The sequence below is a fragment of the Columba livia genome, chromosome 3, assembly GCF_036013475.1.
Source record: "Columba livia isolate bColLiv1 breed racing homer chromosome 3, bColLiv1.pat.W.v2, whole genome shotgun sequence".
NCBI classification, from domain to species: Eukaryota; Metazoa; Chordata; class Aves; order Columbiformes; family Columbidae; genus Columba; species Columba livia.
The window spans coordinates 20,377,738-20,922,769 of NC_088604.1; the positions used below are offsets into that span (position 1 = coordinate 20,377,738).

At 37.4% G+C, this 545,032-nt stretch overlaps 2 protein-coding genes and 2 long non-coding RNA genes across 9 annotated transcripts; 1 reads left to right on the plus strand and 3 right to left on the minus strand.

Moving 5' to 3' along the window:
• Nucleotides 1–66,142: 66,142 nt before the first annotated feature.
• LOC110362050 (uncharacterized) lies at nt 66,143–125,262 on the plus strand. Of its 4 annotated transcripts, none has more exons than XR_010471139.1 (5): nt 66,143–67,181; nt 89,545–89,633; nt 107,378–107,466; nt 123,392–124,003; nt 124,791–125,262. It is a non-coding gene; the product is annotated as an uncharacterized LOC110362050 (long non-coding RNA). The 4 variants fall into 4 exon arrangements; XR_010471141.1 differs by having other exon boundaries at nt 66,157–67,181; nt 123,392–123,597; XR_010471138.1 differs by having other exon boundaries at nt 66,163–67,181; nt 123,392–125,262.
• On the minus strand, nt 75,501–82,314 carry LOC135578980 (uncharacterized). Its single transcript, XR_010471142.1, has 2 exons — nt 81,070–82,314; nt 75,501–76,498 (listed from the first exon to the last, which is right to left on the minus strand). It is a non-coding gene; the product is annotated as an uncharacterized LOC135578980 (long non-coding RNA).
• Nucleotides 115,496–172,828, minus strand: TPO (thyroid peroxidase). Its single transcript, XM_065055999.1, is given in 14 exon segments — nt 115,496–116,071; nt 116,073–116,157; nt 119,377–119,547; nt 120,052–120,260; nt 125,262–125,499; nt 127,026–127,196; nt 127,704–127,962; nt 134,831–135,346; nt 140,938–141,144; nt 143,794–143,923; nt 148,565–148,697; nt 151,063–151,232; nt 157,482–157,566; nt 159,996–172,828. Coding segments are annotated over 14 exon segments (2,586 nt in total). The 5' UTR covers nt 160,135–172,828; the 3' UTR covers nt 115,496–115,998.
• A 118-nt stretch (nt 172,829–172,946) lies between these two features.
• Nucleotides 172,947–442,752, minus strand: SNTG2 (syntrophin gamma 2). 3 transcript variants are annotated; one of them, XM_065056001.1, is made up of 17 exons: nt 442,230–442,752; nt 343,466–343,603; nt 326,575–326,631; nt 326,421–326,478; nt 311,175–311,218; nt 311,018–311,059; nt 290,117–290,204; nt 283,633–283,724; nt 267,603–267,730; nt 252,280–252,409; nt 244,774–244,812; nt 231,394–231,510; nt 224,479–224,550; nt 219,965–220,174; nt 203,414–203,506; nt 199,673–199,783; nt 172,947–188,331 (listed from the first exon to the last, which is right to left on the minus strand). In XM_065056001.1, exons 1-17 carry the CDS (start codon nt 442,299–442,301, stop codon nt 188,200–188,202), a joined length of 1,623 nt encoding a protein of 540 aa, XP_064912073.1. In that variant the 5' UTR covers nt 442,302–442,752; the 3' UTR covers nt 172,947–188,199. The 3 variants fall into 3 exon arrangements, with proteins under 3 accessions (XP_064912073.1, XP_064912074.1, XP_064912072.1); XM_065056002.1 differs by lacking the exon at nt 172,947–188,331 and having other exon boundaries at nt 188,381–199,783; nt 326,575–326,626; XM_065056000.1 differs by lacking the exon at nt 172,947–188,331 and having other exon boundaries at nt 188,381–199,783; nt 442,230–442,751.
• Between the last annotated feature and the right edge of the window lie 102,280 nt (nt 442,753–545,032).

Genomic DNA, 545,032 nt, shown 5'->3' on the forward strand with positions numbered 1-545,032 from the left:
TTCCTTTGCTAGAGCCACCTGAGATTCATCTGTTTCTTCATGACTTCATGCAGTACAGCATTTTGTGATACAATATCATTGCAATTAATATAATTCTCAGTGAAATGGGGGAAGTTAAAGGTGGACTCTGAGACACAGAGTTAAGATTTGTTTTCAGGTTGCAGTTGACTGTGCTTCACTATAGTTTGACTTTGAGTGTTGCAGAAGGCAAATCTAGAAAAGCAGAACTGCAGTAGGTTCATTTATGTGTTTTCCAGCAGGCTTCTGAATATATTATCCCATTGCTCTTCCAAAATGTTGATAAGTAGTATTCAATCATTGTCCTAAAAAAAATTTTAGGGCAATCAGATTTTTTTCTCCAACTTCAGATAAAATTAGTTTGGCAAAGTACTGGTATACATTTTTCTAGTAAGTTAGATGGGTACTGCATGCTTCTTTTAACAGACATAGTCAGTTCCTAAGTTTCTAATCCTAATCTAAGAATACTCGAATGTTTACATTTCAATCTATTTTTTTTAACCATGAGACTAAACCAGGCAGACAGATGAAGAGAAGGTTTTGTTTCAGTAAACAACTTTGTGTTAGTCGAAGCAAGACAACAGCCAGGGCTCAACACAGTTAATTGCCCATAAGTTCGCTAACATCTGTTTAAAAACAAAACAAATCAAAAAAACCACAAAGTTTGGACTCTTGAACTAATACTGATATATATTGAGAAAAATTCAGTTATTTGAAATAAACTGAGTAAATTGCCTTTTTGTTTTAGTTGATTACAGCTAAGAATCATTTGGCCACAGTATGATTAAAGTTGTCTTTATAGGGAATGACCTCCCATACTCAGTAACTTTGTTTTGTAAAATAATATTTTTCTGCCATAGTTTAAGTCTTTATATGATCTAAAATATTTTTCCTTATATTTTCTTTTTAAGCCTCTATTAGTTTTGTGCTTTTTCCTGTGTTATTTACCAAATCAGTAATCCTTGCAGTGGGATTTTTAGACATATTCCATGGCTTTAGTTTGGAAACTAGCATAAGGTGGCAAAAGCTTGTGTATTTGACTAATTTTCTCAAAACTTCTGCATTATTCTGTTGTATTGTTAAAACAGATGAAATGTTCTGCATATACAGGATAAGACAATTGTAAAATGTTTACTGTCTTCTCATGGTCTCGCTCATCTACAGTGTGGGGTTTGGTGAAGTATATTTCAGAATTCACTACACTAATTTTTATTATGTGCAAGAAAAAACGCGATCCCATATGTGACAAAAAACATGTTTGATAGACTGTGTCAGAAAAAAATACCAATATCAGCATATGCGCTTATCTCATTCATGCTGGAGGTTTGTCAGACACCCAATGGAATGAAACAACACTAACCTTATTAAAACTAATGGGAATCAATAAAATACTAAACATGTAATAAATTACTAGATATCGATGCTATCCTTACCAGCTTTGCATTATGATATACCTAAGCAGGAGATTGTACTGGCTCCTGAAGAGGCAGCTTTGTCTGCTAATACCGTATATTAAAGCAGACATCCCAGCAATATCAGGCTGTTATTTTACAATTATCCTGGCTGCTTATTTACATACAATAGTTCCTTTTCTTTCCTTTTTTCTTTTTTTCACACTTACTTAGCCTGCTGTGACACTGTAAGGATACCTCTGCACCTACACTGTGCTTTTCCTTTTGGTTTCTGCCCAGTATCTTTGCTGCCCACCGCCAGCATTATGAATGGTCCTTTCACTGCGCTTTAGCACCCCAGCCTGGGAACAGATGGAGCAGAGTACAGACCAGATATGTCTAAGTTACAAGAAGATCAGGCCAGCTGTGTTTAGCTGAAAAAATATGAATTTAATATCTCTGTTTAGATTCAGAAATGGAACAGAACAGCAATTCGAGGAATAAACCTAGTTGTTGCTTTCAGTAAAGATGCCTGTGCCCATTTGATGCGTCCCTCAGCGATACAACTTCACATTCCCACAAGTCGCATGCTTTAAAAATGTTGCTGTGTTGCCAGAAAGAAATCCCATTACCTACTTATATCTTTATGAGATGTTGTCTGTTGTTAACCTGGCTCGCAGCCATTCCAAGGATCAGCACAAAGTGCTTCATGTCTCTTTTCACAGAGATTAGCATGAAAAAGTACCCAGAGGGAAAAATAGTAATCAGGCATTGTCCTGAGAAAGGAAAAGAAACTATTGCTTTGTTTTGGTGAGGAGAAAAGAAGAAAGATTTCATCAAGTACTCTGCATTTTTCCAGGCAGAATGCAACAGTGCGTTAGGAATATAGGAACTGCTTAAATATACCAAAACAACACATATGCTAGATGGCAATAGAGAATCAATTTCACCGTTCGTTGGACCAGCTGCTGGAGTGGCAATAAGGCAGGATTTTAGTCCTCTACCTCCTCCTGAGGCATTGTCTCTCTTCGAGTGCAGATCACCTCCATGCTTGCACAGCTACGGCGACTAAATATGAACTCAGGACTACAGGCCAAAAAGTTTATTGGGGTAAATCATCAGCCTGACCCCTTGGAAGAGCAGGTCCTCGCTGGTGACCAAGGAGTTACTTAAAGTCCTGAATGGGATGCATCACAGGAGGATTCAGACGAGGTCAGCCAGTTAGAAATTGTAGCCAAAGGGCCACACTGGTGTTCCTGTCCTTGCCCTGTGCTTAGGTGCCAGATCCAGCACTCTCTGTTAAAGAATTTCCTTAACATGGGTTTCATAGTTCCAAGAAACTATGTGAGGAGACACCAAGCTGGGGGTTGGTGTTCCCTAAGTCACTATTATTGCAGAAAGGCATCTTCTTGCTGCACACGAGAAGCAAGTGTGGCAGCTTTCATATATAGGGAACAATTCTAGTTACTAAAGGAATTTTCAAGCTGCTTTAATCAAGGGTTTTCTCTCCCTTTGGGTAAAATGGAGTTATTTTGCAACCCAGGCTTTTATTTAAAACCTGAAGTGCTGTGACAGAAAAAGAAGACTTTTTTGTTCTTTTGTAATTAAGCTTTTTAGAAGAGGCCTTGAATGCAGTGCAGCAGACTGGAGACATTGTGGGAATGGAATAAATGTTTTCTTTCAGAGGAACTGGCTAGGCATGGTAGCATATAGCCTCATGTGTTGCCAGGCTGTTCTCTTGTGTTGGGAGTATTTAAAGATTGCCATGGGATTATTTGGATTTTCTTCTATACCAACAATCAGTTCAGGCAATAGCAAAGAATAGCTGCCTTGAGGTCAAAGAATGACAGCTTGTTTCTGGTGCAGGCAAATGTTAATTTGGATTTTAAAACCTTCATCTGATGTTCTTTTTTTTTTTTTTTCCTGTGGTGGAATGCTATTGTTACCCCACATCTCACCTCACAGCAGCTAATATTTTCCATTTCAACTTCAGATGTATTCAGGAAACTTGTCACCTTACGTTTTTAAGACCAAGGGTTTTGCACATTTAGAATGGTAAAAAGGGGTATAGCTCCTACCTATTGCTTTAGATTAATAGACTTTTAAAGCTCAGAGAAGTCACTGCCTTTTGTCTAGCATCTGCATAGCATGTTGAACTCAATTCATCCAATGTTTCTTCCATTAAGACACTGTCTTGTGTGTGAATAGTGTGTTAAAAAGACACACAGTCCTGACAGAAAATTTTAAAATATTACTTCTGCACCACCGTAATGTAAATCATAATAGTGGGTTACTCTCACAAAGAATTAGAGCCTACAATAGTTTATGTGTGTATGTGCAGGTATTCAGCTACTGCACTGATCATCATGATACTTAGTTTCACTTGTATTTGCAAAACAGATCATTATTCTAATTTCTTTAAAAAAAACCCACAAAACCTGCAAGATTTTATGCATTCACATTCACAGTTTAAGATGGTTTAAAGAAGAGACTGGATAACACCCTCAGACACCTGGTGTGAACTGTGGGGTTGTCATATGCAGGGACAGGAGTTGGACTCGATGATCCTTGTGGGTCCCTTCCAGCTCAGGTCATTCTGTGATTCTTATTTGCTAAATTATACCAAGAATTCATATTCAGCCAGATCCTAAAGCTGTTTTTAGCTATGACATAGCCCCAAGTTTTGTAAGTAGGAGGCACGTTCCTTGTTCCCTCTTGCATGATTTTGCATTTAACTGTGTTTCATGGTTCAGCCCCAGCCAGGAACTAGGGCCATGTTGCCTCTTGCTCACTCCCACCCCCAAGTGGGGAGGGGGAGAGAATGAAAGGGAGAAAGAAAAAAAAAAAGAAAACTTGTGGCTTGAGATAAGAACAGTTTGATAGGACAGCAAAGGAAAAGAATAATAATGACAGCAACAACAATAATAATAATAGAATATATAAAACGAGTGATGCGCAATGCAATTGCTCACTGACTGTGACACCAATAGCCCATCTATTCCCAAGCAGTGGTATTTCCCCCCAGCCAGTCCCAGTTTATATAATGAGCATGACATCATATGGTATGGAATATCCCTTTGGCCAGCCTGGGTCAGCTGTCCTGGCTTTGCTCCCTCCCACCTTGTGCACCTGCAGTCTTCTCACTGAAAAGTCCTTGACTTGTTATAAGTGTTGCTTGGCAACAACAAAACATCAATGTATTATCAACATTCTTCTGGTCCTAAATCCAAAACACAGCACCATACCAGCTACTAGGAAGAAAATAAACCATATCCCAGCTGAAACCAGGACACTGTTACATTAATTAGATAAATTCCATCTACAAAGCAATCCAGATTTATCTGTAATTATTTTAATTTTCATCTGAGAAAGTAAATCACTTCAAGTTTCACATTATATAGTCTGGTATAGAAGTTCTGATGTAGCTACAGGTGAATCCCTCTTACACATTCCTTGCATCAAAATATCAGCCAAGTACGACTGACCACACCTGAGAGCAAGCAAGGAAAAATAAAGAAAGGCTGAGCTGCTGCTTGTTTTGCGTGGTGAGAAGCTGTTCACAAAAGGAAAAAATCTGGTGATGGTTGCTGTTGTTTTTTCCTTGTGCTGCTGTTTGCTTCACTCTTGATACACTATTTAGAAGTATGACAACTTTGAAAGAGGCTTGGATAGCAAAGTCAGGATTAACGCTGTAGTAACAAACTTTGTAGGTTGTGTGTTCCTAGTGATAATCTTGTCTCTCCCTCGCAGGCCACAAACTTGTCTGTACTGCAGCCTGTACTTCTGTGTTTAATTTAAATTAAATCGAAACAAGAATAGCCCACACTTATGAAAGAGCAGAAAAATATGGTTGGTGAAAACGTTTGAAATAAAAATGTTTAAAGAGTTTGGGCTACATTAAGCTATAGCTGTGGTCAGGAATTTTGCATATTTTAGTGTTGGATTTGCACCACTGGAAAATAAAATGCCTTGCTGGCCTACTGATCCGTGGTTTCCAGACGTGAGAACTTTCCAGCGCCAGTGAACTTCACCACAATTCTGGAAAATTATTCAGACACAGATGAAGACCTGAGTTCATTCAAGTCTTGCTGTCTCTATTGAGACTAGCATTGCAAGTAAGTACAAGTCTTGGTGGGTTTTGTGACAATTACTTGTTTGCAAGGGGCTAGAAAGGAGTAACTGTTCTGTGCAGAATTTCTGATAATAGTTTTACTTTCCAGTGGAAACACTGCAAGCTAGCTTGCCTCTCTTCTAGAAGCATTCCGATTAGCAGTAGTTTGTGACTGTGAGCACCTTAAAACCCATAACATTTCTTATTTGGAATATTGGAATATTTATATGCAGAAAAGCTGCTTTTTAAAAAAATGGATTACTACTTTAAATTGTCAAAATAAAGGGGATATTTTAGAATAGAAAAAGAAAACGTGAATACCACAACAATCACACAAAATTATTTCATAAACCAAACACTGAGTGGTTGACTCCTTATTACTACAATAAAAACTAGAGTGTTCATCCCAGTCATTGCAGAAAATTATATAGTGTCACTATATATTCTTGCAAAGGAAACAAGACAGTAAGTCTGGTCTAAAGAAAGATAACAGCAATCATAGTGCCAACTTGTTTCAGCTGTTTTAAAATCACGTTCTTTAATTTTCCTATGGAAAATTTAAGCACTTATGATTTAAGATTTTAATAAGGTATGATGTAGCAAAAGTACTGTAGAAACTACTTCCCTAAATAGACCATTGTTCTTCCATTTCACTTTCCTGTCTTCATCCAGACGTGGCATTTTTCATCCTGAAATCCCCTGAAAATCTGTTAACAAGGGATATTATAAAAAACAGGTCTGGAATAATTTCTCCACTAGGCAGATGAGGTAATGTCATCAACACTGCGTGGTCAGTCCTGGAAAGGACCCTCATTGGGCCAGGATTTCACCCCACATAATATAATATTCCTGTAGTTTTGGATTTTGTGTGTTAAGAGGAAGAAGGAATTTGGTGTCTAAAACACATGATCAGGCAGTTTCAGTAATGTTGGTCTACTACAGGTCAGTACGACAACACTGAACAATATATTTTTATTAAGAAATCGTGTCCTCTGTAACAGCCCAGGCTGATTTCCTGACTCTGGCTTGTTTACTCATGTGCTCAGTACTACAGAACTGAATAAACAGAAAAGTGACAGTTGCACTTCCTGAAAATGGAAGTATCCCAAGGAACATTTATAACCAATTTACTTACAAATCTTTCCTAATTAGATTGCTGGTGATAGTATGTGACTACAGTTTAAGGACAGGGTTTCACCAACAGTATTCCTTTCACAGGAGACCATCAGGTTTGTCAGTTTACAATAAAAGCCTTGGTGATATTATACTAGAGTTTCTTTTTTCTGGGTCATTTTTATTAAAGGTCCATCCCTGCGAGTGCCTAGCTACAAATGAAATCTGTGTAAAAACAAATTTAAGTGGTTTTGGCCAGAATTCAAGAGAATTCATTCTTCAGAGAACATACGTAACCCTACCAACAGATAGAGTGAATTCTCCTGGGCAGCTTGCCAGGCTGTCAGGATGATGGCTGCTACCTCAGATCTCAGTTAGCACGTTTTGGTTTTCAGTGAAGATTCCCAAAGCTTGTTACATCAGTCTTGGCACAGCACACTGAGGAAGCATGCACAGGGTCATGACTTACATGAATACATTTCTCTCTCAAGCTCTGAAGAAAATCTTTGGCAATCAGGCAGAAAAACCATACTTCCCCTTTGTCTTGTAAACTTGAGAGACAATTAGTTAAAATATCTCTGTGGAATACATGAATTTTCAGCTGTAGGCAGGAAAGAAATTTTCACTGAATAGGGTATTGCTTTATTACACATATTTTTTTAATTACGAAATATTTTATATTATGATGCATTAAGTCTTCTGTGACTGTAGTGATTACATGTACTTATTTCTACAATTCATGTTGTGTTTCTTATGCCTGTCTTGTGATGACTAGGCTGCATACCTCTCTGTTATGTGGCACTGGTGACCCTGCACCTTAAAAAGGATCTGAAGTTCTCTTCAAAGCACTCTGTCAAAGGGGGTGGTTCTAAGCGAAAAACAACATTTATGATACCACAGGGACTGGTTTCATAATGGAGGTTGAAAGAGCTTTTTCCAAATGGCCATCATGGAGTTAACAAATTATTTTGAAGAAGATATTTATAATAGAACAAAAGGGTTGTTTGAGGTGTTTTAAATAGAATGCAGTTTTGGAAGAGAAAAAGGGTTACTGAGCATTAGGTAACTCTGTTCAATTCCTCAAAGTGTGGAATGATCCCTGAAGTAAACTGAAGGGATTCATCTGTTCGGTTCATGGTAAAATTTCCACAAATTTCAGTACAGGGTGCACAAAAATAAATAAATAATAAATTGCTTATTTGCAAGAATTGCAGCATAACTAAACATGTCATACCTGCTTTTATTTTTATGCTGATTTATTCATCAGTATCTAGAAAGTTCCATTCCTTGTGAAAGGGATGTCATGGTGTAAGAACCATCTGCAGTATTTGAAATGTTTTTTTTTTTAGAAGATAAACTGCTATTACCATGTTACTAAATTGCATATTCCTTTGCTAATGAAATTAACATGACAGTGTTATCCTGCTTAGGAGTAGGTTCCCAGTATCTGATATTAGCTTAATATTTTTTACATATTGCTTTTCAGTAGCCGCATATTCTATTCCGTGGCCTGAAGGCAGCACAGACCTGTGTACTGAGAAGTGGAAATATGCTGTTCAGGAGTACTCTGCAGTCTGTGTACAATATGCTGTATTTTATGTGTTTTATATAAGTGATGTAACTAAAATCAAACTTTTTCTTTTTAAAGTAGATGTCAAAGTTAGAATTAATTGTCCAAAGTAGAGTAAGAAAGAGAGAAAAAAGTTTTCAGCTTTTCCAGTCAAACTGTAAATTAGCCGAAGCAGTTAAATAGAATTTGGGAGGAAGTTTTACTGTTAAACACATCAAAATGGGTTTTGTTTCGAATGAGTAATTTAAAAGGGTTTGGCTGCAACGTGTTTGTAGAGATTGTTTATCAGAAGAGTTCTAAAGAAACCATCTGGATCGCTGGATGGTTGGAAGGGATGTGTGGCTAACAGAGCTGCTGGCCCTCCTGTCCCCAGAGTTGCTGGATTCTACATTGATACTGTTTGTCATCTTGATCGTAAAAATTAATCTAGATCAAGCCAGAAAGAGGGAAAAACATCTCTTAACCATTGTCTGGCTGAACCTGGAACAGTTAATTGAAGTCAGGATGGCCCTGAAGATAAGAAACAGGATGGTTTTACTCTTGGCTTAGCTTTCAGCGTGCTTGAGCAATTCATGTAATCTATCAATGTTTAAGTCTCCCATCTGTACAAGAGAGGCAATAACGCAGGCCTCTGTAAAGTCTTAAAATCTTCTGAATCTCACTGGTGGTCTGTTGCCTCTCAGATAAAGCTTTCTGTTGTTCCTCCTGCTCTATTATTTCCTTTTCCTGTTTGTTTTTAATTTTTACTATCCTTGCCTTTATTTTGAACAGGCATTTGATTGAACAAATGAAGACAAATCTGCCTTTCATGACATCTCTGTGAACTTTTAACTAGGAGGGGAAAGTGAGTCTTAGATGATCTGATTATTACAGAAGTATTCTAAGTCTGAGAGTGGCTGATAATGCCATTGTTGTGCTTGTCATTTCCCACCAGCTGCTTTGCAGGGGAGATTAAGGGTTAGAAGTGACATTTGCTGTCCTTCCTCCCTTCCTTTCATGTACATAGAATTAAGCATATGGAGAATCAGTGATACCGTATATATGCATATGTAATTCCAGTCAGATAGCCTATGCCTGTAAAAATAAATCTTCAAATCACTTGAATCAGATTAGTCACCCAAGATTAAACTGAAGAAAAAATGACAGTTAATATAGTTTGAAAATAATCGTAGAACATCCCAGAATTTCACTGAACCCCAGTGAACTTAAAGTCATAATTGTCAGACGAGATATACACAAGCATATTGACACGGCTAGCAGATAGATAGAATTAAGTTTTTATCAGTTTCACTTTCTGAAATGTTGAATGAGACTTCAAGACCATCTTTTGTCAGAATTTATGTTCTTCCAGACAACTTTAAGCCTAAATTTATCTGGAAAATTTTGAATTCACAGCCTGCTGTCATCCCTCCCTCCCTTAGGTTTTCCCAGGCAGACGTGAGGTCAGATGAGACACGCTTCCATTATTCAACAAACTAGAGCTTCTGCAGCCATGCAATGTCCAATCTTCTTCAGTAGGGAGTTTATTTCTTCCAACTTCTGCATCACAGGCGTTTTGCTGAAGTTGTAGAGATGCCCCTTTTATAAATGCACCTGATGAAGAACAGGATTCCACTGCTGAATTCAAATTCTTCTGACGAAGTTACCTGTATCTTTAAAGGCATGAATTACATTTTCATTCCCGTCCCTCAACAGGGGCTGACAGCTTTCATTCCATTTAGGAGGTTCAATTAGAGATTTCCCTATAAAAAGTTGAGCAGAGTTAAAGTGAAGCGGGGCATTTCCTAGATCTGCTCTTACTCCCTGCCAGTCTTTGAATTCCTTACCTCATTTGCCTGGTTGGTTTTGCTAAAATTCGTTTGAGAATTACCAGTGATCTTCTTACAAAATGGCGGATTTTCTGTACCACCGTTAATTGCTTGATGTTGTAACATCAAAAGTAAATTTTTATTAAACTATATCCCTAATAGGAAGAACAGCTCACCAGCTGGCTAAACATTTGAAAATATTAAGAAATAACTGTCTTAGAATGGTAGAACTTCCTTAAATAAATATTTATCTTTGATGTACTCAGATTCTGCAAAAAAGTCTGAAATCTGAGTGTTGGATATTAAGCTTAATATCAGGCATAATGAGAGTTAATAAACTGGAAATGGGATGTATGATAAAGAATATGCTGAACAGTGAGCAACCTACACTAACCCAAAGGGACACCCTGAGAATAAGATTGAGTATCAAATATCACCCATCTGGACTTAATATTCCATTTGCCATGAGTCCAAAGCACTATTCCTTGTACCAAAGAAAAGTGCTTTAGCCATCCTTTTAAAACAAAACTGCTGTGAATTCACATTTTTCTTTATATGTAACTGAGAAAACGCATGCTACTGCTAATTTTCAGATACTTGCTGACACTTAATTTAAAACTCTACTGAGATTTTATTTTTTTAATGCTTTTACTGTAATTTGATGACTTGTAAAGTGGCAGAGGAGTACTTGAGAGGCTGAGAACTAGGTGTTGTCTAATATTAAATGTTCATGGAATGGAGGCAGAGAAAATTCACAGCAGTAGTAGTAGTACTGTCACTGTAGTGACTTGAGAACAAATGCAAGAACAGCTGATTGTAAGCCAGGGCAGTGATGCCGACACACAGCTGACTCCCAGGGATCGGGATGATGAGGCTCTGTGTGTCAGTAAATAAATCAGTCGCAGGCTCCACACCTGCAAACTTGACTGTTTTGTGAGAAAGAACCTGCATACTTTCAGCTCATTCCAGCCAGTGCTTTCCAAACGGTTGGCACAATCAGGCAAAACAGTTGTAAAGGGTGGCAATTTTTAGACAATTAAAAACCAATGAGCTAGATGATGCCTGAGATAAGTGGCAACTGCACGAGCTCCTTGAAGACTACAATTCTATGTAATTCCCCCATTAGCTGACAATCCCTATTTGGATCTAGCTCTGCTGTCACTTCTCTAGCGCACCCTTCAGCTTGTCTTCTCTGTCACCTTGGTTACTAGTTCTTTTCCCTCTCCTTCCATCCTTAACTCCTTATCTTGGTCTTTGTACTCCCATTAGCTTTTTATCCAAATCTGCTCATCTCACTCCCACATTGGCTCCAAGTTGGGCTTAGTTGGTAAAATCAAGCATGTCAACAAGACCCATCAGAGCAATTTTGAGTCTAACATAAGCAGACATTTCCTGTAAACCTGATACCTGGATTATTTCCACGTTACAAGGATGACAAATGGCTCACTAAATAATAAACTTCGTAAATGCATTATCATTTCAATGAGATGTTTCATAGCACTTCTGAAAAGGCAATAAGAAGTGAACTGTAGTGTAACTCTGCTGAGCTTCACAGCCAGACCTAGCCCTAGGTTCATGTAAAATGCTGGAAAACAAACTGGGACATTATATCATCACCAGATGTGGGATATATATCTTGATGTACTTCTTGTGGTTAGTGGGCTGAAGAGCTGATCGAACCATTATTCCCCTTTGTGTAAGAGCAGTGATACATCTGTTAGAAATTGCACTAGGACTTTCGGGATTTTCAAATGCAGTAATGCAGCTTCACAGATGTAGCTAATTATACATTGCTAAATAATGAAGATTTAAATTTTGGGGGGTGAAGAAGAGAGGAATGTATATATTATTTTATTTTCCTAGTACTATAATAAAATGTCTTTATATTCTAGCTTACTTAGAAGAGGGCAGGCTTGAAAAATAAACATTTTACTGGGTTTATTTTTTTTTAAGAAATGCTAACTACTTTCACATTGATTTGCACAGCATTTACTATGTAAATGTCATGGTATTTCAAAGATGAGATGAACTGACTGTGGCAAAGAATTGATCTTATGCAATAGCCAGCACACAAGAACAATGCAAGAATTTTGTTAGTGATGCATAAAAATCTGTTACAAAATCATATTTTAATCAGTGCCATTCAGTCTCCAAAATGCAGAGACAAAAGAAAAATTCAGCTCAACTTGATATTCTCTTGACAATAGGTGCAGATTGTTTTCCTGGAAATTTCATAGTTCCAAAGAAATAATTCCAGTAGAAGATATAGGGCTAAAACCTAGTCCTTTGGAAATCCCAGTGTATATGTCTTGGAGCTGGGCTGTAGCATGTAAAGGAGAGGCAGATTCAGCGTTGTAAAGCCCGCAAACCCAGCTGGACAGACAGTTCTCTCTTTTAGAAGATTACCTATCTAAATATAAACAAAGTGTTATAGCAACTGGGTTATGTTGGGCTGGCGACCAGTCACTAGCATGTTCCACAGGGATCCATCTTAGGGCCAGACCTCTTCAATGTCTTTATCAATGACTCAGACATAGGACCTGAGGGAATTTAAGTAAGTCTGCTGATGACACAGAACTGGGGGGAGCTGTTGACACTCTTGAGGACAGAGAGGCCCTGCAGAGGGATATGGACAAATTGGAGAACTGAGCAAGCACCAACCACATGAAGTTCACCAAGGGCAAGTGCCAGATTTTGCACCTGGGACACAGCAACCCTGGCTGTACACACAGACTGGGGGACAAGATGCTGAGGAGCAGCTCTGTGGAAGAGGGATCTGGGGGTTCTGGTCTATATGCTACAGCATGGGCAAAACTGAGAGACACTATAGGTGTGCTTTAAAGGTTTGAACTAAATAGACAGCTTCTGTAGACTGATCTGTAACAACCTGTGGCCTCTGCATATAGGAAGATTCATTATACACAGTTGATAAGAAATGACAGTTATGTAAGAGAAGCTCCATATTAAGCCAACTTTGGCATTTCTTTTTATGGAGGCCACCATGGCCTCTCTAAGATCATGCAATGTCTTACTTGTGAACAGAATGGCACATCAAGCCCTGCGATTCCTCTGCAGCTTAGCAGGATCACCTCAAGGGGCTCCAGATCCCCGTCTGAGGCTCTGCTCCAACTAGTAAATCACCACCGGCAGATGAAGTCCACTCAGTCTGCTCACAGGCTCAGGGTTGTAGGGGACTGGCTTCCTTTTTTCAGCCTAACGATGAAGTCAGATGCCTGTCTTTCAAAAGAGAGAATGGGGACTGCAAGCTATTTCATGACATTTAATTCTGTCGAGTGGAAGCAAAGGAAAACTTCAATGAATTATATGGCAGGTGGTGTTTCTGTATGGGAAGTAGCTTGCCTGTTAATTTCAAGGACATTTTCAACAAGCTGAACACCTTCTCTCTGGGTAAAAACCCATTTTCTGGGCTGCCTTTTGAAATTGGCCATTTTTTTTGCAGAGATCTTTTGCTCTCAACCTCAAGTGTATACTTGAAGTGTGTCTTTTCCTTAGTAAAAGAATTTAAGAACTTAAAATAATCTTCTGAATGTCCTCTAACTCCTGCTAAAGCTGTCAAATTGCACACAGTTTTGAGGTTTTGGTCTCTTCACTTTCAGGTTTGTAAGAACAGGTCTGAAAACACATTCCCAAATCCTTAGTGTTCCCCAAAAGAGCACACTAGGCAAACTACTGTGTGTTCATTTCAAACCTTGCAAGTCTCTTGACATTTTTATTTCCTTCAAATAAAGCAACAATTACACATTTAGGCATTTGTTTTGCAGTTGAAAAAAATCAGAAATATTTTCTCTCTTACTCACCAGACCAGTTTGTGGACACCAGGGAGTCCTTATGAACCAGCTTTTCTCAATATTTTACTTTCTTCCAGGTGGCTGAGGAAAATAATGCATCTGTTCCAAATCTCAGCAGACACACACATTACAGCCATCACCAGAGCCCTAAAACAAACATATTGTGTAAAGCTGGAAATGTTTCAAGAGTTCTCACAATTATGAATTCATCTGATATTCACTAGAGAAACATAACAGCTTGGAACAAATTCTCTTTTCTAAACAAGTTAGCTGTAGCTAGGTTTTCCTCTGTACATGTGAGCAAAGGGGTAGGAAGGCAACAGGGTAGACAGATGGGTTGAATAGTGGGCTGTGCTGAGCCAAAAAGGGACAGAGGAGGTTCCTGGCAGCCCAAGATCTGTGACTGGGAATGAGGTAATAAGTTACCAGTCCCAGGTTTTACTGTTTTCTGGTGGTTTGAGTTCTAGTATCCACTGCTTTAAATCATCAGCGAAAGATATATGAGAAGAGAGCACGTTCCCAAAAACTCAAAGCAGATCCCTTCTGCAGAATTAACTCCCTTGCTTACTTTATTGAAGCTATTTATACATTATTTCATCAGGAAAATCCTCCTTGTGACACAAGTCACATTTTCAAGGAGGTCCCGGGCAATCATTATGACCTCACGGTGGATATTTTAGCTTGGTTCTACCTGGGACACAGCCAACACCATTCATGTTTTCTGTGATGTAGTATTTTATGAAAGTTTTTTTAAAGAATTTTCAACAACATTTTATCCTCATTTAAAGAACAAAACAGTTACTCTTAAAGATATTGGGCTGTTTTAATATGCTAACTTTATTTTCACATGCTAGTTTTTCTTATTTGTTCATCTTAATAGATGAACAATAGATGAACATAGTTTAAGCATTTTTATCTCTTCAGACATGTTTATACCTTTGATTGTCTTGTTATTATTTTGAGCCATAATACAGTAAAAATTGTTGTGTCAATTGTTGTGTTGTTATATTAACTTAGTATTTAAAAACTTCACCTGTTGTCAAAGATCCAGAACAGTATAATAAAAAAAAAATAAATATGGTTTTAAGTGGTCTATATAATCATTTCTGAGTGTGAGGAAAGTTGTATGTGAGGGATAGGACCTGAGGGAATTGACAAGATGCATGAGAAAACAGAGAAAATGGCAAAGAAAGAGAAACAGAGGATTTATTGTATAGTAGGGCTTACGTTGTTGATACAGGCAAGGCATTTTTATGACTTCTCTCTAAAGGTGACTACCTAAACTATTTTAAGTCCTATAGCTTGAACTGATGCCAGCCTGTCTCTATTTAGACTATTTCTTGTTTTTAACTTACACCTGTTTCCAATTTCTGTTTTATTCTAACCTCTTTTCTATCTTTTTGTATTTTTTTTCTCTTATTTATATTTTTCACGAGTTTCCCTCCTATTTCTGACTGGGAAGTGTGTGGCGTGGGAGCACAATGATCTCCATTCCGCCTGTGGACAGCTTCCTGAAGGCTCTCCCTCTGCACACCCAAGAGTGGAAAATGGCTCTTCACTTGGATGCCTGAACTGGGTGTCCAGCCCAGGATGTTATCAATATTTGCAGTTCACATATTGATTAACAGTGAGCTGTCATAATCCAGAGACCTTGCTCTTTTTCTGCTTTTGTCATGCTGTCCCAACAGTTTGTTGAAAGTGATAAAGTCCAGTGTAACTGGAGAAGGAGTACGACTTTGTGAGTTCAGCGCTCATTTACTGTCTGATTAATTATGTGTTCACGCAATTGAAGTGACACTATTCATTCCCCCATGACCCTGTAGACCTAGGGACTTTCATTGATTTTATAAAGTACGCTGACAGATCTCACACTGTTTAGGATGCCCTGAAGCATCCTGCTAAGAGTAGCAAGATATGAATTTTGATAAAGAGGAAGGGAGATAAAAGGGCGATAAAAGTGCACAGGTTTTCACTTTGAAGCTTTGTCAAAACTGGATCTTCCATCCATCTTCTTCCTGCTGCTGCTGTGTTCTTTCATGGCCATGACCTTTCTGAGATTTGATTTCTGCAAGGAAAGAGAAGGGGTATTGGCAACTAAATAAACGCAGCAAAATGAAACATAGTGGATTTGAGTTCCCTGCTTCAAGAGGAGAGTGACTACAACAAAAATGACCAAAAATTTCTGCCTCATGTGGTATAAGAGATGAAAAAGACAATTTCTGGATTTGGAGAGCAAATTAGTACAGGCTGTTAATTTTTCCCAGAAGTAGAGTTTTTTCCAAATGGTCATGATCATGTCCTGGGTCTGTCCTCTTTTTACTTGAAAATTTTATCTATCTGAATAGAATTTGATGATTATGGAGATCTGTGAGAACAATTTGTCTTGGATCAAGGAGACTAGAGGGGCAGACCTGGTGCCAGGCAAAGCCGCAGACAAGCAGAGAGACCGCCCTGAAACCGGCTGATCTCACACAAGAAGCTGACATGGCGGGGGTTTGCCAGGAGATTTAAATGGCCCCCAGGGAGCACAGGTGACCAAAAGCACAGTGACCAGGGCCTGCAAATGGGTGAAGCAGCTAGCAAGGAGCTAAGTACAGTAGGAGGCATGGTATCCATCTATAGAAGAGCAATGCCTTCAGTGTCCCTCAGGGTCCCTCTGGCTGCAAGAACTGATGCAGCCACCCAAACTGAGCCTGGGAGGGAAGATGCAGCTGTCTGCGTCCCAGGCTGCAAAGTGTGCCCGAGTTTCTGCTTAAGGACTAGAGCTGTCATATGCCGGGGCAGGAGTTGGACTTGGTGGTCCTTGTGGGTCCCTTCGAACTCAGGACATTCTATGTTAGCCACTAACCATACCTGCTATGATGGAGACCAGTAGTGCACTATGTGTATTGGGACTGCTGGATTAGTGTGTTGTGTGCACGGTTCACTGATAGCCCGTGTTTTGGGCGGACCAGACATATTGCAAATGTACCCTTCCACCCAGAGAGGTCAGTTTGTACGTCGCATATATGGTGGGTTCCATGTGTCCTGGATCCATGTCCAGCATATTCCATTCGTGCTGTGGAGCACATGCACATGTATTTCAGCTTAAGAAATATCAGTCAAAAACTGCCTAGATAACAGTTTACCTTACCTAGGTCAGGAGGAAGGGAATTTGCAACCCTTCTGGCTTCAGAGGCTTCAGTAGTTGACTTATATCTGTTGCTGAAATTCTGGAAACAGTATACAAGAAGGAAGAATATATTTTCTCTATTTAACAAACTAAATGTGTTGGATATTTTCTTCCTCCTTTTCAAGTAATGGGAGAGAGATATGTCAAGGGGCAAGGGTTGCTGAGAAAGATGAGGTGAAGAATTTCTAAATTTGTGTTTAGAGTAAGTGTTTCCTAGATCAGAGGCATAACTTGAAGGGTCCCTTTCAGTGGCAGTTATTGCTCTAGTGAGCTGCAGGAGAAAGCTCTTCGACCATTAGAGTGAGGTGTAATTAAATACTTTAAAGCAATCATGCATTGGTAGAAAAGACTATTTTGCTAGTTTGAGTGTTGTGGAGTGTTCAATTAGTTATTTAGACAATGATTAAAATTTGGTATAACAGTTATCTGGCTACTATGAACTGCTGGTATTTTCCTATGTAATAATTTGCTTTACTGGTTGCTTTGCAGTTGGACTCCTGCAGAACCACAGTTCCTGTGTTTTAGTTCCCTGAGAAGCTGTTCATTATTACACTTATTAATATATTGTTGTATGCTAGTGACATTTTTATATGTTTTGGATTATAGATACATGTTTTTAGAAACTGTATTTAACATACCTGGGTTTAAATGCTTGGTACAGATATGATGTTCAAATGTAAAATCATATGAACTTCAATTACTATGCCAGGTGTTCATCTTCCCCGACTAGTTCCTCCAATTCTCTGCGGAACATTCATGCTCCTGATCCTCTTCCTTTCCCCTTTGTTCCTCAGCAACATTTCCTTCCTGCTCTCTGAGATCTCTCCAGCAGAAACAGCGTGATTCCCTGTCTTTGGTATACCAACCTGATCTTTTATACATTAAATTATGAACAATTCATAAGTATTTCTGTCCTGGAGTAAGGAAATCCTGCTCATGCCTTGGATGCACCTCTGGAGATGATTGATGTTGGGCACTGAGCAAAATGCACAGATGGTCATGTGAGAAAGCGAGAATTTAGGAAATGAAACAGCAGCAGAGCCACCTACAGTGCTTAGGAACTACTTGGAGAACTGCTGTTATGTGGTAATTTTATTGTGATCATTGTATTACTTAGAGCCATGGGACTTTGTTCAGAGGATATCCAATTAGGAACCCTGAAAGAGGAGAGGTTAGTGTGTGGAAGCCTTGGCAGTATTAATTACAGTCTGCAAGTTACTTCTGTACCTCAAGCCCCATCATAAAACCACAGAACCTTGGGCCAGCTCTTTATTTTTCGTCCCCTTTGTGACACTTGGATCTCTGTTTGCATACTTAAAGTTATAATCACAGTGTACGTTATTGCTAGGAAGCTGCAGAGATCATGCCTTTTCCTTGCTGTAGTCAGGAAGGGTCTGTTTTTCTCATAGCATTTTTTTCCACTTGTCCTCAGGACAACTTATTGCTCCAGTGGTTACCATAGGGACTACAAAGATATTCAGCATATTCTTCCGCAGTGTTTTTGCAGGCTACTCTACAAGCCTGCACAATTCCAGTAGCGCGACAACATGCTATCTTTATTTATTTAAGACTTTATCTCCTCTCTCAAGGAAAAATGGTTTCTGAATTCTGGACAAGTTCATAAGAAACAATAAGTAGCACTAGCCTTCTCATTAGCTCATTTATTTTTTCTATTTCTTCATTCTCTCTTTTTAAAATAACTTTTTTTTTTTAAAAAAAAAAAAAAAAGGAAAAAACAAATAAGTCACTTCAACCGATTTAAAATTATCTAGATCCAAAAGCAGAGATTGCCCTTACACTAGCACAATTATAATTACTTTTGTCTTGCCCTCTTAGGCATACAAGAATTACAGATGTAATCAAAATTAGAGAAAGTTAACACAAAGGCCATTTCATTTGTGTTCTGGGAGTAACAGAACAAGAATCCTTCCTTGTTATCCTTTCTAGTTATTAGATCAAAGCTGAATTATGCAGGAATGTTGTATTTATATTCTAAACTTTGATTTCACTCAGCAAATGGCTTTAGGCCCAAGCTTTGGTGATTAAATTAGATACTTAAAGTCTGATTAAACACTTTAATCAGAAAAAAAAATTAAAAATACTTGACCCAAGGTTCACATTTATTTCTGCCCCATTTTACTGCAAAAAACTCATTTTTTTTTGAAAGTACTCTGTGGAATATTATCCTGTTGATTTTTCAGTCCACCTAATCATTTATATGTCAAGTGATTTTGGATGTTTCAGTGCTAGGGCAAAATTCAAGGGTCTTTAAACTGTTCTCTGCTTGGCCTACAAAATTTCAAGGATGTCAAGTCACTTAGCCATTTAGAGACTCTTACCCTATCTTTAAAAAAGTGCCCTCTTTCAGTGCAAGGTTGCTGTAAAATTGTTCTATGGCTCAACCAGTAAAACCTCTATCCCTAGCACTGTGATATTTATGTCTCAAACTGGACATCCTCTGAAGCTGACCTTCCCTGGGCATTCTTTGTAAAGCTGACCCTGTCTTTCTTCTTCTGTGAAGGCACTTAGAGGCTGTGTGTCAGATGGTCTAGCTAAGAGAGAAGAAATAAGGCTTTAATTCTAGGTATGGACCAGGAAACTACAGTAGACCCAGCAGAAATCTGCTATTTACAGAAAATTTCCCCTGAGGAACACCTTCTTAGATACACTTACAAAAGACATGTGTCTTTCTAAACTGCACTGAACATCCAGGTTTCCACATGTAGTTTCCAGGCTAATGATTTGTAGCTCTGCCCTGCAGAGCCATGCCATAACCAGGCTACCATAGCATTTCCTGCTTCTCTTACAACATAGTAAGCCCCTGGATTGGAACATGCAGTGTCTGTTTGTGTGGAAAACTTCATATCTTCATTATTTGCTGGATGCTTAGCAGGAACCAAGTTGTGTGCTTAATCTGATAAGCCCTCACATCCCTGACTCTGTTTGCTGTTCGCGCTATGAGGTTACGTGAGAATTCATGCGTACTTGGATGTGACGGGCTTCTAAAAATATCGCACTCCAATGTACATGCACACTGACAGCAGAAATGCCAGACATTCCTCACTGCTCAAGGCTTTTTTATTGAATGTGTGTGTGTGTACAAAAAAGAAACCAGTTTGAGGAATGAAACCACCTCCCAGTAAGGCAGTACGCTAAGAATTATTTTAGCAGAGTTTCTTTGCTAATTGTTCATAGAACCTTTGTTTCAAATAATTGAAAGCTGTAGCCCAAAGTACTGTAGATCTTCTTGTGCTCTTGGCTATTCAGTCAACTTGACTAACTGTGAAAAAAAGTCAAAGGAGTGACTGACTGGTATATTTTTCCCTTTGGTACCCACAGTGGCACGGCTTTCATTAGAAAGTTAGCGGGCCAAGGTTACAGCTGTACAGTATTGCCAGCCAGCTTTTGCAGCCAAATGGTCTAAAGCAAGCCATGAGAGCACAGCTGTCTCATACTACAATGAGGTGAGGAGCACATGATGAATAGCTAAGTTTGTGTCTGTGAGTGAAGCAGAGAAGGAGAAGAGATCACTGATGCTATTGCAGAATGCAAGTAATACAAATTATTCTGAGAATTTGCTGTCAGTTAAATGAGCTACACATCTGAATGTGCCTGAAAGAACAGATGGATCGAAACTAGGATGTCACATCCAACTCATTTAATCTGTGGCCAATAAGGGCGGGGAAACATTTGAATTCTCAACTTCAACATCTCTGACTACTTATGGTTTTCAGTAAGATCCCAAAGCTGGAAGAGCCTGATTCCCATTTGAAATGCAGCCTGCTTCTCAAAAAACAATTCTCAGGAGATTTCATGAGATTTTTGCAAAACCACATAACTGTTAAAAAAGATTTTGGCATGACTGGTTCTGCCACCAACTCAAACTGTAATTCTGGGAAACTTAACCTTCACACTTAAACCAAGACTAAAAATCTTTCCTTCAGCCCATATTTACCAGCATATACATCTAACATTTTGCTCTTGGTAGAATTGTCTATATTTGAACTCAATAGTAGTGAACAAATCACTGTGTTTATTGATTTTTTTTCTGTCATCTTTAGGACTTCAAAATGCTATGTGGAATCAATTATTTTTTTAATACAGATATCCTTGAAATCAATCAGGTGTGTGCTAAACCAACAGTATGTATTTTTTGTTCATTTAAAATTTTCTAGGGCCCTGAGAGCACCAACAGACCCTGCTAGCCCTGCCCAGCCCTGCCTGGGCCTCCCCCATCCCTGCCTGTGGGCCCAGGACCCCATTTAAGCTCTGCCTGGGGCTCCCTGTCACTACTCAAACTATTTTGCAATTGCGTCTATTTGCAGTCATTTCTTTGGCCCCATCTTTTGCTCCTGATGGGATCCCCACTTTTGACTATGGACCTGGACTTGGGGCTGTTGGTGGACCCTGCTTCTAGCCCCCAGCTCTGCCCGCCATGCTCAGCCCTCGTGGGACGCTATGATCTTGGTGAGGGCAGGGCTTGCACTGGATCACCTTCAGTCCTCATGTCCTTAGGCAGCAGCTAGCCCTTGCTACTCCATGACATCAGATTTTAATTCATGAATTTCTTTTTTTCTTCTTTTAAACAGCAGTACATTTTGTGTACAACTCCACAGCACCACTTAAATCTCAGCTGATAGTTGCACTCTGTTTCTGCCTTTAAGGAAACAGAGAGATGGTCAAGCTTCTTCATGAAATGATTTGTGTAGCTTGCTTCTGTTTCTGACTCAGGCAGCTCTTCATGTGGTGTAAACACTCTTTGTACAAATGCAAGCTGATATCCAGTATAGAGGAAAAAGGGTTAAAGGATTGGACAGTCCTCAGTATTTGGCAGTAGCTGCATGTTTCCAGAGGGCCTTCTCCTGCCAAAAGTCTAGCTCATGAGGGTGAGCTAAGCAGTAGTGATGGACGAACTGGCTGCATGGGCCCCGCTCCTGATGCACACACATGGGAGAAATAAATCATAGTGGCCAAAAATCTTTAGTAGGAGTCAGCACCAGAAATGTCCTTGTGTCTTTCTCTCCTACTTATCGCTTTTGTTACTCTCAGAGGCAGAAAAGTTTAAGTCATGTCAGGCTTTCTCCCCTCAGCCCTATCTAGATTACCCAATCTTTATTCCCTCAACCTTTCTTTATGGGCCATGTTTTTAAAACCTTCAGTCATTCTCGTTGCTTGTCTGAACTGACCCACATTCTTCTTGATCTGCACTGCCCAAAAATGGTCACAGTACTCCCCCTGAGGTCATATTGCTGACAAGTAGAATGAAAGAGTTACTTCACGTGTTTTGCAAACAAAACTATTGTTTATCTATCTCAGTATGGTATGCTCTGGGTTTTTTTGTAACAGTCTAATATTGAATCATTTTCAACTTGTGACTCACTGTAGTTCAGAGACCCTTTTTTGTCACACCAGAGACCATAATTATTCATCCTGTCATTGTACAGCTGATTGTTCTTACTTATGTGCAGAACTTGACATTAATTCTTGCTGAATTTGCATTGTATTATTCCCCAGATGATTTCTTTAAAATCGCTCAGTGATTCTGCTGTAAGCCTATTTTTAGAACCACTCTTGTTAGCGGAAGGTGGCTAAAGCCACTGTCACTGGTGCCTCGTTAGCACAGGTAATGTTTGCAGTGCCATTCTGCCACTTTGCACTAGAGTAGCCCAGGCACTGATGACACTAAAGACACCTCCATTCAAATGCCTGAGGGTAGATATCTACATGCATTTTAAGTGCTTCTACTTCCACTGCAGGCAATGAAAATAAGGTTCAATGTGATTTCTGAGTACTTGAGGATTATTTACTTAGCCAGCCCATCAGCACAGTTGTTCCTGAGTGCCATCTAAGATGCCATAGGCTGATCCAGACATCCACAGCAGAATGACATGGAAGGTAAGGAACTCAGAGATGTCTGTACCCTACCATATGCTGCAAGGTGTCAAAAAGGAGATACTAGCATCTTACAAATAGCACTGGATCCCTCTGATAAACTGAATCAGCCCTTATGCATTTAACAGAGGGGGAACTGAAGTGCTCTCTGGACTCCACTGACAGCATGCATTAGAACTCCATACACTATAATTGGAACTTAGCCTGTCATACTGGCAGATACTTATGTGTCTTAGCTGCAAATTTAAGATCTTAATATATCCTAGCATGATGAGTAACTCCATTGCTGAGAAGAGAATGGTCATTTTCATCCTCACATAAGTGCAATATAATGGAGTTTCTCACAATTCCTCCCTTCTCTGAAAAGAGAAAATAGGATGCTGAGATTACAAAGGAAAGAGTAGGGATTTCACCAAAATCCTAGGACATGCTGTCTTAGGTGATGGTTTTTCTCCTCGTTACAGAGAAAAATTAGAATCCATAATGAGTGGTAACGGCAGCATGTAGAAGTGCAAGATGATTACACACATCTGGTGATGGATACACAATCTCAGCTTTGCTCAGCTGACTTACTTGCTGAGGTCTAAATAATGACTGCGAATTTTCCTTCAAGTGCAATGATCTATTATAATCAAAGATTAATGAGGTCTTCACTTGTTAGAGAATTCCAGAAAAGCCCAATGTTCCCTAATATTAAACATTTTAACAAATTCTGAACTGAATTTGTTGACATCTTTCAACATCTCTTTTATGCCCTTTTTTCATGTTGTTTTTTTTTTGTTTGTTTGTTTGTTTGTTTGTTTGTTTGTTTTTTCTTTCGGAGAAATGTTTTATGATGGGCAAAGGAAGCAAAAAAAAAAATTTTCTTTCAACATACAGGAGTAGGACTGTTGTAATATTAAATTCTAGTCCTTGGGGTTATTTGTCATTCTAAATGAGGAAAATGTTTGTAATCCATTTCTGATTTATTAATATCTCAAAGAAAACCCTTATCGTATTTCAGTTTCAGGGATGATGGCTGTACGCTCTATACTTTCCTGGGTACTACCTCAAACCTTTTTGTCAGACTCCTTAAAAGTGAGGAAAACTAATTTTTCCAAGGCAAAGCATGGAGTTTGTAGAAACAAAGTTTTGTCCCAGGTCAGTAAGAATTCATCTTCCATAAGAAATGTTCCAGACTATCCAAGGGAGGTGTCATAGCTGGCCATGCCTGGTCTAAGGGTAGAATATCTGTGTCAAAGTAGCAGCGATGGGTGACAGTTGTCAGAAACCGCCTTCTGTGGGGAAAGGCAGCACTTCGCTGCTGAGCAGGCTGCTGTCTTAGCAGTTTCACTGCTTACCAGAGGCCTGGATCCAAAATGTTGCAGAAAAATTGCTGAGGCTCATCTGGTACTAAAATGACTTATCTTTGCTACAGTGGATGTTGTTTAACTTGATTTTAGCAAGGCTTTAATGCAATCTTGCATATCATTCCTATAAAATTATTTTATGGCCACCATATGATGGGCTGCATTAGCCAGAGTGTAGCTAGCAGGTCAAAAGAAGTGAATATTATCCTCTGCCTTGCATTCATCAAAATAACATTTGGAGTATTTGGTCCAGTTTGGGGCCTTTCAAGACAAAAGAAATATTAACAACCTGGATCAAGCCCAGTAGACATCCACTAAGACAGAGAGTGGTCATGTGCATAAAGTATAAGAAGAGTCTAAGAAAGATGGGCTTATTCATTGCAGTGAAGAGAAGGAAAATGGGAGATATCTAAGTGTTATCTTTGGCCACTTAAGCAGGGGAAGACAGATTTAAACTATTTTTAGACGTGATCAGTGAAAGGAGACAACAGCCACAAGCTGCAGCAAGGGAAATTCCAGATGGATATGAGCACAAAATGTTCATTGTGATAGTGGTTAAGCAGTGGAGGAGGTTGTCTAGAAAAGCTGTGGGATCTTCATCTTTGAGACAGTCAAAACTCCACTTGGCAAGGCCCTGATAGCTGGCCCTGGTTTGAGGAGCATATTGGACCAGACAGCTTCCAGAGATACCTACCAACCAAAATTATTTTATTCTAAACAATATGCAAATCAAAGCAACACTAGATTTTTATTTCTTTAACTTTGCTTTCACATCACTTTTAATTAGGAGAAGAGAAGGGTAGGAAGCACAAGTAACTTAAGCTATTTGCCTTTTTAATTGAGAGGAAAAAAATAGTCCACGGTAACAACTGACATTTACATAATACAAACAACTTTAATTAAAATTAATAGCATTTTATAATCAAGCCTCTTTATCGAGTTTATGGTATATTTATTTCTCATATGAAACTTCATTACTGTCAACCATGATCTGAGCAACTAGACAAATGGAGGAAGAACAGCAATTCACTGGCAGAACTGGGAACAAAATGCATTCCTCCCAGTGCAGTGTTCAAAGCTTTAGACAATTTTGCCTGTTTCCTGTCAGGAGAGCTCTTTTTTTAACTGCTGTCAGTTTTAATGGATATTCAAAACTAGGTGAATGTTGTGCATGTTCACACTTGGATAAAACACGATCAGCTTGCTAGGTCATATTAGAAAGCACTACACTGGCAAGCATCTCTGCTGATGTAATTTCTAATTTATTTGTCTTAAATGATTTCACGTCATCAGAGTCCCCATACTCCAATGCATTTCTGAACAAAGAAAAGGGAAGGCACACATGTAGTCTGTTTTTTCTCTCAGGATTCCAGCATAGAATAGAGATGTGAAGCAATCACCACCATAGGAAAAGGCTCTTCTGTTCCAGCTATTCTATTATGACAGCTTGAGTCCTTGAACATTCTGTCTCCTGTTCAGCTACTCCTTTTCCTGTCTTGTTTTCTTCAGCCTGACAGCTAATTTGCTGGCTCCCTGTTCACTTCTGCCTTCCTTCAGACTTTTTTCATAGCCTGTTTTGTAGCTTTGCTATCCTTTCTGCTCCCATTTTTGGATCATGGTGGTGTGGATACTCCTGGCAGGTCATTGTAATTAATCATGCACATGTGTCCAGTCTGCTTTGCTGTAAGGCTTCTTTGAGAAGAACATACAATGGCATTCCAGTTTTCCTGGAAATTTTTACTGTTTGAGCTTCACTGGATTCTCAGTAAGTTTTGACAGGACTTACTATTTGACTCTCTACTCTTTTATTTGGCAGTCAAACAGAGAAACCCAGAAATCAGCCACTGTTCCTTGACTTGAAAAGTTTGCATGAGTTATCTGGATTTATTTTTTCCCGTTAGCTGAAAGTCTTTGTTATAATCGACTTTCTGACTCGGATGCATACACCAGCTTGTTTCCCACCTTTTTTCACTTGCATTCGTTTGTACAAACGTATGTGATGAAAGATGATAATAAACAATGGTTATGACACTGGCAAATTCACTATGTTAAAACTGTGAATAATTGTGGGAAGTGTTTGTGAAGAATGTTAATAATGGTAAAAACAACAAAATATGTTCATTATTGTCAGACAACTATGCATGTGTTTCAGTCCAGCAGTGGCTGGAAGCAGATGTTTCAGCTTGGTGTAATAGGCTGTTGTGGCAGATACTACCTATGGAAAGTTCCTTCTCCTTCAGCAGTTGGAAGTTAGCTGGTTCATACCTTAAGATCTGAGGACATGTTTATCAAATAAAAGCTCCCTGAATCTTTTCTACCCTCTAGATAATGTTACTATTCATACAAAAGTTCAACACTTTTTGGAAAACAGCTAAGCTGTTTGGCTTCAGTAATGTCATGTCTGAATGTTGTCAAAATGTCTTTGCTCTTCATAGCCCATAAAACGTTGGGCATATTTCATGACACAGAGAAAATTCAAGTTAACAGAACTCATGCACTGGAAAGAGAATAAAATTGAGTGTTTAGAGCAGAGAGAGATATTGCTAAAATTGTGAGCTGGAATGAAAAGATCTGGATTTTTCAGTTTAGAACACAGTAAGTGAACAACATTGGAGCAAGTGTGATGACTTGGTGTTGTTAAACAGAAGTATTAACATTAGTCCCCAAAGGAAATAGCTTGCTTTTAATCCCCATATCCAACTCCCACTTATAGCAATAACAGATGCAAATGATGATCAAGGGTAACAGAAGGTTAGACGTGTGTTAAGATAACTGCTTCTTGGAAAGTTGGAAAAAATAAGCACTGTGGATAACATAAATCTTCTTTCTTCTAACAATATTGATCATATAACCATAGAACCAGTTAAAAAGCAGGGGCTCCACTAATCAAACATAGAAGAAATTTATACATTTGTGGAGGAAAACAGAGCAAAAAACAAGCTGATAAAATACAGTAATTTGCTGAAGATTGTCTCAGGTATGGAACTGTGATAATTTTGGATGAGCTCCGTTCCACATGAAACATCTATAGTAATATATTAAATAACGTTATAATAATTCCCCTTTGCAATTTGAATGAAGCCACACTGACTTGGAGGGGTAAAAACATATATTTTTAGTGACATGGGCTGTTTCATGCCAGCTTGCCTTGGTGCCAAAAGTGGTTTCTGAACAGTTAGATGTAGTCCTAAGGCCCCTCTTCCTTCCCAAATTGGAGTCTGAGTTCCTAAAACTCATCTAGGTTTCAGACAGGAATCTTAACAGTCTTAACTTCAAGACGTTCTAAAATTCTGGGCACCAGTATTTATTAGGCACATCCTAGCTTTGCTTGGAAGTTCCCATGACACTTTTTGGGCATTTTTCATTCATTTGCAGAGGTGCTGTTCTACAGGGAGTTTTGCTTTTGTCCATTTTTCAACAGACATCCGTAGAACTTATTTCATGTAAGATACCCAGGTGGTTAAAGCACTAATTCAGAAAGTGGGAGGCACAGGTTTCAATGCGAGCATATTGAAGTCACCTTACTAGACAGTTATTTAATTCATAAGTCATGACTATGAAGGAAAATATTATTCACTTCAACTCCAGCCCACTGTGCAGCTCAGTCTACAAGCACTCTACATGCACTACTACTCATGTGAAAAGAGAGTGGAGAAGAGATGCCTAAATGTTGCCAATTGGCTAGTGCTGGGACAGTTCAGATTTTCAGATCTTGTTTCTTGGAAGGTGCATATGTTTTATCTGCGACTCTTAAAAAAAGAAACAAATAAAACTTTCCTGCAAGCAGGCATCAGATTTCTGTCTCTGTTTTGTCTCACCTGATTACTCGAGCAACAGCACAGGAAAGTGGTGCCTTCTCAATTACTCCCCCAGCACAAGATCTGGCTTACTTCAGTACTCAGCATTTTGCCTTCAAAAGAGAATGTGAGGCAAGAAGCTTCTGCTCATCCACTCAATGTTTGTGTGCTTAAAGATTTCTGTTTTGAACAAAGTTGAGCCAAGAAATCAAATTTCTTCTTTCCTGCTTGATTCTCTAATCATTAATCTGTTAGGCCAAATAAAAATATGGCCACTGGATATGGCTACATGGCCTTAACAAGAGAAGTCCAAGGATAGACTCTATCCTTGCTCTGTGTACTTTCAAAGGCAGGTGTAGACTTCTAAATTACCCAAAGTCTTAAGAGGAGGGTGAGCTTGTTGTATACCACTGGAGCTGCAGAAGGTGCTTTTGCTGGGCAGAAAGGCTGTCCCTTTTCTGGTTAGGGAGGTGTCTCTGTCCACTGAACAGGGAACTCAGGCACTAATTTTAGACAGGCAGACTTGAGGTTCACAAATAGCATACTTTAAATGTTATTCAGGTAGACGGTGCCATAAGTTCATTAAATGCTCATTTCATACTTATACTACAGTTATTAAATGGGAACCTTCAGCAGGAAAATGTCAGCAGCTCCCTGCCTAGATGATTCTAAGCCTGAAACACAGCATAGAAAACGACAGGTTTGAAGGATTTTGCATACTGTCCTATAGAAAGCAACCAGATTTGTTTTGTAGTGCTGGGAACTAACAGAGCCAGGGAAAAGAAGGAAAGACAGATTAAAATGACTGAGAAATATTCAAGGCACACTCTGTACTGAACCTGGTTTTTACAAAGGAAAGGGGCACACTATAGCTGATAAAACTGTCTAAAGGAAACTTATATTATCAGGATTTCAACATGCAAAGTGGATAGAAAACTGGAGCTTATGGTACCACCATAATTATACCAAAAGTACAGGTTGAAAATAGTCAAATAAAATAAATTAATTCTGGAAACAGTTAAAACTCTTAGCCAAAAGTGTGAGAGGACATTGACTTTATTTGACACAACTCAAAAGGCTACACATTTACAAGGGAACTGTGTGCCTGGGACTATGCTTTGGCACTGAGACCAATTGACATAGAAGAGAATCCGTTGTCATCTTGGCCACCAAAGCAAGGTGTCTACCTCTCTTTTAGCTTTGTCTACCAATCCTGAGGCTTTGTCCATTTTAATTGCATTCTTATCTTGATTAAAAATGGTACTGTCCACAGTTTTGGTTACATTTTTTTATTCGTCTCCTAGAGGAACAGTAGGTTTACTGCTTTTACAGTGTAAATACAAGATTCTGAACTGTAAATACCAAGATGCTAAAGAATGCAGAACTCACAGGTGTTTCTGACCAATTTTAGCTTCTAGTAAGAAAATATCTTAAAAAATCCAATTTGGAAGTGCTCCATATACAAGAACAGGAATGTTGTTTTCTGTAAAGCGCTACTGAAGGAATTTTATTTAGATATTTAGATATTTAGAAAAATCAGACAACCACCCTAAAGAAACTGTAAACTAATTATGAGCTCTATTCATAGTCAGTCCAGGAGAAATTAAGCTAATAGATTTGTTCTCTCAGTATATAAAACTGACTGTGCCCTGGAAAGTCTCAGACTGTGATCCATAATTAGCTCCATAACAGCTGCTGAATTGCTAGCTCCCATTCACATATTAATACTTTGCAAATGTTTTTGGTGCAAAGACTCAAAATGTTCAGTCTTATAAAAGGTCCGGCTTCAAAGCACAGTTTTTCTTTCCCTCTCAGACATATTCCAATGAGATATATTTATGTATCTATATCTGTTTCTATATTAATATATCACTAAACAATGGGAAATACCTTTCTCACTGTGAGATTTACTGCTCCTTAGAAATATCTGACAGTTAATCTTGGCAGCCATTTTAATGTAGGAGAATGCAAGGAAAGTTTGTGAAAGTTTTGGGACTCTGCTCATTTGGCAGCCAAAGGATTCCAGCAAAACCTTGCTTGGCCTCAGGCTGAGAGTATGGAAGTTTTAATTGTCCATGTGAATACCCTGTATCAAAGACAAGCATGAATTCTGAGGGGTATTTGCCAGTATATCTGCCTGAGAGAATATATGTCAGAGTTCAGCTGTTGTGTGAATGTTTCACACTATTTTAGCTTTCAAAAATGTATTATACTAATTTGGATTCATTGAATAATTACACTATATGGTTATTAATGCAAATCAGGCAGTCTTAGTCATGCATTATTTTTCCCAAAATTCTAAGTCATATAATGTAATAGTGTGATTTCTTCTTGATTCCTGATATAATTTCTAACGATTTGCAAAAAAATTTATGAATTGACTCACACTGATATTTTTGGGAGTATTTCAATTGACCAGAATAGGCTGTGAATAAGGCACATAATGGTAAATATAACATTCTCAATAAAGCTTTTTGGAAATTTAAAAAAACATACAAACTGATCTCAGAGCTGAGAAATTATAATGTGTGGCAATGAGCTTTGTAATAACAGAAAGATTCAATAGAAGTTGCCCAGTGATATTTCCACAGAAGACAATGCACAATGACTTTTAAAGTTCTTTTTTAATAGGATTTTTAATGTCCCAACTTTTTTTCCTCCTAAGGTACTTGTTTTTGCATTATTTGCTAAAGACCTCTATACAGACAAACTTACTATGGTGCTGTCATAATGCTGTCCAGCCGTGAAAGCCCTTAATTCCACAAACATTTGTGGCCTAGAAAACATTTATTCAGAAGAGAAATAGTATGTCTCAAGTCGAGAAGAGTTCTCTACACCTTGCACTTTGTGAATAGCAGCTATGCGCATAGTAGCAATGTAAGCAGGAATAATACTTGGACAATAACCAGGTAAAGCTTTGTAAACTGTCTAATGTCAACCTTAACGTAACTGCACTGGGCACCAGATGGTTTTGCTTGCACAAACAGCTGCATTAGGAACGTGTGGTTCAAGTCAGAAGTGAGGATGGCTTTCCCATCTCCTTAGTGCATCCAATGTAGTGAGAGAATCAGAGAATCGTAGAACCATTTAGGTTGGAAAAGACCTTTAAGATCATCAAGTTCAATTGTAAACCTAACACTGCCAAGTCCACCTCCAAACCATCTCCCTAAGCACCACATCTACACATCTTTTAAACACCTTCAGGGAGAGTGACTCAACCACTTCCGTGGGCAGCCTGTTTCAATGCCTTACAACCCTTTCTGTGAATATACTTTTTGTGATATCCAGTCAAAACCTTCCCTGGCACAGCTCAAATCCAAAGAATAAGCAAAAAAATCCAGTTCTATAGTCTATCCAGTTCTATGCACTTGGACATGAGAACTGTAGAACCAAAGAACATCGCAAACAGGTCCTTTTGTCAATATTTGCAGTGAAGTTGGTACTTGCTGGTGATTTGGACCATATATTTTAAATACTGTATGTCTGCCATTATACTTGTGACTTCGGGCTTTAAAACACATTTTTTCCATGCAGGTCTTGCAGAGCATGACATGAAAGAAAGTTGAAGGATAAGGGGCTACATTAATTGTAAAAATTACTTCCAATGGCAGACTTTTAATCTTGGCAGAGAATCGCAGGTTTGGTTTGGGAGTAAAGCAGAAATCAGCCCGACAATGGGCCAGTACTAAATGACGAGTTTTGGCTACTCCAGCCCTCAGGACTTTTGCATAGTTGCATTTGTGTTACATTAGGTATAAATCAACATGTGAGAACAGTAAATGGTTAATTAAAAACATCCCCTGTGATCTGTGAAGAGTTGGTTCAATTTTTTTTTCCTACATATTGCAGAAATATCATTTAATAACAGGTATCCCATAGAACAAGGCCAAAACAGGAAGAAGAATCTATATTAAAATCATTTACGGAGGTATTGTATGAAGTAAAATTAAAAGCTGGTGAAACTGAACAACCAGCAGTAGGGATTTACTGATAATGCAACAGTCTGAAGAGATGTGGAACAAAGATAGTGACACATTTCCAGATGCTTGACCATCTTCTATATTTCTTGCTACCTGTTTGGTTTCAGATTTGAAACTTTTAGCTGAATGCTGCAAGTGAGATTTTTAAATTAGCACATTCTAGAGTAAGTTTGTGTAAAGCGGCACTTCTGGGATTAAACAACATTTTTATGATGGATGAAAAAGTAAAATACTCTGGGATCAGATTTAGATATGTTCACATCAGAAATAATCTAACTGAAATTATACTTGGATGCAATCAGTAGCAATCTCTTGAACTTCCTGCAATGTTAGTTAAGATTATTTTATTTTATTTTATTTTATTTTATTTTATTTTATTTTACATCTAGTTGCTAAATTAGAGTTTACTCATAATAAAAAGTTCTTGCATTTCTGCTTCTCTACAGAGTAAAACTTTTGTGCACATTTTTTGGAAACAAATCTTCTTTTTTCAATAAAAGATTGCCATGGATAATACCTTTCAAATCTTTTCCCAGTACTTGCTGCCAGAATGGTTTGACTCTAAATGTTTTGCAAATAGATGCTTTTGAACGTTGCCAGAATTAATTGTGAAGTCTTCTGTTAGTAATATAGATACAGTGCAGAGAAAGCCATCAAACAAGTTTTGCACAATGCCTCCTGGATGCCTTGCTTTATTAGAGGACGATGTATAGCTAGATCTTCAGTCAGCATAAATCAATCTAGTACAACCATGAGGATTTTTGCCAGATCTAGTGTCTGGTCAATCCTTAGCCTCTCCACTAAAACAGCAGATCAATTTGCCAAGTTGGACCTGCTATTTTTATTTGCATGCTTCTGCTTTGATATAAGAAATGTGGGCCTCTAGCATTGATCCAAAATGTATTGTTTGGTACCCCAGGTAAGGAATTTTCATTAGCATTAAATTCCTTTAATTGTCCCCTTCTCTTACACTTATACTTTTTTTTTTTTCCCCACTCAGCTCATAAAACTCAGGATAGAAATCTCTGTTACTGTTTGTTCTGGATCTTGACCCAGCTTCTGTAGAAGTCAAGGGCAAACTCCTACTGGCTGCTGAGACTGAAGATCAGTCATCAAAAGCAAAAAAACGCTGGCATACTAGTTCTTCACAGGGTCATGCAGGAGATCATCACACAGCAACAGTAACCATTGTGTAGAACAGATTTTTTCTGGGGCTGGAGGAGTTGATCTATTAGAACTTCTCTGATATTATGTTCTGCAGTTAGCATGCTTGTTTCCAATACAAAAACTCTTTCATGTATAAAGGCTTTTGGCTTCTTGCCAGGTAGGATTTTTGTTTCCATAGTACCCTGCAAATTTCCCTGAAAATATTTGTTATGTCAAACTATGCCTGAATATTTATCCATTTTTACAATACCTATTAGAAATTGTTTGTATTTACTAACAAGTAAAAAAATCCAACAAACAAAAATAAACCAGAAAACAGTAAGGAACTTAGGTATAATCTTTAAAACCTCTTTCCCATCAACTTTGATGCTTTCCTTAAGAGATTTAAGTATACTTAATTAAGTATATTTCAGCATTGGCCTCCTCAGTTGAAACAAAGTTTGAGTCCCAAAAAAGAGACTTTTTGGGTAAGCCTCAAAATGTAGACCTCAATATCTGGATGTCACACAACTATGCATGTCAAAGCATAAAACTATTCTGCCATTATCAAAGAGTTTGCCTGTTTAATAGAGACTTGGTCAAGAAATGAAGGAAATTTCCAGAAGAGTGATCTTTTTCAAAGGCTGGAGACTGTGAGAGGGAAAATTTGAGGGGAAAAGAAAGGTTGTTTCCACACTTCCCTCAACATAAAAATGATATGAGCCTGTTAGAGCGAGTCCAGAGGAAGGCCACGAAGATGATGAGAGGGCTGGAGCAACAATCCCATGGAGACAGTCGGAGAGAGTTGGAGTTGTTCAGCTTGGAGAAGAAAAGGCTTTGAGATGGCCTTATAGCAGCCTTCCAGTACCTAAAGGGGGCCTACAAGAAAGCTGGAGAGGGACTTTTAAACATGACATGTAGTGATTAGACAAGAGTCAATGGCTTTAAACTAAAAGAGGGTAGATTTAGATTAGACATAAGGAAGAAATTCTTCACCATGGGGGTTGTGAGGCACTGGAACAGGCTACCCAGAGAAGCTGTGGGTGCCCCATCCCTGGAAGCATTCAAGACCAGTTTGGATGGGGCTTTGAGCAACCTGGACTAGTGGGAGATGTCCCTGCCCTTGGTGGGGGATCTGTACTCAGTTCCTTATTCCTGTTTCCAACCTGTTCTCCATGATCTCATACTTGCTCTTCTTCACCTTCTACGTCTTTCATTTCTTCTGTGAGATTGCTGTGGACAGCATCACAGCTCTTGATAGTTTGCTGGCACAGGATAATATTTGTATTGTCAGTGACGCTAAAGGATTTGGAAAGATTTGTCCTGTAACACCAATACTGGGTATTCGGTCATCCAGACAGTGTAAACTGGTGGTTGGTCCCATCAGTGTAAAGACCTAGCACTTAATGCATCCTAACTGGTTAGTGGGTGTTGGCTGCCTTTGCTATAGTTGGAAACTGTGGCGTATGAGATGCTATGCTCTTATACACAAGGCGTTAAAATATGAGTAAGACACCATGAAACAGAAAGATCTCAGACTTCCTATGGTTAAGGATACACACAAGATGGTTATTTTTGCATTTTTATTGTCCTAGCTGCCAACATTTGGGTTTCTGTTTCTTTCTTTCTTATTTATATGAGTTCTTCTGCTTTGTGGAATGCAGGTTTGTTCTCCACATAGTCTTACAGCCATGCATTTCTAGTCAGCGGTGGAACTTCACAGGTTTATCACATAATGATTGCTTATGATTTGTGAACAGATGCTTGTTTCTAGTATAGAATTTTGCCACCTTCTCTAGTATATATTTTTTTTTCACTCTAGGTATCAAAAAATGTAATTCTTGTATTTTGTGCTGTGGAACAACTTATTACAGAGCTTTTCTCTAAAAACTCTTTTTTCTTCATTCTCTTCTAACCTTTCTCTTGCAACTCTTCTCTCAATAATTGATGTGCCTCCATTGACATCAATAGTTTCACCTGGCTAAAAGGTGCTGTAAAAAGATTTTTTTTGAAACTCTGTCTAGTGTTTCCACAGCTAGTCAGAAACTGGTCACAGATGTACTACAAATACTCATTTGGACTTTGCTGATATTGGATTACACAGCTCTTTAGGATTTATTTTGCTCTTGTTGCAGGCTAATCTCAACAGTTGTTATGTTTTTCAATTTAGCTCCCTTTTTCTTTTGCCTGTCATAAAGACACAGATGTATTATGTATTCAAACATGAATATATACACAAATCCTTGTTTCTTTAGCATACTAAATGCAGAATTTTGCCTCTTTTTTTTTTTTAATTTATTTTTTTATTTTTCCTCAGAGGAGGATAAGTGTCTGTGAATTCACAGAATTTGGAGCGGAAAAGAACCTGGCAGGCAATGCTTACGGGAAGTGAGTTTGAACTAATTTGAAGAAGCTTAAGGTCATTTTGTAGCAGTTATTTACCTCTCACTGCTCAATGGCATAGTGAGCAGTGGCAATGCATCTCTTCTAATTCTATCTATAAGTGAACTGATTCTTAAATTAAGATTTTTGGTTGTGTTATTAACAATACTTCGTACGAAGGGAGATGCTATAAAGTTTTCGAAAGTAGATAAGAATGCTGCTATTTAATTCTACTTTTTGCTGTTTTTATTTTCACATTCATCCTTACAGTAATTTCATTTGAGTTAAAACAATTTCGTTTTTTTCAAAATTTATCCTGGGAAGATGATATGACATAAGAAGTTTATTTCTGCCTGAGACATAAAGGATTTGCTTGTAATCACTTTGTCGTCATTCTGGACTATAAACTTAACAAGGTAACCTTTCCTTTATTTCTATTAGGAGTAATGAGTAATAAAGACAAAATAGGATGTGAAGCTACTTAGGTTTTTTTTTTGCACTCCCGCCCCCCTTTTTATTTTTTCCCCTGAAACCAGAAGTTCTCAAGAACGTGGGAGACATTCTGTGGCTTGATTCAAGTATATTTTGTCAGAAACTGTCTCATGGTTTGAGGCTTAATCTCATTTCACACGGTGCAGGGGGGAAGGCAATTTTTAAGTGCAGTCAGTAAAATGACATTAACTACAGTGAATACACATATGCAAACAAACACAAAGTCCTGTGTGAACTGATCCTCATTTCCTGTGGGAATGACATCTCCAATGGATTATATTTGAGCCCACTGAGAATCAGCTGGGATGACAGCTGAGCTGGAAGCTATGCAAGAACACTGGCTGCCATCTGGTTTGATATATATTAGTGACACCTACACTTAGCCTGCTGTCTGGGGTAGAGACAGTAAAATTGGTATGAAGAATGGCTGTAAAAGGAGCCTGATGTGTGATTCTTCCAGGCAGTTGTAACATTATTGTCAAGATGCTTCCTGAAATATGTTTTCTATTTATGACCTGTTTTATGGCTCAAGGACTTTTTATTCTGCTGTTATTACTGGTTATTTTCACATCTTATGCTTGGTACATTTCTTGCTAGCAAGATTGCACTTCTTAAAAATAAAAACTCTTAGAGTGAAGGAATAAGATACACAGAGAATTAGCAAGTTATGTATATGGGCATTGTAATACCAATCCCGGAACAGAAATCTGGCTCTAACTTGCTGGCCTTTCATTCTGTGATTATATATTTACAAGTGCATTACCTTGCTTCAGCATGAATGGCTTTATATGTAAGGGTGGTATGTGAGCAGACTAAAATACTCTTTGCCTTTGACCAAAAGCATGAGGGTGATATGTAAATCAGTTTCCCTTAGTTCCTTCAAAATTCCCGCCACTAAGTAATGGTATTGGGATCATTTAGAAGTGATTTATTGATGTGAAAATTATAGCAGTGATGTAAGTTACATTTCAAGAAGCGAGAAAAAGTTGGAAACAGGAATAAGAAGGCTTTTCTTCTTTAGGCTGAACAGTCCTAGCTCCCCCAGCCTTTCCTCATATGTCAGATGCTTAACATCTTCATGGCCCTTTGCTGGATTTGCTCCAGCATGTCCATGTCTCTCTTGTCCCGAGCGACTCAGACTGCACCCAACACTCCAGATGAGTGTCACCAGTGCTGAGCAGAGCAGAAGGATCACCTTCCTCATCCTGCTGGCAATGCTCTCCCTAATGCAGCCCAGGAGACTGTTGGCTTTTGCTGTGGTGGCCCTTTGCTGGCTCATGGTCAAGTTCATATCACTGGGACTCTGAGGCCCTTCTCTGCTTTTTAGCTGGTTGCCTTGTTCCAGCCTTGTGTTGCTTGTGCTGATCCAACCAGACAGTACATGAAGTATTCTTGGTCTCAATATCCCTCAAAGGAGCTGGTTTCACACACAACTCAAAGCATCATGGCTTTTCAACTTAGCTAAGGTGGGTGTATAAAACTGACAGTTGTGACTATCCTTCCCCTCAGCCTGTGGAGTATTTTCAACGGTCTTATAATGCCCTTATAAAAGGAGCAAGAAGCTATGTGTAGCAGCCTCTCTCAGAATAGTTAGAAGTTAATCTAGAATGGAATTTAAAGAGCAGAAGTGCAATAGAATTGCTAAAGTGGAGCGGCTTTATAGGAGCTCTAACGTGTGTCCTCACTTCTCTTCACCGACATCATGCAGTTTTGGAATTATTGTTATTGCTGTTAACTTGCCAAAGTGACATTTAATATGTAATTAAAAATAAATAACTTAATAAATGCTTGTTTCAAGAGGTAATTCCTAAGATTTATCTTCTTTCAACTTCATTCTAGATGAGGTTTAATGGTTGGACAAACATTTGCAGACGAAAGGTATTGTCTATGCTTGCTTGAAAATGGATATCCTCTTTCCAGACTGCTAGTCTACCAATGCTAAACAACTCCTCCAGTGCTGATCTGGAAGGAGTATTTTTCTTGTCTTTGTGCAGCAGCAACAGCATCTTATTTCACATTATCTGAAGTAATTCTAGTGTTTCTCAGCAATCCCAAGATTGTTTGATCCTGACATATGATTCATAGATGTAGTGAAGAATATGTTCTGTGTCTCCTGCCTTTGTAAGGAATTGTTAGAAGTCACTGCTAGTGGATAGCTTGCTAATTGGGGAATGATTTAACATAATTTAATCTCAAATTAAGTTCATTAGAGTGGGCTGAACAGTATGGCTGCTAACAGCTGTCAGTTGTAAACCAATAATTTATGCTAAAATCTCCAGGATGTAAAAGAAAACAAAGTATCTTGGCAGTATAAAATGTTGTGTGTAAAGCAGGAGGATTTCCAGCTAACATTATTTTTGGCTTTTTGTGCTTTGTATGTTGAATCAATGGCACTTCATTCAGTGCATATTTTCTTTGAATAACCTGAGAAAGTGAGGGCCAAATGGAAAACTTTTTAAAGGTCTTGTTGATATAGTTTAGGAGTAAGTTCTGTGATATACTTCTTACGATACTCAAAATCAAGTTGTTTGTCATAATTTAGCAATGCTTTACAGTGTGCTTTTCATTCAGTGCCCTTCTTATACTGACTGACCCTCCATTTTATACATAGTACACATATAGTATACAAACTCTACATATTATATGTTGTCAAGGCACCTCAAATGTAACAAAAACAACAAAAATCTAACCCCTTCTTTTCATGAAATACATGCTATTGATCTTTTTAAATGTCTAAAGAGATGAGGTCAGACCTGTATTCACCTTTAAAATACAAAAAAAATATAAAACCTCTGCTACAAACAGAGCTCTGTTCAATGCAGAGACATAATCTGTCTTTAGCTGGAACAATAACTTGGATCAGACTCAAGAGCTGCCCCTTTTCTTACCTTGAAAGGAAGAAGCTTTGAGATGAGCAGCACTGTAAAACTTCTGCGTGACACATTTGAAAAAAATGATTAAGGACGTTATGTAAACACTGTGTCTTAGTGCTCTGCAGAGGAAGGAGCTCTCTGCTCCCATCTTTTGGTGATCAGCAGGAAATCTGCTGTTTTTTTCTACATGGTATGTTTATCCATGGCTACATCTGGACAGAGGCTCCAGATCTCCTGTGTGGATAGACCATGCTAATGAAGTGATCCCTGTAACCATGAGCTCTTCTGTTAAATGAAAACCTGGATACTGCTTCCAAAATCTCTGCAGCGTGTAGTTTTAAAAGTCACTGGTAAGTGGCACTGCAAGGGAAATTGGGGAAATTAGGGAAACTGCGGTGCCTTCTTCAGATACAGATCCTTCTCAAGGAAAGCGTCCACTGTAGAAACGTGTCTGAGAGCCACCACAGATGGTCTTTTGCCAGGAGGCACTGCAGGGCTGCCTGATCCCAGTGCTTACCCGCTCCCAGAGGAATGACAGTATAGGAACAAGACGTACTCCCTTAGACACTGACAACTGGCCAACCTGAGCTGTTACACTCCTGCATCTGGGGTTTTGTACTGACACTAAAATGTTAGCAAGGCTTGCCAGGTGAGACAATGTAACAAAGTGGCACTTATTGTGTTATCATGGCAATCAGAGAATTGATTTGGAAAATATGTATTAAAATCACTAAGTATATCACAGTTGTGTTTTCCCAAGTAGATACTGCGTGTGTTTCTTTCTTCAGTAAGGCGTTCCTTGATTTGTGTGCACATTCAGTGCTTGTGAGAGAGGGAAAACTCTCTGTTAAGGGTGCCTTGGGAAAGCAGATAATGGTTTCCAGGGCAGATTTGAGATAATGGTAGTTATCTGTTTTGAGGCGATTACAAATTGTTTGAGTCCAGACCTTGCTGTCAATGATCTCTGGCAGGAAGGTCACACTTAAAAAATGGGAGTACTTTCACATCTCAGCTAGTTACTGGTTTATTAGAAGAAAAAGCAACATATGGCAGCCTGAGAATATGATGTATGACAACTTCTTGATGCATAAAATGACTCTTCCAGAAAACTCAAGGTGTGAGGATGTCACATATGTGATTTCTCTGTTAGCTTCCTACCTTACCTCCCAAATGCTGCCCAAAGACTTCCTCACAAAAGCAGCCACAATTTGTGCAAGGCTGTGGAGCATGGAGTTCTGATCCTCCACAGCTCTGGCTGAGCTCCTGTCAGCTTGCCTGCCCATTAGCACAAAAGGAACTGAGAGAAACAAAAATCCAGTTCAGCTTTGTCTGAGTTCTGCATTTCTTTATGGATTACAGACAAAATTCCAAAACTGTGGCAATCTTAGCCTCTTTTGCAGTCAACGAAACGAGATTTTAGAGGATTTTTTTATCATTTTCTCTGCAAGATACCATAAATTCTGAATCTACTTCAAGGAATAAGCTGAAATTTTCTCATTTTTGTTCTAACTTTGATAAGATAGTTGAAACTGTTGAAGATGTCAATTTATACCTTATACTGTCTTTTGCTACGAAACAGCTACAATGGTCCTGGACTGCTTACCAGTCCATTCACCCAAATAAGGCAGAAACAGGTAGGTGGGGTCATAAATACAAAATGGAAACTTACAACACAAGGATTCTTGGAACACCATAATAGTTCATATTGCTACCACATTTTTAAAGTTAATCACATCTTCTTCACAGCAGGTAACTCGGGTTATTTGGGCCTGATCTGGTATACATAAAGTGCATTAGTTTTGTATAGATTATATATGGCCAGGTTGTGCTTCCTTATTTATTAGAAATGCTATAGCTGTAGACATAAGTGTTGAATGCCATAGATCTAAGTGTCTTCCAAACACCAACCCATTATTTTTCTTAGAGGTTATTTAGGACATTATTCACCCAAAACAGAAAGGAAATTTCTTACAAATACTCCAGTGTACCGTAGATACAATGTTATTTGGGTTGTAATCATAATTCACTTTACCTTTTTCTGCAACACACACCAATGTAATATCTGAGTAGTACATCTGCAGGAAAATTCTGCTAAATCTGTAAACACTATTTTCTACATGACATCTCAGCCAAGCCAATATACAGCTGGAAAAAAACCTCTCTATGCAAATGCTTTGGTCTTCAGACAAGGAACTGGACAAAATTTTTCTCCATAGTTTAGCATCTTGGCATGTGTGAATAAATAGTCTACACTCTACTTTTTCTCTCAGTGTATCATTCCCAACATCTTTATCATTCTCTCAAATTCTGCCTTCCTGTCCCTGGATGTCACATTACTACTACCTGAAGTAAAGAAACAAAACAAGCTCTAACCCCAAGGGTCTGCAGTGAAACTGAGGCAAGGAAAAGCAGAATCTGGCCCAGAGTATTTAAAGTGCAGCTGCGATGGAAATGAGGAAGGAAAGAGAAATGTGGGAGGATGAGTAACAAAACCAGAGAAGTGTATGGAAACTCCTGAATTTTCTCAGGGGCATTCTCCACCCCACAACACAGCGTGTTGAGTAACTTTTTAAATCTCCAACATAATTATATAAAATCTTTCTCTGTTGCTCCTATTGTACCCAGTATGGGTTCCACCTGTGGGCCACTGATTTATTTGCAAGAATCTCAGCACATCATTTGAACTATGAAATGTGTATATTTGCAATTTACAGCAAACCAGCTTTAACCCATAACTAAGATGTCTCTCAGGAGATTTGATTCTTCTAGGTAGTCAGGCCTGGGGCAAACTTTTAAATTTTCCTGGGCTAAACTTTAGTACAGGAAAAGAGACTTTGCAACTGGCCCAGTCTTCTAAGCTCTCAAGCAGGGAATTTGCTGTTGCTTTTTCTCACAGGATGTTTCTCAGCAAGCAAGTGTATTTATAGTAAATATGGGAAGACACAAAATTAGATCTAATTTGCCCTGTTGATAAGGTCTTCAAAAGTTTTGCAGCTGTAATAAGCTTCATATTTAAAGCAGATAGCTTCCATCTTCTGGAAACCAAATTATTTAAATTTTCTAGTCAAGTTCCAAATACTAAGGAAGAAAATAATCCGTATTTAGATCTGAAATATGGGTGTAAGAATTCTAAAGGGACTAACTATAGCGTCCAACAAAGTCACAAACAAAATTAAATTTTATCCCTATTCTACTTGCTTACATATTCGTAGACACATCTCAAAGGAATTTTAATGGAAATTCTGATTTAGGACATGTGAATGGTAAATAAAGAAAAGACAGTGTAAGTGAAATAAACAAACCCAGAAGTTTCCTTAGACACCAACCAGTTTTGTAAAGAAATTAATTTCAGCTTTAGTCACAAAACTCTTTTTCACAGGCTAGCGGCCTGAGAACAAGTGTAGGCTGTGGGTCTAGAAACTTTGTTTGGACAATATTGTCTCCAGATGTGCTTTCTGCAAATAAATGGAGTCCAGACACTTAAACATTGCTTTAAGAACCCATTTAAAATTAGATATAAAGGCTCAGGGCCTAGTGCCTGAACTTCAGCTCCTCAGGAGGCAAAATGCTAAATGAAGTTTTGCCTATGGCTGATGATGCTTCAAACCTTACCAACACCTCTGTGTGAAATAAAGTGTAGAACTACCAAGTGAATGTGAATGACTGGCACAGAGAGAGCAACACAATATAGAAATGTTAACAGGAGTGTTGCTGTGGAGTAACAAACTCCTGCCTGCAAGGACAAGGACAAAGAGAAGGGCCTGTGGCTACATGCAGTGGATATGAACAGGGTGCAGTAAGAGTCTGGAGCCTACACAGGACAGGACCTTAGTCACATGCCACTGATAAAGCCGCCTTTGTATCTTGGTTTATCTGTGCATGAAACTTCATAGTCCACTGGTGATCCACAACTACATATGCATTTGTTTTTTTAAACAGGTGTGAACTGTGTTTGAAAACAAAGCAATTAGCACAGTCATTTCATATATTTTGTGCTTAGCTATTTGAAAGGAAACACTTAAGAACCTCTCCTCTTTTACCCCATCAAAGGGATGTTTATGAAAATAAACATAATGCTTAGACTTTCAAAATGACAAAATGAGAATGTCAGGTAGAAATGTATCCTCCATGGAGACTCAACACCAGCAAATGTTATATTCTGATTTTTCATTGGAAATTATATCCCTTTCAAAGAAGTGGTGGCTTATTTATTTACCTGCACTGGCTTTCCTTAAAGATCCTTGTTTTAAGTCAGGAGATTTTTCAAAAGGCTGCAATAATGTTAGCGTGAGTAAACTGATAATGCAGGCAAAGGGAAGTTTTCAATTATTTATCAAATACAGAAACCAACAGCTGCTCTCCCACTTTGTTTCCTTACACCGCTGCTGGAGAAACAGGGATAACTAATCACCCTGCATGGAAGTTACTGCATTGCAGTCCTTCAGCCCCTGCAATCCTCCAGGAGTGAGCTCTGAATTTACTGGAAGGTGCTCCTGTACAGGCTGTTATAAGACAATCGCCAGTTTCTGTGTCTCAGAATAAAACATCATTAAAAAATACAGAATAACTTAACCTGGTGAATGGTGCATTACTCTTGCATTGCATATTTTTAAATCTGGCTGGTTATAACAGGTATAACATCTTTGCAAACCTGCCACTGACATAGTCTTTGTTAAGGTACGAGTATGAAAGTTAGATCTGAATTTATTCAGACAGTGTGTGTGTCATTTAAACTGTGATTGTACCAGCAAAGAAATACATGTCACACTTTAATCAATTTGAATGTTTAACTTCATTTAATGTGATATACATGGAAAATATGTAGTACTTTTGATACTGTTACATGTAAGTGCTATTTCGGAAAGATGTCATACCTAAAAAGAATTCATACACAGAAAAAAAGAGGGTTCAAAATTTCAGTTATAGCAGAAAGGTCCACAAAGCAAAGGCACTAGGCAAAGTTACATGATGAAATATGTAGATAACCTTATGCTAGACGCTACTTGAGTGTTTGGAAAGGCCCCTGGAAAGTTTTGCCTCTATTAATAGGGCAGACTCTAGAGAGCAGAATAATAATTAGCGTTTAGAAAACTACACATTGCTAGGACACCAGTGAGACAACTCTTGGATCAATTTTCTGCAGGAGCAGGATCCATTCCTCAAAGCACTGCATACACACTGCTGCCTATGGGAAGAAGAGTGACTGTTACACGTCTCTGAGGAAATGTACTTGAACAGAGTCCTTATGAGACATGTACTGATTTATTTCCCTGGACAATACAAAGTGCAAAAAAAAGTGAAAAGTCCAGACTATCTGGAAAAGGAAGGAAAAGGATATCATCAACCTTAGATACCGTCTGTAAGAAAACCAAAGAAAACTGGATTTTAAAGGAAAAAAAAAAAAAGGATAAGTGAAAAACAATCATGACTTTTACACGCATTTTTGAGTTTTAAATCTTTATTGTTCCTAACTAGGAAAAAACATTGATATTTCACTACTAAGCATCTTTAGTATAGCAGAATTTTCTGTATATCTGATTTGAAAAGTCAGGGAGGCAGAGAAGGAAATCTAAAAAGAACTAGCCTTTAAGATGTACACTTTTGCCCCAGATAGGCAGCCACAGGAAAATTTAAGCCCCAAAGAGTATCTGAGCAAAAAAAGGGACATGAATTACATTACATTTTGTGAGGTGAAGTTTGCACCTGTCCCTGCAGAGCCCTCACAGTATTCTGCTCTGCTGTAGTAACACAGAGGATGATGGATGTGAGACAGAGCAGTGTGGCAAAAGCACCAGGATGTTATTTGTGAATGTTATTAGAGTGTCAGCCAAAAGTCCAGTATGTAACCTAGTCTGTAATTTACATACTTTATAGCTTCTCTCTCTTTCATTGCTTCTTTTCTTTCCTGTTAGTCCTTAAAGATATTCCATCTTTTTGTGTATCTCCCACGAGTCCGCCAACTTTCTGAAAAGCTCTGCTATGGTCTGAACTTAAACACCAAAATAATCGCAAAACAAAATGGCAGGTGATAGACATTTCAGTTCTCAAAGAACAGCCGGGACCTGCCTGGATTCCTTCTACGTCACTTCAGACAACTATAATGTGAGCATCTGTGCTCAGACTAGTCAGGATTATTTTGCTTCACCATCAATGAAGGAAAATTAACACTTTTACAGTTTGACAGGATTAACATTGTGAAAGTCTATTCTGAAGTGAATCCTGTCCCAGATACGATTCATGTTCTTCATTGCCTGAAACAGGAACCAAGGGTGGTGAGCTTGGATATAAACCTTGCAGTTGTCCGAAATTAAATGAAAGGACTGTCACTGAGGTTGTCCTTTGTGAGCAGACAACTGTAATAACACGTGTTCTGTGTCGTTTTGTTTGGCAGTGTCCCAGTGAAGGGTTAGCAGTTAAAAGATGTTTAGAAATGCCTACTTCAAAATACTTTCCATAGTAGCAAAGAAGGAGGATATGTGAGAGCAGCCATAGTACCTACAGTGAGTGCCAACTCTTCCTTTCCCACAAATGGTTAGTTAAGTCAGTATAACATTTCTTCAAGCTAACAAGAACCTTATGAATATCCTTACAAATAACTCACTTTTTAGAGGGAATTACATTGTTAATTGAGCGCAGATGGTTTAGGGCACTGGTCAGCTACATAATCCGATAAGTAAGAGTCATCCGATGCAATGGAAATTACATCATTAGAATACAGAAAATTGTTTTTGTTCCTATGTAAATTAATTGACTGTAATTCACTCTGGTAGGAACGTGTGTGTAGTCATAGCCGGGTAAAGGACCATTCAGTTCAGGTACTGTTTCTAACTACTGTTCATTTGGCAATGCTAGACCGGGAAAACACAGTTTCTGTTCTCCAGAAGTTTCTTTCTTTCTTTCATTGCATGGAATATCACCTGTAAGCTACTTTATCTACCATTTCACAAATTTGTTGAATACACCTCTAATATATGTTTTGAATATTCATAGTTTATATAATTTATAATAAATACTAAAGAGTAAGCAGATATTAGTATGGTCCCTCAGTTGCAAGACAAGGAAATTCAGAGGAAAAATTTAGTATTATGCTGGCAGTAGTACACTGTCAGTAGGCCCCACAAGAATAATTATAATTTTTCACTCATGCCTGGGTCCTTAAGCCCAACAGCTAAACTAAATTATTTTACTGTATATAAAATATAAAAGGCTCAAAAAAGTAAACTCCAAACATTATTTTAATGATTCCAGCTTCATTTTCCCTGATGTTGGTGGTGTGAGTCAACTGAGGAGTCCTGAAATCGTCCCACTGTTTACAAGACAAAAGCCAAGCTTAGAGACAGGCTGGCCCTGTATCTCTCCTGAATTCCTCCAAGATCACATGCCAGCTAGCAGATTCCTCCGCTAAAAAGGGATTGATTTTCTCCAATCTGGGATAACACTTGGGGCTTTTTTTAGGACCTCTCAGCTAGCCTTTATAAGACTAGGACAAAAAATGAGAAAAAATAATTTCTATTCTCATTTCGTCTTCGTTGGACTTCTGCTCACTGTATCACATCAAGCAAAAAGACTGATCAGGCTTATTCCTTGACAGCTGGTTACACACAGAGCCTATATGAGCAAATGCCTGATGCTTAGACAGTCTGATTCTCTAAAGATGGACCTAAATTGATCAATGAACTCTAGATTCCCTTGTCTCAGGTTCCAATTCAGTCTAAGAAAATATAACTCCTTGGGTTGGATTCATTTGCCATAATGAGGATGTCTGTAAGATAAATGTTCATATTAGTCATTGAGGTGCCCTTTATCCTTGGGGAAGCCTTGCCTTTCATCCCTAGAAGAAATATCCATAATAAGTCAAAAATGTGCCCTTATATGCTTCTTTCTCTCCATTGACAATCTGTTCAGCCCTGAGGGAGGAGCTGGAGGTTTATCTGTCTATATTTGAAGACTGATCACAGTATCACAGTATGCTAGGGATTGAAAGGGATCTCAAAAGATCATCTAGTCCAATCCCCTGCTGGAGCAGGAACGCCTAGGTGAGGTCGCACAGGAACACGTCCAGGTGGGTTTTGAATGTCTCCAGAGAAGGAGATTCCACAACGTCCCTGGGCAGCCTGTTCCAGTGCTCTGTCACCCTCACTGAGAAGAAGTTTTTTCTCAAATTTAAGTGGAACCTCTTGTGTTCCAGCTTGATCCATGATGACATGAGCATGTAATTTTAATGTACTTCCTATCTTCCCTGACCACAATCAAGAAGGATGTCTGTCCAAAGCTCCTGTCTGTGCCCAGTAGAAAGCTCTGGAGGTCTACTGTACCATGAGATCTTAACTTAGCATTTTTCTAGTAGATGATAGAACATTGGTGGTTGCACAAAATATCTTAACTGCTTTAAAATGCCCTTTCTTATAGCAACAGACAATATGTTCTAAAGTCAGGAATGATTGACATCAGATTAATAAAAAAATAATAGAAAAATGAGTGTTAGGCACTGCCTAATAACATGCATACATGGGTTGTTATTTATTTTCCTGCTTCATGCGTAGCAACATTACCATGTCTTCCTAGTACATGAATGTTATGTTCTAAGATTTTAATCTAACTTTTTTCTTGAAGTCGGTTGAAATTGCCTCTCCAGATGTTATTAAATAACCAAAGCATGCTGTAATCGAGCAGCCTAATTCCCTGGAAAGGAATGATTTCCTGTACCTTATTTACATATCTCTAGTTTCTTATAAAGCTTGCAGAAGAGACTTATGACAATGATAGTTGATGCCTTTTCTCCACTTAATAACAAATAGTTCAAATTCTCTACTGGTATTAACCCCATTGACTCCCATCAACCAGCCTCCAGGGAATCCTATAAGATCAAATTTGAGTATGAGGGAGTTTGTCACTTTGTAGTATAAGGATTTAGCTGTCCCACAGGAAGAGTATTAGAAGCTGGGTGGAAAATTGACATAACCCTTGTCTTTCTGAGCCTGAGAGCATAAAAAGAAACAAATGCATCTTCTAAGAGAACTGATTATATGTTTGCTCTCTTAAATGCTAGCATGATGCACAGGCCTTTAATTGGATAATATAACCCTTGCACATTCCACATTACCATTTTAAGGGCATCTTCCTTTATATATTCTGAAGCTGTAACTTGTATCAATAAAAAGCAATTTAACACTTGAAATTAGTGGTCTCAAAACATTTTGCAGACTTAGACACTTCCAAGTCATGTGGCTCAAAATTAAACTCATTTTCAAAGAGTTAAAATTTAAAAGAGATGTTTGTTTTCTCTAGTCTTCCTCTACTCTATGTACAGTTTTTGACCCCGTCATAAAACGGTGCACAGCTAAGTCGAATGTAAACCACCCCATAAAGTAAAAGCACATGTGAGTTATTATCTGGCTGATATAGCAGCTTAGATTGAAACCTGTCATTTGTAGCTGGATACTAACAGGCAAAATGCAGTTTAGAGCACACTAGGGGAAGTGACATTAGAAAATTTTTATGCCTTATTGCAGTGAATGTACACATCAGCTTAAAGATTTTTTCTGTGTTCTGTGTGTGAACACATGATCTCAAATCCTGACCTCTACAATAACACAGAAGAAAGGAAAGGAAAACAAAGTAAAAAAAAATCTGCAAAAAATCCTTCTTTATTTCTCAGTGGGACTCATGGCAGTTTCTGCAGCCCAGCACTGGAGTATGAAATGTGAGAAGTTCCTCTCTTTTTCCCTATGCCTCATTAAATGCCAAATCTAGTTAGCCTTTTCTCAAAATTTGTTCCCTTGAGCTGTTCACAAGTTAGTGCTGTGATATCCTATTTCAAGAATTTCCCATTTGTTCAAATGAGGCCTCATTAATGCTAGATGAAGTCCTGCAAGAACTTCATAACTCAATAGACATGTCCTGGGACACAGTTTACCCTGTTTTGTTGCTGCAAAATAACATACAGATGGTTTATTATGCACAATCACTCCCAGTTCACTTCCGTGACCTATGTCCTATGACATTAACATTTGACATTATAAACCTCAAGTGCATTAACATTTGAAAGTTTTATCTTAGCAGTCATGTAGTCTCAGTGGAAGACATTCATTAAAACCAGCTCACACTCACAATGAGTAAACTTTCTCATTAATGTTCCTTAAAGGTCAGGGACATGATGAAGGAAAAATTCTGTAGTAATAATTAATAGTAATGGTTTACGTTTATAAAGCACTTTTATTCTCAATATTCCAAATATATTAAAAACACAATGAATAAAAGCATTTGTACTTAGTGTGACTTGTGGAAAAACATAAACATCACTGAAACTGAATTTTGAATAATTTGCCAGACTACATTGTGTACCATAATTTCAACGAATATTTTTATGGTTTCCACTGAAATATTATTGTGATTTGTTCTCTTAAATATGAAAAAAAGCCCAGGCACCAAGTCAGGCCTGAACTACTATGACACTTCTCAAAACAGGGACTCAGTAATGTTGTAACAATTGAGATTTTTTTACATAGACGTGGTGCAAGGCACTATGAAACCACTTTCTTTGTTTTTTTTTCTTGCAAGTGTTTCCAGGATTCCGTCACTGGAAATGTTCCATTTTACCCTGGAGAATAAATGGGTCTTCTCATTCACCTCTTAACCTTGACAGCTAATAAACAGGGTTTCCCAATGAAAAGCTGCCTTATACAATATGCCGTGCTCTTATGAGGAAACTGGATCTTTACAAAGCCACATTTCCACAAGAGACAGAGCATACACTTTTCATTCCTCTACATGGGTCAGTAGCATAAATGCCACACCAGTGAAATCAACAACCTCTGACAAGTGACATCCAGCATCACGGTACACAAACAACCAGATACCGCGAAACCAGCTTAAGAGCCAAAGGCTACACAAACTAATCACGCCAGTTCTACCCAGAAAAATGTTTATCCTGAGAATCCCTTTCTTGCTGAACAGATCCACTCTTTAGTCCTACCCCACAACTGGAAAACAAGCATGGACTTCAGCACACTTTGAATAGGGTGTGATTTGTATTTAGGTCTCTATGCTTATGCAAGTGACAACACCAAATTCTTGGTGTATATTGTTCCTTTTAGCACTGCAAAGCCAACAAAGGGGTCTGCGAGAGGGAGTTAGATATGAGACAGGCTTGTGCTTTATCAGCAGATCTGTCTCCTCCATTCTGATTTTAGTTTCCTTACGGCCACTGATGACTATGAGACAGGAAAAATCAGAGTTGTTCCAAAAAGCCTTTTAAAACAGAGTAAATCCAATCCTGTATCACTTGCAAGTGAATTAGCGTGAAATAATCTGATGCTGATTTTGCAGGTTTACTTTTTAGTGGCTATCAAACAGGAAATTCAGGAATAAGGATCTAGATTACAGGCATCCCATTTACATCCTCTGCTTCAGGATCAGAAAGAGAAGACTCCAGACATCCTTATACTTACTTTAATTTGTTCAGGAATACACATTTTAGAAATGTTGATAAGGATCAAGAACGCTCCCTGACTGAGAGTATGTAAACTGATGGAGTGCTTTATATACACAGCCTCTGTTTACAAAAGAGACCCAAAATCTGCAAATTTATTTTATCGTTATTTGAATTCATATAAGATTATATATACTAAATATAGCATAATGTTACACAATGCAAAATTTGACTTTAGGGACACAGAAATGGCAGGATATTTGTGTGTTTGAGTAGAAAAGCAGAACTGCCTCGCAAAACAATGAAGAAGATACAGAAGCAAAGGCTATTGCAATGCTGCCACTTACTGCCAGAACACGAAAGAATTACTCTGAGCAATTATCATGCATTTTCTGCTTTCCAGTGTGTGATAATTGCTCAGAGCAGAAGCATCAAGTCTTGTTACAACCAGAAGTTCTGTAGCATCAGGAATTTATTTTTTTTGGTCTCTGATAGTTATTAAGAGCGTCAGGTCTTTTGAGCAGGGACTGACTACTGCTATGAGGTTTTATAGAATTGACTGAGACTTCTGAATACTATTCTAACCCAAATATTCAAATCCTAATAATAAAGTAGTTAAAGACTATGAAAAAGCAGGGAGTCACACAGGTACTCTTGGCTACACACTTTTAAGTAATTTATGGTAACTGGTGTTTTACTGATGTAGGTGGAGATATAATAGACAGTAACAAAGAGGAATTGTACATAGAGGAGTTAAATGATACCTCTGAGGGGGTGACATGTCCTGTAGAATGACAGTGAGCTCCAGTGTTTTCTGTCAGTGTTTTCTGCTTCTTTAAGGTCTTGAGATAATCATAGAGTTGTTCCACAAATAAAATGATGACTGGGAATAAGTGTAGAACATAAACCACTTACACCTATGTCTGCCTGTGCTCTGCAGTCTCCTAGTTTTGTTTGCCCTTTCTGATGTGAAAATTTATTGTTCAAAGCGACATTTAAACAGCTGGTGATTCTTGGAATTTTCTGTTTTACAGATCAGAAACTGAAAAACAAGGAGACCAAGTGCTACACTGACAGACCACCTAGCTTTCGATCAAATGGATTTAACTGATTTCAGTCTCTAAGTACTTTTGAAAATATGGAATTCTAAAGACATCTGACAAAATCTCAAGGGAACTACATTACAGGAGAATGATCTGAACATTAGCTTACGGACTTCAAGGCTGTCATCAAAATTGCCTGATGGTTGAATCAAGAATATTTCTTTAAATGTTAGTAGTCACTTTGTGTTACCTGTGAATTAAATTCAGCTATTTATTTTTGAACATGGTCCATTAAATTCTAATATTTAGGGGCTTTATAAACAATTTTGTTTAACTAAATAAATACATCTATCACATAAGCCACAGAGACCAAAATTTACACAGTTAAAGACTTAAAGAAGTAAATAGATTGAATTATGTAGTAAACCTTAGGGTCTATTTTGCCATCAGCATGTATGTGGAAGTTTAATTGGCATTTATGTTAGCTCTGCAGGCACAGAAAAGCAGAGAAATACCTTTCATTTTAACTGTATCTGTAACTAAATCTTTAAATCTCTCCCACAATAAGCATTTAAGCTTCAGAAAAAACTTCTCATACAAGCGACCTGCTACATAGACTAAAGTAACAATATATATCTGACTTCTGGCAGATATATGAAAAATTGACATTTGAATTTAGTTTATTCTGGAGCCAAAGACCTAAATGCATGTGTTTTCACTTGTCATTTATTTTATTACTAGTTCTTTCTATTTATTGCTTTCAAGTCAAAATTAGGTGAGGAACACATTATCTGATAGAGCAGTTTCCTGCATTATGTATGTAGTGTAAACTATGCATTTTTTCTGAACATGTGGGTTTGATGATATTTTTGAAATATCTCTCCTGTTTCCCTCCAGCTTCTCCATGGTGTGACTCCTAAGAAATAAGGAGGACTGAGAAAATGAGAAAGATGGAGTAGCTTCAGAGACCTCTGCTTGATACCTGTTACAACTTGTCTCACTCGCCACTCAGACTTTCGCTTGTTTTGACTGGATCCAGTCACTGGGTTTCATGCCCTTTTAAGCTCCATTAGTCTCTGGATGGTGACTGATTGCTATTCTGAGCTTCAGGAATGCCCAACTGTTAATCCCATGTCTGACAGCTTTTGCAGTAGTGGGACTCCCACAGTCAGTGTGACAACCTTCCCAGGACTTTGACCTGTCACTTGGGCATGTCCAGAGTCAGGTATGACCTTGGTCTGGATCTTCAGGTTTCTAATTGCACTTGGAGAACTCAACAGCACAGCAATTGTTGTGTTTTGAGAGAAAACAATGATCTAGCAATCTGGACACAAAACTAATGGCTTCAGCATAAGAAGTAACTAGAAGCTGTGGCTATGACTATGTTAGCTATGTGACATATTATGCGACATATTAAAAATAGCTTTGTAGGGAGGGAGTTGGTACTAGGCACTTGGTGTCTACAGTTCACATATCTGGGACAGATTTTAGGCTATGCCTCATCTGGCTGAATGTCTCCTAGTGGTTGGAACACACTTTCTTATTTGGTTATATTCAAAACCAATTCAGTTTGGGTGGTCTAAGACCAAAGCATGATAAAAAAGGATGACTGGGAGATCCCCTTCAAAAGCGTGGTTCTGATTTGAAATGAAATGCTAATGTGATTCTTGCCTATAATCCTTATCTGTGAATCTGACATACATCAAGGAGCTTAAACGTAATCCTGAGTTAGGCTCCAGGTAAATGCCTTTCTGTAAAAACACCCCTGTGAGATCTTGCTTCAGTAGCCCAGGCCCAGTGCTGGCTGCTGGGAATTTTCATGGTATTAAGATGGGAGCACCTGAGCCTGCACTGTGAACTTGATGCTTCCAACCAGGAACCCAGTTTCAGGCATTGCAGCCCTAGACAGCACAAGGTATGAGCTCTTTCTTGACTCAGGAACAAACCCCACAATCTAAATAAACATGTTTTTGTCTAAGCAGGCTAAAATTAGCTTTTAATCAGGAAATCTGTTGAGATCCTAGATTTGCAATTCTCCTTTAGCTAGCATGTTTCCAGCATCCTCTCCAGTACTACTTCTTACATTCTGTGCTCTTTTACTAAGTTCACTCATTCTTAGTGCCTAAGATTCATGCTGCGATATCAGACCATACAAATCCAGAAATGAAATAATAAAATGCACTTGACTGTGTATTGTATTGTATTGTAAATGAGGCCATTTTCCTCAGACTGATCATTTTAGTATGTTTCCTGGAGTCAAAAACAACAAAAGCTTTGTTTGAAAGGTGTAGTGGTTTAACTCAGTATTCAGCTCAGCCTCACACACCCCCTCATTCACTGCCCACCAGCAGGATGGGAGAAAGAATCAGAAGGGTAGAAGTGACAAAAATGATCAAAACAGTTTAACAGGTAAAGCAAAAGGCATGGGCACAAACAAAACAAAATAAGGGATTCTTTCAGTACTTCCCATCGGCAGACAGGTGCTAACCTATCTTCAGGGAAGCAGGAGTCCACCACACATATAAGTGACTTGGGGAGACAAACGACATAACTCTGAATGACCCCTTTCTTCCTTCTTCCCTCGTCTTTTATTGCTGAGCATGACATCATATGATATGGGACATCACTTTGGTCAGTTGTGGTCAGCTGTCCCTCCCAACTTCTTGTGCACCCTCAGCCTACTCACTGGTGGGGTGGGGTGAGAAACACAGAAGGTCTTGATGCTGATGTGTCGGGGATTGGCTCAAGGAGCACAGACATGAGTCCACCAAGCAACTGTACGAGCAGAGCCCATTTTAGTTGACATAAGTAGGCCTTAGTTAGCTTGTCTATTAGGCCGTGGGAAAGGGGGGAACGGAAAAGTACTAACTAAGGCAGGGTCAGGATATTTTTGAAGAGATAAGAGTCAGAAGAATGTGGGATGCGCATAGCTAGCTAAACCCAAGTAGGTGGAGTAAGTAAATGTGCTTAGCCTATTAGATAGAGACAAGTATGCATAATTATGGTATTTGGTATAAATGCACGCTATCTCGGGCAATAAAGTTGAAGTATGCTTTATCACTCATATTGAGTCGGCTGCATTTCTTCCTCCGTCCGCTCGGGTCTGGAACTCTGATGGGACTTTTCTCTGCACTGATGCTCTGTAAACATGGTTTATCAATATCTAAAACACCCTTCAACACTGTTTTAGTCACAAATCCAAAACATAGCACCATAAAAATAAACCCACCCAGCCAAAACCAGTACAAAGTTTTTCTTTTTTTTTTTTTTTTTTCCCCATTTTCATTTTAACATTGCCCAAAACCTTTTTCATGTGTGGTTTTGGACTATCAATACATGGTGCTTCTATGTGTATAATTGAAGCCTATCTGAATATGACCCAAATACATTTAACTGCGCACCTTGGAAAGCTGCATTGAAATTCTTCTTGTTTAGCTACTGCAAGAGTTTGTCATGACAACAACAGCCCTAGAGCCTGCTCTACCAACAGTCTGATTCCTTTTACTTCAAAGCTCCACCTTCCATGTGGAGTTTGAGCTTTGATTTTTGCAGCTGTACGTCATGGTCCCTCTCTCGCACCCCCCTGGTAGTGTTCTGGCTGCCAGAGCCAGCAGAAGGAGAGAACAGCACCAGGAAGTCTCTCAGGGTGAGGATGGTGAGCTGAAGGGCAGTGAAACTTTAGATAATGCACTGACCATACCTTGCCTCTCAAGTCCCTATATGTTCTTATGTACAGTCTTCTACAGTCCTTTTTCCACTTGACTTTTTCCAGTAACCTAATTTGACTAATTCCAGTAACCACTGTTTTCCTTACCCCTCCACATCCAGTCAGCCATCACTCTTCATATTGCTTTTAAAGGTTCTAAGTGTTGGATTTGTGCCTCCCTATATATCCTTTTATCTGGCAAGCATAAAAAAAAATAGGTAATCATTTCCTTACTGGTGAAAAATTTCACATGGAGAGCTATGTTTTATGACCAGCAAGAGAAACCATGATGGAGGCCATGAGCAATTTGAAAAAATTGCTTTAGATTGGATTAAGGTATTACCCCAAAGGCAGAGATATCCTGAGCCATGAGCAGTAGCCTGGACGGTCAATCCTCCTTGCAGCTTGCACTTTGCAATGTGGTATCCCCCCAAAATAGCACACCTATGGAAAAAGATGAAGAGCTGAGACCTTTAGGTGAAAGCTTATGTGTGTATAAATGTATATTTAAACATGTAAAGAGATTGTTTGCAGCAGCAACTAAGGTGATGGAATGGATGAAGATGGTTAAGAAGAAATGTTACTCATTAGATTCATTAGGAGTGAGCTTTGAAGTTCTGGAGGAAGTGGTGCTGGACTGCGATCTATAGTTTTGAAGTATGAAGGAAAATATTTCTAAACCGTGTGTGTCTCAGTTGGCAATATTCAATTAGATTTGCACATAAGAGTCCAATAAGACGTATCACACAGGTATCATGGAAGATGATACATGATGGCCATGGGGAGAGAGAATGGAGAAATACATACTGAAACACATGGAAAATGTCACTGAGCTAATGCATAATTCTTTTTTGTGGCTTTTTTGTAGGGAAAACACTATGTGAACTCTGGAGTACAACTACAGGGGGTATATTATAGACCTGAGTTTGCATTGAAATCTCAGCCTGTTTGAAGATCATCTGCATCTGGTTTCCAACTATAGACACCAGATTGCAAGAGTATGTTTCTGTAATTTTATTTCATTGAAAACAGCAAAGAAACATCTCTCAGACCTTCTGCAATTAGAGAGGAAAAACACTGTTTAAAAATTATCAACCATTCCAATAGGGAGTGCACCACTAATTAATTGAATAATTTTCAGTAATTATTTGTATGATTGAGGTGAACTATAGAGAGTATCTTCCCTTTCTAATAAAACAGTAAATAAATATCACAGTGGATTTAGTTAAGTACAAGCAGAAAGGGCATACCTGTAAGATGCTTAGTACTAATAGAAATGGCACAATAAATCACAATAAGTGTATGAATTGACTGAAACTTTATGGCCTATTCCGAAGAAAATTGAGAACAGTATAACTATGGACAGCACAAGATCCAGAGTTTGAATGTTGGATTTCATGCCGTTTTAAAAATTCAGTGACTAATGAAAATTCCTATTTTCGCAAGATATCAATCATGACACCAGCACAGAGATTGGAGTTCTGTGTCTCCTGAAATTTGGACATGTTAAAACACTTTTTAACATGTTTTTAATCTCTCTGTTTGGTATTTTGTTGTTGTTGTTGTTGTTGTTGTTGTTTTTGGGTTTTTTTTGGTAGAAAGGAAACAGAGTCATGCTTATGTCTGCTAAATATTTTTCTGAGATTTTACAACAACAGATTTTTTTCATGTTTTGCGTGAAGTAGGTTTTCAGGAAATAAATATCCCTAGAGACAAGTGAAAGATAAAAAAAGAAAATTGAGTTCCTTTCAGGTATATGCTGTGGCATATATTCTCATACTTTTTATCTTTTTTTTTCACATTATTTGCAATCATGTGAGCTTAGGTGATCAGCAGTTGCATTAGTGCAATACACCATGAATGGACAGTTGAACTTCATAACCAAAAATAGTCTTTGTTATTAATGTTTGGGATTTGGGTAGACTAAGAGACTGTATGCAGTAAAAGATTGGTAAAAATTAAGGGGGTAACTTGAAAACATAATCAGCAAAGCAAATGCATTTTTATGTGTTCTTGTTTTATGAGATATATGTCAAAGTTAAGATATGTTTTATATTACAGACCAACTTTTAATAAGTTGTGCTCTTTTGAGATGTGAATCAATTTCCTCCTACTTGTCTAGGTTTGACAAGCTTCAGAATACCCACTTACCATATAACAAAGCTCCTGCTCTGCATGGGAAATGTGCTTATGGGCACTTTGTCAGGTCCTGTAGTTAGAAGAGTCAGCAAAACCCACTCATTCATGTTTCTCACGAGCCTTTCCCCGCTCTTTCCCCCTCCTCTCCACCAATCTCAAACAAAAAGCTGGCTCTGTGTTTGCAGTGTACTGTGAACAGTTTCATTGCTCGTGATTAAAAACAAAGCAAGTTAAACCTTTGTGGGAATTTAAAGAGTGGCAATAAATCCAGTACATGCCATCCACATGCTTTTCAAACCTCTTCATGTAACCTCTGTTTTTTTGTTCTGGGATAAAGAGCTTGGGCTATAGTAAATACAACTACTTGAAAGAAGGAAAATGCCTATGTCATGTACTGTGCCCCTTCCCACCCCCACCAATGCCAACTTTATAACAGCAGATTAAGGGGTGGGAGGCAGCTCACCAAAGCAACCTGAACTCTATAAAAGCTGGAGACTATAGATGACACAAAGCTAACTTTCATTAACTTATATCTGACAATAGCAAAGTCCCAATTAAAAAGCACTGAAGAAGAATGAAGTTATACAGAATGGTACCAAAGAAGTTGGAATTTAATCTGTTATACATACAGAGTCATAGTGTTTACATTATTGTAATTTTCAAGTAAAATAGAATTGCAAGTCTACATCATTGCAGCTGAAAACAATATTGGGCCCAAAGTCTGGCTTACTTAGAGCAGAAGGCAAAGGAATGATATTTGCAGTCGGTGTTGTGCTAGTGAATATCTGGGAGAAAATTTAAAACTCCATGCATGTTTCAGGACATTTGGCATTGTAGAGAGAACTAAAATTGACTCTGTCTCCCCAGCTGAGGGCTTTCCTGTTTAGAGAGAGTTATAACGTGCACGCTTGGATGACAACCTGGCCTTGGCAGGGAGGCAAGGGAGGGAGCAGGTCTGTGCCACGCTCCAGCAGCCATGAGCCATCAGCTGGCACTTGTGCAGGGACCTCCTGCCAGCTCACACAGGCCAGGCTGAGGGGACCGAGGGACCATATGTGCTCTGGGGATTAAAAAAGGAAAAAGAAAGTCTGCCTTATGAGCTATTAATCATGTATAAGACTTGGTAAAGCATTTTGTAAACTATCTTCTGAGTATTTATCACATGTATTGTATGCTCAACTCTGTAAAAGAGCTAGTGTCACAGTTAAAAGGAGCAGAGAGAGCACAAGCTAAAAGCATCAGCTGTTCCAATTTGAAAATTTTTATAGAAGGCTCAAGTACTGAAGCTAAACACTTTTCATCAGAGAACATAGTTAAAGAGAGTAGGCAAGCAGCAAATAGTCTTTGTTTTAGTCTCCAAACAGGCACCAGGGGATGTGGAACATAAACTTTGTGCCCTGGCTGACAGGTTTTATTGCCCAGTATGGTAAAGGGACTTGGTGACAGCCCATAGGACAGAACTACATTTTTGCAGGAACTGTCCTTTCCATTCATCTCTGTCTCTTTAATTTTATATCTTCTCAGTTCTGAAAGACAGGAGGCAAAAGTCCTGCTGACAGCAAAACTATGGCTTTTTTTTTTAAAAAAAAACTTCAGAGTACAGTAAAAAAATCTAAATCTTTCCAAATCTTTCCAAACAGCCCTTCTGGCCTGCGCACTTTCATTCATCAGTTCCACAATGTGGCTTTTACTCTGTTCTCATTTCCTCTTCAAGCCCCACTTGAACTCAGTGATTAATTGATAGCAGTAATAAGTTGCTATTATCTCTGCAATAGCCATGAGAGGGAATTGAAATTGCTTGCCAATAGGCTTCAGCAGTGTTATTTCAGAAGGAGCAAAGTAAAGTTCCAGAATGCTAATGCTGAACAGCACAGATAGCCGATGGGCAGAACCGTTCCAATACACGCTATTTTTGATCATTCCAGCAAAAAATTAACTCTGGCTTCCACAGTTATGTGCTACTGCTGGAAATGTTGATGCTCTGAAAGAAGGATCTGTGTTTCAGTTTTAAGGGAGACTTTGCTTTACTGGATACCGACATGTCAGGCCATCTCTTTTCCCAAGGGAAGGCCTTTTTGCTGATGTCCCCACCATCATGTTTGTGTAAAGCTTCTGTGCTCTCCCACCTCCTCAGTCAGGTGTTCCCCTCACACATCCTGTTTCTAGATCTTTGCTCAGTCAATCCGTGTTTTGCTCTCTGAGCCTTTTATCCAATCTAACTCCTTCCCAGACCCGCTCTCAGCCCCAGTCTCCTGAGCCACAGTGTTTCTTGCTGACTTCCACCACACTCTCCTGGTCCAGTCAACCTTCCTTGACTATTTGTTCTAAAAGAGGCCTTTAATCCTCTACCACACTGTCCCACTCAGTTTCCTTTCCAGACACAGAACTGCCTTACAAACATCTCCACACTCGTGAACTGTACCCCATAAGCTTCTTCTTGGCCTTTGCTTCCTTGTTCTTCTCTTTAGTCTTTTCCAAAAGTCTTCATGCTTTCTGAGCCATCTCTTCCCCTTCTTTTGAAACCGGCTCAGATGATCTCTAACTTTCCCATATGCTTGCCCCCCCCTGCCCCCTGCCTTGTTTCTCCTCCTACCTCATTAGCTCTGCTTGGCTCCTCACCATCAGCCCCTACAACACTGCTGCTCCAGGAACCAGAGTTATCCATGACTAAGACCCATTTCTGCAGCTCACGCAAAGTACTATTTAGAAAACTTCCTCCTGTGTATTCCCATTTTTGTTGCCAGTGAGAGCACTGTCTGGAAGCCACAGCTGGAGTAGAAACAGAGGGGTGGTGCTGGGGAGCTTGGGAGATTTGGACTGACTTCAAACTTACTTCAGTGAAGCATAGAGAGGCAATTAATGGGGAAGCCTGGCACAGTGCCCATCTACAGAGTCAGCCTGTTCTATACAGCTGGCCTTACTCATTTGAACATTTTCTTTGGTTCAATTCACCACATGGCTTTACTTCACTAGGATTAGCGCTTCAGTTGTTGTAAACTTATGCAGCCTTATTGAAAGCAATGTAGAGATGTTGGTTTGCAGCAAATAAGGATATGGTCCCTTTTTTTGAGCAGGCCTTTGCGTGGAACTACAAATTGAAAAAGAATTTTACTTGGTGTCATGTCAAAACCCAAAGTTAGACATAATTTCAGCACAAACCTCAAAGTGGTCTGGGTGAATATGAAAAGGCTCGTGAAGTGTAGGGAACCTTTAAATGGGCTTGATTTCAGCTTTGTAACATGACTATATCATGTTGTTCCCAGTGTCAGGTTTTAATGCAACGATTTTACACTAATCAAATTAATCTCTAGCTGGAAAAAAAGTTCTAAAAATGCATGCAGTGTTTTCAGATTTAAGTATTTGCTCAAGCTTATTCTGAGTCCTACATTTTTAGCAAACATTCTGAAATTCTCAATTTCATTGACTTCCTAGTCCTTAAGGATAGATTTTCAATGGAAAGTTAGGTTAGAGCCAAAGGAGGATTTAGGGTCCTTGAAGTTAAGCAGTGTAACAACTATCTTTTAAGCACTTTTCTCTGGAATGCAATCCAGAATCAAGAATTACACTCCTTGGGGCATGGAAGGGGTTGTATAATTCAAAATGGTAGTCCCAGACGCCTGTGCACTGAAATGGGAAGGCTAGTCAACAGAAATTGCTAGAGATGGATTATGGCAGAAATTTTTCTTCTCCCTCAACTTTAAGCACAGAGTCAAAGCTCCAGGCAGGCATATTGACTAGTTAAAATATGTTTTAGAGTTATCTTAATTATCTAAGAATAATTAAGACCTCTTTCTCGGTTGTGTTATGAACTGGATTCCCATGATGCTCAAGTACTGATGTCAAAAATTGTAACTGGTTATGTGCAACCTCCAGGCATTAGTACGTGTGCCAGACCTCAGTGGTTACATGTTCTGTGCTTAAACTAGATTGTCATCACAAATATAATGCTTTTAAAGATGGACTGTGGACATGGATTATATAGGTAGAGTTGTATGCTCCTTTTTGTATAACTATCTTGGACTTATCTGGGAAGGGGGTCACTTAGGATCACTTATTTACTGTCTCAACTAAAGGAGGAATATAATCCTCAATTTCTTTACTTGTCAGAGAGCAGCTCAGAGGTGAGACTGAAGTGGGATGGGAAGTATTGCCATTGCTTCAGTCAAAGTTAGCCAAACCAAGGAAACAATGCAAGAATTAGCTAGAGCTGGGCAGCCTGGCTCAGTAATTTAATTGTTATAAAACCTTGTGAAAGGGAAGGGTCTTGAGCTCCTGCAGGTGAATTCCTGCACCATGAAGTTCAACATTGCATGTATGGAATAAAAGATAAGTAATACTGAATAGTCCTTGTCACTCAACTCTTCACACAGCTTATGGCTAAAGAGATATCAGAGAAAATCCTCAAGTAGTAAACAGAAACCATGAGATTTGCATGTAGTCTTAATGTGAAAGTGCACTTGGCATGAGTACATGGCAGGCAATGTGAGTAAGCCACTTCCATATATTATTAAAAAAAAAAAAAAAAAAAAAGAAAAAAAAAAAGATGAATCACAAGATTCACCAATTCAGAGGCTAAAGTAATCAGTACAACCCAGCAGTCTGTGATCTTCCCAGCACAGAAACAAAGGCCATAAAAAATAGATTGGTTTAGCTATCATTTAGACAAATTGCTTGCCCCATTTGCTTTCCTGCCCCATAGATACGAACATGCACTAAAAGTAATAGAATTGAGCAATGTTCAATGTTTTGTAATTAATTCACGTCTTTTTTTTTTTCACTAAGTAAGTTGATTTCACAGCTTGGAATAAAAATACTTTCTCTGAGCTGAGTTTAACGAATTTCTCTCACATGATTGTAGATGCATCAGTAATGTTCTCAGACCACCAAGCTCCCTGAAGAAAGCACTCACTGCCAAAGTTTGCATCCACTTAAGTGAATGTTAAATTCTGCTGTTATGTGTGCCAGTGACCAAAGAAGCAGGTTGTAAAAGAACAATTAAGAACATAATTTTCCCCGTGGAATTTTGTGTGTGTTTTTGAAGGTAGATTTTGACTGTTTTACTGTTGTCTTTCAAAAGTTTGTTTCCCATGAAGTTGCACTCATTTACTGCATGTTAGAACTGTGCTGAAGATTTTGAAAGGAATTTTACTATATTGAAGTGAAAATCTTAAACCCCTATATATTCTCTCACTTAGAATTAAAGGAGAAATGTGATGCTTCAGGACAATAAAATATTTTTATGATTTTTTGGCGGGTTTAATGTTCTTATATAGCTAGAAAAAGAGAAGTGATCCAAATCTGTCAGTCTTTGCATCTATAAAACACTTTCCCTCAGTAATGACTTGTTTATATTAGTAGCAGTGTTTGAGTGCTGGAGCAACCTCCTCAGGGAGGTGGCGCAGTCCCCATCACTGGAGGTTTTCAAGGTGGGATTGAACAGGCTACTATAGAATTTCATCCAGGCTCCCTTTCCCATGAACCACTGGGCCAGATAATCTTTCAAGGTCCTCCCAGCCTGAGCTGTTTTATGACATTTGTGTCTTCAGACACCACTTCTGGCCTAATGCGTTGGACTCCATAACACCAGTATACTGATCCTACCTATAAAAAGCCAATTGCAACGTCGTCCAGTAAGCACTGAACAACTGCACTCAAAGATGGCCCTTTACATCTTAAGTGTAAAGACGTTTCCAATTAACAGTGTCTCAGCTACTTCAATAAAGATCATTTTTGGTGGATAAGGAATGATAACCGTGCTGTGGTGCTCACAGTTATTCAGTTCTCTCTTTCAAAATAAATTTAGGATGGGACAGACTTACGGTCTTAATGACCACAATGACATATGGAATTATCTGTTTAATTTCTTGGTGTGACTGGGAGGAGCAGTTTCAGTTTACTATCCTCCATCCTTGTGTTTCAAGGGTACTACAAGAGTTGGTGTTTATTCAGTTTATTCGTGTAGGAGATACTGCTCTGAAGCTTATTTAATTGTTAATTTATCCAAGTGTTTAGCAATGTTGAATCTTTAGTGATGAACATGGGTTTTTAATAAATTACATAAAAGGAAGAGATCTGGCAATCCGCAGGTCAGTTTAGACAACCCCCTCTGCCACATAGCTGGGCACTCTGGTCATGAGATCCCCAAAGCCCTGATGGGAGCGGCTGAGCACACTCAGAAACATGTTAGTCATCTGTCATCTGTCTAATGAAAAATATCCTACACCTTGAACCCCACAGAGAAGCTGATTCCTCTGCATCTCAGTGCCTGGAGTCTTAAGATTAAATTACTGTCTAGGCAATTCTACGTGAACATAGCTACAAAAAAAAAAAAAAAAGGTTTTAATCGTAAAAGCAGAAGAGGGTGGAGTCATTTAACCTTTTAAGTAGACAAATATGAGCTTAAATTGTACTGCTCTTTGCATGAAATGGCATGACATTTTCTTCCTTTCGGAGATAAAACTGCTTCAGTTCGTTCTGAAGCAAAATTGCTGTATTACATAGTAATGTCACCACCTTGTGGGCAAGAAAAGCATCCCAGCATGTACAAGCAATTGTTATGTTTGAATATTGCTGGAGCACCTGTGTACTCAATAGAGAGAGACAAACCCAATGCATAGTCAATGGTGCTGAAATTAGAAATGAAACAATTATTCTAATAGAAGGCAGTTTGTATTAAAAATAACTGGGTATTGCAATAGACAGATTCATCTTCTGATTCGTGCTTAACATTTCAACTCTGTAAACTTTGCACAGCTTGTGCAGCTAATTACAAACACTATGGTTTGAGCCCCTGATTTACAAAGATATTTAAAATTTATATATTTTAATATGCTTGTGAATGTGTTGGAAAATAATGTATTTATATATATAGAAATAATAGATTAATATATTTAAGTGGCACTTTGCACAGGATTTACAGCAATTCTGCTTTCTATAACACTAATTTTCATAGCAAACATTGAAATTAAGCTCTTCTGAGAAGCTGGACATCTGGCAGAGGCTGATATATATACCCAGTTTGTGCTCAACCAACTGACGAGCAAGACCATCCTTTCCTTTCCTTAAGCCCAGCTTTTTTTTGTTTTCTATATAACTTCCAGGCTCTGTCAAACATAAGGCAGGGTTTGTACAGACAACAGTTTCATTCACCAGAGGCCTAACAGTCTATACTGTGCACTGAATGACGTACTATCCTGTGGAAAAAGTAGTATGTGCTTATGCTATTAAAGGCTGTGGTATAAAAACAGTACTTAAGATTCAACATGAGAATTGGAAACTTAACTTTAGAATTTCCTAATACTATTGGATAGTTTTCAATGTTAGTAACAGCCAACACAAAGGTTTTCATGTTTAGTTCCACAGATACTATTTTACAGAGAAAGGTGAAAATGTATTCTCTTATCTGTTACTATAACACCAGTGAAGTAGGTCCTAGGTAAGAGGAAATTTTATGTATTGGAAACTATGAAAACACCTAAAATATATACCAGTGAAGGGGGTTTGTACTGTTGAATAAGGAAATTATGTTTTGAGTTTTGCTAGTGGAAATTGGATTTTTTTGGTGGTTTAGCTGTTGTTGTTTGGTGGTTTTATTTGTTCGTATGTTTTGTTTTATTCTCCCTCCCGCTCCCCACCCCCTTTTTTTTTTTAGCCTGTCCTGGTATCCATATAGCAGAAAAGGAGTCCATGTATAGCAGAATAGAATACTGTGAGGATTAAATGCAACAAAAATATACTCTAGCAGAATTACATTTGAGCTTATAAAGAAGATATCATGGCTTTAACTTTACATAGTTGAATTAAATTATTTCCTTGTTCTGCATTGGAACAAAACATTTCAGAAGACCTACACTCTTCAGAGATAAGGAAAATCTGTCATTTACATTGCCCACTTGACACATTTAACTGGGATGTTTATGTTCTTAAAAAGCAGACTCCATGCTTTCATATAGTAATTCAGACAACCTAACGTGGTCCTGGGCTTCCTACCTGGCCACAGGTCTCCAGACTGTGATTTCAGAGATCCTGGGTTACGAACGCACCTCTCCGTTACTTGCAAAGTCCCTGATGGGTGAATGATTAGGCGAGCAATTTAGGATTCGTAGCAGGCACTTCTGATAGCTTAATGTCCAGACACTGGTTGCTCTTTTGGGAGCAGAAAGAGATAGGAGCAGGAAGGCTTGCTGCAAAGAGTAGAACAGTTGCCGGGAAATAAGCAAAAGGCTCTATGTTTGCACTGGCGTAAGGATGTTTGCACTACAATTTCTACTTTGTAGCCAAAAGGCTGGCAGAAAAGTCAGGGCTGATTCTCTTTTGAGCTTTCTCTGTTCTATATGGACCTTTTACAGGACAAACTGCAAACTAGGCTAGAAAAGCTAAAGCAAGCCTAAGCCTAACTGCTGTAAGAAGGGAAGTTTTACTGAGAGAGGATCCTTGTTTTCCTACTTGTAGGTTGGTTGTTGTCAATGACACTTAACCATAGAAGAATCCTCTGATTTGGGTTCCTACAGATTTATTTTCTCAAGGGAGTTTCCTGCTTAGGCCACAGATCTCTCTCTGTATTATTAATTTTTTTTTTAATCACCAGATTTTAATTTTTTTTCTATCTAATTAGTTTCTTGTCTAAGTTTTAGACATGGAGTTCTTTTAAAAAATTCTATCTGCTTCACATCTACAGTCAAGAAGAGCAATTTGGAACTCCAGAACTCACTTGTGATTAGAGTCTGCACTTGGCACTGAAAAATTCCCTTGGCATAGAGAAGTACAAAGACGTCTTTTTAGTTCCTCCCTCACCTATCTTGTGATTCAGAGCTGAGACAAAACACTGGGTCTGTAGGTGTGCTCTTAGTGCACTACTTGCCACTCAGTAAGCACAGAGTTCAGGAGGCAGCAAAGCAACCGCAGATGGGATCTATCATCTGGGAAAGGGCAGCGGTGAACCACTTTTGCAGAACAAACTGACAGCTAGGGCATTCCCTTGGGAGAGGAGACTGGAGGTCCTCAGGTAGGGTGTTTATTCTCCAGATTGTTTCTGGTTTTTGATTTAGTCTCAAAATGAATACAATGAAGAATGCATACTTAATCTGGGGAGAGTATGTATGAGTCTGTCCACACTCATCGAACTAAGCATCCAGATCACCAGTATAACACTTTGTTCTGACATTTCTGGCTTCCTAACAATTTTCAGCAAACACAGATGAAGATGTACTTGTTCTATTAACCACTGTCTAAGGCATTCACAAATGAAATACAGCATATAGGTTTGAATGCCCTTAGAGAAGAGAGGCTGTGAGAGTTGGTCCGGAGATGGAGCAGTATTTGCCTGAACATTGCCATCAAGAACTTAGAGAACTGAAGCCCTGACAGAAAAAACACATGGACAATGACTTGGAGAGAAGTCCGAGGAGAAGCATTGTGTTGCACTGTTTCTCCGATTCGGGGGGGCTGCTACTAACAATGGCTGCTGTGTGGACTTTGCCTGCTGCTTCAGCTAAACGAGCCCTAGCGTCCTGAAAGCTATTGTTATGAGGATCTCTTTGACGCAGGGACAATAGCTGCCGTCCAGAAGAATGTGTTCTCACCTGCAGCCTCAGTTACATGTGTCCCTCCCCTGCTCCCTCAAACAATGGCTAACGAAAAGGAACATGCCCAGAAGCTTGCCAAGGGTCCTGAGGTCACCAAATGGACCAGAAAAAGACCACTGAATGCTGGACACGTAAGCGTTGGCAGAAGAAATAGTGAATCTTTTGAGCCTGCGCAGTACAAGCTTGGGTTGCGAAATCAAGGCAGAGGCTGGTCTAAAACAATGGGAGCAAGTAGGGGTGAAGAAGCATAAAAGATGACTCCAGAATGAACACTGTTGAAGATCTTCCCACCAGAGGATCCTGAACCATGACGGAGGACCAGCAGGACTCCACAGGACTGCAGACCAGAGGAACACTTTTGGAACTGGACTGGTGGTAAACGCAACCTCATTTCTTATCTTCACTTCTACTTTTCCCTGTTTTTTTTCCCTTTTCTTTTTCTTACTTTCTCTCTCTATCATGTGCTGCTTTACAGGGAAATTAATAAAGTAACACTGCTTGATTGAATTATAACCCCTTGGCATTTTGGTCACCTTAATTTTGCGCTCTGAGATCAAGGTAAAAGAACCATCATGAGTCCATCGCCGAATGGACCGTGACAGAGGCATACGCCTGTACTAGTTAGCAAGGACGCTTGATGGGCTTTATGGTTATTTTTTTCCTATGTACGCCTATGGCCAAGGCTGTGTTGGACTTTTGCAAATAATTCTGGGTTCAAATCAGCTATGAGATCAGGACATCAGCCCTGATCAGCTGATGCATCCCATTACACCTTTCGTTACCTATGTTCTCCATCAATTGTTACATCTAAATTTCAGCATCTTGTTCTCAAGGGTGAGGTACCAGACTACACCCTGTGTGAGTGAAGCAGGCTAAAGAAACACATCTTTTACATGGAACCAATACTTTGTCCTTAGTCTAAAGTCAGCAATATAATTATTAGGCTAGTAACAATTATCTTAATATTTACATCCTAATTATTACAGCTTTTTCCAAATAGAGATGTAACTATTACAGGCACACACACATTTTCTAGTATCTCACACTTTCTTGTGTTAAGCTCACATTTCTATATTTCTCAGGGTTCTAAAATTAATGGTCCCTGTCTGTTTTGGTGTTGAAGAGAATTTAAAAGAAGGGATTTGCCTGAACTCGGCCAATTTAGTATTTGTGCACTAATTAGTTTACTACTTTAGATGCAATGTTCTTCATGAGTGCTTTAATTCCCAGACTAAACGGCAGACTTTCTCCCAGTAATCAGGCATTTATCCTTAGCAAAGCACCAGGTACATGAAAGTCAGAAGTACTGAAGCTCAAGAGAGGAACATTTCTGTCTCAGCTGGCTTGAAGCCAGCTCTGGGGCCACTGCTTCACTCACTTTTGCTACTGCCTGGGCTAGATCCTTTCTACACTCTTGCTGCATCTGAGTGCCTGTTGTCCCTGAATCACAGAATTATTTAGATTGGAAGGGATTATCAAAGTTCGTCCAACTCCACCTTCTTCTCCAAGCAGCACTGCTTTCTGGGTTAGTTCTGGTTACTCACGGCATCATCCAGTCAATTTATTTTTTTTTAAATCTCCAGTTATGGACACACCATGAGATCTCTGGCAACCTGCGTTTAACCACTTTCATGGGAAGTTTCTACAATAAAATAAAAACTTGAAGCTTCCCTTTCTGTAACTTATAACTTTTGCTTCTTGACCCTTTGTTGAGCCCCCCTGAGAAGAGTCTGTCTCTGTCTGGTCTATAACCTTGTATTAGGCAGCAATCGGATATTCCTTTATCTCCTTTTCCTTCTGGGACATCTTTGAAAAGAGGTTTTGTTAAGGTGTCTCATTTCAGGAATACAAAAATTAAGTAACTAGTTTCAAATCCCTTTTCAAACTTTTCACAAACACTTGCAACCAAACCGTTAAGTCTCCTAGAAGATCCAAACAGATGAATTCATTGATTGCAGTTGAGGAATGACAGAAAAACCAACCAAACAGCAAACAAAAAAAACAACACCAAAACAACACCAACAAGACCCCCCACAAAAAAACTGACAAACAAACCCCCCTAAAAAATGAAAAACGAACAAACAAAAAAGCCCAAACAACAAAAACCCAAAACCAAACCGACAAAACGAAACATCCAAAAGTCAACAAGTGCAAGTGTTTGAAAACTGGATGTGTGACTAACCCAAATTGCCTGCAAGGTTGTTTGCCCACAGACTGGTACTGCTGCAGAGCAATGTGACCACCAGCTGAGTTAAACAGCAATCAGGCATTTGCCTGGGGACTTTTCAGTCACTAAATTCCTGTGCCCAGCCTGGTAAGGGGGAGACACACGTGGGCACCCATGCCTGGGTATGCCTATGGGACCTGGGGGGAATTTTGCACCAGTCCCCAGCAGGATATGGGGAGCTGCAGGGGCATGTTCAGAGCTGGAGCACCCATGTGTCCAGTGGGAGATGAAAGGGTGTAATGTGCAAAGGGGAGACCCCCACTGTCCCAGGAGTGTAATCCTGCACGGCCACAGAGAGGGCACACATGCACGTCACTCTGTGTCTGTGTGTGTGTGTTGCAGTAGGATTAGAATTTTCTGGATTTTTTTTATAAAAGAGTTTTTGGTAATTTATAGGTGTTTATTGACACTTAGTATGTGTCTAGTATTGTGGTTTGCCTGTTGTATTGCTGATAATGATCCTGAAGTACCAATTGCCAGTAATTTCTGTGTCATTAACACATCAATAAACTGCTTTTAACTGATTCAAAATGCATGAACTGAGCAGTTTTCCTTACATAACTCTATTAATGCATGTATTTCATCTCCTGTGGCTGGAGACCCTGTAAGTGTCAGTGCTGCTGTTTCAGGACCAGGCTTCCTAGCACAGAGATGCTGCTCTGGACATAAGATTCCCTACCAGAAAAATATCTTACTTTCCTTTACAGATTTACAATTTGAGTGAATCACCATTTTCTAATGCAAAAGTTCAGCCAAAGGACTCCTAATCTGCTTGACGTTTTGTTTAGTTCAGTCAGACATCAACTGTAATGTCACTGCTTTTAAAAAGTAACTGGATATGTTTTTTAGCAAACCAGTATGATATGAAATATTTCAGGCTGTAAGCCTTTGGCATGTAAGTGTAACAAACCAGACAGTGACTTAGATCTACATAGCAGTGACAATAAGCTGGTTGTATTGAAGTAGTATATTTTTTCAAGACTATGCTTTCATGTATGCTCTGTGTGGCTTCACTGAAGGCTCCCTAGGGGTTTGTTCTCATTGCAGACCTCATGCTTATGTTACAGGCTTGTTTTCTTCACTCTTTTTTACAGAAATAGAATGAGAAGTGCAAAATATGCAAATTAAGTGATCTAAAAGATGTAGAGCAGAAAAGAGTGCCTGCAGCCTGAGGGTTTTACCAACTCTTTGTGCTTATCAGGACTTACACTGAATTTACACCTGTGCTGAGAGGGAGAATAAAGCTCTGCACTATGACAGCAAGCAATAAAATGTCACATCCTTGAAATACCATGTTATGAATTGTAATTAAATGCCAAATTTGCTAGAATTTTCATATGAATTCTCTAGAGAACTTCTTCATATTACTTAATTTCAGGACTAATCCCCAGAGGATTTTGCTAACAACAGTATAAATTAATTAAAAGATATCTCACTTTCTCAATAAAGTCAACCAGTTTTCTAATAGACATTGAATAAAATTAACGAAATAACTTTGACAGTTTGTCTGACATGACAGCACCGCCTTGCTTTGCCCTATGGACTTCAATGATTTTATCCACCAAGGAGATGAATGTCTTACACAGTGTGGGCCAATGTCAGCATTGATCTGTTTCTTATTCAATATCAAAAATGGAAAATCTTTCTTTTCTCATCCAAACACTTTTTTTTTTTTCTTCATCATGGTATGACAGACCTCTGTTAGTGTGACAGAGCAGAGGCAAAAAGTCCAAGTCTTTCCCTACACAAGAGGTGAGAGTTGGTCTCCCTCTTGTTGACTCTTCATATCTTACCACTTTTCACTCTTGCACTTTTGGGTCCACGACTAAAAAAGGAGTGAAAAGAACCCCAAAAACTGTCAATTTGGGAATTTACCTTGAAGAGAGGGCTGAGAGTCTGAAAGAGAATAGTTCCACACCCAGCTGTCCTGTGTTGACCACTTTGCTATATCCTTTAAAAGAAACCATCAGTTTGGGTTGCCAGTGGCTGTAGACATTTTCAATTAAGTCAGTAAGAGAGATAAGCACTTTAGTGTAATTTTACTTTATAGCTCTCTAGAAGCCTTTGAAGCTATAGCTCTTTCTCTGCTGACTGCAGAAAGAATTTAAGCATGTCCCTTCAGTGGAGTAGAGCGTGTTTCCCCACTGGTATTTTGTGCCTGATACACAGATCCATATGTAACAAAATTAGGTGCCTCAGTTAGTCACATTGGCTCTGTGATCTGTATTCTACCTCTATACCATAAGTATATTTCATTAGCTTCTCTCTTATGTGGAAATTAAAATGTGATCTTTCTGTCCTCTGAGGATAGAAAGTCTGAAAATTTCCTGACGCAAACTAAACCTTCAGGGCTTTCAAAGTCTGTTCTTTTGTCCAGGATCATTGGGGTGCGTCATATTGCAACTATCTTCCGGGAATTTGCAAGCAAAATCTGTTGGTAATGTTTTTGTACAATTCCTGACCACAAAGGAGTATTAAGACCATATGGCTGACAGCAAAAAGTCCAAAGTTCTGCTTAAATTTCCTGCCCAGAAGTATGTGTGAGTGTGTTACGTATAACACTTCAGAGAATCAAACATGTCCAGGAAGCAGGATGCATACACTACACTGTACGGTACCATTTTTTTAAACTGCAGTAACTCCAGTGGTTTCAGACACTTCAATGTGACACATGTTCAGTAGATCAGAATCAGAACTGCAAGACTGCACATTTTGATCCTGTGATGATGGTCTGAAGTTTCACAGTGGGCATATATGATCTACAGACATTGTGGCAAGAGCTCCTGCTGTGCTGAGAGATGTCTAGAAATCCTGGACAAATCCCAAGCAATTTTTTAGCTTTGACAAGATTTCCAGGAACAAAAAAGGACTCTCCTTCCAAAACTCAAATACATGTTGACTTGGTCAGACTGGAAAACCCACACCCTACGCTTTCGCTCACCTGCAGTTCCTCTAAATCATATTCCTTCAACTCATACCTTCCTGTTTATATTGCCTTTTAATTTAGGCAGGTAGAAAAATGTTCATTAAACAGTGGACATTTGTTGAAATTACCTCCACTTCCTATATTTTCTATCTACATTTATGTAGTTCTCATGAAATTGTTGATGCATGATTCTTGAGAAAAGATTAAAGGATTGTAACCTAATTAATACCACACAACATTTTTGTATAGCTATTAGATCATTCCAGCTAAACCAAATTGTCATTGTATGATTACAGATTTGACTTATGAAGGGTTTGATGGAATATGTTTAGACTACTAGAAGTCAGTTGTTGTAGCATTGCACAGCATTTAGATAAAAGGTTTACGCTATAATTTCAAGTCTATACTAAAAGAATTATCTTACAGTTCTTTAAATAAGTGTTAATGGTTATGCATTATCCAGTAGGTACATTTCAAGTGGGATTCTTCAAGAATATATTATTGGCCTCTTACTATTCTGAAGAAAACTATTGGCAATGCAAAATCTTGCTGTAAAAAATTTGCCAGAGTTAAAAATAATAGTAAAGGAAATACGTTTTCCAGGAAAAAAAAAAATGCTCGGGCAGACAGCTGAGCTCATTTGAATAATATGTATTTTAATGCAGCAAATTTGATGCTATATTCTAGAGATTAAGGTTGTTACTTGTTCATCGGGAAATACGTTCTGGACATCACTGACTCAGAAAGAGAATTAGCCTGATCTTGGTGGATAAGAAACTGGACGTGAACTTAAAATGTACTGCAATGGTAAGGCAGCTGATATCAATCTCTAATCTAAGTCTGGGAAGTAATTGAACCAGTAAGTACCTACAGAGGAAAGTGATTTCTGAGAGTATATGGGTCATTAATCTTACAAGCAAAGGCATAAAAATGTCCAGTGACTGTCAGCTAAAACTAAACAATTTCAGAATAAAATAAAGTATAAACACTCTTCTGGGAATGCAATCTATTTACACATCTTGCAAGGTAAAGTGAGCCCTCTTCTATCTGACCTCAAGTTTGGAAGTCACACCAAGCTTAGCAGTCTATCCAACGCTGCTGCTCAACAAAAATCAAGGCACATGCAGGAAACACTGAGATGTTTTTTTGAAAGTCCATATTAATAAGAGAAAATATTATGACAGAAATACTGTAATATATCTTCAAATATACCAAAGTAAGACTGTACTATAAAGATGAATTATTGTGAGTGAACATGAGATGGTTATTAATTGTAATTATCTTGAAATACAATAATGATTTGCTCTTTGTTCAGTTTAATTATATAGGTATGTATGGCTATATCTGAAACTGCTGGAATGGCATACCTTAATTTCATCATAGACCTATCTGACTAACAGCTTGTGCCACCATCTGGCTATAAACCCCCCTCCCAGTAGCAGAAACTAGAGGAAGCATTGTAGTGGACTTTGAGCTTGTTGTGGAAGCAGAGGACCCGAGGTAGAACTGCTGTGTTGGAGCTGAGCCGTTGTCCAGAGCCCAACGCTGAACTGCTAGGGCGAGTGCCACGTTTCCCTGGCACTGACTGTGGCCACTCACTTGGCTGGTGACTCCAAACATGTCTGTGTGTGTGTGTGTCCAGGCAAGGCTCTTTCTGACACAGCTCATCCCTTGCTTGAACCACTTAATAATTGACAGTAGCCCCATGTTAGCTTGGTGTTGCCTGGTGTTTCCTCCTGTGACAACAACAGGTGAGAAAGCCCCGCTTTTAGAACAAAAAGTAATTTATAGGGAAGTGTACACATTGCATCAGGTAATACGTAACAGCAGTAACATCACAGCGTTTATCAGCTGGGGGCACAAAACACTTCACACCTCTCCAAGTTACTTCTTCCACATGGTGTGAAGCCCAGCGCACTGGTCAGGGGATGAAGCAGCAGCAACCAGCAGGTCACGTAGTAGAGCAGGGGCAAGTCGTGGGTTCCCAACACAGCTAAGCCTGCCAAGAGTCAACAGGGAACAGCAGAAGCCTGTGGCATCACCCTGAAAATGAGGTAATACACCCCTAGCTTCAGGGCACTGTAAGGTTGGAGCCATCTGCACAAGCCATGCCTGAGTACAATATTTGCAGCAGTCCTTGAAAAACTGAGCCACTGCCACCATGTTGCTGTGACTTTCAGTCATTTTCTAGCCTGGCTAGAGGAAGTACAGTGCCATCAGTCAGCCCCGGCTTCCTGGCTTGTCAAAATATTCAGCAAAATTTAGCAGGCTGCCCTTAACTTGCTTGTCTACCTTAGCAAGTCTGCAACCCAAGCGGTGGGACAACTGAAGGTGGTCTCTGCACTTGAGGTGTCAGTACATATTTCACGGTACTCACAGCCCCCTTCCATTTCCCCTGCCTCAGTCTCTTATCAGCAGTACCCCTGCTTATATATTTTTTTAAGCCTCTTTTCTCCATGATATAAATCTGCCTGTTTTGCCAATAGTGGATCAGCCACTGAGGAAAAGGAAAACTTTAGGACACATACACAGAGAATCAACATGATCACATAAATATTTGAGAAAAAACCAAATAGAATATGGCTTTCTCCCCTCAAATAAAAATCAATGGATTTATTTACCACTGATTTCAAGGTTTTACAACTGATTATTTAACATCTGAAATAAGACTGCTGAAAAGCTCAAAAGGATTATTCTGCGCTATTTTTGTCTCTAAGTGCATGGATATGTCTATAACTTAGACAATTCCTTTGTACAACACTTGAACACACATGCATACATTTAGTCCTCTGTCCCAACCCCAAAACTTACTTGGTTAAGGGAAGTCTGAATCCTTTTCTTGGAAAGACACGCTTCACATATTTATTTTTGCATGTTGGTCAGTACAATGAACTTTTGGTGATAAAAATAATCATTCATCTTTGAACTAAAGTATGAAACCATTAGAAGAAAAAATTAAGTCAAAAGAGAATCATGCTGAATGTTGCCAGGATTTCTTACCCCACATAATCTCATTTTGAGGTGTGAGCTATGCCGCCCATGTATTTTTCATCATCAAGGCCACTGGCAGCATTCAGAAAAGCCGATAATCTCCTCAGCAATGTCTATTTGTTTTTCTTGACGACAATTTTCACTTTAATCTTAGAGAATTATATTTTTGTATATGTCTTAATGTTTAACTAATTTTGAAAGGCCTGTTGAATCATGAGCTGGCTAACTGTGTCCAAAACTGTCATGCTGGTCTAATATACGATATGGTTGTGGGTGAACACATTCTGCTGGGAAAAGCTTGATATAAAAAATTAAATTTATTTTGCTGCAAATTACAAGCAATGATTCAAAATGCTCAGAAGTCAATGTACAGACTACAGCTTATCATCATGGAAAGGAAGTGGGTTGACTATGCAGTACAAGTAAGTAGTGTGTGTAGCATGAGGACCAGAAGCACATTGAGAGAATACAAAAATCGGCATGCAGGTAGATTTTAAACAGCATGAAAGCTTTTTCACTGCCGCGACTGAGAGACGGGGACGCAACTTGATGCAAGCAAGGTGTCCGCTTTATTGTATGGCAAACATACATTTATATAGTCTAAGGCACACATGTTTCATGCTGATTGGCTAATCACTTTAACAGACATTAAGCTAGCTAAGGCGGGAATCTTAGTCAGGCAGTGTTCGCATGGTAACAAGATCGTTATCTCGTAGTCACAAGCTGTCCCCCGCTCCAGGGCTCCAGGGCGCAGGCACCCCCACCGACCACAAGCTCCCCGCCTCCAAGTCGCCTCACAACTACCGCAACACTTAACTTTATTCACACAACAAACTAGCCTATTAACTCCAAATACAGAAAACTAACTCATCAACTCTAAATTCAGACAACCCACATCTCCCCCTTTTTGTTTTAATTAACTGACCCTCCCAAGGTCAGCAAACGACCAACTCGAGGACATCTTACTAACAGCTCCGTACTGGGGGTTTTCGTAATTTCTTTCTGATCTTGGTCCGCTCCTTGCTGCACGAGGAAAATCTTGTTCATTGAAGCAGTTATTGATTTTGGAAGCATTGTAACACACATGGGATTACTATTAATAATGCTCATTTGAATGTCTTTGGCGCATTCAATCTTAGAATATAAAATGTCCACAGACCTTTGTGCTACAATTTTCCCCCAATCGTCAGAATAATAATCATACCGGGGAGAATATTCTGTCTCTCTACCTGTTATCAATAACACCTGAACTGTATTCCACTCAATTGTTAGGCAGTTATCACACCAGTGTCCTACTGTATGGCGATTTAGCCACTGTGATTTTCCACAATTAGCACAAATTCTACAAATCCACGGATTACATTTTTCACATTGGGGACACTTAAGCTCCCATTTGTTAACCTCTGGAACAGAGTTCATTCAATTATTGATCGGTAGTGTCTTCTATGTCAGTCGCAGGATCAGGACCAGGAATGTCTTCAGGAGGCTGCTGCAGTGTCTCTCGAAAAGGTCTCACATTTTTAGCTGGGATCCAGCGGGGACCTCTTTCTGTGGAAACACAAGCATAGCCTCTACCCCATGTAACAAGGGGATAGGGTCCCATTACTTTACCTGTTTCGGGGTCCCGGATCAATACTGGCGGCTTAATCTTGGGTTCAAAAAAGGTGTTTGTGCTAAAATGACGAACTACTGGAGGATTGCTGTCTAATAGGGAACAATTCAAAAAATTAAAAACATACAAGGCTTTCTGTATTCGCTCCTCTGGTGTAGCAGCCCCTATTCCCCCTTTTTGTTTTAATAACAGGCGTTTTAAGGTTTGGTGAGATCGTTCTATCAAAGCTTGTCCTGTAGGAGAGTGAGGGATACCTGTAACATGTGATATACCCCAAGAGGCAAAAAAGGTAGTTAAGGTTTTAGATACATATGCGGGGCCATTGTCAGTTTTAATTTGAGAGGGTACCCCTAAAGTAGCAAAAGCGCGCATTAGATGTTTTTGCACATCACGTGCTTTTTCTCCTATATGACAGGAAGCAAATAACATTCCTGAAAATGTATCAATAGAGCAATGAACAAACTTTAAACGACCAAATTCAGCAAAATGAGTGACATCTGTTTGCCAGAGTTGAAGGCTCTGTAGCCCTCTGGGGTTGACTCCTTCTGCTATAGAAGGGAAAGAGTGCCTTTGACAATCAGGACACACCGCAATGATATTATGGGCTTGTTGTATAGTGAGGTCAAATTGACGCTTAAGGCCTGCAGCGTTTTGATGAAAAAAGGAGTGGCTGAGTTTAGCTTGCGCTAATCGATCTGGTAACACCTGCACCGGTAGCGTAAGCAAATCCGCTTGTCGGTTCCCTTCTGCAATAAAACCAGGTAGAGAAGTGTGAGATCGAACATGCATAATAAAATAAGGGTGAAGACGGGAATTTAACAGAAAGATGAGTTCTTGTAACAAATTAAACAGTGCCGTATGAGAAACATCTCGTAGCACAGAAGCTTCTGCTCGGCTAACAATTCCTGCAACATAAGCAGAATCAGTGATTATATTGAGAGGGGCAGACCATTTTCGAAATACTCGAACAACTGCAGACAATTCTACTATTTGAGGAGAACCCTGCACAGTCTCAACATCTGAGCTCCACCGTTCCCGATGATCATCCCACCAAAGGACGACAGACTTGTGAGATTTGCCAGACCCATCTGTGAATACAGTGAGGGCTTGTAAAGGCCGGTCACTCAGCTTTGGAATAGGTAAAAGGTGAAAATCAACGCTTAACAGTTTGTGAGAAGGCAGATGAGAAGTGAGTTGGCCTGCATAGCCAGTTAGAGCTATGCCTAGTGCATCTGATTGTTGTTGTAACCATTGCAGGTAATTCTGGTTCCCATCGATGCGCTTGTCTGGAGGTAATCGCTGCCGCAGCTTTATGCAAGGAAGCTACGGCTTCAGGACTGAGACTTCGCGGAGCGTTTAAGTCCGAGTTTCCTTTAAGCATTTTGAATAAGGGACGAAGATCCGCATTAGTGATTCCTAACAATGGTCTGACCCAATTGATTGTCCCTAGCAGTTTTTGCACGTCATGTAAATTCTTTACATTCGCCTGTATTTGTAAAGGTTGCGGAGCAATAGTCTGAGCCCTTATACGCCATCCTAAGTATTTCCAAGGTGGTATTTTTTGAATTTTTTCTGGTGCAATACAGAGGTCTGCTGATTTTACAGCAGCCACAACAAGGGCTACAGCTTCCTCCATGACTTCATGGTGCTGTGCTGCCACTAGAATGTCATCCATATAATGATATAACAATGCAGCAGGTACTACAGTTCTGACAGGACTAAGTATTTTTGCTACATACCATTGGCATATTGTAGGGCTATTTTTCATTCCCTGCGGTAGCACAATCCACTGGTATCTTTGCAAAGGAGCTTGCATGTTGACGCTTGGTACAGAAAAGGCAAATTTAGGGGCATCGTCTGGATGCAATGGAATGTTGAAAAAACAATCTTTGAGGTCTATGATGGTTAAATGCCAATCTCTAGGGATCATGGCGGGTGACGGAAGCCCAGGTTGCAGGGCCCCCATGTCTTCCATAGCGTCATTAATTTTTCTGAGGTCATGGAGCAAGCGCCACTTGCCAGTCAGTTTTTTAATAACAAAAATAGGCGAGTTCCAAGGACTCGTAGAGGGTACAATATGTCCCATAGATAGTTGTTCATTAACTATTTCTTGGAGGGCGTGAAGTTTTTCCAGCGGCAGGGACCATTGATCAATCCAAATAGGAGTATCTGTTTTCCAAGTTAACTTTAGGGTTTCACGCCCCTCAATGGCCCCACCTAAAAATGTGTCTGGATAGACATCCCCCACTGGGATAACACATCACGCCCCCACAAGACCATAGGTACTGGTAAGATAAACGGTTTGACTGAGGCAACTTGTCCTTCTGAATTTTGAACTTGTATTATTTCTGCGCTTTGGCGGCTAGCTCCACACCCCCCAATTCCTGCTAACGTCTGAGAGATATCAGCTAAAGGCCACCTAGAAGGCCACTTCGCTTGAGAAATAACGGTAACATCTGCACCTGTATCAATGATTCCACTCAACACGACTTGCTGACCTCTGCAAATGAGGGTGCATTGACATATAGGACGTTTTTGTGAGATGGCTTGAACCCATAAAATTTGTGGTTCTCCCGTAGATCCAAAACTTCCCTGTCTCTGCGGGAGCATTTGGTCAGGGATTGAGACATAGTCCTCCTTAGGGATCAGTATCAATTGAGCGATACGACTTCCCTCTGGTACTGTGCAAGGAGGAAATGGGGTCCAAGCCATAATTTTGATTTCGGAATTACTGTCAGGATCAATCACTCCAGGCAATACAAAAAGTCCTGACAGGGTGGTGGATGATCTTCCTAATAATAAAGCTTGCGTTCGGGGGGGCAAAGGACCTGCAATTTTGGTAGGCAGTAAGTGAACAGAGGAATCAAGTAGCGTTACTGTGTGGGCGGTTGCCAGGTCCAGGCCGGCGCTCCCTGCTGTTGCTGGGCGGAGACTGGAAACACTCCTGTTTCCCCCCCCGGCGTTTGTGGGGGCGCCGGTCGCGGAACTTGTGTCTGTGCGCGCCGCGGTCCCGCGCTCTGCGATCGGTTTCCCTGTATGGGGCGCCCTTGAGAGTCGTATTTAGATCGACACTGGTTAGCATAGTGGCGCCCTTTTTGGCACTTAGGACAAACTCCAGGTATTTGGGGTCGTTTCCCAGCACTGGCACTAAAGCAATCTTTTTTAAGGTGTCCCGGTTTTCCACACCCATAGCAGTTTCGCTGTGGGTCGGCGCCCATCGGGCTGTGCATGGCCGCAAAAGCAGCAGCCATGGCCTCATATTTATGATCCATAGTGCCAATTCTATTACAGGCTTCCACCATTTCAATTAAGGTAGGGTTTTGATTTGGGAGAGACTTTAAGAGCTTTTTACAATCGGCGTTAGCGTTTTCCACAGCCAGTTTAAGGAGTAAAATCTCCCGAGCCTGTACGTTATCAACTTGCCGCTCTAAGGCTTGTTTTAATCTATCCATAAACTGCATATATGGCTCACGGGGTTCCTGAGTGATACTAGTGAATGCTTTTTGGGGTCTGCCAGAGTCAGGAACTCTCAACAAGGCCCTTTTCGCTTCTTCTCTGCCTGCTTCCAAAGCCTCCCGAGGAATGTCCCTAGCTTGGGCCGCGGGATCCGAAAACTGCCCTGTTCCTGTGAGGTGCTCTATAGTCAATGCAGCTAAGGCGGCATTAGCATGTCCTGCATAACCCAGCAAAACTGTCTGCAATCCCGTTCTCCATTGAGACTCCCACATTGTATATTGTGTTGGGGTTAATAACAATCGCGCGAGAGATTTTAAATCATGTGGGGTCATGACATATGTATCGAATACAGAAGATAAAAGGCTTGCAAAATAAGGGGAAGACAACCCATGCTCGGTAACTGTACGGCGCAACTCCTTAATTACCGAAAAAGAAAGAGCTTCCCACTGAGCTTGAGCCCTCCCCCGTCCTTGGTATATAACGGGGGCTACTATAGTTCTGGCTATTTCCAACTCCCCCTCGTTTATCGCTTGGCGCTTAATCTTTCCCCAAACCTCATGAGGATCAGGGGGAAAAAGATCAGGTTCCTTTTCAGGGTCAATCGGACCCGGGTCAAAGGGATCACCCTCCGGGGGATATCCAGCAGCACAAGCTAAAGGTGGCGCAGAGGGTTCCGCCCCACCAGCGATTTTAGAAGGGCAGGGGGGAGGTGACTGAGCTCCCTCCTCGGAGCCTCGCTGATTTTGCTCTTGTGCCTTTATGGTTTCAAAGATTTTTCTCCAACTGGGAAGCATATACTGCGCTTCCTCATCTCCTGAGGTAGCTGCGTCCCATAACTTTACCCCCACATCGTCCCAAAGTTCACGCGTAAAAATAGAAGAAGCAGTCACCGCGGGGATCTTAACCTGCACCCATTTAAGGATTAACTTAAGATCTTGTTCCGAAAGAGTCTTTTTCCCATGCTTCTTAAGTAGAGCTTTCATAAGCTCATAAACGTCTCTCTCAGGGGAAGACTCCTGATTCCCCATTTTGCTAGTTTCCCGCAGCTCACCTCTCGTTCCAGACGGAGGGATTGTTTGGCCGGCCGGCTTATCCTGCTTCCTTTCAGCAGCTCATTCCACGTTCTGCGGGACTCGCGACATGCCACCAGGTAGGCGGTTTTTCAATCCTCGGCGGTTTCGTCGCTGACGATCACGTCGGAGGTCACCAATTTGCCGCGACTGAGAGACGGGGACGCAACTTGATGCAAGCAAGGTGTCCGCTTTATTGTATGGCAAACATACATTTATATAGTCTAAGGCACACATGTTTCATGCTGATTGGCTAATCACTTTAACAGACATTAAGCTAGCTAAGGCGGGAATCTTAGTCAGGCAGTGTTCGCATGGTAACAAGATCGTTATCTCGTAGTCACAAGCTGTCCCCCGCTCCAGGGCTCCAGGGCGCAGGCACCCCCACCGACCACAAGCTCCCCGCCTCCAAGTCGCCTCACAACTACCGCAACACTTAACTTTATTCACACAACAAACTAGCCTATTAACTCCAAATACAGAAAACTAACTCATCAACTCTAAATTCAGACAACCCACATTTCACTAGGGCCAGGATCCAGAGGGTATTGAGAGAGATCCTACAGCTGTGGCTTTCAGCATCCGGTTCTCTCTGAGTTCCATATTCAGTTATAGCCACAAGTCTCATGCCTTTCATTATGAGCCCAGACTTCTTATAGCTGATGGAGCAAAGAGAAAGTTCTATTATGATGAAATTCTGTATAATGAATTTTTCTTTAAAAATTCTTAAAAACAGACACCTCCCCCTTCACCCCCCAGTATGTAGTCTGTTCCTAATGAAGAAAATATTATGATCTGGAATCTCAGAAGGGTCTTGAGGAAGAAGTAATTCAACAAAAACTTTCAAGATACTACTGTTTCAAAGATAGTTGATGTGATCCTGGATTAAAATTTAATAGGAGAACAGTGACTAGCAGAAGTGAAATTACTTTCTATCTTTACTCAGCACATCCAGTTTTAAAAAGTATTGAAAAAGTTGGAGAGGTGCAAAAAGAGTCACAAAAATCGATTGAGGACTGAAGAAAATACTTTGTGTGTATTGAACTCCAGTTTATTTAATTTTAAAAAATCTGAAACTTTACTTTTTGTACAGAACCTTATTATCCCCATGAGAAGAAAACATGCTTCAGAGAAAGGCAATAAGAAACAGCAAATGAAACCTGAATCCAGAGAACTTATGTTCAAACCAAAAGACTCGACCATTAACAGCTGGAGGTGACTACTCATGAAGGATACTTTCTTTCCTTCCTGTCTCCAAATCTTGACCAATTCCCAGCCAAGGAGGCACAATCATGTTACAAATGAGATGTTAAATGGAATTAAAGCTAAAGTGACATCTCCCTCCCCAACCACCCCTGTTTAGAGGCAAGGTAAAAACCAGAGGCACCATCTGTAGGAACATGACAGCAGCCTTAGAGTGCAGAAACAGAAAGGGCAGCACCATCCCAAGATTAGCAGGGATAAGTGGCTTAACGTAGTCACATATATGTTCCTTGCTGTTTTCTTATTTTGTGTTCAGCTATGAAAAGACCAGGAAACCTTGGGATTTATCATAAATCATAGGATCTAATGCAAGGGTAACTGTGCAAAAATGAATGGTGTGTCAGACATGGGAAATCAGACCAGGCAGTCTAATGCTTTTTAATTTTCTCAAACATTGTGTCTTTAAGTGAATAAGCTGTGTATAATAAACTCCTTTCAGTTTTTGCATACAGAAGACCACCATTTTTTCAGATCTGGAAGAGATGTAAAGATGAAATAACACTTTCAGGAAGACTTTATGATTGAGAAAAGAATGAAAACTGACTCAGCATTTGTTTAAAAAACAGAAAAAGTTAAATAAATGCCACATCTAGTCACCGGAAGTTATATGCAATTTGGGAATTTTTAGATGTCTCTGTTGCACTGCCCAGTTTACAGGAAGCATTAGCTGGTGTCTCAATTTATGAACCCTAGTGCTTTCTGCAAAGGTTATTGCAAAAAAGGAGCAAACTGTGGAGCAGCTGCTTTATCGTTTGAGATGCATGTTACATTACACATACCTTCAGGAATTGTTCCACTTATGAATCCACGTGAGGCCACCAGTCCAGCTCTTACAGCTTCTCATTAGCTCTCCCAATACTTTTCTGACACTCAGGAGGTAAAGTTATTAACTATGAAGTCTGCTTACAAGGAGCCACTATTCCAACTTGCAAGTTGAGTCTTTCCATTCTTAAATTAAGTAAGATTGTAATTCTAATTCCACCTGTTTCTTAGGTCAAACTCCTGTGCTGTCACAGGAGAAAGCGTGAAGTGAATCATCTAGGACTATGCTAAATTGTCAAAAGAAAATTTGCCGAAACTGTTCAGAATAATTTGGTGCAGGTGTTTTACTGTGGGACACTAGGGGGATGTTTATAAACTCCTACACTGGGATTTCCCATACCTCCTCTCCCCCTTGTCCTTGTTCCTTCACCTGTAACAGACTTTTCTTTGCAGATTAGAATTAAAGGACTTTATCTTGCACGTTCCAGTGTCAGGTCTAATTTGTGCAATCGTTAGCTTTTCTACAAATTAGACAGTGAGTAATAAAGATTTGCAGGTTTAGAATAAGGTTTTTTTGGTCACTTAATACAGATTAAAAGTCTGAGGCATTTGGAAGGGAAAAGTAGATTCCCTGGATCCCACAGTGCAAATTGGTGTAAATCAGTAACAAAAAAAAATTCCAACATTTAGGGAAATTATTTGTTATACTTTAGGTAAGATTTATAGAAAAAGAAAATAATATGAAAATATTGTAAACAATGCACAAGAGCCCCCTATTAAATTATAGACACTTCCAACAGACTTTGAACATTTAGCAGAAATTTTAAATTTAAATGTATACAGTGGGATATACAGTGACGTTTTATAAGTGAAGGATTTGATGGGGAGACAGATTAATATGGTCAAGACTGGAAGATATTTTGTATGATAGTGCCCTCTAGAGACAAGATATTTCCAGAAACTTGTATGGTATGGAGGAAAAACATCTTTTTTCTCTTCTTCTTCTCCTCACATCAATGAATGAGCAAAAGCGTCTGGGGATTGCACTCCTATGAAGGTGATCAGCTACTTAAAGCAAGAACTTGGAAGTGAACACATGCTTGGACAACCAGTGGACCAGGAGCCAGGCACAGTGAGGCAGCTCATTTATCTGGCAGCAGATACCAACCTGTTGGGACAAAGGGAGGAAGTGGGGAGACCTGAGTGTGAAACAGAACATATGTGACATAACTTGGGATTTAAGCTACAAATTTCTGATATTTTTATAATGTCTGACATAACCTGATATCACCTAGGTTTTACAAAATTAGAGTTACCACAGACTACGATATCACCTAATTAAAAAGTAGAAAAGTAGAAATAGAAATAAAGTGAAGCAGACTTAGAATAAGGACAAGGTAGCAAAGTTTATTGTCCATTAATCAGAAAATAAGCAGTTTCAATATTGAAAATGAAGGATGTTGGAAATAACATAGCAAATTCACAGACAAATGTGAATTCAAGCCTCATGTGAGATTGAACATCTCATGAAATACAAAGATTACCACAAGATGTCTCAGTCCTCACTGTAGATGGTGCTGTAGCATAAAATATGCATTGCACCGACTGCTGGTTTTAAACTGTCTAGCTATGACTGACATACAAGTTACTCTGTGCATAGGATTAATCCACAAGTGGTTGTGAGTTGTCATGTAATCATGATGAAATTTATGTGTGGTTTATGTGTGAACATAAAATAGAAAAAAAAAAAGTGAATTATTTGCCATTATACTAATATGCTGCTGTATTGTAACATATGCTAGGCCATACCAATGTTTAGAAAGGGTTCTGGAATATATTTGCTGAGAAGGATAAATCACTCATTTTTTCATTTTGATTGCTCTGCCTGGAATGGTGAGAAGGGAAGGTGAGAGGATTTCAGCCTGATATTTTTTTCTGAGAGAAAATCCTAGATATTTCCAACCTTCTTTGTTTTACATTGATGTCTTCCTTCATTGGGAACCAATGTGAATTAATTTTCTCTGTGTAGGGCAAACACAGAGTATTGGTAAAAATCAAGTTCAATGCACATGGCACAAACAATTCTTATTCCAGAGATGTCCCAAAGGATATCCCATTATAATGCCCTGCTTTAAGCTGAAAGATAAACGGTGTTTGTAGAGGAGAACCAAGTGTGTGGCTGAGATAGCTGTGGCTGGAGCTGACCACAGGGACTCAGGAGGATGACAGGAGTGGAGGAGGGCAGATTCCTGTCCTGTCCCTGCACATCTCCCTCATCTCACAGGCACTTGGGGAGTTTGTGTTCTTATTGCATGCTGTCTGTGCTGCCTGTTTTGGAGTTAAAACACTTTGCCTTTTTTTAGCTGTCAAATGCTGATGCTTATAGTGTGTTGCAGGGAAAAAAACAAAACAAAACGATCTCACAGCTCTGTCTTGCTCTTTCTCTCCTTTGTCTCAGTAATAACTCAAATGGCCTGGCAAGCACCATACTGGAACTCTACTTGTTAGCTGCTGCTCCCCCACCTGATGGCAGCAGAAGCCACCTTATTTAGCCATAAAATGTGCAGGATGCTCCCTGCGTCACCAGTAGTAGCAGTCTGAAGGACTCCTGCAAGTGGCTTGGGCCATGAGCACTTGTACAAACCCTGAAGCTGGTTCTCCAGCTGCCGTGGGTCATCCTGTCCACCCATGGAGGGCACTTGCCCTGGTCAGGGAGCTTTTCTGTTTCCCAGAGGTGATGAATCACTTTACATAAATGTAGAATGAGAAGAATGAGATTTCTGCACCAATCCACTAAATATCATTTATTCTGAGAGTGCTAAGAAATACCACATTTCTGCCTTGCATAAAAATATTTATCATATGGACATGAGAATCTACTTTTCTTGAAAACAGATGGCGCAACATCAACATACATCAGTGCGGGATCAAGTCCACAGAATACAATAATTGTAGGATAAAGGCAGCAATGAAAATTCAGAAAATAAAGAAATAAATTTGGCTTGGCAAAAGCAGGTCATATTGCTCAACTCTGCAGAAAGGAAATAATAATGACTGAACATGGAATAGCCAAAGAGCACTCTGGATTTTTATTCTGGATTTTGTTCAGCATCGGAACATACTAATACAAGCAGAAGGTAATGTGAGTTTTATGCGAGTCCTGTGTGCTTCTTTGATGCAAAATATAATGTGCTTACTTCAGTGAAATACTAGGACTAACAAAAATTCAGAAAATTCTGCTCTGATCCAGATATATGTGCCTGAATCCAGACATTCTTTCCCCATATCGTTGTGTAAGAAACAGCTTTTCTTTCTTACAAGGCAACTGGTGTTACAGCAGTGAAGAAAGCTTCAGCTCCCTGTTGCATGCTGAGGCTTTGGTTGCCCTACTGTCAAATGGAGCCTGCAGCGCCACTTTCTGGACCTGTGTTTGGCAGTAATTTGTCTGACGAAAGGCAAATGCTTATGAGGCTATCTGCAGAGTGCATGGAGCAAGGAGCTCTCTAGTCCAGCCAGGAACAAGTGCACAAGGAGTGGGTCTTCAACTGCACCACAAAATCCGTTCTGGCTTTTAATTTCATGCTAAGTTGAAAATGCAAAGTATCCCTAGTGTAGCAAGATTTATGAAGTTATCAGATAGAGAAAGTCCCTAAGTGAATTTCTTGTACAGCTTTGACTAATCCTGTTTTTAGAAAGGAAGTCCAGTTTTGCTTACTGTCAGGCTTCTAGGAAGAAAGCTATTGCTGCATTGTGGTGCTTACAGTGCAATATCTGCTAATTGTATTGTTGGAAATAGCAGTTGTCTCTTGAGCCTTATAGACTATTCTGGAGCCCATTTTAGTAAGCTCTTCCACATTATTGTATGCTCCAGCCCACCCCTTCTAGCCATGGAGGTGCTACTAGCCCTGCTGTGCAACACAGGCAGCTTCCAGGGCCAGGGAAGCAATAGCAAAAAAAAAAGGGGAGATGAGGGAAGAGAAGCAGAGAAAGAGAAAACACCAACTGTGTAAACAACTGAATGTTAGAATGAATACTCTGCTAACGTGCCATTTGAGTCGTTTATCATCAGCTTGTATCTGTTGTCCAAGTTGTTTTGTTTTGTTTTCCCCCTGCTTTTCTATTAATTGTCAGTCACAACTCTTAAATTATTTGCCCAGGGAAAAATTCTGCCCTTAATCTGGTTGATGCTGACAGCAGCAGAGCAGGGGCAGTTGCAGGAGTGTGAGTGTCTCTGATTTTGACTCATATTTGCCTTCACAGACACAGGAAACCAGAAGCAAAGTCTAACTGTACTTGACACACTGCTTTGAGAAAGATGTTCATACACGTGCCTCCTCTGGCTCTAGTCTTTCACTCATGGACAGAAAAGGCTAAAAGCAGTGATATGATGGCCTAAAAACAGATAGTGTAAGTAGCAGGTCGGTAGTGTGACTGATAAACAGTGGGAAGCTAACATTGCTACAATGATGCCCTGAGTAAAAGCAGCAAATGACAGCATCACTGTCAGGCTGAGTTGTGTGACCAGGCAATGCAAGGGATTCTGGTCTGCAAATGAAACAGGATTGAAAGAAGAGACTGGAACAGTGAGCTGTGGTTAACCTGTGAGCACTTTCACAGGATCCGGTCTTGTCTTTGGTGCCTGGACACAGCTGTCCCTGGAGTGCCCTCTCTGCCAGGGGGACAGGCAAGCTGTGTGCCAAGAGGAGTGACAAACCCTGGAGGCACCTGCTAGGCACTTTTATCAGGCCTCTAATTAAAAAGCTGAGAGGTCGGCTGTGATTTCTGCCCTCTGCTTTTTGTTTTTTGAGCCTAGCTGCTGTCTCTCACAGCCCACTCCTTCCCTGCAGTGATTTACATGACAGATATGAGCAGAGAACATAAAATATGCTGCTTCCAGTAACATACTGGAATAGCAGTGGGCTGCTTCATCAGAACGTTCATTAAGATGCAAATTTGGTAGCAAAAATTGTCAGTTCTAATATCTCCTTGAAGTTATTTGACAAAACTGTTTATCATTGAAGTGCTTGTGTCAATTAAAAAAATGTCATGGTAAACTTGAGCTAGTCATAAGGCATTCCTAAGGAAGAATTGATTTTTTCTTTCCTGCTCCTGAATTTACAGCCAGATTTCTGTTAAATGTCTTACATCTATGTACAACAGCTATCACATGTCAAGAATAAGAACGTATTTAAAAAAAAATACAAACACATCAAAACCCCATTATTTTGAAATAGAACTCCTATCACTTTCTAAGGGAATTATTTTTCCAAATTGTGTTACTAATGTGGTACTGTTATTGTACCAGTGTGTATGTCTTAGCTTTACTATAACTTTTTTATCTGACACATGTTTATAGCAGCTTGGCCACTCCAATACCCTTCTAAATATTCAATATATCACAGTATCACAGTATTTTTGGGATTGGAAGGGACCTCAAAAGATCATCTAGTCCAATCCCCCTGCCAGAGCAGGAACGCCTAGGTGAGGTCGCACAGGAACATGTCCAGGCAGGTTTTGAATGTCTCCAGAGAAGGAGACTCCACAACCTCCCTGGGCAGCCTGTTCCAGTGCTCTGTCACCCTCACTGAGAAGAAGTTTTTTCTCAAATTTAAGTGGAACCTCTTGTGTTCCAGCTTGATCCCATTACCCCTTGTCCTATCATTGTTTGCCACCGAGAAGAGCCTGGCTTCATCCTCATGGCGCTCACCCTTTATATATTTATAAACGTTAATAAGGTCCCCCCTTAGTCTCCTCTTCTCCAAACTAAAGAGACCCAGCTCCCTCAGCCTTTCTTCATAAGGGAGGGGTGCTCCACTCCCTTAATCATCTTCGTTGCCCTACGCTGGACCCTCTCCAGCAGTTCCCTGTCCTTCTTGAACTGAGGGGCCCAGAATGACACAATATTCCAGATGTGGTCTCACCAGGGAGGAGTAGAGGGGAAGGAGGACCTCTCTCGATCTACTAACCACCCCCCTTGTAATACAACCCAGGATGCCATTGGCCTTCCTGGCCACAAGGGCACAGTGCTGGCTCATGGTCATCCTGTTGTCCACCAGGAACCCCAGGTCCCTTTCCCCTACACTGCTCTCTAATATGTAATTTCCCAACCTATACTGGAACCTGGGGTTGTTCCTGCCCAGATGCAGGACTCTACACTTAATATTGATGTAAGCAACTGTTTTCATTAAATACACTTTATCTCAATTACCCAATTTAAATAAGGATGTAGCTCAAGATATGGATGGGTGCTTAGACGATAGTTTTGAACACTGAATTATTGGTTCTTGATGTTTTTATAATCCCACTGAGTACATGTCTGCATTATAAAGTTGCAAATGCTCGTAGACATCTGGCTCATTCTTAAAATTTCTTATCCTCTTCTCCTTTTCTACTCAGACATTCCTGTTCTATATGATTTTGTCTTTTTAAAGGTGAATTTGAGTTCCACTCATCACCTTGAATAAATGGAGGTCCCTGGAGTATTCTGTGTTCTGAACCATGTGCCAGATGCATAGCTAAGGTAGGTCAATCTAGCTGCACTGCCCTCAATGCCAAAGTACTGTATTTGGGGATCTGACCTTTCAATGGCCACCTATTTAATGCAACTAATAAATCAAGTGTAAAGCAATTTCCAGGACACTAAATATAGTCCTGAGGAATCCAGCTATGTGATTTCTCCCATATGTTCAGATCAAATCTCTGTTTTCATTTGTATGCTTTCCTACAACTGCTAGAAAAAAACAAAGAGTACATTCCAGTACGGAAGGCTACTTGAATACAAATTAGCATCATTACCATAAAAGAACAGTGTAGTATTTTTAGCAGATCATTAATTAAGACAAAAATTAATAGCACAGATAAAGGCTAGTTAATTTAAATAGTTCCTACCTCTGATAAGATACCTTATCTACTTCATAGTATATAATTGATCTGTTCCCTATATTTTTAGCCATAACAGAAGTATGAGTGTTGTAATTAAACTGGATGATATGCAGTTAGCCTAAATATATCTTTCCAGAATAGTACTACATTAGAGTTTTAATACAAAAGTGAAATTCTGCTGAATTTTCCCAGTTTGAATTACCATTCATTAATTTCACTGTTATTTATATCTTACTCTGGGTTTTCTCTTCTTAATGTATATTTATATGGTGTGTATTTTTACCCAAATTATATTTAAAACATTAATACTTGGTTTATAGGGCTCCTAGCTTCACAACTTAAAATATGAAAGGAAATACAAGCCTTTACAACAGTGTAACTAATGCGATCGGATATAAGTGAAATTCAACACTAAATATGAAAATTCCATCTTCTCAAGGACAAAGATTCACCAGATTTTGCATCATTTTTCCTTTTAATGGATGAAAAGGAGTAGGTGCAAGTCCTTAACAATTATTTCTGCAACTTTGAAGAGCTGAGAAAGACTGAATGAGTCAGCCAGCACTTTGGAGGTATTCAAACTAAGTGCAAATACAGAGTATTCAGAGGCTTATATTTTTAGAATAAAAATTATTTGAAGCAATTCACATTTATATCCCTTAATTCACTAACAAAATTTGAAGTTTGATTTTTAAAGTGTCCTTTTTCCATGGTTTAAGTTTTCACAAGTTTTTCACCAAAATGTGCCATTGCACATCCTGCATGCCAAAGTCCTTAGGACAGAGCCAAGCTGGATTAATTTTCTTTCAAATACATGTTTACAGTTTGTGTAAACCACCACATAGCTGAGCTGTGATCCCAGAAATTATCCACTAAATACACTAATGTGAAGTGATATTATGAATGCCTACAACTTGACAAGTCTGAAGTACTATGCACCTTTGGACTGTCTTAGTGTCTTGTGACTCTGAGTGACTCAGTTTTGGTGAATATTAACTTCATATGCAGGAGAAAGAGAAAAATCAAGAAAGTTTTCCTCATTTTGTATTTTCAAAGACTGATGTTGAAAGAAAAAACAGTGTGAACATTTTACTCTACTTCATGCTTTTCCACTTAGATAAGCACATCTAAATGATAAACAAGAAGGAAGAACACAGATTATTATAGGTACCATACTCCTAGCCAGCCTACAATGGCTGGTGTACCTATAGTAATATCAGGAGAGGCAAATTTGAGGTAGATTTAAACCATTTCCCTCTTTAAGATGTTTCTGCTCCTGTAAACTCTACAGATAAGTAGTATGATTTAGGCTTTGATTCAGACAACTTAAATGTCATTCTAATATCAAGTGAAATCAATTATGAAGTAGAAGACTCAGTATAAAAGACCAGAGCTCTTTTTTTCACCCTGTCTTTCACTTAGAGTGAGATAGTGAAATTTCAGCTGTAATGGGAAAGGTTTGAAGAAAGAATGTCTGTGCTGGCTTCAGGGACTTTCTCTCAGCTTTACTTGACTGATGCAGCTGTATTTTTGAGCAGAGCTCAGCATCAGAACATCTCAATTGCATACAGTAACAATTCCTGTAACAACATGTTCAGTTAGAGCGATGCCCTTGATGTGCAATGCCATCCATGCTATATTCACTTAGTTTTCAAATATAGCAGAACTTGCAATAATATTTGCATTCATTTGCATTTCAATGTTGACATGAAAAATACTGGAACTAATTATAAAAGAAGAGATATATTTGTCCATTTACCATTCTATGACTAAGAAGCCCCACAGAGGGACTGCAGTGATTGACAGCACCTGATAGTTACTTAAGAAGATTAAGGTGCTTTGGTTTGGGCAACTTGTGGCCTTCTGCAAGCAATCAAAACTCCCATGAAGTCACTAGGACCAGTGAAGAGGCTTACTTTACTTACATTTTCCTCAAAACCTACAACTCCCAGTTGTGTCTTTACTCTTACCACAAACCCCCCTCAGCAAGAGGAGCACTGCTACTTGCTCATCAGATACTCTCTGACAGGTGCGTTAAACAGTGATTCTTATGTCTGCAACTCAAGCACTAAAACATGTGTCATTGTCTAGACTGGCAGACTACCAGCTGGGTGAGAAACTGGCTGAGCTGTCAACCCCACAAAGTGTTGGTCAATATGTTGTGCTCTACCTGGTCACCTGAAGCAGGTGAAGAACCTCAGGATGCTATCCTAGGATCTGCTCTGTGTAATACCTTTATTAGTGAACAGGCGGAAGAGGCAGAATAAATCCCCAGGGAGTTTGTGAGCAGTGAGCTGAGCCTGAACCAGCTGTGAGCCCTGACACCAGCAGAAGCCAACAGCAACCTGGGCTGTGCTAATAGGGAAGAGATTGTTCTCCTCTGCTCAGCTTAGTCAGCTTCTGGTATACTCTGTCCAGGAGAGATTTCGGGAGATACTGGAGTGAGTTCAGTGGAGGGCACCAACATGCTCAAGAGGCTGGAGCACTTGTCCTGGGAGGCTGAGGGATTGGGGCTTGTGCAGGCTGGAGCAGAGAAGGCCTTGGGGAAACCTGACAGCAGCCTTGCAAAACATGCATGGAGGTTACTGAGAAGATGGAGCCAGGGTCTCTACTGAGGTGCATGGTGGGAGGAAAAAATAGTCAGCATGAAAAACAGGAACAGGTTGCCCAGAGAGATTTCACAGCCTCTGACCTTGCAAGTTGTACAGATCTGCCTGGCAAAAGCCCTGAGAAACCTGGCCTGAAATTGGTGTAGACCCTGTTTTGAGCTTTTGAGCAGGCGGTTGCAGTAAGGACATTGTGAGTTCCTTTCCAGACTGAATGATTGTATGACTATATGACGCTACAGAGCTGGATAAATTATTAAAGTGTTACATAGCTTTTGCTTTGAAAATTAAGCAGAAACAGTCTATAGATGAACATGCCTGCCTCAACTTATTTCCAATAATGCTGACAATTTTTGATGTGCCTACCATTTACGGTCAAAGAATATGCTTCTGCTTTTTATTCCAATATTGCCACAACTTGTGACAATACAAATCTCTAATATAACCTCTCTCCTCCTCTCAGTCTCTCCCAGGTACTTCTTATTCTTCTCCTTTTTTTTTTTTTTTTTAATCTTCAATATTTTCAACTACTGTGTCATGATCAAACTCATTCATAAAAACATCTGGCCTCTAAATCACTTTTCAGTGCAGTCTTCATGTGGCATGCATCAGAAACCACTGAGATAAAGTCTCCCCATTCTTTCTGTCTTTTTAGCATGTCTCTAAAGCTTATATGATTCCTTACAGACTGTTTCACAACAGCACTCCTAACTATCAGATTTGTTTGTGTCTTAAGCACGTGCATCTCCTTCTTTTACATGGTATTCTCCTTTGATAAAAGAAGAGTTGTCTCTGTGTCACACTGAGGAGAATGGTATCAAATGATAGCGGTAATTACTTTTCCTGACTACTGTTCATTAAGCAAATATAATAGTTTATGTAAATATTTACAAGTGTCTTCCATGCAGCCACCCCAGGATGTTGTTCAAATCAATGGCAACTGTATAAATAAAATATTAATAAGGTAATCAAATGAAGAGGCTTCTTATATACATTATAAAACTTCACACTGATATTGAAGATTTGCTACACAATGAAACAACTCAAATAACTGAGACAAGCAGTTAAAATATTCATATGTACCGCTGCCTGGAAATTTTGATAGAGTCGGCCGATCACAGATGCATCCCTACAGCACCTCTTTTTTCTTGCTTCGCCTGAAACTATACAGAACAACAACACTGCAAAAGCTCTGCAGAAACAGCAAGTACATCAACACAGTTAAATAGAGCACAATACAGGGATTCCCAAGATATTAGATTAGAAATTCACACAGCATAGACAGGATCAATACAGACAAATTATTAAGGAGCTCCATACACACCAATTAGTCTGCCAGGAGTCACAAGCTAATGATTTCTCACACAAGCTGACTTCAGTCAGAAAGTTTGGTTTCCAACACTGGGCCCTACTCCAATGTTATGTGGCTGTAAGCCAGGCCAGCCTAAATCTGAGTGTCTCTGCTGATTAAATGTGTGCGGAGAGGGCCAAGGATGGCTCATGACAGAAACATGTTTTATGCATCTCATGGCAATCTAGACTTAATTTCTGCCAAGGAAATGCTTTATAAATATCAATGATAAACTATCTTGGTTTCATAAACAAGTATTAAAACCCCCTTTACACAATAGATGTAAGACTTTCTGTTTGCAGTACCCACGTGACGCAGCAAACTGGAAATTCTGCAACCACTTAAACCATCTTTTAGAAAACTATGATGGCTTAATCATGAAAAGGATTGTTAGAATCAACAGGCCAGCCAGTTTTACTTATTCAGGAGGACATCTCAGTCTCACTGAGACTAAGAACAGGATCTTCAGTTGCTGCACAGGTTTCTAAACATTAAATCAACACTTTAGCTTTTCAATGTACAAGATCTTTGTACTGCAATGTTGATATTGTTGAAACTAGAGAGGCTGGTGAGGAGGTTGAAACAGAATATAGTTGTGAACTTGAGATGCATTTCAGCAGCACCAATGTATGACACCCTAATTCATACAGAAACATGGCAGGAAAGGAAGGCACTGCTTGGGCAGGAAATAGAAAAAGTAAGTGGAACTAACTCAGTCCAGGACAGGACTGCAATGTGAAAATGTGCTCTGAATCTTCTCCTTGTTTCAGTCTTTAGGAAACTTTCACAGTGCTGGATAGAGTCTAACTCTTGCAAGCTAATTTCCTGCTTCTGGGGGCTTTTCTTTGATGAATTTTGTATTGTCTCATCCCAAAGTTCTGCAGTAAGGAGGTAAAATGAAACCAGGCTAGAATAAGAAAAAGGAATAGGTTTGTTACATAAAAATCTTAATTAAGACTGCAAATTCAAATGGGGATGTCAGTTTTGTGATACTTGGTTCCTTGTGGTTATGCTTCACTTCCTTGGCTATATGCTTGTATATTGTTTTCTTTTCCACACAAACCAGCACAGCTCATTTGTGAACAGCATAGCTACACTTTTCAACATTTTCTTGTTTTGTCCACAATGTGGCCCCATTTAAATTCAGCTCTCAATCAGAATGATTCACTTCTTTGTGGATTTCATGCTGAGATCTTAATCTCAGAGGTCAGGCTTGGTGTGGTTTACTCATGCCGGGTGTTAGAAATGGTGCTCAGAGCCCCAGAGTTATATAGGAGTTATATGGAGTCCCAAAACAAGACACACTACTCTAGGTGCAGCTTCACAAGTATCAAGTAAAGAGGGAAAATAACTTTTTTTGCAGTTTTTCCAACGTTGCCCACTATGTGGCTTGCAATAACCTGGGTGAGGCCACAGCGTTTGTTCATCTCTCACTAGCACCCACTGTAATCCCCCAAGCCTATGGTCCTTCAGCAAGGCCCCGCTCAGCCAGCTGCCCCTCAGGCTGTGCCTATGCAGGACTCAGGGGGTTGTTGCACTCTTGGGCATAGGACTTGACACCCCCAGTTGAATGTCATGAACTTCCTATTGGTTTAGTCCTCAAATTTATCAAGGTCCTTCTAGACTAAGCTCTGCCTTTTCTTGTGTCATCTCTAATTTGATAGCATCTGCACATTTGTGTGATCCATGTTGCTGATAATGAACAATGTCAGCTCTGGTATTGACTCTTGGCTTTTGAGGGTAATGTGAAGTAGCTGTTGATTTGTCAGTCTTGTAGAAAATGCACCAAACCTGTAGAAGCTTACAGGTAACATATCTGTAACATACTGTGCAGCTTTTGGCAGACAAATACCCCAAATCTAGTTCCTACATGATATATCAAGGAGTGCTAGTCACTGTCTCTACACTGTGCTATGTAGAAATATCAACACATTTGGAGTTAAACTGAATATTTCTTTGTGGTTCTGCATTTGAACTGCAGACTTTATAGAACATGCAATTGATTCTTCTTCTAAAGATAAGAGTTCAAGACCAATTGAGTCTTCTTTTCTTAAAATTTTATACCAAGAGTTTAATATTTTCTCTCCCCGTGGCATAGGTGAATTTGACACTTCAAAGTGATAAATGGAGTCCATTAGAAGTTCTCTGTTATCTTGTAACACCTTATAGTAAATCTGTATTGTACCACAGAACATTGCTGTTCTGCCTTACAATGCAGAAACATGGCATTGTTCAACCACCCCTTTGAAAATGTGGTGTGAATTTGAAAACAGAAAGCAAGGAAAAACTCTGAAGGCACATCTAGGAAAATTTCAGTGCTGCTACTTTAAATAGGTTTTTGATATCTATTAGCAGTGACAACCCAAAGAGTTTGTCAATCTTTGTGTCTAAATCCTTGCTGAATTTGTAGTCTAGGTAGAACTACAGTCTTTTTTATTTTTTCTTCCTGCTTCATGGATGATTTCATGTCTGTAATCATTCATAAACTTTAGGAAAAATATTTTTTCATTCATTCTGTTACTTTTTATTTTTTTTTCTAATCACTGCATTCAGAAGAGAAAAACAGATTTTTGTATATACATGTACAGATTTATTGACTGTCTTCTGCAGACATTAAATACAAAAACATTTAAAATCCCTTTTTCTTTTTCTCATTTTCTCTTTCAAAAGAAAAATTGATTTAAATAAAAATCCATATTCTATTGGTGCCTGCAAACTCAAAAAGAAACTCAGAAAGGAGAAATAGACAAAAGAAGACAAAGTTTTATTAGAAGGCAGCAGGACTGTGTTTAAAATTAGCTCACCCAACATCAATAAAAATGAGCTCTTTTTTTCTGAAAAAGCACTCAAATTTATCATAAATGTAAAAAAGAAAATCATAGGCATTTTTATAGGTAGTTGTGCACATGGGAAAGCTAAAAAGTCACCTTCAAACCTGCATAAGAAGATAACTGGCATCAAGACACAGTGTGTTAACTATGAGTCATGTGCAGAGACCATTGCGGATATAAATATCAGCAAAAATGACAATCTGTAATATTGCTACACACTGATGTAAATGCAATTGTCTTGTTTTAATCTGCATTTCCTAGCATATGCATCTATCTCACTTATATGTTCCTAATTTACTTTTTGGACAAAGATTGCCAAAAACTGAGAATCTCTAAAGATTCTAAATGACTATCATGTAAAAGTGGTAATTTGGATTAATAAAAAGCAAGGAAGCTATATTTCAAGTGGACGTGCTAGTAGCTGAGAATGAAGCATAATGTGAATGAAATGCAATTGAATGAAATTGAGGGAGTAAGTCAGCTTTTTATTTTTATTTTTATTTTTTTGTTTAATATTCTCATTCCTGAATATTCCTCTGGAGCTACATAAAGAACAGAACTGTTCACCTTTGTTTACAAAGAAATTAAGAGGACATCTTGGACTTTCCAGAGTAAACATTATACTGCTCTTTAATTACTTCAAAACACTGGAAGAGCACATAGATTAAAATGTAACATACTTTGAATGATGATATAACGGTGATACGGGATACTACAAGTCTAAAATTTTTAGAGTAAGATGATATTAATAATGGAATCTCTTTGTTAAAAGAAATTCAAAAGTGTCTGGATATTGAACACTCTTAAAATAATGATTTTTTTTCTGAATTTTTCTGTTGTGTTCCAAGATGTTTTAAGACTTTTATAAGCTGAGTAACTTATGATGGTCCTAAAGACAAGGAAAAGAATAAGTAAATTTTGCATCTAAAGCACCTCCTGAATTCCACACACGTGTAGAAAATGTTCTGCTGATTTGGATCCCAAGTATCTAATTTTAGAGAGCTGAGGCTGATGAATGGCTGCGCCAACAAAATTGGTTTATGACTCACAGCTCAGAAAACGATTTTCGTACTTCACAGCCACATCAGGCAATGGCGATGCTCAGTGTTAATTTAGTGTATGCATGCAGTTGCAGAATGCTTTGGATGCCTCAGCCTTTGTGCTGCTGAGAGCCTCCTCGCTTGCAGGTGTGCAGCTTGCTGTCCTCAGCATTGGTGGGGTGCCCATCACCCCAGCCACTTGGGCAGGATCTTCCAGGGCCCTGAGACAGGATTTTCACCTCCACGATCTCACGGTCTTGCTCTCAGGCTGCTCTTGTGGCCTTGCCCCAGAAGAAGTGGTAACGTGGCTGTAGTGGCTTCTCAAAGGAAGCAGCTGCGGCAGGAGGAACACTCTATCCTTGCTGCTTGTCCCCATAGTTAGGGCTTTGGGGAACATTAGAGATCCAACAATACACTTTCACTGAGTGTAGCAGTCAGTGAGGATGCAGCACTAGCCCGGGTCAGCATATACCAGCCAGAGATAAGAGCATCATAAGCAGGAACCACCAACCGGAGTTTGAGCAGGTCCTGATGAAACCTTTGTCCGTTCTGCTGGAGAGTGTTCTGGGGCAGCCCTGCTGCACTGGAGGGGACCCCTGAGGTGGCTGCTTACCTGAGGACCCCCAGCACTTCACTTCTCACTGGCCACTGAGGGGAGTTTTCCCTTTCCTTTTCTCTCTCTCTCTCGTTTTCATTTTATTTTTTCCCAAAGTAACTTTCACTGTTAGCATTGATATATGCCACGAACTTTGAACTCCACTTGTAAATTTTTGTGCATTTTTCTCAGCAACCATGGTTCAACAATGTCTCTTTCTGCTTGCTATTATGTCCCTGCAACCACTCATCTTTTCTCACTTTGATTTACAAAAAAAAATATTTCTGCACCCAAAGTTCATGTTTCTCAATTTATGCGGAGTATAGTTTACATCTGCCCTTTGTGCTAAAACCCACAATGTCATCGTCTACATCCTATCTATCACAGTTTCACCAGCTCTCTGCTTATTTTGGGATTCAACGCAAGAGCAGTCCACAAGCAGACTTGCACCTCAGTCCACATGTAGTGTTCTGCTGACATCCCTAGTCTCCAAGGTTCATCTGTAATCCTCCTTTCTGTGGGACCTCATGTGGAAGAAAAGAAGAATTCGTTTGATGTCAAGTTCCCAGGCAAGGGCAAATTTTGTTTTTATCGGCTCATGCCAGGTTGTCTCTGACAATGATACAAGTATTTTCCATATTTTCAAAATTATATTAGAACCAAAAAACAGTAATTTGCCCAAGACTACTGAACATTTTCTACACTCTTACCCTGGATTTGGAAACTGGAGGTATATGTATGTATACCAGACTCTAAACGGCCCATATTTTTGTTAAAGTATTGCTGGAGTCCCACTAAAAATCTTCCCTGTAAGGAAAACTTGGACTGATGTAGGATTTCACTTCAGAAATATTTTCAATGGTGTTTTAGTTTTAGGGGACATTACACCTCACTGGCTGGATCATCCAATATGGTGGATTCAGATGTCTTCAAATCATGGCATATTTTTGTAGTTTCCTTTTTCTGGATAGATTAACTCCATCTTTTAATATCTCTGACTGAGCTGGTGTGCTGAGTATGCCCTGTTTAAAACAAACAAAGAAACACTCCGAACCTCTCAGATGATCAGTAAGGTGAGCGATTCAGCATGAATCAAAACACACATCCTGGGTCATATAACTAACTAGAAAATAAAACCTAAAGAAACTATTAAGCGAAATTTGGAAAGAAAAAAATCTTATTTAGATCAGCTTTCAGACACTAAAAGGAAAGAAAAAATTGGACAGAGTAACTGGAATATTTCTGTGCTAGAAAGCCAAAATATAAATGAGTGCCGAATACCTATGCCATCTACCAGTATGCTTCTCCGAATTGGTGCCTAGAGATCCAGCTTCTGCCCTCATCGCCCTTCTGCTCTCATCACTGAAGTTCCACATTTCTCCACTATGGATTACAACCCACAGGTGGATAATAAAAGACAACAGAAGGTTCAAGGTTCTTTCAATTTTCATCCTTTCTAGTCTAATACACAGTTACCAGTGTAACTCTTTGGGACAGTCATAAAGTCCCAAGGTTGCAGGATCAAATAGAATGGTTAAAGTGGCAGTTATACTATATGTCTTTTTAACTTTCAGTAAATTTAAAGGTGCTATGAAATGTCTAATTTGAAATAAACTGTTACCATCCAGAAATGTTTTGAGCCTTTTTTAAAAAAGCTGAGTTTTGTCAAGAACTGGACATATATATATATATATACACACACATATATGTATATTCAGGCACTTACAGACACCTATACCAGGTCTCTATAAATTTTTCTCCTGGTGCAATCTACTTTAACTCAGTCACAGAAAACACAACAGAAATAGTACTGGAAGCTGCAGACTTTACAATGCAATTTGCAGCATTAATTTGGTTTCATTTTAAACAAGATTATTTATGTTTTTCCAAGTCAGTAAGTTGAATATGCACAAAGGGTTCTCTGTGCTTCAGTGAAACTTCTGAGAGCTGAATGAGTGCTGGTGGATGTCTGTATACTTCAACACTCAGCCTTAGCTCTTTAAAACCACTTCTGCCTCCTTTTTATCAGCTAAGTAGGGCAGAGGAGATGCTTTTAAAATACTCAGAGTTCCAATCCTGAGACTTTTTCTGCTTCTCATCTCCCTCCAGCTAATTGACAATTATTTCACCAAAGAGCAAGTGTATGCACAGGCAAACACACGCACACATGCACAAACAAGGGCACATAGATCAGCTTTAACACTTTCCAGTCATTCTTATTTTCAAAGTAATTTATTGTAAAACACGCAAACAAACAAATGTAGAACTAGTAAACATAACTTTCCTTATTATTGTCTTTAAAGTAGTTCAGACAGGGTCCTTAAACCAACATGTCTTCTTCTCAGTGACTATTTCAAGAAAAAAGAAAAAAAGAAAAAAAAAGAGAGTTTAAATCCTGTTCACCTGTACCTGCAGTGGCAGAATAATTATTAAACACAAAAAATATGCTGGAAGGGATATTTATCTCCATGCACTGTGAATTTAGGGCATGGATTTAACACAATATTATTAGAGAACGCTGACAGGGCATTGTTAATTCATCATCTCTACAATTCTCCTGCAGCAGGTTGGCTATTAAACATGCTGCTCATAGAAGTGGGTCAAACATGCAAATTAGTTCAGTACAGGTGTTCCATTGTTCTTTTCCTCTGAGTCTCCTAATGGAGATATACTCTGTACTCCATACAAGGCCATTTAAAGATTTAATTCCATAAGGAGTCCACTTTTTATCATCCCTTTTTTCCTTTTTTTTTTTTTTTTGAAAGGGACGATAATGCAACAAACCCTATCAGGCATAGTACGCTTATGAGAAAAATAGTAAAAAGATACTTTTAAAAGAGGTGCCACATAAGCAATTAATTTCATATATTAATCACTACGTAATCAAAACCAAATACATGATCAAGGCTGAGACACCTCCTTGCCCTGCTAAGTCAGCTTCATGGGATATCAGTGCACTATGGCACAACTTAAACAGCATCAGACCTGATCTCCTGATTAGTGCAACCTCCTGGGATGTGTTGGATGCATCTGTGAGTACCTTTGAAGTCTTGTTTTCTACAGCTATTATGAGGTAAGGGTCTATTTGCAAAGGAAGAGGCAGGTCCCATTAATTCGTTTAAGAAATCTCATGTCAGGGACAAATCTAGGTTTTGGATCCTGGATGCAAAAATGTATTTGCCTTCAACCAGGAACAGAGGTTTCAGGATTGCCTAGACATGCTTCATGCTTGGTATTTCCAAGCTGTCTGATTTTAGGCAGTTCTTTGTGTGTGTGTGTGTGTGTGTGTGTGTGTGTGTGTGTTTGTTGAGGGGAGCTGAATGTTAATCTGACACGAATCATTCCCTGTAGAGAAAGCCTAGTTGTTCTTTTGCTGTACTTCATCTAGCCCTTGGGCTCCTATGTACTTTTATAAACATTGTCTGAAGAAAATAAACCAAGTGTTTCTGTAAAAATGATCAATAGTAAATATAGCTTTACTGAGGGAATAAACACAGGAAATTCCAAAAGGTTTTATAAATTTCTATTTTGTATGAAAGCTAAATTAGGAGATCAAACTTTATTCAACAAACGACTTACTCGTGAATGGCCTAGAGCTTTGAAACAAATAAATTTTAAAACAAGAGGTTTTTTGCTCTTTTGGACACTACTTGAAAGAATACTGCAGGCAACATACTCAGGAGAATGAGGGCAGAAATGTGAAACAAAGGCACTTGATTCAGGACAGGAGAGGAAAAGTAAACCTAGGTTGTAGGTAGCAGTAAGTTACTGTTCCAACGCTCTTACTATTGAGCTTTGTTAATACTACTGAAGTTTTAGGTATCATTTCAAAAACTGGGGTTGCTGCAGAGACCAGAAAAGATGTCTAATACAGGTACATGTGTCTAATTTGTTTTGTTCTTTTTCTCATGGATATCAGAATATCATCCTCACAAATATTAGGTGATTTTGCAAAGAAGTGGGATTTGTGCAAAAATGTAAGAATACGGTTCAGTGTGTGATGGATAGGAGGAATAAAAAGTAGATCAGATATTTCTGGAGGCAGGAAAGCAGTTTGGATGTCTAAAGCAGGGAAACAGCTGGATTTCCACATGTTCAACAGTCTCATGTATTTAGGTGAACTGGATGCATTGAAGGATTATATTTCATATATTTAATAAACTTTCAGCTTCTTAATCACAAACTCTTATTAGCAATGTAAGTATGTCTCAGTAATACTTTTTAAAGTATTAAGCCCATGGCTGCTTCAGAAAATTTGATTCCTCCCTGCTGTTAAAATGGGAGAATTTGTACTTTGTTCCATTTCTAAAAAAGAAAATAATATTGTTTGTAGATTTGCTAGTGAAGAAAGACTGCTGTAATTAATTATAAACATGATGAGGTAAAAGAGTCCAAATGTTAGTTCAGATTGGGCTAGCAGTCTCCAAAGTGTTTCCAGAGCCTGCAGGAAAAGAAATACTTTGTAGACATATAATTAATCTTTATTCATTTTGTTAAATAAATTTCAGTCTTTCCTATTAGGTTTTTGTAGTGACAGGCTAATTAAATAAGAAATTCTCCTGAACAAAAATTTCTGCCTATTGAAGATGCATCAGAAATTAACTTCAGCTGCAAACAATTTTCACAGGAGGTGTCTCATCTGTTAAACATCATGCAGTATTTATTTTAACATGGAGAAGCCTCAGGTTGAAAAGATAAAGAGGATTCCATAAAGTAGCCATAAACCCCACACTTGTTCAAGAAAAATAAAATATTGGTAGGGCTGTAGTATTCATGTGCATTTTGAAACTACTTTTGCTTGGGATCTGGTTTTAAGCTGCGGCTCCCCTGTTTGTCCCCCTCCTGAGTTCTGCTGCAGATGCTGTACAGCAATGCCCATGCAGACCTTGTCCTCCATTGATGTGGAATGTGAACCCAGGCTACAGGCCCATGTCCTGACCCTGCCTTGTCTTGTCCCCATTCCCAGGCAGGTGCCTGATGCCTGGGGCTGCGGCTTTCCCAGTGCTCCCTGGCTGTCTTGCTCCCTGGTTGTCTTGCTCCTGGCTGGGGTGGTGGGATGGGTACTGGCTGCCAGGCCCTGCCCTGCTGCCCCGGGGAACCTCCACCACCCCTTGCACCCAACCTCAAAAAGCTTTCAGTCCTCATTGTACCCTGCCATGATTCATCAAGCTATGATTCTATAGAGATATCTGTCTTTCACATGTTTACATTTGTGATGCTGTGAGTTTCTGGAGTATTAATCTCATCCTCATGTGGACAGCTAAAGTGAGAAGAAGTGCATCAGAAGAACTGTACCCCAAAAGAGCCCATTTTCCCCAATTCCCCAGCAAGGAAGCCTAACTTCAGGTACAGGCAAAAATCTAAAGTCAAGTGGTGTAAATCCCATTCTCCATGTTTATTTGGTATGTAGAACAGCAACATGTAATAAAGGATACCCTAGCTTGCAAGATTATGTTGCCAGAATGTAACACCTGTGAATTAAACCGGCAGATCAAATTCATAGAATGGGAACAGTCTACACTAAATAATTGAAATCTGAAAGGCTAAATATATATACATGAAAGTTTTGGTACAAATAGTGTAACAGACACTTGGAAGAACAGTAGAAGTTACTCTGTTTGTGAAAAACTTCATAGCATCTTCTCTAAGGAGTAATGAAGACCTCAACTTCATGTCTCATCATTTTCCTCCTTTATCTGAAGCCAAATTACTTATGATTTTGATTTTATGCAGTTTGCCTTCAACTGCAAGAAATCAAGGGCCTTGTCTCCTGCTTGAAGATATCTAAAGTTTCTGTGGAGAAAGGGGCATACTTTATGTTGTTGCTTAAATTTTTTCTACCTCTTATTGCCAGGCTTCTTTCACTGAAGGTATGTATAATTGGGTTTATATTTAACATAGAGTACACCAGGGTTTGCAAAACTCCAAGAGCAAGTGTGAAAATACCTCAAGAGAAAAACAAGAAGATTGCTATTTATAATATACTCACTTAAATACTCCCATGGTGCTTACCTCAACTAAACAGACAGATTCCCTTTATTTTAAAAACGTAATACATACCAGATAGAAGCCAGATATCACAAATTCAGAAACAGGCGGAATTTTTGTCTCATGGAAAAAAATGGCAGAAATTTACCATGTAAAGACTTGTTCTCATTCCATGAGAAATAACTTCATTTAACGAGTTTATTTGAATAATATGTCAGAGACTTATAATGGAAAAATTCATTCAGAATTCATTCAGTCAAAATAGGTCAGAGCTGGTTATGAACAGCATCATTCTAAAACAGAACAATTATTTAAATTCCTTCTGGTAAAATCTTATCTAACTGCCATTGTCACTTTGCCATATTTCTTGTATTTTAGTTGAAATGAAGATTCACATTTGAATTTATAGGATAGATGTAAGCATCATCAATTATTCAGAGATATAATCTGCAGGCTCTTTATAGTCACAAACAGCTTGGCTATCTTACTACCAACTCGGCCACCAAAGCTCACAAAATGTTGAGGTGGTATTCAGAGATCATTTGTAGCAGATCAGATCTGTGATGCACCTTTCGACATGACAGAATAAAAAAACTAAGGATATTACTATAACTATTCTAGATGGAGAATGACCTAAAGCAGCTGAGAGCTTTGGCTTTTTCCTAAAATTATGAATGGAAGGCAGAAAAATCCTGCAAATTTGCTCATGGAATGGAAAATGGTGTTAAAAAAAAAAAAAAAAGTGAATGTTGATATTTCTGTTTTGTTAAAGAAGTTAGTGTTCTTTAAATACTTTCCAGCTGACATCTTAGTTAGTTGTCATCTTAGTTAAAAATGTCAGAAATTCCCTGAAGCATAGTGGAATACAAAAACTTTGAACCATAGCTCTAAATCTCTCCATTCACACAAAAGATCATGGGATTTTAATGACCCAAATGGGTCAGTGCCTTTGATTTATAGCTCACCTAGCAGGGCAGTAACCTCAGCTCATGCTTGTTTACCTTTACTGTTATTTGGCTATACAGAGAATGTTCATGTCCATTGTTCTTCATTTTAGGAGCTCAAAAAGAAAAGGAAATACAAGACTCTAATTTCAGTCACGTCAACAATTATTGAAGATGTGAAAATGAGCGCTTGTAATGTATAATGCTCAACCAAGCTGAATGACAGATAAATGCTGGGAAGAAATAACTGGGAAAACTGCAATACATTTTGAGCATTGGCTGAAGTATCTCTTGCCACCTTCATGGGACTGTTCCAAAATTAATATTTCTTGCATTCTTCAGAAGATAGTATTCATGCTTTCCCTTGTGGCCAAATCTCATTCAGCAATCAAAGCTGTGAAGCGATAATTAATTACAATTAATTTAGTAACCCCAAGAAACCACAAGTGGAAATGAAGGATAAGCACTCTACAGTTTTATGATAAAAACTGAAAGAGCGTGCAGGCCATGTGTATGATAAGGAAGAAGGTGCATTAAACATCTAAAAGGAGAATGGAAAAAACATTATAATCTTGAGTGTTGGCTGCCTACCGCTTTTCAAGCCCCGCACAGGCAGCTTGATGACCGCTCTGCAAAGACAATGTGTCTAAAATCATAACTCTTACCCTGCGCACGTGACAGGGCACAAACATCACCCTGCAGAAAGGGTCAGCACACACACCTTTGGGTTTTCAATGGCCTTTCAGCATGATTTCAGCCCTGTGGGCTGGACTTGCTTCTCTTGAAGTGCTTGCCTGTATGCTGATCCTGGGTTAACAAGGTTTGCTTGGAGGTTGGCTGTCTATGCCATATGCAGAGACTTGGGATTCTCATTTACATAAGCTCCAGCATGCAGGTTGACAGGTATTTCAGACGCCCATCATAGCAAATATATTCTGCTGTGTCAAGTGCCAAAGTATCTTTTGCTTTTTTCACTCTACCATGCTGTCTTTCTGATGGAAACAGAAGTATGATCAAGTACAAACTGGCACATGGTGACAAAGTGACAAAGCTTTCCTGAGGGGTGGAGTTTGTGCCACTGCAGTGATGGGTGTGCAATGCATCTTCAGCTGCCACCTGTATCCTAGCAAAACTGGTTTGCTGTCTTGGGAGTGGGCAGATATCCATCAGCTCAGCAGACTACATGCTTCCAGTGCGATGTAGCACTGCGTGTAAAATAGAGGTGACCTTCCAGCCTGGGAAGTCTGATTGTCAGTTCATCTTGAATTTCAGTATTCAAAGCATGTAATCATATGACTGACAGACTTCTGAAGAGAAGGGCACCAAGTTCATTTGGAGCTTGTGGGATGACAGGATGGGAAGAATAACAGTGGGAACGTTAATTCCTCATTAGCTTTGCACCAAAATCCTTACAGAAGAATTTTAAAAATGGTAATACTGGTAACTTAGCTTTGTCAGTGCTCTTACTATAATTGTATAAAACTTTTCTTATGTATGCTGAAGTGCCAAAAGCAATTGTCATGAATACTCATAGTCATAATACTCATATTCAGAATCATAACGCAGTTTTAATAATTGTCATTGAAACAATGTAATAGAAGGGGACATGCCAGAAAATAATATGATTGCTGCTAAATACTGTAAAAACCATCTCTTATTCTTCTTTAATTCAAGCTCTTTATTCTACTTTTAAGCATCTCAGTTATTGGTGGAATAAAATTATGGTTTGAGTTCAGTACACAGTAAATTAGAAGTGCTGTACTGTTTTGCTTCTCTCTTTACCTTCCTCTGAATGCAGTTCAGTATTTATCTTAGTTTCTCAATTAAATATGTACAAGGACATGACTCCATCCATTGGAAAATAAAAAACGCATGATGTCAGAAGATCAGTTTAAAAACACCTGAATAGCACAGAATCTAGCAAAATTTTCTTAAATAAAGGTAGCATTGTTATCATAGTTGTGACAGAAGTGTCAAAAGTTATGGTTTTTGTTGCCTCAAACCAGCTGGTTTTCTCATCCCTGCAGGGTGCAGTGCTGAGAGTACCAAGTGAGACTAAAGCACGTGCTGTGATGAGTCAATACTTACAGCATTCTGCATTTTGCAGCAAAGCAAAGTAAGTTTTTCCAATATTTCATTCCAGCAAAGTTTAAAGAAGTATCATTTTCAGGACTTACGTTCCTTTGACATTGCACTAAAAGCAGGCAGAAAAGGTAAGAACATTTATCCAAAGGTTACAATCTGTCACTGTCATAAAATTCAGAACAAAAATTAAAGTCAGTTAAAATTAGGAGACCAATGACAATGTTTTGAGTTGAATGACTATAAGGAAAGCTGAGACTAAATTATTTCATGCTGGGGTAAAAGGCACTTTCAAAAAATAGGTCTTTCTAATAATATTTAAAGATGACTAAACGCTGAAAAAAAAAAAGAATTATTGTAGGCTAGGCTTTATACTAAGTTGAACTGTACTACATAGCAACATCTTCACCTAAATTAAATTATGACATACTTTTATTTTCTCTAACTGTGGAGATTGACTTGGAAAATTAGAGTTTCAAAGCTTCCATTGGGGGAACGCACAATGTACTCAAAAGACATTAGAAAGAACAGTTAGTGTTTTCCAGAGTTGTACAGATAACTGCTACTTCATGAGAGGTTATTCAGGGTCACAAATATTACCATGGTTATTCCTCCTGATCTTATGTAAAGACTTCAATAACTTCTTTATTTTAGATTGTAATGGGTCAGAAACTAACTGGGAAAATGGTACTCAAGGTTTAATCCATTAAATCCCAACTTTTACATAGGGTCAGTATTGCTCAGCTAGAATTGTAGAAACAGCAACAAGTAGACAGAATCTACTTTAAAACCACATATCAAATGAAACTCTCTCAGAAACTTTGCTGCATGTTTTCAATGTCATTTCAGTTTAATTCAATATATTCAATGAAAATTGAAAATAAGTTGAATATTCTCTGTTGTATTCTACAATAAACAAATATAAAGCTTTAGAAAGTCTCATCATCATCGTACTCTGCAGAGAAGAAATACAACTAAAGGTGAAAAGTTGGGAACATTATGTCTGCTACTAGTTGACTATGCAGAGAAAAAAAATCAAGGGCAGAAATTCTATACAGAAGAAATGTTAGCATATTTAGATTAAGAAGTTGGTTAAACTTATGACTGATGTAGTACTTTCCAACTTAATATTGTCAAAAAAGATCATTATATCCCCTAAAATGATGGAAACTAAAGAACCTTTAGGAAATGTTGCAGCATCTGCAACAACAAAAAGTATGCCATAAATACGGCAACACACAGTAACTACACTACCTATACAGTGATTTCAAACTTCAAAATAAAGGTTCATTGTATTTCCTTAGGAACATTCAGGTTGGTTATAGCCTATTGCTCAAAGAGTCTGAGTACTATACAAGTGAGTCGCAATTGGCTCATCACTATTTTGTCATTTCTTCCATCATATTTGATGTAGCCACATCTTTTATCTTCTGTCTGAACTAAACAGTATCTAAAGAATTCATCAAATAAGGAATTGGTGAATATTCTGCTCTAATTGAACAGGGACCTCTTGCCACTATCCCAATACAAATCAGTATTAGATATTCATTCTGTGAATGAATCATATTTCTATAAAAATTAGAGATAACAAGTTCTGCCTCGGACTCACGCAGGTACTCAGATAGAAGAAGCAGAAAAAGCACAAAGCCACTACTGCTACTCAGTAGTGCCCTCAGATTGAGCTAGTGGCAAAATTTTATGCCTCTCTGGATTACTTTTTCCCAAGAGCAGCTATTGGGCTTGCGTACCCCATGTCAGAAAGCACTCCTGCTGAGGGATCACGAGGTGTGGCCAGGTCTCTGCTGGCTTTGACTGTTTCATCCATGTTTGTGGTAACATCAAAAAACAAGGAAGGAAAAGTGGCATTCCAGCTTCAGGGGAAAGCTAGGTGGTTAAGGCTTATAGGATGCGTGAACTCAAAGCACACATTCCCAGTAGCAGGCTTTGGGAATGTAATTTCAGCTGGGTAGCTGTGCAGATGTAGGCTGACAGCTTAGGAGGAACCTTCCACTGTGTCTGGTGCATCTGGGGAAACAAAAATCACAATAGTGAGGAAGAGGAAGAGGTGTCTCAAATACTTGAGTCCTTCTTCAGGTTTTATTCAGTGCAGAAGGAAAACCTCTTATGTTTCAGAACTTCATTCCTTACAATAAGGCTATTGTCATGGTTTAACCCCAACTACCAACCGAGCACCATGCAGCCACTCACTCATTCCACCTCAGTGGGATGCAGGAGAGACCTGAAAGAATAAAAGTGAGAAAATTCATGGGCTGAGATAAAGGCAGTTTAATAGGTGAAGCAAAAGCCATGCATACAAAATTAAAAATAAGGGATTCATTCACTGCTTCCCATTGGCAGGCAGGTGTTCAGCCATTTCCAGGAAACCAGGGCTCCAACACAGGTAACAGTGACCGGGGAAGACAGATGACATGACTCTAAATGTCCCCCAGCTCTTTATTGCTAAGGATGACATCATATAGCATGGTATATCCCTTTGGTCAGTTGGGGTCAGCTGTCCCAGCTGTGTCCCCTCCCAACTTCTTGCTCACCCCCAGCCTACCCACTGGTGGGGTGGGGTGAGAAGCAAAAAAGGCCTTGGCTCTATGTCAGCCCTGCTCAGCAGTAACTAAAACATTACTGTATTATCAACACTGTTTTCAGCACAAATCCAAACCACAGCCCCATACTAGCTAATATGAAGAAAATTAGCTCTATCCTAGCCAAAACCAGCACAACTATATAGTAATGAAATGCAATTCAAAAGCTGTTTGACAGCTGGGTTTCTTATACACTACTTTTATAAAATATCTATTTAGAGTGAGGGAAATGAAAGGCAAGAGCATGCAACCTGATATACTGCCACTTTGGCTGACAATTTTATCAGAGATTTTAATAGACTAGATAAATAAAAATAGTATTACAGAATCATAGAAACATTTCAGTTGGAAAATACCCTCAGGATCTTCAAGTCCAACCATAACCTAACTGTACCACTAAACCATGTCCCTAAGAATCTTGTCTAAATGCCTTTTAAACACCTCCAGGGATGGTGACTCCATCATTGCCCTGGGCAGCCTGTTCCAATGCCTGACAACCCTTTCCCTGAAGAATTTTTTCCTAATATTCATTCTAAACCTCCCCTGGTGCAACTTGAGGCCATTTCCTCTTGCCCTGGCACTTGCTACTGGGGAGAAGAGAACAAACCCCTCCACGCTACAAACTTCTTTCAGGTAGTTGTAGACAGCAATAAGGTCTCCCCTCAACCTTCTTTTCTCCAGGCTTAACAGCCCCAGTTCCCTCAGCCGCTCCTCACCAGACTTGTGCTCCAGGCCCCTCAGCAGCTTCGTTGCCTCCTCTGCACTCTCTCCAGCACCTCAATGTCTTTATTATGACGAGGAGCCCAAAACTGAACATGGGATTCCAGGTGGGGCTTCACCAGTGCTGAGTACAGTGGCACAATCACTTCTCTGGTCCTCCTGGCCACACTATTCCTCATACAAGCCAGGATGCTGTTGGTCTTTTTGGCCACCTGGGCACATTGCTGGCTCATGTTCATCTGGCTGTCAATCAATACCCACAGATCCTTTTTCTGCCAGGAGATCCTTTTCTGCAAGTTCGTTTGGTTGAAAATATTTGTAAACACATTTTCCCAGAAGAGAGTATTTGCAACATATATTCATAAGAAACCATAAAGAGTATACTCAGAATAAACAGAGTCTCACCATCACGTTTTTTTTTTTTAACCAAATGAATCAAAATGTCTCATTTTCATTCTGTTTTACACAGAAAATAGTTTATGTGGAACAAAATCCTTATTTCTTGGCACGTGGATCTTATTTCAGTAGTTAAGAGGGAACTACCTTTTAATTTTCAGTTTGTTTGATCTGTCAGAGACCTATTATTGGAGTATTACAGAGAAACCTGAAATGTCACTTTTGGCTCTGCTTCTTTTCTCAAGTTATTTGGTCTTTGGGATAAACAGTTAAGGACAGTTCCTTAGTGGGACTTGTACTCTGATCAAGCCAATGGGAGGTGAATTGAGTTTTTTTCATAAATACCATACAAACTGGTTAAACAGGCTACGGAAAAGATTTATGGACAGTTCTCAAGCTATAGTATCAGAAAGCCATTAATCAAATTTAATCACCATCTGAACAGAAAAATAAATAGATACAGTATAATCTCAAAGCTAAAAGTTGTCATGAAGGCACAAGAAGAAAGGTACTAAGGTAACAAAAGTAAATACATTGTCTCCAGTGGACCAATTATTAACAACAGCTGAATTAAAGTGAATGGGAGGAAAACTAAATTTTTCCAGAGAAAGGTTTCCAGAATATTATGACTAATGTACATCAGAAAAAATGGAGAATTTGTAAGTGAAGTAACTTCATTTCCTATTGAGCTGTACTTCGTATTCTTAAAAAGTAAGAGAGTGACTGGATATATATGAAAATTTATGTTGAAACAGGTAAGTGATTGTTAGCATTGTGAAAAATAACATCGTAAAATGAATGAGTTTCTTCCCAGATTGAACTTGTAATAGCAGTGTTGGAGGTAATATTAACCTGCTCACCAAAACTACAGAAATGAAAATGAGCCTTCTTCACACTTATTGAACTCTAATTTTAAACCTCCATGTGTTCATGATAATTCGTTCGCACTACACTGTGACACTTTTAATGACAGAATTAAATCTTTTCTCGATTTAACAGATAAGAACCTAATATTGTTCATTTTTTGCCCACAACATGGACAAGAAGACTGAGGGCACCCACAAAACACCTTTAATGCATAATGAGTTTGTATCGTAGTGGCACTCAAAGGTCCCATTAAAGTTTCAGAAGTTTAACACACTGGATAGAGTTTTCATGGATTTATCATGTAAATTAAAAAGTAAAGTTAAAACTCTATTACTCATTGAATTATACAGAAGTTTCCCATGAGCACTTTAGAAAATCCTTATCCATCAATCATGTAAACACAAGCTAGTTTACTGGTTGAAAGTATTTTAATATAGTTTTTTCAAGTTTTAATGTATTTACGCATCTAAATTCCTTTTTAATTTGAGAATACATCAAAGAAAATACGATTTATAAAAGCAAGCTTATTTCCATTGTCCTGGGGGTAGGAACACAAAATTATTTAATCATATGACACACTTCAACCTAAAAAGTTTCTACCCATTGGCTAAGCCTTCATAAATGATTGGTTTTAACCTACTTCATCTGGGAGGCAAAACATATATCTTTTAAATATCTTCACTGCGGGTCAACGTGACAGTCTTTTTCTCACATTAGAGTGCGCACAGATGGAACTTTTCTGTTCATAATTTCTGTATTTACTTCTAACACTTACACAAGCCATGGAACAAAGTGGTGAGGGCTGAGCAACTTTAATTTGAGGCAACTCAATTAATTCACTTCCTGAGTAGTTAGCCTATACAAGTTTCCATCTCAGTCAAAAACATTTTCCAACCTTAGAAAAGAAAGCCTTGAGCCTACTGATGAATTCCATCAATAAAAGGAGGATTGAAGGTTATATAGACTTGCAGTATTGAATAGTTAGCATTACTACAGCACTTAAAAATTTTAAGAGCACTTCAGTTTTGAAGACTGAAATGCTCATAATAATGTGAAGTGCTCTCATAATTTTAAATCACTCTGTACTGCAGATCCCTGAATTCTTATTACTGCTATATTTCAGCTGCTCATTTATTATAATCAACATGTTGTTTTAGAAAAGTGTTGCACTGCCTTTTTCACCAAGGCTCGAAACCTCATTCTAAATGTACAGTGAAATTAGCTGGGCCTTATGAATGAAGTCCTTAAAAATGCAAAAACAACAGACCAACAAACCAAGCCGCTCAAGAACCTTGATAAAAACTTATTTTATCAGCTGAACTAAAAACACAGAGAAGTTGTTTCATATAATTTTGTCATACATTTTTTAAAATATGGAAATTAAATAAAGTAGAACACAGTTGAACTGTTGGTAACATTCTCCTTTCACTTGTTAGTACAAATACTTTTGGGACCAATCTACTGTCAAGTAGTTAATTAATGGAAACAGTATGAGATATGACAGTGAGATATGCACAGAAGCATGGTAAGAACCACAGCTTACAGAGAAACCATGTAAAATACTGCTAGAAATCTGTTGCTTTTCTCCATACCTAAACATAGAATCAAAGAATCATTAAGGTTGATAGGCACCTTTTGAGATCAAGTGATCAAATCTCTCTTAAACAGCAGGACTTGTTAATTGGAGTCCAGTGAAAGGCAATGAAGATGATGAAGGGACTAGAGCTTTCTTCATATGAGGAGACCTTCAGTGAGCTGGGACTGTTTTGACTGGAGAAGAGAAGGCTCAGGGGGGGTCTTGTCAATGTGTATAAATGCCTAGTGAATTTGAATTAAGATGACAGACACTCTTCTCAGTAGTGCCTACTGACAGGAAAAGAGGCAATGGGCACAAACTGAAACACAGAAGATGTCATCTAAAAATCAGGAAATGCTTTGTCACTGGGAGGGTAACCAAGCACTGATAAATTTTGCCCAGAGAGGTTGTGGAGTCTCCATTCCTGGAGGTTTTCAAAAGCTATCTGACCATGGTCCTGGACAACTGGCTTTAGGTGTCTGCGCTTGAACAGAGGCACTGGGCAAGATGACCTCCAGAGGTCCCTTCCAACGTCAACCATTCTGGGATTCCAGATGAAAGCACAAGGTCCCATAGGCCACCTTTCGTTGCCACATGAGCTATCCATCCACATTTCTGTGATCTCAGTGAGGTCAAAGCATTGTAACTGCACATAGACTTCTCATTCCTCTTGGCTGTTTCCCAGGATTGCATGCCTGGATTAGAGTTTACATAACAATAACACCAAAACTTCAGCTTAACCTCAGTTCTTCAATATGTGTGCTTCAGACATCACTTTGTTAGAACATTTAATCTTCAAACATTGCTTCTTGCTCATAGTACTTAGCTGGGGGCTACCAGTGGACCAATAATAAGGTAAAGAATAGCTGTAATTGCATCCTTGAATCTAAGAGGGGTATATTTTTTAAAAGACTCCAGCAAACTCGACCTTAGCATAGTAGGCAAAGAGAGGTCGATGGACATTGCAAACTCTTCTGCCCATCTAAAGGAAGTCATTGATCTTCTATGCTAGCCATTCACCAGTGGCCTGGGTGGCTGTACCTGCACTCGTTTTCTTGAGTTGTCAGAAGGTAAATGAAGTTCTGAAAAGCATATTTGATTTGGTCTGGGGTAATGATCACTTGGCACAGTAGCACTGATTGCAAGCACTTTCTGTTTCCTCGTTCGAAATACAAAATTTGCCTTATATTTGGAGCTGCCTTGCATTTGTGCTAGTGCAGTGTCCTCATATATAACCTGTCTTTGTTGCACTGAACACCAGAGAACTCTTATCTTTAATCTAGTCTAAAGGCAGGTTTTTGGGTTTGCTTTTGTTTTTTTTTTTTAATTATTATTATATTTTAAAATGTGAAACTCTGAATGACTAACACAATCCCTTTGTAGTTTTACCCTAGAAAGAGTTGACCCTGAGGATTTGCATTTACATTTGCTATAGTGGGAGCGCAGTAGGTGCTTCTGGCAACATTCAGTGTTGGGAAGGTCATACTGCTGGTGTGCCTGACCAGCGGGATGCCACGTGCGTTAGTGCAGTTCCCCACTGGGCCTTTGCTGATCTCACATGGCCTCATTTAAGGTTTCATCTGAGGAATGAGGGATATGCTCACGCAGTTCTGAACCACAGTTGGAAAACTGGATATACATCGCAACACTGAAGACACTTGTTTATTTGGAAGATGGTACTTTTTTTGCTGGAGTTGTCATCTTGTGTTTTCTTTGTGCAATCCTACATGTCATAACCAAAGTATCCACAGAGACAGGAAAGAAGAAATGTGCCACCAATGAGATTCAGTTTACTTATGATTTTGTGGCATTCAGCACTGAATATGCAAGATTTGAACACTCTAAACTTTCTGTGCTTGCCTTGGGCACTTTGGCAAAGTAGTTATCTATCCATTTGAGTTTGGATTGCAGGCTTTCAAGGAGCTTTTGACAGATCTAGGTGCCCGTTCTTCAGAGCAGGTATTGTTCAGCATTAGTGGGAAACTACACTCACACTCCTCTTAAACCTTAAGACCCAATACAGCTTCCACCTATGTTGAAAAGTTGAAAAACAAGAAAATGCATAATTTATGATAGCCCTAAAAGAGTTAACACTTTTGAAATGTAATAGGTGGAACTTGGTTAAGGTTCAGATGCTGAATTTAGACATGAGCTAGGCAAAACTGAAACAGACTTGATCCCCCTTCATATTCAGTCAGGAAATATTTAGTGGTTTATATATGGTAGGAATGAAAAAGGAAAGGCTTACTTCTGTGTCTGTATTATTTATTCAATACTTTCATTTACTTTACATAATTTGGCTGTATGTTTATGTCTATGACTGTGTAGTGGTTTTTTACACATTAACAGCTCTTCAATAAATGTCAATTTTATGATTTTTACAGCATTGTCAAATAGAGAAGAGAAAGTTTTAATGGACAGTAGCTTCACAGGCATTACCAACACATTTTCTTCCATCTTCCACCGGCTTATAAGGATCAGTAGAGACATTTGTAGCTGCCTTTAGTGTTAATGCATTTAGCAGAAGGAGAGCATGGTGGATTAATTTCATTTTCACATTCATTGATGTCTGTAAAATGAATACACATAGATCAATAGTCATTACAAATTACATAGGTGGATTACTACCTTCTCATACACATATTCTACAGGTATTTGTAAATGTAAGGTATTGTACACTTTAAATGACACATAGATACTGCTAAGGATCCTCATTATTGTGGTTTAAAGCACGAAAGCTGGGTTTTGCTTGGTTAGGTTTGGTTTCTTCGCTTGTTTTTAAGCTGGAAATGATGAAAAAAGAAAATGTTGTTTTGGTAATCCATCAAAAGCTAGAAATGGCAATTTGCTATAATTTCAAAAATGCAAACTGTAAACTCGAGAGCTCTTCTTGCATATGTTTATGCCCTAAGATTTCAAATTCCTTTGTAAACTTTTCCATACTGTGCTCCATAAAGGTGGTGAAAATAATAACACCAACAAAGTTCTATATACTTCTAGGCGTGATTTTGAGGATCCAAGGATTTATGTTAGCTTTAGATACAAACTTTGCAACAGTAATCTGTGTTATCACTGCAAAAATGTTTTTGTCTAGATGGGATATAAATTCTGTGAAATAACAATGTCCTGACAGAATGAAAAGCAGATGAACCGTTATCCATTGGAAAATGGACATAAACATATTGTTCCTGAGGCCATTCAAGACCTTTAGCTTTCACATTCTGATTATGTGATGAAATGAGAGCTGGTGTGGAGTGCAGAAAAGAAAGTACTCAATTACGGAATAAACTGAGTTTTTTCCATATTTCTGTATCTTTCTTCATTCTGTGCAATATTTACTTGCAGGACTTGATTCAGTTGCCCAAAGAAAAGTGTTAAGCAGTTTTAGATAGTTTCCCATTGGCCCTGTATAATATATGACAACTTGTTCAGTGTCTCTGACCCATGGCCATGGGAAGCACTGCAAGCCCAGAAGTGGGCAACTAGCTGAGCCTTCTCTTTTTGGTTATATTCTTTTCTTTTCTGCCGCTGCCACAATGTTTGATCTGCTACTGCAGGCTAAGAAGCTCTTTTTGATCAGTATTGGAAACTGACCCTGTAGGAATGATTTATTGACTTCAGCATTGTCACTCAGACCACTTGGGGAATTCTGTCATTGGAAATAGGAACAAGCCTGATCTTTTTTAAATTTTAATAGAAAGTAGTAGCTGTTTCCAAAACTAGTCATCAACTGAGATGGTCAAAAGACTAATCATGCAGGGAATAATCTTAAACATCAGAACCCTTAAGGAACACTAAGTCTCATAACACCCCTCTGAAGGAGGAAAATAGTCTGTTCAGAATGAAGATTGCTGAACAAGTATTACTGCCTTGAAGACTACGTTTTGGGTTAACTCCCACTGGCTTCAGCATCGTCTGTGGAGGAAAAGCTGCACAGTCTTTGCCTGCACTGTAATACAAATGTGCTATTTCAGTTTCTGTAGATACATAGTCATGCTATCTGTTAACTAGCTAACACTTTTTTCCACCTCTAAATAGTGCATGTCAGACTTTACCAGTCTACCCTACCACTCAAAGACAGCAATACCTGATTAAAGCAATTTAATCAGTTATGTATCAAGAGTAAGATAACACTTAATATAAAGGAAGGTAGCATAGTCTAGCACTAAATGACTTCCTGAATCAATAGAAATTATTTCTGTTAAAGCCAAAGTTCCTAAGCAGGAATTAACAGATCTCAGCTTCCTATGCTTTTGCCAGCAGGCCTCTCTGTCTTTTCCAGGGCGGCATATAATTTTGAAACCATCTGCAGAAATGCTAAGCTCTGTCCTCCTCATTATATTGCTTGACTTACTCCTAATTTGCTAAACATTTAAAAGAATTGGAATGCATTGCACAGACATACACAGAACAAAGTACTTTCTACTGTAAAACTCAAGTAGCATCTGCATAAGTGGTTTTTGATGGTTTTCTTTTAATAAAAGCATTGCATTGCTTATTTAATATATGCAACAGCTTGTTTTCCTGTAGAAGATATACAGCCTTCTGTTTATGTTACTGAACATATTAAAAGAAACTAGGACAAGGAACGATGCATTCATATAAGTTATTTATTCAATTTGCTGCCAGAACATTAATCTATTGAAAAGATTTTATTATAGTTCATTTAACAGATTTATTTCTTTATATGGTATTTATGTGGGTGGAATTCAGTGGATAAATAGGATTTGAATAAAGGAAAGAGCTGCAAATTTCATTTGACTTTTTCCATACCAGGTATACAATTAGAATGAATAGCTTTCTATTCTGCTGTCACACTGATAAGCAGACTTTATTGCGGATCAGCTGCAGCACTTGCATTCAAATTAATTTGCCGCCATCCATAATATATTCCTAAATATGGCCTTTTCAGGTTTCATTTTCTCTTATGTTCTTATAAAACTGAGCACTTTGAGTATGTGTATATATATATAATGTATTATATACACACACACACATTTATAAACACACACATTTCAAATGTGAACAGAGAGAATTCATACTTTATAGCTGCAAAGAGAGAAGGTCTTCTAATGAAGTATTTGCTACCTTTTTTTTTTCTTCCTAGCCTGTTCTATTGAACAGTAAAAATGAGGCAATGGTAAAAGAATGATTACAATAACAGAAAAGTATTCCCTTGAAAATGTGCATGAAATATCAAAAGGCAATATCTTTTTACGGATTTTTCACCTGCTCTACTCTTGTACCTGCAGAAGTAATTAATTTCTGGCAAATCTTTTCAGAGCTATTTGGGAGAGGGAGCTTGGAACTGAAGGTATAATTAATTTTCTTGATTTTACTTATTCGCTTCACAGTATTTTTTCTTTGTCACTTTTGCTTAACTTATTAGGATGATACAAGAACTACTGGTGCTGAGCTCATTTTGTATCCAGAGCATCTATTGAAATAATGCTAGGACAATGCCAGCTGTCTGTCTTGCTGCTGAATGTAGGAAGATGGAATATACAGTTCTGATTTGCTGCTTTTTGATTGTTAATAGACTCAATTTTGGCTTAATTAGGTAAATTTTAGTGACATTTTCCAATCATCAACTTGATTGCTGAATTAGAATAGGTAGAGACTGAGATAGCTATTCTGGTGTAATGAGAGTTTCACATTATCATGTTATTGTATTTATAAACCCAGAAGGTTCACTACAAGAGAACATAGGAAGGAGTTCACTTCTCATGAGCTGTGCTGGAAAATTCAGAATTTTAGAAAATTCAGAAACAACAAAAACTCCAGATACCTATACAAAGGGGAGCCTCAAAGTTCCATCCTTTACTTGTGCAGGTTAATTGCTCTTCTCCTTGTAACTGAAATCCATATTGACATGAATAAATCACTGTAGATTTTCCAAATTCTGAACAGTATACAAAATCACCATTTTCCACACTCCTTGGTGTTCCACATACTTCCTCTACAAACAAAAAGATTGTATTACAAGCTCTTAAAAAACTGTCACTTTACCCTCACATATGGACAGTATTGTCCATTACTGCTGTAAATTAACTTCAGTGAAATTACATGTTTTAAACGTCATCAAGAATGAAATTGTTCATTTCTGGACAAGAATTTATATGCAATACCTCATGTTTGACTTATAATCCTTGTAAAATTAGCCTTAACTTCTAACAGTATGTTCTCCAGAGTTCTTAGTTAATATTTTCTACCTAAGAACTCCTGCCGCAATTGCCATAACGTCTGGGTATCTCATGAGCTATTCATATTATCACAGTAAAGTTGGCAAATGCTGTCTTTTTTACAGAGGAAGATGGGAAAGTAAAGAGAGACCTACATCTCATTTCTAACTTACTAAACCTGTATGGCAAACCAGGAATGCAAGACCTGCCATAACCAAGGTTCATGCTCTAACTGCTGGTCACTCTCCCCCATCAAAAAAGACTGGTAATTGGCAGATTACCTTCCTGATAGAATTCTTGCCAAGCTTCTAAATTCATTCCAGGTATAGTGTCACAATGCTTAAAATCCTGTGGAAACTTCCCAAGTTGAAAGGCATCTGCTGGCACTTCAGAAATTCCTGTATTGTCACAAATCACGCGGGACAATGAGTGTTTTTTGAGTTCATGCTTTTGAGCTTCTGTGAAAACATGATCGTTTTCCCACCAAAATCTGGAAAAGATCAACCAAAATATTTTGAAAAGATCAAATCCAAAGAGCTGACGTTTCTGACTTTCACAGTACCCTATGTAAATGAACCAAAACAAGAGTTACAGCAAAATGCAAGTGAAAACAACAATAACAAAAGTAAACACCATGATCCGCAGACTTACATACCCAGCTTGAAAGTAATGAAAAATCTAGTGTGAATCTGATGTACTGGTTAGGCCAGATGGTCTGTTAAAGTCACATAGTTAAAATTATTAATTTTTCACACATGCAGAATTGCTCTTCCTTGACGACACATGGTCACAAAAAGTGTTACAATCCTGAGAGAAAAGCTTGGAACTAATTTGTTTGAACTGAATGCTTAATCTTATGCACATTGGCATTCACTGTGCACGCATAAATTGTTTTAAGTATAAATCACAGGAAAATTATAGGAGTAACCCTACGATGTTTCCCCATATCATAGCTTTTGAATTCTGCTTGCCATTACAGAATGGTTGCTGTGAAACAGGTATTGCTGAATGCTTCTCTGTTTAATATGGAGTTCTTAATTTGCTAAGAAAGCTGTAGCAATGTAGATTAATTATAGCAGAAAATTGTAAGACAGTAATTGTGCTTTTGACCATACAAAAAGGTAAACTGAGAGGACTGGCTGGAAACAAGAGGAGCTGTTTTTTCCATTTTGTCAGAATGGGAGTGCGATTGCAGAACAAAATAACTAGTTGTTGCTACAAAGACGTATCTATCACATGATATATATATTATATGTAATATATGTGTGTGCACACATACATATGTATTTAGAGACAGAAAGGGAAAGAAAACACTGAGGAAAAAAGAAAATATAAAAATTTAGTACGTAAAGGTGTTCTGAACGACAAAAAAATGTTTCTGGAGAGTTTGAAATTAATAGCACATCTGCATTAATACACTGAACAGTCTTTAGGACTGCTAAACTGCTAAGATAGTTCCCTCTGGTACTCAGGTCAGTTAGGGTTTTCTGAAATGCTAAGGCAGGATTTGTGGTAATGTGTCCTAGGATCACTACCAGTAGAGTATGGATGTGATCACATTGTATGAATTGACCTCAGGTTTAATGCAGGACTTGAGCATCTATAACACTGGGGGAACAAGGGTGGGGTTTCTAGAAAGTTCTGTGGGTGTTTACATTTTTCTGATTGAAAAGGAACAGCGATGTTGGCTGTGGACCCTGTGCAAACCTGGCATGTGTGCAGAGTGTCTGGGCTTTTATGAGCCTTCTGAAATGCCACCATACAAATGAGAAGTCTGATAGTCCTCTTTGGGTCCTGGGGAACATGAGGGCTGCTGGTGTGCCCTAGTGGGGCTTTTCAAGGCAAATTGGACCTTGCTTCCAACAGGAGAGTGCTCAGAAGCCCAAAGCCACTCATAGCCATAAAACTCAGTCAAGTAAGGTAAGTGCACGTGAAGTTTTGGAGAACTGGCTTTAGGTATAGGCAAATAACAGCGTACAGCAGGGCAGTTTGGGGAGAAACCTATTCCACTTTGCCTGTGTTGGAGGAAGAAGTAATCTACAAGACCATGGATGAGGTGAATGTCCCATATATTAGCAGCACTGTGACAAGAAGTACAGGAGACATGGAGGGGTTGGAGAGAGAGAAAAAAAAGATGCCTTGCTTCTACACCTTAGACTGTCTCCAAACCTCTCAGAGCATCCTGGAACCTCACTGACCATTTCCAGGCCCCTTTCCATAACCGAAGCCATCACAGACTTTGATCCATGCAGCTCTCCTACGCATTTCATTTTGTCATTACGTGTACTGTCATTACAAAATTCAGTTTTATCTACACTTCTGAGAAGGCTTGATCAGATCATTACTTTTAATCTACCCAGCAGACATGTTCACTCTAACAGTTTTGCTCCAACAGATCTGTATCAGGTGACCAAAATTATACAGGTGAATATTACAGCATTAGAGTAAAAATGAAAGAAGAAATTAGGCACAAGTCACCCTATGCAAAGAATGACAAAGACAGCTTCAGAATTTTTTTCCCAACTATTGCAAATCCTGAGATTACAAATAGATTCAGAGTAGGAAGAAACAGAAATAGAAAGGTAAGTTTGATAGAACAGAAACAATTTATTCCAGGTGATTTGGCTGAGGTTAAGACAGTGCCCAAGTTTAGTATATTAGAAAAAGAAATCCCTTCTTGACAAAAGAAGATTGACAAAAGATTTTAAGTCTATCAGGATGACATTCAGCCATTCAAAAATTCTACTTAGTCCTAGTTTCTGAACTTAAATGAGTACGTTACAAGAGATGTTTTGGAATCCCTACTTACTGACATGTCAATTAGAGTATCCAGTAGGCATGTAGTGTTACTAGTGTAGATATAGATAATACCCAAGACTCTATCTAATAAGGCACTGAAATGAATGTGAGAATTTTCTTTTCTTATACTTACTGTGTGAAAACTATAACATGTTGTCTCATACTTCTAACTTCTCTTAGATAGTTTCTTAGCATAGTATTAATGACAGAATACCATTTCACATTTAAGTTAGCTGACATAAAATTTGTGGAAGAAACTTGGGGAATTCTCTTATTACTAGAACTCTCTTTTTCTCAATTTGAAGTTAAAGTTAAATTATGCTTAAGTTTAATTAATACTATTAGTATCATAAGACACTGAATAATAAATATTATCATAAAGTACTGAATAATTGAAACAAGGATGGAAGACCTTGGTAGTTTATCCTTACCCAGATAGGGTCACGTATGCCTGTACTATTCAGAAGACTTTCATCTGCATTTTTAACACAACTGAGTGGAATGTTTGTTGTCTGTATATTTGTGCTAATGAGACACCACCTTTACGATTAACATTGCTTTTTCCTCTGAGCTAATTAATTAACATTTTTTAAAGTTCAGATTTAAATTCTGCCTCAGATGCTTATTTATATAATGGTTTCTTTCCACAACAGTGACTTATGAGAGGAGCTTAAAGGCGAGTGCAAGGATTAGGTGTACTTAAAACACCACAGCTAGAATGGTGTGAGCAGTTTATAATTAGTCTTCTCATGAGGTTCAAAAATACTGCCACAAGTACTTGATGGAAATGAAAATAAAAGGTTGGCTTTATAATTTCTTCAGGAACAGAAGCAAGATACTAATTTAAACTACATCTTGGACGCCTTTGTGACCTGAAGCTGGATTCCTCTTGCCTACCTGGAGTGAAGAACTGAACTGGCACAAGACCCTGATGGTGGTTGTGCAGGGCTTGGTGAAGAAACATCCTGTGCTGTGTCCAACGAGGCAGTTCTGGGAGTACTCTTCAGTCCTGGTTCACATAAGACCAGGTATATGTGTGGCAGAATGCAACCCCCCCTCTCTCCCCCTCCCTCCTTCAGTATGGAAGGAGTGGGCACATCTCCCTCTCTCTCTGCTACTTGAGGCTAACAGCTTCTTTTGTTTGGCCCCAGAGCACCGTGGCTCCTGGGCCATTAGTAGAAGGGAGTGCCAAGGCACACTGAGCCACGCCCAGCGTGGGGGATGTTTGGAGGCTTCAGGGGCACCCACAGACAGTGTGCGGGTGCAGAGAAGCTTCTAGAGTGCCTACAGTCAGATCTGATCAGCCAGTATAAAAACGGGATTCTCATCGAGACTCCGCCCATTGCCGCGGGTCTCTAGGAGCACGAGCAAGATGCTGCCGCCGACAGCCCCCCTCCCCGGGATGGGGACTCCGCTTGCCTTGCCGCCACGTGTGTAAGTAAAACTTCTCGCAGGATGGCGAGTATATTTATAATTTTCGTGCACATATGCACGTATAACTTTTCGCGCTCCATATGAGAGTGTGTAAAATTAATCTTCGCACAATCGCGGGTGTATTTTCCTTCCGTGCACATATGCACGTGTAACTTTCCGTGCACATTTGCACGCGTACTTTAAATTATTTTCTCGCACAATTGCGAGTGTATTTTCCTTCCGTTCACACTTGCACGCATAACTTTCCGTGCCAAATACGAGCACGTGTATAAATTATTTCCTCGCACAATCGCGAGTGGCTGCCGAGAGCCCCTCACACAATCGTGAGTGTATTTTCCTCCCGTGCTTCCACATAAGCACGTGTAGGATTCCGTGCACACTTGCACGTGTAAGTAAATTATCTCTCGCAGGATTGCGGTTGTACTATAAATTTACCCTCGTGGAATCGTGAGTGTACACTTCCCGTACTCACTACGAGTACGTGTATCTCTTTAAAATAATCCTGCACTGTGTTTAGGCAAGTGTGTATTTCTCCAGGACTCAGGGACAGCTCCGGCATTGTTTTGGGTGAAGCCACGTGCATGCACTCTGTGACCGCCTGTTGTACTAGTTGCTGCCCTTAAATAATTTTCCTCAACTGATATCCGAACCTGTATTTAAGTCACTTTTGGAGTGCTAAAACCCTGTTTCTCACCGATTTAATAAAAGCTGGTTTTGGATCTTGCTGTCCCTTAAATTAACCTACGGGGTGCCTCCGTGACAATGATGTTTTAATTATCTCCTTTAGGAAGCTTGAGTTACAGCTCTCTGCATATCCCTTCTGACTTCGCTGGGGCTGCCATGGAAAATGTTGTGGTCCTTGCAGTTAAGGACCCTGAGGCCAGTGCAGCCCTCAGGGACTGGACAGCTAAAGCCTGCACAGTGCTGCATCCATCCACACAGAAGTCACCCCTGGCACAACTAAGTGCTGCTGACACCTTGCATTTCCACCAGAAGTGCAAAGCTGGGCATCTCAACAACAATTTCCATGCCATCTGGAACTGACACTGTATACAGACTGAAGAAGAATAAGCAAATGCTCACCTAACAAAACTGACAACTTAAGATAAAAATGTGGAAGTGGCAGGGAATAATTTGTTTAAAGCATGTTTAAGTGTCATGTGTTCTTATGTTCTGGGAAGTTTCCTCACATATCTGTAAAATCTCCATTGCCTCTACTTTTTTTGCACAAATGATTCAACAGCATAAATAATCTCACCTGTCACCATCCCGTAGTGCTTTCATTTGCTTTCCAATTATACATGCAAACAGGGGACCGATTCTAGCACCTGGAAGAAAGTCTTCTACCAGACCACCAAGCCAAACGTCAAGATTGCTAGGATTATGGTACAATTCCATTATTTTTTCAGTGACATTACGATTGGTTATTACTGTATTCAGGTCAGTTAGAGTTTCCAGTTTTGGTAAACTACAAAATTCTCGCCAGTCATTATAACCTGTAAATATTATGTTAAAAAGAAGGTTAGATTTGACCATATTTGAATATATAAACTTAGTACATTTATAAACAATGGATTCTGACAATCCTAATCATAGTCATAGGCAGTTATGTCTAAAAACAGGCCTATTGTTATTAGTTAAATTGATCAGGGAAATGATGGCAGGATCTGAAACTACAGGACTTGCAGTTACAACACTACTTTCATGAAGGAAAACAAAGGTTTAAAACAATTCTCCCATATTTAAGCAATGAAAACATGATAATTGATAACAGATAATAGGAGCATGCACTATGTCTTGAGATTTCCAGACTAGGAATACAAGAGTCAGGTGAAGAGTGAGCAAGAAGTAACATGAATAAAGTCAGTAGCTAAAGCACTTTACAAAGAAGGGTGTCCTAGGGCACACAGAAACTGTCTGTCTGGAAAATATATTTCTTTTACATTTCTTACATCATTTTGGAATTAAATACCCCATGTCCCAGTAAAACCTTAATTTCTGGTTTGGGAGACCAAAACTCCATTTTTACCCTTGTATGGCTGAGAACTTTATACTCCAGGCCAGAGTCAGACTTAATTGTTACTGTCCAGGGCAAACGACTTGTATATTCCTAGCTGTGGAGTGGAGAGATTGGTCACCCATAGACGTAATGCTCTTTGACAATGTCAGTCCTACCTCCATGTGTGGGACATCGGGCTCAGAACATAGAATGCCAGTCAGGTGTGTCTCTTACTCATGAAGACAAGTGATCTGAGCTGGCGGGGAGTCCTTGGACACAGCTTTAGAAATGAAAAATAAAGAGGCCCTGTCTGCCATGCTGAAGGTTGCTACCACTGTTCTCAGAAGCTATGGCATCCTTGTAAGGGGTTTTTTACACAGGACTGGGAACATACTGAGTGTGTTATAAATTGAACTAAGGTCCAGCACAGTCTTCCTCTAAGCCAGTGCACCCATGGTCTAATGGGCTCAAATTCTTTGACTATAAGTTCAATCTTACTCTGGGTTGACTGGAGTGAGAAATCTAGTGCAAAAAATGAGGCACAAATGTGTGATATTTCTCAAAATGAGGTGTACATCTAACTAAGCCATCTACACCACTCCTGGAGACATCTCAACACCTTCTGTGGTCCATAGAGATAGTGAGGTTGTGTCTAAGTTGACCTGTCCCACAGGCTGGGGGAATCCTAACAATGGCAAGTAGCTGTTGCAGCAGAAACCGCACTCGTCTGGAGGTGTTACCAGCAAGAAAGAGCCTCAGGCACCTACACTGAGCACTCCCAGATCCACTCACTAGCACTGTGCTTCCAGATTCCAGACTTAACAGGTTATTTTAATTTCAAATGCTGGGGAATATGCTGTTTCCATCAAAGTTAAAAATATTCACAACTTACATTTTTAAAGAAAGTTAAGTTACTTTTCTCATGACCAAAACTATTATTTAAAACCTTTCAATAACATCCCAAATATAAGCAGTTATAGTTCAGTTACCAGTTCGAAGAAAATTCACAGAAAATCAACAGACCTGGGAGTCCATGATCACGGCCACGCTGTATATTTAATGATGCTAAATCAAGTGAACCATTATTGGACAACACAAACAGTTTTTCTGTTAGCTCCTCATTCAGCAGTTGATCTTGCACCTGCAGTTTTGCTGCATGTGCTAGAAGACCCCTTAGTAAAGGATCCAAGCCACCTTTAAATACAAAATAATATAATGTTATATGTATAAGCTATTATAACTTTCTCAATAGATGTGAATACCAGTACATTTCTATGCTTCTTAAACATTGGCCACAGAGGCTTTTACATTCAAATACATGCAAAAATCTGCTTCAGCTTGAAATAGAAGTAATAGTGCTACAAAAAGGCTTTATATACCTCTTCAGGAATAAGAAAATTTACCACCTGACAAAACATTCATCCACAACAAAAAATATATGAAGTATCTTCATCATCAATCATCAATCTGTTGTTGATCTACCAGGCAGGTTTAATCTGAATAGTAACTTTTGTCTGATTCAGACAATTGTTTAACTAAGAATAATTGTTCCAGTTTATATTAGTGCTCTGGAACTCACTCAACAACTTAAATCAGTGATGCAATTAAATAAATGCTCTTATTCCTTATTCAAGATAAGTAATTTTGAAAAAAAGTTACCTTATTCTGGAAAAAAATGAAACAGTTTAAATAAAACCATACCTTCTTTAATGAGCCTCCATGGACTAAAGAAAACTTCATGCAAATGAAGATTTGGGAGTTCTGGATCATCTAAATATTGTGCATTCAATCGCCTTACTACTGGTTGGATTGTTGCATGACCGAAACGGAAAGCGGCTGTCGAAAACACATTAGAAACTGTAGGATTCACTGTGGGATCATAACCTGTATAAAGGCCAATATACAGATTAAAAGCATCTGGGCCAATGATTTTGGGAATGTAATCTCTTAAAGTAATAATCTGAAAGAAAAGAAAAAGAAACATTTTCCATTCAATGTTTTTGTAGATGAATAGTAATGATTCCCATGTGCTGACTGCCCTTTTCTTCCCTCATCTACCACCAAACATTTGGCATGGTAAAGAGCAGTATTAGCTGGTAAACAATATCATTCTTATTTTCACAGCAATGACTGCAGGGAATCAGTGGCATGGCTCAGTGCAGTACGACAGACATGTTCCTGTCAGCTCCTGCCATAAATGCTAGACCAAGGCCTCTGAAGCAGAGAGTATCACTGTTGCACACTTTCAATCCATGGGCCTAATCCAGTTTGTAGGAGGTGTGCTGAGATCTAAAACTCCGATTGTGATGATATAAATGATAAAGCCCCTAAAAATGACAATAAAAGCATGAATTACTATAAGATCTTTCAAGAATGGTTGTTGAGATGAACAGATTCTATTTTCAGACTTACATTTGTAACACAAGCCATCTTTACTGAATATTTGAAATGACCAGGCTTTAAAATACTGGTGCCCAGAATCCCTTGGTAGAGGTTTTATGCTAAACTCAAGCCAATTTATAGACTCCTAAAAAGTACCCTTCAAAAAGGAAAATGTTGATAAACATTTTCTGTCAAATGCTTTTATAATTTAATAACATTACAGTCACAGGAAAAAAAAAAAAGAGTAATCATGACCAAAAAAGGGGGAAGAGTGACCTAAAGTACTACATAAAATGAAAGTGTTTTATAGGTTAAAGATTATGCTGAATTCAATAAAGCATAATGGCATGAACATGAAGCATAATGAACTCAATAAAATAACTATAGATTCAATATAGCGTGCAATAAAATATACAGACAAATGCACTCTGAGCTTGATACAGTGCATATTGAATAGTTAGTTGGCATAAAATGAGCTTATGAAAAACTAGTATCTTTGTTTTAGACACAGCACAGAGACAAGCAAACTCCTCCAGAATTTGCTTACTTTTCTCAGAAGGTGGAGGTAACAATTTCTTTATGATTTTAGGTTAGATCAAGCAGTGAATAAAATATTTGAAAGACAATACATTAGAATTCCTTTTACAGATCCTTTAATACAGCATATGAAGTAAATAACATAATTGCTAGAAATTAATACTGACACTGTCATTTGACAAGTTAACTTTTTGCTACATTCACAAAGGTTTTGCAAGGTAACACTTGCCATGGATGCAAAAATTCGGATACAACTGTCAATTTTTGGCTCATTGTAAATGAAATCCCAAAATAAGCTGCTCATAAAGGCCAGATTCCCTGAAGAAAAGGGCAACTAAGATTTCCAATTTGTTCCAGAGGTAAGATATTAATTTCTTGTTTCCTACTTTGAGGGATTGCTGTTTCAAGACTTGAAAATTAAAAGGCTAAGTTTAAAAAGGGGTCTTAAGCCTGCCGTGAGCTCGGAGAGGCATCTGTTTGATGGACACTTCCAATGGCCAAATAAGGCTCCATCAGGTGGAGCTGATTTTTAGACAATACAGACTACGGTGTTACTAATATAGCAGAAGACGATGCTGCCAGAAAGAATCTGGAGTCTAACAAAGAACTGTATCTAAAGTACATTAGCATGTAGCATCCAGTCTTTGTGTAGTCTCTGAATGTACCTTGCCTGAATTTGTCTGTGCGAAGTTGCGAGGCTCTCTACAAATTCTCATAACCGACATATATATAAGTTTTAAAGAAGGTGTAAACAGCTACCAAACATCAAAATTATTTTGTTAGAATTTAACTCCCTGTTGATTTGAAAGATTTTTTTGTTCATATTTGGCATAAATAAGAATTTCTTTCAGTAAAGTGTTTCTTCAACTAAGATTCTCCTGTGGAAACAAAGGAATGTGCTTGTCTAAAAATACGTAAATAAAATTAGATTCAGAAAGGTACAATATGGAAAAGAAACTGCAGGCAAGTACAATGAACTGTTCTACCATTTATTACTTACTTTGAGTCTACTTATAAATATTAACTTTCAGATGTGTGCAACAGCATAAGGGATTTATGTGGACATGACTCTGAACCTGCAAGGCACTGGGTGGACTCAACTCCCTGTGACATTTGGGAGACTAGGGATAATCCAGGCTCCTCTTAGGATACATTCAACACCTCATAGCATCAAATCCAAGATCCATAGTAGGCTCATGAAGAATTTGATTTTAATCAATAATGTCAACATGTTTTCTGTCTCATGGCAGTTATTGTTTCAATGCTATAATTCAGTGAAAATTATGAAAAATGAACAGTGCCTTTTAAGTAGAAGCCCATGTGCTCAATATTTAAATGACTTTAGTAGTCTATATGACCAGATAGTAACAGAGAGATTGAGAATATTTAAATGTTATTCATTGAGTTATATCAGAGAAAGTGAAATGCTGATTTCCTAGAAATTCAACTAATCATTTAGTAAGTATCCAGATAGAAACAGAATCTGAGTGATTATAATACTGTCAGAAAAGTCTTCGTACAGATTTTCTGTCATATGACGAATCACATGTGCACTATATATAGAAAAGTGACTGAAAAAAAAAAAAAAAAGGACACCCAATGATAGATCAAGGGGTAATGGGATCAAACTGGAACACAAGAGTTTCCCCTTAAATTTGAGAAGACACTTCTTCTCAGTGAGGGTGACAGAACACTGGAACAGGCTGCCCAGGGAGATTGTGGAGTCTCCTACTCTGGAGACATTCAAAATCCACCTGGACACATTCCTGTGTAACCTCAATTAGGTGTTCCTGCTCCAGCAGGGGGATTGGAGTAGATGATCTTTCGAGGTCCCTTCCAATCCCTAACATTCTGTGATTCTGTGAATCCTGACCTACAAAGACAATAATACTTCAATTTAAACAGTATGTCAGTGTGAAAGGCATCATCCTTCTCATTCAGATGGTAGAATTACAAGGATTCCCAAGTGTCCTTATGAATTCAGTGAGCATCTTGGCTGCATTTGCCTCCCGGCTGGGCCACGTCCAGCAGAAGTCAGCCAAACATTAGGTATTTGGAAACAGGTTACATAATTTCAAATTATTTTTGCAAATTCTTTGCTGATATTAATAGTTTTTTCAAATTAGGTGCAAAAGACACAGAAATTCACTTTACGTCTCATAAGGCTCGTCAGACTTTCCTTGCCAAAACTCCTCCAGTATTTTCCAAAGTAGGTGTGAACGGGGCACAATGGATGGAAAAGGAAAATAAATTTAAAAAAAAAGGCTGGAAGAGAGAATATAAAAAATATGTGAACTGTAAGGCTGAGAGTACAACTTGTCTTTGCCATTGGTCAGAGTCAACTGTAAAGCAATAGTCTCTCACTGAGATAGTGAAAAGCCAATTAAATGAAGCTCCTGTACTTGGGAAAGATCATAGAAATAATAGACAACAACCACACATGGCAAAGATGTTTCATTCATTTAAGTGCTCTGCACAGTAGGTTTGAAATTCTCACTATAGATATTAAATGATTAAAGATGATACTGAAGTGTGATTGTATGATGGTTCCATTTTTAATATATATGAACACATTATATTTCCTTTAATAGTCTGAACCATACTCTTTATAAATATGATCTAGGACACTTTGCAACAGATACTGTTTTATAATATTTATTTTTCCTCTATTTATCCTTTATAATTTCATAAGCTCCGACAGGAGCTATCTAATAATCTAATTTCACAAACAAACTTAATTCAAGTTAGTCATGTTGAACCCAATAATTGTAGTTAAGTTAGTCAGCCTCTGAAGACGCCCACTTTCAACCCATGCCTTGGATCATGGCAGAGGAGTAGGGATGCAAGATGCTCAGAGAACACAAGTAGATGTAGAGGAAAGTGAAAAAACCAACATATCCACACTGACAACTAAAGACAATTGTCAACTACAATTGGCATGAACTGTCAGTAACACCATTAATTCAGAGATGTTTCTCTGATACTGTAATAAATCAAAGAGAATTTGATTCAGATTGATCTGCAAAACTTCTTCAGTCTGACTAGCGCCACATCATCTGGCTTTCACAATCCAAACGTCACATCAGGGGAAATGATGTCTGGGAGGAACAGCACATGTGCATACAGTTGTATCCTGCAAACCACTATGTATGAAATAGCAATGTTGAGACTGTAGCAGTTGCATAATCAAACATTTTCTCCTGTCTCACCTACACTTCTTGTTTGAAGGAAAACAAATTTCAGTTGTTTTCGTTCAAAAAGCTTAAAAAGAGGAAATCTAATTATTCTTATTCTGTTCTCTCAGGTAAAAACAGGAATAAGATAAACAAGCAGCTAGTTTCATTTCAGTTAGTAAATGACAATGAAAAAATATCTTTTTGCACAAAACAGTAGGTAAATCAGGGTATTCATTTTTACCACTATATACTGCAGTGTTAATACCTTAGAGTTAAGCACATGTCATCCCCTAAGGGGAAAGTTAACCACTGTTGTGGTTCATATAAACTACTACTTATCAGTGAAACATGACTACAATGCAGTGAAAAAAATCTGTTTTGCCCTGGATGTCAACAGGCAGTTTCTACGTTTGGCAACTTTGTCAAGCTTTTGTTATTAAATGCTTGTCACTAGAGATGTTTATGCTGCTAAAAAAGCACCCAGGATGAAAAGTATGGTCTAAAGAGAGATTTTTTTCATTCTCTTCATTCTAGAAATAAGGGAAGGCTTTTTGTTCAATTCTCTATAATTACACACCCACAGGCAAAAATTATGCTTGAAAGTATTCATTCCAAAAAGAGAGAATTTTTAGAAATGTATAGCAACTGAAACTAAATTTTAGAGTGGAAATCTAATGTAACTTCAACTAGAGCTGTCATTAGTGTGCTGGTTAGCATACCACATTAATAGAGATACCCCAATTATCTCTCTCAAATGAATGTCTCTAAACCAGCTAGATACTCAAACACATTTCTAATGAGCCATGGGCAAATCTCATTAGTTTGTGATACTGGTAGAGATAATGAGTAGCCCAGATTCATGCAGAGTATTGCCTTCCACAAAGTGTTTCCTTTCAGGTCATAATGTTACAGGATGTAAATCAGAAGTGTATGAAAGCACAGAGGCCTACTTTTGGCTTTGCATTTTTCTTCTAGCACGGATTAACAACAATTCTACCTTGTCAGTGCTGTTATATTAATGAAAACAGCACATTTACAGCAGAAGAGCTGACGTGGTTAATGTGAACAAAATATAAATTAAAAAAGTCAAACTTTTCAAAAGAACTGACAGAATACAATTCAATAAGGCATGTTACTTTTCTGAAGTTATCTGGCTCTAAGTGTAAATAATATGTCAGAGAATGTTGTTGGTTTCTTAACATTTTCTGCTGACTAAAAATTGTGGTAGAAGAAAGGACAACTGAAATTTTCCTCTCTCCTTACATCATTTATCTTCAAAAAAGGCTCCTTTTGTCACTAAAAAAAAAAAATCTGTCTGCAAGAATCAGAAAGCATATGAATGCCACCTAACCCTCAGTTTATTCTGGTCCTCATATTACTCATTCCATATTATGGATTATAGTGGACAGACTCAATCACTCTTCTTAAGCTGTTTGATTAAAGGCGAATCTCCACAAATGCAAAGGCCCTGGTGAGGATCAGAAAAGCAGCTTCAGACAGAGCAACCTGAGTAACCCAACCATGGAAAAGGGGCTCACGGGATTGTCTGTTCCCTGGGGCCCCCCAGGAGAGCAGCCAGACCTCAGTCCTAGGCACGAAACCCACCAAAAAAAAGGAAGAAACTGTCCCTCAAATGTCGCACAAGCTAAAGGGGCAATTGCTACTTTTTCTGGGGTACAGGAAGGAGATGATTTGGGGACTGTATAGAACTTCATTTGCAATGTTTTAAGGGTTTGTGGGTGACAGTGAAATGCTATGGGATACTCAGGAAAAGGATGAAAGGTGGGGAAAGGGAAGGGTCAAGGTGGACTGGGGAGGAACATGTATAGGAATACAGAGGTAAAAGGTGATAAAAGGGTATCCAAGGACAGGGAGCCACAACATCCATCCATCTACTGGGCTAGCACTAGAGGAATCTATCTAGGTCCTCATGCCATTCAGATTTGACCATCTCTAACACTGTGAACAAATAGATTAAATTTTGTTCAAGAGAAATCCTGTTGAATGTTTTCATCATGTTTCATTTATTACAGGGTCATGTGGAAGTCTGCAGAAACTGAAGAGGAATAACAGAACCATGAGGAAAAAAGGATTTAAAGCCTGTGTAGCCACTTCATTCAGGGGGAAGCAGGGGAGGGTCCTGGAAAGAAAAAGTAAACATACTGAGTTGAAATACATTTTCCTATTCTCAAGTCTAATATAAACATTCTCTTTTCTTCTGTATTTTCCCATATTTATTTCTCCTACTCTCTCCTATCAAGAGTAGCTCTTGAAGTTTATGCATTAATGCATCATTGAGAACTTCACAGGCAATTTTACACAGGGAAGTTATCCATTTATACAATTCCCATGAGAAAGCAAGCATTTTGAACACTATGTAAATAACAGACATTGCTTTTTAATTGTTTCCTTTACTAAAAACAAAAAACAAAACAAAAAAAAGGCAACTGAAAAGGCCTCTTCAATAGATAAAACAGACACCAGAAAAGCCTGAAAATCCTGCAGAAAGATGAAGCAGAGTAGAAACTGCCATGACATACTAAGGACAATGACATTGCATTCAGGAAAGTGGAAAACAGAACAAACTCTAAATATGCCAATTTGAAGTGCAGAAATAGGTCACAAAGAAAGGGTAACATCACCTCCAAAGCCACTCACAGATTGGAAGTTTTGTGACTGATTCTGTTCTAAGATATTCACTGCAACATGTAGATAAGCAACTAAACAGCCAACCTGATGCAGAGCACCAACAATTTTTCGTGCTTCCTGGTAGACAGTCTCAGCGGTCCAGTGGCTGTTGATGTTTTTGAGGGCTCTGGCCAGGCGGTTGTGCTCCCTCAGCCACAGCGTGTGCATGGCTGCCAGAGACGTGACCTCACTGGATCGGCTGTCCCCAGCCATAAAGCATTCAATTCTCTCACCTCCACTTGCATTTGAGTCCTGTGCACAAGGTGATGGGATCTGGTCTGTAAAAGGCAGGTATTCCCGCTGGTTGTCATAATATTTGACATTTACTCTAAGAAGACCTTCTTTGCTTGTTAAATTCCTCAGTTTGTTTTCAACAGCAGGTGTACTGCCATAGACAGTAGAAGCATCAAGGAAAGAGGTCAAGCCATTGATCTGTTGTCTTGAATTTAGTGCTGATACATTTCCAAAGAGAATAGTATGATCACCAGTGCCACACGCTGGAGACGAGCGGTAGAAGGGCAGGCAATCCATCCCTGCAGTTAGTGTGTCATTGTTGGTCACCTGCATTAAAAAAGAAAAAAAAGAAAAAAAAAAATAGTGTGTTTTCTGAGGTGAAGTTAACATAGCTGAGGATGTAGAATCAAGAGTTGTGTAAATATTTTTTTCCTCTGTTTCAGTTTTCAGTTGTTCATTCTTCATCTACTGGAGTGACGTATTCTAAACCTGTACAGATTATTTTCCTTCAGATTTTAGCAAAAACATGATTCAAGCGTTTTTAAGCAAAGACAGAAATAAAACCCAAAACATCCACTCTGTCCTAAAAACAAGCTACTGATCTAATACCTTTTGCATAATTCTACATCTAAATTAGTCTGGTTTCACAATGAAAATTCATCATGAAATGTATTGCAGTGAAGACATGAACATCTGGTCAAATTAGGTTCTACTGAACACCAAGTGAAACAGCAGGTTTACATGTACACATAAAAGCGTAATGAAGAGTTTCAATGCCTGTAGCAGCACACTGTAAAAGCTTTGTTTTGATACTTAATTTTAATCCAGTTTCCTAACTAAAAAAGGTATATATAATTATTCACTCTGCTTTCTGCCAATCCTCCACAATCCTTTCTCAACATTGTTTCACAATGATGGATGTCTTATAAGTATTGAATTCTGACTGTCTTTGTAAAAAGCAATGGCTGCACAGAGCCTATGCCAAGTGAAAGGCTTCCTAGTCCTTCTTTGGTTTGACCCACACACAGACGAGAGACTGAGGTCAAATGGTGATCCAGCATTTGTGTGGATGATGGATATTCAGCATGGGTATAGTCTGCACTAGCCTGTCACACAATCAACTACTACAAATACAGGTAAAGGGCATGGGAGAAATGTAGGAGTTATCAAATCAGGTTTTGCAGTATAGGTAAGAGTAATAGGGGCAAATACAGCCCAAATGAGACAGCTGAAGTTTTGCCACAGGAGAGCACTGAAAATGGTATGTGAATAACTTAACAGATGTGGGGAAGGCAGCAGAGGTGTTGGAGGAGGAGAGAAAGCAAGAGGGAGAAAGGTTTTATTCACTTTGTAGGATATGCAAGAGGAAAGCTCAGCTCATCAATTCTATTTCAATGAACAGAGTTCAACACTAAGATGAAAACTGCCACATTTCAAAGTCACTAAATTCTCTCTGTGTTGTGTATTGCAGATTTGGCTTTATAAACTCTCTGAAAATCACATTATTTCCAAATTCTAACAGTAATGCTTTGTGCACCAACAATGAGCCATAACAGCCTGTGAAGATAGAATAGTCATTACAGAGGGGGTAAAAGTAACAAGGGAAGTTTGGAATGCAATTCAAGAGCTTAATAAAATAACATCATTATCTCATTTATTACACCAAGTAAAATTTTCTTCCTACTGAGAACTCATTATACCAATAAAGCATTTAAGTTAAGAAATTTCTTATTCAAGTTTTGTTTGGTAAAGAAATTCTACTAATGTTTCTTCACTACCTAGGTTTTAGCAAATCAAAGTAGGTTATTTTTGAAGGAAAATGTAATATCTTTTCCTCTTTTTTTTTTCTTCCCCCTTCCATTGCTTGTTGAAATCAGTAACATATCTGCCTCGGGTTTTCTACTTAGTATTTGTCTCTATCACTAAATCACACTTTTCTCCTAAACTAATGAAGAATATTCATATCAATTTTTTTCTCTGCCTTGCATAACTCTAGAGGAAAAAATCTCACAACAGAACTCTCTCTGGCCACAATAATTTTCCTAGTATAGCAGCACATTGATTTGAACTATTACATATGCATGGTTAAATCAGTTTATGGTGAAATTATTTTACATGTAGGAAACTGAAAGGCACAAATTGTTTCCCTGTATCAGAGTGTCTAAACTGTTATTTCAGTTAAAGAAAAATTCTTTCTCATTGTGAATTTGTTCTGTGGCAGATGACCTTGTAAAAGGATTTTTCCTGTAGACTTAAAATGAAACCTAACTTAGAGTCTATGAAAGTTTGGCAAGAAGTAAAACATGAATGTTTATTTGTGGATATGAAACTCAGAGGTGAGTCAATGACCCCATCTGACAGTGAGCTAGCACCTCAGGAACACAGAAGAAGGCAGAGGCTCACTTTGCTGGTTGCTGAGTGCACACAGACTGATCTATTTGTAGCTGAGACAGTAATCTGTCATGTTACATGTCAGCTTTTGCAAATCACCTCACCTTTCTGTGGTGCTGTTTCTTTTCCACCTTTTTGTATCTGAACTGTCTGAAAGATTTTCAGGACTATATCTTACTATGTGCATGTGCCAGGTCTCACTTATTGTCAGCAATGTAATTAATACCGAATAAAGTCAGTAGCTCTCCTATGAAAGCTTTTCTAATGTCTCATTAAGTCTCAACCCTAACTTGCAATAATCATCTGAGAAATGACAGGTTACCTCCACAACCCTGTTCCATGTGCCTAAAGGTAGCGATTTTTTTTCCCAACCATTATGGGATTCTGAAAAAAAAAACACAGGGAAAAAAAAAAAAAAGAAGAAAAAAAAAAAGAAAAAAGAAAAAAAAGAGACGTTCAGGCTCTGCCAGAAGCTACAGGCTTGGTGTGAGAATCACTGGGTGAAATTCTATAGCCTTTATTATGAAAATGTCCAGAATAGAAAATCATAATGGTTCCTGCTAACCTATGAATCATTTATTTACACTTGTTATTAATATTAATGCACTACCACAGCTTTCAATCCTTCATTGAATTGCACTGGCTCAGAATATTTTCCAGACAGCCTCTCAAACCTGCACAGTCAGGAGCTCCCTTTCCCTGGTCAGACTCCTAGAGAGGGCACATAGCTCCAAGCATGGTTGTCCTTTTTTTTGGGTGGGCTCTCCCTTGGGTGCCACTGTTCTAGGAACACAGCAAGAGTGCAAAATGCAGCCTCTCCATTTACATTGTTGGATAGTATGCTAGTAGTTTCACTGCCTTTGGAAACCAAGCACAGTTTCTTCTTATACAAAATTAATATATAAAACTAACTGTGGCTGTTTTCCAAATGTTTAACAGGTAGAGATTAGTCTTCAGATTGCAGGAAGAAAATAAATTCTAGGGGGAAACAGAATTTTGTTTCAGTGTTCAAAAAACAGTTTCTCTGGTCATACTAAAAGCTACTAACCCCCTCCTTTTATGTTTTTATTTTCTTCTTTTTTAATACAGTATCTGTTCTTTGCCAAAACCAGTCTCAAAATACTAGATATATATGAAAAGCAAAAGAACAACAATCTTCATATCTGTCCCTCTTTAAGCTGTGAATAACAGAAAAATAAAATTGAGCTTGAGGATTGATGGGACTGTGAGCAAGCAATGAATTCACAAGTTGGGAAACTTACCTAATACTTATAGGGTTGTGCCTGAATTTCTTTATATAGAATCATAGAATCATTTTGGTTGGAAGAGACCCTCAAGATCATAGAGTTCAACCCTATATGACCCCCCAAAGTCCATACTGTGTACCAAACACCAGCTCTCAAAGGTGGCTATGGGTACGCCCTGACTCCATTCCCCTGCCAGGCTATACTGCTGAGCAGAAGCAGCTCCTAGGCTCCAGTCACTGCTAGGTTTCGTACATGTACACATAACTTGCCTTCAAGAGCATCCTTGAAACATTATCTGTGATGAATCTCTTTCAGCTCCAAGACAGAAAATCTGATCTATGTCCCTTGTTTAGAGCACTGAAGGATGCAGTTGTGGGTCAATGTCATAGTAACCTGTGCAGCTTATTTCTCTCTGCACCATGATGCTGTTACCACATGGATAATGTTTATCTTGGAGTTCTTTTTCAAAGGTCTCTTAAATTGTCACTTTTTTAAGCAGATGGGATTTCTAGGCTTGAGCTAGTCAGGATTCAGTGATTAGACTTCCATGGTCCCTGTGATCCGCATTTGATTCAAATTACAGGCCATACTATGAGCACCTTCTCAATTAAAAAATCTATTTAGCAGTAAAAAAGTGGAGATTTGCACTTAAAGATCAATACTAATTGTGCTGTTTCAAAGAATTTGTCATAAACACAAAGCACAAGCTTTCAAAGACTTTTGCAATTTTATAGCTACAGTGAACTGACTTTAAAAATGTGAGCTGAAACACAGCCACATTGTGTCATATGGTGGAGACACACTCCACCTCCTTCATGACACCACGTGAAACACTGCTGGTCAGGGACTGGACTTCTGCCCTAGCCTCTCCTGGTGAGACTCTGGAAATGTGAATCTTCCTAAGGCTATTACCTAACAGCACAAACAGAATAAATAATTTCTTCCCCCAGATGGAAATTTGAGACACAATAAACTAGAGATTTTTGTCAGAACTCTGGAAGACTCACTGCAGTAATGGCTGTTGTGGTTAAACCAGGTTAGCCAGTCACTCAGTATCCTGATAATGTGATTCTTTAAATTTGTGCTCTTTCTGAATGCTCTCAAGCTATGCTTGCAAACTTTCAAAAGTCCATTTCTCCTGGGTGAGTGAAACTAGATTTACCTGCCTGTGGTAAAATTGCGGGCAGTCATTAATTTCACCGAGCCTTCCCTGTGTTTTAGATTCTCCCATCAAATGGAAGATGAACCATCTTTCAACACAGGCTCTGATTCGGTTCCCATTACAGTTAGCCAAATATTTTCCTTTATGTTTAATGGAAGTGGAACAAGGCACTTAAGGCGAAAGGAGTCCGTGGCATAGCTATCAATTATGGTTTGTTGAGGGGAAGAGTGTTGTATTCTGAGGGAACTTATTCTCTTCCTTGGCCTTAGTGCAGAGAGAAGCTGGTCAGTAATCAAGCTCCAACCCTAAGGAAAGCGATTTATGTTGCTCTTGACAGAGACGGAGACATCAGTGCAAGGGCTGTAATGGGCATGGGGCTCTCCTGTAGCACAAGGAGAAGGCCAGAATGAGCTCTGAGAAACAAAAAAAAGTAGTTTGACTTTGTTACTTAATTTTTTTGAGTGAAAGAATGACTATACTTTCAAATAAATCAGACAAAAATACAAGATCTTATATTTATACCAATTCAAATTTCTTCTACACCTCTAACAAGCTTTGAATTCATGTTTTCCATCTACTCAAAGAGGTGATGTATGTAAGCTTCAGCAGCTCCCTGAAGATCATTTTCTACATATGTTGAAAAGATAGCTCTCTTCAAAAGTTTGCATTAGCTGCTGGAAATATCTTTGCTTTCACTGAGTAAAGTTAAAATCCTTTCACTTTATCTGGCTGGCAATGTAAAACCAGAATTATTTATGACTACTTCCCTGTTTTCCCCAATGGAACTCAAAACCTTGAAGCATGAGAACAGTAACACTGGGAGGGACTAGTAAGGTTTCTCTGCAACATAAACCTGAGAGGCAGAAAAATTTGATATTTGTACAAAGTACCTTAGCTATGGTTTGTTATCCCTACAAAACAATTTAAATATCCACTTTTTGCATGTAATAGTTGCATTGTGTTTCATTTTTTCTATCACTGCCTGCTCTAATATTTCTCGGTGATCTATCAATTTCCTTTATAATTATTTCTGTGTATGCATATCACTCATGTGCTATACTTTACTCACCTCTTCAGAGCCTGGAATATCTCTTGAAGAAATTACTTTAGAATCTTACCTTTATTGGAAAACATGGATTTTGTTTTTCACATGTCATCTGGCACTCCTTTCCAGTTAAGAAGGCGGTTCTTCTTGTGCTTTGCGGTGTGAATGCAATGTCATGGTCTATGTACTGTCCCCACACCATAATAATATCAGAATACAGGTTGTCTTCAGTAACAGCCTCATTAGATGCATGAATAATTTTTCTTGTCACTTCACGAACCTGTGAAGAGAACTAATTTATCTTAAGTGCTGAGTAGTATTTACTTCTCATAAAAATGATAAAACACTAAAAAACAGGGGAAGCAGTGATAAAAGCTAAGTTTTTTTCCTTACAATACTTTATGTTTTAGAGTACTTTTAATGGTTTGCTTAAAAAAACAAAACAAAACAAAACAAAACACCTCAGCAGAAAACCCAGCCTCTGACAGACTCATTTCTGTTGAGGAGCTGCGATACAAGTGCCACAAGCAGATTCAAAGATGATTCAGCTTTTTTTTCTATATATTTTCCAAATGAGCAGTGTATCTTTGTTCCTTTCCAGAGAATTTTGAAAACAACACTTTTTTTTTGACTGTATAAAAGTTTTCGTTCTAGTGATTCTGCTTTCTGCTCCTTTAAAAAATGTTTGCTGGGCAACCTCAAATCACCGTAGATATACAGAGGCTCTGGGCCCTTCCACATGTAAATAGAGCAGCATCTGCAGCCCAGGAGACAAAGTAGCTTGCAAATACATGGTAGGTGAAAATTTTGCTTCATTTTACCAGTAAGGGAAATGCCAAAACATATTTCTACAGCATTTTTGTGAAAGCTGCATACAGATGCTCGGAAGGGGAACACATGGAACCATCTATGCTACATGTCCAGCCTATACTAATAACCAAGCAAAACCACCAGAGCCAAATCAGCAGTCAGTTTATGATGATTAGGGTATCATTATTATTCACAGGTTCTTCCCTCATGCTGTATATTCCCTTGTATACAGCAGCTGCCTTAGAAGTCAAGCAATTGATAAGGCAGCACATAAAATAGTCACAGAGTCTGTAATAAATATAAGGGCTATATAATGAATGTATAAGGCAGGTGCAGTTAAATAGAATTGGTAAGGACAAGAGGCAACACAGGACTTGTCAGGAACATCAGCCTTTATATTGGAATAGTCAAGAGCAGAGATACATAGAGCTCATCAGGAATACAAGTCTATATCAGTTTTTAATAGCATTGGTGGCCACAAAGCATGAACTTTTCTTCTTGCAGTTAGTAGGATTTTTCTTATCATTGTTAACTTGAACAGCTATGTTGTGCTCTAATATTGCTTCTAGTAATCCCCACAGTTATCTCTCATCTTCACCTTATTTGCATGTTGTTTTTTAGAAGATAAAGTTGGATAGCTAAAAGTACAAAAAAAACCCAAAAAAACATTAAAAAAAAGAGGAAAAACATCCATGGCACTAGTTTTATCCTATCTTACTTCAAAATAAAACAGAGAACCTTGCTGATGGTCAGATATGATCTAATTTGGTGTAGCCACGTAGTTTTTAGTGTGTTTCACTTCAGAAGCATCTACCCCAATGAATCTAGAAAAAAGCAGTTTATACCATCTACTAGAAATTTACCTGTGTAAATGTCAAATTTTCATCTTTGAGCATTGAACTGTGAAGCTTAGAGACAATGTTATTTAATTAATAACATGATTTGCAGGTGACATTAACACTAAATTCTCTTGCTTATCCTTATTAAACATATGATGGTTAAAATAACAAGACTTTGAGTCCATTAAAAGTCAAGTTTCAAAGCAATGCTAACAAACCAGAAAGAGCAAATCCAGCCCAAATCATTGCACACTGCACTAGGGAATTTTTCACCCAGTCCTCTATTTAAGTATTTTTTTGTTCATATTTCCCTCTGTCACAGCTCTGCTATTTTTTCCGTATATGAGCTGCTAAAAACCATAAACATTGCAATGCCTTCTTAGCTCAGTAACTTCAGCTAAAAAATGAAATTTTGATTTGACAATAACATTTGTTCAGTTAAGGTATACTAACCTAGGAGAAAGGCTACACATGCATACATAGACATGAATGCTAGCTTGTTTATGTGGATTATATTTATTTAGTTAACACTCAACCCTGTTTTCACCCTCCTCCATCCCTGAATAAAGGTACCATAATTGAAACAAAAAATCATAAAGTCACTGGAAAATCTCCACTGGAAGGAAACTCTGGAGACCACATGATACAGCTTTCCATTGAAAGTAGGGATTAGGTTATTCGGAGCCCCATCAAGCCAGGTCTTGGTTATTTCCCAAAGCGTATTCCAGCAGTTTTCTAAGCAGCCTATCCCAACATTTAGTTGTTCTCACAACATTTTTTTTTTCATGGATCAAGACAAAATTTCTGTGGAGCAACTTGTGATTGTTGCCTCTTGCCATGACAAAGTCCAAACTTGCAAAGACCTCCCTCATCTCTCTAATGTCCTTTTCTGTGTGGGAGGACTGTGATTAGGTCCACCATGCTCCTTTACTCTAGGTTGAGCAATCACCATCCTGGTTCTGCTGCTGTCCCACAGCTGGAGCACACTGGAGCAGGCCCATGGGGCTGGCTCATGGGCTGCGTACTCTCCACCAGGGACCTTTTCAGCAGAGCTGCCCCCCAGGCCATCAGTGTCCCCCTGCACTGCCTCTTGAGCTTACCCCCGTCCAGGTGCAAGGGACCTCTCACTATCTGGCTGACTGAACTTAGGCTTTAGCAAAGCTGTCAGTTCCTTAAATGAGCCAAACGGCTTCTCTTGCTGTTCGATTTACTGATGCAAATGGTGGCAGGTGTGGTTATAGCCCCATGTAAGTGTTTCATTTTATGATGCACTTTCTAACCAAGGGTAGCTGGACTCCATTGTATCGGATCCTGGGATCCCATCCTCGAGGTTGGCTGAGTCCATCTTCATAGGCTGGTGGAAGCCACCTAGCCAAGGCCACATTGGATGCTCCCCATCTAGGATGTTCTCTGGGAAAATAAAGCAACAAAACCTAAAAAACAACAATGGCAGCAAAATAAAAAAGCCCTGCACCTCTGTATAATTCTAAATATAAAATAATCATCAGCTCCAGTGCAATATTCCATTGTAATAAGATGTTCATTCAACAGTCTTTAAAAAGGCATAAAATATTGGTCTTCAGGTATGACAGAATCAACCAGACTCAAAAGGAAAAAAAAAAATTACTAGTGCAATAATACTATCTAACTTATGTTGGTAACATAAGTTTGACTTCTTTGAAATACCCCAGTGGTGATTTCCTGATAGTGTCCTCATTCCCCATAAAGTCAGATATATTCTTAAGTGCCTTTGCTGACATTTTTGAAATATATTTGTTCAGAGCAATAGCTAGGAAATCAAGATTTAGGAAAATATATAGAAGCCTTAGAAGAAAGATGAAGAAAGCTTAGAAGAAAAATGGATGCTAGTCATACAGAAGTAATCATCTGGCAAGACTCAAGAAGAAAGGACAGAGGAAAGGGGGATGATGGTCAAAGCTGCTGAATTCAGTGGCAATGCTCCCTCTAGTTGCATATATCCTAATAACTTGGATACAGCTTCAGGAGAGCCTCTGCAAAAGCCCAAGCCCTGGTCTGCATTTAGCTGTGCTTTTAAGTCGTGAGCACCAATTGCCATGTGTTTTTGGCTCACACCAACTAGCATTTCTCTCAATAACACCTGGCTGGGCACATCTTGGGATTAGGTACAAGCCAGTTTGCCATCCTGTGGCCAGCCTGCTGGGAAGAGAGTAGGGGAATAAAACAGGTTAGACAAAAGCCTGAGAGTAAAAGGGTGGCAAGAGTCAGGCCATGCTTGTTTTGAGGCCCAGGAAAATATTCTTGGTGATTTTTTTTTATTAGTATAGTCAGTGAGTCTTAGATTTGACCCAATTATTTTTCTTCTATAATGAACATTTCTAATGCATTTTTTCTAAGAGAATATTTTAGTGGGTTTTGTTTGTTTGGGTGTTGGGTTTTTTGTTTGGTTGTTGTTGTTTTGTTTATTAACATGGCCTGTTCAATATATTTCATAATTGCTAAATGTATATAGATATCAAAAAGAAGAAATAAGATTGTTGCAATGTACCCAGTTGACCAGAATAGTAAAGTAAGCCACAAAGAACCAGAAATATTCCCAGACAGTTAGTAGAACTACATGGCATTAAAACATGTCTACTGGGACGCTAAAGAGGGAACAATTATTTTATTAATACTTCATTGATCTCTGGCACACTGAAGTGGCTCAATTTGCCAAGCTATATGGTACAGCAATACACTTAATTATCCACAATAATTCACACTTGGAAGTTGAAATATGCTTTAATAAAGCATTCAAATTAGTTACAGTTGATCTGCCTTTATTGAAATTGCATAAAATACTGCACATAGTGTAGTGCTATTTCACTCAATTAAAAGTAATGAAATGTTAATTTAACTGCTTAACCAGTGATTTTTCTCCTGATTGCTTTTATATTTCAGCAGATCACTGGAATGCTACTTTAGTAAAACCCTTCTCACATACCTTTTTATTATTACTTAAAAAATGGTAATGTCTTGGAATCTTGCTTGAGTTTTATCCTGGGCGGCTGAAATAATGAGATTTTGGTACTATACAGCTCTATAGAATAGTCAAATTTGGTTATTATATATTGAGCTTATTGGATGTGGGACTTTTAATTCACTTGTAAAATATTGGAATTGCACAGTTTGGATTTGGTTTGGCTCCATTAGAAGGAATCTGAAGTTTCAAGATACAGTTCACTATCTAGATCTATGTATTTTGAATGTTATTTTAATGTCCTGCCTAGTTTCAGATAGAAAGAATGAATACCATATGGCAATTTAACAATTGGATTTTGTCATGTTTTAATCTCTCTGAGCTACCAGGGACATCACTTCTGTCAAACATGGAAAACTTCTGAAAGATAAGCCTGCCACTAAACTGAACACTTAGCTTGTATTGAAGTAGCTATCCTAAAGGAAAAATCTCAGTTTCTTCTTACAGTCATTGGATTCAGTCAGTACTGCTCATTTTTTTCCACCAGGTGAGCCATATTCATACCTCTAATGGTATTAGAGCTTCAGACTAAACATCAGGTCCTTACCTGATGAAATGGTTAATGAGACAGCAATGAAATAGAAATGTTGTAGATAAAATTCCTCCTAGCTGTCTAAACGTTAGGCATACAAAGGGTAATCTAGTCATCTAAGTACCTGTCCATCAAGCCAGAGGGACAGACAGCTCCTGAGTGCCGTCTTGTCATCCCGTCCTATCTCTCACTATCAGGAACAGCCAAAGCTGCAGAATTGCTGAAGACATATAATTACCTCGGAAAGCTAAGATTAGGTGAGGTTAATTAAGCTGTGAGATTCCATTCCTTTAGTATCTGTAATTCCTTCACCTTTTGAATCCCTCATATTGCACTAGACACTAAAAACTACACAGATCAATGCTAGCTAATTGGGATAAAAAATGTGCCATAAATTTATTTTGCTTATTATCCCCAAATATGCCTTCAGGCAGAAAGAGAAGTAAAATCTATTGCTATCTGTCACTAGTAAATGTGGATAATGACTCTGCCAAGAATGTCTGATGTCATGTTGATATTCTCCATAGAAGGCCATGCTTATGCTATTCTGTTATGCCTTTCTTCTAAGAACAAAGCAATTTCAGTGCTGTGGAATAACTACTTAGTAAACTACCTGATTTGTCGCAAGTATGTGAATGGGTGAAGTAAAACATCTATAAAGAAATTCCATGCTTATTTTAAAATAGATTTAAATAGATTTTTCTTATAGGTAAACAATTAATTCCACTGTGAATTTTGTTTTTAAATTTTTCCTATGAAATGCAGCATTTACTGATCTACAGCACAGTTGTACATTCATATTGGGTGATTAAAGCTACAAATACAACATAGGTTCTAATGTATTTTCTGCCTGAAAGCGGCATCTGCAAAGCAAGGCAAAGGGTAGACTGTTACTTGGGTTAATGTTTGAAGTCTTTGACACTGGCTTATATCATAGAATATATTGTTTACATTATAGTATAATGGGTTTTTTAAGCTGATGCATTTCAGTAAAGCTTGAGGTATTTCAAGGGGCTCACAAAGTTTTAGACTAAGTTAAGATCTGGTTTGCTGGTTTTAAAGTCTCTTATTTGGTTTGTGTGGTTTTCTTTTTCCTTTTTTTTCCTGCCTCACCCCATTTACAGATATTTAGAGCAGAGAGTCTAAAACACAACCAAATATGTCATAGATCTAAACACTGATTTGGTGCAAGCATAACACTATGCAAAGTAGAATACAGTGACTACAGACTAACCAGCCTCAATGGACCATATTTACCCTACACAGCTTTAGAAACCGAACTGAAAGACCTAGACACATCCTAGTATTACCAGAGTCACTGAAGAGAAAAAGATGTTTTACCCTACCCACAGCTGAGTGTGTTTCTCTCTATCTCTGGAGAAAAAGATTCCAGCAACCACGCCTGCAAAGTAAGAGCTTCAGACATGTGCCTACATTCTGCTGCATGAATCTTGACCAATCTATTCAAGCCCTGATGGAGTTGTCAGTGCAAATATCATACTAGCTGTTAGTTCAGATTCCAAGTAACTCTACAAGTGCCTGGGGGAAATTATGGATACCCACATAGTTAGATTTATAACACTGATGCCTATCAGGTTGTGTCCTTTCAACTAAGAGCCTATCAGGCATGTTCCTTGCAAATGACTTGTCATGTAGCAAAACAGATTCATCTCATAAAAACAGATTGACTGAATAATAAAACTGCAGAATTTTACTGCTGTTCATTTACCACATTGCAGAATGCCTTAACTTGTGCAAGGCTAATGGCTTTCCCTCTGCAGCACTCCAGCCCTTCACTTTTAACACTAGTCTCCCTTTCAGTTTGTGACCTTAACACCTATATATCCAAAGACTGCTGAGTATAAATATCATGTACCAAACTCCTTTGCATTGTTGCATTGGAGGATTTTGAAAATACTCATGTCTGTTATGTTGGGTTTTGCAGGAAATGATTGCCACATGTTTTATGGAACTATAGTAAATAATTGTTGTTCAGATAGCCAAGAAGTATATATTTATATAAATAGATATATAAAAAATAAATATATCACCTAGAATCTTTAGAAGCATGGTTTCTAAATGTTAATCTTGTGGGGAAATTAAAAAACGAGAATCTACTTGATTTTTTTATTGCTCCTGGTGAAGTAATTATATTCTCCCACTCAATATAATTTTATCCCATGCAATCGAATATGAATGCTGGAATAGAGTTGTATATGTTTAAATTCTATAGAAAAAGGCATCTATTGAATCAGTATTCACTAAATTGAAATTTCCTTACATAAAGTTCAAAGCCTTCACAGGCAGAGCCTGTCCAGAAAAAAATAGTGTACCAAATTTTAGATTAAGATGTTCTTTCCCTGGGAGCTTTCTGAGGCACCTCATTTAAAGGCACATTGATGCTAAAGTTAGCTGATTGGGGTCACATCCCCAATTTTTCCAGGAAAAAGTAAACATAACTCCTTGAGTTTAAAGAATAAGAAAGAAAGATTTTTCAGGGCACAATTCTCATCATACATACCTGTTATTGCAGGCACCCGTGATGAGTCGGTATTTATTAGCCAAGCAATTGTTTGGACATTTTGGTGGCAACATATAAGGCAGACATCCAGAAATGTTAGCAATCATAGTGAGCAGCTCAGCTGACAAAAGATCTGAAAGGAAGAACCCAAACAAGTAATTTGCTCTACGGCTCTACAGCTGCTACAGGAGAAAAGTCATTATTGGCAGCTACAACTACAGCATCCCTCTCTTCTTCATAGGAAAAAAACCTTAGAAGTTCTGCAGAACATAGTCTCAGGGACTTAGAGGAGAGTGAGGGTGAAAGGGAAGAGTTGGTTTTATTATCTGATGTGTGGGAGAATCAGAAGGAAGTAGTCCAGCCATAGCTGAGAACTGAGGTTGATCTGCTCTTTTTTTGCCCTTCTTTAATCTGCTCTCTGCTTCCCTGCATGTTAGTCACATTTCTCAGCTGGTCCCTGTGCTTAAAACAAAGGTATAAAAAAATGCAATTCAAGAACAGAAGTATATACCAAGGAGGAAAAGTGTGGGACTGGAACTGACTGGAAAGATGCAGGAATTCAAAGACACTACAGATGACTATATAATTAACTGTGGGGTGGAAAATGCTCAGAATTATTAGCTGGAATTTGGAAGCTAGCTAAAACCAGGGAGCTTTACATCAGTAGACAGCATGTTATTAATATCTTTGCAATATGATCCCAGACAGGTCTCCCCTCTGACGAGGGACAAATTCACATTGTTGAGAGCTGGCAGTCTCTCTCACCCACACATGTATGTAGACACATGTACGGCTGCTTGGAAGTAGAAGTACAAGTGAAAAAGGTACAATATTCTTCCTGAACTGAGAGAACTCTTGCTATTCAAAGTGACTATAATCATTACATGCTGAAAAGAGATGGTAGATGCAGCATTTAACTCTTGCTCTTGTCTCCCCACTGGCTACTACAGGTCACCCAGTCCCACCACCTATCCATTCTGCCCATCCAACCCTGAACTAAACGGCTTCAGTCTATTAATCAAGCAAAAAAGAGTAAGCCAGAAAAAAACCAAACATAAAAAGGTTCAAGAGCCAAATGAGCTCAAAAAATGCTGTGCTGAGCAGCTACAACCTGTGCAAGGTAGCGAAGAGAGCAGAGAGAAATTGGGCTGTTGGACTGTAACCTTGCTATTATGTACTAGCTAGTCACGCCAAATTTGTGGACACAGCTGTATTTTCATGTTAGTTCAGGTTCAAAATTATGCTTAGAGCCTAGTTTGCCTAGTTTTCCACTTATCTATACTGCCTAGGTATTGACACACAGGTTTTATTTGAAGTTAATTTAGTTCTTTAGCTCATGTAAAAGTACACTTTGTCATGGCACATAGAATGAATGGTGTCTATTCATCTTCCATTAAAGTTGTTTCAGCTTCAAAAACTAACAAGTTTTTTATTCTACAGTTTAGAAATTTGATTTCTTTTGAAATTGTACTAGCAGAAAAATAATTGTTATCTCTGCGTGTGTCTGTGTATATATAAACATGTGCACACACACATATAGAAATATTTTTAGTTCTACAAGTGTTTCATTCATTTAGGCAGCCAGATGTTTCCACAAGAAAAAAAAAAAATAAGAAAATAGGTGTGGACCTTTATGTTTGTCTACAGCACTCTAATGCTTCCTATATTGAAAAAAAATGTCATGTCATAATGCTAAGACAGATAATACAAATTGTAATTCTCCAGTTTGTGCTGCTCTCTAAGTGACAGAATTAAGTTATGGAAAAAAAAGTCAATGTATCTGAATTTTTGAGCATTCCAGACACCAGATAGGCACATTGAAATTTATCTCTACTTAATGGCAACAAGAATTTTAGTTTATTTAGTCAATTATACATCACTGAACTTTCTGGATTATCTCTCTTTCCTTCTCCATCTAACATAAAAACAGTTAAAATAGAAGTAAAGTGGGAATAAACATGTAACAGTAATGCACTATAAAATTAATTTTGAAAATAAGAAACTATTTTCTTAAAAAAGGGATATTGATAAGGTTATCAATGTCCAGAGGAAGAGTATTTGAAATTGCCAGTGCCACAGAGTGACAGAAATTGTATTTTTTTATCTGTAGACTCTTAGCTCCAGAAGCACTAAACCCAAAGTGCTGGGGAAGATAGATATTTCACTGAAAACAAGAAGCTCGCAACACTGTGGGTATGCAAGCTGATTTATGAGCAATACAAATATACAGTCATGAGTTCAAATGATGCCAATAGCAAAGTGTTACTTTCCTCAACTCTAGGAAAATATCCCCCACTCCAGCAAAGAAAAATGTAAATCGGTGACTATGTGAGGTGCTTTTAAGAACCAAAGAGGTGGCATCCTAACCCCAGGGTGCAGACAAGATATGTACTCCTGCCAAAGTTAAAATAAAAGTGAAGCTAACCCAACTTTAATCTAAAAGACTACATTCAAGAAACCAACAGGGGCTTTTGCAAGTGTCAGTACACTATATTTACCAGTTGGATGCAATGAACGTTTGTGCTTCTGGCAAACTTTTTCTTTCAGCACTTGAATTGACATTTCCATTTGTTCAGCTGCTTGGGAAATATCTTGACTCTCTTTTTCAGGAAATTTGGAGAAAGCCAGCAGCAAGGCAGGAGTTGCTATTCCCCTTTCTTGGATATTTCTACAATTGAGATAAAATACAGAAAGTTTTTTTAACAGATAACCTTTTAGAACATATTCATAGCTGAATTTGTCTATGTTAGATATGGTTCAAGTTTAAGGTATATTTTGGTTGAAGGGTATGCTGGGAAAGTAGAGAGGAAGGCAACTTTGTGAAGGAAAATTCTGGAAAGAAAAGGGAAGTGCCCTTCCAGGGGTCAAGTACCACACAACAGGGTTAAGCTTGTGAGAAGCCTTCAGGATGAGACAGAAACTGTTGGGATGGACAGAACCTGCAGCATAAAGTGGCTGGGAAGACCTTGTGCAGGATAGTTACCATATAGGACTCCCGCTAAAGACATCTGAGTAGACTTTGCTTTTATGTAACATTTAATATCAAAGATGATCTCAAGCATTTCAAGTGGATTCACAAATGCCTTGTCACCTAGAAGTCAGACAACCAGCCCACAGTCTTCTCGATGTCATCTGCAGTTAATGACAGAGGTATGTCTCCTCTCAGAGACTGTCCGAGCACCTGCCTTGCACTGATTTTCTATATATGGAGTTTCAGCAATTAGTTTAGTAGGGCTTAATTACACACTTATATGGCTATATATGTTAACTTACAGCCCGGCCTTACCTTTAACTTTAAGGAATTCAGGTTTGATGAGATAATTTCTGTAACATAAACATTAAAACATCAAAAAAATCCTTTTACTGTGAGCGTAGTCAGACACTGCAACAGGCTGCCCAGAAAGGGTGCAGAGCCTTCATCTGTGGAGATATTCAAAGCCCAGCTGGGCATTGCACTGAGCAACCTGAGCATAGCACTGGCCTAGGTGGTCTCCAGGTCTCCTGCAACTATTCTGTGATTCACTGCAAGACTTATTTTTTAGTCAGCATGGGCTGTCTTATGATTGTCCTTTTACAGGCAGAGGAGCCTTGAGAAAAGTGCATCAGGGAGAGCTGCTCTTTTAGCTGGAAGTCCCAAGTCCTAAATTGACTCCTACAGCTTAGAAAAAAACACTCAAGTCTGTTCCGTTTCCAGACGTGGTCATAGGTTGCAGACATCCCTGAGGGTTTCTCTGCAGCACAGATTCATTTGGATATGCAATTTTTATGAAAGCATTGTGCTGTCATTTTCACTTAGGTTTGTGTAAAGCAGGACACAGGCTTAAAATGGAAATGGCAGTTTTGAATTTGGCAAAGCAAACAGTTAAATTTCTGTTTGCAAAATTAGAAACTTGCCTACATAAAATGCATTAAGGAAATACAACTCCAAGGGTTTTTCTAGATGCTAAATCTGTCCTTAATTGATCCAAAAGAGCCCTAACCTGCTCACTTACTCTTTATACAGAAACTGTTCCTTTCCTTTCAAGAGCAGAGCTCGAGAACTCTTGCAACTATGAAAAAGAGCTATCTTGCTTCTCAGTACCATGTTTTTCAAGTTTTCCAGAGACCATTAGAAATTTGACTGGGAATCTGCAGAATTAAAAGTTCTGAACTGTGTCTCAGTTAAAATGAAAAGATTATATAACTAAATGTCAGTAACTCAGGTTTAATATCTAATATCCATATGAGAATAATATCAGTCATGCATAATCAAAAATATTATATGAACACAGAAACATGTTTTTACAAATGAATTAAATAAGAACAATTGTACAAATTATCTAGGAGTTAAGAATCAAAAATAACCCTTCCCCTCGATAAATAAAACCCTCAAACTAAAAAACCACTACCCTCAATGGCAAGGTATATTCCATTTGAGATATTTCCTCTTCTATACTTGTTGTAATCTCACAGATACTGTAAGATAACAACAGCAGTTATTAGTTTGTCGCATTTCCCGTGTGTCGTGTCACGTCATGTCCTGCCCTCACCCTTTATTCAATATATACATGCTAGTCCCTTCAAGTTCTTACCCACACTCCTGAAGCTGAGCTCTGATTCTGGAAGAAAATGCTGGTTTCCTCATTCCTCAAGGCAAGTTACAAACTGCCTTGATATTTTGTAATGCAGAAACAGGCCCTTGAAACTAACAGAATGACCTGTGATAGTATAATTATCAGGAAGATGAGGTCAGATATAAAGTGTCTTCATACTTATTTAATAATTTAAGTCTTACTGTGGACCACGGTGTTTGGGCAGAAGGTTCTTTATGTTTGTCAGACTCTCAGTTACTGAGTCTCATTACAGATTATAATTAAAACCATAAATAAAAATAAAATAAATTTATCCAGAGCATGAACTTTCTCTTTCAGCCTCAGATATTTTGAGTCTCTGAGATTTCTTTCTGTCTTAAATGAACATATTTATAGAATATCTTGTTTAGGGACTTCTAAACAGGACTAACGCCTTAGATATTTGTCACCATTAAGGAGGTCCCTCAAAACAGTGACATGGTACAGAATATTAGGCGATAAAGTTAAAAAATTATAAAGAATGTAATTTCTTCTTTCCTGTAATGTGTATGTACATGGCCAGTCTGCTTTAAGACCAGAGCGGTGCTGACTGATCATGCTCGGTGCATTTCCACAACTGTAACTGGTTTGCACTTCTCTATGCACAGAGACGATTTTGTAGATGTTCCCTTCTGTAAATTATCGTTTTGAATTAGCACAGACAGGGGCCAAAAGAAAAATCTTAAGTTGTGGGGTTTACAATTTACATTCTTTAGAAACATGATCTACTTTAAATGTAGTGTACACTAAATGAAAGTAATTTTACCAGAATTAAGATGATAAGAAATATCCTTCATCTGCTGTGAAGTCTTGAATAATTTTCATCTATACTTTTTAATCCATTAAGAACTATGCCTTTAGCTAAAATATATGTTGAAATATACTAAGTAATTTCAAACATTTTTTCTTTAAAGAGATTGAGAAAACCTCTTGTGTTTGTATTAGAATTGTACTCACCTTCAGTCTGTTAGGGTAAGTCCAAACAGGAGTCTAAAAATATGTCTTATCTAAAACTCTCTCAAACCAACTATCACAGCATCACAGTATGTTTGGGATTGGAAGGGACCTCAAAAGATCATCTAGTCCAATCCCCTGCTGGAGCAGGAACGCCTAGGTGAGGTCGCACAGGAACATGTCCAGGCGGGTTTTGAATGTCTCCAGAGAAGGAGACTCCACAACCTCCCTGGGCAGCCTGTTCCAGTGCTCTGTCACCCTTACTGAGAAGAAGTTTCTTCTCAAATTTAAGCGGAACCTCTTGTGTTCCAGCTTGATCCCATTACCCCTTGTCCTATCATTGTTTGCCACTGAGAAGAGCCTGGCTCCATCCTCATGGCACTCACCCTTTTTAGATTTATAAACATTAATAAGGTCCCCCCTTAGTCTCCTCTTCTCCAAACTAAAGAGACCCAGCTCCCTCAGCCTTTCTTCATAAGGGAGGTGCTCCACTCCCTTAATCATCTTTGTTGCCCTATGCTGGACCCTCTCCAGCAGTTCCCTGTCCTTCTTGAACTGAGGGGCCCAGAACTGGACACAATATTCTAGACGTGGTCTCACCAGGGTGGAGTAGAGGGGAAGGAGGACCTCTCTCGATCTACTAGCCACCCCCCTTCTAATACACCCCACGATGCCATTGGCCTTCCTGGCCACAAGGGCACAGTGCTGGCTCATGGTCATCCTGTTGTCCACCAGGACCCCCAGGTCCCTTTCCCCTACACTGCTCTCTAATATGTAATTTCCCAATTTATACTGGAACCTGGGGTTGTTCCTACCCAGATACAGGACTCTACACTTTCCCTTGTTAAATTTCATTAGGTTATTATATCTGTCACAAGGGAAGAAGCCCTCTCTGACCTGCCACCATAATTCAAATCTGTCTTACACACAACTAGTTCAGCAGTACTTTTGAGTTAGTTGCCAAGTTCTAATGGAGAAATATATGATCATGTGCAGCTGTGTGCAACCTGGGCCTCAGAGACTATAATTTTGCACAGCTTGCCTATTCTGCAGTCATCTAGTTTCTTCTATGCCTTAACCCCCCCTTGCACCCTCCCCCCCCAAAAAAAAAACCACAAAACCAAACCCAAACAAAAGCACAAAAAACAGACACTCAGCAGATTATAAAAAGGAACATACAGTCAGAATTGGAAGTCCTTCCAGCAGTGCTGAGATTCACTAGTTAAAGCTAGTACAAGTTTCATAATTTGTACTGCTCGTTATTATAACAAGATTTACTGAAACAAGCATTTCGTCTTGCAAGTCAGCTACCACTTTCAAAATGTGTGTTTTAATGCACCTGATGGTAAATTGGCAACATATTTGCAGATACCACTGGCTAAGTGCCATAACTTCATGGGCTCTGAAAGCCCTATCCAAACAGTCTGGATTCCCATTGGCATTGCCACTGTAATACAAATAGTACATTTTAATGATGATGCCATTGTGTTCCATGTATGCTGTATTAAATACTATGATTAATGTTTATATTCTAATGACAAATATGAACACCTGCTCTTGAAGACTAACAAACCCAAAAGCTAATTGAAATATCAGGCAGGTACTAGTAGTCATGAGAAGCACTCGGCAAGGAGAGACAATCACAAACAGCACAGCATATTATAAGGACAATACTGGGACCTACATAACCTTAAAACCTGGGAAGTAATTTCTAAGAAGTGGCATTTTCCTAAAAAATTCTGATGTTTTAAAAACTAGAACAATAAAATAACTTCAGCCAATATGTTTAGTGCATTGCCACTCACTTGCTCCAGCATTTAAAACACATACAGCATTCAAGATTTTAAGTGATATTATTAAACAGCTGAAGTGAAGAAACTTACTTCACAAAATCACAGAATCACAGAATGGCTGGGGTTGGAAGGGACCTCTGGAGATCATCTAGTCCAACCCACCTGCTAAAGCAGGTTCACCAGAGCAGATCACACAGGGATGTGTCCAGGCAGGTTTTCAATGTCTCCAGAGAAGGAGACTCCACAACCTCTCTGGGCAGCTTGTTCTAGTGCTTTGTCACCATTGGCTTCTCCATTTTAATGATAATTCAAGGTCAAATTGAGGTCTCAGGACAAATCGGTTATTTTGGATCAGTTTGCAGTTCAGACACCTAGATCCTGAATTCAGCAAATATCAGGATGCACTATTGTACATGAACAACTAAGAGTTTTCCCATTCTAACCTGAAAAAGAAGCTGCCTCAGGAACAGGCTTTTCAGTCTCAAGGGCAACAGTGAGCTCATTTGTATTGCACTGTAGTTGCCTTCAATTACAGGTAAGCCAAAGTAAAATGAGTTTTCACAGTATGGTGACCTCCATAACTTCCAGAAACTCCATTGTGTAGTCACATGCATTCCTTTCTCGTTTTTAGTGTTTGTGCTGACAAAAGCTTTAATTCAAGTACAGAGTATTCTTAAAGTTACTAAGGAAAGAAGCCTTAGTATCTTTAAACTGACATGAAAATGCAGAAGTATTTAATTAAGAATTTAAACACATTCACTTCTCAATATAATGATCAGATTAGACAATAATTCAGTCCTCTGTACTTTGCAAATAGCCAAGGACTAATGTCTAAGAAGCAGGCACAGAGTTACAAGTCTATATTAAAACATGACAAAGTCTCTTAATGATATTTACAATTTTCACTGTTCCATTTAATTGGGCCACAATGAATGGAATTATATAAAAGCAAACAACAGAAATTCAATTTTGACTTCTGGTAGTGATTATTTGTAACAAAGACCAAGTATTTTATACCAGTTAACATTAGAACAAGCGATAGTCTTATGAGACTCAGACTCCTAATGCAGGCATTGGACACTTGTGGCTCTAGTTCCACAGCACATGAAAGCTGGTGCCCCAGTGGTGATGCTAACACAAACCTTTTGATAGCCTGCTGGAAGTGCAAGGCTTAGGCTGCTTACAGGGTTAACCCCAAACTTATGCAAGAGGCATGACCAGTTCTCGGAGTGCTGTCACTGACAATGTTCTGCCTAAGAAAGATCCAATAGTTAACAACATCTATCAGATCAAATACTTAACAGTTTTAAATCACTGATCTAATTTTCAACTGCTGCTGCTAAAAGATGGAAGGAAAGGGGAAAGAGAAGAAAGGAGAGTGAAAAGAAGGGAGGTAGAGACAGCAACTTATGTGGTGATAATGCACAAGCTTATATTGGTTCAGATGATCATAAACATAATCTGTCATTATATGTTTTCTCAAAGAAACAGACTGATCTCAAACTTCTATGTTGTGAAACCTTTTTGCTGTACTGACCCTGCACTTTTTTTTTTTTTTACCTCTTCAGTGTATAATGTGCAGCATAGTCCACCAGACTAGAGCCTTTCCGCATAGCCTCAGTAATGCAGTTATCTTCAGTTTCTTCTTAACAAGGAAAAAATAAAAAGCAAGAAAGATGAATATGTTATTCAATAACATATGTATTAAAATACTTACATTTACAAAATATATAGGTTTGTAATATTAAGGCATATGTATTTTTTCCCCATTAAAATGATCTCCATAATTTAGTGTTCCTGAAATTATTGTTGTGGATTCTGACCTTTCTGAAAGATAAAGTAGGGGCAGTAAATCAATTCTTCCCTAATTTATAAGGCTTGAAGAGTTAGACTTGCGTTTTGTTTCTTCCAGTATAAATGTAGCTGTGTGTATTATGTAGTACCAAATGTAGTGGGTCCAGCTGAAACATGCTGTGTTCTGTGTAGGCAACTATGCTCCTGAGGTTTCATATGCATTTTACATTAAACTGTCCTTGGACTGATAGGACAAATTCGAGCCTCCCTCACAGGTAACATGAGATGGCATGAGCCACATGAAGAATTCAAGTCCATATTCAGGCATAATTAACAAACTTTAAGACCTTTTGGGATCTAAGCAATGCATGAAAGCCCTGTTGTCATTTCTCCATCCATGTTTGATGGCTAGGTATACGTGAACCTAACAATACTTCAGTTGTGCTATTTTGTGTAGTGCTATCATGGAACACAGATTATTCCTCTTTTTTTTTTTTTTCGTTGACATCTAACTTTACATTAAATAGATCAATTATGTTTAAAATCCAGTGGTTTAATTCCCATTCATACTTTGTGGGATAGCCCATTTTTTCATAGAAAATGAATCATAAATAGTAATCATGTATGAGCAATTGCTCATCATTTATGTACAGTGTAATTTTAGGAACATAACTTCAGTACATATTGTGCTATGTCTGTGATCTATTTTTTTAATAGGGTGCTCAGCTCAAGAGAAAATAATGTGTGATGTAGAGTAATCTTTCGTAGGCAAAATCCTTCTCCTCTCTACTAAAGATCTTCTCGGCATCCAAGTATAGCAATAATTTATCTTTTTCACCTATGCATGATAAAATATTCAGGACAATTCATTTAACATTATCATTCACATTTCTGTTGCATCTGAACGTGTTTCTGAGTCTATGTTAAAAACCAGAACTGATCTTTATAGGCCACACATCAGCTAATTCTTTTAGAATTTATTATTGCACAATTTTTAATTACTTTTAGCAGTTTTACTTCCGAGAAATACATTATGCTCAAAGTGCTGTTCATTAAGTGGTATTGATTCAGATTCTGATCTAATAGAGAAGATCCACCTGGTATACTTGAATTTCATTGTCTATCTTCTTTTTCTAATGAGAACTATGACGTTGGTATCAATGTAGTATTTTAAAAAATGCGGTACTTTCAGTATTAAACATTATTTTGTATTGTTTTCATCAGACCAGAGGACATTTCCTATAAAAAAGAATCATATATAGTCTATCTATTGCATTTATTGACAGTCCATATATATTCATTTAATATTAACTAGCATGCAATATAATCCCATTTTAGATCATGTCTTTTCAAACAATATGGAAGCTCCAAATAGAGGCTCAACTATGGAAGAGAAATCTGATCACCTGTTTTACAGTCATGTTCCAAAAAAGATTTCCCATCAGAAGTAACAGCTTGGGGATTGTTGAATTTATTTTGGATATAATTTTATTTGTGCGTCTACCTAACCTCAGGTGAAAACTATTCTAAGGAATCGTATCACTGTCCCTTATGAACCATAACTACAACTATGTAATTTAAAAGAACGTAAAGATTGAAATTCTGTTTCTTCATCATCTCTGCCCTACTTTAATGTAAAATTAGTCTCTGCATAATTATCTTAAAATTCAATCTACTATCTGCTATATTACTAGTCTACTAGATCTAACCGATTTAGATTGAAAAGATGCAAACAAAATAGCTCTGACGTTTAAAATGACAAGATAATATTGTTTGAACATAGAGACTAGTGCAATCTGAGATGCTCTAAAATCTCCACAACACCCACAGGGTCCCAGCAGAGAGCAGGTTCACAGGAGACATGGACAATTGTGGGCCAGCAGCAGGGTGTCAGCTGGGACATCCCATGGCAACTGATGGCAGCCCAGAATGGCTAAGCATAGTGACTGGCAGTCTGGGAAAGAAATCCAGCAATCGCACTTGTAAACATGTCATCTGACATAGAAATGTCACTAAGAAAGTAAAATTACTCCTAGTCAAATACATAAATGAGATACATTGCACATATGATGTTTTCCTTTCTAAATTATGAAGCTGCATTTTAAAAGAAAAGACCTGTGGCACAATTCTCATGGAATTACATAGTGTCAGATAGTGTATTTTGCACATAAAAAGAGATTAAGCTAAAGTTCCATTGCTAAACTGTCTGCAGTGCCAGTGTATTTTCAGCTTAGCAGTAATCACTGACAAAAGAAAATAACATATTTTTTTGTTACTTACCAAAGAGGATATCTTTGCCTATCTGAAGGCAAGAAAAGAAAACAGCTGTGAAGGCTATAGCTGCTGAAATTCCCAAAATAATGAACACTTTCATCTGCAAGAAAGAAGAGATAATTGTTGACAAAATATGTACCTTCATCTTCTAATTATAAGTCATGCTATAAATAATTTCACACATATCCTAAATTTTACTTTAAAATGAGATTTGTAGTCATGTTTGAATATGTTTCTGAAATTCAAAGTATTAATTTTTAGAAATTACTGTAATTCACTTTCTCTTTTTTCCTTCCTTACTTATTACCTTTCCTCCGTTTTGAGAAACTTCTAGCACAGAGATACATCACTTTGTAACATAAGTTCTGACAATATCAGCAACACTTAGCTTACATATTAGAAATTCAGCAATATTTTACCATTATTTTGAACTTGTCTGTGCACTAACATGGTTTTAATGTAACTTAGTCATTGTGCAAAAGATAGTGAAACTTGTCAAACTAATAATAAAATGGATCACACCCCTCTATCCATGTATAACTCTGGTATCCAAGCAGCACAAAGAATATGCTCACATGGTAAATGTGAGCTGCATTCTCCATTTCAGTGCACTCGTTTTCTGGTAGTTATTATAGCAGTGCAGGTATATAAACTATCCAAGTACATGTACTACGCTGATTGGAGATTTAAAATATTTTTAGCTCTATATTCAATCAACATAAAAAAAATCAATAATTAATAAATGAACTCTAAAAATTCAGGGGAGCAATATTGCCCATAGAAACTCAATGTGAAAACTAACCTTGTTTTTACATTTCATGAGTTAATATGATGAATTTCTTTTGGAAAATGGCAAGCAAAAGTTTTATAGTCTGACCTTTTGTCTGCTCAGGAGATTATCTTCCACAGTTCTGTACTTTATTGATGGCAGTAACTGTTCTGAAATATGAAAGTGAAGTACTTTCCAGGGGCCCAGCTTATGCTGTCAGCTTTATGCACTGGTACTCACTCAAGCTTTGAAAGTGCAAATAATTTCGAAATCTTTTTGGCCACGGTATGTTCCCACAAAGCAGAAAATGACGTTAATGCTTGACTTGTTTATTTTTGTCCTGCTACGAATGAAGAGCTACCCTATGTAGTCAGTTCTGATATCAGAATTGTTCTCATGTATATGCTAAAGACAAATGCTCAGACATCATGCAATAACTTCTGAGTACACTTCTCACTAGTTCTCTTTTTCAATGTATTTGACAAAGAAGGAAACTTAGTGTCCTATTTTAAGTGGTTTAGCATTGGCACTTTAGCAAGATGACATTTTTAAACTCAGATGATAACCAACAGATTGCCCATCAACTTCCTTGCAACACTTTTGATTTGGGTTTTTTCTCTTAGATAATTTATTTCACAGTCCTGAGTCTACCTAGTTTTATTTAATTACACTTTTCAACCTCTCTGCTTCTTCTAAAGTCAGTATTTTGACCTAAAGAATCTGTGTTTTATGTGTGTCTTTTTTTTTTGTTTGTTTTGTTTTGTTTTGTTTTGTTTTTTGTTTTTGTTTTTTTCCATTGCTATACAGGCAGAGAAAGCACAATCTGAGGATTCCCTCTTTTCACCTTGCTAGTCTCGACAGGGGGTCACAAGGTGGAGCCAAAGATCAGTGTTTTGATGTCTGCCATAGGTGGTCAATAAAGAAGGGGTTGGGTAGCAGAGAGCGTCATGGAGCTGGTGACTCTGGTATATGGTAGTGAAACAAAACTTCCAAGCAGGTGAACTAACTGGAGATAAAACTCAAGATTATTATTTTTTATTATTTTTATAGCAAACTTCAGCTCAGGAATATCATCCATAATCCTGTCCCCTGCAAAGGTGAGTGAACATGAGTGAAAAGTAAGCAGAGACACAAGGGAAACAGCCCTCTATTGGAAAAGGAGGTTTATATCCCTTGGTTGGGGTATTTAAGTTTGCAGACAAGAAATCAAACTTGCAATACCTCTCTAGGCCCATTCAAAATTTCAAAGCTTTTAAAGTGTTTCCTTACATAAGAAAACACAAAGAAGTCTGACTTCTTACAGGGCACAGGAAAGCATTGAGAAAAGCAGATCCATTTCAAACACCTAATAGAACAAGAAGCTTCCACCTAGATCCTTTCCTACACTTCTCAAATATCACAGGTTTCATTTCTGAGAGTTGAGAGGCTTTCTTAAAGTGAAAAACAGATCTGGTTGACTTTGCAGTTTCACAGACAAAAAATTCAAAGCATCCATTTAGTTAAAAAAGATCTTACTTACATCAGACTTCGTTTAGATGAGGACCTTTGCCCATTGGTTTCAGTTGGAGTATTTGTCAACAGTGGAATTTAGATGGTTACATGCAGTAAGTTGATCTGTGATGAAAATTTGAATGGCAGTATCTAATTTGTGTTTTCGTGATTTTAATTTGAGTATAAAAGTTTAACTCCCTGATGACCCTCAAACACAGTTTTACAGAGAAGGTGTGGGAAGTCTTAATTACACTGGACTGATGAGACAGATGCAGTTGTATTTCCATTCTTACTGGAGCTCATTCACAACCCTGTTACTGAAATCTGCTGGAAGAGAATAAAGAGGGCAAATTTAGTGGCTCAAGAACGACCTAAATTATTTTAATCCGAGATTCATATATTACCTACATGTCAGTGCAGATACTGTGGATAAATATCTTGCTGAATGTATCTTCTTTGTTCTGGGTTTTCTGTGAGCTACCTTTCTTCAGCCATTCTTTCTGCAGAAAGGGTGTCAGGTCTTTCTGTCCAGCAGTGAAACTGCACAGATCAATGACTGTCTAAACATGGAGTACACGACAAGTATAAAACAACCCTTATGTTCAACAGCACTCTTGAGAAAAGGAGCAGTGAACAGTTAACCATATTATTAAGTTTTATAATGAGTGACTCATTCAATTTGTTATATTCCCAAGATTTGAATCTGCAGATGAAGAACAGTACTGCATCTGTATTCTTAAAAGTCAAAGACATATAAAGTAAATCTTTGAGGCATTGATAAAAAGATAAATTATCTTCAATAAAATATCCCAAAGCAATAGAATTTCAGATTACTCACACATATGAATTTCTGCAGACCTACTATGGTATTCAGAAAAAATAACCCATACTTAAAATATTATGCAATTGCAACTGATGTATGATACAGGGAACAGACGCATTTCTATTACCTCAGAACATGTCTTACGTTTGCACTGTAACAGCCTGCAGACCTACCAGGCTCTCTGAGGCATCATCAGTTCTTACAGGTATTGGATTAGAATGACAGGCCTCCAAAATATATCTGTGCAGCTGCAGGAACTATTTTTGATAGCAGATTACACTGTTTTGTAGTATTTGGTGGGAATCCTGGGCTCTAGCATGGTGTGAAAGACACTCTGTTACTGTGGATGTCTAATCTATACTGGAAAAATTTGCCTTTGATCTCTTGGCTATTAAAGTTCCAAGAACACATTTTTGCAAGAGGAGAAGCAAAAAGTACACATAGCTGCACAACACTCCAACAGAAACAATGAAGTTTCTGAAGTTCCAGTTTAACATCATACAAACAGCAATTGATCTCATTCTAGTTAGTTCAGCAAAATGTCACCAAGTCAAAAAATGCAAGAAAAAGGTGAAAGAAAAACAGTTTACTAGGAGAGATCACTTTAGCTGGGTTTCATCAATACTATGACTTCTAGCCACTTTAAGCACTTAGTTTTTTTCTGGAATTAAAGTCATTTTATTACAAACTATTTTTTTGCTATTATTCTCTTTGGTTAATGACCTTGCAGAGGTGTCTGAAACCAGCAATGGGATGAAGAGGGTGAAGAGACAACCATCATTCACTGTCTGTTCCAGTACAGGACTAAGGGTCAAGTAGGTGGCAGGTTGAAAACAAGAAAAATAATGCAATTGTTTAGACAACACATGACTACACTGTGGAGCAATTTCCGTCAAGAGCTGTGGTAAAAATTTTACATGAGTTCTCCAAAACAGATGGAATATAACATGTAAACAACTGGGATTACTGAAATTTGATTAATATTAACTGAATAAAGCTATAGACCATGACATTATCTTGATAAAATGTTGATTTAAACCCAAATTGACGTATGTCATGCAAGCAAACAATATTTAAAACTCATATTACAAGAAGTGTCCCTAAAAATATTTTTAATGTGCTGTGGTTTATTTTTCTTTTTAATAAATGCAGAACAAGACTCTGTAAAGGTAAATTCAGCTGCAGAGGAGAGTTCACTCAATTTCTTGTGTCTGAATTCATGCCAACCCTGTATATCACTGCTTGAAAACTCTGCCTTAACTAAAGAGCAAATGATGATTTATGTGGAAGAATGTGGAATGGGGGAACATTTTTAAGGTCTATAGAAGGTCTGAAATTCGGTGGCTCAAATTGCAAGGACTTTTCTTTTTAAAAGGAGGCAGAAAATTAATCTTTCATCTTGATAAAGCACTGATTTCAGATCCAACTCAGTCTCTTTCAGACAGACCATTTTAAGGGCAAGCTTAATGGTAAGATTTCTGCCTTCTAACTATGCATTGCCTTCCTGTAAAGACTATGATGGTATCATATAATGAAGTTTGTCTTGGATTGATTTAAGAATGGTAGATAGATCATATGTCATGTAGCCATAAAGCTGATCAAATAATAGCAAAATAACAAGCATGATCTTTTGTCACTGAGCAGAAAACAGAAATTGAGTTAGGCAAATAAAAACAATGACCACATAATACAATTACACCAGACCAATTTTAATATTCTCTCTGCTGTCAATGGGGCTCTCAGCATTGTTAGTGACCAATCCTCGAGAGGATTTAAGATTCCAAAAATGAAATCAGAAGATGCCAATACTGACAGTGACTCATTGCCATACTCAAAGTGTCCACGGATGGAAGATGTTCCTGTCCTCTTTCTGTAGTACTTTGCAATTAGTGAAATTTTCTTTTAATATTTCCATGGTTGGAACTATGGATCTGTCACATAAGGATCTCCTTGATAGCTGTAGGAACCAGGAATCAGACCAATACTGTCCAAAAAGCCTGGGTTTTTCTAGCCTGGATACTTTCCGAAAAATAGACATTGCAGTTGTCAAGGTTGTGATGTGGGAGTCTCTGTGTGGGCTCAAATGTTCCAATAAACTTGGAGTAGCAGCATTTGAATTCATCTTCACACTTAAATGGTTTCTGCTGGTCTACTTTAGTGAATTGCCTGGTAGTTTCCGTTTTCCCAAGCGTGACACTGACTTTGCAATTTTTGTTTTTTTTTTTTTAAATTAATTCAAAGATAAAGGCAACGTTAGATATTAACACTGTAAGAAATAATTTCAGAGGTGGGATTGTCAGTTTGGAGAAAGAGGTAGTAAAGGGAAACAAACAGTCAGTGAAAAATTAGACTCTGTTCACCAAAACAAGTAATAAAGAATCTCTCAAGATGGCTACCAGTTCATTAGATGAATTGTTCAGTAGACACATCCTACATTATAGACACATTTTGTTAATTGAAAAACACATTTTAAACCTAATGAGATATTCTTGAACTGTTTTCATCCAAGTTCATATTCACTCAGGCAAATGAGTATGCTTCTGAAATTAATCTCCAAATTTCCATTAGTCTGTCACAAATCAGGAAAGTAAATGATCTGAAGAAGTTAAATGAAACATCCTTCATGAGCGCCAATATTAAGAGGTCACATAGCACTACTCTCTGGGACATTTAGTGTTCAAGTGAGCCTTATGACTGAGTAATAAAAACATCTTGGCTATTTGACGTCATGGCCATGTTTCACAAATCTCGAGCTGTTATTTTTAATGCCCTGCTGAGTTTGAAGCATTCTGTAGCTAGAGAAAGTATGTTTTAGAAATCTCACAGACTGAACAAACAAGTGATGTTACAACTTTCTCATTTTAATGTTGAAACTTCTAGATGAAAAGGGCACATGGGAATTATCAAGCACGCAGCACTGAACAGTAACTAATAACAAGAAGAAAACGCATTATATTTAAATGAAAAATAATGAGAATCAACCCTTTGTAAACAGTTAAGCAGAGGTTACCAAATAGCTGAAGGAACAAGGAAGAGTATGTGTGTGCGTGTACATTTGTATGGGTGTGTATATATATATATATATAAATATATATATATATATACGAAATTACATAGACACAAAAAGGAACTCATTTTTCACTGAAGTATTCACATCTAAATTGAGGCAAAATTAATAATGGAAACTGTGATAGACTGAGAAATCTAACACAATGCAAACAAATAGTAGGTGGTGTCTTAGGAAGATAGTATGCACATGATAAGAGAATCTTGAAATGCTGTGACTCAGGATGAAAAAAAAGATATAAAGGAATCATCACTGATTCTCAACAGACTGTTCAGGTTAATGTTCTGACAATAGAAAATAACGTGTGTCCCTGAGATGTTAATGGAAATTTAAAAAAATTAAAATTGATCTGGTGTCAATGTGTGGAATAGATAGCGCTACTTAAAGGTCATCATGTCCACATCTGAGGTCTGGAGACTGTGAGGAAGCTGTAAGAATGTGACGTTTAAAGCAGTGAAAGTATTCGGTTCGGTGAAGAAAAGCTGAAGAGTGACATCTGATGCAGTCAAGTATCTACACTTGGGGAAAAAAAAAACAAAACCTATAGGGAGCAAGTTTTCAATTCTGCAGAAAAAGGTAAAAATAGATACAATACCTGTGAGCTGTACTGGAGTTAAACAACCTTGACTGTGAAATAAAACTTAACTTGCAAGGAGCAAAAATACAATAAAAAATTTAAACAAGGGTGTGCAGTGAGGAAAAAAAGAGAAGGAAGAAAGCTTTCTGGCCAGGGCCCTGGCCCCTCAGGTATGCCATATTCCATGTTCTCACACACAATTTCCTTGGGTACTGGTGACCAGTACTGTAGTAGCAGCTCTGTGCGAGAAGGAGCACAAATCCAAGACTGGACTGAAAGAACACCCAATTTGTGCCTGCATCTTCGGGTCACACCTCTTTCAGACTGGTATCTAACACCTACATGTTGCCCTCCCACTCTCCCCAGCCCGTGCTCCTGCCCGGCTACCCGGCCCTGCTGCACTGCGGCGGCAAGGAGCTCCAGCTGGGCAGCCCCGTCAGCGACCACCCCGCTGACTGATTTTCTAAGCACTATTTTAGCACATGGTATGTAAACAGTTAATTATGGGCAGTCTGGGATGAGGTCTTGCTCAGCAGGTCAGCTCGTGTATGTTGCTGTAAACCACCTGGACATTTTTGTGTGTTGCTATGGGTATCACAGTCAGAAAATATTTGTTTTTCCTAACAGTGGACCCCTTATTTCTTCAGTTATGCAGTTGATCCCCGATGCACAAGGCAGCCCTTTCTTGGCTGACAGAAAAACAAATCTGTGCACTAGTCAGAACAATGGTATTTGACAGTAGAATTGTTTGCCTTCTGAGAGGATCACAGTTTCCATCTGGAAAATGAAATTTGTGTGTTAAGAAGAAATTAACACTTGAGAGAAATGTCCTTTGACGGGAAGCAACTTTTGTAGACGTTTTCAGTAGCACAGTGGGAATATGTGCCCTCCAAAAGAGTTGTAACCTTATTTCGTTGCACTGCTGAATGCACTCAAAAAACATGTCTAATTGAAACATAAGTGCTCTAAGTCCATACCATGTTTTGTACTGTATAATTTTGAAGCATTCTGGTCTCAGGTTTTCTTTCTGTTTTTCAGTAATGTCATCAAGGATCAAAGAAAGTCTTCTCATCCAAAAGGCATGCACAGAAGACACGGGTGCCTTCCTCGGGTACAAGGTACCAAGGCCGTATGGTGGAGTTTGCATTTGAACACTGGAATCTCTGGAATGGAAAACTGCTTCTGTAGAGTAAATTAAATTCACGAGAGACACTACAGCTTTCATATGTACCATTGGGCATCCACTATTCAAACCAAGATGAGTGTAGCTAAACTGCCTGTAGAAAACAGGGCCTGGCCATGCTAATTTTTCAGCTGTGCCTAGGGGCTACTCAGCAGACCATTGGCTGGCCTGGGGCAAAATCATGTCAGAGACAATTTTCACTATTTTACCTTAGGGATAATCGTAACACAGATCATGATAATTTCCTGATATAACTTAATTTATTAGTATCAAAGCAACAAAAGGGTCTTTACTAGAGAAATAGCCGGGGAATAAAAGGGTGCTCTCTAATCAGTTTTTCAAAGGTAATTAAATGTGGCCAGCATCGAAGACAGAAGCATCTCAGACTCTTTACTGTGTAGTGGAATAGACTCCATAACATACTCAAGCTCTCCTGATGGCCACTCTGTAGGACAAAATGAACCTCATGGAGCTCTAAGGGGAGGACATTAGAGCTCAATTTGGTGTGTGTATTAATCCATAAATAAGGACACATGATACAACAGAACCAGTAGAAGCTACGGGATGTGACAAACATAATACCTTTGAAGGACAATGAAAAAGAAACAACTCGTCTGCCTGCAGGAATTATTAAGCAGAGTCTGAAGGCATGTGTATAACTCATACAGATGTGTTTATAATTTTCATATATCATTTAAAACCAAATAATATTATGACACTTGGTAGATTTTCTTAATATACATAAATCTAGGAATGATGTCCATATAGTCTTTCCCCTGAGGCACAGAGCAGTTTAGACACTCAACTTGTTTTAAGTTGCTGTCTGTGATAGCACCTGAATACCCGAATCTGCATTAATAAAGTAATGACATTTGTGTGCCTGTGCAACAGCATCACTACCCGGCAGTGCAACACAGGGCCCAACCAGCCTGTGGTCTGGGGGCAGCAATGCTCATTCTCACAGGCTGGTTCTTCTCATGTCTGTCTGTAATAGCTGAACACAGTGGACTACTGTCCCCTATTGACAACTCTTTGGGCACAGGGGAGAGCTATTCACATACAGGGAGAAGGAGTGGGGAGGAAGGAAGATGCTGATGGAAGCATGTCCTTTATTTCTTAGAGATTTGGCCACCAGAGGAGTATGCCCTGAATTCTCTGAATGAACTGCCACCTCTTGAGATCTCAACTGAGACAAAGAAAAACAGCTTCATTTGCCAAGGCAGTGAATATATCTGCTTTATAAAGAGGTGAATTTTATGAAAGGTTGCAGCAAAGATGTTAAATACTCCACTGCTGTATCAACATCATCTTAACATGAGCAGAGTTCTTGTGGCATAGGAAGCACGTATTGGGTAAAGTGATGTACTTTCACTGTCAGAGAGAGATTAGCACAGGCTGGGAAAGCCAGATGCAAACAGGTTAGAAGGAAGTAGAAGGTGGCAGAAAGAGTAGGTATATCTTCTAAAGGGGGAACACGCAAAAGTGGCAACAGAAACAGGCAGAAAAAGGCATAACTTTCCTGGAATTCTGCCTGCATCTGATACAGTAATTACATGGCAGGACAAAGCTGCCAGCAGCAATGTTTGTTTTCTGTGCAACAGCCAGGCTGTGGTATACATAATTAGCAAGCAGATGGCTAAAGCCCCATGGGCACCATAGTTTGTGATGACTTCTGCACTCCACTGCTTGTGCCATAACATTATTTTTAAAATAGTGCATGTGCCATGTCTGGATAATGGTTTAACAGATGCTTCATCTTCGTTTCAGGACAGCAGATGAAGTAAAGTTTCTCTGAGAGCTGGGAAGAAGACATTCATGAAGCTATGGATGTTCCAGTATGTACAATCTTGTACAGGTGTACATATGCTCCTTTAGCCTTGAGAATGCCAGTGATGTACAGATTCAATGTGGGAGTTCAAGGAGGAGGGAGGCACAGAAGACACTGGGCTCATCTCATCCCTTGAGAGCCCAGTACTTCATGGCTCATCTTATACAGTGAACTGACAGGTTTGCTCAGGTTTTTGGACTGGACAATTTGGATCTGAGATCTAGAGGCCAGATGCTGTTTTAGAAGATGCTGGAACATTGAATTAGGCACAGACATGATGTGCCTTTGTTACATGGGCCCTCTTACAGAAATGTGAATGGTCCTCCATTAAAAGTATTATTAGTAACACCCTATGTCTAACAGCATTTTTTTCATATTTCAGAGTATCTTGGATTGTTCAACTACAATAGCTCTCAGGAAATAAAAAGCTTCCTAAGAGAAAGAAATAAGTAAGAATAAATTGGCAAAGGACAGTTAGTCAAGAGGCTTTTGGAATGCTTAGATACAATGCTTGTGTAAAAATAAAGTTCTGGCCTCTCTATTAAATCTGCTTCATGTGTCTGTGTTAACCTGACCTGCATGTGTAAGCCATTACATTCAGGCAGCTCAGCTGTTTCTACACCCTTTACAGACTGCTCTGACTCTCTGCTTTTCCTTGCTAGTTTCTGTTCAAAGCCCCAATTACTTTCTCTTCTTTCTTTTCAGTTGTGTTTTACCTTGAGCTCATTCATCACCTGAAGATTCACTTTTTCTCTGTGTTCCCCACATTGGCCAAAACTTTGAAGTCTAACTATCTTACCCTTTCCTTAAAGTGAGTATGCCCAGTTTCTAAAGTAGACTTGGATACAGGCACAAATTACAACAGAAACAGCTCTGAAAATAGATAAGATTTAAATGTTCTGAGCAAGACATTAAAATACAAAATTCTCAATCAGCAGGAATTTTCTTCTCTTTTGATGTACATACTGCAGAAAATAATTCAACTCTGTCATTCCAAGCATGAAGTAGAACAAACCATCTGAAATAGTTAATATAATTTAGTGCAAAGCAATTACATCTATTGCCATGAGGAGCGTAATTTACTACCACAGGGAAGTGCAAAAGTCCAGTACGTCATAGTAAAATGTCATTTAAGCTGCACATAAATGAGACCTTGCTCACATCTCGCCATTTTTCTCTTTGGAAAGGGGACCCTAGCTCAGGATTATGCCTCCCCAGATGAGTGCCTTGCCTGCTGGGTTACAGAAACTTGTACCTTAATCAGTCTCTCCCACCTCAGCAAATCTGCTTCCTCCTCTCGATGGCAGCACAAACTCAGGAGGAGGCCAAAAAGTGCTGCCATTCGCAGCAGCCTCCTGAGATGAAGAAGGCAGATTCCACATTGCACCCAAGGGCTCTGGCACATGCTGAGGCAAAGAGGAACAGTTGCCTGAGGAGCGTGCAGCACCCCATGCCATCTGCCATGTCCCTCCTGACTTTCTGCAGGGCTGCTGCTCAAAGGCAAACAAACAGCCCCTTAAGGGGCAGACAGTGACCTATGATGTGGGCACACACTCTCCTTGGCTGCCTTTTCTTAGGGAGTAGCCCTGAGAAGAGAAGGGGGATGGGAAGGAAACTACACCATCTAAACTCCTCACTGCTCTAAGAGCTTGCTTGTTAAAAGATGAGGTTCTTAGGGACATGGTTTAGAGGTGGACCTGACAGTGTTAGGTTAATGGTCTTTTCTGATCTTAAATGTGTCTTCCAACCAAAATTATTCTCTGATTCCATGAAGAATATTTCTCCCTCTGGTTCCCGTGTTGTAATCAACAGGCAGTTGAATAACAAGGTCACTCTGCATCTCCCCACCTGGAAGTACATATTTTAGTAGAAATGGCAGCTGCCATTTGGTGAACAGACGGGTCTGACTGCACTCTAAAAATGCACTATAGCACCAAGCCTTTCCCTGGCCCATGGTGCCTTTCTCCTAATTGATTGCCCTCTGCCTACACGGAGAGCACATCAGCATACATGGAAATTTGGAGTCTTAAGGACATTTAAAGATGTCAGATTTGGTGAAGGACAGAAGGCTTTTTCTGTGATTGCTTTTCCAATCTCTACTTTCAGTTTAGTTGCCTAAGTCTCATTCTGAACACACTTTTGTGATACAAGATACCTCTTGATTCAAAGACTAAGAGATGAGGTGACTGAAAATGTCTTAACTACTTACAGGTCATCTTTGATTACACTGTACTGGCATAACCTAAGATAGGAAGCTCAGCGCTGTTACTTGCACATACTGTTTTTCTTTTAGGTTTAAATTCAGGATTTTTTCTTCATTTAGAACATATTATCTTCTTCATGAAATACTGTTATTTCCTTTAGGAAGAATTTCTTTCTACAATTAACAGTCCCTACAGGTGGATAATTCCACTGTTAACAATATGGTGGTAAATGTAGTTGTTTTCTTCTTGAAGGCTAGATATAATAGAAGACTTAAAACAAAAAAAAAAAAAAAAAACAAAAGAAAAAATAAAAGGCAAGCATGTTTATAAAGCATAATATCCTTTTTTCTAAACATTTGCCCAGTAGAGCTGACAGTGATCCTAATGCTTTACATTTTTCCTCTTTTAGCAAAGTGAGGAACAAGTGTATGAGAAATCTGAAATTATAAATCTGATTTCTCCCCAGATATGGAGGCCACAGAAATTTTGCTGTTTAGAACCATTCAGTTCAGAACTTCAGTACTGATCTCTCACTCAGACAAACATAGATTGTGGTCATTATGTCTCTCAGTAAATCTCAGCTGGCTGCATTAAACCATGGAAGTGGGAGTGCTTCCAGTTCCTTACTCTAGATTATAGACAAAGGCCAGACCTTGACTCTGTCTTGTCCTGTCTAAGACTGAAACACTTGTTACACATCCTTCCCTCCATACCTTGATTTCCATGGCCAAAACTGTTCTTCATGGCTGGAGGAAGCTGCTGTAGCCGGGACCTCTCACTGGTTGATCAGAAGGACTGCAGGCTGCATCATGGATCACATCTAGGCTTTGTTATAGCAACAAAGTCAAGCCAACAACGATTTACTGAGTGAAAGGTAAAAATTTTCTGATTCAATTACAAAACTTCCATTTTAAATAGCACGAAACCCAAGAAATCACTGATTATAAAATATAAACCTTAAATAGCTGCTAACAAATCACTTATATTTATTTCATAAATGAGAAAAAAACACCAATGAGCAATAAATAATTTATTCAAAAACATCTATACAAAATAACACTCTTGGAGATAACCACTTTTACATTTTTAAAGTGCATCTCTTCATTGCTACAATATTTGATTTACTAATTTACACTGTACATTCATAATTTATAAAAAAAATAATTGGTGAATATTTTTCCAGTTGGATGTTAATAACAGTGACAGGGAACACATACTCCATTATAGAAATCACTTTGCAAATGTGTACATATACAAACTATTCGTATCCAGATGTAAAGACAACACTGTGACAATAGCAAGAGTATCACGAGAAAGTGGAATTACAGTATACTGTACGATAATAGTTTCTCTTGTTATAAAAGGTTATTTAAAAGTGCAAAATATATACACTCTGCCTTTATATTACTTCCTAGTTTAACCTTTACTACTTATTAAATCAATTTTTTATTCCTGAACTGAACAGATCAAATTACAGTACTTTTACACTATGTAAATCTACAATCATGCACATGTTGCAAGGCTGCATTTCCAATTTAGAAAAAAAAAAAGAAAAGAATAAAAGCAAAGCTACACACACAAAAATTACTGCATTTCAAATTCCTTTTTTAATTTGCCAACTGAAATACATAAAATGTATAACAAAATATACAATCGATATCATTTAGATGTGAAACATTACGAATAGATAAAATAGTATTAATTTTTCTTTTTTTGTTAATTAGGGGATCACCTGTAAGTAGTTCCCTACATTAGGACGATCACATTTACTGCATCATTTTTGCGCCCAATATTTTGGCCCTCAATAAAACCTTCCAATAAAAGGGACCGAAACTTGCGATATGCAAAAACTTGTTGAAAATCAATAAACATTTAATTGCCACGTGGACAAGATGAACATTCAAACAGCCTCTAAGTGTCTGTATAGAACTCTGATATCTCTTTAGGTTTATGTCTGTTATGATCTGCTGAAAATTGTAAAGCAATTTTAGGACAGAGTTAGTGGACTGTCAGGAAATATTTAATAAGAAATAGTTATTGGTCACGATAGAGTATATTAATTAAAATGTTTTTCTTCTTAAAAAAGAACCTCTGAGTTTATCTTGTGCAAAGCTTTAAAACTTCATATCTTGTGGTAATTACCTAGGGTAGCTCACTTTGATTTTTCTTCCTGTGCCAGAGACTTCAATATATTAAATACTTCAAAATTTATGTCAATTACTGAGGAAAATATGATCTTTCCCTTTCAACAAAGAAAGATTTCCAAGGTAGAAAAAAGAAAAAAAGGCAATTTGAGGGGAAAACTTGAGTGTTAATGTCACCAGTGATGATTTAGTCCTAGAATCTCTGCATTCTTAAGGGAATTCCACGGATGCCCATTGACTTTCAAAGGCATCAGTCTGGAAAAGGTTTAAAAAAATCTCGTATTATGTGTCTACTGGATATTCATGTATTTTTCTTCTTTGGGTGAGAAAAATAAGTCATTAAAAAGAATACCTGAAATATACTCTTTTCCTAATGAACAATTGTAGGCAGCAATCAGTCTTGTGTTCTATTGTGGGTTGTTGATCGGAATGTGAACCAACTGTAGACATCATTGTTGGTGACATTCACACACCGGACAAAAGCACTAATTTCATGAAAAACTGCCACACTTCACTTCCATAATATACTTTTTCAAGTTTTCACCAATAAGTCTACATTGCCTTTTACTTTGCAAACAAGATCACATGATGTGTGGGAGGAGATGCAATGGTTGCAAATTTCAAACTCGTCATTTGGGATGGATATTCCCAGAGCTGTCGTGTCTAGCTCTGTTAATGACGGTGTTTGTGGACAAATTTATTGTGGTATTTGAGATAGAAATTCCTGCAAATTTTGATATAAAAGTACACGTGGGAATGCTATTAATACAACTGTCAAGGACACAACAATGACTTTTGTCAAACATGGAGAAGTCAGTTAGCTTTCCCTTGTTTCTACTTACCACTTTCACAAAGAATAATGTCTCAATTTTTTTCTCAGATACATGAAACCTGAGTACATTCTGAGAACTTTAAATCCTCTTAATTTGAAATCATAAGTTATATATGGAATGTTATCTTTAACAGCCTAAGTCATTACTCATGTTTCTGTTGAAACAGGACTAGTATTTAACTAATATATTAAGAAAGATGCCAAAATACTTGAATTAAAATTAAAAGCCCCAATCTTATTGCATAACATTTCATTAATTTTCTTGGATTTTCCAATACATATAAAGGGAAAAACAGATTTCAGCATCTATTTTTTTTTTTTCTTAATCATGGCTTATACAACAAATACTCATTTTTTTAATTAAATGGAATAAAGATAATGCAATAAACATAACTAATTAATCACTTATGTACACCAGATGGTGTCATTTCAAAGAAAAAACCTGAAATAATTGACATTTTGTATTGTAATACGGTGAGCTAAAGTCCTATTTCCTTCTGTCTTTGAGAGATTTCAGAACTCTAAAATATGTTTTGGAAATAAGAAATTTTGAATAAATTGATTAACAGAACGGAATGTTTGGTTTCTGGGGGGAATGAATAGAGGCAGTAGACCAGATATGAAAAAAACCTCAACAACCCAAGGATATACATTTACATGCTTCAAGAGATACACACACATAAAGCAAAATCACTCACTAGCACAAAAACAAACAAACAAACAAACAAACTCCAAACCACAAAATATTTCAGTTTCTTTTATAGGGCCACCATTACTTAATAATTGAGTGGTACGTCTGCTCATGCTATGTAAAGCATTGTTGCACAATTCTCCTTTCCTGCTCTGCACATTTGTAATTGTGTCCGCTGCCCACTCTGGTCTGTACAACAGCTTCTCCAGACACGCTCAGCATATTCCCAACACCTGGCTGCAGCCTGTCCAGTGGAGCTCATTAGTTTGCATTTTTTTCTGCTCACATCCCAACTTTTTCATTTGAGAGAGTGCTTCTACATTTTAAATATCATTTTCTTTCCCATCTCTGAATTAATATTTAAAATTACTTCTAAGTATCAGTGGTCTAACTGACTGTTTATAGAGCAGAGTGTGCAGTCCTGCTCCTTATTTCAAACATTGTATGCAGCTATGGCATGAAGTAAAGGGACCCAACACAAATAAGTTACCCCATATATAAGTTAGCCCATACATGTATGTTTTTGCAAAATTTTGTGGTCTACAGATAAGAGCCTTGGGAGTGCATTTATATCTCATTTACAAGATGGTTTTACTGAAGTTTTATCTTTCTGGCTGTGATCATGTTGGTATTGTGAATATTGTTGTTGTTTTTTTTTTTTTTTCACAAAAAATTGAGCACGTAAATATTAAATGTTTGAAACCAAATGGTAAGTCATTTCAGATGAAGTACACTCATTTCTCATTATGAACTTCAACTTAGCCCATTTTCTGCCTCTACGTGGTGAACAAGAGATAACTGCACAAATTTTAGGCAGTGAATTGACCCAAGATGTTTCACTCTGGAAGTCTTCTTCCAGATAAAGAGGGAACATAAGATAAAGAGAGGAGAATAAGACACGTCATTTTCAGTACTTCCTGACAGCAAATTAGTTTATGGCCTGTTCTGCAGTGCTGGAATTTTTAGTGAGAATTGGATACTTCTCCATGTCTGGCTGAGCAGCCTGAAAGTTCTGCTCTCATTAAAATGGAAAAACCCAGAAACATCTTTATAATCTAGAGCCTATTTTCTAAAATGAAGCATGATAGCAGGAAATCTGATAGGCTGAGAATTCCCTCAGTGCTGGATCCCAGAGCCTCAAGTCTCTGCTGTCTCGGTTTAGGCAGATCAATTGCTGGATGGGCAGAATTGCCAGATGTACAACAGTTGTGCTGGGATGCACAGAAATCTACTTTGTTAATTCATCCCAGTAAGCACACTTCCAAATTCAGTATATAACTCATGCCAGGGTATCAGAAAAAAGTTTTGTTTGTGGAGGCAGATCAGTTTAACCAGGAAAAAAAAGTCAAAACAAAAGTATAGGCAACCAAAAAAATGTAAAAGAAAAAAAATTAAATTAATATGTGCTTCCCTAATAAGACTCATCCTCCTTTACCTTCTAGCACTTGAGAATCATACCTTTGTTTCAGAGATTTAAATACAGCTCCTGGTCTCCCTTTCTCGTCTTGCTCTACGTCTCCAGCAGTACTGTAATATGTTAGTAACTCAAAGTTTTACTGCATGCCTTCAGGAATTAGATGCTATAGAAAAATATAACAGAAGGTCTTCAGAAGGTCTATGCTTACCTTTAACGTTGCTTCTATTGTCAACAATATTTCTGCCCCTTGGCAACCTTGTTTGTGCTACAGAAAGTCATCGAATAAGTCACTGTGCCTTTTCCACTTTAAATTATCTGTTAATCATGTAATTTTCTGTTCAACTCAAGCTCAGCCTTCCACTACTTATATTTGCACAGGGACAATTGAATTTGCCCTTTAAAGCTATTACAGTGACATCAAGTTTCCTGTTCCGCACTGAATTTTGCCAGAATGGTATTTACCAGTGATTCATTTTATGACAGAGAACAGGGACACAGCAGTCTGCTGAACACGTTTTGCTGCTGGCTGGTGAAATGACTATATGCGTGTAGGACGGGGCTGAGGCCACGCTTGTTTGCTGGCACCTTGCTGATGTAAACTGCTTGTAATTGTGTTTAGCAAACAGAGGCTTGGGGTGCATAGAAAATATTTAGGAAATCTGTGCTAAATAAAAGGTGTTTTTTTCCTACTGAAGATAGATTTTCAGAATATTTTCCCCATTTTGTTTCATTTTTAATTCAAGGAATAAGAGCATTTCTCTTCAGGGTCTGAATATAAAACCATTCCTCACTCAAACAAGAATGAGACAAAATGCATGTAAGAAACGGTGAATTTTGCTTTCTGACATGGCATAGGGAATGCGTAGGATTTAAGGCCTCCAGGAGCAGGCATGGTGATGGCTCTGGATAAGGTCCCAGAGGAATTAGGCATGAATTTAAAGAGAGAAACATTAAGCAATGATGCAACGAACCGGCAGATGCTCTGAATGACCTCTCACATTTGAAAATGCTACAGCATTACAATTTAAAGTCTGACTTTCCTACTCTGCATAAGTATGCTGCTGTGAGTAAAAAATAAATGGCTTAGTTTGATATGATTTGAAATTATTAGAATTTAAGAAAACAAAGGTAGCTTTTAATAGACTTTTCAAGTTCATCACATTTGCTTGCTTACTTCTTCTTCTGCTCATAATGTAAATACTTCTGCTTGCTCGTGCCACATTTAGAAAATTTTGCAGAAATTTTTCTATATACTTAATTTTGTTTCAAACCCAACACTGAAGCACATTTCTAGTGGGGCTAAGCTATTTGACCTGAAAAGTCAAAAGATAGCTTCACAGATAAACAACTACAGGTAACCAAGCTATTAGGGCTTAATGACTTGTACTCAGCAGCCGAGGCACAGCAATCATTTGTACGCACACTCCCAGCCTGCTGCAGATATTAAATGAAACACGCTGAGTAAACAACTGCAAAGGTCTAAGAATTCAAAGTGAGTGCCTGTAGTGAGTTGCATATTTAGCAATTTTAAATATTAGGTCCTTTTGGGGGAGTCTAAATAATCACAACTAACACTACAATAGCGAGATCTTTTCCCCATTGCAGGGTCTGCTCGTAGCCACGGGGGAGCTGATTATGGATCTGCCTCCCCAGCTGCCTCGGAATGAACCTCTAGGGATGTTTAACAGCCCAGAGTCTGGTCTGGGATGTTGTCACTAACCACAGTTCACAGAGGAACTACAGTTTCATCCACACCTTACCCTGATTCCTAGCTATGTATCCTTTTGGTCGGTGTTTTAAATACATCATCCTGTTACTTTTTGTAAGCTGGAGGTTGCTCTTTGATGGCAAATCCTACAGGCAGTCTGCAAACAGAACGCAAATAGCACAGGGTGAATAGTGTTGTGTTGTACTGTCAGGTGCTCAAGGTCAGCTTTTAGAAATCTGGTATATGGTGCTTTAAAATGATGGGGATAAGAGGTCCCTCTATACATGAGATTTTTTGAAAAGCTGAATAATCTGGGAAACTCCTTCCAAAGTATTTGATACTGGTCCCTGGATTTTCTAGGTTATGCACATCTTAGTCAGGCAGAAAATGGTAGTTCTTATGGCTCAGATAACACCTTAATACAATAAAACTACGTGTCTGATACTGGGATATTCTCTGTTCCTTATGCTATAAAAATGCTGCTAGTTTTTGCAATATTTAATGAAATGCCCATTCCCTTGGTTTCAATTTTATTTGGAGTTCAAAATAATGAAAGTACATAGATTGCCAGTTCTGGCAGTTCCCAAACTCCGTGGTGTTGAAGAACAGTGAACATTGACCTGCCCTATGTAATTATTTTTTTTTTTCTTCATACAATTCGAAGTCCTAATATTTGATTTTGGAGGGAAAATTTTCATGTCACAGAGACATAATTTGTCCAGTTTGTTTTCTAGAAAATGTTTGGTCTACTTTGAATGTCAAATTTAAAAAAAAGGAAGGAATGTGGGAAAAAGAAGAGTGGGATGGAAAAGAGCACTAAAAATTCCAAATCTTAAATTTCTTCTCTTTTTTTTTTTTTTTGTCAAAGAAGGGAGAAATAAAAATAATATCAATGAGGCAAATTGTTTGAGAACAACTACACAGATTTTTTTGTTTTAAGACAGTTGTGTTTTTTCAGACCAAGATATGAGAATGTTATTATAAATGAACAAAGGTTGATTGTTTTTTTTGAAAGAGCTACAACAAACGAACACAACATATAATCTTTCAGAAAAATGAGCTTGAAAAAAATGTGAAGTGGCGTGACAAATCAAAGGGTCATGTTATCACATAAGAAGATGCACCAACAAAATTGAAGCAATTGATTAGCAAGCATTAAGGAAAAATGGGACCCCCTATTATACACGGTTTAACATACAGGCACTTTCAGACAAAATATTTTGCAAGCACTGTTGGTAAAGTTGTGCAGCTGTGGATGGTAGAGAAAATACCGTGCTTATTAAAAGAACATTAAAAAAAAACAATAAAAACACCTATACCTTGCCTACTTGCCTATATATTGAAGTGCTGGAGCGGGTCCAGAGAAGGGCAACACGACTGCTGAAGGGACTTGAACATAAGACCTATGGGGAGAGGCTGAGGGAGCTGGGGTTGTTTAGTCTAGAAAAGAGGAGGCTTAGAGGTGACCTCATCACTCTCTATAACTACCTGAAGGGAAGTTATAGCCCGGTGGGGATTGGTCTCTTCTCCCAGGCAGTCAGCAATAGGACAAGGGGGCATGGGCTTAAACTCTGCCAGGGGAAATTTAGGCTGGATATTAGAAAGAAATTGTTTACAGAGAGAGTGGTCAGGCATTGGAATGGTCTGCCCAGGGAGGTGGTGGACTCGCTGTACCTGGAGGTTTTTAAATTGAGATTGGACATGGCACTTAGTGCCATGATCTAGTAAATGGACTAGAGTTGGACCAAGGGTTGGACTTGATGATCTCTGAGGTCTTTTCCAACCCAGTCGATTCTGTGATTCTGTGATTCTGTGATATTAGGAAATAAAATATCAGTCATGTCAAACTAGGAGCACATTTCATTTGAAGGCAAAGGAACTAAGCAATTCTGAGTGCAAAGAACCAGTGGATTTTGGTTAGCAAAGCTATTTAGATACAGAAAGTGTAAAAACCCAGGATGCTTACATGTCTCTTAGTTAGATGAAGTAAAATCATAAGAGAGCATGCCATATAAATGGATTTACTGCTGCTGAGAAGGCATCTGTTGTTGAGGGACGTACACTAATTAGCAAGGGGAAAGATGTACCGCACTGCTGTGCCTGCTAGAATACACTAGACAAAAATGAAGTATGATGTAAGTTTTTCCAGGAGGAAAATCAGGAAAAGATCTTAATGATAAAGCAGAGAAACCTTGTTTACATCCTTCTCATATGAGCATTCAAAAGCTAAGATTTGTGGTGTGATTTCCTGATTGCAATTGTAGATCTTTCTCCACAGGACATAAAAACTGTGTGAGAAACTTTTTAAGAGATTAAAAAGAAATTAAAAAAATATTGAGGGAATAAAAATGGTTAATGTGGCAACAAAAGGCATTAGAAGTACTTGGCTTTCTAGAGTTAGGATGGAAAAGATTGTAATGAAACTAAAGAACTTTTAAGAGTATTTTGAGGCAAATTAAATACAAGCTTGGTTATGAATTTAACTCATTTTTTTAATCTTGCTATGAATATCCTGGTGATGGGGAGAAATAAATCTGTAATAATGCTAAAAATGCTGATAAAAATATCATTGACTGTCACAAAAAACTGAAGCCCAGAAATGCCTTTGACATTCAACCCTGCAGCTGTTTCCATGTTACTAAGTTTTCTGCTTCTCTCTGATCACATATATTTCCCCATTTGCATTGTACAAAAGCATTAGTATATCTTGTACAGCAAGTGCATTATGTGCTACTATATAGTAAGTGCTGTGGCTTTTGTGGAAGCCACTGTGCTTTTGGTAGCAGGCAGATGGGGAAAACTGCTACCTTTACTCTGAAAATTCTTCATAATATTGAACATAGCTAGAGTACAAGACAAATGCAAATCATGGCATGTCTCCAAGTCCTGGTGAGAAACATTTAAGGAACAGGATTTTTTTTCTAGTTTTATCCAACAATAAAATAATCTGACTAAACACATTGGTTCAGTAAAGTATTTCTGCTTTAAAACACAGGAAAGTCTTACCCTTAAAACCAATTAAATACTCATATCAACTCAGCTGGGGAATATTTGTCCAGCTTCTGTGCAAAGAGAAAACAGTGAGCTGATTATGTACTCTGCTTATTGATGTTATAGGGTATACTAAAGGGCAGTAATTTAGCTCGGTTCTGAATGTTAATTGAACAAAGTGCTTAAAGACACAGTGGAAATTCTCTAATATTTTTTTCATGAGTAGCTTGATGTTCCAAGAGTCAGTGTATCCCTTAGGACACAGAACCCATCTACAAACAAATACATTTTCTACTGCCTCATTTTAGAAATAGTAGTAACTGCTTGCTGGAAAAATAGACTTCCCCCGCCTCTGCCTGTTTAAGGGGATGACAAACTTCTGATTCACCCCATTCACTTCAGGATTGTTTTAATTTTTTCTCACAATCCTCCAACATGCCTCATGATTGCTACTTTTTATTGTATTAGTGTATGAATCTGACACTAAGGCTATCTATGTGAAATTGAGCTGTCAAAAAAAAGCATGTTATAGCATAGGAAAACCCTGGCTGCTTGATGCAGAAAGATAACTGATGCTTCAGAACATGATTCAATTCCCTGGTTTTAGGCATCTAGTGCAGGAGGGAGTAAAGCACTCCCTGGAACTGCCAGTCTCTTTGCACCAGTTAGAGAGTTCAGACCAGCTGATAAACACAGACTATATGCCTGATTTTCACATTAATTCATTAATAAGCATCAAACAGGATGTTTCCATGACATCTGAGGATTTAGAGATATGTAAAAACCTGGCAGCTACCTAGCCTAGAAATTTATAACAGAAATAATATTCCAAGAATAATTTGCAACCAGGAAAGAAAAATAAAGTTTTTACATTTAACCTCCCTACCCTTCTTGGCTGTCTGGTAATTCTGCAGATCTGTGCAGCTGAGACACTTCTGCCCCTGGTAGCTCCTGATGTAGCGTAGACTTGTATAACAGATCAAATTTTGCACAGAAGAAAAGCATCTGTGATACATCTACACTAGAGCTCTGAAAACCTGCATAACTGCAGCTCTTACAGGGCACCACGGCAGCCTTTTCAAATACAAAGATTACAGCTTTCAGTCCAAATAGTTTGAGTTTGATTCCTTACTGAAAAGTCAGCAATTTTTTTTCTGTAGGAGTGAATCCTTTTACTGACAATGTAGGCAGCTGTGCACCAAGGGGATATTAGAAAAACATTTTTCTTTTCCTGTAGAGTATTTGAAGTTGTGTATCTTTTTGTATTTTTTCATGTTAAGTCCTGTTTAAGTCACTAAGACCTACAACAGCAGTGGATTTTGGCTCAAGTCCATGGAATTTAATAACTTCAAATTTAATGAAAAGATTTTACTTGCAAAATTTTTCTAGTTGAACTAGATTAGAATACATCTTCAATTTCATCTTGCATGCTACACAAATCCCTTTTGTACTTTCTAATAAACTTACTACAAGGTCTTTTACTTCACATAGGATAATCTCTTCTCTACATGCTTGAACACAAAAGTACCTAAACATTTTTGAATCAAAGGTTAAGAAACAAAATACACAATTAGATGATGCATTTTTCATTATTTTCTTTGAAATATTTTTCCTATTCAGCAGCTGTAACTTGATGAACAGCAAAGTAAGAGAACCACATCGAAAGAAGAGTTTCTCTATGAAACTTCAGAATGATAGGCACTTCTTTCTTGCATGCCTAAGAAATGAGCATTTTAAGATTGCACACTCTGTCCATCCCTCTTCTGCTTTCATTTTTGCAGTGTTTTAGTACAGTTTTCATGCATTGCAAAGAGGAAAAGAAATCATCAATGACTTCTCTTTGCCTGTCATGAGAGCATGGAGGAAAGGGTTTCCTTTCTAACATTCAGCTTCTCTGCCCTCAAAAGCTTCATGAAGGACATGGACAAACTATATTAAACCAAAAATCAACCACAGCAGTCAACAAAAATAGAAAAATTGTATTGCCATTGCACACACCCCACTTCAAACGCTGTGATAGAGGAGATATTCAGGCATGTGGGGAGGTGTTATAAAATACTGACAGTATTTTAGTAGAAGCAGTTATGTAAATGTACTTGAAAAGAAATTCAGGCATTTTAAAACACTGCTTATGGCACTACAAAGACCAGACTTCACATTAAAGGTTTTGTGGAAAAGGCATGACCTGTCTGAAGTTACTTACAAATTAATGGAGAACAGATATAAGGCAGGATTTCAGAATTACAGTTGCAAAGTTTGTCAGAGCTTAGCCCTTCGCCTCAAAAAATTCTCGTTTAAGCTTCAGGTGCACTGACACAAGGGTGGAAATCACTTTTAAATACTTTTTCTTTTTCTAAGACCATAGTGAGAAAAGAATTAAGTCAGGTTTCCAGAGCTTGAGCTTTGGATCAGCACAGCCTCAATATTATGCTTTATGACTATAAGCAAAAATAAAAATTAAATAATAAAGGCCAGATACAACAGCTGAGGTCCTGCCTCCACCAAAGTCAGTGTGACTCTCTGGCAACATCTAAGTTTGCAACTAAAATTGTCATGGCCTGTTTTCTATCCCTGAGGACATCTGGCAGGTTCTGGCCACATCCCCTATATTAAACCCTCTGGCGTTTTAAAGAGGGAAGCATAACCAAGCCACTCACTGGAAACAGACCTGACCTGACTGTAGCTTATGACTGTGCACAGGACTTTTTCTGCAGATTTTAATGACTGTAGAGCAAAGAATGCCAGAAACTATTTTAATAAATCAATAGTATGATTCAGTTTCAGTGCTCAAGCCCATGCTGTTCCACTCCTTAATTTATAGGTTGCTGATGACCCTTGCTCTGATTTAAATCAATGGTACTTCCTACTTGCTCTAAATCATGTTTGCAAATGGGATTATTTTTAGCCTTTTAACCAAGTTAAAAGACATAAAGATGATCTGGACATATAGAAATTATCCCATTTTTATTGTGTTTCTAGTCATGAGTGGCTATATTGATTTTGTGATGGTGCACAATTTTCTAGCCCTATGTTTTTATGCTTCTTTCCTCAGCCTGCTATTTGTAGTTCTGCTGTAGGAAATGCCTCTCTCCTCCTACCCCTTATTCAATTCTGGTACCACTTTGTCACCCTAGGGAAAAAAAAAAAAAAGGAAAATTATCCACTAATGAATAATGAGATACTAAGACTAAACTTTAATATATCCCAAGTATGTAACAAAGCATATTAAATTTTGTTTTCTGTTGTGATTGGCAATTAAATATTTGACATTCTAGCTGTCCAGTCACCATGAAGCATCTGTCCTCTGCCTCAGGGTGGAATTCCTGAGGGGTGTCTGTGGAAGGTATCTACCTAGCAGCAGATCTATTTAGGTTTGTGAATCCTACTATTCCGAGGTCTTTATTGAACTGAAAAATTGTGTAAATACTCAAGAAAGATCTTTAAATAGGAAAAATATATACAAGTTATATGACACACACTCTGAAGACAATAATAAAACAATACACTTTTCTGACAATAAAAAAATGTAAGAAATGAACATAAGCAACCAAACAAATTGGACGCACAACATTTTCACATGAGGCATATGTGACTCTATTAAGAGAATTACAAAAAAATGCAAGGTGCTATGATAGTCATATATAACCTATACAATGGCTGAGTAACCAGCAGTCTGTTAAGCTTTTCCCAGGCTCTGGGAGCTTCCCCAGAAGACTGTCCTTTAATCCTCACTTTGAGATTATTGCAGAATGTGAAAGGAAGCAAAAAGCAAGTGAGCTAACAAGAATCTGAAGGTTTCTCATTTAAAATATGTTTGAAGAATTAACAACCCTAAAATCCAGAGGGTGAATTCATAAGAAATTTTTCTCTAATATTCCTTGAGTGTGATTTGGACATATCTGAAGGTGGCTAATGAAAATGTGCAATATCCAGCTTCTCTTGAAAAAAAAAAAAAAAAAAAGCTGGTTTTGAATTGCAGAACTTTTTTGGTAGAAACGGAAGATTTTTTTTAATAAACTAAGCTTAATTTGCTTTAAGTTTTTATTTACAGTATTTGGGGAGATAGGCTGTGTTTTTAATCACATGATTCTTAAAATGTTAAGTCTAGAGGCCTGACTGGATTATCAGTTCAGTACTGGCTGGTACAGTTTTCTACCATTCCACATCAGTGTTAAACTTCTTCATATTTGAAAAAACAGCAGAAAAACAAAAGTGAAGGAATTCCATTATTCTCTATCATACAGACACTCTGTCACTGTTAATAACTGTTAATAACAGAGAACTGATTGTAAGAAAGCTATTCTAATTTTATGCTTTAATTTTTTGAATGTCAAAATCTCAGTAAATAAGAAGAGCTGAAAATAAAATGGAAAGCTGAAAATTAAATGAAACATTTTGAGCAAAAGCATGTTGAAGAAAGACTTCTTTTCTTTTTAAAATGTAATATAAAATGGAAATAATATTCTTTAAAAAAATACTATAATGCCTATAAATATTTATTTACAATTAATAAAAATATTTCTTAATTTTGCTAACTATTGTTTTAAACAGGAGTTAGCACTCCTACTATGCTTCCTTGCAAACATTAGAACCACAAACAACACTGGAATTGCAGAGTCTCTACTTTTAAAGTTAATTTCTCTGTGGATAACACTTGGCAACAGGTAGTCCTTATGGTAGGATCAAATCACCTACTTTAGGCACTTGTGCCTAGGCTTTAGGTGGATAGATAATCACCCATTTAAAGTAAGTGCCTGAGGCCCCATTGCAGTCTGCCAAGACAGCTACCTACCTTAGTACCTGAGGGGGGGAATTTCTCTAAGTTTAAGCACTGAAGTTATGTAAACCCACTCCTCAACTGAGAGCTTTTAATGGCACCTACCTCTTTTCCTTGGGATACAGTAACTTCAGGCTTTTATTTTAGCAGAACACTTTACTAGACTCCTAACATTTAGGGAGGACTTTGACGCAATGGTTGAACATTAGGAAAGGTTTCTTCACCCAGAGGGTGCTGGAGCACTGGAACCGGCTCCCCATGGAGGTGTCACAGCCCCAAACCTGACACTGTTCAAGAAGAGACTGGAAAACACCCTCAGACACATGGTGTGAACTGTGGGGTTGTCATATGCAGGGACAGGAGTTGGACTCAATGATCCTTGTGGGTCCCTTCCAACTCAGGACATTCTATGGTTCTATGATCTTAAAGGTCTTTTCCAACCTAAATGATTATATTAATTTGCTCCATATCCATTTTATCTAGGTTATTCTTCTTGCTTGACTTTTTTATTGCTTTATTTTCTCAAAAAAAAAAAAAAAAGACTGATGTTTCCTCAAAACTGCACTTGAGAACAACTGAGACTTCTATCACAGAAACCTGCAATATTTGGTATTACTTACAGGGAATATGCACTAAGATTAAATGTTTTCCTTTTATATGTTTTTTTCCATAGCAGGAAGTATTGTCTGTGTATATCAGAAGATGATTTCAGAAGGAATGTTAGGAGTATGTCAAAAATAGAACCATATTATTTCCTTAGCAAGGACAAAACCCACTTCACTTGTGTATAAGTCAGGGTTAGAGCTGTAGGAAAAAAAAAAAAAAAGTCTTTATGTTTTGTTATGTTCACCCTATAGTGGGAGCATCCTCCTCCAAACAAAAGCTGTTCTTTAAATAAGCTGTTCTCAGCCACGCAGAGCAACACATCAAAGGACAGCGTCAAGGCAATCTATGAGTCAATAAAGGATTCATAGAAGCCTTAATAGATAAGAAAACCCTATGGCAAGTTTTTTAAAACTGAGGCTTTTCAGCAGAGACTAAAGCTCTTCAGTTGATCTACCATGATATTTAAACACATACTTAACATTACCTGGTGCATACACTGGGGCTACTTAATATGCTTAGAGTCAAGTGTGTGCTTAAGTCTTTTCCTCAGTCTGAAATAGAGTACTCAGTGTTTTGCCAGACCAAAACTCTCAGGCCTCAGAAGAACTGTACCATGGAACTATAACTTTTCTAGCATATAGAAACAAGATAAAAGCTCAATTCCTACAGTAGTCTTCAGTAATTAGATCTTTTCTAGAGCAAAGGCTGTAGAAATTGTCTGTGAGCCCAGCATTTTTCAAACAGACCTAGAGGTCAAATGTTGGATACACACTTTTCAAATGTTACTCCACATTTCCATCTAATAAGAGGGAGTATGTATGACCATGACAGCAGAAATCAAAATTATACCACAAATATTATTGAATAAATATTCACTTAGAATTTTAGATAAGTGCTGAAGATGACAAACTGATTCAGTTTGGGTTAATATTAATTAACTTATTGATTCAAAATGTTTAACAGATTGTGAAAACTCTTAATGTTACAGATAACACAACTATAGACTCCTTATAAAATCACAAAGTTGCAATATTGTGCATGAAATAACTACTTTCTTTAAGAAAATAATTTGTTTTCCATAGTCACAACATATAATCTGATATCAGTTACTGTACATATATTTTCTCGCAATACTCTGACTGTCTATGAATAGTGGATCCACTGATGCCACTTTTGCTGCTATAAAGGAGTGAATACAGTGTAAAACTGCCGTCAGATCCTGAAATTCAAGTTCCTGAAAGAGGAAGTAAGAGAAAAAGAAAGAGAAAATGTGAATTTATATTCAGGTTTATAAACATTTTACATAAGTACAGAACAGACTAGTCAGCAAACAACAATGGACTTTAAATAAAAATTTGTATCTTTATAGGGAGCTATAAAGTTATAAGTTTTTGGAATAAAAGATGTAGATCCACAACTCGTTCACTGGCAGTGCTGCATGCCAATTTAGTTTTCATCCTGTGCTATTTTATTGTTTACATTTAACTCAGCTTGGTCAATGAAAACATTCAACTTGCAAGAACATTCAGGTATCACAACATATTTTAAAATATTTGATAAGTTGAGGATGTTTGGGGATGATGCGGTGTCAAGTCACAGCCAAGGAGGGTGAGGAGGACTCATTCATTGGCAGCCTTTGAAGTAGAGTCAGATAAGCAAGATGGGAGGCCAAAGGCAGGTAAAGTCACACCACAGCCTGCACAGAGAAATATGGTTGGGTATGAAATTCATATGTCCTAATTCACAAAGAAAGGCAGAGTTCCTCCTAACCAGTTCTCAGATTCCCTTGACTTTTTGTAACACATTTCATCTTCTGTGTACCAGTTAAATTAGAGTCTAGAGAACAAGTCTTATGAGAGGGCAGCTGAGGGAGCTGGGGCTGTTTAGCCTGGAGAAAAGGAGGCTGAGGGGAGACCTGATCACTGTCTACAACTACCTGAAAGGAGGTTGTAGCACAGAGGGTGTTGGTCTCTTATTCCAAGTAACAAGCGATAGAATGAGAGGAAATGGCCTCAAGTTGCAGCAGAGGAGGTTTAGATTGGATATTAGGAAAAACTTCTTCACGGAAAGGGTATTGGAACAGGCTGTCCAGGGAAGTGGTGGAGTCACCATCCCTGGAGGTGTTTAAAAGATGCGAAAATGAGGTTCTTAGGGATGTGTATTAGCGGTGGGTTTGGCAGTGTTAGGTTAACAGTTGGACTTGATGCTCTTAGAGGTCTTTTCCAACCTGAACAATTCTACGATTCTATGACTCTTTTTCCTAATCTCCCCAGACGGAAAAGGAGTGATATTCTGCCACAATTACAACAAATATAATATAACGGACTTGTTCAATTTACATTATACTACTATTTGTGAAGTCTGCAGCTTGTAAATATATTGTGGGAACATGTGGGAAACTTATTGTTTTGGGAAGAATATTGTTTTCAGCAACGTGTTGGCTAGATAGTAGGTTATCGAGGCACACTGCATATGCTTGCCTTTAAACAAAAAGCAAGGCACTGGACTTCTGTTTTTCCTATCACAGTATTTTATGGTATCTTCTCGAGAAAATTGCCTCAAACAGAATACCTGGAATTCAAGGTTACTGTTCAGGAAAAGCTCACCATCACACCCGTTTGCTGTCAAAGGTCATGCATTTACTAGGCAGGAGTGGTTTTTACTACTAAAGAATGTCTTAAATTGTTTGCTAGTATTTGCGGGGCATTACTTTGTGACCCTTTATTGGGCATAAGTGGGAAATGTTGGACAATGGGGGGAGGGTTGCAGGCAGTCTCTGTGAGGAAAGGTTGGAGCTGTCCCGTGTTGGACACAGCAGCTCCAACCACCCACCCATCGCAGGGCACGGCTGAGCCCCCAAGCCGAGGTGGTGGGGCCTTGGGGAAAATGTGTTTAAGAAAGGGCAGTAAATGCCCAAAAAAGGCAACAAGGCCACAGCAATAGGAGATGCTCCATGGCAGAACAGGTAACACCCCCAAAGGGACCACAAGCTGTGGAGAAGCCATGCTGGAGTAGAGAAAGTCAGTAAGAAGCAAGGAGCAGAAAAGAGAAACAAAATGACAGAAAGAAACCATTACATGCTGACAATATCTGAGGGTTCTACTTCATGACGATGAAATTCTACTGATTTTTTTTAAAAAATTGTGCACAATTTCTTTACATCCTTAGGCAGATATATATTTTATTGTCTCAGGGATTTTATTTCCCACTAAGCAAATTTATTATTCCCAGACAAATGTAATTTTCTGTTACCATCTACTCTCTTCAGCAGAGAGTGACAATAAGCAGCATTACTGTACAGTAAGAGTAACAGAATGATATTCAACAAGTTCCCAAGATACACTCTTCACATGGTTTAACAGGCCTTACAAATGGCTTTATCTTCTATGAAACATCCACAAAAACTACAGGGAAAGACCTGCCACACATGGTAGTCTTAGAACAGAGAAAGTTTTGGCAATAAGCTGTCCTCCTTACAGTGCTTGCTCAGTGCACACCGAAGCCTAAGAGAACAATGCTTTCAGCCCCTTGATCCAGCAAAGAATATGTTTATCACAAGTTTTTAGATGTGTGTAACAATCTGTCTTGAGTGGGTCATTGTCACACAAGCAAAGTTAAACTCCTTCCAGAACCTGGAAACACAAGAATTTCTCAAATAGCTTTGAGAATGTGTTAACATAAATGAAATTAGTTCAAAAATTATCCTCTGAAATTACTCACTGGTTTTCTGACAACTTTCCAATAAAAAAATAGATGAATTAAAAAAACAATGCATAGCCATTTTTCATTCCAACAGTTGAAGTAATAAGCACTTTAATTATTATAATTCAATATCTAATGGAAATTACAAACTGACACTTGCAAAATTAAAAAAGGACAGCATACACAAAACACTCCTAATTAAAAAAATAGGAGCATAAGCCTATATAGCTGATAAGCAGAATGTACTATTGCTTATCATTCATACCTGGTTAAATAAGGAGAAATAAGGTGAAATTGAGGGAAGAGGAAAAATGCTCCCATACTTCTGCTTTTGCATACTTGTTAGTCAACAAATTAAGAAATCGTTATCCTAAAAGAAGGAAAATCTCTTGAGAACTTGTATCAAACTAAGCACCTAGGTAATTGGCAATAAATGGCATTTGGTTGCTGAAGTTATCATTTGGGCCTCACACTCAAAATTAGATCTTGTAGTGAAAGAAAAATGAAGTATGAATGTGGTTAAAATCCTTCGACAAATTTAAGACCATGTTATCTCTATTCTGATTTTTTGATGCATAAAAAAAATTTACTTTTTCTATTTGGATTGAAAGTTATGAAGCAAGTATGGAGATAAGTTTCTTAAAATATATTTTAATGACAGTAGATGTCTACTGTAAAATTAATATAAAATTAATATAAATACTTTCAAAAAAAATAGTGCCATTGTTTAACTCTCATTGTCTAATTTTTGTAAAACTAAAATTAAATACACACTCATGATTATTACTGAAAGATTATAGGCCTCAGTATATGATTCTGTATAAATTCTTGGCTCAAGTCAAAAGCCTACATCTCCTGAATCACTGTCTTTAAAAACAATACATTCTAAAATATAAACCCACTCCATTAATCTTGGATTTGCTCCAAAATCAACTGCAATAATCCAACAATTTCCCTTTAGTTTCTGGCTATTCTGACACTGAATACACTCACTGAATGCAGCCAAACCAGTTGAGAGAAAAGAGCTTTTCATTTCTCTAGTCTGATTAATCTATACATGTTTATCAAGATAAGCAATCAAAGGTAACCTAACATAGATTGTAGGCAGGATTTCAGACTGCTCTAACAATGTTACATGAAGAGTTTGGGGATAAGAAAAAAGACAGGAATGTCTCGTCACGGAGAGTCAGTCCTTCCCCATGTCCCTACTGCAGCACTCTCTGTTTCTATCAGAGTTCAGTGAATGATCAAACTGCAATAGACTCTCTTGCGTATCTGAGAGAAGATGTCTCATCTGTTGTGATTGATCTTTTGAATGCTAACAGTAGTTGTTGAAAGAGGGCAGTATTGCTAAACCTACATTTTATGTGCAAACAACACTTCGTTTTCTCCAGTTAATACTGCATGTCCCTCAATCAGAAGATTATTTTCAAGAGTGGTGGTAGTTTTTCAAGTTGTTATAGAGCTGGGTAGCCAAATAGGAGGCATGCAAGCACTCCCCATGCAGTTTACCAGTTGGTTTCCTTCCCTCATGCTCTGTCATGTCTTCACTATTTTATGTCAAGTTATCTGTGGAAGCGAGTGATCATCTGGAATCATAAAAGATAAAAATCATAAATCTGGAGGTGTCCTCCTGCAGGGCTCGGTTAGATTTGGTCAGCTATGGTGGTATCAGAGAGATGGGCTTCACCTGAGGCCTCATGCCCCAGAAGCTCCCAGAAATGCAGCTGATCACAGTAGCATTTGACACAGGACACCTCAAATGGGGGTGAGGCTGTGGTGCTCAGGATGTCTGATCTTGATGCTACCTTCACAATCCTGAAGCTGACTGGTCAGACACAGATGCAAAGCAGAAGTTGGAGTTCAGATTTATGCAGGCTCAGGGTAGACGGTGCTCAGAGAACTGGTGTCCCAGTGGTGGATTTAGCTTGCACGCAGATTACAACAAGGAAAGGGGAAGAGGACTGGGGGTTACTTTGGAAATATGGATTGGGTAAAAGATAGGGGTGGCCTTCGAGATTGGGGAAATGCACAGATGCAATGTGTCTCTTAGCAGGAGACTATCTTGAATATGGTTTTAATGGTGGAAAGTTGGTCTCTTCAAGTTTAGAATGCAATGTGATTTTTTTTTTTCCTAGAAAATAACATCAGTGACGCTTCTTTCAAACAGATGGATTGTTCTTATGATTTTTTTTTTAGATTTTTAAAGAAACATTTATTTCCATTACATGCCCAGCCCGGCAGATGACTGAGTAACTGATCATTTTATTTGCTCTATATCATCTAACACCACCCTTCTGCTTACCTTATCTGCGATTGCTGCTTTTTTCTTTAGTTAAGATTGTCAGTTTATTTTTTGTGTAATTAAAATAATCTGTGCATGTCTAATATTTCAATAAACAAAGCTATTTCAGTTTACTATATGTATCCTAGTAAGTGAATGAAGTACAACAAAGGCACTAGAAGGAAGACAGCAAGAGATTAAAAGATTGAATTAAAGCAGTGGGAGAACAAGACTGAAACTGCCAGCTGGTCCTGAGAATATAAAAAATGTGTACACTGCACTGACCTCGATCACTATATGTGCACAGCCAAGTAAGAAAAATCTATGTTCTTGTTTTGTCCACCACCTATGAGAGCTGGATTTATTACATATCATAAAGAGCTTGACAGGCCTGTTGCATCATTACCACACACACACTTAATTTTATTGATTACTTCTGAGAGCTGTTGAATCACTGTTTGAACAAGACATGAGCCTGTTTCACATAAAAGGCAGATAATGGAGACACTGACAGATACTGTTTATTAGTTGTTGACAAGAGCACAACTATTACTACAATCTTCTTCAGCATATTATTTCAATCAGTTTGAAATAATAACCATATCTTTTGTAAAAAAAGAACAGATAAAGATATCTAGGTGTTAGCTCCAATCCCCATGGAGGTCAAAAAGGGAAAGGAAATTAAAATTCAGCTTTGTATCTCAGCAAGTATACCAGGGCTTGGTTGCCATATCATGGTTGAAAAGAACAAATGTATCAGCATTATACAGCTTGTTAAGACTGTTATAAACACACAAAGATAAATCATCAGCTAGGGTATGAAAGCTTCTTCAGCTATAAACTTTTATCTGCCCTCCTCTTTGTGACTGTCATTTGCACAAAGAAAGAAGGACAAGTTAAATTTTGCTCTTACTCTGCAGACATAAGAACCAGGTCCATGATGCCAACATGCAGTCCCAGATGAATTGCCACTTTATCGGTTTACTTAAGTCTGTTAACAGTGTTGTACAGGGATCTGGAAGATTCAGGTGGCTTTTCACTTTCAGCTTGGTGATTCCAAATGCCATTGTCTACTGCTAAATCAGGAACACTTTTAAATGTTGCCTTGGCACATGCAAAATTTGCTAATGCACAAGAAACCCATTTGAAAAAAGTTTTTCTAGGCGCAGCCAAATAAATTCACCTATTCTGGCAAAGATTAAAATAAATTTCCAACAGCAATCAGACTGTCCAATACTGTCACACAGGCAAAGTCTTAACTCTTATCTACCATTATCTTGCAAATGATCAATCGCTACAAGATGTTCATTAGTAAACTTCCAGACTTCAGCAACAGAAGACCCATGTTAGTAAAAATGCAGAAGGGCTTGAGTGCTAGATTATGGTTTACTGATGCTAGGGATTATTTCTGCTGTAAAGAGAGAGCTTTGCTTGTGCTCTCCTTAATTTGTCATATCTCTTGACAGTACTTACATGGAATAAACATCCTCTCAGGTGAATATAGTAAATATGGTTACTGACCTGTCCTTGATCACTTTCCTTAAGTTCTCCTGTTCTAAAAAGAACAGGATTTGCTGCAAAACTGCTGCAGAGTCTAACTGCAAAATCAGATCATGTTATACCACCGTAGCACTGTGAAATTACAGAAGAGCTGAGGCTTCAAGTCAGTGAAGAAAGAATACTATAAGCACTCAGATAAATGTGCAGGGCTCCTAAGTTATATGTGTGACAGACAAGAAGTGTAGGAAACCAGCATCATGTAGCTGAAGCTTCAATATGGCTCAAAATTGTCTAGCGACACTATGATCTCTTTCTTTCTTTAATGAAATATTTGAGGCCAAGTTAGTAGAAGAGCAAATGCAGTGAAGAAAGATAAATAAACTCTCTTTCCGTTCTTAGGGTGAATAAATTGTTGAAATATAATTCCATCTTTTCCACAGACTATAAAAGGAACAACAACAAGATAGAAGAAAAGGGAAATGCTCAATTAAAATATACTTGGAAAAAAGTTTTATTTTCCAGGTACAGTTTTGCTATGGGAGATGAATCATCAATATGATCCTGGAAGTATTAATCATTTTTTTTTTTAAAGCAATCTTGAACTTTCAGTGTGGATGTCATGTAGATTAAAAATATATCCTATTACTAAGATTACTTGTAATTTCTCGGTACTGACTTCTTTGTTCAGGTACATAAATGCTATACAGCTTTGCCAAATATAAAATGTTTTGGCTGATATTTACCATACCAGTTTTCCAGAACAGATTACTTTTCAAGAGAAAATTTTAGCCAAAATGGTTTACAGATTGCTGAGACTCTGAAATTTGTCAGGAGGATGACTTATGTATCAGGGGGTTGCTTTTTACTATTCCTGTGAGATCTACTCACATTTGTTCATTATAAAATTTACTTGGAAAAAGTATAATATGTAAAGATATAATTTTCACTGAGATTGCTCAAGCTCCAGATTTCCACCAGATAGAAAACTAACAAGATGTGAATCTGGATCAGGCAAATTTGTGTATGTTATACTCTTCCAGTTTTCAAGCAAATACTGGAATCCACTTTTAGAATTACTTTTTCAATCATTCTCAACTTTTTTTACGGTAACTTAAACCAGGTACTATTTACCAAAAATATTTATAAGAACATCAAGTGGGAGTATGCTTAAGCTTTAATAATGTCAAGATAAATCACAAGTACTGTTTCTCTCCAGACTAGTTAGCCTGTCTTAAAATGGAAATGAGGCAATTTTGCTATACGCTTTTCTCAAAAATCCACCTTGGTAGTTTCCTGTCACTTTATTATTCTCTCTATAATTACAAACTATTTATTTAATACTCTTGCTATTTTTCTACTATCAAAATTAGGCTGACTAGTTTGTAAGTCTCCCCTTGATCCCTCTTGTTTAAAAAAAAACAACAAAAAACCAAAAAAAGCTATGTTTTCTCTATCTGTAATCCTACTCAGTCACCTGGACTTCTGAAACATAACTTCCACTAACTCCCAAATACTGTATAAACTAACATTTTAAAATATTTCAAATACCTTCCTTCCATATTCTGGTTTGTGTTTATAACCCCTTGATCTGATTTGTAATGCGGGATGTATTTTCTTTTTTTTTTTTTTTTTTGATAACTGGAGCCAAGGAAAAAAGCATGGACTAATAACATATGCTCCTCATTCACTATCTCCTCAGCTTCCACAGTAATCTATGATTTATTACTTGCTTTCATGCCTTCAGCTCTTTCCTACTGCTAAAGTATTTAGAATTTTTTTTCTCCTTGTTTTCACGTCTTTTTCTAATTTTGTAACTTAAGAAAAGACAAAAGCAATTTTTTCTTTTTTTTGCATATGAACTTCTTATATGTAAGAGGTGCACGTGTAGTCAACATGGTCCATCTGGCTGATGAGCACACAGGTTTAAGACCCCTTCACCAAAGGGACATGAAAAGGCATCTCCGGCTCAAAGAATTTCATCCTGCTGATCCAATGAAGAGCTGACCACAGCCCACAGAAACTCCACATTAACGCCACAGGAATGCTTCATAATCAACCACTCTCCTCCCTCTTTCAAAACAGTTGCAGAGCTACTCCTTCATACAGATCCATTTACATTCTGTGTTGCAATTTCACAATTTTTAAGTATTTCCTCTAAAAAAAATGTCTGATTTCCTACAGAAATGAAGTGATGAAATCACATCCATGTGCATGTGTGCAATTTTTGCCCTATTTGTTGAAGAGGTGGACACCTCAAAGGAGATGAATCTATAAGTGTGGCATGAGTTGTTGGCAGGGACTGGGAGAGCAGGAAGAGCATCGTACTTTCCTCCTTGGACCAGCAGCTGGAGCAGGGGTCCCTTGGCCACCCATTATACGTGGGTTATCTGACCAGGTAGTGCACACACACCCCTACAAACCGGCTGCAACAATTTGTTCCCTATTGTCAGGCTGGGTAAAAATATGCTGGGACTTGGCAGTAATATGAATTCATTGTAATGACTTTTGGGGGATTTCAAGGAGAAAAAGAGGTGTTATTGCTTGAAGTATTAAAGCCAGAGAATGGGAAACTATAAGCAATATTGCTGTAGGGAATACGAAGGACCTGATGGAGAAACAACTGACAGGAATCTAGGGCTTATAAACTCCTTAGAACAGAAAACTTTTAAAATAGGAAAATGTATTGTTCTTCGCCTAAAACTGAAATGCACAGGAAGAAGCATTTGGCTTAAAATTTATAGGAGGAGAAAAACATCATCTCTAGCTAGTAACCAAGATGCAAAAATAGAATTCCCAAATGTGATTTTTTTTGCCCAAGAATTTATAAGCATATAAAATTAGACATAATCCAGAAAATTATTTTGCAACCTTAACTCTACTGTTTACTGCCAAGTGAACATAAGTCATCTGTATCAAGCCTTATTTCACATGTACTGGTTCATTTACTCAGGAAAAATGAAACTTCTATTATTTGATGACATTTTCTGTTTCTCATTATTGGCGGCTTTTCACCGTACAGCACCATCTGGCTCTATGGAATCTCTTCCAGTACAATAAGCTGAGGCAGATACTGTACTATACTCTGAGTATTAGTGTTGACTAGTTCCTGAATAGTCTGTAATTATGAAATTTAAGAAATTATATCGTTTAGGTGCTGGGCATATACCTGAATATATATACCACTTATCTGAAGTGGAGATGCTGAACAGCTGTATCCTGGTCTCATTTAATGTGAAATCCCAGTGGGTAAACTGCACTGTGCAAAGGCAGTGGTAAAAGGTATAGTCACTGAAATCTTGATAAATCTGCAATTGCTTACTATCAGCCTTTCTCCTCTGACTTTGAATGAGTTTTTCCTGGGCTCTTGCAACATCTACAACACACGTGCACATTTAGGTACATGCATACTTATAATTCTGTGTGAACTGATCACGTATCATCTTCCAAATTATAATTTCAAGGTACCTCACAAATATTCACGAAGACTTTGCCAATTACAGTGAGTTTTCATTATAGCTACACAAAAGAATAATTTTTAATGTTTTAACAAATCAGTCTCCTGGACAAAATTTGCTGTAAAAGTATCATTAGGACTCACTTTTATACTTATTTTTCAGACAAATTTTCATTAAAAATGCTAAAAATTACAATTTTTCTGTCTAAAGAGTCAAATAAAGGTAAAACCAATTAAAAACAATTGAAGTGAGCACTGAAATAGAAATAATTATTTTTTTTTTTTTCAATCTAGTTGTTTACCACAAGAGAAAAAGGAATGATCCAGTATTAAAGCAATGGAATTCCATTGCAAGCAATGGAATGGGGGCCCTTGGCCAATCACATACATGGATTATCTAACGATTTAATACACAGATTCAGAGATTCAGATTATGGTTTTTGCACCAGAACAATCTTCCTGTCTGACCTAGAACAAGTTATGTGAACTGTGCAATTGATGAACATTTATAAAATGACGATAGTAGTCATTTTCTCTCTCCAAGGAGAATACAGTCAAGGTAATGCAGCATTGGACCTTTTGTAATAGACGTTAAAATATCTTTCACAGTAAAGCCAACAGACAACTCAGGTTAAGTTTACTAATGAAATACTGAATAATTTACTAATACAGATGTACACAGAAAGACATACTGCATTTGTTATAACTTTATGATAAACAAGGAACGTTAGAGTTCTTCTTACAACTTTTTGAAAAAGTTAATAATGTTTGTGTATGGTCACGATAGAAAAGTATCACTCAGTAAGTGACTTTAACCTGTATAATCTCAGGTAAGAGTATTTGATTATCAGATACTCTTCCGCTGTTTTCCTTAGGTTTTGTCCATCAAAACCCAGCTGAGCCCCACTCTTCATCTTTGTCATATCACATCAAAGTTCTCCTCACCTCATTCTTTTTAAACTGCATGATTGAAAAGTTATCTTTTTTTTTTTTTTTTTTTTTTTTTCCAGCATCAAGCTTGGGATCACAGGGCAGAATCTGAACCCAGACTAAGGGATTACAGCCAAACCTCTAGATGATGATTAAAACTACAATCCTGAATTAGAACCTGCTGAAGTTCAGTTGGGAATTTGAATTCTAAGTTTCACAATTTTATCTGATGATTGCTAGAGGGGAAAAAAAGAGACACACAGAATATCTCTAGCAGTGGCTGGATGCCTCAACAGCTTAATTCCAGATCCTGCAAAGCACTGAGTGCTCTTAATTCATGGTAGAACCAATAGGTTTCAGGAAATGCTTGGCCTCTTGCAAGAATATTGCCTTTTTAATATAATAAATGTTACATAATTTTAAGATATTAGATATTATTAGATATTATATCTATTATAGGTTGACTAAACAACTTTACAGTAAAATACCATCATAATACAACTCAGTAACAGGCTTGTCCAAATAGTGTAATAACTCTATAGATACTACATCACTTCCATTTATTGTGGAATTTCCACAGAAGAGGAAAAAAAGAAAAACTGCAATGTGGAGTTCACCATATGCATGTGCAGTAATAATTTTTTGATGCTTTGATAGCAATCCCATTCCTATTTTTACTAAACTGAGAAAGAGGATGTTTCTTACCTTTGTCTCAATTTGTTTGGTGTCCAGATTTTGAAAAAGCAGCTTTACTCTTGTTTTCCCATCATCTGAAGAGCCTTTGAGCTGAGAGAATTTAAACCTCCACAGAACATTCTAAAGGCAAAGATTAAGGACTCTGTTACACACTCTTACCTAGAATGACAGGTTGATGATCTTAAAGGTCCTTTCCAACCAAAATGATTCTATGATCGATTTTTATGTATTAAGATAAAGCATTAGGGCAGTAAACATAGTGCATGATAGCAGGCTGGTTGCAGAACAAATACAATCAGCAGCTCTGTATCAAAGCAAAAGATACAATATTATGTTCACTGATTAAACAATCATCTAGAAATTATCTGAATGGTAAATGTTTCAGTTGAGTAGGAAATACTAAAATCCAGGATAAAAGTTTAATTCTAGAAAGATCCATGAGGATGTTTGTATCGGTTTCACTATGAACACAATTCTATAACCTATTCTGATCATTCATATTTCAGCTGGCTCATTTGCATAATGTAGATAATAATGTCTTACACAGATGTTGCAAAGTTAAATTTACTGATGTGTGTAACGTGGTTAGAAATCCTCAGAGAAAATAAGATACAGAAACGCAAAAACGTATTATTGAACATAGTCTCACAAACCACAAAAAATAATCCCCACATTAGACAGTTCTAGGCTTCTTGGTGTCCTACAGGTTTATGCATAGCATTTTATGACTGTCAGCAAATCCTAGATTGACAGGTATGTTTTAGTATTTATGGAGATACTTTTTAAAAACAAATATTGGGAAATTATTTTTCTGTATTTATTTGAATGTATTCTATTAATGGCCTGAAAATGTATATGAAATAAATAAATATACACAAAATAAAAACCCACAAAGTAACAACCTGCATCCAGACTTCCTACTTCTGTTTCCTTAATCCCTATATCCTTAACGAAAATTCTGTGCACATGTTGAAATGTGTCCCTGGACACTGCTGAGGAAACACAAAGTGAATAATTTTATGGCTATTTCATAAGCACACACAGAAAAAAGTTTCCTATGTTCCATTTTCCAATATGCCTCATTGCAAAATAGCTTCTTCATGTAGACCCAGGGCTACTAGTCTTCAGAACCCTACTCATCGTTTGAAAGGGAAAGTCGTATAAATAAAAAAGTGTTTATAGAAGGCACAAAAATCCTGATTCCATCTCCTGGTTCCCTGCAGACATAAATATCATTGACTTAGATAAATACAACAGATGAAGAAAAACCCAACTACGCTATAGCATTGTGATGGTGCTTAAACTTCAAATTCATGAAGAGATTTTAACTGGGTCCAGAGGGCCTAATTAAACCACCTGAAAAGTATTAAATGACCTTGGATCTAAATAGGATAGATGAATGTTCACTACATAACGTAACTCCTAGGGTGAAGATGAAACAAGAACTTAGGAACAATTTAGCAATAATAGGCATTGCTGGAGTCATAATCATTCTCAACAGTTGACACTGAGTGGAAAAGAAGTAGATGGCTCTGGAAGGTGGAAGAAAATGCACTCTTTGGGATCCCTTTATCTTGGATGAGTGACTGGAGACACAAGATACAGAAGATGAACCAATCAAGCCAACAAGTTAAAAAAAAATCTCTATGATAGGATAGAAAGCAACTGCAGGCCACAAGAATTCATCTGTAATGGGCCCAAAATAGTAAACGCTGCATGAGTTAAGCCCATGATGACACTGGAACAGAACATGTATGAAATGAAGTAATTCTTTCAAATAAGTTTAAAAATTCCCCCAAAATAGTTCTAGGAGAGCTTCCTTAAATACATTTAAAATCCTAAGCAAAAGTTCTTGCCCTTTTTATTTTGTCATTTGTAAAAGAAAGGCCCTTTTTATATTTTTTTTACAGACTGTAATGAAGAACGTTTTTTAATGACTACACGAGCTGGTTGAACAAAAATTTGAGGTACTGGCTTAGAGTCCAAGGACAGAGGGGAGACTGGCCTTCACTTCAAAAAGCCTGTATGAGCACCTGTTGTGGTGTAAGGCTATTCTTTGCATGAGTAGGTGACTTTAATTTGAAATTCACTATCTTCAGGAAAAAATTGCTGCATCCCTAGTGAACTGTTAATTGCTTTGACCACTTCAACAATCTATTCAGTGTTGGTAGGAAAGGTTTTGAAAAATCTATCAGTGTTGGGCAACCCAGTCAGCTCCAACTGACAATTATGGAGGTAAGATGAACTGTGGAAGCCACCCATTACTGCCTTACTCAGGCTTGAGGATGCAGAGGACATCACCATCTCTCACATAGATGAACAATAAATGTCTTGAGCTCTCCAGAATTTTTATAGTTTAACAACAGAATCAATCTATCTGACATTATTCTCTGTTTCTCCCTAGGTAAGAAACAAAGGTTCATCTAAATTCTCCTCCTCGTCAATACTGAAGGTAGGTACTGTGGCTTAAAGTCCTATCCCCTTTAAAAGTAGTATTTTGGTTTTACTGAATGCAGTGGGAACAGGATTTTAATTATGGCTCATTTTCCAATCTTGTAAAAAGCAGCATCAATAGAGAAGTTTATAAATTTAAAGGTGTGAGTATACCAAATCAATCTTCACATTTAAAAGAAACATTTTATATAGCCTAATTTAATGAGAATGGTGTCTATAGGTAAGTTGTGGCTACACACAGAGTGTGTACAATTGTGCAAAAAGCGCAGTTTCAGAACACAATGTCACCTGAGAGAAGCTATGCAAACATATTTCCTGAAATTTTATACCACCATGTAGAATAGTGCACTTAATGCAGTTAGTCTAAATTTTCAAATAACAGTGACCTTGATCATCATTTCTCTGCACAAAAATTTGTGCCTTTCGGCCTAAACTCACCAAAATACTAACACACTAAAACTAGATCCTGTGTCAATATTACAAAATGCAGCGTGTTTCCTCTTAACTCAGGATGACTGATTGAAGTTCTGTAATATAATCTATAATTAAAAAATCCTTTCAGTTTGGAGCTGCATATTTCAGAGGACAGACTTTCTCCTGTATAGGTCTATTAAGGCAGAAATATTTTTTAAATATTTGTTTACTTCTACTGGTAAATAAATGTATAAAACAATTTAGAATAATTTAAATTAGAGTATCACTTTGAATTATATATAAAATAGTAAAATTATGGAGAGAGCTTGGAAGTTGGCATCTATCATAATCTATCCCCTGTAGGCACTTTATATATAGCCACTCTGTTTTGCAAAATAAGTGAAATTAATCTTATAGATTATAACTTTGAAATGCATTTGCCCTTGTTCTGCTTATTTTAGACATGGCCTAAATTTCTTATGATGGAAGAATAATTAATCCTATTTTATATCCAGAGCTTCAAAACAAATAGAATGGGGGATAATCAATTTTTTTCACGATCTTTTAAAAATCTTGGCATTTCTTCTTTACTAAGAAATCAAGTTCTTATATTACTTGAAAAGGAAATTACTTCTTTTTATATCTTTCTCCAAAATGTATCTTTACATTTTGGTACAAGTATAATTGTCCCTTTCTAGGCCCAAAATGACTACATTTCAGTAGTGGTGTATAAATAAAAAGTACAGTATGTTTGAGGAAGAAATACTCAACATCCACATAAAAATTACCAATACTGATTAACATAAAAAACTATGGTTAATGACAAAGGCAGTAAGAGTAAAAACCCACCAAAGCTATGTTCTATTTTCTTTTTCCTCTTACCTTTGTTTTACTGTCGAAACAGGTAAATCCCAGAGCAAAGTCGACTGTGAAACACAGAGTATCCCCTTGCCAACTGCACATGTATGTTTTAGACTGGAAAAAAAACCCATGTGATTTTTGAGAGAACAAGTATCATCATTATTTATCATATAAAAATACTATTTTATGCATTTTTGTGTGTGGGAAGACATTCGGTTGGCAACACTGGTACTGCTTTATACTATCACATTCTAAAATTGTCAAAAACTTCTGAATGTAGGTCAGTAGCAGATCTGTCAGGTAGATGTTATGTGGAGGTCACATATATTCCAAGTCACTCTTCCAGAAAATAATACCATATTCTTGGAAACCTTCCCTTCAAAATGCAACACAGAACAAACAAAGACAAATCTGACCATTTCAAAGCTTCTGGAAAACTGCTTAGACCTGACCTATTAATGACTTCTGGCATCATTTCGAGCAAATGAAAAAAAGCTATCTGTCTGCTTGACCCCTCCATCTCATTTAAACTTTGTAGACTTTTCTTTTTTCAACATTTTTTCTTTCATAAACTTGGGTGATGTGCCAGAGCAGCACTATGTTAGTTACTGTAATTTAATATGAAGAACTAATAACTCTCACTCATTAGTTAGCATTAATACTTGCAGACAGTGTCACATATACACATCAATTCTTTGATCACCTTTCAGGTTAGAAAGAGAAAGCCTGTTTTATTAACAAAACCCGTGAGTTCTGTTTAAACTTCTGAATAAGCTTTACAGCAAAATTCAATTAACATTCTTCTTTAAATGTGTTTTTAAGGCTAGCTAACTTGGGTATATGATGGATTCTGAAGGAAGATGAAAAAGCTTCTGCTGCTGATGCAAAATGAAACAACCTGACAACATTCACCATTTGTAGTTAATGGCAAAAAGCACATTGCCTTCAGCAGGAGTAGAGATCAGATCTTTCCTCCAGCTTTCCTCACCTCACCTTACCAGACATTTTAAAAATGAAACCCATGGGCTTTATGATATATTTTATTTTTTTTTTTTTTTCCCGCCAAGGGAGCATTACATTGCTCTCATTGATATTTCACAAATCCCATGTTACCTCATGCTTAGATATTTGTTTCCATGTAATTTTTGTATCTGAATAGTTTCTTTAAATAAAAAAAAAAAATAGTTTTAACATAAGAATATCCTAGAGGAGATTGAAAGCATTAATAAACTTGCTGAAGTTGAAAACTGTCCTTGTAATCTTTCCTTCAAGATTTTTAGTACAATCTAAAACTTTTGTATGTAGTAGTTGTAAAGCTTTCCTCATTCCGCTATTAATAAGAATGTTTAGAGTTATACTAAGATAACCATTTCTGAGTTAAAGATATTAAATTTATAGAGGATTTTGAAAGGGCTGGGAATGAAATTAATTTATTAGTACACAATAGTATAATCAGTTCAACAATGAGAGAGATGTATATTATTTCTGAATAAATTATTTTACTTGTTGTTGTTCAAAGATCATATTATTTGGCATTTTAAAAGATTTAAGTGAGTGATATTCAATTAAAATGACATTTAAATATCCCTGCATTTTATTCAGTAATTATAAGGTGTTGTTAAGCACCAGTCATAACTTATTCTCCATTATTTTCCAATTAAAAAGTTACACTAGCTGAGCTCTGATCCAGCAAAGCAATTTTTAAAACATATTAAATTAGAGTCCCCCAATTGGTAAGCACCTAGTTGCTCAGCCACAAATGATAAATAGTAAAATGAACTATTCACAAATAATTAGCCTGATGTACTTTACAAACATTAAATATTTGCAAATAGTGCAACTGATTTGGAAATTATTTGCAGACAAATACCAGAGACAAACTGATTATATTGCATTTTCACGGCGCTAAACACTACAGACAGAGCTTTTTCTTTACAACAGAATTAGTTTGGGTTTTGTTGTATAAATTCAAAAGCCTATGGCATTTGCTCAATGACTTTGAGCAGATTCCAAGCTCTGGGATAAGGATCCCTATCTCCACTCATTAACACTAGTATAGAGCACTCCTCCTTTTCCTTCTTGATTTTGGAATAAGTTTCCTGTACACTTGCAATTGTGTGATCACCCTTGGTTATCTACAACAATTTTTACATAGAAGTTTAATATAAGAAATATAGGCATAGCTGTCTTGTAGTGAATTTTGCAGAAAAGCAAACAGCACTGTATATTAGCCAGCTTGAGAACTCACTGTTTATGCAACAGAGATGAAAATGTTATTAAAAACTCTTTTTTACCGATTGGAAATGAGATTTTCCCATGCTTAGGTCTACTACTAGCTTATCACAAAAGCAGAGGAAGGTGAGAATCTACAAGGTTATCAGCCTTAAGATATGCAGTAAGCTATTTTCCGATCATACAGCTATTTCCTAATAGTCACACTAATTTACATAGCTCATACACATATGAAGATTCAAAATGTTAGCAAATGTGGTATAGTGACCATCTTTATCTTGTACTTCTCCAGACAAGATGTAAAGGTTTTTCCAGTTTGAACCTTTGTGATTCTGAACATTATGGGGATGTAGACTGAAAGTTTAAGCCTGATGAGATTCTTTAGTCAAAGTATTACAAATTTACAACCACTCAGAAAATTGTAATATACCTCCTATATCAATTGTTTGTTTTCCAAGCAATGGTGAAATGACCTGTAGAATAATTATTTGTAGTAAAAGACAATTACAAAACTCTTATCTATGTATTTGTTCAGGTATCAGTATCTCAATGCATATACCCTTAACTCATGAAAAGATAATTAAGTTGCTATTAAGACTGTCCAAATAGGGGAAGAACAGTGTTTCTGACTCATTCATAGAAGGAACCTATTACACCTCCTGTTCCTACTCAGAAGTGTGGCACTGGTCTGTCTTTGACACCGGTGACTATCCTCCCAGATCTTGAGAGGGCTTAATAGTGACAACGACTACACATATACACTCACTATCTTTCCCATAGATGTGGAGACTTCCCAGAAATAATTCAGCTTTGATCTGTCTTCCTTGATTAGCAGACTGTTTCAGGATCCTGGAGCTCCTGCCCTCCCCCTGGCAGGTTTCATTGCAGCTATTCTGCAGAACCATTGGATGTGCCAGCTGCTTCTTCAGGCAGACTTGTGGTGGTCAACCTGGCACTATTGTGCTAGCACTGCACTATAAATGTAGGCAGTTATCACACAAGGCTAATATACCTATGCACTAATTATCTCACATCCTGGCAATACCAGTCTTGAGCAGTCCTAGCACATGTACTCATTGCTGTAGCTCGTGTGAGAGTGAGGAATCCTCTTTGCTCCAAAAGCAGAAGGGGAAGGTTAAAAGCAGGCCATGGCTTTTTCCTTCTTGCTAACAAAATTTGTCTCTCCTCAGCAAATTGCTGATACAAAGGCGAACTCTTGTCTGTGCACAAACTACAGGGGATTCTCAGTTCCTGGAGGGGAGCAGGAAGGCTGGGTAGGGCAGAGAATTAGGAAAAAGAGAGTTTTGGAAGCTAAATGATGGGAAAGGAAGGCTGGCATCTAGGAGCTGGAGGTGTCATGGAGAGTCAGTACCCTTCTGATTTTGGCAGAGACGTGTAGTTCTCCTGTGTAGGTTGAAGCCATAACAAGTCTGGTTGCTTTAGGGAATGTGCAGTACAAAAGCTTCTAAATAAATCTGGACATGCAATAGATATTTGTGGTTACTGGAATATAAACCTATTGAAATGCTTTAGCTGGGGAGCCTAAATTTGCCTAAGTCCTGTCATAGGTGTCCAACGTAGTACCTATGGATTTTTTTCAAGATAAATAATCTTTTAACATTACTCTGATGTAGGATTGAATTCTGTCTAAGAAATAGGGGTTCCACTAGTTTATGTTTTTTAGTAAAATTCTTTAAAATTATGATTACTAATAATACATGCCAGTTGAGATGTTCCATTCTGAGATCATCAACAAAGCTTCATAGTAAAAAAATATCATTTTATGTCATTTTTAAAGAATCAGGTTGGTCAGTTACCAACCTTTTCAGTCAATATTCCTTTTCCTAAGATTTCTTTTACTTCCTTGGCAAATAATGTTTCTGAGAAATAAACGAGATTCGGTGATGTTGCTCATGTAAGGGCAACACAGAAAGATGACACACTGCCTATTACTTTTAATGGAGTTTAGTTTTATAACTCTAGTGCTGTTGTTCCTAATGCCTCATCAAGCTTACAGTTTCAAAAATTCAGCTGATACCTGCCTACATTGTGGTCAATTATTGTCTTACATGAAGAAAAACCTCACTTCTGCTTTAACAACAGCATTTATATGAAATACATTCATTCATTCTGGGCTCTGATATGTTCTTCTGAGCAGGAACTTCTAGTGTTTACAGGAATAAATATCCGCCTTCTATTCTATGTTAATACAAATTTGGCACACACATGATTTTGCTTGTTTATTTTCCAAAAAGCAACTAGAAAGCAGTCAATACCATTACGCTTTACTGTTTAAACTATACATTTCCCCTCCTACCCTGTCGACTCCTTTATAGATTTATACATAGAATTGCTCTAAGATTGGCTGTAAAGATTTATTCAGCTCAAGTGGGAACACACACATTATTTCTCAGTATACTCATGTTACAGAATTCAACAATAATAAATTGTAAAATTCAACAAAATGAATTGTAAAAACAGATAGCAAAGCATTGGGGCAAGAACCATATCCATATGCATACAGTATGTATGTTGCACACTGTATTAGTTGTTTATTAATTTTAGGCTAAAATAGGCGCTGTGTCTCTGCATGGAAATAATATGCCATCAATATACTAAATGCTAAAATCTTAAGAAAATTTTGACTTTGGAATATTGTTTTCCAGAGTCAAGTCATCCTTCTTACATACAAAATAGCACAATTGATGAGAATACAGTTTTATTTGTTCAGCAAAAACAGTACCAACTTCATCTATTATAAAACGGCCATGATCATCTGGTTCTTGTACTTTTCCTTTTGTATAGTTAACAACCAATGAACATAGATACAAGTGAAAAACAACAGTGCATGCATTTAGCATGTTTCATTTAGTGATGACCCCAACACCTATTGAAGTTAATGGCAAAGCTCTTTTGAGCTATTCAGGATATGTCTTTTGTGATTTAATCTAAAAAAAACCACAAAAATGAAAGCTTAGCCATATGCAGAACAAAATTAAGTGACTAAAAATCTCAATCAGAACAACCAGAAATATCCAAACTGAGCACTTTTCACTATTAAAGGAGTTGACTTTTCAAAAAAGTCCACGATCTCATAAAGTCTTATGAAAGTGAATTGTATACAGATGAGGAGGAGAGCAGAATTCTAATGGGCTAAATGTATATGAAGCCATTTGTTTGTTATTCTGCAGATTAACATAATAATTGAATTTAATTGTAAGAGTTTTCCGTAGAAATCAATTACTGGTCAATGTTTCAATTATATTAACAGAAGACTCCAGGGTTGCCAATTTGAACTGATAAAATTTGAGTATCATCCAAATATCACTGATAGTTGTTTCTTCCTATTTCTGAGACCAAATCCCAATGCATATTATATTTCATATTTTTTTTAGTCTGTCACTGTGGGCATCTTTAAAAAATTGAAAGAAGTTTGCAGGACACGACAGAAGAACTTAAATGCCTGAAACAGAGAAGGATCTTTTATTATGCATTAGAAATAAAATAATGCGCAACAGCATTTAACATACAGTGAGGGTAAGGAAAAAACCTGTACCAACAGCAGACAGTTTGGAACACAGATCCCTACATTAAGAATTTATACAGCAGCTTTTTACAAGCTACTAAAGCACACAGGAGTAAGGTTTCTTATGCATCCAACGTATTTACCAAAACACAGAGTTTAGTAGAAGCCTTAATATGACACTGGCTAGGTCAAGGGTGAGCCTTTTTGAAAATTCAATTTTTACCATAAAAAAAAATTCCAAGTTGGATGTGGAGATGACGATAAGAGCAACTGGAGTTGTTATGGTTGGACTGAGAAACATATCTCAGCCCACAGAGAGTATCCTAGGAGACATACAAAATTAAACCCCTTAATTCTGAAGACAGCCTGCAAAATCTTCAACAGTCTTTCTACGTAGAATTACTTTTGCTAAAAAGAAGTGCTTTTTAAACTCTTTGAAATTCCAAAATAGTTGAATTAAAATGCATGTATTTGGGTTTTCTCATATTTTAACATTTTGATTGTTATTTTAGGATAAAATATTTTATATTATATATCAACTTTTTTTTTAAAAAAGCTTTCAGAAGACATAAAGTACATTGAAAGCATTTTTACTGTAAATCCATGTGATTTACAGTATATGTAGAAATGTACAGTATATGAGAAAATGACAATGAAATTTGACATTCATCAAGAGCATGAGAGTTTTCAGAAATTTCATCCAGAACAGGGGGTTGGGGGATTGGACTAGATGATCTTTTGAGGTCACTTCCAATGACAACATTCTGTGATTCTGTGAACAGACTTCCGAAGCTCAGGTATATTCCTGTTCCAGAAAACTGTGCAAAAGGATCAGTGAAATAATTTTTGTGAGAGTGAAAAAATGAATACCACCTTTACTTAAAAAATGCAACAGATTCACCCATTTGGCCATACCTTTAAGGAATTTACCATATCACAATTAAAAGGTTACAGAACTGTGATACTTACGCATAGATACAATTAAAACCACCTTACTGAAACAAATTCCTGTAAATTCTTTCACAATCTGCAGTTGCTGCAATTGAAGGAATAGCATCTAACAACCTAAGATGACTCTTTTTTACACACTTGACTGGGTATTAGTATAAAAAAGTACATTCTCTTGCAAAAGACGGTTCTATAATCCGATTATTTCAAGAAGACATTATAGTTGGGTTTTTTTAAACATCGACACACATCTGTGGTTCAGTATACAGGTATGCAAGGGATACACTGGTACTAAAACTAAGGTGCTTCAGAGGACTCAAATAATTATACTTTCATCAAACTTCAAAGAAAGCTTCTATTGATTTCAGTAGATGAAGTGGTAGCTCAGTGCCTAGTGCTTTAGAAAATAACAACCATGCTTAATATGCTCATTTTTTAAATGTCGGCTTTCTCAGGATACCGCTATGCTTGCAACTTTTGCCTTCAGGACATCTGTTACAATCTGAGCCACACTTGTAACTAAAATTCCTGCCATACAATAGTTGTTCTAACTGAAACAAATATCTATCCAATCTAATCTATTTGTAATTTCAAGAGGATGGGAACAGAATCCTTTCAGTGGTGCCCAATGATAGGATGAGGGGCAATGGGCACAGACAGAAGCACAGGAGGTTCCATCTGAATATGAAGAAAAGCTTCTTTACTTTGAGGGTGCCAGAGCACTGGAACAGGCTGCCCAGAGAGGTTGTGGAGTCTCCTTCCCTGGAGACATTCAAAACCTGCCTGGACACATTCCTGTGATATCTGCTCTGAGTGAACCTGCTTTAGCTGGTGGGTTGGACGAGATGATCTCCAGGGGTCCCTTCCAACCCCAACCATTCTGTGATTCTGTAATTTGCAGAACTTGCGGCAGGACAGGCTACCTTTTCACAAAACTTCAGCATAACTGGGATTGAATATTAAACCACTATCACAGAGAGACTAGGACTACACACACATGTGGCCTGAAGCAAATGATTGTCTGTAGGGGACTGTGTTCCTATAAGAAGGCTGATAGGTTAACTAATTTCTCCTGAACTGTTGTGGGTTTAGCTATTGCTTGGCAAGATGAACATATACTGCAGTTATGGATGCCCGCTTATGGCCACAGCAGTCCCTCTGTGATATGAACCACTGGGTAATGTAAATCTGACAGAAGAAAAAAGACTTGCTACTTCCTCTGCTGAACAGGTAGACTGTGGCTTACATTGATTGTAGGAAAAGGCAGTAAGAGAAATGGAGGCAGGAGGACAAAACAAAAGGCCAGCAGCCCAGCAGTGTCACCCTCTAGCAGTGACACTTCCAAGTGCATTTTTTGGCCTTGGCTTATGTCAGGAAGAGATTGTGCTTCCTCATTTCTGTGCCTGAGCAACAGCTCATTTTTCCACAAGAAAAGTGAGATATAATAGTGACTTAAATATTTAACAGTTTCCTACCTGTAGATTGTCTCAAGTGTATTTTCACATACCTGAGGTAGACTCTCTGTAACAATCACAGTAATCATGCTGGCACCACTCATCTTAGTGAAACTCTAATGGTTTACTTCAGCAAAGGCACTGACTTGTTTTTGATACAGTTTGTCATATAATAAAGGTTTCTTTTCTGGTGAACTACAAATTCTACAATTTTGCAGCTGAAAAGGGATTTAAATTAGAAATACCAACAAGAGACATTTCTGAGTACAAAATTCAGTTCTGAATCAATGATGTTTGGGCTGGGATTTTGTTTTTCTGTCTGATTCTTATAAAGGAATCGCAAGCAAACAATAGGGAACACCAGCTTTTGAAAACATAGTGTCAAAATTCAAAGGTAATATTACTCTACAAAGTTGAAAATCCAAAAGAGTAACTTTTTGAAGCTTTAACAGTTTCATCCTTAGTCAAATCTATGGAATACTCTGGAAAATAATACCAAAACTAGACTCACACGACATAGTTGTTATCTAAATATTTGGATTTATAAATAAATATAAATATATTAATGTGTATATACATAAGTCTTTGGATTTACCTGTTCAATATGAACAACTTACAATTTTAAGAACATAGTACTATTTTTAGAAATATTGGTGTGACTTCATGAAAATCAACATTTTATATTGATAATGTTAAAATGCAGAAAATGTAAAAAAGATTTGTTCAATTGCCTCATAAATTGATATATTCTCTTGCTTTTTAAAAACTATAACAGGGGCATTAATTCTTGCCTGTTATCTGAATTGCTAAATTATTCATTTCTACAAATGCATTTACAATTCACCCGCACGGTTCTCAGCATCTTTGTGTTGGAGAACGGTAGTTTTTTTTTTCATCAGTGTGAAAATCAATTAGAATTTGATAGTATTTCTAAAGATGACCAGTTAAATTGGAATTGTAATAAGCTTTCTGTACATAATGAAAACAATCTAAAACTTAATTTGTAATTAAACTGAGTGCTTCTGGTAACAAACTGCTAAGTATTTTTTAATGACTCTATAAATCTAACCTAATCTACGTGCTATTTAATACCTCACCTAAATTTAAGGAGGATATTCATTTTGTTTATTTGTTTGTTTCAGAAATGAGTTCAGAAATTAGCATATGGTGGTGTTTCCATTCTTAAAGGGATTCCTATATATAATTCTATTTCATATGTGCTTTGTTATCATCACAGAATATAAAATTAAGATAGGATTGGCAACTGTATTTAACGTTTTTGCATTTTAAACATATTATTTGGAGCTCATAAGGATTACACTGTGATCAACCAACCCTGCTTTACTCATCCTCTTAGTTTAGCATGAAGAATTACAGAATCACAGAATGTTAGTGATTGGAAGGGAGCTCAAAAGATCATCTAGTCCAATCCCCACACCGGAGCAGGAACGCCTAGATGAGGTTACACAAGAATGTGTCCAGGCAGATTATGAATGTCTCCAGAGTAGGAGACTCCACAAGCCACCTGGGCAGCCTGTTCCAGTGTTCTGTCACCCTCACTGTGAAGAAGTTTCCTCTCATATTTAAGTGGAATCTCTTGTATTTCAGTTTGTGCCCATTGGCCCTTGTCCTATTATTGTTTGTCACTGAGAAGAGCCTGGCTCCATCCTCGTGATACTCAACCTTTGCATATTTATGAACATTAAGGAGGTCACACCTCAGTCTCCTCCAAGCTAAAGAGCCCCAGCTCCCTCAGCCTTTCCTCATAAGGGAGATGTTCCACTCCCTTAATAATCTTTGTTGCCCTGCACTGGACTCTCTCCAGAAGTTCTCTGTCCTTCTTGAACTGAGGGGCCCAGAACTGGACACAATATTCTAGATGTGGTCTCACCAGGGCAGAGCAGAGAGGGAGGAGAACCTCTCTCGACCTACTAACCACACCCCTTCATAAGCTATTCATAAGCTAAAAATGACAATTACTTCTTATTCAGAGTGCCGAATTTCTGCTAGATTTTGTTTATTTAGGTGGAATTCTTTTGCTCCATCACAGAGGGTGATTTAGACTACCATTTCTCAAGCGCCACTTAATTTCCAAGGATGCCTAGAAACAATGAGTGTGTTTGTTTTGACCACAGAGTTCCTGAGACAGCCAAAGTCTTTTCAGCATCTCAGAAACTGGGTAGTTGGAAGAGTTCGGTTAGCTGTGATAGAAAGCTGAGTGGAAATATACCTAATCTTGCACAAGTCCCAGTGGGGACAGAGTCTTCAAGTTCTATTCTAATTACATCTAACTTGAGTTGTAATAGGATCAATTCAAAACATCACTGAAGAATGACTAGAAAATAGCTTTTTTTGTAATGTTCCTGGAAGGAGACCCAGGAACTAAACTTCTTTCAGGCTGCCTGGATCCAAACATCACAAGCCCTTGTCTTCAGTTTTCTCTAAATCCAAACTCTTCAATTGGACTTGTACCATTCACCCTAAAAAATCACTTTATTACAGTTTGGCCGTCATACAGTTGGATTGCAAGGAATACACATCACTGTCCAGCATACATCACTGCTCGTGTTTTCAGGGGCTTGTTGAACGCTCAACTTTAACCATCTATAAAGGAACGTTGCTAAAATATGCATTGGTGTTCAGTGGCAAAAAACAGTTTAGAAGCCATTTGAACTTTTATGTAAAGGAATCGTTGGCTCCAGTTGGCTCCTAATCTTGAAATCATGAGTCCATTGTTATCTCTAGTGGACTGAGAATAAAAGCCCAAACAAATGCATAATTTTTGGCTCTTTCTGGAGCCGCTCAAAATATGGGAGTCACTTTTCCATTTAATTTGGTGAAAATGAGGGGTTTTAAAATGTCAATACAGTTTTGTGCAGTTCTTTCTTTTTGACCTCTCATTGTTATAAGTGATTCTATACATCACAGAAACAAGTAGGTGAATTGTAATATAAGCATTACTTTTCATGTCAGAAACCAATTACTGAAAGTTGTATGTATGCATACAGTCACTACTATATTGGTATTTTATATAATATAGTCAACTGAATGCTTTTAAAAGGAAACACTGCTTTCTTGGCAAGGTTATTAAATCAGCTAGAAGGAATCTTTTCACTTCTGTATGTTTTCATTGAGTTCCAATGAACCGTTTCAGAGCATTTTTAACAGAAATACGCATATAAAATTAAGTAACAGTCCAGAAGAAACAGCAAGCAGTTGTATGAATGAGATTGCATAGATTATTTCCTGAGCTGCGAAGGAAGGACAAAGGGGAAGCATTACATGGATAAATTTTAAAAAGAAAGCTTTCGAACCATAAATCTTAGAACAAGAGATGAAAACCAAAACCTGTCAACAGTATGGATTCTGAAAGGATTTGTACTATAAATAATGTATGTTTCATGGACAGCAACTTCATCTTTCTCAGATGAGAATATTATTAATGGCTTAGAAAATAATTAAAACTGATGAACTGGTAAAATCTATGATAAGATATTACAAGGATATTTGAAAAGATGAATAGAAGAGAGGATATAAAAAAGTAACCAGGACGAGTCACTTTATCAGAGATAGTCCATCAAGCAGAAAGGGAAAGAGATACAAAGCTGAAGAAAGGATATTGTGTAAATCACTTCTTCAAAATAATTATGTGATTGTTTTGTTTTGTTTTCTTTTAATCATCAATAATGTGGTTGTAGACTCCTCAGGCATTTCATATAGATCATCCTGAAGAACATACAGTGTAGAGAGGGAAATGTTAAAGTCTGGAGCAGGAAGACAGTGAGCTAAGGATACTGTAAGATATTACTCTCATGTCTGTTACCTTTCATAAGTGTGGAACACTGCTTATGCACACAGATGAAGACAGTCACTGGCCAGATAGACCAATATTGAAAAGGAATTGATCATTGCTTAATGAAATAGAAGAGGAAATGATCAACTCCATTTGTTTTAATGATTGTTTCTTTCCCCCCCCCCCCCCGCCCCTAGGAATTTTAATCATTGTGTTTTAGCTCCACAGTATTTGTGGAAAGAAAAATCAAATGGGAATCCTGTATGAAGAAAGCTCCAGGTTTGCACGTACCATTATTCCCAATAACTGTTTTTGCACTTATCTAGGAGCAGACATAATCAGCAAGCAGTTCTGAGTGACAATGAGCCAGTCTGGCTTACAAGTTCAGCATCAAGAATCTCACCATAGAAAATGGTTCCTTGCTAACTCTTAGGAAAATAAGTAAATTTTTAAACTGTATACAAAAAGATAAAACATCCACAGAAGCAGATACATGTTAACGGAAATGTAAAGAGAGAAAACATGGAATAATTGTGTCACACCTTTATGTTCATTATAAATCGGTTTCAGACTTCAAATAATCAAATAATCATAATAATGTTCATAACACATGGATTTTTTTTTTTTTTCTATTATTTTAATGTGTGTTCCTCACAGGAGGAATTTGTATTATTCCAGGAACATGAATTTTACTGCTAAAATTTCTCTTTGCACAATACATTCATATCCCTGTCCTCAAAAATATATATATTGATTATATATTTATTTCCAATGTTTATTTTTCTGTCAAGATTAGTCATTGCATTACAGAACAAAATTGAAAGAAGTTCACTAGAAGTACTTACCTTTAAGCACAGAAAATAACCGTGCAGCAAAACTTCTGGATTTTTCTGTTCTGACTGAGTGGAGACCTATTCTATTTTTTGCAGTAATTCATATTAAACAGGGTTTTTTGTTTTGTTTTGTTTTTGTCCAAGTAAAGTAAATAGTATCATAAAATTAGGTTTTTCAGCTGCATGAGGATTCGCAAGAGCTTGCAGCATTTGCATCACAGCTGGAAGCACAAAGGGAAAACTTTTTCGCCTGTTTAAAAGTTGCTAGATAAATGAGGAGAGTATGTAACCATGTCTCCTTACCAGACACCAACCGTGTGTATTTTACACACTGCAGTAGATGACTTTCCCTCTGCATGTTTTTTTCAGTCTCCTGAGAGCTCTTCCATCTTGTGAAGCAGATTCGTCTCCTGTCTTCTGCCAGCCATGTGACAAGTACAAAATTTCAAGATGCCAAAGCAGTCCAACTTTTCTACAGCTGACAGCGAAATGTATTAATGTCACTCTTTCCTCTGGCCAATACCAAATACTATTGCAATATTTTTCTCTATGGGTGGAACAAGACTGAAGATGCCGAAGATCCAAATCATCCTACTGAGATGTTTCTGCATTAATTTAACAATAATATCCAAGACTCAGATGAATCAAGATAATTTCCTTTGGAAAGAATACTTTGAGGAGAGGGAAGAATACTGAGAAAGTAACTTAAAAAAGACAAGGTTCAAAAAAACCTGAAATAAAATCCCATAGTACTGACAGCACTACCCTGGAGGGTCAAACAACTATTAAAAGATCTGGAAAATGTGCTGGGGCTTTATTTTTGAAGATTGTCTACAAAGTAAAAAAGTTTCAAAAAAAAAGAGGAAAAAATAATTACTTAATCTGAGCATTATTAATTGGTCTTGCATTGTTTAGGATGTTCCAGGTGAGACAGAGAGCCTGGCTGGGATTTGTAGGAGAAGATCGAACTTCTAGTTATGATTGAGAGGACTTCACGGCCTATCTTCCTTCACTGCAATGCTGACTTTTATTATCAGCCTCATAGAAATACTTTTTAACTGCACTTCTTCTGCCTTTGAACTGCCTTCCTGCCCTAGTTCTATTGCATTTTTGTTGTCCCCATCTGTTCAAATTAAGCCATCAGCTACTATAATATTTTTTCTGGGAAGAAAATACAGATACTTCTAGCACATGGATTTAACATGTTTGCTTGTTATCACCAATTGTAAATAGATTCATTTCATGGGGGCCACTAAATCCGCAGTTTCTTGGTGGACTCCTTTTTGTAAGCATTTCCAGCTTGAAATATAGCTTTATAATAGCTGGAAGGGGAACAATACCGTGAGGGGGATTTCTTCCTGCTTTATTGCATTCTTTCTGTCACTTAACACTGTTGTCATTTTCAGAAGAAATATATGAAGAAATCACACTAGGGCAGATAAAACTCTAAAGCACCTTTGAACATTGCATTGCACCATAGCATTTCTTTTCATAAACTATCTAAGGACAGCATATTCTCAGAAATACAATTCTTCTTAAAGAAACACCAAACATAAGGAACATGTACAGGATGAGTTTAACAACTCTGTCAAAGGCAAGATCCTAATGAACCCCAAACGGTAAAGAGAATCAAGCCACATTGAAATAAGAATGGCTGAAATGACACACTGCAATTCAACACCTGCCAAGAATCTTGCCCAATCATTTATGAATAAAAATAAACTTCCAACTGCAATTAAGGTCCTTCTCCAAGAGAAAGAATTTTTATGGACAATCTACCGACGACAACCTTCAATTTTCTGGATACTTAAATGCCAGTTCTTTTTCTATGGCTTGAAATAATCTATGCAATGTTAAGTTGCGTCTCATTCATGCTGCTCTTGATATCCTTCTGAAAAGAAAGGCATTCAAAGCAGCATTTATGTTTTGAAGGAAGAAAGAAAATAGGAGAGTCAAAAGATTTTTCACTGCTGGAGAATCACCACAGCACTTTGCATCCTACTGACACAGTGGTTTATGACAAACTTGAATATATGCAACCAAGTGAGACAAAATTAAGATATGGGAACACACATATGGAGACTTAAGCACTGTGATCAGGATTTTAATTGAATGCTTCTGGAGGTTTCAGATGGGTTAAATCACAGATGGAAAAAATATTAATATATTTTTTGTGATTTCAGAAGATTGTTGGATTCGAATGACAAAAGGTCAATCATTCCACAAGCGAAGAAATGTTCCTTAATTTTAAGACTGTTAGAATGTAAAAGAACAACAAGTTTTCATATTTAATAATAAATACTTCAGAAATCTAACTGAACCAGCTAATCTCCATCGTTGTTACACTTGTTATACTTAATTTTAATTACATATTATCTGCTTTTTATATGGATAATAAATAGGATAATCAAAAGGTTGGTCAAACTGTTGAATCGTAATTTCTTGAAGAGTTAATGCAAGAAAATATTTTATGCATAGTCAGTATGCATTATTAATGCTTCACTGATGCCCAGCAACCTTTCAAGCATTCCTTCTCAGAAATCCATAAGCAACAGCATCACCGTTACACAATCTTTTTTGTTACCCCATCAGTCCAAAGAGACAACTGGAAGGGTTCTAAACAAGTACCTGCAAACCTTGTTAGAATCCCAGAGATCTGGAAAATTAGAAGAGCTCATTCAACACCTGTGCTAGGACTCCTGCTCCCTGCAGCCTGTGCTAATGCAATGCTGTGATCCAGTGCTCTCACTATTGTAAACAGCTCTAGGAGATCCCTGCAAACCTGAACACGCCAGATCAAGCTTACATTTGTGCTAAACTGTGTACATATGTTTTTAATTGGACAAGGCCTATGCTTTTAATCCATCCATTCCCATACCACTGGTCCAGCTCACTTTGGAGTATGAATTTAGATACTCAGCAAATAATTTGTTTATATAGCAGTACAGAGGTGCTTTAAGTTGCAAATTAAATCAAAACCAATTTTCTTGTCTGTTTTCATACCACAAAATATCTCCTTTAGAAGAGATTATCTGGTTTAGGTTAAGCACTATCATTCTCTGGACTCTCTTCACCACAATGCCAATAGACACCCACAATTAGACAACTATACCTACTATCTTAGACTTATACCAACTATCTTAAACTTAAATCCACCTAATGGGAAGTGCTCTCTCAGATCTGAGAAAATATTTGACTTGAGAGAACTTTACTAGCCAATAGAAAGCAATAATCTGCTCTTTAATTTGAGAATTTAATACTATCACAAACTTGTCTCTCACTTTAATGCTGAGTGCTCAAAATCTTCCAGTTTTAACTAGAACAACCCCGATGTACAATTAACAATGTAAGAGGAAAATATTCCTTCTTTTAAAACATAATCATTATGTAAAACATAACAAATTCACCTTATGTGAGTGGAAAGTAAGCTTTCCCAAAGTAAATGTTCAATGTGGACTAAAGAATGTCCACAAAAATAGTTTTCCAAGGGTAAAACGTATTCATTTCCAGTTTGTTATGCTCAAAGTCAACTTCTGATTTTCAAACTTCCATAACACACTCACAGACTGTTATTATATAGTAATTGACATACAAATATTGATGCAAAGATGAAACTTTTAGAAGCTTCCAGTGTAGTAAAGTGTACTTCCAGTATATTAAAGTCTACTCAGATCTTTAGTCATGGAGCACATCAATACAATTATTAAACACCCAAATTATCTAAACATTTTTCATATTTATTCTACTCATGAAATGTCTCCAGGATTTAAATGATTCATTACTTACCCCTGTCCTTTGAACTTCCAGGAAAATCGCTCTTTGGAATGATTTCTCCCAGACTGCCAACTCGCTGCCCAGCTCTACATTGAAATAATGACTCTTGCCATGTCCAACCATAACACTGAAACAATATGGCCTCTGGTCTTCAAGCTCAAAGTCCTGATGAATACCTAAATATAAGTTTGCTTGTAGCCAGCAATCATCAGCAAGCCAGAGCTGAAAGACATGTTTCAGTATGTGATTCTTCGTCTAGCAAAAACAAACAGTTAAAGCAACATTGTCTTCTGTAAGTGATGGGTACTTGGATATGTTATGTCATTGTGTTAATACTTATCTTGAAGAAACGTTCTGAGAATTAAGTAATAATTTCAAAGGCAACTTCTCTCTTTGCTTCTTATTCACTTTACCCTTTCATGTAATCTGAGCTACTTCTGCTGCTCCTAAATACTGTCAAAGTTACCTAAGCAATACATACATACATAATTTTAAAGGAGTTTGTAGCAACACATTGTTTACAGTGAAAAGGAAGGAAATCTCTGGCTTGTTTGAATATAATTTGAGAGCTCTGTACCAGCTTAACAGGAGAATGTAACTATGTTCTAATTGGGTTCCAATATGCTAAACACCAAGGAATGCAGTAATTTATCAAGGACCCAAGGGCTAATTCTGGAAATGACAACACGGGCTTTCAAATGTCTCCTAAGAGCTGCCAATGCTGCTCTGCAAAGACAAGGAGTGTAAAGTGAGATCCTACCATCACCTTCAACAAGAAGAAGAAAAACTTCACAGCAATCTTTCATAATAAAAAATATTCCTGTAACAGAATATTTTGTAAATGAAAAAAAAATATTCCAAGAAATTTCCCCAGTCTTTCAAAACTTCACTGATTAGCACATATATGGAGAAAAAGAAAATTAAACAAAAAAGCCATTGGTTATACATCTGAGTACTTGCACTGACTGAATTTCCAAAATATTAATTTACAATTTCTATTTATCAGAGAGCGCCTTTTCCTATCTCTATTTCTCTATGATGGCATAGAGCAGAAAAGACTGAGAAAACAAAAAAAAGTAATTTGCAAAGAGAATATTATTTTTTATTTTCCAAAGTGACCTGCAAGCAGAGTTTTTTCTAGCACTCCAGGTTCAGTTTAGGAGACTTGACTCTAGTCAAGCAGATCTGAGGCAAAAAAAGTTACGTTTAACTGGACATAGGTGGCTTTGAAAAGACCAGAATGCAGCTTTGTAGTGGCACCCAAGTCACAGAATCTTGCAGCCAGGATTAGCTTTATGAAGATTAAGAATTATTTTTACAGAACCCCTAAATAGTCTATCATAGCCTATCGAGGCTGTTGTTGAAACTCCATGCACATGAAAACAGACAACTGGAATTTGAGCATCCAAATGTAACGTAAACCATTCCAACAGATATAAAATAAATGTGGAAATATTCTGGGTCTTGTGTCCCTCCTGCTCTAGATGGACACACAACTGCCATCACAGGACAGCAGTGAAGGTCTACGTTTTAGTAATGAAAAGCAGAGAAAATAAATCGTCCACTAGCAAACCCTTCTCTGCGTACTGCTCTCATATTCACACATAAGATCAAAATACTCAGATGGAAATTGAAAATTTTGCTTGTGTGGGTGAATTAGTGAATAACACAAGGCTGGCAAATGTAACTTTACATAATTTACTCAGTTGTGGTCTGTTAAGCTATGGATGTTTCGTGGGGCACCTCAGAAGCACCACACAATGCCACCAGGGCTTGCAGCACTTCGTCATCAAAAATGGCCCTAGAGCTACCTGAGGAGAGAACTGTCTTGAGGAAGTTCAGTGTTATTTTATGATACTCCTTGGGACTGGTGCAAAGGAATCCGAAAAAAATACCTGCATATATATCATCTGGTGTTCAGCAGCCAGGGAGTGACAGATATTACACCTACATCTGTTTCAAGACTCAGTACTGCTCACCCTGGCTCATTGACTACTATATTAATATTTTTTAGTTTGTATGTGAAAATGTCATGTGTGAAAACACCAAGCAATAAAAGAAAAGAAAATGTTTTTTTAAGACAAATGGCTTTAAAAAATGCCTCTAATATTCTCACCCCTGATAAATACAGGTTTTCAGTAACAGTTCCAGTAAATATTTACCACTAAGTGTCATGAATATGTTAGTATGTGATTAATTTTAATTCACACATTTGTATATGCATGTTTGTGTATGCAAGTGTGTATTTATATGCAAGTATGTATACACACACACATCTAAAATAGAGTAAACATTTTGTTTTAAAATGCCATTTCAATATTTGATTCTTCTTTTCCATTTTCAACTCTTTTGTCATAATAAACATACATAAGAAGCTTACAATTATGTGAGTGATAAGTGCACCTCACTTTAAAATCCATCTTTTGTGAGAATATACAATAGAACTCTCCACCACAGCTTTGCACTAGTTCTAACCAGCTTCTGGAAATCCTTAAGAAAACCCTTCCCAAATGGCAGTTTTTACAACATGAACTCCATCTTCCAGTCTGCAATCTCTTAAGACTTTTTTCTATCTTAAGATTTGCTCAGTTTGCCGTGTCATTTATACCAAACAGAAAAGAGGTTAAAACACTGGATTTGAGCTTTTGCACTTTAGCTAATGTATTCATGAAGACTGGCAATTAAATATTCGGTTATTAAAATGTCAAGAACATTAAAGATTTGAATCCTGGGTGTTTATTTCCCACTTATTTTTCTTAATGAAAAAGTATCACAGAATTTACTTTAAGAATAGATTGTCGTTGAAATTACCAGAATATTCAAGGAAGGACTGAGTTTCAAATCAATATTAAGATTTGAAGGAGAAAAAAAACCCCAAAGCCCAAAACATAGCAAAATCTTTTGAAAATGCATAATGAGCACATATTTCATTGATGCCTGACTTATTTATCAGGAAAAAGTAAATTTTAAAGAATATTAATGAGACAGAACAAATAATCTGGGACAGAACCTTTGCTCTTTGCTGCTGTCTCAGTGACGGGCAGGACCTGAAGTTGCCCACATGTACCCAGCTAGAGACATGGTCACATTAAAATAATGCTATGCACAGAAAAATACGTTTCTGCTCATGCAGCCCATGCTCCAGAGCTGAGCTCAAGTCCCAGATTCCAGGACTGCTATTTTCCTGGCATGGCACTGCCCAACACACTTTCCTCTCCCCACATTTGTCAGAGAAGGGAACATTCCTCCCTTGCCCAGTGCCTGCAGGCTTCAGGCACAGAAAAACAGGCAAAAACAAACAAAACCAACAACACAGTCAACAAAACTGGTGCAGGAAAACATGCCCACGTTGTTGAAAGTCAGTCTAGGACAAGTAGTTTGAGCAATCAAGGCATGGAAACTCCCTGTCACCACATTCTTTGAAGAATTTTGTCATTTAGCACTACAGAGAACTCCCCTCTATGCTTTTCCTTCTGTGAACTGTCCTGAAGAACTGTGTTGCACCAGAAAAAAAAACCAACAGCCTTAAGTAGCACTTTCCTAGGATATGAAACTTAAACAGTCTTCCTTTGGCACAATGTTAAGTCAGGATCTGTACAGGTAACAAAGCAACAACCTTCCTTCTCCACAACCATGTCCATGGTCAAAGGAGGAACAGCAGAGAGAAGGACAGCAGCTGCTGAGAACTAACGCTAATTTGGACTTTTTTAGTGAAACAGCATTTTATCTGAAGGGACTGATCTTTCAGTTTTTCTTCTTCCTGATTATATGTTTGTTTTTATTCTCATAGTTCAGTAGGCTGTCATCTATTCTTACATCATCTGCAAAACAGTTTTTGACTAGCTGGTAGAGAACTAAATTAGTCCAGCTAATGCAACTTAGAAGAAAATATCTTTTGTAAGTAAATTATTTAAACAGACTGCTACGGTTTTGTCCAAAATCCTTGCTTGGGACAAGCTAAACAGAAAACGTGACATTGTCTCTAGGTGGTGGATAAAAATGAAGAATTCTATAGTACACAAATGTACCATGTTGCCTTTTGTAATGTAAAACCTACTAAAATATTTGCAAACTACACATGATCTAAAAAAGACATAATTTATGCTTCTAATTACTGAAATTAAATAAAGTATTTTAATATAGACCAGGAATTACAGCAAAATCATTCTTCACCACATTGACTTAATCTGAGCCAGTATGAAAAACGCAATATCCAGTTTTATTATGCTCAGTTGTATGTCTCACCTGTACTTCACACAACCAGTTCTAATACTGAAAAAATTTCTTCACTATTGAAGCATTTTAGTAACTTGCTCACTTGGAGCTTAATTCATTTTCAATAGTCTCTTATAGTTGCATAGCTAATGCACTAGCCATTTCAAATAGTTTTGTTTTTTTTTTTTTTTAACAGATAAACTATTTGAATGTAATCTGTTCCAATTTACTACTAACTTGAGCTTATCTTTAACAGGAAAAGGCAAGCTTGCTTTACTAAATAATATCATTGTAATTGTTGGGAAACCTACCTTGTGAATTTTAAATAGAACCTCACAGAGGTTATAGATTTTTTCAGCTCGTACCCAGTCTAGTGTGCTTACCTATAATATCAAAAGAAAATATTAACAACACATTCTTTATTCTAAAAACATGTACAGATGAAAAAAAAATTAAAGATTTCACCCATCGTTATTCTACTGGATGTTTTAAATATAGGCACGGTACTACATTTAATATCCAGCATTTAGAAAAGACTGTCAAATAGCATTCAGTTTTTACAGAAACAACATCTACAGGAGTCTTACTATAAATAAAAAGTATAAAATAGTTTAATTGACTTTTTCCCCGTTATTACTACAGTATGATGGAAACCTCTTTATCATCTCTGTGGTGAGTTAAGTAAGGATATTTAATTATCAATACGCTAACATAGAGAACCCACATGGTGGCTGTTTTGAAAAGAAAATAAATAATACAGGTTTTTGCCCATTACTGTTGATTCTCAAAAGGGATCTTCACGTGTCTTGTAAAATATGGTTTACTGCCTAGAAAAGTGGCTGGTTCATTATTTGGTCTTGAATTTCTCGAAGGGAAAGATTCTTTTTAATCTCAGTTGAAAGCAGCAGAATCCATCATTCCTGTTACTGGTTAGACAAAATAAAAAGCATAAGCCCCAACTTAATATGCTGTTTGTGGAACTGAATTGAGTAACACAATCTATAACCTAAACGCTGTTGAGACATGACTGGACTTTCATTTGCTCATATAATTTGTTTTGATTCCTGAACATTAATTTAAACTGTTGGGGTTCTTTGCTGCTATTAATGATGCTACCATGGACAACAGTGCCACTGCTGTGCCATTAAATTCCCTCTGAATATGTCAGCCTTCTCCCCATTATCCTGTGCATTTCTTTCATCCTTTGGCTCTCTGTAACCTCTCATGACTTTTTCAGCAGAGGTAGCTAGTGATGATGAGAACTGTCAGCACCTATATAAGCCAAGATTTTCTTTTACTGTGTATGTCAGAAAAAGGCTACCATACTTAAAGCCAAGAGTGAAACAGTCTGAATATCTCGATGTGCAAGGTCATCAGGAGAACATGTTGAGAAGGATTTTAAGGAGAGGAAACAAACATATTACAAAGGGGCTCTAGAATCCAAAGAGACAGCTGACATTATTTATAGTTTTCTCAGAACTATCATGGTATGTCTAAGTTTAAAATGTTATTGTTATATACTCCATTGCTTTTTAAAAAAATCACAAACGATCATATAGTCAATGAGAAAAGCTGGAAGGAATCAGAAAAGTTCACAAAACAGTGCATTACCCTTCATTTGCTTTAAAGGAAGTTTCCATTTCTTGCAGACTTTTCCATTACCCCACATTTAATAACAGGGTAATGATAGCTAACTAAGATAACTGAGATACTGAAATACATTCCTTAAGCAATAAAAAAGTCTTTCTCATATATCCCCTTGGAATTGTTTCTGTAGTTATTCTATATATTGCAATTTATTTGGTTTATTTTAGCATGACAAGATTATTTTTTAGTAAAGCATTGGAAAAATGTTTCAAAAAAGGTATATTCAGAATGGGTCACTTAATGAGACATACATTCATTCATATGAATTTAGTTCTAACAGTGTCAAAACCAGTGTCAAAACACATGAAAGTACCAATTAGCATTCACTGAACTTCCACTTTAATCCTTGTTTGTCTAACACATGAATTTATGACCAACAGAAGGTGAATGTGATTATTATAATTGGAAGACCAACTCCTTAGCTAAGTCAATGCATTATGTGACATATCAATTACTTGGTTTTGTACATACTTGCCTGTATCAATCCTTTCAGAAATAATCTAAAATACAACATTTGTAAACTCACAAATAACACTGAGCTGACCACAGAGATAATAAAAATAACCAAAGACAGAAAAGATAGGAGCCTGAAGTTACAATTTTAAGTCCATAATGAGACTGAAATAAATATGTAGAGTTACAAAAGTGCTAAGTGTTGCAGAAGTACTTTTTACTTTAGCATGAGTGTCCTTAAGTTCCTTGTGTTTAAAAAACAAGCATTACAGTAGATTTCCAAAAATGAACAAGATATTAAAATCTAGTTTTACTTAGACCAAGTGATTTCAGTTCAGGCTCATATTCCACATATACTTAGCTTTAAATGTGCATGTTAATCATTGACTTTTCTTTAAAAAGTTGAGACTTAAAATAGAGATAAAACAATAAAGTTCAGTTCATTTTGACACATAAAAGTAGTAAACAACAAGCTGAAAAGCAGTTACCCCCTAGAAGAGAATTCTGCAATTATACAACAGGCGCAAAAGACTTTCATGTCTGTTCAGAGACCAGCACTAAAGGGTTGACTAGAAATAAGAAGTAAACACGGAGAGCATGTAAAAGAGAATCATACTTCAAAACTCACTAAAGTCAAAGAGAACAAAGCATACTCTCTGAATTTATATGAACACTGAATCTTATTCTACAAATCTCCAGTACTCCCCTCAATATATATTAAAAAAGGAATCCATTTAATGACTAAAACTTAAGGAAAAAAATCAATGAAGTGGTGGTAATACTTATTACTGGAATACAGAGAATGCAGCATTATCTGACACAGAAGCATCCAACCCACCCAGAAGTACTAAAAAGGCCTGAGAAAACGATGAATAATTTAATGTCAAGAGTAATTAATTTCACTGGCCTCTTCACTCTTCAGTGGAAAACAGGAGCCAAGTATATTTTTAAAAAATAATTAAAATATACTGAAAAGGAAAAAAAAAATCAAGAAATGTTCTTGAGACCAACTACAATACAGCAGCATAAGAAGCTGAAGACATCCAAAACAACTCAAACACAATGGTACAAAACACACACTGAAGAGCAGTCAGATCCTAGCAAATATGTGAACAAAATAAATAAAGACTTGCATGCAAAGTTAGAAAGTTCACCAAAAGCATTCACAGCTAAGTCTATGCCCTCCAGTTCATTGCCAGCTCTTTCCAAATACGTTACAGTGACATTATGTACAATGTAAATTACAAATACAAGTATTTAGAACTTACCTAGCAGTACTTTCTAACATTCAAAGCATTGTTCATGTGCTAATTAGATTATGCAAGCTTTTTTTCTCTGTAATGCCTTTCAAAGGTGGAAGTATTTATGTTACTTTCACGTTATTCTTGTATTTATTCCTTTTCTTAAAACTATAAGCAGCATATGCAGGGAATGTCCAGCTGCCGTCACGTAAAACTCTTCAGTACTATTTATTTAATCATGTTGAAAAAAGAGTTTTGTAATTAAAGGTAAGATAGCAGCTCTAAAGATATGGCTACTTTAAGACTAGAGTTTAAAAATCACACTGAACTATGAGAAAGACATGAAAAAATCAAACAATATGATCCTCAACCACATACAGCACATGTTCTATAAAACCAAAACATTTAATCTTCTAGAAATTTTCAATGACATAAAAAATAGTTTGGTTTTGCGTGACAGTTTTGAATAATGTCTCTCCAATTTCTTCTTGGGTATGAATTCAGATCTTTTTCAAGATCTGAAAATTGACAGAAATTAGATGCTTCTGAAATGCAATAAAATGGTGCTTGTATAGTAACATTGACAGAAGAATAATTTCTATTTCTGCAATGGTGTTTTTCACATGTGCAATTTTCAGAAATATGTCATGATTCTAATATAGCAATCTGTAAACAAAACCTGTAAATTACTTAAATACAGTCAGATAAGCCACTTTAGGAATGCAGAAAGATCATTCATTGTTAATCATATAGTTCTTGATATTTCTTTCTACGGTGAAGATTCTACATTTTTGGAAACACCATCTGAGATATTGTTAAAATGGAGTATAAATAGAATATTATTTGCCATAGTAATTTTTTTTCATATTATAATAGCAACATTTTTTCCACAACTTTATTTATTTTTGCCAATGGGTAACAATGTCTTCCATTCTTATGAAAGTTAGCAGCTGTATTTACACTCATATAATCTTTTACACACAATGAAACAGAAAAAGAGTAGAAATTGTACCAGATGCTGTTACAAGCAGTTGTAAAGCTATGGGTAAGGCCATTACAAATAAAGATAACTGCATGACTTGTAGGTCATCTACTCTGTGCACACACTACATTGATACACTGATACACTACATTGATTGAGTATGCAAATAGCAGGACCATCATAGAAGTATGTCTTAAAAAAATAACGTTAAACTCATATCTTCTAAGGATCATGCAAGTTAAAACATCTGTATTTTTGTGACAGAATGATCAATTTTAAAATTTTTAATATAGTAAAAAAGTCAGTGGAAGAAGTGGTAGAAGAGTACTACTAAATATCTCTAGCAATAGCGAAAGAGCTCTGTGTGTGGCTTTGTGTGGGGACTCGTGTTTCCACCTACAGAGCTGGGATATGTGACACGGAACCAGTGTTAGTGCACAGCGTGGGCTGGTGGCTCCCTGGCCACCAGGCAGGGCCCATCCCATTGCCCTGTACTGGGCTGACCCCATCCAACAGCTGAGCACCACACAGCCACTCGCTACCTCCCTGACACCCCGCAGCAGGATGGGGGAGAGAACATGAAAAGCAAAATCAAGAAAACTCATGGGTCAAAATAAGGACAGTTAAATAAGATATAGAAAGAGGAAAAAAACAAGTGATGCAAAGGCGATCACACCCTGCCCACCCCAAGCACACTGATGGCCAGCCAGTTTCCAAGCAATGGCTACTTTTGAAGACCAAATCCCATTTTTTATTGCTGAGCATGACATTTTATGGTACATAATATCCTGTATGGCCTCTTTGGGTCAGCTGTCCTGGTAGTGTCCCCTCCCAACCTCTTGCCCACCCCCAGGGTGAGCAGTGTGAGAAACAGAAACACTGTGTAAGCAAAGCTCAGCAACAGCCCAGTGTGTCAGTGCTGTTTGAGCCACAAATACAAAACCCACTGCCATATGGGCTGCTATGAAGACAGTTATCTCCATCCCTGCCAGGCCCAGGGCATTTCCCCAGCCCCTGGGACTGGAGGCAGTCCCAGCTCTGGGCACCAAGCACCTCCCTGGGGTCAGGAACGGGCTGTGGCCCACAGGTACGCCTGGCTCACTGGGGGCATGGCTGAGAGGGCAGGGCTGTGGGGAGCTGGAGACCAGCTGGCTGTGCTGCTGGGGCAGGAGCTGACAGCCCTGGCGAAGCCCCAATGCGGTCCTGGGCTGTGGGAAGGGTGGAGGGAGCTCCAAGGAAGAAGGTCAGGGACAGTTAAAGTGGGAGGTACCCTCAGGGCACTGATAATCATATTCAAAGTGTGGCTTTAGATCCAGGCTTGAATTCTCCACGTGGGTGACTGCTGGAAACTGCCAATTTCCTGTTTTATTTTTTTGCCCGATTTAAAACATCTGTGGAATGACTAAATAGCAAGAAAACTGGTCAACAGGTTTTATGATTTATAGGCTCTGTCACACTTACTGGTGTATCTGAATACTGGGGTGATGTAACACATTGACCAAAGGGGTCCCCTTTGCTCATTTTTTTTGAAAAGCCACAATTTCTACCAAAAAAAAAAAGTGCAGAAACGTAACAGAGTGTAATAGATACTGGCAAGTAACGTGGTACAAATACCATAATATATTCACCCTTACTTGTCTGTTCTTAGTAGAGTGCTGAACATGATAAATGAAGTAGTTTATCCTCAACTGTTATCATGTAGAAGGATAGTTTTAATTATATCTAAACCGTTTCTTCAATAACAGGTCTGAAAACAATAATTAGCATTCATAAAGGAAAAGCATTCATGTAGTGTGTTGTTTATTTCTTTAATATTTGGGGGGATTTTTTGCATTTTAATTGGATAATTGAACTTGAATAAAATTTTAGTTTGACTTAACATACAGGGAAATAATTTTTTAGAGGGGAAAAAAACTTAACCTTTTCCCAGATGTGCTGTCTCATTTTAGAAAGAGTAGTATTGCTTGGCCATTTAAAAATGCTTGATGTTAGCAGGAATCACTGGATTTACAATTTCAACCTACATAAAGAGAAAATGTTACTGATGGCTTCTCATTAAGGTTATTCTCATATAAGGTTAGAAGTGTATGTACTTCCCAAAGGTACTGCAGATGGTACACAGGTAAAGGACAGATTTTCTTTGGTTCAGCTGAAAAAACTGGGATATTGACCACCTTCTGAGGAAAATTGTAAGGAAGCTGTATAACTGAAATTGCATTCTAATTCCATATTTTATTCTCTTTTTCATTGTTTAAAACAAAGGCTCCAGAAAAAAAAGGATTAAAAAAACACTATGTGGTAAGTATGGGTCACTTTTAAAGAGTGCAGAATTCTACAGCTCCTTTCTCTTTCATTTTTTAAATTAATTTTTATTAGCATTTTTAGATAAGTATTAGATAAGTCATCTGTTGTGAAATAAAATTCTTATTACTAGCTATGTAAATTATCAAAGCAAGATGATATGACTTGTTTAAACTGTACACAGCATTGGATTCTTTGTGACAGTTCAATCTCTTGCAAAATCCACAAGTATCTACTAATCCTATGGATGGAGGTTTTTATGGTTTATCTGTCTATCAGAAAACAGAGTAACTACCAACTCATTACATCTACAAAATACCTTAGACTAAATGTAAGATAAGAAATATTGGGTGTAACCCACCACAGAAAAATCCGAACTTAACAAGTTTCAAAAGTAAAACACTACTTACCTATTAGGAATTCATTGAACTATCCAGGTACAGTAAGATTTTCAGAGGACCTTGCAAGAGGTTAAATATTTAAAGCTTACTCAAATTTGGTGACATCTATGGCTTTAACTGCTTTTGAAATCTCAGCTGATAACTTTGCTCAGTAAGAAAAAACAAACCCAGACATAATATCACTTTTTTTTTTTTTTTTACCGGTGGAGTGCTGAAAATGTAGAAGGATGAACCCTTCAGTGCCAGAAATTTGTATTTGTAAAGCTGAGATGAATCAGTTCCTTCAAGTCTCTCATTTACCCATCCCATATGTATGACCTGTAAAAGAAAATAACTGAAAGTTAAAGCTCATTTTTCAGTGAAGCATAAGATGTATCTGAATAGGTTGAGCCTTTTCACAAGGGAGAGGGATCATATTAGAATAGGATGCATCATCCCCTTCTTCACGTTTGCTTTCCCACCAATACTGTACTCTTGAAGTGTTTGGTGTCATGCCAGTGTGTCAGAAATCCTTGAGAAGACTCAAACTTGGAGCACAGGTTGACTCTTATCTGAAATAATCACCATTCTAAAAGCCACCTATGTATGTCTCAGTAGATCCCCACCTGAGCCAGTAAAAATTCTAAGTATACTGAAACAGTTCAGTCAGCAACTTATAAAAAACATGGTCCTACATAATCAATAGCACAGTCAAAACTTGGACATACTGAAACTCCTGCTATATGTGACTCTAAAGAAATCCATCTGAACAAATCACTAGATTTATGTGAAATCAAACAGCTTTCTGTATGCTCATGTTTGCCACTGTTAACGAAATGTTGTCACATCAGCTTTTTTTCAGAGTTTATATACTTTTACATACACTTTATCTCATGATGATTTTTCTTCTCATAGAATAAAATGTCAAATTCAGTTGTTACATAACTTTGTTCTATCAGTATTGCAACACATGCCTTAATATTTCAAATAAATTAATTTCAAGAAAAAAAAAAAAGACTGTATGCTTCCCTTTTGAGGTTAATATAAAGGAATAATGCCATGATGTGGTAGTAGTATATGTGCTTACCTACCAAAAATAAGAAACATAAACATACAGGCTTCATTTTGCACACAGTAAGAGAAACATACTGCCCATGAAACATGTACTCAAATCTAGAGTGATCCACCAATCTGATTGTATATCTTTTATTGATAAGCTTGCTCATTTTCAATTAAGGCTACACTTATGGACAATACTGAATTACAGGCGGCAGAAATGTCTTAGCACTTGTGAATATACTGAGCCTGCAGAGCTTTGCTGGAAGTCAGTGGGCACAGACTGAAGAAGGCATTCATTATTTTCATTCTACGGGTAGATTTGGGAAATACGTGATGATCTCAGGAATGCGTTTCTTCTGAAAGCCCAGTGTGTGAACCTGTAGCTACTAGCAACAGAGCACAAAGGTGGAAAGAATGGACAACGAGTAGCTGATAGTATAATGCATACTCATGCTCTTGTATCATGAAAATCTCACGTTTTCTAATTTTGTTACTTAATGTAACAATTATGTCTCTTAGCAATCAACTTATTTAGAAATAAGTAGTAAATCAATATGTTGAGCCAGATAAACCTTCTCTTTGCTCTTTTACCAAGCTCCAGCATTAACATTTAAAGGAGATCCAAGGAACAGCACAATAAATACAGTCGCTTTTCTGATTCTCACTTTGGTATTGTGTAAATTTAATAACTCTCACAAAAAAATTGTTTCCATACTAGTCAGCAAAGGTTTAAAAATAGGATGTTCAGACACTTCTTTGCTTTAACAAAATATACTATAGTATTTTTGACAATCTACTACAAATTATATTATATATTGAATTGATCAGCATGGTAATATAGTATCAAATAATCCAGACAAAAAGAATAATGTCCAAATTGCAGGGAACAAAAAATACAATATTCTCCTTTACATTCATAAAGTCATGTTTGCTGTCTTGCAAATGGACATAATTTATTAACCTCTAACAGTATTAAAATCTTTACTGAAAATGTAATTTACTGATTAAATTGATAAGTAGATAAGCAAAGGATGTGGATTTCTATGTTTTTTTTTGTTCCTTATCATTATCTTCACCATTTATTCTTACAGCAGCACTCACCAAATAATTTTGGAATTATCCAGAAAGTCAAAGAGCAAAACTAAGTCACAGATAAAGTGCTCAGGTCATTCACTGAACATCATATTTTAAAGCAAACATGACATTTTCTGAGAAAGAAAACTATATATTTTGCTGCAAACCATAGATGTTCATTTAACGTATTAAAAGAAGGAAAATGTGAAGTTCTTCATTGAAAATCAGGGCAGAATGGTATCAGAAGACTTCCACTTGTTGAGATTGTTGAGGTTCTCCACTTGTTGAGATTGTGTTTGCACTTCAGAATACACACGTGATTTACAGGAAAAACTTGATTTATTTAGTTGACAGAAACCACAGGTTGGTCTGTAAGCACTGGTCCTAAGTGCCAACAGTAGTGCAAAAGACAACTGTACTTTCTTTGAATAAAATTCTAAATTTAGAAAAAGGGCACTGAATTTCTCTAACTGAAGTAAAGTGTGCTTTCTGTCCAAGGTTTCCGTCTGTGAAATAGGAATAATTTCCTTTACTTATTTTATGGAATTCGTGTGAAGGCCCTGTCATTGTTGTATTCTTGTCTATGGCTGCAAGATGCGATAGGAGCACCAAATGTTGAAGCCTTGATTTAGTGTAATACTTAATCTTCTGGATAGGTCTCTTGAGTATGTATTTAGCTATGAACACAAGACAGCATTTTCTAATTAGCTCCAGACACAGTTTTGGGCATGTGTTCTAAGTGTTTTACTGAAACAGAACTGTATTGTTATTATTTTTATTGCAATCACACTATACTGTGACCAGTCTACCTGTGGCAGTTCAGAATCAAGAGACTTGGTTTGAAGTATACCCTTCAGCACACAATAAACAGATTTTTATAATTATTAACAGCTATAAACTCCATGTTAACCTGTTCTCTATGCTGAAATCTCTCAAGCTCAGACAGCAACAACAACAAAAAACATAATTACAAGAACAATAAGAATGACAACATTGTAATACCACTCTTGAGCTATATAGACTGTGATAAGGTCACCTATTCATTCCACTTCATCAAAGTCTAAACGAAACCGAATAGCAATACTTCAGTTACATTTTGAATACAATGCACTGAATCTTACTCTGCTTGATTGAAATGACTAACAAAAACTCCAATTACAGGAAAAAAGAACTCCAATCAGAAAAAAACCCCAAATGATAGATCATCAAAGCAAAGAGAAAGGCTTAGAACCCTTAAAAAATATAAATTGACACTTATTTTTTTCCCAAATTTGATTATAATTCTCAAGAGATATCAGAAAATGATTAAAAGTTTTTTTTCAATTTTCTTTAAAACCATTACCTAGCTTTGCATTGTCTACATAATTTGTGGAATAAAGAAACAATTATATACCTCACAGTAGAAATAAGAAAAAAATAGTCTGATTTATATATTACAAAAGAAAATAAAAACGTATCTGTAAAAACTAGCTGGTATATAATAGTTCAAGGTCATTAAAAACCAAAACAAAACAAAAATAAGACAAAACAAAACAAGCCCTTCCAAAGGTCTTTTAAATCCCAAGATTACAGTTTGTGTGTTAGAACCATGAAACAACTAAGTATTAAAAGTGCTGGTAAACAAAATGTTGAGGCATTTCCTGAACTTTCTAAAAGACACCTGTAAAATGAAGGCCTCTATAAACTTGTTCCACTTTTTTAAATGAAGATGTGGAAAAATTCAACAAGTAGCAGAGTTGTAGATCAGTTTAAAATTTGGAGAAGAGTATCTCTGCAGAATACTGATAGAAATCTCAGCGCATATATACATTCAGGAAGAAAAACAGCTAGAAGAGTGTGCTGGTTTGACTGAAAGCAAGTTAATTCTCTTCATGCATTTAGAAACTCCTCTTTTTCACAGCTAGCATGGTCATTGTTTGGATTTAGTTTGAGAATAATAAGATACCACCCTGGGATAGAGTTAATATTTTCTTCAAGTAACTTTGCAGTGTTTTTGAGTTAGAGGGAACAGAATGTAAGAACTTTCTGATATCTTAGCTGCTGTCTAGGAGACCAAGGTCTTTCTGGGCCTCCAATCTGCAGCTTTGAGGCAGCTGGGATGGGGGCACAGACGGGACAGACCTTGGAATATTCCATGCCATTAGCCTCATGCTTCATATTTAATGGTATTGGGGGTTTCTGACCGTTTAGACCCTGCTCCGTTTCAGGTCTGTTCCAGTTGAGTTTCTGTTCAGGAGTTCCATTAGTTTGGTTAGTTTTTGTTCTGCCTTTTGCTGTTCTGCCATTTTTCAGCTGGCCTCTGGCCCCTTCTGCCTTTTTGGCCTCTTTGCTCTCCCCTGGGTTCAGCAGTTCAGGACCAGGCTGTTATCTTCCTGGGACTGGCTGCTTGGCATGGACAGAGCTCATGAGGAATTGCATTGAGCATGATTTATTTTATATTTTATCTTCATTTTATATGTTATTACTAGTAGTAGGAGTAGTAGTATTTTGTTATTTTATTAAACTGTTTTTATATCAGCCCGTGAGTTTCTCCCCTGCCTTTCAATTGTCTCCCCTACTTGATGGGTGGTGTTGGGGTGTGAGCGCGCAGCTATTGTGGTTTTGATTGCCAGCTGGGGTTAAACCAAATTGGTTCTCAGTATGTGGGTGGGGATATTAGTTCTGGGATAAAAACTGTTCTGTTATTTGGATTGAAATCTGCCATTTCAAATTTTAAGGAGTGCTCATAAGGCATAACACCACAAGCTGTCCCATTCTCAGCAATGCTTCCACCATTTTATTCCCATATTTCATGATCAATTTGAAACTGCTCTTTGAAACTGCATGGAAAATGACCCACGCATCTGGAAAATTACCCATACATCATCAATGTATTATTAAGTTTCTAATACATACTAATACACTTTCCAAATGTTCCTATACAAACGAAATGAGCAATCGCACTCATTATGAGGAGATAAAACAAGTCACTAACAAAATGTAATCCAATCATAGCAGATAAATGAAAGTTCTTATTTGCAGTTATTGGTTTTCTTCAGCGATAAAGAATCCAGATGCTGCAATGACTGGAAACTTAACATGTGTTACATTTAATAAAGCAATCAGTACATTTTGTATATAGCACTTTTAGTTAAATAGTTATGAAAAGTAAATGACGCAAAACACTCCAGAGGGAAATGAAGAAAGAAAATCAAGTAGATCTCTGATGTATGAAATGTCAGAACAGATGGGTACACTTATGTAATTAAAGTGGGATAAGAATGTACAACAGATGCCAGATTGGCCTGCAAGTTAAGAACCAGTGTCATATCATGGAACAATACAAAATTAAGAAAGCAAAGAGAAGTATATCTTGAGGTAGTTTGAGCGATTTTTTTTTCTTCTTTTCCAAAGCAAGTAGTAGACTGAATGTTTTGAAAAGTACAGGTATTGGGGAAGAAAAAAAAAAGGCAGTTCTTACAGAAACATAATTACTAACTAAAAAAAAAGAAAAAAAAAAGGAATGCTAACAGTTTTATTGTGTTATATTAATTGTTTCCATAGCACATCAATTAGATTCAGTTATGTCCAAATGGCGAATATTTAAAACATAACATTTTAGAGATGAAACTACAGAAGAACTTGGAAATTACAAAACTCAAGTGTTTTATGTGCTTCAGCTCAAGAATGAAATGTATAAATCCAAGCTGGGCACAGTACGAACACCACAAATAGCAACATGTCCACACTAACCCAAAGGCAACAATGAAGCCAGGTATGTATCTGAATTCATGTATCTTCCAAGGAATTGGCTGCCCGTGCAAAATTTGGATTCTGAGTCCTTTTGGGTAGTGATAATTGTTTCTCCATTTCATTTGCTTGTTTTAACAAGGAGGCTGGGAAAATTGCAGCTGTGCCACTCACCTCTTCTCATAATAGCCTTCTTGTTCAAGTTAGGATCCAAAACGTAAAACTCACTCTTGAAGACAGGTACCAGTAAGTTGCCTTATTGGCTATGTATCCTTATACTAAATCAGCAGAACTACTTGTGCACCAGGAATGAAACAAACTAAATAAAAATGGAAAACACAAATCCTTCTTATAACAACAATAAAATACACCTAACAAGATATTGTCCTCCTCACCAAATAAAGGCTCAAATTTTTTCTTTTGCAGTTTGGGAAAAAAAAAACCCAAACCTTTCAAACCATAGCTGTTTTGCTATAGCTGTTGCAAGAGTCCTCAGAGAAACTCAGTCTCAGCTTCCTTCTACATGTTATGCCCCAATCAATAAAATGATAATTCTGCTTAAAAATATGTTAACATAATTTTAATTAGAGAATAATCCTGAAGAAGGACTGATCTCATAGTAGTAATCCAGCGAAATCACAGTTCTGTAATATTGAATGGAAAAAAAATGGGTTCTAAAAGCTGTGAAGAGCAGATGCCTTTGGAGACAATTTTGTACTTTAAAATCTTTCTCACAACCCACAAGACAGAAATATACAAAGAAAGGGAGAATAAAGCAGAGTTGTTGATTATTTTTTTTTTAATATAAATATATATTTTTACAGCTAAGGGGAGCTCAGGAAGGCAGCTTAATCAGAGACTGTGAGTCTTCACCAAAGACCAAATTGCCTTGTGCCACTCACTGGCAGAGACATCACAGACCCAGCTGAATGCTGGAAGATGGGGCCAACATGTTAGGGTAAGAAACACTGCTTAGATACACTCTTGTACATTTTTTCTTAAATAGGAATAGTTTTCCTTTGCCTGACACATTCTATAGAGTTTCTAGAATGCAACGTTTTTAAGTCTTACAACTTCAAAGAGTAATGTAATATAAACTACTTCATTAAAATGGGACATACAAATACCATGAACATACTGTGAACATACTTGTTTTATAAATAATAGTGAGACTTCATGAAATATGTTCAGAAATGCAACTACTGTTTTAAGAATTCTATTATGTATTTATTGGTTTTGCTGAGTTCGGTGAATATCCAGATTTTTTTTTTTTCTTTTTTTTTAAGTTTGCTTGTCTTTAAAATCAGTATGGTAGTAATAGTTATTTACCTCACAGAGGCACTACATATTAGCTAACTGACTAGGTGAAAAAGTTAAAAAGTTAAAGTGCTTTAAAGTGGTACTTCTTCCATTAGAGTAAGTTTTTTTTAAGTGGAAGACCTGAGGTCCCAGAAAAAATCTCTGAAGCACACCAAGCCAATTTTATTAGGAACTGCATAACTGGCCTCCCATATAAATAAAGATAAAACAATTACCAAGCGAGATCTCAATTATATCTGTAAATAGTCTCTTTATTCTTAAGGGAATTTAATCTTGCTCCCTTTCTACAGGTGGAAATTGTAAAATTACAGTCTGCAAGAATCTAACTTTTCCAGAATAGCCATTAGGAGAAAGTAATTTTTCTGTTATATGATGTATTTTTAAAAGGTTTTTCACTGTTTTTGAGAAAAAGAAAAAAAAATAATTAATGTGCAGGGTTTCTTTTATTCTGCAGCATGAAGCCAAGCAAATGTGTTCATGGCATACCTGGGCAGCAGTGCTGTTAAGATGAACAATGCAAACCCCCCGCCATGTTTGAAAACTGCCTTATTCAGAATTAGGATCATATAATTAACAAAAACAGAGCGGAGAAGAGGCTTCTATGAAATTTAGTACCTTACCCCCTCCAAACACACAGTACCCATGATACCTTTTTTTTAAAAAAAAAAAAAATGCTTCCTTAATATTTTAAGGATCTCCAGTAACTGAGACTTTGTAATGTCTCTCAACAATCTATTCAGCATGTTATTATCTTTATGAGTGATGAGGAAGTCTATTCCTCATGTCAAACATGAATCAGTCTTGTAACCACAATTTAAGACGTTTTTTTGGCCTATCCATTAAAAACTCAAATGATTTTGACCTTTGACTGGAAGAGTAAAAAAAGATTATTCAGTTCCACAAACAAGAATGTGCAGCCTGTGTGGCACTATTCCTTGCTTCTTCTCACATGTTATTCTCTGAGCACAAAGTTATAATTCCTGAATATTTCTTTCATGCCTCACTCTGTGTCTTTCTTTCGACACAGGCCACAGAAAACCTCTGGTCAATGTCCTTTCAGAAACATAGCACACAAAATCAGACACAGAACTCCTGCCTTACAGCAGCAGGAACACCCAGCATGTCTTACAGTAACTCATGTGGTGATTCTTGCCTCTCTCAACAGCCATAAAGTACACTGATTGTTATGGGATGTGGGTACATGGCCAGCCCCGGCCTGATGCTAAACCGACAAGGTGACAATGTGGGAAACAGCTGACCATTGCACACAGTGCAAAAGGAAAAGTTGGTTGGCCAGCTCAAGCCCTGGACTAAATTAATAAGATGATAATGGGATAAACTAGCAGGTGAAATATATGAAAAGCAAGTTATCAGGAACTCCCCTTATGTGAAGAATGTCAAAAGATAGTGAAAAAAGGGGTACTGACTTACTGACAGTGGTGATGGTATCATATATTAAGTCTGAAATAACTAAATAGGCATCTAAAAATCACACAAAATAAGGGCCAGTGGGGAAACAGTAAAAGGTTGGTGCATTGCCTACTTGGAAGGGGGAAAAATGGGGAAAAAGGGAATATAAGGTAAACCATATGAATGGAGGTCCCTGTTGATCAGCCTCATACCTGCAAACTGATACTTCAAAAAATACTTCATAATAATAAACCATAACAATAAATCTGTTGTTTCTAAGACTGTCTCTATCTGACTGACTTGGGCAGTCAGGGGCATCCAGGATGGCTGCTGGCAAGGTGATGAAGGATGGATCAAACCTCCCTAAAATGATTTACATCCCCAGATACAAGTATTTTCCAGTAACAACTTCTCCAGTTGTTTCCCACAGCCTCTCACATATACTTGATTACTCTTGTTTATGTGCTGTACCATAATTGGCTTCCACCCTCTTTTTCAGACTCATTCTTCAATCTGTCAAGATTATTCTCAATGATGCAAGACTGCATTTTAAAGCTTCATGTCTACAAAGTTAGTAGGCTTACTTTTGGTAACATACTATAAAGGATGTATTCAAGGGAACCAGATCCAGGGCAGACCTTCTCAAGCCCTCTAGTCAGTATGTCACTTTTGAAACTGAACTATTAATACCTATTATTGGATTATCCAACAAAGACTGTACAACTATTTCTGTATAATACTTGCTTAAAATACTGTAATGTCAAGAAATGTCATAAACCTTACTGGAATCAAGACACATTGCAGCAACTGCCTGTCACCCATCCACAAGATGTGTTATACTATCATAGGAGTAAAGTAGATTGGTTGTCACTATTTATTCTTGACAAATCCTTCAGGGCAGTCATTCACTTATCTTGCAGCTGCATAGAAAAAAATTGTTTATTTATTTCAAATTTCTTTCTAGACACTGAAGTTAAATTGACTACTCTCTAATTCTCCAACTTCTGTTTCTCTTTCCGTTAACAGTCATGATGTTTGCCCTTTCCTAGTCTTTTGATATGTCGCCTGGCAGAGACAAATTCCCTGAAATATCTTGATAATAGCTCTGAGATTACTTTGACCAGTTTTTCAAATATCACCAAGCATAAAAAGCATACATACCACTAAAATTTCCCTTTGTATTCTAATCTGAGAATTATTGGCTTTTGCTGGTATTACTTGAAACAACCATTTTTTGCATTTGACCTTTTTAGTGAATGCTGACGTCTGATATGTTGAGAAGAAGACAAACATTTTCCTTTATGTTCTTGCCATTAATGCACTTAGAGGATAATTTTCTGTTACCCATCTATCCCTTGCTGGTTGTATCTTAATCTGTGTCCTGGCCTTCCTGGTACTATCACATGCTATGCTTTTACAATCACTGTCTCTTGATTTCATTTTCTGTATGATTACCTCTGGAGGTTAAAGAAGATGTTGCAAGAAATCAAAACAAACAAGACAACAGATTATCATCGGAAGTAGTGAAAAATCTGTGTTATAGCATCACAAGAAAAAATATACATCTTCTTAATTAATATCTGGTCAATATTTTCCTCTTCTGTTTAGAAGCAACTGTATTGTTACAATGGAGGACAGGAAATTACTGTATGAGTCTTAAAAACATAAAAACACTACCCAGCAAACAGTTCTTCTGCACATAGAATTGCCTAATTTACCATTTCATAAAAAATATAGAGCATTCCAGCAGTGAGTATGCCTTTTAAAACTAAGTCCCAAACCTAACTGCTTACTGATAAAACAGAATCAAGTGTTTTGAAGTCTCTAGAGTACTGTAATAAATTATATCAAGCAGAGTCAAGTTATATTTGGAGAATGGCAGCTCTAAACATCCTCCACACTCAATAAAATAATGTACAAACTGGCTCCTCGTGGAGGACCAACATGCTCTAAAAGTACCCAGTGTGTAGATCCTGTATGCTTCATCATCTACACAGATTATAAATATACTTAGAGCCAGAGATTCAGCAGTGGTACATATTGAATACATTTCCAATTTGTGTATTTCCTGCATATGTATTAAAAGATTGACATGGACATTGACATTGACATGACAAGTCCTTGACATGGACTAACTGGCATGACGTGCCCTGGGATAACTAGAACTCTCCAAACAATTCTCAAGGACAGTCTGGGTTTTTAAGCATTAGTGGGAATAATTTCCAATAGGCAGTTTAAAGGCAGACAACTTGCTTTGGTGGGAGAAGGGAATTTAGAAGGGTGGCAGTAGCCAGACTATGCCAATCAGCTTCATAACCTGGTACTGTTTATCTTAACAGTACAAATATAATAACTACTTTTCCTACTACCTCTTTCTAACTTCAAATCATAGACACGGGGCAAAGTTGAAACTTTGTTTGACATCTTCTTTTGGCAAGGAAATCGATACATACAGCTGGTTTAGACCTAGGAATCCATATCTTAGTCCTTCCACTTTCCAATTTCCTTAGGTGTACACCCATGGAACTCATAATGTTCTGGAGATTCAGTTTCAAGTAAAACCTGTCAGGGGCAGTATGAAAGACAGGGAAGAAAGCCAAGTTTAGCAAAGTATTTTTTTTTTATTTTCTTGACCATGAATCCCTGTTTGTTAATGATCTATGAAAAACAGAATTTGCATGAAATCTATCCTGATCCAACATCTTCCCTTTATGAAACACTAAGTAGGACTCTAGAGGCAATAAGGAAAACTCAATGCCGGCAATACAATAATGAAAGTCTAAGGAGCTGTTTAATTCTTCAGGAATGTCCATACTCAAAAACAAAGATAAATTTGGAGCTATCACCAATTTTACTTCAAGGCAGTTCTCTTCAAGTGACGTTCAATCTCTTAAACTTAACCTTTCTCTAAATTTTAAATCAATTGCATTAACAAGAGTTATTTAGGTTTGTACAAACATTATGTAACTGACATTAATAGGCTCCATCAATCCAGGGCAGCTCAAGTCCTCTTCACTTTTCAGTTATCATTGCCAAGTTTTATTTTATTTTATATATATATATATATATATATATATTATATATATACATGTGTATATATATATATATATATACATGAGAGATTCACAGTTTGGTTGCTCTTAAAGCAAATTTTCACAGGACATTTTAAAGTCTGTCTTTTTCACACTTGCTCCTTTAATATTTCTGTGTTTAATAGTTTTATTTACTTGATCAGCCCAAATTAATAGTAAACTTTATTTTTTCTTACTCTTGTTTTTGGCAGAGGACAATTCAATGTTTGTTGCTGTCAGGCCCGCCTTAAATTTTCAAGTCCTGAAATTAAGGTCCTAATTTTACTTTCCCTTCTCTTTAGATTTGGAATGGAAAAAGTGAAATACATTTATTTGTATTGCCTAACTTTAGGCACCTACTTTAGATGATACATTAAGAGGCTCCTCTTCTTTGGATGTCAGTATAGTCAAGACAGAAAAAGAAGATCCTATAAACGATGGTTTAAAGCATTGTTCCATATTTGAAAAACTCTCTGGAACAGAGTAATTTTCTGCCTTGACACTCCGTAAACTAGGCAGTTTATCCAGAATAGTTTATTTATTTAAGAAATCAAATTAGGTAGGTAGTGATTAGTTGTATAACTGCTGCCAATATTTTTTTTTTTTACATGTAGAACAATATCTCTTATTTTTACCAACTAAACCCATGAAGTGTGCCCAAACTGACATGAATAAACTTTAAATAGTTACTAACATACTTGTAGTAGAGAGTTAATCCTACAAAAGATAACCAAATTCAATACCTTATCCCCTGGCATTCCTAACTATCTGTTTTTCATAGCAATTTAATGGATAATTAAAAGCCATGGCAGAGAGAGCAATTAGATGCTCTCTTCTTCTACCGAATAGGTATTTATTTTGGTTTTGGGGGTAACTTGATTAACTACTACACACAGAAGTAAACTCCAGACTGTTTGTTTTTTTTTCCAAAGTATTGGCCCAAATAGAAGAAAACAGTTTCCTGTGTAAGAAAATGTCAATGGTTAAATATTTTAAATAACTTCTAGAAGAATCTATAAATGTCCAAGTACATTTTACAAATATAATGCTGAAATATGGAAGAATATATAATCTGTTAAACTAATAAATATATATTTGATCCTGGTATGAAGAATTTTTTGACTCAGTCTTTGACTTCTGTAATACATTTCTGCAATAAAACAGTATGAAAGGCATCTTGCCTAATTTTCACTTTTATAATCTACAAATCCAGCATTTTAGGAAACAGCAGGGATTGGGTTCTTTCTTCCTGAGTAATGATTCAATGCCAGACTGATGCAGTGAAAGGACATGTAAGTGAAACTCATTAGTTTTATAATACAGGCTTCAAAGTACTTTCCAGAATAACTGAATTAGCCTGGAAAACGCTACTATTATATTCTTACAAAGTAAATTAAAAAACTCTTTGCAATGCTACAAGAAGTAAGAATACTTCCCAATGCAGTAAATTCATCTGGGTCTTCAGGACTAGATGGAGCAGAAGAAATATCTCATCAGGCTCCTGAGCTCCAAATTGCCAGACAGACAGCCATGGCAAACGTAGTCTACACAACATGATGCATGCAAAACAGATTGGGTTTGTAATAAACTCCTTGGCTATCTGTACACCACGTGATGTAAATACAGAGTTAACTTGTCGGACTCACAGCTGTAATATTGCACAAAAACATATACTACAATTTCCAAGACCTATTCCTGAGTTCCTTTCTCCCCCTCATTTATTTCATGGCTCCATCTAATCCACTTTTTAGGTCTACGGTGGAGGATTCTACTCATTATTGTGGATTAGCTGTTTCAAGTATGTCACTTCAGAACTTCAGACCATAGAAGACTTAGAATTTTAAAACTGACTGAACATGGGTATGTAAGCTCTACAAATTTTGCAAGTTAATGCAATGGCAAGAATTTAAAAAATTGGATAATATAATGGAAGTTTTACCTGATCTGATGGAGAACAGCATTTATTTGCCATTTTCATCTATGAAAGAGAGACAGAAGAATACACAGTGTTATTAATATGCTGAAATGTTTCTGTATAGCAATTAGCATTGACTTAGTTATTGAATAGGGTATTAACACTCCAAATTATATTTATAAGAAATTAAATAATTCAGTTGATAAATATTACATTTTTACTATTACACTATATATACAAAACTAAGGACTCAGTGGATGGGAAGCCTTTTATCAGAGTTTTCATTAAATCCTTTATAAAGATTTGCATTTATGAATTTAACTTTGCCACTCTAAATGAAAATATTATACTGTACTGTAGACACCTCACTTAGGTCTCAGTTAAACAACTGCTTAGCAGAACAAGACATGTGATTAAACACCTGTGAAATGAAGGTCATAGAATGTAAAATCTGTTTAAAGATGAAGGGAATACTGCTTAGGCTTTCCTTTTCGTTTACTCTGCAAGATAAAATTATGCATCTTTCTTTTTCCTCTCTGTTCAGATAACGAAAGAAATCTATCCTGATCCAACCTCATCCCTTTATGAAACTCTATGTTGGACAGATAATGAAGACTTCTGTTAATTTTGGTTTTTTTTTGGCATAGTTTGCACAGATGAGTGGTGAACAAACCCTGACAGATATTTCCTTCTTTAAAGTGAAACACTTATTTAAAGTGCAATATTAGTAAATGTAGTAATGGCATGGAATCTAGGCAGAAAGAGATTAAGTGACTGGAAAGGCAGACTACCCTATTAGCAAGGACATAGGCTGCGAACTCTCCTACAGTTGATAAGTACTTCCAAAGGATCTTGTTGTCAAAAAGCCTGTTTTACAACAAAAGAAAAGCTTGTGATGGAAGGCCAAAAGCTACAGCTATGCACAGGGAGAACTGGAATTGCCACAGGAAAAGAGTAGAAGAAATCCAAGGTTATCCCTTGTATCCTGGCTGTACCAGACTTTTAAGATCAAATCTGTGGATAATCTTTGGAAACAGAGCATGTCTGCAGCAGTGCACCTCAGTAAATACGGCGATGCCATTGCCTGCTGTGGTGAGCTGACTGGCCAGCAGCTGAGCCCCACACAGCCGCTCACTCCCTTCCCTCTCCCAGCGGGAAGGGTGAGAGTATAGGAAGAGTAAAAGCAAGAAAAAACATGGGCCAAGATAAAGAGAGCCTAGTAAGTGAAGGAAACAGGAAAAAAATGACTGATATAAAGGCCATCACTCACTGCCTCCCACAAGGAGACTGATACCCAACCAGTCTCCAAGCAACCATCACCGTGGAAGACAACCCCCCACCTTCTTTGTCTGCTACATCACTTTTATTGCTGAGCACAATGTTATATGGCACAGAATATCTCTTTGATCAGTTTGGGTCAGGTATCCCAGCTGTGTTCCTTCCCAAATCCTTGTCCACCCCTTCCTGGGTGGGGTGTGTCAGAGTGAGAAAGTGTTAAAGCCTTTATGCTGTGCAAGTATGGTTCAGCAGCAGCCAAAACACCGTTATGTTATTAACCCTGCTGTAGCCGTAAATCCAAACCACAGCACTTTATGGCTGCTATGAAGAAAGTCACTTCCATGCCAGCCAGAGCCAGTACACCTGTAAGAGGCCAACAGGCTTCGTGTTATGCTAATGACACAGGCCTCAGGATGTGTCAGGGTTTGTCTGGTCTTTTCCTGGACTGTCTGGGGCTGTATCACAGCTTCTTTAGCTATAACATAAACATCTAATGACCATGAGACTATTGCCTATCTAGTTTTAGCAAAGTACAACTGTGGGATGTAATGATACATAAAAGCTACACACACTTGTAGCTAATAGATGGCAATAACAAGTCACTATTTACATAAAATGAATTATCTACAACCCTAACAAATGTTCTTAGGACAACATGTGATGTGGAGGAGTAGAGGATGACAGCAGGAAGCTTGACTGTACGGACACGTACAATGGTCAGGACTGCTGGAGATCACTAGTCAGTCTTAACTCATCGTGGACCATCAGGGTTCCTTCTCCTCGATCTGCTCACTTTTGCAACCCATTTTAATTAAATTGTGTGGTCAAACAGTGCAGATGTGCTGGTGAGTCAGACAGCTGGCAGTGACTGAGGGTCTGGGGATGAGGCAGCCAGACCTGCTGGGAGCCTGAGACATCTGCCAGGCCTGGCTGTGACCTTGGGTAGAGCCCTGCCATGCTCCACATCACCTCCTTGCCACCCCAGAGGAAGACGGACCACCACAACAGGGGTGGGTCACAGTCTGCTGGGACAGGCACTCGCATCACAGCACAGATGAGGACTGGTGATGAGGATGGTGCCAACATGCAGCTGCCAAGCAGAGGTGGGGCCCCCACCAATGTTCCTCACAGCTCTTGCACACAGCTCTGCCCACAGCAAATAAACAGGGCTGACGGGGATCTTGTATCCTTTGACCTGCCTTTTTGGTTTAGTCAAACCACTTGAGCTCCCTATATGACAGGAAGAAGTTTTGTTATCCTACTATTGTGTTCAGATGTGCCTGGAAAAATGTCTGTGAGACTGTCCATGAAGTTTTTCTGCAGAGTGAGGGTAGAGTATTGTGAAGAGCACCCTCATAACCAGTCCAGCTACTCATCGGTAAGGGCAATGCTTTGTACTCCACAGCTCTCCACTGAGCGGTCTTAGCTCACTCCCTATTCAAAGAAGGGATGGCTGCAGCCCTGACGTAACTTGGGGAGAGGAAAGATCTCCTTCTGCATCATATTACATCCATATGTCACAGGGCTGAGGAGATAATAGTACGCACTCTCAATTTCACTTGGCACCACATGTTCTCTGCAAGCCTCCCCAGCTGGTGCAAAGAGACAGGAATACAAATGGGATACACAACACCTTGCAGGCAGCACATGAGCTTTCAGCACTGCAGTACAGCAACGGGAGCTGGAGACAGCAGGGGAACTAAACCCAAAAACCTGGATCTGTAGGCAACTTGGAAAAGGAATTATTAAGCAATTGTAATTCCTATACTCTGTTCTAAATGAATACATACAGGGCATCTAAAATCTAAATCTGAACACCTCTCAGGCTGGGATATATCTCACTTAACTTGGGCAAGCCAAAAAAGAAGTACACCTACATTCTAATGTATCTATATTCTCTTTCCACACAGCAGGGAGAGAGAAGGACCTTGACAGGCACTTATTATTTTCCTTTTTTCTCGGTGATAAGATGATCCTAAGAAACTGCTTGCTGTTTGGCTAAACATAGGTGATGTGATTCCTACTCCCACTGACTTCCCTTCATAACTTCAATGGTTTGAACTGTGGTACTTTCAAATGGAAACTTTTGAATTTATAAAACAAAACAAAACAAAAAAGCAGCAACAAAGAAATATTATCATGTGTTTCCACCCTGGGAATAGAATTGTTTGTATAATCATTGAGGCAGTCAAGCTTGTGTACTGCTTCCTATAAACAACGATTTCATTTCCATCCACATGTACCACACATTCTGCAGTGTAAAGAAAGCAAGACCTTCTCAAACCTCTTTCTTTATTATATGCATATTCAAAGCTCACATTTCATAAATATCTCCCTATTCAAACAGAAATTTCACTCTACTCCTATACAGACTAACACTTAGATATATGTATACATGAAGGCATAAAAGAAAGGGTTTACACAGTTTGACACACACCATTAAAAAAGCTGTCAAAGGCATAAATATGATCCAGATTCATAATCTTGTTTTGGAGACGAATTTTAAATTTCTACCATCCTCCAATGAAATTGCTGGAATGATTTATAAAAATCATAAATCATGTTTGAAGTGGAACAACTACATCTTAGCTTGTTCTCTTACCTGCTTATGAAATACTCTCTTATTTGTGATTTTTTTTTAATATCATTATTAGAATATACTGTGGAAAAAAAATAAAACCTTGAGAAAATTATAAGAAACAAGCCCCTATAATGTAAATTAACTGTTAGCACTACTTTTAGGTGTTTCTACTGATTATGACTACATTAATGTTCAGTGTTATGTTTCAAAGAAAATAATTAAGATCCATAAGAAAGGATGAGCATATTTAATAGCTGGCTATCTGAATGGTACAAAACAGAGAGAGAAATATAAATTACTCCAAAGAACACTCTCCTAGAAAACCATCTCTAGCACAGCATTGCCACTCCAGCCTACAAAGAACCCTCTACCTGACCAAATTAAGAGTAGGAGCAAGAAGTGCATGCAGATCAGCTTGTTCTCTGTGTTCCTTGTTTCATCACGGCAGCTTCACTGCCAGTTTCTGTTCCCTCTGTGCCCTCACTTTCTTCAACTGTACCTCCTTCTGCGAGAAAAGTGGTGTACAAAGAAATAAATGTGAGGTGCTGATTCATATCTATTTTCTTCTGCCAAAGGTAAATGTGAAAAGCTTTGAAAATGCTGAGAAGATTGGTGATTGAATCACAAAGGAAGACGATAGGGAAGTTTCACGCTGGTAGAAATGTATGTGAAAAACAAGAATATGAACAGAGTGATGAATAATTTGGGGCAAGGGTCCTTAGAAGAAAAAGTAATCTGTACTGCTTGTAAAGCTCACAGTTACTAAGAGATTTTTCAACCTAAGCATACAAGACATATATCAGTGAGGAGGGCTGAAAAAATATCCTTGCATCTTTCTCTATGTTGCAATATTCCCCGTGCACCTCTGTCTTACAAGAACTAACTCTCTCCAGGCTAGTACCAGAATCACTATTTCTCATCTATGAAGTAACACTTTCTAGACAGGCTAACGTCCTTATGCAGTGATGACTTCTCACATCTTCACTATTAAAAGATGACTCCTCCTTTGCTCTTGATCCCCAGAGAATTTGCCTTTGCATAGAAGTTAGATGTTTCAGTACTTCAAAAGAGTACTCTGACATTAGCAGAAGTGTCACATTGTGGCAGAGTTATTTTTGTACTGCCTACATTAAGGTTGTCTTCTGGCATCAGCAGGAGATGTGACAAAGAACTGCCAGTTGCTGAACGACACCGTATTAGGGTAAAATAGCAAAATAAAATATGTTCGTGTAAAATGATATGTGAAAAACAGGGTGCACTGTAAGAAAACAATTAATGGAGGTCTTTAAGAACTAAATTCTAAAAGAAATTATTAAAAAAGGTATGCAAACATACAGAACAAAGGATGTATATAAGAATAACACGGATAGGCATAGATGAAGTAAGAATGACTAAGGTGCAGGTTTGATAAAGTCAAGAAACAAGTATCAGCACAAACAAAACCTAAAAATGTGTCAAAGTAAAAAGTGAACAACAGAAAGTATTTCTTAAATACTTAGTAATGGGTCAGATAAGAAAGCTGACATAGTTTATGCCAACTGTACCAGCAAAAAGGCCAATTGTGACCATGTATCTAGCAATTAATTTTAACTATAGAGATGATGGCATGAGGCAGAATAGGAAATGAATAGTTTAAATACTTGGAGAAGCAATTGAACTCAAGAGTCAGCAAGCACTCAAGAAATTATAATAACCCATAAGTAGATAAGGGATAATCTGAAATAATCTCTGAACCAGTAGTGATTATTTTCAAGTACTTCTGGAGAACGGGGATAGATGATACAGAAGTGGAGAAGTGCAGACACAGGAAAAAGCTCTTGAGGAGTTACAGATCCATTCCCTAACGTCAATTTCAGAAGTATGAGAAGAATCACTTTGTGAAATGATAGTATTAAGGTAATAAAAAGCATTCCAAATGGATTTTGAAGAAGCCTAATCCAAAGGCCTTGCCCTGAGGGCTGTGGATGTCAACGAGCCTGTGTCCCTGGCTGCCTGGCGGCAGGAGGACTCTCCAGCACCCGCTGTGCGCTTCAGCTGCACCCCAGCCTCACTGTCCTGGGCTTAAAAAATCATTTGCAGTAAAAAGGATTCTATTACATCTCCTGTTCTGATGATCAGCAATTAAAATAACCTTTCAGGCTGCACACCTGGCAAAACCTGTAAAGCATTAAGTCCAGCAATTTACTCGCTTCTCATATGATCTGTATAGAGTTCCCTCTGTATCTCACCAAGGACACAAAATGTGAATTTATCACGACTGTTGTTTCTCAGACTCTTCCCTGGAACAGCCACTTCTATGAACACCAGATGGACTAGTTTGTTTACAGAATTCGTTGTTGTGATAGATAATGGAGAAAATCAATGCAAGTAGTCAGTATATAATAAAATATTCCTGCAGATGGACGACAACACATTGAAGACACTATGGTAGGACACATGCTACTGCACATCATGCATTCAAAAAAAACAGTCTAGAGCCCTGTGACTAATAAAACCTGCTTGCGCTTATAGCCACTTTTTACTCTCTTATTCACCTATATTCTTAGAGTGGCTTTTTTTTTTTCAGTGGGTTTCTTTAGAAAGCAAAAGAATTTGGCTTAGTAACTATGAACTGGAATTATTCTAAAATATTACCATACACTTCTTTTCGCTGTTCACACAGAAGGAATTATGAAATTTCTTGAATAATTTACCTTGCTCTTTCTTAGAATTATCAAATAGTAATACCTCGTACATGATGTAAATCACTAATAGAGAATAGAGAATATTTATAAAGAAAGCATCATAAGCAAATACATTCAATTTTGTTAAAGACACTGCTTAAGCAATTGAATATTTAAAAATGAATTAATGTAATAAATGAATTCCTGTGATCAAATGTGATTTAAGGAACTTCTGAAGACTAGAAAAATAAATTCCATTTCTAATCTATTTTGACCAAAGATTTATGTTGAAAACCAATACAAATTCTAAACAACATAATCTGAAGAACTAAGCAACAATTAACCTGGACTACAAAGTATAAATTCAAGTCATGCTACTAAATCATAATGTATAAAAGAAGTTACAGACTGGACACATCTAAAGAAAAAAAGATTAAAAACCTGCACAGGTAATTCTTCCAAGGACAGCTGTGCTCTTATGCTTTCAGCATTGATTTCTACCATTTCAAAAAGACTGAAATATATTTTCAATATTGTACATTATCGAATTTCCTATTTAACTTTATGATTCATTCCAGAATGTTCAATAGTTTTCAGCTGTTCTTTCTTGGAATAATACTGTGCTGTCCAAATAATAATTTTCTGTTTCTCCAGGGATTATTTACTACTTCTGCTTGTAATACCAAATGCTACTTACAAATTTACAGGAATAACTTAAAACAGCATAAGCACCTTTATATTTCTAGGGAGAAAGGTGGAACAATATGACCTTAAGTAAATCAACTCCTAGACAACTTTCTGTTCTATAATAACACTGCAAGTCTTGATAACTTCTTGATGATTTTGACTGAGCAGAAAACCTCTCCCTGATCTTCTCTTTCTCCTTTTCCTCCTCATAGACATGCTTTTGATATATTTTATCTTCAATGTGAATTATTTTCTACCCTTGGAAAATTAGAAATAATTTTACAATAGCATAGACAATAAAATATGCAGAAAATAACATACATTTTGAAGTGTCAAATCACTGATGTTAGTTGATATTGCTCTCAGCCAGTCAGCACTCTCTTGGGCTGTATAAAACTGAAGTATCCCAGTACTAACTCCATCGAGTGCCAGCACTTCAAATGCATTAGATCTGCAGTAAGAAGAAATATATCCGTAAAGGAAGATATGTCAGTTTTCTGAAACTGCCCAATATTTCTCAGTGTTCAAGTGATATTTGCACCTTTTGCCAAATATTGAGTCTTAACTTTACAAATCAAAAGAAAGGCAACAAAAAGAAGGATAATAATGGGCAGTACCAGGAGCAACACATACAATAAGTTCTTTCTCTGTACCAGCATATATATGTGCTGACCATTTATTAATACTTCCCTTGAGTATACATATTATGTTTGAAATTACTGAACTTAAGGTTGTGTATTCAGGAAGTATGCATCAGACCTTTTTGAACAAACAGAACTTTTTTTTAAACCAAAATGAGTATTTTCTTTATTGCATTTTGGTTTCATTTACTAGGAATGTATTAAGTTGCAAAGTACTGCCTTCCCTAGCTTTAATTTAATACTTTTCCATATAACATTCTAAGCAATGTTTCCTTTAAGCTCTTTTACGACACAGGAATTTGAAAAATGTACTTCCAAGTTTCTTTAAATAATTTTTGAATGTAGAGCCTTTTCTCAAAACAGCATTGACCCATACTAATGTGCAATCACATTTTATTCACCTTTTTATTCATCTTTTACGTGTCTATTCTGCAAATGCTTATGCTTTCCTTACTATCTGTAGGAAGTTAAGCACTGTGTATGTACCTCTGAAATCCCCCACATTTGGATGCTGGTGGGATATGCTTTTTAACCATGAGATTTTTCAATAGGAACATCGAAAGTTCATTACGTAATTGCATGGAAGTACACTAGTCTAAATTTTAAATGTGACATGCAGCATTTTCAGCAACTGAAATTCAGAAAGCTACATAGATTATTTCAGTGCCCATAAATGTAATGAGAATTACATTTGAGTCATATAATATTGCGGAAAACAATTACCTGAATGATTGTGCATATGTTTGCTTTGAATATAATTTGGAGAATATCACTGCTACCTTTTACATTTATAAATTAGATATTTATACTTACATGCTATATTGCTTTCTTTTTGGTACTAACCTTGAAGAAAGCAAACTACTGAATCAAGTATACAGCTCTGTGAAATTACTGAGTCTTCCTGGGATTCTCTGATGTAGGTGAAGTCTTCTGTTGTTTAATTTATGATGTATGTCAACATGAGCATTCAAAATGACACATAGAGGTTAATAGGCAGTTATTCATTCATGACTTACTGAAAAAGTTATTAACCTAACATTTGTCATTTGTAGGGAGTTTGATGGTGAACATGAATACTGAACTCTATATACTTGCTAAAAAAGGTCATATAAAATACCCATCACACACCATATTAACAAGACAAAGTATCCTAATAGATATTTATACATACATTAATTGATATGGTTTACTGTTAAAAGAGCCATAAAGTGTTATACTTGGTGTTTGCAAAAATAACATTCTTAGTCTAAAGACTTAAATATATATCAGCTGATTCTCTTGTTTTCCTTTTCATGATTGACTTATCATGGTAACTACTGACACCTGATGGCAATGGTAAAATTCTGTGTCACTTTTAGTAAATCTGTTTCACCTCTTCAGAAAGAAATAAAATGTCAAAACAAATCCTTTTGTTGTTTTCAAGTAAACCAAGTGAAATAATCACCTCTCAAGCATGCTGTTCCTTTTACCTCAGGCTCTGACAAAGACCCCAACGGTGCTGTAACAGAATGACTTATGGTATGATCTCTTCAACACCCCACTGAGACAGCGAAGATCTGTCATCCCCCATGCATTGATTTGCAGTGGAGCATGGAAACTGACTTAATATGGTGCTGTGAAAGGAAGCCATTCACAATGCGTAACTTAGGTATCTAATTCCAATATCAAAGCTAAGATGCTAGAGTCCTTACATAGACAGAGAGGACAATCCGGAGCTTTTAACAGAGCCAAGAAATACTACGTGCTCTTCGCAGAAGCCACAGGGAGACTAGACACTAACTCAGCTTCAGTAAATGCATGAAGGCTTGCAGTGTGAATGCCTTATCCTAGTGGCACAAAAGTGGCTGATGAAAGATCACAGAAGAGAACTTCTAAGCTAATAACTAATGCAACCAACACAGGCAATCAAGTTTTATTATAAAAATTAAACAATCTTTTATCATTTGAAACATGGTGCTGGCAATAGTGCAGATTACACCCCAAGTCCTGCTGTCCTTTACTCTGTTATAATAAAATATGGTGATCAGTTACAAATGACAGTTAACAAGATTCCACAAATGCATCTAGAGATCTGAACAATTCACTGACAGGATATTGGCACAGAATCAAATAGGGTGTGAGGCAAATCCTCTAGCCAAGCCTCCTCACTAACTGATTTAAAATACAAATCTCTTTTCCACAGGAAGACCAACGCTGGCTGCAGTATTTTAGATACAGGTATTTCAGATGTGGCCTCAGAAATGCAAAGCAGAGGAGATCAACCAGTTCCCTGCAGCCGATACAGCCCCACGTGTGGTTACCCTCCATCACCAACAGTGCCTATCATTGACTCAAGATCAATGCGGTGTCCACCAAGATACCTCAGCCCTTCCTTTCCTGCAGGGCTGTCCCCTTGCCCTGCAGACTGACACCAGGACAACCCTCCCCAGGAGCTCTGTCTGGTTCAAGGTGACTGATGTGTGGCCACACTGCCTGGCACAGGAGACCTTTGGGGCACCAGTGTCCCTACTGTGCTGACTCAATTTTACCAGGGAGCACTTCAGTGCACTAAATGAAATATGAAAAGAAAGAACCAGTGTGTATAAAGGCTACAAAGTAAAAATAAATATCCAAACTAAAAATAAAAGCTTAACAACATGAATGCTGAGGCTTTTGTCTTAAGTGAAGCAAGCAATGCAAGCACCAAGACAGGTCTGGAATTCAGGAGAAAATAAATTCTAGAGGCTTGAATGCCATGCCTTTCTCCATTTCCTCAAAACACAAAAAAGGAAAATTGAAGAAGCACAACTAAGCAGCTATTCCTGTTGGCTGACAAGGATGAGCTCTCCATTTAATACTAAAGAGCAAGTCTGGGAGGTCTCAAGATGCTATGAAGTCATCTCATCAACACAAAATAAGATGACATGTCTTAGACTATTTTTGTTTTCTCTGAGGCTGCAAACCCATTTTAAAATGCAGTTAGAGGAAATTCCCATCTCTTCTACTCCTGCTGTTACTGTACTATTGCAACTAGAACTAGAAATCAGTGTTTGCTCTCCTAAATTCTAGAAATTTGGGCTAAGTTACTCTCACATTTCTTATTATTTTCAGATCTGTCTCCCAATCTGTAACTATATTTCCTGCAAGAATTTACACTAAGGAGCATGAGGCACTGCCTTCTAGGCTCAGCTTCTTTCTATCTCACTTTTATGGTGAAATGACTAATGGACCTGAATTCCTGGTCTCTTTTGGGTTTTGTTTACTGCATTAATTTAATAAAATAAACACTGTCTTCATGAGAATGGCATTCAGAATAACCGATGGGCATTAGTAGACTGAAGTTCTCTTCCTGACTTTGACACTTTTAATTAAGTAATATCAATTAAAATTGATACAGCATGTTTTGCTGTACAAGCAAGTTAGCTAATACAGAGGTGTTAAATCTAAAGACTTCTCTGAGTGAAAAATGTATTTTCAGTGCCTGTTGAAATGGGAAAAGCCGAATTTTTACTTTTTTTGAAACTAAGAATTTCAGCAAATATATTTTAAGATTTTCCGTATCTGTGGCATGTGAAATCATCTTTCCATCAGAGTTATTTCAGTGTTTTACAGTATTTCCTGAATGAAAACTTAGATGCTTGTTTGAGAGCCACTGTTTCACCTGAAGTTCACTACTGTGCTGATACAGACAAACAGATTTGATCAGCTTTGCATCTTCCCAGGTCCTAAATCGGCATTTATACAATTCCTGTTTATACAATTAGTTGACATCTGACTTGAGTTTTTGTTGCTTTTCTTACAACATTTTCTAGTGCCTTGCTTATAGTATTTTATGGCCCTCTTGCTAGAATTTTAATTTAGCCTGAAGTTTGTGGACTATGGGTGGATCTGAATGGAAATAAAAAAAAAAAAAATCTGAATTATTTAATCTCTTTGAAATTCTGTGTTAAAAATAATGTTCTGTAAATGACATACAGCCTCTTATTTTAAAAATGTTCAGATTTGCTTATGTAGTTGGATTATTAACAAAACTATGTGTCTAAAAAGATATCAATGTATTAAATGTAAACTTGGATTGCATTTCATGTTTGGGTTTGGTTTTGGGTTTTTTTGGTGAACATTTTGCTTTTAGTATTATAACTTTGGTTGATTTTCTATTAAACTTGGTATTGTACCTTAATGTATCTTAATGATGTCTTCAGAGCTGATTTGATATGTCAATGGCGTCAATCTACAATATAATATGCAAGTGTCTCTAGGAATATTTTGACACAGGTAAGATGGCTAACAAAATTTATATTTGGACAATAATTACTGGATGATCTGCCACTGTAATACCAGTTCAGGTTCATGTTCAAACTCCGTAAGTCTTTTGACAGGAGAAGAGTCTATATCTTACAACAACAAATGTCTGTCACGACTAAAGAGATCATCAATATTCTTATATTTAAATTATATACAACAGATGACTTCTTCAAGATGTTCAGTTCTCCATATGATTAAATATCCAATTTATACTGTCTATGAAATTCAGACATGTTTGTTAGGGAAGAACAGATGTCTATGTGGGTCTTATATGTAGTAATGTGGCGGATTTATTTGAAAACTAAATACCTTCTGCCTTCAAAGAGCAATATAGCTTTATTATTATTATACAATGCAAATCAGTTTTTACTTTGTTTTGTTTTCCCATAACACTCGTCTGAAGATATGTATATCTTGAACAAATGGGTATTTTGTAAAATAACAGTGATAAAGCTGAGTAATGAGCATCACAGACTTCTAACATATTCAGCTTGCTCCAGAATTTTTTTTCTTTTTCGGTGTCAAAGTTAGTGGGAAACAAGTAGGTCTTCTGTTGAAACTTCAGGCTATTTATCCTGAGACATTTATTGAAGACATCTGGTGGCAGAGACTTGCTGAACTAATTCTAGTGGATTAGAATTTAGTGTTTTGTCAGCAAGAAGAAGAACAGACAAAATAAGTCTCAGCTTCTCTAGAAATAAAAAACCAGAAAGCAATAATACTTTGAACTCAACGCTAATATTAATATGAACAATTTTCTGAGATTAATAAGCTGTTTATCTTTTTGGAGGGTGGGATTTATTCTGCCTTTTTGTCTGCTTGCTGGCAATATGTCATGGCATGACCCACCATTCTGTCTTCTAAGGGATGCTATTTACTAAAACATGAGTGAACGTGTCAAATCATTTTTCCAGAGCAACACGTTATCTTTGGCAGAAAGCAGAAATGGTTCCTGATTATGCACATCCTAAAAAGAGACCACTTAATTTTTGCCTTTGTACTTAGTTGCAGTACAGATTTTAAAACCAGAAGCTAAATATTGTAAGGATGAAGATTCAAAAAATAAACCAGCTCACTCTCCTTATGTTGGCTTCACACTGCTGAACAGAATTAAGATGATGTGTTTAAGAATAGGAATATATTGCCCTGGAGCACAAAGAAACAGCCATTTCCTTAGTTTTCATGTCACTGATTTTTGATACACTTTTAGACTGCAAGTATATTGCATCCAAACGTATGTCTAATTTCTAGTCAAAACAATTTGCATCACTTCTCACATAAGGAACAGCTACTAAATTGGTCCCAGTCTCAAAGAATCACTATTTAAAGCTGATTTTTACACTAAGTGTGTGGCATACCTCCTGCCTAGCTTGATTTTTCTCTGATTTAGCATGTTATTCCAGCCAAGGGTAAGTCAATCTCTTATTGTGGAGGGATCTGCAGAATACCTGGTCACCTCTTCAGTATCTTCATGTTTACAACCTATGAAGCAGATCTCGTCCTATGATCTGCATTTACCTGATCATTTGCAACGCATTTTCGCATCTTGCATTGAGCAGAATTACAACAAACGTACTGGAAACATTTATTTTAATGATGCTTTTAAACACACATAGCAGTTTTCAGGCAGTCCTTAAAAAGCTGTACATAGTACAGGTTTTTTAGAAAAACCCACTGACTTCATGGCTTATTCTGTTTACGTATCACCTGAACAATGTAGTAAAAACCAAAAAATTGTCCCCTGTGCCTCATATCCTAAATACATAATAAAGTGCTTTCTGGAGTGCTTTAAAGATCAACAAATTAAGAATGAACGTTACAGAATGGACTCCCATACAGGCAGATGCTCAGCCAGTTATAGTACTTTGTAACTATAGTAAGAAAACTCGATACATGTAGTAGAAATCACAAAACATTGTCCACAGTGAAATATATCAATTTTATTACAAGGCTATCAGGTCTAAAAGCCTTTGGAAAAGAATGTCACTTTTCAACCCTATGCAGAATAGGAGAAAAAAAAAAAGCTGAAATTCCTTAAGCACCAAAGGAAACCACAGTTGCCAAATCCTAAAATACTACAGCTAAGAATAGGAACAACAAGTGACACTGCAATACCTTTCGAGAAAACAAAAACTTTCCAACAGAAAATTTTACATTTAATTTGAATAACCAGAATTGTACATAGATTCTAGATGGGCATTAGCAGTGACTGTATAGTGATTTTAATGCTTATTTCTGGAAGGTGTTTCTCCTGTCGTACTCTAAAATATCTATTTCTCCATTGTAAGTCTGCAGGACAGTGATGTTTCAGAGCTGCTCTCTGCCGAACTGCTGTACCGAGGCTCTGCCTTCCTCAGCTGCCATCTACCAAAAGGCTCCAATAATGTCCATCCCCCTGCACTTTGTGCTATTGTGTTGCCTTTGTGTTGCCTCCCATTTCCAATAGTTTCACCCTTTCACAACATATTCTGCTCCTCTTCTGTACTGATGATACTGATTCTGCCACCAATAATTTTAATTAGTGTGCTGTTTTCTGCATCATCAATCAAATAGCCCTTACGTGCCCCTATTAATAATACCCCTCCAAACCTATACTTTCTTTTTCATCTTTTATCAGATGTTAATCTCTCTGCCACTGTCTCCCACCCTATTGCTCCAAATCAGTTTGACTGTGATATCTTTCAGGTACACAATTGTTTTCTTACCTTCATAATTGTTACTGAAAACTGTGAGCAAATACTCATTCAGTTTTTGTAACTCAGAGATACTGTCTTTAATGCCTATATATTTCTCAAAATTTTTATTCAATTTCTTTCTTTCCAATTTATTTATCTAACTACAGGCATTTTGATAATTTACTGAGAGATTAAAATGGAAAAACATAGTCCTTCAGTAAGATTCTGTTAAGAAATCAGTGAGACAATTTAAATAAAACAAAAAAAACCCCAAAATTTTAAAATCACAAAATACTCTGTAGTAACACAAATAGCCAGAATACCAAGAAATAGAAAATAATACCTAAATATAATTAAGTTGTTTTGTAATTGGGATCATAGGTATATGACTTATAGCCACTGGTTCTGAATTACTTCCAGTCCATTCATTTCATCAATTAAATTTCCATCTTCCAAAAAGCTATTTTTTTTCAGTCTGTAAACTCATAATATGAAATAGGTTATTTTACCTTCACTTAAAGCTCCACTCAATAAAGAAAATAAGAATGATTATACAGTACTTTCAGTAACTACTGTAAGGACTGAAAATACTTATCTATACATTTTTCCAAATAAGGATTCAGACATTCTGTAAGAAACATCAAAGATTATAAATTAATGAACTACATTCTCCAACTTCTATAAGACTACCTATCTTTACTTTTCTGTCTTAAAAGCAAAAAGACTTCAAACTATGCCATGAACTGCAACTCCTTTGCATGAGAGACTTACTGATCTCATTATTTCTCTGTCAAACATACATCACATTTAGTGACCAACTCGATCTTCAACAGTGAAAAACGTTTCCATCACCAGCTAGCAGGTAAAAGCATTCACAGTATTCACTGTATGTATTATCGTACTTTTTACAGAGAAAAATCACATTAATGGATGATGAGATGTGTAAAATGATAGAAGTAGTGGTGCTATATTACAAAGGCAAGTGAATTAAAAAGTTCCTGAACTAATAAGTAATCAAAAAGACTAATTGGCATGCTGCACAGAAACATTCAGATAGACTCCAATCACATCAACAATAAGAAACACACTAACTAAAGGTGATTTTGGTAGTCAATATATTTCTCTTCCACTTTCCTAACTTCTGAAGATACAACTGGAAAGATCCTGCACTAAGAAGAAGAGGAACATGTATTTATTTTTTCTTATCTTTCCTTTATTTTTTTTCTTTTGTGATACGGACAAACACATTTCACAGCCCCACTCTGCAGTATTTTCATTCAGTCCTCTTAATGTATAAGGAAGGAAATAATCTATGCCATTCTCTCTCATTTCTGTTAATATCTATGGTGCTGACAAAATCTAAAATAAATGAAAAATACACTCTTGCATCATTAAGTCACCAGTTAAGACTTCCTGGTAAATATAAAATGAAAAGCCAAAGTAAACTCCCTTCTCTTATAATGAAAAAAGTAAGAACAATCAAACAGACACATGTATTCCTGGACACCTCATGACACAAGAGCTAAAAGCATGTCCCTTGTTGCAAAATTACTGGAAAACTCAAATGAAGTCCTGAGGAATTTAAACTGCATAGTTTAAACACAAAGAAAGTAATATAGCCTAATCTGATTAAATTACACGAGATTTGATCTAAACCACATTAAAAGTATACCACAGTCTAACAGACAACTTTAGCTATATAACATGTTTCTAAGTGAAAAAGTGGTCAAAAATATTGAGCAAGATGCTGACATGCTATGCATTGTCATACTCTATTTTTTACACTAAAGGCAACAAAACGATATCCTTCAGTAACTTATCAGACTCTGTTCGACCTTATGACATTTTTCTAGTTTTTCATAAGGTTATCTGAAAGTTGGATCTTATTTACAGCACCAGAAAAAAGAATGCTGCAAATATTAAACAATGTTGAATTTGATGGAGAAGAAAAGCAAATGAGGTCAGAGAGGTCATCCAGACCAGCTGAGAGCAGCTTACCACATCAGAACAGCAAGAGTAGCTGGACTTACAGATACTACACAAAGAATATACAATACTATATATTAAAACAATCAGTCTGTGATTGATTTTAGTAACAAAAGTATGCTAAGTCTACTGCAGCCAACTGCAAGAATTTCATAGGTGAAAAAGCTGTTTTTTTTTCTATCAGGGAAAAGGACTGAAGAAAGCAGAATGTGTATTATTTGTGAGTGGACAGACAGCAAAATAATCATATAAGGCTTCAATATCCTTTCCCACACCATAACATTTTGCACAGTTACAAGGGAATAGGAATGACAAAAAACAAAGGCATATAGATAACTTTGGTGAAAAGAATAATAGAGACCTCTTCAAATGTAATTCAGGTAAGGAGTAGGGGAAAAGGCCTTTCATACAGTCCATCTAGCTGAAGAGAAGGCACACAGCTGTTCCAATACTTCAGCAACACAGACTTAAAAAGTAATCTGGTTGTTCTAGTGCCAGTGCACCTTCTCAAGACCAACTGCAATAACTTAAAGCAGGGGTGTCAAACTCATTTTCACCGAGGGCCACATGAGCCTCACAGCTGTAGCAGTAGTTACATTTATACAGTCCTAAAACTACATTTGGCCCTTTGAAGGAAACCGTGAGGCTGATGTGGCCCCGAGTGAAAATGAATTTGATGTCCCTGACTTAGAGGATAATATATAATGAGGTGTAGCAACAAAACAAAGTTATGACAAAGACCAAGAGGAAGACAAAAAGTTACAAGGATGACATAGAAAACTCAAGGACTCAATGCTGAAAAGGCAGGCACGCTGCCTACCACTGTACACAAATAGGCTCCAAGACGATAAAGCAAAGGAAGCAATATTTGGGTCACTTAAGCAAACTTTGGGTCAACAGAACTTGGTTCTTACGGATGACTTCAACTGCCCAGACATTTGTTGTAAAAATAATACAGCAGCTCACGTCCTCCATCAAGTTCCTGGAATGTGTAGATGATTGCTTCCTCATACAAATGTTAGATCTACCAATCAGGAATGAGGCACTGCTGGACTTGCGATTCACAAATCAAGAAAACCTGCTTTGTAATCTCGGGTTAGTGATAACCTTGGCTACAGTGATCACAGTATTGTGGAGTTTGGGATCCCGCTAAGTACACAGAAGGTTAATACTAAGACAAAGGTTTTTGATTTTAAAAGAGCAAACTTCAGCTCATTCAGGGCTCAGTTGGTCGGACTTCTGTAGGAAGCTTGAATGGACAATGAGGAGGCCAGGTAGTGCCAGGAGTTTTTCAAGAACATTCTCCTGGAAACACAAAACCAGATTATCTCCTTTAAAGGTAAGGGAAGTAGGCAGAGCAAGAGACCCCCTTGGCTTTACTGCGAGCTTCTGAGTCTGCTCAAAGGCAAAAGAGAAGTGTACTAGAGGTGGAAAGGCACACTAGTATCTGTTGAGAACTACAAGGGCATTGCCACAGTGTGTAGAGATGCAGTCTGGAAAGCAAACACTGAGCGTGAATTGACATCGGCCAGAGATGTTGAAAACCACAAGGAAGGGTGCTTCAAGTACATAAACAACATGCAGAAACAGAAGGAAAATATTGTCCTGCTGTTAAACAGCAGAGGTGAATTAGTCACCAAGAATGTAACAAAGGCTTTATTCACCTCTGTCTTTACTAGCACTGCTGGGCCCCAGACCATGGAAAGAGAAATCCAGGATGATGCTAACGCAGACCCATCATCAGTGAAGGAAGAGTTGGTATGTGAACTGCTACAGCACCTCGACCCCTACAAATTGATGTGCCCTGACAAAAGCCACCCAAGGGTGTTAAGAGAGCTGGCTGACGGCACTGCAAGGCCTCCATCCATAATGTTTGAGAAGTCATGGAGATCAAGGGACATCCCAGGAGACTGGAAGAAGGCTAATGACACCTACAGCTACAAGAAGGGCTTAAAGGAAGATCCAGGAAATTTTAGGCCCATCGGTCATAATTTCACTTCCTGAGAAAGCTATGGAATGAATCCTCCTGGGGCCTATCACAAGGTAGTTGAAGCATGTGACTGGGAAAAACAGTAAAGATTCATGAGGGGCAAATCATGTTTGACAAATCTGATCGCCTTCTACAACAAAATAACCTGCTCAGTTGATGTGGGGCAAGTGGTGGACATTGTCTCCCTGCATTTCTCCAACGCTTTTGATGTAGTTTCCCACAGGCTCCTCCTAGAGAAACTGATGCATCACAGTCCAGACAAGTGGCCTCTGTGGTGGGTGGGGAACTGGCTGACAGGCCATACCCAGAGGGTGGTGGTAAATAGCTCTTTTCAAACTGGCAATCTGTCTGCTCAATGCTGTTTACTATATCCATAAGTGATCCGGATGACGGGATCAGGTGTAACACTGATTAAGTTTGACAATGACACCAAACTAAGTGGGGAAGTGGACACTTCAGAAGGGAAAGCCATCCAGCAGGAGGACCTGGATAGGCTGGATGAGTGGGTTAATGAGAACCTTATGGCTGGGATCTACCTGGTTGGGGAGCAGCTCTGTGGAAAGGGACCTGGGGTTCCTGGTGGACAACAAGCTCAATGAGTGAATAGTGTGCTGCTGCAGCAAAGAAGGCCAACAAGATGCTGCGCTGCATTGGCAAGTGCACCAACAGCAGGGACAAAGTCATTATCCCACTCTACTCAGTGCTTGTCAGGCCACACCTGGAATACTGTGTTCAGTTTTGGTCCCTGCTATACAAAAATTATGTGCACAGGCTGAAGAGGGTCCAGAGGAGGGTCACAAAGATGATCAAAGGACTGGGAAGCCTTCCATATGAGGTCAGGCTGAGAGAACTGGGCTTGTTCAGCCTTGAGAAAAGCAGGCTTAGGGGAGACCTCATCACCATGTTCCAGTATTTAAAGAGTGGCTACAGCGAAGATGGAGACTCCCTGTTTACAAGGAGTCACATCAAAAGATGAAGGGTAATGGGTACAAGTTACTCTTGGGGAGATTCCAATTGGACACAAGAGGAAAACTTTCACAATGAAAACAATCAGCCATTGGAATAAGCTCCCCAGGGAAATAGCAGATTCCCCAACAACGCCCACCTTTAAGATTTGGCTGGACAAGGTGCTAGGCCAAGAAAGGGTGGAACAGATGATCCTTGAAGTCCCTTCCAATCTGGTATTCTATGATTCTATCATTCTATGATTGTATGATTCTATGATTCAAGTAAATATTCAGAGAATGGCAAAACTGGAAAATTAGCCAGCAGGATGCATGAAACATTCAGGGGAATTTCCATGAGCTCATTCAAATGGCTTTAGACTGATGGCTGAAACGTGAAAGAGAGTGAAGATGTGTAGATATGGTTGAAAGGAGGATTGTTATCTAGATTGATGTCACCATTTATACTTGTAATTGCTTGTAGGTTTTATTCGTACAACACAGACACTCGACTTCAGAGAGCAATTACTGAAGAAAAATGTTGGAATTTATGTTTATACAAGCGTGGAGAAATGTAAAAGAAAGGATACAAGTGGGATAACAGCAAGGATAAGTACACATATTTCAGAGGGGGAGAGAATAAGGTAAGAGTAGTCTGACATCCCTCAGGCAAAAATAAACACCTTTAGTAAGAATATGGGAAACACCTCATCCACAGTTAATCTCAAGGTGGTACTCCTTTAACACTTATACAGATATTCTTCTTAGTTTACCAAAAGAAGCAAGGAACATTTAGTAGAACTAAAGTATCAAGGGATGGTGACAGGCTTTATGGAACAATTTCATCTTTTTTAGTGCTTATAACAAAAAGGAGAAAAAAAAACACAACAAAACAACCAAATAACAGTAATAAAGGAGTGCTGTGTATACTAGATACACATGGGAATATAATGCATCACAAGATAACATGTCTCTCCAAGACTGAAACTCAAAGCACTAAGCTCCTCAACTCTCACAAGAAAAATATATCTGTGATGGGTTGATCCTGGGCCAGCAGCTAAGCATCCACACTGCCATTCATTCCCACACTGCTCTCCAGAGAGAATAGGAAGAACAAGAAAAGTGGTGGGTTGAAATGAAGACAATTTGATAAGTAAAGGGAAGAGAGGGAAAAAATAAACAAACAAACAACAAACCAACCACAACAAAACAAATGATGTGAAGGCAACCACTCACCATCTCCCACAAGCAGAATGATGCCCAGCCAGTCTACAGGCAATGGCGAGCTCCCCCACACCCCCTCTTCTCAGATTTTAGCGATGACCATAATGTTACACGGCATGGAATATCCCTTTGGCCAGTTTGAGTCACCTGCTCCGGATATGTCCCCTCCCAAGTTCTTGCTCACTCCAGCCTACTCCTTGAGTAGAAGCAGAGCATGAAAAAGAGAAAGCCTTGATATTGTGCAAGAGCTGCTCAGCAACAACCGAAACACTGGTGTGTTATTAACATTGCTTTAGCCACAAACTAAGCCACAGAACCATATGGGCTGCTATGAAGAAAATTACCTCCATCTCAGCCGGACCCAGTACGATATTAGAAGGTGTTTTACTTCAAAGAATTCTCAGAATGCACATGCTGCTTTTTTGGGACCTGGAAGCCCTTGGGATCACTCCATCTAATGCATAGAGTGCACAAAACAGAAGTGAAACTGCTTCAGACTGTCAGCGTGATTGCTGAACTCAGAGGTTTAAATGTTCTCTCTTCTTCCACTTATCCTTTAAATTTAAGAACATTGATTATAAGTTGATGATGAGTTGATGTCTACATGTGCACACAGGAGAACTTCTAAGCTTTGAATGGCTAGAGGCCTGTGATAGACTGGGAAGGGCTGGACCACATGAACTGGAACTGGTCACTTGAAGCAGGAAGGAAGAAGGTGGTGGAGGAAGTGATGAGAGACTAAATAAAGTGGAATTAAGATTTCAGACAAAGACTGCGGAAGAACCTAAAACTTTTCTGGACAGGTTATTAGTATTCATCTGTGATGCTTTAACACAAAGTCTGGGAGAGGAGTTGCCAACTGATTTAGGAGACTAATTGCTCTAAGTTAAAAGCAGCAAAACTGTCATACTAGAAAAAAAAAATGTTTTTCAGTTCATTATCAGAAAACAGGTCACAAATCTGGCAGACATCAGGAAAGGTACATACATTAATTTCTGGTACCTCCTGGTAGCAGGTGATCTGTATAGCTGACGCTTCAATAGAGATTCCAGTTCATTTATTAATGAGACTTAGAAGCAAACAAGTATAGGGAAACACATAAAGAAAATGGAAAACAACAACAGTGAATAAACTCCTGTTGTCACACATATGGAGAACTGTGGACTACTTGGACTACAACTACTGGCAGATTTGAAGCAGTCCTACCACACGTAATGGTTTGCAGAAAAAAGCTGATGCATGGTGCAAAGTGTTAAACCTTTCTCAAGCACATTATTTATAGAAGCTTTATTAAACTTCACTTTTGCTTTCATATTTCCTGAAGTCCAGGACAACTACCTCTGACACCCTATTCTATAGCTACTTTATGAACCATTACTTAGGTATCTGCCTGCAAAAAGATTCTAGGATCTAGGTACAGTATTTTGTACCACGTGCTTGCAAAAATCTCTTGTTAATATGAGTTTCTATATGACAGTAATAGGCAGCATAGTCATTATGATTGTGGACTGCGTTATCATTTGTAAAGTAGCAGGAGAGTTAATTGACAATATTAGAATTTGGGAATATAGAAGTATTCCATCAGAGATACAGAATGAAATGTAGTATACAAAAATTAATTCAAATAATGCCAAGCTTAACCTCTGTACTAGCTGCTGATGCTAACTGAACTGCCAAGATCCAACAGATTATAGAAATGTGTTTATAGGAGCTATATTTATTGTCCTTTTTTACTTTATCTTTGGTAATCGTAATTCATCTCAAAAGAAGATGGACTGCATAGCTTTTAATAAGAAGACTTTCATATCTCCACACAAAGAATTTTTATGTAGCCAACACTCCACAGCAAACTATTAGGTACAGCTAGCTAACCCAGTGCTTCCCGTTTTCGTTTACAAACCTTAATTTATCTGTTCCAGCTTTGTACCTCGAGATCCGAGCCATAGACAGAGGAACTGATAAGGTGTCTAGCCAGTGCTTCTCATATTTTGGTTCATTAGCTATGGGTGAAGAAGGTGATGATGGAGCCTGTACAGAATAAATGAGAATCAGTAAGTGCAGTGTATCAGACAATATAGTGAAAAAAACATGAATATGCATCTTTTGTCTCAGAAGTGAATAATTGTAGCAATAGAACTATGCAGCAAACTCAGGATTTAGTAGCAAAATAAAAAGAAGCACTTATGTAGAAAGGAATGTTAGCTATCTTGATATTATTCTTGTGACTTAATTTCAGTATTACCTTAACATTAAATATATTTATATTTTTGTTAATAACTACTAATTAAAAAAACCCATTTTTACTCATAAATGTCCTGAATTTTCTCTAAATTCCACACAAAATACATTTTTGATTTAAATTAATTTGATCTGTGCAACTCTTCTACATGTCTCAAACAATCATCAGAGAAAAAGACACAAGTAATATCTTAACGTAAAAACTACATTACAGGCTAATGTTTTCATATTTGTGCATTGTGACTTTCATCCATAATGTTATTTAATTATGGATTTAAAATTCTGATTTCTGTGTTACCAGTATGCACATATGGACTGACAAATTTTGAAATTCCATTTTTGAGGGTTTCCTTTAAATAATTCTACTATAAAGGCAAGATAGTTGACACCACCTAAGCAGTAAAGGATGTCCAGATCTCAGAACAGTGAAAATACGTGATTTTACAATCTACTCATTTCATGTAACCACAGCATAGAAAAGAAAATAACCTTAAATCAAATGGGTACAAATGCAAATGAAGTTAGGGGAATTAGCTTGGATATGTAGCTATTGAGATACAGGTCTACTCAAACCGAAACTAGAGCTTATATGCAGACTGGTTGGCCTGCTCATATATGTAGCATCTTATGCATTGCAACTAAATAGTGCATGAAGGCACCAAGAATGAAACATGATAAAAATGAAATATTTATGCAATTTTAAAAGTTGCCATAGAAAACATTCAGGAAACTGCAGAGTGATATACATCTTAGTTCATATACACTTGTAGTTTGCTCCTTGTGAAATAATATCCAGAGGTTTACATCATTGTATCAATGACTGCAAGTACAGAACTATGCCCAAATTGTCAAAAAAATATGGTAACTGGTTTTGTTTGCAAATGATTTCAAAATAGTGTTTATAGGCAAAAATAAATTAAATTAGAAACAGATTAGAAAATGTTGGAAACCACTGTTCAGTGTACCAATCCAGATTTATGAGCTTGATTATGAGTTTAATGCTTATTAAATAAACAATAGAATGATCTAGGAGTTTCATAAAGAATGCATAAAAATGATCAACTGAAAATTTCTATCGATACTTTTATCTGTGCACTACTATGATAGCTGAGCATTTCACTCATTGTAAGGATGGCAATACTGTTCACAGAGAGGCAGCTGAGAAGGATTCAAAGACATAGATATTCTGGCCAAAGACAGGCGTTTGTGCTGTGTCTGAACCAAATTATTTGTTCCAGGTTGCACAGAAAACCTTCTGGTAGAGAAGGGAGTTGAAAGCTGCTTATTTTTAACTGAGCTGTAAATATGAACTGAGTAGTACTTAAAAAAGCAAATAGACAGACGCAACTTCAGCTTTGTCATGCCCAAGTGCTCAAAAGCCATAAAACTTACTCAAAATAAAGAACATTCAGGGAATTGTTCTATTTCTTTTTTTCACTCAATAGGATTTATTTTTTTTTTCCCCTAAAGCTCTTCCTTATAGTAATCAAGGGCTTATCTTTCTATTTACTTCTTTAAATAAATCAAAATAGCGACTGTCATACTCTAACAGAACAACTGAGAGTTAGTGACTGAGGGACACTTTTCTAGTAAAAGAAAAAATTGTAATGAAATTGCCAGCGTTGGTAACACTAATGAATATTTAAGACTTCAATCTCTTTTAAGAAAGGAATTTCATTTAGAGTATTTACAATCCCTAGAACAATCCAGCTTTCATTTGATTGAGATCTGGTGTTGTTGCAGCATGAATATTTCATAATCAATTCTATAGACTAATTCTATCTCATAGAATTAGTCACAAAAGGCTAAGGTGTCTCCAAAGTTTATTATAAATTTAAAAATATCATAGTGAAGAATTCGATGCATATTTTAGAATTCTGTTCAAATTACAATAACTGACAGAACCACATGCAATCTGAAGTTGAAAATTATCAACATAATGTAACTCGCCTGTCTGGAAACAGAAATGTCTAAGAATAAAGCAGAAGGTAGTTTATTACATCAAACATAAATGCTTGAATATGATAACTGAATTTAAATCCACAAATCAGAAAATAAAGAAACATAAAAATTCCTGAAGCAGCTTCACCTATTGTTCCAATCTTCTCAGCTCTTAAGACACAGAGAATACATAGACAATTTAAACATAAAACTCTGTCTTTTTCTTGGGAACCATTAGCTGTACTTCTTTAGCAGGCTGTTGAACTATCAACTGTGATATTCTAGGCAATTTAAGAGCATTTGGCAGGAAAAAAATTGTGAGTGGGTCACTCTGGCAATTTAATGTTTCTGTTTGCTCTCTTACACTTCAACCAAATGCTTTAGTAGGATATAAAGCTTTATGGCCTGGCTGAAATGCCTACCACAACATGCCGGCCCTCCTAGGAGCTCAGGTGTGCCAGGGGTTTCCTTCAGGAGACTGACACCCAGCCAGGGGCTTCTATGAGGACAGGCTGAGAGAGTTGGGGTTGTTCAGCCTGGAGAAGAGAAGGCTCTGGGGAGACCTTATTGAGGCCTTTCAGTACTTTAAAGAGGCCAGAAGAAAGATGGGAACAGACTTTTTAGCAGGACCTGCTGTGACAGGACAAGGTGTCAATGGTTTTAAACTAAAAGAGGGGAGATTCAAGCTAGACAGGAGGAAGAATTTTTTTAAAAATTAGGGTGGTGAAACACTGGCCCAGGTTTCTCAGAGAGGTGGTAGATGCCACATCCCTGGAAACACTCAGTGTCAGGCTGGACGGGGCTCTGAGCAACCTGATCCAGTTGGAGATGAACCTGCACATTCCAGGGGGTTGGACTAGATGACCTTTGAAGGTCCCTTCCAATCCAAACTACTCTATCATTCTATACTACTTTAAAGAAAAAATATCTCAATTTAAGTTAAGATCAGAATTATAGAAAATCTGCATCACAGCTATTCATTACATTTGTGAATTGAAAGGGAAAAAATGGCCAAAACAACTTTGTCAAAATCTATTAACCCCAAAGCTATGACAGTACAGTATAGAAAATGTAAACTCCTAAAGAAAATGTGACTTTTCCAGACGATTTCAAAGTTTTCATATCTGAAAAACACACAAGAAAGAGTAATTCATTTGCCCCTCTCCCCCCAGTTCTGGACTACTTATTCCTGCAGAAACCCTGCTGTGAGTTCTAAACATTAATGACCAAGAACAAGGAAAGGATACAAAGGGGTCAAACTGGTCCAAGTTTCAAATGTCTGTTTCTTACCAAGCCATTTACTACTAATCAGTTTATGGTAGAGCAGAAAAGTTGGACTGATACCTCTTTTTCTTCTTAAGGACAAAAGAAGGCATAAATATGGCCATAAGACCATTGCATAGAAACAAAACACTATCATAGGACCAGCAGTTCATTTTGTTCAGTTTGCCCTAAATGTATTAAAACTTCAATCTGAGACAGATCATTTGTTATATCCCCTTCTAAACACATGGATAAAAATAACAAACCAGGGAAGAAGAAAATCAATAGAACTTTTGCAAACAGAGGTCACTCCTCCCTGTCCTGGTTTTGTTAAAAACAAGACCAGTTCTCTTTTAGTGACTTTTCTTCCAGCTAAGTTCTTCTAGGTGGCTGGCTGTACTCTTCTAAGTTTTAGCCTGCATAGTTTTCCTAGGATGCTGTACTCAGTGCTGATAAGAAGACCAACGGAATGCTGAAGAGGCTTGTGTTTAGATGTATCACTGTGGTAGCCAAGAAAGACTGATAAGTTTTCCCACATTCCATTGTGAGAGGGGCGTGTTTGAGGAGGGGTGGATGGACTAAAACTGACCAACAGAGTATTCCATCCCATAATCATCATACCCCCTATATAAGAGGGTGATCACGAGGGTCACGCTCTCTTTGACCATGGCCGGCATGTAGAGAGGACCCTGTCTGTCTGTCTGCCTGTGATTTACAGGCTTCAGGCCCTGCATCCCTGCAACCAGTTTCTGGTTTGCTGTGCAGTCCCGCCCGTAACTTCCAGGGCCCTGAGCTGAAGCTGCTGGAGCCGCCAGCTCCGCACACCCAGCTCTGCTGCTGGAGTGACGCCAACATCACATGGAGCATTCGAGATTGGTTTTGTATATTTCATATATATTCTCTATTTATTAGTAGCATTAGTAAAACCCTTTAAAACTCTCCATCTTGAAGTCTAAGTCTCTCTTCCTTTCCCCTTTCCTATCATCTTTCCTATCTGAAGAAAAGGGATGGCGGGAAGTGAGGAGGTAACAGGGAGCGTCTGCCATGGTTTATTGCCGCCCTTTCTTAAACCTTGACACTCTCAGATCTTATAGAGTTTATCAAAACTGTTAATTAATATGAGAGAACCAATTTCTAAAGCATACTTGGTTTTCCAAAAACCTTTTGTCCCTCACTAAAGTTTCTTAACTAACTTGTTGTGAAATAATGCAAAATCCTCACAAATATTAATAATCAGCTAAAATATAGCAAGCAAAACACAACAGTTAAGAAGCACTCTTCACTGTGGAAGGGCACTATCAGTGGACTTCCACAATCATATATGCTGTTCAGCATATTGATTAATGATCTGATAACATGGTGAACACCAGACTGACCAAGTTTGTGATGCACAAGTAATTAAGAATGATAAAAAGAAAACCAAAGTGCAAACAGCTGCAGAAGAAGCTCATGGTACAGAATGACTGAGAGATAAAAAGACTGCTAAAAATACAGTAGACAATCGCATAGTAATGCACACCAGTAAAGACAATATTAAATTTTCCCATACTCTAATGGGATATGAACAGGCAATTAACACTCAAAAATAAGAACTTGCTGTCATGAGAAAAGCAGATGGTGAAAGGAATGGAACTGTTTCCACACAAATAGCAAGTAAACAAAGATTCATTAGACTGAAAAAGAAGCGGCTGAGGGAATTGTATGACAAAGGTATGTAAAAATATAAATAGCAGAAAAAAAGGATTAGGAAACAGTGGTTCACTTGCCCTTTTCATATAATAAGCAGGCGTACTGATTGGAGGTAAAATTCAGTGGGATAAAAACAAAGAAAAACACATTTTTCTATATCACAAACTCTAGCTCAGGAGGTCCCTGTGCCAGAAATAATTTGAGCTGCAGCAAATATACCCTATAAATAATTTTACATATTTGCTCTTTTCTTGTATTCTCCTGAGGGCACCTGCTGGGGACCAGCTATTTGGCCAAATGGTCCTTTGGTCGGACCCAGTGTACTGAGCTGGCTGACCTTCAAGCCTTCTGTCTGCTAAACAGCTGCTGCTGCTCATGTTGAAAACTCTCCACACTGTTCCTTCAAAGCACTAAAAAAATTTGGCTGTTTAGACATAATCTCTGCAATCACAGCTTTTATCCTCCGGTTCATCTCACACCTTTGGCTTTCCACTCAGGCCGTCAACAATGTTGCCAATTAATACCAATTTGTTTGTAACACCTGTCCATTACGGAATGGATTGAACACAAAAATCTCATTTTTGACAGAACACTGAACAAGAATCAGGTTGTAATGACACATAATCACTACCCACCTGGGACAGCTGTGTACTGTTGACTTGGAGGAGGGTTTGACTCTATATCCCATTAGTGATCATTGACCTATGAAGGACAATGTAGGCAAGTACTTTGTTGCTTTTTCAAACAACTATATATCAACTCATTAGGGGGCAGAATGAGTCCAGAAACTCCTCCACTAAATGAGAGACCAAATCACACATATCTCTGTAATTAAGTTTCTACTAAGAACATAGGAAGGAAGGCAAAAGATCACAGCTGTCTGGGACTGTCAGTGTCTAATATTTTTGTGACATACAATTTGCAGAGCCTGGGAAACCTTACTTTTAAAAAAAAAAACAACCCTGTCATTGATTCTAAATCTCTGCAAGAAAAATGTCATGTCCTCGGAAGTGTTTCTGAATCCTCCCTAGTAATTTAATTTGCAACTTCTGCTAGAGTCGCACCTTGAAAGCAGTCACAGTGATATTTTAGGTTGACATATCACTCTTTTGCTACACATGGGCTTCAGGCAGGTTGAAGCTGGGTTAATTCACTTTTGGAGCCAGAAATACTCAGGCTCATATTTCTCAGCAAGCTTAAGCTTGCTTTTAAATACATTTTTCACCTCATATTACAAATACTATCTGGTTTGCAGAAATGCAAGTCTTGAAAGGTCTCCATAGCGGATATAGACCAAGGGAGCAGCAATGTATCTATTGCAAACATTCTCATACTACAATTAAACAAAGAGGCAACAATAATTGCTACAGTTTGTTCTTAAAAGGCCAAATTAATTAGTATCAGTGATTTCTTCACCTGGAAACAAGCTTTTTTTTTAATTTGCTACCATAATAACTTGCTGTTGTCACCAGCATGGAGAAAATAGAGGACGGAGACCTTCTTATAAATTATATGAGCTTTCAACTGTAAATTTAACCAGTGCAAATGATTTAACGAAAGACTTATTCGTGTTCTATAAGTCTGACTGCCTACCAAAACTCCTTAATTTTTTTAGTTATTTCCTAAATTGAATGTTTGAGCGTTTCAAAACCGTGCGAAGATATACAGTTGTAAACTTAATTTTAAAGAATTTAATTTTAATTTATGTGAATTAACTGTTATTTTCATGAAGACTGAAAGGTAAAACAATCTAAAAGGAAATAAAAGGTTAGCAAATGTGACAGTGACCTACTAGAAGGGCCGGAAGGAGGATCTGGAGAACTACAAGTCTGTCAGTCTGACCTCGGTGCTGGAGAAGATCATGGAGCATCTTGAGGGCCATTACGTGGCATGTACAGGACAATCAAGTGATCAGGCCCAGCCAACATGGGTTTATGAAAGGTAGGTCCTGTTTGACGGACCTGATCTCCTTCTATGACAAGGTGACCCACTTAGTGGATGGGGGAAAGACTGTGGATGTTGTCTACCTGGATTTCAGTAAAGCCTTTGGCACCATATCCCACAGCCTTCTCCTGGAGAAGCTGGCAGCTCATGGCCTGGATGGGTGTACTCTGCAATGGATAAAGAACCGGCTGGAGGGCCAGGCCAAAGGAGTTGTGGTGAACGGAGCCAAATCCAGATGGCGGCCAGTCATGAGTGGTGTTCCCCAGGGCTCAGTATTGGGGCCAGTTCTGTTTAATCTCTTTATCAATGATCTGGATGAGGGGATTGAGGACACCCTCAGTAAGTTTGCAGCAGACACCAAATTGGGTGGGAGTGTTGATCTGCTGGAGGGTAGGATGGCTCTACAGCGTGATCTGGACCAGCTGGATTGTTGGTCTAAGGCCAATTGCATGAGGTTCAACAAGGCCAAGTGCTGGGTCCTGCTCTTGGGTCACAACAACCTCAGGCAGCGCTACAGGCTCGGGGAAAAGTGGCTGGGAAGCTGCCTGGCGGAGAGGGATCTGGGGGTGTTGATTGACAGCTGGCTGAATTTGAGCCAGCAGTGTGCCCAGGTGGCCAAAAAGGCCAACAGCATCCTGGCTTGTATCAGGAATAGTGTGGCCAGCAGGACCAGAGAAGTGATCATCTGCACAGGTGAGGCCATATTTGAATCCTGTGTTCAGTTTTGGTTCCCTTACCACAAGACACTGACATGCTGGAGCACATCCAAAGAAGAGCAACAAAGCTGCATCAGTGAAGGGTCTAGAGAACAAGTTCTGTGAGAAGCAGCTGAGGGAACTGCGGCTGTTTAGCCTGGAGAAAAGAAGGCTGAGGGGAGACCTTATGACTCTCTACAACAAAAGGAGGTTGTAGCAAGGTGTGCATTGGTTTCTTCTCCCAAGTAACAAGTAATAGGATGAGAGGAAATGGCCTTAAGCTGCACCAGGGAAGGTTCAGATTGGATATTAGGAAACATTTCTTCACAGAAAGTATTGCAAAGCACTGGAACAGGGAAGTGGTGACGTCACCATCCCTGGAGACATTTAAAAGACATACAGATGTGGTGCTTCAGGACATGGCTTAGTGGTGGACTTGGCATTGTTAGGTTAAGGGTTGGACTCTTAAGGGTCTTTTACAACCTCAATGATTCTATGATTCTGTGAAATAAGAATCAAGTATGATACCCATTAGGAAATATATAACTTTTTTACTGACAATTTGGAATTTATCAATTTTTTGTTTTAAAGGATTTATTATGTATCATTAAAGTCTTGAGCCCATTCCATAAAATGGAACCAAATGTACATAAAAATGTCCTAAAATGACCAACATACAGCTAAGCATTTGCTGATACTTATTCCAGGGACAGACAGAGGCTGTAGACTGGTTGGAGAAGAAAACAAGACTGAACCATTTAGCAGCAAAAGAGTCTTACATTAGCTTACTTCAGTTGTGGAACGACACAATTAACAACTGTTCAGCTGAGAGTAGAGACATGAGTGAAACTCTTGTGATGCCCAAATAAAGAAAAACATTATTGAGATATCTACTGTAAATAGGAGTCAATTAGAGCAGTCGACTTGTCTCAGAATTCAGAGGGATTTAATGACGATATCAAAATACCTGTGCATTCCTTTGATGCAGCATCAATTCAGTAGAGGGTCTGTGTTTATTTATTTTTAATGTAATTCTTAGATGCAGGTGCACAGTTCTGTGACAGCTTTAAGAAGACAGTAATTATCTGGTAAAGTATGCATCACCAAATCATTTAATAGATAAAGGCTTCTACACAGGAAACAAGCTCTTCCAGACGAAATAACAATTTGGACAAGTAATTTGATTTCTTTAAAATTCAGTGAAAGCAGCAACTTTTAATTATCCAGCTCTATTCTACATTATTTTAATTGATAGATGTTTAATTAAATGGGAGGAAGGTAAAACAGCATGTGAAACAAGGATACTACCTCTCCCTTTCTTTCACAGAAAAGAAAGACTTTTAATTCTAATGCTGCATCACACGCATGCTTTTGAACTTTAATGACCGCTCTTGAAGACATTTAATGATTTTTAATTAAGGAATGGTTTTGCAGACACTGAGTACCTATATGTGATGTTTACATGGAGAGTCTGTATAGCAGTACATGTTAGGCACCTACGTTGCCTTATTCACTGCAGTAGCTATGGATTGAAATCAACGGGTTTACTATTCTACCAGTGAGGAAAAAAAATTAAAAATCTTTCAGTTATATAAGTTTCTCTAGAAGTGATTCACAATAGAAATACTAATGAATATTTCATTACAGCTGTGCTGCTAGGTGCTATTACATTATTACTTTTTTAGTGAACCAATAAGGTATAAGCCTGACTAAAATATATTTAGAAAATACATATGGACTATTTGACAGAACTTTGCACCTTTTTCTTTAATTTGTTTCCCTTGGGCTAGTATGTAATTGGTTCCTGAGTAACCTCAACAACCTTGCCTTGAACACCTTTCCAGATATATTCTTCCTTTGGGAGGCAGAGGACAGGGGGCAGAGTAGTTTATATGAAATCTCAGCACAAAAAGCAGGAAGTAATTATGATTCTTCTCAAACTGTAACAGCAGTCATAAATCAAAACACAACATTAAAGATATATAAAGAAAAGAACAGAATAAAATACAATGTTGAGATTATTGGCATAATACTGTACATGCAAGTGTACCCAAACTTCAGCTGTTACAGACAGCTTTTGGCAGCCTTTCATATGCACAAATGGGGCGTTCTGTCCTTGCTTAGAAAAATTAGCTCAAGGTTAGGCTTGACTTTCCCTTATATCACTAACTAGGAGCTCAGTAATTCTCAATTTGTTGTGGGACTTTGTGGCATGACAGTGGATGCAACTCTGTGGGAGAACTTGTTGACTCAATTTTACTACCATTTTTCACTGCAAGCCATTTATAGCATGTACCTGAACTGCTGGAGTTCATCTATGCTCATATCATATCTAGAAACATGTAATCACTATATGCCTCTCTGTTTCCATACTGATCATTACCAGGGCCTGGTATTCAGAACAGTAGTCGAACACTGACTGGGGCAACAGTAGATGGATCTTTCACACACACACACACAAACAACAAACAAAAAAACCAAAACCAACCAACCAACCAAAACAAAAATTCCTTGCTTTCATTTCTTCTAACACTTCCTTATTTAGTTTTCAATCTCATGAACAATACCACATGTATTTGCCTCTAACAAAGGACTTGAGATACTCCCTGCTAACACACATGAAAGATGCTTCTTCTGTTCACTGTGTTGGCAACATGTGAGAAATTATCATAATTTTGTTTACTCATACAACAGTTTCAAATTTCTAACTTTTCTTTATAATCTAGGTCTGACCTGAAGTACTTAATTTTGAACTTTCCTAGTCATAGGCAGGAGAACAGATAATAAGAGAAAAAAGAGGGACAATTTTGTCCAAGAATCAAATGCAAATTTAATTCCTGCGCTCCTGAATACCATAGGCCAAACAGAAGTGTACAATTCATTAATAAATAACTCTGTTGCCCAAAACTTTCTTTATCTATCTGTGTGAATGAAAGGTACTCAAAGCACTCGGTGCAACCTACACAGCAATACAACTCTCCCTAAAGCAGATTTCTGGTGACTACTCAGATGAAATGCTGCTCCCTACAATTCAGCAAGTAAGCAAAGGGACTCAAAATATTTCAATCTTAAGTGTAATTAAAAAAAAAAAAAAAAAAGAAAAAAAAAAAGAATGCATAAGGATGAAGAGAATGACTCAATTTCTATCAGAAGCTATTAAAAAGATAATAAATCGTGACTAAGCCACTTTCTTTTTGCTGCTGCTGGGAAGTAAAACGGATGAATTTATAGGAACAGTAAGAAACAATGCATTCACATGAAAGGGCTGTGTATGGGAAAAATAGGTATAACTAAGAAATGAAACCAGATACCTAACAAATGCAAGTTACTGTTTTCTACTTGACGTATTATTTCCATTGCGATCCTACTGCACTTTTTTCTGAAAGATAAATAACACAGCTATAATTGTTCATCTGACCTTTCTTGGTCTTTGACTTCTTTTCCAGTGGAAACAGACTTGGGCTTAGGTCAGCCTCACTTAAAAAAACTGAAGCCATCTTCTTTGGAAGTGTGTGAATATCGGATTAACTTTCAGTGTTTTAAGTGAATGCTTTTAAAATTAGTATCAGATGTCATAAAGCAGCAAATATTGTTCAGTGTTCATTTATTTAGCAGCTAGTAAGACCTTATTTGTATTTTCAATGCAATATTTTCTCTCACCAGCATTTGTTAAGGCTCTAGGTTAAAAAAAAAAAAAAAAATCCTAAAACCACATGTGACTTAAATTTTACTGGGAAATTAAACAAGTGTTTAATTTCTGTGCAGAAGAAATGGCCAACCTGATCAATTAGATGTTAAATACTAGAAGAAATAAGTCTGCTGAAAGGATTAGCAGTGACAGTAGGGATCAATACAACTAAAAGATAAGACTTTTAAAGATACCTTTATTCACTTCATTAATGTCACAGTGAAAGTCCCATTCAACTCTAAACAGAATTAGAAAAACGCAGCACTTTAGAACAGCATTTCAATACTTAATATAAAAAGCATAACCTTAATAACTCTATAGTAGTGGAGTAGAAAAGTGTTATTTAACAGGCTTTTTTCAGCTTCTACTGCTACGATTTCTGAGAGATGTAATCAGAAAAAGAAGATTTGGATTTTTTTTCTCCTGTAGGTGGGAATGGGACAGTCATTTCATATTTTATTAATCGAAAAAAAAGGAGCACACTTACTTGCAGTGTGTTTATCTCATTTCACAAAGGTTCTCAGCACAGCAGCAGTCCAAAATATTTAAGTGTAGCTAGCTGTGTTCTCTTCAGCAAAGAAATGCAAGACATGGTGATGATTATTTTCACGAGAGTAACCAGTGCTGCACCTCTAAGAGAGCTATTTTTTGTATTTATTACATTAATTACATTTTATGCAAGTACATTTCGAAATGACACACTGTGAACTGAAAGCCAATTTAAAGTCACATTGCTTCCATATTCAGCGAGAAAGTCATGGATTTTCAGATCAAGAGTTGGCAGAGTCTATTGGTATCACATGCTGAACTGTTCTAATACAAAAGCTATTGATCTGAAATCCTGAAACTTTTCTTCTTTAAAGTGAACTACAGGATGATAAAAACGAAAAACAAAACTTAAGAATGATCAATAGTGTACTTATACTGAATTGGAAGACACTACAGGAACATTAGAAAAATAAAACTACTGAAGCTTTCAGATAAAGGTCATCGATTCAATCTCAATTCAGTGGTCTGGTCACACACTCCACTAAAGTATCCATCTCAGTTGGAGGGTGCCCACCCTCCTTTCTTGCATCCTCTTCCCTTTCTGCCTTTACACACTGGGGATGGAGTCATATCATTCACTCTGGAACCAAGACTACCACAGACATTAAAGATTTAGCACCCTACTGGTCCCACCAAGAGCTGGACATCTGTGTATTTTATTTTTTTAAAAGCAGTACTTGGTGATGAAGTAGACAATGTATTTTTTAAAGTTAAAAAAAAAAAAGATAATTTAACAGATGAAACAAAGCCATCAAGGAAAAAAAATATTTTAAAGCAATTTAGAAAATTTTAAGTGCCTGTTTAGTTTCATTTAACCACCTAAACTAAACATACACTATCAAAATTAAATTATAGTTCTTAAATTACATGAACACACATAAAATAACTATTTACTCTGGTCTCACCACTTACTAGAACATCAGTTTTAGACAATTCAGGGAAGCTGGATTTTTAAACAAATGAAAACCTATTACCTTGCCTGTTTGCATTGTAATTATCATCTTATTCAATAGTGTCTTAAAATGGAATTCGGTTTCTTTTCAATGGTGTCCTAAACAGGAATTTGGTTTATTTTCAGTCTCTTTTTTTTTTTTCCCTAACCCAAGTTTCTCCAGAGAACTTGCCTGGAAATCACAGATATTTGGATATCTCGGAGAGTATCTCTACAGTATTTTCTTCATGGTTTTATAGTTAGAATCCTTCAGGTAAACAACTTGTAATCACTACCCTAGAGATCAGCGCCTCTGAATGTTTTATGTTCCCCTCTGAAACTTCACATTGTGTTTAATAAACCACTTATAAGATACAGATGAATGTATATGCCACTACCAGTCTCTGTAGCATTTGTCAGTGCCCAAGCACAAAATAATTAGGTGTGAAGAGAGCACTTTAGCTCATTTCTCTGTATTCCAGAGAACCCCCTTCAAGTGCTACACTGAAAACTGCTAAGATATTATAGGGAGAATGTATATAAATCCTCCAGATAATATCATGTCACATATAAAAGGTGCTCCACAACAAAGGTTATGAAGATTTATTTAACAGCGGCAAGCTAGCACCAGAACTGAAAATGGTATAAACATATTAGGCAGAAGCAGCTTGATGTTAACATGGCCAGTTTCACCACAACATATTCTGTTGTGTCATGTGAACATTAAAGCCTGAATACAACATTAGCTCAAGTGTCTCTATATTATTGTTTTTCAGAACAGAGATGCTGAATGATAGCTTGTTGAAACTGCCACAACAGTTATTCCCTACCTCTCATTCCACTACATTGTGTGCTTTTGGAGCTGCATTTACACGCATAAATATCCCTGTACTGTATAAGACAGCACGGATCTGACTGTGGTCAGGAAGGTACATACAACTACAACACAAACTTACATGACATAATGTTCAAAGTGAGCCAGATCTCCCCTACCAAGGTGACATTAAAAAGGGATTTAAATATCCTTAGCCTTACTGGTCAATACCATCATAGGTAATCCCAGTTCTGTGCTTCCCTCACCAGAAAAATGAAAAAACTGAATGAAAAAAGAAGCAGAAGGACTCACTAGCTGGTAGTTAAAACACATTTATAACCACTTTTGAAGATCTGATCACAGCTCAGTTTCACTCACAGCTTAGTTTGATAAAAGTTTGACCACATACCTCCAGCGGACCATCTTTAAAGCCAGTCATTCCTGCTCAGAATCCTTAAAGCCTTGCTTTGGCATTTCATAGCAAGAATCTGGCAATTTTTCATTTTGTTTCCCATGAAGAGAGATCATGAATTTTTTACTAGGCTAGATAAAAGGTGGATTGTTTTGCTTTACTCCACTTCTAGGTCATAGTGTCTGGCGCATAGCTCCTCATGTGACTTTATGTCAAGTTTCAGAAAAATTAAGTGCTGTATAAAAACAAGTTAGTAACTTAGTATACCCCTGTTTTAACTTTCTGGTTTTCCACTTATATTTCAAGCTTATGCAGACTCATTTGTGTGCTACCTTGGAAACTAACTCTAAATTACTCTGCTACAAGTCTACAAAACTCTAACTACTTATTTATGTTTTTATAATGCATAGAATTCAAAGTGTGCAATTCCCACAGTACAGTCATAATGATTACTGAAAGTTATTACGGCACACTCATTCTAGCACTAAATTAATAGGCATTAATTTACTAAAGCATGCTAATGCAATCACAGGCAATAATCTGCCCACAAAACTCTTGTAATGCAAGCCTTTTGCAGAAAGGACTTCACTTGTCTGAAGAGCATGTGATACACAGGCATTGCAAAATGCTGGACCCTGAGGACAGGTTGAGATTCTTTAGTAAGACAACAATACAAAGTAAATAAAGGTAATAATTATCTGGATCACTAGAAACAAATAAACGTGAAACTGATATTTATGCTCAGTTTTGACCCCAAGTGCTAAGGTACAGGTATCAGCACAGAAAAGCATATTTCTGTTTATTTATTATATATAAATAATATATTATCATATCTATATATACCACATGAAAACAAGCCTTAAGGATTAGTTTAGAGAAACAGTGCTAAAAAAAGTGCAAAGCTTGGGAGAAGTGCAGTAAACAGCAGACACTGACATCGCTGGCTGAGTAGGAAAGAAAAGGAAAAACAGAGGAGAGGAGAAACCTTCACTCCATTCACTGGACATTCCTTCTCTAAGATTTAATATCCAACTGTAGGACTACAGCAGCAATTTTTTAGGAGTTAAAGAAGTTTTGATCATGAAGGTTCACGTCCTTGTACAGATAGTATGTACATCGTCAATCTTCATTTTTAAAAGAGCAACATTATCACCTCCCAAGATATCATATCTTTGTTGGCTTTGGTGACTAGTATTTTTCCTGGAGAAAGGATTTTTTTTTTTCCTCCACAATACTGCAACTAATTTAGTCATAGCTGTTCACCACAGAAAACAAGAACTGAATATACTCTTGATTAAAGACACAGATTTTTTTTTCCTTTAGTCTGATTCCCATTTTATTTCTTTCACTTTTTCTCCCTTTCTATGAAAGTTTGCTTCAATAATTCAACTTTATGCTATTTTATGAATTCCACAGACACTTCAGCATCTCTACCAGGACTTAATTCAATAGTACAATACTACAATTCAACAAAGAATGACAAAAGTTCACATGAATTCATGCCTAAACAATTATTAAATCTTATCTTGCTCACTCCTACAAGCTTCTCAGTTGTCTCAGAGTGAGAACCTGGAAGCCCAGGGCCCCACATTGGTTACTTTGTAATTACAGATTTTTACAGTATTTGCACTTAAAAATCAATCAAACAAACAAACAAGAGCAACAGAAATTGGGGTAGCCTTACAGTCCTACACCGGAATTTGAAGCTCCAAATGGGAACAGGACTCACATAGCTTACACCATGTCTCTATTATTCGTTTGCTTACAGTGTTAGTCGAGTTTCCATTTAAATGTAAGCCACTGTCAAAGAGAGGTGATGAAGCTCCACTGCTGTGATCACTGGATGGTCCAGGGGAACCTGGAAATCAGATCATGAAAAATAATTGCTTGTGTTAAAAATACATGTATCAGGCAATATCAGCTGTAAAACGGGGGAATAATTTTTAATATAAATCACTAAACTAAACCAGAACTACTACTTGCACTTCAGAATGACAGCCAAGAAAATGTCCATATGCTGTACTTTATGTCTAGAAAGAAAACAAGGTAGCTAGATGCTATTTATAGAGACTGTGCTCATGGGAACTACTTGTATGCTTAACTGCTTGCAGGATTAAGCCTTTTTTTCACTGAGAATGAGCTATTCAAAAACAAGTAAGAAATTAAGTTATACAAATCTCTTTAATTTAATGAATAAATTTCCCAGTGAGTGTTGAAAGTCTCACCTTAGAGTATAACCATGGACTGTATTTATAAACAAACAAATGAGAAACTCTCAGTAAAGTAGTAACTGTGCACATACATACACTTTATTAATGGATACACCTTTTTCTTAAAATGCCAGTTATTTTCAAGAATTATGCACCTTCTCAAAATGAGAAATTCAAAGCAAACCGTTATCATGAAATGTTGATACAATGTTAATATGTTAAGGTTACACAGTTATATTCTTCAAGATTCTTTAGCAGTTATGCATCATGATCCTGCTTTAGTAGTTAAAGTGACTCCAGGAAAGCTTAATACTTTTGTAACATACAATAATGGAAACAGCACAAAGTCACACCATTGTGTAATTTTTGCTTAAATGTAAAGTGTTAACATATAGCACCAATAATATACAATTACCATTCGACAGTACTTGGTCTTGTCAATAAAGCACATAAAATCAATTTCACAGCATTACATTCATCATCACAGAAAACTCATTTTTCCATCTACAGAAGTTACCTGAAATTGTCCGTAAATCATTTCACATTAATAGATCTGTCAAGGCTAACATCACAAAAGTAAAAAAGTCATTCTTAATCATATATTTTTGTATGTTTCTATTTGACATATCAGGAAGATCTAGCAAAATGGAACTTAATTCAACAAAAGCTCATTTTGTCCATAACAAATCTCTGTCAGTTCTGTGCTGAGGTCTCAGAATTATACCCTGAATTTTGAAGTTTCTGCATGCTTTCACCTGCAGTCCTTTCTGTGCAGCATTAGATGATGTCAGCAGAAGGAATCACAATGCTTTGCTTGCCTGCATCTAAACCAAGTGCTGACTTTAGTAACTAGCTACAAAATTTTGTACGGACTAGATACATATAGTAGACTGCAAAAACATATGTCAGTACTCATAGATGAGCAGAGTGACTTACTGGAACAAAAGATAATTTCAATTTTTTAAAAATAAAAATAATGAAATAAAAAAGCTGGCTTAAATTTTCCACTGAAGAGTCTGCCTGTTAGGGAATATGCCATTGTCTGTGGCAGCAGACAGCTATGACAGCTCCTTGAGTCAAACAGATTCTTAAAGTGGAATTATCACACCTCCTCAGTAATTTGAGCATATCAAATGACATGAATTTAGGTATTTTCAAATCTCTAAATCCAAGTTTAATCCCAATATAAAATACTACATTAGAATATTTATTTATTTATTTATTTTAAGTAGAGAAAACTGGCATCCATTGCATGGGAAAGCTAAGAATAAAAGGTTAAGGAACACATTTCTCTCCTTCCACAGTGTTTCTACAGATTTGCTTTTCTGTTCAGCAGCTTTCTTTGGTTTTCTGAGTCACAGCTAATGACAGAGCTTCTCTCAGTCTCCACCTCTATGACTTGATTTCAAGCAACCTCACCAGTCTTTTAGTCTGCTCTCTGCCTGTTCTGCCTCAATCACTCCTGGACTTCTCCTTCATGGCCTTGTTCAGCATTTTAGAAGTTCCCACTGTATATGCTCAACATGATGCAAAATATACTAACATAAACCACAGCCCTTGTACAAGTAGATGAGACTCCAAATGAAGTGTTAGGTGCCAGTCAAACTTGGGAACATTAGTTTGAGAAAGACTAAAAAAATAAAGTGTTTATGTAAAATAAAACATCAGCAACAGGTAACTCCTCCCTCCATGACCACAATACAGTATCCTGATGGGTACTGAAGCCAGAAAAAAAGGTATTTGGCGTGTTGTCAGATTTCCAGCAATCATTATTGCCTAGCTGTCCTCTTAGCCTGCCCAAATCACAGTTAGACAGCCAGCCCTATGAGAAATGCAAATCTATACTATGACAGGCATCATCTGTTTAATTTGCTTATTCTCAGCTGTGTAATTTTTGTTCTTTTGAGAAGGCTGGGCCAGGAAGGGTCCCGTGGGAAAGGAGAAGATCTTTGCCTGATCTTTACCTGAGCAATAGCTAATAGGCTCAGAAGAAAAAAAAAACAACTTAACCTGTAAGGTGAGAACGGGTCAGAAGGAGAGAGATAGCAAGGATATAGGAGTCTGCAGTTCACAGAGGCTTAAATGCCCCAGGGGTGGCAAGAAAAAGCCAGGCAGAACTCCAAGGTGAGGGAAAGAAACACTGTAAGGATCACAGGAGATTTTGCTGAGCTAGCAGTCACTCATGAAATCACTAAGCTAGCTGACACTGAAGCTAAAGCAAGAACCCATTTGCAGTGGTACAGGTAGGAGTTGTTTATCAATCCTTTTATATTGTTTTTGGCAGAATCATTGAGATTTTTCAATTTAAAAAGTTAGGTATTCTACCACTTATTTTAATGAAGCCTAGATTTTATTTTTAACTTCAAATACCTATAAGCTTTCTAGACCTAGAAAGGTCTCTATTAAAGTTCTAGTCAATTTAGAGTCCCACCAATGGGTAGTTACTTCAGTCAGTGAATTACACTAAATCTCTAAATAACAAACAAAAACCCCAAAACAAAGGACAGTGGATCAATGTACAAAAAGTAGTTAGCAAGACTTTACCCTTTACAACAATTTGTCGTATGTTCAACATTGCTGAATGATACAGGAGACCTCTTGTATATAAATAAAATCTCATTTATCTAACTTTCTAATTATATCATAGACAATCTCCAGTAGACAAAATGCCCATTTCAGAACCACAAAATTAAAATCAAAGGAAAGACTCCTGGTGATTTTTAATTCCAAGCTTTGCAATTCAGAATATTCTGATAATTGGGTATAACTATCCAAAAGAAAAATTATGAAGAGAGCCTGTTATAGCATAAAATGTCATGAAGAGTCCTCCTAGCAGCAGTGAATCTTATCTTAAAAGGTCCTAAAAGCCCTGCTCAGTTCTGGTGTGGGTAATGGACTTAGTTCCAAAGAATCCTTAATGACTATACCCAAGAGCTGACACCATAATTATTCTGTAACAGGCTAACAAGTAACCCTCATAGCCACTAATAACTTCCTGACTCACCTCCAAAAGCCGAAATTCCTTCCTTTGATTTCCAGAAACACAAATCTATCCTCTCTCTAGCTGACAGTGACCTTAGAGCAAACCACATACCATGGGATGAGGAATCAACCTAACCATGGAGCCAAATGACCTGGCTGATTACCATCCTGGCCCATGTTAAATTCTGATCCAAGCCTGATAGTTTTCTGAGAAAGAAGTATGTGCCCTATGCAAAATTTCTCCAAGCATTCGGCAGCATGTTATAAAATTGCTTATCAAATTCCTGTGGCAGAGAATACTTTCTGGCATAATTTAATTCACTATTATGGGCAGTCTCTCCTTCTACTAAGGGCCCAGCATTTCAGGCAGCTGTGAAAGAGACAAAGGTCCACGGTGGCGCACCACCCTGCGTTAGGACCTCCTCCAAACGTCGGAACAAGTCATCCTGGTCTCATCCTTAAATCATAGAATGTCCTGAGTTGGAAGGGTCCCATGAGGATCATTAAGTCCAACTCCTGTCCCTGCATATGACAACCCCACAGTTCACACCATGTGTCTGAGGGTGTTGTCCAGTCTCTTCCTGAAAACTGTCAGGTGTGGGGCCATGACACCTCCCTGGGGTGCCTGTTCCAGTGCTCCACCACCCTGTGGAATCAGTATCCACGCCTAAATCCATGGCAAATCCTATATTTGTCATTCACAATCCATGAAAGAGTGGAGCAACCAGAAAAACGTGGTGAGAACTGTTGGTAGATATTTCTCTGTTGTGACATCTTGTGTTTTTGTTAGTCACAGCAGGAGATAGAGTAGGGAAGGAAGAGTTACCAGAAGGAAGCAGCAGAGGCAGATGCTACTCCTGACGATGTACTTATAAGAAACAGTAATAATACTGGTTAAAAGGAAGGGACAGTATGTTTGCATTTGAAGTGAACACACCTAAAACTGCCAGCATAGCAGCTGGTCTGACTGAATGCTTGAAGGTCAGGGACAATGTGCCTAAGTCTTCTGGAAAGCCATGATCCTGCCGACAGTGTGAGTTGGGAAGTACTTTATTGTGTAGTAGAATTGCTTTTGTGCATGGGCCTGCAAAAAGATCTTTTTGAAACTGGGTGCTTTGTCGCACCACTGCTCTTCTCCTTAACTACAGTGTATGGTCTGAAACCAGACCTATTTTCATAATTTTCTACATTTTATTTGCTTATTTCCTCACCACAAGCATGAGTATTTATGTCAAGTCACCACAGATCATGTCACTCCTTGAGCTGGATTTCAGCCTGTATTGGGTGGCTGCACAGAGTAACTTGGAGAGATGAGCTCTGTGCTGAAGTCCAGGTTCAGTTCATAAGAAGGGTCATTTCTCAAGTTCCTCAGCTGCCTGATCCTACTTAGTAAGTCCTTTTGTTAAACATGTACTATGCGACTGAAGGTGTGGGATCATGCATGGTACTGGGTAGGGCAGTATAATGCTTGCCAAAGATCTCATGCTTCGTGTGAAGGAAGCAAGTCTAATAAGCTACCCAAAATAAGCAGTTTGTATTCAAAATATCTCTTTCATTTAAGAAGAATTGCTTATCTGCTGTGATGGCTGAAAGTCTGTGATAGCTTGTCTAAAAGGGCACTGTTTACACTATTCCAAACAGGTTTTCTTTGAACAACAGTAATCAGAGGTAGACTGCAAAGTGCTAGCTGGCCACACGCCATGAAAAAGGCCCTTTTAAAGGGAACAGAGTTTTTTGTAAGGTGAAAGTTCCTAGTTCAAGTTTTCATGGAAGCTATTTACCTAAAGAAGTTTTGCACATAGATCTGGTCACACGGAGATAAAGGATGATCTGGTCTTGCTGCTGATCACTGCTTTCTCTTTCCACAAATAGCACTTCACAGAAGCAGTGACATGATCTCAGCTTCCCAGACAGGAATGGATAGAGTGCCTCTTGGTGAGAAAGACAATGCAGAAGTCAGCTAAACTCCTCCCTGTGATGTACCATGACCGAGTTCAGAGAAGGACAATGACACCAGTGAAGAGTCTGGAGCACAACATTTATGAGGAGTGGCTGAGGGAACTGAGGTTGTTTAGCCTGGAGAAAAGGAGACTGAAGGGAGACCTTATTGCTGTCTACGTCTACCTGGAAGAAGGTTGTAGCATGGAGGGTGTTGATCTCTTCTCCTGAGTAGCAAGTGATAGAACAAGAGGAAATGGCCTCAAGTTGCACCAGGGGAGGCTTAGATTGGATATTAGGAAAAATTTCTTCATGGAAAGGGTTGTCAGGCATTGGAACAGGTTACCCATAGAAGTGGTGGAGTCCCCATTCCTGAAGGTGTTTAAAAAATGTATAGATGAGGTTCTTAGAGACATGGTTTAGTGATAGTGTTAGGCTAACAGTTGGACTCAGTTATCTTAAAGGTCTTTTCCAACCAAAATTATTCTATGCTTCTGTGATTCTAAGAGGGCACCAATATTCCCAGACCTGTGTGAGCTCCTTGTGAAGGTGGCAGCTGTCTCACACAGAGCATTGTGGTGGGTTCACCGTGACTGGATGCCAGGTGTCCACCAAGGCTGCTCTACCACTACCCCTTCTCCACTGGACAGGAGAGAGAATATATAATGAAAGGCTTGTGGGCCAAGATAAGAACAGGGATAGATCACTCACCAATTACCATCATGGGCTAAACAGACTCAGCTCAGGGAACTAATTATATTATTGTGATCCATTTGTTTGTAAGTGTCCTGAAAATACTTTTCAGTGTGAATGCATGATTCAGATGTTTGCAAATGCTATTTCTTGTATTTAGGCAAAGCTTCTGTAGAAAAAACCTTCAGATATCACCCATGATTGTACTGCATTTTAATGAGGTTTTCAATTTTTTTTAAAAAAAATATACAGAAGCAGTCATGCAGTATACATTAGATTCTTATATGCTAAGCACTAAAGTACACACAATTTTCTATTTCTTCCTGTAAAACACTCAAAGATTGAGTTCCTATTTCTGTCACTGACATCTTATGAGAATACTGCAAAGAAGAAAACAAATTACTCCTATCCATTAATTTCCTCTTACCTAATGGGAGCTTTAAAAATGATGGAGCATCCCTGAGGTACTGAACAGTGATGGTAACTTCATCGCCAGCATTTCGCAGTAGGTGTACCTGTCAGTGTGACAAATAACAGCTACTTTAAACCAAAGAACCACCAGTCATGGAAAGCACATTAATAGAGATGTTGATTTCATTGTAAGTAATCTATAATAAATTCAGTATGAACATTTCTGATGGGGAATTAAAAATATCTTAAGGGTCAAGCCACACCAACAATGGATAAAAGTGAGACCAACGGAACAACTTGAATAAGTAGCTTGACAGGCAACCTGGTTTTATACACCAGCTGAACACAGCTTCTGCAAACAAATTAATTTTATAAAACTGGCATAGGGTAGTAGGGAAATATGTGTTTATGTAGATAGAATGCATTAATTGTGCGTGTATACACTTAAGCAGACACATAAATACACATTAATGTACCATACATATCTAGATCTTAAGTATTTGTTTTGATTCAGTTGGGTGATGCATTAAGTACATTTCTCTCTTTCAAATATAGTTTTTATTTTTGTTACTGTCTTCATTATGTGTAAGGATTTGCTAATCAGAAAGGAACACATATACACACACATATGTGTATAGACATATGTCTGAAAACATCAGAATTTAATTAAAGCCATAGTGCACTACTGCACAAGGAGCTTTTTCAAATGCAGAGCTTCAAACAACATATTTGACGGAACTCAGTTCCTACCACAGGGCAGAAGTATTCCCCAGCTTCATATCCATGACAATCAGGAAACTGGTATTGCGTTTGGTTTGTGGATGGCTGCACACAGGGTCTGCAGCCCTGACCCTGTTTGTCAGAAATGGATACTGACACCTATGGCCTCTTAGCTGAGCACAACCAGAGCACACATCAAGCAGGAAAGTAACTAACTGCAGCAAACTAACTCCTAGAGATATATTTACTGGTCTAATGTTGTACTTGGAGGAAGCTGGTGGTTGTATTCTTAAGGCCATTATTTTAGCACAATGTCACACTGGACGACATGATGAGATGCAGGATTACCTCCAACATTGTAACTGTTCCTCCTGTGCACCTGAAATACTGCTTACACCTACATGAAAACATCAGCTTATGACTGATGGATATGAAAACCTAAAACAGGAGAAGGAATCAAGTAAGCAGTCACAGAGGCTAAGGAATTTAGGCTATAAAAATATTCTGGGAAAGAGTGAGGAAGAAAAATGACCGTAAGACTCGCAGCACTAACACTGAAGAAAACAGTGTCTGGATAGCAACACTTTCTGATTTGGCTGATTAAGTGAACAAACACATGAATCACTCATATAAAGCACTGTTGCTGAAAGCTTACTGTTTGCTGTACCTCTGAAATGCATGTATTTAATTAAGACTTACAGTGTTTGCCTCCACCCTCCCCAGTTATCTTTCAGTCTGTCAATGACTTCCACTGCGAACAACCTGCAGTAGCACCTGTGGCCACACATCAGTCTCTGGGAGAGAATGATAACGTTTTGCACTCACTAAGTTAGGAAATCCAGTTCTTCAGGGGAGAAGCAAGAGCTCAAAAGGTCAGAGAAAGCACCAAACAGGGAGCTGGATCACATTAGAACACTTGAGGAACGAGGATCCAGAAGCAAAGGGGTAGAGGGTGCATAAGAGAAAGAGATTAAAACAAACAAACAAAAAAGTACCTGCAGCTTAAGCAAGTTTTCTAGGAAGGACCTGCATTTCCTTTTAGGTTCATCCTCCTTTCCCCCAGGGCCCCATTTCTCTGCTCTTTTTGTTCTCTACTGAAGCTTTTTTTTTCCCCACCACAGACTAAATCCACATTTAAATGATTTACTTCTAAAAATACAACACCTAGAGCTACCTAATCACCCCCAGTACTCTGATATGAGGTGTTTTATTAAATTAAAAGATTTTGTGGGCAATTGACTACAAGAGAACCTGAGATCTCATTCTGGAAAAAAAAAAAAAAAAAAAATTGTGATAATTTATTTCTGACTAAGCCCTCTCAGGATGATCACAATAGGAACAACCAGAAACTGAAGAACAGGAAAACTGGAATGCTTCTTTAAGGTCATACAGGAGTGTGTCAGGACTGCAAAGCAAACCAGTGTGTATTGGGTTCTCATGCATAAGAACAACTATGTCTCCTGAAATCCATTGCTCCTTATTTCCTGCAATAGACATTATTTATTACTTACAAAGGACAAATGATTACTGGGACCTCTGCTACTCCTACCCTACTGTTACAAAGATAGTTCTGCCCTTTATCCACAAACTATTATACGTATATATATATATATATATATATCTAGAATCAGTGTAGCAGCATCAGCATTCTGTAAAATCCAATAGATAATTTCAAAACCAACAGATCTATAATATAGTCACAATACTGTTCTGAAATATGCAATAGGAAGAAATAAAAATCAAATAAAATGAATACTGAGAACTCTCTTATTTACAGCTGGCTTTTTAGAAAAGCCACAATGTGAACCATTTTGATTCTTTGGAATAACAAGTAAGAATTTGAACTTCCTAACAAATATAAATATATTGAAGGAAACTTACAAATACAAAAAAAAGAGCTATGTTTCCTCTTAATTAAGCAAGGAATGTTCACACACAAGCATTTGTATTTGTCAAGAGATGGGAGGAAACAGTATGACAGATATACTGCCTAATGTACTTTTGGAAGATCTTAGTCAAATATTATGACGACATATTCAATCCAAGTTGTATGGAACAAACCAAAACAGTAGATTAGAAACTGCTGCAGAGTGTGACATTTTTTTTTCCAAATGATATTTTGAAAAGGAAAGAACTCTAATATTAATCCTTTGGTTTAAAATTACCAAGCAGTAGTACCTTAAAAGATATTCGTACTGTATCACAGTCTCCTGGAGCTTCTTAGTATTCTTAGGCAATGTCTGAAAAGGTGCTAGTATTGAACCACATTCATACTAAGAAAAAAAATACATCCATTTCAATGCCCACAAGAATTTGGGCAAGACCACAGAAGGTCAATAAATTATTTGACCACAGAAGGTCAATAAATAATGCACCGCACTGTGGTGCCGAAGCTTTTGCCAAAGCCCAGTAAGTCCAAAAAAGACAAATCCAGTAGCTTTGGAGTAACATTCACTGTTGCCTTACTGTAGTATTAATATTAAAAAGAGAATTGTAAAAAGTGAACGTGTTAAAAAAAAAAAACCATATTAAATACATTTACTGCAGCTAACTGTCTGAGTGTGTATGCACCTACTTGTGTTTTTATGTATGAAAAAGAAAAGGGCATCAAAGGAAATGCTTGCTTTTCATGCTGCCTCTAATTTGCAGATTTTCTACATCTCTATGTGCATTCATCACGCCAGGGTTTATTATGCTTCTCTTTTTCACACGCATTTCTCAAAACCAGAAAGAATGCTAAAAATATAAATAGGAGTGTCTAGATCTCAGCTATAATAACTACAGTCCAGAGCCTGCAGAGAAAAATATGACTCATATTTTAAGAAAACCAAATGACATCTGTTGCCTCATTTTTATTCTCAACACCCATTTTAAAGAAACCTACAAACCCAACTTAGGCAGGCAAGTGAAGAGCACAATTTGTTGCTGATGTACATTCTTTTTAAATTCTGGAGCCTTGTGTCTTGCTCAAAACCTTCAAGCATACCTGATCATTAATATCCACACTGCTCAGAGATTGATACAAGGTTTTGTCTGTTGGAATCAGGTTCTGTCTTATTATAGGTCAGAACTGTAATAGCAATTCATAATGAAAAGGAGCATGTCTTTGACGAATGAATTGACCCACATACCCCTTTAGGTAAGATCAATCTGAGAGCAGAAGTCACATCATTTAACTTTAGCCATCTAAAAGTTAAATCTAACTCTGAAGTAGTTGTCAATATTTTTTTCCTATAAATCAGTAAAGAGCTTTTAGGATAAAAAGAAATCATCACCTGCAGGTATCTATCTCTAAATAAGGAGAGTCTGGATGATAACCTTACACTTAAAACATCTGATGATGATGAAATGAATCCTATCTTGTATCTATAGATCAAAATTTAAGATTTAACACCTAACTCAGACTAAAACTCTGAAGCAAAAATTGAAGTAAAAGGAAGTGAATCTCCTGTCTGATCTTGAAGTACACACACATTTCACAAATAAAACACTTGAAATTCACATGAAGTGAAAGTCTTGAGCTTGGCAAGTACCTGGGGGAAGATGATGTACAAGCCTGTAATGCAGCAGGCAAGCAACCAAGAAGTTGTAGTAAAATATATGAAGAGTATTAGATCACAACATATAACAGTAAAACATCCAATGAAATTTAGAGAATTAAAAGTTTTTAAAAAATTCTTAAACCCTCAGAATGAAAAGGAACGATAGTACTTAGCACTTAAATGCTTCCTAAACTAAAGCATGATTGGAAATTTTTTTTTGAAACTTGGAAGTTTCAGCTCAACCTATATGAGCAGAACTGAAAAATGTGATATTGTGCTTCTATGGGTATGAGTAGGCAAGGAGGATGCATGAAAAACAGAGACAAGTAGACTTTAAAATGACTGCAGGAGCAAAGTGGCTTTAAAAAAGATTAGAGAATTAAAATTGGATTGCTGACAGTATTGGAAAAGCATGAAGCAGAATTAAGTTAGTTCAAGAAATAATGATTTCTTGACACTTGTCTCTTTTTTATTGGTCTATTATGAAGTGGTTTCCAATAAATACTTCTGATTCTTATCTTCTTTAGCTTCGCAGCATTTGATGAGCAATACTCTCTTCCTTAATGCTTAATTGGCTATTCCAAAACATGCATTTGTATCTGAGCAACTTATACAAATGTGCTAGAAAAATGACAGTCAATTTATTAATTCAACAGTGATTTGCAGCACTCTTCTTTATGTTTTCACTTAGGTATCTTATCCTATAATTAGAACTAAAATTATTTTTACCGAAATCTGTCATAGATATCCTGCATATACCAAGACTCATATAACTTTTCCTTATACTTCTCTACTTTACCGGTACTATTCTTCGCATTTCTGTATGCACCTGAAGAAATTTGTAGCTTTCATAGCCAGTGAGCAATTCACAGAACAAATTATGCAACTTGGTATAATATTGCTAATGAGTCAACCCACTCCTGGTTTGAAAATCTGTCCATGCCATACATGTTAGTAACATCTCGTGGTTTTATTTTCTCAGATTATGATGAATAATTATTTTAAAAGATTAACTTTCTATATGGCTCCTGGAATAATCCACATATGTATATTTAAATAAGAGTACACATTTAAAAGACTATATTTCTGTTTCACTCTAGCCTCTTTCTATTATTATACGATTCAGGACATTAGTTTTGTGACACATCCTTAGTGCAATGTTCTGTAGTCTTTGTTTACAAGTGGATTGACTTCTTTTCTGCAGCCTGAGCCTTAGAATATTGTAATTAACAGTTTCAGAAAGCCTGTTAAATATATGCACATACCCAGACATACAAATACACGAGGAAAGCTTTGAAGTAGGTAATCACTACCATGACTGATTTATTAGTGGTCTCTTACCACTGATGTTTATTCTACAGTTGTTATCTGATCATTAGATTAATGCTTATATTACTACAATTGTGAGAAATTTTACCTGTTATTTTACAGAAAACTTCTGCCATTGTCTGCTGGCAGTGGTATGAAATGATGACGAAGGTAATATTGGTTGAACGATTGACAATATTTAATGAAGGCTGTCTTGTGTTACCAAGTGCATTGTCTCCTTTTCTCACAACAAACTTTTCCACAGTTATCCTTTTGTATTACATCCTCCTAGTCTAACAGACATATCACAGACATTGAGAGTTAATATATGACTAAACATAAGAAGCACCAGGAACTGCTTTTGGTGTAAACACATTCACTGTTGAAGTACAAGGTAAAAGTCCTAGACCTATGGACTTATCGCCTCAATAGAATGTCTGTAATTTTGGATCAAACATATAATTTATTTTTAATTATCCATATGTTCACTGTTTCAGGCTTAAAAGAACTGGCGCACCTAGAAAATAAAAAACATTCCTCTTTGTCACAGTTTAACCCAGCCTGTCAACCAAAATCACAATAGCCACTCACTCTCCCCCTAGCCCCCAAATAGGGGAGAGAATCATAAGGGAAGGGAAAAACTTATGGACTGAGAAAAAAATGGTTTAATAAAATAACAAAATAATACTAATATACTAATACACTAATACTATATATTAAATTAAAAAAAATATAAAATAAGTGATACCCAATGCAATTCCTCACAAACTCTGTCCGCACCGAGCAGCCAGTCCTGGGAAGAGAGAGCACCCTGGTCCCGAACAGCTGATCCCATGGAGAGAGAGAAAAAGGCAGAAAGGCCCAAGAAGCCAACTGCAAAACAGCAGAACGGCAAAAGGTCGAACTAACGGAAACTCCCAAACAGAACTGGAATGGGTCTCCACAGCTGGAAAACCCAACTACCATTAAATATGATGCACGATGCTAGTGTCATGGAACATTCTCATTGGTCAGTCTGGATGTCAGTCAAGGTCAGTCCCATCTATGCCCCCTTACCAGCTGCCTCGCACCTGCAGATAGAAAGCCCCTGGTCTCTCAGATAACAGCTAAGATAATAGTAATTTCTTACATTCTCTTCATTCCAACTTGGAAACACTGGCAAGTTACTTCAAGAAAAACATTAATTCTGTCCCGAGTTGCTACCTTAGCTTTCTCAAACTAATTACAATGACTGTGCTAGCTGCAAAAAAGTTTCTAACTGCATGAATAAAATTAACCTGATTTCAGTCAAATAAGCACATTCTTTTCAGTGAAATTCTTATAGCATGTAGAAGAACATAATAGGATAATAAGAATATCTGTGGTCAAAACTAAGCACTGTTTCATAGCAATAGTACCCCTGCATGTCAATCTTTAACGCCTTTGTTTCCAAAACTTCTCAAGCAAGAAATTGCTACTATCACCATAAAACAGCACATCATCTGCAATATTTAGTATGCATCAGAAAGAAATTTGTGTCAGGCAAAGTTCCACACCTGAACCTTCTACACACAATCTCAGGAACCCAGCCCATGATTAATTGCAATTGTGCTACTGTACAGGCCAATACTTATTCAGCACACGTCACCATATTCCTTTATTCAATACTAAACATTTCCTTCACTGGAAAGAACATCATTCAAAGTGATGAGGGGAACATCTCATCAACATGTTACAGTTTTCTGAAGAATTAGTTTCTCTTCTCCCAGAGTACTGATTACTACTGTTCTTTTAGCTGAAACATTTGGTTTCCCTCCACGGTGCTGTTTTATACAGATGGGAGGAGGAGATAGAAGAGTGATCCCCTACTTATTAATGACTAAAGAGACTGGTATAATTTGTTATAAATCCTTTGTAGGTCTTTCAACATCTATAAATGAAACAAATATAAAATGAAAAGGGTTAAAAGAGACACTTTTTTTTTTTCTTTAATCTTGACTCCTTTTACCCTTAAAATTGTAGCTGTCCAGTTGCACTCTCTGTGTGCTTCATCTAAGACGTGCTACATTTTGTATCCACAGCTTAACAAAGACTTCAATTCTTCCTATAGCTCCTTTGTGCCAGGTAGCTGAATTCTTCCCTCAGTTTTAATTATAGTCATTCTGCTTTTACGCTCAAAGATTATGCACATCATAAATGCTCATAATGTCAGAGTACTTGTTCCTTCTCTAAGACAGGGAATTAAGTTATTCTGAAATAGATGGGGATAAAATAGTGGTACTGAAATCTGTACTACTTAATTGTGGATGGTTTCTTAACATGTTTAGAGCTTGAAAATCCATTTCCACAAGTACATTACAGAAATTATGTAGTATTTTTAAGTATACATTGAACACAGGTACCATAATGTGTTTCTCCATTTTTTCAAACCTTTCTCTGAAATTTTGCTGTCCTTTACAAAAGCACAGTAGAGGCGCAAAAGGGTGCAAACTGAAATGGCAAAAATGTGTTTTAAAGCATGTGAATATTATCATTTGCACGTAAAAGACACTGGAGACCAAAAGTATACTATAACTTGCTTCTTAATGAGGAATGCTGCCAGATGCATTCAGTGATGAAGTAATCACGCTTCTCAGAGCATCAGGAAATAGTGAGGTTGAGTTGTACATCACATAAAAGTTTAAAGTTATAGTATAATTTTCTGATTTTATGCAGTTTTATTTTTATGCAGGACTGGGATACAGAATACTTATGGCAAATTAGCACCTGGAGAAAGGAAATTAAACTCAGATCTTTTTCATCACAGCAATCTGAGAAACACTTTTTAATTCCTTGTCTCAGTCTCATGATACCAGGTATGCTGTTCTACTGTGACCAAAATCCCCAAGAAAACAGCTCAGAAAAGATCTGACAGAATAAGAAAACTATGAACAGCAGAACTTCCCTCTGCACTCTAATGTTGCAAATTAGCATTCTTTCTATTAATGTTTTTTTTTTTCCTCTTTCTGTTACTGTCTACGTACACTGCAGCAGCAGATTTTATAAAATACATGGTGAGTCCTAACTAATGAAAGTAACTACGTTACTATGTTAAACCCACTAATACATGCTCCCTTGCTTCTTTGATGCTTACAGCTGTTCTGCAGCTACCTGCAAACCATAACAGGTGTTTGCTTTCCATGTAATAGATGACTGCAGCATTCTTGTGAGACTGATGGAGAAAAAGACAAAGGAACTCTGTGAGAACTACCAAGATAAAGATAAGAAAGTAAAGTCTTCAGAAACTTGATGTTATATTTTGTCTCTCTAGTCCTAAAAATATATGAAAATGTTTTAACTAGACAGAAAGTTACTTAAGGTTTCATGGTTGAAGAGTTTCATGAAAACTTATTTGTAGAGAAGTTGCAATTTCTTGTACAGCAGTACCTGAAAGCTGCATGCCCTCTTTGAATGATCCCAAATGTAAATCTCCCAATAATTGGGAAAGCAAGTGGTCAGAGTCTGGGATGATTTCAGCAAGCTTCCTCCCAATAATATTTAGTGCTGATGGATCCTATGCATGTTGTTCATATGTTCGTATGCAACTGGAAATAACCACTTGGCCTGGAGCACATCAAATCCTTTTGCCAGTCAAGATATGGCCCCTTAATTTCATGCCTCAAATTGCCCATTTAAAGATATAATGGTAACAGCAACATATTGAGAAGACAATATGACTAATCACAAACTAAATAAATCGTATTTCATACACAGTAATCAGTCACAGAAAAGTTGACAGGTAAAAATCTCTACATTTCTTTTCCAATATGCAATGACAACGTAGGTCAGTGTGGGAAACCAGCTGCAATAAGAAAGGTACAACATGCTAAAGGTTTTGGCTTTGTTCTTTTCACACACCTTTTCATTTTCACTTTTTTGAGGAAACAGCTGTGAAACTATCTAAGAAGAAAATTCAGAAAATGCTCAAAATCTTCAAAAAATTAAAAGTATTTCACATAAAAATACATAAAAAATAAAGGGACACTCAGTATCCACACTGAGGTATCCATAAGGATGGATCTCCCTAAGTTATTTCACAGCATAGCCCTGCCAAGTTGCTCTAGAGAAATCTCCATCATTTGCCCCTTCCTCTCCCTTCAGCTCTCATGCACAGAGACTCCCTGGAGCAGGGAAGTGGTTATGTCAAGGCTGTGAAAGTATATACCTTGATTTTACTTCCTCTACAAGTTTTCATGAATTAAGCTCTCTAAAAACATATATGTGACAAAGAAAGACACTTTAGGTTGGTCAATTGTGTATCTTAAGCCTTTACTTCTTGCTTCTTTCTTTGTTATAATTTTGATCTAATAGTTACTTGAGTGATATCAGGGAAAGCACCAGGAATAGCCTGTTCAGCAAGTCACCAGAACAGATTTGCTGTGCTTCTCTACTGCTCTTCCTTTTCTTTCCTCGCTGACATTTTCCTGAGACTTGTTTGTCATCTCTCTGGATGCACAACATCTGCTTTTTTGATTATTCTATTTCATGTTTCTTTAGGTTTCCCACGACAAAACATATACCCCCAAAGTAATGCACACTCACTTTTCTATGTGTTCAATATAATTCTTACATAGATTGATTACTTATTCCCATGCTGCTGCATCTGCATTACCTAAACACATGGCAATTCCTGGAAATAGTGTCTGATGCTGAGGGGATTTCAGACACTACTGGTAAGTTTCTGGGTAATAGCACATTTTTTTTTTTTTTTAACTTGTATTTATACAGTAAGATGTAATTACAGCTAAACTGCAGTAATGTATATAGACTATTTCAGAATGTGTGTACAATTTTATTGCCCTTTTTTTCATTTTTGGAACTGTTCATTTTTAAAATGTTCTTCCAGTGTGCCTAAATAGAAAGAACAGGAGGAACAGATTACTTTTGTTAGGGTGTACGAGTGAGGCAGCAAGGGATAAGGAATACAGAAGCACAACTTCATTTGGATGAAACCCATTTATAACATCACTTTTAAATTCTCAGCAGAAACAACTTACTAAAATGAAGAAATCTAAAAGCAAATTTTGGAAAGCACCAAGAAAATGGGAAAGCCACACAGCTGGGAAAAAGAAATCAAACAGTTCCATGACGTTCAAAGGAATAAGACAGTCTTCATGTGATGTGAGAAAATTTCAGTCAATGGTTCTTCTGGATCTGGTAGAATTACTTTTCCAATATTAGAAGAATATTTCTTCTATGTTGACAGAACAACAAAATCGCAGTGCAAACCACTAGCTATTCAAGTGAACCATGCAGAGTACTGCTGAAAGTACTCAGAATATTCATTTTGGCAGCATTAAGCTAGATCTCCAAAAAATTAAACACACACAGTTTTTCCATGTAGAAAAATACTTGTCTTTTCCTTCATTTAACTGGTCAAATTCTCATTTTATACTTATAATATTTCAATTACGTTGTTCTTTTTGATTTCATAACACTTTCTCTGTTGGGTGAAAAAGCATGTTCAAACTGAAGGGCTTCCCACAGGAAAAAAAACTGTAAAAGTTCCAGGAATAAGAAGCCAAAGTTAAGCATCAGTTTTGGGTCAGGAACATGTTTATGTCTGTAAGGGTATCTATACATTTTAATGTAGCAACTACCTGGGCAATCTAGCAAATAATGAGCATTTATCTTGAACTTTGATCTGTACTGCTGATTATTTCTGGCAGAAATCTTAAGGTATTAAACCCTTCATGGATATTAAAAGAAAACTTTATTTTTACTTTCTCCGAATGTCATAAGGTTACTGCCGCAAGTATTACTGAATATCATATTCAAATATTAACATGTAGTTAAACCTATGTAACACTGCAGTTTTCACATTGTAAAAACATATATCTTAATTTATTAGACTAGAAGCACATTTAAGATTTTAATAACAACATAAAATCAACAAAATCTACTTGTCAATGACTGAGATATTACTATACAGTAAAATTAATAAATCAATCACAAGAATGTATTTTTGCTACTTCACAATCATCTATTAATTTCACAAGTTATTTCATACATGTTTTATGAGTTTATTATTTTTATTAATTTGTCACTATAATCTCTTGCTTTTTATTATCTTATAATATTTTATATGAGATATTTGCTGAGCAGTTAAGCATTTTCAGATATGTATCTTAAGCTGGTACCTTTTTTTGTAACTTCTAATTTTTTTCTATTTGATCTTTTTCTTTCTGATATTATATAAATAAAGTTAATAATCTATGTTCCATCACTTGTAACTGAACTTCAGAAGAGCACGCAGAGAACTTTAATTCTAAAATAGCTAACACAGAATCAATGATGGAATAAGGGATGAATGAAAATAGAACCTCAATATCTCAAGGAAGATAAGCAATTTTCAGATTTATTCCTTGTGTCTCAATGAATCAGCCTATTGAAGCACAAGTTCATCATTCCTGGACAGACATGCCAATAAAACAATACATAAATAAACAGTACTACAATAAACATCTGAAGTTATCAAAATCTGGAAATACCACTTGATAACTACTGGCTAAAAGTAGTTCAAATTCTGAAAATCGAAAGCAATCTGCATTGAATGGATTCTCTTTTTTAGTGGATATTGCTTATTTTGTAATTCCTTTCTGAGAGACTACTCAAAAATAAAAACAGTGAAATGTTTCTAAGTACTTTCCTGGGTGGGTGAACAAAATTCCAATTAGATTAACATTTGTGTGAAATACAAGAAGTGTGAAAGAAACCATTTTACTATAAAAATTTATGAATAAGATATAGTAAGAAAAAAATATTATGTAGCACCAAGTTTTTCATTTTATATAGCTGGACCCTCATTCCTGTCTTTTCTAGCTAAATGGAAATAAATGGTTTATTATCTTGAAATGGGATTTATTTCATCCAAACTTATATTTGAACTAATCACAGAATCACACAACACCCCAGGTTGGGAATGAGATCAAACTATCATCTGTCCCAATATTAACTGGGAAAGGGAGGCTCAATGAGATTATCAAGCACCCTTTCCAATCAAATCTTGAGAAGCTCCAGTGATGAAAAACCAGCACGTCATCTATGTTTTGCTTACAGTGGATACAAACAGGCATTTTATCACAGGGCAGTGCTCACTTCAGGGACTCACTGAAATCTTTCTGAATTTTATTTCCCTCTTCCACTAAGTATGGAGAAAGAAGCAGCCAGCCTGCACCACAAAATGTCAGACAAGGGAGTATTCTCAGGAGTAGCCTTTAGTAGCGATTTCACAGAATCACAGAATGTTAGGGATTGGAAGGGACCTCAAAGGTCATCTAGTCCAATCCCCCTGACAGAGCAGGAACACCTAGACGAGGTTACACAGGAATGTGTCCAGGCGGGTTTTGAATGTCTCCAGAGTAGGAGACTTCACAACCCCCCTGGGCAGCCTGTTCCAGTGTTCTGTCACCCTCACTGAGAAGAAGTTTCTCCTCAAATTTAAGTGGAACCTCTTGTGTTCCAGTTTGAACCCATTACCCCTTGTCCTACCATTGGTTGTCACCGAGAAGAGCCTGGCTCCATCCTCATGACACTCACCCTTTATGTTTTTATAAACATTAATAAGGTCAGCCCTCAGTCTCCTCCAAGCTACAGAGCCCCAGCTCCCTCAGCCTTTCCTCATAAGGGAGATGCTCCACTCCCTTAATCATCTTTGTTGCCCTGCACTGGACTCTCTCCAGCAGTTCCCTGTCCTTCTTGAACTGAGGGGCTCAGAACTGGACACAATATTCCAGGTGTGGTCTCACCAGGGCAGAGTAGAGGGGAAGGAGAACCTCTCTTGACCTACTAACCACCCCCCTTCTAATACACCCCAGGATGCCATTGGCCATCTTGGCCATAAGGGCACAATGTTGACTCATGGTCATCCTGCTGTCCACCAGGACCTCCAGGTCCCTTTCCCCTACACTGCTCTCTAACAGGTCGTTCCTCAACCTATACTGGAACCTGGGATTGTTCCTGCCCAGATGTAAGATTCTACACTACCCACTGTTGCAGAGAACACTGTGGACAAGAGGGCTGTTCACAGTGGTAAGTAGAAAGACAACCCAGACAACCTGTCCTGCCATCTGTACAGGAGATCATCTACTGTATTGCCACTGAATTCTACTGTCAGTCTTCACAGCTCTCCCTTATGCTCAAGCAAGTCCAGAGGAGGCCACGGAGATGATCGGGGGCTGAAGCACCTCCCCTATGAGGACAGGCTGAGGTTATTTAGCTTAGAGAAGGCTCCAGGAACACCTTATAGCAGCTTTCCAGTACTTAAAAGGAGCCTACAAGAAAGCTGTAGAAGGACTTTTTACAAGGGCATGGAGTGATAGGACAAGGGTTAATGGCTTTAAACTGAAAGGGGGTAGATTTAGATTATATAGAAGGAAGAAATGCTTCCCCATGAGGGTGGTGAGGCACTGGAACAGGCTGCCAGAGAAGCTGTGGATGTTCCATCCCTGGAAGTGTTCAAGGCCAGGCTGGATGAGGCTTTGAGTAACCTGGTTTAGTGGAAGGTGTCCCTGCCCATGGCAGGGGGATTGGAACCAGATGATCTCTAAGATACCTTCCAACCCAAACCATTCTGTGGTTCTATAATCCTTAACAACATAAAAAAATTCTGTTGAACCAGCAAATGGTCACCTTTGTGTTTCATTTCGTTTTACGGTCACTATGAATATTTTGAAAACCAAAGTCCCAGCCAAGTGGATACCAAGAGATTTCCTTTCATTGCGAATATCAACCAAATTACCCTTCCCCTGTGCTTCCCCCTCTCTCTCTTCTCAGGAGAACTGACTGTTCCTTTTGCATTGTATAGAGTGATAACCTGATTAGCCACCATGGAAACAAAATTAATTTTCTTTTCAGATGAGCAATACAGAAACTATCTTAATCTCCAAATTAACATTTTCTGTATTCACAGTCTCTCCACACCAATACACTATTTCTAAAAATAAACTTGTTTTTCAAGGAAAATAAATTATTTTCAATTTTCCACTGTCTATTGTTTTACCTACTGTAAAAGCAGGATTTTCCTCAGTCCTGATTTTGAGTTATTTATGTTTCTATCCATATCCTTAGCCAGAAATAAAGTGTGATAGTAGCAGCTTAAAGAACTCTGAAGAAAAGTAAATTCTAGTAATTAGAAGTGAAAAACAGGAAAGCCGGTTTGTTGTGAAATTGTTGCTGACAGAACAATTAGCTGTTTGACTTGCAGAGAAGTAATCACATTTTAACAGTCAAGAAATAGAACTAAAATTTGGTGCAATCAGGATCAGCTTCCTACATAAGCGTCTCCAGAGTTCCAGTTGTGAAGACGGTAGGTAGCAGACACAACAAACCCACAATTTCCAATTCTTGTAGCCTTCTCTCATGTATTTACCCCAGTGGATCTTAAGTCTTTAGCACCTGTGAGCCAAACTGACAATTACATGTAATCTTCTCTTTAGTACAATACAGGTTACCTGAGTTTGTGCCTATTCAATGCACTTTCTCACATGCTTTAAGAGTGAACGAGCAGATATTCTAAAAAGGTAGAAATTCAGAATAAAAGGGGAAAAAGTCTAAACAGTAAGGAATCCAGACATGCCATTGTGAAACAAAACAAAATAAAAACCTCAAAGAAAATTCTTGAAGTCATTGTTAGAGTTACAATTAAAAAGAAAAAAAAAAATCAAAACACTAAAAGACAGGAAAATAAGCCACACCCTAACACCAAAGAACCCAAGCAGTGTGTATTTGCTTCAGCCCCTTAACGGTTTATCACTGTGGCTGGCACTAGTGATGTAATTCAGTACTTCTGCCTTTGCCATCAGCATCCCCTTTGGTCGCCTGTATTGGGTTGATCCCAGCCCACAGCAAAGCACCCACACAGCCACCCAGCTCCCCCAACCAGCAGGACAGGGGAGAAAACAGGAGAAAGAAAGCAACAAAACCTTTGAGATAAGGACAGTTAAATAAGTGATTTGAAGCCAATAAAAAGGTAGAACAAGCAAAACAAAACAAAAATCCAACAAAAAAACTCACAACCAAGTGATTCAACAGCAATCACTCACCACCTCCTACAGGCAGGCTGATCCACAGGCAGTCTCCAAGCCTGGCTCCTTCCCCCAGAAAACTCTCCCCACAATTTTTACTGCTGAGCATGGTGTTATATGTCCCTCGCTAGAGGAAAGACTTGGAGGTGCTGGAAAGAGTTCAGAGAAGGGCAACAAAGCTGGTGAGGGGTCTGAAGAACAAGTTTTATGAGGAGTGGCTGAGGGAGCTGGGGCTGTTTAGCCTGGAGAACAGGAGGCTGAGGGGAGACCTTATCACTGCCTACAACTACCTGAAAGGAGTTCATAGTATGGTGGGTGTTTGCTGCTTCTTCCAAGTAGCAAGTGATAGGACAAGAAGAAATGGCTTCAAGTTGCACAAGGGAAGGTTCAGATTGGACATTAGGAAAATTTTTTCATGGAAAGGGTTGTGAAACACCGGAACAGGCTGCCCAGGGAAGTGGTTGAGTCACCATCCCTGGGGGTGTTTAAAAGACGTATAGATGAGGTTCTTAGGGACACGGCTTAGTGCAAGAGTTATGTTATGGTTGGACTCGATCTTAAAGGTCTCTTCCAAGCAAAATGATTCTATGATGCTATATGGCATGGAAAATCAGTTTGGTCAGTTCAGGTCAGCTGTCCTGGCTGTGTCCCTTTCTAACTTCTTGCCCATTCTCAGCTTACAGAGTGAGAGGGGGAAGAGTGGGAAAAAAGGAAGCCTTGATGGTGTGCAAGCACTTCTCAGCAACAATGAAAACACTGGTGTGTTATTAACATTGTTTTAGTCACAGCCCAAAATACAGCACCATGCTATGAAGAAAATTAACTCCATCCCAACCAAATCCAATACACAGTCCCTTGGATCACTTAGTACAATTTGTAATATGATCAAAGCTGATGTTTTATGTGGTCTCTGCACTCTAAATGGTACTTAGGAGCGGGATTTTCTATTCTGCATACCTTAAAAACCTTGTCTATAAAAGAAGCCCTTTTTTTCCAACCAAACATTGCAGTTCTTGGATCTATGCCATACCAGAAGTTTAAACACATCCAGTTTTATCAAACAAAAAGACAGAGGGATCCATAGACCCTCAAGAATATAAGCTAAAAGGATTTGCTTTTTTAAATTAAATTGATCTCTCAGACTTATTTCTAAACCAACCTAAGTTTCACTTCAGATGTTTATATGCCATGTTTGTATGCAAGTACACACACTCTGGGCCTCAGTAATCCAACAAAAATGAGACGAGAAGTATTAACCTCTTGGCAGGTAGCAGACAAGCGCATCATCATTGGCATGTTCCATCTACAAATAGCAGCTACTAACAAACAACTGATTCCTATAACCTGAAAGCTTAGAAACATTACATCAACTCTTCTTTATCATGCACGTCTTTTCAATTGCTAGCCCACCATATTCAAATAAGGAGAGTTTTATTTTGGATGAGAAATCTCAAACATGATTTCCTAAGAAAGCAATGACATTATTTGATGAATGTAAGAAATAAAACATCTTCAATTCTCTCAGGAACTTTGGCAATAGCCTACCTCATCTCAAATCTCATAGAATAAGTCCCTCTACCATCTAACCCCATTCAGATTATGACAGCGAGCTGTGGTACTAGAAAAGTCGGTTTGCAGATCTGTCTTCTGGTCCATTGAGTTCTCTCTTCCTTCTGGAGTTTCCTTCAGCCACATGGCCTACGGTTTTTCCAGGAAGATTTGTTTAATGCTTCTATTGAATTCCCATGTACAGGGCAAAGAGCAGCATTATGTATCTCTCTGTCATTTCTCACCAGTGCAGTATAGCTGTGTTTCATCGACAGCTCTGGAGCGCTTCTTGGTACTGAAAACAATCCTTAAGGGATGTAACTTAACATTTTGTGGGGAATAACTTTCAGGAAGTTTAGAGTTTCGTACGTGCAACAACAATACAAGCAGCAGGAGGGCAGTTCACCGATACACAACAGACCTGACTCTGTGCTTTACTGACACTGTCTGTAATTATTCTAGAGATTCAGGCTGACACTATTAATCAATGCCAAAAAAAGGACTGCAAGATGATGCAGCTGCAGTTTATCTTGATATAGAGAGATCACCTCCAAGTAATAAAAGCAAGTTTAGTTCCTTTGCCCATGTAATTTCTGCCTTGCTGATAAGACTGTCAAAGCTCATGTCATTTATGGTTGCTACAGATGCTGTTCTGAGATACAGTTGTCAGAGGATCGACTGTTAACTGCCAATAAACAGGCAACAGGGGGTAACAATTTTTATCTATACTGCCTTGCACTGCAGACCAGAAAACCACTGCACGTGGAGTGAATGTGAGCTGGCTTTTATTCACATACAGTCAATCTTATAAATGAAATAAACCAGTTAAAAACTAACCACTATTCAATAAATTATTTTGTTTCAAGCTAGACCAAACATTGTGGTAACTGTATTTCAAAGCTGCATGATATAACTGGAAGAGTAAAAGAGAAAAAAATATGCATATTATTGACTGCTGCTTTTCTTTAAGTCAGTGAGAATGGCAAGTGCCCACTACATTTTCAAATTAAATCCAATAATTTTTTTTGTAATTATAAGGCTTGGTAAGAACCCTTAGAAAATACCTTGAAGATGCTAAACCTCAGGCCATCCATTGCCAAATCAACGCTCATCAGTATAGCAGAGGCAGTGGCCTATCAAGGCTATATGGTATAGAATTGTTGGAAAGTGATGTACAGAAGGATTAAGCTGAGGTATCAGTGGTTCAGGTGAGAGGAGGCAGCACAGGGAATAGATGCAATGAAACATGTTATTGCCAGGAGTCATTTGAATACATTCACTCAAGAGCTGGTGATTTGTTTCAGTGGCTTCCAAAATTAACAGGTTCCAAGACACCTCCCATCCTCTGTGCTTTTCAATGCATTAGTCTGAGTGTTGCTGTGGCAGTGATTCTCCAACTGGAGTAGAGGATGAAGTGGAAATCAAAATGCAAGAAATGCTGCCAGAATATTGGTCTAAGTTATTCATCTTAGGCCCACTGGAGAATATCTGACGATAAAAATATTTTGGAAATTCAGCCAGCAATTTCTGGCTTACCTTCTTTATAAAATCTGATAGGTAATATAGAGTAACTAGTGATAAGTGCCTTTTCTATTTGATGTTTGGCTCCAAGCATCTGGGCACTGAAAATGCTACAGAAGCAGTAGTTCCTTATTTCTGTTTTTTTTCCCAAGAGAAGTTATTGTCAGATTAGCTCGATAAAGCAAGGTAAAAAAAAAAAAATAAAAAAAATAATAATAAAAATAATAATAATAAAAAAATCCTTTTAAACAAATAAAAAACTCACTGGAAGACCTTGGTTCATTTCTTGAACATTACTATGAAAATGAATGCACCAGCGAGAGTCAGCGTATCATGCTAGAACTAGTCACCACAATTCCATACTCCAATATCAAAATTTCTCTAAATTAAACATCACCAGATTCAAAAGCTATGCAGAAACTGCAACTGCATTCTACAGTTTACTGTACCATCATGGGCAGGGGACTGTTTCAGTGTGTCACAGCGATCCACACGTACTGGTTTTCCCATAAAACACAAGACGAGAGATGTGTGCCTTCATCTCCACTCAGCCAGAAGTTGAGACTTTTTATGTTTTCTGTGTTCTTCTCTTTCTTGCATGTGAGTATGGTCTTATTAGGTACAAGATCTCTTTACTAGGGCTGTTTATTATCTGTAGCCTTACAACCTCTGGGAGTAGCAGCAGGGAACAGGGATGTGCCCACTATGTGCACTCAGGCTTGAAGACAGGAAGCACATCTTAGTCCTGCATAGACCTTCAAAAAGAGCCAATGTTTAAGCACATTTCTGGCTTCCTAGTAAACTTCCACAAAATCTGACAAATAGCATCTTAGAATGATTTACAGAATAAGATGAAAATTTAAAACATGTAACACCCCTGCTCTCACGAATCCTCCAAGCATTTAGAAACAGTCTAAGTATACCATTGTATGCTGCTGTTACTACCTAAACTTCTGTAACACTCCATAATTCCTAACATGAAATGGAAGCACTGTGCAGAACACCACAGCCCACAACAGTAATGTATATGGTACATAAATACAAACAGAGCACTACTGAAACTGTTACATCATTTCACCAAAGAAAATAACCGTGTCCCTTTATCCATTTCCCATCAGGAATTCCCATGTTCTCATACAAGTGTACATTGAAAAATAGGCAGCAAAACATTAATTAGATTTTCTATTTTTCAGTGCATGCAGGGGTAAGACTGACAAAATCTGAGTCCCTTTCATTTGCACTGAAGGCAATGGGAATCAAAGTTTTCAAATACCTGAGCAGGATCATGACACTTGCCCCATATATTATTATTTTTAAGTGCTGTTTTAACAGTACGTTAAATAAGATTCTTTACTAAACAAATTCAATCCCTGTTCCTGTAATGCTAAGAAGGTGAGAATTTAATTACTATTTAAATGTACTACCACAACAAGTGAACCCTTTAGGTGGACTAGCAATCCTGATCGATCAGGTACTGTATATGTGGCTTAACCCACAAAGACTGTATGTGTGTACACACATACATATGTTCTATATATGTATATTATACACATACTTTTATTTATGTAAAAGACTATTCAATTTATCTGCAACCCCTGAAAAAATAATTGTGATAACCCAAAGGACATTTTGATACCTACAGTAGCATCATAAAAAAAAGATAATGTAAGTCTTTCATATTTTCACCATTCATTACTAACTAGTAATGGCCTTTTATTATTTTTTTTTCCTTTCCATTCTATTGAATTTTTATTGAAAGCAGCTCACGGTACAGTTTACAGGGAAAAAAAAAAAAAAACAAAACATCATGTGTTCATGGATAAAAGGGATATAGTTCCTATTCTGGGAAGAACAGTTGCACTCCGCTGAACAGAACAGAGACAACCTACCTGGATTTTGTATATTTTGCCTTATTTTGTGCTTTGAAATACTTATTTTATCTAAGGGATATAAAAAACTACAATAAATGATGGGGACTTAACTTTGGAATAGCACATTTGTGCCACAAGTGTATGTATCTTACTACAAAGGGTCACAGTAAGAGTGCACAAACTGTAACAAATGCTAACAGGCAAAATTAAGGTTTTAATAATCACAGATATGACAAACCTGACTACAGCACTGTATCTTTATAGTAAAACATAATAAACTCATATGGAGCAAGAGTAGAGACAGAACAGTATGGACACAGGATATTCTCTACACTATTAAAAAAATGGAAGTGGAATGACTTACCACTTCTTCATGGGTAGCACTTTCTACATTTATACCATTAACCTAAAACCAGATATGATAGGGAGAAAATTACTTGCAAAGCGTAAGTTAGTTAATGAAATAAACATAAAGGCAAGTATAAAACAAATGTTTGTGGAAAAAGTGAATGTTTACTGACCTGTATTATTGCATCGCCTATAAATAACATTCCTGTTTGGTCAGCTGTGGGATTAGAGAAGGAGTACATTTTAATTGAAAGTAGTACTGAAAAATAATGCTATATTTTCTTCCAGCAATTGTTTTAGCATTCTGTTTGTAACCTTCATTTGAAACCGATTGGGCTGTGAAAATACGAATAGCATAGCAATCAGTATTCATCCTACAAAGGTAATAGATTCCTAGCAATTTTAAAGAAATTAAGAGAGTTATTTTCCATGCACAAAGAACTTATTTAATATGGAATACAAATGTCATTTCTCACTAATGAAGGATTTCATTAAATTATGTGGAAAGTGTGATTCACACTTTTCATTATTGTTTCACAAAAGGGAAATAGGAATTTTCGAAACTACTTAGTAATTCCTTTCCCCTGAAAAAAAATTTACAGGGGCTGCTATAATTAAAGAGGTTGTGCCTAGAATTTAATATAACTCTTTATCATGAAGTTTGAGTTAGCTTTGCTCCTGAGAATAACAAAATACATTATTCCACTCGGTAATTTGCAAGTTTCCTGCCTTACAGAGTTAATGGGAATAATGTAATAAAACTGCAATCAATTCTGCACAGATACAAACAATGACATTTTTAATGTGTTTTCTCTAACTTTTAAATTTTTTTATTGTTTAGTGAAATTTGAGAATGTTTATCTCTTGGAATGTATTACTGAATTGAAAGAAAGGCTCTGATCCTGCAAAGACTGATATGATTAAACAATGAGTATTAGTCTTATATATGATCTTACAGGGTGACAGCTTGAGGTTTTGAAGAATGCAATAAATATTAACAAAGACAATATTTTGAGAGATGGAAATAGAGGTTAAAAAGAAAGAAAAGACTTCATAGAGTATTCTCATCATTTCTGCAATATAGCTGTTGCCACTACAAATGTACCTTTGGTATAAAATAGCTTCTTTTTTTATAATAAATTTATCTTTCTAATCGATTTTTCATCAGTCTTGACAGATAAAAGATAACAATTCATTAGTCATACTTTTATCAGTACTTAGGAAAGATTTCACTATTTATTTTAAATACCACACTGCATGTCATATTGAAGGTCTTTAGCCCACGCCATATCCTGCTTTGTATTTAAAAATACAGACACAATTTCTAATAACTGCTATAGAAAAGAGGCATCTATGTACAGAAATATAACTGAATTAAAATAGTTCAAAAACATCATGAAGCAATGCAAAGTAGCCTATATTGAGTACGTACATTGCTAGAGGTGCTGAATGCTAGCTTGAGCATCTCAATACTAAACTTCTGTTCAAGATGTAAGTAATACAGATACCAACAGTGAAAAACACGTGAATAATTTTTAATACAATGCTTATGTTAGGACCATTGGGCTGCTTTAATAAAGTGAGAGCATACTTGAATTGGAGGTGGAAGGAAGAGGGCGTTTGAAATTCCAGCTGCGGGACAGCATAAAAGGATAAAGTGAAAGGGTGCTTGTGTTGCCCACTGTGTGTGATGAACTCAGAACCGAGTGGAAAAATCTTCAGTATGTCTGTATTGGCAAGTGTTGAGGCAGAAGAGGGACAGATCAGGAATCAAAGTAGTTTGTGCAGAGGTTCCTTATGCCCACACTATCTGGGTTTCAGGTATTTTAATTCAGATCAGTTACACTGGTCTCCCAGTCCGAATGCTGCCAGGTGATGTGAAGCTGCTCAAGGAAAGCTGGTGCCCAAAACTTTCTGTTTTTTGGGCCCCTAAGCATCCAACCCTAAGGCACAGCAGTGCCGCACAGTGATGCACCCCTGCTGCCAGTAACAGCCGCAACAGACCACAATATGCAGAAGCAAACCTTGCACAAAATAACACAATGGTCCCTGCAACTTGAATCAATGCAGAGCCTGGACATCAATTGAACGAGGTGTAACACAGGAAAAGTGAGTTCTCAGCCTGCTACAGGAGGACACCCCTACTAAGCCAATCCTGGGATACCACTGTCCGTGTGGAGGTCGCAGTAGGACTCAAGCTCCAGCTCACCGCAGCAAGGCAGATGTGTATATTTATACTCCAACAAGTACCAGTCCTCAGGCCACAGATGGAAAAAGGATGACAAACACGGGTAGCAGGCAACATCGTTTTCGTAAGGCCCCATCTTGCTGGTTCTTTTGAGAAGCCAAAGCAGCTGCTGCCATTGGGAAGATTAGTTGGAAACAGAAATATTGAAAAAGCAGTATAATAAAAGAAAGAGGGGTGGAGGTTTCAGATGAGTTTGGAAAGAATTCCTGCAAGAGGTGAAACAGCAAGATACAGGACTGGTAAGAATGGAAAGCATATTGAGCCAGAAAATGGGTGAAAGATGAGATCCTGATGGAAGAGCATGACACAAAGATTTGCAGGCATGTAGGTATCACCATTCTCCTGGAAGTTCAGCTATCCATGACCCACTGCATAATGACACAACAGCACAGTTGTGTAACCTTGTCTAAGTCTTCCAAGAAAACTCCTTAGTTCTAACAAAAGCTACAATAAAATATCCATGCAAAATAGGAAAGGTAAAATTCCAGAAACAGGTAAAATTATTGAGATACAGCTAGTTTGCAGCTCAGGGCTTAAAGGGGAAAAGCACTGACATGAAAAGGTATAAAATCTCAAGGAAGAAAAAAATCAGGTAGCTGGAATATGGGAACTCAGAAGCAACAAAGACAAATCTCTTTCAGGGAGCAATCGAGCCTGTTGACTGCCAGGCCAGCAAAGTCTCCTTGGTCAGACTCCACAGGGGTAACGAGCACTGCAGCATCGCCAGCTGTGTGCATTAGCCAATAAATTGTGTAGTTTAAGACCACAAAGCAGCTATATCCTGCTTGCAGTGTCTCTACACACAATCAAAGCTGTTCAGATAAATAAATGAGAGAAGGAGCATTATGTAGTTGACACCAAATGCTCTATGTACTGAAACAAAGCACAGAAAATTGGGATAATGAGGACATTTGCTCGAAAAATGCATTATGCTGCAAAGTAACCCAATGATGTAGACACCTCCACAGCTGCTGGCAGCACGGCCAGTGACGGTCCTCTGGCAAACAATGCTTGCAAGTCTGTAATGAAACACGTTGTTTTTAGCTGTTTGTCTACAATTTAAAACCAATAATGATTTCTAACAAAAATATTTTCCAGAAATGAAATTGTAGAGGACATGTCATTATGATGCAGAAATTACAATATAGTTGACAAGTATATTAGAAATCAAGTGAATGGAAAAACTCATTAGAAAGAGGCAAAAAGGCACTCGTTTCTCCAAGGCATATTTAAAATTTGAAGACATCTACTCACGTTTTAATTAAGTCGTATGTTCTCAACATGACAAAAATGTTAACTTTAAAAATGTTCCAAGCTGTGTGGGACTTTTTCTCCCACTGCTAACATCCTCATATACAAAGGTGTCTATGAAAGGCTGCTCTGCAATTACCAGTCACTGTGTAAAACGAATCAGTACTAAAAACTAAACATTTGAGAAGGAGCTTTGGGATCCCAATGAGCATAGAACTTTATTCAGAGAAACAGTAAATAGGACTTTTTTAGAAACCAGTATGCCTCTTGAAGTTATACTTTCATTATTTTAGTAGCCGTGTACCAGGCTGCAAAAGAAAATGAAGTGTGTGTGCTACCACAATTAGTGCTACACCACCTTTACCCTACATCTTAATTACATTTAAAAAGGTTTAATATTGATTAAATGCTGTGAATTGATTAAATTCACAAGTGATGCTGAAGTAGGCAGAAAGCGTCAGGGAAACCCAAAGGGGCTTATGTTGAAGAAATTACATGAAAATAACTATGAAAAAAATTCATGACAGAGTTTTCCTTACAGTTTGGCACATACCAACATGTGCATGCAACAGATATCACAAATTGTCTAGGACAACGTAAATGCTAGCAACTGTAAATTTCTTCCAATTTTGTTCCCTAAAAGAAGTGCTAAAAACCCCAGTCCTTTTCTGTTCTATTGACTACAGCAGGCAGGATGCTGCAGACAACATAAGGCTGTTTTTCTTGTAACATTGGAATGGTTGATAAAGTCATTGGCAGGGATTCAAACTGGGAAGCTGATCTGTGCAGTAAGTGGGAATAGACACCAAATGGGTACATTGGTTAAAAGATAACTACTTTTGCCACTGCCGCAGGAAGCACTAATATGGGAAAATTTTGGGAAAACACAATTCATAGGAAGAAATTGGCACTCCTGTGTTCAAAAGTGAAAATTATTATTTTGTTCCATATAAAAAAATGTGCATTTATTAGGATGGGAAAATCAGGGGGAGCATATAAAAAAAATTAAATCCTTTAAAGAACTGAAAACAATTAATTAAATGTGATTCCTTGCTGCACTGTGGTGAGAATAAAGCTGGCAGCAAAAATCTGGACTTCATACTATAACTAGAATTTTTCTTTCTGCTTCCCTTCTCTGCTGGCATGCGATTCAAAATAGTTCAATAGCTCTTATTTATTTATTTATTTACTGCCCCAAGATCACTGCAGTATTAAGAAGATATGCAGACAGAAGCTAAATGAAGAAGCAACTACAGCACAAACAGATGAATCTGTAAAATTAAGAGAGATTGCCTGACATAATATTGCAAAGAAAAATAGGAAAAAATCTCTACCTAAACACTGTAAGTTCTGACCTTACACTACTATAAAAATCAATCTGGGTATTTAACTTTTTAACATATCATGACATTGTAGCTGCATCAGATTCCAAAAAAACTAGACAGGATTAGTGTGGCTGAATACTTGGATAAGAAGACCATAAAATAACTGCTGCTGCAAAAAGTGATGTTTCCTGAGGTTGTGGAGCTTCCATCCTTGGAGATATTCAAAAGTCATCTGAACCCAGTCCTGGGCAAAAGGCTCTGGGTGGCCCTGCTTGAGCAGAGGCGTTGGGTTAGATGATCTCCAAATGTCCCTCCCAACCTCAACAATTCTGTGATTCGCAAAGGTGCATACAGGAATATATTTGATATGCTTCTATATTTTAGTGCATTTGTTCAAAATACCGCTAATTTGAAATAACATTAACCTACCAAGGAAGTATTTATTGTAAATACAGATATTCTGAATGAAAACAAGATTTAGTTTTACAGTTTAATTATCAGATATTGACTCTTCACATAAGGATTATCCTTCAGGCTCCATGCAACCCATCTGAATTTCTGGATCTTTTCCTGAGAGATACCTGGGCTTTGATTTTCTAATTCCCATTGCTACAGGAGCAACTGTATTCATAGAAAAGAATAAGCATCATGAGAAGCACAGAATCACAGTTTGGGAGCAGACAAATTTTCTTAGAAGTGTTGTGTAAAACTTGCCAGAGAAAATGGGAAGAATAATCCCCCAAAATTACACATGGATAACAGAATCCTACCTGGAAAAAAGTAACCAAGTCAGGTTCCACTACAAAAAAAATATGAAGCGATGGACCTTTCCAACCCTACATATACCTCCTATTCTTAGTGTAATATCTACAATTGTGTTGAAATATAACATGATTTTCTCTTTCATTATTGTATTTTTTCTTCTCTTCCACTTTACCTGTCTGTATCTGTTCATCTTTATGATTTACTCTCTCTATTAATTTGCAGTGTGAGTGTGCTTTAATGGGCCATTCTCTCACCCCATTCTCCACTCTATTATCAAATGATCAACAAATATGTAATTATTTCTGGAATTATTACCATCTTATAAGACTTTTTTTTTAAACAGAATTAGCTTAAAGTAGATTTCACAGTTAGTAATAAAGCACATTGAAAACACAAGACATGAATTGCTCTAAGTTTTACCTTTTTATTTTTTTCAAATAAAATGTTTAAATCCTAAAGAAATCAGAAAATATTGAACAGGAAAAATGTTACGGAGCTGAATCTGTTTTGAGGATGGGAGCTCGATATTGGCTTCGCTCTTTCACCTTCTCCTTTCGGATGATCAAAACAATAGGTTTTCAGAACATACTGCTCACTAGAATCTTCTGTATACCAAAACTGAGAAGACAAGAACCTGGGAAAGTCCTAGCTGTGACACTATTTCTAATTAAACATGCTTTGAACAACAGTATGGGGAAGGAAAAAAAAAAAAGCAGCCTAATTTTATTTCTACCCATTTAAATCTTAGCAATAATTACAGCAATAAATTATGAAAAGGCTTTTGGATGGTTTTCTGATTGGAAGCAGGTTTTTGTGACACAAGCTGCACTGACAGTTTTTCGCATGATCTGTAAAAGGTACCAGCATACAGAGTGATTAAACAGACTTCAGACCTGCTGTAGGAAACGAGGACAAAAATTCAGATGGTCCGAGTTTCCTGCAGTAATCTAAATATTTGTATGTCTTGATGCAAGATCCTTAAGCCAACGCAAATGGCAATGTGATTCTTGCAGGTGTTTCCAAATAAGTAGCATTGTAGTATGAACTCAGTGAAAACCTAGACACAACAGGTTAGTTCTTTAATTAAAGAGGCCTAATGTAGATCAGATTAGCTTGTAGATGTTGAAGCAGAGAGCACCACAGGAATGTTTATAATGATAAACTCTTACTAGAGAAATATACTACTAGTTTTACATGCATTTAGTAAATCAGTTCTTCATGATTTTATTTTTTGCCTTTATATAAAAATACCAGTTCTTGAAGTCAACAAAATTGAAACATTAGTAGTGTAAGCAAATTAAAATTTAGCCCTTTTAAGAAAAGTCATGAGAAGTAAGATGTGACTATAAGAAAATCAAAGCTATTTTTTTTAAAAGGTATCTTCAGAAAATTTGAAAGCGCTACATTACTACTGTTATTTATTGCTTGCCTAACTTAGCTAATAAGTCCCTTGAGTTTGAAAATAAAAGTAAATATAGTCATACATCTTACGTGGACAGAATTCAGAAATAAGAAGCAATAATTAAGAAGCAAAAGCAATAGTTATAACTATGACTAGGCTATATTTTGTTTAAAAAAAGTGATACTAGCCAATAATAGCTAACACTCATTTAAAAGTCAGTGAAAAGCTATTTAAAATTGTACAAATGTGATATTTCTAGGAATATGGTTAGAAGTTCTAGGTACTCTATGTATTCTAGGCACTCTGCGTACTCTAGGTACTCTAGGAGCTCTCAGTTCCTGAGATCAGCTGATCAGCTCCGTGGGTCCTGATTAAGCGAAATCTTCAAGATACAGCGAAGCCTTCTCGAGAGCAGCTGACGTGGAGTGGGCGTTACCACGGTGAGGGTGATCACACCCCTGCCGAGGGGTCTCTTTAGCTTGCAGGAGACTGAGGGGTGACCTTATTAATGTTTACAAATATATAAAGGGTGAGTGTCACGAGGATGGAGCCAGGCTCTTCTTGGTGACAACCAATGGTAGGACAAGGGGTAATGGGTTCAAATGGGAACACAGGAGGTTCCACTTAAATTTGAGAATAAACTTCTTCTCAGTGAGGGTGACAGAGCACTGGAACAGGCTGCCCAGGGGAGTTGCGGAGTCTCCTTCTCTGGAGACATTCAAAACCCGCCTGGACACCTTCCTGTGTAACCTCATCTAGGTGTTCCTGCTCCCGTGGGGGAATTGGACCAGATGATCTTTCGAGGTCCCTTTTAGTCCCTAACATTCTGTGATTCTGTGATAATCAATCTAAACTCAGTAATATTTTCAGAATTATTCTTACGTTTTTGTAATAATCACGTGCATTTTAAAATTAATTAATGACAAAGGAATATAGTATAATGTAAGGGAAGATTAATTTGATCACATAATTGCAGTATTCTAAGGCATAAAGTTAGCTCCAACAGACATGATTAATATCACATGTAAAAGGCTTTCTGAGTTGAATAACATAATACAAAGTTAGGCAAGTTATGAACAGGTAACATTACATAAGGAATAAATTATAATCTGGCATCTTCAGACTTTTCTTCCAAAATATGTAACTAACTTTCCATTACATTCTATTATGTATGGCCTAAAGTTTTAAATGCTGTGGAGGTGATAACTGGAAAACAAACTTGGAGTCTAAGAAGACACGTCAAAAATAGCAGAAATACATTATTTAAATGAGTTACAATAAAATAAAATAAAATAGCCTAAAAAGTCTCTAATTCAGAAATCAGTAAGGGAAAGATAACAGTGAAAAGACCCCAAATAAAACTTTTTCTGAAATTGCCAAAGGATAATATTAATTTTTCTCATATTATTCCATGTGAGATAATTTCCAAGCAGAAGGGTCATTACATTGGTTCTTTCCATCAAATACTGTGTATGATTCTTGTCTGCTTCAGCCCCAAAATAATCTGAATGACTTTTACTCTGATTTTAATTACTATCTTTGGTAATCTTTGTTACAATAAAAAGATGTTTTCTGCCTAGATAATCACTTCTTCAGTTTCTGTACCAAGCACTGAGGAAGAGCAAGTGCCAAATCCAAAACAACACCCATTCTCAGAGGGACTTCAGACATTTCACCCCCAAACATATTATCCGAATGAAAACATACTATAAAGTTCTTTAATTTTTCTGCACAGAACAATTAACATTAAACTTTTTCTTCAACCTGGACTGTTGTGGAACAAATTAAAACACTGCTTAAAATTACTATTTGATTAGATTTCTGCAGTTCATAAGAGAACTACATTGTCAGCCAGCGGTGAATGGCATCCTAAGGCCACAGTTTATTCACTCAACTATAATCTGGAACAGATGATAGCTAAAACAATATAATGTATTTTTCATACTTTTCTCTATTTAGTTTAGAGTAGAATAATCATAACCACATTATAGGTCCACTGAAATTACAAATAATGTTTTTCAGATTTTATGTCTACCCTTCTGTTTCATAAACTGCAAAATGTACCTTCCAAAGAGATCACTCATCATAAAACCCTATAGAACTGAAATACAATTTCAATAAACATTTTAGATTTTAGCATAGGTGTTAAGCAAAACTAATTCTCTTTTACTGAACCTTGATCTTCACAGGCATGAAGAAGAATTTGATCATAAATACACTGTTTGAATGACATTTCTTTATACAGCTAACAGAAAAACATTATTCAGTATCAGGAACCTAATGTACACATTTTTAGACACACAACACAGATACAGATGTATACACAGAAAAAGCCTTATTTTGGGAAAGTGCATAACCAACCGCCTTAATATAGAGCTAGACAGCTAATTCACTGCTGTTGTTTTTTAGCCAAATCAAAGGAATGAAAACAAACTTTAAACCGACCTAAAATGGGAATGATTTAGTTTTCTCTGTAAAAATGAGTTCTGGATTAATTAAGTTCATAAAACCTATTAAAAAATTAACACAAATTCTACTACAAAACAAAATTTCTAAAGGGAAATCTACAAATATTTCATCTCAAATTTCTTTTGTCCAGGAATTATTTATGAATAATTCTAACACAAAAAAATACGCATTTCATTGAAAACAGGAAAATGCAACATCTTAAAAAATATACTAGATCTGATTTTGTGTATATGTCTGTTCTGTTCCATAAACACTTAAAAATTAACTCTTTATATCCTTCTACACAAAGAACCCTTTAGATTTAGGGTTTTTAAGTCTTTTGCTTCAGCATGTAACCCTTAAAACAAACCTCAGCAGAATAAATTGTTCTAGAACCTCACCTCAAGAATTCATGTACATATATGCTTCTCACTAAATATATGACTGCTATTTGTATTGTTGGACCTTAAGTATGTTCTTAACTATTAGGTTGAACAAAAAGTGCTTTCCTGAATCAGGATCAAAGTACCTTCCTTTTATTTATTGATTGATCTTTAACGGTTCATTAAGATGTCCTTTCTATTAAGAGGTACTGCCTTGCAGCCTGCTTACTCTCCAGGAAGCAACAATAAAATTGAAATCCCAAACACTAAGAATGTTCTTCTATGCCTTCTGAAAATAAATTTCGAGCTGGAGGCATAGGTGCAAGAGAGAAAATGGTGAGTAGATGCCGTCTTCAGACATCATTAGCTTTCCAGTAATAAAGAAAAGTAACACTGGCAAAGATAACCAAAAATTAATGATAGGAAATACGAATAATCCTAACAAATATTAAATAAATTTGTAAGTGATATTAGGAAACAATGTACAAATATTAAATGCCATCCAGCTTCAAATGTCTTATGTTCAATGAGGCCTTTCTCAAGTTCAAAGTTGGCCTTGTGCTCAGTCTTTATTTTCATTAGCATAAGGCGTAACACAAATTTTTTATCCACTCTCACTTCCTTATAAATGCAAATATACCCATTTGGTCTTAACTCATCCTTAATCTTGACCTCGCTGGCTCAGCGTTATGAATCTCAAAGGCTGATGAAGAAAAGGGGAGTCCAGCTGTGGGGATGAAAAACACCAGCTAGCAGCTGAACTATCATCTCATGTCATCACTACCAGCTTGTTCAGACTAGGCTGGGTTACCTTACTTGTACTGCTCTTGTGCATGACGCGAGTAAGCACAGAGAAAAATACCTATGGGGAAGTATCACGTGAGCTTCCATACTAAACCATCTTTGCTTGGCATGTAAGTGTTAGTGTAAGTGAAACTGTTAAAAGCCCTCATCAAACTGACACTACGTCATCCAAACAGATGGTCCTGAATGCAGGCAGCCAGGATGTGATATTTGGACACAGTCTGTTTTTGCTGAGCATATGGTTTTGAGCCAAGAATGTTTTAGTGGCTGAGTATCCCGAGCTTGTTCCAATCCTGCCAGGGTATCTGGCATCCCCAGTCAGAAGTGGAGTAAACACATAAACCAGGAGATTCCTCAATACAGCAGAATGAGTCGTAAGTCACCTTTTATCACAGAAGGTGGGAAAATGCTTTCACATTTAGGTTTTAACCAATTCTGAGTCTCAAGAGAGGACTTTTTCTGAAACTGGAATACTGCAAATTATCCCTATTCTATCAGGCTTTATTTAGTTTTAACTATTTTCATCACACCTCAGTGAGCTAAACCCACTGTTCTGCTTCACTGTTGCTGCTTGTCTGACTCCACATGTTATACGAGATATGAGCAGAGCTCACAGCAGTAGCCAGATTATTACAGCAGGTCTCACCAAAACAGGAAGATGCATCAAGGTAAATAAATATGATTGCCAACTTGATAATTCTGCAACACAAAACAGAAATTTGATTGCTTGCTGCTTATACAATTAAAATATCCCATACTGTATGCAATAAGTCACTTGTATGTATGATGAGGTCAAAGTCCATTTGTTTTCAATCTCCACACTTCAGATTCCACAAGTTCATAAAGAGTCTTTAGCAATTAAAAAATGGGAGTATCACATAACAGAGTGAAAGATGTAAATACGTGAAAGTATAAGGATATTTTAGAGTATATTCAATAGAACTGACAAAATATCTTAAGGATTAAGCCTTAACTTATGGATAAGCCTGAATGATCTGATTTCTTTCAAAGTTCAGGATATTCAGTTACACATCTCTGAGACCAGGACTCTATATTTATTTGACTGTAAACCTTCCAGTCTTTACGATAAATAAATTGCTAATATTAATTATAAAACATATATAATAATAATACACACCTAGAGGTTATAAGCAAATCATCACCTCTTGTATATTGATTTACCATTTCTTAAACCAGTTTTGAAAGGAAAATACAGGAAAAGCAATACTGTATTAAATTACATTTAAAAATACAGGGAAAGCATGAATCAGTCTTAAAAATGTAACTGAGAAGCTTCAACATCAATAGTATCTTTTCACAGTATGAGAGATTATTAGTAACACTGTTAATATGCTGAGTCAACTGGAGGATGTGATATATGGACAGGAGAAAAAAATCATTGCTTGGGAAGTGAAAAAATTACCTATGGGCTTAAAATTACTCTGTAGATAATTGTATCATTTATATATATATATACATATATATATATATAAAATATATATAAAAGTATAATTTACTTTTGAATTTATAAATGTGGTTGCATTTACTTGTTCTCATCTTATCTGGCACAGGATTTTTTTCCTTCTGAAATTCACTTCAGCAAAAGCTTTGGTGATACGAAGAAAATGTAACCTTTGTTAGAATCAAAGACAGAATGCACAGAAAAATGTAAAAGGCCTGAACTTGCTGATGAGTCATTGACATTAGCAAAACTTGCTCTTAGTTAATACACTTGAGGACATGTGCTCAGGAAAAACTTAGGACACTCTTTACTGTGATTTGCAATACATCGGACATCAAGCCTCCAGCGCTGGATGACCGCTTAACCTTGTATTTCAGAAATGTAAAGCTGTGCTCTCGAATTGAGCTTCTCTGTATGTTTCAGCGAACTTGTTCAGCAAAGTCTTATTGAATAGAGTGATCTAGGATAACATAATTGGAAAGTTATGAACACAGTGATCACAGCTGGGAGGTCTCTAAGCCAGTCAAAAGTGTAAGAATAGCATTTCTTACTATTGTTGCTACAGAAGTGCTTGTGTTGAATAACAAAATCAAATACAACTTAAATGTTCACCCTATCTCAACAACTGAAGTGCAAATACCTTTAGCTGCTGCTTAAGTCAACACCAACAAAATCTCTTCTCCTATGTTTGAAAAATTTAAAAAAGTACAAAGCTGAGTAATTACATTGTTTAGGATAGCACAAAGTTCATACAGATATAAAAAAAAGAGGAACTGCTTTATTCTATTATACTTATATGTATTATATACTTATATATATATCATATACTTGTATATATATACTATACTTATGTATTTTTCTCAAAATGCTTTTTAGAAATATTCATTTTCTGGAAGAAACAAATAAACAAAAACTCCACACTGTTTTCTGTTGTGTAAACATTCCAAACCAGAATGGGACTGCAGAAGCAATGTGGCACAAAAAAAAAAAGCATTTATATTACATAACTCTGATCTTTAGCATCTGCAGCACTAAATGAATCACAAAATCACTCATGCTGGAAGAGAACTCAGGAGTTCACCTGACCCAGCCCCACAATCACTGAAAGAAGGGCTGAGATTTGCTTCTTCAGACCAGTGGTGCCACTGATACTATATTGACCTCATACTTCAGACCTTGCCAGGTGTGACAGTGTCCTCACGGCAGCCACTGATTCAGTCAGGAACGCACATACAGCCTCACTGTGACACAGCATGACCTCTGGTTAAAACCACTGCGCACTTGGGAGGTTCCTTGGACAAATGGCTACAAGATCTTAAAACAAACATCTTCTGAAGAGAGATTTTCAGATTTGAGGTAAACAGCCGACCTCGTAAAATTGTTGTTGCACTTGTTACTCTACAGATAAATGCAGTCCATGAAAAACTACCTACGATGTACAAAACTCTGCATATAAGTATTTCATATACAAATTCACTACTAAACTTAATTAAAAGTACTATGTCCTAAGAGGGCAGGAAATAGCTTACCTTGTTGGCAATTAATTTCCTGAGGTACTCTCCTTAGACCTGAATGCTTATTTTCATTTTATTTTTATTATTATGTATTTTCTTAGCATGGTTTATTATACTTTATATTCAAGGAGCCTATTATTGTTCCATATACAATAACACAATTGACATAAAAACACCTCTTCCTCACTGCAGAAATAATATCATAAAAAAACCTCATCATACTGAAATATATTTAAGTACTGTACATAGGAAACCTGAAGCAGTCTTTCCTACAGGATACTGGTATATCTAATCCATTCAATATTCACTAGGTATCAGCTGAAAATGGGTTATCAAGTTTAGGTATTAAATTTCAAGTAAAATAATGACCCACTGAAGAAAATGCAAAGGAAAAAACCACGTGCAGTCTGCAATTTACTACAGTAAAGCATGAGGCTGAACGTGGTAGCAAGCAAATGTGCTTCATCTCCACTGCAGCAAAGCAGGGAGAGAGGCTGATGAGTTCAAAAGATCATGTCAGTGGCTTTGAGTCCTCCAAGAAGTGGGACATGCACAGTGGGTCAGAGTGCAGTGCTCTGTCTTTGCTTACAGGAAATGTTACATGATTTGGGTAGAATGATTCTAAAGAACAGAAACACAAAGAAGCTAATAATGGAAGAACAACAAATCTTAAAATCTGTAAAAGAATGCTTCGTCAAAGAAAAGAACAAACTATTTATTCCCCATGTCCATGTCCACCAGAGGAGAAAATACAACTTTTGTTTTGATAAGCTAAGACCCTTAGTTTACCTTGCACAGCACTGTGCAGCCATGTGCAACAGTTCTTTTCTTACAGAATCACAGAATGGTTGGGGTTGGAAGGAACCTCTGGAGATCATCTAGTCCAGCATCCCTGTTAAAGCAGGTTCACCTAGACTAGATCACACAGGAAGGTGTCCAGCCAGGTTTTGAATGTCTCCAGAGAAGACTCCACAACCTCTCTGGGCAGCTTGTTCCAGTGTTTGGTCATCCTGAAAGTAAAGAAGTTTCTCCTCATATTCAGACGGAACCTCCTGTGCTTCAGTCTGTGTCTGTTGTCCCTCATCCTATCACTGGGCACCACTGAAAAGAGTCTGGTCCCATTGTCTTGACGCCCCCCCTTGAGATACTTATAAGCATCGATAAGATCCCTTCTCAGCCCTCTCCTCTGCAGGGCCCTTTGTTTTCCAGAGCAGGTCTCCAATTTGCCAAGATCAGTCCAAGGTCTGACATGGTCCCTCAAAGGTTCCTTTTGCTAAATAAATGTCAGTGTAATACTCAGCTGGGTTAGACTATACTGATTTAAACCTTGTGTTACAACTGCTGTAATAAACATTACAAATCACTCTCTGTTTGCACCCAGGCACAGTTAGTCATACCATAGAGCAGTGAATGACTGAGTGGGGAAAAAAATATGTTTGGTTTATATTTGTTTATCCTCTGGGTTATTAAAGTTAGGTACATAAATAGATTTCTTATGTCATAGTTTTGTTTCATAAGTAACTTTAAATGTTTTGTTTACAACACAACTGTCTTACTGCAGTGAAAAATATGTTTTCTGAAACTATTACTTACCAGTAAAATTTCAAGCACAGGCCCTAAAAACTTGAACAGATTATAAATTCAATGCCAAGGCACATAGACTATTTGGACATTTATAGAAAGACTTAAAGATAGTGTGAGGTTGAAAGAATAAGCCATACATATGTTTTCATTCTCAGTTTAAAGAACATTTAATTTTTTTAAAAAAACACATATACTACAGTATTGTATATGTAAATAACATAAACATATATTACCTGCTTGGTCTTTAAATATTTTTGATATGACGACAGGCACTTTGTGCTCAGCACCACCCTGTAAAAGATGCATAGTAACCATGAGATCTCAATTAAAACTGAAATGAACTAGCCATGCTAAAAGTTAAAAGAAGAAATGAGAAATTATCCATACCTTTATGCTTAAGCCCAAGCCACCAACTGGTTGTCTATGAAGTGTAACAGTTCTGTGCTTTAAAAAATTGTAGAAAAAATAAATTTAGGTGAAAACACAATTTCTGAATAAGCATAGAAGATGTTTCTAAATTCTATATGTTTTAAAAAACTAATTCTCCAATGTTCCCTAGAATCTGAGTGGTCAAGTTCAGTTCTGAAGTATCATTAAATAAAGATTTATAAGCATTTTTTAATTCCTTACCATAGAGAGCAGAACTTGTGTTTGAATAGTGCACGCAGATTTTCAGTATGTTTTTCTATTGCTGAAGTGATATTCTGCCTAAACAGAAAATTTTATATGCTTTTGCTCTGTTTTGTCAATGTTCTCATGAGAAAACTACATTAATAGCTTTAAGATGTACATTTCATAGCTGATTTACCTTCAACTGCTATCATGTATGCACATTATATTTATTTTCATTTTTCAAGCACAAATACCAATGCTTTCCAATCCATATCCTCAGACCTATTCCAGTTTTTTTCAGCATATGCCAAAATACTTTTAGTGACAATCTCCTTCAGATGGTTATTTTCTTGCATTTCAGGTTTTAAGTTCATAAACATGTATCAATATTTTTCTATGGCAACCTATCATATGTTTAAAAATATGCTGAATTTGACATTTCATTAATGTGTACATCTTGGTGCCTGACAACATAATAATAGCACTTCGTTGGTTGACAATAATTACAGAGTTGAGGGGAACTGTTTTGAAACTGTGCTGCTAAACAGCACTGCAAAGAATGCCATCTTTCACCCCCTAGAACAGTAATGCCCAAATGTATAAGGTACTTTTTTTCTTTTCCTGTAAATCCGAAATTATAGATGAGATTACTTCTATATGTATATTTCCTGATTCGGTATTTCATTATTTCACTAATCCAGATAAATGTAAATTTTGATTATGGTAGTCTAGCTCATAATCTTATATTAACAAGCTCTTTTCAGCTTTTTTTCTAACACTCACCTTAACAGACATATAGTCATATTGACTCATGGGAAAGAGGAATACCATAAATCATACATTTCATTGTCATTTTAGGAGGGTAAAAATAATACGTATAGTAAAAAAGGGTTAAGAACACTCATACATTTTCAAAATTGCTCTCTTGTGTTCCCATGAACATTATACTACACCAGTCTGCACTAAAAATGGAAAACTATTGTATTATGGCATGTGGTACCTGATTTATATCAAAAGGTTTCCATGATTAAATTTCAGACAATATAATTCAGCTTTATTGAAATCTTTGCTAATTCAAATTGTTTCATAGGTTCTTTTCTTCATTTTGAACTGCATTAAAACTTTTCATCAAAACTATCATACACACTGGGAAAGTTCAGATCCAATCTCAATTAAAATATGTCTCTACCCTTCAATTCAGTGGCTCATTCCCAACAACCATTTTCTATGACATAAATCCTCTTTGCTTATTTAATTCATGTTTTCCTCCACCTGTACTCACACTTTGTAAACAAATTATCCTAATATATCCCATCACATGGAGATGATAGAAAAACTATTTTGTCTGTTTAGATTCCTTTAGTATTATTAGACAACAAATGCAAATATGCTACATGGAAAGCTTTAGCCATTTTATAAAAGATAAGCAAGATGTTATTAATTGGCATCTTTTGCATTGAACTATAAATAACACGTATTTGTATATGGTTGATAGGTGCATTTCAAATGATGATACTTATGATATAATTGAATTTCTAGTCCTACAAAGCAATGTGATTGCATAATATATCATAATAATATTGATTTTTGCATTTTCATAGTTCATAGAGTTGCTTATTACAGAGCTTCAAATATTGTATTAAAGGACACTATGAAACAAGGAATTAAACACATACCTAAATGTTTCCTACATAACAGATTTTTAAGTTACAGCTGTATTTAAAAAATGCAAAAACATCCTCCTTTTAAGGATGTTCTAACTGCAAAATAAATTGCCAAAAGCTGAGCATAACTAAGTGTCATAATCAAGGTCATTTACATGAACTTATTTTAATTTTATGATCATATATAATTTTTTATGACTAGCAGTCATATAAGACCAAATATCACACTTCATTTTCTATAGATAGATTGTTGTTATTGATTTAGATTTTTTTAAAAAAATGAGTGTCATACAATTTCAGAAGATTAGAAAAAAGCTAATACTGGGTCAATATTGAAAACATATAAATAGAGCCATGGATCTTCATTGTATTACAATGCTTTAAGGTCAGATGATCATGAATCTGGCAATGAACCATCCATTTCCTTATGGAATAACAGTAAAACCGGTTCATAAGGATTTAAAGAGGAATAATTTTAAATGGAAAAATTCTTATGGAAAATACATTTTCAAATGACATGAATACTTTCTATGAAATTTCCAATCTTGATGACACAGTACCAGTCTTGTAGTAACCCTTTAAAGGTAGTGATCTCACACCCCACAAAAGCTTGATTAAAAACAAAACTATTCAAAATACGGTGTATTATAAGCACATGTAAACTGGCTAGCTAAAAGATTCCATATCAAAATGTATTTGACATAAAGACAATATTTAGTGGGTATGTTCTTCTGGGATAGTCACAGTACTTGGGTTATTTAAAAACAAACAAACAAACAAACCACCAGCACAGTGATCTAAAAAAATAATCTAAATTAATTGCAATACTTACGATAACACAATGTTAAATAGAACAGGTTTTAAGCAAACAGCAACTAAAAGTCAAAGTCATTTCAGCTCTTCCTTGTAACAAGAAAAAACGTTCAAACAAATAGAGAAAAGCACTCTGTCTGGCAAAAGGTGGTCTTGAAAAAAAACCAAACATGAGTCATACTGAGAGTGAGAAAATAAACTACATTCATGTGTAATGCCATGGCCAAAATCACTAGTGTAATCCTATATCACCAGGGGAGTACTAAGAAGGAGCAGAAACTATAAATTATTTCTGTATCTGGCAGTGGTCCACACACAATGATCCAGCTAGTTCTGATATGCTCATTTTGAAAACGGTGCAAATAAATTGGAGAGGTAGCAGGCAAGAGCCACACGAATGGCAAAGAGCTCCAGAAATGTGTGTAGTAGTGAAACAGACACCAGGAGTTAAATATATTTAGCTTTCTTTAAGCAATTTCAGGGATGATCAAGCAGTTTTAAAGTATCTTCCTTGGCAGATCACCAAATCTTACACACAGTGACAATTTAAATGACTTGATGTGGAAAACAGACACATTCAGACTACAGACAGAAGACAAAAATTTACATTTTTGTACTATGACACACAACTGGATTATTTTAGAAACTTACTTAAATATTAATGTGGCCCTTATATCTTACAGTATACAGAAATACTTTTTTAACCTTTATTTAAAGTATGATCTTTTATGTCATTTCATCAACATGACTTTTTTTCTAAATGTGGTATTACTAAAATACTCATGGGCTAGTAAGCAGTACAATATTTAGGTACATCAACACAAATGATACTGCCAAAGGTATCATCATTCTACATGGTACCAATAGAGGAATAAAAAGATTTAAGGACAATTCTGTTTTATTGATCTGAAATGCCTAAGTGCTTTTTGTAAGTATTTGTATGAAATTTGTCTGTTCAAAGTATCTTGTTGACCAGCTTCAGTCTTAGCTTGAAAGTCCAGCATTTTAACATATTTTAACATATCATAATTGCACATTAGAAGATAAGATGCACCTAATTCCTGATCAGTAGCATTAATTTGGTGCTAATTTATGTACATGACCCATCTAGGATTATATTGCACCACTACTTCAGGGCAAGGATCATTCACTACTTCTTTCTGTAACCTCTCAACCCATTCTCTGCATATCTTCCAAGAAAGAAGACAACACAAAGCTAGGATTCAAGAGACAATAGCCTGTATATTTCTAACTTCCTAATATTTGATTTTGTAACTTTATTTTAAAAGAGGAATTTTAAGAAAAAAAAATGGGAAAAAACAAATTAGCATGGTTCACTAAAGGCTAGTTTCCATTGAGTTCTTCATTTGGGCTGTTAATTCATCATACAGATGCTCACTTTACTGAGTCAAAACAAAACAAAACAAAATCTGTGGGTAATTTAGGGGAGATTCAACATTAGAGAGCTACTGAAAGCAAGGCACTACTGAATTAAATTTCAGGTTTGGTAGGGAAACTTGCTTAACAGTAATTCTCTTTTATTTGACCTCTCTATCCACTCTAACTAATGCTGTTATGGTCTGATGCAAAAGTAAGGAATCTTTTTGAAAGGAAAAATTAAGGGGGCAGCTAAGAAAAGTAAAACTTTACAGGCAGTATGAAGGATACTCAAGGGTACCGCACTGGAAGCACAGAACCAATGAATGCCACTTATTAGAAAGGCTTCATTAAGACAAAAAGGAAAACTTCATGGCTAAAGATGTTAAGAGAGGTTACTACATGTAAGGACTGATGGACACCATATTCAAATGAAGACAAGAAAGAGGAACATATGGAAATCTAACTGAAAAACAGAATGAGGCAGTAACAGTAAAAAGCGGTCGAACAACTGCCAAAAAGAATTTAAATTAGTAATAAATCTTCATATCTATCAGGAGTAGGAGGTCTGCCAAAGAAATTGCAGGGCCGATTTATGATCAAGATATAAAAGGCACACTCAGAGAAAATAAGCCTACTGAAGGGAAGATAAATGAACACTTTTCATTAGTGTGAAACTGGAGACGTTCCTCCAACGTTCTTTGTAGCACAAAGGATGTATGGATCTGTCTGACTTTGAAACCACTTTAGAAGCAAATTGACTAGATAACAGCAGCAAATCACCAGGGTCAGGTAGCATTCACCTTAGGCTTAAATGAACTCAGGAATAAATCAAAGCAGGAGCACTGGCATGGTATTTCTCAATGAAGCCTTGATACACAAAGACTGTAACATGGAAAACAAAATCTCAATTTTTTATAAGAGGTTCCAGTTAAGGCTTAGGCAACTTAAGGCCTGCTAAACTAATTAGAACAAACTACAGAGGAGGGGAAAAAAAAAGTCTTAGTGAAAGAAACTATAACAAAACCCCAAAATCGAGAGATACTGTGATGAACTTCATTTATCTTGGAAGAGACTGCATATTTTTTAAAAGCAAGTTATGAAAACATAGGAACAATGAGGGAAAGGTCTTGCAGAGATATATTGCTAAGTAAAATTAGTGAGAGAATACATAGAAAACAAAGGGATGGATTAAATGCATAATTCTCACAATGTAGGAAGGTCCTCAGTGAAGTTCTACTATTACTGTTACAGGAGGAGAGAGGGGAGAGGGGAGAGGAGCAGTAAGATTAACTTTGCTTCTTACTGAGACAGGAAAAATAAGTAAACTGAAAATATTTGCAGAACATCTTACAAAATAGCAAGCAGGCAACTAAACAGCATACAAAATACAATAGCAGATCAAAGTTAGTGAGAGAGGTTATTTTCCCATGTGCATTACTTAAATAAGGAATCAGGATTGATTCTGAATCAGTCATTTCTATTAAGGAGTAAGACCTTGGGGTTAAAGCAGATGGTTCCATTACATCACCAGTGCAGTGTGCAGCAGTGGTCAAAACTACAAATTTCTGGAAGTCTTAGCAAAACATCAGAGACAAAGAACATCATTATACCACTGTAGAAATCCAAAGTTCACCCCACCTTGAAAACTGGACACTCTTTCAGTCCCTCATACCTGAAACTGCTAGAAAAGGTTAAGAAAAAGCCAATAAGGATGATGGATGCACAAAACAGCACCTGTAAAAGGAATAACAGAATAGGCTACAAGTCTTCATCCAGGAACAGAGACAGACTGGGAATTGGGAGGCTCTTGCGATACAATAAGTTGCACAGTGGACAGTTAATGGAAACCATTTTTTTTAGCCTTTTCCAGTACAAAAACTAGGAGGCATCAAATGATACTGTTAGGAACGAGGATCAGAACAAACAAAAAGATGTGATTCTTTGTGCAATGTGTAGCAGACTCTAGAGTCTGGTGAGAAAAAAAAATCTGGACTTTGAAAATCTACAGGTGTTCATGGGGATACTGGACAAATCTGTTAAGTCCTAATACAAAACTACATTATTCTCAAGAAGGCACTGAATAAATAGTGGTAGGGGAAGTGTTAAGAGAAGCATCACATATTCTTGCCCTGTTTGTCTTTTCTAGGGAAGCATTAATTGCTGCTGTTTGAAAATCGACAGTGGGCTCGGTAGATTTTAGGTCTGACTCAGTTCTGAACTTCTTATGTAATGACAACATTTTATTATTACAAAAAATTTGGACAGAAACCCACACTAGCTTTGCAAGCAGCCATGAAAGAACATCCTACTCCAGAGCTTCTTGCCAAAACTGAATTGCAATATTTGTGGGAAAAAAACCTCTTTTTGTGACATTAATGATAGTCATGCACATATGCAGCTGAAAAAAAAAGTGTTTATGTCTCAGTCAAACATGCAAACAACTTGTCTCACTTTTTAGTTGCCTGCAGGCTATATATATATATATATTTTTCTTTTCAGACTAATTTGTTTATGGTTTAAGGCTAAAATGAGGCAGACATCTGTACCAGTCTTAAAAAAAGCAAGCGAGCAAGCAACCAACCAACAAAACCCAAACAAACACTATGATGCTTGTATAATTTTATTTCATTATAGGCAAGGAGAACTTGTTAGAAAGTTTACTAATTATCAATCTGAACAGGAAAGCTGAAATTATTTTTTTTTTCTTTTAAACTAGCATTTTGTTTTGCTAATGATATCCTTTAATAGTATCTACAGTTTATTAAAACCCTTCATTCTGAAGGCTCCCAAAGTACTCGATGTCTATGCTATAACAATCACTCATTCCAGTTGTCCTACAAAGCAGAAGTAATTATGTACCTCCCATAGCACACCACATAGGAGGCATGTTTTGTTTTGTTTTCTGTTTCTAGGAGATGAGGGGAAGAATAAGTGCCCTGCATGAGACCTCAGGAAACATTTAAATAGACAGAATGTAGTTATTAAAACTGTAACTGCCTAGGATACCAACATGAAATATTCCTATCTTTCTGAGACCTCTTATTGTTGCAAGTTGTCAAGGATCCTATTACCTGTTTCTCAAAGCAATATTGGCTCTGTAATGCCTACCACTATGTTTAAGAATTAGGGTAACAATTTGGCCATGACATACTCCAGCATCTAAGTTCTGAGAAACAAATGCATTGATCAGTGTCTAATGTACCAGCAATGGAAAGAGAAGGCAGATTTACCTGCTAAGTGCTGACAGGTGGTTTGATCTGCTTTATGTCAAGCAGTTCTTTGAGCGGGTAGGCTGGCTGTCATATTTGGACCTTCTATGGTGGAAGAATATGTATTTTGGAAATGTATTTTCTCTTTGAACAACAAATTGTAATCCTGAGAAGGCCACTAAAATTTTCACTTTTGTTATTCTTTAAGTAGTAAAGGAAAATCATATTATCTAATTGCACATGTCTGAGCAAAACCATTGTCTTGTTCTGATGCATGAAAACACTGGAGCTATGGGTGTTGACTGAACAAGATTGCATATGTTCAAAGACAACCAAACTGCATTTAAGAAAGCAGCCTACTCTTTGTGGAAGACATTTACAGCCACTGAGCTGCTAGCTGGGTACAAAACCAGAAGCAAATTTTAGGGACAAAAATCGGTGTAGCTGGATAGTGGAAGGATAGATTTTAAATTTTGCATTAGAAGCAATATTTAGGTGTGATCAGTCTGTCTTTCTGTCAATACCACCCTCATGGAATAACACTTACTCTGCAGGAGGGCCAGAGCACGAACAGTGGGTTTGAATCTCATCAAAGCATATAGGTCAGAGACAGGGGGTTTATTTCAAAATAATATCACATTCTGTGTACCAGGGCAAAGAAGGGCACTGCAGAACCAACTGTTGAAGATGTGAACAAGCAGAAAAGATTTTGCCCCAACTCGAGATGCTGATATACATAATCCACAGATGAAAGCAGCACAAGTTCACATTCTTAAATTCAGCCTGTATCTTTTGTGTACATGTAGCTCCAAATAGTGTTAGAAATCAGAGAAAGCCAAATCCAGAAGAGCCCTAGACTGGAACAGCATGTATAACTGTACAGATGGGTGGAGGAGAGCCTTAAAAGGTCTCAGTCATCAATACTGAAATAAAGACTAGTGAGGCAGAAACTTTCAAGAACTCGAAGAATGATGCCTGGCAAGACTATATTAAAAAACAGATATAATATAATTTTTAAATCAAATGAGACACAGACATCATACCGAAGAACACCATGCAAACGACTGTATAGAGATGAGGCTGCTTGGTAACAGAAGGTATAAAATGCTGCTTATAACAAATACTAGGAATGATATAGCTGAAAAAAAAATCCTGTAGTTTTAAAAGTTTTCTAAATTATATTTGAAAGTATCAATCATTTTGAAATTACATGGTCAAATATCTGTCTTATGTATGAGAAAGCTCTCGACAAAAAACTTTCTAGATTATTTTAAAACACAATGACTCCACAGAAGAGTTTGTCTCTGGAAAGGTCTTTTATGTCTTAGTATTCATTCATATGAAGTGAAATGACTGGAGCTTAATGGGCAACGTAAGAAGGCACTTACAGTCCTTAGTTTTCGTACTGCTTTTAGTAAGATTTTATATCCACCTGTCAATGCCTACCACCTGATTGTTAATACCTAGGACTGGCACTTGTGGCAAAGGATCTTTCATGAGGAAAAATTACATATATATATATATATCTATCTTAACGGACAATGTACTTAAGGGATTTCAGAAGGGAAGTCATCTTGAAGCATTCCACATTCATTGATATAGATGGGTACGTTTGGAAAAAGATTCTATATGTACCATATATTCCAATTCTGTGCCACTCTACATGAAAATATTAATGAATGCATACATAATTCCCAAACAAACTGCCAGCACACTTTAAACAGCCCATCTTCTTCAGATTTTGTTGAAACTGTTCTAAGAAACAAGACCATTTGCAATGGCTAGAATAGGCTCAAAGACAAAGATTGCCAGCACTTTGATTCATTTTTATTCTTTTCCCTTCTATTCAGTAATTGTAAGACCACAGTGCTGACACGTGCAGTGTCTTCCTGGGCTGCCCCATCCCGCTGCCATGGGGCAGGGACATCAAGTGGGAAGCCACTGTGCTGGCTTCTGTCCTGGGTGGGCATCTCCCCCACTGTGCGACCTGGATGCTAAGTGACTTCTCAACATTAAATATAGCCATGATAAAACATGTCTTGGTACCTGAGCCTGTCTAGTCCCCATGCTCAAATCACAACAGACTATTACCTTAATAGACAAAAGACTATTCCTCAAGCAAAGTAAGTGGCTAAAAAAGAAGACAGGAAAACGTGAGCCAAGAAATCATTCATTGCTGCATTGCAGAGCTTGCTACCCAGGCCCTTGGGAAACATGTAGGAGAAACGAAGAAGCAAGACAAGAAAGTGCAATACGAAGAGTTAAAAGAGAATTCTGCAACCTGCCCTGCATGGACACAAGGGAAGAAACAGTCCAACACCAGAATGGGTAAGAAGATAAAGACAGGTACTCAACACAACAGCCAGATCTTGTCTTCCTTTTCTTCAGTAACTCTTGAAGCTATGATAAGGAAGTTATGAAATAAAAAAATGACTAAAGAAACAGATCCTTTGAGAATGTAAAGACACCATATGATGTTTCACAGATGTCAGATGAACTGCAGTGCCATCGCCTAAGACTGGTACATGACAGTCCAGGGTCAAAGAGCACTTAACTAGAAGCCAGAAAGCTTTGATTGCTTCCTTACTCACTATTGTTACTACTTACATATGTCCCACAGCTTTTATTAAAAATAGCAAGTATACACAAATCTTAAGAAATTAGTAGAGCATGAAGAAAACATAAATGTCAGAGTTACAGCCACTTCGGTCAGGCTGAAAGTGCCATGCCTATGCTTTTCCACAAGTCATTAATACTGCCGTCTCAGGAACTGTAACTACCACAATCTTACAGTTAACCAGGTAAGCAATAAAAAAAAAAAAATGCATTGAAAAATAATATAACAACTTTTCTGTAAAACTATATTGAGTGTGGGGTGTAAATCAAAGAATGTTATTTGCTCCACTGTTGGCTATAACGTTTGACCTTCAGGAAAAGCTTTTTGCTCAAAGGGTACCTGAATAAACTTCAGTCCCATGTCTGTTTATTTTTTAATGGGATGCCTACTTCTCTACTTCCATGAAAAGGAGTCAAGTTGTAATAATGAACGTGTAGAAGGAAAGGAAAATATTATTTTGAACGGGAAAGGGAGTTTTGAAACTTCACTCCTTGCATTGCACATGATCTCACCTTCTCACAAAAGGAACAGGACAAATGCAGCTATGAAAATCGACTGAGGCATGCCAGTCACTATTGAATCTTGCATAGAGACAAAGCAGACCCTTTCACATGCTAATGAAGATCCAGGACACCTGCAAAGAATCCTTATTAAATATGGCATAATACGATATTTTTACTGGTTCACATTATTATAACTGTTTCCACTAATGTAGATCAAAGTTTTGCAGGGGGGTTGTTTTGTTTTTGTTTTAGAGTGAAATGAAGTCACCCATTTTATTTTCAAAGCCTACCAAACTAAAAGAGAATTATACAAAAAACAGAACCACATTGTTCTCATGGATGCACCAATAAAAAGATGAGAGGCAAAAGCCACAACTTGCAGCAAAGGCAATTCCAATTGAGAGTGACAACGTGAAATAATTTCAGTGAAACAGTTAAGAAGTGGCTGCCCAGAGAGGTGCTAGCATCTCTGTCCTTGAAGATACTCCAAGCATGAATGGACAAAGCTCTCAGCAACTTGCCCAAACTTGGAATTTATCCAGCTTTGAGCAGTGGCTTAAATTAGATGACCTTGAGAGGTCATTTTCAATCTAAATTATTCCATGATCTGTTCTAGTAAAGATGGCTGTGACAAACCCCACCATAGCGTATTCTCCAGGCTTTGGTGATCATATTAAACATGTCTGAATAAAGCACATTTAGTCTTGGTATGATTTCACAATAATCCTCAGGAACTCCTACACTGAGTTTTAAGATGCTTATTTTGGGACAGGACTGATGATACAGGTTCAGTCTATGCAGATCATCTACAGATATGGATTCTCAGAGTTACTAACAACAGACACAAAACCCAGTGGCAAAATATGATCATACTTCTTTCTTTTCCCATTAAAAAAAAGCTGATTCCTTTTAAGTAAAAAGGCATCCTATAACAATGAATTACAGCTAAATCCTGCCAGAACACAGCTGTTCTTTATCTGAGTAATTTCACTTGCATTCACTTTGCACAACATTTCACACGTTGGCTGGAGTGAAGACAAAGATGAGCAGTAGAGATTGCACCCAACACCACCCTACACACCGTAACTGGAAACACTTTTGCTTCCATTGCAGTCAGATATTTGTCCCTAACTGGTGAAGATTTTAAACTGCTACACCAGCTCCCACAATATATACAGTACTGATTTACCAAGCCAGACAGTCTATCATAGCTCTGTGTTTAATAGATTAATTGCAATTTTAATAAAGGGCACATGTTTGTACATACGCCTCATCTACCATGTAGTAAAAACACTGTTGTGCTGCCTTTCTTTTCTGTCCTGTTGGTATGACGAATTCTTACCCTCAGCTGGACTCTTCCCAGGTCTCAGGGAGATTATTTTTCAGGTATATCTGTGGTGCCCTTTCCATTCTTCTGTTCTGTTACATTTATTAGCCTTTTTACTTCAGCTATTTACTGTTTTTTTAATTAACAATAAAGGCTTTTTTTTGTCATGATGATAAATACTAGTATTTATTATTTATTTTGTGATACAAACTTTTAACTGTTCTGGAAGTGACAGCAACACAAGCTTATGATCTTTCTTAATAAAGATCCTACGGAATTACTTGATAGCTATCTTCTAAATATCTAGGTCAGTTTTCCAGAGAATGGAAAACAAATAGCAAATGATTAAATAATGTATTTTCTCCATACAAGTGATGTTAGTTTCAAAAGGAAGAGTCTTTCTTTAAGCACCCACTTGAAGTTCCCAAAAGGATAGAAAGCATTAATTATTAGCTTTTTTAAAACTAATTTTGGACTAAAATACCACACCAGCAATGTTAGAGCAGGCACTGAGTAAACAGGAAAGTTAGTTGTTATGTAGATACTTGTTCCTTGGGTTAAAAAAATATAACTTTTAGACTTTAAAGCAGACTGTTACCAAGAGGTTTGCTAAAATAACATTCTTCTCTGTCCTTGTCAGCTTCTGAATTACAAAGAAAAAGTCACAGCAGTCTCATCACGGATTTAAACAGTACTTTCAGCCATTGTTTCTTATTTTTTTTTTGAATCAACAAAACAACTAATCTTGCTATTTTTCGTCCCTATTTACCTACCTTACTTCATTCTGATAAAGTCCAGCTAAGACACAGCTTGTGAAGCTAGAGAACTGGGTATCCAGGATCAAAAGATTTTTTGTTATTCTAATTTTATTAGACTTACAGAAACCTGAGGAGTCTTCTTCCAACCAAGATGCCAGGAGCCTACATGGAAACTTATTTGCTCAAACACTGACCAAATTCAGTTCTGTGAGAACTGATTTTGATAAAAGGTCAGATGCAATTCTTTCCTTTTTCTTACTTCGCAAGTGGAATTAGCAGGAAAAAAAAATACACAAATATAATACAAAAAGAATAAAGAAAAAACTTGCTTATGAAAATTGCAGAGGCATAAAATTGTGGGCCGACACCAGGAGAAGGATGATAGCAATATACAGCAGAAAAACAAAGACTATTAAGGCCGTAAGACACTGTATGTAAGAAACTCATTTTAGCACGCGGAATGACAAAACATTAAATCAAAATCATCCCTTAATGAAGCATGAGGCATAAAAATGAATACCTCCCATTTTCTTAACTGAAAAAAAATCCCTCCCTGTCTTTAATATAATTAATTCCCTTCTGTGAGTATTGTTAAACTTGAAATCTGTGGGAAAAAAAAAAAAAAAAACAAAACTTGTGTTAAAAATACTTAGTGAAAAATGTCTATTTATTTTCAATACACCATTTCCATCAATACCTTCATGCTTGGTTCTATGAGCACACACCAATTCTGATGCACCCATACATTCCCTCATTTCCTATGAATCTGAACACCCCAAACATAATCCTATGTCATGAAACCTTGCTTAGAATGCTCAGATTTACCAAGTCTGAAGTTCTGAAATGCATCTTGGAAGAAAGAACCTATGTTTAATCAAATAAATATAAAATAAATAAGTATTATATATAGTTATGCATAAAATATTTTTATAAATGTAATCAAATACTGGAAAGTATTGTTTCCCACTTTGGTTCCACTTCCAGATGTTTTTTTACAGATATTTAAAAGCCATCTTGTCTACTGTGAAAAAATGTGAAAACTAAGGAAAAGAAACAGTTGCCTTTGTATTAATTATTTTATATGCATTGAATTTTAGAAACCATGATCTTCCTTCTCATTACATCCAAGTCTAAGACAGCAAGAACTAGCAAAATGGGCTGAACTGACAATAAATTACAGAAAGCCAGCTCCACAATTTCTCATCAAAGGTGAAGCTTTCTAAGTGGCAAAAAGGAGCACTTAAATAAATGGTAGATGGCAAAATATGAAACAAGAATAGATCTAGACGATGGTAGTAAATGGTAGTTTATATTAAGAGCCTTTCATCCTTGGGAATAATCTCTATTGCTGAAAGTCCATCCAACAGCAGTAGCACTAGAGATCACTGATGTCTCTGCTGGTCGCCACTGTAGCATTCAGGATGGACGGGACTGGCAGAGCTAATTCATTATGCATGGCTGCAAACCCTCGGGATCATCCGACCTGGCAGCGGAAGGGAGGCGGGGAGTGAATGCACCCCATTACTGCTGCCCCACAAAACTGGCTGGAGAACAAAGTATTACCAAAAGTATACATAGAACTTGCTTTTTCAATATTTTTCCATTCACATATCCCAACTAAGAAGAAAAGTTACTTGAGAAACAAAAGATTTTTTTTTCCCCTTCTATGTGTTTGATGTGACTACAGAAAGAAGGCAAACAACTTATTTCTATTTCTGTTGCAAATGAACTAGTTTGATGAATGGCCATGTCTGAAGTAAAGATTAACTATTATTACTTGAGAAAGAAAAAGTACAAAAAGAAGGAGAATAAATCAGTAAGACAACATGACTGTTTATGACTACTGTAGAATTGACTTTCAGGTTACAATTTTCTATTAGTATTTTGAATCATATAGCACAGGGATGAAAATCATTTTCTTGAACCACTTGAAAAGTAAAACATTTATCTCTTAGGAATTTATTCTGTGTAACTGTAAATATAAAACTTCAGAATTATCAAAAATGGTGCTAGAGAACTACCAGCTATTTCAGCCCGATTTCAAATTCTGGTGTTGAGCTCCTTTATACTAGCAATTTATACACTGTAAAAAAGACAGTGTTCATATTACACTTGATTGGCCTTTATATGAAATGCTAGTGTTCCAAAATTTTTATTTACTTCAAAGTATAATATCGAAAAAGCAAATATTGCCATAAAGCCACGGTTTAGTCCATTTTTCTCACTAGAGTTTGGCAACAGAAGCCCACTACAATTGAAGATAATACTCTCATACAGGGACATCTTGGGGAGATCTTGCAAGGGACAAAGGAAAACAGCAGATCAGAGAATTTAAATTGAGGTTTCAGAGTCTTCAGTGAGAAAATTTAAGTAAAATAAGGAAATAACTTTAGCAATGTTTTCCAGGAAAGAGTCAGCTTGGCAGGACTATCCACACTACCTATCAACAGAATGAGGTGGGAGAAATCCCTCCTGAAAGGATTCCATACCTAAAGCCACATAATACTTTGCAACTCAAACGTAAATTAACATCTGAATTGTACTTGAAATTTCCTTACTTTTACACATTAACACGACTGCTATAACCTGGAAAAACTGCCTCCATTTGACAGAGACCCAAGAGTCACTCCTCTCCAGGCAGACCCACTGTGTAATCATTACTGTTCACGAAATACAGCCAAGGAATTTCAGCTCAATTATCACACAGTAGCTTCATATCCCAGCTCTGCCTCCTCTTCTTTCAAAATCCAGCTGCTCAAGTATTATCAGAGCTTGTCTTCCTGTCCTGTCTTGCACAAGGAAATACTATTTAGGGTACCTGTGAGGTACAGGAGTAAAATGCATCAAAATCAAGCCAAAGCTTGATATTAAAAAGTAGAGGCAGACCTGGTGGCTTGTTTGGGCTGGTTATTTTGATTATTTTTCTATGAAAGCTTATACACAAAGCTTTTAAATACTGTTGAATCTAGAGCAATCATGTATAATTATATGCATAGACACCATATAGTGCAGTCGTGTCATATTTTACTGACTTTTGCAACCAGAATTTGCATGCAACTTATTAGCACTACTAGCCATGCCTGCAGTTAAAGGCTGCAGTTTTTCATGCTTCTCAGTGAAGTACAAAGTATATGCAATCTGATGACTTTTGTCTGAGACTTTTATTTATTTCAGCAAATCAACCAGCAATGGACATGCCTTTAAATTCACTGAGTGGCCTCCAATTAGTTGCCAAATGATGCAAACTTCTGGAACATTTTTAAGAGCAAGTCGTGTTACAGAGAGTTTCATGGACAAGTTTTGAAACCAATACTTTTCCAACTACTAAAAGCTATTTCAAATTATTTTTTGTGTGATATTAAAAAAAATATATAAATATTTACTATAGCAGGAATGAAACATGTTTTTGTGCTATACAGGCAGACTCTCCCTGAAATACAGATATCTGTATGGATACCTACTATATATGGTTTTGGCTCCTAATTCTTAGATGAGTATCACAAAGTCACTTGCTGTTTCATAGCGTCAGATTTTATGTATACATGGCATGCGCAATATGGCACACAAACAGAAAGGCTCCCCTTGGCCCTTTCTGGGGAGGCTGCCATGAATTGTTCACTCTAACAAATACCAGCACAGTTCACAAAATTGATGTTACTTAGTAAAAATTGGGATACCTACACTTAGTTTTTATAGGAACACTGTTTGTTTACATGAGGAAATAAAATACCCTGTTAGGGGATGCCCATAATCTAGACATCACTGCTGTACTGCTTATGCAAAATGTCACCAGTTTTTCTAGTGACATTATTAAATGGTGATACAGAAGATTCCTCTATAGCTTAAGGGCACCACATGTTTTGAAAAAGCAGCATAACTGAATTTTGTGAAATAAAAAGCAACACATACATGCTGGCACTGATGAAGCCCATCTGTGCCGGAAAGAGAATTAAAGTGAAATAAGTGCCTGTCAAGTGTTCTCTCAGGCAGATCCATGCCCTTGAACAGACTTTCTGTCAATACATAATACACAAATGAAGAAGTCTGGTGTATTAGTTTACTCTTAAAATACTTTCAATGAGAAATACTTGGGTTTTTTGTTTTTCCTTAATTTAATGGCCTAAAAATATTTGGTGGAAGAATGCTGTAATCTCAGTATTTATAGACATTTTCCCTCCTGTTAAGGTTACATATGTCAGAATAAAGCACATATAGCACGGACCAAAAAAGGTTTTAATATGCAAGAATGTAAGTATGCACAAAAAACCCAACAACTGATCATTACGTGTATTTCTATTACCCAATAAAATCTCTTGCACTCCAATACCATAAACTGATCTCTGCAGAAGACATTAAAGTGCACAATCAAAAGCACAGAGATATAGAAGCACTTACATTTGCACTGTGATCACTTCCACTAACACAGACGACATCTTGTTTTTGAATTGTTAATACCTCTTTCGTAAGCTTCAGTCGGATGTCATAAGCATTTTCAGATACTTCATCATACAACAATGCAATACCAGTTTTAGTCTGTGAAAGCAAGGCACAGAAATAAAAATTTAAGAAAATGAACCTTAATAATGATGAATATCAACCTCTATCCCATTCAATACATGAAATGCATGTAAATGAGCATTGTTTACAGAAAGTGGAAAACTAGTCAGCTTTTCAGTCTTCAAATGGATTAGACATAAAAAAGCCTCTTCTATACTTTAAAATACAGGCTAAAGGGTCTTTGAAGTAGACAATAACATGTAAAAAAAATTCTCCAATGTACTGTTCCACAAAGGAGTATTGCCATTGAATGATGCCCTGTTTGTTTTTAATTGTACAACTTATTATGAAACTGTATTAGAAGCAAATAGGTATGTATAAGTGTACATGATTCTGTGGTTTTCCAGTTTCGGTAAGAAGAAGGGAAGTGCAATGTTGCTCCTGACCTAGAGGTGGTCCTTTCATTGTGTCACAAAAAGACCTGTATCCTTTATAAACACTGTCTTTAAGACACAGAGTTTTATTACAGTACAAAAGTATGTTTTCATATTATAAAACACACAAACACAGGTGTTACAGAATTTCTAATTGTTTCCGTCAAGATAGACACACATTTCTGAAGTTAAATCATCGCTGGACTAGTAACTAGTAAACTCTATAGGACAGTCAAGTATTTGGTATAAACAATGTTTTCTCCATTAGTAGTAGAAAGTAAATTCTATTTTAATTTTTGGTTTGTTTACTTACATGCAAATTTCCCACTAATATTCAGTCAGATATCTCCTTAACCAAAAACTGTGGAATTAGGACCGCTTATATGTATTTGTTAAAATAAGCAGGCTAATGCAATTTCAGAGCTTTACAGTAGTTGCATAGAAGAGAAAATGAAAAACACCTGTTCTGTAATGGATTATTATATTCAAAAGAAATATTTGTTTATTAAATTATAATGTATATAACAGCATCATCACAACACTGCACTTTCCTCCATGCAAGTGAAGAATAATCAAGCATAAATTAGGGTTTAGCTGCAGCATTTGTTTTTAAAAGACAATCCAAACATCAAGTTGTTCATCTGTGTTACATTAAATAGTTGACTGTTTAAAATACAGATTAATGGAATTAAAGAAGAAAGCTGTTGTGCACTGAATAAGTGCTTGAGGGTTTTTAAAAGAAAATAAACATGAAACATTTTCTTCATAATAATACTTTCATTTCTGTAAAACTGGAGAGAAAGGTCTGTGGTAATTGCCTTTAAAGGCAGGATCTGTTTAAGCTTAAGGCACTTGGATTTAGACGTGGTGCAGCTCTACGCAGTAACTGAGTGTCAAAGGCTCCCTTATAGCAGAAACTGAAAATGAAGCCTAAAGAGCAATTCAGTTTACCCTGAAGCGTATACGCAGCAGTTGCTCAGCTGAATTACTTATGCTGTTCTCCCGTCCCTGGGCTCCAAGCCACTGTCCCCATGTAGGCCACTACTGCTACTTAAGACACTTTGAAATATCTAAGACCTTCACATGTGTTAGGCTGACACAGGATTTTAGGACACCCAGGTCTTCCTCTAGCTGGGGATGAGACCAAATTTCTATTACTACAATGGGATACAGATAATGGGCCATACCAGCAGACATCCCCATGCGGGTATCTTCAGTTTGAAATTGATCTTGCAGGTTTACATTGTAGAAATCCACATCCAGAACAGCTGTTTAGATACTGCCAAGCCAGTGATGAGCAATAAACACCTCTGAAGCATGATTTACCTCATCTCTTTTACATATCCATTTAAAAGGGAACATATTGCACCACTGCTCTCTAATTTGGCTTTAAAATAAATAAATAACAACTCAGACACAAGCATCTAATTCTGGACACATAAATCTTGTCTTTAATGTTTGCTGGGACTGCCCAAAGGAAACAAATTTCACTGAGGGTGTGAAGCCTAAATCACTCTCACTTGTTTGGAAATCAACATTTCTTCATTTTCCCAAAGTTTTGAAATGTTTTAAATTTCCAGCATGTGTGGATATTTAATCAATACGTTTTTGTGAATGACAACATAGGAAATCCAAGCCAACATCATCTGCTTAAAAGTCATGCTGCATAACAGCGAGTATTTGCAAGCAGTAGAACTGGCTTGAAAAACCCATGAACCCACATTTTGCTGCTGTTGGAGAGGTTGTGCATCACCACCCCACCTGGACAGACAACCCTGGTACTTGTGCTTACGTACCAGAGCTCTACAGAAACACCAGGAGAACCCAGCTCTAGAGAGCTCTTTGTGCAGCCTAAACCCAGAAGATTTCTCTGGCTAATAATCACTGCATATGTTTAGAAGTGATACAATGAAATAACCTGAACTTTCGTTTGTAACAGATGATCAGGTAACGAATTAAATATGTAGAGTGACTAATTATGTAGCTTAGCATTTTCCATCAGACTACTTAAACCCAGGAGTGGATGACGAGCGAGTTGAGAGTGTATGGGTCAGGATCAAGACGCAGGCTGGCAGGGGTGACACTGTTGTGGGCATCTGTTACAGGCCACCAGATCAGGCTGAGGAAGCTGTTGAGGTCTTCTATGGGCAGTTGAGAGTGGCCTCACAGTCACAGGCCCTGGTTGTTGTGGGGGATTTTAACTTCCCTGATGTTTGCTGGAAGGACCATTCAGCCAGCCAGCCACAGTCCAGGAGGTTCCTCCAGTGCACTGATGATAACTTCCTCATGCAGATGGTGGAGGAGCCGACTAGGAGAGGTGCACTGCTGGATCTCATCCTCACTAACAAGGAGGGCCTGGTTGAAGCATTAAAGGTTGAGGGCTCCCTGGGTTGCAGTGACCACGAGATGGTGGAGTTCAGCATCTTGGGTGGCAGGAACAGAATAGCAAGTAGAATTGCAACCCTGGACTTTAGCAGGGCTAACTTTGGCCTTTTCAAGCAATTTCTGGGGGAAATCCCATGGGCAAGCCTGCTTGAAGGAAAAGGGGCCCAAGATAGCTGGATTGCATTCAGAGATTGCTTCTTCCACACTCAGGATCAGAGCATCCCCACACGAAGGAAGTCAAGGAAGGGAGCCAGGAGGCCTGCGTGGTTGAATAGGGATCTGTTGGGTATGCTCAAGCAGAAGAGGAGAGTTTACAGGTCGTGGAAGCAGGGGCTGGCCACTTGGGAAGAACATAAGGCTGCTGTTAGAGGATGTAGGAAGGCAGCTAGGATAGCCAAGGCCTCCTTAGAATTACAGCTGGCGAGAGGAGTCAAAGACAGCAAAAAGAACTTTTTCAAATACATAGCAGATAAAACTAATACCAGAGGCAATGTAGGCCCACTGATGAATGGGGTGGGTGCCCTGGTGACAGAAGATACAGAGAAGGCAGAATTACTGAATGCCTTCTTTGTCTGTCTACTCTGCCGGAGGCTGTCCTGGGGAGCCCTGTACCCTTGAGACCCCGATGAAGCCAGGTCAATGGAGCAGTTTGCTTTAGTTGATGAGGACTGGGTTAGGGAGCAATTAAATAGTCTGGACATCCATAAATCTATGGGTCCAGATGGGATGCATCCACAGGTGCTGAGGGAGCTGGCTGAAGTCATTGCTGGACCACTCTCCATCATCTTTTCCAAGTCTTGGGAAACGGGAGAGGTGCCTGAGGATTGGAGGAAAGCAAATGTCACTCCAGTCTTCAAAAAGGGCAAGAAGGAGAACCCAGGTAATTATAGACCGGTCAGCCCCACCTCTGTCCCTGGGAAAGTAATGGAACAGCTTGTCCTTGGTGCCATCTCAAGGCATATCAAGGATAAGAGGGTTATTAGGGGCAGTCAGCATGGCTTTACCAAGGGTAAGTCATGCTTGACCAACCTCATAGCCTTTTATGAGAATGTAACAAGGTGGATGGATGATGGCAGAGTGGTGGATGTGGTCTACCTTGACTTCACTAAAGCCTTTGACATAGTCTCCCACAGCATCCTCACAGCTAAGTTGAGGAGGTGTGGTCTAGACAATAGAGTAGTGAGGTGGGTTGCAAACTGGCTTAAGGAGAGAAGCCAGAGAGTGGTAGTCAATGGTGTGGAGTCTACTTGGAGGCCAGTATCTGGTGGAGTGCCTCAGGGGTCAGTACTGGGGCCAATATTATTCAATATATTCATTAACGATTTAGACGAGGGAATAGAGTGTACTATCAGCAAGTTTGCTGATGACACTAAGCTGAGAGGAGTGGCTGACATGCCAGAAGGCTGTGCTGCCATCCAGCGGGACCTGGACAGGCTGGAGAGTTGGGCGGGGAATAACCTAATGAAATTTAACAAGGGCAAGTGTAGAGTCCTGCATCTGAGCAGGAACAACCCCAGGTTCCAGTATAGGTTGAGAAATTACATATTAGAGAGCAGTGTAGGGGAAAGGGACCTGGGGGTCCTGGTGGACAACAGGATGACCATGAGCCAGCACTGTGCCCTTGTGGCCCGGAAGGCCAATGGCATCCTGGGGTGTATTAGAAGGGGAGTGGTTAGTAGATCGAGAGAGGTCCTACTTCCCCTCTACTCTGCCCTGGTGAGACCACATCTGGAATATTGTGTCCAGTTCTGAGCCCCTCAGTTCAAGAAGGACAGGGAACTGCTGGAGAGGGTCCAGCGTAGGGCAACTAAGACGATTAAGGGAGTGGAGCATCTCCCTTATGAGGAAAGGCTGAGGAAGCTGGGTCTCTTTAGTTTGGAGAAGAGGAGACTGAGGGGTGACCTTATTAATGTTCATAAATATGTAAAGGGTGAGTGCCATGAGGATGGAGCCAGGCTCTTCTTGGTGGCAAACAATGATAGGACAAGGGGTAATGGGATCAAGCTGGAACACAAGAGGTTCCACTTAAATTTGAGAAGAAACTTCTTCTCAGTAAGGGTGACAGAGCACTGGAACAGGCTGCCCAGGGAGGTTGTGGAGTCTCCTTCTCTGGAGACATTCAAAACCCGCCTGGATATGTTCCTGTGTGACCTCACCTAGGCGTTCCTGCTCCAGCAGGCGGATTGGACTAGATGATCTTTTGAGGTCCCTTCCAATCTCAAACATACTGTGATACTGTGAAACTGAAAGTCTCACTGAAGCTCATCTATAGCTATTAAAATCCAGTCCCTACCTCACACTCCATCTAGCTCCTGATGTGATCCAAGATGACATGCAGCAATACCTTATTTGCTTTCAGAATCAATAAGATTAATCTAAATTTCTCTCAACCTTTCAAGTCGGCTTTTTTTTTTTTTAGGCCATTATAAATGGCCTTGAATCAGAGTTCAGCACATTCCTTTGTTCTCTCTTTGTGTTAAAGAGATGGCATTCATAACTCTGGAGGGCAAATCCCAGTCCAGACAAAGTGCTTCTTCAAACAAGGATCTTTTAATGAGAACTTAGTCTTTGCATGTAGACAGATACCCAGCATTTTAGCTACGCTACATTCATCTTGATTTCTCCTTGAAAAGCTGTCTGTACAGTAGCTGTTCTAATAACTGGTATCAGAAAGTGGTGACTTAAAAGTGGAAATAACTTCCCGTAGTAATGTTAAAGATCATATACCAAATGTCAAAGATCATATACCAAATGTACATGTGTTTTGTAATTAAAAAAAAAGTGGAAAGTACATAAGGAGTTGAATCTCAATAGGATTTAAGTGCTCACAGTGAGAAGTAGGGGAATATAAACAAACTCACTAGGGCAAGTGAGGAAATTAAATGTTGATTTTCATATTTCTAGATCCTGGCCTCAGGAAGAGGGGGGGTGTTTGTATGTGCACATCCACATACGTGGTGGGAGGAAGAGAAAAGGAGACCAGTACCACAAGCATCACAGTAGCCATGAATTTTAAGAAAGCTTAGTCATTGCTGTGTTTTTAAAGAAAAAACACTGAAACCTACTTTATCAAGCAAGCTCAAAAGCTGTCAATACCACAGAGAAGAAAACATCACTCTCTAGAGGGAGCTAGAATTGCAGATGAATCCTTTTATCAGTTTTATTGTTGACTACTTATGTAGGTCCCTAGTCAGTGTATTTGCTTTAAAGTACTCCCTGTTCAGCATAATGTTTTTGGAACCCTACTCAAAACACGACAACTCTTATCAATGCACGTTATCTGCAGCCTAAAGCTCACAGCTGCAACTTGTGTTTCAAAGTAGGCATCTCTAAGCCAAACTTCAGTCTTACTGGCATAAAATACTTGTCTCACTGCTGTAAGTTTTATTTTGAAAAAGTTTGAAAAAAAATGAGGCAGATTTTGAAAGTAGTGTCAAGGTACCAGGTTTCCCATAGAAACTCTTCACTTGTTTACTTCCATTTATTCCTCAAATGCATTAGAGCAATATTTGTCAGGTTTTTCATGCTAGTAACTGTTTGAAGAGAGGCAGAAAATGTTCAAGACTCTTACACAGACAAGCAGAAAATTCAGCGGACATTCATAATAATATATTTGTATGCATTCAGAGCAGATGTCAGAGTACACGCAGTGCAGTAGTACTCTCATTTAAACTGAAATTCTTGGTAACTCCAAAAGTCTCTCTTATTCCCTCTGTCTATTTTAGCAACTGTGATCACTACTGTTGCCAACTAAATGGAGTACTAGTGTCTCAGGCCCTTAAAAAAATGGATCATCTGCAGCTTCCTCTAATTTAGATAAAAACTCCACTGCACTGAGTTACATTGGTCCTCCAACAGAAATCACCACTTGCTGATCATCATCCTTAATAAATATATCCATAGCTCCAATGACATGGCAATACAATTTTTAGCTGCTAAAATGCATTTCTAAATGGCCATTCTTAATTTTAAAATAACATTCTTTAAGCACTATTTCTGATTTTTTTTTTCCAACCAGAATTCTACATTATATTTCCAGACAAATATTTTATCGGCAATGCTTACACCTCAGATATCTAGTGACAAAATTCTCTAATCCAATTTCACCGTTTTTTCAAGAAAACAACTCTGTTGAAATTCTCTGTCTGTGGTATATGGATGGATGGAACACTTGCTAAAGCCATTAGAATTGGAGTCACTGATTTTTATCCTACATCACTTCAGATTAGGCAGGAAGAACTTCAGGTGGCCCCACACAGCCAGTGCCCTGACCACTAACTGAAAGCAGGCTCTCACACAACTGGTTTGATATGTTTTCTATAACAGATTTCCTCCTGTGATTAAAAGACAGAGACATTTTCTCAGAGAAGGACAGAATTCAAATTTAAATACCCTTGACTAACATTAAAATGTATATATTCAAAAAATTGCATGAAGCATACCAAAAAAAAAAAAGAAAGTGCAAGGTGCTACACCCTAGGAAGAACAGTCACTTGCATGGAAAAATAAAAGCTTTTCTTCACCATTTATTAAGGAAAGGAAACAAGCAGGTAGCAGTGAGGATTGACAGCCAAATATTGGCATCAATATCTTCTTGTCACAATAAAAGTAAACAGGTATTTTGATGGTTCTCCTTCAGATTCTTTCCTACTGATGTGGTTTTTCTCACTCTCACATGACAGTGCCCGAAAGGAAACACGGTTCTGCAGCTGGTACAGAAGGTTACTTGAATACTCGTGAATGTGAGGGAGGAATAATGTTATGTCCATGAAGTAATCCATCACCAGTGTTGCATTTCATACATCCCACTATATTGTTTCCTTTTATACAGTATTCTATCAGTGTTGATCCATAGCTACACTGCATAGAAGAGGTAATAAACTGAAAAGCATTCTGAGATATACAAAAAAATTAAGTGATTGGAGATCTGGAAAATAGGGCCTATAAGTAATTCTGCATTAATTTAGGTTGTTTACTTTGAAGACAGGACACAAGAGGACATAATGACAGTTTTAAGTACTTCAAAATCTATTGCAAAGATGCATGGAACAATCTGATAAGAAAATAATTCAGAAATCTCCTTTTAACATACTCCAGCTACAAGGGAAATGAAGTCCTTGAACAGATTGCTGGGACAGATCATAGGCATCCATCGCTAAGGGATTCTGAGAGAAAACTGAACAAACATCTGCCCAAATGGTACAGGTACTAATCCTCTAACAGCGCAAAATCCCAGAAAAGACAATTTCTTTCAGATCTATGTGTCTCTGATGCTAATATTCAGAATTATGTGACTTCTTGCATATGACTGAACCTCTGCATCCAGGAGAAAGCCTGACTGGCTTTATGACACCTGCACTGAACAACTTGCAACTGCCAACTATTAAGACCTGAAGACATTTATCATTTAGGGGTATTAACAATGGATGAAGTGGCATTTACAATAAATTAGTTAATAATCATAATTTTGATGACACTTAATCTGAAGGAGGACTGTACCCTAAAAAGAACTGTACCTTTGTCTTTCATGATGAGAAGATAATTCCATGCTTAATGGGCCTTGAGTGAGAAAACAAATACAGGCTTTTCAATGGACCAACATGGGACAAATGGATAAGGACAGGAGATAGTGGTGAGAGCAGTAACACAGCTGTAGAAAGCAGAAAGTTAATGATTCCATTAGCATCGTAAGCACAAAAAAAAAAAAACAAAAAAAAAAACATTCAGCAAAACTAAAAGCGAATACAAGACAGATTAACTGTATCTTTCTGAAATCAGTTATACAGAGCTCACTTACGGAGCATGTTTTTCCTGTAAATACACATGGAGTTGTCCTTTTTCTCAGCTTTAGCATACTATAGCTTTCATGCCTACTGACACTGTTTCACAAGTGCTGAGACAAAAATCCTTAACTTTAGTACTCTTTTCTTTAAGGAATTCTGATTATAATGACAAGTAAGCCCTTAAACCAACTATGTGGATAGGTCACATTTCCTCAGTACTAGAAAGAAGAATCATCTGTAAAAACCACCTGTAAAAACGCTGCAGAGGACAAAATGGTATAGATTTGTCCCATATCTCAGAGTAGTTGAAGAATCCTATAGATCAGGAGACAAAACATTATTTTACCATCACAGGTAGGAAGGGACCTTGGCAGGTTTGAAGCCCAACCTCAAAGAAAGGCAATCATGCAATCAGTCCAGGCTGAAAGCCTCTAAGGATGAAGGCTGCTCAACCTTGCTGGGCAACCTGCTACACTGTTTGACTGTCCTTGTGAGAAAAAAAACCTTTCCTTGTATCCGATTTCAAGTTTTGCTTATTGTCTCCTGCCTGCCCATACACCATGTCGAAGAGCCCAGCTCTGTTTTCTTAATATCCTCCCGGCTGCCATGGACAAGCTGCCTTTAGGTTCTACTGAAGCCTTCTCCTGGAAGAACAGGTGCAGCTCCATCACAGGGCAAGTGTTCCCAGCCCAAATCGGCATGGTGGCTCTGCAACGAACTTGCTCCAGGTTATCAGTGGGGTTTTTTGTATTTGGGGGAACCAAAACTGTATGCAGTATTCTAGATGCAGTCTAGTGAGCATTGAGTAGAGAGGGATAATGTCTTCCTTTCATCTCCTGGTTGTGTTCCTCCTAATACAGCCCAGGATGCTGTTGACTTCTCTGCTGCCAGGGGTCACTGCTGGCACAGGTACAACTCATTGCACATCAGGACCCGTAGGGCCTCTGCAGAAAAGCTGCTCTTCAGACAGGCAGGGCCCAGCCTGTACCACTGCCAGGGGCTCTCAGCATTCGACTTCATGGTTTCATTAGTTTAGTTCATTCATTCTCGAATTCCCTGGCAGTCCATTTCTTAGCCTGCCTGAGTCTCTGTCAATGGTGAACTGACCGCACCCTCCAATATGGTGCCATCAGCAAACTGGATAACCAAGCTCTCTGTGACCTCCTCCAGGCCACTGACAAAGATGTTAAAGAGGACAGGTCACAGGACAGACCCCTGAAGAACACCACTTGCCACAGGAGTTCAGGTAGAGGACTACTCATTAACCACTACCCTCAGCCTGAATATCCAAGCAAATGTCCACCCACCCATCTAGACTGAGGCTATAGCAATCGAGTAGCAAACAGGTATATTTATTTTCTTATGTCAAAAAAATAATAAACTCAATAATAATAATGTTAATAGTAAAACCGACAAATTTTGTTTGTTTGTTTTGAGACATGAATGCATATAGAACATGATAATCTAATGTCAGATGATGATCTAGAAATTATTTGGATGAGATCAGTGCTTTGGGTCAGACACCTTTCTGCTCTAAGTACTACTGCCCACCATCACCAGTATCACGTCCATCCAATTTCCACGCGCAAAAGGAGGCAGTGCTACCATTATATCCATTAGTTCTGCAGTCCTGCTTAACCCATCTCAGAGCCCAAGGGCCAGTACTATGATGGACACATCCACAGTCATGGCAGAGGCCACAATCCTGTGCCACCCTTTGACATGCCCGCCACCAGTTCTTTCCATCTCCCTTCCCCACAAGGAGAAGAAGCGCAGCAGGGACCACAGCACCAACACTTCACTGCACTCTTGCAGCTGATGAAACCTGCAGCCGCCTCGGGGCTCCAGCCCTTCAGCTTTCGCCTGTGTCTGAACAGAAATATTTTAAAGTAGTTTGAAGGGAAATACTTCAAATTAAAGTAAAAACGAGTTAAGCCTGAATTTCATTCTAGTTGGAAAGCAACTGCCAACACTAATTATTAACAGTGGATTATTTTCTATATCATAAAATCGACAAAAAAAAATGCACCCTTTTAACCTAGAATATTATACAAACAAACCAACTTAATAGCTGCCTAACTTTAAAGATGTATTTGGGACATATGCATCGTCTTTCAGCTCATATTTAAAACAAGCAAACACTAAAGCCAAACTGACCAAAAATTAAGAAAAAAAAAACCCACAATTGCTTTGTAGCCTCAATGAGTAAGCAGCTAGTGAGGATACTTATCTTTGTTTTACTATTTTTTTAATATGCTTGAGCATTCCAAGACTGACATTAGATTGTACATTTTTTTAGAGCTGTAACCATATTTCATAGTTTCATAATGTTCACAGTTGCTGTTCTCAGTTAGTGAAGATCACAAATTTCTGACAATTCATTTTAAAGAGGTGATTCATGTTCACAACAAAGGCATTCATTAATGACATTATAGATTAACATTTTGCTACAAACAGTTGTAAATGATACCTTAGCATCACAAGGTTTTAGAAGATTTTAACTGCAGCATGACAATATAACTAAAGATTTTCCTAAATTTTTAAGTGGCATATAGAAATCTGCAAGCAAGAATATTAACTCAATGTAACAGAAGTTTGAAAAGATGCTCTCAAAATACAAAATTTTAAAGTTTATTTTGTTGCTTACATCATAGTCTGTCCACTAAAAGCTCAGTTAAAAGTAGCTTTATGAGTAGATTGTTGGGATTTCTGTTAATGGCATTAGCCTTGCAAGAAAAGTGATTAACAGCTGACTCTCAATCTGTGCGATCTTAATCATTAGAAAGTAAACAGTAGCAGTAATGTCTTGTTTAATTACTACAAGCTCACGTGTGTCATGAGCTAATGAGATATGATTGATTATTGTCATCTTCATACACCTCTAAAAACATCAGACACAAATATTTGAATTCTGTAACACATGTCTGGAAAAAGAACTTTCAGAATGTCACACTGAATAAAAATTGCCTGCTTAAAAATTCTACTCCATGCTAAATAATAGTGCCACACAGTTGAATATGTTAGAATACAGATTCTATCCCAGAAAACAGCCATGGTGCCCACTGTTAAAAAAATTGCCTAGTTTTATTTTGATTTAGATAATATCTTTAACTCAATTGCTTGCTTATCACTACATCTCATTTTCCAGGCAACTGGACAGTAGCACAGAATAGCCTAAGAATGTAAAGATGCTCCTAGACGTACAGCAGGTTAAACAAGAAAATATAAATTTCACACTTCAAACTAAACCACTTAGCAATCAGCAAAAAAGACCACAAGAACATTCTCTTTGGAGATTATTTAAGAAACAGCTAAGAGATTATCAAAAATTCAATGTGATACGAAATGTCATACGAAAAATGTCATATGAAAATAGATGAAACAGTTTATTTTACACCTACATTTCAAAACCAAAATGTCCTGTAACAAGAGTGCATTCTGACAAACACCTGCAGTTACATTTTGTTCTTAAGGGAAGTTGCTTAGGAATAATGCTGACAGAAAAAAAATCCAAAAGTGATATGTACATATACAATTTGTACGTAGTTGGTTAGTATGTAATGAACTTCACAAACAATGGAATTCTTCACATGGATACACAAGATTTCAGTGAAGTAGTTCCTGAGTGTGTTGGGACATCTTCACAGTTCTTATTGAATTTATTAAATCATTGTATCAGTTAGTTACACACAAAGCACACAAAGGTAGGCTAGTCTCGACTGAATCTTCTGCAACAAGAAAGCCTTTAAACAAGCATCTATTATATTAAGCCACCACTAAATGAAAGTCACTTTCATAATCTCTCAGAATCAAGCCTGAACTAAAAAGTAGTATTGAGAATCAACGATAAATAGTTAGATGTTCACAAAATGCAGATGCTAGAAAAATAACTGCAAATATCAGATGGAAAATAAAGATCAATTCCAACTATGAAAAAATAGTACTAAAGCTTACTGCTGGGGACGAAAACTAAAAAAGAATAACCAGATTCAAGATGATAAACAGATATCCTTCAGAAACTGGAAGTTTAAAATAAAGAAAAGAAAACCACAAAACAAAACAGAAAAGAAACAGGAAATCACTAAAGGTAACTAAAGGTTTTCTAGAATACCCAGTAATCAAGGAAAAATTGCAGGTAACACAAGTACTGAAATGTATATGTTTTTTCTGAATTAGACTTCACCAGGTGAAGATTTCTCAAGATGAATGTTTTATTCAATGTCTTTCTCAAGTTCAAGAATTTGCTGATTGACAGCCAGTGCAGGCAACCGCCTTTGATACACAGGCAACTGGGCTTATGCCTATGGTGGAACATATACACATTTAGACATATATACAAAAACACAACAATAAAACTGTCAGAAAACAAAAAACAGCTAATGCTGAGTAAAAAAGCATTAGATGGCAAGCTGTTCGACAGAAGAGTTGGACATTTGAAGGGTTTGGACAACAAAGCGATATTTCAGAGTGATAAAGTTGCAACATAATCACAGAATCGACAGGGTTGGAAAAGACCTCAGAGATCATCGAGTCCAACCCTTGGTCCAACTCTAGTCTGTTTACTAGATCATGGCACTAAGTGCCATGTCCAATCTCAGTTTAAAAACTTTTTATCCATAACCATCCCTCCAGTGTCTCTCACTATGGTTACTCAAAGGGCACTGGGCTGGCACAGTATTTAGTTGACACCACATGGAAAACCCTCGCTGCCACAGGCTGGGGACAAAGACAATCTGTATAATCTCCTGCAGATCAATGCAAAGATCACTGCATTCACTCTGACTGGACTTAGCAGAAGCACAGAGGGTCAGGCAGTGATTCTGCTCAGCCTGCAAGCAAGACAGACAGTGAGAAGAAAGCAGACCAGAGGGACAGGGACACCAACTTTACTGAACACATGTGGAAACAGCAGTGAGCACGGAAAACAGAGCTCCTGCGCAAGTAAAGCAGGAATCAGTGCTGAAGAGGGAGGAGCATGACACAGAAGTCAGCCAGCCAAGTGGCACCAGAATTTTTAACGCAAGGATTTCAAGAAATCTGAAGTTAACCTTGCTGTCAGAGAAAGGCATTCACAAGGCAGTTTGAGGGACAGGGGAGCAAACTCCTATTATTGAGAAATGGCAAGGAGAAAAGGAAGGAGCCAAGGGGATTTAAGTTCAAAACATGGAAGCAAAGAAATAAATCAGAGTCAGAAACATAAAAAATCATAGTTGGATGTAGAGAAGGCAGAAATTTTAACTGTTCCTTCCCTGATAGCATTAGCAGCATCATGAAGTCATATCAGTACTGTAGCACAACTACTGCCAGATTATCCTAATGATATTTCACAGCAGAAGTGCCAAAGGGGATAACGCTCATGTGTGCACAAGTATTTTGGTGATGGGACAGCATGAATACCAAATCCCGTGTTGTGCATATTTGAAGCATATTTATGAAAGGCCTGTGTTGGAAAAAAGGCATGTGATCTTAAGCACTATCAGCAGTGTCACATTTTCATGCAAATATAAAAGTCAAATTTGCAGAGCAAGAGACAAGATTGCTTGTACTTTGTGAAGGACAGCAGGAGAGAAGAGGTATGGGTGTGGAATAATGGGAACGGTCTTTGGCATAACACAGCATTGTTAGAGAAGAGGAAGACTTAAGAACAGAAAAACAGGAAGAGGAATTAGCACTAATAACAGGGGAATATATAAAAACAAAAGGAATATTGAGGAAAAAATGAAAAAAGGCAGTTTTTAAAAAATCACATGCTTAAGAGTAGCTGCCCATTGACAAACACATCTATCTTTTGCAGTCATAAGCACCACAGGTTACTAGATCATAAAAGAATTTGACATATTAACTATACTCTGAGTTGGTATTAAAAATCTGTGTGAAAAATTGAAACAATTTACAAAAGCTGTACTTAGCAAAACTGCTATCCAAAACAATTGAATGTGCAGCTAAATAACAAGCCCATAAAACACAGCTGGTGGTAAACAGGATCCTGCCCGAGGTTTCACACTGCTTCTCCCCCTGCCCGAAACTCACTGGGATGCGCATTAATGCAATATATGCCATTGCATTCTGCTTCTTCCTCTTGACACATGCTAGCACACAGATGAACAAGCCATCATAAGGATCACTGTTACAGCTGATCATTGATTATTTAACGCAATTCACCCCCGCCACACTTAAGCTATTCACATATGTGTGGTTACATCCCTTTTACATACTGTCATACTTTTTTTTACCACTATTCTGCAGAGCAGAAAAACAACATACTTTTTTATACACATGTTAAGAGGTGAAACAGTGAGAATATTATTGTTTCACCCTTTCTGTAAACATCTGTTTCTGTTCCAACTTACTGGTTTCAGACATAACTATTCCTACAACTGAAAACCTACTGTGATTTTTTTGCAATGCCTTTGCACATAAGGCATCACATAGAAGATTTTCTGGTTTGCATATACAGACTTTTTGACTAGAAGGGCCAGTACACGGCACCTCCCCTGTTCCTGCTTGGGTTTTCTTCATTTCATAAATGTCAAAGGCTTACTTCAGTCTTTGTTACCTTCCTCTGATTTCTGTGCCACAGGGATACACATTTTCTATATTCAGATGATTTGCACTGATGTTAATGGGCCATTAAAAATTCTGGGAGTAATCTTAAATAATCTCTCTCCTTTCCTTGTACCTGAAACCAAGCTATTATTTTCCTCTTATAAAAGAGAAACAGCATTCTAACACAAATGCTGCAAAAAAAAATCCAAGGGATTTAATTTTAGTCCCAATGAAGCTGAAGTCAATTGAAAATTCTCAGTCAAGTCAGGCTTTCATTGTAAAAATAATTAGTTTAGATTTTGTCACAAATGTTGACAACTTTTCAAGTTGTAACATTCATAGCTGGGTTATCACCATAACTATAAAAATTCATGCAGAAGGGCATCTTTCAGGATTCTGCAAAGTTTTCAGATGAAAACCATCTGAACCCCTTTGTCAACTGATATCAAGACTCCACAAACTATACTGGCTTTCATACCTCATTAACAATTCCTTCAAATTCCTGAACAAGTAAAGAGTACATTATCTAATTATAAAATGCAACTTCATCATTTAGAAATGAAAATGATCTAAAAAAAAAAAAAAAATCTAAGTTACATCATTTTAAATTTGACTATTTTCAAGACAATCTCAGAATACCAAGGGCCTAATTAAATACTAAATACTTCAGGCTAGAACAATCAAAATATTTGCTAAAAAAGAATGAAGAAACAATCACACAAAAAGTAGCTTTAGTAATTGTGTAAAAACAGGTGAAAACTGAACATAAAAATGAAAACTATAACAGTACAGGAACCTTTTAAAAAGTTACAGTTGAGATATAGAACAGATTTCTGTGAAGGTGTTCGAAGCAAAGTCAATAAACAAGAAAACAACAACAACAAACCAAATAAAAAAAAACCCATGCTAAGCATACTGAGTAATCTACTTGTGCTGTGGAGCCGAGAAGACGACACAGCACTCCAGATGCCACCTCACTACACAGCACTGAGTGGATGGGAAGGATCTCCTTCCCCAGCCCACTCACAATGCTCTGTCTAACAAAGCTCCAAATGTTGTTGGACTTCTTAGCTACAAGGCTGCATTGCTGGCTTGTGTCCAACTTTGTGTCCATCAGGCGCAGGTCCTTTTCTGTAAAGTTGCTTTCCAGCCAGTGAGCCTCCAGCCTCTACTGCCATCTGGAGTTATTCCTTCCTGGGTGCAGGACTTTGCATTACCTTTTCTTGACCTTCACATAAGACCACTTCTCCAGCCAGTGCAGGTCTCACTGGATGGCAGCACAGCTGTCTAGTGTTATCAGCTACTACTCTCAGTTTCGTACCATCTGCAAACTTTTTGAGGGTTTTCTCTGCCCCATCATCCAAGTCATGAATGAAGATAGTAAAGAGTACTGGACCCATTATTGTTTCCCTCAGTACACCTCCAGTGACCAGTCTCAAGTTAGACTTCACACCATTGATCACAACTCTTTGAGCCTGGCCGTTCAGCCCATTTTCAGTCCCTCTTTCCATTTAGCTAGTCCATCCTTCACCAATTTATCCATGTGGATATGATGGGAGACAGTGGCAAAAGCCTTGCTATAGTAAAGATAAACAAAACCCACTCTTAATCCCCCATCAGCCAAGCCAATGACCTCATTATAGAAGGCTATGAGGTTGGTCAGGTGGAATCTCTACCTCATAAATCAATGCTGAGTACTCCAAATCACCTTCTTGTCCATCATCTGTTTGGAAATGGAGTCCAGGCAAATTTGCTTTATTACCTTTCCAAGGATTTTGCCAAGGATCTGAGGATTAAAGTTTCTTTGCCTCTTGAAGACAGGCTTTCCTCCAGTCTGCAAGAGCCTTTCCCAGTTGCTGTGACCTTTCAAAATCTAAAGAGAGAAACCATGCAATAATATCATCCAGCTTCCCCAGCACTTATGAATACATCCCATAAAGTCCCATGCACTCGTGTATGTCCCATTTGTTTAAGTGTTCCATAACCTGATCCTCCTCCACCAAGGGAAAGTCTTCCTTGTTCCAGATTTTCCCATTGGTATTGGGTACTTGGGTTTCCAAAAGCATTTAAAACCATTGAAGGTGAAAAAGGCATTGAGTACCTTGGCCTTTTCCATGTCTTACATAAGACTCTTCATCCCATTCAGTGGCATCCTTTTGTTGCTGATGTATCTGTACAATCCTTTCTTGTTACCCTTCATGCCCCGATCAGATTCAATTTCAGGTGGGCTTTGGCTTTCAAAACCCAATACATACGTGACCATACAGTGTCTCTGCATTACTCCTAGATCATCTGTCCATGCAGTCACCTCTTGTATGCTTCCTGAACGTATTCAAGATCAGTGTCAAGTTCATTGTTCAGCCACACAGGCCTCCTGCTACCTTTGCTTGCCAAGATGGACTAATTCTTGAGCTTGGAGAAGGTGATCCTTGAAAGTTAATGAGAGGTCTCTCCTGGACCCCTCTCCTCTCCAGGACTGCATGCATCCCACAGGAATTCTTTCAAGCTGATCCCTGAACAGGACAAAGTCTGTTTGCCAGAACCCTGAAGTTAGGATCCTGTTCTTTGCCTTTTTCTCCAGTCTGAGAATCTTGAACTGCCATCATCTTGTGGTTAAGTAAGAGAAAATAAAGTGACTGAGATCATCACTGGATATCATCATTGGATATTGAGATGCTACAAGTGTCTATTAAAAATATCTTAAAACTTAAATGCCAATTCTCCTCTGGAAACAGACAGTTGATGAAGAATTGACAGGAGCTCTTGCATTTGGAGGAACTATGATCAGGTTTTGGAAACTCTGGTTTGAGAAATTAGAATAGCTTATTTACTGTTAGGCAGCAGCTTTAAAACAGCTGACGGATAAAATTGTAGGTTCCCAGGGTACAAAGAGGCGCTAAATTAGTATTTGAAGTGTCAGTGGTATCTACTTGATGAACTATTTGCCCATCTGACAGACATTTATTTACACTATTTTTAAAAGGGTTTTCAGCCATAATTGAGTATTTCATTAAAGGTAGAAACTGTGATAAAAGTTAGAAATTATTAAAAAGATCCAGGAACAGTTCCCTAAGTATATATCTTATAAAATGCAGTTCTTAGTTAAATTAGACTATTGAATTGCAGTTGTAAAATTAATTTTTCATTTTCCATTACATGCATTCAACATATCATAGGACTGTAACAGTTAATGGTTTGTGAACAGCTTTAGTGCCTTTTAAAGTCAAAAGCAATATAAACAAATCTTTCAACATTATGGAGGCAGAAAAGGGATTATTAATCCTCCTGCTAAGTGGATTTACTGCTTGTACACTGTACACAGTAACTGGAACTTTAAATATGGACCAAAAGCCTTCATTCTGTCTATACAGAGGTACTAACATAGCCCAAATTCATCACATCAAATTGTAGGTACTTTGCTGAAATCCCTAAGAAGATATATTTATTCTAAACTCCTAGAGATTTCAGTGAACAAAGATAGCAATCTGCAAAGGACTCTGATTAACCAACCTCTTAAGGTGCCGGCTCACTCAGATAAAGACAGACACCAGTAACCAAACAGAGAAATGCTGTAATAGGAATTTTGGGTAAACACTTGCCAAACATTAAAGAGCTGAACCTCAGGGAAGCTCTTTTTTTTTTTTTTCTGTTTTAAGTGAGCCCATTAAAAAATAAAACTTCAGAAAATATCATTTGAAAAGATACAGTTGTGAGGAAAACAAAGCTGGCATCATGATATAACAGGCAAAGGCCAGCTTCATTACCAAACAAGTGGGTACAGGTAAGACCATGACAGGCACTGAACAAGGAGAAAAGTGGTTTTACACAACACAGTATGAAAAGGCAAAGACAGCAAAGAATAGAAAAGGGAAGAAGGAAACAATGGAGTCTCACAGCCTGTTCATAACTCACAGGCATCCTTAGCTCAACCAGAAATACCACTTTGTGTCCTCTTCACACAGCATCTACCTAAGATGGGTCTGTCATAGCTGAACATTCCTAATTGTCAAGATCAGGTCAAGAGGACAACAAACGGGTTTCACTTTCTTCAGACATAAGTCACTCTTACTGCATAGGGGAATCTTCTCAGGGTAGAAGATGAGCTGTAAACCCTGTTGTAACTCCAGTTAAACCAATACAACTATGCTAGTCGCACCAGCAGTGCATTTTCTCCAAGCAATGATTCATAAAAATATCCCTGCAAAACTTTAGCTGGAGGCAGTAACAAGCAAGTGAAAGCTTGAAGAATCAGTACTGTCTCAGCTATGACATCCACATCATTACCAGCATCATAAACATACAGTCCTAACACATACAGAAATGAAATTTTTAAAATTATGAAAATTAGTAAGTGGACCATAAATCTTCAGTAAGGTATGCACACAAATAAGTAGCCACTGGCTACCATAAATGTAGCTTGCATTTTCAGCTGAAAAGCCTTACCTATATTTAAGTGCAAGAGTCCATGCAGTTTCTCAAAAACTAGCTTCTAATTAAAACATTGTATAATTCTAATTTTGATAATAAATTTGCTTATACTACTTCCCAAATTAATGATATCTAAAGATGGAAAAGTGATGGAGTCAGATGCCATGAGCTGTCCTAAAGAAACATGAGCATTCTTCAAAAGACCAAGGGGCAATGGGTGCAAACTGGAACACAGGAGGTTCCACTTAAATATGAGAAGACATTGGAACAGGCTGCCCAGGAGGGTTGTGGAGTCTCCATCCCTGGAGACATTCAAAATCCACCTGGACACATTCCTGTGTAACCTCATCTAGGTGTTCCTGCTCCAGTGAGGGGATTGGACTAGATGATCTTTTGAGGTCCCTTTCAATTCCTAACATTCTGTGATTCTGTGTGTTTCTGCGTGAAGACTAATTATGTGTTAATCAAAATTTTCTTTGGTTCATACTCAGAAAAATCAGCAAGTTTCTACCTTGACAGTCTCCAATAATATATTATCTACTGCTTTTCCTAACATATCTCTACCAAAGCCTTTTTTTCCTTTAAAAGAAGGCATTTGCATAGTTACCTACACCTACTCCAATGTAAGTTGTCTCTGTGTATTTGTTGTTGTTGTTGTGGTTGGTTTTATTTCTTTTGTTTGGTTGTTTTTTGTTTGTGGCTTTGTTGTTGTTGTTGGTTGGTTGGTTGTTTTTCAGTTATCACAAAATACCAGTGCCCTTAGTGAATTGAACGGGTTTCCTTTCTTTGGAAGACTTCTTTCCACAGTCTGTAAAAGCAAAGCTGTTTAAGAAAGAATACAGTTATTCGTATTTTAATCTGTCAATATTTCCGACTCAGTCCCCTCCATGTTAAATTAGAGAATTCATATTTCAGAAGAACAATGTGTACATGTTTTTTATTTTGGACATTATTTCAGGGAATCGTGTCTTGTTTACACCTGAAAATCATCCCAAATTATTATGTAGGCAGAACTAAAAGTAGGAGCATTCTTCTGAGTATTTAAATTTCTCATGCATGAATTGAGAAATAAGTCTTCCTATTATGGTTACGTTATTCATATAATTGGCAACGAATTCCAGAACAGGAATGGCAAATTAGAATATAGCAGAATACTCCTATTTTACTTTTTTCCCCACTGTAATACTGAACTTCTGGCACCACTCCCTCTGCAGTTCTCACACTGCCTCAAGATGGAAATTTTCTTATGAGTTTTGTTTGTTTGTTCCAGGGAAAACAATGTATTTTTGTGTGCTTGTTTGATACCTTTCTATAGCCTTGTTTTCATACATCTTGAGATAGGAAGTAGTTTGGTAAGAAAAAAAATAAAACAACAGGAAAAAGAGACAGAGAAAAGACAGAACATCATCCCTACAGAAAGAACCACACAGCCTGCAACCAGGGGATCACAGCCAGCCAACAATCACTTCTTCAAAGACAAGGACCTGAGAGAATTGTTGGGTTTTTTTTTTTTGGAAGATACTGTTGACACACTAAGAAAAAGTAACCCTCCCTAAATTGGCAAATCCACCCCTGCAACACAGCCATGGGGAAGTACAGATCATATCTGCTTGGAATCATCTTGCTAAAGATGTGTGTGTGAGGGGAAAAAATAAGATTGGAATAAGCAACATAGACATGAATTATGTTCTCTTAGACAACATGATTTTGAATGTGAATTTCTTTAGTGCCAAAACACTTCCTACACCTGAGACTGCAAATAATACAGATTTAGAATAATGAAAAATATTCTGTGCTCTGCAGCCTGTTCTGAGATGTTAAAAAGGTCGTGGGAGACCTGCAGTAGGATTTGGCCCTTTACATTTCTATTATTTTCACGTTTTCTGATCTAGGCCAACACTGCTTTCCAAAGGGAGACGTGAGGAATAGCATTTGATTAAATGGGCAGACAGGCTGCTTAGCTTAATTACTTCTCAGATGCATTATTATGCATGACACCAAATTCCTACCTGGTAGCACAGCCAACAGCAACTGAGAAATGTGTAATAGTAGCATCTGCAAGCACACAGTCAAAATTCAAGAAAAGGAAGCTAACAGCTCTCTGCAGGTTTCATTACTCACCAGTCCATTGCTTTCTGTCTGGAACCACTTTGCTAGTTAAACTACAGTAGTGTCTACAGCAGAAAGCCATAGCACTAAACAACTGATTATGAATATTACTCTACAAGAATGACCTCTCGTTTCTACAATAAAATTTAAGTATTCATTATTTAATATTCATTTTTCTAATCTATATTCATCATTACACATACAGTGAACACTTGCTTTCCTCATTATTTTCAACAGCTGGAAGTCAGAAGTTAAGGTTAGGGAACTTGTCCAAATACACTTTTCTGTGGTATGTCAAATTGACCAAGTAATTTGTGATTTCAAAGCATCTAGAAGTAAAGCAAAGTAATTTCTGTACATAGCAAAAAATTCAGCAACCTTATTTTTTCTAAAATGTTCCAGGTCACCAACAGCGAATTTACTTGAAATATTTAAAATTATTCTAAAAATTAATTATTTCTAAATTATTTTATTACTACACATTACTCAGTTCTTAAAATATCAGTATTCTGTATCAAAATATGGTGGAATGGCCAAATTATTTACTGTGGAAAAAAAAGAAACAAGTTGTGAGTCATTCTTGTACACAATACAAATAGGACATTGGTGTATTTAATTTCTCTTCTGAATGTTCCAGCGCTGCAATACTTAAAACAAAAACAAACAAACAAAACTGCACCATCATAATTATGTAAACATCACCAAAACTGCCTGGCATCGGTGACTGCCACCTATCTAGGTAAGAGAAATCTACCTTTCAATACCTCCTCTGTGCCTTCAGAATCACCAGCTATTGACAACATAGATTTCATGAGCCCTAAAACAATGGTTAAAGGACCAAGGGAGACTAAGATGCTGTAACTTCCACATGAAACAAGGAATAAGTAGCATGGACAGAAATGTAAAAAAATGCAATTAAAATTAAGGGTAGTTTCTAACTTTGCAGCATACCTCACATTTTGGTTTCCAGTTTGAGCAATGTGCAGAGAATTTGAATTACACTCCAATATGCAATTTCCACATTTAGTCCCGCTATCTGCCAACACCTCCAAAATGACTTTTACACTGCATTTAGGTAGCCAACAAGCCAGCTAGTAGCGCCAAGCAAAAATTTAATTGTTCACACAGTGCAAAGCAGGAAACACAGGATAGACTCTGCACACACATTCGCAAACTGAAACATGGTTTTAGAATGGGGAGAAGAAAGCCACCTCATATCTCAGACATGCTCCACCCCTACACTCACTTCCACACAGTGTAAAGTACATCAGTGCAACTGATACCCCTGTACCAGCACTTCATTCCTGAAACAAAACTTCAGAGGTCTTCATCGGGTACTGAACCAAAGCTCAGATCTGATGTGCAAACACAGTACGAAAACACAGCATACATGCTGCCTGAATAGCTGAATTTTGCAAAGCACTCTCGTGGATTTATTTCAGTAGTTTAATTATAACATAACGATACCTTACTGGGGTGGTCAGACCGGAGGTCAGATTGAGAGTGTGTTGACAAATGTATTTTAAATAATTTTAGGGGATTAATTTAAAAACAAAGTGAGCATTATAAATTTTATATAACACTAACGTTAGTAAGGTCAGGTTTTACAGTCAAGTAGAAATCTTTCCATATTCACAGACAGGTAAATTTATAAAATCACAGTAATTAATTCAGTTCTTATGGGGATACATAACGGCTAAAATGCAGAGCTGTCACTGCCCTAAAAAATACAACAATTTGAGTGTATATACATTGAATAGGAAGATAAGGCAACCTGTCAAATACAGGTGATCTAATAAAATAGGTGACTTGACTCAGCAAACCCCTGTAGTATGTACTCAGGATTTAACAAGAACATTCTATGATTTTTAGTTTGATTAAAACAATGCAAATGAGAGTTTTTTCTGCAACACCTCTCCTAGCTCAATCTCTGTCAGCTCCTTGTTAGACATCCAGAAATGAACAGACCTTGTTGCTTTGCTTAAACAGTCAGGAGCAAACTGTGCTTATGCAAAAACACACCTTAGACTAGATAACATACCCTTTGAAAATACATGAGCAAATTAATTGACAGCAAACTACCTCAGGGCATTCAGAGTTCCTGTTCTGTAATTTTGCAGTCCGCTTGATGGAACGTTCATAAAAACAAAGCCTAACAGAGAGAAAAATTGCTGAATAGGAGAGTGGAAGAATGCTGAAAGGAGCAGCAATGACAAAATGCAAATAGGTGGCAGATCATCAACCTAACAAGGGCAGATGTGAGAGGTCAAGAAACTAGGAAAATTAAAAAAGACCAACTTAATGAAGAAAGTAAGATTAAAGTCTTATCTTGTCAGAGTAGATATTACAGTTTTTTAAAAAGTCTTAAAAAATGGGAAAAACATTAGAAATTAGCAGAAATCAGACTGTATAAATTAGAAAAATCTGAGAAAGAAAAATAAAACCATAATGAATATATGCTTTTAAAATTATGACAGTAGCCATTAGATAGCAATAGAGTACAACTCATGACACCTTAGGCCACTGATGTAAATTATTAACAAGTCATGGAATAGCAGGAAAATTCCAAATGACTACAAAAAGCACAGTGTCACCCTTAGATAAGCAAGTAGGATACGCCAGGTAACTCCAAACTGATTATCAGATACTACATGCAGGTAAAATAATCATCATCGTCTGACATTAACACATCAGAAAACAAAAACTGTCAGTTACCAAGGTTAAAGGAAAAATAACCTCTCTCAAAAAAAAAAAAAAGCTTTATTTTTTAGAGAAATTCACAAGTTAGCTTGATAAAAGTGAGTGCATAATGGAATTTACCAGTGGATGTTGGTATACTTGAGCAGCAAAACTGATGTTATTTGGTTTTACATGGATTTCACAGAATCACAGAATGTTAGGGATTGGAAGAGACCTCCATCCAATATATTCATAAACAGCCTTTTCTATGTTCCCAGTTCACACTGCTCTTCCTTTCAATTGTCCACCAGCATTCCTTGGGCTCCACTCCTTACTTTGGGCTGGGCAAGGGGCTGGACATGGTAGATGCACCAGGATGTCCACCCAGCCACACCATCAGGCCTAACAGTCACAGAAAGGCACTTCCCTTAGTGCAGTAACTAGTTTAGCTTTCTCTAACAAACAAATTTTTAAGACATTCTGTATTTGTTTAAAATTAACTATTAAACAGTCATGAAGGGAAACCAAAGGAAAAGGGGATGGTGAATTAAGGGACAGCTAGATCACTGGACTGAAAATTGACAAGTTCAAACACATCTAACATTTACATTAAAAAGAAAGGCTACCAAAATAGCTTGGAAGAAACAAAACATAATCTATTGAATTACTAATAAATAATTTAAAAAACTTAACTGGGAAATCATAATTGGATAGTGTGATTTTTTTAGTAAGTTTTGAGGTCATATAAAGTTATATATTCAAAAACATGTACAGCACAATCAAGCAGCTGCTTTGGGATGAAGCAAGTTGTAATGGTTGTACAATTCAAAATTAACATCCAATGCAACACACTTAGAAGAAATCTTGGCTATGACAAGTGGCAGTAGGTAATTACATAGCATCCCTGCATAGCATCTATAAAGCACAAACCACTCAATTAATTTATGGGGCTATGTGTCAAAAAAAAAAATTAAAATTAGAAAAAAAACAGGAAAAAGTTATAAAAATTGCATTTCTTCAAGAACTCAAGAATAAGAAGAACATGAGAAACTTCTGGCATTTAATGTTTGTCTATTACCCAAAAAAAGTTTACAGATCTTGACAATTTTGCGTAAGTATCTTTAAAGGAGAGTAGAATTGCAAGACCAATGGCTGGCTTTTGAAAGTAAGTTAAAGAATGCTTGACGTTAACATAACTGAAATATGCAGACAGATATTTTTTTTTCCAGGGGTTGTCTTGTACCAAACCACAAAACAAGTGCTCAGTTTAATGCAGAGATAAGTGGGTAAAGTTAAACACTATGACATAAGTGACATCAGAATTAGTGACTAACTGTCCTTTACACCTAAGTGCTATGAAATTCCAAAACCAGTTAATGTCTCCTGTGTTAATTCTCTACTAGTAGTTTTAATTCAGAAAAACTAGAGGAAAAAAAAAATCACTACACACTATTTCAGAGTTACCTCTTTGCTTATAATTCTTTTAATTTATACTGGAGAGAAGAGCAAGGAAGATATTACTTTAAGTAATTTTACTATCAAAATTGCATTTAGAATTGTGCTTAGGATAAAAAGACTTATTTCTATGCTTAGCAACAGGGTCAAATGAACTTGACTCAGCTTTTTAACACTATTAGATATAAACTACTATTAACACACTACTGAAGTTATGATTCAGACAGATATGATGAAATAGTGGTTATATAGATTATTCATGGGAATACATGAACTACACCACTATAACATACTGTTGCCCAGATTTATGGTGGCTCCTTGTAAAGAGAATTTAACACAAACTATTTCACTTTGATGCTACAAAGCTCTTCTAACAACATCCTTAAGTCACTACAGTGACATTTTTTTTTTAAGCCATACTCTTTCAAATGTGCCTCATTCTTTCAGCTTTAATTCCTATGTACAAAGCATCTTGCTGATTTCTTTACAGAGCTATCACATCAGGAGTGCTGGCTGTTCCAGGACTCTCTAATCTCACCTTGGCTACATGAAATATGTAGAAGTTCCTGAGCTGCATTCATATGTATCTTGAGTACATACTCCATACCATTCAAGACTCAACAATCAGTAACCACTGAAAATGTCCATTTAATAAACTTGAGAGATGTTATTTCAGAAAACTATTCAGCTATATTTGCATTTTTTTCTTTGACTTTATATAAAAATGCATTCTCTCTCATGAAATTATTGGAAGATCAGAGGTTCAGCAATCCAAGCTCGAAGTCCCAGTACGCCATACTCTTGTCAAAAGGCTGAGATAAGTAGGTGGGGCTTAACTTCCAAAATGGATGTTTCTTATTTTTTCAATATTTATGTGAAAATTCTGTGGGTCCTTTCATCATTCCTGACACTCACCTGAAAAATCTCAAATGTCTGATTTCATGACCAGAAATTTTCCAGAATTTGCTGTTTTTCCCCCTTTTTCATCTTCTACTTTGCAAAGCAATTTTTCTCTTCATCTGTCTATTCAAAACTGAACCAAGAAATGAAAGGTGCAATCAAAAAGAAAATGATGGTTTCCGCAGAAAGAAACACTACAGAAGTTCACAAATCTGCGGAAGAATTATGATGAAAGTGACTTCAGCATGAATGTAAAAAAAATAATCATTTATACAGTGATCACTGTGCAAATAAAAGCACCAGGCACAAATGATGCAATAAACATCAGCAAAAGTACATTAAAAGAAAAGAAACTTGATTACAAGCGGTAATAAACCTATGCATGTTTACATTGCAACAGAGTACAAGATTTTTGCAATCTTATAAAAAAGATTAAAAATAATAGGGAAGACTGAATCTCATATGAAGCCCTTAAAAACAGTTGCATGAAAATTTCAAAGCTTTGAAATTACTTGGTTTTACTTCTAGATGCTTTGAAATTACAAATTACTTGATCAATTTGACATACCACAGAAAAGTGTATTTGGACAAGTTCCCTAACCTTAACTAATCTACTAGCAAGAATATTCATTTTTTTAAAGAAAACTCAGGGATTTATTTTTATTATTATTTATTACCTCAAACCATCTCTTTCCAAAATTAACTGGTCAGAGGGAAGACTAGAAAACTTAAGTTGTGCCTTAATTGTCCCACAGAACTTACCTGAGTGCGCTCCGTAAAATTGCACAGTGTTACCTATTAAGGATTAACTCACCTTAATTTCATGAGCTTAATTCTGTCTATATGTATTGCTGATAAAGCAGGATAATTATTTCCCCTCTTTGGAGCCTTATTTGCTTCTACTTCAAAAGGTTTGTTGGCTCATACATTGGACTTAAACTCCAGTGATTGCAGACACCAGCTCTGAACCTTCATTTCTTTACTTTACTTACATTAACTAGACTAGAGACTGAAAATGGGTATGTACCGTAGGCATGTCCTGTTTAATAAGCACAAGGAAAGTAAATGCCTTTTAAGATCTAAACAATATCAAATGTTTAAAAGCAGAAACCACCTCAAAACAGCAAATACCACAGGAACCTCCTTTAGGAAATTTATCTTTTCCTACAGAAACACAGGCCAAACTGTTTGGGTTTCTTGTTTTTAAGGAAAACTTTATATTAGCATTTTTTTTAGACTACTGCAGAGGTGCAATGATACAATCTTGGGAAACCATGCTGACTAACATTAAAGAAAAAAGACGCCAGAGTTAAAAAACAACAAAAAAGCGCCACCCTACACTAACATCAAACAAAAATCCACATATTCAAGAGCTCAGGAATATCCCTGATTTAAAAAAAAAAAAAGAAAAAATAAAAGAAAACGTAGATTGACCATATTTTGGCAATACTTCAATAAATATCCCCATGAAGTCATTTAGTATTGCTACATTTTCAATTTTCTGAATTCCTTACACAAAGACATAATTTGCATAATAAATTTTGCCTTTCCTAATTTTCTAATATTTATCTTTTCCTCTTGCTCCAATTCATCTTTATTGTCTCTTTAAAACAAGAAAAAAAAAAATGAAAAACACCAACAAATAAGTTCATGTTTAAATTTTTTTAAAAAGTCGTATCTATTTCTAACTTGGCAATAAAGACTAAATTTTGTTGGTGCATTTTCCAACTGAGTACATCTCCAATTTGGAGGATATTCCTAACCAACAGGTGTCAGTTCTAATAAAAATCAAACCTTGTCAAGGTTGACAAGTGTCCATTTCAGTAACAGGTATTTGAAACATATATTACTTGCACAATATGTTGAAAACGTAAGCTGTATTTTTAGAAACTAAATCTGAAATAAAGATGGATTTTTAAAAAAATTTAAGTGTAGTACTGCAGCCAAAATACATACTCATGAAAGAAAAGGGGCAACCAAATGGAACAGCCACACACTTCCTATAGCATCTGCAAGTTAATATTCACAATTATTTGCAAGACAGATGGGAAACAAAATATAGCTGCACCGTACTAACTGAAATCGGTAAGATCTCTTACAAAATTGTTTTCTTTAAAGACAAATAAACTTTTACTGAAGATGTTGTCTTAGGAAGAAAAAAAAAGCAAGAACACTGCTTTGTCAAAGAATCTAAGTGTTATTATGATTTATATACGTACAACATAAAAATAAACTAAAGCAATATAAAAAGGAATTCCAATAAAAAATTAGGTATACAGTGAAAAGAGGATAGCATACTTCTCTGTAAAGTGTACTAAATCCAACAAAAGCGCTCTTCTATTAAGCTCATCACAAAGGATCTAAAACACCATATCAAATAGTTGATGTGAGCCTATAATGAAAGAAACTTCAATCTGCAATACAGAGCAATATGTTCTGTCACAATACAAGAGAAAGACTGAAAACCACATACCAGCAGATTCTTTATACCATATTTTTTTTTCTTTCTAACTGTTGACACTAATATTTTCAATGGTCCAACATGTTTTTGGTTTTTTTTAAGTGTAATTAATGGTGCAGTCTTCTAATTAAATTGAGAAACACTAATTCTATTAGTCTGTATCACAAACTTTGTATTTACAAAGTGGTTTTCTAAGGTTAAAAACCCAGCTGTAGTACTAGTAATACACAAATACAGTAATATGATGCTGCACATGAACAGAAAATACAGCACAGTGTGCTTACTGTATGCCCTGCCAAAAGGCAAGATCATTCCTTGTGTGCATGTTTTACAGCAATGCCTGAAATAGTTCAACTTTTTACTGTTTTAGAGTTAACAAGAATGCATATATAATAGTTTCTGTTCTTGAAAACATACTACTACAACATAATTAAAGTTGGAAGGAAGAATGATAACAAAAAGTAACTAATAAATTGCTATCAAGAACATCTAAACTATACTACCCCTCCCATTTACTGGAATGAAGACATGGAAATTCTTTAATTTATTTATCCATATTACCAAATTTATAAATACTGAATCAGAAAGCATAATTTAAATATACTGCAGTCGTACCAAAACTATAGTAGGGTGACAGTGGCGACAGAGAGCAACAGGGAAAGTTCAGCCAGTCTTTACAAGTATTGTTCCTCAGGAACAAAGGATTAAACATGACAACTCATTGTCAAGTCTCCCTCTACTACTACCGTGTTAGGTATCCCCCTTTCAACTCTACTGCTTTTTATTTCAATAGAAAAAGAATTACTTTAAAGCGGACCTCTCCTAGTCACGACATACGAGCTGTTACTCTCAACATGTGAAAACATGAGAAAGTCTTGAGAGGAGTTTGCTCACTGTGGTACAGTATTATACTCCAGTACAGAGAAAGAGATTGTAAAAAGAGATAAGCCACGGTACATTCGTCATAGTGCAGAGCAATGATGAGGCAGAGTTACTGTGGAATAAATCATCCATTTTAAATTTACATACTGTTTGCACTCAGGATAAAATAAATTTTTAAAAGTCTATTCAACAGTAAACAGCTGGTTGTATAATAACAGTTAATAGTCCAGTAGGAAATAATACTGAAAACAGTATTTCTGAGTTTACCATTACATAGCAGAAACAACCAACGATGCCGTTCTCAAACACTGAGTCTTCTATCATTCCAGATGTAAATACCCTTTGCAAAAGTAGCAGTGCCGTAATAGGCACTATTTTAAAATGATTTATGAACAAAATGCCTCTTAATTTATATCTGACATCTTCATAGACTGTAACTAACAGACCTATTTTTGACATAAGTGTGAACGCAGGTGTATGCACTCTGTGAATCCCCTCTCCCACAACACATGTTCGTAAAGCCTCCAAAAGCCTCCATCACCCAGACAGAAGTCTATTATTCAGTATTTGATGGATTTGCTAGCAAGTTAACTAATTTAGACCTAATACTGTGAGGCTCTATCACCCTAATTAGCACCAGTGAGAAGCTGCAACTATCTGACTGACAGAAGAGAATGAGAGCAGCCCCAGGGTAGCTCAACAGATGGGAAATCAGCACGTTTCAAGGTTGAGAGAGCAGCTCAAGTTCGGATGAGAGTATCTTTTACACATACTGAAGTTGTAAAGAGGTTCTGCACCACTGATTTATATAAATCATGTATAACTGTAAAGCTTTAAGAATTACTTTTGGTTGCACAATACAATATGAAACACAGAGGTTCTTCTGAGTAAGCATGACCTACCTCTTCTCTCCTTGTCCATATCCAAATGGATTAGGAAGTAGATTTAATTTTATTTCTGATAACTGACTACTGAAGAGCCTCATAAAGAAAAATATCATAATATGAACATGAAGTTCCACTTCAAAGAACAATGTTACAATGCCCCATGTTTCACTGTTTTCACAATCCCTGAAGGAAATAACGTGCAGACACGTTGTTGAGTGTACACTGAGCTGTGGGTTGAGGATCCTGAATGTGCCATGCAGGTTTGCTGTTTAAATTTATAGAAATATTAAACTTTTTGAACTTTTGTCTTCCAGTTTTGCTGTGAAATATCGGTACCGCTATTGTCAATGGCAGTATTCTCCCTGAGTCACAATCTTGCTTTTAGTACCTACTTCGCTAGAGTTAAGATTTTGCCATTGAGACTGGGGGTGGCTGTCTGGTTTTCGGTTTTATATACTATAAACAGACTACCCTGTTTTGCTGCTCATCTTATAAAAAAGATCTAAAAAGTACCTCTTAAATTGTTCCACACCCCCACAGCCCCCCCCCCCCCCCCAATCAGGCTCTTATTTTAAGTTTCAAATCCCTAAGAATCAAAATTAAAGATATTGCAAAGGTGAGTATGTAAAGGCTTCTAAAGTACCAGACAACATTCCGTGTAAAAAATACATATTTAAAAATGCTAGTTATAGATGGAGCCTCCCAGTACAACAGGTGCCTGTGCCGGCATTTTTGAATGAACCAGCAAGTACTTGAAATTTTACAAGATCACCCAGTGTTAATATATGTTTCTATATTTATTTACATATTTATGTCTATGCGCATGTATACCCCCAAGAGAATACCTTTCCTGAAGAAGCCAATGTGAATTAATGAAAAACTTCAGAGCAGAATATGATCTAAGTGCTTATATGCAGCAGACCTCTTTTCCTTTTGAGATTCAGAACACATTTCACTCAAAGATACAGCAGAGAAGTTAAACAGAAACTCCGGAGGAATGTATGTTTGATGAAGCTAAATCTTCTGGAAGTTGTGAATAGGTGCTACGGCAACAGCATCGAATCAAGAGAGCATCGGTCTTCTCGTGGTCTGTTTTCCTCCCCAGTTGTTCTGATTCAAGGTGAGGTGGTTCAATTCAGTTCTCATTGTAATCTTTCATTTGCTTATTCTATCTAACAGAGACAAAGCAAACTTGACAAGCTGCTGGGGTGAACTGCAGCCAGGGCTGTTCATGGGCTCCTCTTCACTGCCTTGTCTTGCATTCCAAGTTTTCTTTATTTCTACTACTTTCCAGTTTCACAATCCTATATTACAGAACTCCCTTTTCTGAGTTACATTGGTCAGATTTTCTACCTATTTTGCCTCAGCCTATCATGTTTCCTGTCTTTTGCTTTGCTGTCTCGTTGCATGTTTTCTTCTCTCTTTCCCACCCCCAATTTTGCTATTTCACAGAGGGTACTTTTTGCTAGGAAATGTGGAACAGAATTTGTGTGGGAGACTTTTTGAAGGGATTTAAAGGGAATTCTAGTGAAACATCATATCTGAAAAATAAGCTTGCTAAAGCCCATCTCACCTATTTATTTGTGACACACTATTAATTTCTACACCAGCAATTAAAGGACAATACTGCCAGTACACCTTGATACCTGTATGCTAGCACACCTCTTATTACACCCAAGATATTTTACTATTTATGAACATGTCTGAGAAGGAGTTTGCCAAAAAAAATTAAAATAATTTCTCTCTAATTTGTCTTTGCCAAATAGAAAAAGCCTTTGGTAGTTCTAGGGTGAAATTAACTAAAATTCAAGGGAGAAACACTGGAGTTGCAGTGCACATGACTGCTTAAAAGGATTGATACATCTATACTGGGAATGCTTTTGGAATTGTGGTTCATGATAGGCTACACCTGTACATAGCTTTGCTTTTCTGCCATCTTCACCTGACAAGAGGAAAAAATCCAACCAGAAACCACAGAAATTACAAACTGATAGTACAGGATGACCTAAAGTGAAAGCCTTACAACAATAGTGGAGCAAACAAGAATAAAGAGTAGAGCCTACTCTACAGAAAGCAGCCACTGTTTTGAACTAGAGGTGGCCTCTGCCTTGGAACCAGTTTAGCATGTTAGTGGCTCTGTAACTGCCTGTGAAGAAATTTAAGTCCTACTTCAGGCAACACCAATTTTTCTACGTAAAAAGAATATTAGGCCCAGATCACTCTTCCTGTACAGGGGTTTTTAACTTGGTGAAACTAGCAAGATTGAGGTAGCAACTAGATGGCCAGGCAGCTAACAAATTTATTTCTATAATTACAGGAACTGCCAAGTTTTTACAAAATGTTTATCTGTAGGCTTTGTAAAGAATTTGAAATGGATCATCCTCTGATGAGTATAGAGGTAATTGAGTAGGACATATGATTCCAAAAGGCTTTTTTTTTTTTCTAATTTAGAAGTGTATGTTTGATCTCCCAAAGAACTCACTAGATGGTATTATTTCCTGATGAAAGTATAAGTCTTAATAATATATATAGCTAGTACTTTCTGCAAAATTGTGCCATTTACTAAAAAAGCCTGTCAAATTTTCCACTTAGAAAAGAGGAAAGAGCTGTTTTGACAGGTTTATGCTGTAATGTCTGACTAACTTATGTGGCAGAAAGTGGCACTACAGAATGACTCAAATTGTGTTCTCAAGACCTGCAAGAAGTTTAAGGTTTTTTGTTGTTGTTGTTGTTGTTTTTAACTAAAGAGCACTCTTTTTTATTCCTCAAATACTTTCAGTAATTTTTAAAATATATATATTTTAAAATACCACTTCAAGAAGAGAGTCTCTGAAGTGACCTGCAAAGTTCATTGAGTATTTTGTGATATTCTGGTGTCTAAGAGTTATTTTATCTACGCATCCTGAAACTAACCTACCAGTAATTAAATATATTTTGATAGAATTTTTGGTATTTTTCTGAGAAAATTAATGAATCAAGCACAACCTCACTGCATTGAGTTCTTCACAATGTAGCAGACAACTAGAAGCATCCTTAAATTCAGTTTTCTTCTGCAACTTTTCTGCAACTGAGCACTGAACAGGAGAGCAACTGTCTAGCTAACTACAATCTGATACCAAGTATACCCAGGCAGCAGAACAGCTCTAGAGCTTCACACTATTCATGTGATGGTGGGAGCTGATGGGCATACAGAAACCACTACAAAAGCAAAACACTGCTTCATTATCCCCTGCCATGTTATGTGAGGGCAACCTTTCATGTAACTGTAAGCATCATCAGTAAGCGCAGTCCACCCCTTCATTGCTGTCGTCTCTCAAGAGTGAAGTTCAAAGCATGTTTCCCATTTTCTTCTTTAACTCAAGTCTCAATGCCCCCTCTGCATCCATGCAGGTGATGAAGCTAAACGGGTGCTTAAGAAAATGAAGCTGCTAAAACCGTTTGCCTTCAGACTATAGCACTTCTGAGAAGCACAGTTAAAATTACTAGAGGACAAGGTGGTCTAAGCTATTTGTCAGGGCCTTAAAAAAACCCTGAATCACTACCCACTCCTTTGCAATTAGTCCCACCCTTTTTAAAGAAGCTTCCCACTAATGTCTACCACATTATGTTACTTAATGCCTGTAGGAAGCAAGCACAAAACACTATTCAGCAGCAAGTAGTTAACTCTGATACGTTTCTTTGTTCAAACTCAAGACTACCCCAATTCACCATGGGGTGTGCTCATTCTAAAAGTGATATGAACAGATCACCCCAGACACTACAGTGTCTGAAGAGCCATTTTTTTATCCAAGCCCAGCGGGTAGCGTATAGAGAACTATTACCTCCTGTCTCAGATCTTTTGCGGAGCAAAAACCCATGAGACTTAGTCACCCCAGTAGATGGCTGCTCTTTACCTTAATAATTGTAGGAGCTCATCTTGCACCTATTCTGTTTGGAATTAGTCTTTCCAACACACTTGATTAAAACAGCAGTGTGTGTTTTATACAAACATCCTGCAATTGCTAATATAAACTCTTTCTCCAGCTCTGCATTTGCAATTTCTGAGTTTCAAGCTTATAGCAATGTATATATAGATATCTCCCCCCCCCCCGCCCCAAATTAATTAATGACCTTGCACCTTTTTAAGCATTAAATTTCATCTCATTTCATTGCAAGACTCTTAGTCATCAAGGATGCTCATGTAATTCTTATTTTCCCAGATACAGATTTAATATCATCTAACTTCAAATCATCAGTAACTTTGTTTATTTCACTTGCAGATTGCAAAGTTCCCCTTCTTTAGGTCATTGATAAAAACATTGATTTCAAGATAAATATTACAATGTTTTTTTCCCTAGCAGAGCACTTAACCTTTCAGCCCACTGGTGTCTTCTGCACAGCTAGTGTCTTAGCATTTTTACAATTCTTCTGAATTACTAATTGAATTACAAACTTTTCCACCCTATTTTTTGCATCTTGCATATTATCAAAAGCACTTTTATAAAGCTCATATACAAGTTCCGTAACCCAACCCATACAAGTGCTTTGACAGAAAGTCAACCTATGTAATACCAACATCTTATATTAGACCTCAAAAAAATAAATCTACTTCTTTGGCAAGGCACCTGGAACTACATTAGACAATATCAAATCCAATTAAAAATAAATTATCATTTAAAAAAAAACCACCTCTGAACAAGTTTTTCCTGGGTAGATCACAAAAAAAATATCCCTAACAATTTGAAACAATCTGTTTTCCTCTTGCTAACCGTCACAGCTTTGGGATTTTGACTTCACAATTTACACAGCCAAAGAAACAGAAGCCAAAGAAATTCCCTGGAGAATCCCTGGAATCCACTGGCTCAGAATTCATTTGTAACCCGATGGTTTATCTTTCTGCTCTGATTGTATTTACTGCCACTGTCAGTCACATAACCAACCCAGCAAAGCTTTTACAATAAGACAACACAGAAATTATCCATTCAGTCATGGACTGAAATGTACCTAACCACATTAACCTATGCACAGAGGCAGACAAACAAGGTCCTTTCGTAGTACATAAATACATTTCAGTTTTGTTAAGCACACTGCAAGCCTACAATAATGGAACAAGTTGAACAAGCGAACAAGTCCAAATGCTGGATTCTGCACCTGAGACAGAGTAACACCAAGCACAAGGATAAGCTGGGAGAGGAGTGACAGGACAACAGCCCCGCAGAAAGGGATCTGAGGGTGCTGGTTGACAGCATCTCAGCGTGAATCAGTCGTGTGTCCAGGAGCCAAGAGGGCGAACTGCATCCCGGGGTGCATCAAACCCAGCATCACCAGCCAGGCAAAAGAGGTGATCACCCTACTGTATTCAGTGTTGGCGCAGCATCACCTTGAGTGCTGTGTGCAATTCTGGGCCCCACAACTTAAGAAGGATGTGAAGGTCCTTGAATAAATCCAATGGAGGGCAACAAAGCTGGTGAAAGGAGTGGAAGGAATGACCTATGAGGAGCAGCTGAGGACTTTGGGCTTGTCTAGTTCAGAGAAAAGGAGGCTGAGGGGTGACCTCATGGCTCTCTGCAGCTTCCTGAGGAGGGGACATGGAGAGGGAGCTGCTGAGCTCTCCTCCCTGGTATCCAGTGACAGGATCACTGCTACAAACAGGTAGTTCAGAAACCTAGGATAATTTTTTCTGCAGCAGCTCAACATAAACAGAAAAATACAAAATACAAGCAAAACACTAACAAGCAGGTATGGGTATCACAAGGCATCATGATAAACACAAATTACAAGGGAGAGGATCAACACAAAGGCATATTTGTATTCTACACAGTAATTCATATCTTTCGCCTATTGACCATTATATAGCCTTATCATAGAAACTCAAAACTTGTATAAAGACTGTTCCTCTAATGGTCTCAGCAGTGTCATACCAGATCCCTCTGTGGCCATTTAATTATTGCACATCTAAGACTGAGACACTAATTATGTTTTAATTAGTACAGTAAGCTTCAACTAGTCACTTGTCAAGTGCATCCCTAAGGCAACAAGTCTGTCTGTGTTTGGCTCCCAAGGGACGGGGAAGAGAAAAGAAGTGCTGGAGCACAATTCACCAACTCCAGGTACAAGTTAACTGTACTAACAAGACAGGCTCATCTGCACTTAGTACCCAGATAAAGTTCTATAGCAGCTGTTAATAAAAATGACTATATTAAGAAAAACAAACAAAAAACCAAAACATTCCCTCATACAAAGTATCACACTTATCTAAAAGAATGGAAAAATATGAACCATTGCCAAATGTTCTTCAGCCCAGCTACACCCACCTTCACCATCCAACCTCCAATTTTCTGGTAGTACTGCTCAATGGGGCACTCCTACTTCCATGTCTTCCTTTGTTCGCCATCAAGGCAACACTTGGCTCAGTCCAAGTTCTGCATCACCAGCATTAAAGCTTTTATTGTCCTCTTTGGTACAAGAACAAACCTCGAGAGTAGCAGCCTTGCCAGCCCGGCTGGAGCACAGCCACAAGTATTCCCCTATCAGTTACTTCTCCACTGTTTTCTCAAGCCCCTTGCTGTTTCCTGGACTCCTGCAGCAACATTCAATCCTATTCATAACTGCTTGTTTCAAACACACTGACTCAAGCAGTCTCCCTGAAATCCTTACACAGAAACAGGTAGGCAAATACCAAGCATTTGACAGTAAAAAAAAAAACAAAACAAAACAAAACAAAACAAAACAAAACAAAACAAAAAAAAAACACAAATACCACACTGAGTTCTTTTTCTTTATAAATTCTTACAGATGCAAAATGAAGCTATTACACTCTTATAAGCTTGCTCTGAATAACACAGACCATGCTATTTCACTCCAAAATACATTCAGGTGCATGGAGTTCTGTTTGAAAAGCAGCCTTTTATGAAAATCAGCAATTTCTGAGGATTTTTTTAAGCATAATATATGAAGTCAACTAAGTTCAATCAAAGTGGGTCAGTCCTCATTAACTCCTTTCATACAAAGCAGTATAAAGAAGCCATTTGCAACTTATTTCTCACTGAAATTAATCTACCCTCAGCACCTAACAGTCTTTTTGGTTAAGAAATCCAACATTTAAACTTAGTAATTTTTCTAGTCAGAAATGGACTGCTGATTTAGTTGACTGGAACCAATAATTTCCTATTCTAAGAGAACTGCAGTGGAACAGAAAAGAAAAATCATTGCAAGTAATCACTACAAAATTAAGTGCTATACTAATCATTGAGAAAATACGTTGAAAGATTCTGTTCTTTGACCACAAACACAATGTGTCTGTTGTCTTCATAGAGCCACTTCTTAATCCAAGTCACAGCCTTGTCCTGAGGTCAGGAGTTCACACGAATATTTCCTTTCATTTCTCCATGATAAGTTGACTGGGTATGCGGATACCTCTACATGTGCACCAATTTCACAGGATGTAAATACAGTAACAGAACATACAGTTCTGCTTATTTTCCAAGAATTCAACCCCTTTCCCTGAGGCTGATATCTTGTGAATCACTCCAGTCTTCTCATCCTTACAAACAGAACTGTGTGAACGCCATCCTCATTCGCATCCCTTTGGAAAGGAGGCCTTGCACAAAGCAAAACAAGTTGCAATATTTTGCCTACAGAATATGTTGGCACCCAAACTTAACTGAACCTCATTAGTTTTGTTTTGTTTTTTAATTAATTACTTCTTAATACATGCCCATCAAACAATCAAGCAATTTGTTATTCTTTATTGGTAAAACAGATGAAGGGGATTAATATTCTGTATTAATTTTGTAATTCTTGGGATCCCTGACCTCTGATTTCACGCTATTGAGGGGAGTCAATGGAAAATAGAGATCAATTCCAGATGCAGCTGAGGGCACTCCAAATATTAGTACACTTCAAAACCAGGCTCCATTTAGTATCTGTTTATGAAGTTTGCCTTTAAAGCAGACAGTATAACAGGAACCATGGCAACTGCTTAACTGTGGCAAAAGAGGCGAAAGCATGAACTATAAGTATTCAAATTGCATGCAGCTTATCATTTTAATTTTAAATATATGAAGAATAAAGAACTATTTAAATTCATACAATGTATGTTTTTCTGTAATTTCCACTAATGCTAAAGCCTCAAAGTTTTCAAATGCTTCTGAGGTGGACACAAGAGCCAAAGTGCACTGAACAAAGTGGCAGTGAACTTATGAAAAGCCTTAACCATGAGACATAATAAATGTGTTTTATAAATTAGGTTCTTACCCTGTGAACACCACACACAGCACAGCTGAGGACATCCCAAACAATAATTAGCTAAGAAGCCAGAGGTTTTCCCCACCAGCAAAAGGCAGCAGTTCAGCCCAAAGATGCTCTTCTCCTCTGTTTCAGTCACTTGCTGTAAAGCTGAAATCCTTGTCGGAATTTGAACTGTATCTACCTGGCCTCTTATGGTTTCTCAACGTTCTAGAAATAAAGAACTTCTTTAAAACTAGTCTCTTCATTATTTAGAAATTGCATCTCAAAATATCCAAAAGTGGCCCTACAACAGCTTAAATGTATCTTCCACTTGCATATTCCACCTCCTCCTTCACACTAACACTACTGCTTTGGCACTGTTCTGATGTTTTTTCTAGGTTTAATTTTTAACCAGATGAATGCCCTAGACTGGATGACCAAGAAGTTGTACAACCTGACTGCAACAGTAATCTCTGAAAATAGGTATTAGCTTCATTGAATGATATATGTTTTTCTCAGAATCTAGACTGAAGCTATAAAATTGTGAATTGTTTGTCTTTTAAACAGCTTCAATTGTTTTAAGAAATAAAAAGTAAGGAAAAATTACATGAGTTCATGCAGGCCAGGAAAGCACCCTATACCCTAATATCTGTAGCTGCTACATAACCAATGCAAAATGAGACTCATTTTTCTTTAGCAGGATGGGATCACAGATCAGCTGTTTCTACAGATGGCAATTCAACTTCCAAAGGCATACAGGATGACTAATTTAGCTTTAGAAAAAGAACATTTAGATGCCTGAATTAGGATTACAAACAAATTTATTTGGAGCAAAATGAGGCACTACTTTTCCCTGTTTAATCAGACAGAATTTTCCCTAAGGACACAAAACCAGAAAACTGGTACCTCTGTTTCCCACTTTGTGTGAAGGATTTTCAATTCAAGAGGTAGCATCATGTTCAAATGAAACAAAAAGAAACTTCTCAGAACACTAAGAATTGTTTTATTGGATTATTTTCTTCTGTTGTTAGTATTTGGCTATTTAAAATAATTCTGTCTTGAAACATTTGCTCTTTAAATATTCTAGGACTTAAAAATAAACATTTTTTTGGCTTTGTTTCAATGGAGTACCAGCCAAAATGTAACAATGGTCTTTTCCTGTTTTAAAATCAAAATACTCAGTAGCAGTAACATTTCTCATTTTTATTACTTATCTACAAGTTGTACTGTCTAAGTAAATAAATTGATACAATTCCACAGAACACTTACAAAACTCACGGAAATAATTCTTCAACATAATGAAAGATTGCAAACAATTCTCATTATTACTTACTGTCAGGAATGCAACAATTCATCACTAGATATATACTTTTAGCAGGACTGGCTTAGTATAAATAACCTATTATAAAGTACAGACCCTCTGCCTTGAGAAGCCATTTGCTTAAGTATTCTTACACAGAGATTCTAACAGACCAAAGAAGCACCACAGTATACACACTGATTTAGCATCTAAGTCCTGTCCAGTAATTTGACATATGCATTAGTGTTTTATAGAAACACCTATGAGATAATTCAGTAAAAACATTGTCAAAACACATATATCTGAATACGTAAGTTTTATGTAAGAAGGCAGAGGGTATTTTTACAATCCCAAATTCAGTACGGAATCAGTCCTACACTCTTAAAACATTATATGTAGGTACACCTTTACACAAATATGCCCTGAAAAATAATCCATCACTTAGTTCTTCACCTAAGAAGCCTCAGATACTGTGATATTCAAATTTTGCTTACTGCTTAAGTTCAATTATAAATGACCAGTCAAATTGAAGATGTCCACAATCAACTTACCTCCTCAATCTGCTTATGACCTTTGATGTACAGTACATTTAATAAAAAACATCACAAGTCTAAGTTGTTTCTAAGTATTCTTACCCATTTCTTATTTTTCCCTTAATATTCCTACTCCAGCTTACTGATTTCCTTACGTGAATTATCAAACTCAGCTTTCACTCACATTGTCATAATAATCTACAACACAGTTCTTGAACATTATTACAAGCATGTCCACCTGCTATACTTTGACCACTAACAATCCTCATTATACATCAGCCATATTATGTTCCTAGAGAGGAGTCAAGCAGTAAATCAATACATGATATACTTCTAAATTACTCATCTATAGCACAGGAACTTTGATGGCTGGCAGTTCAGCAAAGTATCAGTTATTTTCTACTTGTGAACACAAATCAAACTTCTGTTAAAGGCAGTTAGTATTTCATGTTAAGGACTCATTAGCCGTGCTTCTGAATCAACGTAAATGACTATTCTCCTGCTACAGAGGTAATAAAAGAAATGGCCTTTATTACAAGAACATCATCATAATTGATGAAGCACTTATTCTTGCAGACCTAGTGTTCCCTTTAATTACAATCAAGACAATTAGGATATTTCTACAAGCACAGAGGGTTATTTTTCTGCTCATTTGCCAAGATGGCCAGACAGCAGCTAACCCTGGTTGAGGAGGGCATTTGGCTACTTTACTGAAATGCTATACTCAGAACCCTTCAGCAAACTGGAAACTGTTCTTTGCTAACGAAATGATAGTGCTTGCACAATGAAGATGGACTCTATCTTGCCAGCACAGACTCCGGATAATAGCACCACAGGTTTATACCCATCTGCTAAATGTAGCTTTATTAAATCATTGGCCTGTGTTCACAGAGTAAGTGGTTTGGACAGCCTGAATTTAACTTGTGCCACCTTTCTGTTTCAGTCACGTATTTTTGCTAACAGTGCACTCAATGGAACACAATATGCAAACTCTTTCCTGGATCCACCTTTAATAACAGTGTCCTGAATGAGGAAGAAGAATCAGATATTGAGCAGAGAGTAAAGAAAGCGCACAGCTTAGATCAATACTGTAACCTGCTGAAGTCACCAGAGTTAATTGTAAAAGGCATTAAGCAAAAAAATATTTTCTCCAGTACAATAGTTACCTTCACAGCACCCATTGATTGTCAAGGCAGACAAAGACAGTAAGATCAAGGCACAAACACACACTTTAGATGCAAATCTGACTGCTTTTATTTTAATGCTTCTTTCCTTGTACTCATGTAGGTAAGAGCTTGTTTCCAATCCAGTTGCTTCATTTATCAGCCTAGAGGTGCTTCCTTTTCCCACTCCAGACTCCAGTGAGACTCTGATCTTTAGCGAGGATGAACTGAGCTGCAGATGCAACAGTCAAGCAATAATAATGGTCAAGATTTCTGTTTTTACTTGGTGTATCAGAATGTGGCTGAATCTTGCAATGGGTCTTTACACATTTCTTTAACTTACTAAAGGCATAATTCTGGAGAATACTTTTCTCTAGAGACTTAATATTTTTCCCCTGGTAACTTTAAGAGGAGTTCAGGTTAAAAAGAAAAACACAAAACACGCAATTGAATTTAGATCATTTGTATCCATACTTCTATGCACATCTACCCATACAGTTATAACAAATAATTACAAGCAACACAAATTATGTTACCTCACAAATAATCTTTTATAACTTCCTTGTTTGTACAGACTACCATAGTTGTTAAGGTAATCATGAAAGTTTATTTCCTTTATAAAGATTTTTAGAGACTACCATGAATGTGAAGCAGCTATATTATTGTCAGGAAGAAGATAATGGGCAAGGATGATATCTTACCCTGACCTCACTGATCATGCAAGGAGATAGTAGAATTTACAAAAGCAATAATTAAAGGACAGGGAAAACACAAAACATAATAAAACATGTTATCATTATAACCAAAAACTACATTTTACCACTTAGTTTGTCATCTACCCTATCATTCTAGATACAAAATATTTGTTAGATCTAACCTGCCAAGATGCCCATAAAACAAGAAAACAGAAAGCAGGAGACAAATACAGAAAATACACTGCACTGAAGCAAAAAGGTACAAAACTAGAGGGAGGCTACTTGGGAAATTACCAAAGGATACTCTTCTGTCCAAATGAACCTAATATTGCATGTATAATTTATTATAAGGGCTTTTACAAAGAAAATGGATAATGGCACAAGGGTAGGAGATACTGACAATACAAGGAAGGCTTAAAATATGGAGAGCAAGGACTATAATTCTTTAAGGAAATAGCTGAGATTCAGTAGTACATTCAAGACAATGAATGTCAAGACTAGAGACATTAAGATCTCCATGGCTGGAAAAGATGGAATGCTGCCTGAACCATCAGTGTGGCACAACCACAGCACAAATGAAGGTCACAAGGAGATTTCAACTGGAGCACAACAAAGATTCAAAATTGAAATATTGTGATTAATTCTAGTCACCTTTGTTCAACATTGCATGGAATAGTTGGAAACTATTTACCAAGGATTTATAAATCAAGTATAATTTATTAGACTTTCTTTTGAGCTTAAAAGAAGAAAAATAAAGAGAAAATTTAAATACACATTAATGGAGGCTAGAGTTGACAAAATAAAAAAGAAACCCCAAGCTTAAGTCCTGGATTCTTCATACATTTCCTAATCGTCAATATTTAAGTTTAGTTAACAAAATATCACCACCTCACTTTGAATATTGCTTCAATTCTCTACTGTCCATATATTGTAGTACTTCAAAACCATCTGGTATTATACTATTATCAATGCTTCTTATGCAAATGTACTCCCAACAGCAAGATATTTTGCCTCCATACTCAAACTAAGAAAAGCACAAACTTAAAGTCCAAAAAATGAAACTAAAACCCCACCTGACCTCAAGAAAACTAGGGATTTCTTCAAAAGCTAAGGCAGCTTTTAGAGTAACATAATTGACATTTCTAAACTGATTTTCTTCCCTTACATTAAAAAAAAAACCCTTCAATATATTAAAAGCACACAGTTACACTATTAAAGTAAACTTGGAAAGATGAAATTAGGATTTACTATCAGTAACTAGAAAGAATAAAGCTCAATTTTTTTTAGAAAAAGTTTTACTTTTTTCTTGATGTGGATTCCACACTTATAATTATAGGACTGCAAGCCTGAAGCCATTTTACAATAGTAAAAAATAACTCAAGAGAAAGCAATAACGTAGCTGCTGTACAATCTGGGTTTTAAAGGGTCAACAAATTTTTTTAATAACTGCTAAACTTGAAAGGACAGCAGACATTTGGCCCATTTCTTTCTCCAATAAAATCTATTATTTTATTCTTCAGGATGGAAAAAAAAAAAAAGTCTTTTATTTGTGCACGTTATTGCCAATCAGAACGGTGCATTAAAGTGACATTAAAGTCAACACCCCTTAGGAAATTTTAGAAGTTATTTTTAAAAATGAAAGCTTAAATGACAAGAAAATAAAATAGAAATGGACTACAGGCTAAATGTACTATGAAAGACTGAGACATTTTAAGCTGTATCAAACTATGTACTGCCATTTTTCATTTAAGACAGAAGAAAATTAGCACCAACCGCCTCCCACAGGGTGAAGAAAGAATCCACTACTGCTGAAGTTCTCCCAAAGAGCTTCTGTTCTCTTTGCACTTCAGCAGCATTTCTTAAATCTTGACAAGCATCTGGAAGACTGTGGGAGCTCTCATCAAGTGGCTCACAGACAGCAATTTTTGCCCACTTTTCCAAGCAGTGAAGTGCTCAGACATATCTCAGATGCCTGGTAGCACAAGTTAAAAGGATGTGGAAAAGAGCCAAGAAAGCAGAAAGAACAAGGCACTGCAGGATGGGATCACGAGATGGTGTTGGGCTTGTTAAGGAAAAATAACTAGATAGAGCTCAAAGTGTGGTTATCTAGGTAGACACATAATGTGTAACACTGCCCCACCACAGCAATCACAGTAGAGTTCAGGTTGGAAGGGGCCTCTGAAGATGGTCTACTCCAATCTCCTACTCACAGCAGGATAAACTAGAGCAGTCTGCACAGTACCCTGTCCGGACACCTTCTCAATATCTCCAAGGATGGAGACTCCACAACTTCTCTGCATGACCTGTTCCAAGGTTTAACCAACTTCACAGTAAAATGTTTCTTATATTTAAACAGAATTTCCTGCATTCCAGCCTGTGCCCACCACCCATCAGTGGGTACCACTGCAGTGCCGCTGCCTCACTTGGTCGTCTTTACTCCTCGACCCATGATAAGACACACGAAAATGGAAAGATGTTGCATCAGGGGTAGTTCAGATTGAACATCAGGAAAAGTTTCTTCACTGAGAGGGTGGCTGGTCACTCAAACAGGCTCCCCAGGGAGGTGCTCATGGCACCAAGACTGTCAGAGTTCAGGTAGCATCTGGACAACACTCTTAGTCACAGAAGACAAACACCAAAACAAACAAATGCCACCAAACAAGTAAACAACAACAGCAAAACAAACCACCCCCCTCCACCCCCAGAAAGAAACTCAGAATTTAAAGGACAGGTTGTGGAACTGGAAGACAACAACTCTGAATATTTTTGTCTGTATAAAATACTACTGTGCCAGGGGAGGTTTAGATTGGATATTAGGAAAAATTTCTTCATGGACAGAGTCATCAGGCATTGGAACAGGCTGCCCAGGGAAGCAGTGGAGTCACCATCCCTGGAGGGGTTTAAAAGTTGTACAGATGAGGTCCTTAGGGACATAGTTTAGAGTTGGACTTGGCAGTGTTAGGTTAATGATTGGACTCGATGACCTTAAAGGTCTTTTCAACCAAAATGATTCTGTGATTTTAAGACAAATGATTCTGTGATTTTAAGACACTACATGTAAAAATCTTTGCTAACTTGAAAGGTAAGAAATAATCTCAATTTATTCTTTTAAAAAGATAAAATGTGGGAATTAATTTCTAAGTACTTTGGTCAGGCTGATTATCAAAATTCTTCGTTTTAATATTATATGTGTTATTTACATGACTGCAACAGGTACTTAACAGACTCATTTCAGTGCATAAAAAGAAGGATAAAATTTTCATCTTCTGCTCAGCCATAAGTAGATATATTTGTAGGCATGCATGCACGCATATATGTATGCACATGTTTTAAATATTCACAGCATGTTTATGACACTTAAATATACTTAATCACGTCACAGGGACGCTCACAGAGAAATGTGTAAATGAAATGGCTGTCCGAGATACAGAAGGACATAGTATGCACACTGAAGTATAAACACACTGAAATTGCTACACTTCCATTGGTAATTGCTGTGTAATGAGCCTACCTCACTTCTCTCTAAAAATAAAAAGCCTCAGCTCTTTAAGATAATAAACCTACATGCAAATAAGCATTAAAAGGTTTTCTTGCTAGGATATTTTCGTGAGAAAAGGGGAAATACACCAAAATCCAAATTGTGGCTTCATATAAACTTAACTTAAATTCTTGTAAGGTACTAAAAACCCTAAAAATACACAAAAAAAAAAAAAAATCTAAACACAGTAGAATACATATCAGGTTGTAATTGTCATAGAAAAGAGACATATTTTGCCTGGAAATTTAAAAAAAAAAACTTAGTTAGGAAAACTTAATTAATGCAACTAGTTAGACAACTCGTACACTTTTTTGTTACTGTTTGCAATTATATCTTTCTTGAATATAAAAGTTTTCTTAAAAGTTAAGGTGTTTTCAACTGTACTTCACTTCAAAATAATTTAACTAAACTTTACATACATACTGCCTCAAAACCTTTAACACTTATCATTGAAATAAACTTTTAATTTATAGCATAATAATTTCATAGCATTACAATGAAAAGTATATTTGTCTTTACATTTATTTTCTCTGCCAAAAATACAAAGGTAACAGATATGAGACAACCATACAGGAATTATTGCTTTGTAAGAAGTCCCTGGATGAGTTCTGAACAAAAATTAATAAAATTAATTTTAACAAAAAAAAAATAAAAAATACTAGTTTCTATACTTACTCCTTCATGAAGTCACAGCTATTGAGCTGGGAATTCACTGATGCACCATCTCCTCTGATTTTGAGCTTGTTCTGAAATTAATGCATATGAAAACACTCTCTGCTGCATAATCTGAAGTGTTCTATCAGTGAAATAAAGAAACAGTACTTTTGAATACCAAACTTAAGATCATCCTCTGGCCCTATTTGCTGAGCACACAACAAACTAAACCAGTCTTATTCTGGAATCTCTCCAACTTTCAATGACAAAATTCAGTGGATCCATACCAAGAGTCCTATGTGTGGTTCCATTCTTTGTATCTCAGGGAAGACACAGCAGAGTTAAAAGTGTAGAACCAAAGGAGTGAAGCAGGTACCCTTCAAAGAAATCAAGGAATTATGAATTCTCAAAAGTTGAAGTCTGGGGAAAATACAAACAAGGCTTAGATCATGAAAGCAGTGTGTAAGGTGAATACAAAAGTGCTTTTCACCAAGCCCTGTGCAACACCAGAACTCAGAATTGACTAGATCAGTTTTAAAACAAACAAACAGAAACCCTCATTCAGACAGCAGGTAGGGAACTTGAGGAAGCTGTTATCACAAGGGCTCTCCAGGCAGACAGCATTATCGGGTTGAAAACAGAAATTAGATAAGTTAAAGGAAAACAGTTTTCAAAGTTAGAATATGGAACAGCACCTTGTGTTGCCACTTCCAGAAACAGACTGGTGGGCTAAGACTGTTGCACTGACCCCACTAAGAAGCGTTTTCTGTTTCTGTTCTTAACTTCTATTTTCTTATCTTGCATCTGAAGTGTACCAATAGATACTGCAGATCTTGAGTACTCAAATATCAGTCGTCTGTCTTTGACTTCTGGCCTTCTTTGTAGGGAGACTGCTAGAAAGGCCATACAGGATGCACTTTTTACAATATTTAAGAAGTGAGCAGCATTATATGAATGATGTCACCCTACTAGCTCTGCAGCCCCCAACATCAGAAGGACACTGACCTGTTGGAGTGGGTCCAGAGGAGGGCCACAAAGATGATCAGAAGACTGGAGCACCTCTCCTATCAAGACAGGCTGAGAGAGATGTGCTTGTTCAGCCTGGAGAAGTGAGACCATAGAGCAGCCTTCCAGTACCTAAAGGGGACCCACAAGAAGGCTGAAAGGAGGTCTTTTGACAAGGGCATGGAGTGATAGGACAAGGAGTAATGGCTTTAAACTGAAAAAGAGTAGATTTAGATTAGACATAAGGAAGATATAAGGAGTCCCTGCCCATAGCAGAGAGGTTGGAACTAGATGATCTTTAAGGTCCCAAACCATTCTATGATCTTACTATGCAACCCACAGTAAAGGGACTGGCAGTCTATCTGCATCAGTCTTGCCTAAAAACACCACCACAGTACCATAGAGATCCTCTTCATGACCTCCCAAAAAAATATTTTCTAACTTGCATTTACATGCAACTTAATTCAATTTGCAGTGTTATTTCACCAACTCATAAGAATTTTCCTCATTCTCCTCCAAATTATTTTTCACAGGGGTCATTCAGCTGTGTGGCAACACTTGTGCACCAGCAGCTAAAGTCTGAAACAGCAGGAAACAGATCTGTTTGTGTATATGTTCAAGTTAGATTGTTTAGGTCACCTAACATAGAAATATATGTATGAAATCTTGATCCTCAATCTCTTCTCCAGGCTGTCTTATCAGATTACTTTTTAGTCTCAGGAAAGCGTTCCCTCTCAGGTTTTATCTTAGGGCATTACTGCAATAAAAGATAGGAAGAGTCTGATTCTTGTCCAAACTTCTGCAAAGATGAAGGCTTAAGAAAGCTCCTGTAGCCACTACATTCTTAATTCCTTCAAAATTCTAAGCTTATGACATACAAAAGCCTCCTGACAGACAGAAATAGCAAAAAATGCCAGCTTCTTTGTTGTAGGTTGAACAGAATTAAATGTTAATGGGATCAGCACAACACATATAAAGTAAAAAAGTAACATATTTGTAAGAAATAATAGAAATTATTTCATTTGTTCCAAAGTATTCAGTATGGAAAATGACTCAATTAAAAACAGTTGACTTCATGTTTATTATTATTCTAGAAAAGCTAATTATAACTCTATGAGAGCTGACAAAACTAAAAAGTAATCCAAAGGCTCCTGGGGTGGGGGGTAGGGGGGAAACACACACAAAAACACCACCCCAAGCTGATAACTCAAGAGAAATACAAATCTGCCCTCAGAAATAATGTAATTTTTCAAGCCATTATTACTATGTCAGATAAAATCTGTAAGGTATACAGTTTTCTGCAACAGTCCCTTTGTGAAAGAAATCTCTCTGCAGATTGAAGGTGGCTTTATACAGGAAATGCTCCTGACCTTTTGCATGACAACGCCAGGGAAAGAACAGAGTCAATAACATAGATGCTTATTAAAGACAGTTTATGCAGATGTATTATTGCTTTAGTACTGCTGTGTGACAGAGCCAATTAATAAGAATTCACTGCCTTTCAATGGTCCATCCATTCTCTAAAATACACTTTTTATTATTTTGGTTTGTGCTTAAGGAATACAGTGTAATGCCAAATTTTTCCAGCTAGAGGTAATATGATTACTTAGATTTTTGTTCCTATTTGAAGGCCATTTCACAAAGTCTCCACAGTAACTCCAGGCTGTGGAAATTTAGTAATTAGGAAGATTGACTATTTCTTCTTTTTCTCAGAAATCTGAATTTCCTAATGTTTAGAGCGCAGATTACTTTCCTTCCTCAGCAAATATTCCAGCCCTGGAAGATACTGTTCACATCCCCATGTGTTCCATTGAAACAATAAAGATGCATTTTATTCTCCCCAAAGTTTGCATTGACAAGTTGCCTATGTGCCTTGCATATTATGTGTATTATCCTCCTAAAAGAATATTTATCGTATCATTAACTCAGAATAACATACCAAATACATTATTTTTTTCTTGTTACTGTAAAGCACACTACACACAACATGTATAATAAATGTACCTATAAAATACCTACAGTACAGGGAGTTTTACTCACACTAGCATTCAATCTGTATTAACGAGAAGTGGTAACACATTCCCCCACTACGCCAACAGCTATGGTAAAGGCCAGTAGGAATGAAACAGAGGTTAAACCTAAAGACAAAGCAAAAAAAAAAAGTAAGCATAAAACTGATTGCCAAGCTCCACCCAGTTCTTAATGCAAGACTGTACAAAGTTCCAGAAATATTTCTGGCTCAATATTTCAATATTTTAATTTCATAATGAATACACAGAAGACCATACTGGAGTGCCTATGAGGAAGAACCTTGTATCACATACTGTAACAAACATTTTACACTATATTTGGCTGGCTGAACAATGGTACTTATAGTATACAGCAATTGTGTGCAGGGACATCTATCTTCTTGCAAGTGAGCTATTCACAGAATCATAACATGGTTGTGTTGGAAGGGATCTTAAAAGATCTTTCACTTCCAAGCACCCCATCATGTCCAGGGACACCTTCCACTAGACCAGGTTGCTCAAGCCCCATCCAGCCTGGCCTTGAACACTTCCAGGGATGACATCCGCAACTTCTCTGGGCAGCCTGTTCCAGTGCCTCATCACCCTCACGATGCAGATTTTTTTTCTTATATTTAATCTAAATCTACCCTCTTTAAGTTTAAAGCCATTAGCCCTTGTTCTATCACTCCATGTCCATATAAAAAGTCCCTCTCCATCTCTCTTGTAGGTCTCCTTTAGGTGCTGGAAGGCTGCTATAAGGTTTCCCTGAAGCCTTCTCTAAGCTGAACAACCCCAACTCACTCAGCCTGCCTTCACAGGAGAGATGTTCCAGCCCTCTGATCATCTTTGTTGCCTCCTCTGGACTCACTTCAACAGGTCCATGTCCTTCTTATGCTGGGGACCCCAGAGTTGGATGCAGTTACTCCAGGTGCAGTCTCATGAAAGCAGAGACCTGCTGGTCAAGCTTCTTTTGATGTAGCTCAGGATACGGTGGGCTTTCTGGGCTGCAAGCACACATTCCCAACTAATGCTGAGCTCCTCATCAGTAAAAACCTGCAAGCCCTTCTCTTCAGGGCTGCTCTCAATCCATTCTCCATCCAGCCTGTATCTGTGAGTGGCATTGGCCCAACCCATGTGCAGGACCTTGCACTTGTCCTTGTTGAACTTCATGAGATTCACATGGGCTCACCTCTCAAGCCTGTCAAGGTCCCTCTGGATGGCATCCCTTCCCTCCAGTGGGTAGACCATACCACACAGCTTGATGTCACTGGCAAACCTGCTGAGGGTACACTCAATCCCCATGTCCCCAACAAAGATGTTAAACAGTGCTTCTTCCAATAGTAACCCCTGAGGAAAGCCACTCATCACTGCTCTCCACTAGGACATCGAGCCATTGAACACAACTCTTTGAGTGCAACCATCCAGCCAATTCCATCCATCAAATCCATGCCTTTCTGTTTACAGACAAGGATGTCATGCAGGATGCTGTCAAATGCTTTGCACAAGTCCAGGTAGGTGACATCAGTTGCTCTTCCCTTATCCACCAATGTAACCCTGTCATAGAAGGCCACCAAATTTGTCAGGCGTGATTTGCCCTTAGTGAAGCCATGTTGGCTGTCACCAATCACCTCACTATTTTCTATGTGCTTTAGCATTGTTTCCAGGAGGATCTGCTCCACAGTTTTCCTGGGCACGGAGCTGAGACTGACTGGCCTGCAGTTCCCTGAGTCTTCCTTTTTTCATTTTTCAAAAAGAGGGGTTATGTTTCCCCTTTTCCAGTCAGTGGGAACTTCAGACTGCCACATCTTCTCAAATGTGATGGATAGTGGCTTAGCAACTTCATCCACCAGTTCCCTCGGGACCCACAGATGCATCTCATCAGGTCACATAGACTTGTCTGCCTTCAGGTTCCTTAGATGGTCTTGAACCCGATGTTCTCTTACAGCGGGCAGGTCTTCATTCTCCCAGTCCCTGCCTTTGCTTTCTGTGACTTGGGCAGTGCGGCTGGAGCACTCACCCATGAAAACTGAGGCAAAACCTGTCACTGAGTACTTCATTGTTCTCCATATGCCAGGTAACCAGGTCTCCTGTTTCCTTCCAGAGAGGGCCCATGTTTTCCCTAGTCTTCCTTTTAGCACCAGCATACCTATAAAAGCTTTTTTTGTTGCCTTTGACTTTCCTGGGCAGATTTAATTCTATAAGGGTTTTAGTTTTTCTAACCTGACCCCTGTCACTTGGACAAATTCTCTGTACTGCTCCCAGGTCCCAGGCTACCTGTCCTGGCTTCCACCTCTGTAGGCTTCAATTTTGTGTCTGAGTTTGTACAGGAGCTCCTTGCTCATCCATGCAGGCCATCTGGCACTTTGGCCTGATTTCCTCTTGGTTGGGATATATTGCTCCCGAGCTTCAAGGAGGTGATCTTTGAATATGAGCCAGCTTTCTTGGGCCCCTCTTTCCTCCAGGGATTTATCCCATGGTAATCTATCATGCAGTTCTCTGAAGAGACCAAAGTCTGCTCTCCTGAAGTCCAATTAAACTAAAATGCTCAAAGTTAGGCAGCTACTCTGCTTGCAATAAAACCCAAAGAACTCCTAGCAATTACTTCCAAATTGAATCTCCAGTAACAGCGAAAGTGAGGACTTACAAATTAGGCTCACTTTTTCATTTTAATATTTAAAATGGGTATATTCTATAGTACCATAATTCCTTCTATAATCTGTAATTCCTGTGCCCCATGTACCACCTCTGTCTTCCGGATTGATCCACATTTTAGCCAGGTATCTATGCATTTGTGAGAAAACTAGACACATGAAGTGTGATAAAATATTTCTTGCCAAATAGACAGAACATCAGATTTCCTTAATAGTAGTACTAATTTATTCCCTATTCATATTAGAAAGGGCTGACAACAGAAAAGACTTCTGGAAAAAAGAAATTAGTTATGGGAGATGAACATCTCTACTGTTTCTCTGAAAGAAAGTAATGTAAGAATACCCTTTTTTGTCTTCAACCACTTACGTGGGAAAAATTATTAAAATACATATTTTGCAGCCAGCAGTAGACAAGGAGAATGGCAAATTTTAAGTGAAGATAGACACCTACATATTATTCTAAATTCAGAAGTATCCAGAACTTAAATTTTCCCACACTGCCTCCACTGAATACCAATAGTGTTTGCTGTATGGATTTTGGCGCTTTTTTTTTTTTGGTTAACTCGTTCAATTAAAGCAGCAATATATTTAAAAAAATAAAAGGTACCCATTTGAACTAGAAACAAGGGATTGATTGGAAACCTAGTTCTACACATACAAATCTGCTGAAATCTTATTAATACACTGACAGTTTGGTCTGTGAGGAATTCAAAATCATCTAAGAGATTGTTTCTCTCAAATCATTTAAATACCCACACTCCATTTTTAAAGCAGTTACATTTTGCCTTCAAAGAAACACAAAGTAACAAAAATATCTGGGTTCACATACCTGACTTTTTTTAACTGCTCAAAAGAGCCAGCTAATACACTTACGAAACTAAAACATATGCATGTTTATAAACTTACAATTTAAGCAACCAATTACTAGGTAAATAATCACACGCATGAGCAGCTGTTAAATGGATCATACTCCCACATGAAAATGCTCTTCAAGAAAATAATTTTTAAAGTCTGCTCTTAATACAGCAGGTTTTCACGAGGAGGATATCATTTAAGTAATTTAATTTTATCTGTTAGAACCATGCAACTTGCTAAAGATTAAGTTCTTTCCTTCAGCATAAAATTAAATGTATTTTACTGAATGCCTGAAGCCTTTCTATATTTATCTGTTTTTCAGAGAAGTTACTGTTTAGTAGTCAGTGGTATGCACCATTGCACATGTGAGACAAAAGTGGGCTCTGCGAAGGTGCACAGTCTATGCATTTGGATGAGAAAAGGCAGAATGTCTCAAAAAGGTTTTGTTTTTGTTTTTAGAGAAAAGTGTTCTCAGTATTAGAAAGCTATTCCTGCAGATGATCAGATGACAGTATAACCTCCTCCTCTAGTGCAGTAGACAGCCTTCCTTCTCTCAGTTCCCATGCCCAACAGCACAATAATCTCCCGACAATAAAAAAAAAAGGCTCTTTGGGAGATGTTAAACTTGGTCAGTTTTGCTTGTCACTCCACATGAAAGCAAAATGCACTTTTTCTTCCAGGTATCACCCTTCTCAGACTCCAAATCATTAAAAACTACATCCTCTCAAAACAAGCCTCTTCCCCATAGTTTTTAAAAAGAAATTGTAAATGGCTGGCAGATGGTCTTAAATTTGTGATGCCTGTATACAAGTACTGCATGCCACAGATACAGATTCCACAAAAGCATATATAGACAGCTCCTCAGATTTTAATACTAATTAAAACTTGCAGTTCCCCGACATCTGTTTCTTCTTTAAAAAATTTCTCTCTTTGATGTCTTCTCTTTATTTATCTTCCTTTTATGTCTGTGTGTTCTTGCTCAGGTAAACAAATTCTTCAATACTTGAAGGATATTTTGCTCAAAACTTGAATTGCCAGTGACCAATAGATGGAGTTATATTTAAGAATGGTGTCTATTTCACTCCCCTCTATATAATTGCACCATGTTTCCTTAGGCAGCCTCTCCCAATTTAAAAGCCCTGCATTGCCTTACCCCTACATTCCTGTTACTGCTCAGGCATTAGCAACCAAGGGAAAGTCAGACCAGGTCACTAATAAATGTAAAACAAATAGTTTTAAAAAAAATATTTTCTACTGGAAACATAGTATGCCTCTGAAGGTCAGGCCTGCTATGGAAGGATGTGGGAATACATGGCTCAGGAGGAGAATGAACATGCTGGGACCACTCCATCCCATGGGCACCCACTGAGCAACAGGCTGAGCTGAGTGACTGCATGGTTGGGGTCTGCCTGGTCCCCTCCAGAATTAAGTTCATGTCAACCAGAGTGACCTTCAGAGGTCTCCTGTCCATCCTTGAGCTTTAAGTGGGAATATGTCCAACATGAAGTCACCCATTCAGCTGTTGCTTTGTCTAGGTAGGTCTTGAAAAAGTTCCTTGGAAAGAGGCTTTATAGTCTCTAAGCCACCTGCTCCAGTGTTGCACTACCCCATCCTTCAGGGGGAATTTTCTTCCTAACCCTCAACCCAAATAAGCTGCAATTTGTGCCCTTGTTATAGTATCTGGCAGTAGTAAGGTGATTTTGGCACCACCAACTTTGTAACTGCCCCTCAAATAATTGTAGGCAGCCACTAGATGGCCACTTTGTTTTCACCTCACTTCTATTTAGAAGTGTGAAAGCAACACAACCAACATTTTCCAGGAACCTGAATTTAGACCTTCCTGAACTTTAAATGCTACAGAGCTTAGGAACATAAAAGTTTTTAATAAAGATCGGGAAACCTCCACACTTCAGTCCAACAGCCAGAGTCATCAGAAAAAAGAAAGATGCTTCTCTCTCAGTAAGGCTGCACAGTCTTGGAAGAGATGCGTGCCAGAGCTGTTTGGAAACACAAGAACAAACAGAATAACTGGAGGCTTTAAGTGAACCGTGACACCAGATGGCTATGCATACTGCACAGTTGAGCTCTTAAGGCACTGAGTAAATTACTAGAACAATTTTGTACAGCCACAGAGGCTGTCTCTCCATTGGTGAGCTCTCTCTACACCCTGGAGAAGCCTTTGGTGATTGCCACTACCTTGCCAAGAGTCTCTCCTAAGAGGCTGTGCAAAGATCCAGTTCTTTACTGCTGCTAGAGTAAGGCTGTACCTAACAAACTCTGAAGTTTTCCGGCACTGGAGTCACTGGTATTATAGCTTTTCTGAAGTTATCAGGAGTAAATAAAAAAAAGTGGTTTAGATAAACAGACTTAACTTTAAAATGGTAACTATAAATTCTGTGGAAGAGCTTACCAAAGAACATAAAAGCACATGGTTTACCTAGTAGTTGCAGCAGATATATCTGAAGCAGAGTTATTTCTTTTTTGGGAGGGAAAGGACACTTCTGCCAAGGCATAAACAAAAGACTCGATATATGTTGTTATGCTGGCAAATACTTCAGTGTATTTCTCACAAAGGGAGGTAAAAGTAACTACTGTAATATAATTAACATTCTATAAACTCAGTCTCAAATGATCATTTCTGCTGAAAACACTTTTTAATTAAAGATAAAAATTCTAAATCTGAGCTGACTTTATGTAACTCAAATTAATATGGGATCAAAGTGTAGTATGTACAAACAAGTTTGGGAGAAGGATTTTTCTTCAGTTTCATTTGGTGGTGATTCTCTAAAGAATGGTTTGTAACTAAGTCTAGAAACACTAGATAAAACTGAAATCTGTACAGCACAAACTCTGACATTTGCTATTCTAGGACGTTTTGCCACTCGTAGTTGGAGGGAGGTGATCTCTCTGAAGCAGCTGGGAATAACAGTTAGCTGACAATTAGTTCTATTTGTTCTCATCTTCTGTATCCCCACCAGTCAATTTCCCTAGACAAAATTAGCATGGATTTATTAAATTAGCATTCTTTCACATCATTCTGGCTGACCAGAAGTTTTTAAGTTATAGAAATAGAACTGAAATTCACAACAAGATTCAGGTACTCTACCAAAACTAACGCCAAATCATTTGTAAAGAACAAAACCAATTAATAGTTGACAATTATCACAATACATGATTTACAGCACATAATTAGGAGTATAGAAAGGTTATTTCTGTTCTTTTGTATTAGTTTATGTTTTATTTACTTTAGTAGAATGCAGAAATAAGAAAGTTTGGGTCAGTAACATCACAAGATGTGACATCTCTGAGGAAAAGTAGAGAGACATGAAATTACTTTTATGGGAAAACATAAATTGGATAAACCCTCAACCACATTATGCATTTGCACTTACTGACTGTAACTTGTTGCCAAATAGAACCATGTTCATGTGATAAATGAGATTTGAGAGCATCATAAGGGACATTTGCGTACTGTTTACATCTGAAACTTTAAATTGTATAGGCAAAATACTTGCCATAGAGTAGACATGCTACACTTCCCCTCTAGGAAGAACTATTTCAAGGTTTTGTTTTGCATTTTCTAGTTTACTACAAAGTTTTGCATAAAACCTACATAGCCCAAGAACACCAATTACTGCATTAGTCATGGTAATTAATGACTACAGTAATTCAGCCAAAACCTCTCTAACTGAACGTCACTTTTCCTTAAGATTGCAGAATTGCATAACCAGCATGTTCTGGGTACTTCACTTATTTTAGATTCTTAAATGCATTCAACTATCTATGGAATTCAGAATATAAGTTGTTTATATTGATTTAAGGATATGAGATTCCAATACTACTCTCTCCTAATTAGTGTAATTCTCTTATGATTTCTTTTACTGTGTATGCTTTGTGGAAGCAAAGAATTAACTCAAGTCCAAGAGACATTACTGCCTCTCCAGAAAAACGAGGTAACCCCAGGATCAAGGCATCCTGGCATGAATGCCAAACCTCTGCAAGCACCAGGTAAGTGCCTCTCAAGAGTCAAACCAAGACAAATGGGGCAGACCTTTTATCCCTTGCTGCTGTGCTGCAGAATGCCACAGTAAAGATTAAGAGTGAAGTAAAATAAAGCATGCAAGTTTTTTCTGTTTGAACCCAATAATCTTCTACCAGTTAATGTAATCCTCTAAACTTTTTGGACAGTTAAACTATCCCGGAAAGAAAGGCTGGTATCAAGTAGTCGGCAGCACTGTCAGGGTGGGGTACAACTTTTCACAGTTGTTTTCTTCTGAAAACAAACAAACCAGCATTTCAAATTGGCTTCTTAGATTTCTGGATATTAAATTGAGAATTAATGTAATCAGAAACACACCACCCCTGTGTACCAACAAAAATCTCCTTATCACAAAAATAGTCCTTTAACGGTCTGCAAATATTTTCAACAAACAATATGACCAAAGATCAATTCAGAACCTACTGGGGAAATAAATACTATTTTAACAGTGTAATCAAATTCTTCAGTTAGATAAAACAGTTGTCAGAAGCCAATAATGTGAATTTCTATTGCTCTCATGTACCCTCTTATCTCAGAACTCTTCTGTTCAGGAGCACAAACAATGTAAAGATGAGAAAATTCTGTTTCTATTATACTATTAAGAGCTGCTATACTCATCAGGGATATCATATCATAAAGCAGGTTAAATATAAATAGTAAAGTCCTGACATCTCCCTGGGCATAAAGAGTAAAAGCTAAAGGCTGTCAGGGATCTTGCCACTATTCCCATTGCAAGCTGACACAATGAGATAAATCCAAATGAATTCAATGGAGCCAGGATCGTCCTCTGTCACTGAGGCCAAATGTCAGGGAACAGCTCAGGTCCACTAACTCCCCCCCAGAAGGGGAAGAAAACATACCTGTTGCCTACTGGGAACAGCTCCCATCCCAGTGAAGTCGTGCTCCACATGCGAGATGACAGATGGAGAAAGCTGCATGGGCCACACCAAAACCAAACCCCTCCAGCAACCTGCAAGAGCAATGGGCTGACCCATCTGCTGCCCAAAAGCGTCCCCCAGGCCAGCTCACCTTCCTGTGGCAGATGTCATCACCAGAGCGGGGAGGTGACACACTAGCAGAAACAGAAGATGCATGAAAATTTAAGATGAGATAATCCATATAGACCACTGCCAACTGAAAATGCTGCAATTGCGATCACTGGAGAGAGCTTCACTGCTGCTAGAAGAATTTATTGTTAACTGATTCTACTTATTTCCATTATTTTTTAAAATATATTGTATAAGGCATAAACTGATCTGGTCAGGCACAACAATGAAAATAATCATCTGCAGAATTACAAGGAGTGATATTAACTGAAAAGAAGTGAAATTTGCCATGCATACCCTGAGTCCCAAGCTTGTAGTAAAAGATATCTCATCTAAAAGATATTACAGGGTAAAAGAACCACACATTAACGTTGGACTGCATGACATAGCATCACAGAAGATCTTCCAACACGATGTGTTACAAAGCAGCTACCACATGTTCTTCAATCCCAGTAAATGACATCTGTGTTATTCGTGCTTGTAACGCATGTAAGTCATCTCTGTATCTAAACACAAAATGGTAAGAAAGAAAAAAAGGAGACTGAAACTACTTTTTGCTTTTTGGGTTGTATGATGCATAGGCAGAGAAGGCAGTACACTTTCACATGTTTGTGGTTTTGGTTTTTTGTTCTTGTTGGGTTTTTGGTTATTTTTTTTGTGTTTTGTTGTTGTTGGTTTGGTTTTGTTGTTTGGTTTTTTTCCCTTCAAGGAAAGGTGCATGCAGAAACACACATTTCTTCAACAGGCATTAAAGATGTCAGAGAGGGAAAGGCTACAATAATACCATTACCCTAATGAAGAGTAAACTAAAACATACTTGAAAAAAAAATCAAATTCCAATTAGTTTAAAAACAGAGTGTATGGAGCACAGAACGCGAATAGCCTACAATAACATCTTCCATAATTCTTCATTTTAATTGGTAGCAGTAAGAGCAGAACTTAGTTTCCAACATGATTCAAAAGCTCCAGGACTTGGAACTTTTTCTGCAAAACCAGAAGTTGTTGTCACATAATGGAGAGAATCTGCTGTCCATTTTACACTAGAGGTCACTGCACTAACTGGTTATTAAGAAACACATAAATATGTAAAATGAAGGAAATATTCTTGTGTCCTGTAAGCCACACTTTCTCTTCTTCAGTGTCAGAACAATTTGTGGTAGGACAGCTACCTGTGAGTTGCATTTGTGCTACCAAAATGAGAGTTCACAATATATACAAGACATTCAACAAATGAAATACCTCTGTCAAAAATAGTAGTATTTTAGCAGTGTCTGACACAATGGATTAAATCAATTAACAAAATCTAAAATGAAAGAAAACTCTGCATATATACAACTTAATAAAATCTCAACAGAGTTATGCATTTTATTCTTAGATCCAAGTATGCCACACAGACCCTTTAAGTTTGTTTTTCTCTTCATTGACTTTTAATAAACTTTAGCTCAAACTGGCTTCTTTTATAGCTCTACTGAGAACTCCTCTGTAAAAACCGTGCTCTGGCTGGGCATGTGCAGGCCACAGGCAGCCTTTGCTGCAGTGACCTTGAGATGGCAGAGCTCATGGCCATGAAAGAAGGGAAGAAAGCAAAAAGCAGGGTGCTAACAACAGGCATCAGGCAAGACAACTTTGGCCTGTCTGGGGATCAGCTTGTATGAATCTCAGGGGACACAGTCCTGGCAAGAGAAGTCCAGGATAGCTGATTGTTTTTCAGGGATTACCTCCCCCAAGCTCAAGAATGGTCAATCCTGACAAACAAGAAGTCAAACAAAGGTGGCAAGATGCCTGCATGGGTGAATAGGGTGCTCCTGACTGGAGCGGGACAGGAAAAGGAAGCATCCAGGTGATGGAAGCAGGGACAGGTGATCGAAGAGGAACAGAGACGCATTGACCAAGTGCACAGAGATGGGGTTAGGAAAGCCAAAGCCCATTTGAAGCTGCATTCAGTGAGGGGTGCAGAGAGCAACAAGATGGGCTTCTTCAGGGCATCTGGCATTAGGAGATGCTGAGAGAGCTGGGACTATTCAACCCAGAAAGAAAAGGTCAGGGGAACCTTATCAACATATATGAATACTGACAAGGGCAGTAGGGAAGACAAACATGGATAGATCCAGAACAGACAACAGGCAATGAGCACAAGTTGAGGTATTGAAATACCACCAGCAAAAGGAAGATTAGGCAAGAACACTGATTAGGTAAGTGGACTGTGAGGCAGACTGATCTGGAAGCACGATTTTTACTGCAATACCTACAGTACTTTGAGGTGGAACTCACCCTTCCTATATTCACTATGAATGTTTAATTCATCTTTTATATAAATTATTCATTTAAAAATATTTTGCTGGGACTTGCAATCTAAGCCTTTCTGAAAACATCATAATGCCAGAAATGAACTCTACAGTTACTGCTTTTGAAATCCTCTATTACATTGACCTTAAAAGATGTTGGAGTGTTGTATCTGCAGGGAGAGTTTGCTCTTTTGCATATAACCATTTTTAAATGCAAATGTGCTGGAAACGATCAGGACATAGATCTATAAACCAATGAAGTGAATAAATGTCTAGTTTATAAATTTCTTATCAGGCATTGCTATGCTAGTTATTTCCTCATTGTTTATAGCTATAAAAATCTTTCTCACATTGAACAGTATTAGTAGTTACCTTGTAAAATATTAGAGATCCACAACTGGAATTGCAAAGCACAAGCCCACAGCAAACCCCTCCCCAAACAATTGTGACAGATTTGGTGGGGATTCAAGAAAATATATGTTCTTGGCATGCAATCTAATAGCAGCAAGCATGTTTAAAGTGACAAAAATTCGGTGTGCTACAGAAGGCCTGTCATTTTAAGGGGCAAGGAAGGCTTTGGTATCAAACAATTATGAGAAGCCGAAAAGCTTTGAGTCAGATATATGCTAAAAGTGATGACAAATTGTAAAAAAAAAAAATAAAAAAATCTGTGACTTTTCCCAAAGCATATCCATTTTACCAAATGAAACATGGCTGGGACACGGACAGAAATTATCCATCCTATATAAATGTAAGCTTAGTCTCTGGTATGGTTTGCCCTGTGCTAACTCTCATCCTCCCAGCAAACACCCCAGCACAGGTCAGGAGACAACACTGACCAAAACTGTGTCCAACGGGCAGCACGTGTTGGGCAGAAAACAGACCAGCTGCTGCTAAGTGAGCTGTCACTTGAGCACCCTGGCAGCGATCGCTCTCCATCCCTTCCTCCCAGGCTTTTTGGTTGGTACTTAGTCTCACTTGCACCTCATAACCCTAGAAAGTTCACCTACAAGGTTGCATCAACCCCAATCACGACATGAAAATATTAAATATACTGTCTTTCATTTTTCATAAAAATTCTACGCTAAAAGTATGCACTAACCATTTGATAAATTGCAAAGATATTTACCCTTTTCCTCAAATTTTTATGAGGTAACTGCTATTTCAAAAAAGAAAAACAACAACAAAAAACTACAACATACTGGGAACACTGCCATTCTATGAGGCAGTAATGGAAGTAAATTTGAATCATAAACTCATGAAACATTTATATTTTAGCATTTCCATTAAATGTTAACAAACATTACACTCCTTATTTATAAAAAGGCTTTGTTAGACAACAATCACATCAGAGAATATACAAACTTATTGCAACATATTAAGAAAGCATATCATGCTTAAACCTTATAAAAATTAACATAATGCTTTTACTAAACCATTTTAAAATATCAATGAACAATTTACCCTGAAGAGACACAGCAGGACCAAAAGCTAAAAACAAAAAGCCAAACAAAACAGACAGAATGCTAGTCAAAACCAGAATCCACTTGCAATTTTCATGGCTCCCAAAGTTTTCTTCAATAACCCAGTGCCCACTAATTAATATATGCCAAATGTTCTAAAGCCACTATAGATCTGGACTGCTAAACATTTTACATACTCAATTAGCAAATGCATTCCTCAAAACTGCAACTAGAAGAATGCACCACCATATGTTGGCTTCATTTCCAATTAATGTTTTATTGAGGACAACTCCAACCCCTATTTTCCATTTCATTTTAAGAGCAGTGTGTAAGCAAAGATTACTTTTTAGCTCTCAAGCAAGTGAGATGGGCATATTTTGAAAAGAAATTAATTCCGCTTGCCAAATACCTGTGTAAAAGTTTATCTGCAGTGTCCCTTTGCCAATTAAGGCCTAGGTTCTGTCATTCTTTAGTCTGACTCGTTAGTCATTTTCAGGCATTCCTTACAAAATATTTATTAATATCTTTTAATTAAGCCCATACATTTCTTTTAGAGTTGTTTAGATCAAAGGAACCAAGAATTCCATTCCTGTACCCTGGACAACACAGAATATGTTACAAATTCCCCCATCAGTCCTAGACTTCCAAAAGAGTCCCTTCCAATTATTAAAAATAAATAAATAAATATAGTGAAATGTGAAATCTAAAGCAAAATCTAGAGATCTTTCTTGTCTACAAACTATCTAAGCAAGACAGAATAACATATGGCACACGCACTATGTTTTCAAGATTAAAGAAAAATAATGAAACAGATGATGCCTGTTGAAAAACAATTAATGTAATGAAACACCCATTAAAACAAGGTATATGCAAAGTTTTAAATTTACTGTAGTGCCACTCCTAATTAACAACACATGTATATTACAGATGCCTGGAAAGAGTTGCCATTCTAACATATCATTCTCCCATCACTATGTTATATCACCTAACTATAGGATGTTATCTAATTCTATAGGACTCTTCCCTTTCCCCTGTCATCTGCCCTATCTTCCTTAATAAACCTCTCTAAGATCTTAATCCTTCATTGTAAGTCCAGAAGATTTTTTTTCATTATTATTATTATTATATTGCTTCAGGAATTATGAAACCCAGAAATGTGCTATTTTTGTTACAGGTGCAGAAAATAATTTGGAAGCATATTCATAAGGACTTCTAAGAATATTCTACAAATACCTTTAGTCTACATGATCTCAAAGAAAAAAGTTCGTTACCCAAAGAACTGATTAGTCAAGAAATAAGCTACACTCAGTGTAGGTTCATTGCGAGCAGCTGACCAACGCAGAAGAGAAATAAGCAGACTTAAGGGAAAACACTCCCTCAGACACACTTACTCCTGCCTTGGGTGGCTGGCCAGGCTGGGCTAAGGGACCTGGCAAATGATCCAACAAAGCCAGAGCTCATCACCTTGAAGCAATCCCACCCTCTTCAGGCTCTCCTCCCAGTTCATCCTGGTTCCAGCTTCATTTTGTTCCATCATACATCCCCACTTCCCTGCACCACAAGCAGCTGCCACATCTCACAAGAAGGCCTGAACCCCCAACCTGCAAGAAAACCCGGTCTACTACCTAGAGCTGAAGAAGTTAGCCCCCCCCTATTCAGGCCTTGTATATTTATCTTGCCCAACCCTTTACCTTCCTTGGCTGGAATGAGCAACAGCTGACATTAAAATAGCAGCTCACGCTGTCAGCAGTCCCATCTCTTCACAGAGCTGCCATCAAAGAGAGGAGAGCTGAGCAGGTTTATGGCATTAAAAAGGTGCCTGAGTATCTCTGTCCCTGTCCTGAGAGGAAGCAAGGGTTTTTAACCAGCGATAAGCAGACCCCCAGGACACGTTACAGAGAAATTTAATGTGTCAAAAAAGATGGTGTGTGGCTTCCCAGCTTGCTGATTGCTGTGCACCACTGCCCGGTTCTCGTGTTCTGCCTGTTCAGCAAGCAGGAGCTCGCTTGCTCCATTTCCACAGCAAAGTACTTTGCAAGGTGAAGAAGAGCACAGTCAGCTCTCATTCAAAGCAGGAGTGACATTGCAGAAGTCTGTGGTCTGTGCTTTCCTTATCTCGTCTGCTGGCTGCTGCCCTGAGTATGGCTTCAGTCCAAAAACTATGTCTAGACTCATGAATTAAATGTGTCCGGACTGTTCTCTTGGCTGCAACCCTGCTCACGCAGACTGTGTCCTGACTGTTAAGCTCTTGCTCTCTGTCCCAGTCACAGGGGCATCACCCAAACTCCTCCAGCTCTTGCTGATCTGTGACTCTGCCTGAGGAAGGTTTGGGTCAGCACTTGTTGGTTTGGGTCAAACACTGCTGGGCTTCATGCTGACAAAATCCCATTGTGGACTATCAAGGTGCAATGCCCTGGAATAGTAATCACTATAGCAAGATGCTTTGCACCCAAGCAAAGAGAAAGGCATGTATGATTCGGCAAGGTAGCAGGATGCTGCCTCTGCATTAACTATTTTACCAAACAAAGTAAAAGCCTAGATCCACCTTACTTGAAAAAGTCACTAACGTACAGGTTTTAACCTTGATTGTCATTCTGTTTGGTTCTTTTGTTATGGCACCTTTATTACCAAGTCAGTGTTAAAAATACAAGTAAATACATTAAAAGTCAGCACTTTTCAAAGCCATATATAAGGCTTGAAACACACAGGGCTTTGTCAAGAAGAATACTCCACATCCAAGTATCTTGGCATTCCCAGACGAACAACTTTGTTCTCTGGTCCCAATCCATTGCACTGAGATGGCGTTAGCTGTAGGTCAAAATGAGCCTCTGACTGTGGCATGGATGTGGCATCAGAGCCCACCCATTTGTGAGACCAATCCAGCAGCTTTCAGTCTCCTGCATCCAGAAAACATCAAGCTGACAAGTGCTGGGGTTTTGTGGGGCAGCTCAGGAAACTGGCTTCTGACCGGCCTTTAAAAGGTCACGGAGTCTTCACTAACCTGCAGGTGCTGAGTCTTCATACTTCTAAAGGTTTCGATTTGTCTTGGCCTGCACTTGTTGGAGCTTGTTTTAGCTGTGCTTACCATCATCTAGCATTCAGGTGATGATTGCTCCACTTGTCCAGGTTAACTTGGAATCACCATTACAGCCAGAGTCTAACGAAGCTGAGAGTCAGCATTGGCAGTGGCCAGTCCCTGTGCTGGGTGATGGGTCAACACGGGTCAGGGACTATTCCCAGGGGGCAGTCAGGAAAGGGAGAGTTTACCAGCCCAGCTGTGGCCCCAAGGGTGCTCCAGGCACTTGGTTTCACCACCCTACCTTTAATAAACCTCAAATGGAAACAATACACTAATATGTGAAAATCCTTTTTCTTAAAATGTGTTTAGTTGGTGTATTTTTTATCTTTTCTGTAACTCAGTTCTGGTTTGCACGCTAACAAGAGTTGCACAGAACTAACTTAAGTTTTAAAGAATTCTGGAATACATATTTGCTTTTCTACTTAAATCTTAGAATCACATAGGTAATGAGCATTAAAAAAACAAAACAAAACACCCCCAAAAAACAGGGGAACAATTCCAAAATATCATATTCATATTTTAAAAGAAATTAATTAAAAAGTTGTGCAAAACACCCCCAAAAACAGGGGAACAATTCCAAAATATCATATTCATATTTAAAAAGAAATTAATTAAAAAGTTGTGTTCATTATTATAGAGGTTTTTTTAGAGACCAAAATCATAGTGGCTAGTCCTTTAAAAAGATATAAATTAAACAAACACTGGTATAAAAGTAAATATACACCTAATGACAATCTTACACACTGCCACGTTCTGTTGAGTAAAACATATCATGAAAGCAACTTTGGCCATGCCTTCATCGATACCCAAGCAGACATGCATTCTTCATCTCTTAAAACCATCAGTATATCATACTAATGTGCAAACTCAAAAGAAAATGTGTCCATCTGCCACAGAAAGGTATTTGGATGCCTACACAAAAACAACAAAACGGTTCACAGTTGTGTTGGGATGTAAGGAGCAGAAGACAATTAAATACTTCAATATCTCTCTCATTTTTTATTTGCATTTTGTTTTTTTTATTTTTTTCAGACTTGAAATCAACTCAGAAAAACACTTTGTATCTAATCCTGCTACATATAGAAAAAAATTCAGAGCTGCAGTGGCAGCAAAGATCACTTAAAGCTCTGCAGGATAAGGTATTACTGCAAACTTGCTCATAAGCAAACTCTGCTGAGTATCTTCATAAAGATCAGAAAGCAGTTAAAACTCTATATGCCAGTCAAGCAGGATTGGTTTGATTTTAATGACTGCTCTGTTGGAATATATCCCAGAGAATCAATTTAATTTCGTAATTATGGAGAGTAACATAAGTGCTTAACTGAGAAAAGATATCCAAAAAGCATTTTTTAAGCATCCAATGCCTGATTTTTAATGTAGCCCACTTAAAAAACAGGTATTTGGTATTCTAGCCAAAAATGGTGCCTTGGAAAAAGCAAAAATCAATGCTCAGGCTCTCAGTGGAATAGGATAGAGGTATTTGAGCTATCTTGGCTCTGAGAAGCAACACAATATTAGAGTGGCTCTAAAATGGCTGAAGTACTACATTTCTCAATAAGGATAATTGTTTGAATGACACCAATGCATCTGAATCACTTCGAGGCCTGAAATACCTGATTCATCTAGAACTGGCATCTCTTCAGCAAACTGCCTTCCCTTCCATCAAAAAATCTTCAGAAGTGGAGTCCAGACCAGCTTCGCTCAGCTACACCAAGATGCTGGAAAATGTTGAAGTATTAACATTTATAACTAATGGTGAAAACTATTTCACCCCTAAAGCCCAATCATTTTCAGCCTTCATAATTACTCTTCCTACCTTCAATTACACTGAGTCTTTTGATTGTAAAACAAAACAGAAGAAAGCATTTGGTCTGTAACAAATTGAACACACAATTCTGAATTGGTGGAAATAAGAATCCTAAATAAATGGATGTGCAAGATATGCCTACACAGACTCAGACTAAGAATTATTTAAATAAAATATTTTTCTCCTGGAAGCAACCAACATACAAATGTTACACACATTTACAAGTGATAGCTCTATCTCTCCCGAGCCGTTTCTCTTATCTACTTTTCCCTATCATCCTTCATTCTCTCCACCATGCTCATCTTCATATTTTTATCAGATATCCAGATGAAAATTCAAATAACCACTTTCCTCAAAATCAGTGATAACAATCTTATCCACTGACTTACTGACAAGATTTTCCCTATCCTTTTTCTGCATGTAGAGTAAGCGTGTGTTTATAATTACAGATTCACAGAATGGTTTTGGTAGGAAGGGCCCTTAAAGATCATCTAGTTCCAATTCCCCTGCCATGGGCAGGGACACATTCCACTAGACCAGGTTGCTTGAAGCCACATCCAGCCTGACCTTGAGTGTTTCCAGGGATGGGGCACCCACAGGTGCTCTGGGTAGACTGTTCCAGTGCCTCACCACCCTCATGGGGAAGCATTTCTTCCTTATGTCTCACCTAAACCTACTCTCAGTTTAAAGCCATTACCCTTTGTCTTGTCACTCCATGCCCTTGTCAAAAGCCCCTCTCCAGCTTTCTTGTAGGCCCCTTTAGGTATGGGAAGGCTGCTATAAGGTCTTCCCAGAGCCTTCTCTTCTCCAGGCTGAGCAACCCCAAATCTCTTTTCAGTATATTTTTAATCATTTATTCAAACAAACTAATTAAAAGTAGGAAAAATCTTTTCACTTATTACAGTCAGCTCACCTCAGTTGTACCCAAATACAGTCCAGCTCCTTTATTAGGACTAATCTTTCATAGAGTATACCAGCTGTAAAGAAGCAAGTCCTGAAGTCACTAATTTCATTATCATATCTACTCCCAAGCATGTCATAAAAACCATGCACATTTTGTGCTTGTTTAGAACTGCCATACTGAATAATGACTTCATCCAGTCATTATGAAAAAATGCACCTGTTTGTGGTGCAGTTATTGTCTTAGTTTCCAATTTCCTATATGACTGAGCATATTTTTTAGACTTCCGGGAATCAGGATGCACCATTCTATTGATTTTGTGTGGTATATAATTTGATACTTTTTCATATCTAAGTTCCCATTTAGAATTTATTTTTAAATGCATATTATTATTCTTGCATATGTTCTTCAATGTCCTTTATATATATAAATAAGGGATCTACACAATGCAAGAGAATAAAAATTGTTTGGAAAGGAAAAGTATAGCATAACAGCCTAACTTATTTTTTCATAACATTTTGCTTATGCTCTCTATGTATTTATATCTATACTATTATTCTCTGTACATTCTCACTCTCTTATTAGCCCCAGCTTCCTTTTACGTACTTCAATACAGTGTTAAACATACCTCATTAAGTTCTCTTAGCCTTACTTTGCAGCCAAGAATAGTTGAAGGAATATCACACTGTTGTATCTCATTCATTTTATTCCATTTAGAAATCATAGACCATTAACAGATGTATTTTGCTCTTCTCTCTGCAGGTTTGACTGTTTTCAGAAGAGAAATACAAAGGAAAACAAAATTTTTATATTAAATATGATATTTTTCATTAGGATTGCTTGAAAAGACTGGACACAGAATAGGAGTTCTGAGTCCAGGCATGCAACGAAATTTTCACTCAGGATAAAAGTGATGGGAGAAAACACTAAATGGACTTTCTTACTGATAACATATTTTACATATAAAAGATTAAAACTATGTAAATCAAAAACACTATAATTACTTTGGGAAATATCATTCAACAACTGGAACAAAAAAATTTCTAAATTCCAAACATCTCATTCTTTCAAAGTCGTGCTGAAATTACATTTTAAACACAGACAGACAATCCTCGGAGATTCAGATTAAAATCCCAAGAACAGATCAAGAATGTATTTTCCTTGTGGTCATGTTCAGTGTCACTTTGAGGCTGCTCTCTCAGCTACTTCAATACCACATATATTCACAACTGTCTCACACGATGCATAAGGTTAAAAGGCAATGTACAGGTCTGCCCACCTCCACCACAACTCTCTTTAACACAAAGGTTTTGCCATGCTGAAAGAAAAAAGAAAAAAAAAAAAAAAAGTGGTTTTCTTATTCTGGTTTTCAAAGAAAAGCCTATATAGCTGAAACTCTGAACATATACAGAATATCTGCACAAGCAAGGTTAGCTGAGTTTCACCCTAATCTGTATTTCAAACTCCTGTCTGTTCAGGCAGCAGCCTTACAAGTAGGTATATAACAGGTATGCTCCTTCTTACACCACTTGCCTTTGTGATTAGCTGCTCTTTAAAAATGCTGGAGCTTTGAGAACTGGTATTTTCGGAAAGTTTCGTACAGCGGGAAAGCTATGAAACAAAATCACAAGAACCACCATCCTGTCAAACACTTTCCATTATCCTTCCTCTTGCAGAGAAGGGTAAGACTTTATAAGAGACCCCAGAGATATGAACAATACCTGAAAACATCCAAATATAGCATGCAAAGTTCTGGCTTTTCCTCTTCTAGCTGAACCACAGTAACTACATTCTATGATTATTGCAGCCCTTTTTCTTTTTGAGGTTCTTGGCACCCAAGTTCCTTCCTCCAAGCATGTTAGAAACACTCGGTTTAAAGGGTTTTGTTTTCCTTTCATTCTGACTTTCAAGTAACATTAAAGCTTTACAAACTCCCTTTTCATTGGAGAAGTATAAACACTTTGTTGCTTTTCTTTACAGCCCTATTTTTTTTCCCTCACCAACTTAGCCACTCAGGCTTGTGTGCAGCCTCCCTCTCTGATCTACTCTGCTAGAGCAGTAGGAACAAGAGAGTGTTTGTGTCCAACAGCACAAAGCAGTCTCCGTATATTTTTCTATACTATTCACGATGCATCAGAAGGTTTTTCTGAGCAAAGCTGCTCTCCTCTGTCAAGAATATTTGACTAGTTTCACATTACTGAAGTAACTTGGTGGACTAAAACAGTTAACCCCATCAGGATTTAAAAGGACAACTGGATTAAGACCAAGCGGTTCTAATGACATATGGAAGAGAAACCATCATTCTGTTTAGGGGAACCAGAAAAAAAGCATGAAGCAGTGTGACATCAGGAGGTTTACTCAAGCACTGGAAGAAGTTAACCGGAGGAGTTGTGGAGTGTCCAGCCCTGCAAATGTCCAAGACCTGACAGGCCATGGCCCTGAGCAGCCTCCTCCAGCTGCGCCTGCTCAGAACAAGGAGCTGGACTGGAGGGTCTCCAGAAGAGCCTTCCCATCCCAGTGGTTCTGTGACACTAAGAGCTGACACAACCTCAACCACTCTGAAAGACCTCACTGGGATGTCCCCCCATTGGCTCCAGTGGGCTCCAGTTCAAATGTCTACAATGAGCTCCTGAGATATTTTCTTTCTACAACACTTTTAATTCCTTAGACTCCACACCATCTCTTTGCCTTCATCTTCTTAAAGGTTTTGTTTAGGGGCCACTAAGATTAAAAAAAAAACTACTTCCATAATTTTATTACCAGCAATTTTCTTTCCATACTAGAATTAAAGTTCTAATCTGCCAATGTATCACTTGATAGTTAAGATCACATGTTTAAGTGGTTTGCATATAAAGAAACTATATCTACAAAATTTAAAAGGTAACAAGACAAAATTTAAACAAAAATAGTGCTGAACAAGCAACATGAAGATTGCATAACTCAATAAAAGCAAATAAATAGCTAGGATTAGCATTCATTATACATCTGGATGCAAAAAGTCTTTTAATCAGAAGTCACTCTAACTCAAACTTCAACATGGAGTTTCTAGAAATCTGTCTTACTTTCGTTTTTAGAACAATTTATTTGTGTAATGTGCATTTATCTCAATAACGCATAGTTTAAATTTCCCAATGCAATCTAAAACAGCTGCAGACTGATCTAAAACCTGTGAAAAATTGCAGAGTAACATGTGAGAATTTACTTCTTGATTTTAATTACCTAAGATTATATTCTGCAGTTGCATATAGGTGATGATCTACCTTACAAAATGTTGAAAAGTCTGTAACAAAAGACCTAAAAGCAGAGCACTGTTGTGAAAGCTTTTCTTAAAAATAATTAAGAAGTTTAATTTTGCATCCAAATTATAGAGTGAGCACATGACAAAAGCAAATTAGCAAGTTTCTGCCACATGCATATATTTTCATTTAACGAACTCAGGGACCACACGCTCTTTCCCCAGTACTGAAAAGAGACTGTTTTCCTGGATGCATTTGCTTTTTTTCACTGAATTTTAAATATGCTAAACTGGCTTTGTAAAAAGTAAAACTACAAATAAAATTTGAGCACATCAGTTGCTCAATTGCACACTAAGCATATTAGTTCAGTATTATCTAGAAAAAAAGCCCAGACTATTATATTTAGAAAATTTGATAAAGTCACAAGGGTCTTTACATGTCGTGTGTAATGACAAATTAATGTTTTTATAGCTGTCTCTGGAGATATCATAGAAGTGCACATTAATGAATTCTTCCTGACATTTGACACACAGAATTCATTGAAAGGTTTAATGCTTCAGTGGATCTGAATCACATTCAGAGTAGCCAAGTTTCCTACCTGAAACCTCCATGTCCAGCCAGATGCCCAATGTTCCTCCCTTTTCACAAAGTCAGAACGCATTTTGAGAACATTCGTATATACCTATGCTTTCTGAAAATCTAAATTATATCATTACTGGAGTCAAAAAGATTTATACTGATGTTACACTGGCTTTAGACCAAATCTGCAATGTCAAGTTTGTTAAGCATCAGAAGTTTCAGATATCTAATCCCAATGTTAAACATAATGATTTGTGAAAACTATAATATTTGGTGTTCCATCTTGGTTTTTCCTTTGTAGCTCATGATGTAGTAAGAGAAGCACTGGTCAATAGGAAGGAGGCAAAACAATAAGCATATATTACAAGTGAAAAAAAAAAGGCAGAAAATGCTAACTTCAGTAATATTCATTCTTTTAAGCTGCCAGGTAGAAATGTAAAATTTTTCAAATATTTAATCTAAATCTACAAAAGGCAGAGCACAATGTGCACCACTGCTCTGTTTCAATGGACTTAAAATGAATTTTAAGGGAGCATTTTATTTTAAAACAGACTGAATAACAAAATATTCATCTCACGTACATCAAGCAAAAGCATTTTTCATGTTTCCTTTTTTTTTTTTTAAGTAAAAAAATCAGCACATCCAAGTTGCCATTCTGAAATGAAATTCAGTGGTCTTTGTGAGCACTTTAGCAAAACCTGTTTTTCTCATGAAACTGTAGTCTTAAAAAATGAAAGCATTTAAGTTGCAGAATGTTGCTGAGATGCTTTCCCTTACTTCTATAAAAGTTTAATAGAAATACGTAAATAAATCTAAACTCACTACTTTAGACACCATTTAACCCAAGTGCTTTTGGAATTGTTCAAGCTGAAAGAAAAAACGACCCAAAAACCTGCTTCACATTAAAAAAAAAAAGAAAAAAAAAAGAAAAAAAAAAAAAACAAAAACAAAAACAAACAAACAAACAAAAAAAAACAACCTCCTGAAATTTCTTTTCCTTAGAGATATTGAGTGATCAAAATTATACATCAGTCACACAGATGAGAACAAACAAAAATCCCTCCACCTTTTCTCTTCCATCTCAAAGTTTAATATTTTCATCAAGTTTTCTGTGACATAGCACAGGAGCTACCTTGGGTAATTTTACTTCACCACAAAGAAAGAAAAATTGATGAACAGCCCTCACTAAAGTGACAAAAAGCTTTCCAGTCCAGGAAGAAAAAGGAACAAAACTGACAAGAAATGACAGAACACGGTTGTTTGTCATGTTATTCTCCTAACAGAGCTGGACTGTTTTTTGTTTTGGCTTGGTTTGTTTTTTTTGATAAAGCTTAGTTTTTAAAAGCTTGTAAAAAACTTCAAACCCTACTTGCTGGCATGAACTAAACTTGGTTCAGAAACAGAAAACTTGTGAAAGAAATATAAAAGCACTGGTTTCTAAACCAAAAATATCATGAGAAGTTATTCCTGACATTCAGAACGTGTTGTCAGGCAGGATTTTGGTGTGCATTAATTGAGGAAATTCTCTGGCAAACAGCCAACAGCTGGAATAAAATACAGGACTTGATAATAGCTTTATGACTCTGCTAAATACCTCCATGTACAAACTTGAAAGACCACAAATTCAAGCCTCGACAGTGATTATGAGAAACTGGGGAGTAGCTGCACTGATTTTGCAGAATCGCCTCCACTGCTGTGGTAACAGGGATGAACAGCACTTATTGTCATGAGTAGAAACAACATTAACCTCACCAAAACTACAATCTCTCCCAGATAGCATCTCACAGATGTATCAGCTTTTCTTGTAACACGTTAACTCGCCCGTATATTTTTTTTTTCCCCTTTCAGCTCCTGATTAGCCATCCAGGACCTCTGCCAATTAGGAACTTTGAACAATTTCATACTCTCTGCCCTTCTTCCATCTCTGTGAGAACTGTGTTGATGGAAGACTAGAAAAGCAATGAATGAGGCTATGAATCTTATGAACAGCCTATTTTTGTCACAAGCAAATTACTATCAAATTTTCCCAAAATATTTCTTTATGAAGAACATTAATAACATGAATATATATTTTCTTCTATAAAATCTGCATTTTCCTATTTTATCACTATTAAACAACACAAAAATGCTGTTTATTACAAGCATCTAGAGTATAACTCATGAGCCTTTGAGATGCATATTAACTAAACAACAAGTTTCACTAAGATTTTATTGCTCTGCTCTCCCAAAAAGCATTATGATGTTCTCTTTCAAAAACTAATTTAAATAAAAAAGACAGTCTCTTTAAAGCATTCTTCACTACTGAGATTTTTGGTATTTGTTTCTAAATGAAACGGAATGCTTTTTATTAAAATAAAACAGAATATTTTCATAACTAATTTACTTTTAGTTATAATATGGCCTTAAAGGATTATCAGAAGTATTGTACTTAATCATAACACATTAGTCTTTCATTGGATTAGCAAGAAAAGCCTGAGTGACAGCCACAATAATATAGCATTACAGAAACTGAAACATTCATATTTTTCATCTTCTTGGAAAAGCAAGACTGACCCATCAAACATTAATTTAAATTTTTCTATTTTAAGCTGATTAAGACTCGTACATGGAACACTCAGTCATTTTTCTGCCTATGCAACATCAGGACAGTTCACTAATCAAAAGCATCTCTGATTAAAAGGACAAAAGAGAAAAGTCAGTAAGAAAGATACTGTCTTCCTGAATATGTGAAGAAAGCACAAACGCATTACGCATCAGCAATCCCTCACGTAAGGTAATTTGTAAGCCCCTTTCACACAACATCTAATTGTTTTACACTCTTAAAAGCATCGCACACAAGCGGCTGGTGAGGCAGAGCACTCACACTGAGGACAGGGAGGGCAGGGACGGGATGGGCTGCTGGCCAGACAGGAGCCCTCTCTGTCTTGCCCCAGAAGGACCTACCAGAAGCAAGGTCCAGGCACAAAATGGTACAGATGTAGTTAACCTCAGAGCCATTCCCAAATTTCAAAAATAACCATGATTTCAGCATCACCACTAACACAGCTCTACATTAACATTTACATTTGTTAAGGGAAAAAGGCCTGTGCTGAATAAAGCCGTGAACTCAAATTTCTCTGGACCAGCCAGGCTATACCCCACGAGGGAGACAAGACTCTCACTTCCTTGTAAGCGAAAAGGCTCACGAACCTTGCACAACAATCATCAGATTTGATTTTCAAAGTTGTTTTGCATGATTTCAGACACTGGTAAGCAGCCGACTGATAGAACTGTTCAGTGTAAGAAACTGGATGAGCATTATCCCAAATAATTTGACAGAAGTTATCTGCCAGGAATACCGGAATTTTCAGCTGTACAAGAAATACTGAGTTGAATGTTTTCATTCTCCTTTTATAAACATCAGTTCACCCAATTCCACCTAAATCAAGATTGCACAGATTGTGTATAAACTTTTCCCACTGCTCATCTCTTTTAATCAGATATTCATGGCTGCTGTATTTCAGTCTCATGTTGTGATAAGACATTCAAAATCCTTGAGAGGAGGGCACCAATGGTTAACCATACAAATCGTTTTTTGATGTCTGTAATGGCAGCTACAAATTTATTCTCTACATTAATCTTGATCACAAGTTCCAGAGGGCTATAAATCCAATTTTACCAGTACAGATTCCTTAAGTAAAAGATATGATGTTTAATATTTATTCCATCTTTAATTTTCTTTGAAAAAAATTCTTTTAAAGTCTTTCATGTTAATATCACAGTAGAGAGACTAATCCTAAAGAATGCTAACAGTGCATAGGAATGTAATAGTGCATATCTTGGTATAGCTCATACCTACTAATCAGTGTTTCGGTGAAAGATGCAAGAAAAATACAAAACCAAAATGCACCATTTTCTAAGCCTCTCTCCCATTACAGAAAGTGTACACATTCCTGGCAATGAGTCAGGAAAAAAAGCCAGTGTCCAGCCTGGCCAGCACCCCAGGCTCCCTGTGCAGCTGCTGGCTCTCACTGCATCTCACAGCATCACAGTATCACAAAAATTATGTTTTTCATGCCATCAATACAAAGTATCACTATACCCGTATTCACGATGTTTTCTCAAAGTAATGCAAATTGATGTGGATTAAGTTATTTCAGGGTTTCAAGCAGATAAAGACTTTTCTGGAGACTTCTACATCTTATGTCCATATTGCTTCTTACTGTCGAGGCGTAACAAGAAGACCAGAAGAACATAGGCTGTTCACATGGTCATGAAAAGGACCTCCCTGTGATGGTGGCAATGAATACCTGTATCTCACAGAAGCATCCTCAGACTCCTAATGCAAACACAGTCTACAGGACATTTCTTAAACAACAGGTGAAAAATCTGCAGCTGTACATGGTCAAAGAGAGAGATAACAGCGAGAGCAGTCCTGATTGCACAGAAGTCCCACAGGGACACAAGAAAATGGCTGGGCAGGGAAGTTTTCAGTAAGTGCTGGTAACATAGGAAAACCTGACAGTGAAACAGATCACTGCCTGTCACCTTGAGTCAGATATAATTTTGTTGAAATTAGGATTACATGACTGAGACAGAAAGGAATAAAGTGTGTCATAACTGTGTCTCAAGACATTTAAATAGAAAGTACACATAGGGCTTACATAAACGTTAATTTAACAGATGTTATCATTTGCATAAAGATTATTCTCTTTCCTTTGTTTTAAGTCACTCCCAAGAATGCCGTTCCCAAATGACTATGTGAGTATCAACCCATTCCTATTCCAGGACGAATAATAATCTATGGATATACATTTACTCCATTTAATCAAGTCAAACTTAGCTTTGTGTATTACGAAATGAAAACAGCTCCTGGGAAACACAGCTTAAAAAATACCCTGCTTCTTTTGGATAGCCTACAGCATGTGCAATTACCCAGCAACTCACTGGGGATAGAAAACAAACTGAAAAAGGTTACATCTTGCTTCAGTTGCCTGACTGTATTCCTAAAAAATTATTTTCGCTTACGAAGCTTTGCTTTGTCTCTTTCAGCAGTTGTTACCTAACTGTATTAGTAAAACTTGCAACTGTTCTGCAAATAAGTACAAAACATAAGCACTCAAACCATCCCTGAAGATAAGTCTAATTCTGTAACTGTTAACTACAATGTTGTACATATGTTAAGGAGCCTCGCTCCAGAGACACTGAGTCAGCTTTCATTGTTCATGTAGGGTTTTGGTAACACACTTTGAAGCTAGACAGCATCTCTTTGATCTTTAAAAGCTTAACTGAGAGACTCAAGTGTATATCCTCAAACCTGCAGTTAATCTGAATTAAGACTCAAAATGAGGGACTGATTCCCATTTCAAATGAATCAGGCATTTTAAGATGACACTGGCTAACTGATTAGTCCCTGAAATGTGTCTTTCTTAAAGAGAAATAAATCCTAAGAAACATTTATCCTGAATTTTATTCTGTAACATTCTTACATGAAGACTTCATTCTGTAACACATTCAAAGGGAAGCAATTTCAATTCTTCCTGGAGTCAAGAGACACTACAAAGTATTCAACTATTCACATGGCAAAAAAACTTAACAACTTCAGCTCTGCTCTTAGAACACAGCTAAAAGAAAGCAGTATTTCAAAATCGCAACAGTGTATTTCAAATTTCACTATTACAAAATTTCACTAACACAGAAAAGTAAAATAAAAGACTAAGTTGTTGGTTTTTGTTTGGTTTTGTTTGTTTTGTTTCATAATGGTAGTTTAATTTTCTCCACATTATTTCCAAACAGAAAGAGGCTCCTTCACCTCTTTCCTCATCCACAATTATGTCCCAGCACCAACCCCCAGCACGTGCATACATACACCTTTTTTAAATTATTAAACCAGCCACATCTAGGTTTGAAGAACAGATGAAAAGAATGCTAGTACAATGATTCTGATATCTCAGTAACATCACATAACACTCTCTCTTCAAAAGCACAACATATGTAGAACAGATGTGCTCGCCTACTTAAAACATATGCTTGGTAGGCTCAAAGAAAGCACAAGCGAATAGCTGGATTTACAAAGAGACTATGGTTAAGTCCGCAAACAACCTTAATACAAGAAAGGTGAGCGTAACAGTGTCCTGCCGTGACTCAACTCTTGAATCCTGGGAACTCCACAATCTCTCATTAGTGCAAGGGGAAGACACATAATTCAGACCTCACCAGGCAGCTCTAAACTGAACACAGGATACAGCTAAAAGCACCAGGAGACACAGAGAAATGAGGTCTGTTCAAGAGGATGGACGGACACACAGACACACAATCAGACCTGAAACTGCAGAGCTGCTGCCCCCCTCTCAGAACCAGGAACTTGAGAAAAGTCTCTCTCAATCAAATGAAGAGACCGCATCTACTGCCTTTTACTGAACAACAGAAAAAAGATAAAAGTATTAATCTGATTTGAACCTTAATATATATAGTAGGATTTATAAAAAAAGCAAAGAGTTTGGAAGAAAGGAGGGTTGGGGTCTTACACAGACACCCAGCTTGGAATGCCTTCTCAGTCTTTCGCCACCTTCACCAGAGGAGTATCACAGGAGTCCTCTCAGATGTATTTAATATACCTACTTAACCATACTCCTTGCTGTATAATCTTTTTTACATGCAACATGTGAGACAGTAATCCTGAAATCCTCAATTTAGTGTCATCACAGAGCCACCAGTTGACACTTATTTGTGTTACAGATGCCTTACATGTTCAGCGATGCCTGTAGTCTTCAGCTTTTAATCATACCACGTCTGCCAAGCTGTGCTAATAAAAAGTGTAGCCTTCAAAAATGAAATATAATCCCTTTATTTGTCACTTACTGCAAAAGTTCTGAGGAGGAGCTTCAAGTTCTCCTCTATTATGGCTAGTTTCCTACTTTCTCCTCTTATGATTCTATAAACCTTTATGAGCCTGACAAGAGGAAGATAGAAAAATGCTTCAGTCGAGTATTCAAACAAGTTTCATTGACCACAGGAAGTTATGAAAAACGCTTGCATGCTCATTATAAAATAAAATCGTATTATCAATTACAGAAAACATTATTCATACTTCCACATAACCAATTTAAAAATACTGCAGAATCACAGAATGGTTGGGGTTGGAAGGGACCTCTGGAGATCATCTAGTCCAACCCACCTGCTAAAGCAGGTTCACCTAGAGAAAATCAGAGCAAATCACACAGGAATGTGTCCAGGTGGGTTTTGAACGTCTCCAGAGAAGGAGACTCCACAACCTCTCTGGGCAGCCTGTTCCAGTGCTCTGGCACCCTCAAAGTAAAGAAGTTTTTCCTCATATTCAGATAGAACCTCCTATGCTTCAGTCTGTGCCCGTTGCCCCTCATCTTATCCTATTAATTAACTTCAAAATGAGAACTGTACAGTTCCAACTCACAGAATAAAATAACTACTTATTTTACTATCCAGTGAGACTTTTTGGGGACCTATACACTGCCAATTGACAGTCAGGCACTGCAATCACATAGAATAGTTATGGCCTCAGATTCAAGATTTCTGCACTACATCTGTTAGAGTGCTAAGAAACATCTGTCAGTCCAGTGCAAATGTGGATGTTCTTTAAATCACAAGACAGACTCGAAGAAAGCTGAAAAGAACATGCAAGAATATACTGTGGTCACTGTTCATCTCAGTGGGAGGGTAGTTAGCAATACAACATTGTCACTGACATTACTAGGATTCAGAATGAATTTCCTGCTAAAAGCAGTAAGATTATACATTATAGCGCTGCCCTCAGTCGCGATGCTGACTCTGGGCTCCCATAAAAACCAAACACTACCCTATGTTTCCCCTAACCTTTCTCATCAGCATTTTCTACCTCCCAACCTATTTCATTATGAACTTGGGAATATTAATTCAGACTGTTGTTGTCTACAGAAACAACTTGAAATGATCAAAACAGATATTTTGTATTATTTGCAAATTGCAATGAATACCAGTTTCCATAATTTAAATGAGGAGGAGGGAAAAAAACCACCATACAATACAGGGTGCTTTCACCTGGGGTTTGGTCAAGCTTCCTCCAGAATACAGTAGATTTGCAGTCAGAAATATTGCTTCTTTATGGAAACACAAAAATTAATATACTCCTCATTTGACTCCTTCAACTACTGTTGTCATTTTATCAGACCCCTTCCTGGACAGCACAGACCCATTAGAAAGAAAATTCTGACAGTAGAGATGACAACTATTTTACATAGTACCATTACAGATTTGAAAAAAAATCAGAATCAATTAATTTCATTTGTTTTTAATGACAGAACAAGAGGCAACACTTCAAGCTGCAGTTGGGTACATTAGCATCCCTATCAGAGGAAAAAATTGCAGTCACTAAATCATTAAACAAACTGCCAAGTGAAGTTACAGACTCATTATCACTTGAAACATGACACTTATCAGAGGAGCCAGAAATAATAAATCTGTCTTGCCAAAATGGTAATGGGTTGTCCATAAATTCCAGAAGAAATACGTTCCAAAAATGAAATGGTTTGATTAGATTACAAAAATTACTTGTTATTACAATCTGCATTATTTTGTTTAGTCAGTAATAATGAACATGAGAAGTGCTATAGCAAACAGTGTCATGAAAGATTACTCGGCTGGCAGTGTACTTAATAAAGCTTTTTGTTGCAGATCTTCACTCTTTTCTTACTGTTTTGAAATTCATAACTTCAGAGAATATAATGCAATTTGGGGCAGAAAACAACATCCCTTCAGTTGTATTTTTCACAATATATTTTCTACATATGTAAACAAAATCAACCTTGCTTGCTTGCCATTTATCCCACTCTATACCTTCTCTAAGGAACACCATCAGCTGGCAGAAGACTCAAGGCAGCCTTGGGCAGCCTGGAAGGCAGCAGCAGCCACACGGCTCTACCACAGTGGGACGTGGTGTGGGGGAGCAGACAGAGGAAGGGATGCTCAGAGGGTCCTGGCCACAGACCCCTGAGCACCAGGCAAAGGTGCAAGGCAAGGCCAAGCTAGGAAACCCGAACAACAAGCCAGGAGGAAAGCTGGCACCAGGCAGTGCCAGCGCGGCTCAGGTGGGGACAGAGGGTGCCAGGCTGGGCTGAAATTGGGTCCTCCTGGGCCTTGGGCAGAGACACCGTGGCCCAGTGATTCCCTTAGGGCTCAGATGCTCAATCCCAGCACCAAAATATGTTGCTTCTGGTTTTGAAGTCACACAGACTTTCTGAAATGCCATACTGTAACTTAGATTTTACATTCTGCTCTTCCTCTCAGCCTTAAAGCAAGTTCTATTTACAATGTCCCAGTGGTTACGAGAATTAAACTAATTCAGTACAAATAGGTTAACCTCTGTCAGCATGGCACAGCCATTACTGTACAGAGCCAGGTCGTGATTAAAATGAGCATTTCTGCAGACTTCTGCCACTCTAGGAGGAGGTTTCCCACATGCCTTAGCGATTTAAGTAAATTACACTTAAATTGAAAGAAAAGTTAGAATTGTGAAAATCTTTTGTTTAGTGGCAGGCATATGTTAATTTAGAGGGAAAGAAATTAGCAAGGCCATTAACTGGTACTATAGCAGTGACAAGCACTACACTGCCCGCTTCACAAGCATTGCCTTTGAGCAAATTCCTATGGTCCAGAAAAGGGAATATGAGGCTTGGTATTCAACCCTAAAACTCATCAATTTTATTGCAGAGGTCTCAAGCCACACTTTGAATGGCTTTCACAGTCAAAACATAGAAATACATGCATCAGAGTTTCAACACCAACCTTCTCCCAAACAGAAAAGTGATTGGCAGGTTGGCAAAGAATTGATCTCACTTCAGCAGACTGTCCACTTCAGCTTCAAGGACAGCCCAGAAAACATTTTTTAAATGATCATGAAAAGGAAATATGTAAAAAAAAAAAGAAAGATAAAAGTTTTTGCTTAGAAAACTGTTAGCTGTAAAATAACAAACAAAGTTACAAGGACTGACAATTTAACAAGGTTCTTTTTTCTTCTAAGATATTAAAGTTAATTAAAATTGGTGAAGTCATGGAGTCATTTGTGACCTATCCTAAACGTAGCATAATCTCATCTGAAAAGCATGAAATTACTCTGCCTATATCTATTACTCCAGTTCTTGATAACTATTATAGTCATTCAATAATCCAATTACTATAAATTACACTTCACAAGTAGGTCCATGCAATAGCCAAAATAGAAAAGATTGACATTGCCTGCACAACATTAATGGACCAAAAGAAACTTATTAGGTAAACCAAACTGAATAAAACAAAACTTGTTTTAACTTCCCACAATATGCATATCCGAAAGTGTTTGACTTGCTGCAGAATAGGACACTCTATGAACATATATATACAGGTACTAGTTTCAAATGCAAGAGTCAAAATGTATATTAAACCTACAATGCAGTGCTAAAATCAGGTTTTAATGTAGTTGGGAAGGTGATAGGTTTGACATCACTGGCCAAACAAACCTCTAGCATGCTGGAACAACATACTGATTCATGTAAGGACAACTTAATGCTTGAGAATATGGAGGCATTGAAAGTCCAGCTTTGTGGGCTAACCCCCAGCAAGAAAAAGGTTCCCAGAAGAAAGTATATTTAACAGCACTGGCAGTCAGAATACCCCCACTGGTACAAGATCCATTTTCAGTTCAGAGCTTTTGAACATTAATATATATTTATCTTATGTTTATAAACACAAGGAATAGTTTATTTTGGCTAGAGTCTAGTCCAAATGTATGAAAAAATCTGGCATTTCAGTGTCAGATCAGGGATCAAAGCCGAAACTACACATTTGGGAGAAAAGATTATATAATTTCAAGTGTACAAGAGCACAAAATGTTTGACTGAAAGGGTGAATGAAGAAGGGAGAGTAAATCAACAATTGTTTCATTTTTCCAAATGTTTTCAATCAAATTTCAAAAGGCAAACTATATTAAAAATAAAACCCAAACTAGCTATTGAATCTGCAAACTTGGTGTATGAGCCCAACTCATAAACAGCAAGTTTGGCAAAATCAGTAGCTGTCTGGTAAAATTAACAGAATGTCAAATAGTAAGAAACAGTATTTGCATATATCCTCAGTTTTACGCTTCAGGTTACGAGCAGTTCAACTGAACAGGTCACCCGGCTTACGTAAACCTACTGCCATTGCCGCCTTCAGGCAGCTGAGATCCATGATCTGATGGCTCACACCCATTATTAGAATCTCTAAAAACCAGTGTCCCCACCCAAATCTACACCAAACTCTCTCTTTTCCTGGTACAGGAAACTACAGTAAAATTATCCTAAAGAAGTTATGACCATACACAATTTCCTTCTCAGCTAGGATTTACAGAAAAGGCACTTCATAGATCATTTAAAACAGTCCTGTGAAACAGGAAGAATGGGAGTTTTATTTATTTTGTTTACAGATTGATGGAAAATAATGATCACACAAATAATTTTTCACTATATACGTTTCACTATATGGTACTAATGAGTTTTGTAAAATCCATATCCAATAAACGAAAGCCTCCAAACACACTAGGCATTAATTATCTTCATTTGCAAGAGAAACAATTGTTTCTTTTCCTTTTTGAAATTATAAGTAATTTCACACAAACAAAAAGCAGAATTTCAAAAAAAAAAAAAAAAAAAACAAAAAGAAAAGTAACTTTTCAGAATGTGTTGAGTGTCATTTACTTCTATGCTCTGCAGTAAACAGCCCAGAAAATAAATTGTTCCCATAAATTTCTTTCAGGTCTTTACATTCAGCCTTCATATGCATCACAAATGAAATCTATGCTTCATGGAACATGAAAGCATGTTCTCTGAAATTCTTCATAAATGCAAAGCACAATCTGGCTCTGTAAATCTCCAGAACTACTGAGGGGTAAGGCAGGCAGGAAAGAAACAAAAATATGCACACGCACACTCATGCACATGGGAAAATAGGACTCAAGGGCCTAACTTTGACAACTTAGTTACAAAAATTCAAACAGACTTATATTCTGAGCACCCTCATTGAAGTTAACACCTCCCACAGAAACTGCATTTATATTAATGAGATCCAGTGGATCTAAAGTTACTGCCACAAAAGTGTAACAGTCCACGTGGAGTGATCAGTACTAAAAGGATGAAAAAAAAAAAAAAAAAAAGAAATAATCAAGCTTTAACTATTAATGTAAGTTGCAAAATAACTGTAGATGTTACTTACTCAGACTTCCACACAGCATTCCATATAGAAAAGAGATCTGCTTAACAACCAAAACAATGTCAAAACAATCAATTTAATTGAATCAACTCAATTTGACCCTGATCAACTTGGGTTTCCAGGTGCCAGGAAGCATTGGGAGTGGGTGAGCAGGGAGCTTGGGTGGGGTGTGAAGTGGGCAGGGGCAGGGTCCTTGCTGTGCGAGCGCAGTCCCACAGTACCAGCAAGAAAAGCCCAGCAAAATGCTAGCCAAAGTATGACATCAAACCCAACAAAACAGCAATTAATGTTTATAAACAGACACAAGTAAGGCATGAAGAAGAGATGTGTATTCTCCTTAAACCTGATCAAATTAGAAGTCTCTCTCCTGCCATTCGGTTGATCCATAATTAGAAAACTTCATATCAAATACTTAATTCTCTTCACTGCCGCTATAAACAAATGGTTGGCAAACTAACAGTCAAGATATCAGCAAGACATGGCAACCTGCAACAGAAACTGAGAATAACCAGGAATTAAGTCATTACAGCACTGGGAACTGCAGTGACATTTATATATTGCTTCCTGTAGGCAGAAAAAGCCTGATGTTACTGCTAGGTAATGGGTGTTATCTCTTGTTCAAGGATGCTTTAAACCAGAATTAAAGTGTCTGAAATGTTATTTTTGAAATATTTAACCTCCCCAAAATCTTTAGTTTATTTCCTAATTTCTCCTGATGAATTAATAGGAAGAATAATTTCCCCTAGCAAAAAAGAGAATGTTTCGTATGCCTGAAAGATTACCCATGTGTACTGCCTGGAATATTCTTCACTAATCTGCTCTGTCTCGTTTCTTAAAAGAACCAAGTAATGATGAGTACTCTGCAGTCCAGGAAGAAGAGGAGCAAAACAAGCAGCAGAAGTTCTTTATAGAGTTCCTCAGTTTGTGTAACTAGGGGAATCTGCAAATTGAGGGAATTTTTTCCATCTTATTTCTCACAGCACATCTGAGAATAATACTCCAAATCACACCCTCTCAAATGTAAGAAAATTGGAAGTAGTAAGAAGGAGGAAGAGAAAGAGTTGTCAACATTTATTCTTTCAGCCTGATCTACAGTGCTACACATTACACTAGATCCTAAACATTCTCAGGAAAGTGGAGGTTTAGTGGGGGAAGGCAAGGAGGAGACAAGTACTTCCCTCACTTGTACACTACTGGAGGGAGAGGTTTTATTTTGAACTTGTTATAGCATGGTCGCATAGACTGAATCCTCTTCAGTGGCTGCAATTAATCAGGTGCATCTATGAAATACCTTCCAGTTTAGTTCTATATGAAAGACACTCTGCTTGGATCCTCTGTATTAGCAGTTTAGTTCACACTAGAAGATTTTTGAAGCAAATCTCCCCCAGTCATTCCCAATTCTCATGCCCTGGTCTGCATTGTAGAACGGTCTGAGGGCATATGAGCTGGAGTTACACTCCAGGGGCAAACCAACCACTAACTGCTGGTCCGTTCCATCCACAGAATCAGGCTAGAGTTCATCTGGAATAAAACCCCAGAGATTCATATAGCGTGAATGTTCAGTCCCTCTGTCTTACTCCACACATCTACTCGTATTCAGATGCACTACTTAACAAGCAACACAGGAGATACCATTGGTGCACCCCACACCACTAAACAACACAGACTACATGGCAATAAATATGGATGATAATGAGATTCACTTGAAAACCATGTCCCTAATCCAAAGTAAAACATGAATGCATGTGTCCTAGGATCACACAGAACCACAGAATGGTTGGGGTTGGAAGTGACCTCTGGAGAACATTCCACCTGCTAACGCAGGTTTACCTAGAGTAGATTGCACAGGAATGTGTCCAGGCAGGTTTTGAATGTCTCCAGAGGAGACTCCACAACCTCTCTGGGCAGCCTGTTCCTGTGCTCTGGCACGCTCAAAGTAAAGAAGTTTCTCCTCCTCATATTCTGATGGAACCTCTTATGCTTCAGTCCGTGCCCATTGCCCCTCATCCTATCGTTGGGCACCACTGAAAAGAGTCTGGTCCCATCCTCTTGACACACAACCTTCAGATATTTATAGGCATAAATAGGATCCCCTCTCAGCCTTCTCTTCTTCAGGCTGAATAGACACAGTTCCCTTAGTCCTTCCCCATAAGAAAGATGCTCCCAGACCTCTACTGTATATTCCACAGTACACAAGAGGAAATATCTCACAATGTGCAGAGTCTAGCAGAAGAAAGGAAGTATAATTGCCCTTCATTCAGCATGGAGACAGTCTTTGTCAAAAAAAATACAAAACCAAAAAAATCCAAAACTAACTAATCACGATGAAATAAAGACACTTCGGAATGCAACAACTTCTATCACTATTTTATGCTTTGTAATTGAAGCCACAGAGTATATAACATAAATGTTTGGGTTTTTTTGGAAAAAAAAAAAAGCAAGTCCTTTACTCAGCTGACTGGTGGTAAATTCCCATGAATAAAAGAGTCAGCAAATCTCAAACACTTCTGAGCACGTCAGGTTAGTACCGATGACAAATGGGGACAGCTATAGCAAAGAGGAGAAGTCTACACAGTACCATCTATACTGTCAAATAAAGCAGCTGAGGGCCAGGAGGTCATTTGGCACAACTCGCACCAGTGAATCCAAGTGCTTTCACCCTCCTCAAAGACATGAACCACGGTCGTGCTGCCCACAGGAATGGTCCCAAGTCACAGTCTGGATATTGTCTGAAGACTGCCACTTAGCCTAGCACAAAGTTATGCTAAGGAAAATGCTAACAGTTTAACAGTATGATCAGATGCATTTTGGTGCTTGGAGCTATGCAGTGGCCTTAGTGTAGTCCGTAGCCAGTAATTCCAACCCACAGAAGGAAAAGGCATCAAAACCTATCTTCAGAAGGGTAGGAGCTGAACAGAGTATTGTTCTGCTTCTACAGCAGTTACTTGACCTCATCCAACAAAACATTCAGACCTCAAAGTACAGCTGTACCTCTGAATCATACGTTACCACCAGTGAAGACATTGGAAGTATATTAACTCTCGAAACTCAAACAAGTTGTTATGTTCCAGTTAACTGAAACAGTCATAAAAGTATTTGTAGAGCTCAGTAATGAAAGCACCTTAATTGCATATAAGAACATTAAATTAGTTCCACAAGATATTTGATCTGTGAATATCAAGCAAGCTGATGAGACGTTATTTAGATTGCAATTTACAATTAGCGTATCTAAATTTTTATTCTGTGCAGTAATGTTCGAGATGACAATTTTCCGTTATATTTAAGAAAGAAAAGACTTTTTAGTGTTTCTTGTAAATTTCCTGTAGAGAATATAGATTACTGCTTGGATTGTTCTTTTAAGTCACAACCAACTAGCTCTCAGTGAGCAGAAACCCTCTTAAAGAAACATCAATGCCACAAATAAAAGCAGATATTATAGTCAAACAAGTCAGTTACAGAGAAATGTTATTCTTAGCCCTAAATAATGTTCCCTCATCTTTTATTTTGGGGAATGTTTTGATCACTTAATTTAAACAGAAAAGATCCCTTTGCACTAGGACAAGAGTTTTTCAATGTATATTGATAATATTTCTCTTGGCTGGCCTCTGTTTGCCAAAGTTCCACAGAAATACTTGAAAAATAATGATGCTCTAAAAAACAATCTACTTTTTACCACTTATAAATTCCAATCAAGAGGAATTTATAGACCTGTATTACAATCATCTCACACCTCAGTGCTACAAACCATGGCAATACATTGGTGGGTTTGTTTTATTTTTATTCATTTTATTTCTTCTAGATATGCTGGGCTAAGTCATAACTTTTGTAAGGCAGAATAGTCTGGAGCAAATTTTGAAAATACAAAAATATTTTTATAGTTCTCCCAGAGCAGACAACCCTAACATTAATTGGTTAAAAAACACACATGAAGTACTCTTCACACTTTTTTTGTGGAACTTGGCAACGAATCATATGTTGGTCAAAAACAGGGAAAATTTATAACATTTTAAAAGGTCAAGTCTTCATTTTATGTTACAAATTGATAAAGTCAGATGCTTTTGTCGAACAGAATTAGTTTGACCCTGGTCTGATTAAAATGACACTAGAATTATGAGAATTACAAAGTTAACTCAAGCAGGTTTACTACATTTAATTACATTTAGCTATGAAAACTACAGCCAACAGACATTAAGTTAACCTTACTGACATTGATGAAAGTCTGTCAAACTGCTGAAAGCTGTAAAGAAGAAACAGAGATAGCAGAGACTTAAGTAAGGACTTTCCCTACTACACACAGATACAAGTAACCCAGAAAAAAAACAATCCAGTGTTCCCTGAGGTCTAGGTAAATCTCACTTCTTTCACATTCATTCCCTTTGATAATCACCCTATAATGTTTCTGTGTTTATATATATATATATATATATATATAAACAGATATATATATCTCCTGTCTTCATTTTTGTTTACTTCTTGTCAACTAGCGTGATAAACTGTAAAACAGAGCATCTACAAAGAGTGTATATTGAGCCAATGAGAAAGCCTGGTTTTGTGGTTTGTTTTTTGTTTTGTTTTTTTTTTTTTTTTTTTTTTTTTGTTTTTTTGTTTTTTTTTTTTGTTTTTTTTTGTTTGTTTTTGTTTTTTTTTTTTTCTTTTAGGGGTAGCGCAGTTATAAAAAAGGAGCAGAACTGAGTGAAGTACAGAAGCGGAGATGTACATAAGTGCAACAGCACATAAGTACAATTAGTAACACAATAAACTAAAAAAATATAGAGGTGAAAAAAAAAAAAACCAAACAAGTCAGATTGTTAATTGTGGCTGGTTTGTGGTTTGGGTTTTTCCTGACTGTGAGTCAGTAAAAGATTTACCCATTCTTTCCTCTCTCCTGACATGCGAAAAAAAAAATAGTCTTGAGAGTATTAGTCACAGCTGGTTCCAACTGCGACAAGATTGCCCTTGGTAAGAATTACAAATCTAATTTTTCTTTTCTTACTCTAAAGGTTCAATTACAGATAGTGAAAGTCCGGAGAAGGAAACATTCTTCCAAGCTTCAATTTATATTGTCTGACTGTCATAAACAACACAAAGCTCTTTGGGGTTATGTATGCAAATCATATCTAAACAATTTCAGTTTATTAATTCTCACCAGTAGGTTGCTGTGGTAGCATTTTGACAATTCAGGCTTCAGACTTGCTCCCTGGATCCCCTACCTTTATGTATACCCAAATATTCAAATATTCCTAACCTAGACATGCCTAAAGCACAACACTTTCTTGTTGCCTTCAGTATATTTTCTGAAAAGATCATGTTGCTTTTGGAAGTACTTTGAGACCAAAGCATCCTGCTACGTTCTCCAGCCTTGATTACTTAAACTGAGTTGTGACGGTGCCATGCTTCCGGCAATGTCTCATTTAACAAGAAAACAAACAAATAAAACCACAGCTGTTCAATCTTCTGGAAGCCTAATTCCAATGATTTTTCTTTTTTTTATTTGTAAATGGAAGGTATACGGGATAGATTTAAGCCTCGCCTCCTGAAACTTTGTAAGTAAAAATGGTGATACATAGTGAATTTCACTTGATGGGACCAAAGATGTATAATTGTAAAGAGTGAATAAGTTGGCCCATGACCAATTTCTGACATCGTTCCCTTGGAGATGACACTATGTAACATATTAGTAATTCAACCCTAAACTGGTGTCAGTTGATAATTTTAGCTACAGTAGTTTTCAGTAATTTTCTAATGTAAAATTAGTGTGAATTTTGTCCTGACTATACCAAGGGAATTGGAGGTTTCCGTGGTTAGATACTGTGCGTTGAAGTGTATCTATTAGTTACAGGTTATCTGAAGACCAAGAAAGTCTTAATTTAGTGTTTGATAACCTTGGAGAATACATAATTTCTACAGATAGTAAGAATAAAAATTTCTTGCCTTACGAATTGTAAATTGTACCAACCATAATCTATTCTGTGATTATCACTTAGAAGAAGTACCATAACTCGCCCATGTATAATGAAGTTCTTGTCAGAAAATAGTGTCTTTTTTCCCCTCTATTTCTCACATATTACAAGTACAGAAACATACAGGTACGCACACTTGTTCCAGTAGAATCAAAGATTCTTTTAATGACCACAAAATCCTGAATAAGAGACTTGGAGATTTTAGTACAGTAAAGTTACTCTTCAAAGCACACTCAGAAGACTAATCCTTTTATGCAATGTAATTTATCTCTTATTATTTTTAAAAGACTATTCTGTTTAGCACATCCAGCATATGCACCATATGACGCACCAGATGCTTTAGTAATTAATTCGTCTTTTAAATGAAAAGTACAATAAATAGTTGCATAAAACAGTGTGTTGATGCAACTGATATACACACTGACAATTCAAAATTATTAATAGAAAAGGAAAATATTTTATAAAAAGCAATAGCTGCACACAAAACAACCCTGTCAGACTGAACTGGCAACAGTGTTTCCTTGTGCTTCAACTGAATTCTAGAAATGAGCACACAGTACAGATTACTGTATATCCTTACATTGCCATTCCATCAGGGCTCATCAAGGGTGGCAGAAGAATGTCTAAATACTACTTTTACAAAAATGCTGCATAAGACAGCAGGATATGTTGAAAAAAAGAGAGCAAAAGACACATCACATGATACTAGATTGTGTTGCTTGCTTGAACAGGGTAGAATATTTTACTAACATAGAAGAAACATGCATTTTATTCACACACCACCACCTGTGAGTAATTCCTTAAGCCTTTCTAAACACATGACTTAACACTGTTAGACAGGATTTGTACAGAAAGATGGGCCTACGAATTTCCTTGCTTTATCTACGTGTTAGCTGCAGCCAGTGAAACAAGTGAAAAATCTCTTTGCCTGCTGACTGAACAGCTATGCTGGAGAGGAAGACAGCAACACATGCTTGTGACAAATAGTTTTCAAATATGCAAGCGTCCTCATGATATTCAATATCAGATCAATTCTTCACTTTCCTCCAATAAACTCAGTTTTATATACACCTAGAAGAAAAAAGACAGCTTCTATAGAGAAAATAAAATAAATATTCCTGACCATCACCCATATCATTTAGCACTGTTTTGGACATGTGTGCTTGTTCTTCTGTATTTTTCATGTTGCATATTAGATATTATATGAGCTACATAGTATATCCTTATTCATGGTGATGTTAAACAAACTACTTCATAGTTACATGAGCAGCAGAAGCAAGTATGTTTGTGCCCATAAGTCAAATGAACGGGTATTCTCCAAAGAAGTCTGCATCCATTATTGGATGTGTCAGGATAGTGCACGATTTATGCAAGGAAAAAGAACAAAACCACAACACAATCAAATTGTGATACCGAAGAAAACCTTAAAGCTGGAAAACATTCACCACACAATGTCTGGGGAAGTTTCATCGTGTATTCAGAAAAAGAAAAGTAACAAAAGGCAATTTACTCAATAATTTACTCAATTTACATTTAACAAAAACAAACAAAACAAAATAAAAAACAACTCAAAGTCTTAACTAAAACCTCCTCTTTCAGCTTATCCACTTATAAAGTAGGAACGATAATGCTCACTCACTTCACAGTGTACTGCGAAACTGAATATACTACTGTTTACAGTTTACTCAGTGTACCAATAAATGCTGACAACTGTTAGCATGAACCACAATAACAGCGCTGTGGCCGCACTGTCCACCAGCATGCACAGTGCAGCCAACACAGTTTTTCCACAGGCCATGTGGAAATAGCCCATCTCAAAACACAGGCTGCGCTACCCTGAGCTCCATTTGAGCTCTTCCCATTTGTTGTTAGGCCTCCCACAAAACTGGGCATAGAAGGGAATTCCCATCAAAAGGTACAACTACCACACTTGTGCCAAGGAAGAATTGCCAAGAGCTGACAATAGAGATTTGATACCAAAAAGCTTTGCTTCCATCTTTCTCTGGGTAAGACTGCTTCTGTGATCCCCAACAAATCAATTAACCTCTCTCTGCTACACATCTCCATAATTAAAGTATGGAAATCATTACCGCTTCAGATCAGGGAAGCACTATGGAACTCAGCCACTCAGGCTCTGGGAAGTGTGTTTATAGTGCTGATGATAACCCCCTATGAAAAAAGCTACTCTGGATACACTTTGCACAGATCACATTACGTGAAATTACATGCTCAGGGGAAATATTTATCCTCATTTTTTTTTCGTCCAGTGCCTTAGAAGTCTCATATAGACTGTGCAAAGGCAAAAATCCCAGAACAACAGGCATAAACAGTCCTGTAATTTTGGCATGGTGAAGGGAAGCTTTGCAGTATCATACAGTGTCAGCATGTACCATGACTCTTTAAATACAGTACAAAACAACTGAGGTTTTGCATTCATTTTCCTGCTCAGATCTCTAAATACTACAAATGCATTTTGTCCCTGCTACAATCTGAACTTCACAAGGAGATGATAAATGAGATAATATTGATTAGATTGTGCTAAAGGGTTCCAGCTCTTCAAGGTTATATCCTTCAGAGAGTTTGTAAATCTCATTACAGAAATCTGCCTGCTGATATACATAAATAAAGAGTGGCAGAAGGGTTCCAGCATGACAGCTCTTGCCGGAGTCACACTGTTCTTCAGATAGAAAGTTCAGACAAGCAGGTACAGAGGAGTTCAAAATGGTAGAATCAGCCTGCCTTTTTCAAAGAAAACAGACCAAAAAAAAATTAGATCATGACTGTTACTGACAAGAGGTGTCAGGAGTGAGGCACAATCTTGGGCCTCCATTGGCTTTATCTGTCAGCTTTGTCAGGAAGGATGAGCAAATCCACTAAATTATTCCAAGTACTTTAACATTGTCCTGATTTCAGATGGGATGGAGTTAATTTTCTTCCCAATAGCTGGGGCGGTGCTGTGTTTTGGATTTAGATGAGAATAATGTTGATAACACACTGATATTTTAGTTGCCAATAAGCAGTCAAGTACTTTTCAACTTCTCACACTGACCAGCAAGAAAGCAGGTAGTACACAAGAGGCTGAAAAGAGACACAGCTGGAGCAGCTGATCCCAACTGACCAACTGGACATTCCATAACATATAACATCATTCTCAGTACATAGAAGCCAGTGGAAAAAGAAGGAAGTGGAGGGGGGTGGACATTCAGAGTTACGGTATTTGTCTTCCAAAGTCACCATGACACACAATGGAGCCCAGCTGTCCTGGGGATGGCTGAGCACCTGCCTGCCAATGGGAAGCAGTGAATTCCTTGTCTTCCTTTGCTTGCATGCAGGGCTTTTGCTTTACCTATTGAATGGTCTTTTCTCAACTCACAACCATGACTTTTCCCACTTTTACTCTTCCAGTTCTCTCCCCTATCCCATCAGGGGGACTGAGCAAGCGGCTGTGTGGTGCTTAGTTGCTGGTTGGTGTTAAACCACAACGAACATGCAGTTTTTGTAGTAAATGAATCAACTTCAGACGAAAGTCAGTGTCAGCCTTTGCCTGCTTGGGGGGTGGAGGGAAAGTATATGAAACAGCACACAAAAAATCAAGTAGAAAAATCTGCTAAATTTCCCTAGAGTTACTGCATTCATTCTTAACTAATGGAGGAAAATAAGAGGGACTTTCACTAACCATCTGCTTTTTAAAAACTTTCATTGCTTAGGATTTCTCTCTGAGACATCATGGCAGGAAAGAGAGTAATACTGAAAATGACCGGGGACCCTGGTGGTCAAAAGGCTGAACAGAATGACCAGTGCACGCTGCCAGTCGCGATGGCTACCAGCATCAGAAACAGAGACACGATCCATGTAATACTTTCCCTTTTATTTGGCACACATTTGCACCCAGTTTTGGATTCTACAGTACAAGGAATACATTGTCAAACGGGAGCAGGTTCAATCGCTGCCCACCAAAATGGCCAGGGGGCTGGAGCACTTCTGTGAGGAGCAGCTGAGTAAGTTATGCTTTCTAGAACCTAAAGAAGTGGCTTTGGAGGAGAAGCTAATGGCAGCCCCCATCCCCAACACTCCACCGTGAAAACACCCCAGCAGGGAGCAGGCTGCCCAGTCTCCATCCTTGGAGGTTTTAAAGATGCAATGGGAAAAGACCTGAGCAATGCCATCTGAATTCAGCAAGGCCACTGCTTTCAGAAGGTTAGGCTCGCAGACCTCCCAAGGTCCCTTTCAACCTGAATGAGTCTGATCTGTGTTTGCTGTCTCTATTATCGTGGTGCCACTGACAAGCAATATTAGGTGTCAGTGTTGCAGGAACACGGTCATGCCCTGTTCCTTCTGCTGAGCTCTGCTACCATTTCTATTCTCGGCAGTCTCTGCACTCCCAAGTGAAAGTGATTCTATTTATATTCATCTCACAGAATGTTTAAAACATCGGGAAAAAAATGCTTACAGAATGAAACACAGATCTGAGGTGTAAAAGGAACAGCAATGCTGTTCTTTTTCTGAGATCAGACATTGTTTTTCAGAGCAGCAGGTGGGCACAAGTCTTGTTTCCATTAAGAAGTTAAAGCCCTAAGCTTGAATATGGTTTTTTATCAGTTTGCCAACTGTTTTCATGGAGATATATACAGGCAGAAGCAGGATTCAAATTTGGTTTGTGACAGTAGGGAAGCCAAGTGAAGAAACATGAAACTTTTGCATACTCTGATATTCAGTAAGTGCTCAGTAAGTTTCTTTAATAGGATCTCAAAACTATGAACATCTTCCCAAATTAGTGGGAAGTCCACAAAATTTGTACGGGAAACAAATTATTAGGCTTTACACAACAGAATACGTGGACACCCCCTCTCTATCATGGAGCTCTGCCAACTGCCTTCTCCTGCTTTCCATACCAAAATCAGGAACCAAATTCTGTTCACTTCATGACAAAAGTTTCTGAAATCAAGTTTTGCCCAGCAAGAAATTTGAATAGAAAAATCAGTGTGTGGAAGCAAAAACTTCAATTAATACATGGATAACTCTTCGAAATAATCTTGAAATCGATGCCACCCTAGTGCTGATCGAACTTTTCATGAAAAAACATAGGAAAGTTGAAGCTTCTTACAGTCACATTCAATATGACTGAATGGAGTCCAACCTTACCAAAATACTGGCATGGATTATTAATGGTGGTCATCTGTCTTAGGAAAATGGCAAGATTAATTGTTGACCCTGAAAAGATAGGGAAAAGGCAAGACACTGATGTTTGTGGTAACATGACACCTAGTGTTCGCTTTCAGGAAACTTCTGTATTGGCAGGTGCCAAATTTTCAAAAAAAAAAAAAATAAAATAAATCAATGCTCCAGGACTTGCTTTCACACACACACACACAAAAAAAAAAAGTTAGATATTTATACTAGAATCTGTATACAGGTATCTAAATTACATAGACATAGTGAAAAAAAGAGGAGGAAAAGAACAGAAAATCTGCATGTGCTGCATCTCTGCCTCTGAGTATACAATCCAAAAAAAGTTCCACATCATCTTTTTCCTTTGGGTTTCTGCTAAACAAAAAAAATCTGCTGACAACTTGCATACACAGCCACTAAGAAAAAAAAAAAAAAAAAAACAATTAAAAAACTGAGTCTACTACACTTAGCATGCAAAACAGAAGTTTAAAAGAACAGTCCCTAATAGGAAAAAAAAAAAAGACAAACAAACAAACAAACAAAAAACACCCACAACTAGCGACAAGGCTTATTTATACATAGCAATAGCTATACACTTTTATTTCTTCATTTAAAATCCTGGCATATCAACAGCGCAAGTGACTGTAAAGCTATCATTCCCTTTCATGCATCTCATGCATCTAGCAACACAACGTTAAACCGCAATGCTAAAACCACAGTATCCAATGCATAATGGATGAGACCATAAAATCCACATAAAATCACGGCACAGGCACTCTGACATAGTGAGTAAGAATCCCTAACGGATTTGAATCCTTGAGGATTTCTGAGGGGCAAAAAAGGGAAGAATTATATGAGAAATCTGAATAAAAAGTTCACTACAGATAGAGAAAGCATATCCTGCTTACTGAAATTAACTCAACAAGAATACGTATCTAATCCCAAATGAAAAAAAGTATCAGACTGGCAAAACAGAGATTAGGTCTGACTGAAACTTCAGTTCTACAGAACAAAACATAATCAACTGCATTTCAAGAAGTTTATATTGTAAGAAACATTCCTAAAAGAGCTTGTTAGTGTTAAAAATATGCACACACAAAAAACATTAGTACTGTATTTCAAATCTAGCATGCTGTGTTTAATTTAAAAGTATGCTGAATAACTTTCCAAGGAAGAGTATTTAATTGCATCCTTCTGAAGAGAAAAGAAAAAAAAAATATATCATGTACCTTTAAGTATTAAGACTGCTTAGCTACCATAATCCCAAATAATTAATTGGACTCAGCATGCAATATTTAGTACTTGGATGATAACTAGTATTATTGTATCTTGTTTCTGAGAAAGATGTGTACAGAAACAGTCACCACACTGCTATTAAAATATACATTTCTCTTTTAGCAAGGTAAACAGACCTAGATTCCAGTACTGTTAAATAACTAAAAAATACTAAAGTCAAACACTTATCACACTGTTAATTATAAAACAAGTCCTTATTTTTAAGTCCTTATTTTATTTTTAAGGTGTCTCAAGCATAATTCTCTGCAGAGGTTGAGTATGTGGAATCTCTGGGGAGCCAGGCAGTCATGAACTCACCTAAACAAATATCTGCCATAAGATGTCCCTGTTGAACTTAAAGTCTATACAGCTTTTTTTTTTAAAGTACTAAATATACATGCATTCTTTCAATCATACACCTCTAAGTGAGGCTAAGTTGTTCTGTGTTTACTGGAAACTGACAGCTTGCCCAAGCTTTAGATTCATGGCACTATTTGCCATTTAGGGTCCAGGTAAACTATATATAGCCACAAGCCTTTAGTTCCTATCACTTCTGTCACTTCTGTTCACCATTCATTCAGCATCTAGTTTGACCCCAAGCAGAGTGCCAGAATATCACCAGGAACAGCATGTCCCATTCACCTTAAACATATGCATTTAACACAACTACAAGAATACCAGTCATAAAATTCACCTCATGATAGTGATTATCCCTCACCTTTAATGCTGAAATATTCTGAAAGCAATACAACCTACTCAGCTGTTAACATTTTAGGTTATTGCTGCACAGATTATTTTTGCAGTTCAAGAACAGGTCTTACAAATTAAGAGCTGTGGAACTGCTTTAAAACACAGAGGATGCCAGAGCAGGTTTAATTTGATCGCTTCCTTTTGAACTACAGAAATTCTAAAAACCCAAAGGTTAAATGTTTGCATCTCTTCACACACAGCTGAAAGAGAGATGCAAATACACAGTACATACAGTGCAAAAGCCAGCTAGGACAAGACAATAGTTTGTTTCCACACATTTCCGAGCAGTTGTACGCGCTTATGACTACAGGTTGCCTCTCCTTTCTTCCCACACTTGCATCTTCCCAGTATTTACTCTTAGCCTTACACTCCAGAGGCTCAAAGCAGTTATGAGTTCACTGTGAAGGGAAACACATCTTTAAGTCATCCTCCATGCAGCTGAAAGGAGATGCCTTCTAAACAACACTCTGGATAACACATGAGGTGAAAACACCATTTTCCTTTAAAAATTGCAAGACTGTGGTAACAGAAACAGCTTGAAGGACAAAGCAAAAGACTTACAGGGCTGTTTATTTTGCCACTGGCAAACTATTTTATATTAAGTGCAATGACTAATTTTTTAGATTGTGACTGAAAAAAAAGTGATTACACTTCAACAAAATAACTTCACAGGCCAAGAAGAGCCGCACATTAAAACGTACACAGGGCACACCTACTGCATTTTATATAAATCAGGGACAGCGGAGAACCGCCGTCAGAGGGCATCATTCATAAATGATTTTCCAAATATGCTGTCATGAAGTAGCAAGTTATTTTCCAACTCCTTCACGGGCTTCTCTTAAAAGTGCATGAGATGCTACATCCGTCGAAGTCAGCCTTTTTTGCCCTTTTTTTTTTTTTCCTGCCGGCACGGGCTTGTAGCTGCGTTACAAAGCGAGCAATTCAACGCTGTCCCCGGGAAACTCGCACTGCAACCCGTCACGGCGGGTTGAAAATCGCGAAGGCAGCAGGTACAACCCCCACAGCACAGGAAACAAATCCCACCCGACTGCGCTCGGACCGCCGGTGCCCGCCCGGCCGGTGTCGGTCCGAGAGAGCTGCGCTGAGCCCGGGCAGCTGCCCCCGTCCCAGCAGAGCCCCCGGCGCCCTGCGGGGCTGGCAGGCCGGGCCGCTTCCAGCTCCACTCATGCAGGCGCCTCCCTCCCGCCCCCCGGGGAGCGCCGCCGGCGGGACCGTACCCACCCCCGCCCCGCCGCAGGAGTTGGCACCGGGACGGGATGAGGGGAGAGCGGGTACTTGCCCAGGTGGGGACGAGGAGGCTGCCGGGGCGCTCGAGCGGTGCTGGAGGAGGCTGTTTCCCCGCCACGCTCATCTCCTCCCATGCAGCTGGCGTAGTCCTCTCAGACGGGCGGCTCGGCGGGACGCGGCGCCTCAGGCACCGACTCCCAAACGCCCGCCCCTACCGGTAGCGCCGGCGTCCCGGTTCCGCGGGGCAGGCTCGCACCGCTGCCCTCCACGTTCTGCCCCGCCGGCGGCGGCCCGGGCGGGGCGGTGGCACCGGCAGGGCGGGCGGGGGTGGGACGTGGAGAGAGTCGCCAGAGGTTCGGAGTCAGGCGGGGAAAGGAAGGCGGAGGATTCGCGCTGGCTTTTTAACTTCTCTTTTCCGCGGGGGGTAGGCGCCGCCGCTCTCGTTCCCCTCCCCTCTGCGGCCGCATCCTGACAGCCGGGCGCCGGCTGCTCCTACGAGCGCTGCCGCGCTCCTCCCCGGCACCGCACGGCTCGGCCCGCCTGCGCCGTGCGGCGAGGCTCCCGCCCGACGCCGCTTCTCCGCGGGGCGGCGGCCCGACGCACGGGCGGGACCCGCACCTTTCCTCCGGGGAAAGCTCTCGGACAGGGCAACTTCTGCCAGGGAAAGGTGGGCCGGGAGCTGTGGGGGATGGCTGCGCTGCCCCATCAGGCGGCACGTTGTCTGCGGACCGTACCGGGCAGTGGCGTCGAGGTCGTAAGCCACAGCCACACAGTGAAGAGCACGGCCCTTGCTCGTTGATCTCTGAATCAGAACCAAGAGTGGTTTGACATCTCTCAAGTGTTCTTAGTACCCTTGACATGAGATAACACAGGGCAATCTGCCTTTCTGTGGGAAAAGTCCCCACCATCCCTGAACATTGCCATCAGATTTTGCTCTTGGACTATCTTTGGGTTCCATCCAAGTTCCTGACCATGGCCCGTGGCCTGGGTCATCGTTTTCAGTGGAACTTCTTGTAGGTCTGTGGTAGCAGATCTGCTGAGACTAGTCCTAAGGAGAAAAGGTTCAACCTGGCCCTTAACATACTACAATATTGGTAGACACTTTGCTACTCTGTGGGGAGAGAGGGGAAAGCTCTTAAAGCTCTTAACTTTCCCCATCAGTTTATTTAAGAAGATCAGTGTTTCACACACATATCTTTCTCTTTTCTTATCTAAGTGTAATTTGAAAGGACACCTTTATTCCTTTTTGAAGCCTCTACCTCATCATGCAAAGCCGTGATACACAACTATATAACAAGAAAAAAGGGTGAGTGGAGCTGACAAGAGTTTTTCTAAAGCTAAAGATTTTCTTTGCCTAACTTAACTGTATTTTTCTTTCAAAAGCTTTTGTAAAAGCAACACAACACTTAAACAGGAAAGAAACATGTATCATCTTCTACTTGGAGATAAGCACATACAAAACACTGCCTATCACTGCTATATTTTAGTATGAAATCCTCTCTCCCCAGGTCTCCCTGTCCAAAAATACCTGACTTTTCTGTAAAACCACAACTCACAGTTAGCAAATGCTGCTTCCTTTCTCTGTCTATTGATTCATCCTTACACATACCAGAGCGCCACAGAAGATGGGGAGAGGTGGACAAGAGGTAGTTTGCTGTGTGGGGTTATGAGGTTTCAGCTTTTTTCTGGGTGTGCTCACAGCCCTCTGTATGTGCCTGAGTTGTTCTCTTTGCTGTGCCCAGAGACTTCAAGTGTGCAATGCAGCAAGGAGTCAGCGCCATTTTCCTGAAGAGACTGGCACTCAAGCCAACCCACCCCAATACATCCTGTGTGGAACAAAGCCATCTATCTCACTCCATGCCTGTAGAAAAGTGTGTGGCAACACACTGGCAGTGTGAAATGTTGGAGGAGATGAGTCTGGGTTGCAGCCTAACTGACCATATAAACTTCTGTGCATGTGGAGTGTGCTGGCACTGTGAAGCATATGAGTCTTTCTGCTGAAGATTAAAGAAAATCAAGAAATGCAAAGGCACACGGATGAGCTGCAACCTGTTTGGAGGTGGATTGCCCCAGCCTCCAAGGGCTGGGAGTTGCAGGAACCAGCAAATAACAGCAGCTATCCTGGTGGATATTTGCTAGTATGGATAATAATTTTGCTGTGGTTGCAAACTTGTTATGACATCCAGCTTTTCTTCTCATTTGCTCTCACAAATATGGTGTCTAAGTGAGGATTAAAAAGTGGAGATGCAAGTTAGTGTAAACACAAAATATATGGCATAGCAGTATATTATTATAATATACAGGGATATATATGGGAAATGGCTTACAGAGATAAGCGGAATAGAAAGCCCTTACTTTTCAGAATGTTTCTATTTATCTACAAGCTGTACTTTTAAAATTTAAAAATTTTTCTCAATTGGATATAATAAGCTTTTTATAGAGTATATAACCTCTTGAGAAACTTATCTTACCATTGACAATTACATAAATGATTTATGGAACTCACTGAAAACTGGATAACATCAGACAGCTGAGTAACTATTAATGCTTAGTTCTTTTTGGACTTAATGAGAGCATTTCATAAAATTATATTGTCCTATGGTATTGCTGTACTGAAAGTAAATGGGTACATAAGATTTGGGGGAGGATTAGGAAAAAACAAATTAATTATTCTGTATGTAATTTGAGCTAAGTCAATTTGTGATTGTCTCATCTAATACATTTCTTTATTTCAAGGAACAATGAGGTTTAACAGCTTAAGAAGCCTGTGAGCTTCTTAGAAGTTGATGCCCCTTATATGCATTTTTCTCTTTCTTCTGTTTGTTATTTTTCAGTTTTGCTGCGTCCCTGATCCTGCAAAAGGTTTTGCTTTTGCCATTCCTGAAATATAACAAATGGAAGCTATCTGTCAAGTAGCTATTTTAATGATGAGAGTTTTTATTTTTCTGGATTACATGAAATCCTATGATAAGGAATGAAGCAATTATTTGAAAATTTCTAGCTCCTGAGATTTCATAAAAATCTACAAAATATCAAGAAAGTAATCGTACAAACAGGCAATAAGCAGATGCTAAGTGCTTTCAATGACATACCGTTGACATACCATTTTAAAATCAAACTCATGATTTTGGAGGGTTACATTAGATAATGTCCAAGAAGTTTCATTAAGATCTGACTTGATTCACAATAGGAAAATTGCAAATTGTGCGAAAGTCTTGAATAAAATCAGCATTCATGAAAATAGACGCGCACTGCTGAATTTAGAAGATACCATATTACAGACCTGTCTTTATTTCCTTCTGTTTTGATACATATGCTTTCATTCATATATACTCACACCTAGAGATGACACTTGGCTTAGAGAATGGAAACAGAAGACTTTTATTTTACTAAGCCAAATAGTTGTCATGGTTAAAGGCCTTTTAAAGAGAAGTAGATGAAAGGTATAATTAGATTTTCCAGGAAATGAAGGTCTGTCTTATGCAGACATTACAAACATTTCTCTGTCTATACAAAAACTTTCACACAGCTGTTAAGGTCAAGTTGTTGTCTTAATATAAACTCCAAAAATGGCAGCTGTTCCAGTTTTAGTTTTTATACATTAATATTTACTGTATTCATCAGGAAAAAGGCCCTTTTGTAAAACTTAATTGCTTTGTAAACTTCATTATACTTAATATTTTACTACTAAAATAAATGCATCTTCATTTAATTTTGTGTTGTGGGAAGAGATCAAAGCTATGGGGAAGCAGAGCATACTTTTCTAAGTAATGTAAGTTAGAAGTTTTGGACTTGGAAATCACATGTAAGGCAAGGTAAAAAAAATGCCACCTGCCCCAAGGAAACCACTGCCTGTCTTGCTGAGGATGCTGCCATTTAGCCACCAGTATTCCCCAGTTTAGGAGGAGGATCAAGGAAGGCACTAGTACACTGACAGTCAGCATTGGACCCATATCTCAATCTACTCTGCACTTGCCAGTTTTATTGTGTGTTAAGTTCCTGAGTAAGGGGCAGATTACAGGGAGAACAACTTGACAGACCGTCAGAGGACAGTAATGTGCTAGAGGCAGCTTAAAATATATACTCTGAATTTTCACAAGTATGTCATTTTGCTTCAAAAGACAAACACTTCCTTGCTGTTGTGAATCTATAATGTGCATCAAATAGCCTGTAACTCGCTGTCCCAGAATATTTCCTCAGTTCATTGCGTAGGGTAAGAAACTGTAACTGTACATATGGCAGTAGCAAATTGGAAAGAGGCAGTAAAATTGCCTCTAACATCAAATGAAAGCAAAAGGCTGCTGTATTTCAAACAAACAAACAAAAACTTTCCTTGAACAACTATTTGCTAAGAAAGAGTGATTGAAATAAGCATCTCGTGCTTTTAGGGCTAAAGGGTTGAGCAGCAGGTGGGAGACACAGTGAGGAAAGTTTGCCAGGTCCTGAGCCCTTGTCAGGCACAGGTGCACCTTACCAGGGCACCTCGCTGCCAAAGTTGGGGATTGGCTAGGGCAAACCTGGACTCTTTTGGCTGTCACTGTTGCAGGAATGAGTATTGACTGCATCAATCAGGACTTCAGCATCCCAGGCTATTCAAGAGAGCAATTTTTACCTTGCTTCCCTGAGCAGGTTATTATGAAAGACAATCAAAAATAGCTATCTGAACCACGGGACATCTGCAAGATGTATTCCCAGTGGGTGTTTATAGAGGGATATGGGACTGATAAGTATGTATTCTTACTTCAAAATTAAAGAATTTTGTAACACTGAAAACATCAATGTGGACTTTCAACGCTCATCACCAGCTGAGGAAAAAAGCAAGTAGCAAGTGGTAAGCAAGTGGTTAAATGGCACTGTGGGATCAAGCAGGATTTTAGTACTGTTTCTTGAAGCTGCTGACAAAATACTAATTCTTAAGCACTTTTTTTTTTTTTTTCTTGCCTGTCCTTGAAATCGCCTTGTATTACCAAACAGAGGAGCTGATGTTCTGCAAACTAGTATTTTGTATGTGCTTGTTCTCTACAGACCGGAGTGTGCCAAGAGGTTCACTGAAAGTTATGCCAATATTTAAGAGGGAATACAGTATCTTGTGGCCAAAGAAAGCACAAACAAGTGCTCGGATTGTGAAAGGGGGAAGAGTTGGGTTCTGGAAACCTACTGCCACTACTCAGTTTTATCCAATGATCGCTTTGGCACCAAAGTAATTACCAGTTCTGAGAACAGGCACTAACTTACAGAAATCTCTCCTTCTTGGGAAGTGTGTGTGTGACTGTGACAGCATGTGATTCTTCTTTCAGCTTTTCCTTCTACTCTGGTTTCCAGTCATTACATTTGGTAGCCAATGTATAAGTCTAGTTGTGAGCTATTTGTCGTATCATGTAGTTTACTTAGATTCATTATTTATGTTTCAACAGTATTTGACCAAAATCTATCTGATCCTATGAATGTACAATAGTAGCCAAGACTCAATTAAGAAAGGAAATGTGTTTCACAAAGAAAGTAAACCTGATTGTAAGTCAAAGCACTGGTAAATTACAATCAGTGAACAGAGGCAGCGTTATGTGGTTTGGGTCACCAATAAATAAATCTGATAGAAACTTATGAGTACATAATTCATAGCCTACTTCTGCCAGAAATTCCATAGCCTTGTCTGTTGAATCATTTCAGTACTGATGGACATGATTTTTATGGATTTGTTGATTGAGGATAATTCATGAGCAGTATCAAGGGTGCAATACATTTCTTGAATTGTTCAAGTACCTGCATTAGTATACAATACTATGCTGTGCTATACTATGCCTTTTTAAATCAATTCTCAGCTCATTTCTTAAGGAAGTGGCTGCAGCTTCATTTGAGACAGACATGCTTTGTTAAAAAAAAAAAAAAAAAAGAAGTGGACAATTAGAAGAAAGTTAGAATTTTACTGCTGGTTTTATTTCCTGAAAAATGCTAAGAGAGTCTATATTTAATAGTCCCCATGCAAAACAGAATAGGAAATAAAAGAATATGTTCATTGCAGTGGTAATATCCCTTTTCTGCTCATCTTTCTACAACAGTGCAAAAATTTGCTATGTGCTCTGGCACCACATTTTTTTTAATCCAATTCTTCTCTAGCTTTTAAGCTCTAAGATTTAATCATACTTGTGTTCTAAGATGCAGGAAAAACTGTACCAAATATTCATACCAAATGATTTTCCCAAAGACATTTACCTAGCTTTATCAAGTTATTTGTAATTTTATTTTATTTCTACACATTCAGTCATAGTCATAGAATGTACAAATAAGTGTTGAGTAAGCTTATTTCTTGTCATTATAGAGGAATTAAATGAAAATATTAAGTAAACCTAATCAAAAGCAACCAGTATTTTTTATACATGCTTGTGCTGTGAGCAGCTGACCACAGACTTTCTAATAAACTTAACAACCAACTTCTTCAGGACTTCTCAGCAGTTGTCTTGGGCAATTATGGATCTGTAACAGCAAAATGGCATAGGAGTTAGGAGGCTGTTGCCCAGCTTGGTTTTGCTTTGGCTTAGCACTGACTCTGCAGTTGTAAGGTCTAAGTAAGTAGAGTGATGAAAAAGGGGGTGGTCATTGTGTAACTAACCTGACGGGATGAAGAGACAGGGTGGTCAAACAGACCTGTATATATGTGTATATATATATTTATATATATTAGGTTATATATCTATTTTATATAGATAGTTTTATATATGCAAAAGCAGGGTCTTCCCAGGAGAGAATTCTGGTCACTGGTGACTCAGTGCAAACCCGTCATCTTCTCAAGTGGGGCTGGCAGTGTCAATTTTAGGATCCCAAAGGTCATGAGAAGGGTAAGTGTAACACTAGGTGATAGGGTCAGATTGCAGAATGTCAGCATATAACTTAAACAATAAAATTAATGGGGATTAGCAATAATTGAATAATTTGGAATACATGTGTTAGTATCATTGTAACTGGATTAATATATATCTTTGTTGTATTAGCCTGCCACGACACTAGTTAGAATACTAATAAATTCATGGTTCTGCATGTGATGAGTGTTCTGTTAAGTCTAAATAAATTGCATGTGCTTTAATGCAACAAAGTGATGGAGTATGAAGGCAATGTAGGCAAACCCTTAAGGACTTGCTGAAAATCTGAAAGGGAGAGAACAGAGAGAGCTGTGGGAAGTCATCTTTTCATTGATGAGGAGGAGTAATCAGAACCACCCCTTTTAAATGTCCTTGGCTAAGGAGCAGAACCTTTTGCTTGTTCCCGAGAGGAGAGGAGCTCTGAATTTAGAGAGTAGCCAACAAAACTCAAAGAGAAAAACCCTATAGCTCTATAGAGGGGACAAAATATACAAAGGTGGAATAAGGCTCAAGGGGATAAACACCCTTTCCACTGTACAGAAGAAATAAAACCCTGCTGGATCAGTATATCTGAAGAAGCTTCTAGGAGATTCACTGTCTCATACACAGACTCACACAGGCACACACAGATGACCCAGTTTGGTCCTGATCTGGATTTGTGGGCTTCAGGGAGGCTTTAGTTCTGGAGAACAGGCTTTTTCTCTGAAGTAAGGTAAAGACCAAAAAGCTGGGCACCAACTGAAGACATTATTTATTATTATTATTATTATTATTATTATTATTATTATTATTATTATTATTATTATTATTATTATTATTATTATTATTGGGGTTGCATCTGTAGTGCTGCCAAAATAAATTTGCTTGCAAGCAATATGGCATCTGGTTTTGTTGCATTAAAAACAGAGTATGGCCCAAATGATCTTAGTATCCCAGTGCAGGTAGTTATTCCACCGAAATTATATAAAGTAGAAATGAATTTGATAGAGTATCAGGGGAAGACAATGCCCTTTCAAATTCTGAATATTTTATATGAGATTATGTTCTCAGACTTTTACCATTTTGAGTGCAAGACCTGTATCCAATATGCTGCAACTACACAGATATTCTGTATGTGGAATGTAAAATCATATGGGTTTTCTAGATCCCAAGTGGGATTTAAATAGTAGAGGCAAGGCTTAGATACAATTTTGAGGGCATATCACAGCCGAAGTTCTAAATTTAATCAGTATAAAAAACCATTTCTCTATAATCCTGTTACTTGCTTCATTCCCCCACCTTTCTGTGATTTCCTTTACAAAACTGGCATGTTCAACAAGAGATTTGTTCCATTCAGTTCCTTCAGATTTTCTTAGCAATTTTGTTTTAATGTATTGAAAGACAATACATAAAATTAGCCACTGATTCAATTGCTACTCTTTCTGTCAGAGGTGAGCTGTTTACTCTGAATTCTTATTAACATTTATGTCCAAGGGGGTTTGCAGTGAGCTTCAGTGAGACGAAGATCCAGCTGTAAATGTCATACTTTGTGTAAAATGCTGCTACTATTCTGATCAGTGACCTCCGTACACTCAGATGCACTTTTTCTTAAGCAAGAGACAGTCATTTAGTTAAAATAACCTGCATATAATTATTATCTGATGTTTTATATATGTTTTAATTGATCACTTCTAATTCTATTAATCACCGTCTACTTTTGTGGCTGCTTACCAATTGTTTGCCTTCTTCTACTTTTGATACCAATTGGAATTTGTGGTGTTAGGTGGGTGTGAAATTCAATATAATTCAGTTTATATGGATGGGCCATTCACTGTAAACAGCAAATCAGAGAGGTGAAGAATTTTCCACTCACCAAGCATGTATTTCAAAAGCCATTGTTAATGTTTATGCAAGAGGATCATTCGGGCAAAAGGTAATTAATATAAATAAGGTTCTTTTTGACTTACAATTTATCTGCTGAAGAATGAAAGGGGATTGTATAGATTGCTGTTTGTATAGTAAGCAGAAAAAATACTGCTGCAAAAATGTTGACAGCACTTCTTTGTTTACTTGCTTTTGGCATTCTTCATTCTATTTAATTTTGCTCCTTCTCCTTTGAAAGTGAACTATTCCATTTTAGGTTCTATAAACTGAGGAACTGCCTTAGTCTTCTATTGCAATATTTAAAAATGAATGCAGTGATCTGTTTACCTGCATTATTATTGTGAGGAAAATAGAAAATAGAGTGTTTTTCAAAAGCTCAAATGTGGTTTTGGCCCAGAAGTTCCTACTGTTAATTATGCCCAAAGAAAAACAGTGTCAAGAAAGAGGAATCTGAATTCAAAATGAAGTGTTATAGTATTATTTTTAAGAAACTGTAGAACTCTGGAAACTATGTGGGTTAATAAATAGTTCAAGAAAATCTACACAGAGGCTCTAACCATATATAGTTTGGACATTTTCAAAGTGCCAAAGTGAGGTTCAGTTCTATGCTTGTACAAAAAAGAACAAGAAAAGAGTCTCCAATTCAAGTAGTAATACACTGTACTAAAGGAGTGATCAAATTTGATTTCAAACTCAAATTTTTGTCTGTCATGTATAAGAATTCACTGTGTGTCATTTGTTACTCATAGACAGCAGTCAGTTACAGCTGAATTCCCTTATTGAAAAAAATAAGTAAGAGTTGTGGGAATAACATTGCAATGCAAGGAGAGATGAAGAAATCTTGTCGCTTAGAAAAGTGTCAGTCATTTCTTAAGTCTCAGGGGGCAAACCACTTATCTCTATTTTCCTATTTTCCCTCTGTACAAGTAAGCTTATTTTTTATTAGGGGAATGTTTTTGGGATAAATAAACTAGGAATTTTGAGGAATAAAAGTAACTGCAGGACATAGTTAAAGAATTAGGTCAAGACACTTATTACTTTAACTAGTACAGAAATTAATCTGCTCTGAGGCAATGCCTGCAATTTTGCATTTGTGGGAAAGGAGAAAAAAAATCAATAATAAATTATGTAAAGAGAAAAAGCATTAGCTTAGGCTGTTCAAAATTTAGGAGTAACAAATAATGTTAAATCGAATTAATGACTGGGTAAAGTCATATGATTGATTCAAAAGTGAAGGAGCAATCTATTTATTTTGGGTGTGTATCCTATACATGTACCTAATCTGAAAAAGCAAGTTTTGCAAGGTGATAAAGCCTTTTTAGCTTTAAAAGTCATGATATACGAGTCCACAGTTCCACAATGAGAGCAATTTGGTGATAGTGCTCAATTAAGAAACTTTCACATCCATCCTGTATGTGCTACCCCTTGTCTTGTGCCAAAGCAATTTTGTCTGTATTGCTGCAGACCATATCCCTGAACAGATCAAAGTTAAAAATTACCTAGTGATTGGGAATGAGCTGCTGGGGGAGAAGAGAGAATCTCCAAAGACAGTATTGCTAGTAAATCCCTCAGAAATTGAAATTGTTTTAGTATGTCCCAGGAAATGGAAGATCTGAAATGCTGTAAACAAATAATAAACAGACAACCCCAATATCCCCTCATGTTCCATCATTCCTTGAATTTACAAGCTATGTCTACACAAACAGTAATATAATTGGTATAGTCCAAAAACATGGTGCAGAAATAGAGAACAGGTCTGAGGACCTTATGTCTACACAATGCATGTTTCAAGGAGAGTAATTTTTGCTTGGTCTCCTGAACTGAATGCTCTGACAGTTGGAGAGCACCTTTCAGTATATTTCCAGCCAACACTTCATTATCCTGAATGAATACCCAAAAGCAATTTAAGCACTCTGAGACCACTCTGCGGTGCTGACCCAAGCATGGTAACTCAGAAAATTCACTTCCAAAGTGAATCCAGACTTAAACTCTAGTGTAGTTATATCTTTTTTCTTCCAACTCTCTCCCAAGGAAACATCAAAAGATCTTGCAAGTTGTGTAGGTCTTTCCTCTAAGGTAGGAAGGAAGATCCGCAAGAACAACTCCGTGTTGTGAACAGCATAGCGGTGACAATTAACAATTCATGCTCAGTATTATCTCAGCACTAAGACCTTTGATAAATATAAAGTACATTGGTAAACCTCTAAGCTTGTCTGAAACTGAATGATGACCTAAAAGCCAGATTTATGCTCTACTCCTGTGTAGGAAGAAAATTCCAGAGTGGAGGGGGCTGCCTTCTGTTCTCTCAACATTACGCATTTGACCATAGACCATCTGCAGTTTTGCCGTGTTTCACAGGAAGACTGAGGTGGACTGATTCTGTTACTTGAGGGTTATAAATATTGAGCAATTTAATGAAAATGCTGGAGGCCAGGTCAATGTTTGGCTATGACTTTTAGCCACTCAACAGAAAAAGATTTTGAGCAATCTTGCTACACTCTTCTGCAACCTGTGTTTTGTTTTATTCAATTTTAAAAATATGATACCACACAGAACAGATATAATCACTTTGAAGAAATTGTTTCACCTCCTAAAGAGCTATGTGTGTAAAACTACTTCTCCATACAACTATGTTGTAGCTGTAAGGTGCTGATTAGGCAACATATCCATCCAGGTTAATTTAGCAGGAATTTACGTGAACTATACATTTACTTGTAGTGAGTCAGTCATCTGCACTTTTAAGAATATATTTGTGCAACGCAGTAATTCATCAACACTTTCCCTGTCACTGGGATTTTCCTAATTTATTTGTGTAACTGCCAACATCAAAGATTACTCCTGAAATAAAACATCATCACATTTCATAGCAGAAAAAATTAAAACATCAAAGTTTGCTAGAGGTTCAGTAAATTTGTATGTTAACTTTAAATGCCTGAAGAAATGCCTCAATAGGTCAGAATTTTGAAGGTTTTCCAGAAAGAACAGTTTGCCTTACAGAAATATAGAATAATTAGTGCTTTCAAAATTAATCTATTGGGTAAATATTTTACCCAAAAGAGTTAATGCCAACTTAAGCCAAATGATTTGATATGCTCAAAAATAATTTGTTTTGTTTTAAACTAAGGAAAACAATGAAATATTGAGTACATCTTTGATCTCAAATCTCTGCTTTTTATAGCATAATAGGGGTCTCAGTGTATCCTTAAAGAAAGTTCAAGACACAACATCAAGAGAGTCTTCTTATAGAAAGGTGAGATGATTTAAAAACAAACAAACAAACAAACAAAACCAATACCAACCAAACAAAACACACAAAAACCTGATTCTTCCTTTAATGTGAAGACATCTAGCATAGTCAAGCATGTTTTTCCTTTGTGTCATAGAATGAGAACTCAACCCTAGTTCCAACACATATTATGGTAACCTGGTTCATGAGGTTTTGCTCTGTTGGTATTTCAGGGTCATTTAAATCCAAGAGCTTCAAAGCAAACTACAACTAAAATTGTTTTGTTTCCCTAACACAGTTCTTTGTATTTGAAGATGTTCTCATTTGCCAAAGGATCCAAGTTTTGCTTCACTGAGAGCACTAAGAAGTAAAGGGTAAAATCTGAAGCCAATGATTAGCTGGTACTCTCTTTACAACATTTGATAGAAACTGACATTTTTGTTCCATATTAGAAACCAATAATATTAGACCATTCTACTAAAATTAATCAAGCTGATCCAACTATGATGAGGTTTTGAAATGGGTGAAATTTTCAAAAAGTAATCTCTAATTTGCAAGTCCAGTTTTGTGTGTACCATTTATAGTATCTCTGAATCTGCAATTTGTGTTTTGTATTGTGAAGTTTTGTGTCTAATTTGTGCTATTACTATTTTGAATAAGTGCTAATGTTGTTCACAAACAACCTTCCAAGCTGTGTTTGGAAACTCAGTATAAATATAGTGTTATGGGTAATGTATTTTGTGTTAATATCAAAATTTCTTACAATTTCTCTACTAATTTATCTTGAAATAGATCTTCCATGGTAAAAAAAAAATAATAATAATAATAAGAAGAAGAGTATGAAAAGACTGCTCCTTCTTTGTTACTTTTGAAAAATTTTTGGCACCTCTGTGTTCATTTGCTGGAATTATCGCAGTTCAGTGTGAATTAAAATTTAGATTTAAAATGTAATGACCAGTCATAGTTATTCCATTTTCCACACCCTGTCTCAGCTGAAATAGAGTATTAATTTGAATAAACTGAAGATAATGTGTTTTACAGAAATTTACAAATAGGCCACTAAATTATGTAGGACTAAAACAATCTGGATATTATATAAAACCCCACTATTATATGTTATCTTATCAGCTAACATAGCTGAATAATCACTCTATGCAAGATTGCATTTGTTATTTAAGTAAGTATTTTGTATGGAGGTAGTACCCCATCCAGGTCCTATTACCCGGCCAGGGGAGTTGACAACAAGAATTGCAGCTCCTCCAAGGATTTTCTCCTTCATCTTTGGGGAGTGCATAGTACATTGACATATGCAGGTAGACTTGTAACTATAATTTTAGCTGTGAGTAAAATGGGCACTAAAAAAGGAGAGTGAATGTGCAATCTCTGAGCCCTGCAATCTTTCACTGTGGCATGATGCCTTTTAAAAACCACTGTCATTCTGGTAGGGGAGAAAAGAAGTGGAAAACAACAGGGTTTGGGGGTTTTCTTTTTTTCCTTTTTACATGGGATGTTGCCTCTTCTTCTACTTCTGCTGATAGTATTTCACCTTTTTGGCAGCGTAATAACATTTTTCTCAGTGTTATTGCAAGTAGAGATGCTTAAAGATGAACATAGTTATCAGTGACAAGAATTTTAGGCCTCTTAACTGCAGACTTACAGTAGTTTAAAATCTGTCTCATTTGGTGTATTTTGAATGAGTAAAAATCTTATAAAAGGGGTCACCTAACCAAAAAACATTTATATTTTTCTCTACTTTCAGCCTCCTCTCCGGTGTAACACAAAGATACATTTTTGTGGGTGAGAAGATTTGCAGGGAGTTTACTTTTTCCCTTTCGTACACAGAGGCTCAAGTAAACAGCATCTGTAATATCTGACATTCTGTGCACAGATTCCCCAGTGTGCCCTGAATAAACTGAAAAATCTAACCCTTTTGTACATATATCCCTCAAAGTGCAGGGATATGCTGTAAGTCAATCAAGATCAAAATATTTAAATAAATTCTGATTATTTGAAAAATTTTTAAAAAGCGGTAAAATACATGGCTTTTCTTACACTTTCAGAATTTGTCATGTATTTCAGAAAGGTCTGCTAAAAATTTATTTTTCATTGCAGAAAGCAGTAACTGCAATATAGTCTTGAGGCACATATTTCACTTGCCCATCACTTTCCTAAACTTCAGATTTTGAGGAACAGTTTCCTAGACCTAATCTCTTCCCACAAGCTTGTTCTTTCTCTTTAAACGTAAATTAACCAATTTTTAGAACAATTTGAAAAAGAAGAGTGAAATATGTTTCTCTCACACTAAAAAAACAAAGCAAAACAAACAAGCCGTTGCAATTTTTGTTTGTTTTTAATGGAACCACTGCTGCTGGTATCAAGTGCTGAAACTTGAAAGATGTCTTGCTGTGGAAAAGTGCATCTGCATGTTGTAGTAAACATTTTGAGTTGACCAAGTAGTGAGAGTTCACAAATAGCATACTGGGAATGTACAATGGGTTTACTTTGCACTTTTTTGCGAAGTTTGTTGTATACGGAAGTTATCTCCTATGCTGCATAATGAAATGTATTCTGGAGGTGCATAGATCTGAGGAAAAGCTTCAGTAAGACTCCTGCTATTGGTAGCATTTGTCAAAGAAAATCCATCAACTGCTGTGCAGAGTGTGAGGTCTGCAGCAACTCAGTCAAAATCTGCCTTTTCTTCCCAGGAAACCTCAAAACTCTCGGAGCTGTCATTCTGCCTTCTTCTCCTCTTGTTTAGTATGGGAGTCCCATGGATGAGAACTGCTCTTGTGGCCATTTGCTCAGTGGAAATAAGTTTCTGTCCTTATGGTGTGAAGGCCTGGGCCCTCACTAAAGAGAAGTCACAGTTTGACAGCTGCCTGCAAGGGTGCCCACAAGCCAGGGCTGGGCACCTATTTACAGGTATTCTTCCTCTGTTACATTAAGAAATTCACCTGAAGGCTCTGTCCTAGGCATTGGCTTCCTTCAAAATTACACGTATGCCGTGATGCCAAGTGTGATCCTAAGACAACATCCAAAATATATTGCAGTGGTATCTGTTACAAAGGCAGAGGTAGACAATCACATAGCTACCTCAGCACTAATGAGAGTTTTTAATTAATGAGCATTTCAATAGTTTTATTTGGGAAGATTTCTATTTCAAAACTTTTCATTCTTTGACATATCTTGACTGGAATTAATTTTTCATGTGCAACTGCCATTGTAAGACATTTGAAATATTTCAGGAAAAGCATATAAAAATTTCAAGTCACTGTTTGAATGTGTGGCTTCTTAAAACTGCTTTAGACATGCTCTTATTACTCTTTCAAGGACAGGTAGTGTTTAATGAATGAGGTCTGGGATGAATGAGAACATGTATGAAGTCTATTAGATAGGTGGAGACCTTAAATGTGGAAGTCATTCACAACTTCTGGGCTGAATACTCAATGAAAACTTTTGCACGTCAGTTTTGAATAGTGTGCTGATACTTCCTAAATTCTACAATGAAGTTTCATCATTGTAAAGTCCTGTTAAGGGTAATGCTTACAGTAGGGGAAATAATATCTCTGTCATTAAAAGTGTAGGAGGAGTTTAATTTTATCTTTTGTTACCAGAGTTACAAACTTTTATTCAACTCTAAGTACAGACACTTTCCACAATTTAATTTTGGCCAATATGGATACTAAGATTTTTTTTAATTATTTGTAATATGGTAATGTACAGAAGCTCCCAAACCTATACATAGACATGCTTTAATTCACATCGTATGGGAAAATGCTCCTTTTGAAATGAAAAGAATAGGCAGACAGACTTGAGATGAAAAGTCTTGGCAGACAGAACTTTCAATAAGCTCTTAATTGACTTAGGATAAGAAGTCCATTAATAGCGAAAGGCTTATGCGTTTTTGGAAATTACACACGTGGCGATTTCCCTAAGGTTAAACAGAGGGATAAAAAAAAATTGTGAAGTGTACCTAAGCCTTGTAACAGGCATTCAAATGATAATTCGACTGGAAAATTATTCATATAGTTCACATATTAGCTGAAAAATCACTGTCAGGAACCCAGCTGTCCTTAATGCATTATAGGCATGACATTAGTTAAAGTTTAAAGGATGCTATCCTTATCTCCTTTTTTTCTTGTCCATATGACCTATAAAAGTCACAAAGATTTTGTGCAGAAGTTACTGCAAGACTATTCCCAGAATATCATTCAACATAAACTCAGCTGGCTTTATGGTAGCTTTGTACACCTAGAGTGGGAGTAGAAAAAGCAGCCTTTGTATTCCTGACCTGTAATCTAACCCTGTAGCAAATGATGATGACTGCCCACCAGTTTGTAACATGTCTCAAGCCCTTTGCAGTTCTTTTTTCCCTGCTGGAGAATAAACCAACAATCCAAGGGGTTTGCATTTTCTTAGTATTTCTTCTTCTGTCTCAACACACATAAAATAAGCATTTATATGAACAAGTTATCGAACTGGAGAGATTGTAAGCACTAATATTTTCAGGCACCTGTTCTGATATACTGAGTGCTGGATCTCAAAGGAAACTGTCTACAAAATTAGCTTCAACACATTTAAGTCAAAGGTGAAATTCAATCTTGGAGGCATCAGCTCCTCCCTATGTATTATAAAACACATCATAAAGCTAACAAAATAATTTCTCAACAGATTGAGTGGTGTCTGTAACCTGTAAAACTCTAAAGTCTATTGTAACAGAATGTTTGAATAGATAAGGAGAATGCTATGATCTGAAACTAATATAAAATTTTATTTAAGAATGTGATTTAAATACAGTATTAATTTAAAAAAATCTTAGCAAGATCAAATATTTCAATGTTTCATGTTTCCTCCTATGCAGAAGAAGTAGAGAAGAGGAAAAAATAAATCACCAAAATAGTCTAAAAAAAAGTAATCATAAAGCACTATCAATGTGAATTCATTTTAACCTCAGTGTCTCAGCAACAGGGTGCCTTTACTCACACTGGATAGGTGCCATGCAAGAGATTTTGCTTTTTGTCACACTGGCTCACACTCAGAGCTGGGGAGGTGTAGTAATGTTCAGAATACTACAAGGTTTAAGATAAAACAAACAAACAAAAACCCTGAGGAAAGTGAGATTAGGGCTGTGAAAAACCTGCATTTTTTAGTTTTATAATGGTGAAGCAGCAAGAGGAAGCATGAAATCCCCAGAGAATGTGCCAAGAAGAGGAAAACAGAATGAATTGGGAGAGATGAGATGTAGTTACTGCAGTTCTGTGACCAGGCTGTGTTTGTAATCCCATGAAAGCAAACAGGCTCGTAGGTGACCTTTGGGGAAAACAGGTAATGGAAATCACAAATAGCAGACCAAGAAGTGTAAAGACTTTAAGAATATTGACATTGTAAGTTAATTATTTTCCTGACACTTTGGACACAATTAGGAAATGACAAATGTTTTTGAGATGATCTCTCTAAATATTTGTAAGTCAAGAACTCTTAAATACAATGAAAAAATGCACGCATCAGAGCATATATTAACAGTTTTTGTCCATTTATTTTTAAATGGGACTGCTTTTTATGACTATTCTTAGGACTGCAACAGACCAATCAGTCATTGAATTTAGTTCCTTTCTGCCATAGCTGATATAAGAAATAGAATGACATAGGTAGTTTTATTGGAAAAAAAACAGTAAGTCTGAACGTGACAGCAAGCTTGATAGAAATACACAAGCACTATCTCCCAGTTCCTTTCAAAATGTTTAGCTGTTCTCTACCTTCTCTGTCCACCACCTTGCTCTAATCTCTTACTTGTCCTTAGACTGGAAAAAAATTGTCACAAGGTTAGTTTTAAGTATCAGATTAGAACAAGTGAGTAGTAAAATACAAGTGCTATTTAGTTCAAATGTGTATTTCTAGATCTAAAAGAGAAGAAACAGAGCGTACGTTTACAGCCCAAGATGCACAGGTTGTCAAGCTCTGCAATTTCATGGCATCTTTTAATGTTATGTTCAACTGGAAGTACTAAGAGATGCAAATTTCAACATCAGTGTAAAAAGTTTGAAGTTTCAAAGCATATTCAATATTCAAAGGTGAATATAACCCAATGTGAATGTTTCACCCAATATTTTAAACTGTGCTCATGATTGTACAGCATCTCTTGTTAATCAAAAGGATTTTAAAATCCAGGGATGCAGTAATATATTTTTAAATATAGCTGAAGTGTTATTCTCTAAATTGACTCATTCACTGAGGATTATGCACAACTAAGCAGTTTAGGGTGCTCAGGATTTCTAATTTTAGAGCATTAGCTGTTTCACAATAGGACTTGGCTTTAACAAAACTTCCTTTGTTCTTTGTCAGCGTGCAGGGGAATATCAAATCTTCTAAGATACGTAACTACCCAAGAAGTAATTTTTGGATGTAATGCTTATATGTGTGGTATACACATATCCTCACAGTAGAGAAAGTAACCTAACTGAAAAGGTTCTACATAGCATTTTGACATCACTGTGCCAAGGTTTTGTCCTTCTTCAACCACGTAAAAGCTTGGTGTCTAGTCCAGACCTATCTAAGCTTTCTCGATAGTAAAAGGAGAAAAAGACTAAATGAGTGCCAAAAGTATGAAGCTCATTAGATGCATATTGTTTGTCTGGTGCTTGCAGAAACTCTAGGTGATTGCTTTGATACAGCTAAAGGTAGATTACAATCTCCTTTCTCTGATAGCAGATTGAGGTGAAGGAAAACACAGATCACAACCAGAATGTCTTAGAACACCCTTTAGTTGTTAGTCTGTTATTAATAAAGTCGAGCTGATCTTGTTAGTAGGAGGCAGCTGCTCACACAGTACATGCATTTCTTCACTCATGCACTTCAGTGGCACATTTGCACACTTGCTCGGTTACCCACTGGTGTGTGGTACGGGGGAAGGACAGACAGCCCAGCTGGTTGCTCAGAAGCACAGAGTTCCTTTGTTCTGCAGCAGATAGCAGAAAATAGCTTTAGTAATGTAAAATCACCTCTCAATCATGAAGATACCTCATGAAAGAAAGATGGAAGCCTATACTTTTCTGTTCATATATGCAGTGTATACATGTCCTGCCATCTATTTACTACCAAAACAAATGCCTGATCACAGCTAGATCTATGATAGTATCTTTCACAGCCAATATTACATAAATAGCATGCAAGATTAATGATCCAGCAACCATAGTCTATATCAGCTGGCCCAAACGCATTTTTTCCTCCAAAATCTATGTAGCAGTTATAATGATTTTGCATATGAGTACTTTGAAAGGCTTATAGTGTGAATTCAGGGTCCTGAGCACCAAGATTTTCCCTGTGGGTCTTCTTACCTCTTGCTGATATTGGCACAACCATTCTGCTGTGCTTAAAACCATTCTCATATGCAAAATATTTAAATTCTTAACAATCTAGTTGTGATTTATTTCCTGTTGTTATCAAAGTTCAAATCCATGTCTAGTAGATATCGACATTACACATTGGTCTATTTGTTCAACATTGCTTTCTCGGGTCCCTAGAACAAACTAATGTGATATAATGTGAATAATAATCCAGAAGCATGGTGTAGTTATTTCTTCAGCATAAATAAACCTATGAAAAACTTGCAGCATAGATCTGACATTTCTTGAATGCATTTTTTCAGAGAGTTTAAGATTCTGATATTTCTTCTTTATCAAGTGCTTTAGTGTGTTTTCATTTCTTCATAAACTTTTTTACAATACCACTGTTTTCAAATCTATCTTCTTGATCTCACTAACTTGCTATAGGATTCTCTTCCCTCTTTCTATGTTTAGGCTTAAAATTTCTTTCATTGAATGTAGTTTCATTCAGTTCATTCTCTTAAACTGCATTTTTTTGTTTATATCCTTATGTTTTCTCTATTTATGTATTTTGTTTCCATCTCCATGACCTCTCGTGGTGCCTGCTTTAGAATACTTTCAAACCTAAGCTACACCCAAGTGATTCATGTGAGCTTTTGGAATTGATGGAAAGAAATAGTTATAGAATCATATAATTGTTTGGGTTGGAAGGGACCTTAAAGATCATCTAGTCCATCTAGATCCATCTAGTCATGGGCAGGGACATCTTTCACTAAACCAGGTTGCTCAAAGCCTCATCCAACCTGGCTTTAAACACTTCCAGCGATGGGGCATCCACAATTTCTCTAGGCAGCCTGTTCCAGTGCCTCAGCACCCTCATTGTGAATAATTTATTGCTTCTATCTAATCTAAATCTACCCTCTTTCAGTTTAAAGCCATTACCCCTTGTCCTATCACTGCGTGCCCTTGTAAAAAGTCCATCTGCAGCTTTCTGGTAGGCCCCTTTAGGTAGTGGAAGGCTGATGTATGGTCTCCCCAGAGCCTCCACTTCTTCAGGCTGAACAACCTCAACTCTCTCAGTCTGTCCTCACAGGAGAGGTGCTTCAGCTCTCTGATCATCTTTGTAGCCCTCCTCTGGACTCACTCCAAAAGGCCCACATCCTTCTTATGGTGGGGGTCCCAGAGGTGAACACAGTTCATCTCTCCTTAAAACAGGCATTTAGAAGGAGTCAAATTAATTATGTGCTTAAGATTACCTATTTCTGCAACACTGGCTGCATGAGTAACTTGGAGGACCATCTCAGGATAACAAGTACACACCTCAAATTACATGAGATATATCCAACCCTGAAAGTTTCCTGAACAAATTCTATGACAAAGTGTTGTTGATGCTGATGCATCAGAAATCACTGCAGGTGATTAGAAGTTGATTGCAGCTGCTGCCATCTTTATGCAGCCTGCTGGTGTTCTGGATGCTGCTTCGTTTTCTGTCCAGAAAACTTGATGCTTTGCTTCTTTGTATGCTGTTCCAGTCTGAATATGTTAACAACCTTCCTTACAGCAGTTTTATTTAAAGGCAGGATGCTGCAATGGTGTTTTATTCCACAACTACTGTATTAATTGTCTCTTGCTGAAAAGGCTAAGCTGTTAGTATTTTGTGCAGTTACTGGAGTAAATGGCTGTATGGGAGCCTGATTTTCTGTTCTACAGCATGGTCCTCCTTTTTGCCTTGCAATCTGAGTGGAGTGAATTGCTCTGGCTTTTAATTCACTGTGATAAAGTGAACTTACATCAACCCCTTCTAATATCACTCTCTTAGTCTCAGGCTACCGAGGCCCATTAATATCTGATGCCAAGAGGCGCCTAAAGATTCATCAAAAGTGTATGTTTAACTCAAGAACACAAAAAATGTTTTTTAAATATTTCAAATGCTTTTTTACCTTTTCCTGCTTTATGAAATGAAAGTAGGCTCTTTCAAAACCTTTATTCTTGTTAGGAATGCAATGATCTGCAAACTTCCATGGCACAGTTTAATGACTTTTTCTTCTTAGCTTAATTGAAGGCAGTTAAATGCCTCAGAGCCAGCAATTTATTTTAAAAATATATATTTATGCTGTTGCTTTTTGTGAGTCCTCTCACCTTCATGAAGATATCAGTGTTTTGTTTTGTTTTTCCAGGTCTATTCCACCTGCATTCCCAGTACCATATTTGAATTTTAAATGGTTTCCACATTGTAGTCTCTTTTTCTTCTGTGCCAACATTTCGATATGCATTCTTCTGTTTCTACCCTTTGCACTTTTGCTCTACCATCACAGTTAGTGAGGTTTTTTTGAGGTGTTTATGAATGAAAAAGGACTGTAATGTACAAACAGTTAAGCTACCAACATGAATCGCAAGCTTTTAAAAAGGAGAGGTAAGATCAGTCGACCATGTCTTTGCATATTACATCTTGTTTAAACCAGGAAACTGATTTTAAGAGGCCATTCAAATACTCTGGCTATCTATTGTCTCCTCAGGTCCCTGAAGCTTCAGAAGCTTACTTTTCAAAAATACGTTATCTTTATTTTCTATGCACTATTAAACAAAAATACCAATTGTTATATATCTACGCATTATAAATTCTTGAGAGATTATTTCATCAGCACAATGAAATGAAAATACTTTAATCTGGGAAAATACAGTAGCTCTATGCTCTAAGCAGGTCCAAAAATATTAAGGTGGGTTTTTTGTTTTTTGTTTTGTTTTTTTTTTTTTTTACTCCTCCAGAGGGACAATGTTTTGAGCTTGCAAATATTCTTATATTCCTTCACCAGAAAATTAAAGCTGTAAGTATTGGTAAGCCTATTGCTGGTTTTGTTATTGCTTTATGTTTATGTTGGAAATAATTCTTTGACTAAAGTACAATTAAAATCTTATCTTTCAGAGTCTGAGCATTATATGTGTCATATGTACTTACAATGCTATAAAATAAACTCTCTGCAGAATTACTGTGCTTTACTTTGTTTTTCTTCAGTGTTGTGTTCCTGTGGTTTCTATACAGCATATATAGATTTTTAAATAAATCAGTAGAATGCTTTCAAGCCATATTTCAGGTTTTCTCACATTTAATTATTACCTGTGTGTATTATTAATATAATCCCTATAAGCTTAAAGAATCACAGTAGTTCAGATGACGTCTGAAATCTGCTATACTTCTGACAATACTCTTTATAGACCCTCTGGCTGTATCTGTACTAGCAAATTAAATGTGCCAAGTAACATTCTCTGGCACTGAGGCTGTTAGCAAGCTACAATTAAAAGTTTAGTCTTAAAATTGTGAGGGGGGATGGGGAAGGCACACTTCTTTCAAATCCTCATGAATTCTTTGGGAGATCTGTTACCTGACCTCAACCAAAATATGCCCAAGTCAAGTAGCTGGTTGTCTACTGACAATACAGAGATACGGTGACATGGAATATCTTTTGATGCTGGTGTAGATGTGACCTCTGAATCCCAAATCAGGAATTAATTCTGCTGGAAATATGTTGGGCTCTTTCCTGCCTTTGTAGAAGTATTCACATGAGTCTCTTCATTTGTGTTTAACTTTCTGCTTGGGAGGACTGCTGCCTGGGAATGCAACACAGAAATGATTTTGCCATGACAAAATCTGGTATTTTCACAGATTTGACATATCTTTCCAGAACTCTTCTGATCCTTGCTAATAGGAGGCCACTTTGACAGCTATCAGCTTTCTGAAGAAGCTATAGGTGGCAGGATAGCATTTACTTTCAGAAATCTGTGCTATACACAACAGTTGTACATAACACGCAATACCGGTTTGGCAACAGAAAGTATGAACTCAGATGTTTCAACACCTCATATTCACATGCTGAGAAATTAGAAGCAAGTATTAAAAGCTCTAAAAATAGGGATTTAAATGGAAAGACTGAAATTATTGTAATCACAACGAGGCAAATATCACTCAGATTGTGGCTCCAGAAGTTTTTAGCTGGTTAGGATTCCCACTAGGCAGTGCAATCTTCATCATTGTGTACATCTTGTCCTGATATGTCGTGGTGCTGCACAGTGTACATGGTGTAGATAGACAGCTAACCTCTACTTAGGAAACAAAATAAATGGTGCTCTTAAGATACCTTTTTTATTCCTGACATCACCTCACTGTTATTAGTGATGAGTTCTGGAAGCAGGGGTAAGTACTGCGGAAAATCTGTGGGAATTGCTCACATAATTTACATTACAACCCATTTTACCACTTCAAGCATGCTGTCATTGGATATGTCTCTCTAACAGCTGAGGTCAACCTACTTCCTGCTCTACCTGCAGCATAAAAATATTCTTATTTTTAGGTTCATCCATTACAAATAATGTTAAGCAGCAGTTTCTCCTGGAAGACCAGCTCTAAAGTAAGCATCTAGGAAAAAACTACTCTGACTCCAAGAACCTCTAGAGGAATTATTCCAAATAGACTCTTTGGGGACTGCTTCTCTCTAACATGTATGAATCCTGTGGCAGAATAATAGCTCTGCTGTGGTGGTGTCAGTCCAATCCTCTAAACATCAAATTTTAAATATATATACATATATATATATATACACACACATATATTTCAAATATACACTTGAAATATATATATGTATTTCACATTCACTTAATATATTGAATGTATTCCAAATTAATACATATAAACCTATATGTGCATGTTTATGTTTTTATATTTCTCACATAAGTAGCAACATTTATTTATTCAGCTTCTTGTCTAATAGGTGTGTACTTTTTAAACAGATCCAACAGCTGGTCTCTTGAGAAGAGAAATACTGTGATTAATGTTATTTATAGAGAAATATTAAACAGAAACTCCTTTGAGTTAATGCCCTTGGCTAATTTCTGCTAGCATCTCTGTTTTCAGTAATGGGATTTTCTTGAAAAGATCAATGCAAAAGCAGCAAATTCTCAAACTATAGAGCTCACAGCTGAACACTTAAACCTGAAATAGCAACTCACAAATATGGGAGTAAGGAGGTTCCTACCTATTTTGTTAGTTCTTCAAAAATAAAGCACTCAAGAAATAGCTACAAACAATTATTTTAAGCAGCAGAAATAGCTATAAAAAAAAAACAAAACAAAACAAAACAAAAAAACACCAGCAAATATGTAGAAAGAAATACAAAACCTCCTCAACAGAAGTTGAAAACAATGCTTTACTCCTCATGAGTGCTTTGTAATCTTTCTGCCTCCAAGTCTGAGCCCCAATGTATTATCCTCCTGTTGTTCTGTGTTGTTCTGTTGTTCCTCCCGTTGTTCTTCCTCACTTTTCCCACGCTAGTCTGTGTGCTTTGCCCCTTCCTTTCCTTGCCTGCAGACCACTCATTGCCATCCCATGCTCTTTCTGGCTTACACTTCTATTCACATCACTGTTGTATGTCAAGCTGCCACATTCGATTCAAATTGGTAGCATGACTTACGTACAAAATGGTTTTATGGTTTAGTTATATTCTTTCTGGGAAGTTTTTAAAAATTATTTTTCTAAATTGTTGTAATATAATAAGCAAATACAACAATTGAAGAAGCTGAAATGAAATTTTAGGTCACATTTTAAGATTGATATTCTCATGTTCCATAAAAGTGATTTTGACAGCTGGTTTAGGTCACCATTTTAAAAGCAAGCTTGATTTTATGCTATTTGGCTATAATATAATCCATAAAAGTACGCTATACATGCCAATATTCCTTATATTTGTTGACAGTTTTTAGAGATAAATAAATAACTTTTTCTCTTATTGCTTACGGACTCCTTTTCATCATGACAAGAAACACAGGCAAGATGACTAAAGCTCCTCAGTGGAAACAGGGATTAATTAGCTGCATCACTACTTTGTGAAAGAGTAGGATGGAGCAAAAGCGAAGTCTGAATAAAAAAATCCTGAACAACAAATCAGGTTGCATAACAAACTTTTATTAAACAAAGAATTCATCTAAGCTTCTTCTTAGAACATGTTCTAAGAAAGCTATGGGCTTGTGCAGGACAGGGAGGTACCAATATGAATGTAGGGAACACAGGTCAGAAAGCACAAGCTTCACCCACTACATTTGGTCCCAGTTTCATGACAAGGACTGAAGACAGTCAGGGGCAACTTCTCCTTTTCCATATAATTAATTCAAGTGGCACGATGGAGTACAGAGAATTACTTACCCGACTTTTTTTTTCCCAAGATCACTGCAGCTTTCTTCAGTTCTGGCATTTCTCAAGCTTTCTGATTCACTGACTGACCTGCTAAACTATGCCAAAGTAGTTTTTATTTATTACTGAAATAGTTCCCAAATATGTCAGTGACTGCAATAATAGTTAAATATAGTTGCCTGATGTGGAATGAATTAATTCACAAACAAATCTGAACTTGCACACATATAGCTTCAGACTTGAAGAAGGACATAGCTCTTTAACTTTATGGCATTTCTTTTCTGTGGAGGACTATGACCACCATAGCTACCCAACAATGAATTGAGTGCAAAACTGTTTAAAATTCTAGAATTTCAATTTAAAAATTGCAATATATATATTCCATTTTTTTACAAAACATTTTCTTTGTTTTCTACCACCTCTTTCTACAAATCTCAGAGATAAGATATAGAAACAGTTACCTCTTTGAAAATATAGACTAAGAGTGGAAAAAATAATTTTAATCAAAGTTGCATTGTGTCTGCAGAAACAATTGCTTTAATGTAAGCATCTATGGCACCATACTACACATATCGGTGACATTTTTTGAGTGATCATTCAGAATAATATCTTTTTTACATACATTTTTAATAGATTTATTCTGATTTTGATGTGTCTTCTTGAGTACTATGATGAGAAGATGGTGGAGGGCTGCTGAGGCCCAGAAATAGCAAAAAAAACCCAAAAGGTTGAGGAAAATTAAGTCTTGAGCTTGTTTTCTCCTTTCAGCTTCCATGAGGTGCTCAGCAAAACCCCCACCTCGACCTACTCAGCTGCCATCAAGATGGCAGCAGTAAAGCCATACTGGCAAGAGGTGGTCTGGGAGAGATCTTCACTCGTTTCTGGCATTCAAAACAGCTATCAACATCATAGCGTCTTCACACCAAGGGAATGAGCTTTTTGTCTAGCAGACTCAGGTGCAAATTTTTAATAATTTTCTCTGAAGAATGATTATTTCATTGGGAAGAGCTGGTGTTAAAGAAGCAGATTCAGGGAATGAAGGTGTTACTGCCAGTGCCAAGATGCAGGAGAAAGAAGTTTGGCTTGGCAATGATGGCTGCAGGTTACCAAGGCACCCAGTGCCCTTTTTCTCCCAAATCTCTTTCCTTCGGGGATCACTGAAAAGGAGCGAGCAGCTTCGCTGGTGTGTTTGAGCCCAGGCTGTGTTGTCCGGAGTCCCACAAGTTACAGTTGTACCTCAGCTGGTCTGAACAGGTGAGATGAAAGTTGTGTCTCTGCTTTCTTCTCCAGTGAGTGGAGAGCAGCTGAGAAGTGAGTGGACATATCAATCCCAGCTGAGCCTCACTGGGGGGTTACCACAAATTAATTCATTAGTTGGAATTCATAGGCCTAGACATGGGTCTTGAATGATCAGTAGAAGAACAACTGCACTGTAAGCACTCAGAGAGTGCTGAAAAACATACAGAATAAACAGTCCTTCTGAGCAAAACTCTTGTTTTTAATCTGGATCTAAGAGAGTTCCTCCTCATATAGAGCTAGATGGACCCAGGCTAAAAGAAGATAATTTTGTACTGCTGCTTTTATGACTCCACTTACTTGGCACCATGGAAAGTCCCTAAAATAATGTGCTGTAATGGTTCATATATCCAGAAAGCTCCTATTTGGACCAGCAGGAGAGCATGAAAACTCAATTAGAATAAGTGAAAATACAATATAGCTGAGAAAAATCAGCTATTAAAGGTTATGTATTTAACACTGAGGGTGATCATCTTTGTAAGAGGATTTTTTCCTTGCCTTTCATACATCTAGTGCCATCTGATCATATTTGTGTACCTATGCAAATGTATATGTCCATGTAAAGAATGTACAAAACTAGCTGAGCATGTAGACAAGTAGAGCTGTCTGCAAGAAAAAAATTATTTTTCTACCAAAATCAGTAATTTCAGCAAGACTGTTGGACATATTTCAATCTTATCAGTTTTGGTTTCAATGTAAGAATAAAATAAGTTGCATTTATAAAGTATAACTTCTCATTTATTGCTAGAATCATCATGGTTTAGGGAGGGAAAGAAGTTAGAAAATCACATCCCTGCAGGATGGAAATCTTTGAGCCACATCTGCCTGGGAGCACATTAAAAATAAGACTATTTTTTTTTCTTCCTTGTTCCCCGTATGTTAGTTCAGATTTTCATAAAATAGAATTAAACATTTCTGAGCCTTTGATGAGAAGAATAATATAGCTGAAAGTTAGGGTACCCCTATATTCATCTCAACAGTTCACTAACTCTGAAAACAAATGCTGACAGATTCACTGCCAGTATTGTTTATGTATATAGTTTGATTTAATCAAAACTTCATAATTACTAAATGTCAAGAATAATTTAAAAGCATATTTCAAGTTGATGAAATGGAACTTACAAATCTGTTTTAAATGACTGTCATTTAATATTGAATTCTTTCATCTTAAGCTTGATAAGATCGCATTTTCTGCTTTATTTGGGTAGAATAGTTTCAGAATATTTGAAATTTCTGAAGTCATCATAGCTGGAGTTGGTAGTGGTTATGAACAGTGAAAAGGAAGAAGAAATGACTAGAAATGTGTCACTGAGCTGCTACTGTAGATAACTTTGGAAAGCAAAGGGCAGAGGATGTTAAAGGGACTGCCAGGGCCTCATATCCTGATAGAGCAAGATTTATATGATCATGGTGCACATATATAGGTGTTTCTTTACATATCTTCCTCATTTTTTTAATAGAGCACTCAACTGAAACTAAAAATAATAATAAAAAAAATAGCAGATTTCACACTGAAATAGAGAAAAGAAACCATGCTACTGTCGTAACTGAAGGACAGTTAGACATCAGTGACCTGATGCATTATAATACCACAACCAGGGCAAATATTTTTCCTAAGTTCAAAGTTAACCAACAGGCACAAGTCTAGAGGAAATCAAGCATCACTGGTTCCAGTGTTTACAGAATTACATATTTCTATTTTAAGAAAAATAGGGACAAAATACTTGCTTTTATTGAGCTTTCCATCCAGAAATTTAAAGTCCGGACCTCTGACCCTGAAGTAAAATCTCTATGGTTCAGGCTTTATCTAATTACATTGTCTAGCTATATTCTCTAGCTATAGCATTTCATTTGTATGTGCAGATCAAATGTCTATACAGAATATCTCAATATTCTACATCAGAAGCTAGTTGGCATCAGATATATAGAGAAAACGTATAAGAACTCTGTGTCGTCTAGAGCTTGATAAGGTTTCCTGTCTTTCAACAAGTTGTGCTTTAGTGAATTAATAATCCAGAGGTTGCCCTGGATCATAACACTTTAGAAACATGACCAACTCCCATCTTCTATGAACAGCCCATCCCTTTAAAATGCATATATTCTTTTGAGTGATATCCTGTGGCAATGAGTTCAGCAATTTAATCATGCACCATTTAAAAAACCAAACAAACAAAACAAAACGAAGCAAAACCAACCAAAAATAAAACCAAACCGAATCAACAAATCAACAAAACCAAAACCAGCCAGAAAAACCCAAACAAGCAAGCAAACACAATGTCAATTGCAGATTTTAAACGTACTGCATGACCTTTTATTTAAGTGCCACCTATTTCTTGCATTATAATAAAATGAGCATTCTCTTCATCTTTTACCTTCTCTATATTTTAATTGTATTTCTTTTTTTTTTTTTCCCCCAAGTACTGAGTTCTGCTTCACTGATGGTCTTTCCCCATATAGCGGCTTCTCTGTAGCTCTGACCACCCTTGCCAAAATGACCTTCACAGCAGTAGTTTCAGATTTTAAAAGTTAAATAATTTTCATTTTTCTAATCTTGCCTGCATTAGATACATCCCTAATTCCTAAATGTAGATGTAGCTCCTGCTACAACTGTTCATGTAGCTCCTGCTAAAACTAGTCATGTAGCTCCTGCTACAACTGAGGATAGACATCATCCAACAGTTGTAGCAGGAGAATTGAGAAATGAAGGATGGTGGAAATATGTGAGTCAAAGGAAATGCTGATGGGTCACCTACCTCAGAACAGAAGCAAACGCCAAGGAACTGAAGTTTCTGCTTCAAGAATTTACACTTTCCAGGCACATTCAGCTGGATGTAGGTGAGCTGCCACTGAGTACTGACATCTTCATGTAGTCACTTGGGCAGGAGGAAGTTGGAATCCAGCTGTCATTACTGGCCAATAGCCAAAATAGCACTTCCACTTTCACAAATTTTAACCCATACTACAGATGACAAACTTTCTACTTGAGATAACCTTTGCTCGCCAACAGAAATGGTTAATAGGTAACTCTTAATTGTTACAATATTTTTAATCATTTTTTTAATGTGCTAGATTTTCTGCCATATGATTTAAAATAAATATTATTGCTGACATGATTCCTGTGAATTTGACACATTTGTACAGTTATTTAAGTCACTGTAATTGGACAAGGTAATATCACTATCAAGGCACCAGTTATTTTACATTCAATCCAAAGTGGTACTATGTCCCAGGTGAGATCTTCCTACATTTAGCAGCTGTGCAAGGATTTATTATTCTGGGCCCCATCAGAAATACATAACAAATCACACAAAAATATTTTTAATTAATAAAAAAATAAGGAAATGTAAATATTCGTGGCACTGAATGGATCTGCACAAAAGCCTTAAACTATGCTTCAGTGACTTTAATTTGCATAGCAGTTGGCAGTGCAACCTCCCTTGTTAACTGATATTTTATTCACCATGAAACTTCCATTCTTGTATATCCTAAAAATACGTGTTAGGGATGATTTGTTGATAAGCTCATATTAGCTACCGATGATAACTGCAACACAGTAAAAGAATGAACATTAATTTTATTATAGGAAGAGGGAATACAAAATCTGGCTACTAACCTTTTTCATGCAACCAAATTAAATTTCTGGACAGTTCAAATACAACTTGCTTAGGGATGGTGTAAAATTTTCTGCATTCTGCAACATGCTACCAAAATGAGTGACATCTCCAGATCATTAAATTTCACTTAGAGTAGAATTTCAATAGTATAATACCTGTGCTACCATCTATTCAAATATCATTTCTCGCTATAAAGTAACAGGGTATTTATAGTGAGGTCCTTAGGATATGTTGATTAAAACAATACTAATAACCTCTGTTGTACTCTTAAAACACTGACAGTTTTACCACAGTAAAAGTGCCAAGGTAAGGCCCTTACAAAGCTTTACTGTAATGTTTTAAAACATAACATTTTCAAGACTACTCATTTAATTTAAAATTGAATTGTCAAATTGTGTATCTTTTAGCAAAACTGACTGAATCATAGACCAAACTTATTCATGGTAAAGGACAGAGAATGTTTCACAGTCATAGAATAATTTATTTTGTAAGGCACCTCTAAAGATTGTTTTAACACAGCCTCCTGCTTGAAGCAGGGTCAGCTAGAGCAGGTTGCTCAGGGCCTTTTCCTGATGAGCTTTGGTTATCTCCAAAGCCGGAGATCCTTCAAAACTTCTGGGCAGCCTGTGACAGCACTTAAGCACTCTGTAGGGGGAAAAAGTTTGGTTAAGATTTCTCTTTTTGCAACTTGTGCTAATTGCCCCCTGTGACATTGCTACAAACTTCCTGCTTCTTTGTTCTATATCCTCCAATTAGACAGATGAAGACCACACTAAGATATCACTGACTGCATAGATATTTATTTTCGTATTGCAATAGCTACGACTTCCTTAGAATTTTATTTCATTTTTGAAAAGTAGCTCCTTGGCCTTTGTCAGAAGATGTGTGTCTCAGTCCCAGGTACTATGGAATGTGCTTTTCAGACATCACCCTACCTATAAATGATGAAAGGAAAATAACCTTTCAAATTCCCTCTCAAGAACCAGGGATTCTGGGGTAGGGACTCCAGAGCGATACCTTTTCCCTTTAGTCCACTTGCATGCAACAGAGTAAAAAGCAAATTGCTCTGCAAGGCTATATCTAGAAAAGAATTGACTGAAGGATAAGGGAGAAATATGGGAAACCTATATGAAATGAAGTGCCATGTCACCTCACCAAACACAGCTATTGGTCAGCCAGCCACAGTCAGAAATTTCTCCTATTGATACTACTTCAGTGGAAAGTTCTAATGATGCTTTTTGAACATATAGATAACTAAGGGATTTGTTCAGATATTATAACCTTCTATGTGAAATACTATTACTCAGCAGTGATAGCGTACGAGCAATAATTCTGTTTGAAAAACATTCTATCTGAAAAAAGTGTACTTATTGCATGATAAAACAAAAATTATATTCATTTTAAGACAAGTTTTATATATAAATGATTAAAAGGAAATCTTATTCAAAATAAGAAACTGAAGAAACATAAATATATGAAAATATGTACACATATTGTACTATGAAAATAATATGATATTTGAAACTGTGTTAGAAGCAGTAGGCACACAGGCAGAGTGTACCATAATTCTTGTGCTTTTTCATACATACTTGGAAGCGATTTTGCACACAAGACATCCCTTGCCCAGAAAGGAAATTGCTATGGCTTTGCAGCCTGTGCATCTGTGTCAATTTGAGCCTGTTGCCAGTGTCTCAACATTCAATGATTTAACAGGTATAGATATAGCCCAGGGAATCAAGGCTGTCAGGGTGCCTAACCAAAATAACTCAGATGGAATGTCCACCAAAAATGGACAAAAATCTCAACCCCACAATGCACTAAAACAATAAAAAATGTTATTAAATTTATTTTGCCACCATTTTACTGGTAACAGGTATACTTTGGATGGATACATGATTCATGAAAATGAGTAATTAATTATAAAGGACTGTCTCAAAATGCACTTAGCAGATGTCATCACAATTATTTAAGTGCCACTTCGAAGTGAGTAACATCAGCAGCTTAATTATCCCATGGAAAAAACTTTCTATGTTAATCTAAGAAGTACCTTGTATTGAACTTTGTGGAGCCTGATTGCTGGGTTGTAAGTATATTCTTTCATTAACGTTTAGACAGATGCTTGCGTAATGCTCCCAGATGCTACACATAACACTAAGAAACCTACATCTTCGAAATATTTCCCAGGCGCAGAGAGAAGATAGAAAACTACTAAAAATTTGCTCATTCTGAGTATTTGAAAAATATTGTGGTACTTCAGTGTAGTACTTGTACTGCCCAAATACAAGGAACTTGATGAAACAAACAAATAATACCTACGAATTTTAAAGCTTGCATGATCTGTGCTGATAAGACATCACATCACAGTTCTCCACTGGGACAGAGTGAGGAGGGAGGTGGTACAAGGTTCTTGCTGGATTTCAGTAAGAAAAGCCCAATTATGAGAGGCTTAATAACCGCTTTTCTGAGAGAGAATAAGAAAAGTAATATAGATAGCAAGGAAATCTTACATCCCTTGGAAGGGGATAACGCTGGGCACCCTGCGTTCATGTATCATCAGATGGACCGTGGATGGATTTTCCCACAGCACACTGCAGATCCTGTCTGTGGAGGGTGGCTCTTCCTTCTTGGTCATTTGACATATTCTATAATTTTCTTAGAAAAAAGCAACTCTGTTCCTAAAAGATGTTCAGATGAGAACTTCTTGCTGTATTTTTAGATAAAGGCAAGACTACAGAGGTGGAATACTTGCTGGTACCAAGTGGGAGATGCCTGCCAGCTTCTCCGCTATAAGACTGTAGCTGAGGTTATCCTGCAGCCAAGGGGTTTGTGCACTGTGACACAACCTGGATGTGCAGCACAGACCTGCTTATGTTGGCTGCTATGTGAATCACTAAATCCTCCATATACAATGGTCTTTTGGTCAGGATCACTGCAATCATCTAAATGGACTTTTGTTTTGTACAGTAACAGGGGACGACAGCCCTGGAACTTGCAGCTGTGGTCTGGCATGGACAATGATACAGAATTTATTGTTGCCTGCTTACCAAAAAATGAATTAAGGACTTTTTGGACTGTGGAGCAAATCACTGATGGCTGAATAACTGCCCCATTATGAAGTTCAGTGTTTTTATTCCTTGCGCATATCAACACTGTCTTATTCTATTGGAGTGTACACATGGAAGTGAACCTTCGCAGAGGCTGCACACCTTGTTGTGAAGCTGAGCCTAATTTTTGGAGACAGACATCTGTATCAGATAACTACTAAATAAGATGCAGAATATTCAAGTGTATTGGATATTCCAGTAAACTATTGAGTCTATTAATGAATTCCCAATAAATGGTGAGAAAATGCACGATATTTAATATTTTACCATTAACACTGTAAATAAAATAGATGACTGAAGCAGATATAGATAGTAAAATCTGATTGAATTTTTAGGGCTGAGAAAGCCACAGCTTATTTCATACTATGTACGTTAGTATCATCTCACCACTTTTAGGAAAGTTGTGATTTGGTTTCTTTCAACTGTAATATGTTATTTTTTTGTCAATATTGTCCATCATCAGGTTGCTCAGATAAAAAGTAAATATCCCTCTGTAGTTACAGATTATAGTATTCTAGTGTTCCTCTGAAGTTTAAGTCCATTTAGATAGATCTGCTTTCTGATTACTGACTTTATATAATAGATTCAACAGTCTTGCTGTGAAGTCAGTCTTTGTTACAACATCTAGATCTTCAGAGAGATTATTTGGTTCAATAATCATAGTTCTTGTTATTCAACAGTTTCTATTTCTGAATATTCAAATTCTAAGCTGCTGATGTGTGGCAGAATGCAAACCCCCCTCCCTCCTTCAGTATGGCACATCTCCCTCTCTCTCTGCTACTTGAGGCTAACAGCTTCTTTTGTTTGGCCCCAGAGCACCCTGGCTCCTGGGCCATTAGGAGGAGGGAGTGCCAAGGCACACTGAGCCACGCCCAGCGTGGGGGATGTTTGGAGGCTTCAGGGGCACCCACACTCAGTGTGGGGGGTGCAGAGAAGCTTCTAGAATGCCTACAGTCAGATCTGATCAGATAAAAAAAGGGACTCTCGTCGAGACTCCGCCCATTTGCCGCGGGTCTCTCGGAGCACGAGCAAAATGCTGCTGCCGAGAGCCCCCCTCGCCGGGATGGGGACTCCCCTTGCCTTGCCACCACGTGTGTAAGTAAAACTTCTCGCAGGATTGTGAGTATATTTATACTTTTCGTGCACATATGCACGTATAACTTTCCGTGCTCCATATGAGCACGTGTAAAATTAATCTTCACAGAATCGCGGGTGTATTTTCCTTCTGTGCACATATGCACGTATAACTTTCTGTGCACATTTGCACGCGTACTTTAAATTATTTCCTCGCACAATTGCGAGTGTATTTTCCTTCCGTTCACACTTGCACGCATAACTTTCCGTGCCAAATACGAGCACGTGTATAAATTATTTCCTCGCACAATCGCGAGTGGCCGCCGAGAGCCCCTCGCACAATCGCGAGTGTATTTTCCTCCCGTGCTTCCACATAAGCACGTGTAGGATTCCGTGCACACTTGCACGTGTAAGTAAATTAACTCTTGCAGGATTGCGGGTGTACTATAAATTTACCCTCGCACAATCGCGAGTGTACGCTTCTCGTACTCACTACAAGTGCGTGTATCTCTTTAAAAATAAACCTGCACTGTGTTTAGGCAAGTGTGTACTCCTCCGGGACTCAGGGACGGCTCCGGCATTGTTTTGGGTGAAGCCACGTGCATGCACACTGTGGACCGCCTGTTGTATTAGTTGCTGCCTCAATAATTTTCCTCAACTGATATCCGAACCTTTATTTAAGTCACTTTTGGAGTGCTAAAACCCTGTTTCTCACCGGTTTAATAAAAGTTGGTTTTGGACCTTGTTGTCCCTTAAATTAACCTACAGGGTGCCTCCATGACACGGTGTCACAGTGGCATGAAGTATTTTGTCACCTTCATTTTGAATGCATAAATAGTGATATAAGTATACAATGTATTTTTGAAAGACATTCAGAGAACTGTTTGAGAACTGCTTAAGAAGTGAATTAGTGTGTCATAGCACGGTCCTTTAAAGGTAGATGAGGAGCTGGTCTCACAATTTAAACTAGCTACAAACCAGAAACTGCATAACTTGTTTAGCCCTGTGGCTGATAGTAAGCTTCCACAGTCAACATTGCCCTATGCCAATGAATGGACTCTGCCACCCTTTTTCCTGGTTGCATTTCTGATTTGTGTACAATTGAAGTCTTATGGAGATGAGCCAGGGGCTCCTGAGGTAATAGAGGCTAACAGGAAAACACCTGTGAAATACTTCAGAGGAATTAAAGGGTGTTCCACTGAGAAGGTGGTGCAGCCAATAACCCAGCTGAAATGCCTCTACACCAATGCACACAGCATTTGCAAAATATAGGAGGAGTTGGAAGCCACCATGTTGCTAGAAGGATACGACCTAGTGGCCATTACTGAAACTTGGTGGGATGAATCCCATGACTGGAGCATGATGATCAATGGCTACAGGCTGTTCAGAAGGGACAGGCAAGGAAGGAAGCGTGTAGGGGTTGCCCTCTATATCAAGAGTTGGATAGAGTGTGAAGAGCTGTCTCTAAAGAAAAGCCATGAACAGGTTGAAAGCTTATAGGCAAGAATCAGAGACAGAAGCAACAAAGGGAACCTTGTGGTTGGTGTCTACTACAGGCTGTCCAGTGAGGTGGAGACTACTGATGAAGCCTTCTTACTCCGGCTACAGGAGACATCGTGCTCGCAGGCTCTTGTCCTGCTGCGAGACTTCAACCACCTGGACATATGCTGGAAAAGCAGCATGACAAGCTGTAAGCAATCCAGGAGACTCCTGGAGTGCATTGAGGATAGCTTCCTAAGACAGGTAATAGACCACCCTAACAAGGGGGATGCAATACTGGACTTGATGGTCACCAATGCAAGTGAGCTAACTGGTGACATCAACACCGGAGACAGCCTGGACTGCAGTGATCATGTGCTCATGGAGTTTGCAGTCCTGAGAGATGTGAGACAGGTGAAGAGTGAAGTCAGAACCCTGTATTTTGGGAAAGCCAACTTCCAGATCTTCAAGGAGTTAGTCAACTGAACCCCTGGGAAACTGTCCTCAGGGACAAGAGAGCAGAACAGAGCTGGCAGAACTTTAAGGACGCTTTCAATTGAGCACAAGAGCTCTCAGTCCACAGGTATAAGAAATCAGGTAAGGAGGGCAAGAGGACGACATGGCTGAGTTGAGACCCGATGGTCACACTAAAAGGCAAGAAGGAAATGCATAGGCAGGTGAAGCAGGGACAGGTATCATGGGAATAGTATAGGGACACTTTCTGATTATGCAGAGATGGGGTCAGGAAGGCCAAGGCGCAGCTGGAGCTGAACCTACAAGGGACATGAAGAATAACAAGAACTTTTACAGGTGTGTCAAGCAGAAAAAGAAGGCCAAAGAAAGTGCACCCCCCTGATGAGCAAGAATGGTAAGCTGGTACCAATGAATGAGGAGAAGGCTAAGGCACTCAACAACTTCTTTGCTTCAGTCTTCATGGGCAAGTTCTCTTCCCACACTTCTTGAGTGGAAAATGAACTGCAAAACAGAGACTGGGCAAGCAAAGTCCCTGTGACTGTAAGGGAGAATCTGTTTTGTGACCACTTAAGGAACCTGAATATATGTAAGTCCATGGGACCTGATGAGATGCATCTGAGAGTCCTGAGGGAATTGGTTGATGTAGTTACCAAGCCACTCTCCATGATATTTGTGAAGTCATGGCAGTCAGGTGGAGTCCCTGGTGACCGGAAAAGGGAAACATGCACCCATTTTTAAAAAGAGTAGAAAGGAGGACCCTGGGAGGTACTGACCTGTCAGCCTCACTGAACAGCCAGGCTGGACAGGGCTCTGGGCAACCTGATCTAGTTGAAGATGTTCCTGCTTATTGCAGGGGTTTGGACTAGATGACCTTTGGAGGTCCCTTCCAACCCAAACTGTTCTATGATTCTGTGATTCTATGATTTGTAGAAGTTCTATCTATAGAGCACTTTGTTCTTTTTCTTTTCAAGATGTTTGCTTTCCCTCTATTGAATGCTTGCTCTTTTGAAACTAAAGGGCCCAAAATTTTTCACTTTGAATGTGCTGTTTCAATTATATATAGTCTCAGGTATCTTCCCTCACCCATGATCTGAGCAAGTCCAGAACTCAAGTGTAATGGCAGATCTTCTGTGCTTGCTTATGAGATTGTCTACTAGTACCTTTGCAGCTTGGTTCTTATTCATGACACCTATTCTTCAAAACTGTCAAAAAATGTGTTATTGCAAACTGCCTCCAAATCTATGAAACTTATGTAGAGAAGAACAGAAGTAATAGAAAAACAGAACTAGTACTGTAGCCTCTAATTTCCATGTTGGTGGCAATTTTGGAATGTCATTTGAAATGGGAAAAGATTCTGTTTGAGCTTGACATACCTGTGTCGATATGTATGTGGCTGCAGGTACTTTGGGTGCTTGATTCACCCTCATCAAAACTTACAGTGCCCCTTGAGGTGGCCTGGAGTCTTCTGCTCAGAAAGGCTCACTTCTACCCTAGTCCGTATGTCATGCTACCAACCACATGTAGATGACTCAGATATACTAGTGTTATATCGAATGGCACTGGACACTTCTGTCTGCAAACCCAAATCAATTCTTGTGCCTGAGAACTAAGAACCTATTTTAGTCAATAGAGTTCAAGTCAATCCAGTCAATGGAGCCTTGAGAGTAATTCAACTTATTGTATAAAGAAGACACTTTGTGACTGGTCAGATTATTTGCAGTGTAAACTCATAGCTCTGTACTGGTTTAACTCAGATGCTTAAACATGGAGGTTTCTAAACATATCCATCTGGTCCCACTTGTAATGCCCAAAACCCATATGGCTTTCAGTGGAGATTCAAAAAGCCAAACATCTCTTAAACGTTATGCATATCTGCCAGTGCCATGCAGATATTTCCAGTACACTTGAGCATCTCAAATGACACCAGACGCCTACATTTTGGCAGATGAAACTCAGCCCGTGGTATCAAGTAGGTAAAACAGGAGTTTACACTCATGCTGCACATGTAAATATCTATGTGCAAACACCTAAATTTGTGACCTACTCTCTCAGCATAGAAGAGCTCTGCTAAGCCACGAAATATACTTAACTTATATTCTGATATCTCTGAATGTATCATTCACCAACCCAATTCATGGATTCTGAAGAATTAAAAATGAACCAGAAAATCAGGGCTGGAGAACTTAGCCCAGTGTAAATGACCCATCGTTAAATAATGATCTTATTCCTTTTCTTGATTCTTCCATAAGGTTATCTGGTGTAAATATTATTTCAGGAAAAAACCTAAGATATTTTACTCTGTCAGGCTCACAGCATAATGCCAGGTGTAACTGGCAATTTCTTTTTTTGTGGTCATTGTGAGCTGAGTTTATACATGGTGAAACTTAAATTTTCATACAAGTAAAAGAAATTGTACTAAGAATTTTAGGTAAAAAAATACAGCTTATACAATGAACTAATGAAGAACAAATTATGCAGAAATATTGAACAATTAAAGTGCGCTGATTATGAGATGTCTAAAAATACCTGCTGATGAAGTATTGATTCTCAGTACATCCAAAGATCCTGCAATGTGTGGATTATACTCAGAGAACTCTTTCAGACCTGAGACTGCTTAAGAAGAAAATTGTAGGCTATGAGTACATTGTTTTGATAGCAGATGTGCACCAGCTTTGTCTGTGTTCAAAGCCAGGACCCAACTCAGAACTGCCAAGAACGAAGGTGTGTTAGCAATGAATCCTAATGTAACATGTTTCTCAGGGTGGGTTAGTTATGCTCAGTCACTCATGTTTTGAGATGAATTTTGACTTCAAAGTGTGGCAGCTTGCTTGCACTGGAAAACAATTTTAGTTATGTACCAGTCGTATCTCTGTAGCTCATAACGCTTAACAAATTATTCTAAATGTCTATGTCATCTAGTGGTCCATCACATTTGTAAGATGAGCCATTCAATGACCCTTGAGTAAGGATGCATTTACTATTAGAATGGGCTAATCAAGCATTAGTTATGTCATCTGCAAATCACGTCTTAAAGGTTGTATAAAGAGAAATAGGACTGCAGAAGGGACCCCAAAAAGTACAAGGACGGGAGGATAGTAATGACCATGAAAATACAAGTACAGGATAACACCAGAGGCCCTAAAGGTAGAACTGTAAATTTCAACTGATCAGTTACTGATCACTTCAAAAAAACAAAACTAAACATTCCAGGGCTTTGGGGGTATTACCTGAACATGTATAGGATGTGTAGGAACCAATTTCTGCCCATGACTGGCACTGTAGATAGAGCCATCTTTAGATTGACAATAATGAAATCCACTAATTTTGCAGGTGCCTTTATTCTGAACTGCATATGCAAACCTGATAACTGTCATAGCTAGTGTTGCTATACATGTAAATATTGTTATTACTATCAAAGGGAAATGCATATTCTATAAGTTCTGTTTGGCTTACTCTGCAATTGCTTTTGTTTGATCTGACACCCTGCCCTGGAGGCGTGGTTGTAATTTTGATGCTATGTTCTACAGATATGCCCTTAAATTTGCCAGTATCAGTAAAATTAATAAACTGTCAAGAGATAGTATTATGCTGAAGGTCGAAGAATAAAACCACATTTACAGATGAAGGAGAACATTCTTCTTTCTGTTCTAATAGGAGAATCATATATGGCCATTATGAAAATAACTGGTCAATATTAACTCCATTACAGAGAAATACAATCTTGTATTTTTAATAGTGGACTTTGGCTTACTGAAAAGTGAGAGAACAAATGAGATCTGGCATAGGAAATTCTGCTTAGCTTTGCCACAAAAGCTATTAATAAAAATGATTTTCCCGTAGTGCGGCTTCTGAGTGAACAGAAGTTTATAATCTAATGACAAACCGTATACTAGAAGATTTAGCCTGGAGGCTGAACATGGTGAGAGTGCTATAAGCTAAATTTCTTTTTATTCCACCAATTTATAAGATTAGTCCATATCACAGATTAGGTCACATGATATTACAGCTCTTTCTGACTTTCTTTATAGTTCATCCTCTCTTTCTCTCTTTTGCATTCGTTTATTCGCAAATTGTAGCATGTAATTTTTAACGGCTTAAGAAGTCAAGTGTAATTTCAAACTACTATATCAAAATATATTACAACAATTTAACAATTGTTTTAAAAACAAAGATACATTTTACAGTCTGAAAAAAAGAAGAGAAAAAAGATATCTGGTGTCCTGGGTCATGTGGTAGAGCAAGTTGAACATGAGCCAGCAGTGTGCACTTACCACAAAGATGGCTAACAGTATATTGGGCTGCATGAGGCAGAGTATTGCCAGCAGTTTAAAGAGGTGATTCCTACCCTATTTTCAGCACTGGTGCGGCCCCACCTGGAGTACTGTATCCAGTTATGGCCTTCCCACTACAAGAGAGACATGGACATGCAGGAGAGAGTACAGTGAAGGGCCATGAAGATGATGAAGAGATGATAGGGGCTTCTCTCCTATGGGGAGAGTTTGAGAGATCTGAGACTGTTCAGTCAGGGGAAGTCTCAGGGAGACCTCATCAATGTCTATAAATACCTGAAGGGAGGGATCCAGGTTCTTTTCAGTGGTGCTCAGTGACAGGACCAGAGGCAATAGGCACAAACTGAATTCCTGAATATCAGGAAACACTTTGTTATTGTGAGGGTCACTGAACACTGGAAAAGGTTGGCCAGGGAGGCTGTGGAGTCTCTGTTGTTGGAGACATTCAAAAGCCATCTGAACATGGTCCTGTGCAACTGACTCTGGGTGGCCCTGCTTGAGCAAGGGGGTTGGACCAGAAGACCTCCAGAGGTCCCTCTCAACCTCAAACATTCTGTGATTCTGTGAATTTGTGTTTCTAAGAGTCGTGTATCCACGCTAAGACAAATTCACTTGATTAATAAGTACAAAATGTATTGTTCTTCAAGGTCTTTCTTGATCCTCTGTTAATTCCGTGAAAATTTGCAACATAGTTAATGACAGAAAAATACTTTTTATGTAAAATGTGGAAGAGATGATCACATGTTGAGTGACATGTGCTTTCCATTGATGGCAGCAATGCTAATTCCAGACTGATGACTAATGTCTTTTTGAATTGTTCATTTATCATTTGTTTTAACTGGCCCTGTAGAGGATCTGTGTAACTGAAGTAAGCTTAAGCATATAGCATGAGGAATCTTCTCTTACTTGCAAACTTAGTGATAATGCCAGAGGCAATTGCTCCTCTCTTGGAGATGTGAACCACCCACAAAGGCCAGTGCTTTCCAGTTTACTAACTCAAGGAAGTGGATATCTGTATTTTCTTTTTTTTTTTTTCTTTCAGCTGTTGCTGTTGCTTTGTTCTGATAAGAATTACATAGTACTACCCCAATAAGAATAATAATAACAAGCAGTGAAGCCTTATCAAATATTCTTTAAGCAATGTAAGTGGAAAAGAATTTCTGGATACCAAATATTGGTTTTACTTGTGATACATTGCCCAAAGAGATAATGCTTTGTGAATTGTTCAAAAATTTGTAAGTCTGCTTTCCATTGGTGCAGGACTACACAAGCTGAGTGAATGATTTTCTGTAGCAACTCAACTGGCAAACTTGAATTTCAGTAATATCCTGAAGGAAAAAACCGAGCCAGCCTCATGTGTGTGTCAAAACCAGATTATCTATAAAAGCATAAGCGGTGGCAAACTCTAATCCTACTACAAAGTTTCACACAACAGTATCCAAAGTTTGTTTGATTGCCGTGAAAATTTTCTTAAAGAAAAAAAAAATCCTCAAATCTTCCAGCAAAATGTGTTTCATAAAAAGTAAAGGGGAGTGACATGGTGAATTTTTTTTTCTTTTATGTAGCACTGTTTATAGAAGAATTTGCACGTAAAATTCATGCTAGGATTTTTGTGGTCTCTAATTTCAGACATTGAAATAGACTCAGTCAGTCAATATGTCTGTGTGAATACAGGAAGTTAGTAACTGTATTTAAGTGTTTTGCTGACTTGGGGGTCACATAGTAGCAAACGAACAAAAGCCCAACTGCTGGCAGGTCTTAACTAGGACCTCTCTAAGAGCTAATATTGCTGCTGCAGCTGACAGAGACAACTCGGAAACCGAAAAATCATTAATGAAAGCTTAACACTTTTTTTAAATAAAATTGAACAAAATCCCTAAGGCAGATAACTGTGGAAACTTTCACAAAACAAGGAGAGTTTAAGAAATTATTCTATTTAATCACTAAGGACAGCAGTAAAACTATAAACCTTATGCTGGTATGTTATGGCATAATATATTAAAAAGATTTCTGATGTCTTTTGCTCTTTCATCTTTTTTCATGTTTTCAAAGATAAGCACTGTATGAGATTAATATTAGAATGACAGGGACACTGAACTGGAAATTCATCAGGGGTTTAACATACCACGTTTCAGAATTTACTGAAGGGACGGGGAAAATAAAACAGGAAAAGGCATATTCATTGCAGTAGAGTGATGACATCCTAATATATTGGCATTTAGGCTGAAATAATTGGCGAAACTAAACAGAAGTTAGTAGTAGAAAAAAGGCCTTCTAAAGATCCTTTAAAATTATTTATTTATTTTAGTAGTAACTCTAGGAAGCTCTATACTGCTAGAAAAATTTAAACAGCGATAACAATTCAAAGTAATGGAAGAAAGCCTTTCAAAGAAATCAGAACTTTAGATCATCTTTGGATAAGGAAGTTTGGCTTTTTCTGTAGATTGCAGTAATTTGGTTTTGTGCAAAGCTTCTTAAACAATTCTCATAGGAAGAGGCTATTTTAGACACATTCATAGAAATAAAGGAAGAAAAACAATAATAATGGTGGAAAAATTATTGGTGGGGGCAGACAGACGAACATATACTTACTGCTCTTGAAACAGGCTCTGTGGGAGGCATAAGGATTAAGTAATGTGAGCCGTGCTCTGCTGTGTGTAGAGAGTTTTTCAATCTAATGTCCATCAGGAAACAACTAGAAACTCTGAGGCATACCCAGCTTATTAATACCTCACCTCCTTCTCATCATCATGATCAATAATTTATGGCATTCTATCTGCCCTTACTGCTGACTTACAGTGCCCATAAAATATATGTGTAAAAATAAGCTCACATATATTCAAGAATTTTGTTATTGGGGTTCTTTAAGAACAATGTTCTGTAACCAGAGCTTTCTAAGATCTTAGTAGGGATTCTCTGAAGATGTGAATAGGCAATAAGAAAAATGAAATATGGAATGAAAATAACCAATACAAGCTGAAGACATATATATTTAAAGAATATATTCTGCATGTATATATACATACATATATGTCCATATATACATGATATGAGTTTGATAGTATTTGAACATAAAAATGTAATATTGAGGGGAACACACTTCACTGAATCATCATGTGCTAAAATTCTTCAAGTGTCATTAGTGTTGCTGGTTAAATTTATCTCTGTAAAATAGCTCTTGGCTGAAGTTAAGTCTTCTTTTTTGTTCCTGTTTATAAAGATTATGCAAAATTGGCCTCTCATTCTGGCTGATGTATTCATTATTCATACAGACAAAATAAATGATTTCTCAAAAATTTTCCAGCTATGTGTTCTTTACAAACTATTTACACTGACTAGTAACGGAGTGTGATACGTTTCATACATCAAAATATATTTTATTTTGCTTAATTGGATGACTGAAACTTTTTAAAAATAGAGAATAATAAATGGCAAGTAGTGAAGGAAGACAAAACACAGCTAGAAGGAATTTTCGATACATTCTTGTTTATGCTTAATTTTGTAATGCTTTAAGGATTTATGAATATTTTAATGAATAATTAACTAGTCATAAATGACAAGTAGTACGAGCTAGCATATAACCACAAAATATTTCTTCAGTATAATATTAGCGAATTAGTTCTTTCTGCATTTGACCAATCCAATCTACACACAGAGAATGGAGCTTAAATATCCCAAACTCTTAGACAAATACTGTTAAAATTATTGTGACTGTGGCACTGTGAGGTTTATAATGATAAAAAAGACTAGTTTTTGTATGCGAATATTTCTACTGCGATTTTTATCTTCTGAAAACTTCATGTCCAAAGTTGATAGAAGAAGAATTCTTTTGAATATATCTTTAAATGGTACATCTGATCATTTTAAAATTCCCATTAAAAAGTTGACACAAAGGTAGCTGTGGCATGTTTGCTGTTTCCAGGTTGTTTTTTTGTAGTGGTTGTCTTTTCTTTTGAATGTAAATTGCTGGATGATGCCTCACAGCTATTCTTGAATTGCTGGATCAAAAAATAGCACTACTTCCAAAGATGGAATAAAAGTAACAAAAAAGGAAAAATGTACATTTGTACAATGCAGTTCAAAGATTGGGTTCTCCATGGACCAGTCCCTCACAACTTCAGAGATCACTTCTCTTTCCATTTAGCTGTAATTGCTGGCACAGGTGGAGAGGTCAGTCAGTCCAGGGAGGATCTTGAGCTTTTGAGGGCAGAGCTCTCATTGTAGGCAGGAATTGATGGCCACTGATGCAGCAGATAAGAATCAACTTAAATTTTAACATGTCCTACAATAAAAACAACTTTTATTTCTTCTACTTATTTTCCTTTTTTAGCTTCGTGTCACAGCAATCCAACTGTGTCTCCTTCAGAAGGGAGATAAGAGGACGAATACAGTTAGACGTGTTACTCTATTTAAATAGTTGGGGAGCAGCTAAATATTGAGATGATGACAGGTATATGAACACTTACACAGATAAGTAGGTAATACTTAAATGTTCATGACAAATAACTGATTTTTTTTTTTTCTCTAACAGTAACACTACCACATTCCCTTCTGAGAGTTATAGATCGAAAGTGTGGTCTCCAAATCTCGAATCCAGGTTAGCAGAGGTTTTTGACCTCAGAATAAAATATTAATGCAAGGTTTTCAAGCTACAAGCTGTCTGTTAAGTAGACATAAAAATTATTAGAAGAATAGTGAAAGGAGAATCAGGGACACAAAAATACACCAATCATTGAATTGTAGAGTGCTTTTCAGCTAATAGTAAATTGTTCTTCAAATATATTTACGGGAGACTGAAGATAAAAAAGAAAATTGCTCCACTGAAGTTATAGCTGAAAAGGAATAGCAAGGATAAAAGAACAGCAGATTTGCTGAACTGGTGCTTTACTCGTGTCTTTTCAGAGGAAAATGAGGATGAAGTGCAAACAAAGACAGGAGTCATATTTCTTGATAATGTTCTTAAATGTGTCTTTAGTAATGTCAAGCATATGTCCAAGTGTTTTGCTGAAACACAGAATCACAGAATGTTAAGGAGTGGAAGGGACCTCAAAAGATCATCTAGTCCAATCCCCACACTGGAGCAGGAACACCTAGATGAGCCTACACAGGAATGTGTCAAGGTGGGTTTTGAATGTCTCCAGAGTAGAAGACTCCACAACCCCCCTGGGCAGCCTGTTCCAGTGTTCTGTTACCATTACTGAGAAGAAGTTTCTTCTCAAATTTAAGTGGAACCTCTTGTGTTCCAGTTTGAACCCATTACCCCTTGTCCTACTGTTGGTTGTCACTGAGAAGAGCCTGGCTCCATCCTCGTGACACTTACCCTTTATATATTTGTAAACATTAATGAGGTCACGCCTCAGTCTCCTCTCCTCTCCTCCAAGCTAAAGAGAAACAAGTTTAAAATATTTTTTTTTCTGTCATTGTAGTGCACCTAATAGAGAAACTTCCATATTAAAGTCAGTCTTAAACTTTTATAAACAATTCTCACTCATAAAGTGTGAAAAGTAATCTGAATCCTATAGCGAGTATTAACATTTCTACAAAAGATTTCTATGAAAAGAAATAAAACCCTTCTTGTATACAGTTTCAGAGACATGGTTATTTCCGTACTGTGTCATCATCTATATTCAAATGCCAGGAGAACATCTAAAAGGGCGCATATCTTTGTATAGGACTGCTTTAACATACTGATGAATTTAACTAGACTTTCAGTTTTGTAATACAAATTAAGAAGTGCAGTAAAGCAAAGAACTTTGTAAGGTGCATGATGGTCTCTGCAAACTATAAGAACCTTACAGCTTGCAAGATTCTGAAAATCTGTGTCTGAATAATAAAAGGGGCTTGAGAAAGTTGTGCTATGCTTCAGGTTTGTTGGTAGATCCTTGCACAGGTTCATGATGTTGCTCATATGAGAATTGGATGCCCTCTGTTGAGGATTAAATTTAGAGGACTCTGGTTCTACAAAGATTATTAGTAGTAAAAGTTTAAAACCATCAATGGACATTGTTATAAAAATGGCAATGCTAAATCATACAGCAGTCCATCTATACAAACTTTCACAGTGGCCAGACCTATGCAATTTTTCAGCCCGTAAAACTGCAGTTACAAACACATGGAGCTAATGCATGGTGAGTCGAATTATGTTAAGCTTCTGTAAATAAACATAGAGAAAACCCATTGATCTTAGGTGAAGGTAGTTCTGTTTCCAATAGTATCTACACCATTAAAATCAGAGTAACTTCATGGAGTCATTCCAGATTTATTTGTAGCTGAGGTCAGATGAAGGGTCTGAAGTTATCTTACAGTTGTATACCACAGAGACCAACTGTGTTGCTGTAGAATAGCTGAGACAAATGTTACAGAATTTTACAAGAAATAATAATTTGGTATGTGTTCAAAGACTTTCTGAAAATGTAATATACAATGAAACATGAATAGTCATACAAGTTTCAAAGGGAAAAAAGTCAGAAAAACTTTGAATAACAATGAAGGCCCCTGAAGATCATGTATAATGAGCACTTATTCTTCTGGATAGTTGTCCAGCTTATCTAAATTCTCAAAGTCTAAGACTTTTCTGAACAAATGGTAAAACAATTTTCCATGACTTCTCATTTCATGTTTTCAGGAGAGACCTAATAAACTAGAAATAATCCTATTTTGTTTTGTTTTCTAGAGATCTTAGACTTAAGGAATAGAAAAGATGAATTAGAGGTTCAAAATAATAGATTTACATTTGAATACTAACGCATACAGAGTAATAAAATGAACTTAGAATACCCTAGATACCACTAGAGCTTACCAGCAGTCTCCAACTTGTAATATGTATAACAGGTTATGGATGAATGAGGTATAGAATTATTTCCTTTGCCAACTACTTGAATCTTCTGAAGACAGCTATGTTTTATTATAGCTAGGAAATTAAAATTAAAGAGCTGTGTCGCTTTAGGTGTGACTGCATAGGAAAAACTTTTAGAAAATACTGACTTTCCAAATTACGTGCTTTATTCATCTGAGAAAGAGATTTTCAGTAAATCTGTTAGTCTTTTTGAAGGTGGTTTTAGTACACAGGAGGAGGCTCTGGATTAAGATGCAGGTTTGTGAAGTTCTAGTGACTCTTGACTTATTGTGTCACTTTGAGAAAACGTCTAATTTATTAATTTTCCATCCTGCTGCCAGCTTTTCAGTGGAATTAGATTCAAGTAGGATACTGAGGATTTTCACACCACTTTTCCAACAAATACACTAATTCCTTCTACAGTTGTTGGGTGCCCAGTATTTTGTATTCTCTCTAGCTCCTAAAGCACGAGCGTAAGCTGTGAGGAGCCAGGGAAACACTGCATCACCATGTAGACATGAGAAAAGTGTGTTTTTCCCACCAGCACTTGCCTGTTAATGGCCAACATTTGTGTGATTCTACATCATGACTATCCTCTGTCCCAGAATAAAATTTCTGGAAAGAGGAAAATTTTTAATCCTTTCCAGATACTGGGCTACATGTAACTTGTATAAATATTAGTGATAGAGCCAACTGAATCCATCTAGTGTGGTCAATTTTTTTTGTGTGTGTGAGGTTTTAAGATGAAATGGTAATCTTGACACGTGGAGCATACGTTCTTGGAGATACCCCAAGCCAAATGAACAAGACCCTGAGCAACCTGTTCCAGCTGACCTTGCTTTGAGCAGGAAATTAGACTAGATGGGAGGTTCCTTCCAACCTCAATCATTCTGTGATACTGTGTAAGCTATGTAAGCCTATGCAAGCAGTCTTACATCTATTTGATGTATATTATGATGTATTATGAGCATTTTATCACATCACTGCTGGAATAAATACTGTTTGTAGAAAATAAAACAAGAAACAATTTACTCATGAGATTAATCGTGATCAGTTTCAAACTTTGCAAGAAAAGCCCTTAGTCCATGCTCCTCTGTACCTAACAAGTCTGTAAGCTTGATCTAGAACTTCCTTTGGCTCTTCCCTCTTCTGGGAACTTTAGTGTACACAAATATACTCCAAGTACACTTCCTTCTTTTTATTTTTCTTGGTTATTTGTCCCAATTTGTTAGAAAGTAAAGAAAATAAAATATTTCTTTTTGCTATTGGTGAAATCCTCTCTCTTTTGAATGTCTTTAGACTTTTGAGTTACTTTTAACCTACATCAGGTCTGTTTACTGAGATATTTTGGAGGAGCAGGGGAAGTCAAAGGGTTAATTTTTAAAACTCTGATGGGATACGTGAAGGTAAAAATTCCAGTATGGTCCCACATGATCTTTTACTTAGTTTTTACCTAATTAAATTATGATGGAAAAGATATTAAGGAGAAATCCAGGTTTGGTGGTGACACTGACTTTGGGAAGAACAATCTTCTTCTCATCTTCAGAGGAGAAATAAGAGGTACCAAAAGTGACTGATTCTGTGGATCTGAGTTTCAGCAATGGAGGTCAAAAAGACTTAGAATACCACTGCCTTGACTGCCCCGCAGCATAAATAAAAACTGTTATCTTCTCAGGAGAAGTGGTCAACCTGAGAAGTGACTACTGCTTGTGACAACTTCATGGAACAGTCTCAAATGGAAAACTAAGTAACAGTTCTGTAAAGTGATGTCTATTAACCTGTCATTTAGGAGCAGATGTAAACACTTGTTAGCAAAAATGATTTTATCTAGTCTTTGTCATTAGTAATTCCAATGACTCCAGATAATAAGGTCTATGTATAATTTTTCATCTACTAAACAAATAAATGATGTTTTAGTAATATCATGAAAGTTTGACTGAAATGTGTACATAACATCTCACAGACACCTTTTATGTAACTAATTTTTACTGATCCAAACTTTTCAAATAGTTTTGAAAAACTTTGCTGGTGTTTTTCTCCAATCAGAACACTTTACCAAAAGTGGAAAATAAGAAAATTGTATTGAAATCAGTTATCTAGAATTTAATCTCAAACCTCTTCCCAGAGTTTTCAAGAGAGGAATTCCATCTAAATAAGTAGTCTAGACAGTTTTGCAAATGTTTGAATCATGCTATCTACCCCTTGTAATTGGAAATTATTTTTAATTCTAAGTATTACAATTTGTTGTTAATGTCATTTTCTAGTAATATGGCTGGAATCTCACATGAATGATAATTTATTTTTAATTGTCATCTTTAAAGACAAAAGTAAAAAAAGCATAATGGCAAACCTCCCCATTCCTTCATATTTATGAGTTGTTAGAGCTATTTAGATGCTACAAATGATTTCAAGGCACACAGTGAATATATTAAAATGTTTTGATTCTGAACTTTACCAAAAAGGGCACTAATTTAATTTTAGATTAACTATCCTTGTATGATAATATACTAAAATAACTTCCATTACATACTTTCTCCTACATCACTTACTATATAAACTGGAATATATTTTTGTGTAAAATAAAAAAAACCAAATTTCTTTATTTTATACCAGGCCTTGATTTAAATCTAATAGCCTTTTATTTTTATAACAGTGTCTATTCTGTGTGAAGAAAAAAAGTCTAAGAAGGTTCAATTCTGTTCCTATTTTTTCAAGGAAAAATAAATTCGATGAAGAAAGATGAAGGACAAAACATGTTTAAAGCAAAGCTAATGCCCCATCTTCAGAAGGTTTGTCTTTCCTTAATAACCAAATGTTATGGTATATCTGTAGAGAATAAATCACACAGCTGCTCAGTTCTGGACAGTAATCTTTTCTGACAGTACAACATTAATTCTTTCAGAGAAAGACAGGAAGATTTTATTTTTAACTTTCAAAACCAAATAGTGTGTTACATTCTCAAAAATATATTCTTATCATACAGAAACAGGGAACTCCTATGTTTCTAGTTGAGTTCATAACATTTTGTACTATTTTAATAGTAACTACATAATACGTTATAATATATAGTCTAGCTTGCACATTATGGACAGTGATAGCACAAATGTGAGGAGAATGGATAAAAATGTATAAATAGTGTCTACTCAGTGAGGATGTAATATTCATCATATGAATTTTAAGAATGTCCAGTGTCTACTTTCATTTCAAATCCATTAGTATTTCATCTTCAATGGGATAATGAAAGTAAGGAAGATATCTCTGTGCACCTATGATGATGGTGTGCATGATGTTTCTTTTCACTATTTTTTTAAAAGAAAAAAGAATTAGCTGCTATTGAAAAGGCAATGAAGACACCAAAATTAAAATTATTGTTACTGTAAGAATTTAAACAGATTTTTTTTCTGAAGATAGAATTTAAAACTCTCTGTAATTACCAAATCATAGGTGTTATTTTATTTTAATTGTTTTTTTGGGCTATGTTGAAAGATGAACATTTTCTTCAATTTCAATACTGCTAATGAGTAGAAGTTTTCAAAGTCTCACCCTGCTCAGGCAGCAACTGAAGACAAACTAAGTAGTTATAACGTCTTTCTCATCACTTCCATGATGATTGCAATTACTGCCTGCAGTGAATATGAGACTAAATGGGAATCTCTACCACACAGATTGTGCAATATCTGAAATAGCTGCTCTGCATGAGAGGTAGAGTTTTGGGGCTGTGGAGGCAATCACACCACTGTTCCCTAGTGCTGTGCAACAGGTGAGCTTGTTATGACTTGTGAAAATGTCAAGTTGGTGACAAAAAACCCCCAAATGTAAGTATATGCTACTTAAATTCAATGTGTCACTTAACATTTTTGTCTGGTTCAACTATCTATAGAATCTAAGTAGAATTAAGAATTAGGTTAGACAGAAATGGCATCCTTGATACATGAGGCTCTCTTGCTGAACAGTATTAAATGTTTCCTATCTCAATAGAATTATCTCCACCTGAGAGAGAAAACCTTCTCTATATTGTATGATCATGCTGTAAAGAACACATCAGGGACAGAAAGGAAAAGCAGTTGATTGATGAAAAGAAGTATCAGCTGGGACTGGCAGCAAGTACAACCACGAGTAGTACTTTAAGACTACTATGAATTGACTTATATTGCTCCCATTTGCAGAGTTGCTGTGTCAGATCTTACTGTCAGGAAAGTGAGGAATATATGATAAGTGTCATAAGCAAAAAAATATTTTCTTGCTTTCATTACTAATAATAAAAAAAACTAATCTAGGGATTCAGAATGTAAACTTATTCTCCATAAATCGTGAAGGCAGGTGAATTAAGACTCTGTCAGAGTTAGTAGCCTGCAGTTGCCATTGATGTTGCTCTTATGGGACACCAAGAGCAAATTTACCATGCTTGATCTTTCCAGAGATTCAGTCCTACCACCTCCTCCATTAGAACAAAACAGAACATTAAACATGCAGTGAGCTATGCAGTACTAATGATAAAGTGCATGATACTGTGATTTAAAAGCAGAAAGGAAGAACATCTGCTGTCAAAGCTAAAATTAAAGCTGTATCAGAGAATGCCCAGGTGGTCACAGAATGAAAGGTATAGTGATGCCCTCCCAACCCCTCAGTCCTCATGTGTGATGTCTGCTGCCACTGCCTCTGCCATCCTCTCTCCTATCAACTATGGAGCTAGAGGAGACTTTGAAGATGTACGAGAAGGAAGGGTGCCCTTTGGCACCTGGAGGGTGCCAACTCCTTTTTCATCATCTGCTTCCTTCGCAACATTTCTCCTGCTTATAACCACAAAGGAAATCATTAGGAAAGTGCAGAATACTGATCCTTCTTGTTTCATTGAACATGTCTGTCTCAGAAAAATTCCAGGCAACAAGAGTTAAGTTGCTGGGGGAAGAATTTCTGAAGCTGGAGATACTGGGACTCTTTCATAACATACCTCTGCCCTAAACCCTTGCAAAATAAGCTGGATTTCCTTCTCTACTGCTTTCCTTCTATCAGGAACAGTAGGAAAAGGGGAGCTGTGTAGAGGACTGACAAGTACAAGTCACTGGTACTAAGTGTAGGATGCAGAAAGATTGTCTGGCAAAGTGAATAAGGGCAGTTGGGAAGTGGTAGAAAACAGCTGGAGGCAATGAAATATTGTGCAGAAGCTAGTTTTGAAGATAGGACATTTGAAAACAATATAGTAGGTAAGATGAAGCCAGGGAGAAGTTCACACCTAAATAACACAGGTGAGTTTTAGCAGATTGTGAGCTGGCAATGACAAGATTTCATTAATGGTCAATTGTAGCGCCGATAAGAATGTTATTAAACTAAGGAATACAATAACACAATATCAAATAATAACTATTCTTATCTAGAATGTTTCTATTCCCTTCATATCTGTCTCAGTACTATTGCCTGTCTACTTTTAAAACAACTTATTTAAGACAACAATACAGATCTCCTCAACTTTTTTTGTTCATTAACAAAGCTACCGATTAACCTTTAAGTCCAATAGTTATCAAGGTGATAAAACTATTATTTGAATTGGGCAGGTTTCTAGGAAATATCTGTCTTTAATGGAAAACTGAAAAATCAATGGGACAGATGCAAACATGTCTGTGCCTTGAAGATGAGGTACCTTTATGCTGTTTTATGATAGTGTGCTGCAGTACACAAATCAGATATGATTAGCAGTTAGATTCTGGAAGAATGAAATAACAGTTTAGCTTGGTAAGGACAATCATTTTCAACCAATCTTATTTCAAAGACAGAGAAAATTACCCAAGGTAAGTAATATACTCTTTAGAGAGAAGAAGCATAAATATGCTATAAACATGTACACCTCACTTAGCAAGTCCAATTTAGTCTGCATTCCACTGAGGTACAGCAGTCAATAGATGAATGTTCCAGAAGCAGAGCAGACTTGGCCAGCAATGAATGAAGGCTGGCTGCCATTCCATTGCAAAGGGATAGCTGAGAAGTAGTAATAGCCTACCAGTTGAATACGAAATGTTTGTATGATGCTAGACTGCACAGGAGCATTAGCTAAGTAAACAAGAGAACATCAGGAAGAATAAGTAATGTTGCCTTTTTCAATTACATTAGTGCAACTGTTATTTCATCCAGTTCTGAAGCCTGAAATTGGAGAGATTTTGGAAAAAAAAAATAAAAAATGAAAGGCTTCAAAATAGGTAGAAGAAGAAACAGGAAAAAAAAAGTGGGGGAGGAGAGGGAAGAGAGTGTTAAGATGCTCACTTCAAAATCTAATATGTGGCTTTTTAATATTTCCACACACACAAAAAGCCCTTTTGATAATAAATTATCAGGTCGATAAATGAATAGTCAGGGGTCAAAATGTTTGGGCAGAAATCTAAAAATGGATGTTAGAGGAATAAAAGAGGAAAAGAGCACAGGTACCGGCAAGATTCTCCCTAAACCATATCCCCTATTGCCTCTGCCAAGGTCAGGGTATTGAGCTAGAAGGACAGCCATTGTAAGGCAGTATGACATTTCTTGTGTTTACATGTTCTTTAACCTGAGTAGAGGCCTTCCATAAGAGATAACAGAAGAATCATAAAACAAGGCAGTACTAAATAGAAAAAAAAGCATAGTTTCTAATATTGATAATTGATGATAATAAACAAATCTTGACCTACATGAGAGATTACATAGAGGTTTGTTTTATAGCAATTACAAGTCATTAATGAATCTATGAAACTGTAACCCAACGAGGTTGCGATAGTCTAAAAAAAGATCACTCTTTAAGATAACTATGACAAAAGTTCATGTGTATTCTTTTAGGCTGTGGCAAATGAAAGGAAGCTGATCTTTCCTATTTCTGCTTTGCTATGTAAATAAGTGGTCATTTTTTCTTTTATTAGGTATGGATAACTTTGATGGGGCACATAAGGAACTAAGATTAGATTGGATAGGATAATAGAACATGCTTGCATGGGAAACAAAAAGTGCTTTCTCCTACTTTAATTCTCAACACCTTTAATAAACAAACATATCCCCAAAGTATTTTATCTTTAAAGCTATTTTCAGTCACCTCTATAAGGGTCTTTGTCTTCACGTCATGCATCTTTACCAATGAGATGTCCCCAGTGGCAGATGCTTTAGCTGTTCAGTGTTGCGGTAAATCTGAGAAAGTACTGATTTGTTTTGTGTTTTATTCTGATAATACACTTCAAATTTTTAATGTGTTTTCATGAAATCGTGGGTTTAGTTCATATCAACCAATTACATCATTGAGCTAAATCACACAAGTCCCTGACAAACAAGGATTGTCCCCTTGTCTGATTTGAAGTTTTCACTGCTAATGCTATGAGCAGTTATGTAGAGCAGTTATCTTCAATTAGTTAAAGCCAAAGGGAAATAAAGTTCACTGTGAAGGAACTTCAGAGATCTGCAGCTGTAGGAGTGAGATCCATTAATCTACACAATGTCTAAATACCGTGCAAGCAAGGATTATAAAAGTTAATCTTGTTGACATAAATCTTTAATCTGCCAGAATGCTTTTGCCATTTGATTGGTGTTTGTCATACATAAAGAGAATTTGTTATGTGGAGTACATGAACTGGGCAATAATGTCAAGGAGCAGTGCCTCACAGGTTGAATAAATTTCTGAGATACTGAATATATGGTCTATTAAGACATTAAATGAGTCTGTAGAATTCTGCTAAGGTCAATGAAAAGAGTCAATATATATAGAAACGAGCTAATTAGTGGAACTGATGAAGGTGTCAATGAAATCACTGGGTATGTAATATATTATGGGTGCAAAGCACCATTGAATAGCAATGTCCTGTATTATTTTAAGAGGGCTTACTCTATATGAGCCATGTTATAGCCCATTGACATTATCAAGAGATTGACAGAAGCAAATTCATCAAAACATGTGTTTTATAGTGAAAAGTAATGTCAGTCCTAATTATACAAATTGATCCACATGCAACAGACAAAACATAGTGATATGCCACTATGATGGTGACCCAGTTTCCAATGTTATGTTAAAAATTTGAAACTGTACATGCACAGACAGCCACCACCTTCACCTTCACATCTGGAGTGCTGTGTCTAGTTCCAGGCTCTACAGTATGAGAAACATATGCACTTAGAATCACAGAATCATTTTGGTTGGAAGAGACCCTTGAGATCATCAAGTCCAACTTAATGAGGTGTGTCCAGCGTAGAGCCACAAAGATGATGAAGGGACTGGAGCATCTGCTGTGTAAGGAGAGTCTGAGAGCTGGGATTTGTTCTGTCTGAAGAGGAGGCGGGGAGTCTCATCAATGCATGTAAGTACCTGATGGGAGGGAATGAAGAAGAAACCAGACTTTTCTCAGCGTGTCTGTTAGCAGAACAAGAGGCAATGGGCACAAATGAAAACATGAAATTCCATCTGCGATGCTTTTATGTGTGTGTGTGTGGAGGTTGCACAGAGAGCTTGTAGAGCTCCTTTAATATCCTTGGTGATATTAAAAACCTGACTGGATTTGGTGAGACAGTGACCATTTGATTTGAACTAGCTTGTTTGTTTAAACTGTATGAGTTCCTGTTCCCATTTGGAAAAAACTCTTATTTAAACAACAATTATAGTTTTAGAGATTAGGGCTTCATAAAGTTTTGTATGTGTGCTGAACTATTCCTTTGTGGCCTCTTTTATTTCTTAATATTATGAATGTCCAGCAGGCATTCAATTGGATCAATATGTGATGTTTTAATAACTTTTATTAAATATTGTTTCTTAGAATTGTTTTATGCTTTATCCTATTCAGTGTCTGTTGTTAATTTGTTTTACAATTCAGTGTGACAAAATAATTTTTAAAAGTATAATTAAACTTTTCCATAGTAAACATTTCAGTTTAGTTAATTAATGAGGAGCTGATCTGCATACACTCTTCAACATGACTGAAAATCAAAAGCTGACATGGCCCCACAGGCTTATTCACTTTGTATCTGGCTTTCTGAAGCAGTGAGCATTATCAATTATATATGAAGTGAATGTAGGCTGTGGCTGCCCAGCATCACAAATAATCAATCTCAGTATTATCAATCTCAGGATTATAGCACAATGTTTTCTATATGATAAAACAAGGGCCATAGAACTAATTATATGGACCAGTGGATCTTTGAATATGATTTGTTTCTTTGAAAACCAAAAATCATGTTTATTTTTAATCTGCTGTACAACAAACTATACTTGCTTTTAAGCCACAGTCAGACTGTTATAGTTTAGCCCCAGCTGGCAGCTAAAATCACCTTCCACTCACTCACCCATCCCCTGCCCCTGGTGGGATGGAGAGGAGAATCAGAAAACAAAGGCAAATCTCATGGTTTGGGATAAAAACAGTTTAATGAAACACCAAAGAAAAATAAAGAAACATTAACAACAACAACAATGAAAGAACCTACAAAGAATTGGACAGACAGTGCAACCACCACGTGGCAGTCCCACTGTGGCAGTTGGCCCCCATTCAAAGCAACAAGTGGGTTTCCAGTCTCAGCTTACGCTGAAGGAGCATGCTGTGTTATCAAGGGATAGAAAGTAGCAGTGGGACAGCAGAAGGCATCCCACTCAAAAGATGATACCTTCAGGTATTCTGTGTTCTTGATACCCCATAAGTAGCCATGGGCTGCAGTTATCAGTGGTCTAGTACAGAATTAGAAAATTATCCCCTCAGCAGAATTGTCCTGGGCAAAGATGACTGAAAGCCTTCCAGGAAAATATAAGTTTTGTTTTAGAAAAGTCAGATGTCTTTGAGACTTTGGGGTCTGGCACACTTCAGCTGCAAGGCAGATGGGCTTCTGACAGAATCACCCTGACTCTCCAACCGAGTACATGAAGATGAGGCACCCCAAAATCACCTTGGCCCTGCAGTGGAAACAGTGCAAAGTAATGTGACACCAGGTTTTATGGCTCCAGGACAGGTTTGCCAGTGTGTCTGTAAAACTGGGGCTTCAGATGGTACAGCTGTGCCCCAGCTCACAATCTGACTGCTGTGATGCCAGAGCTTTGGAAAAGCGGCATCTGGGTTGGACCAGGCGCTGGGCTTACAGCATGGACACCAGCTGTGCTGTATTTGTAAACAACATGAACCTAGAGAAGTAAATAAAATGAGCCTTGCATGGTTCCCTGCTCATGAGGGATCGAATACAGCTAAACGCTTTTCCTCCCAAAGCAGTACACTCATAAAGGACATCAGCTTACTTAACTTGAATCCATGCCCTGGCTCTGTGCAGGTTACTGACAGAGATGTAGCTCCTGAGAAGCCAAGGCAACACCTTGCTCACCACATTTCCCACTGTGGCATGAGCCATGGAGCCAGGCTCTCTGCAATGGGAGCTCAGGGACCTTCTCTCCCACACCGGCTACAGAGAGAGGGTGTTCTGGAGCCATAGCACCTGGCTAGAAACAAAGTAAAGGACATTCCCAGTAGATTGCTAATAGTCTTTTAGGTCGTAGCAGAAAGATGAGACTTTTAGCAGAGTGGATACTACTTATAAACACTGACAGAAAAACTGGCAATATTTTACATAGCAACTTAATGGTACTCTTCAAATTCATCTGTCACTTGTACTTTCTCCAGAGAGAGTGAGAAAATTCATAAAAATAATGCATAAAATGTGTCGGTGTATGTATTAGATGAATATAGAATAAGAACAACATTCATTTATCACTGAAGTGCTGCACTAAAGAGTGCACTTGCATGTTTCTTGCATAGCAATAGTTGTCATCCTTAAAAGAAAAACTCGCCTTAACAGAATTGTTCTGTGCTCTTGAATACATTTGTACACCTTAAGTTAAGCAAAGGGTTTTCAAATGCTTTTCAGTTTTAGACATGGTGTTAGACGGTTTACAGGAATGCACTTTTTTTTAAGAATACTTGCATTTTCTTTCAAATTGTTATTAAATACTCTTACAAAGTGAAGCCACTACAATTCAAGCAGTTCTATTTAAAGTAGCTGAGATTGTTATTTTCAACAACAGTAGAATTAATTGAGAATAAAACCAAAATTTGTCTTTTTTTCATGAATTGTTAAGGAATCAGTCCTGCTTTTTATGAATGTGTTTGTGTTGAACATGTATTTACTGGAACAAAGCACAGACTAGATAATTTTAAGTTTATCTACATTTCTTTTGATCATTTACTGTTCATTCTTACTAATGTTTCAAACAATATGCACAGGATATATTCTGCTTCTTAGTTAATGAATATGTATTTTGTTAAAAGGAGACAAAAAAGTGAATAAGCTATATGATAAATCAGTGATGAATGGCTTCCCTTGAACTTAAAGAAGACTAGTCTTTTCAAAATGCATTAATTGATTGCTAAAGTTGTGCCAATGTTCTGGTCACCTGGTTATATAATATTTTGGAAGTAAATTAGTTTGTTTACTCTTAAACACTCTGTGATTATTGTTAATATTTTTTGATCAGTCTTAATTCCTGTTTGGAAATTGTCTGGTTTTGTGGCCAGCTGAATTATTTTCTGATCTTTGAGAAATTTCTGAACCTTGACTAAGAATGAACAAAAACCTCCAGGCAAAAACTTGCAGCAAACATTTATAAGACGTTCATACTTACTGAGTATTATTTTACTTTAATAAATGTAGATGATAGAGACACGCACAAGTCTGTCAAATGTTATTAATCCTTTAAAAGACATCCACAATGATGGAGAAAAAACTGACATGAGCCACAAACATGAAAAATAGCAAGAATGACTGTAAAAATTTAGAGATTTATATGAACTTTAAACACTAGCCACCTAATACAGGTAATGAGAAATATTTGTCATTGTGGTCTAGATGGCGGTCTATAGGCTCAACTCTGCTTCCAGACTTGCAAGGATATCCACTGAAAAGTGTTGTTTTCAGCTACATGAATACACCTGTTATTGACTTCAACTCAGTTTACTCCTGCAAAGTTCCGCTGGTGCTCTTGGTAGATGTTGCTGCATCTATCAGAAGTCGTATTTGTAAGTCAAAAAAAGAAGTACCAAATAGTACCAAATTCAATATAAATCTAACAGATTTTTGTGAGAATATGCACAGGATCACACTTGACTTAATTCATACCTCTCAGACCATGCGAAGAGCTACTCTAGGAAGACTTTAAACTTCTGTATGAAACTTAAAAATAAAACAACTTACTCAATGGTAAGTAAATGTACTTTTTTACTTCACAAGACCATCAATATTAATTTTTCATTAATCTTTCATCAACTTTCTGGGCAATGGAGGATAGAGGATCTGAAATTCAAACTTGATTTAGTATGAATGACTGTCCTCAACATGACACTCTGGGAATGCATTGTGTGATTTTCATAACAGAATAACAGAATAGTTATCCATTTATAGAGCAGAAATGTTAACACGTGACTGAATAAATACTACATATGACTAATAGCAAATAACCAAAGTCCACAAGCCATCTTTGAAAACATTAATCTAAACTTTTTCATGAAGGCTCATTAATAATAGATAAAATAAAATAAAATCAAGCCTGATTTAAGCAATTAGTGTATGATTTGCTAACCAAAGTAAAGGAGGTAAGTTGATAACAAATAGCACAATCACCTGTGAATAACTCAACCAGTCAAGATGTCATCCCTTTTGTCAGGAACTAAAGATGGAAAATTATCAGGCTTGTCTCCTAGTCTCTTGGCTCTTTTGATTGCTTTTTACAAGAATCCTCTGTCTGCTTAAGTAGGATGATTTTTTTGAGGGAGTGCACTCAGTCCACTGAATAGAGAAAACAGTGAAAATGTTAGTTTACAGTCATGATAAACCACGTCCTAGTTCATTCAGTGAAGTTCATTCATTTTATTTCTGCTACAGCTCTCCTTGAATACCTTGAAGCTAAAGCTGATATGAAGAACTTCCCTCATGATGCTTCCAGTTAATTTTTGTCTGTCTGCTCCATATCTTTAAATACTTGGTATATTAGACTCTCCTTATCTTCCTATCAGAGTGAGCCTGTAGGTTTTCACTAAAAGGAAGCATAAATATCATGTAAGAATTTTAAAGATTAAGTCCTTCAGCTTTGAGATGATAAAATGTTGACAATGCTGTGTTTAGGTAATAATGTTATACCACCTGAAATGTGTTAACTTCAAATGTATTTGAAAAAGTGTATGCAACTTCCCTGTGAAAACCTGAGTGTGTGCAAGATGGAGGTGGTATGGAGCTCATTAAAGAATTTAGGTTGGAATAGAAGAGGAAATGGAGACATATTATTCAGAACAGATAAATACAAGCTTTTAACATTCGGGAACTACAGATACAAATCGTTATTGTAATGTGTAATTTTGAATGATCTGTGGATATGTTTGCTAGTTATTCAGGCATAATCTACACAGTCTCCTTCTGCTTTTTAGTTTTCTCTTCATAGGATAAACTTCTTTCTTCAAAATGTAGTGTGTAACAATTTATACTGTGATGAAAAAGACAATTCACCACTACAGCAGCATATACCTTTCACCATCAGGTGAACATGCAGAATCCTCCTTATGTGATTTAATGAGCCCCTCAGCCTCTGGGTCCCGTGGAGTTTTACTCAGCTGGTTGCTGATTAAAGCTATTCTGGTTGAATGACAAAAAACCGAACTAAATATAATAATGTCATAATTTTGGCTTTTAGGTTTTACAGAAACTGTTTGGAATATTTTCCTGGTTGTTAATGATCCTTAATAGAACAGATGGAATTCTCCAGTATGAGCAGAAACTGCAAAAGAGTCTCTGAGGTGTATGATGTGTCATTTGTTTCACTCCCGGCAGAGCAAGCCAGAATACATCTAAAAAAGGAGCATGTTAAGGGGCTTTGATTATGTTGCTGAGCTATTCTCTATGTAACGTGTGTTGTGCTGCTAATTTGCTGACTTGGAAACACCAGCAAAGAATCGTATTGGGAGTTTTAATTTTTAAGCATTACAATATTAAAGAGATGGCATGCTGAGACACAAAACTTAAAAAAAAAAAATAAAAAATAGAAAATCTCCATCTAAATTGCAGCTTTAATGCACTCCAAGGACTAATACCCACAATCACTCCAAAGGCCAGCAGCCTGATTAAAATTACTGTCCCAGACCTTCGTAAATAGCTGAAATTTCTTTATATTAAAATAATAAAACTCATTTTCACAAATTCAGATGCCTCTGAAAATTATGACCTCCAAACCTTTGTAGGTCATCCACCAGTGAATATAGACCCAGTTTCTCAGTGTGTATCTGGCTTGTTAGGTATCTGGGTGCTTAAATGCCATTCACATTTTAACCCCTATGAAGTGGTTCCCTTTTAAAGAATTAGGCACCTAACTTCCCTGGGCAGCTGCTTTATATTTTCCAATCTCATAAGCACACAAACTTTCTTGGGCACTAATTAAACCTTTTTGGCAATCTAGCTTTCAGATCATGAAGAGAGATCCTCAAAAACAGAGTTTCTACTCTGGGCAGACCCTGCAGGCAAACTTACCACATGTGAAAATGTGCATTTGATAATAGGATCGTTCATGTAATACTGGAGGATCTGAGGGTCAAATCTTTGTTATATTAGCCTGACTTAGGGATTTCATATTCTGACAAACTGGTCTCCTGACTATGTTTATATCGGTTATTGGTGCATCTTAATCGATACTTCCTTTTCAGCCACTCCCCAAACATATCAGCAGTTACAGATGTATTGAGCAGAATAGAGAGCCCAAGACTCTTAGTATCTGTTCCAGTGTTCGACCACCCTCAAAGTAAAATATATTTTCTTGTGTTCAGATGAAAGAACAAGTGTTTTCAAAAATGTGTTTTCGTTTGTGACTATTGCTTCTTCTCCTACCAGTGGACATGACTAGAGAAGAGACTGATTTCCTCTTCTTCATTCTCTGCCATCAGGTATTTATACACATTGATAAGATCTCCCTGACCCTTCTTGTTATAAGGCTGAACAGTCACAGCTCCCTCAGCCTATTCTCATATGAGAGATGCTCCAGTCCCTTTATCAGCTTTGTGGTGTTGTGCTGGACTTGCTCTAGTAAGTGCATATACTTGTGCTGGGAATACAGCACTCTAGATACAACCTCACCAGTGCAGAGTAGAGGGTAAGGATCACCTCCCTTGACCTCCTGGTAACACTGCCTAATGCAACCCAGAAGGCTGTTGGCCTTTTTTGCCACAAGGGTGCATTGTTGCCTTATGGCCGGTGTCCACCACGATCCTAAGGTCTTCCACAGAGCTGCTTTCCAGACAGCCAACCCTCAATGTGTAGAGGTGTGTGGGCTTATTACTCCCCAGGTGAAAGATTTCATTTGCCCTTGTTGAACTTCAGAAGATTCCACTCTTCCCAGTTCTCCAGCCTGTCCAGGTCCCTTTGAAAGGCAGCACAACCATCTGGCGCTCCTCTCAGTTTTGTATCATCTGCAAACTTGCTGAGGGTGTATTCTCTCCCATAACACAAGTTATTACTTAAGATATCAAACAGCACTGGATCCAGTGTCACTGCTTGGGTACACCACTAGTGACTTGCCTCCAACTGTGCTTTGTACCACAGATCAAAACCCTCTGGGTTTGGTTGTTCAACCACTTTTCAGTCCAACTCACTGTCCTCTTATGCCACCCATACTTTCTCAGTTTGTCTATAGTGATGTTGAAGGTACACGGTGGCAGATGACTGGAGGCAGTGTCAAAGACTTTATCAAACTCCAGGTAAATAATGTGAACTGCTCTCCCCTCATCCACCAGTCTATTCACTTCGTCACAGAAGGCTATCAGATTGGTCAGCCACGATTTTTCCCTTCCAAAATCCACATCTTTACCATGCTCAAGAAAGCAATGACTTAAGATTTATAAGGATTTAAAAAATATGTCTTTTCACAACAAAATTACTTGAGTGTCTCTGATACTGAATGTTTTCTATCAGTGATGAAATGGAGAATACTGAGCTCCACATAGCATCTTCTCTTCTCCCTTGTCAGAGGGAGGAACCTACATCACACGAACATTTAATCTGGCCTTTCTTGTGTTCTTATAAATGTTAAGGGCCACTGAATGTTTTCCTTATAGTGTTCAATCATACTCATTTACACAGTCCAAGTTTGTTTAGTTAGAGATTATTAAAAAGAATGCTTTTATACTATGAACAAAAGCTTAGACATTTCACTGAACCAGAATCAGTGCCTTTTGTTCTTGAATAAAATTCTTTTTCAACCAATCAACTGTTAAAAATTTCCCAATAGCACATTAAAATAGAAGGCTGAAAATCGGCTTTGTTTTCAGATATGCAGCTAGTAACAGTTGATACCCTTAGTCAGAGTAATCAAGGCTTGTAATGAAAATGTTAATGAGCCCTGAATTATAGCAAAGCAAATTGAAGAGTCAGCTATTATAGAAAGTAAAGTTAAAATATCATACCTGAGTAAGCTTTATGTTTGTTGAATACCTCTCTGATAAGAGCTTTAAGTCGTAAAAACTTGCAGAAGGAAGGATTTTGAAAATATTTGGTGTATGCAAAAAGTTTTGTTAAAAAAGTTTGTTTTGTCTGGGATTATGCTGAAGTAATATAAGGAACTTTAGAGGGTGCTGCAAATCTGTCTCTAAGGTTAGAGATTAAAAACTTCAATTAAGTTTTCTATAGTAGCCTTTTGTCTTACATTACTGACCTGGCCATGAAAATGTGAATTCTGTTAGTTTAAAATCTTAGAAGGAAGTCATAGCTTGGAAAATCTAGGCATACCTGTTCCTGCCATACAAGCTTTAAAGTACAAGGCTGGTATGAATTTGTGTAGCTTTCCAGAGGAAAGATGTAAAAATATAGTAGAATTTCATAATGTCATCTAACCATTAAATCCTCTGAAAGAACAATATGCTCACATGGCTCTCCTTCCAGATTCTTCTCATGGATATTTGGAGCCTCTGCAGGAGCTGGAGGAGAAAACTATTATTTATACCTGTTCTTCGCTTCTGTGTTATTCAGATATACTCTGTGTGTGATATCTCTAAATTGATGTCACAAAGGAATTATCAAGTTCTCATCACTTAGCTGGGTCTAGGAAACCCTCCAGAAAGGTCTTTAGATTAAAAGGAAATACAGAATTACAGAATGGTTGGGTTGGAAGGGACCTCTGGAGATCATCTAGTCCAACCCACCTGCTAAAGCAGGTTCACCAGAGCAGATGGCACAGGAATGTGTCCAGGCAGGTTTTGAATGTCTCCAGAGAAGAAGACTCCACAACTTCTCTGGGCAGCCTGTTCCAGTGCTCTGGCACCCTCAAAGTAAAGAAGTTTCTCCACATATTCAGATGGAACTTCCTGTGTTTCAGTCTGTGCCTGTTGCCCCTCATCCTCTTGGTGGCTACAACTGAAAAGAATCTGATCTCATCCTCTTGACACTCATCCTTGAGATATTTAAAAGTGTTGACAATATCCCCTCTCAGCCTTCTCTTCTCCAGGCTGAACAGACCCAGCTCTCTCAGTCTCTCCTCATAAGAAAGATGCACCCGTCCCCTAATCATCTTTGTAGCCCATCACTGCACTCTCTCCAGTAGTTCCTTATCTTTCTTAAGTTGGGGACCTGAATAATAATGATGACGATAAGTATTTAAAATAGTAATTACAATTAATGTTGAAGGGAACTCAAAGCCATCATGAGTTAACAAGTTTTCACATCACATTCTGTGAATTCAGGAGTTTAACTTCTCTGCAGACAAAGTGATTATCAACTATTTCTTCAATATAATATGCCTAACCAAGGATGTTTCTCTTTTTAACCAATTAAAGAATCAAGTTGGTATTATTCATAATACGATAAAAAACATGAATTTCATATATTTTTTTTATTTCTCCTGAGCATGAAAATGTTGGAAAGGGAAGAATCTATTCTCAACATAAGAAGACAAATGGGGTAAGCAGATTTGCAGAAAGTGTTGTCTGGTTTTATATTTTCTAAGATCAAGGGCTTTCAGAAAAAAAAAAAATCATCAACATTCTGGTGTTATAAATTAAAAGAAGGAGGTGGAGAAAGAGTGACACAGAAAGAACTGTAAAGCATTTTCCACTACTATGCAATTTATTTCAGAAATAATAAAATTTGTAAATAAACTATCAAAAGAAATATGCTTTCTTAAAAACTGCTGGTTAACTTTACTTATAATATCTAGTAGCCTGAGGTGTGGAAAGAAAAGTAACAGGAGTTACTAAATTCTGCCTCAGAAAATAAAACTAGTTGTATGAAATAATAGAAGTGAACAATTTAAAACATCTGTAGTTTGATCTGAATTTTTGTCTTTTCAATAAAAGTTGGTCTTCTTTCTAAGTCTACTGTCCCATATGGCTATAAAGGGCATTTTAAAAATATTAAAAGAAATAAAACTTTTTTTTTTTTTTTAATAAAAATCCAGTATTGTTTTCTACACTAAGTGTATTTCAAGTTAGATATGTGATGTATCTGTATCTTCCATGAGGAGCTAGCAAAAAGATCTGCCAGGTTAGCATCAGTGAGATAGCAGTTTACACACAAGCTTATCTGTTTTCCCACAGAGTCAATAAAAATTGACAAATAGCATATAAGCAAGGCTGGAAAAGTGTTAATTAAGTAATTATTTTCTGATGAAGCAAATCAACTGGAATAATGAGGCATGCCATTGAGGTGACCCAAGCCGAGTAAACTTCTGGTCAACCCGTTGGTGTTCTTGGGTAGGTGCTGAGAGGTGCAGAGCAGACAGCAGCAGCTGGGGATGCTGTGCAGGGGTAGGAAGGAACAGTGCAGGAGATCTGCAAAATGACAGTCAAGGGAAATACAGTAGGAAAACAAAGCAGGAGCAGGAATACAAGAAATCTCTGTCTGCCACTAGCCTGCTGCCTGGCCTCACGTGCTCCAGGTCTCTGGAGACTCCTCTTTGTCTAGTTTACTGCTAGGATAAATTACGTTAATTCCCCAAAGCAGGTTCCATAGCTTGTTTTGTGCTCTGAGCACAGTAGTTCCCTGATCATGGAAGAAATTTTGATTTTACCCTGTTTTTTAGTAATTTAGAGCAAATGGCCTGGTTTACCTAGGGTCTCTATACCATCTCTGGAAAACAGAAGTGTTTTCTTACTCTTTAGGTGATAAAAGAGTAAAGAAAATAAATAATCCAACACAATGACAAAATACCTCTGTACACATAAATATGTAGATAGAAAAGAAGGCTTATTTGTGGTGAATACCAACATTATTCTTCTCTAGACTACTGACAACTTATGCCAATCTGTCCTTTTTTAGTGTATTTTTCAATGTCTTCTTTCAGATTTTAAGTAAAATAAATAGTTTCCAGATCGAGTTTAGACTGTAAAAGAACAATGAACTTTGGAAAGCGTGGTGTGTTCCCATTTGTCAGATGTAGTGGTATTGTATCTTGAGAGATTTTTCTTCGTGCTATAGCAGAGAATTGTCTCACAAATTAAAAAGAAGGTCGTATGTGAAACATTCGATTTAGTAGACATATGCTTATCTACTCTGGTCTTTTAAAACAAAAAATGTTTAAAGCAATAGCATATGTTTGCAAATTGGTCAGTGAATAATAATGCTTTATATCTCTAATTAAAAGGCCTCAAAATGTTTTGAACTTCACGACAGCTCTAAAGCTGGTATTTTGGTGTTCTTTCTGCTGATAGATGGATCTCATGGGTTTTCAAACCCATCCATTTTAGAGTCTCAGCTGAGAAATGCTGCAGCGTTTGCTTGCTTACCATTCTTCTTAAAGGGCAATAAAGAGGAGGAGAATTCTGATCTTTTACCATACTTCTGTTTTAATGGTAAGCTATTCCCAGTCTAATGGATGGCTCACACCTCATTTTTGAAAGAAATACATACTTTTAGAGTTTGTGATTTTTTAAATAGCATATTCAAATTAGGAACCTTGGAAAGTTTCACTGAAACTCATTTCAGAAACAATTTTCATTATACCCCTTTTGGCAAAAATAGGTAACACCTTCATTAGAAATCTAACAAAATATATCATAGATGCACATATATCATGAACAAAATTATTATAAAACTAATACATACAAGTTTATACCTTATCATTTTGTTGCAAAAAATGAAAACTTCCTCAAAATCTTACAAAAATCTTTTGGAATCAATAGAAATTATAATATGAATGCAAAGTACATAATGAATATTCTTTAAAATATCGACAAAAGATGTAGTCTTCCAAACCAGGTATTACTCTCTGGAAAATAATGTAGAGGTTCTCTGAGAAGTTTATGTAAGGGCTGCTTATTTTGTTCTTTTTAGCTTCCTTTGAAATATATAGAACACAGCAATTTCTCTGCCTTCTCTCGATCCTGCAGCTGGTCCTGCTGTGAGATATCTAGATATTTATAAGGGAAATGAAAATGCATCCGCTTTTTGAAATGTAATAATTGTATTTGCAGCAATCTCTTTTCTCACGGAACCAAGACACATAGACACACAGCCTAGCATCCTTAAACATATATATATAAAAAAATAAAAGTGATAAAATCATTAGGCTGTGGTATTTGAGCATAACAAATATATGTCAGAATCCACACATAGTAGACACAGTTTCACTTCCAGGCAGCTTCTCGTATAATCTTGTCCAAACTCATTTTTTTCTGTATAATTATTAATTTAGTACTTCTGTACCAGGCCTCTTATTTTTCTTTCCAAACTAGATATGTTGGTTTTGATATTTTTAGTATTGCCCCTCTTACCATAGCAAATAATTTGTCTCCTACCATTACCAGTTAAGAGTTACTAAGCAGAAAGAGGAGTTACTGACAATCATCTTGGACCCACAAGCCCTGCTGTAAATACACACAGAAAATGCTCTTTGTCGTTAGAAAACAGCAGATAGAAGTTTTCATGTCACTGATGCAGCTCCTTTTCTCCAAGGGGAAAGATAAAGTACCCACATGTCTTTGAACATGGATTCAATGTATTTCTATTACAAGGAACAACAACTTCATTATTCCTACTGCTATAAATTGATGAGATAAAAAAACTGGTTTTGAAATGATGTGTTCTAAAATGAAACCGTAGGTCATTATGAAATAAAAATCTCTGTCACTATTTCTGCCAATCAGTGTCAGCAAATTGTTAAATATAATTGCCTTGCTATTTTTTGTATTGACATTTATTATTTCCCACCTGATAAAACATGCTCCTTTCCTCTAGAGATTGATGGTCCTCCCGGAGTTTACATCAATGTAACATTGAGGCCAAATATAAATGTTTCTGTTTTTCTTTGTAAGAAAGTTGCTGCATTTTTGATAACACAATTAGATGATTCTCTCGAATAAACTCCTTCATACGAGTACTTTGAAGCTCTGTATATATGAAATATTTTTTCCCTTGAAAACTACGTCAAGTAAGCATTTCAGTTCCTCTTAATAGAATATTATTTTTATTACTGCACTGTGATGGGTCTGATTTTACAATACAGTTGTTCAAAGTTGCCTGTATAACCCTCATTGAAAGTCATTGATGTGATACATCTCTTTAACAAGACACTATGTAAAAGTGTAATGATTACTTTGCTCACTACAGCCTTATTTCCTGTCTTTGCAACTGGTATATTGCATGCACCAAAAAATGTAGGTTTTACATTTTTTTCCATTCATTTGTCTATATTAATGAGCCAACATAGTGATCCATTTACGATGGAAATACTTCATGCTCAGAAAAGAGCCCTTAAAAGTTATTTCAGGCATATGATAAGGTGGCATGGAAGAGGAACTGTTCTGGGGCTCAGTTTCTTGGTCTAGTGGCTCTCTGCAGTGTGACCTACAGCTCCTCATCTCTCTGACCCTCTGTTCCTCTGTGTTGTTCAGATCACAATCTGTCTGACAAGAGCTGTTTCTTGCCCTGTGCAGGTCTGTGAATTGAATGCCCAATACAATGGAGCACTGAGGTGCTTTTGCATATCTACTTTACTGTAATACAATAATTAATTATAATTAGGCAGGAGTTAATGGTCTGAGATATTTTTACAGCTCTCCCCTTGTAGGAAATGTCTTGGTAAAAAAGAAAAACTTTTTTTTAAAAGCAAATAACAATTTATCATGACAGGGGTATATTTTTTTTTGAGGCTTTAAAGTATACAAGTCAATAATACTGGTTCCAGTAAAAAAACTTGAATTACATTTTTTAAGATATGACACTTGCTTACGAATTTTGAGATTTTAATATATAATTTGCTTTCAATGTCTTTTATTTAACCTTGATAAAGACCTAAATGAAATGAATTTTCAGCCATTTTTCTGTAGTCATATAGAGAATTAATTTTTCATCTCTGATTTCAGGGATCTGTGGCTACAAATATTGTTCATGTGGAAGTTTCTTTATGTGAGTTGATGATAATGAAACAGAACTTCTTTTGTCTGGATTTGGGGTATAACAGTTTCATTCTACCCAAACCGTCTGACAAACTCTATCTTTGTAATTAATAGCTGACAGTACATAAGCTAGAGATCACTTTCCTGCATCAGAAAATGTGACCATCAGCTGCCTGTTCCACATGATTCAGGAACAGACACCCATCCTGTTTTCCAGGATAGCTGGTTGCAGTGTTTGCATGCCATTGCAGTAATCACAAACATTTTCACCTGTAGCTGCCCAACCAAATTTCCGGCAGACAGTCAGTCTTCTTGCTACTCCTGTGCAAGACAGTCTAGCAAACTCCAGCAAATCTGTGAAAAAACCTATCCTGATGCACAAGTCCTGAACTGACTATGGAAGGGCTCTCCTGTAGTTTTTGTGTCCAGCATCACTCAGCAGTGATGAATGTGGTGAAGAGAGATAAGCAGGTGTAATCAGCCACAACTGAGGACACCACGTGCCTGGGAGCAGAAGCAATGGTGGGAGAGTGAGATGTTACCACGAGGGTTGCAGAGGTGGGGTCCTGAGGCTTTTAGAGGAAAGGAGGGTCAATACTTCAGTGACAGGTCGAGGGTGCTCTCCCCAGCCTACCTGCAGCATGGGGCCACTCTTTTGTCGTGCACAGGTCTGGTCTCAAGTTCATGCAACAGAAAGCTCATGGTAGGTGTCTGGGTCAAATTTTTATTCTAGCAGTTATCATGGTTCTACTGATGCCAGCTTGTGTAACTTGTGCTCTGTCTTTGTTTTGAACATCTCCTGTTTCAAAAGCCTTCATCCTGTACAGCGCTGAGTGACTCCTCTCCCAGAGATGCCATTAGTGATCAAATGTTTAGAAGATCCAGCCCCCAAATGTGCTCAGTGTTGCCCTTACACCTCTATCATCTCATACAAGGGCAGCCTAAGGATCAGGAGCAAGACGGGTACACTGAATAAGCAGAGTACTTAATAATCCTCTTCTACATTTTCCTCTTACTACCTGCAAAAAAGAAAAGTATTAAAACAATTTAGGAAGCTTTTAAACAATCATTCTTACAGCAAGGGTAGTCAGAAAATACTGAACTTTAGCACTATGTTGAATTTCATTTAAAGCTTGTCAAGAATTTTTTGACTAGGCAGTCTCTGTGATAAAATGCTAGGCTGGCAAAATGATAACTTTTTTTTTTTATTTTTTTTATTTCCCAGTTGTGGTAGTTTCACCAGCAATGAAGCACGGGAGGATTTCTCAGGTTCAGGATAGATTTTTCTGGTTCAAATGGCAAAGGTTAGCACTCTAGTAATTACTAGCTTAAAGTTTAGCTCCCCAGCCAGCAAATGGGAGAGACACATTCAAGATGCATGTGAGATCAAGCCAGTAATATTTAAGCAGCATATTATGTGTACAAGAGGTGCTCTCCCTCTCCCCTTCCCTCTCTCTCTCATTTTGGAAATGTTATATTCTATAAACATAGTAGTTAGATATTCAGTGGCCTACAGATGCTCACTCTGATAAAAGTTGTGGTATCTAAGACTACATCCCTGTCTTCTTTTAGTTTTAAATGCAGAACAGAGAAATTGCAGTGTAAGAGACTCTTGTCAATACCAGCTGGTACCTGAGGATGACTACATCCCATCATGATGTGAGAGAGTGACAGAGAGAGGATTTGATCTGGAGTCTCCCACACCCCAGAGGAGTAACAAAAGCACCACTACCATGAAGTGTATTCTTTCAGAACCGCCTAGGATGAGAAAATTAGCCAGGTCCGTGGGTTATTATATCTTACAAGGCTCATAAAAATTTATTTCAATATACTTACTAACACTTGAAAGACCACCCAAGCCTAACTGGACTGATTTATTTGCCATAACAACAGATACGGTATAGGTAAACTTAAATTCTGATATTGAATGAAAATAGACATGGGCACAACAAGAAATTTAACTCCCAGCTCTCTCAGAGTGAAAGATTGTTTGCAGCACCCATTTATAAGTTGTTTATAAGCCTTAAAATGTTTACTATTTCCCATTTTATGTTGACAAACTAGTCTGTCAGACATGATCAGTGAGGTGACAAAAACTAATCTTCTTTTCTTCCATTGGATACCCTCCCTCAAGCCAGAGTAACTGAGAGAAGAATTTTCTAATGAGAATTGGGTAGAGTTTTCCTTGACAGTTATTTTTCTCTTCCCTTCCACAAAGCCACTTATGATCCTCCGTGCCCTCTGATTTTCTTTCTTTATTCATACTTTCAACAACTGAGTTGCTCTTTGAACTGAATCAATTAGCATATAAAGGATAACTTTTTCATTCAAGGGATTTTTTTAAAAATTAGTGATGCTGTGCCCTGTGGAAAGAAGAATGCTTTTACAGCTTCTTTGCCCCAGAACTCCAGCAGAGAGCATGTTGCTTTGCTGACGCTTCTGTATCAAGGTGAGCTGTTTGTTCTGCGCCTCCTTAGACAGATGTAATAGCTTGGGTTCAAAGAGTATTTCTTTTGTCCTATTAATTTTAATGAGAACTTCATTAAAAAAGAGATTGAATGCCTTCTTTGGGGTCACCTAATGTTTTATTGTAGCAGTATGTGGTTTTCTACAGCCATCTGAAACAAGTAATAGAGAAGCCAGACATAAATAATGTTTACCCACTTTTTAGCTCTTTTCTCTAGTCATTATGGTTCCTGCTTCAGCTTTCTCAGTTTCATAAAGTTTTAATTTGAAAACTGGGGATTTTTTAGGGCAAATATTGGAATACTCAAAACTGATAAAAACATTTAGTCACTTTTAAAATGTATTATTATTAATTAAGGCTATCCTAAATAGTTTACAGTGTAATGAAATTTAAAAACAAACCCCAAAATCTGCATTTTTGCATTTCTATCCATTAAATATCACTTAGCCTAACAAGAACAGATAAAGGCAGCCACTGACACTTTATATAGTAGACACACCTGTTAGCAGGAATTCTTAGAATTATCAAAAGATATAAAGTAGACCTGGAAAAAATACCCTTAATACTTGATTTCCTTATTAACACATAATTTATGGTCTTTGTAAAAGTCTCAAAGTAAGCCAGAAACTATGATTTTTGGAAAGAGATAGGCAAAGAGATCAAATCTTATGCTCATTCAAGTTGAAAAGAGAGTAGTAATTATTAGACACAATGGCAGGGTACTCCTTGAGAAGCCCACAGGAAGGACAAAAGTTCTACTTGCTAAACCAGTAATTTGTAATGCATCAGCAAAGAATGAAGAACAAGAGATTTTAATAGTGCTCTGTGTCACTGAACCTGTGTTAATCCATGATAAAGTCACCAGGAAGGCAGTCTTGAAGACAGCAAGAATTGTACCTTGGAGAAAGTGAGAAAAAGGTGCAAGATGAGGACACGCTCCCCAGACTTTGCCTGCCCTAAAGTCAAGGCTGTTCAAGTGCTGTGGGGTCAGAGTGCTGTTGAACACACAGCACCCATCATTATTTTATGTTTGGGGAAACTTGGAACAACTAGAGAGAAATCCAGAAGCTAAGAATAACAAACAAACAAATGAACATCACATTTTTTTTTTTTGGTTTATTCTTCCTTTTTCTAATTTTCCAAATTTTAAAATACTATAAAATTTCAGAAACTTAACCTCTTCCTTCTCAATCAAAACCTAATTTCATTTTAAGTTTAGCTAGCTTTTAAAATTAATCTAACAATTCCAGAATTCTCTTCCACATAAAGAAAGCACATCTAAATGAAGTGAACTGTGGAGACAAATCCTTTTTTGAGTTCATGTGAATGAAATAGACCCTCAGAGAATGCACTAGGAAATATTAAAAGTTCTTTTAGTTGTTTGGTTGAGTAGTCATTTTAATATATCAAGTTTACAACATAATTGTCATGTGCATTTTGTAAGTGTGAAATTTAAGATTTAATTCAAATTTGTATTTCATTATAAAAAAATGATATTGCATGTTATGTAAGACTATTCAGATCTAATATGTCCCAAAAAATTGAACTTGATCAAACCAGATCATTAACATGAAAGCTATAAACAGAAAACAACAGTAAAAATATTAAAAGAACAAAGTAGAACAAAGTATGCAATAAGAAACAAGTTTCTATTTTGTGCATAGGTTGAGCTTATTCTAATGATGCCCATAGTGAAATTCATACTGCCTATTACTAAATTATTGTTCTTTCCCTCAAAATCTTTTAAACATACTGTTAGAGTGAAGCTTAAATTAAAAATTCTCATATTGACTTAACTTTGTGTTTATCCACCTCTTATTAGTCTCGAGTGTTTCACATCTTGCCTGGTCATGCACATGGCTCCTCCAAATGGTTCTTACATAAATTTTCCAAAATGTTCCTTCAAAGATCACCACAGTTTCTCATATTTTGGTTAATTATACTGTATTTAAGTAATTTAGAAATTTTCCCTACCATGTTGTACTCAGGTTTCTTCTTTGTACTGCATATTGTTACTGGTGGTAATAGTGGTGGTAGGAGTAGTAGTAGTCCACCTAGAATTCTTTGCTAAGAACATAGGCTATTTTGAAGAAAAACTGTTTATGGAACATTGCATAAGACAGTTTTAAAGAATATTTATCAGTATTTTATCTAGAGCAATAGCTCTCTTGAAATGTCATGTATATTAATCTATACACATTTTCCTTCATTCTTACTTGTAAAACTTATTAAAGAAACATATGTGACCTTTAAAATAAGTTACTGGAACAGTTACAATTTATCTGAAGTGTAAGTTCTCTTAAGAGATTTATTTTAGGTAATCTAGTCTGGAAGATGTTGCTTCTCGTACTATAGGATTATTTCACTTTTTGTTCAAACACTGAAGAGAGACTATTTTTCTGATGCATCATGGAGCTTTTTATCATGTTCTATGAAAACAGTAAAAGCAGGGTCACTGAGCTATATTGAGTTTATATTTATCACATCTGTTGCAAAGGTTTACAGTCAAAATTACAGTTTCAAATTTACAATTGCAGAATTACAGTCAGAGAATGTGCTATGAAAAAGCTGTCGTAATTTGGTTTTGTTCTAATTGCCTCTTACAATAACAAGTACCTGATAAGCTCTACAAAAATAACACTTTGAATTATAAATTCAGTATATCTTTTCTATTTTTCTGATGATCTAACATAATTTTTGATGGCCATGATTTAAGTGAGGAGCTCAAACTGACATTTTAAATATTTATTTTTCTCTCATCAAGTTAGGTTACTCTATGACATGATTGATATGCTTCTCTTGCAGCAGAGAATGAAGATGACTTTTCTATAATCTAGGTGTGTGATTGCACTATGAATGGCTCTTAGTAACCCCAGACACTTCAGCTTCCACAATAAATGTTACCAATGTTATTTCTTTGAAACACGTGGAAGAAGAGTCTTTGTGGTAGCTGCAACACTGAAAGTTGTAATTTTGTAAAACCTGTCACATTCTTTTTGTTTCCCAAATTGTTTTCAAATAACTGTATAGAATTTCTCAATTCAGCTAAAGCTATTTCTATGGAAAAGTTCTAAACAAAGGAATCTGCTGATAAGGGACTTGTCAATTTAGAGTTCATATATTAACCTTGTGTCTTCTGTCAGGAGCCTGAAGAAATTATTAATTGTGTGGATAATAATTTCTGTGTAAACTGAAGGCCTTTGCAAGATCTGGCCTAGAAAATAAACTATCTATAGCTTTTTAGGGTATTCTTTATATTATATTGTTGCAAAGGTATACCTGTAAGGCTGTTTTTCTTGCTTATGGATCTTGAAGACCATTTTGAAAATTGGTCCAATCATTCTATTTTCATTGCAAGTATTTTAAGAGCACAAAGAGGTAATTTATTGCCCTTATTTTATCAGAGTTATAAAATTTATTAGCAAACTCTGATTAAAAGATGGGATTTTCAGCTCATTTTGTCAAGAGACTGAAGTTCACTGTATTTATCATACAATATTATATGCTGTTACTGGTGAGTTCATGGTCTTCATAACTGATCAGAGTGGTTGTAGACACCCCATCCCTGGGAAACATTCAAGGTCAGGTTGGATGATGCTTTGAGCAACCTGGTCCAGTGGAAGGTGTCGCTGCCCATGCCAGGGCAGTTGGCTAGATGACCTTTAAAGGTCCCTTCCAGCCCAGACCATTCTTTGATTTCATTATGATTCTATCATAAATGAGTAATCCACCATAGATGTAAGTGTAACAAGGACAGTGTTTTCTCATGAGAATGACATATATTATTCACTGGAAGTAAACAGGAACTGAGTCTCAGCAGAACCCGAGTTCAAAGTAGATGAGAACACCAAGTATGTTGCAATAGGTAAAGGGAGAATAATTAGACATTAGCACAAGTGAAATACTTGCATAAATAAAAAACATGCTACTAAAAGCTTTTCAGATGATAGATAGTGTGGTTTTATTATCTGGCCCACAAAGTTTTACTCCTTGCTAAATGAGCTGCCTATAGACAATACTGTTAATACTAATGCATATTTTAATAATACAAATTCTGTATCTGTTTGAATATCTCTTTCCTCCTAATGAAATACTTATGTGAAGATTTTCACATGCAGATTTTCATGCTATTTTTAACATACCATTTGAAGTCAAACACATTGGGGGAAAATGTGATACTAGCATTTGATTGGAAAGCTTGTTGCAAGTATGGTGTAAACTTTATGCATACACACAGAATCATATAAAATAAAGCAGATTTTCCAGGAGGATTTTGTCAGCACTTTTGGTTGGGTTTGAGTATAAACTTCTTAGAAGGCAAGAGAAGACAATGCAAGGCAAAGGAATGTGAGGGAAGACAAGGAATGGAAAAAAGGCTTGCCAGATGAAAAGTGGAAAGTGTGCATTAATGCTTAAAAATGCAAGGTAAATTTGGAGTATGTAAGAGTAACACAACATACTGGACGTGTTCATTTGTTTTCATAAGGGTTTAAACTGGTGGCTGTCAATCTGAGAGTTTGGATTTTGTTTGAAAACCAGTCATTTCATCAAAGGACCTTATATCCTTTAGCAGGAAGACCATCATGGGAGCATTTTTCTCCTTCCCAGTCTCCTTCTGTGAGGGACAGAAAAGAGGAGGAATGAAAATTAAATAGATGGTAGACAGAAAGAGTTTGAGAGTGAGGAAAAGTGGTCTACTAAGTAACCCAAACTAAAAGCCTGAACATAAATTGTTATAGTGCCATACCATGCTCAGGGTGAGGAATCTGCAAAATACAAGGATACCTATAATCATGACTGTACAAGAGCATAGATATGATTATGATTATTTTGTGGAAATATTATGGAACTTCATTGTCATATGAGCTAAATGGAGAGAGAAATGAAGACCCCAAACTTCTAGCAGAGAAAAATGCAGAAAGTGTTCTGAAGCTCACTTGGTAGATTGTTCTGCAAAGGCATGAGTGGAAGGGTAAGTGCTTCCTACTCTTTTTGAAGAAAAAATGTTGTACTTTTGAGAAGTATCTAGTGTAGATGAAGTATAGTGGTTCTTGTCTTAGCTACTCACATAAAAGATCTCATTTGAGCTAACTTACACTGTGGCTGAAAAGGCTTTCTGACATCAAGGGCAAATGTTATAACAAATATACACTTACTCTACTTGATCCTATTTTTTTTTTTTTTTTCCTGAAACTGAACCATGCAGTTTGCTAGAATAATAATTTTCCCATATTTCCCCTCTCTTTTCATTTTTGCTTTAATCTAACTCTTCTGCCCAGAGCCTTCCCTGGTTCCTCTCCCCATCCACTTGTCTTGACAATCCAGAGTAGCAGTATGTTCAACCCATGTGCCCAGAGACAGGTGCTTTGTGCACTCCCAGGATGCTAACTTATTAATATTAAGGACAACGGTGCTATACATCTTCTTGTTGTTGTAAGTTTAGGCTTTCTTTTGCTGGAGAGATGTCAGACCTGTCTCAGTGATATAGCTTTAAGTGGAGCAGTAAGTGTAAAATTGTTATTCTAGGTGAAAATATGGAACATGCAGCATTGCCTGAGACAGCTATTAATGTTCTGTTTACTGGCTCCTGGGAGAGGCAACATCTCCATCCTATCCAAAGACAGCTGAAAGCAGAACATCTGAGAGATTAACTAGGAAGATACAGGAAAATCCTGCAAATGAACATACAATGAGAAATGTAAGACAGTATAAAAATTAAATCAGCTGTGAAAGAGCAAACTTAAAAGGAAAGTAAAAGGAGAAAGGAAGCCACCAGAAACATCAAGAAGTCAAATATGTGTTACTACTCATAGGTGTAGAATATCCAGCTGAGTGACAGTAACACAATATACAATTACATCCTTGCTTTCCGTTCCAGGCGTTTCACTGAACAAACATGTACTCTTGACTGTACACTGTGACTGATATATTCAATGTTTGTTGCTTGTCTGCAGCTTCATTTTCTTTTGACACTTAAAAAACCTATTTTTAGTGTTTTGAGGCAAACAACTAATGCTCAGCTGCTATTTTGCTGAGGTACCTCAGGGTGGGACAGACACCATAAACACCTACAGAGCTCCTGTCCTGATCAGGAAGGAAGGAGGCATCTTCACACAAATCCTAAAAACAGAGGTCAGAAAGTTTCAGCTCCTTGTTCCAGCATTTTCCAGCTGCTACTTGTGATCTGTGTAATTTTAGTAATGGCAGCATCAGGCTCCTGTACTGGCTGCAGCTTGCGGTTTTTTGTCATTTCAGTCTGACTGTATTAGCTTATGTCATCACAATCTTGAGTGTTAAAACTGTGAGCTTTAGAGAGAAATAATTTGTTGTAACAATTAGTGAAGAGCTAATATTTTATATCCAGTGCTTTATTCACAGGATAGGTAATGAAGTAAACTTCTATTCCTTCCCACCAGTGAATAATGTGGAGGAACATTTTTCCTCCAGACAGAACATTGCTAGGAGTACCCTGGCAAAGTGCAGTAATCAATAATGAGTTAATCAATACACAGCAACTGCATTGAGATTCCTTGGTTTGGATCTCCACAGAGTTGAATTTCTTTCTTCTCTCTATATAATACCTATATCACATGTACATACATGTGTGTATACCTCCACACATGCCACACATAGTCATAAACATAGGTGGTTTCTAAATTTAAACTTTGAAACAATTTTTATATGATTTCTGTATCTTTAACTCAATGCATATGCTGATGTCTATACATCTCTGGATTTTTTTTTAGCCATGTGATATTTCCAACAGCAATTGAAACAAGCTATTTCTTTTTCTACACCTGTAAATTCAAGCAAAGCAAAAATACCCAGAAAGTCAAAAGGAAATCTGGTTTGTAGTAAGTTTTATAATAGTATATAGCTTGATAACTAGAAAATAAGTAGTTTAAATATTAATCTTTGCACTGAGTTGTCCTGAAAATGATCTATATACTAATGCAAACTTCTTTTCAGTGAGCTATGAGACCACACCTGGAATATTGTGTCCAGTTCTGGGCCCCTCAGTTCAAGAAGGACAGGGAACTGCTGGAGAGGGTCCAGTGCAGGGCAACAAAGATGATTAAGGGAGTGGAGCATCTCCCTTATGAGGAAAGGCTGAGGGAGCTGGGTCTCTTTAGTTTGGAGAAGAGGAGACTGAGGGGTGACCTTATTAATGTTTACAAATATACAAAGGGTGAGTGTCACGAGGATGGGGCCAGGCTCTTCTCGGTGACAAACAATGGTAGGAAAAGGGGTAATGGGTTTAAGCTGGAACATAAGAGGTTCCACTTAAACTTGAGAAGAAGCTTCTTCTCAGTGAGGATGACAGAGCACTGGAACAGGCTGCCCAGGGAGGGTTGTGGAGTCTCCTACTCTGGAGACATTCAAAACCCGCCTGGACACGTTCCTGTGTAACCTCACCTAGGTGTTCCTGCTTCGGCAGGGGGATTGGACTAGGTGATCTTTCGAGGTCCCTTCCAATCCCTAGCATTCTATGATTCTATGATTCTATGATAAGAGGAATGAATGTTAGAATAACTGTATGTATTAATAAATGTGTTATATTGAAATACTTTATGCTTTTTGGCTCATTGATACATAGCAATTATTTTACAAAGTTACTGTATGATTCAGAAGAAAACAGTAAACCAAAATTAGATATTCATACCAATAAAGTGATTAATCTGTTAAGCATTTATATTTAAAATGAAAATGATCTTGCCTTCCTTCTTTATAATTAGTACAAACAAAGAATCTCAAAAGCAGAACAAAGAAGTAAAAAACAAAAATGAAAGAGCAGATTAAAGTAATTCTACATTAGAAAAAAGTGAAATAGAAGATAATATTAATTAAAAATGGTAGTGGAACAGATTAATTATTTAGACTATTCAAGACACTTTGGTATCATGATGATTAGTTAAGGAGTGATTATTAAATATCTGTAATTGCCTTCAAATTTCTTTCAGGAAATTCATCATCTCTTATGCTTAACCTATGTAAATAAAACAGGTCTGTCACCAGCCATTTTGTATGATAGCTTGAAGACTTGACCAATTTAAGAATAATTTGACTCATGGCTGGATTGCCAGCATGCTTTGATTTGTTAAAAGAGCTGGATTTTCAGCTGGACTTTTGAAGTGTACAGCAGGAGCAAAAAGAAAGCCCAGTGGTAAGTTGTCTCTGGATAAGCTGCCTGGTGTAAAAATTCTGTTTATATTCCGTAGTTACTTTAGTATTTCAGTTCCTCTTTCTCTTCTCTATGGTCTCAAATTATAAACTTGAAATAAGACAAAAGTATTAATGAAGATTAATTGATTAAATAGGGTTATGAAATCACTGAATTTTATTATATTGAAAAAAGACTATCACCACCACAGTTCATTTCCCAGAACAGAGAATGCTCTGAGCCTCACAATACTTACTGATTTTCTGTGGCTGCACAACATTTCAGGAAGGGCAAAGCCGTTACCATCACTCATTTTTTACCACTGCTATATTTTATCATACTGAGGAGTTACACGCTGCAATTCCATTTGTGTGTGTCATGTATCGAGTAAGCAGGCTTTGAAATTACAGTATAATTTTCATCAGAGAAAGCAGTGTCAAGTGATCTTCTGTCACATGTGCTTCATAGCTGAAAATAAAAAGGAAGCTTATAAAGAAATGTTAATCTAACCAAAATAGGATAGTGCCTAAAACTAAAGTAACCTCTTTGAGGTCAAAATATATGAAGTTATAAACTAAGTGTCTTTGTGTTATGTGATATTGAGCTAATGAATAGTTAATAAATTCAGCCCTAGTCCCTTCTGTCACAGTAGTTTATACGTATTTGGCCACAAAAGTCAGATGCTTTTTTTGCCTGATTTGGCTCCTGTGTTGTGAATCGTGTAGTTTGCCCAGATTCAATAGGAGATGTGCTGTGCCGCCTTCTTGGCCTGACCTGTGCAACCTGGCACTCTCCTGGAGTATGAGGCATGCATTTAAAGATAACTTGGAAAATAACATTTCATTGTTGGAGAAATGCTTTAACTAGTTCTATAACAAGAACTTGAAGCCAGTATTATGTCTTCCAGTCTTGTTTTTGAGTCAGTGTGTATTGTACAAATCAGAAAGATGTTAACATCTTTTTATGCATACCCTGAGAACAGCTTCTGGAAGAACTCCTTCAGGGAATTCATGTGAAAGGTTGTCTTCTTTGTGAATCCCAGAGTTCTCAGGAGGCTACGGAATAGTGTAATTTACTTTTTTCGTGAAATCTCAGTTTTATAAGGATTGTTCCTTTGCATCAGGTTCTAAAATCACCCTAAGCCAGGGGTGTGAGGTGGATGTGGCCCCCAGTGAAAATGAGTTTGACACCCCTGCTCTAAGAGGTACTGCTAATGCCCTTGTGCTTTGCCTGGGTCCTCCCCTTGCTGATTAATTGCACAGCAAGACACCGACTGGGGTACTCTAGGGCACGGCCAGAAGCAGATTTTGAGACACTTTAAAACTGACAGTGTTGAAAATGGGGACACTCAGAAATAACAAGAATCTCTGATAGTAGGTTAGATTAAAAAGAAGTTTTGAACTTGGTTCCCTAACCTCTTAGTTACATGACCACCTACATGATATTTGCATCCCTACTGTTCAACAATAATTCAGTGTAAATTCGCAGGATACTTTTTACTGCAGTATTTTATATAGCTGCAAAGTGTAAGACACAAAATAGCATTTTTTTAACATGATCAGGATTACTTTTATTCTTATTCACTAACCTATAAAAGTCTCATTTGATTTAATCTGATGAATGATTTTCTTGACACACCAAGCTAATTGCATAAAGTTTCAGTAAACATGATACTTTATTTCATGATACCAGGATCCAATTATCCAAAAGCGAGGAAATCAAGGTCCTGGAGTCAAGTTCTTTTAAAATGTCAATCTAATGAAAGTGGCATACTAAAAATAAACAAAAGATTGTTGATCTGTAGGCTTCCTACTTTGTATTCAAATATTTTAAACTCCTGGGTACCAGAATTCTGACTTTAAGATACAGTAATGAGGTCTGACATAAGTAGACAGCTAAACAGTAATGAGGAATAATTGGTTGTAATATGTACTCAGTGGAAACTGCAACTGCACAGAATAAAACGTATTTTGCATTCAACAAAGTATTAGACAGTGAAAAGTTTCTAATCTGTGAAATGACATGTAGAGACACAAGACACCATAAACATAAAAAAACCTTTGCAACACTCATTATAATGAAAAAACAAGAATAAAAATAGTTACTGTAGTAAACCAGTACATAATACAACATTTATATGATTTATGAGTGCAGCTCTTTTGAAAATATTATCAAAGAAAAAGTGTGGATTATGCTCTGCAATAAATCTCATATATGTTTTTTAATCTGACATAAAAGGTTAAAAATGCAGTCAACACTGTAAAGATACCACCATGCTTTTTTTTAAATTTATTTTTAATTTTTTTTATACTGGATTTGAATAACAGGATGCCTCAAGGTCATTGATGGTTTACAGTTCTGCTACTGCCAGTTCAATGCTGTCTTCAGAGAAAGCTTGCCTGGCTCAGACCCTATTCAGTCATGTCACTGCAGGTGAGATTCATCTGGCCAAATCTAGACATCTCTTTTTACATGTGGCTAGTGATCTAAAACTCTCTTTATAATCAAAAGAGAGATTGACACCTCTAGAGTGTCATTAATCTCTTCCCAAAGTAGATGCTTAAAGTAGGTCATATGAATCATTCCCTACAGTGTCTATTTCTTTCTACTTATTATGAAGAGATCTTAGAGGGGGAAGGTCACAGGTAGGTATCTCTGCAGTAGATATCCAAAGACAGGTTAGATGAAAAGCACCCAAATGTCCACCCAGAAGAATAAGTGATGGTAGTAGATGGCTATTTATCACTATTTCCAGTGCGAGTGGATTTTCAGTGAGGTTAGTCCAGCCTTGACAAGCTGCCTGCAGAAGTCCTTTGGTGTATTAAAGGGTACGAAAACATTGATTAGAAACGCATGATAGTGCTTCTAACTATAAACATCAGCAATTTGTTGATGCAAAATGCTCTTGTAGTGAAAAAAGTTGCATTATCATTGTATGGCGATCTTTGAATACCAACAACTAATGAAACCTTGGTGTTGACTCATCAAAACTTTATGATAAAGAACAATAGCTCTACAGCTCAAGTTGGTCATTAAGTTTTCTGAAACTGCTGCATTGTTACAGTATGAAACAAAAAAATGTTTGTATTGAATTATAAAATTGTACTGTAGTCTTTAAAACACAGAATTTAAGGCGTTTTCCCACACTTGCACCCTCTATCAGCAGAAGAAGGTGAGGGAGCCTTGGGGGATTGAAATGGGGTCCTGAGTCATGGGCAGAGTGGGGGGACCCCCATGGATGAGTGTCAGGAACAGCCAGGGTTGGTGGTGGCCTCAGGGCCCTGATATGTATATTTTATGGTTACTTTACATTTGCTTTATTAATTTACTGCACTAACCTTTTGTCTAAACTGAACTTTATGTTTCTTGTAACTAATGAATCAGTTTTACAGAGTGATTAAAGTTTTTGCCTATAATTATCTCAAATTAAACTTAATTTGCTTTAATAACCTTAATGGAATTAATTTTTCTTCTTACACAGTTTTCAGATTCATGCACTTTTTTTTTCTTTTTTTTTGGTTGAATTTGAACATAAAGTCTGCAGTCACTCAAATATAATGAATTCAGGCTAATAATTATGCTGAAGACAATCCCTATGTGTTTTACTACATAAACATGTTTAGATTTCAATATTTACAGGAGAAAATACACTAATATTAATCTATCATTAAGCAAGCAGCTTGGGGAAGCTCTAGAATGAGAACAGAATCATGTGTCAGCCTTTAAAAACAGGTCTTTTCTACAAGGACTAGGTCAAAAGGAGTCCTTGCTGGTTTTCATGTTATATTTGTGTCAGCAATCTCTTCTACATTTAAAAAGTCATGAAGTTTGGGTTTTTTTCTTAAAATAGACAATGTGCAATACTTTCTTTCATCAGTTTCTCAACTAATGTTTTCTTAAAATAACTTTTAGCATAATGATACCCAACTGAAAAGTCATAGTTTGAGTAAAAATATGAAAGTTAATCTTCTATTTCATACTAATTTTCCCATGTAGATATTCAAAATTTAGCACTAATAAATTATATTTCAATGATTATTATGCTTTTTTATATTTTATGGATGTGTAGACTTCAAAATCAGGGGAATCTACTGTGATATATAAGGAAAACAGAAAAGTTGTAGGATTTGAAAAAATAGGTATATGATGTCAAGGACAAAAATAGGGTAAGAAAATGATAAATTTAGTTCACTGCCAACAGGCCTAAAATTTCTGATAATGCCAAGTATGTATTTATCAGGATTCTGCAGGTAGTAGTGAATACTGTGTTAGCAGTCTATTATGGGTGTCAAACATGGACAAAATTCAAAGTAGAGAAGATCACTCATTAACACTAATGATATCTAGACTTTTTAAGTCTATTGGTTCTGTTGTCTATTTCTGTAATTTATGAGATACAAATAAAAAGACTTGTGAAATCATCTAATTTATTGCCTATCAAAACATGACAAGGCTCATTGTTGTTGAATACCTCCAATGGTCCTTCTATTCTCTGGTCATTTATGTCTTCAAATACTTGTAAAATATGCTTGGGTTTTGTGTGCATTGTGTCTTTTACATTATTCCTTGCTAGATCTGTTACTCAGACTTACTAAAAGCCTTGCCTGTCTTTCTCTGAACATTTTCTAATAAATACTTTTCAGACAGACAGGTGCCAGGGGAGAATTTTTGTGTGTGTGTGTGTGCGTGTATGTTATCTCCTGTACTAAAGTGGTTGGTAAGAACATCATACAACAGAAGACCAGAGAGTGTGGTGGAGAAACAGAAATGAAAAATAAAAATGTCCACTAGAAAAAGTTGGATAATGAATGTAATCAAATCAACCTGTGACACTGCAATTGTTCTCATTTCCAAGTGGTGTTTTTGTTTGAGCCAGGTATGAAGGTCAATTCTATTACAAACTAGTCTGGAGAGAGAATGTCTGATTCTTTGAGAATATTCTTGAGCACAATGTGTTAGAATTTGATTTACATTTCTCAATGACAATAACAGGAGCTGCATGTCTAAATCGCTATTTGCCATCCATTGTCATTACTAAGCACTGTCAATCACAAAGCACTTGCGTGTCTACTGCACAAGCTATTCAGCCTGAAACTACTTTTGTTTAAGTATTTTATTTATAAACTTGTATATAAACACAAGTATCCTATTTTAAGAATTCCCCTAAAATAACAATGAGAAATGTTTCGAAACAGTCAGACGTTTGTGAAATTTTCATTGCAGTTCAGCTTGAGCTTGGTAATTTAAAATAAAAAGAAACTGGGCTCATTTCACCAGGAAAACAGAAGCAGAGTTCCTCACACATACTGCACTAGCTATGCCAGCAGAAAGATTCACTTCGTGCGGAGGACAAGTTTAACATTCATTATTTAACTCTTTCTCTAGTTAATTTTCTGTGAGTAACAAGGCACTTATAGTACTGCTCTCCTTCCATGCTCTTCCTGGCCTCATGAGAAGGCAGCAGGATTCAGTTTTGGCTTAGTAGATATTACACACTTAATTCCTCTTCAAGACTCACCGTATGACTTTGGAGTTTCCAGTCAAACTCAGTTTGGTGGCTTCTTGTGCTGCTTCCTGGAGCACTAAGAGTTTGGCATGATGGTGTTATCTCAGAGACCAGATTCTAGAAATTCCTTCTGAGACACATCTGTGTTAGCCAACTCCCTCTTTTTCAAAGGTGCCATAGAACTTCAGCATCTAAGGTTAAGCATCTTGTCTAATTTAGTCATACTTAATCATACTTCCTATGCTCACTTTAGAAATATCTTCCTCTGGTGGGCAATTAATTTCCCCAAAAACCATGTGTCTTAGCTGCTGAGGGGCCACACACACTCTTAGTTTAGACTGTAAGAGTAACTTCAAAATAGCTGAAGTCTGTTTTATGTGAGATGAGTTCTTTCAAGTGCTCCAAGGAAATTAAGATAACAGTGAGACAGAAAAGCTATCAGGACTTGGCTTTCATTTACAAAAGTGTCTGTTTCTAGAAAGGCGGGAAAATGATATTGCTACTTTGCAAGCTCAATGTTTTTATGAGATCTCTGAGAATGTGTAATAGAACTGTTCTCTTCAAGAACATCAGAAGATTAACAGAAACAGTCAACTGCAAAGTAAAAAGAAATAACACACAAAGGTGGTCTTGTGTTGTTTATGAATGAACAAAAGCTACAAGAGAGGAAGGAAGTTATTCAGTACTTTTCCTCTGTTATTATCACATTGCCGTCCAAGAAATTCTGGATGTAGATTTCCCAGAAAATATTTCACCTACAAAGAAGCAACATATCCATGTTGGCTTTTTCTGTTGTATCTGACTCTGAGGGTTTTTTCTGGTAGTGTTTCTTATTACTGCTTTAGTCACAACTACCATCAGTACTAAGGGCTTCTTTTTCTGTTGCAGGTGTACTTACTGTGAGAAAAATTTACAGGAAGACCTGCCTGATAACTGTGATTGAGTTTCAGAAACTCAGAGCATCATACAAGAGTGGATGGCAGAAATTGTTAGTAAATTCATTTTTCTATACCTTAGAGACTGACTTTGAACATCCTTTACAAGATCTGAAGAGAAGTCTGGCATATAGTTGTACATAAGTATGCAAAACTCTGCTTTGCAGTAATTTGGAACAGTCAGTCTCACTAAAATCTGAGTTTGAAGGTTTGATATAATACATGAAAGCAGAGAAAAATCTTTAGTGATGCAGAAACCTGTTGTTTTTGTACAGAAGCAATGAGAATTGTTGTTATGAAATTAATTGCATGAGTGAATAGCGAACCTATGTGGTAATACCAACCTTGACATTCATCAAGGATAACAGAAAGGTGTATCTTGGGTAGCTTGCTATGGAGAATTTATTTTAAATAATGCTCAAAGTAAAGATAAACACATAATTCTCATTATTTAAACTCAAAGCTAACATAAGCATATCCACAATGACACAGGGATAAGCTGTTTATCCAGCTCTGTTTTGAGGTATTTTATATTTGCAGGATGGAATAAGGAATTAAAACTTGCTTGAGAAACTTAATACTGGAAATTTACAGGTTCATATCTTTGGCTGTTTGGAATTTTTTTTTTTTTTTCTTTCTGTGAAACAAAGAAAAGCAGAAAGAATTTTGAGTAAGGATTTGAAAAAAAAAAGGGTGTTGGCAAAATATCTTGTTAGCAAATCAATTGATTATATAAAGTATGAGTGTTCAGAAGTATTTTTGTAACCAATAATTGCCTCTTTCCTGCACAATTATGGAGAGAGGGTAATTTTTAAGAGTATGGTGATTTTAATGGGAACTGTGCTACTGCCACTACTTAAAAACAACAACAAGAACCAATAAAAAGAAAACCAAAAAGATTTTCTTTGCCCTGTGTCCCTAAGACGCTTATTCTCCAAAATCTTGTCATTTTAAATAGGCTAGCACATTCCTCTTTCTACTAATGGAATTAATATATAAACAGGTAAGTATTTACAATATGCACCACTGCCTACTGTGATTCTTCTGAAATATTAACATCTTCTATATTTGAGAAAAATAAGTAGATATTTTCACCTGAATAAGTTTTTAATAGGAATGAGCAAAAGTCCTTTTACTTTATAGCTTTCAATTGACCAGACCATTTATTTTCTTTTCAGCTGCAGCTAACATGGTTTATCCCATGCTACATTTTGGATTATCTACTTATTGTCACCTTTCTCTCTTTTTTTGTCATGTGAAGAAGCCTGTAACGTTCTGATCACGAATTTGCTGACAACCACCATATCCCATCCCAGCTACACTGGGACAAACTTCAAGCAGTTCTGTTTGAATTAGCACCAATAGATTCACATACTCATTCAGACCTTTGCAAACCTTCTCTTTATCCCTCCCCCGCATACCTTCCATTTACTCTTCTCCAACTATTTTATTTTTTATTTCAAATGTAAATCTTACATCCTTCTTCAAGAAACATTCTGTGAATTTAGTCTGATTTGGCTTTTTGTATGGTATAAAAAAGTAGGAAAGATCTATGAGTATGGCTTAAAATCTGTGGGAGGAAAGACAAAAGGAGATTGCCAACTCTCTGGAATTTTCTCAGCTGAATACTGTGCAGTAGTGCTCTGAAGGATTAGGGTGAATAGCTGTTGAATTTTAGGAAATTGTGTTGGGCAACTGTTTGTTTTGCCAGTATCTGTGGTCTCCATCAAGGAAAGTCAGGGAGTCACAGAACATAACTTTGAGAATCTGGGGTGGGAAGACGGTTGCAGTAGCACCTGTGTGTAGCCACACAGAGGAGGAGGATGCACCTCCAGAGTTCAGGTTAGGGCAGAAGACCTCTTATGTAACCTGAATGGACTTCTGGAGGAGCTCATTGCTCTCTGCTGACCACAGATGGAGACTAATCTTAGGCACAAAGGTTAGACAGGGAGTGTGAACGCTCCTTAAGAAAACACGTGCAGTGCTTTCTGTATCTACATGTCCTGTGCTACAAGCACAGGTTGTTTGTGGGTCTTGTGTATATCATGATCTTCCTAGTTATTGACTCTCATTTTCATACTGACGCTGTTTTGCTGGGTATGCTGGGGAAGCTCTTTTGGGTTTTGTGGAGTTGTGCTAATTCACATGAGCTGCAGCTCTAACCCATGGAGGACTGGGAGTGCTCTCAGCAGCTCTGTGGGTGCTCCAAGTGTACACATATATTTTTCTTAATCATTTGTAGTGTTATAACAAGGATAGATCTGGTCATGGACTTGTAGGCACCTACATCTGTGCTAGCTTGTTGATATTAGCCATTTGCCAATGCTGCTGTCGCTGCCATGGGCAGCATGCCTTCACTTGTTCTTCCCAGAGATTCTCACTGCCTCTGTCACCTTCCTGTTCATGCTGTTCAAGAGGAGAGTTTCCCCTAAATCATCAAATCTTGAAACAAATAATCTCTTTAATATCTTTAAAAAACTGGGGAAAGAAAGGAACACAATTCATTTAGCATGATTTCTTACTTGCAATCTCTTAAAGTTACCTCTGTGGCTTTGTTTTGAACTGTCAGGGATGACAAGAAAAAGATAAATAAGATTTTAAAAGCTGTATAGCATCATTAAGAAATTCATCACTCATTAAAATTAATAGTAGTTATGCCTCTATTACAGTCATTTCTGAAAATCACAACCATATGCACTTTTAATGTTCATGACCCAGAACTGCTTTGTGCTGTGGTCTGTCCTCAATTGCAGCCATAAATATATGTGTTGTTTTATTGCATACATTATATGAGTATCAATCAACAGGTTCCCAGATTCACAAATTACTTTTACATAACTTGAGATATTTGATTTATTAATATTTTTTTTTTCAGAAATACCAGGCATATCTTTCTATTCACTAGAAGATCAGAGCCTGCTGGAGAATTTGTATATGGCATATTTGCATATCTACTGATCCCTTTGCATTCTATCTTAGCTAATAATATGATACTAAGACACATTTCACCTGTTTTTCTCTTCATATTAACACAGTGGTTGATTTACATTTTAAAAGCAAGTTTTCTTTTGAAACTCTCTGTGGGAACAGGAGAATTCTTTTTGTATTTCTGAGTTGCATTTTCTTTGCAGGCAGAGAAATGGCAAATGCAGTGAAACTGGAAAAAAAGGCAATGACTTTGATTTGTTTTGCAGTTTCTACACCCCCAAAAGAGGTTTTGATCTTTCTGTTCCAATAATAGGGTTCAGTGCCTTTCCGTAAACACACTGGTATCTTATGAGAAGGCATAATGTTACACAACATTCAGACTAACTCTTATTTCTGAGTGCTCCAGAGTTCATTGCAAAGATATTGTAGTATAACAGCTACGATATTTCCTATATGTTTACTTTTGCTTTTTGTCACTTGGGCTAGGGGGTTTAAAATATAAACTGTTTAGGGCCAAATCTTGAACGAGTATGCAAGCAAAGACCACACAATCTAATTCTTAGAAATCACATCAAATATCAAGTGTGTTAGGGACGATGTGTAACAATCAGTGTTAGTTTGTTATTACATTGCCATTTCCCACCTCTCTACTCAGACCTCTTCCATCCCGGGTCACACAGTGTCTCAGACTGTAAGTGCTTTGGGACAGCAAGTCTCTTAATGTCAGGGATGGCATGAAGTACGGTGAAGTTAGGATTTGTTGTGCTTTCTATCTCAGTAAAAATAACAAAGAAAGTGTTACTGGTGAAACTACAGATTATCTGGCCCTATGTTTTCCTAGCACTTTGAATACTTTTCCTTCTTTAACTTTCTTGCCTAGTTTTATGGTTTATGGTCAATGAATAGCTTCTAGTTTATTATTTTATTTAAAACACAATTTTAAATTATAATCCTAAGTGCCTAACAGTGGTTCTTGTTGTTTTTTAAGGTTTTACAAACTGAAAAGCATAAACATGAACTTGGCTTTCCTCTGTGTTGCAGTGATTTCCTGAGATTTTGTAAACAGATCTGGATTCCATTATGATTTTATTTCTATAAGTGCTTCTGCCATCTTTTTACTTCAGTGGAAAACTGTCACTGTTTATAAATTTTATATAGTTTAACTAAATGATTTGTATTACCTCTTCTCCTATGTCTTCCTTTAGACCAGTAAAAGTGCTGGAATTTAATGTGTGACCATGAAAATCAAAGACTCCAGTTAACATCATCTGTGAGTATCTAATACTTCAATTAAGACCAGTGACCTTTGAATCAGACTTGAAAAGCTACATGTGCTGCTGGCATGAATTGTCAAAGGCCTTCTTCACCGTAGTGTATTGGCCTCTAAAATCTGTGCACTTCCAGGTTCTGGACGAACTTCACACTCATCGTCAGCAGTTAGTTTGGGGTAAACCCTGCAAACCCTGGAGCTCTGGACCACTCTATATCTTTCATATTTCTCTTCTGATCTCTGAAAAGACTCTTCTGGACTTCCTGATAATAAAATCTATAGTAATTGTGCCTTTGGAGCTGATCTGTTTTCAATGATCTAGTCTCCTACATTGACAAGTAGGATGAAGAGTCTGGTTCTATCTGCCTGACTACTGGGGACTCTCCCAAAGTTTTCTATTCTCCAGGCTGAGTTGTTTAAAAAAAAGACTTCATACACTTTCCCACATTGATTAGGTGGTGTCTAATACATTCCCTCTAAGACATCATCCTTACTGTCTTCTCCTCTGACCTGACCCACAATCTGTCACTCAGCTAGTTCCATACAAAAGCTCTGTAATTCTCAGCTTCTCCTTCGCTTCCAGGGCAACTGCTACCCCCATTCTTGTTTTCTTATCCTGTCCTTTCTGAAGAGTTTGTATCCATCTATACTGCCACTGCAGTCAAGTCATCCCAGCTGCACCTCTGGCTGCTGTACTGTGGGAGCTGTGCTCTTGCCTACAGCTTATATACAACCTTGCCACCCCCCACCACTGTAGGGTGAGTGTGTGCTTGAGACTACCTCATCAGCAGTCACCTGCAAACAAAAGATACAGGCACTTTCCAATCAGTAGTGTCAATGGTATTAATAGTGATAGTGCTCTGGAAATAACAGCCCAACAGTGACTTGTTGAGGCAAGCAGCAAATGTATGGAACAAAACCTACTTTTACCTGTGATTGGTATTCAGTTTTCCAGAATGTAAAGGCCACTGCACTAATTCCTTGAGATGGATGATTCTTAAAATGTGTAAGTATTTCCATTTGTATGTGTCAGTACAATTGTGTCCTTAAAAAGACAATTCTTTAAGATTTATTTTCCACACTGAATACGGCATATTGATGTAATTAAAGCTCAACCAGTGTTTTCCTTACTAGGCAGCAGAGTTTTGGAATCTGTATTTGTCAATAAGGCCATTAGAGAGTGTTCCGTTGTTTCATGGTGCTATATATCACAGGACATGCCAGCAGATAGTCCCAGCTGTCAAAAATGCTGCATTCCTTCTAGAAGCAGGCAGAAAACATGCCGGAGTTTTATAATCCCCATTAGCCATCTTTTAGCTACAGGAAATGAAAATATTTGTTTTTTTCCCCAGAAATTAAAAATTTGTCCTTTTTGCTAGTTTATTACACCTATTTGAAAAAGCAGGTAGTACTTTTGGATTTTAAAATTCATTGCCTAAAATGTTATGCTTCATATTAAAGAAGGAAAAGTCTTCAAATCATGTAGAAGCAAAAAATTATACTGAACAGATGATAATTGAATTGCACCCTCAACAGTCTTACAGTATTTTAGTACAATCCACATTTATTAATTGGAAACTACATAGCACTTGTCCAAAATTTCATTGACATTTATTTAAGCTTTCATTTGACTTGAACTGCAGAAATGAGAGCTGTGATATTATCTCCAAAAAACAGCAAGATGTTTGCTTCTAATTTGCTTACATATTTCAGAGAAGGAAAATCCTTTAAAGCCTAAGAACTACATTTCTAACCCATGCCTCTGTAAACTGAACATCGATGAAACTACTACGTATATACTCCTGTGCAACTGAGAAGAGCAGGGCCCTGTAGTGTACAATAAATGGTTTAACACAGTCTGATTAAGACATAGCATTAGTGACAAAAAGGGCATACTAAAAGTGATGATAGCCCCTAATTTTTCCAGGTGTCAGATGTTTCAAATAGGCCACCGTCTGGACTTTCAAACAATAAGGGAAAGATATAGCTTAAGGAATACTGACAACATGATCTTCATAGCAACACTCTTCAAGGGATAGTGCATATATCTCATAGGCCTTTGCTCTTTTTTTTATTTTTTTTTTTTAATGAGCTCAGTTTGCCATTTTAGTTTAATCAAGAATTCTTCTGACAGGCTGTGTCCAGGTGGTGAACAGATAGTTGAATGTGGACTAAGACAAGTCATAAAACAGTGTTGGCTCAAATGCTTTTTAAGTACAGCTGGGAGGATGGGATTGTGCATGTGCTATACAGAGGCAAGACTAGCCTGGGAAGTATTTTAACTCGAATATACAACACTGAAACACAACTCCTTTTCTAGTTCATTGAATTAAACTTAATGCCGGCAAAAATTTGTTTCTAGACTATGGCTTCTGATCAGAACCAGAATTCCCAGCCGTACATATCATTCCTATAAACTACTACATCTACAAAACTACTACATCCCCTTAGTGGGACTAGTAATCCTTCACTCAGAGGTAGTAATATATTTTTGATTATTCCTTTTCAGTGGGATTTAAAAAATGGGTTTATTTGCTGTTTTTTTTTTTTTTTTCATTGCAAGGTGGAAGAAATGGTTAGTTCAATATGGGGGAAAAATCCCCAAAACCTGAACATCTCATTTCACATAGCTTTGAAATTCTGATGGAAGTGAAATCAGAGAGGATTTTGTATCAACCAGTGTAGGGAGTGTAGCTGGTGATAGATAAAGGATTCAACAATGACCTCCTGTGGCTCTAAGCCAGTTGCCCCTCATCTTCAATTTCTTAGATGTTGGCACACAATTTTTCAGTTTCTTACTTTACATCTTTTTCCTAAAAACAGCTCCACACCAAAGAAAACATAAAAATGATTGGCAACATTCTCTCACCTTTGCTTGGAAAAAATGCAGTTTAGAAGTTATGATACTCCTCTTGGGTCTGGAGGGAGCAGGAACCACTAGCCTGATACCAGTGTTGACACCTGGCAGAGACTGTTCAGGGAGGAACAGCAGGATATGGATCAGGCTTTTGAAGACACTTGTGATGATGGAGTAACAACACAAACAAAGCAGAGCATGTTAGAGTCAGATTTTGACAGAAATTTGTGAATCACAGTGAAATTAACTTTTTGTGGCTAAACTGTCTTTTATCAACAGATTGTGGTAAACTGCTTATGGTTCATCGCAGGGTCTTATTCTCCTCAGTTGCCCAAGGGTATATACACACTGATTTTGAATTTACACAATGTTATTTTACAGCTCTGTGTTGTTATAAAACAGCGTTTCCCCCTATCTTGCTAACATGTGCAAATGGGAATAACCTGGATTATTTTTGAGTTTATACTTGTGATGTTGAGCAAAAAAGGTTTACAGGCATTGACAGGTCATTACTCTCTTTGGAACACCTTTGTTACTTTTGTTATCTCTATTATCTCTGTACCTCAGAAACTCATCTGACATTCATCAGTTCTCGTATATTTGGTAGATAAGTGGATTTTACATTGGTGAGGTAGATATAAATATTCAGGAATGAGATTATGGTGTTAGAGCTAAGAGTGGCTGCTAAATTTTATTAATTGATACTTTGAGTATTAAAAAAGTGCAAATATGATTTATATAACTAAGTCAATTCAGTAAGCCATACATTAAGTTAAATCATACTCCTTCAATAAAGTAACTTTGTGTTGGTCTTTAGTTCTTGTACAAAAATCAGAAACATTTTCTTGCTTTTCAGGCAGTAGATAAGTTACAGTCACAGTGAGAGAGAAATTGATTTTCTTCTTGTTTTTTTTTATGGTGATGCCTTTATCTGTTCTTCAGAAACATGGCCAGATAGAAGTACAAATTTTCAAATAACATTAAAGAAAAATATTTAAATAAAGACACACCACAGACACTTATGTAAACCAACATTTTAAAAATACAGCTTTCTCACTGGCTGTTTAAGGTTTCAGCTGGGGATTATTTTGTCACAAAAATACAGCTTGGGGGTGAGAATGATCTTTCATTAAAGTAGTTTGTTAAAATAAATCAATATGAAATAATCTAATTGCTAGTGTGCTATTTTTTTAATACTTTATAAGCTGAAAATACTTCTTTGTGTAGTTTAACCCTGAACTTTGATGTGTTATCTTTCATATCAAATAAACAAACAATGAGATACATTGAGGTCTTCTTTAGTTTTTACAATCAAACATGAGTTTATCTTTCTCTTTTAGTCATTTAGTTCTTGATCTTGCACCATGGACTATGAAACCTTTTATATATCTGAAATAAAATTATGCTGATTTATTTGCAGGATCAAGTATTTAAGAAATGTTTTCCTATAGATGCACCGGGATCTATCAAAATCTTTTTTGCACAAATGATATATGTTAATTCTCTGTGCATTAATGAAATAAGATCCCAGAGCAATGGCTGTTCTCCTTAATATCTCATAAGAAAAAGGAGCTTATGACCAAACAGTTGCCCTATTGATAGTGTGATTTCAGTTTCTCAGAATTCCTGTTAAACATGGCATGTTTTGAAAGAAAAACTTTGAATAACATTAAGTCATCTTATTGTGAAAACAGAGAAGCTAGTCTTGTGTTACTTTTTAGATAGGTCTATTATGGTCTGTTTTGACTAAGACATTGTGTGGAAATTTTTAATATCTTCCCACATGTTTGTTACAGAAGACATGCAATAAAGGCATAAAGCAAAACTCTCTTCTGTTCTTGGAAGGGGGTGTTTTTACGGATACAACCTGGAAAACTTTTTTAGGTAGTTACTGAGAAACAAGTTTGTCATTTTTCTGGTGCTAATATGATCTTGCAAGAAAAATGTCCTCGTTCACAAATTCCTAATGTAGAATTTGTTCCATGCTTTAGAATCCCACTGAGCAAGAACTTGAAGTGATTTAACATTGAAGCTGAAGGACTTGCAAGAAAACAACTACTGACCAGTAGAAACAAGGGGGCTTTGAACTTTCAGGTGCTAGAAATAGTTCTTAGGAAACATAAGCTTCTGTCAAATGCAGAAAGGAAAATACAGAAACTCCTGGAAAGGGAAATATCTTGGGAGAGGTGTTTTGAAGGGGTAGAGAAAAAATTCAACAATGGACTTGAGTTTATTAAAGTTCTGTCACTATAAAGAATGGTTGTATGTCTGTGTCTCATACACACAGTAAATAAGACTTTTTTTTACTTGGCAGAAAATACTTTGCACAGCTGTTCTAAGTCACATGTGGAGGTCCTGACTGTTGCTTCAGTTTGTGTAGATATAAGATGCTGCCTTAGATGTAAGAAGAGAACTGGAGAGCTGAAGGGTTTTCAGGGTTCAGTCTGGAGCCTAATTCTGTTTCAGCAGAGTATCCATGGTGCTATTTCTGATAGATGTACTTTTGGAGACTCCGAATGTTTTTAAAAATGGGATAGACAATATTTTCCAGTGTTTCACTATAAGCCACCTGTTGAAAAGGAGTTCTACAGCATCTGGAAACAATGAAATGGATCCATGTGAAAAACTTGGAGTTTGGTCTGATCTTTAATGGGAGTTTGGTCTGATCTTTAATGGATGGCACCGTATTCGATTATCAAACACTTGACTTTATGCCAGATGGATTATAGAAGACACGATAGAATTTCAGGATACAAAACCCATTTGTATCATGCCATCATACCATCTGGATTTGATTTACAAATCACACTTAGCATTTCAATGTCTCTGATCTCATTGAACATTACATATGATACACTTCAGTGAAAGTACTACTTACTGGTCCTGATGCAAGCGACATCAACAGGAGACAGATTATTCAGGTGAGTCAGTTTGCTTGTGAATTTGCATGCAGTTTGTGAGAAAATTTAGATTGTATCACACATTTTGAAAGTAGCTCAGAGCCTTTTAGAGCAAGAGATTCCACCTTACTACTAATTTCATCAAATTTTCCTTCAACCCAGTAGCTGAACATTTCTTTTTTACACACTAACAAAGACCTGGGAGTAATGGCTGCAGTGGTGCCATAAAATTTCTCCCAACAGCAACAGCATATAAATAAAATTAGTTTTGAAATCCCCTTCCCCAGTCAAAAGAAAGAGTTGCTCTTTTCTGGTGAATTGATTCCTGGTTGAGATTAGAATATTATATTATATTAGATCCACCATCAAAACACATACATTGTTTCTTTCAAACTATGATACTATGATCTATCCTTCCTTCCTTCCTTCCTTCCTTCCTTCCTTCCTTCCTTCCTTCCTTCCTTCCTTCCTTCCTTCCTTCCTTCCTTCCTTCCCTCCTTCCCTCCTTCCCTCCTTCCCTCCTTCCCTCCTTCCCTCCTTTCCTCCTTCCAAATTATATTATGCTGCCTAATTTGGGATCACTTACTGGCTTTAGAGCTAGATAATTTAGAAGGTTGTTGTTAAATATGAGTGCAAAGACCAATGTGTACAATATTTTGCAAGCCTTGTTCCTATTCCTATCTGGAGAAATCTATCCACAAGAAATGTGCTGTGACAGTAGTGAAGGTAAGTATTGAAATACCTTTGAGCCACGCTTGAGATAACAAAAAGATGGGGGTAATGGCTTCCAGTTTAGCAAGAGGTGGCCTTTCACAGCACTCAGCAGGAGCTGGAAACCAGGAAGGGCTGCATTTTGAAGAGTCTATTTGACTCTTTTAGAGTCCAAGACTCCTGCTGAGTTTTGAACTGTATTACTGCCTCCCTGAGCTCTTACAGTTCCTGCTGAATTCAGAAGAAACTGGGAATTGCTGTGTGGGAGCCATTTGCTTTAAAGAGGAAAGAGACTGAACCTGTCGTAATCCTGCAAGGGGGAATTCTGAGAAGAGCATTCACTTCTGAAAAAGTTCAGGGGTGAATGCCCATCTTTTAAAAGTGTGGGTGGAATGGGGTGAGGTAAGGTCAGGAAATGCATGTCTCCTCTTAATCTTACTGCAGGAAGTCTGTGCCTGAAACAAATAGATATTTTCACTTTATTTAGGAAAAAAGTGTATTCTTCAATTTATCTTAGAACATGTAAGACATTTTTTAAATTAATCAGGATACATTACTCTAGATATTGAATTAAAGTGTCTGAATGTGTGTTTTACACCTGTTTAGTCCAAAGATGTTTTAAGGTTAAACCATTTGAACCCAGATGAAGTCTGACTCATATTAAAAAGTTGGATGACTCTATAGTTGTCCCTGCCAATGGTTTCTTCTAATTTGTCACATCCAAACAAGATAAGAGAGGAGACAGATGTGGCAGTGGACAGACTCTGGCTGGTGACTCTTACATGCATTTCTCAAATGAAAACACAGCAATTCAGTACCCCAGCTCATTTAACTCAGAATAGTACATTTATTTAGGTTCAGCTACTTAGGCCATGAGACTTGCTTTGAGAATCCTGGTCTACTTGGGGCTGATAGGGTCCATCTGTCAGAGAAGGGAAAGAACATTTTTGGTCATAGGCTTGCGAAGCTGGTGAAGAGGGCTTTAAACTAAAGTTGCCAGGGGAGGGGAACCTTGATCAATTGCAATCCTAACAGTTTGATTTCAGTGCCAGCAATAGACGCCCAAAGCCTGGAGAAGGATCACAGGTACACAGGAGGGCACCTGATGAGAAGCACAAAGGAATTCCAGCCACTCCAGCCAGTAAGTCAGCTTCATTGGGCGTTCAACTTAAATGTCTCTATGCAAACACACGTAGGGTGGGGAATAAACAAGGGGAGTTAGAGACATGTGCACACCTGCAGGACTACAATCTTATTGGCATCATGGAGACATGGTGGGATGACTCTTATGACTGGAGGCTTGGAATGGAAAGACATAGGTTCTTTAGGAAGGACAGGCAGAGGAGCTGAGGAGGGGGTGTCACTCTTTATGTCGGTGACTGCCTGCAATGCGTGGAGTTCTATCTGAGGATGGATGAGGAGCCAATGAGGGCTTATGGGTCAGGATTAAAGGGAGGCTAGGGACAGGAGACATTATAGTGAAGGTCTGCTATGGGCCAGCCAACCAGGAAGACCAAGCAGAAGAGGCCCTGTATAGACAGATAGGAGCAATCTCACATTCACAAGCACTGGTCCTCATGGGGAGTTCAACGACCCCAATATCTGTTGAAGGGACAACATAGCAGGGCATAAGCAATACAAGAGTTTTCTGGAATGTGTTGGTAATAACTTCCTTCTCCAATTGACAGAGGAGGCAAAGAAGAGAGTTGTTATGCTGGACCTTGTTTTTACCAACAAGGAGGGCTGGTGGGGAATGTGAAGCCCAAGGGAAACCTTGGCTGCAGTGACCATGAAATGGTGGAGTTCAAGATCCTTAGGGCAGCGAGGTGGGTGCACAACAAGCTCACTACCCAGGACTTCAGGAAAGCAGACTTTGGTCTCTTCAGGGATCTGCTTGGAAGAGTACCATGTGATAAAACCCTGGAGGGAAGAAGAGCCCAAGAAAGCTGGTTAATAACCCTTCCAAGCTCAGGAGCAAGAGGAAGTCAGGCAGAAACACCAGGAGGCCTGCACAGATGAGCAAGGAGCTCCTGAACAAACTCGGACAGAAAAAAGAAGCCTACAGAATGTGCAAGCCAGGACAGGTAGCCTGGGAGCAATACAGAGAAATTGTGAGAATAATCAGGGATCAGGTTAGGAAAGCAAAAGCCCTGGTAGAATTTAATCTGTCCAGGAAAGTCCAGGACGATAAGAAAAGCTTTTATAGGCATGTTGGTGATAAAATGAAGACTAGGAAATTTGTGGTCCCTCTCTGGAAGGAAATAGGAGACCTGGTTACCTGGAATATGGAGAAGGCTGAGGTACTCCATGTCTTTTTTGCCTCAGTCTTCACCAGCAAGTGCTCTCACCACAGCACCCAAGACACAGAAAGTAGAGGCAGGGACTGGGAGATTAAAGATCCATCCACTGTAGAAGAAGATCAGTTTCAAGATCATCTAAAGAACCTGACGAGGTGTATCCACGGGTCCTGAGGTCACTGGCGGATGAAATTACTAAGCCACTGTCCATCATATTTGAGAGGTCATAGCAGGCTGGTGAAGTTCACACTGACTGGAAAAGGAGAAACATAACCTCTATTTTAAAAAAGGGGAAAAAGCAAGACTGAGGGAACTACAGATCAGTCAGTCTCACTTCTTTGCCCAGCAAGACCGTGGAAGAGATCCTCCTGGAAACTATGTTAAGGCACATGGAAAATAACAAGGTGACCAGTGACAGCCAACATGGCTTCACTAAGGGCAAATTGTGCCTGACAAATCTGGTGGTCTTCTATGATGGGGTAACAACATTGGTAAATAGGTACAGAACAACTGATGTCACCTACTTGGTCTTGTGCAGAGCATTTGACACTGTCCTGCATGCCATCCTTGTCTGTAAACTGAAAAGCATGGATTTGATGGATGGACTGCTTGGTAGATAAGGAATTGGCTGGAAGGTCACACTCAAAGAGGGCATGATGTCCAAGTGGAGAGTAGTGGTGAATGGCGTTCCTCAGGGGTCAGCATTGGGCCTGGCACTTTTTAATATCTTTGTTGGTGACATGGACAGTGAGATTAAGTGAACCCGCAGCAAGTTCACTGATAATGGCAAGCTGTGTGATGTGGTCAACATGCTGGAGGGAAGGGGTGCCATTCAGAGGGACCTTCATAGGCTTGAGATTTGGGCTCATGCAAACCTCATGAAGTTCAACAAGGCCAAGTGCAAGGTCCTGCACATGAGACTGGGTGGAGAATGGATTGAGAGCAGCTCTGAGGAGGACTTAGGTGTGTTGGCTGATGAGAAGCTCAACATGACCTGGCAATGTGTGCTTGCAGCCCAGAAAGCCAACTGTATCCTGAGCTTCATCAAAAGAAGTGTGGCCAGCAGGTCAAAGGAGTTGACTCTCACCCTCTGCTTTGCTTTCATGAGTACTGTGTCTGGCTCCGGGGTTCCCAGCATAAGAAGGCCGTGTACCTATTGGAGTGAATCCAGAGGAGGGCCATGAGGATGACGAGAGGCGTGGATGAAGACAGGCTGAGAGAGTTGGGGTTGTTGAGCCTGGAGAAGAGATGGCTCTGGGGAGACCTTATAGCATCCTTCCAGTATGTAAAGGAGACCTACAAGAGAGCTGGACAGGGAGTTTTTACAAGTGTATGTAGTAATAGGAAAAAAAAAGGTAAAGGTTTTAAGCTGAAAGAAGGTAGATTTAGATTAGATATAAGAAAAAAATTCTTCACCATGAGGGCGGTGAGGGACTGGGACAGGCTACCCAGAGAAGCTGTGGGTGCCCCATCCCTAGAAACAGTCAAGGCCATGTCAGATGAGGCTTTGAGCAAACCTGACCTAGTGGAAGGAAGTCCTTGCCCATGGCAAGGGGTGGTTGGAACTAAATGATCTTTAAGGTCCCTCCCACCACCAAGCATTTTCTGACTTTATGAGTCTATGATTTATCCTGGAAGTTGCTAATGTTATTGCCTCTAAAGTCAAATTATCCTTGCTCATGTGACATACTCTTGCTTTTGGGCATTCCTCTTATTTGTCTGTCAACTGTATGGTGACATCGTTGCTCAGCAAAGATGACTGTAGAAAAGATGTCTAAGTTTCCTAGGGACAGCACATGTTCAGTGCATCTTCTTTACTTGGTGAATGGAGCCTAACATACTTCTGACATACTGTTATAACATTTCCTGAAGAAGATGCCAAAGGATACAGAGCTCTGACCTTTTTGCAGTGCAGTTAAACATTTTAGAGCAAGATTTTTTTTTTTTTATTTCTTAGTTTGTTAGAAATAAAGTAAATATTTGTCACATCTCTTTGTACAGTTTAAAGTATAAGGGCCAAAATCAGACTCCAGTAAGATCAGTGGGAAAACTAATAATCATACCATGTAAATGAGTAAGAATATGGTTGTCAGGATCTGTACAAGATAATGTGAGTTGTGCTGTGGATTCCAGCAAGCTGGCATGTAGCCTGCTGGAGAACTTGTCACAATTAAGGAGAGGATTCAGAGAAACCATCACACCAAAGGCAACTTATCCCTGAGTGTCAATGCTAAAAGGCTGCAAAACTGCACAATTTTTCTTATTGAGAGAGAAAACACTTCCTTCTGGACAGATCTCACCTATGAACCTTCTGCTTATCATCTGCTAACTCTGTAGGTAGCATTTTGTTGAAAACATTTGATCTGAAAGGTGCTGCCTGCAACATGCCAGAAACCTTTGATTATAGTAGGGAAGTTTAGGATATGAGTATTTACGGAAGTGTTTCGAACACAATAGATTTGGACCCAATAACTCAACAGGGCACAACTTAAGGTTTATACTTTACAATTTATGAGCATAGGTTCTGTGATGAGAAAGAGATGTTTTCTTCCTGCATATAACTTTAATAGTTGTCACTGAAAACAGGGAAAATCTAAATGAACTTTTTTTTTTTTTTTTTCCTAAATGCTGAAAAATATGATAGGAAACCCATTTGCATACAGAAATTATAAAAACCTCTTTGTATTTCCTGAATGAATCTTCACTGCTCAGTTCAGCCTCTAGCTGCACAACTACTGCATTTCCTATCTTGCTTTGTGTGCCTCTAAGTTTCAATATTCCAAAAATGCTTTTGTCTTTTTAATAGCCTTTAAAAAAATATTTTTTTTCCTGATAAAATATGTAGAACTTGTTGCTTATAAAAAATGTCTGAAATCAGTTTTTTTGAGAA

Bases quoted from the DNA above. Each gene is read 5' to 3' on its own strand.
- SNTG2 (XM_065056000.1), bottom strand. From the start codon at position 442,301: ATGAGCGTGGCGGGGAAACAGCCTCCTCCAGCACCGCTCGAGCGCCCC. The intron at 343,604-442,229 runs GCAAGTACCCGC...TTGCTTTCACAG, and splicing joins GCCTCCTCGTCCCCACCTGG to ACTAAAACTGGTATTGCATT. The intron at 290,205-311,017 runs GTAAGTCATTCC...TCACACTGACAG, and splicing joins GTGCTACCCATGAAGAAGTG to GTACACCTACTGCGAAATGC.